This window comes from Cydia amplana, chromosome 21, assembly GCF_948474715.1.
Source record: "Cydia amplana chromosome 21, ilCydAmpl1.1, whole genome shotgun sequence".
Lineage (NCBI taxonomy): Eukaryota > Metazoa > Arthropoda > Insecta > Lepidoptera > Tortricidae > Cydia > Cydia amplana.
The window spans coordinates 3,680,233-4,196,096 of NC_086089.1; the positions used below are offsets into that span (position 1 = coordinate 3,680,233).

The window sequence follows — 515,864 nt, forward strand, 5'->3', positions numbered from 1 at the left end:
GTGATTAAACTGAAATTATCGGACTTAAAATAACACACCGTTTATACAAAGGATGACCCAATTCATTTTGTATTAAGCAAAATATTCTGCAAACGATTCCCCGAGCCACATATTTTGACTAAGGTGTAGAGTCTGTAGTTTGTGAAATTAGGGCTTGTAGGGTTAGAAGCTTGGATCTGGAGATTGATAACTTTTTGACAACGCGACCCGTCTATATACTATATGGCTTCGTTTTGGCAACATTTTACATGAAAAAGTTTTTGGTGGGATATGACATTTATTTCGGAAGAAATTGTTTTTTTTTGCCATATTTTTGCATTATATTCGTCTCCATCCTAGGTACGTTATGAAAGATAAAACATTGTTGTTTTCATGAAAGACTAATATTAACCTAAGTGTTTTCATTTCAGTACTTGTACTCAAAATCAGCGTTGGCAAGACATTTGGATATCCACAATAATATAAAACGTCAGAATATCCACCCGTGCACTATATGCGGGCGCAAGTTTCAAGTAAGATATTCATCACAGATGACCCATCTTTCGCCCATCGGAGTGTACAGTCATGTGTCGTGTGCTTTAATCTATTTAGTTATCGGTAAACTACATAGTACAGTCACCAGCAAAAATATATGACTGTGGGCAGCCGTGCAAAAATATCTGATGCTCCATTGGAGGCATAAGTATATGACGACACTACCTCGATAAAAATATGTGATGCTTTGTGGCCGGCAAGAATATCGTTACTCTGTATCCGCATAAATATCGGATCGGGTGGCTTAAAAATATTTGACGACCCATAAAAATCAAAAGTATGTGATTACTCTCATCTGGCATATGAGTGGAGAGTGGCCAGTGGAGAGATATTTATGCCAGATGACTAAGATAACTATATTAATTGTATTAATTACGATAATACACAACGAAGCGGCAATGAAGCAGTTGACATCAAATGATAGTATGACTAGCATGGTCTGGAAAATGTAACATCCATACTTAATATTGAGATGAGAGTATCAGATAATTTTGATTTTTATGAGTAATCAAATATTTTTAAGCGACCCGATCCGATATTTATGCGGATACAGACTAACGATATTTTTGCCGGCCACTAAGCATCACATATTTTTACCGAGGTAGTGTCGTCATATACTTAATGGAGCATCAGATATTTTTGCATGGCTGTCCATAGTCATATATTTATGCTGGTGACTGTACAAATAGATTAAAGTAAGAATCATAAAACTCACCCGTTTGGTGCCACAAAGGAACATACATACATAGATAGACTGATATCCACATTTACTCCATGACATGTTCTCTTAGTTTGACTACCATTTCATAATGTATCTCTCAGTTACTTAAAGGTTAGCTGGAAGAGATCCCTTAACGGGATAAGTTCGCCTTTGTACACATTTACTGGATTATCTCTGTGTTATGTACTTGTTTTGTGCAATAAAGTGTTTACTACTACTACTACTACATGTTGCGCTCAATGATATTATATAACCATAGATAGGTTATACTCATACTTGAGGAGCACAAAAAATACTTCCATATTTATTTCTGTGCCTACGAAGAAATCTGTTATTTTTGATTAATTTTCTCATTCCATCCATCTTTGTCACACTCGTTGTTAAACATAAGGTCGACCCTTTCTCTTTCGGTGTGCGGGAGCTCGTTAGCACATGCACATTCCTCGCTTGTCCAGCCGCGACTAAAGGAAACTTGTCCAATTTGTCACAAGTTAAGCGCTTCAATTTTGGAACGCCTATAGGTTATATCTTGAGTTATAAATCATTGGTTGCGCTATAGCCTCTTAAAGCCCACCATACAACATTTCCCTAATTTTAATTAGAAACTTGTCATATAGTAGATTAGGGTGACATTCGTTTGTTTTAATGCTACTTTATGTAGTTTTTGGAAGGTTTTATAGTACATTATTGTCGAGGTTCGGAAGTAGCTACTTGCAGGCTGAGGATTCGTTTTAAACGGACGACCTTGGGAGTCCGTTTAATTGAATCCGAAGCCAGCAAGTAGCCTTCCAGCCGAGTCATATATAGTGCTTTTCTCAAAAATGGTGCAAGAAATAGTAAAACCATTAAAAAGATTTGCTTGCCGCCTTTAAAAAAAAAGAAGTGTATTTTTCTGCTGAAAATACGCCAACGTATTTGAGACACCTAAATAGTCGCGGTACCAAAATTACAATAATAAGTGCTGATTATCTGTTTGGCTGTTTAATGGACCTATGCCTTCATTTGATATGGCCATTTAAAGTTTTTTTCTACTCCAGCACTTAAATGTGTCAATTAAATGACTGACAGTGATATCTAAAGCAATGTCATTTGAATGCTTTGTCTATAGGCTCATAAGATGACTGCTAGCACTAGCAGTCATCTTATGAGTATAATACAACTGCTTTATTTTTTTTAAAGATACAAGTTCCGATCATCTTGATTGAAAGAGGTATGTTTTCATTTACAATAATAACTCTTTTTTTTTTAAATAATAACTCAATTTTTTTAAATAATAACTCTTTTTCTTTTAATAATAACTCTTTTTTTTTTTATTTTTTTTTTATTTTTTTTTTTTTTTTTTGCTGCAGCTGTCATAGAAAAAGTAATGTATGCAACAGCTCATAATTGGTTCTTAAAATTCTCGGGTCTTTTTTTACAAAACTCGACTACGTCTCGTTTTGTAACTTCGACCCTTGAATTTTAAGAACCCTTATTATATCACTGTTGCATAAACTACTATTAAAAGTTTGGAACTCGTTAAATAATGAAATTTGTATGCAACATTGCAGTCCCGAAATCGAGACTGCAATGTTTTTAACTTTTTAATTTTTTGAATGACCATAAACTACGCACTTCGCGACCTGTTTTTTAACCGGCAACGTCGACTTTGCCGTCCATTTTTGAGAAAAATATATTGAAACAGCGTGTACATTGTAATCCACATTGGGCCTTACGAAGATAGGATAAATAGGCCTCTTGTTCATAGCATAAGATTAACTTATTATAGGCACGAAAAAACCCTCGAAAGAATGGAATAGATCTTGTGACCTCAACAATTTAATACCTAATTACATAATCAAATGTGACGTTATCTATGAAAAGGGACCTTATTGTCGATGGCGGTTACGCCATTATTAGCGATGCTCCGATATAAATACAATGCCGCGCGACGCTGTGCGGCGTAAGCGCCATCGACAATAAGGTCCCTTTTCATCGATAATGCCCCAAATATACAGATTAACTTGCAACATTATTCTTTTCAGTTCACCCGTAGCCTACAGCTTCACATGTACACGCACACAGGCGAGCGACCGTACAAATGCACAGAATGCGAATCCGCGTTCACGCAGCCCTACACGCTGACCATGCATCTCTTCAAGCACCATCATGTGGTCGCCAGCGTGAGGGTCGATGGGACGGTTGTACCCAAACCGGCGACAAAGACAAAAACCGAGTAAAATTAATAAACATGAATTTAAAAAAATCTAAGTTGTTTTATTGTTTATCGAGCGACTACATCTTCAGCTAAATTTTTTAATTTATAAGTTTTTTAATTTAAGTGTTATAGCTGGTCAAGCAAATCTTGTGAGTAAAAAAATTAAAAATAAACAAAAATAAAACCAAAATAAAATTACTTAATATAATATCTTTTTTAAAAAAAGGGAACCGCCTTCAAAAAACCAACCCACTGAAAAGTATAAAATAATTTTTATATGGCACCCCTTTACGTGTCCAGTCCCTATCCCACGGCGTAAAGCAAATTTTTGCCAAAAGGTAATTAATACCTAATAATAAGAAAATTAATAATCATCCGGGTAATTACTTAGTTTTTGAAGTCGGCGCCAAACCAAAATTTTTGAGAACCGATATTTTATACAACGAAGAACGCTGCACTTACTTGCATTATAAATACATACTTAGTTTACTCATTAATTTAGTTCTTGTAGGTTAAGTACTACGTACTCGTATTGTTTTTCTGATTGGTAGTAAAGACTGTTTTTGTTGGTTTGGCACCGCCTTCAAAAACTAAGTAATTACCCGGTTGATTATTAATTTTCTTATTATTAGGTATTAATTACTTTTTGGCAAAAATTTGCTTTACGCCGTGGGATAGGGACTGGACACGTAAAGGGGTGCCATATAAAAATTATTTTATACTTTTCAGTGGGTTGGTTTTTTGAAGGCGGTTCCCTTTTTTTAAAAAAGATATTATATTAAGTAATTTTATTTTGGTTTTATTTTTGTTTATTTTTAATTTTTTAATTATTTTTTATTTATTTTATTTTATTTTTTACTTTTTAGTGATAGGTAGGTACTTCATTTATTTTAGGTTTTGGGCTAAAATACTAGTTTGTTAGGCTCTCTATTTAGTCTACTAATGTTGGTGATGGCCTAACTCGATGATAATCGCGACACAACATAATATGACGTTTTGGTCATCATCATCATCATCATCATATCAGCCTTTTATCGCCCACTGCTGAGCATAGGCCTCTCTTCGAGTACGCCACTTATCCCGGTCCTGAGCCAATTTCATCCAGAAGTGACCCGCAATCTTCCGAATATCGTCTACCCAACGACCCAACGGACGCCAGGCACTCCTTTCGTCTGAAAGCGGCCACCACTCCGTTAACATTTTGGCCCACCTGCCATCACTCTGCCTGGCAACATGTCCCGCCCAGCTCCATTTAAGTTTGGTAATGATGTATCCGACGTCTTGCACCTTGGTGCGTCGTCGGATCTCGACATTCCTCACTCGGTCTTGCAGTTTGATGCCGAGCATAGCGCGCTCCATGGCTCTCTGTGCCACTCGGATTTTATGCACAGCCTCCTTAGTGAGCGTCCATGTCTCGGCACCGTAGGTCATGGTGGGCAGGACACATTGGTTAAAGAGGCGAGTTTTCAGGCATTGTGGAATGTTAACGGGTTTGAGGATGTCCGCTAGTTTATTGAATGCCGCCCAACCCAGCTAGATTCTCCTGGAGATCTCCTTCTTCTGATGTGTTTTGTCAAATGATAGAATATGTCCAAGATACAAGTACGACGTTTTGGTGCTAAACGATTTGTATGTATATTGCTCCCACTCCCACTCCCATTCCCAGTCCCAGTCCGAGTCCGACTCCCACTCCCACTATTTTATCTAAATCGGTTTTAGCAACATAAATTTGTTGGTAGGTATACCGAATACCGATAGCATGGCCACCTACCGGGTCCAATTGGTTTTTCAAACCATCCATGTACTGTACACTAAAACCTTCTCCAGAATGTAACAAACACTTTTCTGAAAACTGCATCAAAATCGGTTCAGCCAAACGCGAGATAATCACGAACAAACATACATACACATACATACGTACATACATACGGGTCAAACTGAGAACGTCCTTTTTTTAAAGGCAGTTAGAAAAAAGTTCATCGACCCACCTAGTGGACCTCTGCAACATAGGCAAACGACGACAAGTCGGTTAACCAAAACAAAGTGTGCCTATGTTGCACCAAACCTAAGTTCCACTAGGTACAGCAAGGGTTTAGCATCAGCTCTATCTTGGGTACTGCTCTCCCAAGTGCTCATCAAGATGTGACAGATTACCAAAATAGCGTGGGCCTATGTTGCACCAAACCTGAGTTCCACTAGGTACAGCAAGGGTTCAGCATCAGCTCTATCTTGGGTACTGCTCTCCCAAGTGCTCATCAAGATGTGACGGATGGCCAAAATAGCGTTGGCCTATGTTGCACCAAACCTGAGTTCCACTAAGTACAGCCAGGGTTCAGCATCAGTTCTATCTTGGGTAATGCTCTCCCAAGTGCTCATCAAGATGTGACGGATGACCAAAATAGCGTGGGCCTATGTTGCACCAAACTTGAGTTCCACTAGGTACAGCCAGGGTGAACCCTGCCAGCCAGGGTGGTTTGGTGCATCAGCTCTATCTTGGGTACTGCTCTCCCAAGTGCTCATCAAGATGTGACGGATAGCCAAAATAGCGTTGGCCTATGTTGCACCAAACCTGAGTTCCACTAGGTACAGCCAGGGTTCAGCATCAGCTCTATCTTGGATACTGCTCTCCCAAGTGCTCATCAAGATGAGACGGATGACCAAAACAGCGTGGGCCTATGTTGCACCAAACCTGAGTTCCACTAGGTACATCCCGAGTTCCACTAGGTACATCCAGGGTTCAGCATCAGCCCTATCTTGGGTACTGCTCTCCCAAGTGCTCATCAAGGCGTGTCGGATGACCAAAACAGCGTGAGCCTATGTTGCACCAAACCTGAGTTCCACTAGGTACAGCCAGGGTTCAGCATCAGCTCTATCTTGGATACTGCTCTCCCAAGTGCTCATCAAGATGAGACGGATGACCAAAACAGCGTGGGCCTATGTTGCACCAAACCTGAGTTCCACTAGGTACATCCCGAGTTCCACTAGGTACATCCAGGGTTCAGCATCAGCCCTATCTTGGGTACTGCTCTCCCAAGTGCTCATCAAGGCGTGTCGGATGACCAAAACAGCGTGAGCCTATGTTGCACCAAACCTGAGTTCCACTAGGTCACTAGGTACAGCCAGGGTTCAGCATCAGCTCAGATCTATGTATACTAAAACCTTCTCCAGAATGTAAGAAACACTTTTCTGAAAACCGCATCAAAATCGGTTCAGCCAAACGCGAGATAATCGCGAACAAATATACATACATACATACATACATTCATACATACATACATACATACATACGGGTCAAACTGAGAACCTCCTTTTTTTTTGAAGGCGGTTAATAAGGCGCGAAATTCAAATTTTCTATGGGACAATATCCCTTCGCGCCTACTTTTTTCAAATTTGCCGCCTTTGTCTACTGACAAGATCTGCTTGACCACGTATAATACGCGCCTTTTTAGGGTTCCGTAGCCAAATGGCAAAAAGCGGAACCCTTATAGATTCGTCATGTCTGTCTGTCTGTCCGTCCGTATGTCACAGCCACTTTTCTCCGAAACTAAGAACTATACTGTTGAAACTTGGTAAGTAGATGTATTCTGTAAACCGCATTAAGATTTTCACACAAAAATAGAAAAAAAAACCGGCCAAGTGCGAGTTGGACTCGCGCATGGAGGGTTCCGCACCATCAACAAAAAATAGAGCAAAACAAGCAATAAAAAAAAACAACCAAAAAAACGGTCACCTATCCAAGTACTGGTATGGATAGGTCTTCAAAAATGATATTGAGGTTTCTAATATAATTTTTTTCTAAACTGAATAGTTTGCGCGAGAGACACTTCCAAAGTGGTAAAATGTGTGTCCCCCCCCCCCCTGTAACTTCTAAAATAAGAGAATGATAAAACTAAAAAAAAATATATGATGTACATTACCATGCAAACTTCCACCGAAAATTGGTTTGAACGTGATCTAGTAAGTAGTTTTTTTTTAATACGTCATAAATCGCCTAAATACGAAACCCTTCATGGGCGAGTCCGACTCGCACTTGGCCGCTTTTCTACTGATAAGATCTGCTTGGCGAAGTATATTATGTTTTGAAAATAAACAAAACAAAGAATCTTTATTGTTGAGGCACGGAGAAGCAATTCAATTCAAAAACAAGAAATTATTTATAATTTCAAAAAATCGTTCTGTATGTCACGGGACCAAAAACGCCGACCACCATTTTTTTCTCGTGAGTGACGCATGTGACATCACTGTAGCAAATTTGAAAAAAGCGGCCAAGTGCGAGTCGGACTCGCCCATGAAGGGTTCCGTATTTAGGCGATTTAAGACGTATAAAAAAAACTACTTACTAGATCTCGTTCAAACCAATTTTCGGTGGAAGTTTACATGGTAATGTACATCATATATTTTTTTTAGTTTTATCATTCTCTTATTTTAGAAGTTACAGGGGGGGGACACACATTTTACCACTTTGGAAGTGTCTCTCGCGCAAACTATTCAGTTTAGAAAAAAATTATATTAGAAACCTCAATATCATTTTTGAAGACCTATCCATAGATACCCCACACGTATGGGTTTGATGAAAAAAAATTTTGAGTTTCAGTTCAAATTATGGGGAACCCCAAAAATTTATTGTTTTTTTTTTCTATTTTTGTGTGAAAATCTTAATGCGGTTCACAGAATACATCTACTTACCAAGTTTCAACAGTATACTTAGTTCTTATAGTTTCGGAGAAAAGTGGCTGTGACATACGGACGGACAGACAGACATGACGAATCTATAAGGGTTCCGTTTTTTGCCATTTGGCTACGGAACCCTAAAAATTACGGGTTGGATTGGGTTAGCAACACCCCTGAGAGGGTTACCGTATTGATACGGTCCAAAGTAAAGAGGCCACTCAGGGCCTCCGGAGGCGGTGGTCCGCCAACACGGACTGGTGCTGGTGGGCTGTAGAAGTAAAGCGCGAGCGTTCCTACAGCCCTCCGCTACAACACAATGGCGGCAGACGGGGGGGTTGTTTAGTGGGTAGACTCAGGGTCTCATCAGCCCCAAGGAGTCCCACATAACCACTCGGGTCCGTTCCCGCACCCGAGTGGTATGCGTAATTGCATTTTTCCCCTCCTTAACAAAAAAAAGGGTTAGCAACACTACGTTTGAATTTTTCGAAAACCGCGTCATTTATATCTTATCTGTGGAACTGTTTTATTCTACGCGGATTAGACGCTCGCGCGAGCCACGAGACGAGCCGCGAGCCGCGCCACGAGACGCGAGTGTAAGCGGTGGGCTCGCGGCTCGTCTCGTGGCTCGCAAGCTCGTCGAGCTAATATAATTTAAACACTAACGGCACGGCATAAGGTTTATAACCGAATGACAAGCCGAACGCGAGTGTAAGCGGTGGACTCGTGGCTCGCGCGAGAGTCTAATACGCGTATGGTTTTATTTATATATATATTTATAAATATAGTTATATTTCATGGTTGTTCAATTTCATGCTATCAAATAAAGCACATCTATAAATATTATTATTCAAATACACCTGCCATAACAATGTTTACACAAGTTAATTAATTATATTTATTATCGACATTATGCAGAAACTAATATACATAAAAAATAAATTAACACTAACATTATTATTCAAATTAATTAATAGATATTCTATTAGCTTTAAAAGACGGTTATTAAAAACAAAAATAAAACACACTTGTGTTTTATGATTTTTGAACGTCTTTGACATGATGAATTGATGACATCGGATGGCTGATGGATGGCTGGTGTTGCTGTCGAGGCCATGGTTAGCCCAGGCGAAATTTCTTGAATGTTATAATATTATTTTCAAGTATTTCTCAATTCATTTAAGATTTCTGAATTAGTGCAAGTTTTAAAATGTTAACTTAATACTTTTCCTCCTCCCGCACTTGTGTCGTGATTGTAAATAAATAGGTTGATCCCACTGTTGATCCCAAGTTGTAGTTGTTTGCAAAACAAAGTAAAATCACATTACTATGATGAGTGAGATTAAAATAGAGGACGAAGATCCAGAAATATGTCGTGGCTGTCTCAGCTCGGACAGGAAGCTTGCTGCTGTGGCTCCCGGTGATCTGTACTTTTCTCTTTTGACAGAAGACCAAAAACTGGAAGTAAGTTGTTTGACTCATACTCATGATACCTTAGATACTTAGTCAGTAAGTAAAATGAAAGCTAAGGTAGTAGTCTCAGCATAAGTTATGAAAAATTCCAGGCAGGTAGGCCAGGGCAGTAGGTAAGCACATGACCAACTTCTAAGATGCTTAAAATTCTCTCTTACTTCTATTGCCAGAAAGACTGCTTGGACAAATGATTGTCTGGTCTTTGAAGTCTCTCATGGTGTGACCGTGTCTGATCCATCATCATGAACCATTTACTTTCCAGGATTTCCTGGCTTATGACAGACCGGCCAATCATACAGTGATCGGAATTTTGGGTGCAACACCGCAGTACCTACCTATATTAAGTTGAGATTGTAATACGATTAAACTTTATTAATAAATAAAGAAAATACACTTCCAGTGTGTGTGAGCATTGATCATAATAATTCCAAATTTCACATTGATAGCTAAAGTAGTTCTCAAATAATTAGCAATGTGACAGACAGACGGACGGACAAACTGAGTCTCACCATTTGTACCTTTTTGGTACGGAACCCTAAAAAAGATAACTTTTTCATTAAAATATACTCCAGTTATATGTAAGAAATCTGCAACGCAGGCTTTGTCCAGTGGCAACAAATGCAAAAAAAAAAAATGCTGATTGTAATATAGAGTTAATAAATTACTTCTTTTTTTTCTAGTCATTAACCATATCACAGATAGCTCTGTGTTGGGAGTGTGTGGCTCTGCTGAACAGGATGCGCAGGTTCCGGGCCCAGGTCCAAAATGCACACACAATTTTGCAAGAATCTTTACAACTTTCAGTAAGTACTTCCACACTGCAAGATTACTGGTTTTTTTATTACATGCATATTGTTTATAATTTTTGTGGTGTTCAAACAAAGGTTTGTGTATCGATACCAGAGAAAAATATCAGTTTCATGATCATGGTTTTCATTTTTAATAAATAATTATTGTGTTAATTTTTAATTTGATATTTTCTAAAATTACTCCCAAAAATGTGTTGTTAGCATATTTTTGGACTATCCTGTGAAACAGAATGTACTCTCAGACTGCTGAGGTTTGCTTGAAGTATCAGGAAAGAGCCTGTGTAGAGTCTGTGCGGAAAGAGAAGAGTGGAAGGGCTCCCTTACATTCCACGACTTTTCTCTTTCCGCACAGACTCTATAAAGAAACATACAGGATTTTAAAAGAAGTAGCATAATAATATGCATATGTCAGACCCCTAGAATTGTCAGTGGGCATAAACTATAAGACAGGTTGTGTAACCTTGTTTGCTGGACAACAATATAAAATACTCTTATGATCTCAGACAGTCTTTTTCAGCTAATATTTTTTTAAATAACTTTCAGCCAACAAAACCTACTCTATCTTCACTTACGGTCCATCACAAATTTGATTATGATGCTGTTCTTGAAGAAGGCATACCATCTGAACAACCATTAGCTTTTGTTGAACAAAAACCAACTATAAAGGATGATAAAATAAAAGTTATCATACCCTCAAAGTACAAAACTACAGTTAAAACAAACAATGCAGAAAATGTGAAAAGTTTCAAAGATGTTATAAATGATCTTTTAAAAAATGTGAAAATTGATAAAGATGCTAAAACTGAACAGCTCAGTAATGACAGTGATGATGGTGAAGATAATGAGAATTTTGAAGCTGATGATAGAAATTATAGTTCGTCTGAAGAAATTTCAGATGTCGAAGATGATACTTTAAACAAATTACCAAAAGTTGCTAAGAATAGTGTACCAATAAAAAAGCCAAAACAAAATGATGTAACCATTACAAAAAAAGTAATTAAACCCCTAAACCAAAACAAGAAAATAGAAGTTCCATTGATCAAAACTCCTGCAATGCTAAAATTGGAAATGGAGTTACAAAAGCACATGAGTGTTATAAAGGTTGCACCAAAAGGGGCGACAATTAACTCGCAAAAGAAACGTGATAAAAAAAAAGTGATTGATGATAAAAATATTCGTAAATCAGATCCTGATGAAGACGAGCCAAAAACAAAAAAACAAAAGGAGTTAGAGCTAGATCCAGATTTTAATGTGGAGGATGATGAAGATTGTCCTACAGATGATAGTGACGAATTTAAACTAATTGGCATAAAGAAAACAAAGGAACAATCTGACACATATCCTAATGGCACTGTAGAAGATGATGGCAAAACAGAGAAGCAACGTAAATTTCGGAAAACAATTACACGTTATAAAAATATGGCAGAGGTTTCCTCGTATTTTACAGAAATCGAAATGAGTGAACAAGAAATAAGGAGCGCTTTAGAAAAAGATGATGCAATCGTTAGAGAAAAGAAACCTAAAAAATGTAGCATATGTGGAGTGATGTTTAGGCATAGGAGAGCCCTGAAGGGACACGGGGTGAGGATCCATAAATGGCAAGTAAGTATGTGCGATATGAGGCAATTTTTTATAACCTATTATAGAGCTCAATATTTGTTTTGCCAGTCCGTCCGTCCGTCGGTCCGCGGCGAATTCGGTCTGGACATAAATAAAATCCAGGACATCAAAATATTCAAATCTTAAAATACTTAGTAACAACAACTAACAACTTATTTTATTATATCTGAAGCGATTTATCAGTTGACACACTGGTTGACACTGCAAGGCAAGAGTCATGGCGAGCCATAAATTATCTAGAGGAGGTAAATAGACGACCACGTGTAGAGAATTTTACCCCGAGTTAGTGTCAAATCAAGAGACTACAGGCCAGGAACAGATTTCCATGACCAAAGCATCCCGGGCGAAAACACATCGCCCTTCATTAAGTCAGCTGCCGCTTCGTTGGTGGGTTGTGGAACGGCAACCAACTAAAGACGTAAATAAATAGTTTGGCAGCTGACGTCCACGAGAGTTCATTACACATCCCTTAACCACTCGTCAAGTTATCGCCCGAGATGCGATGATCGACGTAATTTACGCCTGGCTTGCGGCGTACAAGTGTTTCTACCCATTTAAAGTATTTACATGATCATTTTATTACCTCATTTTCCACCCCAAATGTTTTGTCAGACTGTCTACTTTGGAACTCTGCTAAGTAACAACTGATTAAATTAATTAGTACCCTAAATTACTTTCAAGTATCCCGGCCAATACCGAAATGGCGGTTGGTACAATCCACGACCTGTTTATCCTGCGAAGTCTCTCTGGCGCTGTCACGTTTGTGCCAGAATGATGCGGAGGGAACACATAGTCGCTCATATGGACGAGTACCATAGGACTCAGTATTTCTGCAACGGAGATGGGTGTGAATGGTGTGAGAGGCCTTTTTGGTAAGTCAATTGTTCTAAGGACGTGAACTATGAAGAATTTCGTACATACAAATTTAGATACAGATAGTACAATACCAATGTAATTGAAAATTGTAGTATTACAATATTAAACCTAGAAATGAAATAAAAACACAAACTATAAAATATATTTTTTAATGTTTATAAGTTTCTTGGTTCTTAGACCTTAGCTTAGACAATATCATGAATATTCTTATACCTTTGCTCACGAAGTTTACCGTGAATGTTGTTCATATAAATAAAAAAAATCACCGATTTCAAAACAAGGTAACATTTTTATTAACTAGAGATTTTATTTGTAGGGAAAAAGAAGATTTTGACCAGCACTGGGACGAAATTCATAAGCAGGTTATATGTGACTACTGTGAAAAATATAAGAAGAGCAAAACGAGCTTGGAGATGCATATGCAGTAAGTATTTTCCACCGTAAATATAATAATTCAGCCTATTATATACCTATATAGCCTAATCCGCTCGGCCATTTGGGTCACGGCGGCACGGGTCATTCAACTTTCACACACCTGTATCGGTACATTTCAGAGCCACCATTTTATTAGTTAATGTGATACACACATAGATATTTTCATTCATACCATTCGTGCCAGCTCTTGTGAACCGACCTAGTTCAAAATGACGCCCACCTAGTATTACAAAACGTCTTCGATTTAACTCAATATGAAAATGCATACAAACTCAATATAGGTACCTATAAACAAAACATAATTAAATAACTAACCTATAAAATTTAAAAACTAAATCTAAAATTAATAAAACGAATCTCAAAATAAATAACTAAAAACTATTCCCCTGAGGCATGGTGACGTAGATGCTGGCAGCATTTCCTCACTGTATCGCAATACTTATTCTTAGTGCGAGGAAGCTGGCAGCTCTACGGTCACCTGTGGCGTCTCATATTCTTTTGGTACTCTGCTACTCAATATACCTTAAACACTATATACCTTTTTTTTTTCAGACAATCCCACGCCTCACGAGTAAAATACATCACCCCTCAATGCAAGAAGTGCTTAAAGACATATTCCTCGCTCTATGCTTTGAAGCAACATATATTATACACACACGAGAAGTATCAGGCACGTAAATGTTATAGAAATGGAACGATTACTGCCACTAAACTCAATAAATAAAAATGTACCCTATTTCTAATTCACTAAAGTTTAATTTAGCTTGATACGCAAGAAGGAGGAAAACATGCCGAACGAGAGACACGAGGGAGACGTCTGTCTCCTTCTAAATGTTGCCATTTGTGAAAAATAAAGCTTTTTGGTTGTTATAGATGGTCAAACCAATTTGTCAGTAAATAAGAACTACAAAACTATACTCATCCTTTTCTTGTGGGTGCTTGCTAGTACTAGTGTAATACAAAGATAGTATTATTATCTCTGTATATGTTTGAAATGAGACAGTCCTTTGACAAACTATAAAAGTATTTTGGATAAAATAAAAAATAAGTAATTTATTTAACATAGGTATTTCTATGTGTTTATAACTCCCGATTATTGCTACTTAATATAAGTAGGTAGGTACTGAAGTGAGTTAAAAATTATCACGGACAAATCTATAAAAATAACATAACATCAATAAAAATGGTAGCATGCTTTGTTTAGCTGTAGCAACATTCATTCAACTTTCACTTGATAGCCACCCTAAAAAAGGGACAGACATAGACTAGGAATCCTCTAGGCTGAGTTTAGAGCAATTATTTCATGAAACCGATGAGCCAAAAATACGGGGGTGCGGGGGGACGAGGTGAGCGAATCCCGTGCCGTGATTGGTCCGTTCAAAGACACGGACCAATCACGGCACGGGATTGACTCGAAGATGGAGTAAAACTACCGTATGAGTGCCAGAGGGGGTAGCGTTACTATTCTCAGTCTAGAGGATATCTTGTCTGTGGGGACAGAGGTCTTCCTCGAGCTATCTCGCTCGGCACGTTCTTGCAGGCGAGTTTGTAAACTTATGTCAATTATAACAAGCAGTTGATAATCGTTTTTATCATTTTGACATACGTGTTAGAAAGAGACTAAACTGTCTATGGTTCCAGGAGCCGATAGAGCAGCGGTACTGCGTCGAGTGTGACATGACCTTTAAGAGAATTGCCATCTTTAAGAAGCACTTTGTTGAGAAACATTCGGGTGTGTCTAAACCTACGTAAGTACTCAGTTGTAAAATTTCAAAGTCTATTTAGGTACTAGTTCAAGTAGAGTACAGTCAGCAGCAGAAGTTGCTAAGCGGGCGAGGTTTTCAAAATGATCTTAACGCGACTTTATTGTTAAGAGAATAAGAGCACGTCAAGGTAATTTTGAACACCTCGCCCGCTTAGCAACTCCAACTTTATTGTTGCTTTAGGTACTTAGGTCGGCAGGTCTTAAGTTAAATGAACTCGCACTTGACCGTTGAGTTATTATTACTATAGAGAAGCAATGAAATAACCAACCAATGAAATAGTGTGAGAGTCAGGATGGCGGGTGTATGTAAATAAAAATAAACAAAAAGCATACCATATTTTAGTACCTAATTTGTACTATTTGGTACCTCATATAAAAAAATTAGTACCTCACGGAATTTAAAGTTATTACCAAAACACGTTACACCCGCCAACCTGACAGTCAGAATGGCGGGTGTATTTTATTACGCTATGATCCCGCGATTATTGATAAATTCTATAAAAGCCAAATTTTAGTACCTTTTTAGTACTTTAATATTCAATTATAAATTGAGCCATTTTATTTGTGGTTTCCGAGTTTTACTAATTTTACAATTTGCATTGCTATTAAAAAAATTCAGGCGCTTTAATTTTTCACCGTATCTATATCGTTTTTAAGAAAAAACGCTACGCTACAACTATTTTTATTACGCCAGGATTTAGTACCTTTCATGTTTAATCTGTTACCCTTTCACGGTTAATCTGTTAGGTTCAATTAACTATGAAAATTACGTCTTACAAATGGCCAGGCGCCATGTCAAAGGATGCTTCCTAAGAAGAAATTCCGCTCTTCATTGTGCATGTAATTGTGCACCTAATACCTACTCTTAAGTACATGGTGATTAATCAAATAAAACTTGCAAATTATGTCTGTTTGTCCCTATATTAGTGTGATGAATATACTTCTTTGTGGGATCCCGTTGATGTCCTTGTTTTGCTAAGATATGCTAAGTACCACATACTATATTTTTACTGTGAGTACGATTGAAATACATACCTTTTACAAGCAATATTTTCATTTAACTATTCTTACATGAGGTTTTTCTATCGTCTTGGTTAGTTTCTTAACTTATACATAACTAACAAAATACCACACCCGGTAGTATTTTCATGTTTAATATCCAAAAGGTTCTATACAGGGTGGATTTTCTTTTTGAGTCAGTGAGGGCAGCTACCAGATCCCGTGCTGCTACGTGAAAACGGTCTTAGAAGACCTTCCCTCGATTTCAAATTAATAAAGATTGGCTTTTACAGATTTTGAAAAAAAAAATACAGGGTGCGAGAAAAAGGTCATTTTTGCAAACTTTTTTTTGATGCCAATCGATCTCATTCCTATTGAGGATCAAAAGAACCAAAAGAAAATCCGACTAGAAAAGCCACAAATCGAGGAAAACTATTCCCATACAATTTGTATGAAAATGAAAACTTTTATTTTTCACATGCTATTTTTGTATGAAAATCGATTCCATTCCTATCCAGTATCAATAGCTTCCTAGGGGTCAACTTCCGATAATGTACTAAAAAGCCACAAATTAATAAATACTTTTTCCATACATTTACTATGGAGAAAACGAGAAATTTTATTCACAATTTTCTATCTCGCCCATCAGTCTTACAGCAGTATGATGTCTTCATACAGTATTATGATCTTTAAATGTAACAGGAACAGGACTGATTGGGCAGATAGAAGAATGTGAATTAAATTTCACGTTTTCTCCATAGTAAATGTATGGAAAAAGTTTTTTTTTATTTGTTGACTTTTTAGTACATTACCGTAAGTTGACCCCAAGGAAACTATTGATACTGAATAGGAAGGAAATCGATTGGCATACAAAAATAGCATGTGAAAAATAAAAGTTTTCATTTTCATACAAAGAGTATGGGAAAAGTTTTCCTCGATTTGTGGCTTTTCTAGCCGGAAGTTTTTTTTTTGGTTCCATACAAGCTTTTGATCCTCAATAGGAATGGGATCGATTGGCATCAAAAAACAAGCAACAACGGTTGCACTCCGGGAGTGCCGATAGAAGTGAAAACTCACCACACTATGTTACCGACGCCCTGTAACACGATACATACGTTTAGCGGAGGTATTCTATTTATTTATTATATATTATTATCATTCTCAAATAAGATCACACTTTTTCATTGACATGTTTATTTACATACTGCCATGACAACGTCAAATTATTTGAACATAGGTAAAGAGTCTTGAAAAGGAGTCCGCAACATAAATGTCAAATAACATTGAGTTTTTCTTTATTCATTTAAATGCCACGTGATCGCCTTACGCCCCTTACGGTCACGTGATCGCCTTACGCTGTCTCGAGTTTATCATTTTTTCCCCACCTCAAAAAGTGCCCAGCGCCGCCAAAGAAGTTTTCACTTCAAAAAGTTTGCAAAAATGACCTTTTTCTCGCACCCTGTATATTTTTTTCAAAATCTGTAAAAGCCAATCTTTATTAATTTGAAATCGAGGGAAGGTCTTCTAAGACCGTTTTCTCGTAGCAGCACGGGATCTGGTAGCTGCCCTCACTGACTCAAAAAGAAAATCCATCCTGTATCCACCTTTTGGATATTAAACATGAAAATACTACCGGGTATGGTATTTTGTTAGTTATGTATAAGTTAAGAAACTAACCGAGACGATAGAAAAACCTCATGTAAGAATAGTTAAATGAAAATATTGCTTGTAAAAGGTATGTACGAGGGGTATTCAAAATATTCTCGGTATGAGAATGAAAACAAACAAGTACGACAAGTTTGATATTTTTATTTTTCAATATACTCCCCCCCTATGTTCATACACTTAAAAGATCGATCAATTATTTTTTTTAATCCCTCGTAAAAATATTTTTTATCTTTCGTGTAAAAATGCTCCTCCACTGCCGCCTTCAATGCTTCATCGTCAGAAAATTTATTTCCACGCAGATCCTTTTTAAGATTGGGGAGCAAAAAGAAGTCGCTGGGGGCTAAGTCCGGACTATATGGTGGGTGAGTAACAGTTTTAAACCCACATTCAACAATAGCTGCCTTGGCAACATGAGCAGTATGGACGGGGGCGTTGTCATGCAGAAGCAGAATACCTTTGGTTAACTTTCCTCGCCTCTTTTCTTTAATTACATCCTTTAATTGACGTAGAATGTTAGCGTAGTACTGTCCTGTGATATTTACACCTTTTTCTTTATAATCGATTAGTAATACTCCTTCACAATCCCAAAATATCGTGGCCATGACCTTGCCAGCTGAAGGGATGACCTTGAACTTCTTGGGATGAGCTGAACCCTTAATGTGCCACTGCATGAACTCTTGTTTACTCTCTGGGTCATAATGATGAACCCAGGTTTCATCTCCAGTAACTATTCTTTGCAGCACCTCATCAGGATTTTCACCGCACAGGTCAATAAAATCGGAACAACAAGCTACACGCATGTCTTTTTGAAGCCGAGTCAGCATTCGCGGAACCCATCTTGCACTTACTTTTGACATATTAAGATGGTCATGTATAATATCATGTACGGTACCAATAGAGAGATTGGTTACTTGTGCTATAGATTTTACCTTCACTCGACCATCTTCCAATATAAGTTTTTCCACTTTATCAATATTTTCTTGTGAAGTAGCTACTACAGGCCGGCCAGGTCTAGGGTCATCTTCAATACTCTCCCTTCCGCGTTTAAACTCGCTTGACCACTTTTGAATGGTAGATAAAGAAGGAGCAGACTCACGGTAAACACAATCCATTTCCTCTTTTATGGTTTTTTGATTTTTACCCTGTTTTGTCAAGAATTTTATCACGCATCGATGTTCTAATTTAGTTAACATTGTCAATTCGCACATGATGTTCATGTTTGTTCAGCAATTGCAGAAAAACAAAAGACCATCTCGGTTCGAATTATACTTTTTTTTAATGTCAATGAATAAACCTTAGCGGCCAGTAACGAAAGAAATTTTAGAAGAGGTCGTAAGATATCAATACCGAGAATATTTTGAACGCCCCTCGTATTTCAATCGTATTCACAGTAGAATATAGTATGTGGTACTTAGCATTTCTTAGCAAAACAAGGACATCAACGGAATCCCACAAAGAAGTATATTCATCACACTAATATACGGACAAACAGACATAATTTGCAAGTTTTATTTGATTAATCACCATGTACTTAAGAATAGGTATTAGGTGCACAATTACATGCACAATGAAGAGCGGAATTTCTTCTTAGGAAGCATCCCTTGACATGGCTCCTGGCCATTTGTAAGACGTAATTTTCATAGTTAATTGAACCTAACAGATTAACCGTGAAAGGGTAACAGATTAAACATGAAAGGTACTAAATCCTGGCGTAATAAAAATAGTTGTAGCGTAGCGTTTTTTCTTAAAAACGATATCGATACGGTGAAAAATTAAAGCGCCTGATTTTTTTTAATAGCAATGCAATGTGTAAAATTAGTAAAACTCGGAAACCACAAATAAAATGGTTCAATTTATAATTGAATATTAAAGTATTAAAAAGGTACTAAAATTTGGCTTTTATAGAATTTATCAATAATCGCGGGATCATAGCGTAATAAAATACACCCGCCATTCTGACTGTCAGGTTGGCGGGTGTAACGTTTTTTGGTAATAACTTTAAATACCGTGAGGTACTAATTTTTTTATATGAGGTACCAAATAGTACAAATTAGGTACTAAAATATGGTATGCTTTTTGTTCATTTTTATTTACATACACCCGCCATTCTGACTCTCACGAAATAGTCGCATGCGTTACCTGTACCACGCGACCATAACGGTCTGGATACGACATTAAACGACTGGCTTCGGTTAAGGCGGGAACTATAGATGGGAACGAAATGTCCGATTGCCTTGTCTCGCTCCAACCTATGGTTGTCGCCTTAGCCTAAGCCAGTCGCGCAACGTCGTGGCCAGCGCGTAACGTCGTAAGCGCCGTACATTTCATGGCGCTTACGCGTTTACCTCCATAGTTAGTTGTCGGCCGGCAAAATACTGGGTGTCTGTGCCGGTTCTATACGTAGTTATAATAATTCAATGCACTTTTTTGTTGTCACAGGTATCCGTGCGAATATTGCGGGAAGGTGATGTCCAGCAAAACAACTTACCAAAACCATGTAAGCCTCTTCCATAAAGGCAAGACTGACTACCGCTGCCACATTTGCGGCAAGGTGAGTAAACCACAATACCACAAGTCCCGATGTACTTTTAAAGGGATACAATCTAATTTGAACTTTATGGATATAAGGAATAAAATTTCAAATTCAAAAGAAAAAAAATTGGATCTGGGGAATTAGGAGGATAGTACGAGTACAGGTTGATTCGCGAAAGCTGGCACGAATGGAATGAACGAAACTTTCATTGTATGAGTGACACTTGTATTCACCATTTTATTGGTTAATGTGAAGCCCCGTCTCCATATCGCGCGGCAAACCATCGAACATTGGCTCGCGCGGCAGCCGCGCGCAATGGATACCGGGCTGCGGCGCGAGCCAACTCGATGCGCCCGGTATCCATTGCGCGCGGCTGCCGCGCGAGCCAATGTTCGATGGTTTGCCGCGCGATATGGAGACGGGGCTTGATACACACATAGATATTTTCATTCACTCATTCATTCGACATGCTTCGATCCAAATTTCGGGGATCCTTTTCACGGAGCAACGACTCGCCGTCACTGGCCGAGGGCGCGCCGTGTACTGCGGACTTAGCCCGACTCGCACGGGCGCTCGGTGGCCAGTGTAGACCGGCCTTTAGCAAGTGACGCAGTGAGTCTTGTGTGCAATCCGACATTTGACAAATGCAGGAGGGTACGCCTCATATGGCTCCTCTACACGATGGGCCAACGCCGGCCACTCCAAGGGACGCATTTATGCGTTAGAGGGAGCAAGTGATATTGCTATCTCATTCTACCGAATTGCTGTGTCCCTTGGAGTGGCCGGCGTTGGCCCATCGTGTAGAGGAGCCATTAGCGATATGACGAGTCCACATTTATTCAATTCGAATCATTCGAATTGATTCGGCCGCTGATTCGAATTCAAAATCGAGTTGACTCGACGATTCGCGTGGTTCGCGACAAGGTCACAGGCACAGGCGCGGAGCGAGTTGAGACGGCGAGTTACGCGGCAGTTGTTGTAAAAAGAACCTTCAGGGCACGGAATTAAGGTTTATTTTTGAATGGCCATACTAGCAGTGAACTCGAGTTGGGATACTTGGGATGGCGAATCAAGCGGCAGTTGTTGTAAAAAGAACCTTCGGGGTCATGGAATTAAGGTTTATTTTTGAATGGTCATAGTACCAACTCGAGTTGAGACGGCGAATCGAGCGGCAGTTGTAAAAAGAGCCTTCGGGCTACGGTATTAAGGTTTATTTTTGAATGGCCTTAGTAGCAGTGTGATAGCGTTGACTCGGCTCGGCGAGTTTGCGAATTGGCGATTCATTCGCCGAGTAGTGGTCGAGTTGATTCGAATTGCCAATAGTCTTGATTCGAATTAACTCATCTGTAGGCTGATTCGAATTATTCGAATCAGATAACTCGACTCGCCCATCGCTAAGTCGCCCTGCTAACGCCTCTGTACGGTGAGTTCGCCGGCACCGCTGACAACGCCTGTCGTGAGCGGCCGTGCTACCGCGAAAACCGAAATTCGCAAATTGCGGGGATCTTTCTCTTTTACTCCAATGAAGTCGTAATTAGAGTGACGGAGAAAGATGGCCGCAATTTGCGAACTTCGATTTTCGCGGTTATAGCCCTGGACGCTCGTCTGGTCCGCAGTACACGGTGCGCCCTCGACCAGTGAAGGCCAGTCCGTGAAGAGGATCCTCGAAAATTCGATCGAAACATGTCGAGCTATTCGACTTAACCTTTTGGACGCCAATGACCGATATATCCGCTCCGTAGGTTCAACGCCAAAGACCGAGTAATCGGTCACAGACCACAGAGCAACATAGACCTACGTGCATATGCATAAAGTTCAATTTCAGTTTTGACACTTCGGTGACGTGGCGTCAGCGTGACAGCTTTTGTGTTTGTTTGACAAGGTTAATAATGCGCGGGTCACTCGCCGTTTTAACCCGTAAATGCATTATGATGTAGATCTACATCATATATTTTGATGACCCGTGGCTCAATTTGCATACCTATATTATTTTTTAATTACTATTATTACAATCTATACAACATTACCCATCTATTTAATTTTATTAGGAAATTACGAGGGCTGTTTGATAAGTACCTGTTTTCCAAATGTATTAATATCACGGGCCGAAAATATGTATACAATCGTTTTAAGCCATTTTTCAGAGGTGGGAAATTTAAAAAAAAAACAGCATTCTTTTGTTTTTTTCTCATTTGACAGCGATTCAGTGAAAGCGTGAACTTAAAATTGTGAAAATGGAGAAAGAGCAGTATCGGTCTGTAATTAGATTCTTGTTTTTGGAAGGAAAAACATGTGATGAAATAAAAGTAAGAATGCAAGCGGTTTACCATGAATGTGCTCCTTCTATGACAACCGTCAGATACTGGTTTAACGAGTTTAAGCGGGGGAGAACAACCGTCTTTGATGAGGATCGCCCAGGCCGCCCAATTGAGGTGACTACAACGATATGGTTAAGAAAATTGAAAATATCGTTTTAGCCGACCGCCGAATTGAACTTCGAGAAATCGTTGATGCTGTAAATGTTCCAATCGAGCGGGTACAAAACATATTAGAAGAAAAATTGGGTATGAAGACAGTATCGGCGAGGTGGGTGCCGCGTTTACTCACGGAGGAGCAAAAACGGAACCGACTGACTACTTCGGAGCAGTGTTTGGCCGTGTTCAAACGTAACCCGAAGGAGTTTCTGCGTCGTTACGTGACCGTAGACGAAACGTGGGACACCACTACCCCCCGGAAATGAAAGGGCAGTCGAAGCAGTGGATTTTACCGGGTGAACCTGCGCGAAAGATAGCAAAAATCGTTTCATCGGCTGGAAAGGTCATGGCGACCGTTTTTTGGGATTCGCAGGGTATTATACATATTGAGTTCTTTGAAAAGGGGAAAACGATAACAGGGCAGTACTATGCCAATTTATTGGATGAATTTGACGCTGTGTTGAAGGACAAACGACCCCATTTAAAAAATATAAAAGTACTGTTTCATCACGACAACGCACCAGCTCATTCGTCTAGAGTTGTGATGGCTAAATTAACACAATTACGCTACACCCTATTGCCTCACCCCCCGTATTCTCCAGATTTGACCCCATGCGATTTATTTTTGTTTCCCAACCTGAAAAAATGGCTCGGTGGTAAGCGATTTGGATCAAATGACGAAGTCATTGCCGCCACAGAGGCTTATTTTAATGACTTTCCGAAATCATACTTTTTGGATGGTTTATTGAAGCTTGAATATAGGTGGAACAAGTGTATAGAGTTAAAAGGAGACTATGAAGAAAAATAAATGCATATAAACAAAAACAACTGATGATTTTTTTCATAAGCGGGTACTTATCAAACAGCCCTCGTATACAAAAAAATCATGCATTTAAGGGTTTAAATAATTTTAATATGTGTTTGGGGTTGTTAGAATTGTCTTTAAATTTAATAGTTATTTTATTAAGTGAATATTTTCGGAAATAATCGCTCCGAAAGAAAAAAATATGCGTCTTAGGGCCCATTTAGACGGCGCGCGAACTCGTATACGATTTTAATTACATTGCGGACCATTGAGGTTACATCAATTCAGCCGACCGATGAAATGACGCAATGTTATGAAACTCGCATGCGAGTTCTCGCACCGTCTAAATGAGCCCTTAGTTGATGGGATATCGAAACATGGTTTGTTACCCTTTCAGTATTTATCGAAGTTGCAAGCGCTAAAAAGTCACTTGGATGTACACAACAATGTGAAACCTCCGAAGACCAGGAAGTGCAACATATGCGGACGCTTGTTTGTGGTAAGATACCCATCTAAGGCCCAAGGTCCTACCTGTAGTACCTATTCAGTTCGATGCAATTTAAACCATGTTCAATTGGAACAGAGTCGCTTTTGCTTTGTTTCGTTCAATTTTCGAACGACGCAAAATCAACTTTTCCTACAATTTAGGTTTAAATTTCAGTGGCAAATTTTGGAAGTTTCGTTTGTATGGCTGGGCCTTGGGAGGATATAGAGAAAAAAACACTACACACCATTAAATATTAGTTAGTATATACTAATCACATAGTCACATATGTGACTGCTACACTGCTACATAAGCGCTGCGCTAGTGGCCTAGCGGTAAGAGCGTGCGACTTGCAATCCGGAGGTCGCGGGTTCAAACCCTAGTGGCTCGCACCAATCAGTTTTTCGGAACTTTTGTACGAAATATCATTTGATATTTACCAGTCGCTTTTCGGTGAAGGAGAACATCGTGAGGAAACCGGACTAATCCCAATAAGGCGTGAGAAAGATGATGATGATGTGACTGCTACCTACATAATGTGTTTCAAAACTAGGCATTAAAACACTCGTGTGATCCTATTATGAAACTCACTTCGTTCGTTTTACAAAAAACACACGTAGGTACTTTTTTTTAACCCTTTTCCAGACCGCACCAACCTGCCATAAAATAAACCTAACCTAACCTATATACATATACCTAGGATGACCTTACGAAAATCCTGAAAAGTTAACGGTTTCAGTTTTAGGACTAATGATAATATGACAAACAATACATTATGACTTAAACCTTTATGGGAAACAAAGGGTGGGTCCCTTTGTATACGACATTCTAAGTTAAAATTTTCCTTTCCAGAGCAACAGCATTCTACGTTTCCACATGTACACCCACACGGGCGAGCGTCCGTACGCATGTCCGCACTGCGACACGGCTTTCTCGCAGCCGCAATGCCTTGGCACGCACCTGATGAAACAACACAACATTAACGCCAGGGTACGGACGAACGGGACCATCACTGAAGTTACTGGGACGGAATAAGTTTTTATTTATATGAGCCTAGAGCACAGACAAGACATCCTCCAGACCATAGAGAAAAAAATACATAGAGTGCTCACTCCATACATCAGTTTTAGTACCAAAAAGACTATTAGCATCTAGCATCTATCTCAAGAGCATAAGACTTTCCGGTCGGTGGCGACATCTATTGTCAAGTAGCAGTACTGATAGTTCCGCTACTCGATGCTAGATGTAGACACTGAAATTAATAGTCTGAACTGAAGTATGGAGTGAGCACTCTATGTATTTTTTTCTCTATGTCCAGACTGAGTATAGCAGCGCTACCCCCTCTGCCACAAATATACGGTAGTTTTACTCCATTTTCGGGTCAAAGTGTCTTTGTGTGACGTCCGTGTCTTTGAACGGACCAATCACGGCACGGGACTCGCTCACCTCGTCCCCCGCACCCCAGTATTTTTGGCAGCATCGGTTTCATTAAATAATTGCTCTAAACTCCGTCTAGAGGATTCCTAGTCTATGGCCTAGTGTCCCACTGCTGAGCAAAGGCCTCCCTTTCCACGTATCCCGGTCTTGACCCATCTCCCACCAGTTCCTGTCAAAGGCGTCAAGGTCATCTCGCCAACGCCGTCGAGGTTTGCCGCGACCCCGGGTTTGATGTGGGACCCAATTGGTTGTTATTTTAGCCCACAAATCATCCGGCCATAAGGAATAATAAGTTGCTGCAGATAAATTAGTTTTTAGGGTTCCGCATCCAAAGGGTAAAAACCGGACCTTATTACTAAGCACTGTCCGTCTGTCTGTCACCAGGCTGTATCTCGTGAACCGTGATAGCAAGACAGTTAAAATTTTCACAGATGATGCATTTCTGTTGCCGCTGTAGGGTGGATCAACTTTTCCTTGTCACTCGTTGCCATGGTTACGTTCCCCTGGGTTACTCTTTAAAACCTGATTTTTACGCATTAAAATTCTCCAAACACCCTTTTTTGTGAAACTTATAAACTCTTTCCATAGAGGGTCTACCAAGCGTGGCACAAGAAGGTGGTGGACAATGTCTTCTAACAAACTATGCTACTATTGTCTCTTGGCTCACCGGACAGAATAACAACAAGAAATAGTTGATCCACCCTGTAACAACAAATACTATAAAAACAAAATAAAATAAATATTTAAGTGGGGCTCCCATACCACAAGCGTGATTTTTTGCTCGATATTACGGAATGGTACGGAACCATTCGTGCGCGAGGCAAACTCGCACTTGGCCGGTTTTAAAGACAGTTATTGCCGACTGTACTTAGTACCAGATTATTGTATTGTATAATTTGTATACCTATATACATGTTTGCAAAATGTCGTTTTTAACATAAAGATACAAGCAAATGTCGTTCTTAAAGCACGTTAAAAATGATTTGCAAGATTTTATTATATTGTTATAAGACATACAAGTGAAGTAATAAATGTGTAAATAAATGCATATTTTCAATCTTGTTGTTTACTTTATATTACCAGAGTAGTAAATTAATCAAGAGCTTCCACGTAGCATAACACATTCATTGCCACCCAGCCAAACAAGACATCCGCGCTAGGCCACAAAACTTTCGTCATATAAAGCTATAGACCACGATCCCGACTATCGGGTCGTCCGGTCTGGGAACGAAATCATAAAATACCCGATAGTCGGGTTTTCGGCGTAGATATGAGCGCCGCGCCGGCGCGCCGCCGCCGCCGACGAAATTTTCGCGCCGCCGCCGCCGACGCTGCCCTATCGGCGTGGCATCGGCGTGACCTTGGTAGTTACTATCTACTTTCAGAGGTTTCAGAACCAGATAATATTATATTCAATCGAGTTTAGATCTTTAACGGCGCCACTTCGAATAGTTTATAGGCATTCAAGAGGTATTTTAGGCCCATATAATTCAAAAATATCGAAGGTTATGCAAATTTATCTGTCTAGTAACCGCGCTACTAGTCTTGGGGAAACAAAATTATTTAATATCAATTTAAACATCAATATACTCGTAATAAACATACTGATTTTCTTCCATTTTTATTGTGGAACGTTCTACATCTATATTATATAAAGCTGCAACACGACTGACTGATGATCAATTGATCTCCCGGAAGGGGGTTCGGGGGGTATTTGACTATGGTACGGTCGTATAGAGGGCGGCTCGGTGACCTCCAGAAAAATCTGACATTTGGTCTACCGCTCTCGGTCAGAAAAATGTTTGACGGCCCGGCCCAACGGTGAGACCTAGGTGGGGGGTGCTCGACCAAATGTCATAGAGGGACCCTGGCAGTTTTTCAAGCCGCCATTTTTTTTTCAAACGGGCCGACTTTTTTTTTTTAATTTTTTCAAGTTTGTCCTAGCGCGCTGAAATTTTGCTCCCGGAAACTCGGGGTCCCCTAGATTCCTATGAAGAAAAATTTTTTTGAAAAATGTTTCAATTGCGGAAAATCTGGTCACTTTTATTTTGTATGGCAACTTTTAAACGGTGCCAGATAGGTGGGGGGTGCTCGACCAAATGTCATAGAGGGCCCCGAGACAAAACAAACTGCATTAAAAAAAATTGAAAATGGCCGACTTTTTTTTTTTAATTTTTTCAAGTTGGTCCGAGCGCGCTGAGATTTGGCATGGCGGGAGATAGAGGCCTAAAGATTCGTTTGAAAAAAAATATTTTTGGAAAAGTCCCAAGATGGCGGAGAAAATAGCAATTTTATTTTTGTATGGCAGCTCTAAAACGGTGCGAGATGGGTGGGGGGTGCTCGACCAAATGTCATAGAGGGCCCCGAGACAAAACAAACTGCATTAAAAAAAATTTAAAATGGCCGACTTTTTTTTTTTTTTTTTTTTCAAGTTGGTCCGAGCGCGCTGAGATTTGGCACGCGGCGAGCCTGGGGGCCCAAGATTACAATGTAAAAAAAATTTTTTGGAAAAGTCCAAAACGGCGCGGGCAGGGGCAAAAGTCAAATTTCCAAGTAGGTTAAGCGAGCCCGAAGGGCGAGCTTCAGGCTGGGAGGCCGAAGGCCGACCCCGCGACGGGCCGTCAGGCCCGGAGCTTCACCCCGGACGTCCAAGCGTGTCTTACCCCCAGTAATTTTGGGCGAGGCCGAAGGCCTCGCCGCGGGAATGACGAACAAAGCAAAATCCTATAAAAAAAGTGTGTTAAGCGAGCCCGAAGGGCGAGCTTCAGGCCGGGAGGCCGAAGGCCGACCCCGGCGGAGGGCCGAAGGCCCGGAGCCTTCACCCCGACTCCCAAGCGTGCAACCCTCAGTAATTTAAAGCGAGGCCGAAGGCCGAGCTGCGTGAATGCAGTGCTTCCAAGCGTTCTACCAAGTCAACTGTCTTGATAAGCGAGCCGTCGGGCCGAAGGCCCGGCGGCGAAGCGTCGAGGCTCGCGAAGGCCGAAGGCCGAGCTCCGCGTAGGGCCGAAGGCCCGAAGCGTCAAACGAGAGGGGGAAGTTGGATCTTAAACAGGACCCAATAGTAAAAGTGGCTTAGACAAGCGAAACGGCGGGCCGAAGGCCGTAGGCCGTAGGCCCGACGTGAGCTTGTCAAGACACTTTTACTATTGGGTCGTGTTTAAGCTTCAACTTCCCGCTTACGCTCCCAAGCAAAACCAACCCTCCCCAAGTGTTTTAATAAGCGAAGCTGAGCTTCGAAACCCAGCGAAGGCCGAAGGCCGAGCTCCGCGTAGGGCCGAAGGCCCGGAGCGTCCCTTACGGTTTCCCAAGCACGCGAGGCCGTAGGCCGAGCTGCGGGAATGAAGTGCTCGCATGCGGATCTTTTCTTTCTAGCAAAAGTACAACTTTATTTCTTTTTCCCTTTGGAAAACAAATTACTACAGCACCAACAACAGCACCAACTACACAACAACAACAACAACAAACAGTACGCACACCGCGGGGCCCTCGGGCCCCGCGCACAGGGCAAAATCTAGTTACAATTTATAGATTGATCACAATGAAAAAATTACCTGTAATCAACTCTGGCTAACGTGAGACTCGAACCCACATCTTTGGATTATCGACCCAATGCATAACTAATTTTGCCAGCTATTAACCATCCGTCATTTACCGTGAATTTAACCATTGCAAGCATGATTAAACGTCTTTAAAAGGTTTAAAAAGGGGCTAATTTTGAGATATTAATGGTTTCCACGTCCAAATGTCCGGCCGTTGGCTTCGCACGGAAGGGCGTCGGAATCGGGTCTTATTTAAACTTGGCCACTGTCAAATTTCAAGCTTTGCTCTCTCGCAGCTCAGTCTTTGGCCTTGCATCGCTTGCATGGAAGTAAGCCGCTATATGAACCTGTAAGTTTTTTGCCCTGTTTGGAGCTCAACTTTCGGCCTCTTTTAAAACGCTTGAACATTGGTCCTTGTCTGATCTTAGCTCCATTGCAGCTCGGCCTTTGGCGTCGCACGAATGCGCCCGCAGGAAAGCTCCAGATCTTTAACACTATGGCTTCGATCTTTATCGGCCTTCGCCCTCGCTCTGCTCTCTTGTAGCTCGGCCTCGCACAGAAGCGCGCCGCAATCAGCGCTCCAGGCGTTTGGCCGACAGCCAAGCTCACACTTGGCGTTCGATTCTTAGCTGTATGCTTACCTGCAGCTCATCCTCTGGCCTCGCATTGGAAGGCGTCGAAATCAAGTCTTCGGTGTTACATGGAGCTCGGCCTTGGGCCCCACTTTTTGACATAAATCGGTTTTGTTGGGTCGATATTGGTTAATGACGGAGCTCGATTTTCTTTGGACTGTCGACAAGACGTTTCCCTGATACAGTATATCCGCAATTTTTAACTTAGCACAAAAGATAAGGGCCTCGCTAAGATCTTCCGGCCAGAACCTCGCCAAGATTAAGACCGCCAATCCACAGTTTATACGATATAAAACTTTTTTCGTACCATTATTCAATAAATTATCCTTGAAAAAAGAAAAAAGCATTTATTTTATAACTTTCTTACAGCAAAAACATGTTTTTCGGTAACATTTTCGTTTGAATCGTTTTTTTCATTAATCGAAGGTGTTTCAAGGCCACGCCGCCGATTCGCCGCCGCCGCCGACCAATTTTGACCGGCGCGCCGCCGCCGGCTTAATGCCTATCGGCGCTCATATCTTTCGGCACTGAATGTGATAAAGCATAACAGTTTTCTCGTAGCCGCACTGTCTTCGCACGCATTTGCTGAAACAATATACCATCGCCCAGAACTGTCCATCGGTAGACCTTATTATAAAAGCACGACAATCGCGACAAGAAATTGTAGAAAATTATTGAGGGCGCCACTTCCTACGTAACTCACATTTTTGAAGAAAAAAGCTTAAACATGGCTATACAATTTAGTATAGAATTCCATTTTATTTATTTTCTACTATTTTGTTGTACCATCGCTCACACTGTTTAGTACAGTCACGCTCCGTGATTGTTACGCCATTTAGGGATCTAGCTAAATTGGACAATTCATAGCGTAAGTATGGAACAACCAATTTAGCCAGGACCTTAAATGGCGTAACAATCACGGAGCGTGATAGTACATGGACCTTATGCCTTTTGTAATAAAGTCCACCGATGTACAGTTAGGAGTGTTGCTGTTTGTACTAAATACTTGTAATATTTTTGTTGATCCCGTCTTTTACTTTGTTCAAAATGGCGGAGTCATCGGGATTCGCAATTTCGCAGGTTCTACAGCTCATACTAGGTAGTGATAATTATACTAAATAAGATTTCAGCTGCTTCTCCGTGCCCCAACAATAAAACAACTTATTTCTTTTTAAATTCATGTTTGAATAAAAAAAATGTTAATGTTAATAAATGTTAGAATGAATATTCTAGTCGGGTTTTGTCTTTGTCGCCGGTTTGGGTACAACTGTCCCATCTCTCCTCACGGTGGCGACCACATGATGGTGCTTGGCCAGATGCATGGTCAGCGTGTAGGGCTGCGTGAACGCGGACTCGCATTCTGTACATTTGTACGGTCGCTCGCCTGTGTGCGTGTTCATGTGAAACTGTAGGCTACCAGTGGTCTGAAAAGAATCATTTTGCAAGTTAATCTTATGTACAAGAGGCCTATTTATCTTCGTAAGGCCCAATGTGCATTACAATGTACACTATTTCAATCTAATTAGAACCTTTTTAAAGACTACATAAAGTAGGATTTCTTTTGTTTCATTGTTTTCTAAAACAAATGAAAGTCTAATCTGCTATACGACAAGGTTCAAATTAAACTTAGGGAAACTTTGTATGGTGGGCTTTACAAGGCTATAGCGCAACGTGTTATGGGGTAATGTGTTTATCAGTCTATCTAGGTATGTATGGCATGTGTGGCACCAAACGGGTGATTATTATGATTCATACTTCAATAAATTTGTACTAGGTAATTCTCCGATGACTAAAGACATTAATCCATTGACCGCCACAGTCGGCTGTGGCCGTCATCGAAAAGTCTTGCCACGGACGCCAACGACGGCTACAGCCGACAACTTCGCCAATGTAATAGGGATTTACGCGGGACTCCGTAAAGTTCAATTTCGCTTAAATAATTGCGATCGCCTGGCGTCGGGAGCACGGCATATTCCTTCGCCGTCTGGCGGTCAAAAGGTTAAATCATATGACACGTGACTATACACTCCGATGGGCGAAAGATGGGTCACCTGTGATTGATATCTTACTTGAAACTGGCGCCCGCATATAGTGCACGGGTGCATCTTATTCTGACGTTTTATATTATTGTGCAAATCCAAATGTCGTTCCAACGCTGATTTTCTGCACAAGTACTGAAATGAAAACACTTAGGTTAATATTAGTCTTTCATAAAAATAATGTTTTAATCTTTCATAAGGTGTGTACCTAGGATGGAGCAGAATAAATCGTTTTAGAATAAAATGCAAAAATATGACTGAAACATCAATCTCCTCAGAAATAAATGCCCACCCCCATACATGAAAATATAAAACATGGAAGATATTACGATTAACGCGCGCCGTGTACTGCAGACCTGAGGGCCTACCGCGAAAACTGACATTCCCAAATTGCGGGGATCTTTCTCTTTTACTCCAATGAAGGCGTAATTCTTGACAGAGTAAGATCCCCGCAATTTACCAATTTCGATTTTTACGCCCAGCCCAGATCGTCCAGAGCCTAACTCGCACGGCCGCTCACGACAGGCGGCGTCAGCGGTGCCTGCGACCTCACCGTACAGAGGACATGGACACTGCATTTGTCAAATGTCATATTGCACACAACGCTCACTGAGACATTTGCTAAAGGCCGGTTTACACTGGCCACCAAGCACCCGTGCGAGTCGGGCTTAAGCCCACAATACACGGCGCGCCCTCGGCCAGTGAAGGCGAGTCTTGCTCCGTGAAGAAGATCCTCGAAACATGTCGAGCAGGTCGATGCACAAGAGCTGGCACGAATGGAATGAATGAGTGAATAAAAATAATCTATGTGTGTATCACATTAACCAATATAATGGTGGATACAGATGTCACTCTTATAATGAAACTTTCGTTCATTCCATTCGTGCCAGCTTTCTTGAATCAACCTGTACTCGTACTATCCTCCTAATTCCCCAGATCCATTTTTTTAGTTTTGAATTTGAAACTTATTCCTTATACTTATATCCATAAAGTTCAAATTCGATTAGATTGTGTCCCTTTAAAAGTACATCGGGACTAAGAGGGTGTGGTCTCACCTTGCCGCAGACGTGGCAGCAGTAGTCAGTCTTGCCTTTATGGAAGAGGCTTACATGGTTGTGGTATGATTTTTTGTTGCACATCACCCTCCCGCAATATTCGCACGGATACCTGTGTGTGACAACAACAAAAACCGGTCAAATGCATTGAATTATTATTACTACGTATAGAACCGCCACAGACACCCAGTATTTTGTTCCATGAGTTGTTGCCGGCCGACAACAAGCTATGGAAGTGGAGCTGGAGCGTGAATCTCGCGGCCTAAACGCGTAAGCGCCATGAAATGTACGGCGCTTACGACGTTACGCGTTGGCCACATTGCGCGACGGCTTAGGCTAAAGCGACAACCATAGGTTGGAGCGAGACACGGCGATCGGACCTTTCGTTCCCACCTATGGTTTTCGCCTTAACCGAAGCCAGTCGTTTAATGTCGTAGCCAGACCGTTATGGTCGCGTGGTACAGGTTGCGACTGCGACAATTTCATCGTTTGGTATGGCTTCTCTATAGTAATAATAACTCAATGGTCAAGTGCGAGTTCATTTAACTCGCGCACCGAGGGTTCCGTTCCGTGTAAACTTTGGTTTAAGTATCTGAACAATACAGTTGGAAGTGGAAGGTACAGTCAGCAGCAGAAGTTGCTAAGCGGGCGAGGTGTTCAAAATTACCTTGACGTGTTCTTATTCTCTTAACAATAAAGTAGCGTCATTTTGAACACCTCGCCCGATTAGCAACTTCTGCTGCTGACTGTACTCTACAGTTTGACCTACTAAATAGACTAGGTATGACATTTTACAACTGAGTACTTACGTAGGTTTAGGCACGCCCGAATGTTTCTCAGCAAAGTGCTTCTTAAAGGTGATAATTCTCGTAAAGGTCGTGTCACACTCGACGCAGTACCGCTGCTCTACCGGCTCCTGGAACCATAGACAGTTTAGTCTCTTTCTAACACATGTCAAAATGACAAAAACGATTATCAACTGCTCGTTAGAATTGACATAAGTTTACAAACTCGCCTGCAAGAACGTCCGAGCGAGATAGCTCGAGGGAGACCTCTGTTCCTCTTTTAGGGTGGCTATCAAGTGAAAATTGAATGAATGTTGCCACAGCTAAACAAAGCATGCTAACATTTTTATTGATGTTATGTTATTTTTATAGATTTGTCCGTGATCATTTTTAACTCACTTCAGTATATTAAGTAGCAATAATCGGGAGTTTTTCTATGTGTTTATTTTTTATTTCATACAAAATACTTTTAACTACCGAAGTTTTATTTTTCCCAAATAGCAACATTTAGAAGGAGACAAAGGGCCTACCGCGAACCACGTTTGACGTGATGCCTCTCTGTCGCACCTGTAAATTCGTACGTAAATGTGACAGGGAGGCAACAGATCGAACGTGGTTCGCGGTAGACTCTCAGATATCTCCCTCGTGTCTCTCTTTCGGCAAATTTTCCTCGTTCTTCCGTACCATGCTAAATCAAACTTTAGTGAATTAGAAATAGAGTACATTTTTATTTATTGACTTCAGTGGCAGTAATCGTCCCATTTCTATAAAATTTACGTGCCTGATACTTCTCGTGTGTGTATAATATGTGAGTCTTCAAAACTTTGAGACTTTTATATGTCTTCAAGCATATCTTGCATTGTGGGATGACGTATTTTACTCTTGTGGCGTGGGATTGTCTGAAAAAAAAAGGTATATAGTGTTTAAGGTATATTGAGTAGCGTGGTACCAAAAGAATAGCAGACACCACCGTCCACCGGTGACCGTAGAGCTGGCAGCTTCCGCGCACTAAATAGAAGTATTACGATACAGCGAGGAAATGCTGCCAGCACCTACGGCACCATGCCCCAGGGGAATAGTTTTTACTTATTCATTTTGAGATTTAGTTTTTAAGTTTTATAGGGTAGTTATTTAATTATGTTTTGTTTATAGATATATTAAGTTTGTATGCATTTACATATTGAGTTAAATCGAAGACGTTTTGTAATACTAGGTGGGCGTCATTTTGAACTAGGTCGGTTCACAATAGCTGGCACGAATGGTATGAATGAAAATATCTATGTGTGTATCACATGTACTAGTAAAATGGTGGCTCTGACATGTACCGATACAGGTGTGTGAAAGTTGAATGACCCGTGCCGCCGTGACCCAAATGGCCGAGCGGATTGGGCTATATGTATAATTATATAGGCTGAATTATTATATTTACGGTGGAAAATACTTACTGCATATGCGTCTCCAAGCTCTTTTTGCTCTTCTTATATTTTTCACAGTAGTCACACATAACTTCCTTATGAATTTCGTCCCAGTGCTGGTTAAAATCTTCTTTTTCCCTACAAAAAATATCTTTTTAATTATTTTTTTATTAAAGAGACCTTAACATCTCACTTTGATTAATAAGGGTTTAAAGTATGGACGCTAAGCACATATAATTTCGTAAATTGACCCGTCATTTCCTATTTCTATCGCACACGTATAATGATATTGTTATCCCGCTCGCACAGTGCGTTGCGCTGCGCACAGTATCCACATCTGCGGGCTCAGCACGGTTCCATTTTTTATCCACTATCACTAAGCCCGTCACTTTCGCACTTACATACTTGTTAGAACGTGACAGGCATGGTGATAAATGATAAAAATGCGACCGTGCTACTAGGGCAGCGTGCGATACATATATGAACAGGCGGTTCAATGTACGTACAAAATTCTTCATGCTCATCGTCCTTAGAACAATTGACTTACCAAAAAGGTCTCTCACACCATTCACACCCATCTCCGTTGCAGAAATACTGAGTCCTATGGTACTCGTCCATATGAGCGACTATGTGTTCCCTCCGCATCATTCTGGCACAAACGTAACAGCGCCAGAGGGACTTCGCAGGATAAACCGGTGGTGGATTGTACCAACGCTTTGTTCTGTACTGGTCGGGATACTAGAAAGTAATTTAGGGTACCAATTAATTTAATCAGTTGTTACTTTGCAGAGTTCCATTCCAAAGTAGACAGTCTGACAAAACATTTGGGGTGGAAAATGAGGCAATAAAATGATCATGTAAATACTTGAAGTGGGTAGAAACACTTGTACGCCGCAAGCCATGAAGCCAGACGTAAATTACGTCGATCATCGCATCTCGGGCGATAAGTTTACGAGTGGTTAAGGGATGTGTAATGAACCCTCGTTGACGTCAGCTGCCAAACTGTTTATTTACGTCTTTAGTTGGCTGCCGTTCCACAACCCACCAACGAAGCGGCAGCTGACTTAATGAAGGGCGATGTGATTTCGTCCGGGATGCTTTGGTCATGGAAATCTGTTCCTGGCCCGTAGTCTCTTGATTTGACACTAACTCTGGATAGAATTCTCTACTCGTGGTCGTCTACCTACTTCCTCTAGATAATTTATGGCATACGCCACGGCTCTGGCCTTGCAGTGTCAACTGATAAATCGCTTCAGATATAATATAATAGGAGCGCCATCTTGATAGCTAGCTTCGCGATTAACCTTTTGAACGCCACAGACGGTAAATGACGTCAACGCAAAATCGTGACACCGACGCCAAAGACGGCATTTGACGTCTTCTTCTTTCCCCTAGACCGGTAGTCCCATTTACTTGGGGTCGGCCCTCCTCGTCCGCATCCTCCACTGAGCACGATTCCGTGCGGCGTTGGTGTCGATTTGAGCTTCTTTGAGTTCTCTTTCGACCGTCGTCAGCCAAGTGGAGGGTGGTCTTCCACTGCCGCGTGACTGGGTTACAGGCCAAGGGTTCAAGGTTCAAGGGTGGGTTCAAGGCCAACTTTACCGGGTGGTCTTCTTCGCGTCTTTGGACGTGGCCGTACCATCTAAGGCGTTTTTCTTTGGCTTTATCGATTATTGGTGCGACTCCGAAACTTCCCCTAATGTACTCATTCCGGATCTTATCTAAGAGTGTGACACCAGCTGACCATCGTAGCATACGCATTTCGGTAGTGTGTAGCTTGTTAAGATGGCATTTGTTTGCAGCCCAGCACTCCGATCCGTACAAAACCGCGGGTCTTATTGCTGTTTTGTACAGTATTCTTTTCTTGAGTGGCATTTTCTTATCGCACATGACTCCTGTGAGCTGTCTCCATTTCATCCAGCCCGTAGTGATCCGGTGAGTTACATCGCTATTAACCCTTAAATGCATAGTGTTGCCAAATGTCTACAAAGCATTAGACAGCTCACAGATTAATGGTTAAACAAATTCTATTTTCACTTCAGCAGCTCGAACAAGGGTACTTTGCTACTTTAAAACAGTTTCGCATTTTGCTCACTGAGTGAGACAAAATGAGCAAAACGCGGTTCTGCTCACTCAGTGAGCAAAATACGATTTTTCTCACTGTTTTTAAGTAGCAAAGTACCCTTGTTCGAGCTGCTGAGGTGAAAACTTAATTGTTGGTATAGGTATCTTAAGAAAACATGAGTGAATAGAGGTAAGTGATGAAGAAGGAATACATTTTTCGGGTTCTCTAATATGTTCTCACTGCTGAGGTGAAAAGTTTTGTGAACTACACGAGATCAAAGTTATTTACATCTCGTGCGCTTTTGAGTCCCTTACTACGCTCAAGATTCTAAATTAGATTCACGAGCGTAGCGAGTATAGTATAGAATCTTTCGCTTGCACGGGACTCAAAATAAGCACTCGAAGAAATATCAAACTTTGATCTCTTGTTGTACAAATAACTATTGTTCCTGTATATTATTTCAATAGTAAAACTAATAAACTTTCCGAATTATTACATAAATTTACGCAGTATTTTAATTTATAAAAATTACATTTGTTTATAGACGAAATGTCGGAAAACTTAGAAAAACCTGGAAGTTGATGATTTTTAGTATGTGATTTTGGGCAGATTTTTCGGGGTTTGTAATTATTTTATATCTACAAACTTTATCAAAGGTATATCACAAATAGTGTACCTTTCTAATGGTAGTAAAAATTTTCATATATCTATTACTGAAAATTACATATTTACATAAATATGATTTCGCCAATTCAACTTCTAACACTGATTTCGCACTGAAAATCGAAGTTATATTTTTTTTACTATTTTTCCTAGAATCGGCAATTAATTTCGGGCAAAAAGAAAAAGTCATGCATTTAAGGGTTAATTTTGCCGTTGTTGGACACTATCGAACCTAAATATTTAAATTCGACACTCTGGGTATTGGCGTGTTTCCTATCGTGATGTTGATAGTTTTAGGATCTGTTAAACCGTCAAAGATACAGGATATATGTTCGGTTTTCTTCCTACTTATCTTCAAACCGTTGGCTTCGAGCGCCTCTACCCATGTGTTTAAGTCTTGTTGTAGGTGGTCGACGTTGTCCGAGATTAAAACCACATCATCTGCATAGAGTAAGTTCCACGGTAGTGGCTTTGGCAGTGTTTCGTCAAGTAGTCCATAGTAGTATTGAAGAGTATTGGGCTCAGTGTAGAACCTTGATGAACTCCTACTTCTATTTCAAACCTGTCGCCTTTACCTGCTGGGCTAACAACTTGGGTGGTGATCTCGTCGTACATGTCCTGTAGCAGGTAAAAAATAAACACCCCACTTTTAGGTTGGCATTATTTATTCACAAAACTAAATTTTACCCCCGTGGCGTCAGTGGCACCGCAAATGGATGCGCCGTTTGGCCTTCAAAAGGTTAATTCCTTAAAATCGAATAAAATCACCGTACACTGTCTTGTATTATACTAACCGTACAATTTCAATCGTATTACCTTGCTACTACCTCTTGATACTGGCGAAATTACCCCACTGGGCTGAAGCCATAATTTTGAAGAAGAATAATAATATGTTTTTTTTTATTGTTTTGTAAGTGTTTTAATATTTTACTTTTATATTCATATTATAAAAACCCTAACTTAAGAGAAAAGATAAATAAAGAGAAAATAATATAATAGGTTGTTAGTTGTTGTTACTATTTTAAGATTTGGATATTTTGATGTCCTGGATTTTATTGATGCTTAGACCGAATTCGCCGCGGACCGGCGGACGGACGGACTGGCGAAACAAATATTGAACAAAAACTGCAATAAAGGTTATAAAAAATAGCCTCATATCGCACATACTTACTTGGCGTTTATGGTTCCTCAACCCGTGTACCTGCAGGCCTCTGCTAAACCGAAACATCAATCCACATATGCTACATTTCATAGGTTGTCTTTCTTTAACAATTGCATCATCTTTTTCTAAAGCGCTCCTTATTTCTTGCTCACTCATTTCAATTTCTGTAAAATACGAGGAAACCTCTGCCATATTTTTATAACGCGTTATTGTTTTCCGAAATTTACGTTGTTTCTCTGTTTTGCTATCATCTTCTACAGTGCCATTAGGATCTATGTCAGATTGTTCCTTTGTTCTCTTTATGCCAATTAGATTAAATTCTTCACTATCATCTGTAGCACAATCTTCATCATCCTCCACATTAAAATCTGGATCTAGCTCTAACTGCTTTTGTTTTTTTGTTTTTGGCTCGTCTTCATCAGGATCTGATTTACGGATATTTTTATCAATCACTTTTTTTTCATCACGTTTATTTTGCGAGTTAATTGTCGCCCCTTTTGGTGCAACCTTTATAACACTCATGTGCTTCTTTAACTCCATTTCCAATTTTAGCATTGCAGGAGTTTTGATCAATGGAACATCTAATTTCTTTGGGTCTACTTTTCGGTATCGGGGTTGAATGACTTTTTTTGTAATCGCTACATCAGTTTGTTCTGGTTTTACTATTCGTACACTATTCTTAGCAGCTTTTGGTATTTTTTTTAGAGGATCATCCTCGATATCTGACATTTCTTCAGATGAACTATAATTTCTATCATCAGCTTCAAAATTCTCACTATCTTCACCATCATCACTGACATTACTGGGTTGTTCAGTTTTAGCATCTTTATCAATTTTCACATTTTTTAAAAGATCATTTAGAACATCTTTGACACTCATGTGCTTTTTTAACTCCATTTCCAATTTTAGCATTGCAGGAGTTTTGATCAATGGAACTTCTATTTTCTTTGGGTCTACTTTTTGGTATCGGGGTTGAATGCCTTTTTTTGTAATGGTTACATCAGTTTGTTTTAGTTTTGCTATCGGTACACTATTCTTAGCAGCTTTTGATATATTTTTTAGAGTGTCATCTTCGATATCTGACATTTCTTCAGATGAACTATAATTTCTATCATCAGCTTCAAAATTCTTACTATCTTCACCATCATCACTGTCATTACTGGGTTGTTCAGTTTTAGCATCTTTACCAATTTCCACATTTTTTAAAAGATCATTTATAACATCTTTGACATTTTTCACATTTTCTGCATTGTTTGTTGTAACTGTAGTTTTGTACTTTGTGGGTATAATAACTTTTATTTTATCATCCTTTACAGTTGGTTTTTGTTCAACAAAAGCTAATGGTTGTTCAGATGGTATGCCTTCTTCAACAACAGCATCATAATCAAATTTGTGATGGACCGTCAGTGAAGAAAGAGTAGGTTTTGTTTGCTGAAAGTTATTAATAGTAGATTGTACAACAAGGGCATAAAGTGATCCAATTTTACCCGAGGCAATTTTCCCATTTTTATCAAAATAGTAGACGAGGGTAAAAATTGACATTTATGCCCTTGTTGTACACTCTGCTTTTCACTTCGATTGCGAGGAAAATAAGTCCGGAAATTATATTTTTCACGGCAATTTACACCACGAAATTGTCGTAAAGCGAAATAACATAATACATAACCAATTCCCGCCAGCTAACTTTTTAATTTTTTTTTTAATTTTCAACATGTGATCAGAGTTTCAGACGCTTGGTTTTCAGCCAAGTCAAATATTTCAGAGCATTTTTGAACGATAATCGACTCCTATTTTATGTGATTTACTAAATTTAATGACAGAAAATACGGATTTCTAATAAATTGTAGCAAAAATAAAATAATATAACAAGTTTTGTCATCTACACAATTTTATTGCTCAGTAAAATTGTGCAATATGTTTTAAACTGGTTGGCTGTTGAGACCGATTACCTTAGTCTTAGAAGAAAATTTTACTTTTATGCTCTAGAGCATAAAATGCGATTTTATGTCGTCTACGCACAACATAAAGGTGCACTTTTTGAGCATGAGAAGTGAAAAATATTTTATTAGCTGAAAAAGAATATCTGAAATCATAAGAGTATTTTATATTGTTGTCTAGCAAACAAGGGTAAAACCTGCCTTATGGTAGTATGTTTCTTTATTCACAGGCTTTTTCCACATACTTCAAGCAAACCTCAGTAGTCTGAGAGTACTTTCTGTTTTACAGGGTAGTAGTGTTTTATAATGACAATTTTTTTTTGAAATAATTTTACAAAATGTCATTAAAAATGAACACTACAATCATTATTTATTTAAAAATTAAAACTATGATCATTCAACTGATATTTTTCTCTGGTATTGATACACAAACCTTTGTTTGAACACCACAAAAATTATCATTATTATCAACAATATGCATGTTAAATAAATATATCCAGTCATTTTTGCAGTGTAGAAGTACTTACTGAAAGTTGTAAAGATTCTTGTAAAATTGTGTGTGCATTTTGGACCTGGGCCCGGAATCTGCGCATCCTGTTCAGCAGAGCCATACACTCCCAACACAGGGCTATCTGTGTTATGGTTAATACCTAGAAAAAAAAAACATTTTCTCAAACATACTCCGAAATGTATGCGTTAATGTCACAAAATGAAGACATGAAGTTGCTCATTTATGGCTCCTTACATTTCTGCCTTACTGGTCCAGAGTTGCAGAGGACAGAGTACAGTGGAGAAGGTTGGAGGAGGCTTATGCCAAGAGGCACACCGAACTGCCCGCAGTTCGGTGTGCCTCTTGGCATAGGCCTCCTATGTCCCGACATATTGTAAAAATAATAAAATCGACTTAATAACCGTTGTACCCAAGGATCGGAATAAAAGGCTATATAGATAGATAGATAGACATTTCTACCGCAATCTCGTCCTGCAATCCCTTACTTCACGGCCTCTGCAGTAATGTACTATTATTAACTCTAAGTTTAAAAACAGAAAGAATTATTGGTTTCATTGGCGACTTAAAACATAGTTGACCTATATTTCATTTTAAGCAGTGATCGTAATTTTGGGTGTGAATTACCTGTATAACTGGTGACGTATTTAATATATTATACTTAGTTTTTTTTTCAAGCAGTGTCAAAAGTATTGCTGGCTTAAATGTCTACATATTACAATCTCAAGTTAATTGCAGTGTGGCACCCAAAATTCCGATCACTGTATGATTGGACTGCCATAAGCCAGGAAATCCTGGAATGTAAATAGTTCATGGTGATGGATCAGACACAATCACGCCATGAGACACTTCAAAGACCAAACATATGTCCAAGCAGTCTTTCTGGCAATAGAAGAAAGAGAGAATTTTAAGCATCTTAGAAGTTGGTGATGTGCTTACCTACTGCCCTGGCCTGCCTGCCTGGAGTTTATCATAACGTATGCTGAGACTACTAGCTTAGCTTTAATTTTACTTACTGTCTAAGTATCTAAGGTATCATGAGTATGAGTCAAACAACTTACTTCCAGTTTTTGGTCTTTTGTCAAAAGAGAAAAGTACAGATCTCCGGAAGCCACAGCAGCAAGCTTCCTGTCCGAGCTGAGGCAGCCACGACATATTTCTGGATCTTCTTCCTCTATTGTAATCTCACTCATCATAGTAATGTGATTTTACTTTGTTTTGCAAACAACTACAACTTGGGATCGACCTATTTATTTACAATCACGACACAAGTCCGGGAGGAGAAAAAGTATTATAAAGTTAACATTTTTAAACTTGCACTAATTCAGAAATCTTAAATGAATTGAGAGATACTTGAAAATAATAACATTCAAGTAAAATTTCGCCTGGGCTAACCATAACCATGGACTCGACAGCAACAGCAGCCATCTTCAACGTTCAAAAACCACAAAAGAGTGTTTTATTTGGTTTTAATAACCGTCTTTTTAAAGCTAATATAAAATAAAATAATTGATGAAACCGAATCAAATTTACTTTTTTATGTATACAAATCTTATTATAATATATTATGTAACTACAACTCCATTTAATATTATTTATTCAGTTCATTTTCATTCGAGAAAATCTGATCTAAATCGAACGCTTCTAAAATGACAGCCGCTTTGACAAAACAAATGAAAATGACGTTGACGACTGACGTTCACTTGATTAGTCGACCTAGCTTCAGTCTTCAAATAAATAATTTGTGGAATTACGGCATTTAATTTAACTATTCTTGATCATTTTAAAATAAATCAAACCTGTAATGCTCTTGTATTCCAGTTTCATTTATAATTCTTACATTGTAACGTGAAAACGCATCGGATTCTATCAAAATGGGCCTGTTATCAGACCCAGAGTATCGGTCCGTGAAATGGGTGCGGGTGTTGAAAAGGATCCACGGGCCCCTGTGTATCGTGCTGTACGTGGGGGCTCTGGCCTGGTTCGTGCTGCTGGGCAACAAGGAGTTTAACAACGAGACGTATTTTTCGGAGAATGCGCTGCTGCCGGGCCTTGTGACCACGGAGTTCAACGGGGAGCATATCGCTAAACAGTTCTTTGATGAGCTTACGAACGAGATTCAGGTAAGTGAAACTTGGACCTGAATAAGAATGCTTTTGCAACCAATAGGTATTGTTATTTATAGAACCCTGTAACAATTATCATTGTATTTTTTCTATTAAGTAATTGATAATGCTTAGTATTCTAAAGCAAAAAAAATCGTACCTAAATTCTTTCTTTAAAAATTTTCGTAGACATGAAGTTATGCTTCTTTTTTACCCCCAATAAAAGATAGTGTAAAGCCCCGTCTCCATATCGCGCGGCAAACCATCGAACATTGGCTCGGGCGGCAGCCGCGCGCAATGGATACCGGGCTGCCGCGCGAGCCAACTCGATGCGCCCGGTATCCATTGCGCGCGGCTGCCGCCCGAGCCAATGTTCGATGGTTTGCTGCGCGATATGGAGACGGGGCTTAATAAGTTTCACCTGTGTATCTATGTGCCTGTCTGTGGCGTCATACCTCACAGCCAGTGATTTTCTTCAATAGTTTCTAATCCATACTACATATAATACTATAAATGTTATGTTACCTCTTCATGTTTAAACTGCTGAACTGATTTAGAAAAGAATAGAAAAAAAAGTGAAGAAAGGAACAAAGTGTCACAAAAAATTTAGATCATTTTAGAGACTTCAGATAGATTTGAGGCCCAGGAAAGCAAATAGTTTTTATTTATTTGCTTTTCAAGTATAAAGTACTTACATGCTAAAATAGCTTATTCTAAGATTATAGAGTCTGTTCGGAAAGAGAAGAGTTGTGAATGTATTGGGCCCTATACATTCCACGACTCTTCTCTTTCCGTACAGAGTCTATATGTAAGGATATGCATTAAAATTACATGCAGACAAGTCGCGGGCAGAACCTGGTTCACTATATGGCACTGTTATAACTTGGCGAGGGGTTTTCACATTTTACCTTTTGAAATAATTTATTAATTTATTTATTGTTTTTGATAGTTCAAGTTGGAGGATGTGGAGCAGATGCCGGTGGCGTGGCTCGTAGCCAAGATGTCCCAGCTACACCTCGAAGTGTACACACACAACTTCACTCTCGACTACCCACTCGGCAAGGGGCAGGTCAGTACAACATACAACACAATAGTCCATGTCATTAGTTTGTTAACAAGAGGCATTTCAGACTGTATGGTCAGTGGGGACTGTGATCATTATTGTTAGTAAAAATAAAGCTAAAATATATGGTTATATGGTTATCAAATGCCAAACAAAAAGCACGCATATTTGATCAATGTATCCTGCCTGTTCTCACTTATGGAGCTGAAACCTGGGTTTTCACCAAAGGCATATTACGTAAACTAAGCGTTGTCCAGCGGGCGCTAGAGAGAAAACTGGTGGGGATCACATTGAGAGACCGTAAAACGAATGAGTGGCTGAGACAGCAGAGCAAGGTCACGGATGTTGTAAAACGCGTAGCCAGTTTGAAGTGGGAATGGGCTGGTCATATGGCACGAAAGACCGACTCGTGGAGTAAAAGAATACTCGAGTGGCGACCATGGGGCGAAGAACGTCCTCCAAGTAGACCCAATATGCGTTGGGAAGACGACATCAAAAGGGCTGCGGGGATGAGATGGCTCCAGGTTGCACAGAACCGTGACGAATGGAGAAGAATGAAGGAGGCCTACACCCGAAGGGTAGAAAAGGGCTAAAGAGAGAGAGAGAGAGGTTATCAAATGTTGTTAATGCAGTTTTATTTAGCTCGCCCTGTTTGTAGTTGGTGGGGCAAAATTAAATCTTAAAACAACCTTCTACTCAATGTTTTGTGTCCATTTAAGGGTTATGCTAGCCTACGGAAGTTCCGACTTAACGGAAACGGAAACGGAGCTCTGTAACATCCCTGGTCCAAAGTAGTTGAGGATCCGCTGGAGGCAAATGGCTGATAAACGGCACTGGATTTTCTGGAGGAAAAACTACACTGTACAAAACTACCCACTTACAAAATAAAGTTTAGGAAACGTCGGGATGTAGTATAAATTCAATATATGCGATATGATCCGTTTTATTTCATGAGTAACTATCGCGGTAACCGAAGACAATATTACCTTTATCTTTATAAAACGCAACTTGGGCTGATACTGAGATATCTTACACGCAAATGAAACGAACCCTTATATATTTATTCCCAGGTGTACCACGGCACAAACGTCTACGGGATCCTACGCGCGCCGCGCACCGCGTCCCTCGAGGCGTTGGTCCTGACGGCGCCGCACCGCTCGCCCGGAACGCACCAGAAAGATACATCTGCCGGGATTGCGCTTATGCTTGCCTTCGCTCAGTTCGCTCGGTGTGAGTTTCTATATCATTTACTAGCAACCCGCCCCGGCTTCGCACGGGTTAACAAATTATACATAAACCTTCCTCTTGAATCACTCTATCTATTTAAAAACATCGCATCAAAATCCGTTGCGTAGTTTTAAAGATCTAAGCATACAGACAGACAGACAGACAGACAGGGAAGCGACTTTGTTTTATACTATGTAGTGATATGGGGTCCCTTTGTTTCCCATAAAGTTTTAAGTCATAATATCATTAGTCATAAAACTGAAACCGATAACTTTTCAGGATATTCGTAAGGTTATTTGGCAATCCCTTATGTCCCTGTCTCTGTAGTAATGTACTACTTTGGTTTCAGCACAAAAATACTGGGCCAAGGATATAATATTCCTAGTAACCGAGCACGAACAACTAGGCATGCAGGCGTGGCTAGAAGCGTACCACGGTATCCAGCGGGACTCTGAGACCTTCTATACCAGTCTTGGCGGCTTCTGGTCGCCTGGTATGCCGAGTCTGGACCTGGGGGCTTTGGGCATGGGATTTGAGCATAAGAAATGCTTGAACCCTGGCAAGTTGAAGGGCAGGTCCGGGTCTATACAGGCGGCTATTAATTTGGAGATTCATACGCCTAAAATCAGTGAGTTTCAAAGGTTTTCTTGTTCATGTGTTTTATGTATGTATAATATTTTAAACTTTCGCGTTTTGAACACATATTAACTCACATTTATAGACGGGTCTATCGCAAATTTATCGTATAATGTTTCAGAATACATCGAAGTGAAGGTCGAAGGTCTGAACGGGCAGCTGCCTAACCTAGATCTCGGTAATCTGGTCCATAAGCTCTGCGTAAAGTCTGGAATACACCACTCTTATAAGAACAGGTAACTGATACTGTAATACAATAAAAAATCAATACTTTAAAATGGGGGGCTTAATATATACACCCTAATCGTAAGGTAATAAGGTTTGTTTTGCTTCAGCTACTCGTGGATACGTAATCGTAATACTGTAGATGAGTGGACCAACGGTGTCTACACCCTGCTGGGGCAAGTGGTCACGCAAATTGCGGGGGTGAGTACTACATATACTGAAAACGTAATATATAGTTGGTCAAGCAAATCTTGTCAGTAGTAAAAGGCGGCAAATTTGAAAAGTCATTATACGTATTAAAAATTACCCCCGGCACTGACTAAAATCGACTTGGTTTCACATTACATCTCAACTTCATTGTAGTAGAAGATTTGCTTTGCGAGACTTGCATCTTTTTACATGTAATGTTTTTGATGGGATTACTTTTTTCAGGTACCAAACGGCAATCACGGCCTCTTCCACCGTTTCGGCATCGAAGCCGTCACACTGGAAGGTCGGGACGCGTCCGACCCGGCCGGCACACCGCCTAAAGTCAACGCTCTAACCTCTGCCAACTTCTACCGCCTTGGTGTGGCGCTGGAGAGCATATTACGATCGCTCAATAACTTGTTGGAGAGGTTCCATCAGAGCTACTTCTTTTATATGATGGCGGCTACTAACAGATTCGTTTCTATCGGTGAGTTCTAATTTACAAACTTTTACCAATTAATCTTGGTTCTATAAGTTCGATAGTCAACGCTCTAACCTCTGCCAACTTCTACCGCCTTGGTGTGGCGCTGGAGAGCATATTACGATCGCTCAATAACTTGTTGGAAAGGTTCCATCAGAGCTACTTCTTTTATATGATGGCGGCTACTAACAGATTCGTTTCTATCGGTAAGTGTTAATTTACAAAAAAAAAAATCCAATTAATCTTGGTTCTAAGTTTGATAGTCAACGCTCTAACCTCTGCCAACTTCTACCGCCTTGGTGTGGCGCTGGAGAGCATATTACGATCGCTCAATAACTTGTTGGAGAGGTTCCATCAGAGCTACTTCTTTTATATGATGGCGGCTACTAACAGATTCGTTTCTATCGGTGAGTTTTAATTTACAAACTTTTTCCAATTAATCTTGGTTCTATAAGTCCGATAGTCAATGCCAACTTCTACCGCCTTGGTGTGGCGCTGGAGAGCATATTACGATCGCTCAATAACTTGTTGGAGAGGTTCCATCAGAGCTACTTCTTTTATATGATGGCGGCTACTAACAGATTCGTTTCTATCGGTAAGTTCTAATTTACAAACTTTTTCCAATTAATCTTGGTTCTATAAGTTCGATAGTCAATTTTCATAAATTTTAAATATTATCTTCAATGTACGCTATCATCATTGTAATCGCGACTTAGAATGAAATTTAAAGTGTATTAAAAGTCTAAACACAAGTTATTTTTAAAAGTCGTTGAACAAATCTTGGTTAGTTTGAGGAGTACAGCCTACAGTTAAATTTGGCCCCATCCCCCCCAATATAGTTCAGCGATCAATCTGTCACTCTTTAATTTATCGAGCTAATAACAAAATATACTTCCACTTAGCAGTTCTAATACGTCAGGTGCAAGTACCAGACATTAACTTTTAATTTGTACCTTGTACCATAGAGAAAAAATACATAGATTGCTCACTCCATACATCAGTTTTCATACCAAAAAGACTACTAATTTCTGTGTCTACATCTACCATCGAGTAGCGGAACTATCAGTACTGCTACTTAACAATAGATGTAGCAGTACTGATTGTTCCGCTACTCGATGCTAGATGTAGACACTGAAATTAATAGTCTTTTTGGTATCAAAACTGATGTATGGAGTAACCACTCTTGTCTTACTATATTTCTCTATGTTTGTACCCAGGTCAATACATGCCTTCCCTCTGTCTCCTATGCGTCGCAATGCTCATTCGTGCCCTATCTCTCTGGGTGACCACACAACAGGACAACGAAGAGGAAAAACCCCCCAAGCCCAAACGAAAAACATCAGGCGTCGATCTACCGGGAGACAAACCTGAGGTACCAGGAGATAATAAACCCGAGGAGACACAATCTGAAGAATGCACGCTCAGACACAGGAAAGTCGCAGAATCTGATGAAACTGAGTGCAAAGAATCAAAGGAGCTTAAAGAAAAGTTCAGAACAGAGTTGGGTAAAGAAAAAGGCAAGAAGAGCGGAGGAAAGAGACGGAAAGAGAAGGAGGAGTCTAGCATGAGCATTGTCAATATTGGAGCGAACTATCTGTTGGTGCATTTGCTGGGTTATGCTGTAATGAATTCGCCTATACTTTTAAGTCAGATTGGTGAGTTTACGTATCAATTCTTCTGTATTATTGCAAAGTAAGATAAAAACCGGCCAAGTGCGAGTCGGATTCGCGCACGAAGGGTTCCGTACCATTACGCAAAGAGTGGCAGAAAAGCACGTTTGTTGTATGGGAGCCCCGCTTAAATATTTATTCTATCTATGATCAAGCATCGGAGATTTTGTCGCATGGTAAGACTAATGGCAAGCTATGGAGTCGACATTTGCCATAAATGTAAACTCTTATTCATACTCATACTCATGATTAATTTTATTTAATATGAGAACAGATTACTAAATAGTTACTACGTATATAAGTTTAATTTATTAAACCTCATTTGTTGCAATAAATGTATGTTTCAATTGGGCGAGTTGTACTTCACAACTCAAGCACACTATAGCAGATTTTTCATAGTCATATTGTAAATCGTTTTATGGCTCTATCCATGCCAAAATTGCAGCTATTTCTGGGTTAGGCATAATAATTAATTATGGAATATTCCTCAACGTATTTACCACATACAGATATAAATAACTACTACGTTTGCAATCACCAGTGATTGACACATGACAAATACTAATCAATTTTATCAGCGGTCAGTACCTACATGACATTAGGTCTTTCGCAGCGATGTAGTTTGTATAGTTGTATGTTAAAATAGTTGAAGTTATGAATTCATAATGTAATAGAAAAATATTTTTTTATATAATTCGACTAAGATAATATACACGACCGACCGCTCTAAAGGCATTTTAAGATAAATTAAATAAATGAGTATGAGTATGAATAAGAGTTTACATTTATGGCAAATGTCGACTCCATAGCTTGCTATTAGTCTTACCATGCGACAAAAACTCCGATGCCTGTCTATGATTCATGCTTTAAATCAGTGGTTCCTAACCTTTTCAGTCCGGTTACCCCTATGACTAACTAGGGAACCTGATTTTATCCCTCCTCCCAATAATAAAAAAATAAAACGTGTACGTTTGTAGTATTGTTATATTAGGTTAGCTTATTATTATTACCCCCGTAAAATACCAGTTTTACCCCCACGGGGGTAATTACCCCCAGGTTAGGAACCACTGCTTTAAATTATCTATGAGTCTTGCTTTAAATTATCTATGATTCTTGCTTTAAATACTTGCCTTTTATTTTACGGTACAGCTAAGATTTTCAAAAATATTTTCAGGTGCGGCATACGATTACCAATCAGAACTCTCCGTATACTACGGTCTCATCGCCATATCTGTCCTTCTCACCCTAATCTCCCCCTACCTCCCCCGTTTGCTCCGCACGGGCCGCATCACCCACGAGGAGTTGTCTCTAGTCAATATTCTATTACTAGTGGAGTTGGCGACAGTGTGTCTGTCTGTGGGCATGCATAACTACCCGCTAGGGTTGGCCATCGCTGTCTTATACACTCCTGTGGCCCTGGTGATTGGGGTGGTTACTAAAGACGGTGGAAAGAGGTGGTGAGTACTGATCTAGTTAATATTCTATTACTAGTGGAGTTGGCGACAGTGTGCTTGTCTGTGGGCGTGCATAACTACCCGCTGGGGTTGGCCCTGGCTGTCTTATACACTCCTGTGGCCCTGGTGATTGGGGTGGTTACTAAAGACGGTGGAAAGAGGAGGTGAGTCATCTAATCTAATTAGTCAACATATTTTCATCGTTATTAGTGCAGTAGGCGACAGTTTATCTGTCTGTGGGCATGCATAACTACCCGCTGGGGTTGGCCATGGCTGTCTTATACACTCCTGTGGCCCTGGTGATTGGGGTGGTTACTAAAGACGGTGGAAAGAGGTGGTGAGTCCTGATCTAGTTAATATTCTATTACTAGTGGAGTTGACGACAGTGTGCTTGTCTGTGGGCGTGCATAACTACCCGCTAGGGTTGGCCATGGCTGTCTTATACACTCCTGTGGCCCTGGTGATCGGTGTGGTTACTAAAGACGGTGGAAAGAAGAGGTGAGTCGACTAATCATGTATCATATACGATTATTTACATTCTTTTGCTTTCATAAGTAATACATAGTTACTGGTTTGTAAACACGTTTTTGAATTTAAAGACATTTCAAGATCGCGTATTCTTTTGGTGGCAATGTGTCAAAGAGTTTAGTGAATTCACTTATATTTTCAGCGCCATCTCCTTGTTCCTGAAGCGGACCTTCTGCCTGCTTTTGCACCCGCTGTCCGCCGTGACGCTGGCCATGGTTATGTATAGCAGCACGCTGTTCCCAGAGGTTAATATGTATAATTTTCCATTTAGTTTTTGGTAATGAAAGCGTGACCTCAAGTTTGTTGCCAATAGGTACATGTGGCAGCATATATACAATCAGAATCACTACACCTTATAAAATTAAGTCCCCCGCCGCGTCTGTCTGTATGTGTGTATGTATGTTCGCGTCAACTTCGCGATAAACTCGAAAACTACCATAACGGATTTTCATGCGGTTTTCACCTATCAATAGAGTGATTCTTGAGGAAGGTTTAGGTGTATAGTAATTTGTTAAGGTTTTGTGTAACCCTCGTGAATAATATAGGATTTTGTTTAGGAGCCGTGGCTGAGTGCGGCAGGCCGCGGACGAGACGCCGCCGTGCAAGCGGTCATGTTCTCCGTTGCTGATTCCCTGGTATGTTTACTTGACCTGAGGATGTAGTTTCAACCCCAGCCCATTAATTTTCTGAATTTATGGACAGTAAGCTGCAGAGATAACTGACCCCCCACCGCAAACCAGTTTTTATGCGTTGGGTCAGTTATATCTGCAGCTTTAGACGCTTTACTCTAAGACAAACATCGTGGGGAAATCGGACAAATCCCAGTAAGAGACAGTTTTCTTTCTGAGTTGAAAGGTCAAGAAGCAGTCGCTTTATTAACCTTTTGGACGCCGATGACCGATATATCCGTACCGTAGGTTCAACGCCAAAGACCGATTAATCGGTCACATATCACAGAGCAACATAGACCTACATGCATATGCATAAAGTTCAATTTCAGTTTTGACACTTCGGTGACCCACGTGGCGTCAGCGTGACAGCTTTTGTGTTTGACACGGCGTCGAAAAGGTTAAAAACTAGTGCCTGTGCTAATTCTTGGGATTAGATTGCCGAGCGGACCCCAGGCTTACTAAGTAGGCCGTGGAAAAAATTCCGAGACTCTTAGGAAGGAGATGGTGACCCTCATTGTATTGACCGAGTGAATCAGCGGGCACAGCACGGTTCCATTTTTATCGACTATCACTATGCCCGTCACTTTCGCACTTACATACTTGTTAGAACGTGACAGGCATGGTGACAAACGATAAAAATGCGACCATGGTACTAGGGCAGCCTGGGCAAAAATGTATTTGTAGTTTTTATGTCCGAATATTCTCCCCTACAAGTAGTATTTTTCAACCGATCCTCTTGATATTTCAGGTTCAGTAAATAGACTGTTTGTTGCAGATATATGGAAACTGGTTGTTCAACGTGGCGTCAACCACCATCTTGCCGATCTGGATTATATTCTGGCAGATCGTATGCAACAAAGTGGACGCACCGGCTTAAACATTCTTAACAAATTTAAGGAGTTTTATGTAATTTATAAAATGTATGTTAGTTTATCATGAATAAAAAAAAAAAACAAAAGTAAAGGTCTCTGCCCACTACACCGTATCATACCATGACCGTGCTATGAACGTGTCCGGCAAAAAAAATATCTTTGTATTAAAAAGTATTCGAGACTATGTCCACTAGCCCCTTCCGTCACCGACCATACCCGTAGCGTGCCATGCACGGACCGTCAAAAATTGTCGGCGAGGATATTTTGCCGGTGCCGAAACGCTCCGTGCACGGCACGGAACGGTGCGTGCAGGCGGCGAAACGGTGAGCATACGGGTTATGACCGCGTATGGTGACCGTTCTAAGCCCGTTATAAACGCGTTGCCGTATCTGTTGCTCGCTCTTGCCAGTATGATAACTATTCGCTGGCTCTTTCTGACGAGTCTGGCTCTCGCGAATAAAACCCGGGTACTAAGGGGATGAAACGCGGATGCCACGGGGATTATAGGCGGATGCTATGGGGATGATACGCTGATACTACGGGCAATAAACGTGTGTGGATAATTTGTAGTGGGCATAGTAGTCCGTATCGCGTTACATTCCGTGCCTGATACGTTCTTACTACGGTCATGGTATGATACGGTGTAGTGGGCAGAGACCTTAAGGATCCTATAGCACGAAGAATTTTGTACATTAACCGCTCTGTTCCTATCTTTATCGCACCCACATAATTATATTGCTGTCCCGGTTGCACTGCGTCACTGACCGCCGGTATCATGGACAGGACAGTAATATAAAGACGCGGGTGCGATTGAGATAGAAACAGGTACGAAACTATTCTTACTTAGGGTCTTTATAATATACTGAGTGCGAAGTGTCATACTTGGTTTATTTTGATGATGACAGTATTATTATGCGTTAGTACATGTATTTCGTCGTTACGCTTTCCAAAGCTGATATACTGTGCTCAATTTTTGCTTGACAAATAGTTACCTAAAATCTATTTTTTTATTCGGTAGACTGAAATGACAGTTCATAGTATGAACATAAAATGTCATTTCATACTAAGAAATGTCATTTTAGTCTACCGAATTAAAAAATAGACTTTAGCAACAACACACATAAGGTATTAATTCGTTTGATTAAAATCGACGATTTGTACTTTATCCACCCGAATTCATGATCAAAATAGTCATTCCAAAGACTTTAATAAATAAGTTTATTTTAATTTGTAGTTTTAAAATTTCCTTAGCATAATAACCTGTAAATTTTGTAATTAGTGGAGTCGTAGGTAAAACTAGCGAAGTCCTTTTTTTTTACAAGCTTTTCTTTAACTTGCCCTGTTAGTATGTAAATATGTATGTAATTGTCTCGAGCATTAGACGCCTGTGGAAAAAAAAGTACAGTCAGCAATAAAAGTTAGTACCTAAATAATTTTTACCAATTTTTTAAAATTAATTAAATAAAATAAAAAAAAATCATGGGAGAGACTTGAAATTAGCGCCATTGTATTTTTTATGTAAGTACATAGGTGTCAATCGGCGATATACACATTTAATAAAAACCAATCATGCGTAACAACTACTACGTTTCTTGCTAAACAGCTTCTGTATCTCATCGACGGGCAATCCTTTAGTTTCTGGCAAACAAAAGTGTGTAAAAACTGCCGAAGCAAAGCAAATGACGGCGAAAATGTAGAAGACTGGCCCCAGCCCAATGGCGGACACGAGTGGTTGGAACACGAACAGGATGATGAAGGTGCAGAGCCAAATCCATTCCGTTACCAGCATGTTGGCGAAGCTTTTTACCTGGAGAATAAAAATAATAATTAAACACCCCAATAATAGAAGTGGAAAAGCATTTTTAGATGTGTACCATCGCCCACACTGTTAACGGTTCGTCGGTGGACCTTATGCCTTTCGTAATAAGGTTCACCGATTTACAGTTAAGAGTGTTGCTGTTTGTACCATTTACTTTCGAAAAACCAGGAACTTTTGGGTTACTTCTACCACAGAATAAACAATAGTACTACAATACTACAAATAGTACAGAAGACTCACTCTCTAACAAAACGCGTCTGTTACGATCAGCACAGATATGGCCGCTAGGTGGCGACAGCGCCACGCGCGGCTTATGGCTTTCCCCAAAATTGGGGCCGAACGGATGTACTTTTAGCTACCTGTAGCAAAGCGACGAAATCACGCCTGCTTCTACCATCTTCTATTCAGAATCACGACGACTATCGTTTTAAAAAGTAGTCCTTTTTTGTGGAATGCCCCATCAACAGTCCCACCCACACACTTTATAACAAATGGTGCTTTCTGAGAAAATGCACGAGTTACTACAAAAAACAAACAGCACTGAACGGAGGGTTTCAGGAGTTCCGTCAATGTCTCCAGGATCCTGATTTGATGGCAATGGGATTTCTCAAAGCAGTCAACCACAAAAATTAAATATCCTAATGAATTGAGAGATTATACGGCTTTGATCACCGTCTTTCAGGCTGAATAATATTTGTTAGATAACATATACCTCAGGAAGAAACAGCTCAGGGCTAGTCACGTAAGGGATAGTGCCCGCTCCCATGGTATACGCCACGCAGAACATGTATATGAAGACAGCAGTCGCGCTATGAGGAGCCCAGTGTAGATGGATCTGCGAGCCTAGGAGTATGCAGCTTGCCGAGGCGGCGAGCGAAGAGTACAGCATTAAGGGCTGGAAAGAGAAAGATGAATACGGGATCAGACATAACTGTCACATAAGGCGTACGTTCAGTACTAGAAGCGCAGGAGTAGACAGGTAGACAAAGGTAGGGTCGTAGAGTTCATGATCATGACAAGCCGATTTAGCACGCATCACTTACCGGATTGGAGCCATTCACCACTCGCCCTCTAGTTATGAATATGTGCGTGTGGTCGGTCGGTGTGTTATAAAATACACAGTTTTGACTCACCTAACTATATACCCTACTTCTGTGTATCACTATGACTAGGTACCTATAGCTAATGTAATGTTCCAGGCACGATTCTCAGGACTGGAAGGTAAACAGTACCATTAGAAAACCAATGCTGTGCGCCCAATGTATAGTTTGTCAATTTCTAGCAGACCCTGAACGGCTTATCCTTTGTCTATTGTTGAGTTAAACCGCACGTGCTACTTACCTGCAAAAAAGGGTCTTATTTATTCTAATTGACACCTGAGCGCGAGCCTGTCCAACGCTCAAAAAACCAGTGTAGGTGCGCTCTCCGATAACGCGCCTTTGGTACGCATCTCGATGACACATTTTAGACTGGTTCTGTAGCGTTCGACTCGCCGGCACTCAGTAACCGAAGTACTTAGTGCCGGCGAGTCAAATGGACCACACACAGCATAGAAAAATATTTTTCATTACTTCATTTTGAACCTTATTGGAATCACCATAGAGTGGTAATTCAATAACCGGTAAAACCGGCCCAACCATTTTTTTTTTAGGCACATAGAAGCACGTGCGGTTTAACTTAACAATAAACAAAGAATAAGCCGTTCGGGCTCTGTTAGAAATCAACAAACTATACCAAGGGAACATACAGATCTAAAAGTTACCAAAAACATAAAGATACCTTTCTGCCAACAATGTCTGTAAGGTAAGCAGTGACGAGGCCAACTATGAACGTGACCGTGGAGAATAGAATGCTGGAGATGGTCGGTGACATGCTGGGAATGGCCTCGGTGAACAGTGGCTCTGCGTACACCTGCATCACGATTAGGCCTTGGAATATCGACAGTGTCAAGAGGACTATTGCGGAGGCGAGGGCACGACGGGTCGAGTAGGACTTATCTGGAAAAAATGGCCCATTTTAGCCGGTGTAATTATCCTGATTATTAACACATTCAGTGCCTAAAACCCGACTATCGTATATTTTATGATTTCGTTCTCAGGCCGGACGACCCGATAGTCGGGATCGTGGTACTACAGCTTTATATGACGAAGTTTTTGTGGCCTGGCGCGGGTGTCTTGTTTGGCTAGATGGAATGAATGTGTTAAAATCGACTACCCTGGTCGATAATATGTCGAGTGTTTACAAGATTTTCCTAAAAACATTTGAACATGTCAGAAACACACCAATAAATAATTACGCTTAAATAACTTACTTATAAATTGAAACATCGATAAATTCTTCTTCCCCGAAATGGGTTTCAATTTGCATTCCTCTTCTGGCGTACCTGTAAAAACCATTAAAAATTAATATCTGAATTGAGACACAAGTACCTATAGGTAATTACAATTTAAGGAGGAGGTTAGGTTTTATAGGTAATGCTATGTCACCTGGGTCGTCCATTTCAGGGTTTAGTCCGCGCCGAATGGTCTCGATCTCTTGTAGCACCTCCTTCGAATCGGGCTTCACGTGTCTGAAGAAAGCTAAAGATTCTTTGGCTTCCTGCAAAATTGAACCAAAAATGAACTTGGCGCCTACTTAGATTTGAAAAATAAGCAAAAATGAAAGTTGCATACCTGTTCTCTCCCCTTTATCATCAGGAACAAAGGCGACTCTTTCATCAGACCTAGCAGCATGACCCCAAGCACCGAAATTCCAAGACAAGCGTAGACATTCTTGAAGTAGTCCAAATATCCACCAACTATGTATGAGATTATCGTTCCTATGGCGTAGAAGACTACGGTTCCTGAAGTCATCTGGCCTCTTATGGATTCTTGGCAAAAGTCGCTGATATAAACGGGGGTGACGAAGAAACTACCGCTGCCGATGCCTGACATGAACATGGCTGTGAGCACCGCTTCCACTCGATTTGAGATTATTATCATTGACCAGCAGATCTGTGGAAAAAGTTTTGTGTCGCTTAGAGTACTTCCATAGGACATGCCGGTAGACAACATGCTAATCGCTAACGCTACGTAGCGAACGAAACGCAACTGTCACTGTCGCACTAATATGGAAGAGTGATAGAGAGACAAAGTGATTCGATGCGAAGCGCAAGCCATCGTCACGTTGGCTAGGCCGCCTGGATACGGTCTAGGTACTACATGATTTAAACCAAGTAGAAATTTACTTATAAGGTCAATGACCGTCTGCAAGCTTTTTCGTTGCTTTTAACTCTAGATTGCGTCTGTACCTACACAGTTACAGAAGGTCACTAGAGTAGAAAGAGTGAAGTTCTTCCTTTCTTGTGTCTGAGTGATGTACGTGTACAAATAGAGTCTGTTCGGAAAGAGAAGAGAAGAGTATTGGGCCCCATACATTCCACGACACTTCTTTCCGCACAGACTCTACGAGAGTTATTGCTCTATGACGGCCTTTCCTGCAATAGGTACATTTTATATGTCGGTCTTCTCTACATTGACCTAAGATTCAACTTTAGGACTTAAGGTAAATACTCACAACGTGCATCAACGACATCATAACCACGCAAAATTTCCGTCCTTTAACATCCGAAAGATATCCAGCGATTGGCGTAGCGATCATGGCTCCAACGGAGGACAGGCTCCCCAAGAGCGCCTGCTCAGCCTCCGTCATGGGGCGGTGCAGCGTGGTGTTTTCGGAACGGAACAGCAGGAGGGTTGATGAGGGCCAGGTCAACGTCACGCTCATCGTCAGGCAGGAGTAGCTCACTGGAAGATATACTAACATTAACCCCTCAAGTGCCTACACTTCGTAATGTCGAAACCTCTAGGGAATTCTAGGGAATTTTCACTTTCATACGTGTATTTATGAGGGATATTTTGTATTTTCATTAAAGAGTTTTCTAGAGCGACTTACCCACGACAGTACAAAACAATTGCCTAAAGAATGACATTGTTTATATTTCGGTTTATTGTTTATGTTGTTCTACAGTTCTACGAAGGCCTTATACAAGTCTCAAATCTACGCCACGTTCACCGATTCACTTTATCCTACCCCATCGTGTTTACTACTGATAATATTGATGAGAATTTTACAGACATACCGTCTATTTACATAGGTAATTATCTACTTAACATTATCACGGCCTACCGTAAGCTAAAACAAATACTAGGGTAGCATCACTAGCATCATTGAGGTATTACCACATATAATGCAACGTGATTTGTGAAGGCACGGTAGTGCTGCTGGCGAAGTAGCTACATGATATTGACGATGTGCAGACTAACTTTCCGCATAGACCAGGGTAGGTATTACCTAATAGTTAATTTTAAAGATAGATAAAAAAGAGAAAAGTTCAAAAACTATGGTCTATTTACGCACTGTTAGCGTGCGGGGCCGGGCCGGAGCTTCCGGCGCTTCGTTATATAATATAAGGAATGCACATGGTGATCACTGATCAGCCGTCATAGAAAATGATGTGTCGGGCGCCTAGGATGGGCACGAGCCGGTCTAGCGTGAGTAGGGTGTGCAATCCGGATCCGAAATGTATGAAATTATCCGGACCTGGATCCGGATCCGCGGATCTTCCCATACATTTCGGATCCGTCGTGCAAACCCTAATAAGCGTGAGTCACCCTACAGTACAGTATGCGTCAGGATTTTTTTATAGTTAATATAGGTACTAGTGGCTGTAGATCACGTGAATCTTCATGCCTCCACCGTTTTGAAAAAAATTCAATCGGTAAATCGAAAAAAAGTTAAAACAGATTCCTTCGCTTTCATTCAGTCAATTATAAGATTTATAAGTATGTAACGTTAATTACTTGTGTCATGAGAAAAAATGAATTCTACCTAATTGTGATAGTTTTCCTTATATCTTCATTATATTCATGCTGTAATTTTACTCGATTGTAACAATATTGTATTTTATAACTATTGCTCACTAAATCAAAAACATGGTCCTTTAACACCCGTAAAAATCGAATTCCTATCCCATCACATCATACAGCTACACCAAGGGATAAGTAGAATAAATAATCCCCACTAAGATACGTGAACGGAGGGGGCTAAAGTCCTTCCAGTCCTTCCACTGCCTGTGCCATTAACATGATTATAGCTACGTATTCCAGACATTTAAGTTTGTCTAAGCTACATGGTGTGTACAAACTTGGCTTGTTGTATACAATGCAGCAACATAAAACATTATGATCTACGGAATTTCAAGAGCGATTTAGTAATTATTAAAATACATACTTATTTACTGAATTCAATAGAAGCATAATCTTCAATGATGATGACGAAATCCATGTTTACTTATACATCTCAGTTTGTTTAGCTAGACAGTAGACACACTGCAATGTGTCAGCCAAGTTCGCAAAACAAAAAGGCGACACACCGGCATAGTTAAATTATACTACACATGGGACCAATGTAATATTTTTATTTGACCTACTCACATGCGATTTTGCGAATCCTGCAAAACCGTCTTAAATAATAAAATACGCTGGTACACGCCAGTTACCGGCAACCAAAAAAAATAAAAACGTTTCACAAAACCAAAAAAAAGAAAAAGCACCACACACAACTACTGTACGGAAGCGAACCAGACCATGAAAACCACGTTGTAGGCGCCATTGTGACGGTAACTAAGATGGCGGCTTTGAAAATTAAAAAATCACCATTAGTCAACACAAATTTATTTAAAAGTCTCAAGGTCTGAGGTCTTTACGCCCGTATGGTTCGCTTCCGCGGATCGCTGGTACTCCCCTGGCCCTGGCGCTGGTGGTCGGCGCTTACGAAAGGTGGTGGAGGCCCGGAAAGCGAGCTTCAATTAAAGATATCTTATTGATAAGAACACCCCCTGGCACTGATTAAAATAACCGACTTGGTTTCACATTACTACTCAAAACTATTTTGTTGTAGAAGCGTTGCGAGACTTGCACCTTTTTACATGTAATGTTTTTGATGGGATCCCATCTCTTTTTGTAGGCAGTCCTTCTTTTCGGGTACTCATACCCATACTACGTATACACATATCATAACTAAACACATCTTCATTCATACTCACATCGTACATCGTAGTTACTTTACCTACTATTTGTAGGAACTGCAACAGTAACTTTGTAATAGCATATATTTATATGGGATTACAAACTTATTTATGCAGTTCTTAGATCTTTAAAACGTGACTGATATGGCAATACTTTTACGTTTTCTATGGCTTGATAAGCTGAAAACTACTTATATTTAAAATTTGAAGCTTGTGGGTATGCTAGAAGTACCTTAGAATTATGATGATCGTGAGTGAGTGAATCAGTGTCGAAATTAAGGAACTTTGACATACAATAATTCTTAAACTATAAGTTCAAATTGAATGTTTTTGAGAATATATCTTAAGCATGTTAAGCCCTATACTATATATTACTGAAAATTCAGGGTTCTAGCTTCAGCCAGCACAGAATTACAGGACGTCGAAAATGGCCTGAATCGCTTCGAGAAAAGGATGGTACGGCCGTGCCTCTTTATTTTGCTCGACTTGGCGGGGGCACTACCGTGCCCCCAGGTATTTTTAGGGTTCCGTACCTCAAAAGGAAAAAACGGAACCCTAATAGGATCACTCGTGCGTCTGTCTGTCCGTCCGTCTGTCACATCCTATTTTCTCCGAAACTACTGAACCCATTAAGTTGAAATTTGGCACACATATTGTGACCCAAAGACGGACATGTAACGAAAACAAATAAATTTTAAATATGGCCTCCATATTTTGGGGGGTAAAAGAGCAAATTAAAAAATAAAGTTTTTCAAACTATATCGTGTTACATATTAAATGAAAGAGCTTATTTTGAGAATCTCAAATATATTTTATTTATAATTTTAAGATAAATAGTTTAGCAGTTATTCAAGAAAATAGGCAAAAAATGACCATTCCCCCCCCTTTATCTCTAAAACTACTGGGTCTACAATTTTGAAAAAAATGCACTAAATAGTTCTTTACCTATAGATGACAGGAAAACCTATTAGAAATGTGCAGTCAAGCGTGAGTCGGACTTAAGTACTTAGTTTTTGATCCGACCCCTATGGGTTTTAAAGACATTTTACTCACTTTTCATTAAAAAAACCTATTGTTGAAAATACATGTAACGTAAAAAAATGAATTTTAAATATGGATGCCACTTTTGGGGGGTAAAACAGCAAATTAAAAAATAAAGTTTTTCAAACCATATCGTGTTACATATCAAATGAAAGAGCTCATTTTGAGAATTTCAAATATATATATTTTTTAATTTTAAAATTAATAGTTTAGCAGTTATTCAAGAAAATAAGCAAAAAATGACTACCTACATAAAACCTAAGTATTCGAAATGTGCAGTCAAGCGTGAGTCGGACTAGTACTTAGTTTCTGATCCGAACCCTACGGGTTTTTTAAAGACATTTTACTCACTTTTCATTAAAAAAACATATTGTTGAAAATACATGTAACGTAAAAAAATGAATTTTAAATATGGGGGCCACTTTTCATTTCAAACTATATCGTGTTACATATCAAATGAAATAGCTCATTTTGAGAATCTTAAATATATTTTTTTTATAATTTTAAGATAAATAGTTTAGCAGTTATTCAAGAAAATAAGCAAAAAATTACCATTGTCCCCCGCCCCTTTTATCTCTGAAACTCAGTGTCTAAAATTTTGAAAAAAAATACACTAAATAGTTCTTTACCTAAAGAAGACAGGAAAACCTATTAGAAATGTGCAGTTTTTGATGGGTTTTTTAAAGAAATTTTACTCACTTTTCATAAAAAAAAACATATTTATTGTTAATAATTGTGTAATATATAACCCTTGAAACGCGAGTCCGACTCGCACTTGGCCGGTTTTTTCTAATGAACTTACCTACATATTTCTAGAATATAAATTCCTGGTAGAGTCAGTAAATTGTGTTCTTGGAAAGGTGGCTTGCTCATTTAGTTAATGCAATAAAGTGTACCTATCAGTTTTTGGTAAGATGAAATCTGTATCATAACATTTTAAGAATTATAAAAATAAAATGTACAAACAAAAAATTTCAGGTTACTTACGTATTTTAATAATGTTGGAACTATTAATCGAACTTGGAGATTCGAAAGAAAGTTTTGTGAGTTTATGTTAAGTATTTATGGTACATACAGAGAGTTCAGTCAACTTCAAAATTTGTTTGTGTTAAAATTCTGTTTTCGTTTTTCAGTTCCAAACTCCATTCATGATATTTTTTGACGTCGCTTCGAATATGAAGATGTTTTTCTCAATAGTAGTTTTATGTATCGCTTGCGATCATTTTTATAAATCTGTGAAAATTACTGAGAGCTCTTGTGCTCAAATTTTGAGTTACAGTCAAGCTGCAGGTTAGTCTATATATATAAACGTGAAAGACCTGACTGACTGACTTAAATCAACGCACAGCCCAAACCGCTGGGACTAGGAAGTCCAAATTTGGCAAGTAGGTTCCTTATAAGGTCTAGGGGTCCACTAAGAAAGGATTTTTCAAAATTCATAGAAAAAAAAAATTAAAAAAACTCTCCTGCGCGTGCGAAGCTGCGGGTAAAAGCTAGTATAGTATGAGACTGATGGGATCATTCACTTAACTTGTAATTTTGTTTTGCTCTTTCAACTAGTATTTATCGGGAATATCGGGATCAAAATTAAATGGATATATTTTAACTATCTGCAGAAATGTGATACAGTAGATATTTATTTCACATTAAATAATATATTTTACAGTACATATGGGGCTACTTTTCCGCACTAGTGCGTAAAATAGCACTTTTCGTGCGTATGTCGAAACTTTAAAGTGCCATATGTACTGTAAAACGTTGTTCGATACACGTGCGAATAGGTAATTCGCAACTCGTGTCGATTTAAAACACTCCCTTCGGTCGTGTTTTAATTTATCGCCACTCGTTTCGAATTTCCTCTTTTTCGCACTTGTATCGAAAATAACTATTTCACCTCAGCAGCTCGAACAAGGGTACTTTGATTCTTAAAAACAGTGAGCAAAATGCGATATTGCTCACTGAGTGAGACAAAATGACATTCAAGTGACCTTTATAGTCAAATGTCATTTCAACATGCGGGGTCTAATAAAAGTTCGAAATACTTGGATTCTATTATCTCTGTCCCTTTCACACTGTTAGCAAAAAGAAACAGACAAAAAAAAGTTAAAACGACATTCAACAGTATATTCACGGTTTGACCCCCGAAAAACTTCAGACCGCATCGTTCCAAACCACGTACGAGTATGAATTCTTAATAATTAATAAATAAAAATATAGTTTAAGATTTCATAAAAACTGATAAAATACTATATTTTAGGTATTTTATTGTACAATTAAAATAACGAACTCAAAAAATACACAGATCATCACGCAAAATTAATTATCTTACTTTTAAGAATTTCTACCATAGTTGACAAATAGTACGTATCCGCAATTCGGACCGTATCTTACAAAGATTTTTTTTGTTGTCAAAGTTGGCGATTGAAGTGTCAGTTAATGTTTGTTATTTCTATATTATTTTACTGGAATTTATTATTACGTTTTATTTTCGTGTTCCATTGCGGTAATTAAACTTAATTGTTTGTAGGTATATCTTAAGAAAACATGAGTGCAGGTATTAAGTGATGAAGAAGGATTACATTTTTCAAGTTGTCTAATAGGTATGTTCTCACTGCGCTGAGGTGAAAAATGTTGTGTACTACACGAGATCAAAGTTATTTACATCTCGTGCGCTTTTGAGTCCCTTACTACGCTCAAGATTCTAAATTAGATTCACTCGCTACGCTCGTGAATCTATTATAGAATCTTTCGCTTGCACGGGACTCAAAATAAGCACTCGAAGAAATATCAAACTTTGATCACTTGTTGTACAAATAACTATTTAGGCATACGCAAGACTTGCAAGAACGTTTTGCGGCTGAACCGGGCGACGCTACGTAAGATTGGGAGCGTGTATTTCGGTTACAAAAGCGCGCCGTACGAGCTATAGTCCGAATCGCTCAAACCGAATCGGCGAAATCGCATTTCAAAGCCCTAGGCATCCTAACCTTGCCGTCGTTACTAATCTTTCAAGCGGCATTATACGCGCGCTCGCAAGCAGACAGCGCCCCGGCCTCGGCTCTTGCGGCCCCGCGCCGCTACCCCGCGCGCCGCGCCCCCTGCAGGCTCGCGCCCGTGCCGCACAAGCTGGTCAAATCGGACAAGCTCATTCACATATTGGGCCCAAAAGTATACAATCGACTCCCGGATTCAATAGTAGTTGCCAAAAGCGTAGCAATATTTAAAAACAAATTAAAAAATTGGTTAGTCGAGCAAGCGTTCTACGACCATAAAGAGTTCTTTAAAATTTAGGAACTTAGGTAGATGTACTATATTAAATACAACCTACATTATGTAGTGAAAATTCATACTTAAATATAATCTTTATACACTGTATAAAATGTGACATGTAATTTATATTATCAATAAATATTATGATTATGATTATGATTATGATGTCGGCGTTCGGCGTGTTCGAACTCGACGCAGCGTTCCCGCTGCGGCTGCTCAGCGGGCTCGTGGTCTACATCGTCGTGCTGCTGCAGTTTGCCTTCTTGTCGTCTTAGAAACGGTGCCCTAAGAAAAAGTACCTGTTTTGATGAGAACAATACTTTGGACATAATTGCACTGTTGAATATTAAACCCAGTCAAATATTAAGGGTTACACCTCAGAATGAGAAATAATAAGCTGGCAACTCGTTCATTATGGCGTTATAAATGTGTCCTTAAAAGTCACAGAAAATCTCGTGTGCGCGTCTAAAGTTATTTAAGGTCAAACAAATCGGTATTTCGCGAATATCAGTTTCTGTAGCTCCAATGATCTCCATCGGGATTTAACGTAATTGCTTCATGGCAGCTAGGGCTTGCAATTCGAATATTTGAATATTCGAATTTGTCGAATATTCGACCTGTTTTGATATTCGAATATTCGGCCGCTCAGGTTTCGAATATTCGAATATTTTTTATTACTATAAAAAAATCTATGTCATCCGCTGTAGTTACAGTTTCTGTGTGTTTTACGGGTATTTACAGTGAATGAGGAACGGTAGGTACCCAAATACGAAGGAAATAATATTTTTACTGTATTCCTCTCGATAGACTTCGTAAATATTCAGTGATCCCTAACTCAATTTAAAAGAAAACGAAATCAAAAAGTATGTTATTTTTACGGTGCGTAAGTTTTAAGTTAAAGGGTCATTCTGTTTATTCAGTACAAGCGTACGTTAAGCGAATTTTTGAAGTCTAAACCTTGCCACTTATCGCAATTCTCAAATTTAGTCATACCAAACCTGCCCAACTTGGTAATCTAACCATGCACCTTTAGCTGACGAATAATCCACCCAGTACTCAACTAACTTTTTCCCTTAAATATTCCAATATTATATAATTAGCCGACCATTAGGAATAATAACTTGCCAAAACAAATAAAGTCAATAAAGATTCAAAATACAATTAAATTAAAAGCCTCTGAGTGATTACAAGTTAATTTAAATCGGAAAATAATTACCTACTAAAACAAATATCTTAGATACCTAGGTGTTTGGATGGTTAAAGTTATATTATTTCACGCAACGACGCATTTATAATAAGTTATATCTAGAAATATTAAATATGTCTAATTTTGGCGTTTTACTTGTTTTTATAAATGTGGGCATCTTATAAATAGTAGGATGATAAAATCTAGTCAATTAAGTGGATTTCTGCCAAATATACTTAGTTTTAGCAATATGTGAAAAAAGCTTTTGAATAAAACGATAATAAACCGATTTCTCGTTCCTTTTCTTATTTTTTATAATATTCGAAGAATTATTCGAATATTCGAATACGTCGTCAGAAAAAGTCGAATATTCGAATATCTGAAAGTTTCGAATATTTGCAAGCCCTAATGGCAGCTGACTATGTATATCAGTGCCGGTCCGAGCCCTTGATCAGGGTAGAGCGAAATCGGGTTTTGGCGCCCTTTGTTTTTTGTTTTCACTCCCCCCTCCCTCGCCACACACTCAACTTTTTTTTTCTCATTTTGGCGCCCCCCTTGCCGTTTTGGCGCCCCCCTTGCCATCCGGCGCCTAGAGCGGCCGCTCCACTCGCTCTACCCTAGATCCGGCCCTGATGTATATTTATATCTATAATGAGACATTTTTGTACTAAATATTATACATAAGTACCTACCAATATTACTAAATACCTAAAATTAGAAAAATCTTTAACAATTGTATGAAATAATAAATAATCAATACAAAAAATTATCTCGTTAAACTCCATATTGTAATAAATTTCCTTTCATTATAATTTATTATTAACGGTCAATATTCATTAATCATTAGGCATACATACATGAATTCTTAATAAAAAGGGATCATAATTTTACAATATCAGATAATCATTGAGTTCTATTTATATATAGGTTATATATAAATGCAAGTGTCCTGACTGACTGATTCATCAACGCAGAGCCGAAACTACAAAAGCTAGAAAGTTGATTTGCACACTAGGTTGAATTTATAAAGTGTACAAGAGATAAGAAGCGATTTTGGAAAATTCAACCCGTAAGGGGGTTAAAAAGGGGATGAAAAGTTGTATGGGGTACAAGTTTTATTTTAAGCTAGGAATTTGAAACTTCGCAAAAAGGTATTAAATTAAAAAACAAGAAAAATAATTTCAGCGTTTTTAAAAATTCATCCCCCGAGGTGGTGAAAAGGGGGTTGAAAATTTGTACGTAGATCAAATATTTTTGAGAGTGCGGGACTTGAATCTTTGTATAAAGCCATATTATTAGAACTCAAGAAAAGTAATTTCAGCGTTTTTAAAAATTCATCCCTTAAAAGGGTTAAAAAGAGGTTGAAAGAATGTACAGGGTTTCAATTTTATTTTAAGCTACGAATTTGTAATTTCGTAAAAAGTTATTTCATTAAAAGAGAAGAAAACTAATTTCGGCGTTTTTCAAAATTCAACATTTAAGGTGGTGAAATGGGGGTTGAAAATTTGTATGGAAGTCAAAAATTGTTTTAAGTGCTGGACTTTAATCTTTGTATAATGACATATTATTAGAGATGCAACGGATAGTTGTTTGGCCGGATACCGGATACCGGATATCCGGCCTGGACACTGGCCGAATATCCGGTATCCGGCCGCCGGATATTCAGCCGGCGGAACTATACCTATATTTTGAGTTTTGCAGGTAGTGAACGTTCGCGCGGACACATTTCTAGGATCGTAACGGGTTTTAAGTTTTATCATGTCATTACGTAGTAAGTTCGTTTATAGTTACAAGTGCGCGCGCGTATTTTTGTGTAAACAAATAAGTGTATTGTGTGACATTGGTTACGTATTCATTTCTATCTACTGTGTCGTTAACATTATGATTATGACCGTGACTGTTTTTTAAATTCCATTTTTTACCCCAATATGTGTTAATTTTACTATCCGGTATCCGGCCGGATAGTAACCGGATATCCGGTGCATCTCTACATATTATTAGAATACGAGAAAAGTAATTTCAGCGTTTTTAAAAATTCATCCCCTTTAAGGGTCTAAAAGGGGTTGAAAGTTTGTATAGGGTTCAAATTTTATTTAAAGCTAGGACCTTGAAACTTCGCAGAAAGGTATTAAATGAAAAAACAAGAAAACTAATTTCAGCGTTTTTAAAAATTCATCCCCCGCGGTGGTGAAAAGGGGGGTTGAAAGTTTGTACGGAGATCAAATATTTTTGAGAGTGCGGGACTTGAATCTTTGTATAATGCCATATTATTAGAACTCAAGAAAAGTGATTTCATCGTTTTTAAAAAATCATCCCTTAAAAGGGTTAAAAAGGGGTTGAAAGTTTGAATGCATTACAAATGCTTTGAAACTTCTTAAAAAGGCACAATAGCCGATAACAAAAAAAAGTAATTGCAACATTTTTGGAAATTAATCCCCTAAGGGGGTTAAAAAGGGGATGAAAGTTCGTCTTGGGGTGCAAATTTTATTTTAAGCTAGGAACTTGAAACTTTGCAAAAGGGTATTAAATTAAAATACAAGAAAAGTAATTTCAGCGTCTTTGAAAATAATCCCGTAAGGTGGTGAAAAAGGGGTTGAAAGTTTGTATAGGGTTCAAATTTTATTTAAAGCTATTAGAAACTTCAAACTTCGTAAATAGGTACCAGTAAGGTTAGGTTAGGTTAGTTTTATTAAATAGAGGACATGAAAATCTTCTAAGGGGGTTGAGAGGGATTATATTGAGAACAATTTTATTCAGTTAGGGGATTGAAACTTCGTAGGTTGTGAAAGACAAGTCTGATGCGTTGTATAATATTAATAATTAACAAACGATTAACCGTTCTACTGCATTCTTTTGCTGCATAATGTTCTAAGCTAATGTAGAGATTATATAACCACCAATATACAAATCCACGCGTACGAAGTCGCGGGCAACAGCTAGTAACATCTACGTACGTTTTCTTTTAATTTGATTAGTACCTTAATATCACTTTGCCGCGTCCCACATTTTCATAAGTAATAAGCTGAAGCTTTTTAAGCTTCAAGGAGGTTACACGTCGAGCAAATTTTTTCAACTGAAATGATGAGTGATCAATTCGTCAAGTGCAAAATAAGAATAAACAGAAGGCTTCAAACTGAGTACCTGATAAACAATATAATTGATCAAGATTTCCAAGCTATGTTGTTTCCATTGAACTTTGTACAGTCTTGCTTTTTGATGCCTAGCTTCAGCATTATTAACAATTTCATCACTCCTGACCACCAAGTGTCTTTTTACATAAAGTCGATAATCGGTTGCACTGCTATTGCCCTGAGCCACGTCTTTCGTTTTTTGTACTTTTACGATGCTACTAGGACTTATGGCACTGAAGTGGTTACTTTTTTGCTTTATTTCGATTTCATATTTCTTTTTATAACTTCAATCATTGTCCATATCGTCAATTCATTCCAGAGAAGCTATGTCGTTGAGCTTATTATTCAATCGCAACATGTGCTTGACCGCATTAAAACTGACAAAACAGATTTTTTTTATAAACTCAAGATCCAAAATTGGCTTAGTGTATTGTTTGTTGTTAGTATTTACATTTATCATTGGTTTTCGACTTGTATTGATTTTAGTTTTCTTGATTTGGTGGTCAGTTTTTCTTTGACAGTACCACTGATGATTTATGACATGCAAGTAGTTCACGTTACTCGATATGTTGTAATGATAAAAAACGAGTTGATCGCTTGGATCCATAAAATGGAAGAATATAAGAGAATACACGATAAACCTGAAGAAGAAGTAAATTATGAGGTTTCGGAAAGCGATATGTTTAATGTATATTCTGATATACTTAAAGCGTTTCGTTTAAGCAACAAAGTGTATCAGTTTTCGGTAAGTTTGTATATTTTTTAATATCGCAAATGGATGTGTGATGCGTATAATGTTGTAGTTTATAAAGTCTATCAGTTTTCAATAAGTAGAAACATATTATGTTATGTGAAATTATATTTAAAGTAAGAATTAGAAATTAAAAAAAAAAGTAAATTTTACGTCCTCAGAAGTATAATAATTATTGCAGATTACGATCTTTGGGTTCCAAACGTTTATGCATATTTTAATTAATTTGGAATATGTGCTAGAGCTTGAAAAAGCGAACTCTGGAGAAACAATTGTAAGTACCTATGTACTTGAAAAAATCCGTACTGGCGTACATTATTTCTATTTGTATTGTAAGTTGAAGTTAGTCTAAAATTAGTTTTCATTTTACAGTATAAGAATAACTGGACCAGAATTTCCATCGCGATCTGGAATATCAAGAACTTTATATATTTGGTAACATTGAGCATTGCCTGTGAAAATTTCTATAGAAACATAAAACTCGCTGAAAGTTCCTGTGCTCAGATTTTAAGCAGTGCTGTACCTACAAGTAAGTACATATCGCGGATGATAGTTTTCATGTGCCATCGTAATGGCAAAAGAGAATTCTCAAACCTTATTCTGTAAGAGATAACTTTATATTAAATCTGGAATTTTAACTAGTAAATACTTACAAGTAAACCGAAAACTAAAAGTTAATTAAAAAGCAGAATACAGAAAAATACGACACATCTTCGTTTGCGTTGATTTACCAGGTATGCGCAAGACTTGCAAGAACGTGTTGCGGCTGAACCGCGCGTCGCTGCGCAAGATGTCGGCGTTCGGCGTGTTCGAACTCGACGCAATGTTCCCGCTGCGGCTGCTCGGCGTGATTGTGACCTATACCGTTGTGCTGCTGCAGATCGCCTTCGTGTCGACCTAAAACGCAACTATTTTGCGTTGACAACCTGAATGAATTTTAAAGCTAACTTAGTAACATTTATGTAGGTAAAAATATGTGAGTTTGACATTTCCCATAATGAATGGCATTTTGAAGATGTTTGCGAGCAGATTTAACTGTAAATAAAATACTGGCGCATTGGTTAGATCAGGTTGGCCTGTAGCGTCTTATGTCAAATTGTCTGGCCTCTGGCCTGTAGGTAAAGAATAGAATTTAAGTTAATTTAAAATTTGTAATGATGGATACAAGATAAATTAAATTAAATTAAATTACCTATGACTAATGATGACGGTTATTGTACCTATATGAACTACGTTTTTGCCAAATTTTACTAACATTGATTGAAAATTGTTCAATATCTATTCAATTAGGTGCCTAATATATTAACCATGGAACTTACAAACATGAAATTGAACCCCTAGTTTCATCCAAAAACTTTATTTCTCTCGATTGATACTGATAAACGTAAAATAAAACCGTTGGAAAATTTCAAAACCCAGTAGGGGAAATTTCCATTTTTCTGGAACTTTCTATAGGTACAGTCGACGTTAAAAATATGTTTACACTTTTCGCCTTATTACAAAGGAGTAAGGTGCAAAAGCGTAAACATATCTTTGACGTCGACTGTACCTAAGAACACACCTGAGAACACACGATCAAACCTTCTTGGCGCAGTCCGTACCATGTTTGTCGGCACATTAGTGTAAATCCAATGCATTTTTTTGCCGTCGTATTTTTTAAAATAACATTTCTTACGGTTTTCTTTTTTTTTTTTAAGTTTTTTTTTTTCCATTTTTAGTTTGAACGCATTGTTAAGAGCGCGACGCAAGAATGAAAAACAAGACCGTGTTTAACACTAAATTCGTGTACCTATTACTTTAATAAATATGTAATCAGGAATTTTCTCGAGTCCGTCTGGGAAATTATAATTCCTGTCACTATAATTCGTTTTTTTAGCATTAGAAATAAGGTAAACAATCTTGACGTGTCTTTTAATTGAAAAACACATTTTAAAAATAGGTTACGGCAAATATGTAACAATTATGAATCTAATACGATCATTTATATTCTTCTGCAGCGGTATCATGGTCGTGTTTTTATCACCTGTCATGTCATGCGTCACTTTCGCACTTACATACTTGTTAGAACGTGACAGGCATGGCGACAAATGATAAAGAGGCGGCCATCTTAGCCCCTCTGCTTTCATAAGTAATAGTTTTTGATTTTTAAAAAGCGTTTTTCAATTAAAAGACATGTCAAGATCGCTTACCTTCTTGCAAGTTCTTTCTAATGCTAAAAAAAACGAACTATACACTAAATCAATCCTCCGCCCCGCCACTGACCCAATTCCTCAACCCCCCTGATCACTCAACCTCACAGCGCATCAACCCCTGATCCAGGAACCCCTCGACCCTGAACCAGCAACCCTTCAACCGCCATTCCCCGACCCTTAATCCCTGACCCCTTCACTCCTAACCCTAACCTCCGATCAGTAGCCTTGCCAGCTTACCATGAGTTTGACATTGATATATTCGCTAGCGTGTGTGTAGCGTGTTTTATTCACCAGTACTAGAGTTCACTTTTATTAGCGATTTCATCAAGATGTAGCTTTATTGAATTATATTTGAGTGATATAAATTTAGAATGTAACTGTGAGATCCTCGTATTTCAGCCCGTACAAGATTAGAACCTTTTTCATGTAATATCATTGAGTTTTTCTTTATTGATTTAAATGCCATCTAAATAAGTGGCCATCTAAATCTTACGGTCACGTGATCGCCTTACGCTGTCTCGAGTTTATCATTTTTTCCCCACCTCAAAAAGTGCCCAGCGCCGCTAAAGAAGTTTTCACTTCAAAAAAAACTTCTGTAAATTGCCAACTAATTTTATTACGCTTCTAAAGCTTCTATCTTCTTCAAATTGGCCGGGTCGTCCAAGGCCTTTTCTTTCTTCGTCCGGAGGTCCAGGTGAATTTCTTCTAAGCTCCTCGACTTGGTCTCCGGGATGACCAGGAGCACATAAACTGAACAGATGATACAGATGAACCCGAAGAAGTAGAAGGCTACGTGTATGCCCACAATGTTGGCTAGAGGCTTGAAGAACAGCATTTGGAGGAAGTCGGCTACAGAAGCTGTCGCCATGGTTGTGGCCATGATTGTACCACGATACTGAAAAGAGTAATGTTAGGTGAAAAACTGATAAAAAAGCGGCCAAGTGCGAGTCGGACTCGCCCATGAAGGGTTCCGTATTTAGGCGATTTATGACGTATTAAAAAAAACTACTTACAAGATCTCGTTCAAACCAATTTTCGGTGGAAGTTTGCATGGTAATGTACATCATATATTTTTTTTAGTTTTATCATTCTCTTATTTTAGAAGTTACAGGGGGGGGGGGACACACACATTTTACCACTTTGGAAGTCTCTCGCGCAAACTATTCAGTTTAGAAAAAAAAAAAAATTAGAATCCTCAATATCATTTTTGAAGACCTATCCATAGATACCCCACACGTATGGGTTTGATGAAAAAAAAATTTTGAGTTTCAGTTCTATGTATGGGGAACCCCCAAAATTTATTGTATTTTTTCTATTTTTGTGTGAAAATCTTAATGCGGTTCACAGAATACATCTACTTACCAAGTTTCAACAGTATAGTTCTTATAGTTTCGGAGAAAAATGGCTGTGACATACGGACGGACAGACGGACAGACAGACAGACAGACATGACGAATCTATAAGGGTTCCGATTTTTGCCATTTGGTTACGGAACCCTAAAAAGATGGGAGACAGGCGGTTTCAACTTTCAAACTGGAGGACTTTAGTGTAAATGAGAAAGGAACAAACTTACGTAAGAAATATCGTCTGTTTGTATGTTCGCGATAAACTCAAAAACTACTGAACAGATTTTCATGCGGTTTTCACCTATCTGACGCCGCTGACGGACAGACAGACGGGCATGGCGAAACTGTAAGGGTTCCTAGTTTACTACGGAACCTTAAAAAGAAAGTAAAAGCAGTTACCTTAAATGAGAATATTTCGCTAGTGAGTAAAACAGACACGGGCTGTAAGCCAGCAGCGTCGCAGAAGATACACAGGCACAGCGTGAAGATCGGCAGCCAGTCGGGGGCGAGGAATCCCATCTGCTTCGCCAAGAAGTAGGTCGCGAGGCCGCACATGCTGAGACCGGATACGAGCGATGTGGAGAAGAGGAGAGGCTGCGGACAATAGTTTATTTTAGTTATTTGTTTTTTAATTAACGGTCTTATGTAAAAATTTGCAGGACTAAAACTCAAGCGATTGCGTTGCACTGCGGCTAGGGCAGAGGCTATTATCGTACAAGCTTGCGCACGTAATGTCAGACTCCATCCATGTGCTATAAGGACACTTTTTTTTATATACGAGCCTATATAGTGTCTCACTGCTGGGCAAAGGCCTCCCTCCTCCCTTTCCACGTATCCCGGTCTTGACTCGTCTCCCACCAGTTCCTGTCAAAGGCGTCAAGGTCATCTCGCCAACGCCGTCGAGGTTTGCCGCGACTCCGGGTTTGATGTGGGTTTGATAAGGGCACATAGCGGGTTCAATATGAGCGCCATTATAAAGTTACCTCTAGGTTGCTCGATTCTTAATAGGTAAGATGGACGGAACGCTTTTGATACAGATAGGTATGAAGCTGTAAAAAGTTTCCAAATTTTTTTACTCCTACTTTCCTTTGCTAATCCTTAGTATCTCTCTACTATAGTATTAGGCCTAAGCACAGAAGCGGCGGAACAGTATCTCGCCCTCGAGATTTAGACCACCTCTTATTAAATACAGTGAAAAAAGACGGGTAGTCTATCTCGCGGGTGAGATACTGTCGCACCGCTCCAGTGTTAGGCCTGCACAGGAGTGTGCAAATGTGTGAGCAAACCTACAGAGGAGCTGTTGACCTATAAATATCGCATCGCAATAGAGACAGATAACATTCGAGTTAAGTCTGAACTGAACACAATATCTGAACAAGCACTCTAACGCCTTGACAGTAGATAGCCTCAGATATTTGTGAGCACCTTGGCCGCTCCGATATATCTGATGGCGACTGTACACAGGTTCATCTCTTACCTTCCTTCCGGTCTTCTCCACAATGCTGGAAGCTAGTAATGATCCAGCAACTTGCACAGCACCCAGCATCATCGCCTGCTGGTTGGGCGTCAGCCGGAGCCCCGAGCCCTGGGAGGCCATGTTGAAGATGTCGCCCGCGAAGTTCAGCACCGGTACCGAACCGCACACCTCGCGGGACAGCGTAGCTACCATCGCTATGCGGAATGCGCGGAAGAGGATCTTGTCTGATACTGTAAGGAAAGAAAATTGTCGTGATATAAAATATAGTCCTAATAGTATTATGTCACAGTTCTAATTAAAACCTGGTTGTAACCTCTACTGCTTGGAATTCAGATTGAAAATGACCACGAACGTTGTAAAGGGTTTGAAGGGGTTGTGAAGGGTTGGGGTTTGAAGGGGTTGAAGGGGTTGTAAGGGGATGTATTTTAAATTCATTATAGTATGTTTACATAATTTCATTTATTTTCTTGATTCTATTATACCGTCTAATGTTCAGAAATATTCTTACAAAAATACCTGAACTATGAAATATGTTATCGAACATATTTATACAATTTAACTTTAGATACCACTGTATCTACAATCATAAACGATGTGAAATCTTGTAACAACACTGCCTAGTTCTATTTGCACCACCTGCCGTGTGATCTTTTATCATTTTCTGTAGGTAGGTACATTTCAATATTTTGATTTAATTCCTTGATATTACGTCACAAGCTTTGTTTTAAAGATTAACACAACGAAGTAAATAGAAAGCAAAATAGAGATAGCAAGGAAGTACATTTGCAAACGACTCACTAAATACAAACAATAACAATAGGTGACAATAGTTATTTGTACAACAAGAGATCAAAGTTTGATATTTCTTCGAGTGCTTATTTTGAGTCCCGTGCAAGCGAAAGATTCTATACTAGATTCACTCGCTACGCTAATTCTTCTAATTCTAATTTAGAATCTTGAGCGTAGTAAGGGACTCAAAAGCGCACGAGATATAAATAACTTTGATCTCGTGTAGTTCACAAAACTTTTCACCTCAGCAGTGAGAACATATTAGAGAACCCGAAAAATGTATTCCTTCTTCATCACTTACCTATTCACTCATGTTTTCTTAAGATATACCAACAATTAAGTTTTCACCTCAGCAGCTCGAACAAGGGTACTTTGCTACTTAAAAAGAGTGAGCAAAATCGCATTTTGCTCATTTTGTGTCCCTCAGTGAGCAAAATGCGATTTTGCTCACTGTTGTTAAGTAGCAAAGTACCCTTGTTCGAGCTGCTGAGGTGAAAATAATATGAACACTTATTATTAAGTTTCAAGTTCAAGTTGTTCATATTTACACGCTTTCACAATAGAACCAGACATTTATATTTGTTCTGATTTACTTATACATATTTGAAATGGAGTAACTAAGTCTGCCTACTAGATAGGTACCTAGCTGAGGGAGTCACAGCTTTTCCGAAATCGGCCGTTCTAGCACTTCTAGCGTGAGTCATAATTTAGGCCCACTTGCACCATCCCACTAACCCGGGGTTAAGCGGTTAAGCCGTTAACCGAGTGCAAATTGTACTAACCATTGTATTGCAGGTTTAACCGGCTAACCCCGGGTTAGTGGAACGGTGCAAGTGGGCCCTAGTCGTTAAACTGTATCTGTATTAAATTGCAACCTCATTGCACCTCCGTAGGAAACTTACACACTGCTTTAAGCACGAAGTTGCTGCTCTTCTCGTCCTTCGTCTGTTCGTCCTTGATCACCTGAAGCTCTCGACGCACTTCTGTGTCTTCTTCGCTTCTGCAGCGCAGCCACGCCAGCACCCGCTTCGCTTCCTGTCGATATAGATATATAAGTGAGTGTGCTGACGTCTGGAGGTAGGATTTGATCGTTCTGGGGCAAAATGCTTGAGCACTAAAGTATGACTCACGTTGGATCGGGCCTGACCCGGGCTGAGGCGTCCGAGATGTAATTTTCTATGACGGCTGATCGGCGATCACGTGGTGCTTTCCATAGAAAACGAAACGCCGAAAGCTCCGGCTCGGCTACGGCCCGGTCTAGCGTGACTCATCCTAACATTATTCAGATGAGGGTGGCTCCTGCTACCAAGCTGGCTGTGCTAAGAGCCGGTGGCACCAAACCGTCTGTTACCGTTAAAACGTTTACTAGTTTTTATTGTATTTTACCAGATAGTGGTCATGATTCCCGCATATTAATATTTTCACTGCGTATGAGTTATGAGTATACGCAGTGAAGCTAAATAAAAGTGTGTTAAAAGCAATACTATACCTCCTCTTTTCCACTTCGTACTAAGAATGAAGGGGATTCAGGCATCATCATGAAGAGCACCAAGTGTATCGTGGGCAGGGACAGGCAGACCCACAGGATGGTGTGGTAGCTGAAGTAGTCTCCGATCACGTAGAGGAACAGGTTGCCGGTCGTGTGGAACAATATGACCTGCGGAAGATAAAATTCACGTGATTTGTCTGTTACTATTAGGAACAATAACATATGGACGCGTATTGAATGCTTAAATGATTGCCAAAATGTCGGTTCTTACTAGGCAGTTTTGGTGAACTTCGAAAGAAGAAAATTTATTCTATCAGATAACCAAAGATGCAATCTTTTACTTTGGTATGACCATTGGATTAGTTGCTTTACCCGCTTTGTAGAAACATTAAAAACAATTCCAAAGTATGTTGTAGCATTCCATATAAAACCTTCACTTGGTAGCCCAATGTTATACTAGATTCACAGTCATGCTTGTCTGCTAGTAAAAAGTATAGTGATGACTTGAAGCCCTTTATTAGCATATAAGTGTTCCTGCTCCATTATAAGGGTCTTTAGGCGAATCGTACATAACAATTAGGTTTATGTCTCTCCTGTGAACATATCCAAAGTTAAGAGCTGTAAAGCTCGGCACAAAGGGTCCTGTCTACTTTGAGTAATAGTGTAGATTCTAAATCTGAGTAAGACCCACGTATTTGGTTTAAAATATTCTTTATTCTTATATATTTTTCAAATAGTTGTAAAATTACCAAAGTTCCCAGCACTCCCCGGATGCTGTCCTCACTGATCTCCTTAGTGTAGAGCGGGCAGGTGACGTAGGCCCCCGCCATTGTCACGCCCACCGCCGCCCGCGCTAAGATGAAGGCCCAAGTGCTCAGTGAAGACAGTTTTATAATCCAACAGACCTGTAACAAGAAAGGGATCGTTTGCAAATTACCTGCAACATCAGGGGGTTAGAAAATGTATCATCCCTCATTGATAAATTTTCTTGAATACCTACCTAACAAATCAAGGGTTTAGGCATTCCCACTGAGGCAGAGATGAGAGGAGGCGTGCGGGAATCAACCAGCTTTTTGTTGTAATCCAGCGTAACGGAGAAGAGAACCAATGCTATTCGTTGATTCCCGCACGTATCCTGTAGCGTGGAGATCCACCTCAGTAGAAAGGCAGCCTTAGAGAAATTATCATAAACAGAAAGAAATGGTTCAGCAAAATTGAGTTGCTTCACAGTAACCCTGGATTTACTTAACAGCAGGCGTATGATGGATGCCGTTATCGATGTAATAAAGACACACATTTAACCTGCTCGTGAGAAACGGGAATACTATCACGCAATGACATCAATAAGGGGAGAGAAGGTAATTCAATCTAGAAGGCTGTGAGTCGGCTTGATCCAAAAACATGATTCAATTCAACCCGAACGCACGACCGCTATTCCACGCACAAGAAGTCGTTGAATGGGAAAGTTAGAACAAGAAGATGAATGGGTCATGTATGCTCAACTCGTTCCTGTCTTTCCTGTAGGCATCGCAAAGTTAAGTTAGTTATACAGCCGCTAATTGAGAAATGTAATGACAAAATAAGTACTTACAGCGCCCATAGCTGACATGAAGATGAGGGTCAGTTTCCTTCCAATCCGATCACACAAAAACGCCATGACGAAGTCGAACACTACACACACTAAGTATGCCACTGCTGCCATCCACGATACCTGTAATAACATGTTCAGTAGGAAATTAAACTAATGAAGCTTTTCAACAATCAAAAATTTTAAAATTAAATTACCCCCAACGCAATGAAACGTACCAATGGTATGACGTATTCTGCTCTTGTAAAGAGGTGTATAATGTAATAATGTATCATATACAGGATACTCTGTGTATTTTCTTATTTAATTTATATTCGGTTCTAGAACCATGTCACTGTCACAGTTTGAATTCGTTACCATAGTAGTCGAAAAACACCTTTAAAAAATTGTGCTTCGTTTAACAAGGTATTTCTGTGATAGCGTGAAATGGAGTAAGGAATTTTGTAATAAGGTTTTCGAAATCCCGTATTTTTTCCGTTCCCATGTACCGCGCATATGTACATTATGTATTTCATCACGTTCTATTTAGGACATCTAGTTTTTGTTATCGCTAGGAAACATGCGATGACCGCTTACAGTACCAAGTGTACCTACTAACCTCGGTGTCGGTGAGTGGGACTTCTGTTGGCGAGTCTTTCGACTGCAGCAGCAGAGTCATTGGTGACATCCAACCGATGGCGGCACCGTACACGAACACAGGCAGGTTTACTGTAAAAGAAATAGTATGAGATAATCTCACACGAATGACCTACCTACTCCCACAGTAAGCTCAATAAAGCTTGTGTTGTGGGTGCTAAATATATGACGATTGTAAAGTTAAAAAGTAGCCCAAAAAATCTGTGATTTGTACCATTTTATTTTATCGCTGTGTACTATTAAGAGTATTGTTGTTGTTGTTTTAAATAAGTTCTAGAATGTTGCTTCCTTATGAAGTTGAAAAAATATTCAAAATTTAATATATTTTATTAATGACGATTCAGTTTATTTCTCAGTGTGACACATACAGCAGGTGATTATTATATTATTATTCAGTAATACATCATTTAATCATGTCTATATAGGTAGAATAGAAAAATATTCTAGATAGGTAGTTCTCATTATTCTGATGATAATGTTATTCTGACATTTCTAAAAAACTAAGATTGTCCTACTCTTTCCTTCGCAAACTATTGTCTACTACTATTTTTAATGAACGTTCTATTATCTTTGTCAATGGATGGTATTCAAAATTACGAATCATTGAGTGCGTGTTGTTCGTGAAGTAGCTACCGACCGTTGATAATTAAATATTTGTTCCGAGTTCCTACTGTAATAACAATAGGATATTTTTAAATTTGTAACGTAACTATTATACATAGAGTGTCTTACTCCACACACCAACATGTGAGCAATAGAGATATTCTATTATATTCTAATTATTCTAAATACAAATCCGCCGTGTGGCCACCACACTGATGACAATGATGATTCTTAAATTATTTCTGTCTCCTATTTACACAAATGTGAGTAGAGAAAATGTATACGTATTTTACGTATCCGTTTCATTATATCTGGGGCCTCATTCGACAAGCGACTTTTGACGTCTCGTGTTGAACTCCCGTTGAATTGCAACAATCCTGTGTCAAAATTTGACATTAGCAATCCACAGTTAGGTGACAACCAAACCAAACCATTATAAACCTTAAAGTAATAATAAAACAAAGTTGATTTTTGTTAAATTATTGGCTGTACCAAATGATAGTATCCGCATTAGATGAACATGCGATTCGTTCAACTGTTGAATTGAAGTAGACGCGAAATCTGACAGTTGTACATCTGGGTCCTTCGATCTTTATTATATTTGTTTAATAATTATACCTACAAAATGAATTTAGTATTTGGAATTTTTCATGGGGGTCGCGCGGCCTAGACAGCTCATAGAGCCACTAGATTAAAATGTTTAGGCACTGAGTTTGCATACTCCTGTATTGGCGTACGAGTACACATGTGACAAAACAATGTTTTGCAGTTGGTTCAATAAAGAAAACGTTGTGAACTGTTGATTTAGTAGGTATCAATAAAAACAGATGATTTTATTGACTGCAAATGTATGTTGGTCTTTTTAAGTGATGGCAATGGATATTAATGAATGAGTGTATTTGATTTAAAGCCTGAGAAGATTATTTGGCCTTCGTCATGTTACGTATTTTCCGTGGTACAAATTATAACTGGGAGTACTATTTGACAACATACTTTAAAAGTTATCTAATGCCACTGTTGTAAAAAAAAGGAAGTTTGAAAAGAAATTATTTTGAATTTAATTAATTAAATATTTACACGACGCTGTCATATCATATGATTGCCATTATGTAAGCTGTTTGTAGCGACAGTATCTCAGGGCCAAATAGAATCTTGGGAGGCTTTACAATCAGCTAGGTACACAGACAAGACATCCTCTAGACTGAGCATAGTAACGCTACCCCCTCTGCCACTTATACGGTAGTTTTACTCCATCTTCGAGTCAATCCCGTGCCGTGATTGGTCCGTGTCTTTGAACGGACCAATCACGGCACGGAATTCGCTCACCTCGTTCCCCCGCACCCCCGTATTTTTGGCAGCATCATTTTGGTTTCATGAAATAATTGCTCTAAACTCCGTCTAGAGGATTCCTAGTCTATGGCTAGGTACTATTAATAAAACCGGCCAAGTGCGAGTCGGACTCGCGCACGGAGGGACCATCAACAAAAAATAGAGCAAAACAAGCAAAAAAACGGTCACCCATTCAAATACTGACCCCGCCCGACGTTGCTTAACTTCGGTCAAAAATCACGTTTGTTGTATGGGAGCCCCACTTAAATCTTTATTTTATTCTGTTTTTAGTATTTGTTGTTATAGCGGCAACAGAAATACATCATCTGTGAAAATTTCAACTGTCTAGCTATCACGGTTCGTGAGATACAGCCTGGTGACAGACGGACGGACGGACGGACGGACGGACAGCGGAGTCTTAGTAATAGGGTCCCGTTTTTACCCTTTGGGTACGGAACCCTAATAAAAAACGCACAAATAGTCTGCGCACTGATTTTAGATATTTATTGAGATAACATTTTACAGCATTACAGCTAAGAGGCGGCAATGCGCTGTAAAATTAAGTAATAATAAACGAAGAGATACCTATCTACCTATTGGACGGGTAGTTAAGTACTTAAGAATACTTAGATAGATACTTTACTTTTGGCGCATTATCCTATCGACTACAATTAAAACCATGAAGCATACAATGCACCTTACACAAAATAAAAGCATGAAATTTTGGTTAAAAATTAAAATATATCTGGTATTTTTAGCTTTAATAGGTATTATAATATAGTGCGTCAAGCAAATCTTGTCAGGAGTAATGTACTGCAAATTAAAGTAGGGTAACACCATGTAACACTCAAAGAGCAGAATGGCGCTAAGAAAAGCAGCAATGTATATCGAACCAAAACGTGTTTCTTTTTCCGCCCTTCATACGTCAGTTCGAGTGAATTATCATAACCTCAAATTTTAGTAATGTTTACCGTCAACGAGCATGATTGTACATTGTAGGCACCTTAGCTTTGCTTGAGGTCATGCATAATCTTGGTATTTAATGGTGACAGCAGAAATTTCTCTTGAAATAGAAACGATTCAGAATGTAAACAATAAGATGATGGCTGTCATTCACGATCCACATTCCACAGATAACACGCGATTTTGGAATTATTCGAACACAGTGTTGCTAACCCGCGATTTTTCAAATTTGCCGCCTTTTACTACTGACAAGATTTGGTTGATCCAGTATATTTAAAACTTTCGCGTTTTGAACACATATTAACTCACATTTGTAGATTATTTACGTCGGTAAATAAAGGTAATTGAATAAATTTCGCGTTAGACCCGTCTATAAATGTGGTTTAAATGGTTTAATAGGTAATATTCAAACGTGTGCATTTTTATAAATTTTACAACTTTGGTTGTCAATCAAGGTCAAAGATTTTTTTGCAATTTATAGCTAATCAGACTCATTTTTTTTTTCAAATCAAACTGAGTCGAATTATAGATTAAATTAGGTTTTAGGGGAGTTTACTACATACTGCTGCTGCGGTTTAACACACTTTATGAAATAACACATGAAAAGATACTGCCTTAACAAAAATGTGATTAATATAGATTATTCAATAATTATATAACATTACATTGCTCTATTATTAACTTTAGAATGGCTACTTACTTAGACTTAATTTAGAAATTATGTAAAATATTTGCAGAATTGTAAATATTGACTTAGAAATAAAGCCATATGACATGATAATAATTGCTTATCATTTAATACGAGTAATAACATCCTAGTAAATTAGAGGAGTTATTTTTACATACAATTACATTTTCAAAACTCCCGTAGCAAAAGACATACGGAAATAAATTTGTTAAACCACCTCCTATCATTATAAAAATCTGAATAAGTTGATGGAGAGGATGGGACCTTTAATTTCATGGAAAAATCCACACAACTTGCGGATTTATAATACCGTTAATCACTACATAGTATAAAACAAAGTCGCTTTCCGCTGTCTGTCTGTCCCTATGTATGCTTTGATCTTTAAAACTACGCAACGGATTTTGATGCGGTTTATTTAAATAGATAGTGTGATTCAAGAGGAAGGTTTATGTATAATTTGTTAACCCGTACGAAGCCGGGGCGGGTCGCTAGTAAAATATAATAAGGTAAATAATAGATAGATTAGAGTTAGGTGTTTTTTAAAACATGCGAATTTTTATTCATAATACTTTGAATCAATTGGCGCCTCAATTGATTAGCACGTTATTATTATGAAGAATCCTAGCATGAAATTAATTAAGTACTATATTTTAATGTAAAAAAAACGATACTTACTTAATATAGCACATATTATTTGATTAACTTTACTTCCTTCTCCAAACAACATATAATATTTCTTCATTATGTCTTTTAACTTAAACTGTGTTTTCACAACAGTATATAACTTCAAAAAACTGTAAAATTAACTATGTAAACGAGTCGACTTAAAATCTTTTATGTAAGACTTATTTAAGTCTCGTATTATGTACACTCTATCGCCTGCCCCCGTCGGTGCCCATGGTGTTACTGAACCTGAAGCGATTCTTACGTTTATTGCTATATATAGCTATTGTTGGCAAACAATATTATCACGGTAACATTCAGTGATATTTATTTGACTAGAATTTAAATAAAATTCAGTATCCGCGTTGCGATATCACACTTTTATTTTAGAATCACACTTTTAATGCGATTTTAGCGCATACAGATCGATGCTCACTATATGTTGTGTACCTATAGAATAAGTACTCGATACGGTATCGGAATCGGACTGGCCAATTAAAGTAATTAACGAAATGTCAAAACGATTCTTTAGTATGAAGTTCGTCACATTTCAAAGGATTCAAACCTACTCCTCTTTTTAGATTCTTGTAAGATGAAAAAATTGTTAAAAGGGTAGATTAAGGTGACTGTTTGTTTAATTCTGTCAAGTTTTGAATTTTTTATTTATGTGTTAATGTAAAATCATTTATTTCAATTAAGTATAGTCCGATCCTCCATTGTATTGAGCCTTATCGAGCATAAAAGCAGGTCATTAGAAAACCAGTTTGATATTTTAAACTCCTGTGCATATTCAGACCTGTACAGCTAGATATAAATATAATATTATATTATACTCGTGTTATGTAATATTATGTTATATATTAGTTATACTTAGATTAATTATGGTTATAAAATGTTGCCACGCCCTAGTAGGGTCCATGAATGTACTAACTAACATAAGAACATCTTGTAATACCATGGTTGCAATAAACAATTATGATTATGATACCAGTTTGGCACTGACATTTAAAATGTTAAACGCTAGCGTGTACGTAATTTACTTTCTATGGAGGCTTCTTGTCGACCGCCATCTTGGTCACATCGGGTCGTGATTAATTTCTTTGTTTTTGCCCATTAATGTTGTTTAAAGTGTAATACTGATAGCTTATTATACAGTAAACTAATATGGAAGTGTGCGGATAATGAAGAATTAATCTTGATACGAGTTTAATCGCCATTCTGGCGTCAACGCCAGGTAGCCCCACGTGGCCCTTGTAAAGTCCAGCTATCGCCTTACAAGAGCTCATAATACAACCGAACAACGTCGTGCTCTACGAGCATTTGGTATTTCTACCTCTAACCGTGGCTGGCTAGAGCCCTAGAGGCCATAATTTTATAGTTTTATATACCGTACACTGGCTGAAGTTTATTTATTACAAATAATATTAATTCGATCCCACGAGGGATCCACTTCGACGTTGGCGAAATCATCGACAGTATCGATGGAGCCATATTACCCAAAGATTGATTGATTGATTACTTTCTATGCATCTCGCTCGTACTGGCATATTACTTATAGTGCGACCGAGATATATAGAATGTAAATTACGCAGACGTTAGCATATATGTCTGTAAAGATTTTGTGCTAGTTCGTCTCAAATTAGGCTAGTCTACCTATCCAGCTACACACCCAACTGGTACCAGTATCTACCCTTACGCTGATCCAGGTGCGTAAGTAAAACAGCCCCAAAGTTGACAAACATAATCAATCATTATACTATAGAATAATATATTGGACGCGTTGATGTGGGCACTTTACCTATTGGATCGTCGATTAGTCAAGTAATAATTAAGGTTGTCAGAAGCTGAATGTTTCACTAGCTCGTAAAGGCTCTCTTTATACCTATTTCAAAAACTGATGTCAAAGTAGCATTTGACGTTATTTTTAGAACGCCATATAATAAATAAATAAATATTATAGGACATTCTTACACAGATTGACTAAGTCCCACAGTAAGCTCAAGAAGGTTTGTGTTGTGGGTACTCCGACAACGATATATATAATATACAAATACATAAATACATAGGAAACATCCAAGACTCAGGAACAAATATCTGTGCTCATCACACAAATAAATGCCCTTACCGGGATTTGAACCCAGGACCGCGGCTTCACAGGCAGGGTCATATGACTTTGACCCGTGTTCTTTCGCTGATTATGTGTTAAAATTGTTAAATATAAACGCCATCTATTCGAGCATATTTTTATTTTCCGATGTACTTTTTAGGGTTCCGTAGCCAAATGGCAAAAAACGGAACCCTTATAGATTCGTCATGTCTGTCTGTCTGTCCGTCTGTCCGTCTGTCCGTCCGTATGTCACAGCCACTTTTCTCCGAAACTATAAGAACTATACTGTTGAAACTTGGTAAGTAGATGTATTCTGTGAACCGCATTAAGATTTTCACACAAAAATAGAAAAAAACAATACATTTTTGGGGTTCCCCATACTTCGAACTGAAACTCAAAAATTTTTTTTTCATCAAACCCATACGTGTGGGGTATCTATGGATAGGTCTTCAAAAATGATATTGAGGTTTCTAATATCATTTTTTTCTAAACTGAATAGTTTGCGCGAGAGACACTTCCAAAGTGGTAAAATGTGTGTCCCCCCCCCTGTAACTTCTAAAATAAGAGAATGATAAAACTAAAAAAAATATATGATGTATATTACCATGTAAACTTCCACCGAAAATTGGTTTGAACGAGATCTAGTAAGTAGTTTTTTTTTTATACGTCATAAATCGCCTAAATACGGAACCCTTCATGGGCGAGTCCGACTCGCACTTGGCCGCTTTTTTCTTAAGGGGCCACTGATTAACAGTCCGCCGAACGGTACCGGCCTGTCAGTTAGAACAAAAATTTGACAGTTCCGAACTGACAGGCCGATACCGTCCGGCGGACTGTTAATCAGTGGGCCCCTTTAGACTTTACTTATCTCTTACACGGAGATACATATATCTTTGCTCTTACGTAAGCTATAAATTCTTTCGTGCAAAATTAAAGTTTGTAAGTTATCAGAAAGTATACAAACTCGAATTATAAATATTTCCGTTTATCGTGACGTAAATGGACATTCCCATTGTATGTCTACAGTTTGCATAGTTATTTCAATGTATTTGTTTTTATCTCTAGTTGTGAGTGTTGTGACAATTTCGGTAAGCCAATTAAAACTAAATAAATAACTGGTGTCATGTATAATTCCGCGGTTAAGAACTGTCACGATCGTGATTCTATCACGAGAATCACTGGTGTACAGTCGCCATCAGAGATATCGGAGCGGCTAAGGCGCTCACAAATATCTGAACACGCCTCCATTGTCAGCGCGTTCGAGTGCGTGTTCAGATATTGTGAACACCTCGGCCGCTCCGATATATATGATGGCGACTGTACAAACTTAAAATTATACGTAATTACTCTTTTGTATGAATAGTCTAAGATACGATAAGGTATATCTTCCCTCATCTGCTAATAATTAGGTCACACAAACCCTGTACCTAAAAGACGCTTTAATACAATCGAAGTACGCTCTCATTTTAAAACGACATTCTGAAATAGCATGAACATTCTCTCTCTCTCTCTCTCTTCCAAGCTATATAAGTTGACCCCATCACCATGTGGGCACCTCGCCCGCTTAGCAACTATTGCTGCTGACTGTACATTCTTGGAAGAAGAAGAAGAAGAGATATTTAATTATCATAAGACCAGCAGGCAGCAGGGTTTATCTTAAGGCTTTTTTTCAATACATATGTAGATTAAAACAAGGGTTTTAATTGATTTACCAAAAAAATAGATGAGGGTATTAAAAACTCTTAACTGATCTTCTACTACAAGATAAGTTCATATATTACACGTGTATTATATAATACACGTGTTTTTTTTTAATTGAATTTATCGTGTGACATGATTTATTTCGACGTGAACAATATATGGAGGCGACAGTACACGCGGATTGGATTTCATTTTTAAATAAACTAAATAACCAAAGTAAAGCAGCGGCATTTTAGTACCTACCTAACGGTCGGTCAGAATCGCATGATAGCGGCAAGATTCTAAATAAATAAATTCTATAAAAAAGCGGCCAAGTGCGAGTCGGACTCGCCCATGAAGGGTTCCGTATTTAGGCGATTTATGACGTATTAAAAAAAAGCGGCCAAGTGCGAGTCGGACTCGCCCATGAAGGGTTCCGTATTTAGGCGATTTATGACGTATAAAAAAAAACTACTTACTAGATCTCGTTCAAACCAATTTTCGGTGGAAGTTTACATGGTAATGTACATCATATATTTTTTTTAGTTTTATCATTCTCTTATTTTAGAAGTTACAGGGGGGGGACACACATTTTACCACTTTGGAAGTGTCTCTCGCGCAAACTATTTAGTTTAGAAAAAAATGATATTAGAAACCTCAATATCATTTTTGAAACCTATCCATAGATACCCCACACTGGTTTGATGAAAAAAAAAAAAATTGAGTTTCAGTTCTAAGTATGGGGAACCCCCAAAATGTATTGTTTTTTTTTTCTATTTTTGTGTAAAAATCTTAATGCGGTTTACAGAATACATCTACTTACCAAGTTTCAACAGTATAGTTTTTATAGTTTCGGAGAAAAGGGGCTGTGACATACGGACGGACAGACAGAAGGACAGACAGACAGACAGACAGACGGACATGACGAATCTATAAGGGTTCCGTTTTTTGCCATTTGGCTACGGAACCCTAAAAAAGATAGAAACAAACAACGACTTAAGCCTCGGTAGCTTAACGGTAAGGCGCGTGCGAGTTTCAAACCGAAGATCGCGGGTTCGAACCCCGGCTCGTACCAGTGAATTTGTTATATCTTTTGTGCATACTAAATATGATTCATAAATACGATTAGCTTTTCAATGAAGGGAAACATTGTATTGTAAGGAAACCGGACTATAAACTGAAATAGATATCATACACCAGCAGTTCTCAATCTTTTTTTTGACGGAACCCTTTTGGAAAGCGAAATACTTGATGGAACCCTACAATACGGTGGCGGCATAGTAAAATTTTTCGAGGCGACTAAAGCATAGTGTTCTAAATTCTTGCGGAACCCCTGCAGGGGTGTCGCGGAACCCTAGGGTTCCGCGGAACACACTTAGAGTATGGCTGTCATACACTATAGAAAAAGTGACCAATGAAACTATATCGCGGTAGACCCGTTTGTGTAATTAAATAAAAGTGATCAAGTCCACCGGTGGCCGAGGCGGAAATCGAACCCGCGTCTTAAGCTTACGCGGCTAACGTCCTGACCACTAGACCATCCGGCCACGACGGGACCCGTCCCAAATTCTCTGGTGTATGCTATCATTGAAAGGCTAGGTGCCTTAACCAACCAATTCTAAGGGCGAGCAGTACGTGCTTGCATCTCTTAGCACATTACGCTACTAAGACGAAAATTTAAGGGACCATAATTGTACTGTAAAACGTTGTATGAGACATGTGCGAAAAGGTAACATGCAACTCGTGTCGAGTTAAAGTACTCCTTTCGGTCGTGTTTTAATTTATCGGTACACGTTTCGAATTTCATATTTTTCGCTCGGAGTCCCTTTGTTTCCTATAAACTTTATAGTCATAATGTATTGTTTGTCATATCATCATTAGTCATAAAACTCAAGATTTTCGTAAGGATATCCTATAGGTAGATAAAGATAGGTTAGGTTAGGTTAGGTTTGTTTTATTGCAATCCTGAAAAGTGACGCGTTTCTGAACCGAATGAATATGACTAACGAAAATGCGGGAAAACAATACATTTAACTTAAAACTATGTGGGAAAAAATAGAGACCCCACTTGTAAATATATCGAGAAACGCTAATCGAAAAGTATAAGTGTGTCGGGATGAAAGTCATTGCCATGCATTATTAAAATTTCCTTTGGCGTTTTCTACTAACGATTGTCACGTGTCTAGACAAGCCCCAAGCCCCAAGAAAGAGGAATATGGGTAATATTACCGGAAGAGGTGTAATTTCAATTGAAACACAATATGTAATTGTTTTAATTTAATAATCGCTTGTTATTTAAACAGTAGGTAAAACTTGAGCGTATACAGAGTATTTATTCATTAGATAAGCATTTTAGTAGAACCACTAATTATTACAATTTCACAGTTAACAACACTAAGTTTACGAACAACACAGCTATGGCAGTGTAAATTATTATTTAAAGTCTTTGCACATTAAAAAGATATTAGGCTAGTTCGAAAGTATTAATTTCAAAGAAATATTTAAATTAATTTCCTATAAATAGTAACAAATAATAGGGTCATCGATTAATTTACGATTACGACGGTTTTTAAATTAGCAAACTCCAATTTGAAACATAAAAAATGCATTTTTTCTTGTGGTCAACTGAACTATACATATAGTTTGTCAAGAAACTGTCTCATTTCAAGAGAGAATATACTATCTTTGTCTTACACTAGGTACTAGTACCCAAAAGAAAAGGATGAGTATAGTTTTCCTGGTTCTTACTGACTGACATATTGGTTTGACCAACTATATGTAAATTAGGGCATCCCAGTACCTCCACCATATTATTACGGTGGAGATACTGGGATGTTTTTTATTTTTTTTATTTGATGCCTTAATTAGAAAACTTTTTTGTTAGATAAGTTTATAGTCAGTATTATTCTTACAAAGAGTAGTAGGTATCCTTATCTTATCTTGCAAATGTATTGACCTTTATTTTTTCTTCAATGATTTTCCATTTAATTAGTAAAATGTGTGAAAATGTTTATTTAAGGTAAGTCTTCTCTTTAAATGCAGCGATAAAGTTAATAAATAAAATAAATAATTATTAAAGAATTCACTAAATATTTACAAAACCTTAAACTACGATTAGACAATAAATAGAAAAATAAATTAAACAGTCCAAACTCAGTTCTTAATATTACGTTCACTTAAAAGATAAAAACTGATAATTTGAAAATGTAAATGTTTTGTAAATATACGTCGAAATTGCGCAGGCGTCAGTGGAGCATGCGCTGGATATTTTTGTACTTATTTTTTATATTGAAATTTAAAGATATTCATTAAACGCGATAAAATGGAAGACGAATTTCATTGAGTTGGTCGCTATATTAAGTTAAGCTTATTAAAAAGTCACATGATTAAATAAAATTGAATCCTTTTTCCGAACAGAAGAATTGATCTCACCACACCAGCTCGTGAAGAGTTTCGTAGAGAAAGTTGCATTTTATCCACAAGAGTGGCAAAGTAATTTGATGCAAATTGTTAGTTGTTTCGTCATGTTAGCTGGTTGAATTGACTTTTAAGTGAGGATTTTGAATTATAAGTAATTAATAGTGTTCATTTGGATTTGATTTGTAAATAAATGCTTTACAGTTCCTCGAGTTGGTGTAGTGAACAATTGTGTTTCATTCGGTAGCTAAGTTTTTTTAACTCTCGTGCCTTGAAATCCTCGCAACGCTCATGGTTTACTTTTTGGAATTTACGCTATCAATTTTAGCACTAGGAGTTAAACAACAACTTTGCCTCTCATAAAAAAAACTATTGTTTTTTTTACAATTTAAATAACGATTGCATTTCGGTGTCAATCTAGAAACATGTCACTTTTAAGCTTAACTAAATACACATCTTATACCCTTGGTTAAAAAAGATTCCTTATAATGACCAGTCTTCCACCAAAGGTATGATTTTGGTTACTTAAATAAGTTGGCACTAATGTAAAGTGGATTCCAGTAACGATATGGATTGGAAGAAATGTCGATATGACTGGTGATTTATCGATGTTGATAGGTTCTATCGATAAAGGTAGTTTTTCGGCTCCTCGGCGATGGGGTCGCTGCACGTGCCCAGGTATTTTAATGACACCAAACTCCTGAAACATATTTAAGGATTATGTTAAGTAAATAGTTAGGTATGACTCCTGTTTTCTTAGAAAGGTTTTAATTTTTTTTTTCATTACTATATTATATATTTTTATTTATTTTTCTGTATGTCAGTTTAAAACGAGAGCTAACTTCGATTGTATGGCAGCGGGAAAGTTCTTGAGACTCTTACGTTTCAGAAAAATAGATAATTACTCGACATCAATACGAATTTGGTCGCAGTTTTAATAATTGACAGACATTCTTGTACATTCTTGACCTGTGGCATAAAAATATTGGCGGAGGGGCATACAGAATACCAGAATAGCATAAGTTCAAAGCATACCTAGACCGGCAATTCTCCATCTCAAGGAAGCATTTATTGGAGTAAGTCTTGTCATCAGTGCCACACACTGGATCATACTCGGGCGGGCACACTCGCGCGCAGCCGGAGTACTGGAAGCGAGCCAGGCAGCGTTTCAACGGCACCACGAACACGTGCTTGCTGTGGATAGAGGGCGCTGGTTAGTTATGTGGTCCTGGTACCATGGGCTTAATAGTTGACTTGGCTAGACCTCCTGGCGCTTGTTTACAACCAGCACTCTTTGTGCCACTAATTCTTTGGTCATTTAGGAAAGACCCACATGCAAATTGTTTTTGGAACCATTAAAGCGCCCTGGTTATACTTTTCCAAAGTTTTATTTCCTATCTTTTTATGCCCATGTACCAGGACTTCAGAAGTCATTAAGATACTGACCCGCAGTTCTCCTTCTTCATGATACACTCGTTCTTGTAGAAGCGGTTGTCGGAGCCGCAGACGAACGCCGGCGTGTCGGGGCACGACTCGTGGCAGAGCGCGGTGGTGCGGCAGTGCGCGGCCGACACGGTCACCACGTGCTGGCCGCAGGTGAGGCGGCGGAGCTCACATTCCGACCTGGAAAATTGTAAGAATAATAAAATAGTATGGAGTTGGACTATAGCCGCCCAGACCTTGGAGGATATAATCAAACGGAGACGCCATGTCTGTAATTTTCTGTACAAAACAGTCTGCCGATTTTTGCGGGGGAGGGGAACGTCAAATGTATGCGTAACGTAAAAATAGCGATGTCAGATAAACGTCAGTCCATACATTGTGTATGACCGTTGGCCGCCTATTTTCGACAGAGGGGAAAGCCTGTTAATGGCTACTCCGTTTAGTTGTATCCTCCAAGGCCCAGACGTCAAATCTTGCCAATAAGTATTCAATTTTGACTTGTCAAAACAAAGATTCAAATTAGAATAGAACAGGAGACATTTTATTATGTCTCTGGGCGGCTAGAGGATAGAGTTCAAAGGCACAGTGTCGTCTAACACTGATTTAAACTTTCACGATTTTTACACATTATTAAATTGTACAACGGGACTTAATCGCGTATCTAAGTAACGTTCAAGCGGATAAACAAGTTCAAGTGCGGGTAGTTCGAAAACTTGCGCGGTTAGAAGATGCTGATGTCAACTTAAGCCAGTCTTCTCCGAGACCACGGGGACAACGCCGTCCTCGAAACGTCGGAGGTAAATCTTAAAACTTAGATACGCGATTAAGTCCCGTTGTACAATTTAATACAGTGTCGTCTATTAATTTAAGTGTTGCTCTGGATGCTCTGGCCTCTTGTTCACGCCGCTGTTTTACTTCAAGAATAGATCGCGATATTACGATACATTTACACAAAATAGGTGTTTATAGTGGCAACAGGAATACATCATCTTTGAAAATGTCAAGTGTCTATCACGGTTCATGAGATACAGCCTGGTGATAGACAAACAGACGGACAGAGGAGTCTTAATAATAGGGTCCCGTTTTTACCCTTTGGGTACGGAACCCTAAAAACGAGTCTTACTTGTAAACGTTTCCATCGGATCCACAGACAGGTTGCTCCATAGCGTTGTCACAGCTCTCCGGGCAGTCGATCTCGAGCCGCGGCAGTAACGTGCAGTTACCGAAGTGCGCTAGCTGAACTCCTTTGCTGTAGAAATATAAAAGAAAAATGGTAACGATTTTAAAAGAACAATTACTGTATTCAGGGATCGGATACCGGTATTTTTTGTATGGGAACGGAAACGGTATTTTTTCGTTCTTTGCTAATTACTTCATTTCTAATTGGGCAATCTAATAATACGAAGTCGTAACCTAAAAACACAACTGAATCCTACATTTCGAGTATAAAATAATTCGTAGAATATGGTTATTTCTAAGTTTTTGCAAAAAACCGGTTCCGATCCCTGACTGTATTACTTAGTTCTAGTGGTGAGCAACGTGTAAGCAAACGTATATGCGCTGATGACCCATTTACAGCTTCTGAATTTTGACCATTTAAAGCGTCCTACCCTTCTCCACACCAGCCGGCCTAGCCAAGGTTACAATCGCTATCGCTTCGACAACGAAACACTTTGTATATCTCTATCACTCTTCCATATTAGTGCGACAGTGACAGTTGCGTTTCTATCGCTACGAAGCGTACGCGATTGGCATCTTGGATACGCGGCCAGATCAGATTTAAAATTGGCTGACAAGTGTAAACAAAATATGGACAGTTAATTTATTAATTTTGATGTGATTACCGTACCACGCTGCAGTCTCAGACGCTTTGTTGTTGCTTTTGTAAACATTTACAGATAAGTGGCGACCGTGAGGTGCAAGGGTTGGCGTAGATATATAGGCGTCGGTGCCGCAAAAGAATTAGACTCGCTGGGACACTCGACGTCACTCCTGTAACTTTTGTATGTAACTTACAGGCAAGTGGCGACCTTGAGGTGGCAAGGGTTGGCGTAGACGTTGGCGTCGATGCCGCAAAAGAATCAGACTCGCTGGGACACTCGACCTCACTCCTGTAACTTTTGTTAAACCTTGTGTAACTTACAGGCAAGTGGCGACCTTGAGGTGGCAAGGGTTGGCGTAGACGTTGGCGTCGGTGCTGCATACGGGGTCAGACTCGCTGGGACACTTGACTTCCCTCCAGTAACTTTTGTTAAACCTTGTGTAACTTACAGGCAAGTGGCGACCTTGAGGTGGCAGGGGTTGGCGTAGACATTGGCGTCAGTACCGCACACGGGGTCAGACTCACTGGGACACTTGACCTTCAGGCATTTGTTCATCTTCGCTCGGCATTTCTCCATGTCCACTTTCTTCACTATCTTCCTGTTGCTCACTCTGTGGAATTTCAGAGAGATTATTTTAATAGATAAGAATCATTGCTTTGAAATTTGAGGTGACCCTGTCGAACTTTAAATTATCTCAGGCATAAACATTTTTACCCAACGCAATGCCTATTTGTTGTCGCTGGAGAAAATGTCAGTAAGAACATCACGCCAAATATATACACTCAAGGACAAATTTAGATGAACGCAAAAAAAAGTTTGGTTACTAATTTTGAAATTACTTTAGGTGCTGTAATCCAGTAATTAACCCTTTTTTGCGTTCCTCTAAAGTTGTCCATGAGTAAATAACGTCTACATTTCAAGTGTTCTATATCTAATCATTCATCTTTTTCAATTTTCTGTTATCATTATTTGCGTTAATTCTCAAGGGCAATAAATGTGTGTAAATGTGACTATTATCGGTTGACATTCATCTCACCTAAACTAGTTTAAACTACCTGTTTACAAAGCCGTTAGATATCAGTTAGATAATAGTTAGATGATGCTATTTTTTTTTATTTATTATTATGTACAGTTTTTTTACGGCACGCTTTTTTGCACAATGTTGTTACCGATCAACAGCGTCAAAAATATTTTTGCAAAAATTATTGCACATCAGGGGCATTCCAGAAAAATTTACGTACCTACCCAAAAATATCTGCATGGATATACGCTATTTTTTAACATCACTACATAGTATAAAACAAAGTTGCTTCCCGCTGTCTGTCTGTCTGTCTGTCTGTATGTTTAAAAGTACGCAACGGATTTGGACGAGGTTTTGTATTAATAGATAGAGTGATTCAAGAGGAAGGTTTATGTATAATTTGTTAACCCGTGCGAAGCCGGGGCGGGTCGCTAGTTTCCAATAAAGCTAAAAGGCTGATATTTCGCATGATAACAATTCATAACTTTACCGTTAAATCCAACGCTGTATAATAAGAGTTTTGTGCAGGTTATTAAAGTAGACCTTTTTGTGGAATACCCCATCACAGGTACCAGGCAAGCAGAACTCACCCGCAGTTAAGCATCTTCATCTCGCACTCGTTCCTGTACACGTTCTCGTCTGAGCCGCACACAACCTTCTCCTTCTGACCCGAGCAGTCGGTTGCGCAGGATTCGCCGCCTGACGTACGCTCCTGTGACACGCAGAACGCCATCGGCACTTCGAACACGTGCTTTCTGGAATAAGGGAATTAGAATTGCGTCGAATTAGTCGTCTTCGTTCAGCAAGCGAAGGCCAATTCGAGGTTTTGTTATTAGAATAGAATAGAATTGAAATAATTTTTAGAATCAGTAGCATTATTATTAGATCAGTAGCATGTCGGAAACAGATCTAATAACTAAAACTCGAATTGGCCTGTCCTTCCCAGGGATCGCCGCAGTATCACACAGTACCAGGCTATCAGAAAAGTTAGGTACTTACCCACAGTTAGTCGCCTTCATTCTGCAAGCGTTCGCGTATAGTTTCCCGTCGGAGCCGCAGGTCGGTCGTGCGACGCGCCAGCACGACTCGCGGCAGTGTCGCGTCGTTTGACAGTGCTTTTTGCTCGTTCGCACTACTCCTTGTCTGTGAACATTCATAAATTACGATGAATAATAAACCCATGGTTTCTTAAAATATTTGACAAACCAACCGGAAAATTTTATGATCATTTATAACTAACACACTTCCTGATCCCGAACAACTACGGTAGATCGGTGTAGGTACGAGGCTAATGGAAAAAAAAAATTTCACAGTGTAACATCATTTGACATCAAAATGATGTTAGTCGCGCGTTCATTTCGTTCGTACTTATCCGTAGGTACATACATGTATTGGCGCGAGCGAGACGCGCGGGCGACTGACATCATTTTAGATTATTATTTTGTCACAATGTAAGTTGGAATTGGCCTTTTTAAGTCCCTAAGTTAAAAAAAGTAATAGAAAACATAAATTAACTGTGATTATCAGTCGATTAAATATACACTAAGAATCGCTAAATGTTTCTCTCATTTGCTTTTAAAAATGCAATAGAATAAAGTAGGTACGTATTCGTGCCGTCCATATTCAGCTAATCTACTGAACAATAATTAACCAGCAAAGCATGTAAGTAGGTATTTTAAAAAACTAAAGTTACTCAACAGTAACACTAATCATTAAAAAATCTTACCAACTTTATTTTCTGTGTTAACAACAATAATCATCTCTAAAAATCCAGAGAGAGCTTTAAAATATCTATATACAGTTAACACAATTAATACTTTCGCAATTATTTCCATCCATAATGATAATAAATCGCTTGCACCTGACGTCATTAATTTCTGAACTTCATAGGTAGTAATTGTATCCGTCTCACAAATCCCATAAACCAAGCAATATTTCTAGACGCTTCCTTTCACGGTTAATCCTTTTCGCTTCAATAAACCGCGACATTTTCAACCTTACTGCACTCGTTTTAAGGACTTGTTGTAATCGACGAGGAATGTATTCGCACTCCATTAAATGTAATAATTGTTTAAGTTACGCTGCCACTTGCGGTTGTAAAATCATAACTTGCAATGATTCGCTTGTTGCACGCTTGGGCACGTTAGTCTGATACGGATAATGTGTTCTTTTAATGATCTGCAATGGTAATTATTGTTATGATTACGGTGCTACGTATGTATCTACTATCTAGCAAAGATATGTAACTCCGTAAGATGAATACAGTCTAAGGAAAAAATCAAGATATAGTCATTCTCGGAGGCGCTACAGCTTTGGCCTATGTTTGGCTAGATGGCGTTGACGACAACGGTCGTGTGCTATTTAACAATTTTAACACATATCAGTGAAAGAACATGAGTCAAAATCATATGAATACCTCCTTACCTCTTTCAAGAATGAAAACTTGGCAATCCCTTGGCAATGTAAAATAGATTATAAATACAAGATGTAAGGGATCAAAATCCATTTACTAACTATTTGGTTAACTATTTATCAACAACCTATAGTACCAAACTTGTCTTACTTAGAAGTACACCTTCAGCTAGGCTAGGCAATCATACCTAACTTGCTATCAGGGGCCGTTTCTCAAAAGCTTATTGTAACTTGTAATACAAGTGGGTCCCTGTCTAACGAAAGCTGTCAAAAAGTATTACAAGTTACAAGCTTTTGAGAAACGGGCCCCAGATCAGCAGTTTCATTGGACAATTGTGTCTTCTTGTACATTCCCACCAGAGCCACATAATATGGTGACATCCAATGGAGTTTAGAAGTAGACAATTAAACAATTCCATGATCTGAGCAGGCAATCAGAACTCACCCGCACGTCAGCAGTTTCATTTGACAAGTGCTCTTGTACACATTTCCATCAGACCCGCAGATGGGTCCGTCCAGGGGAGCCTGGGAGCAGTCGACGGGACAGTTCTCGCGATGGGCGCTGATGTTGTTGCAGGCGCCTAGGTGAGACAGGCCGGTGCCAACCCTGGAAGATAGAGAGAGACGGATACAAAAAAACGTTCAAATACATGACTACTTCGGGCTTCTTACCTCTATCGCCGTAATATATTTTGATATCAAGACCTTAGTTGTCAGTTAATCAGGAATCAAGAGTCAGCTTATCCTACTGTTACCTTGAAAAATCTGTATTTAGCCCTCTCTGGTCGTCAATGTTTCTTTTAGTATTAGCGCAACTTTATTCCCGTATGGACGTGTCAATTAAAGGACTTTTCCTCGATATTATAGTGTAAAACGCCATGGATAGAAGTTGACTAAAACGTATAATTCATAGTTCTTCAGCGTGATAATCACGTTTATAAAATAACGATAGAAAAAAAGAGACGCACTATCGATCCAATGACCGAAAAACGAAGCAGATCGTCGTCGTATCTCCTGGTCGATCATAACGCCAATAATTTTCTTTTCTGGATTACATTAAATTAGGGAAATTTAGTCAAAATTGAACCGTTGAAAAGTCCAGAAATAAGAAGACCAAACAGCCCCTTGCTAGTCTCTTGCCGACTACTTAAGTTGTTGTTAGAAGTGTATGATGATGATAACTAGTACCTGCATATCTCCACCTGCAGCATGCACCGATTGAGATACGTCCTCCCGTCCGTGCCGCACACCGGGTCCCGTTCGGACGTGCAGCGGTGGTCGCACTTGGACCCTTGGGCGCGGGAACAGGACCCCTGCTCCGGAGCTAGTCGGACACCTGAAATGTTTGCGGTTTAAGTTTATCTAATTTGTATTACGTTAACAATTCATATGAACAACGCGTGAACGCATTGTTATGGCAGGTGCCCGGACGTCTTTGCAATAATCCAGTCTCATTGACTCAACTCTAATTCATAGACCGGTATATACGGTTCAATTTTTCTACAATAGTCTCAATGCCTGCTGAGACCGGTTCATGCTGGGTGTCTATTGTTGCGCCCGTCAACGGGTTCTAGCAGGCGTTCTACATGACATTAAAGCTCTCCAAGGGGCCTCTACGTGTTGGATCTACATCCCCACACAAGCCTATCAATAGACCAGGATTTATAGGTCCGTGAAATCCAAAATGGAGAAACAAAAATAATAAGGACAAGTCCAGCAAGTACTTAGACTTGGCTCACGAGATAACCGCCATTGGGGATGTTGACTTGACGATCATTGTTCCGATAGTTGTGTCAGCGAACGGTCTCATAGCGAAGAGCCTCGACCAACATCTAGAGAGACTCTCGCTGGGTGGTTGGATCAAGTGTCAGATGCAGAAGGCGGTAATTTTGGACACGGAGCGTATGGTACGTCGGTTCCCCACTCTGCGGCCCTGACCAGCGGCAGCTTGGGCCCTGCTGGCGGCACCCTAGGTTAGGTTTTTTATAATGTGTTTATATGTTTTTTGTACGTGCTTTTGTATTTTACTTTTATATTCATGTTATAACAGAGATCGGCGGGGGTGAGCTATTTACCTTATAATTTGACATGTCTCACATTATATTTTATAAGGAAAATAGCTCACTCCCGCCGATCTCTGGTTATAAACAACCTAACTTTTGAATTTTATTTGTCAAAACAAGATAACCTAAAAATAAATATAAGTTCGCAAATTATAAAGTAGCTAACCTTTCCCACAAGTCTTCTTTCTCATCTCGCAGAGCGAAGGGTAAATGTATCCGTCGGTGGCACATACTGGCTCTCCTTGTAGCGCGGGCCCGCAGATCCGTGGGCACGATGCGTCGCGGGCAGCCTCGATCCACGATGCCGCTGTGAACAAAAAAAAAAAACAATTGTTTAATTTGAATTGGTTTTTTATTGATTTCGTTTTTTTATTTTTATTGTAGAGGAAATTTAGCTTGGTTTTTGTAGTAATCCCAACAATATTTATTTTCCCTTTTGGTTTAAATTATTGAAGAACAAAACAAAAGCATGATCATTATTCGTTACAAATGTTCGCCCTGCAGGATTAGCTTGTAAATTATCTCGACTTGTAGTTGGCGTAGTTCATTCTTTCGTCGCTTTTGCATAATATTACTACACAATAGTTGATCCAGTGCTTTGTGTAAAGCTATAATCGCCGTCTTACTAAGATATGTAGGTACATAACAGGCATGGCAGAACCGGCCTCAAGGACCTGCAACGTGCAAACTATAAGTACCACGTAGGCCTTTCGGTGAGATCGCAACAGGATCATCGCGTTACCATAATACCTTATTTATTGTAATATTTTTATATCCTTTTTTATGTTGTTGTAAGTTTTATATTTAAATAGTTTACCTAATTAGAATCATAATCTAGCATAATTTTACATTTAGTTAAGATGAGTTCCACCCCCCGTACGTTGATTTGCCCCCACTGCCCCGAATCATCTCGCAAATTTACGCCGCAGGGCCTTAAGTCACACATAACTCGTATACACAAGAACGTGGCTCCTCAGCGCCCCCGCCAGCCCTCATCTGCCCAGGTGGCTCCCCGCGCCATCCAGCCTGACCCCCCCAGCCAGCTCGACCGCGCCACTACATGCCCACAGGGCTCGCAACCGTCTGGAGACACCCTCAGGAGCCTCAGCACCCTTAAAACTTCAGTACGGGTACTTCGTCACATACCCCGGGGAGCGAGAAACCTAGCCGCCGAAAAACTATGCAACGTTATTAGTAAGTGCATTGAGACCAATGAAACTGCCGATTGGTGTGCGCTACTTACTTTTGCATATACGGCGCTAAGAGCACCTGACGTTGAGGCCCCGGGAAATCTCACATCTAAAGTGAAGTACAACATAATTGACGCCGGATATTTGTCTACTTCGCTTGAAAATGTAAGTGCCGCGGAAGTTTCCTCCCGTATGCCCTCTATACTAAAAACAATAGAATATAAAGTCTTCGAAGGTGATGTGAGGGGCGCCGCTCGCGTTTTAATGTCAGACGACTCTATAGCACCTCCGAGCCCTGAGACTCTTGCCTCCCTACAGACAAAACACCCGCCTCCGTCCCGCCCTTTAATTTTCCCCCGGGAGCCAGATAGGACTACTCAAGCCTTGACCGTTAACCTAGAGGAAGTGGTTCAAGCGCTAGGGACTTTTCATAATGGGTCAGCCGCGGGCTTGGACGGAATCCGACCAGCTCATTTAAAAGAGTTGACGTCGACCTCGGCTGGCGATAATGGGCAACGGTTGCTCGAGTGTCTTGTTAAACTCTGTAATTTTTTACTCAGCGGACAATTAAACCTCGAAGTTTGCCCGTATTTGTATGGAGCCTCTCTGTGTGCTTTAACTAAAAAGGAGGGGGGCGTACGGCCAATTGCCGTGGGAAGCACCTTTAGGCGTTTAGTAGCAAAACTTGGGTGTCGTGCGGTAAGGGAACGGATGGCTAGGTATCTCCAGCCACATCAGTTAGGCTTTGGCACACAAAGAGGATGTGAAGCCGCTATCCATGCCACTCGCACATTTGTAGCAAACCCAGCAAACACAGACTGCATTGTCGTCAAGTTAGACGTTAAAAATGCGTTCAATTCCGTGGAGAGAGACGTTCTCTTGAGCGAAATAGAACAACTTTCACCGTCTCTATATCCTTTTCTGTACCAAGTTTATCATTCCCCGTCTAACCTATTCTACAACGACTCTTTGATCCTTTCCCAGGTGGGTGCGCAACAGGGAGATCCACTCGGACCGCTCACCTTCAGCCTCGCCATACATAAAATAATACCGCTTTTAAAATCACCTCTTAACACATGGTATTTGGACGACGGGACCTTGGGAGGGAGACCAGATACCGTAAAGCAAGACTTGGATTTTCTTCTTCCCCGTCTTAAGGAAATGGGTCTGGAGGTGAACGCGACAAAATGTGAATTTTTCTGCTGCAGCCCAACTTCTTCTTCTTCCTTGTATTCTTTTCAGACTCTGCTTCCTGGTCTCAAAGAACTTTCACGTACCACGTTTTACCTTCTGGGCTGTCCAATATTCCCAGACGCCATCCCGGATGCAATAGAGACCAGGAGACGGCTCCTTCTGCGCGCCCGAGAGCGCCTCAATAATATAGGTACCCACGTCGCCCTTGTTCTGCTTAGAATGTGTTTTGCGGTTCCAAAAATAACGTACCTTTTAAGAACCACCCCGACGTGGTTGTGTCCTGATGAGGTGTCTTCTTTTGACAACACCTTAAAGGATACAACAGAAACCATTTTAAATGTGTCCCTTTCTGATGACCAGTGGACCCAAGCTTCTCTGCCTGTACGTCATGGTGGCCTGGGATTACGGCGCGCGGGGGACGTAGGCCTGCCAGCCTTCCTAGCGTCAGCGCATGGGGTCGTTGACCTTGTCTCTAAAATGTTACATTCCCATGGAGACAGGGCTACAATTCCCTTTGTTAGCGATGCGCTGGCAATATGGTCAGTTCGTTACCCAACTGCGACTGTGCCTGAGGCTCCGCAAGTGCAGAGAGCCTGGGATGACACGGGAGCCAGAAACACACTTGCCCGTCTCTTGAGTGCTGCTACGGGTGTGGATTTGGCAAGACTCCGGTCGGTGTCAAAGGTAGAAGCGGGAGCGTGGTTACAGGCATTGCCTTCCCCTCATCTGGGAACACTCCTTGACAGTGATTCAATGCGTGTGGCTGTAGCTCTCCGCCTGGGCTGCGATGTTTGTATACCTCACCAATGCATCTGCGGCGCCACGGTGGAAGCTAATGGCCATCACGCTTTGAGCTGCTGTCGCTGTTCAGGGAGATTTCCCAGACACCACGCGCTTAACGACATCGTCCGGAGGGCCCTTATATCCGCGAATATACCGTGCGTTCTGGAACCACCTGGCCTCTGTCGCACCGATGGCAAACGGCCGGACGGCTTAACTTTGGTGCCGTGGCAGAAGGGAAAGTGCCTACTGTGGGACGCGACGTGCGTCAGCACTTTCGCCGCCTCACACCTTAACCGGACGGTGCAGACAGCAGGCGCTGCGGCAGAGCTGGCAGCGTTAAGAAAGAGGATAAAATATTCCGACCTTGAGGCGAATTATTATTTTGTACCACTCGCCTTCGAGGTAACGGGGTGTTGGGGGTCTGACGCCATAACTTTTATAAGGGAGGTGGGACGTAGAATTAGGGAGAGGACCTCTGATGCTCGCGCGGGTTCGTACCTGGTGCAAAGGCTGGCCATCGCTATCCAACGTGGCAACGCGGCAAGTGTCATGGGCACCTTTGCACCCGGTACAACTCGCGGAGGTCTTTTTGATTAAAATATTTTAATATTTAGATTTATTTAAGTTATTTTTGTATGATTTTTTATATACCATTAACCTTTTGTATAATACAATAAAGACTTTTATATTCTACACAATACTAAAAGTTATTAATCCAAAATCAGTGTTAATAAAAAATATGAAGACGGTGTTATTTATTGAAATTTATATAAATATATGATGTTTTATTATTTCTTGCAAGAAAGACAATTCTTGTCTGGTTCAAAAGAGCGTCAATCCTGAGCTAAACTTGATAAATAATGGCAAATTCGATTTGTTTTTATTCGATTCTATGACTAACATATACTACATTTTTAATTGACTTTGTATTATTCATTGCGTTATTAATTAACATCAATTAGCTAATATTTGTTTGTCTTAATCTGTCACTTTGACTAATGTATTTGTAAGAAAGGTATAAGCAGCCATACTCTAGTGTGTTCCGCGGAACCCACTATGCTTTAGTCGCCTCGAAAATTTTTACTATGCCGCCACCGTATTGTAGGGTTCCATCAAGTATTTCGCTTTCCAAACTGGTTCCGTCAAAAAAAAAGATTAAGAACCTAGCGGTTCTTAATCTTTTCCGCGGAACCCACTATGCTTTAGTCGCCTCGAAAATTTTTACTATGCCGCCACCGTATTGTAGGGTTCCATCAAGTATTTCGCTTTCCAAACTGGTTCCGTCAAAAAAAAAGATTAAGAACCGCTAGTATAAAGCATAAATTAACTGACTGAGGCTTGAAAAGTTTTATGAACACCCGGGTTGAAGTTTATAAAACGTCGGCTTGTACAATCTCGACAGTCGTCTAGAATTGTTTACTTTCAGCACCTACTTAGTTGCCGAGTGGACCCCATGGCAAAATGCCGGGACAACGATAACAAATAACTACCTATTACGAGTACTGAAACGTGTTAGAATAAAGTCATGCAGGTGTGAACCGATCAAAAGCGGCGACAAGCAATAGTCACATTGTGACCTGTCAGCGAATGTGTGTCACATCCCAATTGCGCTTGATCTTGGTCGCATTGTTGCACCGCGGTGCAGTCGGGTCACAGGTCACGTGTCTATAGCCGCGTCTCCACCAAGCGCACGCGCCCGCGAGGCAGCCTCGCGAGCCAAATGCTCGGTCTATGTGGACGTGCCTCGAGGCCGTTCGGGCGCACGTTGGCTCGGCCGTGCGTGCCTCGGGGTTGAGCCGTCCGCTGTCGGTAAATGTGGCATGCTCAAAGGTGCCTCAGTGTGCGCTGTTCGTTCGGTGTGGACTGGTGGTGGTTTTGGCTCGCGAGCGCAAATAGTTTTAAATAATTATGAACTCTCAAGAGCAGTCGATCCGTTTGATTCAACTATATGGTGAACATAAGGTGTTGTGGGATCCCAAACATCCAAAACATTTAAATAAATTTACGCGGGAAGACTGTTGGAGGAAAATGTCTGCAGAAATGCAATGTTCTGTTGATGAGGTTAAAAGGAAAATGGATTCATTGTTGGGATCATACAGGCGCGAAAAAAGCAGAGAAAAGAAAAGCCATGTTACAGGTTCAGGTAAAGATTGCTTTATTATTTATTTCTATTATTCATTTACGAACAAATACTTATCTCTCAAAGAAAAAGCGAATACCTAGGTACCGTTTTGATACCTACACAGAAATAGGATTTGAATACAAAAGATTCGAACTGATTGCAATGCACGCGTCACAAGAAAACTTCAATTTTATAAACTATTATTTTATCATAAAATGTCTAATCATATTTATATTATAATATTCATTGTATTTTTTTCTGCTGCAGGAGCTGAAGACGTATATACATCAAAGTGGTTTGGGTACCCTTATTTTGATTTCATGAGAAACAAAAATGAACCTGGAGATACTCAGGATACGATGCCGATCGTAAGTATGTTTTGTATTATGCATACTGAAGTTGCCATGGAATAGAGCCATTAGTTACAAAATGTTCTGCTAAGTACAACCGTGTTTCTTTTGCGTTATTAGTACCTCGCCTAGGAATCGCTGCAATTGGTGTGAATGTAATTTCATTTATATTATTTCTCCATTGGCCGGGAATTAGTACACCATCTTCAAGTTCCCTGTCAAATAGCTCGGGTGGAATATTATTGGTAGAAGTGTTTTTCCGGATATAGTTATACAAATATATAGCTGCTAAGACTACTTTTCTCGCTTTGTTTGGATCTAGCAAAATGGGTTTTCTAAAAACGCGAAAAACAGCACTTAATATGCCAAATGCATTTTCAACGACACGTCGAGCTCGGCTGAGGCGATAATTAAATATTCTTTCTTTGGAACCATGTCCTGGGTTACCATCAAATGGCTTCATGGTATATTCGTTCAGTGCAAATGCCTTATCTGACAAAATAAAATAGGGCACTTTCGTTACATATGGTATTTCCAATATCCTCTCTTTAGGCACGTTTAATTCTTTAGATTCTAGTTTTCTATATAATGACGTGTTTTTAAAAACTCCACCATCCGAGATACGCCCTTTGCTACCTACGTTCACATACAGAAAATTGTAATTAGCATCAACCAATGCAAAGAGGACAATGCTTGGGAATTGCTTATAATTGATATAATCAGTCCCACTATTAATTGGTGCTTGTAACATAACATGTTTTCCATCCATTGCTCCAATCACATGGGGGAAATTCCATTTGTTCTCAAATTCTTCCGATATAGCTAGCCACTCTTCTTCTGTAGACGGAATCTAAAAAAAATACTAGGTATTATTCATTGCATTTATGTTTTTGCTTTGTCCTAACCCAACACAAAAACAGTGCTGTTGGTCATTACCAACAGCACCGTTTTGTGTAGACAATGTAGTAAAAATGTGATTTTACTACATTGTGCATTTCACTAGAAATGGGCCCTCAACCAATTCCTTATCATTAAACTAAAAAAAACCGGCCAAGTGCGAGTCGGACTCGCGCACGGAGGGTTCCGCACCATCAACAAAAAACAAGCAAAAAAACGGTCACCCATCCAAGTACTGACCCCGCCCGACGTTGCTTAACTTCGGTCAAAAATCACGTTTGTTGTATGGGAGCCCCACTTAAATCTTTATTTTATTCTGTTTTTAGTATTTGTTGTTATAGCGGCAACAGAAATACATCATCTGTGAAAATTTCAACTGTCTAGCTATCACGGTTCGTGAGATACAGCCTGGTGACAGACGGACGGACGGACGGACGGACGGACGGACAGACGGACGGACAGACGGACAGCGGAGTCTTAGTAATAGGGTCCCGTTTTTACCCTTTGGGTACGGAACCCTAAAAAGGATGACATTAACAAATAAAGGGACACTGTTTGCTAGTTTCAACTATGCACACGAGAGATATTAACGAACAAAAGAAAAACCGTGGCAGGATAAAACAAAAGCACAAATAAATAACCAGGAAGGAACAACAAAACAATTTGCACAAGCCAGGTCAGTTAACCGGCTAGTAACAACAGATGCACGTGCCCCCATTGTTCCTCAGATAGACCCAATCAACCAGAAACGGCTGAGCGACAAAATTGTAATTTAAACTAACGCGCAAAGGTTCAAAATAACGTAGCGGTAGGTTGATGGTTTCTGCAATAAGTCGTGTTCTCACTGCTTATAACATTTCATAACAATTTTTGTTTTCAGGAGGTCCAGCGGTCTTCTCCAATTTGTGAGGTGGTCGTACATACTGACAACGATTCATCGAACCAGGCACAACAATCGCAGTCTAACACAGATGAAGGAGGATCACTACAGCCTGAAACTTCAGCTAACATGCCTTTACAAGAACCTCCACGTAAAAAAAAACGTAATAATAAAAATCCGAAATCTCAAACGCAGCCGCAGGTAGATTCTGCAGATACCATGCTTCAAGAAGCCTTTCAGTTCTTACAAAAGTCTTCTAACGACGTCAATAATCCATACTTTTCCTTTGGAAAACACATAGCTAATGAATTAAAAAAATATGATCACCATACATTAGCCTGTGTAAAGAACGCGATAAATAATATTATTTTTGAAGCTGATTTAGGCAAATACTCGCGGCATTCATCTACATCGTCATCGTCACTAGCCATGACACCGTTGTCACCTATGTCACAAGTTATGATACCGTCACCTGCCGCTGTATCATCACCTGCCGTTACCGATGCACAATATTTAGATTTGCAAGATGAGGACACACCAAATTTGTAAAAGAATAACGCGATACACTAAAGTTAGGTAATTGAATGATTGTAAAGCTAAAATAAATATTATACATAAATATTTTTTTTACTTACCTTTACGTAATCACTTAAGGTTTCGATAATAGCGTCGCAAACATCTGGAATTATTTTTGAAATACTCTGTTTCGATATTCGAAATAAGTATTGCAAGCTGGTATAAGAGTCCCCACTTGCTAAAAATCTTAAAGTTATTAAAATTCTTTCTCTCACAGTTATTGCTTCTCTATAATTTGTGTCGCACTTTTTAACTTTCTCAGATAACAATGAGCACAAATTTTCAAAATCTTCCAGGGACATACGTGTAAAATTATGTACGGTTTCGTCATGTGTCAAATCTTGAAATAATTTATTGCCGTGTTTATTGCGACGCTCATAAAGTTTTTTTATCCACCAGCGTCTTGGTCTTTTCTTAAAACGTGAGTTTTTCCTCTTTTTTAAACAATAAGCCACTAGAAAAATAGCACCAGCAGAAATAACACAACTATCCATTGTGAATTGCCTCGGACTTCTGATGGCTCGGTCTGCCTCGCGAGGCTCGCCTCAGTGTCTCCGAGCTAAACCTCGAGGCTGCCTCGCGAGGCCAGGCTCGCGAGCCACACATCCGAGGCTGCCTCGCGAGCGCGTGCGCTTGGTGGAGACCCGGCTTAACACATACGGTGCGTGACCGTGACGTGCCTACTGTAGTTGGCGTAGTTTTTATTTTTGAGTGTATCAACTGTGTCACTTGTTGCCATATTTACGGTCTCCTGGGTCACTATTAAAAGAAGGGTATCATGGTATTTAAATGACCAGTTTTGGGCAGTTGATATGGCCGACGGCCGAGGGAAGCGGGAGGGGCATACATTTAGTCATCTAGATTTTTTTTTTCTCTAGCGCCGCTCTCTCTCGGACTCTTCATTTATACATTGTTTAGTAATCAACATAAATGATTTAACTATACCTTTTAACACCGCATCCGCTAAATACAAAATTGCCAATACCTCCATTAAGGCGGCTATCACACATGCGCCAGTGTGCCGGCCGCCTAAGGATTGAAGTTTCTTATTGCCCTCGCCACTAATGGACTTCCCTGGTCGCGGTCGCGTGTGGTGGATCCCGGCAAATCCGAGCGGATAAGGCCCTTATGAAGTTTTGAACACGACTGTATTGTCCAGGCGCGTTGCATGCTTACTTTGTGTATACGGTAGATTAGTTATTTACGATACAAGTGCGGAAAAGAGGAAATTCGAAACAAGTGGTGATAACATTAAAACACGACCGAAGGGAGTGTTTTAAATTGACACGAGTTGCGAATTACCTATTCGCACGTGTATCGTACAACGTTTTACAGTACATATTTCACTTTAAACTTTCGACATACGCACGGAAAGTGCTATTTCCCGCTCTAGTTCGGGAAAGTAACGCCAAATGTACTAGTGTAAACGTTATTTTAGCGCACTTTAGGAATAATTATTTTCCTTGTATTTTGTGTAAAGATAAAAGTTATAATAACTCCGATAAATGTAGATTACCACAATTTTACTCCGAGGGGCTTTTTGAGTTTCTTTTTACCGACACGACATTTATTCGTGTGTCCTACTTACTGTCTACGACGCAAACACCTGTGTCAGAAAGTTGAGCATATCTAACGAAACTCTTTACTGACTTGGAAGCGACAAAGTGAGGTAACGCCATTATAAATTTGGAATTTGACGCATTAACACTCTACTTTCTGGTGTGCCAAATCGGCTTAGGCTTTATAGTCGAGTGTGCTCAGAGCATAAACAGGTCAACGACGGCGTTGCGCGAACAAGAGATATCCTTTGGCAGGATTGGTCCGTAGGACCCAAGGATGGATTTAAGGCTGCCACTCTCGACTATTAGGCTTGACGTACAGTCGACATCAGATATGTTTAGGCAAAAGGAGTAAGGTGTAAAAGATTAAACATAATATATCCTTAACTTCGACTGTACACAGTTTACTACGAGCATTATCATATGTATGTATACACGTAGTTTGCCTTTTTAGTGCTCCTTACAATATTTTGTTCTCGGAGCACTTATGGGATACTTTGGTCTAGCAAATCGGTTAAGTACTTAACCGTTTAACACCTAATATTTGGAAAAGTTATAGCAATTAGGTACCACCCCTAATAGGTAGATAGAACAAGCCAAAACCGCTTATTTCTAAAAGTTTTGCATATATGTCCCTCTCGCCAAGACGTTATGATAAAAAGTTTATTATTTTACCCCTCGGCTAGCAACAACGGGCCAGAATAAATAGCCCGTTTCCAGACTAATGGAAGATTGTCGTCGCAGCCGGCGAGATAAAATGTGCGCAGATAACAGTAGGCTCGGGGGGTCAACTGTATGGAACTGTAAATTGGATCCATTTTTTTATACGGAGCGTAATAGGGATGATGACACATGTTGTTTTTTATAACAAAATCTAGTAAAATAGATAGCAAACGAGCAATTTATCACAATCATGTGGATATTAAAATAAGATATTGAAAAATTACAAAAATATAGGACCTGAAAGTTTCAAAATATAAGTTTTTTTTTAACTTCCAAAAACGATAAAAGTAAGGGTACCATTCGATTCCTTACATTTCATCCAAAAAATATTGTACGGCAACTATTTACATAAACGCAATATTTCACCGACAAAAATTTTCTTGGTTTGTCCATACTACAATTAAGATGGGCTCCCAGAGACCTTGACGTCACGTTCCCTTATCGTTTTGTTTAGGGCGTTTCGCGAGTGAAGTGCGACTGTCGGCCTTTAACTACAATTTCTGACTTTTGTGTTACTTTAATGCAATGGGTCCCATATGAACATTTGATCCTAAAAACAAACCCCTATGTTCCCTGGTGTTCCTCCATCCACTGGCTTGTCTTGCATCTAGATGTTATCTTAGGTCTCAGATTATCGTTGATACCCAACCCCGTGATAAAACAACCGCTAAATAAGGCCTATTCTGTTTTAATAATTCGATATGACCTTCATTCCGTTTTGATACGACCTTGATTCGTGTTGCAAGACATCTCACGCGCACCAAGTGCGAATAAAATGTCTAAGTGTAAGGCCTGAGTGGACGCTCGAGTTGGGCGTGCAGCGGGGCAGGGCGTGCGGCGTGCATGTTAAACAAATGCAAGCGTATAGGAGCGGCCTTAGTGCACGCTGCTCAAATCACTTGTGAGCTCGACGCCGCGCTGCACGCCCCGCCGAACGCTCCGCTTCGAGCGTCCACTCAGGCCTTACACTAAGAACGTCGTGCACGCACGCGGGTGCCATTGCAGGTAAAATCCCTCGCATCCGCGCCAGTTAGCGTAGCTCATAAAATGTTTCGCTAACCCGTTCAGGCGGCCTAGGCAAGGTGACAATCGCTTGCGCTTCGCTATCGAATCGCTTGTGTCTTATAACATCTCCCTCTCTTTCATTAATCTCTGTTTTGACATTTTGCTGGGGTCATCGCCAATCACTAAGACGATCGATAAAGTCGCATCAAAACCAGTTCAAACCCATATCAAGGTTTAATCTGAATTGGCCTCCATGCCTTTAAAAACCAAAGGCACTTTTAGTTTCGCTGTAGCGCGAAGACAGGCTGTATATCTTGCGAGATAAAATTACTTTGTTGCGAGGCTCAAAATAGGTTGAGACGCAAAATAAATAGAACTGAACTAATCGGAGAAACTAAGCGCAGATGGTTTACTTCTTACAATGAGAAAGTTTGGTCTAATAATTTCGGGCTGCGCAAAATAGAAATATACTTAACAGGTATTCTTAATTATAAATTATTTAATATCTTGTGGCTGTTTGTTGTAAAATTTGTTTTTCCATAGAGGAGTTCCTTTGGTTACCTATTGACTGCATCATCATATCAGCTCTATTTTATATTATTAAATTATTGCATTACCATCGAAATTACGGAAGTACTCCAAATTTCAAATGAACCAGACACCGGTAAGTGCATGGTTCTAATTTAAGAGCCAACAGGAGTGGTCATTTCTCCATACAAACCTACTCGACTGTTTCCTCCGTGGGTTTTGAAGCTAGAGCAATGATTTTTTCAACACAGATTAATATTGTCAATATCTGTGTCGGACCGTTTTGATTTTTTTGATATTTTTGTTTTTTAAGGCGCTAGAGCCCTTCAAAAATGGCCAAAATGACCTAATTGACTATGCCGCAATGAGAGGCGTGCTATTCAAAACTGATATCAATTAGTCAAAAAAGCAAAACGGTCCGACACAGATAATGTCATAATCATTTAGATTTCCAAATTTGGTTACGATTGGTTAAGTTTTGGAGGAGGAAACAGTCGAGTACGAAACCTCGATTTTTGAGATTTTTATGCAGGATTTTTCGCCTTGTCCTTATCACACTAGTTTTAGGAGCCGCTTCCGTTAGCGAGACGGGTATATTTACCTAAAATATTTAAATCTTAGCTCCTGTTGGCTCTTAAGTCGCAACATTAATTTATACTCTAGAATTGTACGCAATGCAGCTTTTACTAAATTTGACCCAAACAGACAACAAATAGGGCAAGCTAAATAAAACATTTAAAAAAGTAAAGTGAACTCTCTGTTGTTGTTTAATTTACGGTCGGCAATTTATCGTCTAGTTCGCTGGGTTTGATGTGGAAGATATACAGTTTCTTAGAACCTAGTGAATTTATATTAGGATTACAGCTGATCCTTTTATGTATAAGATAAGTTATTTTTATACCACTTAATGGGCTAAACACACTTGTGTTTACATTTTTAATCAATGTCAATGTTATGCAAATCGACCTAGTCCCACCAGTACCTAATCTCAATAAGGCTTGTGTTGTGGGTACCTACTTGATATACTAGTTTTTACGAAAGCGACTGCCATCTGACCTTCCAAGTTCCAACCCAGAGGGGAAACTAGGCCATAGGATTGGGATTAGTTCCTTCATACACTATATATAAAATAATAAATAAATACTCAAATACATTGTTATTATATGTAACTCAGTAACAAGTGTCCGTGACACAAAGAAATTCCCTGACTCTTGCTCGGTCAATCTGTCTATCGCTCGCAGTAATCACTAATCACCAATCAAAATGTACAGCCTCAAGGAAATATCCCGGGAAAACTGAAGCTATTATATAGGATTTATATAGATATAGGATTTTCTATAGATGGGCCATACGCGCACCCGTGAGGGACAGAACATATGAAATGCGACGGAGTTAAAAATACGTTTTAACATTCCTGACAAAATACTAAAAACAACCTATGTAATTTGGTCGGGTTCACTGTTACCCACCAGGAACCGGTAGGCAACAACAATACCGTTTTGACGTGGAACTTAGGACTTTTTAAAAGTAGGCACAAATGAAAGCAAGACTATGACTAGGACAAAAATTAATATTGCTTATTAACTCACATTTATAGACGAGTCTGTCGCGAATTTATTTTATTACCTTTATTTACAAATTAAACAAATAAATGGATTATCTTTCTATTTACCGACGTTATCACCGATAGCGTCTATTTTATTTTATTACCTTTATTTACAAATTAAACAAATAAATGGATTATCTATCTATTTACCGACGTTATCACCGATAGACCCGTCTATTATATTTATTTATTTATATTTCGGGGATCTCGGAAACGCCTCTAACGATTTCGATGAAATTTGGTATATGGGGGTTTTCGGAGGCGAGCTAGGTCGAAACGCGAAAGTTTTAAATATTAATAGCGCTTTCTCTGCTACTCCTACTAATAGTTTAATAAGACCATCCCGTTCGGTCATTCCCCCCCGTGTCTTATCCAGTAGATCCTATATTCATGAGCTTTTACGATTACAAATTAAATTGCAACACGTAGTTAGACTTAATTGCCTTGTTGGCACATGTGACACGTCTAAAGAAAGCGAAAACGTCGGGTGCACTTGACTGCGATTTCTATACAAGGGAAAGCAACGATTGGTTAATGTAAACATGGCGATTTAAAAGGCTGGACGTGGGTGTAAATTTCACTCTTACTTTTTAAATGAGTGAGGAAAGGATGGTAAGGTTTTGTAAAATCACTACATAGTATAAAGCAAAGTCCGCTTCCCGCTGTCTGTCTGTCCCTGTATGCTAAAATCTTTAAAACTCCGCAACGGATTTTGATGCGGTTTTTGAAGTGAAAACTTCTTTAGCGGCGCTGGGCACTTTTAGAGGTGGGGAAAAAATGATAAACTCGAGACAGCGTAAGGCGATCACGTGACTGTAAGCCCCGTAAGGTGGCCACTGATAATTTAAATGGCATTTAAATCAGTACCTAAAGAAAAACTCAATCTTATTTGACATTTATGTTGCGGACTCCTTTTAAAGACTCTCTTTCAAAAAAAAATAAAAAATAAAAATAAAATTACCTATGTTCAAATAATTTGACGTTGTCATGGCAGTATGTAAATAAACATGTCAATGAAAAAGTGTGATTTTATTTGAGAATGATAATAATACATAATAAATAAATAGAATACCTCCGCTAAACGTATGTATCGTGTTACCGGGCGTCGGTAACATAGTGAGGTGAGTTTTCAGTTCTATCAGCACTCCCGGAGTGCAACCGTTGTTGCTTGTTTTTAATAGATAGAGTGACTCAAGAGGAAGGTTTATGTAGGTATAATTTATAACCCGTGCGAAGCTGAGGCAGGTCGCTAGTAATGTGTATACATATTATGTAGTCTAAGCGAATCGCACCAGCCGAAAAAACGTAACGATTTTTGTTGTTAACGTATATCGTTAGTCGTTCCTCAATGGTTGAATTAGTAAAGTACCTACCTACTTTTATTCTTACATTAATTAAGAAATTATCACATACGCTGCGGCAATTAACTAGTTAACAACGCATTTAAACAAACATGAAACGAGGTGACGCGCGATGCGAATAAGGTTTTTTGCACACCTGCAACTCCAACAGGGTTACATTCGCGTTGCTGACCCTTTATAAACTTGTAGGTACACCCTTTTTAAAAAAAAACTCCATACTGTTTTAATTTCACTCTACAGCAGGCGTGGCTCACTCCGCGATTTTGTCGCGTAGCTACAAGTACATGCGGCCCACACCAATTTCGGTGTCTACCCATAGTAGTTGCCGCGCACCGCTACGGAATGGACGCCTTTTCGCGCTTGCGCCACCTAGCGGTCATATCTATCGTAATAGACGCGTTTTGTTAGAGAGTGAATCTTCTATACCTAGTGCCTACAGCTAAAATAACAAAAAAACCGGCTAAGTGCGAGTCGGACTCGCGTTCCAAGGGTTCCGTCCATTAAGTCAGACCCACGCTTGACTGCACATTTCTAATAGATTTTTCTCTCATCTAGAGGTAAAAAACTATTTTTAACCGACTTCCAGATCTCAAAGAAGGAGGTTATCAATTCGGTTGTATGTTTTTTTTTTTTTTTTTTTTTCATTTTTTTTATATTTGTTACTCCATATCTCTGTCATTACTGGACCGAATTTGAAAATTCTTTTTTTGATTGTATGTATATGCATACAGACTGGTCCCGTTTTTGTCAAAACCCAGTTCTGATGATGGGATCCATGAGGAATCGAGGGAACTCCTCAAATCTTAAAGGCATACATATAGTGATTTTTGTGTTTTTATCAACAAATTAAGCATATACATTCAAAAACGTGACATTTGATGAAGTGGAACTGCTGATGATGATCAGAATGGAACTCTTCAACGACGCATAGTTCACGTTTGGCGATTTGTCCTCTTGGTTATGTTTGTTAAGCAAGTTAAGTTTTTGAGACACATTTTTGTCAAGCTCGAGTTCTGATGATGGGATCCATGAGGAATCGAGGGAACTCCTCAAATCTTAAAGGCGTGCGTATAGAGATTTTTGTATTTTCATCAGAAAATCAAGCATTAACATTAAAAACTGTCGCATTTGATGAACTGGAACTGCTGATGATGATCAGAACAGAACTCTTCAACGACGCATAGTACACGTTTGGTGATTTCGAATTTCGACTTTGACTTGGACTGGGACCCGGACTCGGATCCAGATCCGGACTCGTAGCCGGATCCGGTTCGGACCCGGACCCGGACCCGGACTTGGACTCGGACTCGGACTCGGACCTGGACTCAGACCCGGACTCGGACCCGGACTCGGACTCAGACCCGGGCCTTGACCACTATGATACCTAAACTAAATAAACCACTATGATTACCTACCATAAAATGTAGGTATAAAGTATGATTAGGCAAAACCCCTCCCGCTCAAACCCCCGTACACCGCACCGCATGCGCCGTTAAGTGGGTTAGGTTAGGTTTTAACTGCTATCCTCACAGAACCGAACAAAAGTGGGTTAGGTTAGGTTAGAACTGCGAGCCTTACAGAAACGAAATGCTACTAGAAAAGTGGGTGGTTTTACCTCCTTTTCTACATAGCGCACCATCTACAATAATCTTTCACCGGGCCGCATAGAAGTCGGTTTTTTTTTCTTAAAAATTATGTATATTATTTTCAAAATGTTTGACCCAGTAGTTTCGGAGATAAAGCGGAGGGGGGTGGGTGGGGGGAATGGTCGGACAGACAGACAGACGCTCGAGTGATCCTATAAGGGTTCCGTTTTTTAGGGTTCCGTACCCAAAGGGTAAAAACGGGACCCTATTACTAATTAAGACTCCGCTGTCCGTCCGTCCGTCTGTCACCAGGCTGTATCTCACGAACCGTGATGGCTAGACAGTTGAAATTTTCACAGATGATGTATTTCTGATGCCGCTATAACAACAAATACTAAAAACAGAATAAAATAAAGATTTAAGTGGGTTCCCATACAACAAACGTGATTTTTGACCGAAGTTAAGCAACGTCGGGCGGGGTCAGTACTTGGATGGGTGACCGTTTTTTTTTGCTTGTTTTGCTCTATTTTTTGTTGATGGTGCGGAACCCTCCGTGCGCGAGTCCGACTCGCACTTGGCCGGTTTTTTTTTGCTTGTTTTGCTCTATTTTTTGTTGATGGTGCGGAACCCTCCGTGTGCGAGTCCGACTCGCACTTGGCCGGTTTTTCCTTTTGAGGTACGGAACCCTAAAAATACGTAATTGTTTTCTCTACTAATAGCACGCTAACATATAATAGTATATTATGCACCAGTTATATCGGATGCATAACTATTCTGTACGTGCCGCACGCGCCGGGTCATCGACCTGGTCATTGTCGGCGAAAATGGTAATTTACGCCATTGAGTCTGCAATTGTTTGCTTAGTGTTGGCATTTACATGGTACGGGGACGACACGGATACGATTACACGATTGTTATCTATCATCTTGGCACTTATCGGCTGCATAGAATACAATAGAATAGAAATCATTTATTCGTAAGCACAAACACAGAAGAAGAAAAAATATACAAATAAGAAAAACATAGGAAGGGGACAGTGCAAAATAGTCTCATATCAGCATGATGCTGGCGACCTCCAGCGCTGATCTTCCGATGAGACAATCATATCAACATTCCTATGTTACAGCAAACAACAGCAACAGTCCTCTTTGGCAACAAACCTGGCAAAAATGGCGCAGACGATTAGCTTTGGCTAAAGTGGCAGTCATGGGACCTTCCGACTCGGATGGGAAATAAGGCATTATCGGGGTTAGTTTTATTCTGCTTTCCTCCTAAGTCCCGTCGCCACCCGATATATCGAAGTGCCCGAGGTTTTCAAAAAATCTGAACACGAACTCTAAAGCCTTGACAATAGAGATGTGTTCAGTTATTTGTCGTGGCGCCCCGCAATTGCAGGTTCAGAGAGCGAGCTGCGTTTTGCCGACCCCTGTCACACTTATGTACGAATTTACAAGTGCGACAAAAGAGGCAACACGTTGAATGTGGTTCGCGGTAGACCCTTTGGCCTAGCAGCGGCTTCGAATCGTTGTCGTCGCGTCCCCGTCCACTCTAAAACCCGCCACATTTAATTCAAAGTATATTTGTTCGCGTAACATGAGCCCTTATTGTCACACGTACAAAGGCTACACTCCTGTGCCAGGGAATTGTTAGGATAGACAATCAGATTGTGCTGGACTGAAATGTTCCGGGTTGCTTTTGTGAACGCACCGGCCGTGTCCAGCGCTCATAGTGTAAGCGAATCGGACTCTCGAGTGAACTAGTAAAACTGAGGGGGTTACTAAGAAACACTTCGTTCGTTCATATGGTGGGGCCAATTTTTATTATGTTGTAGTTTTTTCGATTAAATTATGGGTAGAATATATAGACTATCTAACTAACTATTATGGCTCAGTGATCCAAAGAAAATCTTGGCCTCCGAAACGAGAGCGTGCCAAGTTCCAGATCCTATAGCCTCCTAAGACCCTGCGTACAAATGTTTGTACATATTCCAAAAAATAATTTGGACTTTCATTGAGTAACTAAAGGTTCCAAATTCAAAAACAAAACAAATCCTTCTGGGTCTCAAGAGGATAGAATATGTAGTTCTCTATTTTGTACAATATACGCGCTATTTCACTGTATACAGTCCTAAAAAACCCTCCTCTGAGTTACGAACACATGGAATATTCGTTGCTTAAAGGAAAATTTCATACATTTGTTTGTTCCAAATTACCAAAAAGTTATATACTCGTATGCCATAAGTTTTCATCTTTAAGAGCCATCAGGAGCTGAGATTTAAATATTTTAGGTAAATATAGCGGCTCCTAAAACTAGTGCGATAAGGACAAGGCGAAAAATCCTGCGTAAAAATCTCAAATATCGAGGTTTTGTACTCGACTGTTTCCTCCTCCAAAACTTAACCAATCGTAACCAAATTTGGAAATCTAAATGATTATGAAATTATCTGTGTCGGACCGTTTTGATTTTTTGGCTAATTAATATCAGTTTTGAATACCACGCCTCTCATTGCGGCATAGACAATTAGGCCATTTTGGCCATTTTTGAAGGGCTCTAGCGCCTTAAAAAACAAAAATATCAAAAAAAGCAAAACGGTCCAACCCAGATATTGACAATATTAATCTGTGTTAAAAAAATCATTGCTCTAGCTTCAAAACCCACGGAGGAAACAGTCGAGTACGTTTGTATGGAGAAATGACCACTCCTGTTGGCTCTTAATGGTTCACCTTACAATTCGACTCACTTGCAGTGACACTATTATATTTACTATTCTGTTACACACAAGGTACCTAAAATGATTCTATAATACGGCTTAGATGTGTACAGTCAGCAGCAGAAGTTGCTATGCGGGCGAGATGTTGAAAATTACCTTGACTCGCTCTTATTCTCTTAACAATAAAGTCTCGTCAAGATAATTTTGGACACCTGGCCCGCTTAGCAACTTCTGCTGCTGCCTGTACCTCTGTTGACCAGTAGGTATGTAGAACCGAGCTGTCATTGTATTAAATGTTCCTTTAAGCTTTATTTTAAGCGTAAGGCTGCTAATTGTTGATTTTCCTAAATTTAATTATATCCATCGTGGTCACCACGCTAAATATTCATAGGGTCGCGCCGTCCGGCATACAAATGCGCTATCTCCCCATTATCTTAATTCGTTGTCCTGCCCATGTATCATTTGACGGTCCGGCATTACAAACAGTGGTTAAGGAGGTGTTACACTGAAGGAGAAATTTGTCGGGTGTCGGGTACGAAAATAATGCAAGTTTGCACTTACAAAGTTTCCGTTCAGATTAGGAAATATTACTCAATGTTCTTAGCTGTTGACGAATGTTTCATTTAACATGTAAGTCACTCATAGGCGTCTATTTTATACTGTAAAAAAGTTTTGCAATAGGTAAAAAAAAACCGAGAACATTTCATGGGAACTTAGCATTTTTTGAAAATTCTTTAATCATAAAGAGGTATTAGGTATATTCACGCTACATAAATAATTACCGAGTACAAAAGTTAACGCGACTATATAAATATACTGCAAAATGTACTTATTTTTTATAGTAAAATAAATATATACATATTATATTCTCATAGCATGCTGTTTTTGAAAAAAATACACAAAATAGTTCTTTACCCACGGATGACAGGAAAACCTATTAGTATGTGCAGTCAAGCGTGAGTCGGACTTAATTACGTAGTTTTTGATCCGACCCCACGAGTTTTTTAAAGACATTTCATTCACGTTCCACATAAAAAAATACATTGCTAAAAATTGGGTAATGCACGGAACATAATCTAGTAATACATATTTGTTTGATGAACTAAATGTTACACTCAAAATAACAAATAAAGCCAATATTTCAACAAACAAATACTTACCGGCCTATGGCATTTGCTAGATTTCTATCTGAGTTATGTTGTACACGTTGTACAACACACTTCGAGAGGCCCGCCTACCCCAAAGTGTGTTCAAGTCCTTAATGTCTGTAGAAATAGGCCTGTTTACAATCTGTTTTATTTTAATGGCTGCTTAGATGTGGGCAGTGATAAAACAGTGACATAGACAATCTGGAACGACTGGTAAAGTTATGCGAATTATAGTCGGGATTTCTGAGTATTTTGGAATGCAGTCACGTAAATACCTACGCTTAGAGTTGGCACTTTCTACTGAGTTTTATGGGTTTAGATCGGTGTATCCTGACAAGATTTTATTTAGAATTCATCATTTTGCGGATTTAACATATAATACATATTGGGCTAGGTCACCCACATTATGTTTTATTTATTTTTTAGGTATTAGTTTTAGTTTTGTAGGTAGTTTTAATTTTAGATTACTTTTTATTGTAAGTTTGTTATTAATTATGTGTGGCTTTAATAAATATTAAAAAAAGAATAATACAAAGTCGTAAACGTACGGAAAGTACCAGGGCATAATGAATTCGAAGGAGCATCATAACCAGATACTTGCGATTAACCTCGGGACCCCCTTAGAGATAACAGAGCCATCTCATACACGCCCGCTGCACATATTTCTGCGTTTTATATCCTTCTCGCCGAGCCGACTCCAGATTTGATCTGGTATATCTATCGCATAACCTCCACGGAAGTAGGTGCAGTCACCTGCAATAATATATTACACAATAAAGGCCGCAAAAATATCTGACACGATCTTATTTGTAGAGTCATAAGAGAGTATCACATATTTTTGCGGCCTTCGAAGAGTAACATATTATTGCAGGTGACTGTACGTACTGATGTGTGATTATGCCGCACGGCATTAAGTTCGCCTTGTGTACACTAAGTTTTTCTTTTGTGCAATAAAGTATAAATAGTATAAATAAGTACATTATTCGACGAGTATTATTGAGACGGCCGAGCTTGAGCGAGTACTATAACAACATTGCCAAGTATATTTTCGAAGTCAATATTTCATTCAAATGCTCTTTGAACGAATCAATTTGTAGACAGTTGCAAATTTTATAGATGCAACTCAATTCACATGATTTTACGACAACCGACAAACAAATGAAACAATAAGCCCTTTCAAATTGACAGCTTTCTACTGTTTATATACTTTCATGTGGCCCTGATAAGGCGGTGGAAAGCGGCAGATGCATTTAAGGTAAATTCACAACACTGTGTTAATGATTCTATTGCATATTGTTTGTTACCATAAAATTAAAACAGTGAGGATGCGAGGTTTTCCCCAGATTTTTACCTTCAGATTAGTGCAAGACAGCTATAGTAATACTACCACAAACTTCCAAAGCATTTGCCTTTTACCTACATTGTCTCACATGACAAAATATAGTTTTTGTAATAAAAAGCTGTAGGTATACATAGTGATTTTTTTCCCCAGCCATACTCTGCGTACTGAATTTATATGTCTTAATGAACAACTTTTATTATGGGACCAATGCCGAAATAGCGAAAAAAGTTTTATCTGTCCCATAGAAATTAGCGGCATCACATCAGCCGGAATGTATAAAATAAGCTATTTTTTTTCGCGATTTCGGCATTGGTCCCAATAATTTAGCCTATATATTTCCCACTCTACAGTAAGTTTTACTTCATGGTCACTAAGCTAAGCTTTTTTTCTTGAGCACTAAACTTAAGTAAACAACTCCGTTAGCTCTAATATCTTATTTATCTTGTCACTTAGATTGTCAATTTACTTATTGACTCTGGGAAGTCATAAAACTGCATAACGTTACCGTGTATCAAGTACCGTTCGTCCCAGATTCGATTCCCGGTAGAGACAATTTTAAGTTAACACCGCCTGGAGCTAATGTATGTTGAACAGGGTTTAAAGCTGTATCAATCTTCGGGGAAGGATTAAGCTTCTCGTGTGTTATTATCGACAGGAGAGTTGAGGTGAATGATTACACACACAGTCACACAGAGTACTCATCGCAAAAACAGTATTGAATGAATGAGTAAACGTGACTTAAGCGCACGTTAAGCTAAAAAAAAATAAGAAACGTAATTTTGGACACGGCGCGTATAGTACGTCGGGTCCTCTTCTGCGGCCCTGACCACCGGCAGCTTGGGCCCTGCCCCGCTGCTGGCGGCACCCTAGGTTGGGTTTTATGTGGTTATATATTGTTTACATTGTTTTGTAAGTGTTTTTATATTTTAATTTTATATGCATATTGTAAAAATCCTCCGCTGTCCGTCTGTCTGTCTGTCTTTCACCGCTGATAACTAGGCAGTTGAAATTTTCACAGATGATGTATTTCTGTTGCCGCTATAACAACAAATACTAAAAACAAAATATATAATAAATATTTAAATGGGGCTCCCATACAACAAACGCGATTTTTTTTGCCGTTATTTGCGTAATGGTACGGAACCCTTCGTGCGCGAGTCCGACACGGTTTTTAGTTGTGTGCGTGACTTCAACTCTCGTTTCCATACTACCATACTATACTCCACAATATGCTTGACGTGACGCTGTCAAGATGATCTGGTAGTTTGAGGAGTGAATGAACAGGTAAAGATTTGTATGCAATTTATTTTAATAAGATAATATTCAACCGAAAAAGGTACCTTTTACCTACCTACATTACCTATTTGATATCAAAATTAAGATATGTATTCGTGATTTACATATACATACTTAATAAATAAGGATTCAGTAGTAGTATTATTACTTTCGATAAGTTCAAGAAGTCACCTTATCCGATTGCTCAAATAAATCGATGACTAATAGCCGTTATTAGCCGCCAAGTATCCGTTCTCATGGATTTACAGAACCAATCACCGGCTTCCAGGAAGTCCAGAATAGCCACCATTTTAATTTGCCGGGTCGTTATTGCATACTTTACGCTAGCGGTGTTTGATAAAGTGGTTTTGCGGAAAAGAAAAAAATAATCCAGTAACACCTAGTTATAAAGGCTTATAAAGGCCGTATATGTAGGTACCATGCAATTATCCACAAGAGTGGCAAACAAGTTACAGAGAAAAAACAAGCCAACACGGAAGGTTAAAAGGTAACAATCCATTTCCAACCGCAGCTGCACTACTGTTCATTTTACTATAGAAATTGACAGTAACAGCGACGCGTTCAGTACCAGTATAGTGCAGCTGCGGTCAGAAATGGAATGTTACCCTAAGGACGCTCGCACATCCAGAATTGTCATAGCCGCGTTTGTACCGATAAAGTGTTAGTACCGAAATCTAAAATAAAACTAAAAATGGGTTACGCGGTTTATAAGTAAGTAAGTAAATATTAAATTTATTGTTCCAATAATAATACATTCATGGTACTTTAGACACTGACGGCATCTCATAGGTGGATCTTTAGGCTGTGTTGACGTTGTACGTAGGTCTTCAGATACGTTGAGCGAGAAGGTTACGAGTTATTTCGTCTCCAAGTTTTCCGACAGATCTTTAATTTTTTGACTGACATGCGCGGCTTCAGCCCAATATCAACCTTAACCGATAGGCTTAATAGGTTCCAATTAAAGAGACATGGAGACCCAAATTTTTAAGAAGAACATTGCTTATTTGGTACTCCGATAAGAAGTTGCCGACATATATCATACAGAAATTCCATTTGCCTGGTCATTCCTCTCTTTTAGATGCCTATAACAGAGCTAAATATTGCTACTGTACATTTTATTGCACGTTTAACAACCTAACCAATTGTAACAAGCAGAAACTTAACGAGTTGCGGTAATTCATTACAGAGTTCCTATGAACAACTTCCGCCTGCGTAATCTTCCTAATGTTAATGCGGTAATATTATATGTATATGCACAATAAGATAGGTACAGTCAGCGTCAATAATAGCCAATAAAATAATGCTCTAGAAGGTATCTGCCACTTTGGAATTCATTCACAAAAAGGGATATATCTCTACAGTTCGCGTTTTGTTGTATTTGTCACAGTATAATAAAATTGGACTCATGTATATCTTTTTGTTGAGCTATTAGAGAATTTTATGTTGACTGGTACAGTCGCCATCAGATATATCGGAGCGGCCAAGGCGCTCACAATTATCTGAACACGCCTCTATTGTCAGTGCGTTAAAGTGCGTGTTCAGATATTGAGAACACCTTGGCCGCTCCGATATATCTGATGGCAACTCATCATCTTCCTCGCGTTGTCCCGGCATTTTGCCACGGCTCATGGGAGCCTGGGGTCCGCTTGGCAACTAATCCCAGTAATTGGCGTGGGCACTAGTTTTTACGAAAGCGAATGCCATCTGACCTTCCAACCCAGAGGGTAAACTAGGCCCGTTTAGGGATTAGTCCGGTTTCCTCACGATGTTTTCCTTTACCGAAAAGCGACTGGTAAATATCAAATGATATTTCGTACATAAGTTCCGAAAAACTCATTGGTACGAGCCGGGGTTCGAACCCGCGACCTCCGGATTGCAAGTCGCACGCTCTTACCGCTAGGCCACCAGCGCTTCTGATCTGATGGCAACTATACTTTTAAAAAACTTCAGCCTAGAGCTTTTCGTAAAAAAACCACCTCTTTCGAAATCGGAAAAAAATACAATTATGTCAGCCGAGTTAGAAAAACAAAGCGATTGACACTTTTTCACGAAAATCGGCCCAGTAGTCTTCACGCCATGGTGGACCAGACTGCTAAATTGACTATTTCTGCTTACTGTACGAATGTTATTGTCTCTTTTAATAAAAGCTTTTAACGAAAATAAATAAAATTCCACTTATAAGTAGGTACCTACTACAAATTTATGACACAATAAAACCTCTGTAAGTACTCAAATTTTCTTAAATATTCGTCATATCATGGTTATTGTGTACATATGCTAACATACCCATTATTGTTCATTTCAAAAAGAAAAATAATCTATTTAACTCTAAGTGATATTAAAGCGCGAAGTTTGTAACAGACTATATTTCAAAATATGACACCCGGATCTCATCATTCGACGAATAAAATGTTTATGGGAAACATAAAATATGATCCGAACTCGTTCTGTCATCGGCCACACATCGTATATAACATAACAGAGCAAATGTTCTCGTATTAGAAAGTAGTAATTTCAGCTTTCTAGCACGGATTCACGATTTATGGCGAGTATGGCGACGGCTAGGGGATAATCCTATGAGCTGTATCGTGAGCCGAAAAGATGGACCCAATGTTTACAGTACATATAATGTAATGACATTGTATATATGTAAACACTTGATCACTACACAGTATAAAACAAAGTTGCTTCTCGCTGTTTGTCTGTCCCTATGTATGCTTAGATCTTTAAAACTACGCAACGGATTTTGATGCGGTTTTTTTTAATAGATAGAGTGATTTAGATTTAATAGGTTTGTGTATAATTTGTTAATCCGTGCGAAACCGGGACGGGTCGCTAGTTGTACATAAAACAGATTACAGACACATTAAATACAAAATACATAGACATACAATGTACAGCGAACTTATCCCTTGCACACGTTTATGAATAAACAAAATATTATTATGGGATTTATGAGCTATCGCATTGACAATAGAGGCGTGTTCAGATACCTATTTATGCAGCACCTTGGCCGCTCCGATATATCTGATGGAGACTGTATAATAATAAGATTATTACGTTCTGATCGCCAAACACGATGTGGTGTTAAATTAACATTAATTAGTCTTAAGATTAATCACCTAGACATTAATAAACTAGATCACCAATGTGCCGAATATATGTAAATCGATTAATTAGACATATTTAGAGCATTCTATTTAATAGGAAGAATAAATTATGCTTATTTAATTAGATAAGTTCAGTAATACTTTCTCTGTTACAGATTAGAATAACCGTTCTTTAAGGCTTATTGAGACGGTGTAAGAACTTGCATATAATTTTCATCACACTTGGGCAATAATCGTGCTATTTCACGCAAGCGGGAGCTAAAGTCCATTTTACTCGCACGGGATTTACCTATAGCTTTATTTTTATTATGTATAAATTCCGTGCGATTAGAATAGATTTTAGGTATTAAATTAAATTTTACAACGAATAATAAATAATTAAGTCAGAAAACTCATGTCAAAGCGCCACTTGTGCCCACCATGGTTAGCTACTAACCGGGGGTTAACCGGTTAAACCTGGAGTTACCCTGATTACTAGTACAATTTAATACTGGGTTAACTGCGTCGGTTAACATCGGTTTAGTGGCTAACCCTGGCTGGCGCAAGTAGCCCTTAAGGGGCCCACTGATTAACAGTCCGACAACTGACAGGCCGATACCGTCCGGCGGACTGTTAACCAGTGGGCCCCTTTAGAGATAAAAAAACCGGCCAAGTGCGAGTCGGACTCGCGCACGGAGGGTTCCGCACCATCAACAAAAAATAGAGCAAAACAAGCAAAAAAACGGTCACCCATCCAAGTACTGACCCCGCCCGACGTTGCTTAACTTCGGTCAAAAATCACGTTTGTTGTATGGGAGCCCCACTTAAATCTTTATTTTATTCTGTTTTTAATGTTATTCTGTTATTCTGTTCTGTATTTGTTGTTATAGCGGCAACAGAAATACATCATCTGTGAAAATTTCAACTATCTAGCTATCACGGTTCGTGAGATACAGCCTGGTGACAGACGGACGGACGGACGGACGGACGGACGGACGGACAGCGGAGTCTTAGTAATAGGTTCCCGTTTTTACCCTTTGGGTACGGAACCCTAAAAAAGAAGCTAAGACTAAGCTTATTTATTTCTCTATATGGCAAGCGCAAATAGGTATAAGACGTAAATAAACCCATTCACTGTTAAGTGGATCAACGTTTTTTGTCCTCATGTCGCATTAACACATTCCTCAGTGAATGACAGCAAACCGACAAAAACAGCTTGAAATTATGCAAAAAGTGCTGCGCTATGAATGAATGAATGAATTAATTAATTTATTACAGACAACATTAGGTCCACATATTGCTATATGCGGAGGATTGTGATGGTGCCGTGAAGTCACATTTTGGCAAAGTGGCAAGGGCATTTTGAGTAAAGTGTACCTTTTTTTTTCGAAAAACTCTTTTTGGGATCTTTCTACTCAGAATCACAAGGCCTATCAATATAAAAAACGTGTCCGAAAAAATGTCAGATTTGTGACACACTTCCACATACATTTTGTATGAACCGTCACAAAACTGACTCTCACGTATGTAGAACTGAGGATACATTTTTGAAGTGAAAACTTCTTTAGCGGCGCTGTGCACTTTTTGTGATGGGGAAAAAATGTTAAACTCGTAACAGGTGTCACGTGACCGTAAGACGTAAGACGGTCACGTGACCTGATCGAAAAACTGTTACTTCAATGTCATTGAGTTTTTCTTTATTGATTTAAATGCCATCTAGTGAGTTTCGATCTAACTGATATTAATATAACTCGGGTACTAACAGTGATGTGCCGGTTTCAAGTAATGCGACGAAATAACGCTAAATGGCGTTAACCTCAATTATACATAGTGCTGCAGACATTTTGCAATAGTGATTGAGTTTTCACTTCTGCCGGGACTCCCTGAGTGCAACCCGTTGTTTTTTTCTTTCTCTTAATCAATAGCCTTCGTAATTATGAGTCTAAACAACTTATGCATAATAGAGGGTTTATGATATGTGTGTGTAGTAAATAAATAAAACAAGAGCTTATAAAAACAAGCACTCTGTAGTGGACGTGAGTACCGCTAAGCGCGCAAAAAACCGAGTTTAGTGTAACACCTCGTACGTGCGGCATGGCTCACGAATATGAATGGGTGCCTGGACTGCCTGGCGGCCTAGCCAAGGTGACAATCGCTTGCGCTTCGCCATCGAATCGATTTGTGTCTCTCTATCACTCTTCCATGTCTTGTCTTGTCTATGGGGCTTGTTTCCATACTGTTGACTGACAAATAATATACCTTAAAGATATAAAATCTATCTGTAGCAAGAGTATTTTTAGTAACTCCAAAAAGCGCTGAGATTTTTTTAATATTTATGACGCCTGTTTCAAATTTCATCAAAATATAGCTTACAGTTTTTGAGTTAAAAGGCCTCAGACATACGAACGGACGGACGGACGGACGCGACGAATATATATATAAGCTTTTGCTATTGTTGCTACGGAACCCAAAAAAATGGTCAAACATCGGACGTTGGTGAAAAGTAAAAGTAAAAAAAAACTTCTCTTATTTCATAAGTAAGTCCAAAGCGTATAAGGGTAAAAGCGCTAATAAGTGTCAATCAGTTCTACTTGTGCAGCAGGGATTACCCACATGGCCGCCTTCCTAACTCGGCCAATTAGTTGGCCGACTACTGCCAATCCATTCATTAACCTTATCGTGTTAGGCCACGGACTGCACGCGCGCGACAGGCGGTGCGGGAACGGTGCTGCCGCTGCTGTCATGAATGACAGATTCATTTCAGTGTTAATATTTTGATCGAGTCGTTCTGCAACTACCTTATATTTTTTTGAAACATCACACGAGTGTTCTAATTTATAATTATTTACAGTTACAAAGGGTCGCCCGGTAAGGGCATTTATTTGTGTGATGAGCATAGATATTTGTTCCTGAGTCTTGGGTGTTTTCTATGTATTTATGTATTTGTATATTATATATATCGTTGTCTGAGTACCCACAACACAAGCCTTCTTGAGTTTACTGTGGGACTTAGTTATAATATTTATATTTTATTTATTTATTTATTTATTTAAAGGGTGACTGCTATTACTGCTAAAGTTATTGGCCATTGCATAGTAATTGGGCACTTCTTAACAATAAGACTTATATTTCCTTGTTCCATTCTGATTTGTTAGGAGTGGCCAATATTATAACTATCATTGCTGGACCTATCTGCAAACATATTAAGACTCTATCCTATATGATAAGTTTTCAAAAATCTTCGAAATATGAATGTCATTATTAAATCGATATTGACGATATTATAAAGCAATAGTAACTTTTTCACACATGTATAAGAAATTAGTTGTAACATAACAGTTTAGTACTTATTATAGTGATTGTTCAAAAGTTACTGGCAGTAATTTGCGGTTTTAAACTTCTAAACGCACCATAGAGTGTTTTTGATGTAAGTGTTGATAAAATCTTTTTAAGTGCTCGCCAAAAATCTTTCCGCCCTCATTATTTTTATGAATTGGCTTACAAAAGGAGCCTACTTATTCACTCGGTCTTAATTTAAAGGCTTGAAACACAAAGTTAAAGAAAATAGAAACAATATTTTGTGTAAAAGACAACACTATGCAATTAAACTTTATTGCATGTTCACATGAAGCTGTGAAAACATGTTATTATTATCCGCACTTCTGGTGTATCGTGAATAAATTATCTTTTTTTGGAGCCATTAATTAAAACACTATCACGGAATAAACATATGCGACATGAATAAATGATGTGTTAATTTGTAAAGAATCGGTTAAGTGGGAGAATTTGTCGTCTGTCAGGGTTCTGACACTAAAAACAACAACAATATAGGGTAATTCGCCAGTAACTGGCCACTTGTTAGTAACTGGCCACCCTAAACTAAAAATGATTATATTCACCTATAAACAGAATTTCATTTCAGTATAAGGTGGCTAGTTATTGAAGGCTGCTTATACTAAAATGAATTCTGTTTATAGGTGAATAGAATCATTTTTAGTTTAGGGTGGCCACGAAAGGTCCGATCGCTGTGTATCGCTCCAACCTATGGTTATCGCTGCCACGACATTGAGCGACTTGCGACGGTGGCAGCGATAACCATAGGTTGGAGCGAGACACAGCGATCGGAGCTTTCGTTCCCACCTATGGTTGTCGCTTTATGGTGGCCACACAAAAAATTCCAATCAATTTTTTCTTAAAAAAATTCAATAAGTTTGATCGTTTGTGGTGAAAAAAAATGTATGGAGAACAGAATGGCCAACTTTCTTAAAAATAGTTTATCTAATACTGATTCTAAAATGGTATCACACACGCTAATTACATCTTTACAGACAAAGATATGGCCTAGATTGTGATTAAAGTGAAGTATGGAGCTAGCCATTAAAAAAGACAGAAAAGTTCGATTATCTCGAAAACCACGAAACTTTTACTAGACCTATAAGTGCATTTTCTGGACCAGCCTAAGGTGCTCTGTCGGTGGTTAGAAGGTTATCCACTAATTACTGGGCACCCTGTATATAAATAAATAAATAAATAAACAAGAATTGCTCGTTTAAAGGTATTAGATTAGGATTCGTAAATTCATTTAAGTGCGATTACTAAGGTTATTGCCAAGAATCCATAAAATCGGGAAACCTATAAAACCTATAATGAACGCTTACCTAGTCTTATTACCTAGTTAATCGCAGATATAAACAACAGCATATATAAAAGAACGTACAGAAGGGTCTCTATTTGACAAACCGATGTTTGTTAGTTCAAGGTCATATATACCACCATTACTTACCATTACTTATAGTTTCTTTTAGATTTTCTGGCTTTATGAGGCCTCTTCAGGCCCGAAAAATTGTTATTTCTCATGCACTAAGATAATTCGCCAGTAACTGGCCACCGGCCAATAACTGGCCACCCTAAACTAAAAATGATTCTCTTCACCTAGAAACAGAATTCATTTTAGTATAAGCAGCCTTTAATAACTAGCCACCTTATACTAAAATTAATTCTGTTTATAGGTGAATAGAATCATTTTTAGTTTAGGGTGGCCAGTTACTAACAGGTGGCCAGTTACTGGCGAATTACCCTATATGTTGTTTAAGGTGTGGCGACTTGGGGAGCGTTCAATATTACGTAACGCAATTTTTGGACATTTTTGACCCCCCCTCCCCCCATGTAACGCGCCGTAACGTTTTTCTGTACCCCCCCTCCCCCTAGTAAAACGTTACGTAACCAACAAGTGACCATTTTTTTACCTAAAGGCCACAATTATGTGGCGTAAAGTACCATAAAGTGGCGAAAAGTTCTGAAGGGCTAACAAACAATGTTACGTAACGCATAGTTCAAACCCCCCCCTCCCGCCCCTGTAACGCATCGTAACGTTTTACAAGACGCTTAAATTCCCCTCCCCCGAAATTCGTTACGTAATACTTGAACGCTCCCTTGTGAAAAAACAGCAAAACGTCACGGTACCCTACATCAAAGTAGGTGTTAAATCAAACAGTGCATTACCATAATTAATCAACGTTGTCACGATAACGGTTATTGACAGCGCGCGCGCCATCGATCATTGATCCATAGATCATTAGCGCGATAAAGATTGAGAGACGCTGCTTACTGTTATGGTCATTTGTATTTGTCCGTTTTTAACAAATTGGATAAAAGTATCCAAAGTGACATAAAAAGTTAAGTTTTTTGTGTGTTTTTTTTTTCTTTTGGTATTTCGGTAGAAGCTAACGTTGACAGACTATTACATAACAAGTGTGGCAGTGTCAGCAGAAACGTCAGATTTATATGAAAATAATTCTAATTTAATACATGTTAATTATAAGATGTACTGTTTTGAAAAGATGTGCCCCGCCGAGTTCTTGCCGGTGCCCCGATACCCTCCTCCAATTCAGGAGAGATTTTTAAATCTTCTCTGAAAGAGGTGTAGGATCAGAGCCGGTGTATCTTTATTTGACGTTCGTAAGCGCATTGTAACATGCCTACTTGAAATAAACTATCTTTATCAATGAAGAGTATATTAAAAACGGGTCACTCACGTATTTTAAGTCGAAAAACGCTCGACATGTTTCACTCCGTACCGAGTAGTATCATCAGGAGCTTGCGTTTACGGTGACGGACCGGCGCAGACTGCGGGCCGCAGCTCTCCGCGCCCGATGACGGACGCGGATGATGATGATGTACGGGAGGCTATCGAAATTAGTCGTCATCCGAATTTTAACCGTGATTGTGGTTGGTCAGTGCCTACAAGCTGGAAAACTGTTTTGGGTACCTACTACGTCGGTGGACAGTGTGGACGAACCATTGACAGTCCAAACTTGTTGGACGCCGTGGTGGGAGAGGTTGGTGTCAATTGTAAATTGGTGTAAATATCTGGTTGAAAAAATGTCTCTGTTGACAGCTAACGATCATACGCATAACAAATTCAGATCAAATTCATAACCAGACTAACCAGTTATTACAGTCAGAATACGGTCTTGTGTATTTAGATTAAAAATATCTGGGAGACCTGAGCTTTGCTCCGAAAACATATAAATCTCAAAAATACGCGTTTTCCCAGAGATAAGACCTAGCTAGTTCGATTTTCCGGCCCGAAAAACCCCTATATAGCAAAATTCATCAAATTAGACGTTTCCGTGATCCCCGAAATATATATATGTATATATAAATATACAAGAATTGCTTGTTTAAAGGTATAACATTAAGAAATGACGTATAAGATAAGGTGAATTAAGGTGCAAAAGCGCATTGTACTTTCATACACTCACGCGCACTAACACCTTAACCGAGTTACCATTGAGGCTGGCGCCTACTTCTCACTTGATTCACACAGATAACCGGTCCCGATTAATATTTTTAATGAGCGACAACCGGAGCGGGGAAAAAAGTTGATAAGTGTGAGCATTCGCGCCTCGAGAATTTCGTACTTTAATGGCTGCCCTATACTACAATTAAATTGAGTTTCGTGATAATTTTGCCAGACCTTTATCAATAAAAAACCGGACAAGTGCGAGCCGGACTCGCCCACCGAGGGATCCGTACTTTTTAGTATAGCGGCAACAGAAATACATCATCTGTGAAAATTTCAGACAGTGGAGTCTTATTAATTTTTATCCTTTGAACGGAACCCTAAAAGACGAAATTTGGAAAATACATTGAAAGCGGGACACATTACTCGTAAGACCTATGGTCGATGGGGCAGAAAAATTTCGAAATGCGCCTTTTTTACTCATGCAAACTAGGGAAGATTATGAGGTGACTTTGTATATAAAATATAAAAACACTATCGTTTAATATCGACTCCATCACAAACACGAAGATTACGAAGACCAATTAAAAACAAATGAAGTTTTGACTTAGTACACTTAAGATAGATATGTCAATCACCATATCAATGGGGATGTGATAAAATAGAGTCGAAAATACACTTTTATTTGTGTACTTTTATAAATAAAAGTTAGGACTTCAATTCAAAAAACAAGAAAATATGTCATCAGCACGATTATTGAATCATTATTGCAATATTTAAAGAGAAAGTATGATTGTCACTGTCTCATTAAGAGATAAAATTTTAACTACAGCTATCGAACTTTTTATTTTGGATGCTAAAAATATAATGGGTTCGTGCATTTAATGAATCAGTTATTGTTTTATGTTGATCATTACTTTAATAGGGGACAACACTGATTTGTATTATGTACCTTCAATATTTTGTATTGGTGGTTAAACATTTTTTACAAACTTTCGATTTTAGCTCTTCTGGATTTAGATACTTAACTTAAGGCCGTGCATCGAAAAATAACAGGATCTTAGAAAGGTGGCAGTGGCTAGCCCCGGAAACAAACAGTAGTGATTTTCGGATATATGTTTCTTGACTATATGATAAGAGATTTCGTAGTAGTCGAAACACGAATGCTTAAAATTTTCTCGATAGAAAATAAATCCAAACTTACGTGTTCATTTTTCGGTTTTAGCTTCGTGCAACTAGAAAACACATCCATATCCAGCACAATCCACCTTACAGCAAAGGTTTTCATCTCGTCTTAACTTTCAAAGAACTAAATATTAACTTATTATCCTTTACCGATGGATTTATTATCGATTTTTGATTTTATGAATTCAACAGCAAACGCCCATTTTACGCAGTTCGGTTTCTCTTTCTGTCATGCGTCAAAGTCATAAATGCATCCTTTATGCCAGTAATGTTAGATGGCCGTCGTGCCTCAAAGAGGTAAGACCTATGTCACTTCGCGCAGCGCTCCGAATTACGTAAAATTTTAATATCCAATAAACGTTGAGTCGTAACTCCATTGAGTAGTAACGGAATCGGAGGTAAACCTATGATGGTGCCTTCTTACAGGCCTATACGTTACGCATGTGTGCGTGTTTGCTTAGCTACGTCATGCTACGTCGAAATCTATACTCTTTGTCAGTTACAACGGGTTAGGAAATTTCGACAGATATTGAAATGTATCGGTAGCTGTTTGGTATTTAGCCATCAGAATCTAACCGTAACTTTTTGCTTTATTTTTGTTTAAAAATAAAATATCTATAAGAATATATTTTTTGCTTTTTTTCTATTGTAATGATAAAAATAAATCTAGTATGTTTCATGCTCAAATAATTTAAAATAATTGAATAAATATTGAAAACTAATTGATATTATTCGTTTTAATTATTATATTATTAAGTTTGTTTGAATAAAATATTTTATTTCAATAATACGAAAAGTTATTATATTTAAGTACCACTAAAAAAGGTCCCTACTTACAAAAACTCACTTGCACGGGCCGGGGTTCGAACCCGTGACCTCCGGTTTGAAAGTCGCACGCCACTACAATTTCACATAAGTAATTTACAATGACATGATACCGTGGAAAAAGTGAATATTACAATGTACTTGTGTTACTATCATTTTATAGTTTATTTTGGCTTGACAAGGAGGAATGAGAAAAACGTGCAGAGCGAGAGGATTAAATCTCTCTGTCCCTTTCTTAAAGTAGCCAATCCTAATTATGACATCTGTTTTGATATTAATTCTTTGAACATAATTTGTCGATGTTCTTTTTTAGGGTTCCGTAGCCAAATGGCAAAAAACGGAACCCTTATAGATTCGTCATGTCTGTCTGTCTGTCTGTCTGTCCGTCTGTCCGTCTGTCTGTCCGTCCGTAGGTCACAGCCACTTTTCTCCGAAACTATAAGAACTATACTGTTGAAACTTGGTAAGTAGATGTATTAAATAGAAAAAAAACAATAAATTTTTGGGGTTCCCCATACTTCAAACTGAAACTCAAAAAATTTTTTTTCATCAAACCCATACGTGTGGGGTGTCTATGGATAGGTCTTCAAAAATGATATTGAGGTTTCTAATATCATTTTTTTCTAAACTGAATAGTTTGCGCGAGAGACACTTTCAAAGTGGTAAAATGTGTGTCCCCCCCCTGTAACTTCTAAAATAAGAGAATGATAAAACTAAAAAAAATATATGATGTACATTACCATGTGAACTTCCACCGAAAATTGGTTTGAACGAGATCTAGTAAGTAGTTTTTTTTTTAATACGTCATAAATCGCCTAAATACGGAACCCTTCATGGGCGAGTCCGACTCGCACTTGGCCGCTTTTATATCATCGAGAAAGATTTTTATTTAAAAAATGTGTTGAATTTATATGTTTTATTTATGTTTTTTTGGCATAAATTTCATTACTTTGACAAACGTTTTGATGTGATGTGTGAAACGAACCATGTGATCAACGATTTATCTAATAAAACTTCATTTAGTCGAAAAAAATAGTTGTCTACTACCGGGTGGAAAAAAATTATGGGCCCTGGAGGGAAAGTGCCTTAAAACCTTAAGTTTGCTCATTTTACTTAAATGAAACATTATTGTTTTTTAAAGAAACAACTGCATTCAAAGATTTTTGAAGTGAAAACTTCTTTAGCGGCGCTAGGCACTTTTTGAGGTGGGGAAAAAATGATAAACTCGAGACAGCGTAAGGCGATCATGTGACCGTAAGGTTTAGATGGCATTTAAATCAATAAAGAAAAACTCAATGACATTACATGAAAAAGGTTATAATCTTGTACGGGCTGAAATACGAGGATCTCACAGTATTATAACTTTATACCACTCAAATATAATTCAATAAAGCTACATCTTGATGAAATCGCTAATAAAAGTGAACTCTAGTACTGGTGAATAAAACTCAAAATATCATGACCAAATATATTTAGATGCGAGGTCTGCAAGGTAACTTTACAATTTCTATTCGAATTTTAAACAATTAACGCTATAAATTTGAATTTCGAATTTTAAACAAGCTCACTGACCAGCAATTTCGGAACCAAAAGTTTTCAATAGAAAGGAGGATGGGTCAATTATACATAGTGCTGCAGACATTTTGGACTAGTCATTGAGTTTTAACTTCTGTCGGCACTCCCGGAATGCAACACGTTGTTTTTTTTAAATTCGCTTAGTCGCGCCCGGGAATCGAACCTACTTTTTCCACACTGTATAAAATAACAAAATGCTTTTCTTCTGGTAACTTAAATGTTCTATCTATCTTGGTGATATGTCAATGCAATCAAATAATCTGAAAAAATAATAATAACCCAATTTATGAATTCCGTTCCTTCAGAAAAATGCGAAATGTACGTACAATTTTTAGGGATATCGTACTTTTCCCAGAGACAAATTTAGTTGGCTAAGAGACATTTTCACTGATCCAAATCTGTACTAAAAATCTAACATACAATGATAAGGACTTAATCGTTTTAAGCTCAAGAGTGAGTTTTCCTAAAGCATTTTCTAAAAATTATGTCTTTATTAACGTTAGGAGTGCACTGCAGCATGTCAAATGTATGCCAAAATGTCAAGGGAGAGAACAATAAATTAAGTTTCAATTCCACTTCCACTCATCAGCAAAGTGATATAAGTATATCAGCAGTTTAAAGTTATTTTAGATAACAAAATTAGCGCATCAAAAAAATCAAAGTGCATAGAAAAAAAGTCTCCTGAGTCATAATAAAATTGATGTCTCTTGGGTCACCAGAAAAGTCACCAGGGAGAACGATGACCCAAATCACATTTAAAAGAAAAGGTAAATTTTGTGTACTACCTACGAACATTTTTCAAAAAACTATGTTTTTATAACATATTAGACCCAGGATAGATCTAATACCTCTTTTCGTACCCCGGATAAAAGTAACTGAAACGTTACGTTATTAGGTTCACGATGCCGCGTTGTGCCCTTGCCTTCGTTGCGATATGTTTGGTAAGTCAGGAGACTTAAAAAATGAGCCATGATTTTGGGACATATTAACAAATATTTTTTTGAATAGGTATATATTAATTTTAGCGGACTTTAATAATTTACCAGTTAAATTAGATGTAAATACCTTTTTAGTTAATCGTTAATATGATATATTAGTAGCAGTAAAACACTTTATTGTACAAAAAGACACATAAAACATGAAAAAACACATCCTTCGTATATGGTAGAATATATTTTTCACACTTTTAGGTAAAAACCAAAACCGATACGCGATTGGGATACGCTCTTTTCGTATGGGATACAAAAAAAAATTCTCCTGGGTCACCAAGAAAAATCGACATATTAAAATAATTCAGTTCGTTTTTAAGTTCTAGTCAGATTGACTTTTTGGTTATTTGAGATAAATTACAATAACGCTTAGATTTGAAAAACATGATTTTCTATTTTGTTGCGATCGACCCGGGTAATAAAAATACGGCGAATTTGAACTTTTGTTTGTTGTCGTTGTAAAATGTATTAAAAAATAATGTAGGCACCCCTGACAATTTAAATTCAAAATTATCCAGAAAAAGCGGCCAAGTGCGAGTCGGACTCGCCCATGAAGGGTTCCGTATTTAGGGGATTTATGACGTATTAAAAAACAACTACTTACTAGATCTTGTTCAAACCAATTTTCGGTGGAAGTTTGCATGGTAATGTACATCATATATTTTTTTTAGTTTTATCATTCTCTTATTTTAGAAGTTACAGGGGGGGGGGGACACACATTTTACCACTTTGGAAGTGTCTCTCGCGCAAACTATTCAGTTTAGAAAAAAATGATGTTAGAAACCTCAATATCATTTTTGAAGACCTATCCATAGATACCCCACACGTAGGGGTTTGATGAAAAAACATTTTTTGAGTTTCAGTTCTAAGTATGGGGAACCCCCAAAAAAAATTTTTTTTTTCTATTTTTGTATGAAAATCTTAATGCGGTTCACAGAATACATCTACTTACCAAGTTTCAACAGTATAGTTCTTATAGTTTCGGAAAAAAGTGGCTGTGACATACGGACGGACAGACGGACAGACAGACAGACATGACGAATCTATAAGGGTTCCGTTTTTTGCCATTTGGCTACGGAACCCTAAAAATGAGTGTTTCAAAAAGGCACCCTGTATTCCTTACATACCTAAATAATCTCTTATTCAATAAAACATATAATTACTAAACACTGTGATTTATTTCAAATAAATGCAAATCGATCGGATAAAAGATATTAATACCTACCTATACAACAATGAATACGAGTACAGTCAGCTGCAATAATATGTTACACACCGAAGGCCGTTTTGCGGTAGATAGATGTTAGATCTTATTTGTAGAGCCATAAGAGCGTGTCACATATTTTTGCGGCCGTCGAAGAGTAACATATTATTGCAGTACCTATGAAAAATTCGAGGGTTAAAAAGCATTTCAACCAAAGCATTTATAATAATAACGACTATGGACGCCTGCAACCCCAGGGGTATTGTAACCCCATAACAATAAGGTTGAAATTTGCATTTAGTGACCGCAAAGTCAGGTGAGCGTAATCAAGTAAATCTCTTTTCATCATATTTTATCAAAAATAATCTCTTTTCTGTTCTTATGCTATTTTCTTATTATCAATACTCTTAACTTATATGCTATATACGCTGCTGCTTCTATGCTGTTAACATCTTCCAAAACAACAATAAATATTCAGGTTTATTAATTAATTATTTTATTGTTTGCTATTATGAACAAGTAACAACGCCATCTGTTTCAATTTTTTCCGAATTTAAGTTTATGGCCGACCGCAGCGACCGCGTATAATGGTAGTTAACTTCTGTAACGTTAGATGGTGCTAAAAGGTCACACAAACTTCACGTGCGGCGCGAAGCGTTTCCATGTGTGCGTGTTAGCGGGGAGGGAAGAACTAGCGGGCGTGGTTTACGAAGCGCCAGACGCGGCTGCAGTAGGCCCTTAAAATTGTACCTACATTACACTCTTCATTCAGGTTTGGGAATATTTATCTGATCTCTATTTTTAGGGGTTTTCTACCTACCTCAAAACTACTGGGTCTAAAATTATGAAAAAAGCGGCCAAGTGCGAGTCGGACTCGCCCATGAAGGGTTCCGTATTTAGGCGATTTATGACGTATAAAAAAAACTACTTGCTAGATCTCGTTCAAACCAATTTTCGGTGGAAGTTTACATGGTAATGTACATCATATATTTTTTTTAGTTTTATCATTCTCTTATTTTAGAAGTTACAGGGGGGGGGGGGACACACATTTTACCACTTTGAAAGTGTCTCTCGCGCAAACTATTCAGTTTAGAAAAAAATGATATTAGAAACCTCAATATCATTTTTGAAGACCTATCCATAGATACCCCACACGTATGGGTTTGATGAAAAAAAAATTTTTGAGTTTCAGTTCGAAGTATGGGGAACCCCAAAAATTTATTGTTTTTTTTCTATTTTTGTGTGAAAATCTTAATGCGGTTCACAGAATACATCTACTTACCAAGTTTCAACAGTATAGTTCTTATAGTTTCGGAGAAAAGTGGCTGTGACATACGGACGGACAGACAGACGGACAGACAGACAGACAGACATGACGAATCTATAAGGGTTCCGTTTTTTGCCATTTGGCTACGGAACCCTAAAAATACACAAAATAGCTCTTTACCTATAAATGACAGGAATACCTATTAGAAATGAGCAGTCAAGTGTGAGTCGGACTTAATGTACGGAACCCTTGGAACGCGAGTCGGACTCGTACTTGGCTGGTTTTTTTTAAATAGTTTTTTTTTCGTATTACATATCAAAAGAAACTTTCCGTTTAATTATCAAAAATGTAAAATTATAAAAAAAAACGTTTTTAACACTTACCAATGATAATGAAGCCTGCTGCCACTATAAAATTTGCCGCGAAAGCCATATTGGGTGTCACTCCTCAATTAAATAAAGTATCACTGTATATTTCGTTCACTGATTCGGTTCACTGTCGCTGCGGCGACTCAGTCGTCCATGTTGGAATCTGGAACAAACAAATATTTTATAAGTCTACCAGCTTTAAGAAAAACTAAATATGGCACAGAATAGGTTAATCGTAATTAGTACAGAGAACCGAAATTAATCACTACATAGTATAAAACAAAGTCGCTTCCCGCTGTCTGTCTGTATTGTATGCTTAGATCTTTAAAACTACGCAACGGATTTTGATGCGATTTTTTAGGGTTCCGTACCCAAAGGGTAAAAAACGGGACCCTATTACTAAGACTTCGCTGTCCGTCCGTCCGTCCGTCTGTCACCAGGCTGTATCTCATGAACCGCGATAAAATTTTCGAACCGTTGAAATTTTCACAAATGATGTATCTCTGTTGCCGCTATAACAACAAATACTAAAAATAAAATAAAATAAATATTTAAGGGCTCCCATACAACAAACACGATTTTTTTTGCGAATTTTTTTGTTGATGGTGCGGAACCCTCCGTGCGCGAGTCCGATTCGCACTTGGCCGGTTTCTTTAATAGATACGAGTAGAGTGATTCAAGAGGAAGGTTTATGATGTGTAATTTGTTAACACGTGTAAAGCCGGGGCGGATCGCTAGTTTCGTATAAAGCAGACACGTCTGCAAACGATACCACAAAGCTTAGAAAGAAATGAGAAGTGAAAAGAATTCACTGTTTCGGGCGTGACTTGAACACGCGACTCTGGATCATTAGCCCATCGCTCTGCCAACTAAGCTAGCGAGACTTCTCTCGATTACAGCGAATATTTCCTCCGGCGTATAACACATAGGCGCCTCCTTAAGTAGGTAGCTACTATTCATAAGTGTTAAGTAGCCATTATTCATAAGTGCTTGTTGCTAGGCCTACATGAATCACTACATATTTAGTATAAAACAAAGTCGCTTTCCTGTCTGTGTGTCTGTCTGTATGCTTAGATCTTTAAAACTACGCAACGGATTTTGATGCGGTTTTTTTTAAATAGATAGAGTGATTCAAGAGGAAGGTTTATGTATAATTTGTAAACCCGTGCGAAGCCGGGGCGGGTCGCTAGTAAAGTATATTTGAAGTTTGGCGCATATGAGTGATATGGTGGACAAACACACATAGCGGTAAAACTTATAACAAAAAAACTCTTTTGCGTCAGGAAACAACGATTTTAGACACTCCTGCGCAACGACTAGAGATCCTAAAGGCTGACTTTCGAATCGCGATGCATTATTCTAACCGCATGCTCAATCGATTATCGATTCCGTAGATGCGCAAAGTTTTTTCAAAATGCACTAACGACTACGTGAATACGCATCTTTAGCTGTTTACCGGGAGTCAGAAATTACGCAAAATTGAACCCTAGCACTTGGGAATAAAGTTCCAAATCATTGTGGGGAATATTATCCCTCTGTCTTATAAAAGCTTAACGAGCCAATTTGGTGTCAATTGATTTTAATCTTTACTTCGAATGGTTTAAAGGTTATAAAAATTCGGTAGGTACGTTGTAAAACTTCTGTCAACGCCAAGAAAATACTTAAATGATGCTAACCGTTTTAGATTGATTGTTTAAGTGGTTTTCTTTATGGTTTTATGTAAAGGACTTTGTTTCGAATGGCCTCTGGTTATAATTATAACAATTGTCGTATTATTTTACTGGCTTGAAGTATCGCAAACGTTATATTTCAATAAAAAAAAATTCACACAAGATTTTTATCACCATGCCACAAGAGCCAACTTTAAGGTTTATAAGATTTTTAATTTAGTTAATATTAATTTGTTAACATACTTACATGAAAACTACTTCTGACCTTCAGTTACATGTTTTCGCCTTTTCTTGTAATTAAATTACGAAACTAAATTTAATATACTTAGCTATTTATAAAATAAAAAGTGTATGTGTAAACAAAGGTGTATGTGAAGTCCGTCCGTGGGGACTATAGCCCAAGCCCTCTTGCGCATGAGAGGAGGCCTGTGCCCAGCAGTGGGACGTATAAAGGCTGAATTATTATTATTATTTATTTATAAAATACACAATTACAAATAATATACATAGTAAGACCGCCAAACAGACTAAATATCGTGACAAAACTAAGTACTTACATATAAAGATTCCGTTTTTGCCAATTTAACTACCATACTAAAACGTTTTTTATTGCAACATTTGCTAAAGTCAGACTCAGAAAAATATAATTATATCAATAAAAATCTAGTCTAATCTAATATCACAACATTCCCACGCTTCTCCGTTTACGCGCGATAAACCGATTTGATTGAATGATTTTACCCTTTGATTGATTTTAATCATACAAGTAATAAATAGGTGTAAAACTTTCTAGCAATTTTGCAATATAAAATACCCATTAAGCTTTCGCGCGCTTGAATTTGATTCATTTACTTTTTGCACTTATTTCGATGCTCGTTATGTAAGTACATTTACTCGGAGGGAATGGTGGGACCTTTAGCTCACAACTATCACAAGTATTCCCTGACTAAAGCTAGCATAGTTAGCCAAAGTCTAGACAAGGCGGTGTGTGTGAAAGGCAGGTAAAAGGGAAACCGGGAGAAAGCTGAGATTGTTGTCTTAATTCCGTGCGAATACCAGCGAATTTATGCGCGCCGGGTAGCGGTATTTTGATTTAAGGAGTATATGTTAAGCGTTTTGGCGTGGCTTGATGCTTTAGTGGTACATTACATACCTAGGGAGGTGAATTCGTAAATGCTCCAGATCGCAGGTGTTTGTAGCCCGAACCGAAGGTGAGGGCCATAAATATGCGATCTGGGGCTTTACGAATTACCGCCCGTGGTTTGTCTAAAGTTTTACGTCTTGCCTTGGCCAGGAAGTGAGAAAATCTCACTTACGGGCCTGACGTAAAAAATATTCAGAAGTGAACTTAGATATTACTGCAGGTGCATTACTGTTGCGGCGTCATTGTTACTGCCGCTGTATTTCATAATTGATAATTTCCTTGATAAAATGAGTGACGGAATGAACGTCATAATCCCGGCACCGGCAGTAATGCGACGGAAAACGTAACTCATTTGAAAGTTTACGACGCCTCATTTATGCTTATACTTTTGACATCCGAACGTCACCTTAACTGTCAATTTCCTTGATAAAATGAGTGACGGATTGTATGTTTAGTCGTGACAGTAATGCACCAACAACATAGTTGTGTCAAGGAAATTGACAGTGGAATCCGACGTGACAGTGATTTAAAAATATGTTGCGGTCGCGTCTAATTGCCACCACCCATTACTTATTCATAACTTACATATACTCGTACCTCATATATGGAGTAGCGGGGACCAACCCCGAAATCGCGAAATAAACATTGAAAATGGACTAGCCAAAATGTATGAAACAGCCAATTTTTTTTCGCGATTTCGGGGTTGGTCTCATAGTAAAAGTTGCTCAGTATTATCCCAAAACCTCCCTGGCAACGGGAATGCAGTTATTTACCCCGTATATTATGTACTTACATACAAATAATACCTATGTGTGCTTCAAATCTTGTAAATTAAATATGTAAATTAACCACTTCCTGGTATCAGATTCAGTTGAAATTTAGGACATATTCACGTTTTAAGTTCTCACTGATGTTGCAACATAGTATGAAACTAAAAAACGTATATACCAACATAATATTAGTCCAGGCACAGGGTAAACGTGCAAATGAAGCGACCGCAGAACGCAACGGGCAAACCGTTTATTGCGCCGCAGTTACTCCACCGCAGACCGCTTCGAGGAAGCGGCGAAGGATAAGAATGGGTACAGTTACCCTAATCGGGTTAATAGAGACTTGCCCGACTGCGGAAGTGGGGTCATGCTTTTAGAGCGTATGTCTAATTTTTACACGTATCAATCAAGAGCAAATAAATGATGATTTAATTTTGGATTCCGGCTGTAACAAAGACAATGAATGGCAATCAACTTACCTGAGTTAACCTTTTTTAGGGTTCCGTACCTCAAAAGGAAAAAACGGAACCCTAAATAGGATCACTCGTGTGTCTGTCTGCCCGTCTGTCACAGCCTATTTTCTCCGAAACTACTGGACCAATTAAGTTGAAATTTAGCACACGTGACAAAGATGAACGTGTAACGTAAATAAATGAATTTTAAATATGGAGGCCATTTTCGGGGGACTAAATGAGAAAACTAAAAAATAAAGTTTTTCAAACTACATATATCGTGTTACATATCAAATGAAAGAGCTCATTGTAAGGATTTCAAATATATTTTTTTTATAATTTTAGGATTAATAGTTTAGCAGTTATTCAAGAAAATAGGCAAAAAATACGATCCCCCCCTTATCTTCGAAACTATTGTCTACAATTTTAGATGATGACAGGTAGAAATGTGCTGTCAAGCGTGAGTCGGACTTAATGTACGGAACCCTTGGAACGCGAGTCCGACTCGCACTTGGCCGGTTTTTTTTTCAAAACCCGCATTTTTAAGTGCCATGCTATTGGTATGGATTCCGGCCGTCACAAAAACGGCAACGGAACGGCAATCAACTTTACCTGGGTTAACCTTTTTTTTTTCAAAACCCGCATTTTTAAGTGCCATGCTATTGGTAATGTATTCCGGCCGTCACAAAGACGGCAACGGAACGGCAATCAACTTTACCTGAGTTAACCGTTTTTTTTTCAAAACCCGCATTTTTTTAAGTGCCATGCTATTGGTAATGGATTCCGGCCGTCAAAAGACGGAAACGGAACGGCAATCAACTTTACCTGAGTTAACCTTTTTTTTTCAAAACCCGCATTTTTAAGTGCCATGCTATTGGTAATGTATTCCGGCCGTCACAAAGACGGCAACGGAACGGCAATCAACTTTACCTGAGTTAACCTTTTTTTTTTTCAAAACCCGCATTTTTAAGTGCCATGCTATTTGCAAGACGTTTACGTAAATGATTTTTGGCCTTAAGGTAGTTCACCGCGAATGTCCCCGATTGTACCTCTCTCCATACCATCACTACATCGCCGCGTCTGTGTATGTGTTCGCGAACGCGATAAACTCAAAAACTACTGAACGGATTTTCATGCGGTTTTCACCTATCAATAGAGTGATTCTTGAGAGGTTTGGGTGTATAATTTGTTAAGGTTTTGTGAAACCTGTGCTAAGCCGGGGTGGGTCGCTAGTAGCAGTATAATTTTAAATTAATATACCTATATTACATACCTAGTGATACGAGTATAATAGCAGAGGGAAATGACGGGTCAAATTTTATTTTATTTGCCAGAATACATAAAACAACATGTAGTCCAGAATCCTCAACATTCAATGTGATAAAGTCGGTGAACGACATGCAAGAATTATCTTCCGTAGTAGTGAATCTTCCGTCTCAAGATTCGCGCGGTGCGCCATATCTTTTGTCCCTTTCTAATTTCCTGGATTCACGTTCACGCCCCCTCTTAACATACGCTAGCGGAATTCTTCGAAACTTGTCGAAAGTTGGAATGTTGGACCAGTAATGTCAAAACTTGACGAGACATTTGGTCTGACATTCGAAGTAACGGGGCCATACAAAACTCAGACGGTTATCTGGATGAGATCGCTCTTTTGTGATAAGCCGGCATGTTGTTTACCTAGTTTATAAAGTTTAATGTAACTTGTTTTTTTCTTCAAGAATTAATATGAGGTATTAACAATATGAAAAATATTTATATATTATTTGATATGCATTATGGATCCCATGGTCTGAAATAAACATTTTTTTTATTTTTTTTTATTAACCATAGCTATGCCCCTTCGTTTGATTTTATTCCATATTGTTTTTGTTTCTTATAAAAGTTACGAGCGAAAAACAATTTCCATACAAATTTGTAAATGCTTGTACCTAACTTTTACAAAATTAAAAATTCGAAATGAAACGGAGGGGCATAGATAATAGCTATTAGCTATACTGATCAAACTACATCAAATTGTGTCAAAATATTGTTAATAATATTAATATCCAGAGAGGAAAATGGGGACTACGTTTATTATGGAAAGGCGGTTTCGGGGCGGTCGTCCACTATCTAGGCTTTTACTCTTTTGCTAGTTTTGCCGCTCGACTTGGTAAGACCAAAATACCGAGACCTGCAGATCCCTAACTATTATGCATGATATAAGACCAACACATACTGGTTGTAGTAGCCTTCGAATAAGCTAGGTTAGCCAAAGCTCAAGCATTGTCTATGCGTCCCATAGACCAGACTATGGCATAGACTAGGAATCCTTTAGACAGAGTTTAGAGCAATTATTTCATGAAACCGACGCTGCCAAAAATACTGGGGTGCGGGGGACGAGGTGAGCGAGTCCCGTGCCGTGATTGGTCCGTTCAAAGACACGGACGTCACACAAAGACACTTTGACTCGAAAATGGAGTAAAACTACCGTATATTAGAATAGAATAGAATAGAAATATTTTTATTCGTGAGCACAAACACAAAAAAGAAAATTATACAAGCAGAGAAACATAAAAAAGGAGAAAGTGCCATGAAATGGTCTCACCTCAGCATATGTTGCTGGCGACTTCCAGCGCTGATCTTCCGATGAGACCATCCGGTGAAACAAACACGATATTTGTGGCAGACACATATTTGTGGCAGAGGGGGTAGCGCTACTATGCTCAGTCTGGAGGATGTCTTGTCTGTGGACTATGGTAATTGTTTTGTTTTCACTGACCTTCTTGGAAACTTTCATCTAAAGCCTATTTATTGCTTTATGCTTGCCTGGTAGTTTGTGTTACGGGGTGATAAATCAGTGGAATAAACGTGAAGCTTCTTCTTTATTAATAAATCTTCAGAGGTATATTTCGATTGTAATAACAGGTTAGAAATTTGATTTCTTCAACCAGAAACGTCACTTTAGACACTTACCTACAGATTATATTACTATACATAACAAATACAAATCAAATTCATAACATGTTATTACAATTAGAATACGGCACCATGAGAAATCTTGGTGGGAGAGTTGATTCCATTGTTAAAAAAAACTTTTGGACACAATCTTATAGATTGACCTAGACATTACTATTTATTTTATGATGTGTACAGGGAAGGGAAGTTACCGCATAACTTTCATTCATCATCATTCTATGTATTTGTTTAGCCGTTTAAGAAGTGGTAAACTCTTAAGGGGCCCACTGATTAACAGTCCGCCGGACAATATCGGCCTGTCAGTTAGAACAAAAAGTTGACAGTTCCGAACAACTGACAGGCCAATATCGTCCGGCGGACTGGTAATCAGTGAGCCCCTTTGTATAGATGTCGCTAGAGCCTCTCTAGACATGAGCCCACTATATATGAATATAGTGGAAATATTCACTGTATTGGGTATGGTCTTGGTAGTTCAGATGGCAGAGCACTGTACTAGTGATCCAGTGGTCGTGGGTTCAAGTCCCACCGAACGCAGCTTAATAACATCGTTCGCAGACGTTTCTGCTTGATGCAAAATTCATTCTTAAATCATAATTACCAAAAAATCATACAAAATTCTTAAATCATACTAAAAAGTCCGTATAAACAAATTAATAAGCTTTAAATAAAACTTGCAAACTTCCTCATGCTTTTAAACCACTGTCTTGTACATAATTCATTCAAAATCCCTTTGATGAATCGAGCGACAGCGCAATTAACCGTTACACAGGTATATAACATATAACCCTCCATTTGGCGCACCGTTATATGTATTTGAGCCATCCTTGGCGGACCAGAGCCCGTACCATGAGTCACTGACAGTGTCAAAACTGACATTTACGCTATCGAGAACGTAATTTACTTTCTATACATCTCGCTTGCCCTAATATGCGAGTACGAGGGAGATGCATAGAAAGTAAATTACGTTCTCGACGGCGTTTATGTCATTGACAAACTGATGGTAGCCGTACAGCTGTCAAAACTAAGCATAGGCACTTATTATCATGATTGCAGAAAAAAGTCAATCGTGACCGTGATGGCTGACTTTCTGTGACCTAAGATTTAGGTGTACAGTTGTGCTGATTCGGTTTTGTATTGAAGTGGTGTTTGTGGTGATAAAACACAAGGAAAATAAATATGTAGAAATAACAAAAGTATGTTTACTCCACCATACTTGTATTTAAATAAAAAAAAAATTGTCTTTTGAGTACCTTAAGTTGACTTAAGGCACAAAATTATAGTTCATTTCGGCTCGCTTTCAATGCAACGCCGAATGCAACAAAATCAGATTTTAAAGGATGACTCACGCCAGACCGGGCCGTGCCCGGGCTGAGGCGTCCGACACGTCATTTTCTATGACGACTGATCGGTGATCACGTGGTGCTTTCCATAGAAAACGATGCGCCGGAAACTCCGGCCCGGCCCCAGCCCGGTCTAGCGTGAGTCGTCCTTAACTTTGTATTCAGCATGTACTTCAATCAGTGATTGTCCATCTTCTTTGACCTTTGACCTCACGACGTGTCACCAGGGCACCAGACAAAAGAGGTCGCGTCGAGACCTTGAGATGGGCGTGACCTGTGACCCGGACAGTAAAGCACGAGGAAAGTAGACTTTCTCGCGGCCTCTGTGCGCCTGGTACATTGGATGCAGTGTGCATGTTTAGAAGCCTTTTCTTGCTTCAAATACACAATCGTTTTAATACATTGACTGAAATGGACACTATAAGGTGAATCTTAATTTGCAATTACAAGGTGTAAAAAAAAGATGAGCAACGAGAGCAATAATGGGCGTTTTTAGGGTTCCGTAGCCAAATGGCAAAAAACGGAACCCTTATAGATTCGTCATGTCTGTCTGTCTGTCCGTCTGTCCGTCTGTCTGTCCGTCCGTATGTCACAGCCACTTTTCTCCGAAACTATAAGAACTATACTGTTGAAACTTGGTAAGTAGATGTATTCTGTGAACCGCATTAACACAAAAATAGAAAAAAACCAATAAATTTTTGGGGTTCCCCATACTTCGAACTGAAACTCAAAAATTTTTTTTTCATCAAACCCATACGTGTGGGGTATCTATGGATAGGTCTTCAAAAATGATATTGAGGTTTCTAATATCATTTTTTTCTAAACTGAATAGTTTGCGCGAGAGACACTTCCAAAGTGGTAAAATGTGTGTCCCCCCCCCCTGTAACTTCTAAAATAAGAGAATGATAAAACTAAAAAAAATATATGATGTACATTACCATGTAAACTTCCACCGAAAATTGGTTTGAACGAGATCTAGTAAGTAGTTTTTTTTTATACGTCATAAATCGCCTAAATACGGAACCCTTCATGGGCGAGTCCGACTCGCACTTGGCCGCTTTTTATTTGTTGTTGTCCCCTACACTTTTTTTTTCAAATTTTGGATTTTTTATGTTATTTCTACTCAGAATTACGAGCGCTTTATATCCTAATAGGAGAAAAAAATCTGTAAAATATTATAGCAAAATTTCACCGTATGTTACAAAAAAATCTTATTTGAGTTATGAAAACGTCTGAATTTTTGGAGAATTCAACGGAAATTTACATATCTACATTTTTTTGACTAAAATTGGGATTTCGTGTTTATTCCGCCCAGAACGACGAAAAAATCGACACCTTAAATAAAAATCTGCCCAAATTTAAAATACTTATGTATTACATGAATGGCTCCGGTTAAATTATGTTGAACAAAAAAGTCTATAACAAAAATCAAATCTCATTACGATCTAGAGTAATTCTATCTAAATCACATCATTATCAAAATATAATCTGCACGAGAAATAGAATCCTTTAACAAACGAATTAACCTAATTAGGGTAAAAGATGTCATTTCCTGTAATAATTTTAAAACAATTTCGGTCTAACAATCATATGGTCATTAAGCTAGGTATAGATAGACCGGCAATGGTCAAAATAAAGCGTGGTTACATGAGTTATGTTCAGCAATTGATTTTTAATCCAATTCAAAATATAAAGGAGGAGACCGGTTCTTTATTGGGTTTTATTCATTTACATTCAAAAAAGTGATATTTGATGAAAACCAGAACGGAACACCTCAACGACATGTACCGTAAAACGGGGTGAGTAGGTTTCGCGGGGAGATGTGGGTTATGAATGGGGAGAGAAGGTTTGAGAGGGGGGTGAGAAGGTATTTTAAGGCTACTGCTACAAAAATAATGTATTCCAATTTAAAATGGAGCTATAGGAATACGCATAATAAAAAAAATCGATCCAACAATCTTCCAAAATCACCTTTGTATGAAAACCCCTCTCACCCCAAATACGAGGCACTACGGGGTGAAGTGGGTTTTCCTCTTTATCGTCAAAGTTATAAAATGGAACTACCCAAAATAAAATAAAAACTAAAATACAATCGTCCGGAACACTTATTTTATACACCATTCAGTTTTCATGTGTAAAAATAGAATGTTATCGAGGTTAGTTTTGACCCTACTCACCCCATTTTACGGTATTTCATGTTCGGCGATATGTCTTCTTCGTTATGTTTGTTCAGTAACTTAGGTTTTTAGGTACCTAACATTATACTTACGTCAAACGGTATTCACAAACAACAAGTCGTCGTGTGTGTAACGAACCTTATCTACAAATACCCATAAATACGATAGTAACTATTGTTAAGGTCGAGTTTTGATGATGGATTCCTTGAGGAATTGAACTCCTCAAAACTTAACCGCATACTTATAGACATGTTTTTTTTTATTTTTAATCTAAAAACGAAGCATTTGCCTTTAAACAGTGCTATTTGGTGAGATGGAATTTCTTCGCGATAGGTATTTAAGTATTTTACGTCTTGGGAGTTGGGACTAATTTTATTGTAATTGAGATAATTGTAAATAAATTGTAAAGGCATTTCAAACTTTTTTGTGACGTCAAGTTTTTTCTAAACTAACACTATAAATCAGTCACCACTTCATCAGCTATCATTGAACACAAAATCTCACTATATATGTATTAGTGTTCACCATAATCATATCTCATTTTTCTCCGAGACCCGTTTTTGCAGCATCACAAAAACGGTTCATTGTCGACCAATTTGTCAGATTTCCGAAACATATTAAATAAGAGACGCTTAGTGGGTAACGGTGAAGTTTTTGCGATAAGTTCTTGAGAGGAAAACTTGTTTTCAGTGCGATATAGTGAATGGGTGATCGACGGTAAGATTAGTGCTACTGTTCTTAAAACTGCATTCAAGATTTGTTGTGAGGTAATGCAGCCTCAATTAGATTAATTTTAGTATATACCAAACCAACCAACTATAGTCTAATTCTACAACTATGGTCCACAAGTCACTTCTTCTTCTTCAACCTAGCGTTTTCCCGGCCTGGCGCCAGGGTCCGCTTTCCTGCTTAGTCTTCTCCACTTTGCCCGGTCTTCGGCATCCTCATGTGTGAGATTGTTCTCTTGCATGTCCGCTGTCACGACGTCCAGCCAGCGCTTCTTAGGCCTACCGCGGCCGCGTGATCTAGGGCCTTGGACAGTGAGATTCAGGCATCTATTTCCGACGTAGTCTACCGGTCCACAAGTCACTACATAGTATAAAACAAAGTCGCTTCCCTGTCTGTCTGTCTGTATGTAATATGTATGCTTAGATCTTTAAGACTACGCAACGGGTTTTGATGCGGTTTTTTAATAGATAGAGTGATTCAAGAGGAAGGTTTATGTATAATTTGTTAACCCATGCGAAGCCGGGGCGGGTCGCTAGTTAAATAATAAATGAAGTTCTAATATACCAATGTTATTCTTAGTATTTTCAGTGCTTTGCTTGAGAACTGATTCAAATGTTAGGTACACCTAAACCAAGATATTCTAATTCGTTGACCATAGTTGGCAGATTTTGGAGTAGGTATAATTGGGTGAACTTGGGTGGTATTATGGCATGCCACGTAAAGCTAGACCGGGCCGTTTTAAACCAAAAAAACTATCAAGGAAAGAATGAATTAAAAACTATAATGACAAAGCTTAACTTTATACCTAATACTTACCTTGCAAGTTTTACGGTATCAACTAACACACCACGTGTCATGTTTTGTGCAAACACTCATATCACTAACGCGAAGAAAATCCTTCCATCGTTCTTATAACTAATAGCTCCTTAAGGCTCTTTAGTCTCGCGACACTCAATGAATTTGCATAGCAAGTGCATTATGTGCAAGCGTACAGTGTGCCAACATGCGGGTCATGTGGGTATTCCCTATAATGTGTCATTCGATACTCTTAGTAAGCTTTGGTCTCTCTTGTAACTAGTATACCTAACATGAGGGTCACGGCCTATTAGTTCGCAACCTATCCGTAGTTTTCCCCTTGCCCCCTGGCTGCTTCGAAAGTTTCTTTAACTCTTGAACATTTTTGGTGTTATCGTGAATAGCTAGGTAGGTATTCTGTATATTGTATACGACTCATTTCTCTTAATTTTGCCACTAGCCGTTCCTGTATATTCCTGCCAACAGGAGGTTAGACGATCAACGATGTTAAACGTCGCTATACGCAAAAGTCGCTATTCCAAATCATATTTGTTATTTTATTTTTCTAAAAGAATAGAATTTCTTAATTTACACTATGTTGCTAAATTTTGTTTTGTTTATATTTAATTTACTCTTTTCCGATAACAGGTATTTTATCACCGTAAATATGTGGGTGTTCTTATATACATTTCTTTCCATAAAGAACATAGCAGCTTTTGTGGGCGTCACAATAAGTCCGCTTGACATAAACTGTAAGTAGGTAATTAATAATTTTATTATGGTTACATCATTAGTCGACCGTTAGCTAGCGGTCGCCATTAAGTGGGATTCCTTCAAACTGTAAAAAATATTTACTGACAATATACTTAGTCTAAAGCAGTGTTTTCACTTAAGTGCTCTGAACAGTTCTGAGCCCGCAATCGTTCGTTCATTCAGTTAATGGAAACACTTGCTTCAGATAAAATAGTAATTGGGAAGCATTTCCTCAAAACAAACTATTTGCTTAGAACAGGGGTCTCTAAACTTTTTTACCTGAGGGCCATATTGCGCCTCAGAATTTTGGCGCGGGCCACCGTCGGCGCCGAGGGAGGGGGGGGGGGGGGGGGGTGTATCTGGTTGCTGCTGTTAGGGCTGAACATCCGGAGCCTGGTTCCCGCGGGCCGGATTGGAACGCTGTCGGCGGGCCGGATTGGAACGCTTCGCGGGCTGGGGTTTGGAGAGCCCTGGCTTAGAAGAATAGGAGAAATCACGGATTAAATAGTAGTTCGCATTACGAGTACAACTATAGATTATCATGAGTTATTTGTTGGACATCGAGTCAGTTCTGTAAATAATGGTGCAACGTGCCAAAATATCGGCAACTACTTTAACCAATATTAGTAATTTTCTCTCTAGAGATACCTATTTAGAGATTTTTCAATATTTTCTAATAGGCCTCAAAATGTTTGCGCATCGCACGGCTCTAGCTGCAGTCACCACACAGGATTGTTATGCCATTTAGGGTTCTTGCTAAATTGGAAATTCTATAGCGTAGGTATTGAACAACCAATTTATGGTAATTGGCATGTATTTTTGTGTTTAACTGACATAAATAATGGTATGGTAATTGATGGTACACACGCGGTCTGCATCAGCTTTGTAATGTAAAAAACCGGCCAAGTGCGAGTCGGTCTCGCGTTCCAAGGGTTCCGTAAATTAAGTCCGACTCACGCTTGACTGCACATTCATAATAGGTTTTCCTGTCATCTATAGGTAAAGAACTATTTTGTGTATTTTTTTCAAAATTTTAGACCCAGTAGTTTCGGAGATAAGGGGGGATAGTAATTTTTTTCCTATTTTCTTGAATAACTGCTAAACTATTAATCCTAAAATAATAAAAAAAAATATATTTGAAATCCTTACAATGAGCCCTTTCGTTTCATATGTAACACGATATAGTTTGAAAAACTTTGTTTTTTAATGTTCTCATTTACCCCCCAAAAATGGCCTCCATATTTAAAATTAATTTATTTACGTTACACGTCCATCTTTGGGTCACAAACTTACATATGTGTGCCAAATTTCAACTTAATTGGTTCAGTAGTTTCGGAGAAAATAGGCTGTGACAGACGGACGGACAGACAGACGAGTGATCCTATTAGAGTTCCCTTTTGAGGTAAGGAACCCTAAAAATCATGTGACATATGTCACACCGCTTGCGTTGCGTGCCCGTATCATCCTGGAGGGTCTTCGTGATGTGAATGTGGGCCTTAATGTCACACGCAGCACAACTTCTTAGAGATATACCTAAAGGTCTACGTGAGTTTAATTATAATAGATAGAATTTAGTAATTGTTTTGTATGTCAGACCGCTTACGTTGCGTGCCCGTAAGGTCATGTAAGGTCTTCATGATATCAATATGGGCCTTAATACCACACGCAACACAATTTCCTAGAGATATACCTAGAGATCTACGTGAGTTTGGGTAGAGTTTAATCCGTAAGTGGCGTATTCAGATCACAAAAATGTGATAACAACATATCAATCTTGGCGCAGCTGACGCTGCTACCATGATACAAAGTTGGGACTATACCCTATAATGTATATTCTAAAATCTTAATGCCTCTTTCTGTACTCTTACCAAGAGATGAAATGTGCTGTCGGTCAGACACTTACCTGAAACATTCATAAAAATATTATTAGTAATTGTCAATTTTAGGTACTTCTCATTAGTACCTATATCTCAGTACGAGAACTGTATTGGTGAAATGTGACGATAATGTACTGTATGTGCGGGACACGCTCATTAAGCAACTGTGCTCGCAGGGTGGCCAGTAATGCGTATTTGATGGGACATGGATAATAGTTTTAAAATTGGTTAAAATTGCTTTCGCTACTTTATTGCTTTCTTTGAAATTTTGACAAATGAATGAAGAAATAAAATATGGAATTAATTACTAACTTACAAAACTTTGTATTTGGTTTCCAGGTGAGAATAATTATAATGTACACACAGAACATTCTATACATTAAAAAAATCATATCCAAGTTTATTTACGTGAATTCCGAAAAACTCTCATGAGCATTTACAGTTACGCATCTAAAATATTCGAAAGGAAGCTGGATTCTGGCTGATAAAAGGCTCAGTAAAGCTATTGAACTGGCTGAAAATCGGGCAAGCCGGTGGGAATCGAGCTCTACGAACGGAATGTCACTGCTGTTCAATGTTCCCAAAAAAGATTTATAATAAAACCTATGACAGTTCAATTTAATATGGAGCTGTGACGTAAAATGTTTGTAGACAGTTTTTGGAAGTTTAGCACATAGTTATTAGTTTTAAATGTAAAATTTTTATAATTACCACACGGCAAAACATATTTCTTCAATTATTTTTTAATCAAGCCCAAGCAAAAGAGATTTGAGGAACTACTTTGACACGACAGGTATAGTATTAAACTAACGATCCGCCCCGGTATCGCACGGGTTAACAAATTATACACAAACCTTCCTCAAGAATCACTCTATTGATAGGTGAAAACCGCATGAAAATCCGTTCAGTCGTTTTTGAGTTTATCGCGAACATAACACACAAACAGACAGACACGGCGGGGGACGTTTTATAAGGTGTAGTGATATCAAAATGCCACTAACAAACAAGATTGGTATCATATCATAACCGCTGAATACTGTCATACAAGTCATCGTATTTAAATACTCGCCTCATAATCACAGCTTAATTGCGGCTGCTCTGCGAAGCTCACCGGCTGGGAGCCATGAATGGGGTACTTGTGGCGAAAAAAACACAAAAGCAGCGAGTCAGCGGTGGCTTTCATTTTGTTTGAGACATACGGACGGGAAGAATGAAGAACAACTTGGTCAAAAACTTTTTGTTAAGGTTATGTAATTTTCTTGTGGACATCACAATATAAATGGAGTTATTTGTTAAGTTATTTATTTCTACTCATTCTTAGGTTTATTTTAGTTTATAATTTGTGTGTTAATGTGTTTACTTAATTGCTACACTTATTGGTGAATAAAGTATGGAGTTTAATGGCTTATTTTCTTACCGGACCCTTACATGCATGTTTCAAGTAAGTACCTCCTTCTTAAATTATATGATTAAAGCCATTAAAATGTACCCAACACAATAACTTTCGTATTATCCACACAGGACACACCACAGTTTTCCCGAATGGTTAGTAGTAGTAGTAAAGATATATAGAATAGAATAGAATAGAAAAACGTTTATTGCAATAACCATCTACATACAGCACCACACATATAATATATTATTCGCTTTCATTCCTTCCGCACACTATGCTCCTCCCGTTGCTCTTGCTCTGCTTCCTCGCGCTGCCGCGATGTGGCCCTCTCTGGTCACACACTGCTCTACTTGCGCATTTGATCGCGACGCACTGCACTATTCCCGTCTTTGACTCGTGTCAAAAACCGACAAAATAGAGAACGGTGGGCAAGACGAAAGAGCATGACGCAAAACGTTCCTACACTACGTCTCTGCGTATAAGTTAATCATAATCATAAACCAGTTATTTGCTTGAAAAGGTTATAGTTACAGATGTACACGTTTGTTGTTGTCCTCCTTATTCAGCTGTCCACAAACAGCTACTACTTTCTTCCCTACTTCCCATGTCACTCGACGAGTGTCTGGCAGGTGTACCAATTATTTTCTATGATTAAAATTTGCTCGCCACCCGACGATCCCGTGTGTCTCCGTGAATAGACACGTGTTATTAAAGCAAATCAGACGTCCGTCAGCCGCTAACGATTGTTTTGACAGCTCATTGTTAAATGACGGGAGAAAGTGACAGCTGGTTAACTTTCGATTTCGATTGCTAAGATATGAGGCCCTGGTTTGACGTGTGCGTGAGGTTGTTGGCTTTTTTAATAGATCGGTTAAATGTCAATGCCCCAATTATCATCTGATGATAATCAGAGAATCATGATAAAATTTTAATAGAAGGTGACCGCTTTCGGATGAAAGAAGCGCCTGGCGTCCGTTGGCTCGTTAGGTGGACGACACCCGGAAGATTGCGGGTCACTTCTGGATGAGATTAGCTCAGGACCGGGACAAGTGGCGTATTAGAGAGGCCTATGCTCAGAAGTGGGCGATTAAGGGCTGATATGATCATGATGATGAGTTTAACGTTATTGTTGACATTGCCACACTACATCATTGTAAATTCCATGCAGATAACTTGATCCGACTCTAAACATTTTTAAACACGATATTATTCCTTAAAAGAAATTATATTAGAGCTAATTTGCAATGGATTACTATCACTAAGAATTTATCTAAAGTGTATTATCTAAAAATATAGTGTAAAATAATCATTTCAAAATATGCAAAAAACCTGAGTGATGGAGACGAGAGATGATAAAATAATAATAAAAAATGATTGATAATAAAATAACGTACTTAGGTATATTCAAGTTTGAGCTCATTATACTCGTATTTACCGCGATGAATATATATTTTTTAAACAATCTAGTATGTTAAAAAGCTATCTATGAATAAAAAAATAAGGTGAATAATAAATGAACTATAATTAAGATAAACCCTTAATCTTAAAATAAATAAAACATCCGAACATAACCCGTAATCAAGCTGCTCAATGAAGCCATTTAAGAAATTGCTAAATATGTAATTTATTTTTAAAACGAAAACATCAGAGCTACCGTAACATTAAAGTGGCATTAACGGCATTTAGTGCTTGCGCCAAATTACATGTGTTTAAGGGCTATCACTGGTCGTACGAGACGAAAAATGTAGGGTTACGTGGGACCGACGTGCGTGAACCCTGACTCAACTTATAACTACTGAAACTGCCGGGTTAAGTTAAAGTTAAAGTTAATGTTAAATGGAAAGCTAGTATTATTATTCCTAACGTATTGGAACGTGGTATAGTCTATTGTCAATTTAGTTATGTTTATTTTTCTAATATTTACAATGATACCTAATTTTAATTTTAATTTTAATTGTATATATTTTCCGACATACCTATTGTATATAATATAAGAATATAAATAACGTGTGTGTGACAATGTATGATCAATACAAATAAAGAATATGAATATGAATAAGCCAAAAGCCGATCTAAATTATGGTGAAAATTAAAACAACCATCAGTGGGGCCATTTTTGAATTTTGAGCGCTCGATTTCGACACTCGAAAATCTGTAGAAAACGGCGAAATGCTATTTTTGAAATACGAGCGATAGAAATTGCGAATCAAGTGATATGGATGACTCGTATTCAATTCTATTAGTAGAATCTAATGCCTAGGAGTGGAATTTTTAAGTAAGAAGAATATTTAAAAAAAAATGTGAACACACTTTGGTCCAACCTGTAGAGTTTATTTGCTACAATTTAAAGTTTATTACTACCTTATTGTGTCTTGCACGGAACCCCGTCGCAGTCCCCATCATTATCGGGCCCAGACAACGTTATGCAATTATTATCGAAGAATAGTCCCGATGCGCGGCGACATGCGATGCGCGCATCGGTGCGTGTGCGCAGAAATATTCACAATGCCTACAGAGCGCTAGCTATTACTGAGTGATTCGTATAAAATTATAGTTATTATGACTTAAATAACACTTATAACCATATTTTTTTTCATAAAAACATGCGACTGAATCTTTTTTTTTAAGGGTTTGCCATATTTATACCGAATCTTGTAGAGATGGCGCCAGCATAAGTTAGCCTGGCAGTCCTAAGAAAAGTGTCAAATTATTGTATTCTTTCGGGGAGTTTTATAGCCAGGCATCCAGAGGTACATCTAAGGATACAGACAGCATAAGTAACAATAAAATATGAATAAAAAGTTGGCAAGTTAATAAGATAAAAAAAAACTAAATCTCCTTTTCTTAAATTGCTTTGAGCAACATGAAACTTAACTAGCGAAATAATTATAGCATTCATAACAAATAAAAAACAGTATAAAACAAAGTCGTTCATATGCATTTTCTCATTCAGACAAAGTCATACCCAAAAGTTACTACATTTTTTAAGTAAAATAAACGCAAGCGGTTTTTCCACGCCACATTCCTCTGGCCAAAAATGTCAGCTACGGAAAAAAGTAGTTTAATGACAGGGCGGCATAAAAAAATAAAAAAGTAAAACCACAGACAATGAGAGGAAGGAAGGACAATGATAGAGGCAGACCGTAGAGCCTTTTTGTACTTTTTTTCAACCAAGTAATGAGAACTGAGAATTGTTTTAAAGTTGCTGTGGAGATTCAACGCAGGCCGGTGGTAAACGGTTGAGTAGATATTATATTTTGAACTTTAATTAAGGTACATTTCTGAGCACTCCACACTGTTCCATTAGTCGGCATCTTCACAGCTCTGTTACGTGCAGTTTTAGATTAATCAAAATGATAGAAAAGTAAAATTGAACTCATGTATTCCTACGGGAGGAATACACGAGTTCAATTTAGTAGGAATCCTACCAAATCACTACATAGTTTAAAACAAAGTCGCTTCCCGCTGTCTGTCCCTATGTATGCTTAGATCTTTAGAACTACGCAACGGATTTTGATGCGGTTTGTTTTAAATAGATAAAGTGATTCAAGAGGAAGGTTTATGTATAATTTGCTAAGCCGTGCGAAGCCGGGGCGGGTCGCTAGTTTTGATTAAACACAAATCGGTCCTAAAGTAAAGTAAAATAAAGTAATGTTGTCTTTAACCCTTTTAAAAATATTTACATAATTTTACACCCTCGTTTTTCATTGTTTTGCTCTATCAGGATTCAGGAGCAAGCGAGGCTTGATTCCATATTTTTAAACTTGTTCAAGAAAGAGGTAAAATATACCTAAGGTAATGCAGTGCCACAATTAACTTTTATCGCCAGAATAAGAATTTAGCATAAGCACCAGGTTTACGGTCGCACAATTACGCGGGCTGTAAATAACCTGGACCGAAATAGCCTAGACTAGTCTCAGGTATTGTGGTGTAAGGTACAAGCGTAAGCGATCCGAGCTTTTTATTTATTTTAAGGAGTACCAACACAGGTATAAATATATTGCACAGACATATATAACGCCACCACTTACAGAAACTAGCCGATAGATATGGAATAAAATAAATAATGTAACAAAATAATATGCGCGCACTTTCACACTATGCTATCGTGACTTATTACTAGCTGAGTTAGCTCTGAGGTGTATTAAATAAAAATTTAATGTATTAAAGAACTGCTGCTAAGAATACTAAAACAGTAAATAAAACGGTTACATTCTTTAGCACCTGGAAAAAATCAAAACCTGTGACTTGACAGAACAAAAGTCTTATCTGAAAAACTTGGGATCTAATTATTCTGGTAATAAATAATACGGAAAAAAATCTTATTTGGGGTAAATAAACCAGCCGGGTCATACACATTTTTTTGTACCTACCTAAAAGCATTTTTTTTGACAGCACCTTTACAGGCGTGATATTATGTCTCCGGGTTGTTAACATTTGATATTTTGTCCAAAAAAGTGTTTTTTTTTCTGAAATGTGTTTAAATCAACCGCCATCGCTCCTACTTTAAATCGACTATTACGGTGTTGGTCATAAACTCAAGTGCATCAATCAAACAATAAAAATAGAGGAATCAGTGTAAATTGCAATCGATCTGCTGCGCGTACTCAGCGATCGAGTGTAGGCAACGCGCGAATTTCACCGAGCTGTTTTATTTACCTTTCTTCAAGCCCAGTGCAGTAACAATATATTTTATTACGACTATCAATTAAATGTGAGAGTTTTGAGGGCCGTAAAATTAGCCAACTTTGCAGTCTTTTCAAAATATATGAAAGGTTAACAATCTACTATCTTGCCTTACATCTATCGCTGCCGTCATCAACTCATCATGAAGCAACTAACCAAAGAGTAAAGTAAATATATGAACTAACTTACCGTTTTAAAGTTGTAGGAATGTCATATTGTACGAATGTCAGTCAAGTCCAATTTTACGTTTTAAAATTATATTTGTAAAAACAAATAACTTAAAGGTAAGATTATTATTTAATGCCATTTACAACATTGAAGTTTCTCGCGGCTTTGTATGAGAGTTGTTGTCAATCTTCAGTATTTTGTCTAGTTTCTGAAGGTGCCTTTATATTTGTAAGTGTTTTGATTCTCAGATTTGAACCCTCGATCTCCGGAAAAGTCGTAAATCAATAGACTCTGCCATCACCGCTTCCCATTCCATTTTAACCACTTACCTACTGTATTATCTAATCTTTCAAGATTTTGCTAAGTTTAAAATTGGAATAGCTCATCCCACATTCTTTCCAGCTGTGACGTCACGTTCGCCTCAAAACGCAGACAATTCGACAACTATTTCATTACGAGTAGTTCCAATAACTTTGCATTTAAACGCGACCATTATATCCTGAACCATGACAAAGTCTTTTCTAATATTAAGTCGGTATAAGTCGGGGGATCTATTTACGTTGGATGTGGGTAAATGCCTTGGGGATATTGAAAAACGTTTTGAAGTGACGGCATTCTTATGGGGGTATATTGCGTCGGTTAATATTGCTTGCGTTTTGAGCGCTTAAATATGTGTGATATATGAGTTCTATTTTAATACAAGTTCCTGTGAAAATATAATTTAAATGCCGCTTTAACATATGTACTTAATCAAATATATTTAAGGAGTGGAAACTAAGTAAAAGTGAGTAAAAACATCGAGGTACTCGTATTGATGCAAATAATATTCAATAAACCGGTGGGCCTGGAGACATCAAGTTATGAATACAGGGTGAAATCTGAATCGTGGTCATAAATAACAAGGTTATGATGAAAAATTGAAAGAGAAAGTAATCAAGTATTCGCTATTTATGTTTAAAACCTGGATTAAAACCGCCGTAAGTACCTGGTTTTTCAAAAGGTCAGTTTCTAGAAAACGGACGTCAATTTCAGTAAATTACAAGTTCTAAAACTGTCACAAAAGGTGCGTCCAAATTGAGCGATTGGTCTAACTAGGAGCGCGAGAATTCATGGCCCCGACGGAAGACCAGCGCCAGCCCATGCAGCCAGGCTAGCACCATGCTGAGGCGGGACCAATTCGTGGCTTATATGTTAAGTTGTGTTACGTGTTGTTTTCTTCTTTTATTTTTTCATATTTGTAATGTTCATAATAATACGCAACTTTTTAGTCGCCTTGTGATAGGGAAAAAAAACAACTTTATTTTTTTCCATACATTGACGGGATACACTCTATTGTATAAACGCTCTCTATTATATTCATTCGAAAAACCCACTTGACACTTGGTTAAAATCGGTCTGTTTTTAACTTCGCGGACCATCTCGGGTGCTTCAAAGGACCAACCGTGATCCACCGGATTAGAACCGCTTTAAGGTGACAGGATTGTAAGTAATGATCTCATCAAAGCGATCACCGGATTCATTTCCAGAAGTGTCCGAGACCGTACTAATATGCGCCCGCACAATGCAGTTGCAAATCAGTCTATTAGCCCACAATGGAGTGCAACTAAGCGGCAATAAGGACACAATTCAATGGTAATTTAGCAAAAATGGCGGATGGTCTTTATCCGAACCGATTCAAAACCAGATGGCGTCGAAGAAAGGACGAGCTTTTTTACAGAACGTCGGGCGACTTGCCAGATTGAAGCAACGTTCTTACACAGATTTAGATACTAATATATTAAGCTTAGAATAAATTTAAAAGTGGAAAAATTACTGTCTTGGGTGAAACTTGAACTCACGGCCTCTGGATCGATACTCCAGCGCTCTGCCATCTGAGCCACCAAGGCCTCATCCATAGCTCATCTCTGCTTGTTAAAATTAAAAAAAGACCAATATATTACTTCTAAATTTTTCAAATTGGCAGAGTTATAGATTTTTAAATTCAGTTTATAGCTACCCTCGCGAGGTCTACAGACAGAGCAACTACTTAGTTTATTAAGACATTTTGTAAATGCACGCTACATGTCTTCTGTAGCTTTTTGAGTGTCATGTGGCGAAGCATAGTGTTACTTTATTATTTATGACTTATGACCTATGAAAAATATAAAATTTGCAATTCTGGTTCTGCTGAATAAGCCAATAAGGGCACAATGCTTAAATGTTAAATAAGTAAATATTACTTATAGTTTTTTTACACAGATTTACCTAATTCCACGATAAGCTCAGAAATGTTTGTGTTGTGAGTACTAGACGACTAAACACTTAATAAATACATAGAAAACTTCCATAACTCAGGAAAAAATACGAGTAATAGCCCTTGCCAGGATTCGAACCTGTCTTCTTTTTTCTTAGGCAGGGTCACTACCGACCGATGCTGTCAAAATAACAAAAGTTACCTACTAGAAAGTGCATGTAGGCCAATGTAAAGTGGGTTTGTTTTAAATTCAGTTTCCATCCATGTTTGAACTAGATCTAGTATCCTTGCTAAAACTAGGTACTGTTTTTTCCGCATACTTGTAAATATGTACGAGTAGGTATACTTATGTAGTGTGTAGGTAAAAATGAAAATAAAGACTAAAACTAAAACCACTATAATTATGTATGCCTATAAGATTTGAGGAGTTGTCTCGATTCCTCGTCGAACCCACCATCAGAACTGGATTTATACAAAAATGTGACCAATCTGTAAGCATATACCTACTTTCAAACAGGGATCGGATACCGGTATTTTTTCGTTCTTTGCTAATTATTTCATTTCTAATTGGGCAATCTAATAATACGAAGTCGTTACCTAAAAACGCAACTGAGTCCTACATTTAGAGTATAAAATAATTCGAAAAAATAGTTATTTCGAAGTTTTTACAAAAAACCGGTTCCGATCCCTGCTTTCAAAAAAAAATTTTTTTTATAAAATGACGAAGTTCTGAAATAGAAAAAAAAAAGAAAACTCTAATTTTGAACAGGGAATTTTGAAGTTTAACGACTTAGAATCTTACGCTAGTCAACAATGCAAACAACAAATGCGTGCAATTTTTCAACTCCAAAAGGGACTGACCGTGGGCGCGCGCGCACTGGAGTGCGATTTAGCGCTCCGATAGGTTCGTACTTGAATTCAATTGCCCGGGGTCAATGGCCTCGGTGCACTCAGCTAGTTGCGTTTAATTGGTTCAGTGTTTAGTGACAGTGACACTTTTTGGAATAGTACGTATCGGCTGTGTAAGACAGTTAGTTTTTTTAAGAGTATTTTTTGAGATTTTTTAATTAGATTTGAAAAGTTTTAATAGGTACAACAATTTAAAGAGTAATCAAATAGCAAGACTCATAAAAAGGGCCGTTTATACATACTGTGTTTTGTGTTGGAGATGATTGAAACAATGTTTTTTGTTTTTGTTAATTTTTTCCCGTAATAAGTAAATATGTAATAAAAAGTTACAGGAGCTGTCTTTATTGATCCGATCCGATTAAGACACAGTGGAAAAGGAAAACGAAAATATTTATCCTAATTTAGTATTAAATTTTCAATAAATAAACGACACCAATTAATAAGAACTGAACAATGAAGAGAAGAGGAGTTTGGTACTGGCACAGGGCGGACACGCTATACGTCAAAAATGATTTGCGTTTATATGTGTGCGCGGCACGTCTGTACACGCGTCATTGAGTTTCTGACGGAATCCTGACGGAATCTCAGTAGAGCGACTTACGCACACATTCATGTCGCGGCCTGTCGCGGGCGAGGTAATCCGAATCGGGGCGGGGCGGTGCGTGTCCGTTCTGTATGATAATACTATTACTTCTGTGGTACTGGTTTGCGATGTTCTTGAACTTTTCTACCGAATAGTACCGGTTGTATTGTTGTAACTGACCGCAGAGAATAATAAGAGAAGTTATTAATTGGATCATTTTATTTTCAGGTGACTTTTTGTACTTTTGTAGTCACAGTAATTAAATACTTATAGTATTCTAGTTAAGCAAGGTCGTGACCATTTCAGCCGAAAAACGTAAATTTTACGGATAATTTCATATTATTTCAGGCAGATGCTTCTTGATAAAATGAGTGACGGATTAAAAAAATGTAATCACGACTACAATACGGTAACTTTACTCATTCTATTTAAAGAGGAAATTGTCATTGTATAATTTTTCCTCCTCTTGTAGTAGCATTATTAAAAATATTTTGGTAAAATTTTGTGAGTGTGTATTTATCTCTTGTTTTAGCGATGTCCAGATAGACAAACGGATAGACACACGGACATTAAGAAACTATAGGTAAGGGTTCCATTTTTGCTATTTTAGTTACGGTTCGGTCGGTTACTTTGGTTTAGGGTTGGTTTAGGGTTCTAAAAACTAAAAATAATTTTAGTGACAACAGTTTTTTCGCGATCGCAGCTGGAACACCCTCATCTCCTAATGGGTATTCTTGCAAACAATTATACTTGTATATTTCACCACCAAGTTTATGGTACGTAACTAATAGGTACACGTCTTGGCACCAGCATTAGCGCGTGTTAGTCTCGTGTTAAAGTTGAGATTATCTTCGGGAGATGTACGTTTTAATGCACGCCTTTATGTGCCTCGTAAAAATTACGATAAATTAAATGTAAGCACAGGTTAAGATGGTGTCAGTAATGTTATGAGAGTCGTTCATTACAGTCATTAATGTGAAAAAACAATGCGAACGTAGGGGAGGTACATATATATGATACCATGTTTGTCATACAGGTCAAATAGTTCATAAGATTACAAATATTACAATCTATTAAAGATTACTTACACCATGAAAAAAAAATCAAAACATCGATAAACCCTATAATATGGCCCCGATATGTTCCCTATAAATATTATACGGCCCTATTAGGTATGACATCGAAAATATTTTATATCTAAGCCAACTCGCACTTGGCCAATATTTAACTAAGCCTATTCTATTACATCTAATAGATTAGTAAACACTACTGACAAAGGGCCCTACCGAACTGGGTCAAGACTGTGTGCTTTTGGGCCACGTGTGGGGTCACACTACGCTAAAAATGTGATCACTCCATTTCAAAGACTTTAAACCTTTTGCCTACACACATAAGGTTGAATTTTAAATGAGTTTTCATATGTAGTTATGGTGGATGTGTAGGGTGACAATGTTTGGCGATCAATTTGTACATGTGTTTTAGTAGAGAGCGAAATTGTAAACATTGAGGTGCAGAATAGCAATTTGATTGCAGTAGAAATCTTAGTTTTTGTTTTGTGAAAAAAATCTAATAACTATAGCGAATAAATGGTTTATCTATCTATCTAACTTGTAAGAATGATATAGGTAGTATAAAAGTACCTGCTTATAAAAACTGGATGGCACTTTGAAGGGGCTAATTTTTTTTTCATTTATACCTAAATATACAACACAATGTTACGAATTTAATCATGCAGTTATTAATCTATTTTCTAAAAGGAAAAAAATAAAAATAATCACATTGAGATCACATCACATTTATCGAATCCGATCCGCATGTGACCTTAAGTAACTATGGAAGTTAAAAACCTAATAAGTCACGTAAACGCAGACACATAAAACAACAGTTAAGTGTTAAATAACGTATTTAGTTTAAACTGGCAATGTTAAATCAATAATTCTAATGTAGAAGTACAGGTAACATCAAAATTAGCATAACATCTTGGAGACTAAGATCACTTTTCACATTAAAGATACTGCCGGCCTAGCCAAGCTGACAATCGCTATCGCTTCGACAACGAAACGCTTTGTGCCTCTCTATCACTCTTTCATATTAGTGCAACAGTGACAGTTGCGTTTCGATCGCTACGGAGCGTAAGCGATTGGCACGTTGGCTACGCGGCCTGGCTAGTTTCTTCTGAGGTACTTGAGCGTTTTCCAAAAAAAGTTTACATTTCATTCATATCTTCAAAATATTGACTTCTTGGGCTCATTTTACTCAGAATCATTTGTACATTCACGCCTCATACATGAAAAAATGTGTCCCAAAATTTTGTATGAAAAAATATTTTTCCAGTGCGTCACGTTCAAACAAAAAAATCATTCATACAAAAATACGCTCACTTACCTACATTTTATAGATAAAACAACTATAAAATCATGACAAACTATCGAATCTGTGCACTATACCTGAGCGTTTTCCATAAAAATTTACATTTCGTTCATGTCTTCAAAATATGGACTTCTTGGGCTCATTTTACTCAGAATCATTTGTACATTCACGCCTCATACAGGAAAAAATGTGTCCCAAGATTTCCTTTCCAGATCGTGACATTTTTGTATGAATAATTTTTTTATTGGTATGAACGTGACGTACTGGAAAAATATTTTTTCATACAAAATTTTGGGATACATTTTTTCATGTATGAGGCGTGAATGTACAAATGATTCTGAGTAAAATGAGCCCAAGAAGTCAATATTTTGAAGATATTAATGAAATGTACATTTTTTTTGGAAAATGCTCACCTACACCTCGCGAATCCCGTTCCGCCATTTCGAAAAAATTTCAATCAACAACAGAATCGACATAAATTTACGGTGCGATGTGATTGGTCCTTCATTTCGGATGTTGTCTTTTACGAATCATGTAATAATAAGTCTACCATATTTTTGCAAGAGGCATTTTCTTATAAATAATATCAGGTTTAACATACTGACAGTTAGAATTCGATGCCGACTGTCAATTTGTTTCTTAGTTTGAGATTTGCAAAGGTGTAGTAAACGTGTGCCTCATGCAAGTAAGGCAAGTATTTGCTCTATTTGATTTTATTGTTAATTTACTGTTTACTGTCGACAAACTGTTCGAAAAATATCATTATTTGACCGTATTTTCTGCAAAGTTATGTATCATTTACAAGTACCTAGGTATTTTTAAGGCGAATAATAAACTCACAATCATGATATCGTTCTGAAGCGGCAATTTTGAATATTGCCTGATCTAGATTTTTTTTCGAAATCCAGCGCACGATTGTATCAGTCTGTTTTAAGGGTTATCAGTCTGTACTATCAGGCAGGCAGATACACAATACATACCTATCGGGCTTTTTAAAATATGAAGGGGAATACCGTTTCAATGGTTACCACGAAAACCGTAATCGAAGAAAGGCTATGTCCATGTCTCTCGTTCTTGTTATGGCAAGGACACAAAAACTGTATTCGACATGAAACCACTACGGTGAAGATGGATCTTAATGAGTAATGAATGAACAGACTGCCGTATTCGAACTTCAAGATATTCACAAGAGACGACACGTACTAGATCCATTCTAGATACGTTATAGTTTAGATTTCAACTAGTTCTCTTTTGCAGCGCAATTCCGGCATCCAATGTCACTTTTACGATAGATCGTGTTAGATGTCTATTAGATGTGAATTAGATCTCTAAGTAATATCTTGTGGAAATCGTTCAAGAGCATCTCCAGAATCGCGGAAATGTCAAATTTGACAGGTTAGATCTTAAACATATCGTTATCGTATCTTGGCGATGTCTAATAGATATTTAATAGATGTCTATTACAAAATCCGAATCGGACCCATAGACCAGTCTTCTTACATTCACAAGGCAGGCTCTGCTTCTCGTTCAATATAAGTTAAGCTCTTTACCCGCATAGATCTTATGGATGTGGAGGCCAGGTTATACTAGTTGAGTGACCAGCTGTAACAGAACGTCTTCTCAAGTAGCAGTATCGTTGACACTTGACCATGAATAAGCCGTATTGCAACGCTATAAAGCCTACCAATGATCAGCTAATTATGTTGCTGTTATTAACAGGAACACTCTTAATTAACCATCGATGAACCTTAAGTATTTCAAATAAGGTTTATTGTCAGTTAACAGTGACGATGGCTTTGTTTTGTCTTCGGGCAGTGACCTCGAGCAAAAAGTGGTCAGTTTTTACTGCAATTGGACTTAATCGGTAAACAACCTGAAGGTGCAATACGTAAAACAGAAAATGATGATGTTAAATTTAATTGTCAGGTAGGTAGGGCATTTCATATAATTTTAAGAATTTATATCTTGGGATTTAAAAATTTGGGCACATATATTATGTAGGTCAAAAACTTTTTTATGCATTATGCGACTTCCCGTAGATATCATAAAAATGTACTAAGTGCTTCGTGTATAGGTATACATTTCGTAACACAGCAGCCCAGATAATATAGTCACCGAGATCAGGCAATAAAACTTTTAATTCAAATCAATATCCAATAAACATGATTACACTAGATCGCACATAAAAAGTCAATCCATTCGCGCATTCGCTCCGTCTACACCAAAAAAACTTCCCAAATACACACACACACAAAACGAGTGAAAGTGTCAACACTCACACTCACTGCTAATAACTGTCACTTTCGATCACTCCGATTGGGACCAATAACCATTTAAATTAAATCTTAACGAGCCAATGTGAGCAATTACGGGTCATTTGACCCCAATAGTGGGATTAGGGTCATCGTATACTCAGTGCCCGTGTTAAGGTGGCTGGTGTAAGATGAATAGCGATTTTTATTCAATCAGAATCTGAAAGTTAGTTTGAAAGTTTCTAAAATAATTTATTTTTGAATACCTAGGTTTTGCCATCTTACTTCGAGACGATTTTCGTTTTCATTTGTGTTATATTACAGAGTTCGGAAGTAACTGAGGTAGTTATATTTTTGAAGTGAAAACTTCTTTAGCGGCGCTGTACACTTTTTGAGGTGGGGAAATAATGTTAAACTCGAGACAGCATAAGACGGTCAGGGCATAGATGGCCACTCATTTAGATGGCATTTAAATCAATGAAGAAAATCTCAATGACATTACATGAAAAACTGTTACATGTAATGTCATTGAGTTTTTCTTCATTGATTTAAAAGACATCTAGTGAGCTTCGCTCTAACTGGTATTAATATAACTCGAGTACTAACAGTGATGTGCTTAGGGGTTTCAAGTAATTAACGCTAACGCTAGATGGCGTTAACCTCAATTATACGTAGTGCATTTTGCACTAGTCATTGAGTTTTCACTTCTGCCGGCACTCCCTGAGTGCAACCCGTTGTTTTTTTTTCATATTAGACTATAAAGCTGATATTCAGACGTCGACTGCAACTGCATTACTGTAGCGACATTGCTATTGCGGCGTTAATGACGTGACTGTATCTGTTCATCTCCTTGAAAATGAATAGAATAGAATAGAATAGAATATGATTTATTTCAGCATAGGTACACAGTTATACAGTACATACACAGGAAGAAAGAAAAAAAAAATCTTATAACTAACTTGTACACTGTCACTACACTGAAAAAGGTGAACACTCAGCATGATGCCGGGTCCTACTGGAGTAGTACCTGACGCTGGTCTTCCGTGAACACCTGTAGGGAGCGTAGTTGCGCGCAGCTACCAGCTAAATACAGTAGTAATGAGTGCCGGATTGAACGCCATAATCTGATGTTTCGAACGCATAACCTACCTAATACCTATAGGTACGAATGCGTAGCTTTGTGTGGTTTCCAAATGAATAAAAAATGTAGATTAATTTATTTGATAAATAATACAAGAGAGTTACTTACTACAAAAATATTACTTGCTAAAAAACCTTCCTGTCAACATTTTTTTTGTAAAAAATCTAGGACTATACATACAAGTATGAGTATAAAGTATAAAGGATGAGTCACGTTATATATGTCGGCGGCCGATCGTAAGATCAGGCAGATCGTAATGTTCCTGTGTAGGTAATGTTTTGACGATAGTGACATTAAACCAATAATAATATATAGGTAGGATAGGTTCGTTAGGTTGCTTTAGATGCCCGAAGGGCAAACTGCCCAGAAATAGAGCGGGGCTCCGTCGACTCAGGGAACGGGTCAAAGATTTTCACGTTTCACGATATGCCTAGGAATTTCACGATATGCCTGATCTTACGATCGGCCGCCGACATATAGATCGGGCCGTGACTATTACGTGACCGGGCCGTGTCCGGGTCGGAGCTTCCGTTGGTTACTTTTCTATGACAGATGACAGGTGATCACGTGATGCTTTCCATAGAAAACGAAGCTCTGGAAGCTCCGGCCCGGACACGGCCCGGTCTAACGTGAGTCATCCTTAAGTCTGTCCAACTGATATACCTATACTTTCCGGAACGCCCTGTTTATGTTATCAGACAGTACAGTTAACAGGAAAGTATAATCGCATAAATAACAATATTAATAACAACTTGTAAATCATATCGAGATCCCATTAAGATGGTATTGACAATGGAGTTATAAAGCCGCTACCACACTGATGATTTGCGACGCGGTCATTACCTTAATGATCCGTTCAGATTCAGACTACACACCAGCATTACTGCAGCAGTGTTGCAGCGCGACAATACTGCCGACTGCATTGCTGCCGTAAATGTCAATTCCGGGCGGCAACGTCGATTTTGACATTTTCGGTTGTAGGTGTAGCGAGTTCCCCGCACAGTGTTTGAGTGATTTCCAATTAAGATTCCGATGTGTCACGCAAATATAAATTATCAACACGTGACGATCCGGAAAATATAGGTAATTTAGATTTATTTGCAATCACAAATGTAATAATCCAAATTTTGCAAACAAAGCACTATCAAAACAAAGTCGCTTCCCGCTGTCTGTCTGTCCCTATGTATGCTTAGATCTTTAAAAGTACGCAACAGATTTTGATGCATTTTTAATAGATAGAGTGATTCAAGAGGAAGGTTTATGTATAATTTGTTAACTCGTGCGAAGCCGAGGTGGGTCGCTAGTGTACAAATAATTTAAAATCGAACAATTCCATCATGGTTGTGCGGCGGTCGCTTCGCTCTGTGATCGCACGTCGGTTTTATCGTCATGTGTAAGCGCCCTAACATAACAACAGTTCTGAGGGCCTACCGCGAACCACGTTCGACGTGTTGCCTCTCTATCGCACTTGTAAATTCGTACGTAAGTGTGACAGGGAGGTAACACACCGAACGTGGTTCGCGGTAGGCCCTCTGATTATATTACTATCACTGGTATCGGTCGCGCACCGTTACGTGGATCATGTTATTCTTTAGCTTTGTGCTCTTACAAAATACTGCCTTCTTACGAGACTTATTAAAAAAAGTTGGTACGGAATACGGAACATCGGTGGACGAGTCCGATTCGCACCTGGCCGGTTTTTTATTGTCATAATACCCATAACTCATTTTTCAAGTCAATTGTACAAAAAATGCTACTTCATCATCTAAAAATTATACGGTTAACTGTTGAGATTAACCTGATACAAAGACATGATAAGTTGATATGATAACTAATCGAAAACCTATTTCGTGATAAAAAAAATACAACATCTCTTAACAAGCTTTCAACAAAAACAAAATGAACAATCAACGCTCACTGTCCATATGTGACGTTATCTATGGAAAGGGACCTTATTGTCGATGGCGGTTACGCCATTATTATCGATGCTCCGATATAAATACAATGCTGCGCGACACTGTGCGGCGTAAGCGCCATCGACAATAAGGTCCCTTTTCATGGATAATGTCCCATATCATTAAATCGAATTAGTTTACCAATAGCTCATCAACTACCTAATGCTTAGTCATTCGTCTTTGATTCTCTGACACAGTTCGGATTGAATCCAGCCATGATATCTATTGTGGCTCTGTATCGTAACCTTATTCTGGCGAAAGGTGATCTAAGCATATTATACTCGTCACACTGACAGGTCTGATTGGTGCTAACCGACTTTGATAAAAGGGGAGAGTCCATGTTTGACCCAGAGGAACTAGAAAAACTATAGAAGCCGGACTAGACCTTAAAATTATTGACTCGACTGTACTGCGCACATATTCACAACGCCGTCCTGTTTTTCTTAGATTAATTTGAAAGGGACGAAACTACAGTACTTATAGCCACTTTTTAATTTCTACTCTTTTTTGCCAGAATGTACTGCTGCGCAAGATGTTTAACATAATTATATAATTTTATTCCAGGTAATCAAACTTTTTTTAATACCGGGAAATTATGTCCATTAGTTCGACCCCTTTGTGTAAATTTGTTATCTTATCACGACTGAAAGCGAAAATATTAGGCTCTTTATAATTGTTGTGTAAAAACTGTATAGAGTGTGCAGGTATTTTTAAAACGCGATTATTCCGTTTTCGTAAATAATAATCTGTAAAAAATTAACTAGCGACCCGCCCCGGCTTCGCACGGGTAAACAAATTAGGTACCTATACATAAACCTTCCTCTTGAACCATCAAAATCCGTTGCGTAGTTTTAAAGATATAAGCATACATAAGGACAGACAGCGGGAAGCGACTTTGTTTTATACTATGTAGTGATGTATTCTATTCTTATCAAAAAGTGTGCAAATTAAAAAAAACCTGCATACAACGTGCCGCCCACTATGGGGCATAAAATGCATGGCTCGATTCTATTCGCTAAACCGAGATAATTTTACTATTGGTTCCATAGAAAACATCGACATCTGATCAGCCAAAATGTATGGAAAAGCCAATATTTTTTCGCGATTTCGGGATTGGTCCCATAACAAAGTACCTAGCAGTTTAGCGAATAGAATGAACCCTTTACTTAAAAAAGCAGTGAAGTGCGAGTCGGACTCGCCCATGAAGGGTTCCGTATTTAGGGGATTTATGACGTATTAAAAAAAAAAATACTTACTAGATCTCGTTCAAACCAATTTTCGGTGCATCATATATATTTTTTATCATTCTCTTATTTTAGAAGTTACAGGGAGGGGGGGGGGACACACATTTTACCACTTTGGAAGTGTCTCGCGCAAACTATTCAGTTTAGAAAAAAATGATATTAGAAACCTCAATATCATTTTTGAAGACCTATCCATAAGAGATACCCCACACGTATGGGTTTGATGAAAAAAAAAATTGAGTTTCAGTTCTAAGTATGGGGAACCCCCAAAGTTTATTGTGTTTTTGTTCTATTTTTGTGTGAAAATCTTATTGCCGTTCACAGAATACATCTACTTACCAAGTTTCAACAGTATAGTTCTTATAGTTTCTGAAAAAAGTGGCTGTGACATACGGACGGACAGACAGACGGACAGACAGACAGACAGACATGACGAATCCATAAGGGTTCCGTTTTTTGCCATTTGGCTACGGAACCCTAAAAACCTCATGGTAGAGACACGCCGTATGTTACATTATACACTTTCGTATGCAAGCGATAGGGAATATTACGCGAAATTATGCGTAGGGGGCGCCACTCCCAAAATAAGTCACAATCTAAGGGTCTACCGCAAACGTGAGAGTCGAAATTCTGGTTATCTAACCTCTCTATCACTCTTGCATATTCGAGCGATAAAGAGGCAGATAGTTGAGTTTCGATTTCGCGTTTCCCGGTAGGCCCTTTGTAAACAAAACCGCCTTCATGTATCAATGTCATATTTGATTGTCTGTAAAACTTGTCAAAAACAGTTTAAGGTACAGTATGTACTCTATCTATGGTATACTAAAGTCACTAGTGCTGCTCTCTGGCGGCAAAACATTGCAGTAATACTCTCTATTAGTTTTCGATGCACGTCATATTATGTCCCGCTGTTAGTACAGGCCAATAACATCGTATTAGCATAATTTAAATAACATTATGGAAATTAGGAGTGACTTGATTCATTAATTTGCTGTACAGTGGGCATTAAATATATCGGAGCGGCCAAGGTGCTCACAAATATCTGAACACGCGATTAAGACCTACGGTTTTTAGCAATAAACTTCAAAAGAGATCTAAATTGACTACTAGATATCTTAATCCGATCTACATATACAAGATATTAAAGTAAATAAATGAAATGTCCTTACACCGGCGATAGAGGTACTTTATACCTAAAATTGGGTGAAAGGGACCCCAATCTCAAAATATTTGGGCTTTTTAATTAGTAAAACTGTGATCCTTCCACTATTTTATCAAGCAGAAACGTCTGCGAGCGATAATAATTTTTTTTATACTAAAGGAAAAATTGATAAATTCACCGCCTCAGGCAAGACTCGAAGTTGTGACCTATCGAAAGTTCGATCGCTGCTTCCAACCGAGCAACGGAGGCTTACCAGAAGCACATCAAATATTTTATGTTGGTAATTCATAACAATCAATCAGATTTATATATTATGTTTTCCCATTTATTTTTAATAACTTTATTTTCATTTCCTTTTGTAAGAATTTGATATGTTTTCTGAAAGAGCTACGAGCTTTCTATTACACCGTGTGTATAATTGCATGAATTCTATAGTAATTTAAATTGTTTTTTTTTTCCTTATTTTCTCTTAATGCATGTTAATTATAAGATGTATATATATTTTTAAAAGATGTGTTCCGCCGAGTTTGTTGCCGGTCCCATATTGGGATACCCTCCTCCAATTGAGGGGGGATTTAAATCTTCTCGGGGCAGAGGTGTAGGGTTGGAGCCGGTCTACCTAGCTTTATTTGACGTTCGTGGCATTGTAATTATGCCTACTTGAATAAACTATCTTTTATCTTAATCTTTATCTTATCATAGAGAAAAAAATACATAGATTGCTCACTCCATACATCAGTTTTAGTACCAAAAAGACTATTAGCATCTAGCATCGAGTAGCGGAACTATCAGTACTGCTACATCTATTGTCAAGTAGCAGTACTGATAGTTCCGCTACTCGATGCTAGATGTAGACACTGAAATTAATAGTCTAACTGACGTATGGAGTGAGCACTCTTGTCTTACTATATTTCTCTATGCCAGAAGGGTGCTAATCTTTCCTTTGCTTTCATGCCATTTTTCCTTTATTAAAAAAAACCGGCCTAGTGCGAGTCGGACTCGCGTTCCAAGGGTTCCGTACATTAAATTTTCGACGCTCGATCCGACGCTTGACTGCACATTTCTAATAGGGTTTCTATAGGTAAAGAACTATTTTGTGTATTTTTATCAAAATTTTAGACCCAGTAGTTTCGGAGATAAAGGGTAAAGATAAAATGGTCGGACTGAAAGACAGACAGACGCACGAGTGATCCTATAAGGGTTCCGTTTTTTCCTTTTGAGGTACGGAACCCTAAAAAAGATCCTTTTATCAAGATTTTGGGTCAGAATAATAAAAAATTGTGCGGTAATGGCGTAGACAAAAATATGGCACTAAAGTAACTTGATATAACTAAAAATATTAAATTAATTAGCTCTTTTTGCCATTTCTTCGGAGCACTTAGATGGAAGCGATTATCTTCTACGTATTTATTCATTAGTTATAAATAGTTATCTTGAGTCGGCAGTTGGCTCATGAATTAAACAAGAATATCAGACGCACAATCACAATCATGCTTATGAAATTTTTGCCACTTGGTAGAATTCTGAGTTGAAAAAGTTCTGAGATAGAGTCTGTTCGGAAAGAGAAGAGTCGTGGAATGTATTGGGTACCATACATTCCACGACTCTTCTCTTTCCACACAGACTCTAAAAGTTTTTGGACAAAAAATTTGGTCACTACCTCAATACATGTCACTTGCTTACTTCGTCAACTTCCTGAATTACGATTTGTTTTTAAATATAAAGTCAATGACCTTAATTAAACTCGCTACAATTATAGTCGTTAATCACAGTCGCCATAAAAGTTCCATGCAATTTGTTCTTTAGGTTATTAGCCGGATGTTTTAAATGAGATTTGTATTAATACTTAACTGTAACTATAATAAACGGAGTAACTGCGACAGTACTGATGTATGTATTGAGGTCGTTTTGGTATTAACTTAACTAGTTCCAACTTACTTTTAATCCATATAAACTTTCTTGCACAGGTATTCAAGACTGAAATAACTAGACAGCTATTAATCTTGAGCTTGTATCTATAACTCGTTAAAAATGGCCATGCAGTTGATGCAGGTAAAATGTAACATAACCTAGTTTATCTTTAAGACCTAGGTTTAATCCCAATTCTAAATTTTCTTCCTAACCTAAAAAATATATATATATAAAAATTTAATCAAACTTACTCAAAACTGTTCCAAAAACACAGGTCTCCGAAAAAGCACAGCACACGAAAAAATTTTCGAAGTTCGAAATTCGAACGCAAGATCCACCGCGCGTTGAACGGGCGTGCGATTTCAACGGCGGTTTCAGAGCCACTGGCCGCGCACCCACCAGCCCGGCTAATATATCTCGCATACAAGTTTCTTTCGTCTTTCACTGGTGCAGCCGCGGTACCAATGTCTCCTCGATGAGCCATTTCACCTAATCGTAAATCTTCGCGGGCATTCGGCACCTGTCGGCTACCATTTTCTGGGTTAATGAGGAGTCCGAGTGCCCGCTGTTTTCTAAGCGTTTTCGAATTGACGCTTTGACGCGCTATGGGTGCCGAGTGCCGACCAACATGTCTTGACACCTTGCTGTAGGGTATTTAGAGTGTGTGCGAGGTTAGGTTGTTGATGGGTTTGAAGAGTTTCTGCGTTTTATGTGATCCTGGTACTGGTAGGTATGTGCTTTTTGCGTTTTTTTTATATGCGCTTCGCACATAAGTATGATTTGGGACATCAACTTACTGTATTTTCTGAAAACAATAAACGAAATTGTACCTATTAGGTATACCACAAGATAATGCAAATTTCATAATTTGACCAAATTGGATCACCAATTCATTATTTAACAATGTTGCGTTACATTGTTTGTGGTAAAGCAAGATTTACTCTAAAAGGCCTTTTTTCTCGAGCAACATGTGCCATGAATTGCTAATAAAACGAAGTATAATATCATACTTGACAGACACCATATTCCCCGGCCTTGTTACTATTTCTAATCTTCTTCTTCTTCCTGCCCTTATCCCACGTTAGGGTGGGCACAACATGTTCATCTCTTCCATTCTCCTCTACCTTCGTCACCTCAGCACTCACTCCTTTCTTTTTTACAATCCATCCATCGTTTATTGGGTCTACCGTCCGCTCTCCGTCCATCAACATTCATCCCTAACATTATTTTACCTACCTATATGGCATTCGTCCATCCTAGGGTTTGCAATCCGGATCCGAAGTATGTGAAATTATCCGGATCCGGATCCGCGGATCTTCCCATACATAGTCCGTCGTGCAAACCCTAATCCCTCCTCATTACACGCCCATACCACTCTAACCTATTTCTAATATCCGAGTATAATCCTAAGGCGTGTCCTCGCCCAAGTCTAAACACATGTATCTGTTTGGTTAACTTTAATTGAATGAAAGTTAACCAAACAGTTGAACCGCCCGCCGCGAAATTGGATGAAGTTTCCACTGAATAGTTCGCAAAGCTCGATTAGTTTCTGTTGCCGTAGCCCGTTGTTTTGATTTCGGTGTTGTGCTTTGTGTTTCTATTGAGTTACATGAATTTATGTTGTGTTTAGACTTTAGTAGCCTATTAAACGTCTATAAAAAGGAGGAGATTATTGGGCCGATGTTTATTTTGTTGTTGACATTGTAGTCCGTCAGATATGTCGATAAAATATGGTGGATAAAATTTCCCGTATGTCCTAAAAAATCTTCCGGATCATTGTTTAAGACAAGACATCAACGGAATATTGCTTAAGAATTCGTATTTATTCCACTCAGACTTCAAACTAGCTAAATTTCATTCAAAACTAACCCTTAAAAATTACAACATAATAAAAATATTCTTTCAGCATCCTTTGTAACTTATCATACGTTTAGAAAAATAATTGAATATTTTTGTATCTGATGATACAGGAATAAGTATGTAGCTTTCCTCTTTCATAAAACAACGTACCTAATTACAAGAGTATTACATTTCTTAAACGGATACCGGAGTTCCAAGCCATATTAGAAATTTATGAGTGACGATGCGCTGACTTTGGGACTAGGGGCCATATTAAATTGATGTTACGCTGTTGTTATATTGACGATGCCATAAAGCTGAAAAATAAATTAAGAGTGAAACAATTCAATGTCCCAGGCGAGGCTCGAAGTCGCGACTCTGTGGATCTCGCTTTGCCAACTAAAAATGTGAGGTTATTTTTTATGTAATTTAATTGAAAATAAACTTTAATGCCGTATTACTCAACATAGCGGAAAGGGTACATAAAAGTCCACTTTCGCTCTTCTCTTGATTTTAATGGATTTACGAATACTTGTATAAATGTAAAAGTGGTAATAGGTACTACAACAAAGTTGTTTAGTGAAGACATAGCTCTTCTCCATTCAATTGTAGTCCCCATTTTCCTTCATGGATATTAACGTACCTAATGGAAAATATACAATAACAATGCATATTTAACCATCTGTGGCAACTTAGGCAAGTCAAGACGATGTTTATTTCTGATCATTTACGCGTTCTAAAAGTGACATGTTTTTATTGTGAAAGTCAATAAGGAAGCATTTCATTTATTGCAGTCTATAAGTAGATTAGTTTATAAATTGAAAAGCCAGTTCGTTTGACAATCCAACATTTCTAACTAGTTTTCAGTCGGGTGTTCACAATGTTACCGATTACAAAATAAGCATTTGTAGAAAATATGGAGACTCCAAAGTTATCCAGACCTTTAATCCTATTTTTTACGATAGCCCAAATTTTTACCGGTTTCAACCTTGGCTTTATAAAACAAATGAATTATAAAATGGCCGCCTTTTATTTTTGAATCATAACAGGAATATTCATGACCGGGTTTTTAGCAAGTTCTGTGCTTGTTCAACCATTATGGGGCATTTATGCTGTTCAATATTTTTTCACATTCCTCATTTTGGTGGCGAGTAGATACACGGTGTACGAATTTATGTTAGATTCAAGTCTGGTGAAGATAGAATTGCAGCAGGTCTTTTTCGTAGAAAACTCAGGCAAGATTATATGGATATACGGTTATTTAACGTTCTTCTTCAAGTTTATATTCGGCGCTATATACATCAGTGTATAACAAACCAATGCTCGGACATATTTCAGCTATTATTACTGATACCGACTTTGGCTTTAGATATTATACCGATAGTCCTGTTTCTGGTTTTTTATCTCATTAACGTGAAACTGAAGCATCTATGTCTGAGGTTCAAAGACAATTATATTGATGTACTTGAAGTACAGGCGACGTATAAGACAGTTGTGGATTTACTGGACAAAATAAGATCAACAACTGATAGTCTGGTACGTCATATATACCTACATCAACGTATCTTCCGAACTTTTTACAACATTAATGCTGTACTGTAATGTATATGTCATTACAGTACAGCATTACATAACCTAGCGATTTTATTTTCAGATAGTATTGGGGTTTGTCACTGACTGTCCAAAATGGATTGCAACTAGCTGGCTCGTTTTGAAACGCGGAAAAGAAGATGAGGTTTGTCTGTAAATTTATAAACTGATAGTTGAATAGATATTTGTTTATCAGGGGTGTCAGGGGGCAAAGATATTGTTTAACTCGTCGTGCTAATATTGATACAATGAGCAAGCAAAAGATTCGAAAAATAGTAACTTCAGCGTTGCGAAGGTTTCAAGGCGATGGTTAAAGAAACTTTGCTACCTACCTCGTACCAATGAGTTTTTTGGAAACGAAATATCATTTGATATTCATTTGTCAGTTGCTTTTCGGTGAAGGAAAACATCGTGAGGAAACCGGACTAATCCCATGGATCTATATCTGAATCCCTAAAGTCTTTTCTCCTATCTTTGCATTCCCTAATATTGTTTTTCATAATGATCAGTTGCCCTAACATTAAAAACCCTAATTTTGGTTTCCCAAATTATTGATTACTTATCCTAATGTTATTAAGCATATTTTCTTTTTTGCGAGGGTCGCAGTTCTAACCCTCCTAACCCATTTTTGTGGCAGCAAGTTCTAAAACATAACCATTTTTCAGAACCTTATATTATGGAAAATAATCGTTATGACAATTGATCGTTAGGGCATGTGCCCATTAGGACAAACCAGTTAGGGCAAGTGACTTTAGAACAAACGTTGTTAGGGATTCAGAATGACACCCAATCCCATTAAGGCCTAGTTTCCCCTCTGGGTTGGAAGGTCAGACGGCAGTCGCTTTCGTAAAAACTAGAGCCTACGTCAATTCTTGGGATTAGTTGTCAAGCGGACCACAGGCTCCAATCAGGTTCACCTCTCGGCTCGGCTTTAGAGCCGTGGTTTTCGCGGCCCTTGCTAAGTATATAAGGTACGAATTTTTTACAGTAATTTATTTTGTGTAGTCATGGACGGCCCTCTGCTGCAGCTATGCGTACGCGCTGCACCTCACGGTCCAGACGTGCGTGCCGGCCGTGTGTGCGGAGCTGATGCAAGCACAAACAGACGCGCTGAGCACGATTGTCCACGAACGGCTTCTAGTTGAACAGGGTTAGTATCATCATTGCAACCAATGTGCTGTGACTTATATTGACCGAGATATGAACCGTGATTATCTTTTAGCTTTTACTTTTTAGGGTTCCGTACCCAAAGGGTAAAAACGGGACCCTATTACTAAGACTCCGCTGTCCGTCCGTCCGTCCGTCCGTCCGTCTGTCACCAGGCCACGAACCGTGATAGCTAGACAGTTGAAATTTTCACAGATGATGTATTTCTGTTGCCGCTATAACAACAAATACTAAAAACAGAATAAAATAAAGATTTAAGTGGGGCTCCCATACAACAAACGTGATTTTGACCGAAGTTAAGCAACGTCGGGCGGGGTCAGTACTTGGATGGGTGACCGTTTTTTGCTTGTTTTGCTCTATTTTTTGTTGATGGTGCGGAACCCTCCGTGCGCGAGTCCGACTCGCACTTGGCCGGTTTTTTTCTTTTAGTTACCCCGTGAACAAGATGCATGTAGTTACATAGCGTCGAAATATCGAGAGCTCGAAAGCAATACAAAAGGTAATCACGGTTGACACGGTTCATATCCCGGTCAATATAAGTCTAGTGAAACTAACCGTGAATCATTCAAAACTGTCAATGTGCTGTGTCTTCTCTTGTTGGTAAGTTAAGTGGGCATCCGATGGATTTTCTTTTAATAACATACGAATAATTTAAATCATCTTGGAGTACTACCCGTGCGGTGCCATTACCTATTCAAAAGATTCCCGTGACCAGATGGTTTGTCTATAGGGATTATTAATTAGTTGAATCCCGATTATCGATTTGGCGAGTTGTCAACCCAATGACTTCCTTATGCCTATATACATATCGGAATACCTTCCTCCAATTGAAGGGGGATTTAAATCTTCTCGAGGCAGAGATGTAGGGTTGGAGCTGGTGTAGCTTTATTTGACGTTCATAAGCGCATTTTAATATGCCTACTTGAATAAAATACAAAACTATCTTTATCTGTATATTTACTGACATCCACTATTTTTTGGTGCATTAAGTCTACATTGTAATTATATTTATTATTTCGTATTGATTCAGATGAGAACACACGCTACAATCTAACCCGGCTTGCGCGCTACATACGCGCGCGTCCTCCACTCAGAAAAGCTTGGCGTCTGCTACCACCTGGTCTGAAGCTACCTTTCGCCATGATGTCTATGTGCACCGCCACTCTGATCGTCATCATACAGTCTACACATCTTTACGACTAGCTAGTCAACTGTTTCATACATACATAATGACGCCTATTTCCAGGAGGGGTAGGCAGAGACCACGGATTTTCACTTGCTACGATCCTGACATAGGTACCTCTTTCGCTTCCGTTAGGGTAACATTCCATTTCTGACCGCAGCTGCACTACTGGTACTGAACGCGTCGCTGTTACTGTCAATTTCCATAGTTAAAAAAGGGGCCAAGTGCGAGTCGGACTCGCCCATGAAGGGTTCCGTATTTAGAGGATTTATGACGTATTAAAAAAAACTACTTACTAGATCTCGTTCAAACCGATTTTCGGTGGAAGTTTGTATGGTAATGTACATCATATTTTTTTTTTAGTTTTATCATTCTCCTATTTTAGAAGTTACAGGGGGGGGGGGGGACACATTTTACCACTTCGGAAGTGTCTCTCGCGCAAACTATTCAGTTTAGAAAAAAATGATATTAGAAACCTCAATATCATTTTTGAAGACCTATCCATAGATACCCCACACGTATGGGTTTCATGAAAAAAAATTTTTTGAGTTTCAGTTCTAAGCAATATTTATTGTTTTTTTTTCTATTTTTGTATGAAAATCTTAATGCGGTTCACAGAATACATCTACTTACCAAGTTTCAACAGTATAGTTCTTATAGTTTCGGAAAAAAGTGGCTGTGACATACTCGGACAGACGGACGGACAGACAGACAGACATGACGAATCCATAAGGGTTCCGTTTTTTGCCATTTGGCTACGGAACCCTAATGTACAGTAGTGCAGCTGCGGTTGGAAATGGACTGTCATCTTTACTTTCATAACATATATTCCTCATACACGCTCGCCTGTTTAAGGTGCTCTTGACCTGGCCTTTCTTCAGGATTTACCCTACACATTAAAACGACTAGCTGTAATGTTGAAGTCTAGCTAGTTAGCTGGTGTATCAAAATAAATCAAACGAAGGAAGCTGTGGATAATATACCTACATCAAATTGTGGTTTGTTTACATGTCCCTGCTTACTTTATTCACACGACCTTAAATTTTGTACATAAATCTTCAAAATTATTTGTAATATTTGCGCTTAATTGTAAAACATGCTGTGTACACTTGTTTTGGATCTCGTGCTAGTTCTTAAGCAGTATGCATATTATGTTATATATGTTTCTCATAATATTGTACGATATCAGTTTAGTGTAGGTACCTAATAAAGTAAACAATTAAAATTATGTAATATTTTAAATATTTTCTGTAATGTTAATAATTTTATATGTACCGTAAAATGGGGTGAGTAGGGTTCGCGGGGAGAGTTGGGTTATGAATGGGGAGAGAAGGGATGAACAGGGGTGAGATGGGATTTTAAGGCTACTGCTACAAAAATAATGTATTCCAATTTAAAATGGAGCTATAGTAATTAATACCCATAATAAAAAAAGTCGATCCAACAATCTTCCAAAATCACCTTTGTACGAAATCCCATCTCACCCCAATTACGAGGGACTACGTGGTGAGGTGGGGTTTCCTGTTTATCGTCAAAGTTATGAAATGGAACTATCCAAAATAAAATAAAAACTAAAATACAAACGTCCGAAACACTTATTATATACCTACACCATTCAGCTTGCACATGTAAAAATAAAATTTTATCGAGGTTTGAATGTCAGTTTTGCCCCTACTCACCCCATTTTAAGGTACATATAATATAATATCACTACAAAATCAAACAGATTTGTATTGATAGCGACATCGAGCGGCAGGTAGTGGTAACTCCAAGCACACAACAGTTCCACACGGACTACTGTACATGTACAAAGTTCATTACGTTCCCTAGCAGAGCTTTGCACCTCGCAACAACTTGGTACACTTGGTAGTGTCATTAATACTTGATAGATGGCGTGGCTCCTAGTTTTTTTTATTCATACTAACAACGAGTGGAGTACAAATCGCCAGCATACTTATTACAAGCTTTTATTTAGTTTCACCTGTCCCGTTGTCTGTAATCAAATCTTGCAAGTAAAGTTTGACCCACTTCTCAAATATTTTTTTTAATTTAGTACTTCAAAAGTACATTCTGAATGATATCCGGAAACCTACATTTTCATCGAATTACCCAGTTTTACCGGAATTCTTTATCTACAGAATTTGAGCTTGAAAAATCCATTTGGTCATCGTATTCAACGTAGAGTAGACCTATACTTTGCCAAAATGTAAGAACCAGCTATTTCATAGTGCTTACGTATGGCGTTTAACTACTACCAGGCAAGGACTATACCCTACTACCTAGGTACTCACCGCTCATTCTATCACAGTCTGTGTACAACGAATGTGTCTAATAATTAAACATTCCTTTACATTGAACAAGTTACTAGAAAAAGTAGGAATTTCCGGGAAAAAATCCGAGAATGGAAAATTTCCTGGGGAACATCAGTAGGTGAACTTACCTATTGCTAAATTAATGTATGTAAATAGATAATAATAAGAATGATAAGAATCTAAAATTCTGGTAATAATTTAGATTTTTGAAAGCAAAATTAGAAATAAAACCTGTTATGAACGTTTCAAACGCTCCGCCGTCAAACCCAAAGTAACTACAAGTCATAAAACGCAAGAATTCACATAAAACTGCGCGTAACATGATGTTCTATTAATTTCCAATCAAATCTACGCACGTACGTTCCTCACGTAAAACTAATAATGTTTATGATGTCCTTTCAACCATGATCACTAACTTAGTATTAACATTTCTTCTATTTGTCGGAAAAACTGCATTCAGTGATGTCCAACGAAGGAAGGGGGTGTATTTTGAGTACATTCCGCCCAAGTCGGTACCAGGAGATGAGAAGCGAGGGGTACCTGCGTTGAGGATGGGAAGTGAGGAAAGCAATGAAGATGATAGTAATATAAAGACTATGCTGGAAGAGAACTATAGGTTTAAAAGCAATCCAGAAGCTACAAGATTCACAATTGCTGCGCAAAATAAAGAGGAAGGTAAGTAACGCTTTAAACACGGTTGCTCAAAAAGTGGTACTTTACCTACGTGGTTGTTTGTGTTTAATAATGTGTAAAAACCGTAAAAGTTTAAATCAGTGGCTGTTTAGCGTTCGCAAAATTTGTTTTTGACTTTATAATCTTTAATATAAAAAAATAGACTTCACAATACACTTTGAAATGATATTTTAATAATTATTGTACAACCATAGTGCATCTCATAACAATTACAATTAGCCTTAAACACTTTTGTCATGAAGGAGTTCCATTTTGGTCTTCGTGAAATAGCACTAAGGGCAATGCTTTAAAGAGTTGAGCAGTCTGCTCTACTTTCGGTAATAATACCCTTCACCGCTACCACGAGTTGGCATTTGACATTTACGTTAGCGACTGCGTGAATTCGATCGCATTCCATCTCTATCGCACTAACACATTAGTGCGAGCTAGATGAATATCGATCTAGTTTATGCAGTCGCTAACGTAAACCTCAAGTGTCAATAAATAATGTTTCCAGAGACCCCAACCAACAACGATGGTGGCATGTCGTGGGTGTTCCGCACGTTTGCCGTGCGGCGCATCGTCGGCGGCATGGAGACGAGCATTAGCATGTACCCGTACAACGTGGCCATATCACGTAACGGCCGTCATTGGTGTGGCGGGTCTATCATCGACGAGCAGTGGGTGCTCACGGCCGGACACTGCTTTGAGTCGTGAGTGTATCTATCTCGTTCCAACTATATGCGGCATGGGAACCAGCATCAGCATGGACCCGTACAACGTGGCCATATCACGTAGCAGTGGGTGCTCACGGCCGGACACTGCTTTGAGTCGTAAGTGTATCTGTCTCGCTCCAACTATATGCGACATGGGAACCAGCATCAGCATGTACCCGTACAACGTGGCTATATCCCGTAACGGCCGTCATTGGTGTGGCGGGTCTATCATCGACGAGCAGTGGGTGCTCACGGCCGGACACTGCTTTGAGTCGTGAGTGTATCTATCTCGCTCCAACTATATGCGGCATGATGGGAACCAGCATCAGCATGGACACGTATAACGTGGCCAACTAACATGGGGCTAGGGGCATCGTTCGGCATGAAGGGGGATCTGACTAGAAACATTTTCAACAGAAGTATATTTTTAACATTGGCATCTGTGGAATTTTCATAGCTTCCGTCGCAATTTACATGCGGCGCGCCATATATTTTATTTCCCTTTTTTTATATATACCACATCGGTGGCAAACAAGCATACGGCCCGTCTGATGGTAAGCAGTCACCGTAGCCTATGGACGCCTGCAACTCCAGAGGCCTGCAACTTCCTTCATATTTCCTGGATTTACGCTCCTTTTTAAAACGGTTTTTACTTACAGAGCACACGACAATGAGAAGATGAAACTGTCCACGTTCATAGTACGCGCAGGGAGCTCCTTTCATAATAGAGGAGGATACCAGGCTAGAGTCAACAAAGTGAGTACCTACATTGAAGGCAATTTTAATTTTATCTGGGATCAAAATGTCATCGATCGATAAAAAGGACTGACGATTTTATAGCTAACTTAACATTTTGATGGAAAAAAAAAAGAAAATTTGCAGTTAAAAATAAGTTCTTAGGTAAGGTCTATTTTTTCGTAGCAGTACCCTGAGTGCCTACCGCTAGCAACGAAAACACAAAACGTTAACTGACTCCTTGTTGTTCGAATATGCAAGAGCGATAGACAGAGAGGCGGGAAGTGCTCTGATAACTTCTTCTGTAGCGAGTGTTGCCGCAGATTTGCTGTAAAAATTGGCTATGTCAGTCACCTGAGAGCGCACCAGCGACGCTCTCAGCGGTAGAAAGCAGTCGCTGTGGCCGAAAACGGTTAAGAGATGATGTGTGTGTGTTCTTACTGACTCATTCACAGAAATAATATTGTTATTATTAGCGTATTTAAAAAAATCTATGGACATTTCAGGCGTTCTTCCCCTCTAAATACGTTCCCGGTAACGCTGACTACGACTTCTCTCTGGTCCGCCTGGACCGGCCCATGCCCATCGGTCGTAATATTGCCGTTCTGAACCTGCCCTCCAAGGAATACCTGATTAAACCAGGAGACATTCTCATTGTCACTGGCTGGGGCAGTACTCATGTAAGCTATTGGTTGGTTATTATGAAATTACAATGGACCAGCCCATGCCCATCAGCCACAACATCGCGGTGCTGAACCTATGCCCTCCAAGGAGTACCTGATCAAACCGGGAGACACTTATCGTCACTGGCTGGGGCAGTACTCATGTAAGCTATTTGCCTATTTATTATGAAATTACAATAATCCGCCTGTACCGGCCCATGCCAACATCGTGATGCTGAACCTGCTCCAAACCGGGAGACACTTATCGTCACTGGCTGGGGCAGTACTCATGTAAGTTATTTCGTTTTGTTTATTATAAAATAACAATGTGCACATATGTTTATGAGTATTATGTTATGCTACAGACTGGTTATGAGCTCGGAAAAAGTGGTCGAAAAATCGACCTTGCAAGATTTGAATCAAATCGGGTTTGGGGGTTCAGCCATTGACTTAGACTTACCTGACTTGACTTGTTTTTTAACCGTTAACTTACTAAGTATGAATGTTGGATAGTTTTACATACGTTTTAGTAGTAATTTTAGTCACTCGGTCTCAATTTTCATGTCATCGAAACTCTTAATTGCGTCAATTGACATAACTCTCGGCGTGCAGTTCGCTCGGCTCGTTGTGATTAAACCAGAGTTGGAGACCCGTGACTAAAATCAAAAAAATATATACTTAATGCTAACTTAATGTTAATTTAATATGTCTCATGAACATTAAAATTCAAATCCTTGATTCCAGGAGACGGGGTCTGGACACATACCGGACCGCCTCCGCTTCGTCCCCGTGCCGGCGATGAGGCTTTCCCAGTGCCAGTCCGCGTACCGCTTCTACATAACTCCTCGAATGATGTGCGCCGGGTACGCCACTGGTGGAAAAGATGCTTGTAACGTACGTTGTCTCTTTCTGACTTATGAGTATGTAATCTACTAAGTATTGTGAAAAGAACGCATAGCATTGTGCGATGAATATTTGAACACGTATTCTCATACCTCCTCACATGATGTGCGCCGGGTACGCTACTGGTGGAAAAGATACTTGCAACGTACGTTTGTTTCTTACCGACTTATGGGATCTAATATTTCGGTAAAAATGCGAGTATATTTGGCAAGAGCACGTACCGCTTTTACATAATTCCTAGCATGATATACGCGGTGTGTGGCGAATACATTCCTCTGGTGGAAAAGGTCCTTTTAACATACGTTAGAATTTTTCTGACCTATGTGCCCTATTAGTATGTAGTCGGACAGAATGTAACGCTTTCACATAATCTTCTTGCATCCATCGAAATACTATTGGTTACTTGTTGGTGTGAATGGCTTTTATCGCTGACTGTACTTTTCTTACGACAGACAACTAATACTCATCGAGACAGTTCTAAAAACCCCTAACACAATTAGGTTGCGTTGTTTCATCACAGAGTTCCTATGGCCACCTCCTGTCTCCATCATCGGATCAGCTCGATGTTACCATAATATTGCATTGTCACCCGACTTACATATGTATGCAAAATTTCAGCTCAATCGGAAACCGGGAAGTGGATCAAAATTAACTTGCAAGATTCCATTACATAGTTACATACAGGTCGACCTAATACTAAGCTTGTTAAAAAGAATACAACACAAGTGTACAATATTTAATCGTTTTGTCACATAGTTGACAAGCATTCCAGTATTGCCAGCTATAAAACATTTAATGCATTTTTTCTGTTTTTTGTTGGATTTGGCATTTATAGTTGGTCAAACCAATTTATCAGTCAGTAAGAACCAGAAAAACTATACCTACTCATCTTTTTCATTTGAGTGGTAGTAGTAGTGTAAGACAAAGATAGTATGATTCTCTCTGTCTATGTTTTTAAATGAGACAGTCCTTTGAAAAACTATAGCTGAAGATGTTTTTCTAAAGCCCTAAATTATAACATCCACAGCACGATTCTGGTGGTCCCGCCGTTCGTGACGGCGTCCTCCTCGGGATCGTGTCGTTCGGCGGCAAGCAGTGCGGGGACCCCCACTCCCCGGGCGTCTACAGCAGAGTGTCGGAGTTGACGTCGTGGGTGGAGAATACCATCGCAGACAACGAGTGCGCCAATGTGCCGGAGCTGCAGGAGAAAATTAAGAGAGCTAAGGAGAGAGAGCAGGACTTACAAAGGTATACTCACTCCTTATTCCGTTGGCTCAGCGAATGATATTTGGCCTCCGACACAAGACAGCGCCACTTCTCGCCAATTGTTGATTCGGAGCTCGCAGATCTGCCTCCACCATGTCGCTCCAGCAATACCTGGAGCGTTCGACAGGACGTCCTTCTGCTACGCCTAGCCCGGTACCCAGGTACCCTCCTTTCACATTCCGATCTTCATCCATTCTTTCAAGGCGGCCTAGCCAATGAAGTCTGTGAGTTTTAGTCTTCCCTATGATGTTAGGTACAAAATTATTAAGAGATTAATCGTGTGCCATCTTAACTGTTCCTTTTTAACAAGAACACATCCAAGAAAGTACGTGCGACAATGACGCATAATATGATAGACAAAAAAATACGACGTACTTACAAGTTTTGCCGATTAAAAAAGAAAGCACAGTCTTCTACAGCTACACAATCTTATATTAATTTCTCTTTGGTCTACACAAAATTTCAGGAGTGATCTACAAATGTGGCGTGGCATCATAAATATTTTATAGGTATCGGTGCAAACCAGGACTTATTTAGCTTACATTTGTAAATTACCGTTCCAGATTTAAAGCCCGCGTAGAAGACAAGAAGAACCGAATCAAGAATTGGTTACGGGAAACCTTAAAATCACCGAGTTTCATAGAACTAGCCAAAAGGAAGCTGAGCGAGGCACAAGCAATGCGCAGAAGCTTTACAGAATCACTCTTTGAGTCCCAAAATGAAACAGAATTAGATGATTCTGCGATGGACGATATCAATCTATCAAATCTAATACACGACAGGATCTTACAAAGTAATGATGGGAATGAAGATGATAATATGCTGAGTACCTTGGCGCTTAGGGATATAATGTTGAATGAGGGTAAAGGGAAAACGGCTAAGGATGGATTTGAGGAGTTGATGGCGTTCGTTTCGAGAGATGATCCAAGCCCACCTGCACAAGAAAAAGAAAATGTTACACAGGAAAATGTTACACAAGAGAATGTTACACAAGAGAATGTTACACAAGAGAATGTTACACAAGAAAATTTTACACAAGCAAATGTTACACAATCTTAAGTAAGCGTGGGTGGAATTGCTAATAAAAAGTAATGTCTTAACATTTTTTTAAAAAACCTTTTTTAGGCTTTGCTTCCAAACATGTAATACAGTTCGTATTTTCAGCAGAGATAGCTGAGGTTTACTTCACAAAATTGTCCTGTCCTGTGTACCTACCTATATTTGGTTCCCTATTGGTTCCTGTAGGTAAACTCAAGGTATAGCTCCTGTTATCGAAAGATGCTAATTGTTAGTTGACCAAACTTACTTATTATGTAGGTATGTAAGAAGTAGTGTCCGACCGAAACATGTTTTTTTGCCGAAACCGAAACCGAAACCGAATGTTCGGCTTTGGCTCTAGTTTCGGCCGAAACCGAAACCGAAACCGAAACTTTTGTAGACTTGTTAAAATCGTTGATAAAATGTCATAAAACCGCTTTTACACACATATTATGGGGCTGTCAACACCCAAAGTCCTTGAAATTGATGTTACTTAAGCAGTTTTTTATGAAAATTACTAGAGTTAGGCCAAGATAATTCTGCAACGATTTTGTTAAGTTGATAACACACGCAGTGCAAGTGTTATTTTAAACGTCAAAACTTATGACGTATAAATAAAATTTGCACCAGTTGCACTGCGTATGCTATTAAAATCATTGCAGAATTTTCTTGGTCTAACTCTATTTATTCACCAGTCAAACTAACATGTAGGCACAGGGTCAACCAAAAACGCGAGCGCAGCGAGCGCGAAATTTTTTGTTAACAATATCGCAAGGCCGGGTACCGATCTTCACCTGGGCCGAAAAGTCCGAAGTGCCCCATTGAGGCGAACTTTCATGCGAAGTCAAAGCCGTGCTTAAGGCTTCAGGATAAGTAGTTGAGCACAGACTCCAACCAATGTCCATTGTATTCAAAAGCGAGACCGCAGGCCGAGCATGGCGCAGCGAGGCCAAAGGCTAAGCTGAAGTAGAGGACATGTGGAACACAAACCAATGGTAAATTGACGTAAAAACTGAGGCTAGTTTTATTATTATTATCTTGCCCAGGGCCCAGTAACATGCGACCTATCTCATTCACTTATAGGTATTGACAGCCTCTTAAGACTGCGTCAACCGTCCAGTGGCGCCCTCATTAGTGGAATTGTGTTTTATAATAAACCAATTAATGTCTGTACCTAATATACATGAATCAGTATATGTAGGTATAGTCCGTCAACCAAATCTTGTCAGTAGCAATGTAAAGCAAACTAAAGTAGGGCAACACTCAAAGAGCAGTATTGCGCTAAGAAAAGCAGCAATGTACATCGAACCAAAAGATTTTTTTTTCCGCTGAGCGCGCCGGATTATATTCTCTTTGCTGCATACGTCAATTCAAATTGTCACTCGCGGTTTATTGAAAAAACTTGAAACATGGACGGACAATTTAAAAGCGATGTTAAAACAATGTTAATCAAAATGATGAACAAATTTGAAGATATCATAAACAACTTCCTATCGTAGTGCTTATATTCTCTTTGTTCCCTATCTATGTCTTCTAAGTTTACTAAAATAAAATCATATCAAAATGCAGATAATTAGATAGTGCATATATTTGTTATTTACAATATAATATGCCACTTGTTAATGTAAATTAGTGTACTGTTCTGGATGAATATAACATACCTGTGTAGTTTTTTTGATTGGTATATATTGTACAATATACATATTAAAAATAAAACAACTGATATTTGGGTGTTTATTTAATTTAAAGGTAAATAAGATAAGGGTCACTTTTCGACTTGGTTGCGTTGTACACGTACATAAATCGTCATAGGTAAGTATTGTCTGAAGAGATACTACCTACTACGAACGCCTTATATTGGGCAAGATTTAATCCTGCAACAAACATGTATGGATTAGGTAGATATTGCGAAAGAACGGCGATATAATCAAGGCTCTTAATACTGTTAAAAGGTTTACCTTTGTAAATAGTCACAACTGATTGCTGAAAATATTAGACATGTGGGCCTGTTTCCAGGACACAATTTATGGTCTTGTTGGATAGATTTAGGCATACGTTTTAATTTTATTTATGCCTTTTAACCTTAAAACAAAAAAACTCAACATAATTTTAAAAGTTCGAAAGAGTTCTTCCAGTACTTGTCATAACCTCAATTTTTAGTAATGTTTACCATCAACGAGCATGATTGTACATTGTAGGCCCCTTAGCTTTGCTTATTCTTATTTAATGTATTGGTATTTAATGGTGACCGCAGAAATATCTCTTGAAACAGAAACGATTCAGAATGAAAACCAATTGAAAACAAATGATCCACATTCCACAGATAAAACACAGATGACACGCGTTTTGGAATTATTTGAACACAGTGTTGCTAACCCGCGATTTTTCAAATTTGCCGCCTTTTACTACTGACAAGATTTGGTTGACGGACTTTATTAATATTGTTGTCCTACTTATTCCCCAACTTTTGGTCTTTGTCCGAAGTACCATTTCGTAAGTTTCGGCCCGGCCGAAAGGTTCGGCCGTTTTTTGGCCGAAACCGAAACTACAGCCGAAACATGATTTTTTGGCCGAAACTGGCCGAAACCGAAACCGAAACCGAACCTTCGGTCGGACACTAGAAGAAGCAACGAAGGCGGCGGGTGTTTTTATGGGATACTCGTAAATGGCTTAATCGATCATGTACAAAATAGACCTCATTGAAAGTATTGAATATAGTCTGTCAAGCAAAGTATGTCAGTAGCAATGTACAGCAAAGAGAAGTAGGGCAACACTCAAAGAACAGTATTGCGCTAAGAAAAGCAGCAATGTACATCGAACCAAAACATGTAATTAAAATAACCTCAATTTTTTACGATCAACGAGCATAATTGTATAGCCTGACCAGTAATATATGATAATTGTCAAGAGGGCGCTGTTATTCTCATGTATAGGGTGACAATTCAGTGTAGTATGAAAAAATTAGTTCGAGTGAAATTCCGCAACATGGCGCACCCTCAATAGATCCTGGTTCACCTACACATTGTAGGCACCTTGACTTCGCTTAAGTTCATGCACAATCTTATTTAATATATTGGTATTTAATGGTGACAGCAGAAATTCCTCTTGAAATAGCAACGATTCAGAATGTAAACAAACTTGATGGCTGTCATTCACGAGCCACATTTCACAGATAAAACACAGATGACACGCGATTTTGGAATTATTCGAAAACAGTGTTGCTAACCCGCGATGTTTCAAATTTGCCGCCTTTTACTACTGGCAAGATTTGCTTGACCCAATACTTGGAGGATACAACTAAACGGAGTAGCCATTAACAGGCTTTTCCCTCTGTCGAAAATAGGCGGCCAACGGTCATACACAATGTATGGACTGACGTTTATCTGACATGGCTATTTTTACGTTACCCATACATTTGACGTTCCCCTCCCCCGCAAAAATCGGCAGACTGTTTTGTACAGAAAATTACAGACATGGCGTCTCCGTTTGATTATATCCTCCAAGACCCAATATTATATATTTTTTCTACTCCAGCACTTAAATGTGTCAATTAAATGACTGACAGTGATATCTAAAGCAATGTCATTTGAATGATTTGTCTATAGGCTCATATGATGACTGCTAGCAGTCATCTTATGAGTATAATACAACTGCTTTATTTTTTTTAAAGATACAAGTTCCGATCATCTTGATTGAAAGAGGTATGTTTTCATTTACAATAATAACTCTTTTTTTTTAAATAATAACTCAATTTTTTTTAAATAATAACTCTTTTTTTTAACAATAACTCTTTTTTTTTAATAATAACTTTTTTTTTTTTTTTTTGCTGCAGCTGTCATAGAAAAAGTAATGTATGCAACAGTTCATAATTGGTTCTTAAAATTCTCGGGTCTTTTTTTACAAAACTCGACTACGTCTCGTTTTGTAACTTCGACCCTTGAATTTTAAGAACCCTTATTATATCACTGTTGCATAAACTACTATTATGCAGATGTTGCAGATAAAAACTATTTACATATATAATATCTTTTCATTGATCTTAAGAAAATATCTAATATCTATGCTTAAGGTTTCAAATCGCCTTGTGAAATCTTAGCAATAAAATAACAGTAAATAAAATTCCGAGAAAAGAATTGGAGGTTGTCAGTTGAGTGTCGATCGCGGTTGATTTGAATTTTAAAATATTTTAAATCTCTAGCGTTATCTTTATACCCAGCTGGTGAAATAAGTGCTAAATTTAACTAATTATATGTTGCTATTCCAATTCTTGTGGTAAGACGTATTAGTTAGTGCATAAAAAGCGATATAATTTTCTTTTTTATCTTGTAGGGTGGTTGCCCATGGCAACCATAGTAACACCTCATGAACGAGGACGTTACTTTAAACCATCCGAGAGATGGAGAACCCAATCGTTCTTTATCTTTTAGCTTCGCTCATCATGAGAATTTCGAGAATTCACATCTGTCTGAGTCTTCTACTCCCATTTTGGAACGAATTCATAGGCGCGAAAGGGAGAAGCGTAAGGAGCTTCATGAAAGGGATCGTAACGACAAAATGTCAAATAAAGATAAGGGGGCCCGCTCCAGGTCCGGCAGCCCCCCTGATAGATGGTCGGATGTTTCGAGTATGGATTTTAATCAGCCCCACTGCAGCTCAGAGGAGAGTCAAATCCCGCCAGGACAACCATCGATGGCGCAGTCTTCAGTGTTTACTCCGCCGGCTCATTTAATAGACTCGCAAGAAAATAAATCTCCCTCGCAGTCTCCTTCCTCCCCTCTTACCCCAATTGGACGCACTGAATACACAACCAATGATCAAGGTCCTTTTTTGGTATACGTTCAAAAAATAGAAGCGGCTTTAGATTCGGGAACTACTCTACACCCAGTGACCTTTGGGCGTTTCCTGCAAACGCGAAAAAGGGAATTTCCCAATATTGTTGAGGGGTCGGTTAAAAGAATTGGGCGAAATCGGGTATCAATCTGCTTCCACTCCGCTGAAGATGCCAACCACTTCCTAGAATCTTCCACTTTAACACACAGTCACTACAAGGCTTTTGTGCCATCTTTTAATGTCTCAAGACTGGGACTGGTGCGAGGAATTCCTGCTGACTGGTCCCCTGAGGAGGTGCTCGAAAATCTTAAGGTCCCCTTAAACTCGGGAGGCCCCGTCCCCATTAAAATTAGACGCCTCAATTTTAAAAAATCCAAACAAGACGGCACTTACTCGTGGCTTCCATCCGAAACTGTTATTGTCACTTTTGACGGCCAAACTCTCCCTAAGAGGGTATTTTTATGTCTGAACTCTCTAGTGGTCGAACAATATCAACTCCCTACTATCCAATGCTACAAATGCTGCCGGTATGGTCATTCGAAAGATAAATGTAGGTCTCTCCCTAGATGCTTCCGCTGCGGAGGTGCTCATCAGGGGGACAATTGTAACGGCGATGGTGAACCTCAACCATTCTGTTGTATCTGCCCTCAGGGGTTGGGGGCAGGTCACACAGCCAACAGCAAATCTTGCCCCGAATTTGTTAGACAATCAAACATTAAAAAAACCATGGGGGAGGAGAATATCTCCTACATTGAAGCCTCAAATCGTCATGCTAAAGTCTCTCACAAATCTTACGCCAATGTTGCGGCCTCTTGCTCTTCTTCTCCCCAACCGCAGTCTTATAGAAAAACTATTTTCCGTCAACCCCGCACGCCTCCTCACCTCGAAAAAGGGTATGATAAAAGAGCTCATGATGCTTTGACAAGGGCCCCGGTTGTCGAATCCAGACCGGTCTTCCCTAATCAACCACCCCCTAAGGAACAATTCATAGTTTCAGAAATTATAAAGTTGATTTCTTCCTTCGTAAAAATTTTTTCTCCCGCCAGCCCTTTGGCTAACCCTTCTTTGATTTCCCACGTAGCGCCTTTTATTTCATCTCTGTTAAAGCATAATGGATCAAGTAATACTTCAGTGGAACAGTCGCAGTATCAACAATAAAAAACAAGAGATACTTTACCTTATCAATAAATACAATCCAGCTATCTTGGCCATATCAGAAATATGGCTAAAGCAAAACTCCAATTTCAAAATCCCCAGTTACTGTTCTCTAATGGATTGCCGGGCTGATGGCTGTGCTGGAAGTGCCCTTTTCATTAGAGACCATATTTCCTACTTACCTATTTCACTGCCTAATAATAGTCCTAATTTCCACGCAGCTTGTGCTCGTGTGGAAGGCATTACATTTTTATCCCTTTATATTCCTGATCCTTCTTCTAACATCCTAAAGTCTCTTAGGAAGTTAATAGAACCCCTCCCCCAACCTATTATTGTTCTTGGGGATTTTAATATCCACCATGCTTTATGGGGTTGTGAGAAAAAAAATGACGCTCTAGGAGAACAGTTTCTACTAGATATATTGGACAAATGCAACTTATGCCTACTAAACTCAGGTTCACCCACCCGACGCTCTCTGCCTAATCAATCAGCTAGTGCAGTTGACTTATCCCTTTGCTCTCCTTCTCTTGCATCTCGAATTTCCTGGGAAGTCCTGGACAGCACTTATGGAAGCGATCATTTCCCTATTTTACTGTGTCTTCCTTTTGGTTCCTCTAAAAGACCCTCAATAACCTATCCCCTTCTAATATATAATATCAACAACGCAGACTGGGATAGTTACAAAAAACGTCTAGAGTATGAGACGTTACATCTTCCTCCCATCACTCCACACTCTATAGAACTTTGTTCCGACGCCTTAATTGCAGCCATTAAGACGTCTGCGGATAAGGTCTTTCCCCTTAAAAACACAGTTGTTGGCAAACTGGCTTCTCCCCCGTGGTGGGACAGTGACTGCTCTAAGGCTATCAGGGCTAGAAAAAGAGCAGAGCGGGAGTATGCTGTAAATATGTCAAATGAGAATTTTGATTCTCTGAAAAAAACCATGACGGATACCAAAATCTTGCTTAAGAATAAGAAGTCTGAAGGGTGGAAATCATTCTGTTCCTCTTTAAGTCCCTCTACTCCAGATACAATTGTTTGGAACAATATCAGAAAATTTAGAAGATCATATAACCCTTGTAAATGCCCTTACCCAAATTCTTTTCAATGGGCTGAATCTTTTCTAACCAAAATAGCTCCTCCATATGTTCCTGGGGTTCTTGACTCCGCTATAGGTTTGCTGAATAACCATTCATCTGACCCCCTAGATCAGTTGTTCTCACTTGTGGAGCTTAGGAATGTGTTGGGAGCGGTAAAAGACTCCGCCCCAGGACATGATGGTATTCCCTATTCGTTTATTGCTAAAGCTGGTGACCGATTCCTTAATTACTTCCTTGGCCTAATTAACTCTATTTTGCTTTCGGGCCGGCCCCCTCGGTCCTGGAAATCTCAACTGATAATGCCCATTCTTAAACCAGGTAAGGACCCAAATGACCCACAATCATACCGACCTATAGCCTTATCGTCCGTTCTAACTAAGATTTTAGAGCATCTTATCAAGAACAGATTGGAATGGTTTCTTGAAAACCACGAATTGTTAGGAAAATCTCAATATGGCTTTAGAAAAGGTAAAAGTACAATTGATAGCTTGGCTATTTTCACAACGGATATAAGACTAGCTTTTTCAAAACAAGCTTCGGTTCGTGCAGTATTCTTAGACGTCGAGGCTGCCTATGACAATGTTCAACTTTCCATTCTCCGAGAAAAACTCCGTAATTTGAGAATACCTGCGAGATTGTCCTGTCTTGTGGGTAACCTACTTTCCGAAAGGCAAGTTACATTCCGGGGCAAAGACCCTCACATCAACCCTTCTAGACTGGTTTGGCGCGGATTACCACAGGGATCTGTCCTGAGCCCCCTACTGTACAATTTTTACACTCATGACCTGGAGCGGTCTATTTCTAACTGCCAAGTACTCCAATATGCAGATGATCTTTTAATTTACTCCTCAAATAAAAACCTAGTTTCTGCCAGTGAGTCTATCAACATGTCACTTCAGTCTTTAAATAACTGGCTCTCTATTAATGGTCTGTCCCTGTCTCCTTCTAAATGCTGTGCAGTCGTTTTTACTCGTAAAAGAGCCATACCTAATTTGAATGTTTCGATCAACGATTCTAATATTCCCTTCCGTCCCTCCTACAAATTTTTAGGAATTAATTTAGATTCTAAACTAACCGGGGACCTACACTTTGAATATTTAGTTAAAAAATGTGAACGTGGACTTAACACTCTCAGATGCCTAGCGGGAGTTTGGTGGGGTTCCCATCCTACTTCCCTGAAACTAATTTATAATGCTACTGTTCGAAGCATATTAGATTATGGCTCCCATCTCTTGGTACCAGGGAATAAAGCTGGATTGAAAAAACTTGATCTAATCCAATCGAAAGCCCTAAGAATTATTTTGGGTGCAATGAGGTCTAGCCCAATCAAGGCTATGCAGGTAGAGTGTGTTGAGCCTCCCCTCGCTTTGCGCCGTCAATTCTTAGCGGATAGTTATTTTTTCCGATTGCTACAATTCTCGTATCATCCTATCATTCACCGTTTATATGACCTTAAAGCAGTGTCTGCCCCTAATCGTCTTGACCTACCCTGTCTTGTGAATAGCCTAAGAAAGTTTCAAACTCTCAAAGATCCAGTTTACCATACCCGCCGACTACCTTTGTATGAATTTAACTACGCGATTATCATTTACCAGCCCCGCGTTATTCTAAACTTCGACATTTGTCATAATGATCCTCATGCAGATGAGTACCTCCGCCAGATCCTTACGCGCGAATGGCATGACTGGAACACTATATTCTGTGATGCGTCTAAATTATCACCAACTGGCTGTGTGGGAGTAGGAGTTTTCGACTCTCAATATAACATAGTACAAAAAATTAAATGCCCTCCTGAAACGTCTGTATATACTGGAGAATGTATTGGCATTTTGGAGAGTGTGAAGTTTATTATTCTCTTCAAACTTAAGAAAGCTATCATCTTTTCAGATTCCCGTAGTTGTCTACAAGCTCTACTATCTAACCCGTTTTCGTCCAAATTCCACAACCCAATTATCCTCCAAATTAAGGAGAATCTTCTAATTTGTAAAAAAAGGGGGTTTGAGGTTGCCTTGATCTGGGTTCCGGGCCACTCAGGGGTCTCAGGGAATGAACGAGCTGATCGGGTAGCTAAGGAAGCCGTGGTTTGCGGTGACAAAACCCCTTTCAGGAACTACTGTTATGATTTAGTCCCTCTGGCCTCTAGTTGGCTTTTCCAATCCTGGTCGGCCAAGTGGACTGCCGCTAATCGATCCCGAACCAAATCTTATTACCTTGTACAACCTGATGTACCAAGAAAACCTTGGTTCTCAAGGATTTTTATCCCAAAACAGTTCTGTTCCATAATTATTCGAATGAGACTGGGCCATTGCTGTACTCCTGTTCATCTGAAAAAAATCCATAGTCGAGACTCCTCGCTGTGCGAATGTGGGCAGGAGGAAGGTGACTTAAATCACATTTTTCTTGCATGCCCTTTATATAATCATGATTATCTTTATACGGATCTTTTTCACCTTAAAGTTTCCTTACCTACTTCTATTATACAATTGATTAAATCCAAAGACAAATTTATATTTTTAGCTCTAGCTTCTTTCTGTGAACTTAATAAATTGAAACTTTGATATATACCATTTTTGAAATCAGCAACTATTATTAATTATCTCATCATTATAATTTCTAAATTTTCGATTTATATACATATCGACATGACACTGGCTACTGTAATAAACGCCATTAAAAAAAAAAAAAAAAAAAATTCCAGAAAACCACGTGTTTCATACATTTGACACTTCTAATACATACGTCATTTGCTTCATGTTTATAACTTCATGGTTTGCCTTGGAGGATACAACTAAACGGAGTAGCCATTAACAGGCTTTCCCCTCTGTCGAAAATAGGCGGCCAACGGTCATACACAATGTATGGACTGACGTTTATCTGACATGGCTATTTTTACGTTACGCATACATTTGACGTTCCCCTCCCCCGCAAAAATCGGCAGACTGTTTTGTACAGAAAATTACAGACATGGCGTCTCCATTTGATTATATCCTCCAAGTGGTTTGCTTCTATCACAAAATGACACATACTTATTTGGAATTTTGAGGAGTATAAAGATATTATAAATATCCTGGAGTACACATCGATTGCTTAAGTGCCATGACGAGCACTGTATCCCTAGTTATTAGCGTGGCACTTATGATAAACGAGTTATCTATACGATCAGAATCTGAGGGTAAATGCGTACCTACACTTATATTTGTTTGTTTAGGCTGCTTTCATCACACATGTTAGTAGCTTTGTAGCTTTTAGATAGCTTATTTATTACTAGTAAGTAAATAAATGCTATCAAAAGCTTAGATCTCTTGGTTCATATTTCATAACTATGGTCCTTGGATGTGGGTATGATGTATGTTGATCTAGTCACAAACCATCGCATGTCGTGAGTGTTGTAATATTATCAGGGTAAATGACAACCCAAGCGTAAATAAATCAAGACCAAGTGCTGATACTTAGTTAGTTCGCAAAACCTGCGTAGCTAGAACATATTGATACAATTCCTCACAAGTCTACCTTCGAGCCTCCGACCAAGAACGCAGTATCACATTTGTAACGTTCTAAAACAAATAATAAAAATAAGTGAACGTATGAGTTTAAATAATGTTGGCTTAAATCAATTCCTATATTAAAAATCTCGTTCCGTTAAACATGTATGAAACAGTCTTTCTTAATTTTCTTTTCTCTGTTGTGAACCTAAGATTAACGGTTTCAGTGGGTGACCTATTGTCTACTAAATATTGGACGTCAAATCTTGTTTATATGTTGAGCACTTGCTTATTACTCAAAAAACTCAATTTTTATTCTCTCAAGAAAAGGTTTCATCCGATTAACTGTTTTTTTGAGGTAATTAGAATTATTCTACGCTTCCCTGTTGATATTTTACTATTTTTAAGAGTTCCTAAACCTGTATAGGTACCTACTCATACTTACATCTGCAAATATATTTTATGGTAGGTATTTAAGTCCCCAATCTACTGATGTGCCTAAGGAAAGTTTCCAAAATTGCGAAATGTTTCAGAAATTTAACGTAGGAAAAATTCGGAAAATTTCGTACATTTTTGTATGAGAATTGAAACTTTGCAATTTTAAATTTAAATTTCCCATATTTCCTAGTGAAAGTTTCATGAAATTTCCGAGAATTTATAGAATTTTATGGAAACTTTCCGCAACTTGCACATCTGTACCCCAATCTATAGGGTCGTTGTACAAGATGGACATATGCCCAGTAGTTGGTTGCGGTTGACGATGAAGAATCAATGCGTGTTTAGAACTATTTGCGCACATCATTACTTTTGCTTTTGAAAACCAAAGTAATTTCTGTACAGTCACCAGCAAAAATATATGACTGTGGGCAGCCGTGCAAAAATATCTGATGCTCCATTGGAGGCATAAGTATATGACGACACTACCTCGGTAAAAATATGTGATACTTTGTGGCCGGCAAAAACATCGTTAGTCTGTATCCGCATAAATATCGGATCGGGTGGCTTAAAAATATTTGACGACTCATTAAAATTATGTGATTACTCTCATCTGGCATAAATATCTCTCCACTGTGAATGCAAATGCATGGGATGGCAGACGGAACGCCTATATATCTGACACGAAATTTTGATAATAAATATGTCATCAATCGGCAAAAACGAACCATACCTGCGGGCTTAGCACGGGCGTATCATATTGCACGTGGTATGATACGTTGTCTTCTAACGTTATTGGTAAATTTGTCATATCGCTGAGCATGGCCCCGAGCTACGATAAGCCTACCACGTCGATATTGAATAAAGTTATCGACTATCATACGATAGTGACCACGACTGTCTATGCGTAGAGCTTATGAAAAATCTATTCAATGGCTGCCCTTATTCATATGTCGGACGTGTGTCGGACATAGTTTGAACATGAATAGTCAATTTTATTACTACACTTCCAAATTGAAAAGTGTTTAAATGAGTGACAGCTTTATACAAATTGACCTACATTATAACATGCACGGATAATCGTGTTTGACAATTGAGTCAATTGACAATAATTTGACATTGACAAGCATCGCGTACGCGCGTGATCAGTGAAAATATCAGAATACAAACAAAGTTGAAGAAAAATACTGATTTGCTGTGAAATCTAAAGAAAATGCCACGCATAATGTAAGTTTCTCTAAAAACCAATAATTTATTTACAGAAAAAGTTATAATTCGTTTGATCATAAATGATTTTGTCATGAATATGTTTTTCAGTCGATTCTTTGACGCAGAAGAAAATGCTAGCAAAATATATAACTCAGCATCCCCTGTTCGCTTACAGGGAGTACAGGGAGGACCATGAGCCTCTCGGAAGCCAGAGATAAGTGCAGTGCTGCATACAAGTTCTATGAGAGCACGATCCGTACAGATCAGTGGCATCAGTGGCAGCAGGCATGGAAGTCGGTAAGTACTATGCTAATAATTAATACAGATCAACCTCATCTCAAACTAAGCAAAGTTTGTAGTATGGACACAAGAAACATCCATAACTTAGCATTACTTAAAACATTCAGTGCCAGCGCGAGCTACGCGCTACGAGTGTAGCCGATAACACGGGAAAAACCGTATGTAGCAAAAAGCGCCTACGAACAGTGAACTCCCCTAGTGAGTCGCTGGCAGTTAATGTGTTAATGTTTGTTGTTTATCTTGTTGATATTAGCCCAAATCCAGTTTCTAACTACCGTTGCAGGTAGGGTCATCAAGTCATCACTGAATACAATTTAGCTGTTAAATGTGTCAATTATCTATAAATTCTATTTTTATTGTCAGACTTGTCGTTAATTGAGCTGCAAAGTTAGAAAAATCAATGTGGCAGCAACCCAGGCTCCGCTAGCAGTGAGCGGTAACTCAACCAATTACCGGGAGAACTGGCTTGTCTAAAATGGATCCAGAAGAATCAAGGATTGGAGATGTAAGTACACCTTTCTTAAACTAAAATCATGAAGAGTTTATTGTGCCATTTAAAACTATTGACACTGATCTTCTACTATGACTATGTTCTACTAAGTGACAAAAGTTTGTTAAAAACTGTTCTATGACTACTATAATTGCATGAAGTTGTCATGGCAACAATGGATGTTGTAAAAGTTGATCCAACTGTAGATTAATTACCTAACTAGAAAGTTCTAGTTTGTTATACTTGTTTTTGGTAAACTAGAGTTAACAACATTGAAAGATACACTACTAAACTACCAATTGACATTTTTTTCACACTGCAGAAAAAGGTCATAATGATTGTAACAACAATTAAAAACTTTGGAACCCGTAGACCTCACTTTCAAAATTGTTTTTTTACCCTGTCTGAATATTGTAGAAGCTGGTTTTGTATGTAAGAATTCAAGTGTATTGACAAAAGAAAAACACCACCACACTTTGTGCCATGAATCTAAGACATAAGGATAAAATATTATTAATATTTAATTTTTATGTACAGTCTAACTGCACAGGTAAAAAGGCATTCGACTGCAGTTTCCAAACCGGCTTTACCTGTGCAGTTGAACTGTACAGTGTACATGCTAAACTGCGCAGGCATAGCCTAGTGTGTATTGCCAGCAGTTTAATTGAAAGATTTAAGTAGGTACTCTTATTTTAAATGTTTTCATTTGCAATACCCTAAGTGGTTTGATTGTATACGTGACAATGGGAAGAATTATGATTTTAGCAGCCTATGTATGTAGGTATGTATGTATGTGTGTGGGTATGTTTGTGTCGTGTATTACCCTAGCATAAAAGCTTAACTACTGAGACAAATATTGTTGAATAAGATGTTCATTGGTATGTTTTTATGCCGCAGGTGGCATAGACTACACTTTAATACATAATAGGTACTCTTTAATAAAATAATAAAAACAAAAATGCTTTAAATAACGGATTAATAGTTACTGGAACAAAATTTAATTTATTTTCAGTCGAAACGAAATCGGACCAATGAAACTATAAAATCCCCCTGACTTAAAAATGACAGCTTTCTAAAAATGACATTAATTTCTTATAATTTGCAAATGAACCTCTGTACTAGCCTGCGCCACTATAGAATCATGACCTCATCTAATCTATTTGTTTCTGTTTCAGTCATAACATATTGGAGGACACTCAAGTTATCGAGGACACGATAGAAATTAACTAAAATCTGCAGCCTCAATTATTTAATGACTTATTTAGAAAAGGGATAGTCATAATATTTAGCTATAGAACGAGAGAGTGCGCCAAAAAAAAGTTCTGACTTTCTGCCTGGAACACACTTCTCAGCAGGCACGTCCATGCATTTCGAAGTCAATAGTAAAAGTGTTTATTTGTTAAGCATATGTAGGTGAAACTATTACAGTGGTATTTAAAAGGTTTTTTCTAACAAACCTTTAAGTTGCAATGTATGTATCAAGTACATATTACAAGATAAGTTAGACCCCACGTCTCTTTATTCGATTGAGCTAAAACTTAATATACATTATTTAAGTTGGGTGATAACTGATAACGCAATATTATGGTACCACCGAATATCTGATGATGGACGCAGGATGTGGGCAAAGAAACTCTTTGATATATATAAAGCAACCTAATTTGTGTTTGGGTTTCTTAGAAATTGTTTTTATGAGTAGGTATTAATTGCCTGTTAAGGCCCCAGTACACAATGCGCCATTCTGGGGGACGCATTTATGCGTTAGAGGGAGCAAGTGATATTGCTATCTCATTCTACCGCATGGCTGCGTCCCTTGGTTTGGCCGGCGATGGCCCATTGTGTACAGGGGCCTTTATAGTCGGCAATAAAAACTTTTATCAAAAATATCATTTTTATTTGACAAGATATGTACTTACCACCTTATTCATAAAACTTTACGGACCTGATTTAGTTAAATAATTTTTTATCCCTTTCTTTCAAATACATAAGGGAGCCGGTCTACCTAGCTTTATTTGACGTTCATAAGCGCATTGTAATTATGCCTACTTGAATAAACTATCTTTTATCTTATCTTTATCTAAGTCAAAATGACAGATAAAGACAAACGATTCATAGCTAATTCAGGGCAGTAACACTTTTATGAATAATGCCACTAGGCTAAGCGTATTATGAGACGCAGGCGACGCAGTTCATGCAGCGCAGCACAGAGCAGATTTTGTAAAGTATGGAACGTCCTTACTCTGGAGTGTGCGTACCTAAAGGACGTTCTATACTTTACAAAAATCGCTCTGTGCTGCGCTGCGTGACCTACGTCGCCTGCGTCTCAGCATACGCTTAAGTTTCCGTCACACAGGCGCGTTTCCCGGGCGGGGCGTGAGAGTTTTATATGTAAAAGCGGCGCGCCCCGCTAACGCCCCGCCCGGAAAACGCGCCTGTGTGACGAAGCCTTTAGCCTTACGGCTTGGCCATGACATTGCTCGACTGGCTTCGGCTAAGGCGACAACCATAGGTTGTAGCGAGACACAGCGATCGGACCTTTCGTTCCCATCTAGCCTTCCCTGCCTTAGCCGGAGCCAGTCGCGCAATGTGGCCAACGCGTTAGTATTTTTATAGTTTACCCCGCGACATCATTAGTAGTTTGTTTCAGTTCTTATAAATTGAAATATATGTCATACACTAAAGATAAAGTGATCAAGTCCACCGGTGGCCAAGGCTGGAAACGAGGCAGGGTACGCGGCTAACGTCCCAAATTCTCTTATGTAAGTACATATATATGTTTTGACGACCGGTCTGGTCTAATGGGTAGTCACCCTGCCTGTGAAGCCGCGGTCCTGGTTCGAATCCCGGTAAGGGCATTAATTTGTGTGATGAGCACAGATATTTGTTCCCGAGTCATGGATGTTTTCTATGTATTTAAGTATTTGTATATTATATATATTAGTCTAAGAGCTAGCCACGGAAATAGGTACTTATGCAATTTATAGAGCAACGAAATCCCTCTAGTTAGTGGGCCATACTATCATTATTAATTAATCCAGCATGGCAGCAGTTCAGCGGTGGGTGTGTGAGTGGATGGGCAACAAAGGGGTTCCGTGGCTAACTCTCCGGTTATATCGTTGTCTGAGTACTCTGAGTGTGTCTGAGACCAAAACACTTTTTCCCTTTTCAGGTCATTACTATGTATACCTATACATTACGGCCCTCGCTCCGAGCCGTTCCTGGTGCAAAAGCTGCCCATAGTAATCCAGCGTTGAAAAGTTGCTAGCATCATGGGCACTTTCGCACCGGGGACGACAATTAATGATTTGTTTGTATACCATAATTTAATGTGAAAATAAACTTGGTTTATCTTTTTGGCAATAGTTGTGTTATTTACCCATTTATAATATTCTCTCCAGCAGCACAGAGCCGATATTGTTAAGAGCCCATCAACGTGCACACTAGCGCCACTGCTAAATAATCGTGATTATTTCAAATTAACGTCAGGTATTTAAAAAAGGGGGCCGCTACGTACTGTATTTTGTATTTGGGGCATTATCTATGAAAAGGGACCTTATTGTCGATGGCGCTTACATCGCGCGGCATTATATTTATATCGGAGCATCTTTAATAATGACGTAAGCGCCATCGACAATAAGGTCCCTTTTCATAGATTCCGTCACATTTAAGTACCTCTTGAATACATCAAACTAGTTTTTATGTTGCTGGATTCTTCAATCTATGCGTCCAAAGTTAAAACGGCCGTTTTTGTTTTAAGTTCATAGATCGGCGAATCCAGCAACATAAAACTAGTTTGATGTATTCAAAAGTTACTTTAATACTATGTAGATACAATACGTAGCGGCCCCCTTTAAAAAAATCTTTCGTTAAATTTAAATTATCACGATTATTTAGCAGTGGCGCTAGTGTGCACGTTGACGGGCTCTTAACTTACCTAGTAAACATAGAAGACTGACAACAGTGCCAACGCCGCGAGAATATTGACATTGTTGTTAATGGATTTAACATAGTTTTTTAAAATTTAACATTAATTATTAGAGTATTAAACTCTGTCTGACCGTAGTTATAGTTACTAAAGTAGGTAGACTTATAGCATAATAGAGCATTTAGGAATATTCTTATTTAACCTTTTGACCGCCACAGACTAACTAGATGCGTCTTTAAATAAGAACGTGCTTAAAATGCTTTAATTATACTATAGTGTATATATATGAAAGTCGGATTAAATACGTTTAGAAGCTATAAGTAGTAACAGTGACAGATTTTGTACGCTAAAATGAAAAATAAGAATAAGCGACACCTACATGCGGGGAATGCTGTTTTGTATGAAGATTGACCATAGAAAAATAGGTAAATAGATGAGGTAGGTATTTGTGTGATAGTAAAACATAGTTGGTTATAGGCGAAATAAGTATTTATTAAGCTGGCTCGCACGCGCACATTCTCAAGAGCCCATCAACGTGCACACTAGCGCCACTGCTAAATAATCATGATTATTTCAATTTAACGAAAGATATTTAAAAAAGGGGGGCCGCTACGTACTGTATCTTGTATTAAAGTACCTTGTGAATATATCAAACTAGTTTCTATGTTGCTGAATTCGTCAATCTATAAACTCAAAACAAAAACGGCCGTTTTAACTTGGACGCATAGATTGACGAATCCAGCAACATAGAAACTAGTTTGATGTACGAGTATTCAAAAGGTACTTTAATACAAGATACAATGCGTAGCAGCCCCCTTTTTTAAATATATTTCGTTAAATTGAAATAATCACGATTACTTAGCAGTGGCGCTAGTGTGCAGGTTGATGGGCTCTTAACAACAGCCGGTTTTGTGCATGATGCTTAGGAAGTCCTCGGGGAGCGCCTTCCTTAATTTCCCCCTGTATCCACGAGAAGTTTTCTGGAAGAAAAATAAGGAAATAAGTAACAGCAGGTTCATGTGGCAGCTATGAATGAAATATTTTCACATGAGTGCAGGCTATTTGCACCCAAAATATAGCTACTAGTAACTAATCGACGGGAACGACCATTTCGGGGAATAATATCCATTGGTTTTTATATATATTATCCGCTAGTTTTTATATATATGTATTATCCATTGGAGTCTCGTGAAGAGCAATATGAACGCTTACTGATGCACACCAAAAATATGAAAGTTAAGTTTTGTCCTAGACTCGAGGTTGCTGCTTGCTGCGCATTCCGCTAGTCATCAAGCAATAGGCCTGTATTTTTTTTTTTTAATAAAAATATGACTAAGTATGTTTGTCAACAATACAGCACAATAGAACTAGAACTGGATGCCTTAGTTAAACCTTAAATGCATTCCCAGATTATGATATGATATGATTTATTTATCTCACAATATACAATTTCACTTAAAATTACACATGGTAGATTTTCAGGAATTTATATTGTGATTGTCAGTTTTTTTCACATAATGAATAATTGAATATGAAGAATAACAGTATGTATCCTAGACCCAGTAACTACTTAACATAACTATCAAACAATAGTTACCTATCTCATTGCACAATACAGCCACACTCATACTTATTCAAAAAAGTTACTAAGACACGCCTAGTGGAACGTCACAGTTTTTTATGTCTAGTAAGTACTTAATTCAGTGCTCAAGAGAACTTACCTTCTGTGTGCAAGTTGCTCGAGAAAGGTATTGACTTACAGTAGTCTGGCCAATGGACAAGCCATCATCTTGACTAGTCCCGCGTTGGTAGTTGCCATCAGCTACCAGTATTACAGCTAATACTGTTAAAACCTAAAACAAATAAGAACATAGATGTAATATTTGTACCTAGGTAAGTAGACTTTCCCCTTTAGGTTAGGATATGAATGTTGAGGTAAAAAGTGGCTTAAATAAGTAACCTCTGTTAGTAAGTATAAGATTGTGCAACAGAATATCTTAACATACTAATTTTTACAATTATAATATGAGATAGTATTTAAGAGTTTAGTAGCATTGTCATTGAGACGCCTGTCTTACATGGAATACATATTAACTTTAAAGAAACACTACAATTTTATTAAGCTTTACCTTTAAGGTGTTTTGGTAATCCATCACCGTTTTGAGACTCTGCGTTAAGTTCGGCACATAAATGCACTGCACACTCCTTACACTCTGTAAATATGCCGAAACTCTTCGTCTGGCATATCAAACGGGTTGCAAGCGTTTCTTAAAGCTATGCACGAGATTTTTCGACGCTTTGTTTCTTCAACAGCAGCCGCGAGTAGGAATAATAAAATTTGACTTCCCTGCAAACAAAATATTGACTATATTATATAAAGCGGAACATTGTAACTAATAACTCTCAATATAATCATAGAAAAACGGATATTTACCTGTAATTTGTATTTGTAATAGGTTTATTCACTAGTTTTGCTTTCACGACAAGGCTTATCGTCACCTAAGAAGCACTTAGATAAAATTAACTAAGTTGAACTGTCAAAATGGGATAATATGTCAAATTATCCAACCCCCATGTTATGCAAATTGTCTTCTGTCATCTACCGCTGTCAAATGTGGATAACTCCATATATCGTCTGCTACCATAGTATGCATGATAAAATCGTCGGTAACTAACGTTTTATTCACATATTTTATACCATATTGCGTGATAACTGCTACCGTGCTAAGCCCACAGGATAGCATAGAGCCTTAAATTGTATGAAGTGATTTGACAATTCTCGAAAAGAGTGCAGACTTGTCATTGCATATGTCTGTCTCACATTATATTCTGTCATCGATTTGACGGAATAAAATGGATATAATTATTTTGTAAATTTGAACGTATTGCAATCATATCATGAATCTAGTATATAACTGGATCTGGCATGAGGGGGGGGGAAATGACCGAACGGGATAGTCTTATGTATCTTTCAGGATACAGACTAACGATATTTTTGCCGGCCACAAAGCGCCACATATTTTTACCGAGGTAGTGTCGTCATATACTTATGGCTCCAATGGAGCATCAGATATTTTTGCACGGCCGCCCACAGTCATATATTTATGCTGGTGACTATACGTGTTTGCCTTTAATTTCTTTCAGATATCAGTCACGCTATTCCTTCTTGAATATTCTACAAATCTCTGGAAGGAAATACAAAAATACATTTTCGAAAACGCCAATGATTTTATGGAGCTTATGGCTAAAGGATATGGTATAAATTGGCTTGAATGTGAGGTCAGTGATAACGACCAATGCGCTGAAATGTTTACAAGTGTAGTATTAAAATTCTTGAGTTTTCTTAGTTTGGTATTTGTTCTTAATGTGCTGGATACTAATAAAGTTCGTAGAAATTGCTAAGGTGACTTCTGCGAATACCTTCTCATAACTATTTCGCCCTTTTATAAATGTTTAATAAACTTTTGCTTAGCTTTTTTTTATCATATAGGCGGCAAACGAGCAGGCGAATAGCCTGATGGTATGTGATTACCATCGCCCATGGACACTCGCAACACCAGAGTTGTGAGTTGCCGGCATTTAAGATGGGAGTACGTTTTTTTCTTAAAGATATGAAGGTCGGTGATGAAGGTCGTATCGGTCCGGAAATAACGCAGGCGGCAGCTAATTCCACAGTTATCCTTGAGAGGCAGGAAGTTTCTGGATAAACAGATACAGATACAGATACAGATGTTTTATTGATAAAAGGCAATAATTTTACAAGTAAACGCACAGTTGAGGAATGCCATCCTACGGTGACAACCAAATTGGTGAATCCAATGTCGTTGATATCCAATTGGGATGAAGTACCTAGGTAATTACGTAACTTCGGTGATAATTCAAAAATTCTTCTGGTCGCCTTTTGAACGACATCTGTCAGATCCAAGAACGTCATGCACACCCCAATAACTTTGCCATAAGCTAGCCAATATAAACCGTACTGGAAACGTTGAAGGTTACTTAGATCACGTCACGTACTAGGGCGTTTTTTTTTAAAGTTGTCCCCTACACTTTTTTTTCAAATTTGGGATTTTTTACGGTATTTCTACTCAGAATCACGAGCTCTTTCTATCCTAATAGGAGAAAAAAAGTGTCCTAAGGTTTTTATTTCCATTCCGTGACCATTTTTCATCATATACTTTGTATGGCGGTCGCGGAATGGAAAGATCGAAAAATGTATGGAAATTTTAGGACACTTTTTTTCTCCTATTAGGATAGAAAGAGCTCGTGATTCTGAGTAGAAATAACATAAACAATCTAAAATTTGAAAAAAAGTGTAGGGGACAACTTAAAAAAAACGCCCACTACTTTGAGAACTTACGAGTATTATAAGTGTTCTAGGCGCCACAGGCACGATTTCTTACGATGACCTTAAGGGTTCATAGGGTTAAATTCATCTGATAGTGATGATAGAAAAAAGGTCGCTATAAGAGCCCCTTAACGAACACGTATCCTGATTGAGTTTTGACCCAGTAAAATCCCGATAATGCAAAGGATCCCGAAAAAGACACCATTTTGTTTTAAATGAAATCCCTATTGTTTGAAACGTTTTCAAGTTTAAATAAACCCATTAACTCTGGAGCAGTACTAGGCATTCTATTTAAGTTGCAATGGGTTCTCGCAAGGTCATTAATAACGTCTGGAAACATTTACAAATTGCCTTTCGAACGTGGCCGTTTCTCTTAATGACTATGGAATAAAGGTTATAGGTAAAAACTTCGCTGAATCGTCTCTTGCCTATAGTTGTTGTGTATAGTTTACCAAAATACATTCAATATGGGGCATTAAAGTCAATAACGGGTCTTCAAAATTTTAACATCATTATTTTTATTAATAGGAAAGTAGGATGTTGCTTATTTCGTCTAAGTTAACCCTTTATTTTATAAGGCATAAGGGTGTCAGGAATTATGCAAAATTGAACCCTATTAATTTGAAATATTGTTCAAAATCCGGTCGGAAAAATATTCCCTCTACCTTATACCTACAGGCTTAAAGTTTTCTACGTCTCAACCGCTTAGTGCAGCGGTCGGCAACCTTTTAGCAGCCAAGGGCCACATAGTAGTTAACGAAATTGACTCGGGCCGCACTTTGTTAATATTTATGACTAGACTAGACATTGTCGTTTGTGAATATTACATACAAAATAGCCAGGGAGGCTCGCGGGCCGCAAGTGACAGGTTCACGGGCCGCATGCGGCCCGCAGGCCGCGGGTTGCCGACCGCTGGCTTAGTGTATAGTCTCTCCCATTCAATAACCAATGTGGATTTTTTCAGTACCTTCAGTTACCTTGTAGAGGTCGCAACCGCACTTGAAATAATTGGATCCTTCCGATCCTTCCTCCCCCTCCTGCCTCCCTTTAGCCAAGTTTTTACCTTTAAAATTACAAAATATTGTGACCGTAAGGAGTCCCCTGTGGTCAGTCGGCCGACCAGTAGGGCTAAGATGGCTGGCTTTTTATCATTTGTAACCATGGCTGTCACGTTCTAACAAATATGTAAGTGCGAAAGTGACGCATGGCATGACAAGTGATAAAAATTGCGACTGTTTAATTGACACTTTTAACTTTATGATGCCGTGGCAGATATGTACCGGCAGTCCATTTGTGTAAATGGATTTATGCCAATTACACACGCATAATCTTGATTACTTTCATTTCAATTAGTGTGGTGAAGTCCCGAAATATCAGAGCTGTTTATATTTACATGAGTTAGAGTCGCAATAAAAAATATGTACAAATACAAGGTAAACGTGATTAAGTCGATATTCAGGAAAATATGAAATTTTCCTCTTCAAATCTTCCTCGCAGAGTGTATTAATGGATCATTCGGACTGTGTTGAGTTTTGACCGACTAGGTACCTTGGTTTCGTTGCTTCGAAGCTTGGGTAATAGTGCCGCCCCAGAAAAACTATGATTGTCGTCTATAACCTATTTTTATAAGTCATTTGCTCAAGTTACCTTTGAGTTTTTCATCGTATTTTTATCGGAAACGTTCGTATTTATCATGCTACTTCAGCCCACCTCAGTACTTTTTGTACCGAGACTAACTGAAATAGCAAGATACGTTCGTAAGTTTCCGTGACAATACGATGGAAAATGCGCTACATCTGTACCTACTTTTAAAAGACACGCCCGCAGTCGTACAACTTGGCTATACCTACGATGTGACGTCAATCAAAGTGATAGAAACGCATTCAATATCATGTAGGTCAATCAAACACAGTTAAATATACCACCTCTATCATCCTTATTACCCGCATTCTAAGGTCGAAATTCTTGTAAACTAATCTAATCGGTAAGTCTGTAATTCAGCAGCATCCTATGTAATGCTACCAAATATGAAGGGTGGTGCGGATTTGGAATATTTTTGACGCGCCGATCTTTTTTATTTGGTCGGACAGTAATCGTGTCTGGGAAATGTGTTGCTACATTTAAATTATTTTCTATATTTTAGAAGTTTTTAAATTTTAAAAGGGTTATTTCACTGACTAAGACAAAGCTAAAACGAAGTGTCAAAATTGTAGCAATCTATTAATACAATGTGTATTTGTTTACAAGCTACTGCCCGCGACTTTTTCTGAGTGGGGCGATGATGATCACCAGGCCTCGGAGTTTTTTTAGCACGGTAAGACTAAGGAGAGCTATGGAGTCTTTGTTAACATTAAAATTAAATTCATACTCATACTCATCCTCATTAATTAAGTTCGTCCGAATCGTTTTATAAATACTTAGACTACTTATATGTAATTAATTCTGTTTACATATATTTAATTAAATGTTATATTATAAAAAAGTAATAATATGTATATGTGTATGTTAATATTATTATATTACCCATATTGCAGTGTCATCGCTCCAATATTTTATTTAAGTACTTAACGTACCTACATACTATAATTACTGTTAAGATAAGGATATTGGTGTCTTGAAAATGATGCCCAATAATATAATATGTATATGTGTATGTTAATATTATTATATTACCCATATTGCAGTGTCATCGCTCCAATATTTTATTTAAGTACTTAACGTACCTACATACTATAATTACTGTTAAGATATTGATATTGGTGTCTTGAAAATGATGCCCATGAATGCGACTTACGACGTTTATACTGCCCATTATGTGTGAACGAACTGTTTTGTAGACGTAAGGAAGAGTAACGCATAACTATTCTAAAATATTGTAGCTCTATATCAACCTTAATGAATAATAAACAGTTTTAATATCTATGGAATATCGTTTTAATATGTCGAATACGTATTACCAATGTTTATAATCATAGGTTGCATGATATTGATATTGGTGTCTTGAAAATGATGCCCATGAATGCGACTTACGACGTTTATACTGCCCATTATGTGTGAACGAACTGTTTTGTAGACGTAAGGAAGAGTAACGCATAACTATTCTAAAATATTGTAGCTCTATATCAACCTTAATGAATAATAAACAGTTTTAATATCTATGGAATATCGTTTTAATATGTCGAATACGTATTACCAATGTTTATAATCATAGGTTGCATGTCTTAAGTACTTTTTTAAGTGATAGGCCACTTATGATTAAACCTCTTTACCTAAATATGTGTATGAGTAAATCAGATGTCACATTATGTCATGAATATATAGTTACGTATTTCGTTATTGTGATGATCGCTGATATTTATTAGGTCTAGAGCTGTAAATAATTTACTTGTACTTAATTAATGAGGATGAGTATGAGTATGAACTTAATTTTAATGTTAACAAAGACTCCATAGCTCTCCTTAGTCTTACCGTGCTAAAAAAACTCCGAGGCCTGATGATCACGATTGTTAAAAACTACCTATCCTATAGCCGGTCAAACTAGAGTGTCAGTAGAAAAAAGAGCGAAATTCAAATTTTCTATGGGACGATAACCCTTCGCGCCTACGTTTTTTTTTAAATTTGCCGCTCTTTTCTACCGAAATTGCTTGACAGAGTATATGTCCTTCGTCGCGGCCAGAATGAGGAGCTCGGAATGAGTACATACAATAATAGGTACAACAATAACAAAGTAAACTGTCCAGCAACTTATAATTTCCCTAACCCACTTAGGGAGTAATTAGTATTTTTCCCCTGGCAACACAGTTAGCAACTGTTGCTGGGTTGCCGCTGAGCTATCATTAATATAGAGCTGGTAACACCACCTTTGTACACCCGGCCCAGGTACGGTCAAGGAGTTTGATTTCTATGCCGCTTCGTACTGTTAGCATCAAAAGTAGTAGAACTAGAGCGATAATTTCCGAAAATATATGCTTTATCAAAAAACCCAACGATTTTATTTTTGGAGATAGAAAAAAAACTCATCTTACTCGAGTAGAACCGCAAAAATGATTATGTTTAATTCCTACAAAACACAAATTTGGATACGTACATTTTTCCAAACTGCGGGCAGAATTTTTCAACACATCCCAGGGCGAATCAACTTTTAGAACAACACTAAAATCTGTCCACGACATTTAATCTACAGACGGAAATTTTCGATTATTAATAAATTTAATAATATTTTACTTTTATATAATTTTAAGATAAACGTTAAAACAAGTTATTTCACTCTGATATCTAAAATTTTGAGAAATATTCAATTGAAAACGTGATTTCTTGGTGCCAGAGACGTGAAGTGTCGATCGAAAAGTTGACTCACACTCAACCATTTTAACCAATCCAATCTCAAGGTCGCGTTATTTTATTACAGTCCCCATCTGAATCCATTCCGTTTCACAACTCTATGTATCTCCCAAAACCGCCCCAAGACCAACAGGCTTCAGTTCTCCCCCGACCGGCCCGGCGACGTGACGCGTCGCCCTCGCACGCACGCGCCGATGCAAAGGTAGGATAAAGACAAAAAATACAATTATAACATACAAAACCTTCCATTTTCATTGTGCAGCGTATTTAAAGTGGAATCGAGTACTAGGGTCGCAGGACGATTAAGGAGGTTTTAATTGACGTCTGAAAGTATTGACTTGTGTTAAATGCTTCATCTCGTTTAGCTTGTTTGTGTCCTTTGGCTCAATATTAGTGTCCTGTTCATGGAATCTTGGTACGTAGATATTTATGGCATTATTTGGGAATTAATTAGATATATAAATCGTTTGTCTTTATTTGGCATTTCGACTTATGTATTTGTAAGAAAGGGATAAATTATAATTTAACTAAATCAGGCCCGTAAAGTTTTATGAATAAGGGGGTTAAACTTTCACGATTTTTACACATTGTAAAGATTCACACTACTCAATCGTTAAAATATCAATGTATATTTTAAAGCTTATTTATACGCAAATTTTCAGTAAATAACGTATAATATTATGTATTTTTACAAGGTATTATACTAAGGGCCCGATTCGGATTTTGAAATAGACATCTGTTAGATATCTTTTAGACATCGCCAAGATACGATAACGATATGTTTAATATCTAACCTGTCAAATTTGACATTTGCGCGATTCTGGAGATACTCTTTAACGATTTCCACAAGATATGGCTTAGAGATCCAATTCACATCTAATAGATATCTAACTCTATCTAATGTAAAAGGGCGTTTTTTTGTCCCCTACACTTTTTTATGTTATTTCTACTCAGAATCACGAGCTCTTTCTATCCTAATAGAAGAAAAAAACTGTCCTAAGGTTTTTATTTCCATTACGTCACCATTTTTCATAGACTTTGTATGGCGGTCGCAGAATGGAAATATCGAAAAATGTATGGAAATTTTGGGACCCTTTTTTTCTCCTATTAAGATAGAAAGAGCTCGTGATTATGAGTAGAAATAACATAAAAAATCCCAAATTTGAAAAAAAAGTGTAGGGGACAACAAAAAAACGCCCAAAAGTGACATTGGTTGCTCGAATTGCGCTGCAAAAGAGAATTAGTTGAAATCTAAACTATAACGTATCTAGAATGGATCTAGTACATGTCGTCTCTGCTTATCTTGAAGTTCGAATACGGCAGTAAGTTGTTTAATAAGTGTTAAGTATAATTTTGCAGTTAGGTACATTAAATCATAGTGTACCTAATTCAAATTTGCGCGATTTACATTTGTGTAGCAGCTATTTAATATGGTAATTTCATTGCAGCTATTTAAATATCAGCCGCATAATACGCTAGCAAGTTTAATATAGGTATTTTTTCTTTTATATAGTCAAGATCTGAATACAAATAATTCAGATTATGTTATTTAACTTTATCATTTAATTAAGTCTCATAAGGGAAAAAACGGAACCCTTATAGGTACACTTTTTTCCGTCCGTCTGTCAAGACCCTTTATCTCGAGAACGCGTGGAGGTATCGAGTTGAATTTAAACCATATACTCAGGTCTACGATACCTTGAAGCTGTAAAAATTTTTTTTTCTAGGTTAACATTTAAAAAAAGATACGCCCCTTTAAAGCTCCAAAAAACGTATATTTCGACACTCAAGGGAATCAAAATTTATTGGGTACCTACTTCCCGTTGACCTAGAACAATGAAATTTGGCAAGTTATATCGTTTTACACTACAAATATTATAGGGAAAAACCTGAAACTAAACTAAATTTGTACGGAACCCTCGCTGGGCGAGTCCGACCGCACCTGATCGGTTTTTTAAGAAATATTAAGACATCGTTTAACTTCGGCCTTTAACTAGTTAAACTTAAAAGTAGGTAATCATCTTCGGCCGTCAGACCCTAACCCGCAAACGATAAAATCGGAGTTTGACCGGAAAGTTTATACATTATGTAAAGTTTACCAAGCCCGGCTTCGGACACAAGGTAAGATACAATTTGAAATTTAAATATTCTCGATAAAATTTAATTTAATTTAATTTTTCAATAATTATCTTCATCTTTTCACCACGGTACGATATACAGATATAGTGCAAGATTATTTTCCATCATATTTTCACGGAAACATACGAACGTGTGTATTTCAGTCAGTCTCGGTAATAAATAAAGTAGATTGACTAAAATAGCATGACAAATGCAAACGTTTCCGAGAGATGGAATAGTACATTATTGTCGAGGTTCGGAAGTAGCTACTTGCAGGCTGAGGATTCGTTTTAAACGGACGACCTTGGGAGTCCGTTTAATTGAATCCGAAGCCAGCAAGTAGCCTTCCAGCCGAGTCATATATAGTGCTTTTCTCAAAAATGGTGCAAGAATAGAGATTATTTTCCGGAGCAACGATCTAATTATCACAGAGAAAAGTAAAACCATTGAAAACATTTACTTTGCCGCCTTTAAAAAAAAAGTGTATTTTTCTGCTGAAAATACGCCAACCTATTTGAGACACCTAAATACTAAATAGTCGCGGTACCAACATTATATTAATAAGTGCTGATCATCTGTTTGGCTGTTTAATTGGACCTATGCCTTCATTTGATATGGCCATTTCAACTTTTAAAAAGTTTGGAACTCGTTAAATAATGGAATTTGTATGCAACATTGCAGTCCCGAAATCGAGACTGCAATGTTTTTAACTTTAATTTTTTGACTGACCATAAACTACGCACTTCGCGAACAATTTTTTACAGTACATATGGGGCTACTTTTCCGCACTAGTGCGTAAAATAGCACTTTTCGTGCGTATGTCGAAATTTTAAAGTGCCCTATGTACTGTAAAACGTTGTTCGATACACGTGCGAATAGGTAATTCGCAACTCGTGTCGATTTAAAACACTCCCTTCGGTCGTGTTTTAATTTATCGCCACTCGTTTCGAATTTCCTCTTTTTCGCACTTGTATCGAAAATAACTATTAACCGGCAACGTCGACTTTGCCGTCTATATTTGAGACAAACAATTTTACACTACATCTGTACAGTAGTTCAGAACGAGCTGCATTGCCATAGACAGATTAAATATTATATACTCTCATTTTCATCCTTCTACACTACATTAATATTTTCAAACTGCATTTGCTATTCACTATACACAATAACTGAGTTATTTTATTATTACTATAGAGATGACATACCAAACAATGAAATTGTAGCAATCATAACCTGTACCGTGCGACCAAAATGTCGTAAGCGCCGTAAAATTCATGGCGCTTACGCGTTTAGGTCGCGAGATTCACGCTCCGCTTGTATGGTTTAATGCCAAAACGGCAGCAACTCATGGCACAAAATACTGATTCCCTGTTCCGGTTCTATATGTTAGTAATAATAGAATGTGCACAATGCAGACATATGCGCTGTATGCTCCGGAGCAGGGATGTTGCGGATGCCGATTTTTTGACATACGCGGATGCGGATGCGGATATTTAAAGGCTCACATCCGCGAATGCGGATGTCAAGATTGGGTACTTAGAAAAAATCAAATATTACATTCTTAGTATTTTTTTATTAAAAAAAAAACGAAACTTTTAGTATTTTAAGCAAGAATATAGGTGCGTTATATTTAATAAACAGTAACTTGGCCGACTTTTCTGGATCTAGACGATTTCGTTATACCTAGGTAATGACGAAATTACCTAGCACTTACGCCGCCGCTAAGACGTTCCTGTACCGACTTGTTCGACATCCGCATCCGCATAAGCCCCGTGTCGATTTTATGCGGATGCGGATGTTCGCAACATCCCTGCTCCGGAGCTTCCAAATTTGATTTGTGTGCTCATACGGCACAACGGAAATTAGAATGGAAATCGACATTCATTGCAATCTGTACAGTAACGATGAAATACGAATTAATAGCGGCGTGTGTGATCAAATTTCATGGTGGAATTCGCGTTTTATTACCAATTTATTAGTGCCTGAATATGGAATTGATATTTGTTCCCTGTGTTGTAAAATTGTCACAACTACGAGGGGCGTTCAAAATATTCTCGGTATTGATATCTTACGACCTCTTCTAAAATTTCTTTCGTTACTGGCCGCTAAGGTTTATTCATTGACATTAAAAAAAAGTATAATTCGAACCGAGATGGTCTTTTGTTTTTCTGCAATTGCTGAACAAACATGAACATCATGTGCGAATTGACAATGTTAACTAAATTAGAACATCGATGCGTGATAAAATTCTTGACAAAACAGGGTAAAAATCAAAAAACCATAAAAGAGGAAATGGATTGTGTTTACCGTGAGTCTGCTCCTTCTTTATCTACCATTCAAAAGTGGTCAAGCGAGTTTAAACGCGGAAGGGAGAGTATTGAAGATGACCCTAGACCTGGCCGGCCTGTAGTAGCTACTTCACAAGAAAATATTGATAAAGTGGAAAAACTTATATTGGAAGATGGTCGAGTGAAGGTAAAATCTATAGCACAAGTAACCAATCTCTCTATTGGTACCGTACATGATATTATACATGACCATCTTAATATGGCAAAAGTAAGTGCAAGATGGGTTCCGCGAATGCTGACTCGGCTTCAAAAAGACATGCGTGTAGCTTGTTGTTCCGATTTTATTGACCTGTGCGGTGAAAATCCTGATGAGGTGCTGCAAAGAATAGTTACTGGAGATGAAACCTGGGTTCATCATTATGACCCAGAGAGTAAACAAGAGTCCATGCAGTGGCACATTAAGGGTTCAGCTCATCCCAAGAAGTTCAAGGTCATCCCTTTAGCTGGCAAGGTCATGGCCACGATATTTTGGGATTGTGAAGGAGTATTACTAATCGATTATAAAGAAAAAGGTGTAAATATCACAGGACAGTACTACGCTAACATTCTACGTCAATTAAAGGATGTAATTAAAGAAAAGAGGCGAGGAAAGTTAACCAAAGGTATTCTGCTTCTGCATGACAACGCCCCCGTCCATACTGCTCATATTGCCAAGGCAGCTATTGTTGAATGTGGGTTTAAAACTGTTACTCACCCACCGTATAGTCCGGACTTAGCCCCCAGCGACTTCTTTTTGCTCCCCAATCTTAAAAAGGATCTGCGTGGAAATAAATTTTCTGACGATGAAGCATTGAAGGCGGCAGTGGAGGAGCATTTTTACACGAAAGATAAAAAATATTTTTACGAGGGATTAAAAAAAATAATTGATCGATCTTTTAAGTGTATGAACATAGGGGGGGAGTATATTGAAAAATAAAAATATCAAACTTTTCGTACTTGTTTGTTTTCATTCTCATACCGAGAATATTTTGAACACCCCTCGTACATAGGTACCATGTAAGTTTCTTTTAATTTTCTTTTTAACTTACCTACCCTCTTCCAAAAAAAGGAGATTCTCATGTTTAATTTTTTGAAATCTCGGTCAATTTATAGTTAAAATCAAACAGAATAAGAAAAAAAAAATCCAAACAATTTTCAGGGGTTTCAGTGAAGGTTCTCTTCACAAAATATAAGTTTGCTGTAGCGAGTTGCTACAACAAACTTATATTTTGGTAGGATTCCACACTCATCAAACATTGTTAATAACTTAGTTAAAAAAACAACGGGTTGCACTCCGCGAGTGCCGACAGAAGTGAAAACTCAATGACTAGTCCAAAATGTCTGCAGCACTATGTATAATTGACCCATCCTCCTTTCTATTGAAAAATTTTAGTTCCGAAATTGCTCGTCAGTGAGCTTAAATTTGTTGCGTTAATTGTTTAAAATTCGAATATAAATTGTAAAGTTACCTTGCAGACCTCGCATCTAAATATATGTATTTGGTCATGATATTTTGAGTTTTATTCACCAGTAGTAGAGTTCACTTTTATTAGCGATTTCATCAAGATGTAGCTTTATTGAATTATATTTGAGTGATATGAAGTTAGAATGTAACTGTGAGATCCTGTATTTCAGCCCGTACAAGATTAGAACATTGAACTTTATTGCTTAATATAAAAGTCCAGTTTTAAATAATTGACCTGATTATGATACGTTATGACTAAAGTTCTTTGGTGAATAAAAACGAAACAGCAGGCTCAGGCATGCATTTTCACCGCGCGGTAGAAAGAGAGGGTTATATTACGTCTTACGCCTTACGGTCACGTGACACCTGTTATGAGTTTAAGATTTTTTCCCCATCAGAAAGAGTGCACAGCGCCGCTAAAGAAGTTTTCACTTCAAAATTACAAGCAAAAGTAATACGTTTTTGCAACACCTACTTTTTTGATTAAATTCCTTCTATGTTTCCGCTACCCAAAGGTTTTCTGGAAGAGATCGCCACTTAAAAATGTTACTCAAACACAACGCGTAACAACAAAGGTACCTTTTTAGGGTTCCGTACCCAAAGGGTAAAAACGGGACCCTATTACTAAGACTCCGCTGTCCGTCCGTCCGTCCGTCCGTCCGTCCGTCGGTCTGTCACCAGGCTGTATCTCACGAACCGTGATAGCTAGACAGTTGAAATTTTCACAGATGATGTATTTCTGTTGCCGCTATAACAACAAATACAAGTACAACAAATAAAAATAGAATAAAATAAAGATTTAAGTGGGGCTCCCATACAACAAACGTGATTTTTGACCGAAGTTAAGCAACGTCGGGCGGGGTCAGTACTTGGATGGGTGACCGTTTTTTTGCTTGTTTTTTTTGCTTGTTTTGCTCTATTTTTTGTTGATGGTGCGGAACCCTTCGTGCGCGAGTCCGACTCGCACTTGGCCACTTTTTTAATTTTTACCTAAAACCGTACAAAACGAGTTAGCCCGTCCCTAATTGATGTATGAACAAGCTCAATTAAGAAGAGTTGTTTACAGAGCTATTTTACTACGAGAATTACGGTTAATGGAGTTTTCAGGTGAAAAATACACGCCGCTCCTGTCAAAGATTAATGGCGGGAAAATAGATGGAAACGAACTTTTTTTTTTTAATTTGAGTTATTACTTTTAAATGCGTTAGGTAGGTACTAGTATTTTTGTCCGTTGAATAAACTAACAAAATGTAATATGATTTTCACAATGACCGGCCTTTTCTTCTTTTTTTAATTAAAAAAAGAAATCAAGATCATGAGTCATGTTCGAATTCCAGCAATTATTTGCACCCTTGAGGACAAAAGCTATTTGGCCCCTGTTTTTAAATAAAGGAGCCTTTCCAAGCCGTTTTGGTGATTTTGTACAAAGATTGCCGAGTCAAAATAAATGGTGTTGCCTTGTATGGTTTCGCTTTATTTTAACACTGCAACTTAAAATCTCACATAAGATACAGTTATCCTAGAAATAATCTGCAGGGTACATATTAACCCTGTAATTGTAGAGTAAGTACCTATGTACCTTTATCAACACTTCGAACAACAGGTTTTAAGTACCTAAAGGGTCGTTCTCGCATTTCGTGCAAATCGGTGTTTTCGGAAATTTACCAAAAATGTGGTGGCGTTTTCAAATATCTGTTAATGCAAGGTTGTAACATAGGGCCTAAAGTATATGTCTCTCCAATGAACAATTCTAAAAAGGTATGTATTTTCTTTATATGTACAATTAACACCCAATTTTTTCATTCATCTCTACATGTAACGCGTGAAGATATAACTTTGACCTACATTTTAACCTTAAGACACTACAAATAGAAAATTCGTTGTTTGTTCAATAAATGACTTATTTAGTTATGTTTTAAATCGTATAATATTAGAAGCTAGAAATAAATAATAAAAACTATACAGCCTTATAAGTGTATGGTTCAAGTAATTTCTTCATTACCGACGCGAGAAATAGATTAGCTATATTTTGCTATATAGCGAGGGTATATAGCGCCTACCGCCGATGCAACACATTGTTCGTTAATCAGTTGGCCACGTGATCTTGTAGCGGACGCCCGTATGCCGCTGTTAGCGAAAATATATACGATCTCTCCTGTCGGGAAGGAGTGTGGTTCTCGTTAGTCTTCATCGCCATCGCGTGATTTATACAGTAAGTAGCAAGTGTACATTATTATAATTATACGTAATGAAGTGTTTTAGTGTCGCCTTTCAGATGGTTTATTCTGCAAAATTAAGGTCTGATGCCAACTGATGTAGGCGACAAAAACTTCCAAAACTTCATTCATATCGGTTTCATTCACTTCTTTTCCTTCCAATTTTACTGGGGAAGGTAATGAATGACTTAAGAAGGTAATGATAATATATTAGAGGCAGTGCATTGAATGGAAAGAGGCTTAGTTATTATAAATATTACGTTGTTATAAACATTTAAAACTGTATATGATAATAGGGGAGCCCAACCGGGGAGCCTTTGTAGTCTAAGATGGTCGACCTTCACCGATATGTCTTCACCTTCACCGGATGAAACTTACATATTATGAAAGAAAATATGTTCCTGAACATAAATAAATAGGGTTGCTTAAAGAAATATGGTCAAGACTATTTTTAATTATTTAAAAAAAAAATTTTTTTTCTTCAAATTTCACCGATTTGTCTGACAAACGAAATAAGTTCCAATGGAAAGTATACAACTTGTACAATATAAATCAACTAGGTTGCCTATCTTTTTCCGGTCACTATTATGTGGTTATAGGGTTGCTTGCGAAAATCCGGTCACAAATAAGGGTTGCCAGGCTTTTAAATAAAATAAGAAGGGAAGACTTTTAGCGATAACTCATAAACGGCTTAACTTATCAAGTTTGCTTTAATTTTGTTTGAATGAGTTTATTAAGCACTATTTTTATGATTTTTTTTTATATTTTTTGAATCGATTTTTCAAAAGTTAGAAGGAATAACCGTTTTTTGTTCTTTCTAAATTATTATTTCCGAAATGATTCACTTTATCAAAAAATGTTGTTTGCAAACTCCTATTTATTTTTAAAGACCTATCCAACGACACCCCACACTATAGGGTTAAAACGATAAAAAAAAATTTCATAGGTACAAAACGCGAATGATTTAAATATATTTTGTCTATGCTAATTTTTGAAAATTTGAAAACTATGTTTTATGTGATATGGTGCGCAGATGATCAAACCGACTTAACAAACACTTGGGGTTGACAATCTCGACTTATAATGATGATAAGTAAATGGTAAATGTACCATCTAGCTTGAACATTATAAGTTGAGATTGTCAACCCCAAGTGTATGTCAAGTCGGTTCGGTGCTTAAGACACATGTTTTTAATATTGTTGATTTTAATTGGTGTTAATTTTCTTGAAATACAGTATTTTTATGTTTGATTTCATAAGTTTGTTTCATTACCGTCCACTGATAAAATTACCATCTCGGCCGAATTCAATACCAGCACGTAGTTCATTACCAGTAGCCTTATTAAATGAAAAGTAATAACGTTACAAAGGTGCCTTTAGCAGAAAAATGTTAATAAATGAATCCACAAATTGACGAAACTCAAAAGTTTACCATTTAAAAGAAAAATTACAAATCGAGAGAATCTCACCGATTTGCACGAAATGAGAGAATGACCCCTTTGTAGAATAATTTTCTGTTTTCTGTGAAGAAAAAGTCAACTTTAGGCACGATGTGCTAAACGAAGCTACCGCTTTCCGGCTCCGTCAAACAGAAAAATAGTAAACACACCTCGGCCAGTAAATAAGAAAGCCTCAGATTTACTGCCATAGTATGCAAGTTAGTTTTACTCGTAGTATTGTTTGTTATTAATTTAATTTTTAACAAGCAGAAACGTCTGCGACTGATGCTATTAAGCTTAGAATAAATTTAAAAGTGGAAAAATTACTGTCTTGGGAGATGGCAGAGCGCTGGAGTATCGATCCAGAGGCCGTGAGTTCAAGTCTCACCCAAGTCAGTAATTTTTCCACTTTTAAATTTGTTTGTTATTGTTTATAAAACGATAAGAAACGTCCTTCACTTCGCCCCACATTACCTTTGCGTAAGAGCACCATTACCCGACACGTGACTCCCCAGGGACTTGTCGCCCACACTTACATGCGCAATTAATGCGATGTGACAACCCTACCTTTTTACTGTTACAATTTTTCCTTGACTAAAAAGAAAGTAATTTTTTGTGTGAGCTTTTTAAAAGTGATAATATCTGGGAGACCGAGTTTTGCTCGGAAAACATATAAAAACCAGTTCAAACTCATAAGAAATTGTTAAATTAGAATCGACCTCCAAATTTCCGAAAGTTGGAAATTTATGCATTATGGAAATATTTTTTTCATCTCAGCAGCTCGAACAAGGGAACTTTGCTACTTAAAAACAGTGAGCAAAATGCGATTTTGCTCACTGAGAGAGACAAAATGACATTCAAGTGACCTTCATATTCATATGTCACTTCAATATGCGGGGCCTAATACAAGTTCGAAATACTTGGGTTCTATTCGCTATGTCCCTTTCACTTAGTGAGTGAAAAGAGTGAGACATAAAATTACGAAATTCATTCAATCGTATAACAGAACTTTGATAATAGACCCCCCGAAAAAAAAGTTAGAATGAATCGTTCCGAACAGGTAAGACCATGAAAGCAAATAATTCGTAAGTATAATTTACTTTAAAATATAAATTATAATTTTGATAAACATACTAATATTCAAATTTTAAACAATTTTATGGTAAAATATAAACACCAGAGTCAAAAATTCTCACAGAATATTATTTTAAAACGTTTTTACACATTACCTTTTCATTATTGTTTTGGAGTAGGTACTAGTATCCGAACGCTCCGCGCCATTAAAAAAAAAGCGGCCAAGTGCGAGTCGGACTCGCCCATGAAGGGTTCCGTATTTAGGCGATTTATGACGTATAAAAAAAAACGACTTACTAGATCTCGTACAAACCAATTTTCGGTGGAAGTTTACATGGTAATGTACATCATATATTTTTTTTAGTTTTATCATTCTCTTATTTTAGAAGTTACAGGGGGGGGGACACACATTTTACCACTTTGGAAGTGTCTCTCGCGCAAACTATTCAGTTTAGAAAAAAATGATATTAGAAACCTCAATATCATTTTTGAAGACCTATCCATAGATACCCCACACGTATGGGTTTGATGAAAAAAAAATTTTTGAGTTTCAGTTCGAAGTATGGGGAACCCCAAAAATTTATTGTTTTTTTTCTATTTTTGTGTGAAAATCTTAATGCGGTTCACAGAATACATCTACTTACCAAGTTTCAACAGTATAGTTCTTATAGTTTCGGAGAAAAGTGGCTGTGACATACGGACGGACAGACAGACGGCCAGACGGACAGACAGACAGACAGACATGACGAATCTATAAGGGTTCCGTTTTTTGCCATTTGGCTACGGAACCCTAAAAATTGCGCGGTTCATCATGGCCGTTTGAAAAAAGTTCTTGGTAGTTCTGACGGTTTCTGTCGTGACATTTAAGTGAATTTATTTAAATAAATATGAGCGATAGTAGTGAAGAGGAATTCATATTAACTCCACAGGAGTTAAGAGATACTATAAAGAATGCGGAATTAAGTTTCCTCCCGGATAAATCTCGGGAGAAGTATATGAAAGCGTACGATAATTTCAACAAATGGAGAATGGAAAAGGGAGCAAATTTTTTGTCGGAAACAGTTATTTTATCGTACTTCATACAAATGTCTGAAACAAAACAACCTTCTACAATGTGGAGTATTTTTTCAATGTTGAAGGCTACAATAAAAAGTAAAAACGACGTGCACATCGAAAAATATTCCAAAGTCGTAGCATATTTAAAAAGGATATCCGTAGGACATAAATCCAAAAAGACTAAAGTCCTTACGGCCTCTAACATAGAGTATTAATGAAGCTCCGGACAACTATTTTCTAGCGGCAAAAGTAAGTACCTACCGTTGTGTTGACACGACTGATTTTGATAAGGTTTTAATTGGAATATTTATATAATATGTATATCCCTTTGAGCGCCACGCCTGTCGTGCGTGGCGCGTCATCGTGAACCTTGTTACAATGCACGAAGGTTGATATTAGTAGTAGCCGCGCGCGCGGCGCCCGTCAGTTGTGATCTGTGACGGTCAAAACGGATATACAAATTCAATCTGTTAATTGTACGCGCATTAGTGTTATTTGAATTATTGTATTAGCAATTTTGTCGGTAAAAAATTGTAATTACTTACATTATATGTGTTTACCTATTTTATTGCAGGTCATCCTCATAATTGGAATAAATGGAGCATGTCGCACGAATGAACTCTTAAATCTGACTATTAATGCAATTGAAAAGCATTCAGACACAGTGATGTTAATAAACTTGCCAAACACAAAAACGAATATCGACAGGACCTTTGTTGTTCGCGAGAAAGGTATAAATCTTTACGTCCTGCAAATACAAAGACAGACCGTTTTTTCCTGCAATATCACAACGCCAAATGTACCAGACAACCAATGGGTATAAATAAACTAGGTGCGACGCCCCGAGAAATCGCTATTTTTTTGAAATTAGCTGAACCACACCTTTACACCGGGCATTGCTTCCGGCGTACATCGGCCACACTTTTAGCAGATTCGGGAGCTGACCTCACCACGCTTAAGCGCCATGGCGGCTGGAGGTCTAACACAGTAGCCGAAGGCTATATTGAAGATTCTGTAGAGAATAAATCAAAAATCTGCCAACGAATAGTAGAATCCATACATGTGAAGAGCTCAGACCCTTGGTCGCATCCGGGAACATCGGCACAAACTTTTAGGTACGAGTTCGACACGAGCACGACCGGAGTCCCCTACGTTTACTAACGAAGATGAAAATACGGATCCTGCCCACTCTGTCCAGTCACAAAATACACAGATTTCAAATATAAATGTCCCAAACAAAAAGATTACTTACTTTTCCATATCTAACTGCAATAACTGTACATTTAACTTTTAATTTACTATTACCGATATCTCATAAACTATGAGATTTTCATTAAGGGTAAATTTACTTAATATTGTAGTCCATTAGCTGTTCTACGTACCTATAAGCCCTTTATGTCTTGGCGTTGATTTAAGGCACACCCGATATAATATGATATAATATACGCATAATATACTAATTAAAGCTTTAGTTTCATTTATATTATTATTTCTTTTTTCTTATAGTCTTGTTCTCACTGTTGAGGTGAAAAGTTGTATGTACAACACGAGATCAAAGTTATTTACATCTCGTGCGCTTTTGAGTCCCTCACTACGCTCAAGATTCTAAATTAGATTCACTCAGACTCAAAAATAGGCACTCGAAGAAATATCGACCTTTACTCTCTTGTTGTACAAATAACTATTTTTATCAAAATGGGGGAAAATTCGTCTCTGATAAAAATGCGAGAAGTTCCCGAAAACGATTCTTGTAAAAATATCAATACTGTAGCTTTCCAGTAACTAAACGCCTTACTTACAGCAGCTAATTCAATTTTATATTTTCACGATTATTTTAACTATTAAATTATTATTATGTCGAAGTAAATTATTTTTCTAGACTTAGTCAATGTTGTGTAAAATTAGCTTTCAATTTCTGAAAATGATGCACGGTAAACCGGAAACGAAATAAGTATTTTTAATTTTATAATGTTCTAAGTGTACGAAATATGGCCAAGCAAAATGAGCGGACTAATGAACGCCAACACTATCGTGTCTCCGTTCCATTGCAAACTCTCGGCTTTTGTTCAAACCGTTGAATAGCTTGCTCGCAGATAACTATCTTCATATCATTCCGGTAGTTATATCGTCTATTATATGAGTTGTTCAGTATGACCTAATATTCAACTCGCAAAATATGGCCCGCCTGATGGTAAGCACCGTAGTCTATAGACGCCTGCAAGATCAGAGACATTGCAACAGAAACTTCATTCACTTCATTGCCGCTTCGTTGTGTATTATCGTAATCAATACAATTAATATAGTTATCTTAGTAACTCTACTGTATTTAGCTGGTAGCTGCGCGCAACTACGCTCCCTACAGGTGTTCACGGAAGACCAGCGTCAGGTACTACTCCAGTAGGACCCGGCATCATGCTGAGTGATCACCTTTTTCAGTGTAGTGACAGTGTACAAGTTAGTTATAAGTTTTTTCTTTCTTGCTGTGTATGTATTGTATAACTGTGTACCTATGCTGAAATAAATCATATTCTATTCTATTCTATTCTATTCTAAACTAAATAAGTAACAGATATAAGTAGTCATAAATAGTTAAATCTTCATGCCAAGTTTCATGTTATTTCAGCTTGTCGTTTTAAAATAATAAGTTTTTGGCAAAAATTTTATTTTTGGTACAAGCTTTTATCGCTGACTGTACTTTTCTTACGACAGACAACTAATACTCATCGAGACAATTCTAAAAACCCCTAACACCTATTAGGTTGCGTTGTTTCATCACAGAGTTCCTATGGCCACCTCCTGTCTCCATCATCAGATCAGCTCGATGGTACCATAATATTGTATTGTCACCCGACTTACATGTGTATGCAAAATTTCAGCTTAATCGGAAACCGGGGAGTGGATCAAATTTAACTTGCAAGATTCCATTACATAGTTACATACAGGTCGACGAAATAAAAGCTTGTTAATGAGATCGTAACCACAGAACAAATAATAGTCCTAGGTAGGTACAGAAGATTCACTCTCTAACAAAACGCGTCTACGTCTGTTACGAAAGATATGACCGCTGGGTGGCGCAAGCGCGAGCAGGCGTCCGTTCCTTAGCAGTGCGTGGCAACTACTATGGCTAGACACCAAAATTGATGTAGGCCGCATGTACTTGTAGGTACTTGTAGCGACGCGATGAAATTGCGGAGTGAGCCACGCCTGAAGTAACTTCGTTTGTGTGAGAGCAGCTTTTTGGCGACAATATCAGCATGTCAGTTATGTCACTTATATCTAACTGACAGGCTAATGTGGTCCGGCGGACTGATAATCAGAGAGCCCCTTTAAGATTCCTCCATTCTAGTTAGTAATCGGGAAAGCGTAGAGATAAAATGAAGAGATAAACTGCCGTATTCAAACTTCAAGATATTCACAAGAGACGACACGTACTAGATCCATTCTAGTTTAGATTTCAACTAATTCTCTTTTGCAGCGCAATTCGGGCAACCAATGTCACTTTTACGATAGATCGTGTTAGATATCTATTAGATGCGAATTAGATCTCTAAGTAATATCTTGTGGAAATCGTTCAAAAGTATCTCCAGAAACGCGGAAATGTCAAATTTGATAGGTTAGATCTTAAACATATCGTTATCGTATCTTGGCGATGTCTAATAGATATCTATTACAAAATCCGAATCGGGCCCAAAGTCATTATACGCTAAGTCTACACGTCAAGTGCTACTACGTCAAGTATACCGCCCTGATTCTGCCAAGTTAGTTCAAACTGTGTATCAACGGCTTGTTAGAATTTTCGTTAACACAAATTTATCCTGGCAATATTTAATATAATTATAAAATTCCGTTGGTTGCGCCAGTATCAAACTTTTTCTGTTAAATAATCACGAGAGGGACAATTATTGTCGAGCATATTCGAGAATAGTACTTACATTACCGCACGGGCCAAGAAAATTGTATTGTCATGAATTGACATTTCCGCGCGGCAATCATTGCGAGGAAATAAAGCAACAGTTACAATAACAATTTAGGACAGAATTTCCGTGAGAAGAATATTAGATTGGGTACTATTCATATATGATTAGAAAATTCAAAATAGCCCATATAAAAGATATTTTTTTTGTGTGTCTGACAGATAGACTAGACTGACAGATGGACTCGTATCTTCGAGGGCCTCCCCTCGTGACCCCCAAACCAACTCGTCCATCTATTGGTTACTTTCTAGCCTCTTCAAAGTGTACAATTAAATACAGCCACTCTTAAACGGGCAATAATACCTGAGTACTAGGAGTACATAAAAGCGGGAAGCAATATCGCGTGATACCTGCCTCGTTCAAGAGATCCGCTTCGCTAAGAGGTTTTATTGAGTCACTTTAGAACTCTATTGGGGTTATTAATATAAACTTGGGAACTTAACATCGGCGGGAGAAACTTACGGAAAAAAGATCCATTTTAACCTCTCATTTCTGAGGCAGATGTTATGAGTTTTAGTAAATTACGACAGATTTTTATGTGTAATTCTTCGAAAATGGTCAGGAATACGCTGTTAAAATCTTTCGGGAAACTCGTGAGCACGTTGTATAACTACAGGTGGGATGGAAAAGCGGATCAAGAGATTTTTTTATGAAAATGTCGTGTATTAAATGTTATCTTAGTTAGACGTGTGCGCCGATTAAAAAAGGATCGGCGGCGGCGTTTGCCAAAAAATCGGCGGCGGCGGCGTGTTTTCGGCGTGAAATCGGCGTGACCTTGACTTTCAGGTTTCTTAGGAAAAATCATTAATTTGTTGTTTTTCTTGAAAATTTGATCAATCTAGGTTGCTGGTCAGTGAACTACGTATAGTTTTGAATAGACTGTGAGTAAAATAGGGTTTATAAATGAATAATGCATAGCAATAATAACTTAAATTTCTCTACTAACTGGCTTGCATTAAGGGATTACCTGGTCCCAATCACCTTCGATCATTCGAAATTTTCTCATGATTTCATTGGCTTATCGTATTAAAAATGAAGTACTTTAACAAAACAAAACTCCAAATATCCTTGAAGTTTGCTAGACATGGTGGACTGATTTGGCTTCTATTTATTGGTTTTCTTGTACAAGCAGTAAGCACCAAGTTCACTCAGACGTATCATCTTTCTCGTTTTCACATTGCTGAGGATTACGACGACCACGTACTTTGTGTCCATTTCGCGCGGTCAGACTGCCGCAAGCCGACCTCTTCATAGCGTTCTACGATCTCACACATGCTCCAACTCGAGCACGTTTGAAATTCATGTTTTTCTCCACATCATGCGTTAGTTAATATGTCCGAAGAATCTAAGTGCTTGTGAAGAGCTGAGTGGCGATATTGAGCTCTCTGAGAAATAATGGAGGGGTTAGTTCTTCTAGCTGTCCAAGGTATAAGCAGCAATCTTCGTTAACACTACTCTCAAAAGCGCCAACCTTAACACTATTTGAGGCTCCACGTTTCGGCACCATACTGGAATATTGAAAACACGAGAGCTCGTACCAAGCGCACTTTAGTTGCACGTCGAATACCTGTATTCTTCCAGATCTTGTCGAGGTTAGCATTAGCCATAGCATTCTTAGCCATGCCAGCTTTGCGGCGTATCTCAGCGGTGCAACCACCGGTACTGGTTATCAACCCAAGATATAAACTCGCTTTTACGTAATCGCCTTACTTTGGTCTTGGAATGGTTCTTATTAAGACCTCTCTAGAACTTTCATCTTCAATTTGCTGCAGAAGAGTCGCCATTTCATGTAAATCCCGTCAGGAAGGCGACAATAGTAGCACATTTTGTTGCAAGAACTTATAGCCTCGAGTGACAAGATAATGTCGCTTTACCCATTTACAGCTTGCACATTTCCGTGGGGCAAGCATTTGTTGTTTGTTCGCCAGATTGACAGTTCGCCAATCTACAGTTTTGTCACTCTGTCTCTTTCTTCTAGACATTTTTGGCACACGACTTTTTTTAGGAAACTCAGGGTCTAGAGAGTTTTCGAACACTAATGTTCTCAGATTTTTGCTCGACTCCACTACATGAGCCCTGTTTTCGTTGCCTAGTTAATTATAGGTACCTAAGTCTTTTCATGATGGAGCATTCTGCCTACGTATGTGAGGCAATGTGAATTCACAATTAACAGGAAGAAATCCTACTTCATAATTATCGCTCCTTCATCTTTCTTGAATACTTAGGATTACTCAGTTACTTTAATTGGTGTGTCAAATAGTTTGTGTAACTGGCTATTCTGTTTTATTTAATTAATAATTGATGTATATTTGACAACTGTAACATAATATTATACAAGAAATCCATATTGTAATCCAGATACCAACTCGGAATAGCTAGTTAACAACACTCAAGGTCACGCCGATTTCACGCCGATCATTTATGGGTCAATTTCACCAAACGAGCATTTTTGTCTAATTCCCATGGAATTTTGAAATACCAACATTACACAAAAAAAATTATGCTGATAATTTGATAAAAAATATAATAAATTTTAATTTTCTTATGGGGTAAAAATATTCATAAAACTATAAAAGTTATTTCAATTTAAAAGTTTGGTCAGGGCACGGGAATTAGTGTGTCCATGGGAATTAGATTTTACTAGCACGTAAATTAGAACATAGCACAGGAATTGTTTTCTTAACTTATTTTGGTAGTTAAAACTATTATTTATGTATATTTTAATCTACAATAATATACTTCGACCATACTGAAGTGGCATCGAATATTTACCTTCTTTAATTTTAGTTTCGGACGACAAATCTACGAAAGTATGATACACTAAAAACTACGTATTTGACTAATCGTTTCCTTGATTTTAATGGCAACTAATCTCTCTTTCTTAGTAAAATATACATATTTCAAAACAATACTTTGAGTAGTTGCGTAAACTTGTCCGCCTTACATACAAAACTATTCATTAAAAAGTGTCATTATGTATCTGCATGTAGATAGGTACAAGGTGTATGATCTGGTATATGGCCGTATAGGAAATGATACTAAGAAATAAATAGGGGCACAGAGAGAAGTTATTGTGTAAGTTAATCTGAAGAAATCGAATATGCTGCCTTCATAAATTCATAACACAAAAAATTGTTTGACCACATATGAGGTAAGGTGGGGTAAAACTATCACCGGGGTAAGACTATCACAGACAGACAGACATGACGAATCCATAAGGGTTCCGTTTTTTGCCATTTGGCTACGGAACCCTAATAAGGTATCTAATAGTATTACGGTTTTAATACCCCCTGGCACTGATTAAAATAACCGACTTGGTCTTGATCTCAAAACTTTTTTATAGTAGAAGAACTGCGTTGCGAGACTTGCATCTTTTTACATGTAATGTTTTTGATAGGATCCCATCTTTTTTTGTAGGCTGTCCTTCTTTTCAGGTAATCATACCCATACCATACTGATACTATGTATACACATATATCATAACTATACACATCTTTATACATACTCACATCGTACATCGTAGTGTACCTTTACTTTCCCTACTAGTTGTAAGAACTAAAAGGTAAATTTGTTATCGCATATATTTCTAGGATTACAAACTTATTTATGCAGTTATTAGATCTTTAGAACATGACTAATATTGCAGTATTACGTTTCAAATTTGGAACTTGTGGGTATGCTAGAAGTACCTTAGAATAATGATGATCGTGAGTGATTGTGTCAGTGACAAAACTAAGGGATTATAAAGTGCATTAATTCTTAGACTACATGTTCAAATTAAATGTTATTTTGATAGAATGTTATTGAGATTTGATGGTACGGCCGTGCCACTTTGTTTTGCTCGACTTGGCGGCGGCACTGCCGTGCCCCCAGATCCTTTGTCCTTCCCCGGGCCTCAAACTATCTCCATGCCAAATATCATCAACATAATATTGGTTCAGCGGTTTAAGCATGACGAGATAACAGACAGACAGACAGAGATACTTTCGCATTTATAATATAGTAAGAATAGGATATATTTAATTTTTCTTGTATTAGAAAAGCTAATTTATAACAACTAATCTATTAAACGAGCAATTCTTGTATATATTTCGGGGATCTCGGAAACAGCTCTAACGATTTCGATGAAATTTGATCATATATGAGGGTTTTCTGGGGTGAAAAATCGATCTAGCTAGGTGTTATCTCTGGAAACACGCGCATTTTTGAGTTTTTAGGTAGGTATATGTTTTCCAAGCAAAGCTCAGTCTCCCAGATATTTAAACTTTATACGGCATACGCTGTCAGCTGTCAAATTTACAAAAAAAAACATTGCAAATTTGACTCATTTTGTTTCATGTAACCTTAGGTACAGGTATTATAATATGTAATCATTCCAGAAATAGTTTTATGTTTATATAATATTTTAATGTTATAATATGATCAATGAATAAGGTAAGGTGGGGCAAGACTAACAGTACAAGGATTCCATACAAGTGATAGTCTTACCCCGGTGTCGTCTTACCCCACCTTACCTTACGTATTAAAATTGCCCGGGTTATTCGGGTCCACCCTGTATGTACTATAATACTTATACTAAAAAACCGTTCACAGATTTTTGTGCATTCTTTAAGATTTCCTTAAATGTAAAATAAAAAGATATACTTCATATTATTATTACATATAATATATATTCAATGCCAATATATATATGTAATAATAATATGATGTAAACATTGCCAATTAACTTACAGTGCCCCCAATAAAAGATTTGTTGACAATATATGTAATACTTTCTAATTCCCGTGCCACTTAATCAGCTGTTTTAGGTAAATATGCTATGGGAATTAGGGCACGGAAATTAGAATTCGTAATAAAAAAAATCGCCAAAAATTTAATTCGTGTTTGACCAAACTGTTATGTTATCTCTTACATAAAGATACATAAAGGGCTCCTAAATATGATAATTGTTATTGAAAAGCTATGTGGAAAATAAAATTTATAAGGGGCATCGAAATTAGAAAAAAATTGTCGCCCACCCGGCTTCCGAAATACTTACGCGATTTGCTCGAACACGCCGCGGCTTGACTTACATCCGCTTGCTTTGAGAGACAGCCGAATACTGCCAGTACAGGTGAGGCGGGATACGAGGCGGTTCAAATACAAACGTCGGCTGTCAGAGCCCTTTGAGTTTTGCCAACGAAATTGTACTCGCGCGCTCGGACAAAATTTAAACATCGATCACGAGTTATTTACCACAATGAAGCTAATAGTGTATGTGCTCAGTGATAGTAAATATCATCTAGTTTAAGTATTTGACACTAAATTAGTGATACTAATGTAGAATTTTTCGTAGGATTTTTCATTATGCTCAAAAGTCGATTCCGGACAGGGCACGGGAGTAGTAATTTGAGCCTTTAGGTATTTTTAAGTGTACTCTAAAAACCAACTAATCAGTGAATTCATATGGAACTCGGTGTGAAAGGGTGACATCTTTATGTAAAAAAAAAATGGTAAGTATTATCTGATGCTAACCCGCGATTTTCATCACGGACAGAAAAAAAATCGTGTTCAGAAATTGACCCTTATCGGCGGCGGCGGCGTGGCAAAAAAGGCCGGCGGCGGCGGCGCGCCGGCGCGGCGCACACGTCTAATCTTAGTAGAGGTTTAAGTCACAGAGTTTTTTTTGAAGCAAAACGTTTAAAAAACTTTAATCGACTACGGTTTTTCTCGTAAAGTCCTCTTTCTGATTAAAAGTAGGAGTGAACGCTGCAATTTTAATGAACTTTGCTAACGTCACCAGCTTTATAAAAACTAATCCTTTCTCATTAATTGATCAAGCGTTAGCGAAGGTGTCTGTTTCAGTTTCGGTAAAAATGCTTTCTTATGTCCGGATGTTTTCCTTTAACAGTCGTATTTTAACCAATTTTCGTGAAATTCTGTAGCGTTTGACATCAGTTACATTTTTTGTCATTTCGTTTTTTTGCAAAATGTTCAAAATAGCGGAAATAGGCACAACAAAAAATTCCCTAATTACTACAGGTACAGGTACAGAGAGATTTAATTTCACAAACGGGTCTAACGCGATATATTTTCATTGTTTTTACCTTAAATTCCGACCCGTAATTTAGACCCGTTTGTGAAATTAAATATTATGTGTACAAAACGCGAGAGTTTAAAGTGTTATACAGAGAGATTTGATATCATGTCTGAATAGCGATATAATTTAATGTCCTATAATTTTATGGTTCATCTCTTTTGTATTCGTGCTCCAATTTAGCTCAAGTGTGCTCATAATGTACCTACTTACCTATACGAATGGGTAAAAGGCAAAACCCTTCCGTCCAATTAAATACGTAATTTTCTCACCAGTTAACTCGGATCCACTTTTAATTATAAGTCATCTTTAAAAGGCTTTAGATTGAATCGCGAGGGCCACATCATTCGGAAATCTCATTAACATACGCCTCTTGCCATTTGTGAAGAAAACGTATTATTTCTATAATCTTTAATAGAAAAAAAGCGGCCAAGTGCGAGTCGGACTCGCCCATGAAGGGTTCCGTATTTAGGCGATTTATGACGTATTAAAAAAAAACTACTTGCTAGATCTCGTTCAAACCAATTTTCGGTAGAAGTTTACATGGTAATGTACATCATATATTTTTTTTAGTTTTATCATTCTCTTATTTTAGAAGTTAGGGGGGGGGGGACACACATTTTACCACTTTGGAAGTGTCTCTCGCGCAAACTATTCAGTTTAGAAAAAAATGATATTAGAAACCTCAATATCATTTTTAAAGACCTATCCATAGATACCCCACACGTATGGGTTTGATGAAAAAAAAAAATTTTGAGTTTCAGTTCGAAGTATGGGGAACCCCAAAAATTTATTGTTTTTTTTTCTATTTTTGTGTGAAAATCTTAATGCGGTTCACAGAATACATCTACTTACCAAGTTTCAACAGTATAGTTCTTATAGTTTCGGAGAAAAGTGGCTGTGACATACGGACGGACAGACAGACGGACAGACAGACAGACAGACATAACGAATCTATAAGGGTTCCGTTTTTTGCCATTTGGCTACGGAACCCTAAAAACCGACTTCTCTAACTACTAGCCTGGACCCACTTGACGGCGCTTATACTTTATTTGGTAATATGTATACATTTTATAGTAATCATAGTGGTTTATTTAGTTTAGGTATCATAGTGGTTTTCCGGGTCAAGGTCCGTGTTCGGATCCGAGTCCGGGTCCGAGTCCGAGTACTGGTCCGAGTCCGGAGTCCGGGGCCAAGTCCAAGTCAAAATAGAAATTCAAAATCACAAAACGTGTACTATGCGTCGTTGAAGAGTTCTGTTCTGATTTCTGATCATCATCAGCAGTTCCACTTCATCAAATGCCACAGTTTGTAATGTAAATGCTTGATTTTCTGATGAAAATATATAAAATTCTATACGTATGCCTTTAAGATTTTAGGAGTTCCCTCTATTCCTCATGGATCCCATGTTCAGGACTTGAGATAGACATAAATGTGCCGAAAAACCTAACTTGCTTAACAAACATAACGAAAAGGACAAATCGCTAAATGCGAGCTATGCGTCGTTGAAGAGTTCCATTATGATCATCATCAGCAGTTCCACTTCATCAAATGCGACAGTTTTTAATGAAAATGCTCGATTTTCTGATGAAAATACAAAAATCTCTATATGCATGCCTTTAAGATTTGAGGAGTTTCCTCGATTCCTCATGGATCCCATCATCAGAACTGGGTTTTGACAAAAACGGGACCAATCTGTATGCATATACATACAATAAAAAAAAAATTCAAAATCGGTCCAGTAATGACGGAGATATGGAGTAACAAACATAAAAAAAAAAAAAACATACAACCGAATTGATAACCTCCTCCTTTTAGATTTGGAAGTCGGTTAAAAATAGGGAGACTTATTAGACTTACGTCCTTATTCCATTTGCGAAAATGTTCAATTTAAAATTTTATCGGAAGGAAATGTATTAAAGCTTAATCTTTGAAAGCGTGAATGCAAATGATCCTCGACTTTATGTATGAGCGAATTGAGTTTAATTTTCATCAACTCGTAGAAGTGAAGATTACTGGTGACACGAAATACAGCTGTTTTGTTAGAATTGTACTTAGCTTTTTGGGTCAGCTGTGAGTTTCCGGATTAAGTAAGTTTTGTAATGCAAACACAAGCGAAACTGGTAATTTCACTCGTAGGTTATTTCATTCGAGCATTTGAGCTGTATATCAAGCATTAGTAGGAAGCCGGAAGTCCGGGGTTCTGATCCTGGCAAGGACATTATTTGTGCGTTTCTCACAAATGTTTGTTCCCGAGTTATGTATTCTATTTCAAGTTATCATTTTCTTTGTTTATAAGTATTTATATATACATGCATTTATAATTATATACAATCAGTAAACAAATGCAAAATCGCTTCCCTGAAAATAAGCACACAATGTCACATGAGCCATTTCAAAGATGCCTTTGTGGCGCCAGTCTTTTGTTTTCAACATTCGAGTGGCGAACGAAAATGTAGGTCCTGTTTTTTTAGGGCCCAGATAAGCTGGGTATACGATTATCAACTTTTTTGCTTTGACATAAGGTTTTAATTAAATTGTACGCTTTCTACGCATATTTTGTAGGTTGGTCGGAAAGTAAATCTCAATGGGATTGGATTTGAGTTTTGTCAAAGAGAGTCCAATCTAGCGACTTTTCAATTAAACCTTCGGCAGCATAAGTGTTGTTCGGAAATGTCTGTCAATTCTAAGATGCCTTTTACAATTATTTGTCCCTGTCCGTCAAGTAGACATTTGTGTTTGTAAGATAGAGAGAGGTTTAACAGTTAATTACGATCGATCGAACAGTTTGCTTGTTGGTTAACGTACCTATAGCTATATTATGTATACCTATTGTATGCTGTACATATTCCATAATTCAGGTTGGCTGGTAGAGACTGTCGCGTGGCATCAAGTCCGCCTTTTGTGTACATTTTTACAAGTTTCAAAAGTTTAAATAAATACATAAATTCTGACTATGTAACATTATAACTCGTAGTTGTTTTGAATTCATGGAACAAGCAAAGTTCCCAATAATTACTACATAATACTTACCGTGGAATGGGGTTACTTTGATCAATTTCAAAATTAATATTTATTTATCTCCCCGAATATGGAATCTAAAAATAAATTTAAAAAATGTCAATATCGGTTTTTGCTCCTCTATCGATTTCACCAATAATATTTTTTTTAATACTAATGTGTCCTTTGAAAATAATAATTCTAAAGTGGTGATCAACTTTAAACTTTATTTGGGGTCACTTTGATACCCCCCTTTTTTTCGACGGAATTCGATAGTAACCCCTATAGGGACTAAAAATTCAAAACATTACAAAAAAATCCGTTCGCAGGTTTAGGATTTATAAGGATTTTATTGCCTTTGGGGTTACTTTGACAAAGAGAAAAAAGGTTAGCTTAGAAAAAATCAACTTTATTGCAAAATAGTCTCATATTTTACTTATTTAAGGTAAGAAGCATAATTGAACAATAAAAACCTATCAAAATTTATTAACCATATGTAATAACTATACGATGATGTACGGATGCTTGGCGTATTGACGGCCTGCCTTCGACCACTTCTGTCACAGCCCGGTTTAAAACTTTTTCAGAGTAGTTCCTATATTCTCAGGCATTATTCTAAAACAATAATACAAAAATCAGTTAAAAAACCTTCAATATCTAAATAATCTGAAAAAACTATATGTCGTCAAAGTAAACCCTTATAGGCAATCAATGACACCCCAACAAACAATTAAGCGACACTTAGCACTTATTTTATCACCTAAAGACATAGAACGGCTGTAGAATAGCTACATATTCTAAGCTTACAGGCTCTGGTGACATCAAGGTCTTTAAGAGGTCCATGTATAGCTTTAAGATCCACAGTAGCCGCTTTGGCCGCTATAACGCATCTTAAGCCGCTAGTGTTATAGCTCAAAGTGAATTCTACCACCTTAGTATCTATATGAGTAATAAGCAGCTGCAATTTTCACTTAAGGTTCTACACAGGCGATAAAAAGTCTTACAAGTTTTACAACTCAAGGTGTTAAAATTTGTGCCCAATCCGGGGGTATTACGGAGTTATAGCCGGCTATAACTCCTATTTTTAGAACATCAATAGAACCTCTGGAGTAAACAAACGCTTATGTAGATATCTTTTAACCCTTATATTTAGCACCTAATGTTAGTTGGGACCCCATGCCACAAAAACCGAGATACTAAAATGGCCGCCGTGATTATGATTTGCAACAAGAATCGATGTTATAGGCCGATACATGCCTGATTCAATGGATTACATCAAATTTATGTATTTGATATATAGAACATTGTACATTAGAAGTTATACATGCTATTAAAAGTACACAAAACTGATACTTGCATATTTTAATTTTTTTCCCATCGATCGACATGCTTGATCCCACGGACACAAATCACTAACTGACAGTGACGTTCAATCTTGCCAACCGTAAAAAAACAATCCACAGGGTGCGTTCAGAAAGCGTAATATTCGAGTTTGAACATGAAGTAAAGTTTTTATCAAAGTAAACCCAGGATTCAAAGTAACTCCATTCCACGGTACGCTATTTAAGGCTTCATACACGTAATAACACGTGATAGATGTTTTCAAACTTGGCCTGCGCTCTACCCCCACTCTCCCCACTGAAGCCCCATGTGGTCAAAATATCAAGTTACCTACTTAAGACTCTTAACTAGAGCTTGTTAAATTTAAGTGGATTCTTTTTTCTAATTAAGGAATGTTTAATCTGCGGCATACTTGTGGCTTTCCTTAGAGAAGGGTCAATCAAATCATAGTCATAGATTTAACCTATGTTATTATTTGACACGTCCCCAATAATTGACTGCTGAAATAACATTGCTGGCGTGCAAATAGACAATAAAACATATGTAGGTACATTTAAAAACACTAAAAAAACAATTGAACCTGATTCGGTTGCAAGAAATGAAAATAAAATGCAATGAAAAAGACTTTGAAATAATTACAACTATCTACGGATATGAAGAGCAATGATTTTAGATTTTTTTGATAACTAACCGAACGTTAGCGAAGGTCTCCGTTTCCGCTTGGGCAAGAATGCTTTCTTATGTCCGGATGTGTTCCTCTGCAGATCGCTTTTCTCAACCGATTGTCGTTAAACTTTGTGAACAGGCGGAAAATTGATCTAGCTAGGTTTTATCTCTGGGAAAACGCGCATTATTGAGTTTTTATATGTTTTCCAAGCATAGCTCGGTCTCCCAGATATTATAGGCTTTAATCGAGAAAACGTTCAGCGCCAATCACGTTTTCCGCTAAGTATAAACCGTATAAATACGTGCGATAAACCAACTTTACTCCTATAATAATGTTTCTCTCCATCCCGTGAACTAAAGGTCGTAATCGTAGTCGTAAAACGGAGTTTCTACTCATGTTATTCCAAATCAGCGACTGAATTAAGACGAATTAAGAAGTTCTTAGCACATTTTTTACTTCAAAAAACGGTCCATAGGACGAATTACACTTATTTAACACGTATCACTAACATAACCATAAACTCGTGAAATTAGGCATGAACCAATGAACATATATGTATTTAATTACACAAACGGGTCTACCGCGATATAATTTCGTTGTTGAAACCAGCGGATATATATCTTCGGACCAGTGTGCGGATACTGTGAGTGTTGCGTGTCGTGCCGTGGACAATAAACATTAAACTTTGACGGGTAGCTGCAATTTCTTTGTCTACCCCGAACATTTTTATTAACTAATTTCGGGTAGTTTAGTGGTGTTTTATTAATATCTCCGTTGACATTTGTTGGGACGTCAGTCTTTCCGTGACCACAGCTGGTGCAACTCAGCTGAAACGTCGGAATTAAAGGTAAAAACAATGAAATTATATCGCGGTAGACCCGTTTGTGTTATTAAATATGTGAACAAAACGCGAGAGTTTAAAGTGTTATATATGTATTTAACATATCTCTCTGGTCGTCTGCTATTAGTTTATGTTGCTAAAAATTATAATACATACAAATAACACAAATAAAATAGAGCGTGTAGAAGTTATGTACTCGATGTTGAACGTTTATTAGCTCTATTTTCTTTGTATTACAATTCCTAGCAACGAAAACTAGTAAATACCAGGGGCCTGTTTCTCAAAAGCTTGTAATACAAGTGGCAGTCCCTTTCTAACAAAAGCTGTCAAATCCGCTTGTATTACAAGTTACAAGCTTTTGAGAAACGGGCACCAGACATACTGCCGTATTCGAATTTCAAGATATTCACAAGAGACGACACGTACTAGATCCATTCTAGTTTAGATTTCAACTAATTCTCTTTTGCAGCGCAATTCGGGCAACCAATGTCACTTTTACGATAGATCGTGTTAGATATCTATTAGATGTGAATTAGATCTCTAAGTAATATCTTGTGGAAATCGTTCAAAAGTATCTCCAGAAACGCGGAAATGTCAAATTTGACAGGATAGATCTTAAACATATCTTTATCGTATCTTGGCGATGTCTAACAGATATCTAACAGATGTCTATTACAAAATCCGAATCGGGTCGTTAGATAGGTAATTATGTCAATGAAATGTCCATGCCAAAAGGACCTCAAGGCCATGGATCATGATATATCAGTTTTTCTTAGTGTTTGACTCAGTCTCGTTTAGCAATGGTAATATGTCAGTAAAGACTAACGTAGTTACGACATGTTTCAGGATTCTTTTATAGGGGCCATTCAGGGGACATCAAATATGCAATCCTTTGTAGATTTTTAATACGTCAATGGTTAAAGTGAACATAGACAACAGTACTCGTAACGTAGTAGTAGGTGTGTACTACTACCCTACCTACCTACTATAATTCTAATTATACTTTATTATATGTAAGTCTTTCCATATCTCGGGTACATGAGACTGGGAACTTTTAGAGGCGTGCGCGGGGCCTAATCCAACAGCACAGAAGCCCTAGAGGTCAAATTAATATATGTTTTTGGCAAAAATTTAATTTTTGGTACAAGCTTTTATCGCTGACTGTACTTTTCTTACGACAGACAACTAGGGTTTACACGACGGATCCGAAATGTATGGGAAGATCCGCGGATCCGGATCCAGATCCGGATAATTTCATACATTGCGGATCCGGATTGCAAACCCTACAGACAACTAATACTCATCGAGACAATTCTAAAAACCCCTAACACAATTAGGTTGCGTTGTTTCATCACAGAGTTCCTATGGCCACCTCCTGTCTCCATCATCAGATCAGTTCGACAGTACCATATTATTGTATTGTCATCAGAACTACATACAGCTGCCAATTTTCATGACGCTACGATCCTTGGAAGATGGTTAAATTAGTTACCTTAGATTCCATTACATGTTAGTTATATACAGGTCGAGAGTTCCTATGGCCACCTCCTGTCTCCACCATCAAATCAGTTCGACAGTACCATATTACTGTATTGTCATTAGAACTACATACAGCTGCCAATTTTCATGACGCTACGATCCTTGGAAGATGGTTAAATTAGTTACCTTAGATTCCATTACATAGTTAGTTACATACAGGTCGACCTAATAAAAGCTTGTTAAAAATCAAAAGGACGTGGCGGTTATCATCTCCAAGCGTACAATATGATACATACGGAGATGGTCTCCGCCAGATGCAAAGATTATTGTGCAGCATGACGGCAGCGATGGGAGCTAAGGTCATATCTGGACACTTGACAGGCTATAGGGAGAGATTAGCGGACACCTCCCGTGACTATCAGTCTCAAAATCTTGGCCCGCATGTAACCACGTACTTAACGGGTTTTCCAGATTAATTCTTGTATGGTTAAACTACAATGTAATGTTATCTCTCTTATTATTATCACTTTAGATTTGGCAGCAGCCCAGTTTCGAGGTGCAAGTTACATATATCACAGCGATAATAGCACTACTATAACTCAAAAACTTTACTTTTGTGTTGGTAACGTTTATTTCGAAGTTAATTCCATATCAGTCCTTCAAATAACAATATAAATATACTTAGATCGGCTTTTTACCTACAATTGACCAAGAGGTCAATTCAAACTTACATTGTGATATAAAAATGCTATTTATCTCGCTTGCTCCGTTCAATATACGGGCATGTATGAGCGAAATGCATACGCGACTGACATCATTTTGATGTCACAATGTAATTTTTCTCTTCTCTTCTCTCTTCTTCTAAATCTTATGGAGTAAAATTAGTTCAAAATGTCAGACATTCCATAAGATTACCTGTGTTTGTGACGATCAGCGCCACTTCCCCCTCCACCGACTGCGCACCTTGCCAATATCTAGCTGTAAATTCCTTGATAAAATGCCTGACGAATTGAATGTCATAATCGCGACGGCAATGTGGCGGTGATCGATATCGGCTCGATCAAATAACTCGAATGTTCAAATATAGATCAGGGATGTTGCGGATGCAGATTTTTTGACATCCGCGGATGCGGATGCGGATGCGGATGTCAAGATTAGGTACTTAGAAAACGTCAAATATTACATTTTTAGTATTTTTTTATTAAAAAAAAAACTAAACGTTTAGTATCTGAGCAAGAATATAGGTGCGTTAAACAGTAACTTGGCCGACTTTTCTGGATCTAGACGATTTCGTTATAGGTAATGAGTGTAATGACAAAATTACCTAGCACTTACGCCGCCGTAAAGACGTTCCTGTACCGACTTGTTCGACATCCGCATCCGCATAAGCTCCGCATCGATTTTATGCGGATGCGGATGCAGATGCGGATGTTGAAAATAATGCGGAAGTTCCGCGGTTGCGGATGCGGATGCGGATGTTCGCAACATCCCTGATATAGATTGTAAATATTCTTCTTTTTCCTCGCGTTATCCCGGCATTTTACCACGGCTCATGGGAGCCTAGGGTCCGCTTGAAAACTAATCTCAAAGAATTGACGTAAGTCGTTTTAACAAAAGCGACTGCCATCTCTGACCTTCCAACCCAGGTGGGAAACTAGGCCTTATTGGAATTAGTCCGGTTTTCTCACGATGTTTTCCTTCACCGAAAAGCAACTGGTAAATATCAAATGATATTTCGTTCGTAGATTGTAAATATTGACGGAAAGAAATACAAACATCACAAGAAAGCTATAAGCTTCCTCATAAAAATAATCCGACTTCATAAAACAATACGACATAGTTTTTATCATCAGTATAGTTCTATTTCACCAAATATCGATTTCCGAGAAAAAATTAACGGGTGCTCTATATTTAATTAATATACCTACCTACTTAATTGTCTGCGGAGTCTTTTGAACAAAAAAAAATAGAGAAATCGGAGAACATACCAAACAAACCTAAAAACAAGCAACAACGGTTGCACTCCGGGAGTGCCGATACAAGTGAAAACTCACCTCACTATCTTACCGACGCCCGGTAACACGATACATACGTTTAGCGGAGGTATTCTATTTATTTATTATATATTATTATTATTCTCAAATAAGATCACACTTTTTCATTGACATGTTTATTTACATACTGCCATGACAACGTCAAATTATTTGAACATAGGTAAAAAGTCTTGAAAAGGAGTCCGCAACATAAATGTCAAATAACATTGAGTTTTTCTTTATTGATTGAAATGCCATTTAAATTATGAGTGGCCACCTTACGGGGCTTACGGTCACGTGATCGCCTTACGCCTCTTACAGTCACGTGATCGCCTTACGCTGTCTCGGGTTTATCATTTTTTCCCCACCTCAAAAAGTGCCCAGCGCCGCTAAAGAAGTTTTCACTTCAAAATCAAAGAAAACTACGAATTCAGAACGTTATCCTTCGAAACCTCAAAAACCTTGAAGTCAATTAATAGTATTTTTTCTACTCCCGTACTTTTATTTGTCATTTAAAGGGTCGTGCACACACCTTTAAAACCCTACCTTATAGTTGTCAAGACAAGTCTTTAGTCTATTCCCCAAAAAAGAATTTGGGCATACACGCAGTATCTTTTTGGCGATTTTACGATACTTCGTGTAATGACCACTTTAAAAATATTGAATGAAATACAGTGTTGCCAACCTTTATTTAAATGTCATCTCTGACAAATAAGTGAACCATAGACATGTTTTTAGGGTTCCGTAGCCAAATGGCAAAAAACGGAACCCTTATAGATTCGTCATGTCTGTCTGTCTGTCTGTCTGTCTGTCTGTCTGTCCGTCTGTCTGTCCGTCCGTATGTCACAGCCACTTTTCTCCGAAACTATAAGAACTATACTGTTGAAACTTGGTAAGTAGATGTATTCTGTGAACCGCATTAAGATTTTCACACAAAAATAGAAAAAAAAACAATAAATTTTTGGGGTTCCCCATACTTCGAACTGAAACTCAAAAATTTTTTTTTCATCAAACCCATACGTGTGGGGTATCTATGGATAGGTCTTCAAAAATGATATTGAGGTTTCTAATATCATTTTTTTCTAAACTGAATAGTTTGCGCGAGAGACACTTCCAAAGTGGTAAAATGTGTCCCCCCTCGTAACTTCTAAAATAAGAGAATGATAAAACTAAAAAAAATATATGATGTACATTACCATGTAAACTTCCACCGAAAATTGGTTTGAACGAGATCTAGTAAGTAGTTTTTTTTATACGTCATAAATCGCCTAAATACGGAACCCTTCATGGGCGAGTCCGACTCGCACTTGGCCGCTTCATTCATTCATTCGTTCTTTTCCCGCCCGTAGCCTCCATTTTTGCTACTTCTTGAATTAAAAATATTTGTTAAATTTACAATTTTATTTCAAAGTAAGTGCGTGGTCGTAGAAAAAGTATTGTATGCAACGTTGTTTCACTGAGTCAAAAAATACTCGTGGCGTCTTTATAAAATACTATTAAGTATGCAACCGTTGTTTAAGAGGGGTCAAAAAAGGCGAGTGGCGTGAGTAACAATTTGAGGCGAAGCCGAAAATTGTTAATAAAGACGCCACGAGTATTTTTTGACTCAGTTAAACAACGTTGCATACAATACTTTTTCTACGACCAAGCACTTACTTTGAAATGCAATGAAATAATAATAAAAATGGATGATGATGATTGTTTAATTTCCTAATATGATAGGTTGTTCAGTGCATGGGATTCTTAAGGGGAACGAAAATTTTATTATTTTTGCGCTACGATGCACGGTTTAGGAGATACAGCCCTATAAATATTTTTTTTTGTTTTTTAATTTTTTTAATATTAATTAGGGGTTTCTTACAGAGGAATGAACATTTTAATATTTTTTCGCTACGACGCACGGTTTAGGAGATACAACCCATAAACATTTTTCTTTCTTTTTTTTAAATTTTTTTTTAGTTTTTTGTGTTTTTTAAATATTAGTTACTAGTTTCAAAGGGGAACGAAAATTTGATTATTTTTGCGCTACGACGCACGGTTTAGGAGATACAGCATTATAAAGTTTTTTTTTGTTTTTTTTTTTTATTTCTTTTTTGTTATTTTTTTTTTATATTAATTAGGGGTTTCTTACAGAGGAATGAACATTTTATTATTTTTGCGCTACGACGCACGGTTTAGGAGATACAACCCATATACATTTTTCTTTTTTTTTTTTTAGTTTTTTGTGTTTTTTAAATATTACTTACAGGTCTCAAAGGGGAACGAAAATTTGATTATTTTTGCGCTACGACGCACGGTTTAGGAGATACAGCCCTATAAAGATGAAAACTGATGATGATGATGATGATTAACCAAAACATGTCTATGGTTCACTCATCTGTCAGAAATGACAATTAAAATTAGGTTGGCAACAATGTATTCCATACAATATTTTTTAAGTGGTGATTACACGAAGTATCGTAAAAGTGCCAAAAAGATACTGCGTGTATGCACAAATACTTTTTTGGGGAATAGACTAAGGACTTGTCTTGACAACTATAAGAGAGGGGTTTAAAGGTGTGTGCACGACCCTTTAAATGACAAATAAAAGTACGGGAGTAGAAAAAAATAGAAAACGGAAACAAACGTAAGTACGTTAAGTATAAATATAAACGCGCGCGTGATGACTAGAGCGTTTGTATCGACTTGTACAAATATAGTGCTGGGCGGCGTTACCTACCTCAATAATTCAAGTACCTTTCGATCGATATCGTATTCATACCATCCTAGTTACTTATCTCCCTATAATTTCAAATAATTACGGTTCTGTGAGCTGTATATTTCAAAATTTCTAAAAAACTGAATCCACTTATTGAACATTAACATTTGTATTATTATCGAATTGGTTCATAAAATTTCACGAAAATCTGTTGAAAGTTGCGACCTGTAAAAGGAAAACAGCGGGACTTAAATAAAACATGCTGAAATGGAGACCTCCACTTGGTCTTCGGCCAATAGGACTTTTATTTTCCTGTCCTTTTTACGAAACTTCAAAAAAATCTGACTCATAAGAATAGACCTTAGTGAAAGTTCCAAAATGTATTAAACAAATTTTGTTTAATCATTCGAATAATTTAACATTTGGTACTGTCTACGAACTTTAAACAAACCTTGGTTATAATAATAAAAGGTCAACAATTTGTAATTATTAGGGAGGTTTGTATACTTAGCTTTTATTATCATTCTACTTAAACTTTATTCTAGCAAACATATATTTTTCATTTTAGGGATTTGCAGTTGCCTTTTAACTCGTCCGATAAGTATTCCGACGAATTAAGTTAATGACACATGAGAATCGTGTTATCAAAGTAGAACATGATTTATTTCGACGTAAACAATATATGGAGGAGACAGTAGCAGTTACATAAAAAATATAGATATATTCTCTCTTCATCTTCACTCTTCAGTATAATTTTCAGTAGAGGATTCCTGCTCCGTCTTCGCATTCAAAAGCTTTGATACGTCGTGTTATCAATAGAATAAATCCTACCCGTCTGCTGGGGACTCGTCTCTAAGAATTAATATTTTCATTTGGAACTTATAAAGCCTTCCAACTAATGGTAACAGAGCTTTTCGAGAAGAGTCTTTAGAAATCATTGTCAAAGGAATCTGTCTGGTCTATTGGAAAACCAATCCGCGAACAACTGATACGTTTTCGAATGTAAAATACGATTATTATTCGCTAGGCGCACGTCTGGTGCCAGTGGTGCTGTCTTTTTTTCTGCGCTTTTTCACGTTTAATCTTATGGAGTTTCATTACATTGCGGGTTTTGATCGGTCGGTTGAATTTGACGTAACCAACAGTCCGCAATGTAAGTAAAATCGCATGCGAGTTCGCGCGCCGTCAATATCAGGCCTTAATATAGGCAGTTTTGCTAGCTTTGTTTTGGTAGGTATACCTAATACGGATACAAGTAGCCTGATTCTGTCAAATAGGACGAGATACGGATGCATATTCCTGCATTTGTCTACTAGGTATAGGTATTCTTTCGATATGAAGTACTGATTAAAAAATAGTGTGCCTTTAGGTTTCCAATCAAATTCTGACTACAAGTATTTTTTTAGTGATTGTTTAGCAGGTTTCAAATTTACTAACGCAAGTTCCGTTAAACACGTAAGATTTAATTTTCTCAGAATTTTCGCAAAATTACCAATAAAAGAAGCTACATTTATGCACTGGGATTTGAATTCCTAAAACACCATGAGTGATGCATGGCTATAAAATAGTTCCAATCAACCCCTTTAACACGTTTCTTATTCACAACAACGGGACTGAATCGCGTAAAATTAAGTTTTAAATTTACCTCCGACGTTTCGAGGACGGCGTTGTCCAGTCAGCTGCAGAAGTTGCTAAGCGGGCGAGGTGTTCAAAATAATCTTGACGCGACTTTATGGTTAAGAGTATAAGAGCGTGTTAAGGGACTTTTGAACACCTCGCCCGCTGAGCAACTTCTGCTGCTGACTGTCCCCGTGGTCTCGGAGAAGACTAGCTAAAGTTGATATCAACATCTTACACACTAGGAACAATCATCACCACCACCACCACCAACACGTTATCGTTTGTCACCATGCCTGTCACGTTCTAACAAGTATGTAAGTGCGAAAGTGACGGGCATAGTGATAGTCGATAAAAATGGAACCGTGCTGAGCCCGCAGGAACTGAAAAGTTACAGCCACCTTAACCACAATAACCCTTATTTCTCTGGTTACTGAGACTGATAACTGATTAACCAGTAGGTAAGTAATCTATATATATAAATGCAAGTGTCCTGACTGACTGACTGACTGACTGACTGACTGATTCATCAACGCAGAGCCGAAACTACAAAAGATAGAAAGTTGAAATTTGCACACTAGGTTGCATTTATAAAGTGTACAAGAGATAAGAAGCGATTTTGAAAAATTCAACCCCTAAGGGGGTTAAAAAGGGGATGAAAGGTTGTATGGGGAACAAGTTTTATTTTAAGCTAAGAATTTGAAACTTTGTAAAAATGTATTATATTAAAAAACAAGAAAACTAATTTCAGCGTTTTTGAAAATTCATCCCCCAAGGTGGTGAAAAAGGGGTTAAAAGTTTGTATGGTGATCAAATATTTTTGTGAGTGTGGGACTTGAAACTTTGCATATGGGGATATTATTATAAGACAGGAAAAGTAATTTCAGGGTTTTTGAAAATTCATCCCTTAACAGGGTTAAAAAGGGGTTGAAAGTTTGAATCCATTACAAATGCTTTGAAACTTCTTAGAAAGGCATAATAGCCGATTACAAAAAAAGTAATTGCAACGTTTTTGGAACTCAACCCCTAAGGGGGTTAAAAAGGGGATGAAAGTTCGTCTTGGGGTGCAAATTTTATTTTGATCTAGGAACTTGAAACTTTGCAAAAAGGTGTTAAATTAAAATACAAGAAAACTAATTTCAGCGTTTTTGAAAATTCATCCCCTAAGGTGGTGAAAAAGGGGTTGAAAGTTTGTATGGATATCAAATATTTTTTCGAGCTCGGGACTTTAGTCTTTGTATTTGGGGATATTATTAGAATACAGGAAAAGTAATTTCAGCGTTTTGTAAAATTCATCCCCTAACAGGGTTAAAAAGGGGTTGAAAATTTGTACGGGTTTCAAATTTTATTTTAAGCTAGGAACTTACAACTTCGTAAAAAGGTATTAAATTAAAATACAAGAAAACTGATTTCAGCGTTTTTGAAAATTCATCCTGTAAGGTGGTGAAAAAGGGGTTGAAAGTTTGTATGGATATCAAACATTTTTTCGAGCGCGGGACTTGAATCTTTGGATTTGGGGATATTATTAGAAGACAGGAAAAGTAATTTCAGCGTTTTGTAAAATTCATCCCCTAATAGGGATAAAAAGGGGTTGAAGTTCGTATAGCGTTCAAATTTTATTTTAAGCTAGGAACTTGAAACTTTGTTAAAAGTTATTAAATTAAAATACAAGAAAACTAATTTCAGCGTTTTTGAAAATTCATCCTGTAAGGTGGTGAAAAAGGGGTTGAAAGTTTTTATGGATATCAAATATTTTTTCGAGTGCGGGACTTGAATCTTTGCATTTGGGGATATTATTAGAAGACAAGAAAAGTAATTTCAACGTTTTGTAAAATTCATCCCCTAATAGGGTTAAAAAGGGGTTGAAAGTTCGTATAGGGTTCAAATTTTATTTTAAGCTAGGAACTTGTAACTTTGTAAAAAGTTATTAAATTAAAATACAAGAAAACTAATTTCAGCGTTTTTGAAAATTCATCCCCTAAGGTGGTGAAAAAGGGGTTGAAAGTTTGTATGGATATCAAATATTTTTTCGAGCGCGGGACTTGAGTCTTTGTATTTGGGGATATCATTAGAATACAGGAAAAGTAATTTCAGCGTTTTGTAAAATTCATCCCCTAACATGGTTAAAAAGGGGTTGAAAATTTGTACGGGTTTCAAATTTTATTTTAAGCTAGGAACTTACAACTTCGTAAAAAGGTATTAAATTAAAATACAAGAAAACTAATTTCAGCGTTTTTGAAAATTCATCCTGTAAGGTGGTGAAAAAGGGGTTGAAAGTTTGTATGGATATCAAACATTTTTTCGAGCGCGGGACTTGAATCTTTGGATTTGGGGATATTATTAGAAGACAGGAAAAGTAATTTCAGCGTTTTGTAAAATTCATCCCCTAATAGGGTTAAAAAGGGGTTGAAGTTCGTATAGCGTTCAAATTTTATTTTAAGCTAGGACCTTGAAACTTTGTTAAAAGTTATTAAATTAAAATACAAGAAAACTAATTTCAGCGATTTTGAAAATTCATCCTGTAAGGTGGTGAAAAAGGGGTTGAAAGTTTGTATTGATATTAAACATTTTTTCGAGCGCGGGACTTGAATCTTTGGATTTGGGGATATTATTAGAAGACAGGAAAAGTAATTTTAGCGTTTTGTAAAATTCATCCCCTAACAGGGTTAAAAAGGGGTTGAAAGTTTGTACGGGTTTCGAATTTTATTTTAAGCTAGGAACTTACAACTTCGTAAAAAGGTATTAAATTAAAATACAAGAAAACTGATTTCAGCGTTTTTGAAAATTCATCCTGTAAGGTGGTGAAAAAGGGGTTGAAAGTTTGTATGGATATCAAACATTTTTTCGAGCGCGGGACTTGAATCTTTGCATTTGGGGATATTATTAGAAGACAAGAAAAGTAATTTCAACGTTTTGTAAAATTCATCCCCTAATAGGGTTAAAAAGGGGTTGAAAGTTCGTATAGGGTTCAAATTTTATTTTAAGCTAGGAACTTGTAACTTTGTAAAAAGTTATTAAATTAAAATACAAGAAAACTAATTTCAGCGTTTTTGAAAATTCATCCCCTAAGGTGGTGAAAAAGGGGTTGAAAGTTTGTATGGATATCAAATATTTTTTCGAGCGCGGGACTTGAGTCTTTGTATTTGGGGATATTATTAGAATACAGGAAAAGTAATTTCAGCGTTTTGTAAAATTCATCCCCTAACATGGTTAAAAAGGGGTTGAAAATTTGTACGGGTTTCAAATTTTATTTTAAGCTAGGAACTTACAACTTCGTAAAAAGGTATTAAATTAAAATACAAGAAAACTAATTTCAGCGTTTTTGAAAATTCATCCTGTAAGGTGGTGAAAAAGGGGTTGAAAGTTTGTATGGATATCAAACATTTTTTCGAGCGCGGGACTTGAATCTTTGGATTTGGGGATATTATTAGAAGACAGGAAAAGTAATTTCAGCGTTTTGTAAAATTCATCCCCTAATAGGGTTAAAAAGGGGTTGAAGTTCGTATAGCGTTCAAATTTTATTTTAAGCTAGGAACTTGAAACTTTGTTAAAAGTTATTAAATTAAAATACAAGAAAACTAATTTCAGCGATTTTGAAAATTCATCCTGTAAGGTGGTGAAAAAGGGGTTGAAAGTTTGTATTGATATTAAACATTTTTTCGAGCGCGGGACTTGAATCTTTGGATTTGGGGATATTATTAGAAGACAGGAAAAGTAATTTTAGCGTTTTGTAAAATTCATCCCCTAACAAGGTTAAAAAGGGGTTGAAAGTTTGTACGGGTTTCGAATTTTATTTTAAGCTAGGAACTTGAAACTTCGTAAAAAGGTATTAAATTAAAACTGCAAAAAAATTATTTCAGCGTTTTTGAAAATTCATATCTCAAGGTGGTGAAAAAGGGGTTGAAAGTTTGTATGGAGATCAGATATTTTTGTGAGTGCGGGGCTTGAATTTTTGTACAGAGGCATTTATTAGAATACAAGAAAAGTAATTTCAGCGTTTTTAAAAGTACATCCCTTAAAAGGGTTAAAAAGGGGTTGAAAGTTTTTATGGGGTTCAAATTTTATTTTAAGCTAGGAACTCGAGACTTCTTAAAAGGGTATTTTATTAAAAGAGAAGAAAACTTATTTCAGCGTTTTTGAAAATTCATCTCTCAAAGTGGTGAAAAAGGGTAAAAAGTTTGTATGGAGATCAAACATTTTTGTTAGTCTTTGTAAAATGGCATTTTATTAAAATACGAGAAAAGTAAATTCAGCGTTTTTAAAATTCATCTCTTAAAGTGTCGAAAGGGGGTTGAAAGTTTGTAAAGTTGCAAACAAACTTGAAACTTCGTAAAAAGGTATTTCATCAAAAGAGAAGAAAACTAATTTCAGAGTTTTTGATAATTCATCCCCATGGTGGTGAAAAAGGGGTTGAAGATTTGTATAGAGGTCAAACATTCATTTGAGTGCGGGACTTTAATCGTTGTAAACTTTGTATATAGGCATATATATTATTAAAATACAAGAAAAGAAATTTCAGCGTTTGTAAAAATTCATCCCCTAAAATGGTTAAAAAGGGGTTGAAAGTTTGTATAGGGTTCAAATTTTATTTAAAGCTAGGAACTTCAAACTTCGTAAATAGGTAGTTAAGTAGTAGGTTTTATTAAATAGAGGACATGAAAATCTTCTGGTTGAGAGGGATTATATCGAGAACAATTTTATTCAGTTAGGGGCTTGAAGCTTCGTAGGTTGTGAAAGACAAGTATCATGCGTTGTAATATTAATAATTAACAAATGATTAACCGTCTTACTGCGATCTTTTGCTGCATAATGTTCTAAGCTAATGTAGAATATATAACCACCAATATACAAATTTTATTTAAAGCTAGGAACTTCAAACTTCGTAAATAGGTAGTTAGGTAGTAGGTTTTATTAAATAGTGGACTTGAAAATCTTCTGGGGGTTGAGAGAGAGATTATATCGAGAACAATTTTATTCAGTTAGGGGCTTGAAACTTCGTAGCCAGGTTGTGAAAGACAAATCTCATGCGTTGTATAATAATTAACAAATGATTAACCGTCCCTACTGCTATCTTTTGCTGCATAATGTTCTAAGCTAATGTAGAATTTATAACCACCAATAAGTACGGGTAAGTACGTAAGAAGCAATCTAAGCTCTTATAAAACCCGTGAGCAGCAGTCGGGTAGAAGCACGCGCGGTTGAAGTCTCATTCTGGTACCGGCCCATACTACCGCTAAAGCTAAGAAATCCCTTGGTGTTTTAGGCGTCAGACTGTTCAACACGTTACCTGCTGAAATCAGAGATGTCCTTAGTGATGTCACGTTTACTAGAAAGATTAAAAAAATGTTATTGGAGATGGCCTGCTACACTTATCGACGAATTCTTCGACAGGGTGTCATTGATCCATACACACAATGTGAAAGTCTAAATCACTGTTTCGATGGGACCATGATGGGACATTACTTTCACTGTAAAATGTTATTTTTAATTTAGATATTTTAATATGGATTATTAGAAAGCCTTAATGTAACTATTTAAAATTATTTAACGAAACATGGATTTATTTTAGTTCTGCTTTTATTTGTTGTTAAGTATGTTTACATTTAGTGAAATGTAATTTTATTTTATGTACTTACTCCTAACATGTAATTAACGTTATCAATAAAATATGATTATGAATATGAATATACAAATCCACGCGTACGAAGTCGCGGGCAACAGCTAGTTGAGATATATGAGCAAAATTTTTTACCTCGTTTTATAGTCCATATGCTAAATATTCGGGGCGATATTCGGAGATTTCCCCCAAATTTCACAAATTTATGCCTTTTAAAATTTACCGACGACAAATAAAATAAAACGATTTTTCACCAGCCACGACGAATTTTCGAGCTCGTATGCATAAAGTTATCTCGCTTTTTAGCATATAACTGGCCACATGTGTGTTGGTTTTGACTTTTAAGTAGGGTAGTATTTAACGGTATCCGGTATGCTGTTATAAGTAGGTATAGATCTGGGGCCCGTTTCTCAAAAGCTTGTAACTTGTAATACAAGTGGAAGTCCCTTTAACAAAAGCTGTCAAAAAGTGACATCCGCTTGTATTACAAGTTACAAGCTTTTGAGAAACAGGCTCCTGGTTAGTGCAAAATTATTTTAGTTTAAGCAGGTTTTTACTTTTTGGGGTTCCGTAGCCAAATGGCAAAAAACGGAACCCTTATAGATTCGTCATGTCTGTCTGTCTGTCTGTCTGTCCGTCCGTCCGTATGTCACAGCCACTTTTTTCCGAAACTTTAAGACCTATACTATTGAAACTTGGTAAGTAGATGTATTCTGTGAACCGCATTAAGATTTTCACACAGAAATAGAAAAGAAAATTTTTTTTTGGGTTTCCCCATACTTAGAACCAGAGATGTACAAAATGGTTTTAAAAAAGCATTTAAATACAAAATGCAAAATACTTTTCAGATTTACTATTTCAAATGCAAAATACCAAGTAGTTTTGCGTTATGTATTTCAAATGCTAAATGCAAAATAGGTATTTTCAAAATACTTTTTCAAAATAAAATACCTTTTGACCAAATCTCAGATATTTTTATTTATTTTAGGTATTTGTCATGAGAAATAGAGACACAATGCCGAGCCGAACAAAAACGTCTAATAACATGGCACCTTATGCATGACATTTTGGTCATATTTATCAGTACGCGTATCAATAAATTTTGTTATTAATAATAATAATACTTCGTCTAATAGCGAAGAGTCTCGACCAACATCTTGAGAGACTCTCGCTAGGTGGTTGGATCAAGGGCAAGATGCAGAAGGCGGTGATCTTGGACACGGCGCGGATAGTCCGCCGGTTCCTCTCTCTGTGGCCCTGACCACCGCCAGCTTGGGCCTTGCCCCGCTGCTGGCGGCACCCTAGGTTAGGTTTTTTTATAATATTTTTATATTGTTTTTGTAAGTGTTTTTATATTTTAATTTTATATCCATATTGTAATAAAACCTAACTTAAGACGAAAAATGAATAAAGAGAATAATACTCACTTAAAATAATGTAAAAAACTAGACTAACGAAAAGAGAGCCATGGCTCCATTTTGTGACTTGTGTGGCCATTTATTTCGGTTGATTGTGCATCTAGTTTTTATTTTATTATTATTACACTTTTATTTTATTAATAACAACTAAACTGGTATTTTAAAAAGTGAAAAAAAAAACAAATACAAAATACAAATGCTTTATTCGTCGATCATAGGTGTACACAACATGATATTGCATATGATGGTAAAAAAGAAAAATTGTTCCACTATGTCGTACCCAAGGGCATACGAAATTAAGTTTGCTAATAGCAATTAGCATGCACCATGCACTAAATTAAGATTTACAGGCAGTGTGTATGTGAAAGAAATAAACATAAATTTTTATTTATTACGCTTTTTAACAATACCTGGCGCTGGCGCCAGGCGCTAGCAGGCGCCTCTTTGGGTCAAATTTGGCAATACAAGCGTCATTAGTTCATTTCATTTTGTTTGTCTGGTAATGTTGGCTAAACTTAATCACAAAGTATTTTGCATTTTGAAATGAATATTAAAAATGCAAAATACATCTCGAAAAGTATTTCAAATAAAATACAAAATGTTTTTTACTAAAAGGCATTTAAATGCAAAATACAAAATAGCTATTTTGCATTTTGTATTTGCATTTTAAATAGAAGTATTTCAAATAAATCGCATCTCTGCTTAGAACTGAGACTCAAAAATTTTTTTTTTCATCAAACCCATACGTGTGGGGTATCTATTGGATAGGTCTTCAAAAATGATATTGAGGTTTCTAATATCACTTTTTTCTAAACTGAATAGTTTGCGCGAGAGACACTTCCAAAGTGGTAAAATGTGTCCTTCCCCCCTGTAACTTCTAAAATAAGAGAATGATAAAACTAAAAAAAATATATGATGTACATTACCATGAAAACTTCCACCGAAAATTGGTTTGGACGAGATCTAGTAAGTAGTTTTTTATTAATACGTCAAAATCCCCTAAATACGGAACCGCTCCGACTCGCACTTGGCTGCTTTTTTTATAACTAGCTTTTGCTCGCGATTTCCTATGAGTATTAATTAGTAGGTACCTACATACTTTCATAGTAGATTGCTCCCCAAGAGGTTTGCGTACCAATCCTGCACGCGCATTCAGACTCGACCTTGGCTAGTTTAATACCCCATCGTAACTTAAACTATAGCCCTACTATAAAGTACACTATGACCCAGGCTCCTAAATCACGGCCGTACCATTAGACGGGTATTGGGGAAGACATTCATCTAGTAACAACTCTGTTACCAAGTCACGTAGCAGTAGCGGGCTAGCGGGGTTAGTAAAAGCATGCGATGTTCATATTTCTCAACTATCTAAGACTTTTTAATACTACTTTAGTTAAATTATAAGTTTTGTTCTTCACAACGCCGTTATAGAAATTAATGAGTAGGACTAATGTAAAACTCTAATACAATAAGAAGGTATCTAGGTACCTACCTATATATAATTTGTTACCGACAGTTAATAGTTATTTGTTTTACAAGGGGGCAAAGTTGTTGTTTAACCGCTCATGCTAATATTGATACCCGAGCAAGTGAAAGATACCAAAATTGAACCACGAGCGTTGGAGAGTGGTTCGAAAAATGGAATCTTGAGCGTTGCGAGGGTTTCAAAGCACGAGGGTTAAACAAATTTTTTCCCGAGTGAGACACAACATTTTTCACCACACCAACCCGAAGCAAATATTAAATGTAAAATATCAAACAAAATCAAACGAAATCATATCCAAATGAATGTTATTAAATATTTATCATCCAACATCATCATTTAAAAGTAAATTCTACCAGCAATCATAAGAAAAAAACTCAAAATTTGCATTTGATTACTTTGCCTCACATGTGAATAAAATGCAACTTTGCTATCAGTTTTTGAAGTGCAAAGTAAGCCTTTCCGAGCTGGTGTGGTGAAAAAATATAGGAGCTTAATAGCTGAAACTTATTTATAAGTATCGATCGCTTAAAAACCTGTATTAAATTATTTTGGGTTGTAAGTATGGTGGAAAAACTAGTAAAAAAACTATAACTAATTGAGCTACATACCAAATATTGACTTACTTAACATACCTAATAATAATAATGGTTGGATCAAGGGTCAGATGCAGAAGGCGGTGATCTTGGACACGGCGCGGATAGTCCGCCGGTTCCTCTCTCTGCGGCCCTGACCACCGGTAGCTTGGGCCTTGCCCCGCTGCCGGCGGCACCCTAAGTTAGGTTTTTTATAATGTGTTTATATGTATTTTTTTATGTTTTGTAAGTGTTTTTATATTTTACTTTTATATTCATATTATAAATAACCTAATCTAAGAAATTAAATGAATAAATAATAATGGTTAAACGTCTCCTGTAGCTTTTAACCACTCCGTTGCCGACCATAATAATGTCTTACCAAATGCCTAAGTTAAACAGTAGACAAATTGGAATCGAATTCTGTGACTACGTAAAGCAAGTACTAAATCATAGCCGTGACTACACAGCAATGACGTCATCACGTAAGTAGAGAGTAACACGCCGCCTCTGTAATTTGTGGTCTTGATAACATCGTACTCGTACAAAGCCGAATTACGGCTGAAATCATGACAGGAATCAGAATGACTGAGTGTTAGTACTTAATACCAAACCCTGTTGCAGTTCATTGAAAATAAGGGTTAAAATCGAATTACTTTTAGAATAAAATAGAATAGAAATCATTTAACCGTGACAAACTAACAACACATTGGTTATAACCCACGAAACGGTCCCGACTCAGCTTGGTGCTATCCTGGCGGGGCTACATGTCAAAACATACATAATATATGATTATGACGCTATCGAGAACGTAATTTACTTTCTAGACATCTCGCTCGCACTAATGATGATGATGATGATGTCCTCCAAGACGTGTCCGTCGACGGCGACACCCGGACAAATCATGTATTCTGTACATTCTGACGTGCAAAACCGAGTTTTGTTTTAAACTTCCGGCCGCAAGACATGCAGTAGAGCTCGCCATTTGAGTCGTAAGTGCCGTACCTGAGAGGCATAACACTGTAAGTGCCATTTTAGTAATTTTACAGGAGAAGCGATTTTGTGTCAAATTTGTGTTAGAAGGATTATCGAACAACATAAATAAAATGACACATTGGTTTATGTCACAGTTTTTGAAATTAATCAACAGTAAATATATTTGATATTATGTGTTACTTTCAAGTTATCATTTTGTACTTATAAGATTTCAATAAAACTAAAAAAACTAAAAATTTCAATAAAACTAAAAAAAACTACCCCACATACAGTATTCTGCTTCTAAGCTTATTTCAAATTCGAGGAGTTACAGTAATATTAAAGGTCCTTAACGAGATTGAAAATACTGTTATATCATTTTTATAATTATAACAAGTCCGTTTAAATGCAAATGACCATTGTAATAACCTTAAACTGATTATAATATAGAAATGTTAAGTTTTAGTCAGGACATACAGTAAAATGCCTTACTATATGCCTAGCATTATATATAGTGTATGTGCACTCTGAACCGTAAACTCTCTGGACATACCTTAAAATGAACCTAGTAGCATTTTACTCTATTTCACTTACATCAAAATGTTTCCCAGAGGGTTATACACTTACAGTAAAATGCATTTGAAAAACTTGGAATTGGTAGTTTTATCGATAAATATAGTTATATGGATCGATGGAGCATCAAAAATTATGTACGATACTGTAAAAAACCGAAAATCACAAAAAATGGACTTACAGTGTTATGCCTCTCAGGTACGGAGTGTATGTGTAGGAGGGCCTGGGCCGAGATTTTCGAAGCTGGTGTTTAGCGTCAAGATCTTCGAGGCGTGCACTTTCGAAGTCGTGAGACCAGAGGGCCTACCGCGAACCACGTTCGATGTGTTGCCTCTCTGTCGCACTTGTAAATTCGTACGTAAGTGTGACAGGGAGGTAACACGTCGAACGTGGTTCGCGGTAGGCCCTCTGTGTTGATCGCAGTTCGCCAGTCCATCTCCTCACTCACACGATATGCCGGTGGCCGACTGGTGGCGCTTCAGAACGTCCTTGTATCGCAGATATTGTCCACCGGCCTTGCGTTTACCCGAAGCTAGTTCGCCGAAACAGAAACGTAGCCCTATGCTAAGGCTCGGTCAATGAGTACGAGTGTGTAGGTATAGGGCAATGTGAGCTTAGTAAAAGGTCACTAGGATAAGGATAATAATTTATTACACTTTCCTATGGCGGTGCCCGATATAGCTTTCAATGTGTGTTTCCTTCCGAAAGGCGAAAGGCCCAGGGGAACCTTTTATTACTATGTATTAGTAACCAATGTTGCCATTTTTCTATTTTTCTACTATGTTATCAATTTCTATTAACATTGTCCATCTGATGGCGTGATTATTTTATGCCAATTACCATCGCCTATAGACACCTGCAACAATAAGTGCGTTGCCGGCCTTCAAAATTTGCATTTTGAGCGGTATCGTCACAGAATAAGTAGGTAATAGTATTATAATAGTATTGTTTATGAAACAAAGTAAAGAATTTTACCTGCGATGAAAAAAAATACTTTTTCTACTCCAGCATTTAAATGTGTCAATTAAATGACTGACAGTGATATCTAAAGCAATGTCATTTGAATTATTTGTCTATAGGCTCATAAGATGACTGCTAGCAGTCATCTTATGAGTATAATACAACTGCTTTATTTTTTTTAAAGATACAACTTCCGATCATCTTGATTGAAAGAGGTGTTTTCATTCACAATAATAACTTTTTTTTTTGCTCTATATTTTCAACTGTTTTGTGTCGGGTGCAGCTGTCATAGAAAAAGTAATGTATGCAACAGCTCATAATTCGACTACGTCTCGTTTTGTAACTTAGACCCTTGAATTTTAAGAACGCTTATTATATCACTGTTGCATAAACTACTATCAACTGTCTATTCAAAGTTTAATTAACTGTCTATTTCCAAAAACTTTCATGCGTTTTTCGTTACATTGAGGTCAATCGACTGACTTCATTTGTACTCTGTAGTCAGCAATAGATTGAATATTGCATGCAAGTTCTTGAACCGTCTAAATGGGGCTTTTCAGGTCACCTCTCTCAACTGGACAAGTCTCCCAGACTCCCCCTTGTATCGTAATAGATTGACAGCCAAGAGATAACTTATCGATTGTATCTAATAGTGGCGCGCCTAACTTAAATAGCCGTTGCACTTCTAACTTACACAAATAGATAGGTAGGTATATTTGTAGGGTATGCTCCCGGGAATTCCCGGTACTTAAATTCCCGGGAATTCCCATAGTGTCGAAAGAACCGGTACTGAAGACCCGGTACCGGTACTTCCCGGTTCTCATCAGTATGAGTATTTATTCCCATTTCAATAGTAATAATGTTTTAGTACTTTACCTCGGGACATTTAATGAAACGGGGAACCCAAATAACCCGAAAAACTAACCTAGTAAAGTAGGTAGGCATTCCAATCGATATTATGGACAATAGTAAATTTTAAAAATTCACAGTAGATTATATTTCAATTTAGTCGTCGTAATCATCGTCCAGCCCTAGTAGCACGGTAGCATTTTTATCGTTTATCACCATGCCTGTCACGTTCTAACAAGTATGTAAGTGCGAAAGTGACGGGCATAGTGATAGTCGATAAAAATGGAACCGTGCTGACCCCGCAGTACTGTATGCCGGTTACATAAAGGCTCTATGATCTAATATCATAATCTACTTATGTATGTTTCTGTCATATGTCCCAATGGAGCCTTAGAGCTACTAAATTACACCTATTTAGATGAATTATGTAATAAAACTCCCCAACTCGTCCGGATAATTTTTATATTTCAAATCACAACAGAGTAAGGTTACAAACTATTAACACTAGTTAATTACTAATCTGTCCTTTTGACGCTTACGCTAGCACTGATGATCACCAACTGCCGCTAACGGCCTACGGCTCAACCGCCAACGGCAACTCCCCGCCATCACACCTTACTTGTTCAACTACCCTTTTTATACTTCATAATAAAGTTGTGATGACGGCAAGGTACCGTTCAAAATTAACCTTAATATATAACTACCTACTCTAATTATAATGATTAATTCTAAGAAATCACAACACTCGGTCATCCGACTGCGTGCTATCTCCGGAGCACGCTAAATCACAACACTTCTCAACTGATACTTGACTTACCTAATCAGAATTACTCACAATATCTTAATACAATATTTGTTTGACTTAAAACTAATTATTTCATACATAGTTTTTTTTTTTATTGTTCTGAGATTGAGTCGTCAGAGTCCGACGACTCAGAACCAGATGACCCATTTACCTGCAGTGCCTGCACACTAATCCAAGGACGCATTCGGTCAGATGCTATCACACTATCATATTTCTTTGTGTTAAACCCTGGTACGTTAGAAACTCTGTAGCGATCATTACCTAAACAACTAATTACTTTATACGGACCGATGAACTTAGGCAAGAGCTTCTTACTTTTTCCATTGTTACAGAAGCTGGTTTTAGTAAGTTTCACCAAATCACCGACAGAATAAGAAACCGCTGGCTTTCTTTTTGAATCATACAATTCCTTTTGGCGTTCTTGACTGTGTTTGATATTCTTTGAAGCCTCTTGCCTAATCTCATCGACGCGTCTGTTAGTTTCTGTCAACGAGGAGGCAGATTCATCGATATTACCGGAAGCACTAACACAGGAAGACGAAGTGATCCCTTGACCTTCATCTAAGACGTCATCTACCAAAGGGTCACGAACTATTACGTCATGTCCAGTATCTTTGACAGTTGTAGCTGGCGCTAACTCGTCAAAAATTTCCCCGACATCATTGTCAGTTGACAACTTGTTATCGATGGGACAGTTCGACTTAACGCCAAAGAGAAGTTCAGATGGACTCTTTTTTGTTGAAGCATTAATGGTATTATTAATACCCCATTGTACCTGGCCCAGTCGCTTGTCCCAATCACGTTCATTACTTTCAAAATTCTGTGTAGATAGAGCAGTAAGAATCGTTTGATTAAATCGCTCGGCTTGTCCGTTTGCCCTAGGACAAGCGACTGCGTTAAGTACATGTTTGATCCCTTTGCTGGCACAAAACTCTTTAAATTGGCCTGAAGTAAACGCAGTCCCACGATCCGAAATAATCCTACGAGGTATCATGAAGTCATTAAATAAACTATCCAATACCTTGACTACGTTCTTTGTCTTTGTGTCTTTGACTGGTCTAGCGAAGACATATTTAGTAAAACCGTCTACGATAGTTAGAATGTAGCAATTGCCAGCTTTACTCTTAACGAATGGCCCTAAATGGTCCAGATGCAAAGTGTGGAACGGTTGAGCCACCTTCTCTATCGGATGCAACAAGCCAGTATTGGTTCGAGCTGCATTATCTTTATTATACGCGCAGTCGATACAAGACGCAACGTATTTCTTCACGAAACGTCTTAATTTAGGGAACCAATAACTGTTCTGAATGCGTTCCAACGTTTTAGCACATCCGAAGTGACCCACATCGTCGTGGTTCGCCCTGCAGATTTGCCACCTAGCATCTTTAGGAACTACCAAACGTAAACCCTGCTCCGTTTTTCTGTGTAACGCATGGTTCTTAACAACAAAGTTGTTCTTGACATCCGAAACCTCTTTATCTAAGCTTGGTTTTAAAATTTTAAAGATTCTCTCTAGTCTAGAATCGGCCATTTGTAATGACAAAATCCAATTATCAGTACTTATGTGTAAAACATTGGCCGACGGCATCGTTCCTTTGTTTTGTGGAGGATTGCGGCTCAAAGCGTCCACGTGACTCATCCGACATCCGGGTCGGTATTCAATATTAAAGTTATATTCACTTATGGTAAGCCACCAGCGCGCAATCCTCGGAATCAAATCACGCTTCGTAAGGGTCGTTCGAAGCGCATTACAGTCCGTGTACACCGTGAAGTTGAGTCCCAGAAGATATGATCGGAATTTTTTTAAGGAGCAGACCACCGCCAAGGTCTCTAATTCATATGAGTGGAAATGACGTTCCTCAGGCGTGGTCTGCCGACTAAAGTATGCCACGGGCTTCAATACCCTGGGACTCAACTGCCACTGCATCAGTATGCCTCCCAATCCTAGCGAGCTAGCATCAGTATGCACCTCGGTGTCTAGTTCCGGGTTATACAGTGCCAGTAGAGGACGTCTAATTAAACATTCCTTTAAAGTCTCGAAGGATTTGACTTCATTGTCACCCCACTGCCACTGTACATCCTTTTTTAGCAAAATAGTCAGAGGTCTTGCGATTTCGCCAAAACCCTTTACAAAGCGACGGAAATAGCTCGCTAAACCCAGAAATTGTCGAATCTCATGGACATTACGTGGCGCAGGAAAATCCCGCACGGCCAATATTTTCTTCTCGCTTGGTCTTATACCCTCAGCAGAGATCTCGTAACCTAAATATTCGATACTCGTATCAAAGAAACTGCATTTTGATAGTTTAAGGGTTAAACCAGCATCTTGAATAAGCTTCAATACGTCCTCTAATCTTTCAAATCCTTCATTAATTGACACTGACGGAATTAGAAGGTCGTCCATATATGCTAAAGCGCTCTTAAACCTCCGCGCACCCAATAACCCATTCATCATTTTTTGAAAAACGGCTGGCGCGTTTGCCAACCCGAAGGGCATCCGTTTAAATTCATAATGCCCGTCCGGGGTGACAAAGGCCGTCAAATGTCGACTATCTTCTCCTACTGGGATCTGATAATAGCCGGAAGCTAGATCCAGCGTAATGAAATATTTGTTTCCACTCAAATTCGACAACTGATCGTCAATTAAAGGTAGGGGATATTTGTCTTTGATGGTTTTATTATTGAGAGCTCTGTAGTCAACACAGAGCCGAGACTCGCCATTCTTTTTCTGAACCAATAATATTGGACTAGCGTAATTTGAGTTCGACTCCTGTGCAATATCATTTTTAACCAATTCATCCACAATATCCCTCACCTTTTGACGCTCAGGATGCGACATTCGATAGGGCCTATACACTACCGGAGTCTTGTCATGTAAATCTATATTCATATTAGCATCTTTAGCACGTCCTAGCTCGTTAAGGTTTTGGGCAAAACAAGATCTATATTTTTGGAGGAGTTGATGAAGTCTCTCGCGAGTTTCCTCATCGACCCCTTTGCCTACTCTAATTTCAGATTGCTCAATCGGCTTCATTTCCCTTTCATTGTATTCAGCCTGAACGACCAAAGTCTTAACTTCTGTAATTGGATTGACTCTCGCTATCAATGTCCCTGCCCTAAAGTTGAGTGGCGCTTTAGTTAACGAAGTTACAAATACTACTGCTCTACTCTCCTTCACCTCATAGTAACCCTGATGTAGGTGATATTCTTGATTGGGACTCATCCTGGTTCCACCGTCCGAGTAAACATTGCCAGTGTAATTCTCTTTAGTGTATACCTCCAATAAACCTCCCTTAACTACTGTGGCATCTTTTAAGATATAAAGACCGATAGCCCGATTTTGATTTTCGGAAAGTTCAGATGGAGTATGATAAAGGAACAATTGTTTATTGTTTTTCAATGCTGTCACACATGGCCTTTCTGTAAAGTCCCTTCCGATCATCAGTGAATCTTCCAAATACGCGTCATCCACAACCAAAACCTTCGACTCCATCTCAACTTCGTCAATCCTAACATGAACAGTAGCCTCCGCTTTAGGCACGACTGCCGAATGACCAAAACCTCTTAAGGTGGGCAGCGATGTGCTTTCACTTTTTATTAATCCCAACGCGACCGCATCCGTATACCGAATTAGACTACGCGCACACCCGAAGTCAATGTAAGCGCCTAACATTTGTCCATTAACGCAAATAGTCTTATGAAACTTCTCGTTTCCGGAATCTTCTACGCTATCATTAAAATGGTTAGCATGTTTAGAAGTGTTAGAACAACCTTCTGATGTTTTTATGTCAAAGGATGCTCTTGTTTCGACCTCATCTAATATTAAACTATCAACATCTACTGATACTTTCAAGACCTTTTTGTCAGTAGGCTGACTGCTCGAGCTACTGGTATTACGGGGTTGCGTTTGTAATGGTCTCCTAGAGCAATTCTCGTCATTATGCCCTACTCTATGGCATTTGCCGCACTTAACGATTGGTTTGGGACAATTCAGGTAAACATGGCCCCGCTCATGACAATTATAACAGGCGGAGTCTACCCCCCTGTTACTAACAGTGCTTTTGTCAGAAGGATTACTACGAAAGTCCCGTCTTTTTGATGAATTTGAAGCTAACGGGCCCCGTGATGCGTCTTTAGATTGCGAGGGCTGTTGTGATGCTAAATAATTTAACAGGTCCTCCGGTTCCTCACATTTCAGGGCTTGGGCCCCGTTTCTAACTGAGCTGTCATTGATTCCGTAGATTATACAATCAACTGCCTTTCGACCGACAATCTCGCACCGACTTAATAACGCAAGTTTCTCATAAAAATAATCTCTGAGAGTTTCGTCTGTGCGAGATCTTCGGTTTAACATTTCATCTAATAGCTTACCATAATTGACATCATTCGGGAAAGCTTTTTTTAATTTACTCTGCCAGACCTCCCACGAGTAGCTGAGGGATGGCAGGGACTCGTACCAACTTTTAGCTAACCCACGTAACTTCTGGAGTGCATAATGGATTATTTGCTTTTCATCCCAAGAATAAATCTCGGCGCACTCGTTCACCTTCTTTATCCATCGTTCAACGTCTTGAGCTTTGTTGTTAGGGTCGAACTCCGGAACAACATTATTATTAGAAGTGGTCTTACTTGGTACTCCTTGAAGCGCAGTCACTATCTTCAGCAGTTCCTCTGCAGTTACTCCTGTTCGGCTCCTCTTACCAGAAGTTTCGCCAGATTCATCTGGTGTCATGGACCTCCTTCTCCTGCGCTTACGTCTGGGGCGCTTCGGCGTGTAACTCTGCTCCTCCTCAGAAGCTTTGCCAGCGTGTTCTGGTGTCGTGGACCTCTTTCTTCTGTGCTTACGCTTGGCGCGCCTCGGCGTGCGTCTTTCCTCATCATCTGAAACGTCAAGCGCATTTTATGCTCTTTACTCAAACCCACTCCCTAAACTTATGGGTCTAAACATCCAATCGGTCATCTCTTTAACTCATCCCGCCGCCCTATACCGACTTTAAACTCTTTAAACTCTTTAGACTCTTTATACTCTTTAGACTCCTTATACTCTTTACTCTTTAGACTATTTAGACCCTTTAGACCCTTTAGACCCTTTAGACTCTTTAGACCCTTTAGACCCTTTAGACCCTTCAGACCCTTTAGACCCTTCAGACCCTTCAGACCCTTTAGACCCTTTAGACCCTTTAGGCCCTTTAGACCCTTTAGACCCTTTAGACCCTTTAGACCCTTTAGACCCTTTAGACCCTTTAGACCATTTAGACCCTTTAGACCCTTTAGACCCTTTAGAACCTTTAGACCCTTTAGACCCTTTAGACCCTTTAGACCCTTTAGACCCTTCAGACCCTTCAGACCCTTCAGACCCTTTAGACCCTTCAGACCCTTCAGACTCTTTAGACCCTTTAGACCCTTTAGGCCCTTTAGACCCTTTAGACTCTTTAGACCCTTTAGACCCTTTAGACCCTTTAGACCCTTCAGACCCTTTAGACCCTTTAGACCCTTCAGACCCTTCAGACCCTTCAGACCCTTTAGACCCTTTAGACCCTTTAGACCCTTTAGACCCTTTAGACTAGACCCTTTAGACCCTTTAGACTCTTTAGACTTACACTTATATGGTCGCTCACATAAATAGCACACCTACATGGCTATCAGCTCTCTCTGGCAGCACACCTACATGGCCGCACTCGTGACAGCACACCTACATGGCTATTAACTCTCTCTGGCAGCGCACCTACATGGCCGCACACATAAACAGCACACCTACATAGCTAACAACTCTCTCCGGCAGCGCACCTACATGGCCGCACTCGTAACAGCACACCTACATGGCTATTAACTCTCTCTGGCAGCACACCTACATGGCCGCACTCATAAACAGCACACCTACATGGCTGTTAACGCTCACTGGCAGCACACCTACATGGCCGCACTCTTAAACAGCACACCTACATGACTGTTTACGCTCTCTGGCAGCACACCTACATGGCCGCACTCATAAACAGCACACCTACATGGCTGTTAACGCTCTCTGGCAGCACACCTACATGGCCGCACTCATAAACAGCACACCTACATGGCTGTTTACGCTCTCTGGCAGCACACCTACATGGCCGCACTCTTAAACAGCACACCTACATGGCCGTCATTCTCTCTGGCAGCACACCTACATGGCCGCACTCATAAACAATACATCTGCATATGACTGTTAATTCACTCTATAACTGGACAAACAATCCATCGCATATAGATAGGTTACACTTGACAAATTAATTCTATACAACTAGTTGCGTTACTTTATAGTTAATGAAGTGATTGCTTCGTGTACACCTAAACTTGCGATGAAATTGTTTGCTGTCATTTCATTTCAAATGAAAGAATAATAGATCCAAAGTTACTCACTTTTTTCGTCCGGCATGGCGAGCAACGCAAGCTCACGCCCACTTCTGACTTGTAATAAAACTCCCCAACTCGTCCGGATAATTTTTATATTTCAAATCACAACAGAGTAAGGTTACAAACTATTAACACTAGTTAATTACTAATCTGTCCTTTTGACGCTTACGCTAGCACTGATGATCACCAACTGCCGCTAACGGCCTACGGCTCAACCGCCAACGGCAACTCCCCGCCATCACACCTTACTTGTTCAACTACCCTTTTTATACTTCATAATAAAGTTGTGATGACGGCAAGGTACCGTTCAAAATTAACCTTAATATATAACTACCTACTCTAATTATAATGATTAATTCTAAGAAATCACAACAATTATGTGTATATCTATACATTTTGACCCGGGTGACTTCGTAAAATAGTGCCGGTTAATTTCGTAAAATAGGTTGGAACGCTAATTAAAGTGTTTTTTTTTTTTATAAAATAAGTAATTTATTAATACTTATGCAATTATTTATATGAAAATAAGTCATTCATAAAGATTGTACGCTAACACAAACAATTTCTTAAAAATAATCACAAGATGCCTTGAGAACCGGGAAGAACCGGGAATCCCGGTTCCTGCCTTGCCCAGAACCGGGAAATGAAATTCTTGGTACCGGGACCGGTACTGCACGCCCTATATATTTGGCTCTTACACTCAGGTCACCTAGGAGTTCTATTCTCGCTTCATATCAAATACCTAACTTGTGATTAATGAGTAGATGAGAGAGTCGCGATTTCTAGTCTCGCCCAAAAAAGTGAATTTTTCCAATTATTTCTGAGCTATGTTTAATAAGTAGAGTTTTGCAGGTGCGTAGTTTGAACATCATGTTACAAGCTTTTATTTAACTTGCAATGTACCTATGTAAGTATGTATGTAGGTAACTATGTTTCTACGGGTCAAATCTTGCAAGCTAAATTTAACCCACTTCCTGACTTCCAATGAAGCTGAAAATTTGCATACATACTTATGTAAGTCGGGTGACAATGCAATATTATGATACCGTCGAGCTGATCTGATGATGGAGACAGGAGGTGGCCATAGGAACTCTGTAATAAAATAAAACAACGCAACCTGTTTGGGGTTTTTAGAATTTACTCGATGAGTAATTAGTTGTGTGTGGAAAGAAAAGTACAGTCAGCGATAAAAGCTTGTATACCAAAAATGAAATTTTTGCCAAAAACTTATTTAAAATTAAGTTAGAGAAAAGCAATTAAATTAATACGAGATACAATTGAAACTTGAGTTTGCTGAATAGCGGCAAGTAGAATACGAAATCATCTTTACAGCATGAATACGAGATTTGAGACCAGAACCCACTTGGAATTGATTTTCCAACAATTTCCACTGGCATCGTTGGTAGATTCCTATTGTTGAGTGAGGTTCGGATAAGCAACTACAATACTGCAAAGAGGAATTTAAAGAAATATTTTGTATAGCCCATTAGTATTACCTACGATGACTCGCTTTTATAGTTTTCCTCAGTTTTTACGCACTTTAAACCGAAAAACCGGTAAAGTGCGTATCGGGCCACGTACATAATGGAGGGTTCTGTACCTGCTGGCGATATAAAAATAAGCTTTTTTGGATATAATTCATTGGTCGTTGATGGGCCAAATAATAATGCTAAAAAAACTCGTGGATAGTATTTATTAAGGTTTTCTTTTCATATTTTTGTAAAGGGGGTTAGAAAGTCAAAAATAATGTGACCTCCCCATGTCTCTTCTGTCTTCGATGGGATGGGAGCGGCTTTTTGGCGGCGGTTTCATGTGACTCTTAAGCAAAATTTAATCAACAATAATTTTTCAATTAAAAAAAAATGCGATGCCACAAAAATACTAGTGCCCACGCCAATTACTGGGATTAGTTGCCAAGCGGACCCCAGGCTCCCATGAGCCGTGGCAAAATGCCGGGACAACGCGAGGAAGAAGAAGAGAAGAGCGATGTCACAGTGTGTGCCTAAAAATATCGAACAAAGCTCCCTTTTATTCTTTTGATGACCACAAAATCCCATTGACGAGATATTCAGCCTCGTGCCTTGGAAAGCTACCAAGCACTCATAACGGCTATTGAGCTCGATGGCTTCGCATCGCTTGACGAAAGTTGGTTAATCCAATTAACAACTTAACCAGTGCTATAACCGCGAAAATTGCGGGCATGTCTCTCTAATTACACAAAGGTTGTCTGGAAGAGATCGCTCTTTAGCGATAAGACCGCCTGTTGTCTGCCTCTATATTTAATCAATTGTTCTTTTCTTTTGTTATTTTTTACTGAGGCGTGCCAATAAAGAGTATTCTATCTATCTATCTACATACATTCTACACCTTTATTGGAGTAAAAGAGAAAGATCCCGCAATTTGCGAATTTCTGTTTTCGCGGTAGCCCCTCAGTGTCTTTGAGGTTGCCTAAATGTAGACACTTTTAACGGTTTTCGTATTTCGTACCTATGACTAGATTTTATTAGATGTTTGTCTTTTCTAACTATTTCTCTTTGACCTAAATTTCTGATTTTAAAACATTCCATGTTTACTGAATAAAAAAAATTGCTAAGTTCTCATGAAATGTTCTCGGTGTTTTTTTCCGTACGTTTGTTGCCAAACCATCTTACAGTTACTTAGTATAGATTTCTATGACACTTGAAATAGATGCCAATGAGTGACGTAGTTTTCAACATATAAGAACATTGAGTTTTAATTTCTAATCTTAACGGAAACTTTTTAAGTGGAAACTTGCATAAGAATTTTCTCATGAAAATTTCCAGAAATTTTAAAAATTTCAAGTATGTTATGCAGCCTACACATTACTTCTAATTGGTTATTCTTAATTTTTAAGTCTCCCTTACTCGGCTAGTCTTCTATAATCATTTAGATGCCGTGAAAGGGTGCCTATTCAGTTCGATCTTGACTTACGAGAGTTGCTTGTATAGGACCGGTTTAGAGTTATGATGTACTGGCTGGATTTAGTAAGCTTGTTTAATTGGTTAGTTAAGAAAACGGCCATTGATACGTAAAACCAGTAATATATGATCATTGTCAAGAGGGCGCTGTTATTCTCACGTATAGGGTGACAGTTCAGTATAGTATGAAAAAATTAGTTCCAGTGAAATTCCGCAACATCATATATTCCTGGTCAGGCTTTAGATGTCGGCCAGACATTGTCAGTAATAATTTAATGTCATTGCCATTACACAAGACAAGAAATATACCTACGCTACACTTGACAGTGTAGAGGGGCATTTTCATTTTAACTTGCACTTTAAAGCGCGACTTAAGTCGTGTTTCAGTAACGTCTAATCGTTACATTCCTGATAAAATGTATGGGTTTTGACACTGACCGTCAGTTTTGTAACGATTGCTAACCAGCAGTTAATGGTGCACAGTTAAGTGAAAATGCCCGGACCTGATTAAAATGATATGAAATAATATGATAAGCAATTGAAAATATCTAAAGGAATGGACAGAATGAATTGTAATTTACATTTTTACTAAAAGAATATGAATAATATTTACAACATAAACCTTTTTGAGCTGACTGTAGGATTTAGGAGCCGAAGGTTCGTGTCCTACCGACCGCGCCATATAGGTAATATTAGAATTTAAAATAAACAACGAACTACGATTGATTAAAAAATTTAAATTAAAGGAAAAATGAAAATGGGAATAATTGCACCTCCGGCAGGACTTGAACCTGCGACCACTGGAACTCCGGTCCAATCGCTTCTGCCAACTTAGCCACGGAGACCTACAATATTTGTGTGAATCTTTCCATTCCTTCCCTCAACGCCAGCAAGCAACATTTACCTGTAAGAATTGATCTTAACAGTCACCGGAGTCTCAAGTTATTGAGAATTCGCCAATAACAATATGCTAACCCTCCTCCTCATTTAATTTTAAAACTTGTAGTAACGCTCGCAGACGTTTCTAATTGATACAAAATTAACGATTTATTCATCTGTTAAAATTAAGGATTTATTCATCTGTTAAAATTAAGGATTTATTCATCTGTTAAAATTAAGGATTTATTCATCTGTTAAAATTAAGGATTTATTCATCCCTTAAAATTAAGGATTTATTCATCTGTTAAAAGACAAAATTTTATATCGGATTATGATTACAAGTAATTGTACATTCAAAAAAATAAACTAACTTATCTATAAAATAAAACTAAATTAAAACTAAAAAAACCGGCCAAGTGCGAGTCGGACTCGCGCACGGAGGGTTCCGCACCATCAACAAAAAATAGAGCAAAACAAGCAAAAAAAAACAAGCAAAAAAACGGTCACCCATCCAAGTACTGACCCCGCCCGACGTTGCTTGACTTCGGTCAAAAATCACGTTTGTTGTATGGGAGACCCACTTAAATCTTTATTTTATTCTGTTTTTAGTATTTGTTGTTATAGCGGCAACAGAAATACATCATCTGTGAAAATTTCAACTGTCTAGCTATCACGGTTCGTGAGATACAGCCTGGTGACAGACGGACGGACGGACGGACGGACGGACGGACAGCGGAGTCTTAGTAATAGGGTCCCGTTTTTACCCTTTGGGTACGGAACCCTAAAAACTAATTAATAAGCTAACATTAGAATTAAAAATTAAATAAATTAGTACCTACCTATAAATACTGTATAAAAAACGATTTATTCATCTGTTCAATCATAGACAACCAACTTAAAAGTCAAAGGAAAGCTAAACATAATCTACAAGCTTGATATAAGCTGCTAGCTAAACTGCTGGAAGGAGCTATTGGCTGTAAGCATCCAAAGCCAAATTCGGGCTAGATTGTAAACTAATTTACATTCTAAATGGAAGTTGATGGCGCCGACGCTTTGACCGGCGACAGAGTAGAACAGCGGGTTTTATTCATTAACCGAGCGTTAGCAAAGGTCTCCGTTTCAGCTTGTATGTCCGGATATTCTTCTCTACTGATCGCAATTATCAACCGATTCTCGTGAAATTTTGTGACCAGGTTCGATGATTAAATAGATTTTTATTACCAAATTAAAGAAATTAAAATTAACAAAAATAAATTAAACTAATAACTAAACATACTAAACTAAAGCTACCTAAAAAGTAAAAACCTACAAATAAATAGATTCATTTATTTTTCAAAATGGCGGAGCCATACATTTATTCGATTTTAAATTATGCTCGCGTCTACAGCTCACAGAGCCACTAGTATTTACTGATTCCCATGGATAGTATGTATTTGATTATGAAATGAAAATATTTATTGAGTTTAAAAATCACTACAAGCCTCTTTTATACCTATTTACTCTGTGGCACTGGCGATGGCGTCTCTTCCAAACTTTGCAATTGAAACTTTGTGCATCCTATTCCTGTTGTTCCTACATCGGTTTTAACTCGAAGTCCGTCAGATTGGCCCACTAAAGGCTTTCTAAGTGTAAGGCCTGAGTGGACGCTCGAGTTGGGCATGCAGCTGGGCGGGGCGTGCGGCGTGCATGTTAAACAAAAATTTTCAGATTTTGTAAAATTACCCCGTTACACACAGACCGTTCTAAGAAATACAGAGTAACAAAGTGTAAAGATAATCGTTTAAGTCGGCATAAAACTGTCAAATTACTGAGGTAACCTTTTTGGTTAAGGTAGGGGTTTCTCGGAACACGTTTACCTCCGCTCTTAGACCATTAATATTCGCACCGCGTGCGAACCGTGCCCTAATAAAGCACCCAATATACGAGTACGCATGTTTACTGCTAACTCAATAACGTATGATTCGCACGGAGAGCTTTAATCAACGTAATATATAATAATTAATAAATGTATATGAAACATATATGCTTCCTCTAAATATCTTGCGAAACTAGCTCTAAGAACTCTCAACACAACTGTGAAAATACGTTTTTTCCCGTTTGTAGGTAGCGAAAAGCGTCTCACAAATAATTAACCTACCTATCCACTGAAGCGGAGCAGAGGGGAATTAACCTATAGCATTGCTTGTACGACTAATCCAGCTGATCGGAGAAGGGATGTGGATCCAGCTGGTTGGAGAATGTTGGTTGATTCCCCCCTCATCTTTGCTCATCTCTGCCATAGTGGAAAGGCTACCTAACTGTAACATTTTACTTTGTAGGTTATTTTTCCAAAACTAAATAGGTAGTTATGTAAGTAGCTCAAAAATAATTTTAATTTCACTGTCAAATAAATTTAACTAAGTACGTACCACCTTTTAGACATGATTGTACCCCGTAAACACGGAAGCTTGATTAGAATGAAACTGCAAAACTACTATCTTGAAAAGTGGGTATAAAAAATGTACAAAACGTCGTAAAATCCTACTGTAATCTAGGTCTTTGAGCTATTTACAATTTTAGGTTTCTAGATATCGTTTTGGCTTCAAGGCTAGCAATAACGCCCTAGGTCAGAATAGTAGGAAATGCGAACATGCAATTTTAGCATGCAACATGTTACATGCGGTCACGCAATACACACACCGCTTGGTAAATACTGGTTTTGCAAGGAAATTTATAACCCTCATAACCTCGTATCACGCTGAAACATAACAATGAAAATTGGACTGTATTGTTTGGAAATAGAATCAAAATTGCTTTTGATTTAGGGGATGAGATGGAATAAAGTTCTGTCCGATTTCGCACTGCGGTCGACAACTTTCACAAACTCATATCTTGTTCAAATGTAGCGATGGATATTAGACTCTTTGCTTTGGAGATTGAGTTGAAATTGGTGCTGATATTGGTGTGTTAGGATAAAGTTTCCTATTTATTATTTGTTTGTGGTTTTGTTTGTTTTCTGTGACACGGGACGAATTAATCTGCACGTTGTGCACAATGGGATTATCCCAGCGACTGTTTTTGTATGTATGTAATTCTAGGGTCTGTTCGGAAAGAGAAGAGTCGTGGAATGTATTGGGCCCCATACATTCCACGACTCTTCTCTTTCCGCACAGACTCTATCTATGTACCTAAGTATTTTCAGAATTGAAACCAAGCAAAATATTAACTAGTGGCTTTGTGACCTGTATACTTCGCGAATCACCATAAATCCGCCATTATATAAATAATCCAATAGAGTGAAGTTTAAAAAAAAAACTATATACTTATAGACCTATAGAAGTTGCTCACGAAATTTCACGAGAACTGGTTGAGAAATTCGACCTGTACCTTTAGGAAAACAGGCGGGATATCAAAGTAAACAAGCTATAAATAAACATGGAACACGTGTGAAACGTCTTTATTTATAAGCGTAAAGGTGCCATCACACTATCGATCGCCGCGCGATATTACTAATTCAGCACCACCTGGCGAGCCAGAACAGGTACTTAGCGGCAAATTACCATTATTACGGGACCGATAACGGTAAGTTACATGGTTTTTGCGGCTAGGGTTGAAAGCGATGAGGGCAATTTTACTTCCTAGTAGGACAATTGAAGTACCTATGTAAAGTCAATACGGATAATAGACAAATACTTACATGGAAATTGCTCCATCGACAAAAGCCCAACTCTATGTGATGAATGATCAAGATGATGAAGATATTTCTTATAACGCGGTAACTGTTAAAAATCGAATAAGATCAATACGTAGTAACTCACATTTATAGACGGGTCTATCGCGAATTTATTGTATTACCTTTATTTACCGACGTTTCGGCACAGGTATCACTGGCCGTGGTCGCGGCTAACTAACGACCAGTGAAACTTGTGTCGAAACGTCGGTAAATAAAGGAACCTATAATAAAGAAAATTCTGAAAAAAAGCGCTGGTGGCCTAGCGGTAAGAGCGTGCGACTTGCAATCCGGAGGTCGCGGGTTCAAACCCCGGCTCGTACCAATGAGTTTTTCGGAACTTATGTACGAAATATCATTTGATATTTACCAGTCGCTTTCGGTGAAGGAAAACATCGTGAGGAAACCGGACTAATCCCAATAAGGCCTAGTTTACCCTCTGGGTTGGAAGGTCAGATGGCAGTCGCTTTCGTAAAAACTAGTGCCCACGCCAATTACTGGGATTAGTTGCCAAGCGGACCCCAGGCTCCCATGAGCCGTGGCAAAATGCCGGGACAAACGCGAGGATGATGATGATAATAAAGTAAATTCTATAAATGTAAGTTAATATTTGTTCAAAATGCGAACGTTTTAATTATTACATATAAGATAGATAAGATAGCTGCGAGATAAGTGTTGTGCCTTCATACCGGAGCATGTTTTATTTACGTACACATTGATTAGTATTGTGTGATTTCATACACAATATGCCACTAAACGCAAGTAGCACGAAGAAAATATGTGAGCTCGCAATAAACACTACTCTCCCTGAAATCTGAAGCTGAAACCTAAAAATAATTTTACTTTCTTAAAAGAAAACCCATTATAAGATATAACTTCTCCGCCATTTGCTCAAATAAAACTCTACGCTTAATGTAAATAGCATTCCATTTATATAAAGTACGACTTTGCGTAAATTCTCATTTTTGAGAAACGGGATCGCGGGAATCTCTGATTTCACACCATTGAAAAATAACTAAACGCCAAATCAGGTATTGCAAATCTCGATCTAAATGTAGCACGTTAAGGCTTTCATTTGAATGGAGGGATTTAGTCTTATTGCGTTACAGTTTTGAAATGCTGTGTATTTTATTACTGTCCCTCGTGTCCTCACCGCTTGCCGAGCAATCGTTATTCTATAACCAGTTTCTAGAACTCTGCAAAAAAAAGTCGATATTATATTTCTGTTAAGGGCTATGAGATATGACGTACTAAGCAAAGAAGGGTTGTATTGTGAGTACACATTGATAAATATATACCTAATAATATATAAATATGTACTTTTACATAGAAAACGCCCACGACTCAGGAACAAATATTTGTGCTCATCTCACAAATAAATGCCCTTACCGGGATTTTAATTCGAATTCGGGCCAGACCGGTTGTTTCTTTTTTAAAAGGACAAACTTTTTTTTTTTCTTTTTATGACCGTTACACAAGTAAAAATCTTGTAAAACTTTTTCCTTGGTACAATGCCTCAATGCCTATTTTATATTTAAGCTAGTTTTTAATTTCTTTTAGTAATACCACTGTATATATGTCTTGTTTGTAAATAAATGATTATTTCTATAAAAAAAGTGGGGTAGAAAACTGCAAATTATACAATTTAATTGGTTTGCCTGCCCTGTTGACTCGGCAAGCAACTGACACCCTCAGTGTAGGTGATCTGTTTTTATTCCAATCGGTTTGATCCGGCCCCTGCCCTCTGAGGGTTATCGCTAATAAGGCTCCTGTAATTTATGAGGTCCTAGTAGACCGGTACTTGTTTAATAACCCCAAATATAAGGGCATTTGTCAACGGTTTAAGTGATAGGGTTTGTGAAGCAACGCGGCGAGCTTAATGGGCACCTTTTCGACCATAGGTGATTTTTCTTGATAGGTAATTTATTTTTATGGTTTTTTTTTTGTCGTTTGAATATTTGAAAATTTTCCAAAATGGCGGAGCCATAAGGGCTGTGAGTTCCTCTACCCGTAGAGTACCTAAATAAATCATTAAAATCTGTCATGCGTCTTAAATATAGGCCATGGTTAACTGGTAGAGAACGCCTGTAAGCATTAAGTCCTCCATTAGCAAATTTCAGCAACGTGCATTACAGCTCATAAATATTTAAAAACAGAACCCATTAAATGCTGAAAAAAATGTGTATACAATTAAAATACAATTCTGAAAGCAGTCCAAGCTGAATTTTTATCTTATCTTTTCTTATGTGCTCTTTACCCGCTGAAATTTCGCTTAGCGGATACTCTCTGGTTAGTTATGCTCTCTGCTCCTGGTAGTGCGCCGAGTAAAGACAAGTATGGAATATAGAATATTCATCTCTTTTACCAGTTTTACCTAATATGTGATTGGACTTTAAACTAGTTTAAAGTGTCGTGAGTCATAATAACATAAGCTAATTTTAGGGTTTAACTCATGTATTTTTAAGTCATGTATTTCAGCGACTTGTTTAGGAGAGACTAGGTCAACGATTGTTATCCACGACAGTGCAAAACCACCCACAACTCATCGCACGCCTAACGCGTTGAGCGACAGTACGTAGCGCGCAGCTATCGTGAACTCTACTCATTCTACTCATACACTGTTAGTGCTCGAAAATGGAGACCCAGACTCTCCGAAAAATGTTACGCGAGTGCCTAAAAAATACGTGAGTTACGGCTCATTTAGGCGGTGCGAGAACTCGCATGCGAGTTTCATTACATTGCGCCATTTGATCGGTCGGCTGAATTGATGTAACCTCATGGTCCGCAATGTAACTAATCGTAGGTATACGAGTTCGCGCACCGTCTAAATAAGCCCTTAAACCATAAAATTTGCTTAACATTTTATGTGTGTCGAAATTAACTTTACTGTACCTATTTACTATTAATTTGTCTATGTTGTGCGCTTTTAAGTAGCGTGCCGAGTTAAGTGAGTGTTGGGAACTTATCACGCAACTAGTCTCAACCCCACAGTGTTTTTGCACTGAATAATTAAGGAACAAGGTTTCAGTACTTTCGGTGCACTCTACATGAAATGTTTTGAAACACGAAACAAAATGTTTATCGAAACTGTAGTAAAACTAACGGACTACAATGTGAAGGATCCTAATAACGCTCTCAAATCTTTTCAATCCACCGCGAAAGGCTAAAAAGGCTTAAAACTTATACTTATGCCCCTCTTTAAGCCACGCGAGGCAAGTGACGACAAAAAGTTTGGAAGACTTTCCATTTGTAGTTTCAAAAAGTAAGTAATTGAAAACTTTATGATTTTGCATGAAATATTACTTATTTCATTGGACGAATCCAATTTGTTTTGATGGCAGCTCGTAACATATGGCCATAATGCTCCATTTGTGCATGTCATTGGAAAATTGCCAAATTATTCTTTTCGAAATGAGTATTCATAGGTATTCATAGTATATTGAGTGGAATATAAATCGATCTGGGTGGTCTGAGTTTTGGTGTGTGACATGTATGAATATCTCTGCTGCCTGAACCACAGAATAAATAATAGTACTAAGTACAGAAGACTCGCTCTCTAACAAAACGCGTCTGTTACGATCAGCACAGATATGATTTGTTAGATGTATTTTCCGATATTTTTTTTTTCTTGTATAATAAATTCCGATCGTCTTTTTTCCCTGTATAAAAATTTCCGCACGCCTTTTTTCCCTATAGATATATTTCCTGGTATATTTTTTTTCTTGTATATATAAATCTGAACGCCTTCTTTCCGTATAGACATATTTTCCGATAGATTTATTTTCTTATACACAAATATCTGAACGCCTTCTTTCCCTGTATTTTTGTTGTTTAACGAAAAATTTCATGGTCATTCATTTTACTAGGGGCAAAACTTCTTATTTGCTTGGACCCTGTTTGCAATCTTGTGTGGAATATTTTGTGTATCATGGTTAGTTATCTTTAAAGGAATTTTACCAATCAGTAATCAAATCAAACGAGTGAAACGTTGTACTTAGTTAGGCACTTGACAGAAGTACGCCTATTAATCCTCTATACAGTTTATACGTGTAGATAACTTTCTGTCTATTTAGTTTATTACATTGCGAATACATATTATATAATTTTCTATCAAGAATCATATCTATTTTAAAATTTCTGATCAGGAAAAAAGACAGCCGGGAATTTGTCCCCTAGTAAAATTAAGGACTATAAAATATTGCATTATGTTAAAAAAATACAGGGAAAGAAGGCGTTCAGATATTTGTGTATAAGAAAATAAATCTATCGGAAAATATGTCTATACGGAAAGAAGGCGTTCAGATTTATATATACCAGCCAGCCTATTATGGATAGCTTTATCCATCTTTATCCACGTGATAAAATAACTGTCACTGTTTAACACCGTGGGAAAGAAAGTGACGGACACCGTTTTATCACGCTGTCACGTAGACAAGAACGACCATCATATCCGTACAGGAAATATATCTATAGGGAAAAAAGGCGTGCGGAAATTTTTATACAGGGAAAAAAGACGATCGGAATTTATTATACAAGAAAAAAAAATATCGGAAAATACATCTAACAAATCACTTTTAGCTACCTGTAGCAAAGCGACGAAATCGCGGAGTGAGCTACGCCTACCTGAACCCACTGCACCTTAAGCGTTAGCGTAGGTAGGTATTATATCGAAGGTGCTTAACCTAGATTTTCAAGTTAAAGTTAATACGAGTCAAAACAGCCCAAATGTATTCCATGTAAATGAGCGTAGCGGGGAAAATGCAGCGCATCTTGTATTTTCAACTACCCTCCCAATAATTCCTCTCGAATATGAGTTTTGTCCAAATATAAGTTGGCCTCCCCGTTCAGTTTTTGAAGTGAAAACTTCTTTAGCGGCGCTGGGCACTTTTTGAGGTGGGGAAAAAATGATAAACTCGAGACAGCGTAAGGCGATCACGTGACCGTAAGGGGCGTAAGGCGATCACGTAACCGTAAGGGGCGTAAGGTTTAGATGGCCACTCATAATTTAGATGGCATTTAAATCAATAAAGAAAAACTCAATGTTATTTGACATTTATGTTGCGGACTCCTTTTCAAGACTCTTGACCTATGTTCAAATAATTTGACATAGCAGTTTTGTCATAGCAGTATGTAAATAAACGTGTCAATGAAAAGTGTGATCTTATTTGAGAATGATAATAATATATAATAAATAAATAGAATACCTCCGCTAAACGTATGTATCGTGTTACCGGGCGTCGGTTACATAGTGAGGTGAGTTTTCACTTCTATCGGCACTCCTGGAGTGCAGCCGATGTTGCTTGTTTTTAATAAAATGGTCCACTGATGGATACTGTCATAATTGTGTTTTTGTAAGTAGTCACACTACTATTTATACCTAAATTATAAACTAAGAATGTCAGCTAAACTTTATGTAATCGTAAATAGTCTGGTTCCGTCTGAATTAAGCGCTGCCGGATTTCCCTCATTGAATATGACCTCAGGTTTTGTGCGGCCAAAAACTGCAACTGATTTATATATGTAGTTAAATTTTAAAGGTAAAATAATGTTTTCACAAAGCAGTAATGTTTTTGTTAATGAAACGTAAGTAGTTTAGTTTGGAACAAAGCGTAAATACTGACACTTCGGTCCAGGCTATTTTTTTTTTTCATTTTCAGTTAGATAGGTAGTTATTATTGAATATCTAAAAAACACAGTTAAAACTTACGATTTAAAATTTCATTGGTTTTATAAACGGTTCTAGGCAATTTGTAGGGATACTCAAACGCAAAGCAGTTTTGCAGGATTATTAGATTCCTTAACAAAGTTTCTTAAATTTCATATTCATAGCACCTTTTTAAGATTGAACTCAAAGAAAATTATGCACATTTTTACCTTATTACAACGGCACAAGATTCAAAATTGACTGTTTAAAGTAAGCTAGGGTTGTGCCTCGCGTCAATTGAATAAATAATCGGAAAAGTTATCTTCGAAACAATGTCGCTTCGCGCCGTCTCGAGGGATAACCGAAAAACATCTGAAGATCTGCGCTCCTCCATTAAATATCGACTTTATGTCATAGATGGCAAAGTTTACTTTCCAATAACAAGGTTCGGAAAATTGTAGGTGAAGTTTTCTAACTGAAATTGGTGTGGGTTTACGGACAAGTTTGGTCTCTCGTGGGTTTATGTCGCCTTTGCTTATGTACTATCAATATTATAACGAATGGTATTGAAAAAGATATGTAGCCTGACCGTAGAATTGGCTATTTCATGATTGGACCAGGAAATGTATGAATTGGCGGCTGTACTTGATATGATAAAAAACTGTCCATAGATATATTATCCTATTCCTATTAGATCTCAAAAGGATTTTCTAATGATTCATTTGCATAATCTTCGTTTGCCCAACGATTTCTCAAAAGTTTTGAAAAAGAAACCTGTAGAACCCATTAGGTTAGATTTGTGACCTTACTGGAAATTTAGAAAAAATGTGTTCGTAATCATTAATCGTTAAAAAAATTAAACATCGATCAAAAAAAATTGAGCTTGCGATAGTTAACCGGTTATTATCATTCGAAAATTTATTAGTATTTCAATATCGTGACTACTTTGAAAAAAAAAACTCTTATCTTGTTCTGTCAATCAAAAGAAAAATGTGGTAACTATGTATGGGGTGCATACAGAGTTACTGTGTTTTAGCTTTGAGTGCTACTCGCACTGCTGTGCGAGATACGAGACTTCAAAGTAGTGACGATAAAATAAATAGTCACGAACTACGAAGTCAATGGTAAATGTATTGCAAGTGGCAACCCTGCGATTACAACTTGAGCAAGTCTCTTTCAGTAGCTTGTCATAGCAACTCCGGATACACTGCGATTCTTGTCGCCTTATGAGCGTATCGCCTCTGCAAATAACATATTATCTACAAATATCTGGGTGACCGAGCTTCGCTCGGAAAACATATAATAACTCGGAAATGCGCGTTTTCCCAGAGATAAGACCTAGCTAGATCGCTTTTTCGCCCCCAAAAACCCCTATATACCAAATTTCATCGAAATCGTTAGAGCCGTTTCCGAGATCCCCGAAATATAATATATATATATATCTCTGGGGGCACGGTAGTGCCCCCTCCAAGACGAGCAAAGCGAAGCGCAAGGGCACTACCTACCTTTTCTCGAAGCGCTTCGTCGTTTTTTTGAACCCTCTTAACTTGGGTTTGGATTATACCAGATAAACAAAACTCTCGGGATATGATGTCAATAGTGGACTTATTAAGCATAAAAAATTTCAATTGCATAGCTCTTATATTTAAGATTTTATTAATGTCTAAAAAACCCCGATTTCGTCACTGACTCACTCACTCACTGTTGATCATCAAAACCTCTAGGGTACTTCCTGAAGTCCTAGGAAGCTGAAATTTGGTATGTGAGATAGTATTAGTCCACAAACAACAAAATAATTCAAAAACTTTAAATTATTAGCCCCTAAGGGGGTGAAAAGGGGGGTGGAATTTTGTATGGGAAATCAATAGGTAACCGCGGAACCTATTTAGTTGAAATTTGGTATGTAGATAGTTATTGTTATGGAGAAGGATATAAAATAGTTTCAACCCCAAAATCACCCCGTAAGGGTGAAAAGGGGTGGAAAAAAGCGTTAGGGGAAAAAGGGGGTTGAAGTTTGTATGGGGAATCAGTAAAAAGCAGATTGTATATAAAATATGCCCCCAGGTACGTATTTCAGGATTATTAATAGTAAATCACCCGCAACCCTTTAAATCAGAAGATTGTCATAAGCAACTTACAAAAGATGTGAAATCCCACCAAAAACATTTTCATGTAAAATGTTGCCAAGACGAAACCATAAGGCTCGCACTGACAAAAAGTTATCAGATCTCTTGTAGAGCCAAGCTTCTAACTCTACAGGCCCTACCTTCACAGACTCTACACCTTAGTCAAAATATGTGGCTTGGCCGTTTCATTATTACTAGAACTATATTATAATAAAAAATAATGAATAGTGAATACATTTTTCACCTAACGCCCATGTGACGAAACGGTCAAGCCACATATTTGGACTAAGGTGTAGAGTCTGTGAAGGTAGGGCCTGTAGAGTTAGAAGCTTGGCTCTACAAGAGATCTGATAACTTTTTGTCAGTGCGAGCCTTATGGTTTCGTCTTGGCAACATTTTACATGAAAATGTTTTTGGTGGGATATATATATACAGTGTGTAAATCCAATACGGGCGAATATTTAAACGGTGGTTAGCATAGGACCTAAAAAGTATATTGAGATAGATTTTACTTAGAAATGCATTGAAAATTATAACCATACAAAATAATTCGGCCCGCAATGTAATACACCACACACGTTACGGGATATGAGCTTTTTAAAGTAACTGTCAACGCTTGTTGGCAGTTACTATGAAAAGCTCGTATCTCGTAATGTCATTATCATCTTGTTTCTTAATGTTTACAGTACATTGCTGCTCGGTACATGTGGAAAAAATTAATCACGGGGTCATAATTAAGTGTAACTTAAAAAAACATCTTAATTAATGATAAGACGGGTAAATTCTATATCTGGTTTAATTTATTGCCCGTATTTGACTTACACACTGTATATATATATCTATATATATAAATGCAAGTGTCCTGACTGACTGACTGACTGACTGACTGACTGACTGATTCATCAACGCAGAGCCGAAACTACAAAAGCTAGAAAGTTGAAATTTGCACACTAGGTTGAATTTATAAAGTGTACAAGAGATAAGAAGCGATTTTGAAAAATTCAACCCCTAAGGGGGTTAAAAAGGGGATGAAAGGTTGTATGGGGTGCAAGTTTTATTTTAAGCTAGGAATTTGAAACTTTGTAAAAATGTACTATATTAAAAAACAAGAAAACTAATTTCTGCGTTTTCGAAAATTCATCCCCCAAGGTGGTGAAAAAGGGGTTGAAAGTTTGTATGGAGATCAAATATTTTTGTGAGTGTTGGACTTGAAACTTTGTATATGGGGATATTATTATAAGACGGGAAAAGTAATTTCAGCGTTTTTGAAAATTCATCCCCTAACAGGGTTAAAAAGGGGTTGAAAGTTTGAATCCATTACAAATGCTTTGAAACTTCTTAGAAAGACATAATAGCCGATGACAAAAAAAAAGGAATTGCGACGTTTTAGGTAATTCAACCCCTAAGGGGGTAAAAAGGGGATGAAACTTTGTCCCGGGGTGCAAATTTTATTTTAAGCTAGGACCTTGAAACTTCGTAAAAAGGTATTAAATTAAAAAACAAGAAAACTAATTTCAGCGTTTTTGAAAATTCATCCCCCAAGGTGGTGAAAAAGGGGTTGAAAGTTTGTATGGAGATCAAATATTTTTGTGAGTGTTGGACTTGAAACTTTGTATATGGGGATATTATTATAAGACGGGAAAAGTAATTTCAGCGTTTTTGAAAATTCATCCCCTAACAGGGTTAAAAAGGGGTTGAAAGTTTGAATCCATTACAAATGCTTTGAAACTTCTTAGAAAGACATAATAGCCGATGACAAAAAACAGGAATTGCGACGTTTTAGGTAATTCAACCCCTAAGGGGGTAAAAAAGGGGATGAAACTTTGACCTGGGGTGCAAATTTTATTTTAAGCTAGGACCTTAAAACTTCGTAAAAAGGTATTAAATTAAAAAAAACAAGAAAACAAATTTCAGCGTTTTTAAAACTTCATCCCCCGAGGTGGTAAAAACGGGGTTGAAATTTTGTACGGAGATCAGATATTTTTGAGAGTGCGGGACTTGAATCTTTGTATTTGAGGATATTATTAGAAGACAGGAAAGGTTATTTCAGCGTTTTGTAAAATTCATCCCCTCATTTAAAAGGGGGTTGAAAGTTTGTATGGAGTTCAAATTTTATTTTAAATTAAGAACTTGAAACTTCGTAAAAATATATGTTATTAAAATACAAGAAAACTAATTTCAGCGTTTTTGAATTATCATCTCCTAAGGTGGTAAAAAGGGGGTTGAAAGTTTGTATGGATATCAAACATTTTTTCGAACGTGGGACTTGAATCTTTGTATTTCGGGATATTATTAAAATACAGGAAAAATAATTTCAGCGTTTTGTAAAATTCATCCCCCAACAGGGTTAAAAAGGGGTTGAAAGTTTTAATCCATTACAAATGCTTTGAAACTTCTTAGAAAGGCATAATAGCCGATTACAAAAAAAAGTAATTGCTACGTTTTTGGAAATTCAACCCCTAAAAGAGGATGAAACTTCGTCTTAGGGTGCAAATTTTATTTTAATATAATGGAACTTGAAACTTTGTAAAAAGGTATTAAATTAAGATACAAGAAAACTAATTTCAGCGTTTTTGAAAATTCATCCCCTAAGGTGGTGAAAAAGGGGTTGGAAGTTTGTATGGATATCAAACATTTTTTCGAATGCGCGACTTGAATCTTTCTATTTTGGGATATTATTAGAAGACAGGAAAAGTTATTTTAGCGTTTTGTAAAATTCATCCCCTAACAGGGTTAAAACAGGGTGAAAGTTTGTATAGGGTTTAAATTTTATTTAAAGCTACAAACTTGAAACTTCGTAAAAATGTATTTTGTCAAAAGAGAAGAAAACTAATTTCAGAGATTTTGATAATTCATCCCCCGAGGTGGTGAAAAAGGGGTTGAAAATTTGTTTGGAGGCCAAACATTTTTTTGAGTGCGGGACTTGAATCGTTGTATAAAGGCATATTATTAGAATACAAGAAAAATAATTTCAGCTTTTAAAAAATCATCCCCTAAAATGATTAAAAAGGGGTTGAAAGTTTGTATAGGGTTCAAATTTTATTTAAAGCTAGGAACTTCAAACTTTGTAAATAGGTAGTTAGGTAGTAGGTTTTATTAAATAGAGGACATGAAAATCTTCTAAGGGTGTTTAGAGGGATTATAACGAGGACAATTTTATTCAGTTAGGGGCTTGAAACTTCGTAGGTTGTGAAAGACAAAGTCTCATTCGTTGTATAATATTAATAATTAACAAATGATTAACCGTCCTACCGCAATCTCTTGCTGCACAATGTTCTAAGCTAATGTAGAATATATAACCACCAATATACAAATCCACGCGTACGAAGTCGCGGGCAACAGCTAGTATATAAATAAATAAATAAATAAACAAAAATTGCTCGTTTAAAGGTATTAGATATAAAAGATGGCCTTTCTCAAATATAAAAAGTGTGACCAAACTTGGAATGATGTCAATTGTCATTAGAAATATTCAATTCAGAAATAATATGTGATTGCGTAAATTATTTGCTTAAATAACAGTATATTCCAGAATATAATCACCAGCGGCGGCGCGTCCATAAAAGCCGACTCCCACCGGCTTGCCTGTTTTTGGACGTTTGATTTGAGCAGAGTTGTAAAGGAAATTATATGTAAGCCAAATTAGCCTTGCCTATGGATATGTTTGACGCGCCGCCACTGATAATCACCCACCGTATACCCTGAATACAGCTTTTCGTTGTTGTAATTTGCAGCTGCGACTGCAACAAAGCTGCAACAGTAATGCAGTTGCAGTTGACATCCGTACGTCACCTTTAGGTATTAATGTTAGCAAAAATACTGTACATATGTACCTATAGCGACGTTTAGTCGATTAGCGAACCGAATAGTTTCTGTTCCGTAGCGTAAAACCGAGGACACACTAGGGCTAGAGGACAAATGAAAGGTACACGGAAAGAACGTGTCTAGTCACTTTTTTCGGAAAATGAGATTTTTATCTCAAAATGAAGAGCTCTTAATGAACTATTAGTTATAGAGTCAGACCGAGAAAAGTCTGCAGCGATTTTGATAGCCCACGCAGTGCAAGTGTCATTTTAAACGTCAAACTTCTATGAATTTCTGACGTGTAAATAACACTTGCATTGCGTGGGCTATCAACATCGCTGCAGACTTTTCTTGGTCCAACTCTATCTTTTGCTACCACTGTATAATATATGTTACATAACTTTTTTTTAGTTAAATAATACATGGTGACGGAATTACCATACGGTTTGACATTGTTCCAAATTTTAAAACCGCGATTACTCAAAATGTTACTAAAGTGACTAGACATGTTCTTTCCGTGCACCCTTCAAATACCCCGCGACACGTGTCACGAAGTCGAGCGATTTCGCTATATATCCGGCGACATCCCACGACTTATGCCGTTAGCGACGTCAAGCAATATCGTGCCAATTTACGAAACTTCGCCTATCATATCTGGCGACATCGCACAACTTATGACACACACTGGCGACACATATGTCGCGTGATATTGGCAGACATCAAGCGAAGTCCTGCATCGTCGCGCCACACCATCCGACTTCGCTAGCGACGCGTGTCGCGCACTGTTAGGTTTAAAGATATTTATTCTCATAAAAGACATACAAGTCACTTACACGAGAACAGAATTACAAAGTAAAAGTAATTACACACAGTAAAAGTAATTAGAAAAGCATTACAAAGTCACAAAATTGTACAAAAATAGATAAGTAGTAGTGGATCATAACATTCATGATATGTATAATATATTATTAGGTTTATCTATAAACTCGTGTAGTTTAGTTATTACAGTATAAATAGTCAACTTATGTTCTCGGTGAGATATGCTCAAGGAAACATCATAATCTATATAGGTATGTATATTCTGTCTACATTGTTCTTCACTTGTATGCTTCTGTTTTATCTCCTTGTAATAAATAATAATAATAATCCTATCTACGGTAGCATACAAAGTCGCTCGAGAGTGTACACACTCATGCAACAATTTTTTTTTAAGCTGTTGCCATACTCGTATATGTCGAGCGAAGTGCGGCAACGTTCCGCTACTTCGACGTCGCTGGCAACACGTGTAACGGGACATTTGTCGCCATGTGTATCCCTGGCTTTAAGCTAAAACGCCGTAAGTACGAGTGATACTGGCGGTGAACTTTGAGGTTTGAAGTTTCCAACGGGGCTTAGTTCTGGACGAGTTTTTTTCAGTTTCATCGAAGTTGTCGCCTCGAAGCGACGCAGTTTATTTCTAAACTGTTGCTACAAAACACAAACAGTTTAATGACTAATGGTTTATATAAAGTGACATTTATAAAATAAAGATAAGACACGATAGTAGAGTCTGTGCGGAAAGAAAAGAGTCGTGGAATCTATGGGGCCCAATACATTTCACGACTCTTCTCTTTCCGCACAGACTCTAGTAGAGCGTAATAAGATTCTATTTCAAGCGCTTACATATTATTATGGCAATCATGTGCATACATCACGTATAGCGTCGCTATACTTACTCAACCTCATATCTGCAACAATCATTTGATGGAAATGTCGCTTTCCTTTCATTCGGAATTATTTACGGGTGTTTTTGTCAGCAAATGAGCGTTGCAGATAAGAGGTTGAGTAAGTAGGTATAGCGGCGATAGGTAGTGAAATACAAAGTCAGTATTAACGATTTCAAAACATTGCTTATTATAATTCTACGCAATTCAACGTCCTTTTATTGATGTAAATGTTTCATTTTTCTCAAATCATTCTTTTCAGCTTATATGTATTGCTCCATTTTAGTATAAATTGCACGGATTTAACCGATTTTGATGAATGTCAATATAATAGGCGTATTACGTTCATTTTCCTTGTTTGTTTAATCATGGCACGGGTATTCTGGAGGTATATAATGTAAAAATATTCTGCAATCCAAATTCGAACCATTTTCAGTGTACAGTTTAGAATGTATTTCTCATCACGTACCTTTAATAGTTATTTGTACAACAAGAGATCAAAGTTTGATATTTCTTCGAGTGCTTATTTTGAGTCCCGTGCAAGCGAAAGATTCTATAATAGATTCACGAGCGTAGCGAGTGAATCTAATTTAGAATCTTGAGCGTAGTAAGGGACTCAAAAGCGCACGAGATGTAAATAACTTTGATCTCGTGTAGTACACAACATTTTTCACCTCAGCAGTGAGAACATATTAGAGAACCCGAAAAAGGTATCCCTTCTTCATCACTTACCTCTATTCACTCATGTTTTCTTAAGATATACCAACAAATAAATTTTCACCTCAGCAGATCGAACAAGGGTACTTTGCTACTTAAAAACAGTGAGCAAAATCGTATTTTGCTCACTGAGTGAGCAAAATCGCATTTTGCTTATTTTGTCTCACTCAGTGAGCAAAATGCGATTTTGCTCACTGTTTTTAAGTAGCAAAGTACCCTTGTTCGAGCTGCTGAGGTGAAAATGAGTTTTTTTTAGCCCGCTTTGGCAATTGATACAGACCACTAACCTATATAGTAATTCCGGACTGAGTACTTCGTCAAAAACATGTGAACGAAAAAAAGAGGTCAAACTAGAGGATCGCATCTCGTTTCTATTAAGGGAGCAATGACGTCATTGTTTAGACAATAATGCCGACATTAGAAGTAATTTTATGACAATACCTACTATTACTAGTGCAAGTAAGACGCAGTCCTCTAGTTTGAGCCTGTCTTTGGGATTGTTTTCTCTAGTCTCCCATTATCAACTGTTTTACTCGGTGATATTGGCAAAAAAAGTTCAGCGGGTCTATGTAGGTAAAGCCTGACCAGTAATATATGATAATTGTCAAGAGGGCGCTGTTATTCTCATGTATAGGGTGACAATTCAGTGTAGTATGAAAAAATTAGTTCCAGTGAAATTCCGCAACATGGCGCACCCTCAATAGATCCTGGTTCACCTATACTTCCGGATACAGACATTTGAGACCTTAACACGATTTTACTCGTATCTTGAAAGTATTCTACGCCCATCATCATAATTATATTTAAGAGTAAGACTATTGTCGGTGGAGCAATTTCCAAGTTTGGCGGTCTTCTGCCTTCTCTTAAAAAAAAACTTAACGTCGTGTCGTATCAGGCTTGGATACGACACGACGTTAAGTTTTTCCTTTATTTGATTCATGTACGCCCGTATAAATATTTTTAATTACCACTGTACGTACTGTTATATATTAGTAAGGAATTTCACGAATCGGTCGGCAATCTACAAATACTATAATGTTTTATGAATACTGGCGGATTCTATGTTAATTTCACGCTCAAACTCATTTCAATATTTGAATAAGTAAAATACTTTGGGAACAAACCAAATTATTATAATAAATATTTTGATTTGTGTTTTTTAAGTAGTCACACTACTATACCTATTAGTACAGTAGTATATGATTTAAAATAGGTAAGAAAGTGAAATTGTCATCTCCCGTTAAATTTCTTCACAGTAGTCGTAAAAAACACTTTGTAACTAACTCGGCCATCTCTTGGTCACTTTCAACAAATGGACTAATGTTGACTAGAACCTTATCATTTAAATTAATGTGCAACACCACTACATTAAAGAAACGAGGCTAATTCAGAAGTTTTGTTTCAGGAATCGCGTCGAGAGGACCGCGTCGAAGCGATGGCGGGGGTCGGTGCGGCGGATTATGTCGGCTGCCATTTGTAAGAATACTTTCATATTAGAATAGTTCAGAATCAACCTTCAAGACCCTAAGTATATCAAACTAATATGCGCCATATGCTCTAGCGGCCTGGCCACGACATTGCGCGACTGGCTTCAGCTAAGGCGGCAACCATAGGTTGGAGTGAGACGCAGCGATCGGACCTTTCGTTCCCACCAATGGTTTTCGCCTTAGCCGAAGCTAATCGCGCAATGTCGTGGTCAGGCCGCTAGAGCATATGGCGCATATTAGTTTGATATACTTAGGGTCTTGGAGGTTGATTCTGAACTACCATTTGTTTATGATTTTGTACTGGTTCTGACACGATCCTGAGGAGCGTCTTGGTGATTGGCGTGCAGATCTCACACACGACTACGTGTGGTTACAAGGAGCAAGCCACATAAGGTGCTTTATAAAAAATACGACAAAATATTAAAAAAGAAACGTGTACCTTCGTCGTGATTCCCACCGATAAACCGCTCGTAAAAAACGCCGGTTTGCACACTTGCACATGCTCTAAACTCATTTACCTTCGATTATTATTACTACTTCCTTCTGATGTATACTTCCTTTAGATAGTACTCGGATATGATAGTTTTTATGACTTTTGTGTTTATTTTCTTACAGATTCACTTTCATTCATGAACCTTGGCTTGTGAGTTGTTTGATAAGTTTCTCTAATTTTAATTGGCTTTTGGATCTCGGCCAGAGGTCCGTAAACAAAGTTTGTCGCATTCTGCATTTTCCACTTCTGCACTACTATTACTAACTTGTGAGTTATGTTTTCATCTGCGCAGCTTGATTTATTAATATTACGGATGAAAAACGTTCAGGAAAACTTGCGTCTTGCATGTGGACAATACGAAAGTTAACGTATTGGGGTTATTTGGGGTCAACTGGGGTACTTAACTGGGGACCCGCTCCTGTCCCCAACTAACATTAGACAAATGAAATATTCTCCAATTATACGAATTTGTTGTAAGTAAAGTACTTTTTACAATCTTGGAATTAGGATTTACGTATGGATCAGTTTCTCAACTAGCTAGATTAGAACAAGTGAAAAAAAATATTTAGAGTTACCCCATCTGTCTCCAGATATCCCACTTGATGGTACAGTCACGGACTTTAATTGTTGAGCTATTCTGGGTTTACTTTACATTGGATACCTACCTATTTCATAGCGTTACTGTTGACAACCAAATTAGCTTGACCCTTTAGAATTTAGATGAATGAACAATTTTATAAAAATCGTACTTTTTACTGAGGCTTTAATCCTACTGCTTTTAGGAAGAGGTTCGAACTTACCTCTAAGGGTCCAGCAAGAAAAATAGCCTTCAAACTCCATTATGATGTCCAAAGAAAAGTATCTCCAAAGGAAAGTCGTATAAGCCTAACTCATATTATAAAAGTTTTTGACCCTTACTCATTAGATAAATGTAGACACGTATATTCAGTGCACGATCCTTTAGTAAATCATCCATATCGCTTTTAGTCCCATTCACACAACGGTTCCGTTCGTATCTTTCAGTTTTATTTAGCAAAACTTCTCTTATAGTCGGGACGTTTTGTTAAAGAGACATAAGAAGCAGGAAATATTACAGAAAATATTAACAAACATTCTCAAAATTTCCGCAATTTATGGAAACTTTCATGGGAAAATTCTCAATTCAAGTTTCCACTTAGAAATTTCTCGTTCAGATTAGGGATTATTACTCAATGTTCATAACTGTTGACGACTCTGTTTTATTTAACATTTACGTAACTCATGGGCGTTTATTTCACATGTCGTGTTTTTAAATACCTACAACATATTTTTACAACTTGTATTTATCTTCAGACAACCTATCCTGCTTTACGCACGGCTGCAGCACCGGCTGGGTGTCGGGCGTGCTGGGGCGCGAGGCGCTGGCGGGCGGAGCGTGGCTGGCCGCGCTGCCATGCCTCGTCGCGCTGCCCACCGCACCCTTCTTCGCCTTCCTGGCTGACGCCCGCGGCAGGAGAGCCGCGGCAGGGGGTGTCGCTGCTACTTTTATTGTGAGTTACCTATTTTCGGACAATCAGAATCAGAATCAGAAATCGTTTATTGCCTAATTGTTTACATCTTTCAGTTCCCGCAGGATTGTGTCATCTAACTTGTGTCTAAAAAAGATCTGTGTTTTCGGACAAGCAATCCAGCACTGGCTGGGCTGGGCATCTTTTACAAGAGACGCCGAAATTTAAAGTATGGTGGCGCCATCGCTGCCCCTTTATGCTTCGACTGTGCTTCTCTCTATAGCTCTATAGCTCCGTCCATGTAAAGCCCTTTCCCACTGAGGTCCAGTTCCACGGTAACTTTTTTTACTGAATTCCGCATTTTTACATTCGAAGGGAAGGGTTTAATGCCTGATACTGCAAGCATGACGCTGATGAGTACAATTCGTCACATTTCAGTTGAGCTGGTCGCTGGCGGCGTGGTGCGGTCCGCGCGGCGTCTGGGCGGCCAGGGTAGTGGCGGGCGCAGGGGGAGCAGGGGCTTTAGCACTAGCACCGTTATACTGTGCTGAAATATCGCCGAGGACTAAAGGCTTGGCTGCTATGCCGGCTCTTGCTATCAGGTACTTGCAGTTTAGCTGGTTGGTGGCCTTGACAGCCAAGATAGTTGCTGGTCTCTTCTTGATTCAGCACTTCTTGTAGACCCTCTGGCGAGTTCTGTTGCAATAATCACTGTTATACTCGTAGCTTGCAAGTTGGTACCTAAAATACGATTAAAAAACAATTGAATGGAAAGTGGAAATTAATGAAGACTATCAAAAGATCCACTTTGCGAAGAGTTTCACTCTGCGGACAAATGCTCGAGATTTCTTTAATATTCACATCGCCACGTTGAACATGTCTGGTTATGTTTGTTGGATCTCATCATTAGATCCTGATCTTGATCTGATGACTATGAAACAATGTGTAAAGTAGCTTTACACTATCAAACCAAACAGGTAGGCCCGAAGATTGTATGTACATTTTGCTTTTAATTTCAGCTGCGGTATCCTCTTCGCTTTCGTGGCAGGTGGTGTACTGTCAGCACACATGCTGTCTCTGTCTATGGCTGCGCCTCCAACCGTACTCCTACTGTCACTTGTGTGGCTTCCAGAGACGCCTTCTTATCTCATCAGCGTCGGACGCATGCAGGTATTTATCTTCCCACATTTTGTATTAAGCGTTATAAACAGTTTCAATCTTATATGGATAATTTCTGCCTATGGTTTCGTCCGCGTACTGTGTTAGCTTTTTATTGAGCCATAAAAGCAGAATTTAAATTCCATACAGATACTGAGTCTACTAATATACATGTAAAGAAGGTGCACCAATAAATTTGATTCTAATTTTATTTTATCAAGTCAATTACCTACCGTCTTATTGAATAGAGCTGAAGGTGTGGTTTATCAGAATAAATTTGGATGTGATATTTTAAATTCCTATAGTATTGTATATCTCATCTCATCGTTGTAACTGTTGTAAGGTTATTTTAATATACTTGTTAGTGTTATCAGTGTTATCACCATGTCAGTCTAACCATCGCCACGGGTCCCTAACTCCCTTTCCAAGTTCGTGCCAGCCAACACGTTATCCACTATGTGATCTGAATTATCGGTTTACGGCAACGATCATAAAATGAGCGTTTTAAGCACCGACAGTGATCGGTTCGATCGTAAACGAGAATGCAATGTCAACGCTGTGTAGGTTGTGGGGACAAAAAACTAAAATAGACAATAAGTGGCGTTTTGTGAAGGCTAAACGTGACTACTTGTAATATCTATGATGCTTTGTCACCAAATCATTAATCATTTATTGCGTGATATGTGAAATACCTGATAAGTGATTAAATTTGGTAAAAAGACGCGAGGATAAAGTACAAGTGACTAATGATAGCGTGACATGATTTGAGCTTTTGAAAAATCAATTTTAATCTCGATGACTTAAGGCCTATTTTAAAGAATAGATTACTTAATCACATTCCACCACTTATCTACTTTTGCCATTGACTGATAAAAATCATCCGTGGTTTGAGCTTTTGAAAAATCAATTCTAAACAAGTTTACTTAAAGCGTATTTTAATGAATGACATCCTATCACCACTTATCCACATGTGACGTTGATAGTTAAAAGTTATCCACGGTTAAAGCTTTTGAAGCTTTATTTCTAAGTACTTAGAGTTCATAGTCTTTGAAATAAGCTACATTTTCGGATTAAGGTAGAACCGGCTGCAATACTTAATTAACGAAGGCTGATATTTGCTTGTAAATTCATACAAAATTTTAAGGACAGTAGACCTTATTAACCTCAAATACGGTGAATTTTATACGTCAAACCATCTGTCAAAATCAACTATATTGTAGGCTCTCCCCAAATTTAGCCACCTTACTAAGACAACTGCTCGATGCGTGTGGCCGTTGCTCTCCGCCTAATAGGTTGCGATGGGTATGCCAACCCCACCAATGCATCTACGGTTCCACTGTGAGGAGCAACGGCCACCATGTCTTGAGGTTCCCACGGCACCATGTTCTTAATGACATCGTTAGGAGAGCCTTAGTGTCAGAGTTACCTAATATCCCATGTATGCTTGAGCCGCCAGGCTTTAGCCGATCGGACGGCATAAGGCCTGACGACTAGACCCTGGTGCCGTGGGAAAGAGGTAAGTGCTTACTGTGCTTATCAGTACTTTTGCCGCCCCGTATCTTAGTCGTACAATGCGGTCGGCAGGAGCGGCTGCTGAGCATGCGGCGTCTCTTAAAAACCGGCCAAGTGCCAGTCGGACTCGCGCACGAAGGGTTCCGTACCATTAGGTACCTACGCAAAAAACGGCAACAAAATCACGTTTGTTGTATGGGAGCTCCACTTAAATATTTATTTTATTTTGTTGTTAGTACTTATTATTTGTTGTTGGCAACAGAAATATATCATCTAAATAGACAGACAGACCGGCGGACAGCGGAGTCTTAGTAATAGGGTCCCGTTTTTCCTGAAACCCTAAAAAGATAAATACTCGGCGCTGAGCGGGTATTTATTCGTCTCCCTCGGTGTCGAGACTTCGGGATGCTCCGGGAGCTGGGACCTCGCCTGTTTGAAAGGAGCCTTGACCCCCGCTCGGGATTTTTCCTGATGCAAAGACTGTCCATCGCAATCTAACGCGGCAAGGCAGCGAGTGTGATGGGCACCTTTGGGTCGGGAGCAGCCTGGGATGAGTTTAAGTATACGTAGATAGTTATTTTTTACATGTTGATTTAGTTTGTATTTATATTTATATGAAAATCCGTTCAGCAGTTTTTGAGTTTAACACGAACATACAAATGATACAAACAGACAGACACGGCGGTGGACTTTGTTTTATAAGGTGTAGTGATGTTGATCATTGGTTTACAGTTACTTTAAAAAGCTCGTATCCGGTAACTTGTGTGGTGTATTACATTGCGGGTATGGTAGGTATGGTATAATTGTACTTATGGTTAAAATTTTCATTTTATTTCTAAGCAAAATCTATCTCATTCATAACTTTTAGGTCCTTGCTAAAGTCTGCAGCGATATTGATAGCCCACGCAGTGCAAGTGTTATTTACCCGTCATAAATTCATAGAAGTTTGACGTTTAAAATGACGCTTGCACTGCGTGGGCTATCAAAATCGCTGCAGACTTTTCTCGGTCTGACTCTATTAACTACTCTATACAGGGTGGTACAAACCTCGATGTCCAACATTTTTTTTAATTTTATCACTACGTGGGCTACCAGATTACTAATTTGGGAACTTTCCACCTCGGTTCCTTTGACCGGCGACTCTGTCAAATTATGACTATAGTCACTTTTTTTACCTTTACAAAAAAACTTAGGGACTAGCAGTTTCTAAAATAACCAAAAGTCCTAGAACTCGCTTGTTTTTTCTTAATTAGGTAAAATCTAAACTTGACCTGCTTGAACATAAAACTTTGACTTATGTCTTTTTTTTCCAACTCGCAGCCAAGTGAGGATGCTGATTTTTTTTTAGCAACTGCGTCGTTTGTAAAGGAATATGTTACAAAAAGAAACATTCAAAAAAGTTCAAGAAATAGATTTTTTTATAATTGGTTCACCCCGGAATTTCTTAACAAAAGTTAAAAGTTCAAAAATTCATAATTCATAACTCGAAATCTACGAAAAATCGGCTAACATACATAGAGTATATTCTAATAGCCCACGATATGAGGAAACTAAAAAAAATTTTAACGTCGTGGTATAGACCACCCTGTATAGTTTGAGTGTTGGATTGCAACTAAATCAGTACGACGCTGTCATTTTCTATTACGCGATTACGTCCGATTTTACCCGAAAAACGAAGTTCATTCTTGTAAGTATAGTTGGTCAAACCAATTTGTCATTAAATACGAACAATACTTACAAACTATACTCATCCTTTTCTTTTGGGTGCTAGTACTAGTGTAAGACAAAGATAGTATGATTATCTCTGTCTATGTTTGAAATGCGACAGTGCTTTGACAAACGATAATAATATAACCTATTTGGAGTTTCGCATTTTAAATATACTTGGTCAACCAGATCTTGTCAGAGGAAAAAGGCGGCAAATTTGAAAAATGTAGGCGCGAAGCGAAGGGATATCGTCCCATAGAAAATTTAAATTTCGCGCCTTTTTCTACTGACAAGGTTTGGTTGACCATCTATAGAAAAAAAATCAGCGATGTCAAACCGGCGACATGATAGATTTTCATTGTCAGTCAGGCTAAAAGTACCTACAATGTAATATTAATTTAAAAATTCATTGCGTAACCTATACCTATAGGAAGAAAACAAACAAATAAATTGCATTAAATATATGCAGAACATGAGAACTATGAGAGTATGGATCACTCCATACGCAGAAGTGATTGATGGCTGAACATATATTCTGAAATTCGGCAACGCTATGAAGAAAAAATCCTTGGACGCCTATTCTCCACAGGTGACACGAGAGGAAATATTGTCTGAAAAAAAACTGCAAGAGCTGATTTTATACGCAGATAAAAAAGACGTTAGAGTTTATGGAGACATGACAGAAGACGCGGTATGCTGAAGAATATGTTGTCACAAAAGAAGCGGCAGTCCGTTTAAATGTAAATATGTTGGAATGACCTTCTACTGGTGTCAGCGAGCTTGCCGTGATAACTTCACGAGCTAATCACAGCCGCGTGTGATAAAATCATGGTTCCTACTGTGCGAAACATTTAGGGCGCGTGTACATGGTGCCGCCGCCGCGCCGCCGCCGCACCTTCGCGCTATGTACACGAGACGCGTAAAACCCGCGGCGGCGGCGCGGCGGCGGGCTATACGCGTCTCGTGTACATAGCGCGAAGGTGCAGCGGCGGCGCGGCGGCGGCGCGGTGGCGGGCTTTACGCGTCTCGTGTACATAGCGCGAAGGTGCGGCGGCGGCGCGGAGGCGGCACCGTGTACACGTGCCCTTATATGTATGGAATCGAAGCTGTTTCCGGCCTAACTCCAATCTGTGGCTAAATGTTTTGGTGCTTGTAGTTTTTAAGTATTCTAAATTAAATACTCTGATTTAAACATAATTAGATTGTTTTTTTATTATTATTTATTTCTCTATTTTCACTTTATTGCACGAAACATAGGACGTTTTGCCAAATGGAATTCTCTACCAGTCAGGCGTAAGGCAAACAGAGATTGGTGTTGGTATGTAGGATATAAAAGCGACCGTATGTCGAACAGGTAATCTGGTTGCTGGCATTACATACATCTTTCGTGCTGGTATTTTATACTGTTAAATCGTACCTATGCCTAAAAAAGAGACGAACTCCGAATGTGACGTCCTCAGAAAGTGGCGTTCTCAGAAAGTGACGTCCTCAGTGCAACATTATATCTTTAATTAAGTACTTTAAGATGTGCCGGCAATCCGTCGCCATGTTGAGTTTGAGGTCGGCGTCTAGTTCGGCACACAAATAGAGTGCCAAGTCTGTGAGCACTCTATATATGTGCCGAAACTCCTCGTTGGGCATATCAAAAGGGTTCCATGTATCCCTTATGGCACGTCGTTGAATTTTTCTTTGTTGATGCTTTTCTTCCATGGCAGCAGCTGCCAAGAAGAAATTATATCTTTGCCATCTCTACAAATAATGTAATGATATTCTTATATGAATACAAATGGAGTTCAAATAGTATATATTATATTTGAAAAAAAGAAACTATACCGGCCAAGTGCGAGTCCAAAATTTTAGACCCAATAATTTCGGAGATAAAGGTGGGGGGAGGGGGTAATTTTTTGGCTATTTTCTTAAATAACTTCTAACCTATTTATTGTACTTAAAAAAATCGCTGGTGGCCTAGCGGTAAGAGCGTGCGGCTTGCAAATCTTGCAATCCAGAGGTCGCGGGTTCAAACCCCGGCTCGTACCAATGAGTTTTTCGGAACTTATGTACGAAATATCATTTGATATTTACCAGTAGAAGGAAAACATCGTGAGGAAACCGGACTAATCCCAATACGGGCCTAGTTTACCCTCTGGGTTGGAAGGTCAGATGGCAGTCGCTTTCGTAAAAACTAGTGCCCACGCCAGTTCCTGGGATTAGCTGCCAAGCTGCCCAGGCTCCCATGAGCCGTGGCAAAATTCCGGGACAACGCGAGGAAGCCATGTCCGTCTTTGGGTGAGGGGTCACTAATTTACATATGTGTACTAAATTTCAACTTAATTGGTCTAGTCGTTTCCGTGAAAATAGGCTGTGACAGACTGACAGACAGACGCACGAGTGAACCCTAAAAATTGTATTTTTCACCACTTCTATACCATGAGAGCACCTTATCGTGCCCAGTGAGCACCACGATAAATTAATCAAAGGCTAGCCGTCAAAAATCGACTATATGTCTAATTATCCAACAAACGTAGCCATTTACCGTCTATCGCTGTCAAAGTGGACAAAACGGTATGAATGTTATAAAAATGTATAAATCTAGACAAGTGTCTTTTATATCATTTAACTTATCCACTTATCAACTAAGTTTAAGTTGGAAAAGTAGACAAGTGACATATTATCCAACGAGCATGTTATGCAGTTAATCGTTTAACGACTATCGCTGTCAAAAGTGGAAAAGACGACAAATCAATAAAAACTGGATAAAATGTCCGTTTTATCATCATTTATACAACTATATCATTTATACAGTCGACCATCATAGCCCTACAGGCTACATAATCGACTTTACTCCTACTGTTTGTCAGTCAGCAGCACAAGTATCTAAGCGGGCGAGGTGTTCAAAATGATCTTGACGCCACTTTATTGTTAAGAGAATAAGAGCGCGTCAAGGTAATTTTGAACACCTCGCCCGCTTAGCAACTTCTACTGCTGACTGTAAATTATTTTAGAAAACGCTTTGTTATTTGACTTTTAACTGCAAAAAATAACTACTTGATCCGATTTAAGCCTAATAAGATTCATCTTGATGTGATAAAGATATATTGGATTTATATTTTTGATAAAATAAATCAGTAAAAAATGAGACCGTTTACATTCGATTTATTCATTCAGAGTTGGTTTTCTAGACATCTACCTGAAGTCAAATTATCTAAACACACTTTTAGTGGTGAGGGAGTCAGAGCGTAATGCAGATCATTTTAAACACCTCGCACTTCACAACTTCCTGTTGGCGACTGTATACTCAAGACAACGGTTACCATAGAGAAAAAAATACATAGATTTCTCACTCCATACATCAGTTTTAGTACCAGAAAGACTATTAGCATCTAGCATCGAGTAGCGGAACTATCAGTACTGCTACATCTATTGTCAAGTAGCAGTACTGATAGTTCCGCTACTCGATGCTAGATGTAGACACTGAAATTAATAGTCTAACTGATGTATGGACTAGTATGGAGTGAGCACTCTTGTCTTACTATATTTCTCTATGACGGTTTCTGAATAAGATGAACGTCTAGTTCCATGTTTCCAGGACGCGGCCAGAGTAATCTGCTGGCTAGATGGCTCCGACTTCCGCGAAGACCTGACGGACGCCATTGAGCAGCAGGAAGTGATGATCAGAACGGAGCCAAGCCGTCGGGAGTCCGAGGCGCTACAGCCCATGCTCAGGCGCAGCCGGAGCGAGGGCACTAGCGAGGGGAAGGAGCAGTCTGTGTGTCGGGATCTATGTAAGTGACGAACTGACGGACGCCATAGAACAAGAAGTCATGATGAAAACGAATTTCAATCGGACTTTCCGACCCCGAGGGGAAACTAGGCCTTATTGAGATTAGTTCGGGTTTCTCACGATGTTATCCTTCACTGAAAAGCGACTGGTAAATATCAAATAATATATCGTACCATAGAGAAATATAGTAAGACAAGAGTGCTCACTCCATACATCAGTTAGACTATTAATTTCAGTGTCTACATCTAGCATCGAGTAGCGGAACTATCAGTACTGCTACTTGACAATAGATGTAGCACCGACTGGAAAGTCTTATCTCAACAGCATAAGACTTTCCGGTCGGTGCTACATCTATTGTCAAGTAGCAGTACTGATAGTTCCGCTACTCGATGCTAGATGATAATAGACTTTTTGGTACTAAAACCAATGTATGGAGTGAGCAATCTATGTATTTTTTTCTCTATGATCGTACATAAGTTCCAAAAAACTCATTGGTACGCGCCGGGGTTTGAACCCGCGATGTCCGGATTGAAAGTCTTACGCTTTTCCCGATAGGCCACAAGCGCTTTTTATACATAAGGTTGCGTAAAAACACTTTCTACAATGTTAGTATCTTTTCTATCCCATTTTTCGGGGACTATGTTTGTATGTAGAAGCGGCCTCGTGAGTCTCGTGACGTAATCCCCTTAACTCTTAACTTTGACAATTTCCAGTCCGCCACCGCCGCTCCCGACGCGCTCTGATCTCCTGCTGTCTCCTTCTGGCCGCCGCGGCTGGCAGCGGCGCGGGCGCCGTCAACAGCTTTGCAGCAGCCGTGCTCACTCACTCCGGGCACACGCTGCCATCGCTGAACCTTACTGCTTACAACTTTACTGTGTATAATGGGTAAGTGAATGTCTAGTTTCTATGCTATCCTTTCCTAAGTTCCACTTCCTAACAACGGCTTCGTCATTGCCAACCTCAAAATCTATCTAACTAAGACCACTTAAAGAACTGTGCACCGTAGCACAAGGGCGACGTCAGACAGGGTTCCTTTAACATAGAACAATAGAACAGAGGGCCTACCGCGAACCACGTTCGACGTGTTGCCTCCCTGTCACACTTACGTACGAATTTACAAGTGCGACAGAGAGGCAACACGTCGAACGTGGTTCGCGGTAGGCCCTCAGGTGTCTGAACGCAAACGCCGAAGGCCCGGTGCGTCCGACAGGTGCGCGCTGCTTGACCTTATTGTATGGGACTTTTTCACAACACGCCAATTTTGCGCCATTTCAACAAAATCATCTTGTTGGCACTGGGCTTTTGAACATTTTTTTGGCAGTATGAGACAAAAATCTAACTCAATTAAATTTTGTAAGCAGACTGAATCCATGAAGAGCGAAGTTGAAACACTGGATTTAAATTTTCCAGAACAGTGTCCCGTGGATGGAGGCAAACGACTGAGACGGGGTCCGTCCTCTGTGGAACGGCGCTCGTCATTGGAGCAGCAGTCGCCACTGTGACCGTCGACAAGGTCGGACGGAAGGTACAGTGCGCAATGTTATCAGTACTACTAGATGCAGTGCGTAACATATCTGCCCCTCAACAGCCGTAAAATCCATTGTAAAACTCATTTAGTTGATTATTTTCGTGCTATAAATTCCATATTCAAACTAGTTTTCTACTAAGCTGTTATTCTATCTCTACTGAAACAAGAATGACAAACTTCTATGTGTTATCTGAAGAATGTTAATCATTTAAATTTATTGGCTTTTGCAAAAAACCTTAATATTGCAGGTGCTACTTCTAATATCCTGCGTCGGCATAGCATTCTGCCTCGCCATCCTCGGCCTCTACTGCGACCCTCGCGCTCACATGTACTCCTGGTACCCACACCAACTGTGGCCTTATCGAAAACTTATAGTCAAAGAAAAAGCACACAACAACTATACAATCGAAAATATGGCTAAAGATGCCTTAAGAGATATAACTGATTCAAAGCCATTTAATTATTTAGGAAATGAAAGTATAGCAGAAATAAGTCTACAAACAGCAGAAAAGAATGTTAATAATAGCGTAGAAGAAAGATCAGCAGTAAAAATAAATCCAAACCCAATGGAGAAGAATGTTGAAGATTCTATATGGCCACCAGTGATACTGCTGTCAATGGTTTTGTTCCTGTATAACATTGGTTTGGGATCCGTGCCTTATGTATTGATCTCGGAATTGTTTTCAATCAATGTAAGTATGACGTCTATATTCCTATAGAAGTCCTCATTTTGTTCGCCATCGATTTTTAAGTCTTCATTGCAACCTACATCCAAAATTTTCCAGTTATTAGCCTCTTATTCAATAATTATACAAAACTCACATAAACAACAAACAAAATATGCATAGTACCTAAAAAAAATATTTAAATCCATAAGTTTCACCAACTACATATACCTACTAATAAGTTCCTATTTAATTTGGACTGCAATGTTAATTTACGCATTTTTTTTTACATAATATCAAAGACATTTAGTGTTATTTTATTTTACTTTACCAGGTACGCAGCGTCGCATCAAGCTTGCTCATATCCTGGATGTGGCTCAGCAGTTTTTTCACTCTTCGCTACTTCGGTTCTCTCGCTCTTACCCTCGGTCTCCACGGCATCTATTACATCGGTGCTTCTATCACACTTCTGGTCTCCGGGTTCATCTATTTCATGTTGCCTGAAACAAAAGGGATGAATCAAAAGCAAATTGATGATCTGTTGAATGGCCCGCTCTTGGTTCATAAAAAAAGGAAACGTAAGACGAATGAGACTTGATCTTCGGATTTGACCGAGAGTAGAGTTTCGGTGTTTTAAAAATCTCAAATTACGTTACACAAAGCAAGATATATCATTGAAGATGAAATCTAAATGACAAATGTGTTGGATGGACATGGAAATGTGTATTAATGTGGCTAGAGAGGTATTTCAGTCAGACATCACACCAAACAAGCTATTGTATTTCGCATATCAGAATTGAACAATTAAGTATTTCCTAAGAAAATCGTTTCTGTCTATCACTGTATAAATCAGTTCTATAATAATTATGTTAATGTTTAGGAGTAACAATAATCCGCACAATACAAGTGATTTAGGTATCAAGACAATAGGCAAAGGTAGAAATTGTTTAGCATGTAATACACTAAGAATCCCTTTTGATGACTTTGAAAAAATTACTGGAAAAATAGGGAATTTGAAAGGCAGGAAAAATATTTTAAAAGGAAAATATTTTGATCGAATAATGAACTAGAAAATGATGTTTTATATGACGGAAGAAAGAGACATCTGAATAAGTTTCTTCGAAAGGATTCCTGGTCCAAAGTCTTAACTAATCTTAGCAACGTCACACATTATAGAGTCTATGCGGAAAGAGAAGAGTCGTGGAATGTATTGGGCCCCATACATTTCACGACTCTTCTCTTTCCGCACAGACTCTACTGATAGAAATATTAGAAAACTAATTTTCTCTATATTTTATTGTATTTGGAGTTCCTGAAGTTTCAAGGGTTTAGGAGTTTTGTTCGTAATTTAATTAATCATTTACATTAATGTCATTAATACAATTTTATTATAAATACTCTCGGTCTAGTCTAGTCTAGTCTTTCAGAATATTGATATTTATTGTTAACAAGGTTTTTTCAAATAAATATTTTTCTTTCTTCTTCTTTCTTTAGTCTTTGAAATCTACACGATATCTTCTTGATAACTGATAGCGAACTGGATAATCCTCAGGATGTTGACTATAAAAAGGTTATTGTAGGTACATAATTGAAACTAGTATATAATGAAAGTATTAAAATGGAAATATTGGTCTGTGTGATTGATTTGCTGAGACTGGTTAAGATAAACTTTAGTCAAGAATAAACTGACATAGATGTCATAATAAAGAAAAAGTGACCAATATAGCACTTTAAACTTTCGCGTTTTGTACACATAATTAATGTCATTAAAGGGTCTAAAATAACCAAGCTTAATCGCGTTAGACCCGTTAATGACATTAATTATGTAAAAAGTTACCAAGCCCTCCAGTGGCCGAGGCCAGTATTATTATCATTAGTATAATATGACATCTATTTCAGTTTATAATTGAAGTAGTGTGACTAGTTAAAACACTAATATTTTTTTTTATAAAAATAATTTCGTTTGTTGCCTAGTGTTTTAATAAAGATGTTTACTATTTAGGATACTATACCAAATTAGTAGATACCAAAGGAGTAGATAATCGAGAGCCAAATTTTAATAATATTAAATTAGATGTGATCGTTGTATATTTTTTAATGGAAATAACGCTTTCGGTGTTTAATATTGTTAAGTAGATAGACATTTAAATGTACAGAATAATAAATGTGTTTAAATTTACAGATGCACGGCTGAAGATTAAGCAAATAAAATGACAATAATAATTAAGTGCATTCTCTCAGTTTGAGAAGCCTCCACCTCACTGTCATGTCATACTATCGTAAAAAGTAAAAATAACAGTGTAAGTAAATAAGCGTTTCTCTATACTTTAGAAAATATTCTAAAGTATAGAGAAACGCTTATTTACTTACACCGTTATTTTTACTTTCGAAATAAAATAAAAAACTGCCTTGACAAAGGTGTTTCTTTTTTATACGTATATTACCATTCTAGACCATCTTTAACCATTGTCGAGTCTAGCTAGACCATTTGTATATCTGCAGTTTTTATTATTATTTCGGTTTTAAAACACAAAATTCATCTTACTTTGACCTATTCAGAAACCCTGTCAATATAATATTCAAAGTTGAAAATAGGTTCAGTATATTTCATCTTTTGTCGATTTTAGAACTTCGTCATATATCATTCTAACATTTCATTATTCGTCAATTACTTTGTATTTACTGTTCTAACTAAGTATGCATAACATATATGAAATATGTTTCTAGTCATAATAGTCATATCTTACTAGCTTACTATTATTAGGGTTAAAATCTGTGTTAATATTATCACGTCTTTTTAGTGCATCTGTAATTTAATTAAGTAGTTAGAATATATTTTAATATTGCTCAGTGTTATAGTATATAAAATGGGTGTGATATGAATGGTACTTATAACAGTTTTTATTAAATATTTGGTTATCCGTGCATCCGCAAAGGTTTGGTATCGTTAATAAATGTTCCGCGTAAGTTTGGTTCATTAATTTGACTGTACCGAAAAAAGTTAGGTTAATAATAGGTTAAAAACATTATATCAAACGTACCTATATTACAGAGTCAATTTTTTGGGTATTGTTGGTTATTTACTGCGAAAAAGGTATCGGAAAAAACATTTGTACAAATTCACCTAGAATGCGGATAAACTGCGGAAAAACGAATGCGCTTAGATTACACGATGATTGCTATGAGAATGATGGAACCAAGACAGACTTGTAGATGTCGAGTAAATGCTACCTTTTGACATAGAAAAACAAGTAAGCTTAGAGTGGTCACTTAATACGTAGATAAAAACCCATTTATAATTAGTTTTAAGAGAGCTTTGCGAAAACATATTTGTAATAAGAGTTAAGCTTTATAAGTATTTATTACTTTTTAAGCGAGTTATTAATACGTTTTACCATACCTGCCATATAAGTAATTATTTATGAAAATTATGAAGTAAGGAAACGGATGTATGGAGTGAGCACTAAGCTTACTTAACTATTTCTCTATTGTTTTGATTTGACCATTGATCAAGAACATGATTGTACATTTATATCGACATGCTTACATCACGATGAACTTCAAAATCTTAGTACGAAATTATAGCTTAGCAAGAGTAAAAAGGTATGTTGTACTAAATATTTATCCTGTCAGGTTTTTTTTATTCCATAGCATCATCTATCGCACCTTAACAGTCGGAAATCCATCTATGTTGAAGTTGGAAGTATTTTGTATGTAAATCTACAAGTTACAATTTTACAAGTCTAGTTCGGAAATAATGTTATTTGCAGTATTGATGCTATATTATATATTGTAAAGAAATAATATAATACCATTTATAATGTTAATGTCGTTGGCATCATAAATGTAACTGTCAATATAACTATGTATATAGGGTGTCTGTGTATATAGGGTGTCTGTGTATATAGGGTGTGGTGTTTCGACGGTTCCGTGGGAATCTGCCAAATCCTACACCGGAACAGGCGACACAACAGAAAACCACCGTGTCGCCGAAATAAAATATTTTTTAGCTTGTAAGATTTTTATTATTGAATGTATGTTAGTTTGAAAGGTATGTATCTATGGACCTTAGTTGGCTGATTATAAATGTTTTTTTTTTGATAAATTCTGTTGAAAATTAGCAATATTCGCTGAACACATAACAAAAATCCTTATGGTCATCACGGTATGGGCTTGTAAAATTTGTTACTTGCAGAATGGACGAATAAAACAATAAGGCAGATAATGTTGATAAGATAAGATAAAAGATAAAAAAATAGTTTATTCAAGTAGGCATAATTACAATGCGCTTATGAACGTCAAATAAAGCTAACCGGCTCGGCTCCAACCCTACACCTCTGCCCCGAGAAGATTTAAATCCCCCCTCAATTGGAAAAGGATATCCCAATATCAGTATGTTGAAAAGGAGGTCCCTAATCGTGGTTGTAGGTATAGATAGAGCACGGTGAACATAGGAATGTGTGTATTTTTTGTATGTTTGTTTGTCATGAATGGTTGTAACAAACATATTACAATGTGTTCAAATAAATATTATAACTTTTATTACCCTTTTAACTGAAACTCACGTATTTGAGAATACAAAGTAGTTTTACAGATATATGACACGATATTTACCCGATCATAGCAAATTCAGAATAAATAAATAAATAAAACTTACTTTCATTCCTTACCTTCCACAAGGATTGATAATCTTTAACGATTATTAATATATTGCCTGCTATAATATTTATTACCCATTCATACCCTACGTAGCTTATCTTAGAAGAAGGCTTAGAAGCCTATAGCTGAGTATGTAAACAACTGCTTGTACACGTGATATTTTGATGATATGAATATGCATTTAGCAGCAAGTTGACAAGTCATCACGCGACCAGCGACTTGAGAAATTTAACTTACTGCGCACAGACTACACAGACACCGTAATACAAAGCTTTTAAAGAGCAATGTAAATGCTTGATTTATTGATGAAAATACAAAAATCACTTTACACAGGGTATGCCTATAAGAGGAGTTCCCTCCCAGAACTGGATTTTAGCAAAAAATGGACCAGTCTATATCGGTTAAAAAAACATAATCGAGTAAGAAATGACGGAGATGTGAATTTTTTTTTAATAGTTTAAAAAAAAATCACCTAAACCTCCTCATTTTGAAAGTGTCGGTTAAAAATTAATTGGGTCCCTCACACAAGAGAAGTCTTTTTTCCGTATTTGGCGAAAGTTCCCCCGTATTGCGTAGTCACATGGCAAGTTTTAATTTACCCAACCGTCGCGTTTTAGCATAATATAACACCTATTTTATTGCATTTCCTTATTTACCTCATTATCTCAAGTGTGCGTAACGTTTATCAAAAGGTCCCAGTGGATTATACACGTTTTAATGGTCATATCGGACCTATAAAACATGTACGGTTATCGAATTATAATCTTAAGCCAGCCATATAAAGATAGGTTTCCAATATTTGATTATTTACTCACGCTTTCCAAACTCAAGTAAATTTCAATTTAAATAGGTTATACTCGTATAAAATAATGCGTCGTATGAGGAAATTAAAAGACTGGTAGAAGAAAGAAATGATAGGCGATTACTCCATCGACAAGAGCAAAGCTCTTAAGTTATGATGATGATGATGATGAATCGTACAGACGTACATTTTTGACTTCAAAAAATGATTGACACTAATTCTAACACATACTTTACCTAAGATGCAATAGCTTTGAATATGACCTATTACACAATTTCCGATTGGTCACTAAATGTTTTGATTGGCTAAAACAAAATTCTACGTATATATACTTCGTATATACTTCAAGCGCACAGCATTACAACGTTAGGACGTTGTCAAGCTGCGCGGTACAGTTGAGTCAATCGAGGTATAAGATAATAAAGCTTACTCACGCACGTCAAACGTATGCACATGGGGTCAATTTTGAGCTCTAGTCAGACTTTTATAGGTAAATAGGTAGTTATTCTACTTCGTTGATAATATATGGGTATTAAGTCATGGTCATAATGTTAAAATTTTCATTCTGTCTGTAACTATAATGCTTAGCTCAGTGACCGCTAGTATTTGTAAACTACCATAAGCGTTTGTAAATATCATTGTGACGTTCCACGGGTACCTTGAGAAAGTTATGTTGAGATGGCTTGGACACTAGGAAAGAATGAGTGAAAGAAGGCTTACAAAGAGAGAGAAGTAGAAGCGGGAGTTGGAAGGAGTATAGAGCTCGGCGGACTTTCTCTGATCAGATCGGGGAAAAATCCTAAAGATAGACCAGGTCAAGAGCATCCTAAACCGGCGAGCGTGTATGATGTTATGAAAGTGAAGGATGCGAAAGGGGTATGTTAGGATCGTAGCAAGTGGAAATTCGTGGTCTCTGCCTACCCCTTCGGGAAATAGGCGTGATTATATGTATATATCTGTAAATATTCATGATTATTGGAACAAGGTAGAAATATACAAACTGACAAACACTAACTAAAGATAAGCACTAGAAATCCCTTTGCAGTGAAATAAAAAAGGATTTCACATAAGGTCATTGCGTCAAAGATAGCAATAGTGCGAAAAGTCATTACGAAAGAGATGCGTAAGACTGAAGATATTTATCGAAGGCTATAGTGATTAGTGATAACTGTAAGGGAAAAATTGGCAGGTCATGTCAGAAGGAGCTATTCGGCGCAGTTGCGCATACGGCGACGCACGGCTGTCTCAGCTCCGTAACTTTTATGTGCCCCTGGTACTTACTCGTTAAGGTAGTTCAGTTTAATTTTAGTATTTAAGTACCTAATTCAAAATGAGGATCCAGAGTTTTTTGCGTCAGTGTTTGGGGACAACCATAAGTAAGTGTTTTTTGTATAAAAAAGCTCCACTATACCTAGAATCCATTAATTTTGTCGTCTTTTATAACGGGGGTCATTTGCGTCAAATCCGGTAGTTCGTTTGTGATGTTGGCCTAATCAGTAATCCAAGTTTGAGACCTCAAGCGGCGAACGCAACTTTGTCAAAAAACGAAAAATCGCGTTTTTTTATATTTGGGCGATTATAACTAGGGACTAGTTTATGATTCTCAAGACGTTTTTAATGTAGACTAAATTTACTACAATACGAGACTAAAATTGTCTCTGTAGATCTAATATTTTCTGAGATAAAATTTTCAAATTAAAAATTCTTTCAAAGATGAATTTGTAGTAGTGAGTTCCGTGAGTAGGTACTTATGCACTTTTGGCTCAGGCAATGCCGCTTGGCAGGATTGTTCCTAAGGCCAAACAAAGCTGATTTGGCCCGGTAACCACACTCTGAGACAATTCGATGAGGTTGTTTTTGTGCACCTGGCTCTATAAACTTAATAATGCAGTATTATGGTTCCAGTGGCCTTCCCGAAGTTCCTTCTCGGCTCCGGGACAGTATGGCCGTCCTACGCCCTACTCATCCTCCAGAGCGCGTCCACGCCCCTCTCAGGACCCATCAGCCTCTTAGAAGAAGCCCTCATAGGCAGTCTACCCTACATCTCCAGCATTTTCATGTCTCCCTTCGGTGGAGTCATTGTAGATAAATTTGGGAGGAGGTGGAGTGGCATTTTTACAAATGCTGTAGTTGCGGTAAGTTTCTTGACCTATTAAGTATTATTTTTATATTTAGAGTTTATTTTATATATAGTCATCATCAGATATATCAGACCGGCTAAGGTGCTCAAAAATATCTGATCACGCCTCCGTTATCAAAGCTTTAGAGCGCGTGTTCAGATATTTGTGAGACTGTATAAATTAATACAAAAAAAATAGAGTTTTGTATGTCAAATAATACTATTTACGTACCAATTTTTAGCAACGAAAACTAGAATTTGACGTAGATATATTAAACGTACACTGACGTCAGAATGATATTATGATATTTGAATCATATTTTTTTAGGGTACTCATTTATTGTATAATAAGTGTTATAAAATGAATATAAAACTAAAATTAATGAATGAATGAATCATATTATTTAGTTATTGTGCCTCTAACCCACGCCAATAGGTACATACAAGGACAAGTATAGCGAAATGCACGATAGGTAACTAAATAACATTGATTCAAACATCATTCTGATGTCAGTGTACGTTCGAATTGGCCTGTTAATAAATCAAACTAGTTTCTGGATTCGTCAATCTATGCGTCCAAATCCAAAGTTAAAAGTTTTTGTTTTGAGTTTATAGATTGACGAATCCAGCAAAATTAGAAACTAGTTTGATGTATTCAAAAGGTACTTTAATACGAGATACAGTACGTAGCGGCCTCCTTTTTAGGGTTCCGTAGCCAAATGGCAAAAAACGGAACCCTTATAGATTCGTCATGTCTGTCTGTCTGTCTGTCCGTCTGTCTGTCCGTCCGTATGTCACAGCCACTTTTCTCCGAAACTATAAGAACTATACTGTTGAAAATTGGTAAGTAGATGTATTCTGTGAACCGCATTAAGATTTTCACACAAAAATAGAAAAAAAAAACAATAAATTTTTGGGGTTCCCCATACTTCGAACTGAAACTCAAAATTTTTTTTTTCATTAAACCCATACGTGTGGGGTATCTATGGATAGGTCTTCAAAAATGATATTGAGGTTTCTAATATCATTTTTTTCTAAACTGAATAGTTTGCGCGAGAGACACTTCCAAAGTGGTAAAATGTGTGTCCCCCCCCTGTAACTTCTAAAATAAGAGAATGATAAAACTAAAAAAAAATTATGATGTACATTACCATGTAAACTTCCACCGAAAATTGGTTTGAACGAGATCTAGTAAGTAGTTTTTTTTTATACGTCATAAATCGCCTAAATACGGAACCCTTCATGGGCGAGTCCGACTCGCACTTGGCCGCTTTTTTAAATATCTTTCCTTAAATTGAAATAATCATTATTATTTAGCAGTGGCGCTAGTGTGCACGTTGATGGGCTCTTAAGATGATAGTGTTGGACCTGTACGAAATCGCTTTTTCATACAAACATAGTCCTTATTGTGTCTGCATCAGTCGACATCAAAATATGTCTACATTTTATGTCATCGACGTCGACTGTACTTACATGTACAATCTCATTTACTGAAGTGTTTGTGCAAAAAGTTACCATAATACAATACTTACCTAATCTTACCTCCTGTCGTGATAATAACATTGCATGTTTTGATAAAAAAGGCAATATAATAAGTTGGATATTTATCTTGTTACTCGTAATATCAGTATCAATAAAAATAGCGTAATAATTATCGTGAACAAAGGAATTTGGAAGGGCCGATATGCGTACGTCAAATACTAGATATTGAAACGATATGGATTGGATATATTATGTCAGTGTCAAACAAGTGTCAAAAACGACGTTTCTTCAAACAAAAACGTCACTTTTGACACTTGTTTGACCCTGACATATCCGATCCATATCGTTTCAATATCTAGTATTTGACATATCTCATTGTTCGAATACGGCTGTTTTAGTAAGGGTACACAACATGTGCTCCCTTTTTAAACAAATAGGGCAGAAGTACCTATACTACTACAATTTTGGCACATTTCCACCGTTTTTGGGCAAATTTGATTCAATACTAAATAAGAGTATCATATTAAAAAAAAAAACAACGGGTTGCACTCCGGGAGTGCCGACAGAAGTGAAAACTTAATGACATCTTACGTCTTACGCTCTCGCGAGTTTAACATTTTTTCCCCACCTCAAAAAGTGCACAGCGCCGCTAAAAAAGTTTTAGCACTAGCGCACTTCAAAAACCTTCCTAGTAGGAAATAAAAAGCCCTTCCCCGAATAGGTGAAGCGAAAAACTCTATTGACTCGTTAACAATTTTGGTCATACCGTCATACCTCCAATATTGCACGTATTGTTTACGTTACTCTGCTTTCAGGTATCGTGGGTGTTTGTTATATACGGGACAACATCTCCTATGCTATTAATTGGAAGATGCTTATTTGGCGTGAGCGGTGGTTTACTTATGCAGGTATTTTTTTTTTATTTGACGCTATCTCTAAAGCTTAATTGTTTTGAAATATTTGATAAAACTCCAACATGACTAAAGGGGCCCACTGATTACCAGTCCGCCGGGCGATATCGGCCTGTCAGTTGTTCGGAGCTGTCAACTTTTTGTTCTAACTGACAGACCGACATCGTCCGGCGGACTGTTAATCAGTGGGCCCCTTAAGAACTACGTCAAGACAGTAAACGTAATAAATTAATTTTTATCAAGCAGAAACGTCTGCAAGCAATAGTGTAAACTTTAATATTAAAGAAAAAATAAATAAAAATTCACTAACTCCGGCAACTTTCGAAAACTAGAGACGTCTTGGAACACCAATCGCTGCTACCAACTGAACAACGCAGGCTTATCAGAAGCGTGCGAATCTTTCTATTCCTTCCCTTAATGCTCACACGGGGAAAAATGGGAACAGGAACATACAAACTTTAAATAAATGTCATATACTAAGAAAAAGTGACCAAGGCCTCCAGTGCCCCAGGCTGCAGGCCTTGGTCACTTTTTCTTAGTATATGACATTTATTTCAAGTTTATAATTTTTAAAGTAGTGTGTCTACTTGAAATAAAAAAACAAATTAAAATATTTTCTGAAAATAATTTAATTTGTTCTAATACAGGAACATACAAGATTTCAGTAACAACCCTACCAGAATACCATAACCAATTAGAACTATGTATATTCGCAGGTAGCCTGGGCATTCGCAGCAGAAGTGTCCGAAGATGCCTGTCGAGGTTTCATGTCTTCCATGCCATCAGTCATGTACGCTTTAGGTGCCCTGGTATCCATAATCCTTGGCTGGTTGACCACGTACCACAACATTGCGTACATAAACTTCGGCCTGGCGGTTGCGAATGCGATCACAATGTGGTTGCTTCCTGAGACCCCGGTGTATTTGTGCTTAATTGGAAAACATGAGGTAAGTGATACATCCGCTAATGATTAGTTAGAAGCTTTAGCAGAATTGTTGGTCAATACGGACTGTAAAAAAACACCTTAAATATGCTGCTGACTTAAGAAATACCTGACCAGTATGAATGAACACTTGGGACATTCAGTATGAAAAGTATCGGACTAGTTTACGCGTCGGTATTCCTTACCTTTCTCTAACAAAATGAAATAAAATAATTATGTCTCTAAATATATGTAAAACAATCAAACTTTTGGACGCGAATTGTAGAGGTACTCTACTCGTACATGTGTATACCTTAATTTGGAAGAGTATTCCAGAGTAGCACATACTGTAGGCGCCTTGTTTCATCCGCGAATGAAACTGACTGCTGACTGTACTCAGGTTGAACCATGTCTAAAGATGTTGGAAACACGAGTTTTATCTTATTCCGGGTGGTTCGTTCCTCTATAAATTAAATTAAATTAAGATAACTTAAAGTACCTATTTATATTTCTAAGGGTACCAAGGATCATTTGGTGAAAGTGTAGTCGCCTATTTTATGAATATGATGTTCCACAATCGAGTTTAATTTATTTTTTCTTGCAGGAAGCGTTGAAATCGTTATCTTTCTACCGTGCGTCTACGACCAAAGACAAGGCTGTAATCGATGAGATGGCAGAAATTAAAGCCAACCAAGACAACAAGCAGAGATCTGCGACACTAGTACCGACTGAAGGTAAAACAAGCTGATATAGATTTAAAAGACTACAAGTCCAAAGATACTTACTTCCTCTCGAATATGTCCAATGTACAAAAATCTACAAAAGCCCCTTGTTAAGTCTGCTTAGAAGCGTAGGGTAATTGCAAAACCTTACAATAGTCATGGCCTGACATACTCTTGGCCGGTTTTATTATTGGGGATTGGGGGTATTAATATTGGGGGTTTTAAGGAAAAAAAATACTTATGCTGTAATAACGAAATGCTTCAACAGGATTTTATAAACTCATTTAGTCATCCTTAAGCTTCCTATGTGGGATGTTGCCTTTTTTAAATACCTATAGGTACCTAGTTTAATAAAGGCTATATTTTTTTCCAGAACCCGTGACACAGGATCCCGAAAAGCAAAATCTAGCGAAAGAAGAATTTGTTCCCCCTGTAAAACTATCAGCTATGCAATATTTCCGTAAGAGATTTTTTGCCTCTGTTGTCCATCTTACATTATTTTTATTATTTTGTTTTGAAGACTCCTGCAATTTTGTGTTTCTCATTCCATGGCAGTTAATTATTTCTATTAATGCAAAAGTTTTTAACTTTGATGGGTCAAATCTATTAACTAGCAATTTACTTGAACAAAACTCTCTACAGAAGTTAGAGGGTTAAGTTACTTTTCAGTAAGTTGGAGGACAATCTTTCCCAATTGAGATTAGGCAGCTAGAAAAATATGTGTCTGTTATTTTAGATCTAATATATATCAAAATAAATCAAATCGAAGCCGGACAGTTGGGCACCTTGCCTTGTTAGTCTTGAAGACCAGTTACAATTAGATAATTTTTTCTAGGCATTTCTCCTGGAGCGCGCTGGTCTTTCTTCGTCGTCACTTTACTCATGACTCTCTCCATCTTCACGGGAGTTACCTCCATCCAAGTGTACGGTGGAACATTATTTCTCAAGGCCACCCCCTCTCTATCGCCTGACTTGTGCGCCGTTCTTATGGCTTCGATCTTGATGGTGGGATCCATCGGTGGAGCGGCTTGCACGGATTTGTTTGGCAGAAGGGTAAAATACAATTTAAAGATTTTGCTCGCTTGAATTTGCTCTTTCATATGAAAATCCCTCCAAACAATGCGGAATTGGAACTGCCGAAATGACACTTTGGTACTGGTCTGAGAATGCTTTGCTTTCAACGAGAGGTTATTAATTAGGAGCTGTTCCCTTAAAATCTATGCTACGTTCAGATATGTTCCTGGGCGATCATGAATCCCATGCAACGACAAAGAGCAGTATACATTATATTAAATACACAATCTCGAAAGAGAAAAAAAATCTGACTTCAATATTATATTTAGTCATTAATTATTATATTAAGACACTTGTAGGTACTTATACTTCCGACAAAATTTCCCTTACGACAATTGAAATTTCTACTGTCGATAATACCTCTAAAATCATAACTACCAACATAATATAGTTTCCACAAACAGGTATTTTTTTGAAACTACGTCTGATAAAATTCTACAAGAATACGATTTTCAATTATTATCAGTTAAAATTTTTCGTCCCTAATTTTTAAGGTCTTACTGACATCAGCATCTTTTATAAACGGGGTCTGTATGGTGCTGCTGGGTGTAATGGTCCGCTGGCCATTTGGCCCCGTGTGGTTGGTGCCGGCCGTCATACTGGTCTTCTGCTTCGTTTTCAACTTTGGCGGTGGCATGATACCGTATGTGCTGTTGGCCGAAGTATTCGTCCCTGAGGTGAGCTAAGTTGCTGTGAAGTTTAAATCAATCATAAATGCGTAATAATACTTATTTAACACGCAGCAAAAGAAAGATATCCGAATAAGGATAATCTAATAGCTTATTGAATGAATGGACTATACAGCTGAATAATCTCTTTCGCCAATCGCCCATCGTGCGTGGCGCATCATCGTGAACCATGCCGGAATGCACGGAGGTTGATATTGGGCTGTAGCCGCGCACGTCAGTTGACGTCTTTGGCAAAAGGGCCAAAGCCTTAAAAAAGTATATAAACTGCAATAAATATATTACGTACGTAAACGACTCGGAGCTCGACATGCTAATATTGACTACTACTGCTAATACTCGATATTTAGAAACATAATGCTTAGGAAGGTCAGCTGTCAGGGTTCTCCTTAAATCCTTATCTTAACTCTGATTATAATAATTACAACACTGAATACTTACCTAATTATAAAAACTTTCTTACAGGTAAAAGGCTTCTCGCAATCCATCATGATGCTATGGCTGTACATCGTCAACTTCATCCTTCTTCTCGCCTTCGTCCCAGCAGTAGAATTTATAGGCCTGCAAATTGTTTTTTTCGTGTTCGCGGGCTGTGCCTTTGCCTGCACATTATGTACCTATTACATGATACCAGAGACCAAGGGCATGAACCCGTATGTCATCGAGGAATTGTTTTCGGCGAGGATAAAGGAGGGAAGGTGGTGGGTGAGGCCTACTTCTGAGAATAAGTGAGTCGTTTACAAAATGAGAATGAAGAACAAAAATAATATCAGGAATTTTTTTTTTTTTAAAGGAACTAGTTATATTTATTAATAAAAAAAAATAGTCTTATTTTAGTTAATATAGATCTGCGAAGATTTTGAAAGGCGGACGTGAAGTCCCCAATAGGCAATTAATGGCCAATAGTGTGATTGCATCTTTAATAAAATCATATCATATCAAATGTCTTTCGGCTATCGTAGGTATAATAAGAGCCTTGTGATCAGTGGGATGAAATCGATTTATGATGATAATAAAATCATATCATATCAAATGTCTTTGGGCTATCGTAGGTATAATAAGAGGCTTGTGATCAGTGGGATGAAATCGATTTATGATGATAATAAAATCATATCATATCAAATGTCTTTGGGCTATCGTAGGTATAATAAGAGGCTTGTGATCAGTGGAATGAAATCGATTTACGATGATAATATAAGTATGATGAGGCTTGTACTAGACCTGGACATGACAGTTTAGTCAACATGGGACTCCGTACAAAATTGAAAATTTCAATGAAACCTTATAAAGACTAGTTAAGTTCCTTAAATGGGCCCTGAACAAAATGTTCTCTAAAAACAAAGACGTATGTGATTAAATGTGGTAATATACAATGAATAACCAGTGATATCCTATTATGATATGTACCTACTTATACATAACTTAATTTAATTAAATAATAATTAAGAATTTTCTGCTTGTTTTATCTTAGGGTGAACCCAGACGAGCGTAATTTTGTGGGTTTCGAGCTGCGTAATTTCAGCTTCATTTTCGTAATGCTAATATTTGTAGGCTCATTTTGCGTCGCCGTGTGAACCAAACAGGAGTTTTGTATGTTGTGAACAACCATAATCACGCGACTTACAACTCAAAAGTTACGCTTCTGTCTGACTTCACTCTTAACTCGATACGGTGAGATCCATCAGTCACCTGCAAGAATATGTTACTCTTAGAAGGCCGCAAAAATATCTGACACGATCTTATTTGTAGTCACAAGAGCGTGTCACATATTTTTACAGCCTTGGAAGAGTAACATACTATTACAGGTGACTGTCCAAGTAGATTTAGATTTCTCAGTACAGATGATGAGATGATAAATACGTGAAAGTCATCTGACTGCCACATATTTATCACCTCATCATCTGTACTCTGTCTCTAATGGAATAAGTAATGTGTCAATGTATAGTGAACTAGGTACAGGGATGTGTCATCTAGGTCTCCCTACGGTACGGAACCCTAAAACAAAAGAAAAAAAGAGTTATGATATTGGCGGACAGTGTATGTAAGTATAGATTCCCAATATAAAAATAGAAGAAAGGAAGAAAGAAAATACATTTATTTACATCAACCATCATCTTCCTCGCGTTGTCCCGGCATTTTGCCACGGCTCATGGGAGCCTGGGGTCCGCTTGGCAACTAATCCCAGTAATTGGCGTGGGCGCTAGTTTTTACGAAAGCGACTGCCATCTGACCTTTCAACCCAGAGGGTAAACTAGGCCCGTATTGGGATTAGTCCGGTTTCCTCACGATGTTTTCCTTCACCGAAAAGCGACTGGTATAAATATCAAATGATATTTCGTACATAAGTTCCGAAAAATTTATTTACATCAACCAAATCAGTTAAATTACAAACTAGACATAGACCAGATGGACGTTAAAAAGGACCCCTCAGCGTAATGCTACGGTAAGCCGCAGCGCTGATTTTCAGTGGGGACCTAACTTAAAACTAATAAGGAATACAGACGATAATGAAATTGATAACACATACAGGAAAAAATAAATAACACAACTAAAAGATAACAAATTTATTAAACATAACAAAAACATAAAACATAACAAAAATCATGAGAATATTAAAAGTAAGAAAAAGTTAGAGTAAAGAAGTTAAATGTTTAAATTTGGCCCAGTGCGAAAAAGAAAGAAAAGAAGGGTAATTAATGGTATTGATGCTGCCACTAAATGTTTTGGGTGTTAATAATACGATATACGCTGTATAGGCTGTCCATCGCAATTCAACGCGGTAACGCAGCTAGTGTGAAGGGCACTTTTGCGCCGGGGGTAGCGCGGGGAGGCCTCTTTCAGTAGTTTTTAGGGTTCCGTAGCCAAATGGCAAAAAACGGAACCCTTATAGATTCGTCATGTCTGTCTGTCTGTCTGTCTGTCTGTCTGTCCGTCTGTCCGTCTGTCTGTCCGTCCGTATGTCACAGCCACTTTTCTCCGAAACTATAAGAACTATACTGTTGAAACTTGGTAAGTAGATGTATTCTGTGAACCGCATTAAGATTTTCACACAAAAATAGAAAAAAAAACAATAAATTTTTGGGGTTCCCTATACTTCGAACTGAAACTCAAAAATTTTTTTTTCATCAAACCCATACGTGTGTGGTATCTATGGATAGGTCTTCAAAAATGATATTGAGGTTTCTATTATATCATTTTTTTCTAAACTGAATAGTTTGCGCGAGAGACACTTCCGAAGTGGTAAAATGTGTGTGTCCCCCCTGTAACTTCTAAAATAAGAGAATGATAAAACTAAAAAAAAATATATGATGTACATTACCATGTAAACTTCCACCGAAAATTGGTTTGAACGAGATCTAGTAAGTAGTTTTTTTTATACGTCATAAATCGCCTAAATACGGAACCCTTCATGGGCGAGTCCGACTCGCACTTGGCCGCTTTTATATTCCTTGTTTTATTTTAGATATATTTAGGGTTGTGTTGTTAGTTTTAATTTAGTATTATTTATAGATATACCTATTTAGTTAATAAGTTATTTATTTGTCTTTTTACTGTCTTTATCAATAAAATAAATGTTATCTACATACGATATTTTATGTTTGAAACTATGAATGGTATAATACTTAGGATTAATAGAAACAATTGAGAGATACCGGAAGCTTACCTACTTTCATTCCGTAGGGCACAAGGGTTGACAATATTAAACGATTATCATTATATTGCCTGGTATTCAATGTTTATTACCGATTGATTAAACCACTACGTAGCTTATCTTCTGCGCCGATAGTTGCGTATGTAAACAACTGTTTGTACACGTGATATTTTGATGATTGCACATGCATTTAGCAGGAAGTTGCTAAGTCATAAGACTTAAGATATATATATCTTACTAATAGGTACGCTTAGACTACACAGATACCGAATTATACCTACAGCTTTTACAAAGAGCAATGTAAATGCTTGATTTATTGGTGAAAATACAAAGAACACAATACGTATGCCTATAAGACTTGAGAACTGGATTTTGAGTAACATGGGACCAGTCTGTATGAAATTTCATAAAAAAAAAATACAAAAATAAACAAAAACATAATCGGGTAAGAAATGACGGAATTCTGAAATAAAATCTTTTATTAAAAGATGAAAAAAAAAGAACATTCTACCGAACCTCCTCTTTGTGAAAGTTTGAAGTCGGTTGAAAATTTATCGAGTTCCTCACACGAGAAATGAGTTTTTTCCGTATTTGGCGACAGTTTTGCGTAGTCTGTTGGCAAGTTTTCAACTTCAACTTTTATTCAGCAAGTAGGCCAAAAGGGCACTTTTACACGTCAACATTTAATTTACATACAAGCAAAAAGAACTAATACATACATTTTAATTTTGACAGTTAAGGTGACAGTCCATTTCCAACCGCAGCTGCACTACTGTTCATTTTACTATGGAAATTGACAGTAACAGCGACGCGTCAGTACCAGTAGTGCAGCTGCGGTCAGAAATGGAATGTTACCCTTTTAAACCCAACCGTCACGTTTTAGCCTAACATAACTACTTATTTTACTGCATTTCCTTATTTACTCATTATCTCAAGTGTTTGACTGACGTTTATCAAAATGTCCCAATGGAAACAACCGACATTGATACCAACATGGATTATACAGGATTTATTGGTCATATAGGGTCTATAAAACGTGTATAGTTATCGAATTATATCTTAAGCCAGCCATATAAAGATAGGTCTCCTGTAACTGATTATTTCGTGACAATAAACCGACGAAGTAAATTTCTATTGACGCAGCGCAGCGACGTAATATAGGCAGGTATAAATAATAAATAAATAAATAATAATAAATATTATAGGACATTCTTACACAAATTGACTAAGGCCCACAAGTAAGCTCAAGAAGGCTTGTGTTGTAGGTATACTCAGACAAAGATATATGTATATAATATGTATAAAACACCCAAGACTCAGGAACAATATCTGTGCTCACCAAACAAATAAATGCCCTTACCGGGATTCGAACCCAGGACCGCGGCTTCACAGGCAGGTCCCACTAGGCCAGACCAGTCGTTGAAAGGTAAAGGTACAGGTGTAACGAACCTCTTAGTAAATTTTCTCCAAAAACTGAATCGATAAAAAGTTCTATTCTATCATCGAACCTGCTAACAAAAGTTCACTAGAATAGGTTGAGAATTGCGACCTGTAGATGAGAACAGTAACGGAGACCTTCGCTGATGCTCGGCCAATTAATACAGAGGTGAAGTGAAGTCCGATGACAGCGCCATCTTCCCTACCAATCACGCCGATGAAGTGTACCGTCGTGACCAAAATGCATCACGGTCTAACATGAGTTGCGTTCTCGAGCGCGACTTGAAGTGGCGCAAGATGTATGAAGTCGCGCGTGAGAACGCAACTCATACTAGCTAGAGCGCCTGTTGTTCAGTATGAACGGGACCCTAAGGTCTTCATTTACTTAACATAAGAGCTATTTAAATAGTCATAATTTTGTGTGACAGTTTGCTCTGCATATAAATCAAATGAAGCATTATTTAGTTGATGTGTGTACAGTCAACAGCAGAAGTTGCTAAGCGGGCGAGGTGTTCAAAATGATCTTGTCGCGACGTTATTGTTAAGAGATGATTGTATTTTTTTTTGCTTGTATGTAAATTCAATGTTGACTTGTAAAAGTGCCCTTGTGGCCTATTTGCTGAATAAATGTTGAAGTTTGAAGTTTGAGAATAAGAGCGTGCAAGGTCTTTTTCAACACCTCGCCCACTTAGCAATTTCTGCTGCTGACTGTACATACTAGAATGTCTCGGTCAAACAACTCATCTAAATCAGCTAGACTTCCAAATTTGTCCGGACAATATATTGGGTCATTGACAATCGTATTCAGGGCTGCCATATCTCATGTTAACCTTTTCGACGCCGTGTCAAACACAAAAGCTGTCTCTCAGACGCCACGTCACGGAAGTGTCAAAACTGAAATTGAACTTTATGCACCGATTAATACGTCTTTGGCGTTGGACCGACGGTGCGTATATATCGGTCTTTGGCGTCCAAAAGGTTAAACGAAATAAGTTCATTCTCAAATATATTAATAAATAGGTACCGACTGTTGCCTACTATAAAAAAAAACAAATTAATTATTAATGAGAATTTTAATGATGTCAACGTCTTTGACTATTTTTAGGCGATAGATACTGATTAAAGACGCGTGACTTTAGGATAACTCAAGCTCATCCACGTAAGGTAAACGTACCTACTAATGCTCGACATGCTAATGCCCAATAGATGACACCCTGCTGTCACCTCTATTGACAATGACTTAAGTTTCAAGATGACAGTACTACTACCGCGTCGAGCACCGGTACGTTTACCTTACAAAGACACTATCCAATATTTTTAGGTCGGCCGCGTTTTGAAAATTGTGGTAGGTACTTATCTTGCATGAAACGGGAATGAATTAATTAATTTACTTACTTAGTATAAATTTTTCATGGACAAAAAAGGGACAACCGGAATAAAAGATTTTAACAGGATGTACACAACCCTTGTTTAGAATGGTGTAGGTATAACTTGCTATAGAATTTGCTGTCTTATTTCCCGATCTTAATGCTCCAAATGCAGTGCCAACTGCCCAGCTGACAATTATTGATATTATGATACATGAGATAAACGTATACAATCGATGCGTTTTGATCAATTGAGAGCGTAACGCTTAAAATCGGCTGTCATACAAATATTCAACGTTTTTAGCGTCGGAATATATATAGAAGAAGCTCTTCGTCCATTTTTGACTTCAAAACATGGTCCTAGCCATTCATTCATTCTTTTAAAATTACGGCTTCAGTCCAATCAATGGCACCATTTCACCAGTATCGAGGTATTAGGAGCCAGGTAATAGGACTAAAATTGTACGGTTAGTACAAGACAGTGTACGGTGATTTTATTAGCTCTTGTAAAGCGATAGCTGGCCTTTACAAGTAACACATGGACTACCGGCCGATGACTCCAAAATGGCTGTTAAATTATCCATTCACTGCACACCACCACATTAGTTTACTGTATGTAAGGTTTTGTTATATTGATAAAAGAATTTAACATTAATTATTAGCTACATTGACTATTCTGGTGACGTCATGTCCGATGGCGGCAAACGGGAGTGAGGTGACCTGGCGCACAAGGGCATTCTGGGCGGGAGATCGTAACCGAACGGACGTCTGATATTGTTTACAGTGAAGTTGTTGGTTTTGTGAACTTAAGTATAAAACAGCTTTGAAATATAATTACTTTTATAAACTACAAGGTGTTGGTTATTTCCGAGGTTGTTTACAAGTCAGCCAGTGGGATAACGAAATTCCGTAAGTACTCGCTCACATGTATATTTTGTTAACAATGCATATTATAACAAATATGATTAAGGATCCCTTGTTCAATAAGGTGATGGGGTAATTTGGAGACGAGTGTATAATCAGGTTAGGTAGCATATGTGTAAAATATTATAAATATTTAATAGAAGACTCAGATTTGTAGAATAAAATGCTTTTATTTCGATAAACTATGGGTTAAATTGTGACATCACCTGTTTCCGTACTTTTTCGTTAGTGACAGACGATCATGTGGTGCAACCACGTGTTTTAACTTGATAACCACGTGTTTTATAAAACAACATTTTGAATTACGCCTGCCACGTGGTAGGTCGACATGCGGGTTATACCACCGACTTTGGGTTCTTTCTTTGTTTATAATTACCAAAAATATCAGATATGGGTGTACCTCAAGGTACTATACTGTGGATAAATGAAGGTTGGAAATTTTTTGGAAAACTTAGGATTTTCAAAATTTTTGATTTGTCAATCGTTGGGCCTAGGGTCCACAGGGGTATCACAGGGGGGCTAAATTTTCATTAGTTTTGCGCTAGGACGCACCGTTTTCGAGATATAAAAGAAAAAAGAAAATTTAAAGTTCTAAAGTTACTCTATACCTCCCTAGTTGAAGTACTAATGCTACCATACGACGAGTTTCAGATAATGAATCAAGAAGATGGGAAACACCGGAGCTTAGTGACTCCAGGGCGTGATCGATCCCGATCGAGGCGCAGTGAGACGAACGTGCGACACAGGAGTCGCAGCCGCAGCCACAGCCGCCGCTTGAGGGAGCGAGAGCTAGCTCTAAAGGAAGAGCGAGAGCGCATTCGACAGATGGAAGAGGATCTGCAGAAAGAAAAGGACGCCGAGCGTCGCTCACGGAGGAGCGAACGAGGATCGTCGTCAAGATGGAGCCGCGAGCGCCGCAGCCGCAGCCGACCACCGAGAGCCGGGACCAGCCGCGAGCCGCGCAGCCGCAGCCGAGAGCGGGGACCCAGAGCAACGCGTGACCGGGCAGGAAGGGATTCCACGAGCATCGATCGACGACATAAAAGGTCATGTAGTCCTTCTTTCTCTTCTAATGATATTGTTAAAATAATCAAATCCATTAAAGATGTCTTACCGTCTCAGCCGACAACACAAAGCCAAATTCCGATTAATAGAAATATCGACCATAAAAACATTATTCCAGAATTTAATCCATCCGAAAAAAATCAAAGGATTGATGTGTGGTTAAAAAAAGTCAACGAGTGTGCTAAAGTTTACGGCTGGGACGAAAAGACTGTTATACATTTTGCTATGCAGAAACTGACAGGGTTAGCTAAGACTTGGTTTGAGAGCCTTAATACAATTTTGTTTTCATGGGATGAATGGCAAACTAAATTAACTAACGCATTTCCATCAGAACAAAATTACGGGCAATTACTAGAAGACATGTTGAAACGTAGGAGTAAGTACCAAGAATCCATTGAAATTTACTTTTATGAAAAATTAGCGTTGCTAAACCAATGCGAAATTACGGGTAGGCGGGCAGTCGACTGCCTTATCCATGGCATCGGTGACAGGACTATGCGATCGAGTGCGTTAGCTTTACGATGTGAGGAACCCGATCAACTGCTCAAATTTTTATTAAGCAATAATAAAGAATCATCCGTAAATTTTTCGTTGCCTAAAGAGAGGAGCGTAGCTGGTAGTGATGATAAGACGTCTAGTAAGGGCGGCGCGAAAGTAAATCCTAACATATTTTGTTATAATTGCAAGGAGAAAGGGCATATTTATTCTCGCTGTCCTAAGCCTCTAGTTAAATGTAGTACGTGCCAAAAGGTGGGCCATAAACCAGAGATGTGTAAGCTAAAGTCGGACTCTGGTTCGACAAAGGCTGACACTGTACCTAGAGTTATGCGCATATACGGATCTAACCCATCCGACAAATTTAGAAAATCAGTACAAGTTAATGGTGAGACAATGGCAGCCTTTGTCGACCTAGGAAGTGAAGTCACTCTTATACGAGAATCCAGTTTCTCTCATCTTGGGCTTTCTCATGATTGCATTCCTAGTGCAATGATAGGGTTCGGTGATAAGCTGGTGCAGTCCTTAGGATCGGCAGAGTTGACAATAACAATTGATGGCGTGTCTGCCACCGTTATGTGTAGGGTAGTTAATGATAGCCTTCTTGAGAAGTCGATGCTCATAGGTCAGACTTTTTCTGAGCAACCACATATCGTGGTTTACAAAGATGCAAATAAGTTGCAATTTTTACACATAGGTACAGAGCTTCCTAACTTACCGGACCGAGTTGATGAGAAGTTAGAACGAGTAAGAATTGTAGCACGGAACAGGATATATGGGGTAGCTAGCGTAAGAGCCGCCACTGGGACAGAGTTTAGTGGTAGCGTTGTGTTAAATACGAATGTGGTAGGGAAACCTCAAGATCAGTATGTAGTTTGCGGCGGGATTTATGAGGTGAATAAGGGTAGTCTTTTTGTAACGGTTATGCCCTGTGCTTCGTCTTGTTACCTACAAGAAAATTTTGTATTTGCGCGAGCAGAACGTGTAGAGGCGGTATATAGGTTGTCGGATATAGGTACAACATTATGTCAGTCCGAAAAGGAAATATCTGTAGAAGAAACCGCGTCATCACCGTTTGATGAGAAACAGCTCCACATAGGTAAAAATGTTACCGAAGGTGATAAAAACAAGCTCGTTAAACTTCTCAGCCGTTACGGTGATTGCTTTGCTTCTGATTTAGCCAGCCTAGGTTGCACTAATACAACCGAAATGAACATAGAGTTAAATAGTGAGCGACCGGTCGTATATAGACCCTACAGATTGTCACATCATGAACGTGAGAAGGTCCGTGCGATGATAGATGATATGTTACAAGCCGGTATAATCAGAGAATCCGTGTCTAATTACGCTAGTCCTATTATACTCGTCCGAAAGAAGGATGGCGGCGTCAGGCTTTGCGTCGATTACAGATTACTGAATTCAGTAACTGTAAAGGAACGCTACCCAATACCGGTGATAGAAGACGAGATCGCTCGTCTGGCCGGCCAGTCATGGTTCATCACGTTGGATCTGATGTCCGGGTACTATCAAGTACCAATCTCAGAAGGTAGTAAGCATTTGACAGCGTTCGTCACGCCGGATGGCCAATACGAATATAACCGTATGCCGTTCGGCCTGGCAAACGCGCCAGCGGTGTTCCAACGTATGATGAACCGTGTACTGGGACCGGCCAGATTCGATAAAGCTACCGTGTATATTGACGACCTGTTAATTTTTGGTAAGACCTCCGCGGAATGTCTGAGTAGGTTAGAAGAAGTCCTTTTGTCGCTTAAAAAGGCTAATCTGAAGCTTAACTTATCTAAATGCAGTTTCCTACAAAACGAAATCAATTATTTAGGGTTCGAAATCAGTTCGGCAGGCATGCGGCCGGGAAAGACAAAAATTCAATGCGTGGTCGATTTCCCACGACCTGAAAATGTGCATAATGCTAGACAATTTCTTGGGCTCGTGAGTTATTTTAGAAAATTCATACAAGGTTTTGCTCAGTTAGCCCAGCCTATAACAAAATTACTTAAAAAGAATGCCATTTGGGAGTGGGGAAACGACCAGGAAGAGTCGTTTACAAAGTTGAAAGAAAAGTTAGTTGATAGGCCTGTACTAGCAATCTATGATCCTACTGCAGAGACCGAACTGCACACGGATGCGAGTAGGTTAGGCGTAGGCGGAATTCTCCTTCAACGACCCGCGGGGAGTGGGGGTTCTTTTCATCCGGTGGCGTATTACAGTCGCCAAACTACCCCGGAGGAGAGGAACTTCCACTCCTATGAATTGGAGACATTAGCCGTGATATGCTCGCTTAAAAAACTGAGAGTGTACTTATTAGGTAAACCATTTAAGGTAGTCACCGATTGTAGTGCCCTCCGCTCCACCTTCGTAAAACGCGATCTTATACCTAGGATCGCCAGGTGGTGGTTAGCGTTGCAAGAATTTCAATGCACGGTGGAATATAGGGCAGGAACTAAAATGGCACACGTCGATGCACTATCTAGAAATCCCATTACTGATGTAGATACCGAATGTCCCGAACAATACCCTTCTGTCATGACAATTTGCGATGATGACTGGCTTCTTACGCTACAAATGGGTGATTCGGAACTGTGCCGCATCCGCGATACTATTAGTAGCAATCTAGACCCCAAAGGCGTAGAATACATTAGATCAAATTACGTTTTACGGGACAATAAAGTATTTAGATGCATAGGCGGTGATAAGGAATGTTTGAGGTGGGTAGTGCCGAAGGGCGCAAGATGGCAAATATGCAAGCGTAATCATGACGATATAGGTCACGTAGGTTTTGAAAAAACACTAGATAGAGTTAAAAGAAATTACTGGTTTGCAAAGATGAAAAAGTTTATAAAGAAATATGTAGGAGCATGCATAGAGTGCGCGTATGCCAAAAAGGGTACAAACGCAAAGGAAGGCCTTTTACATCCCATAGAAAAGATTGAAAAACCGTTTCATACGCTGCATATAGACCATCTTGGGCCCTTCGTTAGATCAAAAACAGGACACACTCACATATTAGCCGTAGTAGATGCATTTACGAAGTTCTTATTTATAAAACCGGTTAAAAACACGAAAACTCAGAACGTAATCAGGGCATTGCAGGATATATTCGACACCTTCCGGGTGCCTGATCGAATCATTAGTGATCGTGGGTCATGTTTCACTTCTCATGCGTTCAGAAGGTTTTGTTTAGACAAAGGCATCAAACATGTACTGAACGCAGTGGCCAGCCCGAGAGCAAATGGCCAAGTCGAGCGATACAATAGAACGATCCTTGACTCGCTGACAGCTCAGGGCCTTGGGACGGATGAGAGAGAATGGGACAGGGAATTAGGGAAAATTCAGTGGGGACTAAACAATACAGTGCAGAAGACAATCGGTAGGGCACCAGCTGAAGTTATGTTCGGGGTTGAAATGACAAGCGAATATAATCCTGTGTTAAATCAAGTTTCAGATAAGGCACAAAATGATTCGTCCTTAACGTCTATTCGTAGAGAGGTTAAGGATAGGATTGACAAGGCTCAAGACGCTCAAAAACTACGTTATGATCAGGGTAGACGTCCTGCGCGTTCCTATAAGAATGGTGATTTAGTAAAAATTACTAAAGTAGCATTCCAAAACAATGGCAAGAGTACCAAACTTATGCCTTCATACGAGGGCCCCTTTAAAGTCGTTAAAGTACTAGGTAACGATCGTTATAAGGTAGCTCCCATTTCTGGTTATGAAGGTATGAAGAATAAACGGAAAACTACAGTGGCTGCGGACAGAATGCGTCCGTGGATCCATATAGCCTCATTAGAAATCGATAGCGATAACGAAAGCGATAACGATGTTTCTTACATAGAGGAGGTAGATGATTCAGAAAACTAGATATCGCAAATGTATTTTTTTTGTCTCGTTTCAGGTCGAGTGCTAGAAGACGCGGAAATAGTTGGCGTGCTTAGCTTGGCCTGGAACGAGATGAATTAATTTGGATATATGCTCGATTGCATATTTGGTTACAAGGTTACAAGGATATTTGGTTACAAGGTTACAAGGATATTTGGTTACAAGGTTACGAGAATATTTGGTTACAAGGTTACAAGGATATTTGGTTACAAGGTTACAAGGATATTTGGTTACAAGGTTACTAGGTTATAAGGATATTTGGTTATAAGGCTACAAGGATTATTGGTTATATGCCTACAATGATTATTGGTTATAAGGTTTCAAGAATAATTGCATACAAGGCTTTTTAGTTATACGATTACTGGATTATTTGGTTATATACATAGTTCCCATGATAAAGAGTTAAATATCTACTTGGATAAATGATATTTTTTTTTAATAATGTAATTAGTATTTGAATAGATAATCACTTGAACATAATCTTAATTATGTAACAGGCAAATTGATATTAAAATATATATTTATAAAATACCTACTTAATCAAGAAGCTCCATTGGATATGTAAATTTGGAAGTATAAATTACTATAAATACTTTTAAATAGATTTTATGTCTACATAGATTGTTTGATAATTTATATAGTTTTCTAGAAAATTATCTTAAATGTAAAACTATTTCTAGGGCTGGAATGTCCTTGCTCGCCGAGTGTAAGGTTTTGGTTTCACCAGATACGTGCCTGGGGACATGCACGTCATCAGGATGGTCGAGTGTAAGGTTTTGTTATATTGATAAAAGAATTTAACATTAATTATTAGCTACATTGACTATTCTGGTGACGTCATGTCCGATGGCGGCAAACGGGAGTGAGGTGACCTGGCGCACAAGGGCATTCTGGGCGGGAGATCGTAACCGAACGGACGTCTGATATTGTTTACAGTGAAGTTGTTGGTTTTGTGAACTTAAGTATAAAACAGCTTTGAAATATAATTACTTTTATAAACTACAAGGTGTTGGTTATTTCCGAGGTTGTTTACATGTAGGTATAATAAGCTATCGATATTACATTTTGAACAATATTAATGAGCAAAAAACAAAGGAATTAATCACGAGGCTAACTATCAAGATGGCGCTCGAACCGGAAGTTATGGTCCTAAACGACTGGCACTAAACTTATCTGACACGTATCACTGACACTACCACATCCCGAATCAGTAGGTATGTATCTACATGCCAAAATACCTATTTTTGGTAATCTTGAGATTTAAAAAAAAATTAGACAAATGACTAAAAAGACGCACGAAATGAATCGACTTAACGTAACGTGGTCGTTTAGGTACCTACGCACTTCTTCTTCATATTCGTTCGGCTCAGAATAAAACTACTCATGACATTACTGTGGTTGCACACCAACATAGCTGCCTGCACCAACCTAATATCACAACGTGTAACTGTGATAAAATCGAAGTAGTCACAGAACACATGTATCTTGGGCTCATAATCGACCACAGATTCAACTGGGGGCCTCATATTAATTATGTGTGCGATAAATTAAGAGCAATTCTAAGTAAAATGTCAACCCTAAGGTACAAATTACCGTACAAAACCCCTTACGTATGTTGTATTTAGCCCTCGCTGACTCTGTGATCGGTTACGCTCTGAGCACATATGGTAGAACCTTTAAAACATATATAGAAAAAATATATAACTTACAGATAAGGCTATTAAAGACACTTGTACCTAAGCATATAAAAAAGAAGCACGAAACAGACTACGCACAACTTTTCAAATACTGTAATGTACTCCCAGTTCAAAATAAATGTAAACTAGCCATACTAACTGAAGAATATCACCATGTCACTAAACTAAAAGAATATAAAAGATGTACAAAACTAAGGAGCCTACAGAACCAAAACAAATATTGTTTACCCAAATATAATAACATATATGGCACTAGGCTGTATACATATGTATTGCCTAAAATATTAAATGATTTACCAGAAGATGCTAGAGCAAAATATGTAAACGGGATAAATATAAAAAAAGTTAAAGTAGTTATTATAAGATAGATATATGTATCATGATTTCTTTTTCTTGAACTCCCCATCGGCACACAAACCTCCTCAAGGTTTTGCCCACGATGGGTCTTGTAATATTAACATGCATGTAACTTGTATTATTCAATAAATAAAAATAAAAAAAACTTAAGATAACTACCTACATTCATTTCGGTTCATCTGTCAAAACTTGGATCTTGCTAAACTTCGTGATGATAAAACAAATGTACATTGTATTATTAAATCGGATTAAAACAAGTCCGTAATCAGAACGCGAGTTTCCTATGAATATTCGATTGTATGGGACATTGCAAAAGGATCTATCGCATTTATTCAAGCATTGATTTGTTGCTAAAAATAACCGCACGTGCTGCGTATTTGTGACATCAATTTACTGCCAGCTAGGGGTGACAAAGTAGTGTCGGTTTTGGGTCAAACATATTTTAGAAAAAGCTCACTTCTGTGGACAACACAATAAAAGTTAACGACTCTAGTACATTAAGGATGACTCACGTTAGACCGGGCCGTGTCGGGACCGGAGCTTCCGGAGCTTCGTTTTCTATGGAAAGCATTACGTGATCACCGCCTGTCATCTGTCATAGAAATGTAAGCTCCGGAAGCTCCTAAAGTACACCCGGTTGCGATTTTCGGTTTTCGCGGTAGCCCCTCAGGATTCGGCAATGACATCTAAAATGTCGAAATCGCAGTCGTAGCTGGCTGTACGAGTATTCAATATAGGAATATAATTCCAATTATGTATGTATGTAACATGGTTTATTGCACATAATAAAAAGACACACAAGAATTACAGAGTAAATTAAATATTCATGGTCAAGCTAATCTTGTCAGTAGAAAAAGGCGGCAAATTTGAAAAATCGGGGGTTAGCAACACTACGTTTGAATTGTTCCAAAATCGCGTGTCATTTATCTGTGGAACTGTTTTGTTTACATTTCATAGTAGTTCAATGTACATTGCTGCTTTTTGTTTATTACCTAGGTATACCATACTTTAGTTTGCTTTACATTGCTACCTACATATCCAGATTGACAGACTATACAACAAAGGCGAACTTATCCCTTAAAGGTATTCATGTAAACTTACAATATTGTAAAAGAAAACCTTTGAAATAACCGCCCCGCAAAAAATATACAAGGTTCTCATTTTCGACAATCGGTTTCCGTAAACGTGATAAAATTTTGACCAATAGGTAAAGTATGCAGGAGGCTAATTCAAACCTACATTTAAATTCTAAATTATGTCATTTTGTTATACATAATTTGCCCGTGCGTCTCGCTAGCGCTAATACATACCGGTACGGTTACCATCAGTTTGTCACTGACATAAACGCCGTCGAGAACGTAATTTACTTTCTATACATCCCGTTTGCACTAATATGCGAGTGCGAGCGAGATGTATAGAAAGTAAATTACGTTCTCGACGGCGTTTATGTCAGTGACAAACTGATGGTAACCGTATGGGTGTGGCCTGTAATACTGGTAATCTGTGGGCCCCTTTAATTTTACTACTTGAATTATTAAATAAATAAGACTGTCAATTTAAAAAGTTGTAAATATAAATGAAAAACGCTAATTAGCTCATTATTTCTGCACAGTAAACGTGCTGGAGGTCGATTCTAATTTAACAATTTGTTATATTTTTGATCTGGTTTTGACACGATCTTGACGATTGTCTTGGTGATTGCCGCGAATCTCTCGCACGACTTTCACTTCATAAGATCAAAGATCAAAACCGTAAAAAAATGTTAAATCTGAATCGGTCTCCTACGACCAATTTACTGCAAGGCAGAGTAATAATAGTTGTTTGTAAACTAATAAGTCAACCGTGACGCGACAGTGCACGTGTTGTGTTGTGCACGTTTCGTGTTAGTAAGTATTTTACTTCCTGCCTATTATAAGGTCTGGAGCTTTATCAGTAAAAAAGGTAGCACATTTAATAAAAAACCGGTCAAGTGCGAGTCGGACTCGCCCACCGAGGGTTCCGTACTGTTTAGTATTTGTAGCTAAATATAATAACATCATCTGTGAAAATGTCAACTGTAAAAGCGGCCAAGTGCGAGTCGGACTCGCCCATGAAGGGTTCCGTATTTAGGGGATTTATGACGTAAGTATTAAAAAAAGCGGCCAAGTGCGAGTCGGACTCGCCCATGAAGGGTTCCGTATTTAGGCGATTTATGACGTATTAAAAAAAAATACTTACTAGATCTCGTTCAAACCAATTTTCGGTGGAAGTTTACATGGTAATGTATATCATATATTTTTTTTAGTTTTATCATTCTGTTATTTTAGAAGTTACAGGGGGGGGGGACACATTTTACCACTTTGGAAGTGTCTCTCGCGCGCTCAGTTCTAAGTATGGGGAACCCCAAAAAATTATTGTTTTTTTTTCTATTTTTGTGTGAAAATCTTAATGCGGTTCACAGAATACATCTACTTACCAAGTTTCAACAGTATAGTTCTTATAGTTTCGGAGAAAAGTGACTGTGACATACGGACGGACAGACGGACAGACAGACAGACAGACATGACGAATCTATAAGGGTTCCGTTTTTTGCCATTTGGCTACGGAACCCTAAAAACTATCAAACACTGGATAAGAAATAAAGATAAGCAATGGAAATCCCTTTTGCGGTGGAATAAAAAAGGATTTTGCATAAGGCCGCGTCAAAGATAGTGCGAAAGAGATGCGTAAGACTGAAGATTAATTTCGAAGGCTATAACTTAGTGATAACGGTAGGGGGAAAATTGGCAATTCATGTCAGAATGAGCTATTCGGCGCGGTTGCGCATACGACGACGCACGGCTGTCTCAGCTCCGTAACTTTTATGTGCCCCTGGTACTTGTTACGGTAGTTTATTTTTATTTTAGTGTTTTTAGTGTTTAGTTATTTAAATTATTCAAAATGAGGATCCAGAGTTTTTTGCGTCAGTGTTTGGGGACAACCATAAGTAAGTGTTTTTGTTTAAAACAAACTCCACTGTGTGCCTGATTATAATAATTATATTAAGTAAAATTTAAATAGATTTAGGGGTATTTGACCGAGCCAAAAAAGCGAAGGTCCCTATTTTAAACTGGGTAGGTAACAAATGCTTCCGTACTTACGTATATCTATCCGGATATTCTCTCCTATAGGTCGCATTTTTCAACTGTTTCTCGTAAAATTTTATGAAATAATTTTTTGGCGATTCAGTTTTCGGGTTATTTTCAAAATAGCGTAACCTAAATATGGGGATATTGGAAATTCATGAGTTCTACAGCCCACAGAAGCACTAGTTTGAATTAGTGTAGGTATTATGTCATATGTAACTCCGACCGCAAGAGCTTCAATAAATAAATAGGATTTATTTTAATTTTACTATAAAATAAGAATTAACTCTTTAACGGATTAGAAATACACTATAATATTTGAAGAGGTCTCTCGACTGTAATTTGAATACAGTTAAACCAATATTGACAATCCATATCAAAAGCACAGAATAGGTAGGTAATAAGGGAACTTCCAGTCCCGCATTGGCTTATACAGCCACGAGAGACGTTCCTCACTTAAGGGGCCCACTGATTACCAGTCCGCCGGACGATATTGGCCTGTCAGTTAGACCAAAAAGTTGACACCTCCGAACGAGTGTGTACTGTCTCTTCCGAAAATCGTTTTTTCCAGATTGCTATTTTTGCTACTCGCAATTTTTACCGTTTTACTTTTTCTCGATAGCTTCCTTTTCCGAAAACATATTTAACTATTCGCATATTTTCCCATTATTTAAATTCCAATAGCTTATTTTTCTGACAGTATTTACAGTCAATTTTGCTGACATAAGGTAAAAGTACCGGTGCTCGACGCGGTGCCAGTACATGTCATCTTGAAACTTATGTCATTGTCAATAGAGGTGACAGCAGTAGGTTGAAAATGGGTAGACAAGTACCTAGCCATAATTAACATAATATCACTGCAAAATTGGCAAATATTTAATAGTGTCATAATTACGTTACAAAAGATAAGTACATACTCATTTAAATATAGCAATGAAAAATGTTACTTGTTGAATATGGGTATTCCTAATGAACTTTAAGGGTTTCAAATATAAAATATGTAGTTGAATACCTAGGTATACATTTCAAACCTCATACAATGTGAAAAAATAAGAACTTTTCATTATCAAAATTACATTTTTTTTATTAATTGCTTCGCTGTCTGAGGGTCGTAATAAAAGCAAATACACTCCACGTAATTAATTGATTGATAAATTGACTAGTGCTTCTTACATGAGCCGCAGCTTGTACAGTCAGCAGCAATGGTTCTAAGCGGGCGAGGTGTTCAAAATAATATTGACGCGACTTTATAGTTAAGAGGATAAGAGCGCATCAAGGTAATTATGAACACCTCGCCCGCTTAGCAACTTCTGCTGCTGACTGTATTACACGTGTTATCATCACCATACAGTAGGTACGGTTGCGGCATAGCATAGCTACAAATTTGTAACACGAGACTTATAACATTTCTGAAATGATTCTCTAGCTAGAACCTGAGAGCTTTTTCACATGTCGGAACTGATATAGGATAAGACCACACAGAAGTATTATTATAAAATTAAAAAAAGGCGCGTTTTTACGAGTAACAGTACTTCATGCCATATCCTCCTAAGGTCCAACCATACCAATCATCCAAAATTTGCCACTGAAATTTGAACCTAAATTGTAGGAAATAGAATTGGTTTTGGTTTGTTTGAAAATTTTACGAAACAAAGCAAAAGCGACTCTGTTCCAATTGAACATGGTTTAAATTACATCGAACTGAATATGTACTATAGTTAGGACCTTGGGCCTTAGGATGATAGGGCTCCAGCAGCTTTTATCCAAGGATCATCCGCCGACAATGTAAAAGCGCTCTTAGACAACATTCGATGACGTTGTTTTTGTTCCACCTGGCTCTAAAAACTTAATATTGCTACGAGTATTATGGTTCCAGTGGCCTTCCCGAAGTTCCTTCTCGGCTCCGGTACAGTATGGCCGTCCTACGCCCTGCTCATCCTCCAGAGCGCGTCCACGCCCCTCTCAGGACCCATCAGCCTCTTCGAAGAAGCCCTCATGGGCAGTCTGCCCTACATCTCCAGTATTTTCATGTCTCCATTCGGTGGAGTCATTGTAGATAAATTTGGGAGGAGGTGGAGTGGTATTTTTACGAATGCTGTAGTTGCGGTAAGTTTCTCGACCTAGTTTATGCACAGTCCCTATCAGATATATCAGAGCGGCTAAGGTGCTTTAAAATATCTGAACACGCGCTCTAAATACTTGATAACGGAGGCGTGCTCAGATATTTGTTAGCTCCTTGGCCGCTGCGATATATCAGAAGGCGACTGTACAATATACATTATACAGGGTGTCCCAGAACTACCACCTCACAGTGACACCGGAGGTAGGTCCACTCAAGAGGAACCTAACTAGCCTAACATCACCTCAGATTAAGCTTTTTTTTGCGTTCCTCTAAATTTGTCCATGAGTGTAAGTCTATGTTCATTTTACGTCATCGACGTCGACTGGTACCTACATGTACAATCTAATTTACTCGAGTGTTTATGCAAAAAGTTACTATACTTACCTTTAATACAATAACTAATCTTACCTCCTGTCGAGATAATAACATTATTGCCTGTTTTGATAAAAAAGCAATATACTCGTAATATCCATTTATCTTGTTATTACTATCTATAAAAAATTGTGTAATAATTATCGTGGACTATGAAATTTGGAAGGTAAAGTGGACCGTGGATAAGATGGATACTTAAAATGTTTGATTGGGAAATGAATACTTATAAGCTCGGGGTATGGCTTAATATTAGCAAATGTGCTCTATTATATAAACAAATAGGGCAGAAGTACCGTTTTGGCACCTTTGCACCGTTTTTGGCCAAATTTGAATCAATACGAGTATGCAAAAAACTATTATATTATAGGTATTAAAAAACGTTAACAATTCATACCTCCCATATTGCACGTATTTAGACCGGTATAACAATAAGTAGACCAGGTACCTAACGTAAACATACGTTACTTTGTTTTCAGGTATCGTGGGTGTTTGTTATTTACGGGACAACGTCTCCTATGTTATTAATTGGAAGGTGCTTATTTGGCGTGAGCGGTGGATTACTTATGCAGGTATTTTTTATATATATTTTTAAAGCTTTTTATTTAGAAGTTCGATAAAACTCGACCATGACTAACAATAAGAACTACGGCATAACAGCAACCCGCAACTAAATTAGTTGATTCGGAGATAAATGGGAACATACAACATTTCAGTAACAATCTTCCCTACCAGGATACCATAAAAAATTAGAACTTTATTATAAAGGAGATAACATTCGTAGCCGTCTGGCACTATGAAGAATCAGAAGATATTCTGAAATATTAGTAATTTTTAGTAGACGACAATCAGTTGGTGCGTCCGATCCCAAGAAATTAACTCATAGGGCAACTTTTTCATACTCCTGGCACCTTTTCCAGAAACTAAATTTAGAGCACCAAATGGGTAAATCGTCATCTTGATCCCCACGATACAGACTATACCTAATATGCTGTTCACTGCAATGTGCTTTTGTTTGTATGCCTTTACGATAAATAAAGATATTGTGATTTTATTTGATTCGCAGGTAGCCTGGGCATTTGCAGCAGAAGTGTCCGAAGATGCCTGCCGAGGCTTCATGTCTTCCATGCCATCAGTCATGTACGCTTTTGGTGCCCTGGTATCCATAATCCTTGGCTGGGTGACCACGTACCACAACATTGCGTATATAAACTTCGGTCTGGCGATTGTGAATGCGTTCACAATGTGGTTGCTTCCTGAGACCCCGGTGTATCTTTGCTTGATTGGAAAACATGAGGTAAGTGATACATGCGCTACTGCTACTCAGTAGTTAGATTAGAAGCTTTAGCAGAACTTTTGGGCAAAAAGGACTGTAAAATAGTTATTTACGATACAAGTGCGGAAAAGAGGAAATTCGAAACGAGTGGCGATAAATTAAAACACGACCGAAGGGAGTGTTTTAAATCGACACGAGTTGCGAATTACCTATTCGCACGTGTATCGTACAAAGTTTTTTGACATAGCAACGAAAAGTGCTTATTTACGCACCAGTGCGGGAAAGTAGCACCATATGTACCTACTGTAAAACACTTTTTTATGCTACTGACTTAAGACATACCTGAGCGGTATGCAGTTCCTGGTACAGTCAGCATCAAAAGTAGCAGATAAGACTACGCGTCAGACGAATCTAGTATAACAAAATGAGATAGGTTTGTCTCCCCATGTAAACAATTACCTATACTTTTGCAAATACATACTTTTGATTTTCGTTCTTCTATCAATTTCAGTTCTTTATATTTCTCATAGGGACCATGGATCATTATGGTGAAGGTGTAGTCAGAGCTATTATGAAAAGAATGTTCCACAATTACCACGATATAAGCAGATCCAATTTAGACTATTTTTTCTTGCAGGAAGCGTTGAAATCGTTATCTTTCTACCGTGCGTCTACCACCAAAGACATGGCAGTTATCGATGAGATGGCAGAAATTAAAGCCAACCAAGACAGCAAGCAGATATCTACGACATTAGTACCGACTGAAGGTAAAACAAACTGACATATAGCCCAGAATTTAGTCTACCATATAGCCTCTATGTGTTGGCTTCGGCTTCGCGCGCTTCTCCCAAATGTCTAGAACACCGTTGGTTTGTGATGGGAGAGTATAATCAAATTCGTTTATTTTTATTTCAGAACCCGTGACCCAGGATCCCGAAAAGCAAAATCTAGCAAACGAAGAATTCGTCCCCCCTGCAAAACTATCAGCTATGCAGTATTTCCGTAAGATTTTGTTTCGCTTACGTCCATCTAACATTTATCTTTTGTTTTAGACTCCTGAAATTTTGTGTCTCTCATTCCATGGCAGTTAAATATTTCTATTATAGCACCGATTAACTTAATACGTACCAAGAGCAAATTATTAACTTTGATGGGTGCACGTGCCCTTTTGTTTCATGCCTACAAACCGCAACTAGCAACTTTCTTGAAAAAAACTCTTTGCAGTAGCTAGAGGGTTTAGTCACTTTTCACTAATTTGGAGGACAACCTTTCCCAATTGAGATTGAGTAGCTAAAAAACATATTGTGTCTGTTAAGTTAGACTACTCTCTAACATATATCAAAATAAATCAAAGCGGAGTACGACAGTTGGGTACCTTGTTAGTCTTGAAGGCTAGTTACAATAAGACAATTTTCCAGGCATTTCTCCTGGAGCGCGCTGGTCCTTCATCGTCGTCACTTTACTCATGACTCTCTCCATCTTCACGGGAGTCATCGCCATCCAAGTGTACGGTGGAACTCTGTTCCTCAAGGCCACCCCATCTCTATCGCCTGACTTGTGCGCCGTTCTTCTGGCTTCCATCTTGATGGTGGGAGCTATCTCTGGAGCAGCTTGCACGGATTTGTTTGGCAGAAGGGTAAGATACATTTCATAATTGATTGAAATCGTTTGATTTTGTTCTGAGAGTCTGTGCGGAAAGAGAAGTGTCGTGGAATGTAAGGGACCCATACATTCTACGACTCTTCTCTTTTCGCACAGTCTCTACGTATGAAAATCCCTCCAAACAATGTTGAAACAATGCGAATATACAATAGAAACTGCCAATATTGACACTTTGATACGAGTACTACGTCAAGAGCATGCTGCATTAAGCGTGAGGTTATTTTTAGATTTGATTAAATTATAACTACCAACATTGAGATATTTGATTTTAATTTCCACAGATAGATGATTTGATACTTTGTGAGATTAAATTCTCCAGAAGTCTCGACACAAATACGATTTTCATGAATATCTTCAGATAAAAATTTTCGTTACTCATTTTTCAGATCTTACTGACATCAGCATCTACTATAAACGGGGTCTGTATGGTGCTGCTGGGTGTTATGGTACGCTGGCCATTTGGGCCCGAGTGGTTGGTGCCGGCCGTCATACTGGTCTTCTGCTTCATCTTCAACCTCGGCGGTGGCATGATACCGTATGTGCTGTTGGCTGAAGTGTTTGTTCCTGAGGTGCGTTTTGGCGTTTTTCGTTAACGTCTGTCAAATATAACGAGCTGTTGATTATCCTTTGTCTGAATCCATAATTTTGACATTAGTGTTTGTTAGAAAAAGACAAAATTTAACAGAAGTTTTCTGTCTTATTAAAAGGCAAGAGGAGCGCCCAGAACCCAGAACAGTATGGAGTTAGTATCACACGTGTGATACTAGGGCGCTCCACGGGTTAATTGGTTTCTTACCTCAGTAGGCGCTACATGAAGCATAACGATCATAGTTAATGTGCTAAGACGTATAAAATGAGGCAGTGCTATAGACAAATGGACTTTACAGATAAATTCTTATATAATTTTCAAATGTAAGTTATGAAACTGCCTTTTAATTTCCTATCTATTTACACCAATATAATTCAATGTAAAACTTCCTTCTTACAGGTAAAAGGCTTCTCGCAATCCATCATGATGTTATGGCTGTACCTCGTCAACTTCATCCTTCTACTCGTCTTCGTACCAGCAGTCGAATACATCGGCCTCGAAGTAGTATTCTTCGTATTCGCGGGCTGTGCCTTTGCCTGCACATTATGTACCTACTACATGATACCAGAGACCAAGGGCATGAACCCTTATGCCATAGAGGAGTTGTTTACGGCGAGGGTAAAGGAGGGAAGGCGGTGGGCGAGACCAAATTCGGAGAAGAAATGATTCATGTACAAAATAAGATTGACAATAATTTCAGGAACAAGTCTTATTTTAGTTAATATAGATCTGTGAAGATTTTCAACGGTGAACGTGAAGTACCAAATGAGCAATTGATGGTTACTGTGATAAAATCATATCATATTAACTGTTTTTGGGCTATAGTAGAGATAATAAGAGGTTTGTAACCAGCAGTCGGATGAAATTGATTGATGATGATAATGATGAGGCTTGTATTGAAACTGAACATGACACTGTTTGGTCACGTGGTAATCCATACAAAATTTTAATGAAACCTATTAAAGTTCCTGAAATGGACCCTGAACAAACTGTTATCTAGAAACAAAGGTGTACGTAAATTAATTTTGTATTAAGCAGAAACGTCTGCGAACGATGCCTCCCTAGGGCTCATATATGGTGGAAATATTCGCTGAATTGGGTACGGTCTTGGTAGCTCAGATGGCAGAGCACAATACTAGTGATCCAATGGTCATGGGTTCAAGTCCCACCCAAGACAGTGAATTTTTCTACTTTTAATTTATTTCGAAGCTTAAAGCTTAAAGCTTTAGCTTAATTAAAGGTGTACGTAGGTAATTAAATTTGGTAAATATAACCAGTGATATCCTATGTACTTATACGTAACTTAATTTAATAAATAATTATAAGAATTTCCTGCTTGTTTTATCTTATCAAAATTCTGACCATGAGGTCCAAGTAGATATTGATTTCTAAATTATTGCTTTTTCTCGAAAATTATAAAGGTTGGTTGAAATATTGTTCTGTGTAGGTCATTACTTTTTAGCAGGGACCGGAACCGGTTACCTTAACCGGGGTTTTTTATAGGGTTATTTTAGAAGTGGTTATAAAAACCCCTACCATAACGGTAACCGTCTGATAAGGTAACACTTTGATTCGGTAACCGTATCAGATCGAGTTAACCCCTGTTACCGGTAACCGAAATAAAAACCCAGTCTATTCTGTTACCTCATAATAAGGTTTTCAACCAGTTCAAACGATTGTAATCTTTACGCAGACTTAAATTCGACTTATTATTGAATAACCGTGGTTGGCATGGGCGGTCTATGAAGCCTCCAGCACAAACAAGTTTTTTTGCCGGTAACTTCGCTTATTGTCAATTCAAACAATATTGTACTTTGAGTCCTTAAGCTAAAATTGAAAACATAAGTGAGCGATTACAGTATTATTTTAGAGCGTCAGCCGCAGCGCGGCCATTCCTTTGTTTATCTTTATACCTGTGTGTTCCTATTGTTTTTGTTAATTTCGGAGCAATTCTAGTTTAGAAATTTTTAGAAAAGGGGTTGCAAGTAAACAACATCATATCCTAGTAATATCTGCTATTATTTAGTTATATTTTATGCTACTTAGATTATTATTTTTATTTTCGGGTTCACACTTGGTACCTACAGATTAAAGACTGATTTAAAGAAAAATTTTCACCTAACTAGTAATTTTACTGGTACCTAGTTAGGTTAGGTATAATTTATCTTAAGTGATTTTAAAAAAATCACTTTATGATAAAGATACATGCGCTAACGGATTGTGGTAGATATTTTACCATTGTTAACAAATGACATATGTACTAGTTATTATGAGCTTATTTTATAATAAGTAATTAAAGTCTATTTTTTTATTCGGTAGACTAAAATGACATTTCATAGTATGAAATGAAATGACACATGATGTTCATACTATGAAATGTCATTTTAGTCTACCGAATAAAAAATAGACTTTAGTTTAAAATGTTTTCAGATGCGGTGAGTTGTATGAGCTAAGTCGTAATTTACCTTAATACAGCTTAATACAGCGATCAGAAAATATATATCTATAGCAGTTATAAACTTATTTTAATACTACAAATCTTTCATTAATACCAGGGGGCTCAGCACGGTTCCATTTTTATCGACTATCACTATGCCCGTCACTTTCGCACTTACATACTTGTTAGAACGTGACAGGCATGGTGATAAACGATAAAAATGCGACCGTGCTACTAGGGCAGAATTCATTATACATATTCATTGGGTATCTATAACATTGGTAGGTGAAATAGTTTTGATTAAATTAAATAGATACATGTATGTATCTATTTAATTTAATCAAAACTTAGTAAGCAGTGTTGGGCATTCAAGAATAAAATCATTATTTAAATAAGAATTCCTAAGAATAAAATCATGTTGATTTTATTCCCGTCAAAATTATTCAAATAGTTTTGATCGGAAATAATTCGTATGTGAAAAAATTGAATAAGAATAATCTCATTGTTAATCAAATAAATATAATAATGATTTTATATTCTAAATAATATTCCTGGATTAAACATGTAGTCTGCGTGCCGTATAGGCGTTACGTATAGATAGAAGTAAATTAGACAAGAAACTATTATGTTTCTTGACTAATTTATACCTGATTTTATGCAATAAAATCTTACAAATTTAATTTACTGCCGCATAGTCTTGGTATTGGACGATACCCGTATTTATTTTAATGTGATAACTAAATCATCAGGTACAATTCAGCTGCTCTGAACGGATGGTGGATAGCGAAACTCTTCAATGGCTCACTGTGCCTAAATTAATGTAAAAAATAAAAAACCGGCCAAGTGCGAGTCTGACTCGCGCAGGAAGGGTTCCGGACCATTACGCAAAAACCAGCAAATAAATCACGTTTGTTGTATGGGAGCCCCCCTTAGATATTTATTATATGCTGTTTTTAGTATTTGTTGTAATAGCAGCAACAGAAATTAATTATTTGTGAAAATTTCAACTGCCTAGCTATCACGGTTCATGAGATACAGCCTGGTGACAGACAGACGGACCGAGGAGTCTTAGTAATAGGGTCCCGTTTATACCCTTTGGGTACGGAACCCTAAAAAAGATGTTTTTAAAGGTAGAATAAGGAATGGCTCGATATGGTGTATTCCTATTTCTCCCCGCCGGGCACAGATGGGAATAGGCGCTTCATTTAAATCATTCCCATATGTCCCCGCCTCATGTATCGCGGCGATCACGTTGGGCAGGAACAAATGGGGAAAATACTCATGATTTTTTTCTGTTTTCTAATTATGTTTATAGTTCGTTTTTTTTTTAGCATTAGAAAGAACTTGAAGGAAGGTAAGCGATTTTGACATGTCTTTTAATTGAAAAACACTTTTTTAAAACCATAACTATTACTTATGAAAGCAGAAGACTATAAAAGATCGTATTAGATTCATAATTGTTACATATTTACCGCAACTCATTTTTAAAATGTGCTCATCAATTAAAAGAGACATCAAGATTGTTTACCTTATTTCTAATGCTAAAAAAAATGAACTATAGTATGTGGTTTCAGTATCCGAGTTACTACCAAGACTTATGGTGTTTTTAAAAGCTCTTCTGATATTATAGAGAGAGAGAGAGAGAGAGAGAGAATATCGTTTGACACAACGCTTGCCGCACGTGTTTAGCAAATGCTGACAAAGAATTCACCACGCCACGACTTAATCCTATTGTTATTGCCAATGAGTAATAAATGACGGTCTCAAGTGGAAACACGCCTGCAACTTTCTGCAAATCTATTTAATTATAGTGATAAGCGTAGGACTCTTTTCTTACCTGCAGTAATTTACTATCTCATTCACTTTCCGTAGGTGTGAAAGAGATAGCATACGTAAGACCTCACGGCTGGTAGGAATAATAAACAAAATACATACTTAATACGCAAAGAAATATACATTGAACCATCATAATTATAATTTCGCAGTTTACTTTCTATGTAGCTTCATTATAACATTATCATCACCGTTTCGAAGGCTTCAAAAAATTCAAATCAATCCGACCATTGAAAAGAGGGGTGAAATTCATTTTACTATCTATATACATTGTACTACATATAATATGAGAATATGACGTATAATATGACCAAATAAATGCCATTTAACCTTGTTACCACTAACTCATGTATCTACAATTACATCAATTAGTCATGACACGGCAGAGCACTGATAACAATACTGTAGTGTAGTACAATAATAAGGCTTTATTGTTGTCACTATGACTCTCACCGCATTCTGCTTAATCCTAAATATCCTAATACAATAGAAAATACCACGACCTTTAAACATTCGGTGCACTTGCGTTGTAGCGCGTGCCAGCGGAGCGCAGCGTTTCGATTTAAATACGCATGTTGCTTCGCCTGTGTAGGTATATTTATTATCTTCATGTTATTAGGTACTAGGAAGTGCAAATAATTGACTTCATACATGAAAGATATTTTGCAGATTTTGTTCAATAGTCACCTTCAACAACACGAGAGTAATCTAGAGCAGAGTTGGGCAAAAAATAACTTGAATAAGAATAAGAATAAAAACAGAAATTTCATTCTTATTCCAATCGATTTGAATAAGAATAAATCTTGCACTCGTTATTTTAGAATAAAATGAAAGTGAATAAATCATGACACTTTTATTTTAAATGAAAAAGACAAAACGGAATATTTATTCCAGATGTAGGATTATACTAAATAACGTTTTATTCAATTAGAATGTTATTCTGAATTAATTTAACTTTTGTAGTTACATACTACTACTTTTAATTTTGTAAGTTTCTAAAATAAATAAAACAAATAAAATAGATAAAACAAATAATATAAATGAAATAAATAAAACAAATAAAATAAATTATATGATTTACATCTATTTTATTAGTATTGCATTTTAGTTTTTATATAATATTATAAGTATTAGTTTAATTTTTAAGTAGGTTTATTTTAATTTTAGTTTAGGTTTTAAATTTTTAATTCATAGTTAGTTGTAATGTTTTTTTATTATTACCTTTTAAGTTAAATAAATGAACTTTATCCTAATAAAATAAATAAGATAAATAAAATAAACAAAATAAACAAAATAAACAAAATAAACAAAATAAACAAAATAAACAAAATAAACAAAATAAACAAAATAAACAAAATAAACAAAATAAACAAAATAAACAAAATAAACAAAATAAACAAAATAAACAAAATAAACAAAATAAACAAAATAAACAAAATAAACAAAATAAACAAAATAAACAAAATAAACAAAATAAACAAAATAAACAAAATAAACAAAATAAACAAAATAAACAAAATAAACAAAATAAACAAAATAAACAAAATAAACAAAATAAACAAAATAAACAAAATAAACAAAATAAACAAAATAAACAAAATAAACAAAATAAACAAAATAAACAAAATAAACAAAATAAACAAAATAAACAAAATAAACAAAATAAACAAAATAAACAAAATAAACAAAATAAACAAAATAAACAAAATAAACAAAATAAACAAAATAAACAAAATAAACAAAATAAACAAAATAAACAAAATAAACAAAATAAACAAAATAAACAAAATAAACAAAATAAACAAAATAAACAAAATAAACAAAATAAACAAAATAAACAAAATAAACAAAATAAATAAAATAAATAAAATAAATAAAATAAATAAAATAAATAAAATAAATAAAATAAATAAAGTAAATAAAATAAATAAAATAAATAAAGTAAATAAAGTAAATAAAGTAAATAAAGTAAATAAAATAAATAAAATAAATAAAATAAATAAAATAAATAAAATAAATAAAATAAATAAAATAAATAAAATAAATAAAATAAATAAAATAAATAAAATAAATAAAATAAATAAAATAAATAAAATAAATAAAATAAATAAAATAAATAAAATAAATAAAATAAATAAAATAAATAAAATAAATAAAATAAATAAAATAAATAAAATAAATAAAATAAATAAAATAAATAAAATAAATAAAATAAATAAAATAAATAAAATAAATAAAATAAATAAAATAAATAAAATAAATAAAATAAATAAAATAAATAAAATAAATAAAATAAATAAAATAAATAAAATAAATAAAATAAATAAAATAAATAAAATAAATAAAATAAATAAAATAAATAAAATAAATAAAATAAATAAAATAAATAAAATAAATAAAATAAATAAAATAAATAAAATAAATAAAATAAATATATAAAATAACATAAATATATAAAATAACATAATAAAATAAAATAAAACAATTAAAACAAACAAAACCAACAAAACAAACAAAACCAACAAAACCAACAAAACAAACAAAACCAACAAAACCAACAAAACAAACAAAACAAACAAAACAAACAAAACAAATAAAATAAAATAAATAAATAAAATAAATACAATAAATAAAATATATAAAATATATAAACAAAATAAACAAAATAAATAAAATAATCAAAATAATCAAAATAAATTATATAAATAAAATTAACAAAATTAATAACAAATAAAATAAATGAAATAAGTAAAATAAAGAAAATAAAGAAAATAAAAAATAGACAAAATAAGTAAAATAAACAAAAACATTAAAATAAGCAAAATTAAAAAAAAAATACAAAAATAACAAAATAAACTATTAGTTCTATTAATAAATTAACTTTTTCTTTTAGTAGGTATTTGACTGACGGCACATCACTAAATACGAATGTAGCAAACCAATAAGCAACCAATAATAAAGGTTACCATAACTGAATAAAAACCGGTTAAAAACCCCTAACAAAAACCCTAACGCGATGGGGTTTTGACTTTTGAGATTAACTCGGTTAAAGGTTAAGGTTACCGTTTCAATAAGCTTACCGTTACAATCAGGTAACAGTATGATAGGGTTACCGAATGATACGGTAACCGAATTGATTGGGTTACCGAATGGATAGGATTAAGCGTAAAGAGGGGTTTTCCGGTCCTTGCTTTTTAGCTTATACTTAAATGAATAGCTTAAGCTAGGGATTTACGTACCTGGCAGTCGAGCATGAGTTGCGTTTTCGCGCGCGATTCCACACTTGAAGTCGCGCAAGATGTATGGAATCGCGCGTGAGAACGCAACTCATGCTAGACCGCCTGAGATGATATGTGTCATTCAGAGTAGGATGGGAATTAGGTACGAGATGTGTCTGCCCACGAGATGTGACAGATATATCTGATATCTGCCATTTGGACCTGACGGACACATAAATCCCTAGTAATAATCAATAGATGTACAAACTGCGGATACTGCTAAAAAAGCGGCCAAGTGCGAGTCGGACTCGCCCATGAAGGGTTCCGTATTTAGGCGATTTATGACGTATTAAAAAAAAACTACTTGCTAGATCTCGTTCAAACCAATTTTCGGTGGAAGTTTACATGGTAATGTACATCATATATTTTTTTTAGTTTTATCATTCTCTTATTTTAGAAGTTAGGGGGGGGGGGACACACATTTTACCACTTTGGAAGTGTCTCTCGCGCAAACTATTCAGTTTAGAAAAAAATGATATTAGAAACCTCAATATCATTTTTGAAGACCTATCCATAGATACCCCACACGTATGGGTTTGATGAAAAAAAAAATTTTGAGTTTCAGTTCGAAGTATGGGGAACCCCAAAAATTTATTGTTTTTTTTCTATTTTTGTGTGAAAATCTTAATGCGGTTCACAGAATACATCTACTTACCAAGTTTCAACAGTATAGCTCTTATAGTTTCGGAGAAAAGTGGCTGTGACATACGGACGGACAGACAGACGGACAGACAGACGGACAGACAGACATAACGAATCTATAAGGGTTCCGTTTTTTGCCATTTGGCTACGGAACCCTAAAAACAAGGCACTGACGTCCTTTATATACATTTATTTTCATAAATCTTGATCTGTAACAATATTAGTCTCCTCATTTCACTTCTTACATACAATATAATGGCTGATTTGTGTCATGACAGTAAATTTTGGTATAAATTATCACATTTTTATCACAAAATGTATTCACAATTACATAGCTAAAATTATTTGTCTAGTTGTAACAAGTGCGCCCTCAAGACAGTCAAGACAATTTGGGTCACTTTAACAATTGATTCCTCGATACTACGTGGGTGGTATACGTCCCGCCTGAGTGTAAGCAGTCTCCGTAACCTATGGACGCCTACAACTCCAAAGGTATTCCATGTTCGTTGCCGATCCTAACACTCCGCACCCTCGTTGAGCTCTGGCAACCTTACTCTGCACCAATCAAAATAAGCAATTTCCCTAATTGAGCAAAGTGTGTGTGAATATACCTTACAATAATTACTATATTATTTGTATTTCTAAAGAAAGCGCATTTGCCTCAATAGACCTTCATTGTCATGTCGTTCGGTGTACCCAGTTGTTCCAGGGAAAAACCCCTCAGAACCGATTGTGTCCTCCAGATTCGTTCCTCCAAATCTACATTCGCTCACATTGCATTCACTGAACATGGTGTAATCTTAGAACCGGTTGCACCAAGCTTGAAAACTTTTAGAGTCCGCTATAGAATGACAGTTACCGTCTCCATATTCAAAGTAGATCAGTTAGTCAATTGTGTGCTGTGCAACCCACCCTTAAAGGATGACTCACGCTAAAGCAGCCCAGGTCTGGGCCAAGGCGTCGGTGATCACGTGATGTTTTCTATAGAGAACGGAGTGCCGGAAGACTCTTCCCAGGCGCGGACCGTAACGTGAGTCGTCCTTTATTCTTATACTTATTAAAACAATTTTAAAACTAAATAGGAGTAAGAGTTCAACAAGAACCCCCAACATGGCAAGAATCACAGTCTTACGACACCTTTAACTATGTCATCATACAGCTTCCTCGTTAACGGAACGTATTCTCCAGTCTTCTGGTCTAGGAAATACATGGGGTCTTCATGAAGGTCCAATGTGTATGCTTGTTCTATTAAATCTTTCTTACGCAGCTTGAAGGTAGAAGTGAGAGGAGGCTCGGGCAGGACCCTGAGGAAGAGAGGTCTAGCGTAGGCAGGTAGAGAGGACCGTAGACCTTTGGTGAGGTAGGGGATGTCGAGTTTCCTCTCCGGGTCTGCGATGGCCGCCATGCCTGCTTTGCCTTCTACGTTTGGGATCTGAAATTTTGAGGTTGTAAACAGTTATTTATGTCAATAAATACGTCACAAAATTTTTGAGGCATTGGTAGATGGATGTGTACAAGTATTTATTTTATTCCATTTGCAAGTGTTCATTTTCAAACGAAAAATCTTAAAAGATAACACGCTTCTACGGTTTAGATTGGATTCATCAGATTTAGGTATTACTTTATTTCCTGGTTTAATGTGACAGTTTTAACTTACAGAAACTCCATAAACTATGGCATCCTTGAGTCCAACGAGCGTGCTTATGACTCCTTCCACTTCTGCCGTCGACACGTTTTCGCCTCGCCACCTTCATGCAATAAAATAAATAAAATGGAAAAATCTTACAAAAACTTACCTAGTCGCACTCATAGTATTTAAATTCAATAAGACATATTGTGTTGTATGTACCTACTAGATGACGATATATACTAACTAACCAATGATAAAGATAAAGAGATAAAGATATTTTATTTGCAAGAATACTTAATTCTAAAATACATAGATGTTGTTTTGTTAAGTGGTGTACAGTATTCAGTCGCACAAAACGACATGCAAATTTTACATAAAACGCTATCTACTAATACATACCTATGCAATAAACCAGTACATAAAAGATAGAGCTGCATCTATATGATCTCCATTGAACTATTATTACCTACTAACGTATAGCACAGGCACAGCGTTGTTTTGACAAGAAACCATGAATCGGAAACCACCAACCAAGAAGGGGAGCGTGAATCTCGCGACTTCGCGCTTACGATGTTTTGGTTGCGTGGTACAGGTTGTGAATGTTGTGATTGTGACAATTTCATTGTTTGGTAATGGCTTTTCTACTCAATGGTGATCTCTGTAGTTTTTGGTAGCAGCATAGTTGAGTTTAAGGAATCAGGCCCCGTAACAGACAACATGCCAATCGCTAACGCTACGTAGCGAACGAAACGCAAATGTCACTGTCACACTAATATGGAAGAGTGATAGAGAGACACAAATAGCGAAGCGCAAGCGAACGCTACCTTGGCTAGGCCGCCTATTAAGCCAATTTTAGTATTACGCATCTACTGTCTACGAATAGCGGTCTTCAGACGCACCATTACTTAGCTTACCTGAATGTATCTCCAGTCCGATCTTTAAAGTAAAAGTACCCGAAATGGTCCATAACGAGAATATCTCCTGTGTTGAAATAGCAGTCTCCTTCCTTCTTCACATTGCAGACCATCTTCTTGTCCGAAGCAGTCTTGTCAGCATAGCCCGCGAACGTCAGGATGGCTTTTTTTGGATCTATCTTGCCAAGTAATAGACCTATAATATAGAACATAGTTTTTCATCTCATACAAAGTAAAATCTAGTTTTAGAAGATACCCAAAAGTTTATGTTTGTAGTGATTCTGTATAGAGCGGCCACCACGACACAGGCCTAGTGTGGGACCACTGAGCTAGTTATGTAAATTTGTATTTTTTCTTTGAATAAACGAATTTTTATTTAGTTATTTTAGAGATTTTAGAAAATTTCTGCCAAAGATTTTCTAAAAATAATAATTTCCTAAAAACAACGACCTAGAAATTGCACTGAAGAGCAATAAAATACGTTCATTTTGTATAGAATTTCAATGCAAAATGCACCCTGCTGTCGCTTCTTTTGCGTGTGATTTATTCGAGAAGCTAACTACATATATGTCAAACGTTTACTTATTTGGTCTTGATATCTCTGGTATGGTATGGTATAGTATTATCTGGATTATTTTTGAAATGATTACCAGGTTCATGGGGTCCACAGCTTATACATCTGCCGTCACCGTCCCTTAGTATTGCACCGGTAATTTCGTCGCATCTGAAACGTAAATGTTAAACATAAAAACATTGAAATCTAACTATCCCAGCAAACGTTACAGTTAAAATAAACCAAGTTTATTTATCTTTTACTTTTACTTTTTAATTTACAAACAAGCTATATACAGTGTATTACTAAAAGAAATTAAAAACTAGCTTAAATCTAAAATAGGCCCTTGAGGCATTGTACCAAGGATGCTGGCGACATTTCCTCGCTGTATCGCAGTGCTGATATGTTGTGCGAGGTAGCCGCCAGCTCTTCGGTCACCAGTTACGTCAACCAGACGCTTCGCGATTTCTGCGAACAACTTATGCGCGCTGGGACCCCATGGACCTAGAGTTTCAACTCCAAATGGTACAAAATGGTACTCTCTACCGAGGCTCTTATATTTGTTTGCTGCTCTTTTACTTATCAGTAGGATAACCATAGTTACATCAAGTAAGGAAGAGTTTTAAAAAGCTTCTAGACCGGGCCGTGCTTTGGCCGAGGCGTCCGACATGTCATGATCGATGATCACGTGGTACTTTCCATAGAAAACGAAGCGACGGAAGCTCCAGCCCGGCCCCGGCCCGGTCTAGCGTGCAGTCATCCTTAAGGTGGAAATATGGAACAATGATGTTATGAGATGAGAGAACCATTCAAGAATATCACGAGATAGCAGAATTTTTTTCAATAAGTTACTTACTTGACTAGAGTTAGAGGGTAAATTGATGATACAAGCCGGCTCAAAAAACCAATGGCTCCTACTTTTGAATCCAAGTTAACTGCAAATAAAATATCAAATACATTAGGAACATCTGAATCAGCTACAGGGTAAGCAAATAACCAATGGTGACAAGCCGGCCTTTTAACCAATGTTACCGATAAAATTATCGCTTGTAGCTAAATATTTTCTGATTTCCATGGTTGGCCCCATATAACTCTAAGACGACCAGTCTGGTGGCCTATCCTATTCGGTAGGTATCCAGATATACAACCTCAGTCCGTTGCCCAGGATGTAGCCAATACCTACCCAAATTTTGTTTCCTTAGGTGGCCTCATAAAATATGCGAACTTAGTGTAGGTATTGGCCCTCGATGTAGTCAGTTCCAACAAAAACTTACTCAAATTGCTATTCCCCTCCGTCGCCCCGTAGAACTCCATCACCCTCTCGACGCCAAAGCGCTCGACGAACTCCTGCCAGATCTGCGGCCTTAGTCCGTTCCCCATGATCACGCGCACTCGATGCGCCCGGTCGCTGGGTGAGGGTGGAACTGCCAGTAGATAGCGGCATATCTCACCAATGTATTGAGCTGCCTGGAATACGTTTCAAAGAACGGGTCGTTAACATTTTGAGCTGATTGTGTTGAGCCGAAAAGACTTTGTACGAAGTGTTGACAGTCAATATTTCTTTGAGAGAGATAAATATAAGAGTCGTAAGAATTACCTAACACGGACTTAAACATGAACTTCGATTAGTGGGCATCTGAATGGCTTTTAAGAAGGAAATTGAATATAGGGTCATTGGTTCCTAAAATTGGTTTTGTAACTCCTAAGAGTCCTAAGAATCAAATTGGAGTTTTAGATTTTACCATCGCTGTCTTTTTGGGATAAAACCTTTGAGTATATAGCCTAAGGAGATGTGATAACGTAAACTCTTCGAACAAATTTTTTCACCACTTTAAGCGGGGGGCGAGGTAAACACCTACAGCACACCACCAAAAGATAAGTAACTCAACAGACACAGATTTTGCTGTTGCGACAAACGCACACTACAAAAAAAATCAACACATCAAAAATTACACGCACACAGACAGAGTTTTCACATAACTATGCAGCATACATACGAACATGATAGTGATGGGTCACATCTAAAGAACGAGTCAAATCAGTTTGATGAATGAACTGAATTGTCTTATACCTACTATTTATTATAAAATTGTAAAAATGAAAATTCTGTACATTGAAGATATTAGGTAGCCAATAAAATGATTGTTTGTATGTATGGCTGTCTGTATTTGTGTACACGCACAGCTAAACTGTGGAATGAACTGTCGCCCGCGGGTTTTCCGGGCTGATACATAGGGATATCGTCCCATAGAAAATTTGAATTTCGCGCTTTTTTTTACTGACATTATTTGCTTGATCAGCTATATTAAACAAACTGCAGTGATTGAATGAATGAATGATTCATTCAATCATTCAAATGTTGAGTCGCTTTTTAGGGTTCCGTAGCCAAATGGCAAAAAACGGAACCCTTATAGATTCGTCATGTCTGTCTGTCTGTCCGTCTGTCTGTCCGTCTGTCTGTCCGTCTGTCTGTCCGTCCGTATGTCACAGCCACTTTTCTCCGAAACTATAAGAACTATACTGTTGAAACTTGGTAAGTAGATGTATTCTGTGAACCGCATTAAGATTTTCACACAAAAATTGAAAAAAACAATAAATTTTTGGGGTTCCCCATACTTCGAACTGAAACTCAAAATTTTTTTTTTCATCAAACCCATACGTGTGGGGTATCTATGGATAGGTCTTCAAAAATGATATTGAGGTTACTAATATCATTTTTTTCTAAACTGAATAGTTTGCGCGAGAGACCCTTCCAAAGTGGTAAAATGTGTGTCCCCCCCCCGTAACTTCTAAAATAAGAGAATGATAAAACTAAAAAAAATATATGATGTACATTACCATGTAAACTTCCACCGAAAATTGGTTTGAACGAGATCTAGTAAGTAGTTTTTTTTTAATACGTCATAAATCGCCTAAATACGGAACCCTTCATGGGCGAGTCCGACTCGCACTTGGCCGCTTTTTGAATTTGTCACATCCCTTAAGACCGATTCGTCCCCGTACCACTGTATTCATGTTTACATTTTTCTGTCGTTTATGTATCGCAACGGTTTTTTCTTTAAATGGAGATTGTACTTCAATATACATTTAATAGTTAGTATAAAACTTATTTATGATAGGAAACGCGATCTTGTTGCGAATTTGAGCTATCAGATCGCCTTTTACCGATAATACTGCACAAGTCACCATTTTTTAAGAGAAACGTCTCGCGACACCACAGACAATCCAACCTCTAGACATGGCATAGTCGCGTTACCCCCTCTGCCACACATACGGTAGCGTTACTCCATCTTCGAGTCAATCCCGAGTCAGTCCGTTCAAAGACACGGACCAATCACGGCACGGGATTCGCTCACCTCGTCCCCCCGCACCCCCGTATTTTTGGCAGCATCGGTTTCATGAAAGAATTTGCCTAAGCTCAGTCTAGAGGTTGGATTGTCAGTGCGCGACACGGAACGATGCAAAATGGCGGTGAAGCGACTTCAAGTAGTTTTATATAACGTGTTTGAACAGTTGACCAATGTACTTTGCCGGAGGGGGTCGCCCGTGTATCACATCTCCTTAGGCTATACAGTGTGTGGCCTATAACGCGGGAGAATAATTAAAACGTAGATTCTACTACTCAAACAATAAAACTTTTGTTCGACAACTTTTTGAAATTATGTAGTCTTAAAATTGTCCCTTTTTCAAACAAACTAAATAATATTTTCAATGTACTTTAAATTCCGTCTAATTGACATCGCCCGTCAGTCTTGTCACCGTACAGGCATAATCAATTTCGTGATACATTGCGTGTTCGATTAAATTTTAAAGTGTTTTAAAATACAAACCACAAGTTATTTTTAAAAGTTGCTGAACAAACATTGTCTAGTTTGAGGAGTAGAATCTACGTTTTAATTATTCTCCCGCGTTATAGGCCACACACTGTATACTCAAAGGATAAAACATTCTGGCGGCCTAGCTAATGTGACATGTGACAATCGCTATCGCTTCGCCATCGAATCGCTTTGTGTTTCTCTATCACTGTTCCATATTAGTGACAGTTGCATTTCTATCGCTACGGTGCGTAAGCGATTGGCATGTTGGGTAGGCGGCCTGTACAGATTGTTAACATCAGGCCAAACAGGAGTCCGCAATGTTGTTCTAAGGCATTACTTAATTAGTTAGAAAAGGCGACTCACAGTGCACCCGTGTTTCGCGACATCTTTCCAATAGTTCGAAGCTGAGAACTTCTTCCTTAGCACCACTGTGCTGCCCAGCACCAGCGCCTGCCCTGCACCAAGAACTCCACCCGCCGTGTGGTGCAGTGGAAGAGGATCGTATATGATGTCGGATGATGATAGCCGTGCTGATGTGTGGACTCCTAGTGGGATTAGGAGATACCTGGAAGGTTTACAAGGCCATTTTAATTTAAATTGTACAGTGTAGATTAGGTTAGGATTAGGTACTCAGAATCACGAACTCTTTGGATACTAATAGGAGAATAAAAGTATCCAACTTTAAATAAAACCGCTTACATGTTAGTTAAGTGATGTGAAAGCTCGTCTTGATAGAATAATTGTAAATTAATATAGTACAAGACCTAAACTTAGAGCTTTAACAGTTGGATCCCAAAGGATCCTATAAGTACATAGAGTCCGTTTTTGGTGAACACCACTGCATTTTGATCGTCCAACTCAAATTCCCCGTGTTGCAATGTTTTTCTTTACCAAAGAGTAACAGGTGATTGTCAAGGAATTATATCTTGGTTGTTTTGCAGCTAGAGTAGATGAAAACTCACCTGATATTAGTAATGACTGCAGCCTTAGGAAACCCAGTGGTCCCACTAGTATAAATATACATAAGCGTGTCTCGCGGACTGGCAGTGCCCGCCTCTGTAAAAGGTGCTGCACTCATCTCAGTCAGCTCTGACGCGAGAGGAGCAGCATCTTGTAAAATTGTAGCTGATTTCTCCAATGCTGGACGGTCAGGAGAGTTGAACTGGAAAAGAGGTATGTCGTGGATCTCGCTCCGGATTTCTTTGACGGCTGGAAATAGAGAAACGGTTTCTATAGTTCTTTATAAGTCCCAGCAAAGCAAAGACGTATAATATGAAAGTACTAGGAAAGCATAACCAACTCACCATCCGCCAACTCATTTCCAAACACCAACGCCTTACATCCGGCGATCTTCAAACAATGCGTCAACTGAGCGCCTCTAAGGTTTGTATTAACGAGGGCCGTGGTCACACGGAGCTTGGCTAGACCTAGCCAGATGAAAACGTATTCTGGCTGGGTTTCCATGAAGAGCGCGATCACCTCGCCGCTCTTGAAGCCCTGGCGCTTGAAGTACCAGGCGATGCGGTTGCTGAATTCCTCTCCCTGGAATTAAGAGAGAAACTTAGATGGGAAACGTTTAGAAAGCTGTGTTCTGTGTCAAGATTCAGAAGTCTTTTTAAGACTTTATGCTTAAGCAAGCCCCCTGTAGTAAGAAAACTAACATCTTCTTTTTGACTCGGCGAAGACCTAACTCACAACATTATCAAGGTGTGGAGTGAAAAAAGCATTACCTCTTAAAGATCCTAGATGACTGTTTAAAATTAATTTTAAATTAAAAATTAAAAAATTAAATTTAAGGAATTATACTTTTAGTTTTGGGGTAAACGAAATCTTCGTTAGGTAACTGATAAAACATAAAGATCTTCCTTAATTTGCCACTAGATCCTCGGCCCTCACTGTATGAGCATATCAGAACATATAGACAGACGATGAAGATACTGATCAGTTTCAAGCAAACAATACAGGTTAACCTTCAAATTTCAATTCGGCAGCCGTATTAGGTGAATGACCATTATAATTACGCTCAAAAGTGATGGTCATACATAATGAAGTACCTGCCTTTTTCTTATCAGGCGTCTAGACAACAATTTGCATAACCATGACACCACCATTGTGTTTTACATATAATGATATACCGCATATTGAAATGACGATTACTAGAAGATGATGTACCTAGTTGTTTTTTGCCATCAGGCTGCAGTATCGTGTACGTTTATTTTAAGAATTACTGAACAGGGGCCCGTTTCTCAAAAGCTTGTAACTTGTTATACAAGTGGAAGTCCGTTTCTAACAAAAGTTGTCAAAAGGTGACTTCCGCTTGTATTACAAATTACAAGCTTTTGAGAAACTGGGCCCAGGCATCTTGCTGTATGTGTTACGTGTTTAACATGGTGATCCATCTGTTATTTTTCACACAGCTTAGGTACGGTGTCAGCTGCTGTCATTGTCATCTCAATACAATTTTGTGTTTTATGTTTATACAATTTTGTCAGGTGCCTGCTGAGCCATCTCCGCCCGACGTAGCATCACCCTAAGTGTAAGGCCTGAGTGGACGCTCGAAGCGGAGCGTTCGGCGGGACGTACAGCGTAGCGTCGGGCTCACAAGTAATTTGAGCAGCGTGTACTAAGGCTGCTCCTATAAGTTTGCATTTGTTTAACACGCACGCCGCACGCCCCGCCCCGCTGCACGACCAACTCGGGCGTCCACTCAGGCCTTACACTAAGTGTTGTTGGACGAGCAGCGGGGCGGGGCGTGCGGCATGCGTGTTAAACAAATGCAAACGTATAGGAGCGGCCTTAGTACACACTGCTCAAATTACATGTGAGCCCGACGCCACGCTGCACGTCCCGCCGAACGCTCCGCTTCGAGCGTCCACTCAGGCCTTACACTAATAATGATTGTATCCTCATCCAGAACCGTTTCTTAAATAATGTCTAACCTGCCGGAATGTCAGATGACGGTCACCCATGACGAATGCCTTCTTATCAGGGTCCTGTCGAGCCACCTCTGCCCATCGCTTCACCACCGTCATGCCTCTCTTCTCCCACATCCAGATCTTGAACATGGTGACCAGGAGCACTCGGAGACCTCTGGAAGTAGAACATTTTCTTAAACATGTTTGTTGGATCTGTAGTCTGACACTGATATTTGTAGAGCCATAAGATCGTGTATATGTATATTTTTTTACTTATCATGTTCGTAAAGTTAATCAACATACAGTTGATTATTACCTTGATAGTGCAAAAAGTAAAATCATTGTGTTTGGCTACTGAAAATAGGGACTAGAAACTGGCGAAAAATTACAATAAAAAGCTTTGGATTCGGAATTCACTTCTTCCATTTCATGTCCTTCACCTTTTTCATATTCGACCTCAAAAAAAATATTGTACTGTGATATGTTCATTGACCGCAGCGTAGCGAAGGTCTACGTTTTGACTCGGGCATTTTGCTTTTGTATGTCCGGATGTTCTCCTCTACAGGTCGCAATTCTTAACCGATTTTCGTGAAATTTTGTAACCGAATTCTATGACTAAATAAAAAAAAATTGTCGATCCGGTTTTTGGAAATTTTTCAAAATGGCGGAGTCGTGATAGCTCCCGCCTAAACAAATAGTCGTATCGGTATCATAAGAGTTTTTTTCTTTTTGAGACATATTTACATAGTAAATGGCAAAAAATGCAGAAAAATTGTATTGCTGGTTTAGGCGGTATTTAGATATTTAGTTTGTACTCGAGAATGAGTAGCCGAATTTCGTCAGCTTGGCAAAGAACTATCATGGCGCATTTTGTAAACAATCGCTTTTTTTGTTTGCACACAGAAAGTCTGGGTTCGATCCCCTGTAAGCCATAGCTTTTTGTATTTTTTTTTTCACTTAAACTTCGTATTTTTTTTAATAAATAAAATCTTTGTATTGTTGATTGATCAAACCGCTGTGTGGCGCTGTCATCGTGCACGGTCCCAATAAGCTATGCTCGCGAGGTCTACAGCTCACAGAGCCACTAGTTTTAATTATTCGCTAAAAAACCTAAGATATTCTATAACAAAACAAACATTGAACATATTACCATGAAAAGTTTACAAGTTGACCCTAAGACCTATTTTTTTTAAACTCAATATGTATAAACAATACCTAGTTATTTGTACAACAAGAGAGTAAAGTTTGATATTTCTTCGAGTGCTTATTTTGAGTCCCGCGCAAGCGAAAGATTCTATAAAAGCGTGATAATAGCGTTGCTGGGGTGAAAAAGAAATAAATATTATAGGACATTCTTACACAAATTGACTAAGCCCCAAGTTAAGCTCAATAAGGCTTGTGTTATAGGTACTCAGACATCAAAATTTTATAATATACAAATACTTAAATACATAGAAAACACTCATGACTTGGGAACAAATATTTTGTGCTCATAGGACCATCGGCTTCATAGACGGGGTCACTAGAAACTAGGCCAGGGGCCCGTTTCTCAAAAGCTTTACAATGGATGTCCCTTTCTAACAAGCTGTCAAAAAGTGACATCCGCTTGTTTTACAAGTTACAAGCTTTTGAGAAACGGGCCCCTACCGGTCGTCAACATTGAAAGTGTATATAAAAGTATACGTGTTAATACCGACAAAACAACATCCGCTCGGTACCTGAGCTATCATCCAATCGCTCCTAGTACCAGCGTACCAGGCAATCAGGAGAGGCCAAGGTCCAGAAAATTGTATCGTACGAGTCGTGTGACACCTTGCGGTGTCAAACGACGTAATCACGTCCTGTACGAGCTGGCACTTACTTTCCTCTTTGGACGGCCCCGTAGACAAAACGCAACGCAACTGTCACTATCACACTGATATGGAAGAATCATAGAAAGACACAACGCGATTCGATGGCGTAGCCAAGTGATTGTTACCTTGGCTAGGCCGCCTGTACAGACACGATTGACGCCCTCCATACAAAGTTTGTATACAGGGGCAGGCGTGTCTCACTCCGCGATTTCGTCGCTTTGCTACAGGTAGCTAAAAGTACATCCGTTCGGCCCCAATTTTGGGGAAAGCCATAAGTCGCGCGTGGCGCTGTCGCCACCTAGCGGCCATATCTGTGCTGATCGTAACAGACGCGTTTTGTTAGAGAGTGAGTCTTCTGTACTTAGAACTATTTTTTTATTTTTTTTATTATTTATTTGTCTTCTCTAAGTTAGGTAATTTTATAATACGTATATAAAAATAAAATACAAAAACAATACAACAATTTTTTTATTTATTATTACTTCTCTTTATTTATTTATCATCTTAAGTTAGGTTAATTTATAATATGGATATAAAAATAAAATACAAAAACACTTACAAAAACAATACAAAATACTTATAAACATATTATAAAAAAAACCTAACCTAGGGTGCCGCCAGCAGCGGGGCAAGGCCCAAGCTGCCGGTGGTCAGGGCTGCAGAGAGAGGAACCGACGGACTATCCGCGCCGTGTCCAAGATCACCGCCTTCTGCATCTGACCCTTGATCCAACCACCTAGCGAGAGTCTCTCAAGATGTTGGTCGAGACTCTTCGCTATTAGACCGTTCGCTGATACAACTATCGGGACAATGATCGTCGAATCAACATCCCACATGGCGGTTATCTCGTGAGCCAAGTCTAGGTACTTACTGGACTTGTCCTTCTCGGCTTTCACGAGATTCTCATCATGGGGGATGGTGATGTCAACGAGCACGGCCCGGCGTTGCGCTCGATCTATTATCACAATGTCAGGCTTATTGGCTACAATAGTCCTGTCAGTGATAATAGATCGATCCCAATAGAGCGTGGCACGGCCATTCTCGAGAACCGGCACAGGTGAATACTTGTAGTACGGTACTTCGCGGTCCACAAGACCGTATAGAAGAGCAAGCTGCTGGTGAATAATCCTGGCTACGAGATTATTATTATTACTATTATTTATTCTGTGACAGGGGTATTCAGTATTCAAGTATCTTTGCAGCTGACTGAACTTAATTGACCCTGTGTTGATTGTGTAAACTGCAAATGTGTACTAAATAGCATCTCGCTGATTACTTCAATTAGAGCCGTCACGGCACGGCATAGGGCTTCGTGTGAATGTCGCATTTCTATTATTACGTGCACATTTTTTATTACTCTTTGTGCCTTAATTAACTAGTGGCTATGTGTAAGACTGTGATTTTCAAAGAATCGACATAAAATCCATACAATTACGTTAGAACGGTCCGACAGCATTATAACCATGAATCGTATAATATAGTTTATTCAAGAAAAAACTAGTTATAAGTATATGTAAGAAATCCGCAACGCAGGCTTCGTCCGGTGGTCACAAATTCAAATCAGCAACATGCTTCGTCCCAAAGATACCAAGGATGATATCCGCAACAGGCTTCGTCATTATAAAATCTAAGTTAAACAATATAACCGTCACTAATCGTACCTGGCTCAAATGTCCCCATTACGCTGGCAGCGTTACCGCGCTGAATGGCCAATGAGATCTGTTGGACCAGGTACGATCCGGACCGAGGGTCGCACCTCCTGTCCCTCAGCCGCCGACCCAAATCCCTCACAAACTCCCTAGCCTCCACAGCCCAAGATCCCGCAGTCTCGACTGCAACTGGGACAAAGTCGTACTTACATTGGTTCCAGGGCAGAATATTTGGCATGTTTCATTTTGGCGGCATACTCCGCGGCTGTTCCAGCAGACCTGACAGTGAACCGGGATGGTTAACTACGAGTATGCGCGTCTAATAGTGATAGCAACAAGCGGGTCAATGTACGAAAAGCCACGTGGAAAGCGTCTCTTCTTTAGTCACTTAGTTTCAAAGGAAGTGAATATATATGTAGGTAACTATGTTATTATTTAATTATAATGTAGATGCAAAACAATGGGTGTGGGGGGGGGGTCTAATCAACCACGTCCAACGTTCCAAATTACTTTTTTATTTCGTTTTTAGGGTTCCGTACCCAAAGGGTTAAAAACGGGACCCTATTACTAAGACTTCGCTTCTGTCCGTCCGTCCGTCCGTCCGTCTTTCATCAGGCTGTATCTCATGAACCGCGATAGCTAGACAGTTGATATTATTTTCACAAATTATTGATATTTATTGAAATCAAATATTACAGCATTACAGCTAACACCAATGCACTGTAAAATTAAGTAAGTAATAATAAAGCGATTAATAAGCTACCTATTGCATGTTTGATTCGCAAAAACGTAAAAAATCTTTAAAAAGTTTATGTATGTCGTATCTATGTTGCCGCTATAACAACAAATACTAAAAATAAAATAAAATCAATATTTAAGGGGGGCTCCCATACAACAAACACGATTTTTTTGCTCTATTTTTTGTTGATGGTGCGGAACCCTCCGTGCGCGAGTCCGACTCGCACTTGGCCGGTTTTTTCAATGTAGGTACACCGAGTTGCAATATTGCATGGTCACTCGATTCGAATCTCGATCGATTGAACGATCTTTACAAATGTCTCCAAACTTGGGTAACATTACCTTCATCTCCCCAGTCGGTTACAAATTTGAGGAACAATACCAGGAGCACAGAAACATACCGTGGTGTGATCGCACCGGACGAACCAATTCCAATTCAGCAATTGATGCGGGCGCTGGGCCACTCACGTAGACGCGACGGGGATTTGTGGAATTTTTAAAATCTCGTATCCAGTACCGTCTTTACCATAAGGGCACACGGGGCCCGTGCCCAGGGCCCCCATCCTCAGGGGGCCCCCAAGGACAGACAGTAACAGTATATTCGATTACCCATAATAAATAGAAAATCATAGTAGAAAAATGTTAATTTAATTAGCTTTCTTTATTTTCCAAAAGGGCCCCAAATTCTTATGTGCCCAGGGGCCCCAGCATAGTTTAAGACGGCCCTGCTCGTATCAATCAGATATTAACAGACCGTAGCCAAGATGCCGTAGCGAACGAAACGCCTCTCTCTCTCTCTCTCTCTCTCTCGCACTAATATGGAAAAGTGATAAAGCGTTAGCGTTTCGTTTGCAATCGATTTTCATCTTGGCTTAGGCATGACGTGACATACATTGATTGAGGTCTCCCTAGGTAATATTTATACCTATGCGTTTTAAAAATCACTTATTGATGTATCTGGGAACGAGCCGAAGTAAGCGCAACTTTTCAAAGCAAAATTGGCGAAAACGAAAAACGACTGAGCAGACTGAGGTTTAATGGGATTGAGTCATTATCATAGGAGTTAGGTCAAAAAGGTTACAGAAGACTAACTTTTGCCCGCGACTTCGTTTGCGTGAAATAATAATTATGATTGATAAAAGCTATCCTATGTCATTTCCCGGGTCTCAAATTATCTCCATACCAACATTCACCTATATCAGTTCAGCGGTTTAAGCGTGAAGAGATAACAGACAGATAGTTACTTACACATTTATTTTCGAGGGAAAAATCTATAGTCTAATTGTAAATTTCTCGTTAATTCAATGCTACTTGACACCAGGAATGCATAAAGCAAGAATGGTGGACTTTGCTCTGTTGACAAGCAAATGGAATGAATGGCGGTCCGTGATACTGGAGTAGGTATAAACAGCAACACTCTTAACTGTCCATCGGTGGACCTTATGCCTGTTGTAATAAGGTTTACGAACTGTTAGTTAACAGTGTGGGCGATGGTATATTGAAGTAGGTGCGCGACCTATGCTCCCTTTGTAGCAAATTAATACTCTGGTATGGAGGTAATGTGGAAAATTCTATCGGGGTCACCAATCAACTTTTATTGGAGTCAGTATTTTTCTATTGGGTAACATGTATCCAAACTTGGGTAACATTACATGAGTATGTATACCAACTGAGGCCTGTGGCAAATTTATGGAATGGTCGCAACGGGGTTTCGGCGCTTATTCGCGGCCTCTCGGCTCCATTTGGGCCAGGGGTCTGATTTGCTATTCTAATGAAAATAATTATGCAGCTTATATAAATATAAATGATAGCCCTAAACTGTTAACTCGCGATTTGTAAAAAAAAGACGATTTTTTAGTCTATTGTCTCTATTGTTTTGTTTATGTTAATAATAATAGAAGGCGGTGATCTTGGACACGGCGCGGATAGTCCGCCGGTTCCTCTCTCTGCCGCCCTAACCACCGGCAGCTTGTGCCTTGCCCCGCTGCTGGCGGCACCCTAGGTTAGGTTTTTTTTTGTAATATGTTTATATGTATTTTTTATTGTTTTGTAAGTGTTTTTTATTTTACTTTTATATTCATATTGTAAAAAAAACCTAAACTAAGAAGACAAATAAATAAAGAGAATAATAATAATAATAATTTTCAGGCGACAGTTTCAGGGGCCCATCTAGTCAGCGGCGAGTCACCACCTGCCTCGATAACGTGTGTTAAACATTGTTATGGCAGGTGTCCGGACTTCTTTTACAATAGCCCAGTCTCATTGTCCACCCAAAGTTCAATCCATAGACCAATTTTATTTACTGTTCACTTTTTCTACAATAGTTCCAATGCCTGCTGAGACCGGTTCATGGGTGTCTATTGTTGCGCCTGTGAACGGGTTCCAGCAGGCGTTCTACATGACATAAAAGCTCTCCAAGGGGCCTCTACGTGTTGGATCTATATCCCCACGCAAGCCTATCAAAAGACCGGGATTATAGGCCCGTGAAAGCCAAAAGGAGATACAAATAATAATAATTCAGCCTATATACGTCCCACTGCTGGGCACAGGCCTCCTCTCATGCGCGAGAGGGCTTGGGCTATAGTCCCCACGCTAGCCCAATGCGGATTGGGGACTTCACATACACCTTTGAATTTCTTCGCAGATGTAAGTATGCAGGTTTCCTCACGATGTTTTCCTTCACCGAAAAGCTAGTGGTAAATGTCAAATGATATTTCGTACATAAGTTCCGAAAAACTCATTGGTACGAGCCAGGATTTGAACCCGCGACCTCCGGATTGAAAGTCGGGCGTCATATCCACTCGGCCACCACCGCTTTTTTTGTTTATGTTACTGTACATTTATTGTAAACTACGAGTTTGGTGAGGTGTGCAATAGAGTGTATTGTATTGTAGTCTAAAATCAGAAAATAAAACTTACAACATGTCCCTATAGAACGTCTTCTTCCAAATGTACACCCACTGATATCTATTCCCAGTCATCAGATACGCGGATACCAGGGCCACAGACGTCATCAGGAGGCTTGATCCTCTGACCACCCATCCTAGCAGCATACCAGCAACTCCTATTGAAGCGAGGATGGTGGTCTTCTTACGTTCCGCTTCTTCGAAACGGACTACTGTCTTTTCTGTCATGTTTGGTTATGTGTGGTGCATAGTAGAGTTAGTAGACCTGAAACAGACAGGTTTTTAATTGCGGGATGAACTGGACTTGGAACTTTGGAAGACCTGAAACAGAGCTGGTTCAAGATCAGTGAATAAATTGGGACCTGCATTGGAGTAACACTGGGGCAGAATTCAAACAATAATACCTTTGCTAATGATCAAAAAAATTAAAAAAGCTACAGTTTTGGAGAAATCATCGACATTTGGCTCCATACATTTTTAATTTAATTTTTATTGTACAAGAGAAAACTCAATCGTACAAAAAGCGGACTAATGCTATAAGTCATTCTCTACCAGGCAACCTACATACTATAAAATATACTTGAGCGTAGGTATTTCAAACTGTTTTGAACACTATGGCTTTTGGTGAAAGTACTAATTTTATTTGCAATGTGTTTTATTTTACTCTAACCACGAATAACTTTAAATGTACTAAGAGAAATCACGATAATTATAACTAGGCTCAGTAAGGACATTAGAAGCAGGTCTGATGATGGCGTCCGAAAAGATGGACATATACATAATAAAAATAACTCAACTTCTTTAGGTTTGGGTCGATATTATGGTATGCTTAACTGGCTTGCTTTCCTGTAGACATCGCTAAGTTAAGGGAGCCTAAAGCTATTTTTTATGCTGCTGCACCGTTACAGGCGAGATACATTTATTTATTCAGTACCTGACAGAAAAACGGGATATGTATGTATCAGAGCCGTTAACATATATTGTATTGTCCACAGAAGTGACCTTTTTCTAAAATGTGTTAGGCCTTTAAATCAGTAGGTCCTAAAATTGGCCATAAATCCGGATCCAAGCAGAATGTGGTCCATACGTCCTGAGGCCTTACCAAGATATCTATTGCGATTCTGTTTCGGACCTAAACTGAATTGCTAAGGGACGGAGTTATGCGACTTATGTAGCTCCGTCCTTTAGCAAAACAGAAACGCAATTAGACATGATGGTAAGGCCCCTGGCCTTTGTAGTGTTGTTTTATCATTACACAGATAGAAGGTTAAGGCCATGTTTTATCAGACAAGAGCCCTTGCTCTGTGTCTGTTCATTATTCAGCCGATACGTAAATTCATGAAATAGAAGTTAATTTTGTACCCGTGTATTTGTACAAGTACAAATTAAATTCGAATTTTGAACTCGTAGAGAAATAAAAGATAGTCCAAAATTTAAAAGCGCCAAAATTTCCCTGGGTCTTACGAGGAGGTTGTTTGTCTGTGACGAGGGTGAAAAAATATAAGTGTGTTTTATTTTCATACATTCGATTTTGTTTAAAAGCAATTTTGAATAGTTTATTTAATTTTTATCTTCAACTATACTTGACTTTAGACAATCATCTAAGTACATCAAACTCATCAAAGTTGCAGTTCCGTCACCAGATTCGTCACCTTTCGATCCAGAATTTTCATATAGTATTTGTGCAAAAGAACTCAAAACCGGCCGCTTTACCTACTCATAAAACCCAACCAGAAAAGTGTAAATTAAGTAGACATTTCTAAAGAACTGCACCAACGTTCAATAAACTACTTAACTTCACATCAACAAACCAGTATAACTTAAGCAAAACAACACACTGGCCGAAAATAACAAGGAAAAACTACAGAAACAAATGAAAACCTACCTTAAAAACGTATCACTACTGTCAAAAATACCGAGACTATCCGATAAATGTAAAAAAACCAGTAGCGTGCGCACGCGACGTTAGTTGCGACAACACTGCCTTGTGTATAGTTATGTATGACACAATAGTTCGAGTTAATGGTGTTATCGAAAGTTATAAATAAAGTTGTTTCTAACGGTTGACGAAGTGACGATGTGACTAGTCACAAGTGTCACAACGTTGTAGGTATTATCAGGCGTGGCTTACTCCGCGATTTCGTCGCCTCGCAACAAGTACCTAAAAGTAGGTACATCCGTTCCACATCAATTTTGGTGGATAAGTCGAATATTCGCATTATACTTTTCAATTTACACATTCTATGTCAGTGTATATTGTAATGATTTATAGTAACATTCTGTACAACGCTAACATATTATAATGAATAGACAACAAATACATCTAATAGTTTACTATGATCATCATCATAGTATTATTTCAATGCGAAAATCGTCATCTTCTGGACAAATGCCTTCCCTAAAGATTTCCAAAACGAACGTTCGCGCCCCATGCTCATCCAATAGTCGTTATTCCTAAAAAATGTGTAACGTTATTCACATATCAATAATAACATTATAACGGTTGACGTTATAACGTCCCCATCACTAGACTAATTGCATCCTGGCTATATTATTTTTCCTTACCGAGTCTGCCGACTACAGACAGACAAAAATAGCGTGAACTCTAATTACGTCTATTTAAAACTAATCTCAAGGTCACTGTTAACTGTTTATTCTTCACTCTGTAAGCAATTTATTATGTGCCCTTTGCAACCCAGCAGGCAATCTCCGGTCAAAGACACTTTTACGCATTTACGGTCGCCGGCCGCGGCCCACGGAAATGTTTTATCTCATGCGTAGTTAGTATGTTGGTTTCATTCACACTGATGGTTCCCGTTATCCCCGTATTATGACGTAGTAAGTGCAAGAGACGATGACACATGTTGAATTTTATAACAAAATCTAGTTCAATAGATAGAAAATGAGCAAGTTATCACAATGAATTAGACAAAATAAATGAAAATGATAAAAAAACACAAGCAAAAAACAAAATTAAATTAGAAACTACATTGTAATGTTGCCGACGTCCTGTATCACCCCGTATTTCATTTTTTATAAACAATTTAATGTAGTTCATTATAGGCAGCAATCGAACTTAAAAGTCTTATCTCCGATAATATTAGGCCTAAAATATATTTAATAAAAAATACAAAATATAGTCTGTTTACCTATACAGGGTGATTCATGAGACGTGAGCAGGACTAAGTCTACACAATCAGTAAATGTAACAGAATCGTTAACAACAATATTTAAGTAAGTAAAACAATCACGCTTTTTTTCTGTTTTTATACTTTTTGGTAAGGACAAATTTAATAATCTACAATCATGGATACCCTACAACATTTAATTAACAAAGATAAAACCTTTTTAACCGTTATGACAATCCTTTGAGTATGAAGAAAATAAAATGTCACACTTGAGTGAGATACGATTTTTCAAAAGTAACCAGACTTCGATGACATTCAATTTAGCACTTGTTATGGATAATACAAAGAGGGTGACCATACATGTCGTAAATAAATTATAACTTTTTTTTAAACAGTATAAAATAAATTAAAGTTAAGCTCACAAATACTAGTACGAAACAGTTGTTTATAGCTTACTGTATGCGTAGGCTTGATCTTGCTCACGTCTCCTGAATCACCCTGTATATTACAGGAAAACATTAGAAAGGACAAAGTGAATAGTCCTTAAGAAAAAGAAGTGTGATCATGGAACCCTCGGGGCGCGAGAGTTCACTTGCACTTGTTTACAGCACGTGTTAAACTTTAAAAATACTATAACTTCTGGATGAGATTAGTTCAGGACCGGGACAAGTGGCGTACTAGAAAAGAGGCCTAATGCTCAGCAGCGGGCGATAACGGGCTGATATGATGATGATGATGATGATGATACCATATATGCAAATAACATTTCTCATACGTTTGTTATGTATTCAGTATGTCTTTTTGTTATTTCCTTATCAATATTGTTATTTGCCGACACACAAGTTTATAGAAAGTTTCCTAGCTACGAATACATAATAATTATTAATTACGCGTACGGGAAAGGGTTATGATTTATGTAATATACTTAGATACATAAAAATAATATATATGTGTAATATATCTTTATCTTTATCTTTATTAAAATACTCGTACGAGCGTGGGTTTATAATACGAGCTAAAAGCGAGTTTCATAAAAACATTACAGGAGTGTTTTAATTTTCTAATTCTTTGTTTATTTTAACTTTATTGCACTTAATATAATTATACAACAATGTACAAATGGCAGACTTAATGCCGAATGGCATTCTCTACCAGTCAACCATAGGGCCAAGCAGAGATAGGTATTTACAATCATGTACAGTTACCTACTTACACTACTTTATCTAAACACATATTAAAAACACTGAACACACGTTGACACGTGAACACAATACACACACACTGTGATGTATTGTGTTCACTTATTCAGGAACCACGTATTATGATCCACATTACGGCATTTGATCACACACTCAATAAAAGGTCATCTCGACATCACGACTGATACTAGAAATGAGGTCAAATCAAATTCCATTGTTTTTCAGAGATTTTCCACGTTAGAATGTCATTATTAAAGCCATCATGATGTTATTATTTGTATTACGCAATAAAGTACGTTATTTTAATCGTTACAGGGAAACTTTTTATATCCCTCAAACTTCCCATATTCTTCTTTAATCAAATCAGCCGCCTTCTCAGCGAGCACCACTGTCGGCAGAACTGTCGCCGACTCGGGTACAGACGGCATCGCACTCGCATCTACCACTCTCAAGTTCTTCATATCCTTCACCTTAAATCCATCATCAACGACGTCTCCCATGGCACACGTGCTGCTGCTATGGTACAATGTAGCAGCCAGGTTCTTGACGTAACAAGCCCAGTATTCGTCACTGTCAAATGCCAGTCTATCACATTCTGGTAACGGTGGTCTAACGAGTCTACCTCCCGCTTTCTTAAAGTATGACGTATCTTTAACTTTTACTACCTTTCTAACAGCCTCCACCATTCGGTCAACGTCACTTTGATCAGCAAAGTAATTGTTATAAATCATAGGCGGATCTCTAGGATCAGAGCTTCGGAGACTTACTCTACCTCTAGATTTTGGTTTTTTCAAGGTAGCGAGGATGAGCATTCTTTCTTTCGCAGGCTGCGTAAGGTAAAACGATTTAGTAACCTCTAAGTTATAGTTAAAATTAACAAACATTACATAGAAAAATAATGGAGTGAAAGATCCAAATAGCAAGCTGTAGTGTGCTAGATCCAAAGCTCCCGATGAAGAAGTAAATGCACCGGCGACTAGCGATCCCGGGAAGGAAGCTAAATTCGTCGAAAGCCCCGTCGTCAAGCCAGATGTCAGATCAGTCTGCCCAGTTATCACTACAGGGGCAAATACTTGATCCTGAAACCCGTGTCCTACTGGTAAGTCTTTGACTACCGGAATACCGAGGTCCTCTAAATCTTGCTTTGGTCCTAAACCGGATAACATCAATATCTTTGGTGAATTAAACACCCCAGCTGAAAGAATGACCTCTTTTGCATATACGTTAATTTTACCATATTTAGTATCTACGGTTACACCTTTTGCTTCTCCATTATCAATTAAAATTTTAGTCACATGCGCTTCTTTCAATATGTATAAATTCTTCCTGTCTTTGCAAGATAGCAAGTATTCTTCTGCCGTACTAGCTCTTCTGCTTGCTTTGTCAGTAATCATATAGAAAGCTTCACTGGTGCCGTTCGGGAATGGAATTAAGGGATCGTTAAGAATGTTCATGCCAATTTCTTTGTATGCTTTGAGCATAACTTTATTTTTTTGTCTTAAAAGATTATTAATTTCTTGAGGTTTCGCACTGATAGCTCCTTTATCGCAATGGTATTCGGATGTGGGGCCGGACATTATCTTTTTATCCAGCATTTTTTCTGCCTTCTTGAAATACTTCTGCACATAGTCATAGTCACGTCCAGCCCATTCACCGTAATCACCTTCAGGCCCCCTGCAACATAACAGTTTAAATAAGATAATGAAGAAACTACAAATTGTGAAATGTAATAGAAACTTGGATTCTGCGTCAATGCCATCATCCGATTACGTTTCTAAAACGTAACCTTATCTATCTAGGTACCTACTTTTAAAACATGGCGTTTTGAATAGTTCAATCTCAATCATGTACCCATCAAAAACCCAACAACCACCAAGGTTTTCTCCTTCCAAATTTCTCATCCCAAATGAATACCTCTCGTTCAAAAGATGTCCAATCGAAGAGCATCCGCCCAGCACTTTCCCGGCGGTGTGCGTCGTGCGTCCGCCGCGCTGCGCCTGCGACGCTCTCCCGTCCACCTCCGAGTAGTAATCCCAATCCATTTTCCCGTGCGTCAGTAGAGGCCAAGCACCGGGTATCTAAAAATTATAATTTCTCTGTTGAAGTTTTAACTTTAGGCTACCGCTCGACATGGTTTCTAACATGACCCCTATCATCGATCGTTCATTAAATCGTTTACCTATCTGTCGACTGGCCTGCCTAGCCTTTTCAAGTATCACACCACATTTATCATCTTCACACGTATGATATCCGTCTTTTCTTACTACTCAAGCGTGCAAGGATTTCAACCCTAATCAAGTCTTAATTCTGTAACAGATATAAAAAAATGCTACTGCATCAAATGTAGCATAGGTACTTCAAGAGTCTAACTTACCACACTTGTCAAGGCAGGATCCCCTCCAGCCTCAATGCACAGCACACGCCAATCTGCCACCTCAGACAGACGATTGCTCAGCACAGACCCTGCTGTGCCGCAACCCACTATGATGAAGTCGAAGCGATCACCATCTGATGCCACAAAAATAATACTAAATTATCATTGTTGATTAGATTTCAGCGACTGACTACTGAGAGCAATTCTATATCTCTTCTTGTCGTAGGTAGTCAAATGAAACACTGGGGTGCGTAGCCAACATGCCAATCGTTTACGCTCCGTAGCGAATGAAACTTAACTGTCACTGTCGCAAGTGTCGCACCAATAGCGTTTCTTTGCCGTAGCGCAAGCGATTGTCACCGGCTAGGCACCCTGTAAAATTAAAACCGCTTACGCTTAAATTTAACGGGCTGGCCACGACATTGCGCGACTGGCTTCAGCTTAGGCGACAACCATAGGTTGGAGCGATACACAGCGATCGGACATTTCGTTCCCGCCTATGGTTGTCGCTTTAGCCGAAGCCAGTCGCGCAATGTCTAGGCCAGGTCGTAAGATCTCCCTATCGGAAAAGGGTAGGTACGTACGTAGAAAGGATGAAGACTGGAGAATATGTATTAAAGAACAATACAGGAAATATTGCACAATAGTAGATTGTAAACCAAGGGATGAATGAAAGGCATTCATTTCTGGAGAGGTTTGACACTCGAACGTAGCGAGAGTGCCAATAGTCCGGGGCTGAAATGATTTCAAAAAAAAAAATCGCACTTGGAACGTAAAATGCTCTAGTGCAGAAACGTATAATTTTCTGCACACCTTTTAGAAAATTACCTTTTTTCAGAGCATGAGAAATGAAAAATTTGTTAATTATTACCTCGCACCGAACTGTTTTTCGGCCAGGAAGTATTAAAAAAATAGGACGATAGTAATATCAACGCGTTGAAGGAGTTGACGACCGCACCGATAGCCACATCGGGATCAAACGCATGGCCTACTACAGATGATATAATATCCATTTCAATTTTACTGAAAATTCAACAGGTGGAATCTTTATATAGGTACGGCATATCTTTATAACGGTTAATTCTAAATACACAAGTTATTTGGGGCAAGGTTAATAAACAATATTTTCCACGTTGACCACGTTCCTTGAGACAAGTATCATTGTCATTATTAAGTAGATCAGGGTTCGCCAACCTTTTTAAGGTTCCATAGTCAACTAGAAAGCCTTATATTTTCGCCATATCCGTCTGTCTTAGGGTATAGGGCTATAGGGTATAAATTTCTTTTTAATCGTTGGATAGATCTTTCAAAACCAATAAGGGTTTTGGTAAAGTAAATTAAATAATCGTTCCGAAAGAAAAAATATATAAGGACATCACACCTTAAGTATATAGTGACTGATATTGGCCGGGTACACGATGGCTGCGTGGCCTAAAGCTTTGATTTCCTAGGATAGCGGTGCGGTCCATACGGTCATATAGCGGCCGGTCTCCATACAAAATGCTAATACTACATCCCTCATCATTCGCTTGCCCTTGTCCCGTTCACTTGAGGTCGGCGCAGCATGTCTTTCTCTTCCATACCTCTCTGTCGCCCGTCATCTCATTATTCACTTCGTTCGTTTCATATCATCTCTCACACAGTCCATTCACTCCTCGGTTTTCCTCAGCGTTGGCCGAAAGTTAATGCAAATTGAAAATGCTGGCCATTAACCATTATAAATTGAATCGTAAACTATAATCGTCCTATACGGTTTAAGGTTCAATTTATAATGGTTAATGGCCAACATTTTCAATTCGCATTAACTTTCGGCCAACACTGGTTTTCCTCTCCTTGTACTTCCCTCCACATTCATTCGTAATACCTTTCTCGTCACATGACTTTCAATGCCTCCACATCACATGCACGTGCCACGCTAGGCGGTTTAGCCTTAGGTACTTTTTCTGTTATGCATCCATATTTAGCAGTATTATTTTGTATGGAGACCGCCACTGTATGACGGCACGTTTATCCTAGGAAAACAACGTCCGCATCTTTACCGGAAAACAGGAAGTAAATATTATGTGTGTATTTAATATTATTATGTCTATATAGGTAGGTAGGTACATAGGTACTCAATTGTTGTTTAATTACAATTATTACAAATAGCGAATAAGGTATGTTTTATTGTTTGTTTCCAGATAACTGATTTCTGAATACATACTGACAATTAAAGTTATCAAAACGTTAACGTACTTCCAATATACCTAAAAATTGGGTGAGTAGGGTTCGCGGGGAGGGTTGGGTTATGAATGGGGAGAGAAGGGATGAAAGGGGGGTGAGATGGAATTTTAAGGCTACTGCTACAAAAATAATGTATTCCAATTTAAAATGGAGCTATAGTACTCTTAATAAAAAAAAAGCGTATATATAATACTCATAATAAAAAATAAAAAAGCGGCCAAGTGCGAGTCGGACTCGCCCATTAAGAGTTCCGTATTTAGGCGATTTATGACGTATTAAAAAAAAACTACTTACTAGATCTCGTTCAAACCAATTTTCGGTGGAAGTTTACATGGTAATGTACATCATATATTTTTTTTAGTTTTATCATTCTCTTATTTTAGAAGTTACAGGGGGGGACACACATTTTACCACTTTGGAAGTGTCTCTCGCGCAAACTATTCAGTTCAGAAAAAAATGATATTAGAAACCTCAATATCATTTTTAAAGACCTATCCATAGATACCCCACACGTATTGGTCTGATGAAAAAAAAATTTTGAGTTTCAGTTCTAAGTATGGGGAACCCCAAAAATTTATTGTTTTTTTTTCTATTTTTGTATGAAAATCTTAATGCGGTTCACAGAATACATCTACTTACCAAGTTTCAACCGTATAGTTCGTATAGTTTCGGAGAAAAGTGACTGTGACATACGGCGGACAGACGGACAGACAGACAGACAGACAGACAGACAGACAGACAGACAGACAGACAGACATGACGAATCTATAAGGGTTCCGTTTTTGCCACTTGGCTACGGAACCCTAAAAACGATCCAACAATCTTCCAAAATCACCTTTGTATGAAATCCCATCTCACTCCAATTACGAGGGACTACGGGGTGAGGTGGGATTTCCTGTTTATCGTCAAAGTTATGAAATAGAACTACCCAAAATAAAATAAAAACTAAAATACAAACGTCCGGAACACTTATTATATACACCATTCAGTTTGCATATGTAAAAATAAAATGTTATCGAGGTTTGAATTACTTTGAATATCAGTTTTGCCCCTACTCACCCCATTTTACGGTGTTACCTGTACACTGAAAGGAATATTCGAGAAATACAACTATGAAATTATGAAATACACACTGCGTAATTGCATATACAATCTCGAGCTCGAGGGATCCATGCAAATCTACCAGTACTAAGACAATAAACATTGTCAATTTGTGACGATAAATAGTATGTATTAGGTATGCATTTTTAGTCTCTGACAATTTAGGCTTCTAGCTTTGTCCACAACGAAGTTTCGTGGAGTCAAACATGTTTTGAATGGCTGCATAATAACCTCCGCCCTTTTTTGAAGTCTGTTAAAATGGGTGTGAGGCCACCCCACACTAGCGTCTTTTGAGCGTCGGCGTTTAGTCAGCGCTATGGAAAATGGTGTCGCTGCGCAGTTGCGCCAACGTTGCGTCCTGCAGTAGACATAGAGTTGACTAGACTCCGACGCTCGGAAGACTTGGCGGCGGACTGCCGTGCCCCTGTTACAGTGCTCATAGTAACGATAATATTTGCTGCCGCACAGCTACAAGTAGGTATTTCTAACTTTTGGCTTTACACAGGCTGTTTAAAAATTAAAGGTGTAGGTAAAAATTAAAAGCGATGTATTTTTTAACATTGCAGTTTTATTATTCTACTCCGTACTTATATGTATTTGTATAAGTAGGTAAGTATATTCGATTAAAATCTGACGATACTTTTAAACCACTTAATTGTCTTACCGATGTTTGATAAAACATGACTTTTTCGCAGGTTGGCATCCTTCATACTCACGTTACACGCATCACTCACGTTAGACCGGGCCGTGTCTGGGCCGGAGCTTCCGGCGCTTACTTTTTTATGACAGATGACAGGTGATCACTTGATACTTTCCATAGAAAACGAAGCTCCGGAAGCTCCGGCCCGCACACGGCCCGGTCTAACATGAGTCAACCTTAATTTCATAATGCGTTCGAAAGTTGGCCGTGAATTCCTCGATGGCCATTGATTAGGTACGAATTCTGACAAGAATCTACATATATCATCGCATCTGCGCACAAAAGTTTACGAATATCGGTTGAGAAAAAGAGACCTTAGGCGCTACCGCGAAAAATTAAAATCGAAGTCTCTATCGCTTGAATAGGCAAAAGCAAAAGGGGCAGAAAACGAAATTTTGATTTTCGTTTTTGCGAAAGGCCTTCAGTATGGGAGAAGAGCCGAACGTATGAAAGCATTTTTTCCCAAGCTAAAATAGAGATACTTCGCACTTGGGCAAAAACGATTTTCTTAGAGTAACATTCCATTTCTGACCGCAGCTGCACTACTGGTACTGAACGCGTCGCTGTTACTGTCAATTTCCATAGTAAATTGAACAGTAGTGCAGCTGCGGTTGGAAATGGACTGTCACCTTTAGACTAACCACTAGGTTTTCATTTTTTTTATTCCACTCGTGAAATCTACCGTTTCTCAACAACCTGTTTATGCCACTATCTCTCTATCATCGCCATTATACAACCTCCACAAATAATCGCAATCTCTGCTCTTTGTTTATCGGGTTTTCACGTGTTTTGCTTCCTAGTTACTTAATTCATAGAAATAGTGTTTCCATATGAACTCTTGTCAGCACAGTCTTTTTAGTACTACTCTACGGATTTCATGGTCCCACCTCCCACTATTATATAAACAGTTCCTCAAATATATGTATCCACCATAAATCACAAAGTGGTATAAATTGTTGCTGGAAGATTGACTTTCATCCAAAGTAAATACAAATATTAAGAATGGGAGTAGAAAAGAAAATCGAAAAGGAAAATGGGCATACGTATGTCCAGTGGCTATCTGGTGTAGTTGGTAAGTCAACATGTTTTTTACGTCACCTAAGCGACGCTACGCGAGAAGAAAATCTCAATTATCGGCCAAGGCAAGACGTAAAACTTTATACAAACAACGGGCGGTAATTCGTAAAGCCCCAGATCGCGCGTATGGCCCTCAGCCACAAACACCTGCGACCTGGAGCATTTACGAATTCACCTCCCTAGGTATGTAATGTACTATTATGGTACTCCTACACTTCAATCTATTATTTAAAGGCATTAACGTCACAGAAAAAATTAAATCTGCACACATACTTCTGAAAAAATAGAATGTCTGTCTAGTCCTCTTATCTGTGTGGAATTCAAGAGTCTGTAAACCAGATCTAGTAAATCAAAATTTTTTCCAGCAAACTCTATATTGTTCACCTACGGCCTACAAGCCGGCTGGATGTCGCCGTCCGCCAAGGTCCTGCAATCCAGCTCCTCGCCGACGGGCGCTCCGCTGTCGGACTCCACGCTGGGCTGGGTCGCTAGTCTCATGCCCATCACTGCCTTATTCACAGTGCCTCTTTTTGCCTACCTCGCAGACAGGATTGGTAGGAAGAACAGCATATTGCTTATGACTGTTCCACAACTGGTGAGTGATAGCTTTTCAGTTCTAACCCAATTCATTGGATCATTGGCCATCTCACCCTAACCCAAGAAGATGCGGAAGACTATTACGGTACTGATCCGCTGTACAATAAACAATACAACTTCAAAATGGAATACAAGTGAGCGCTATTTCAGAGAGCCGCCAAACACGAAAATCTAAATTTCTTTATCTGCCTTTCTATCGCTCTTGCATAATAGAGCGATACAGACAGAGGCATAAAGTCTGTGCGGAAAGAGAAGAGTCATAGAATGTATTGGTTTCCGCGCAGACTACACAGAAATTTGGTTTTTCGCGTTAGGGAATCAGATGGCCTGTGTATATTAATCACATGACTAAAGAACATTTAAAGGTGAACTGTGTGTCTGATTACTGGAGTTTTGCTACTATAGTTCGTTTTTTTAGCATTAGAAAGAAGGTAAGCGATCTTGACATGTCTTTATTGAAAAACGCTTTTTTAAAGTCAGTAACTATTACTTATGGAAGCAGAAGAATATAAAAATGATCGCATTAGATTCATAATTGTTACATATTTGCCATTATTTATATTTTTAAAACGTGTTTTCAATAAAAAAGACGGATTGTTGGATGCAGTCAACGTTACAGATAAAGTAAAAGATAAAGATAAGATTTAATATAGTTTATTCAAGGTCTGTGCGGAAAGAGAAGAGTCGTGGAATGAATTTATACATTCCACGACTATTCTCTTTCCGCACAGACTCTAGACATATCACATTACGCTTATGAACGTCAAATAAAGCTACACAAGTAGAAATATTTGTCCTCATTTCAGGGGTGCTGGCTTTTCAAGCTGTTCGCCAAGAACTTGACTTGCCTCATCATAGCCAGGATACTGTTCGGCATATCCGCCGCCGGCTGCTTCAGCGTCGTGCCCATGTACAACAGGGAGATTGCTCGGGATGATATCAGAGGGCGCATGGGTTCCATGTTGGCCTTCTTTCTTAATCTAGGTAACTTTTCATTATCGTTGAAATTCTGCTGTAAAGTTTTTACCCCCATTTTTGTCAAAAAAAGTTTTCCCTTTCAATGTGGCTTTAGTTATTTGTACAACAAGAGATCAAAGTTTGATATTTCTTCGAGTGCTTATTTTGAGTCCCGTGCAAGTAGGGCTTCCAATACCGGGATCCCGGTATTTCGGGATCCCGGGATCCCGTCTTTTTAGACGCATTTTTCAATACCGGTATTTTTAAAGGCAATACCGGGATCCCGGTATTTTTAAAAATGAGGGAAATGCTCAGTATAAACCCTTTAAATTCAATATATATATATTGAATTATAAATTCAATGTATCAAAAAATTCAAAAAGCTTACTAAACGTCAGACGCATCTAGAGTTAGACCAAGAAAAGTCTGCAACGATTTTGATAGCACGCACAGTGCAAATGTTATTGTAAACGTCAAAATTCTATGAAATTATGACGTACAAATAACACTTGCACTGCGTACTGCGTATGCTATCAAAATCGTTGCAGACTTTACTTGGTCTAACTCTAACTGGTCTCTAACCCTCATTTTATTATTGAAACAAGATCGTTGCCTATGCGTCAGATAAATATTTGGTGGTTGGTGGTGGATGAATCCTGAAGTTATGTGACTGATGAATATATGATGATAGTGACATTAACATTAACATAATTAGTTCTTATAATTTTATCAAAAAATAAAACGAAAGAGCAAGGATAACTGTAATAATGGCAAATCAATTTTAACGGAAAATTTAAAAAATGTTGTCTGGTTGGTTAAGTTGGACTACAAATGTGACTGGTGAGGTGAAGTCAACAAATTGGATAAAATTATTGCCTACCTGGAGTGCGAAATAAAATTATTGCAGATAGCGGCATTAATTGTTTATTGTTGTAATAGCTTTTAGAACATTTCTGGTATTCCAGTGAGCCTTTCTAATTCCCCTTTTTAATAAAACTATATATTTTTAAGGGATTCATATCCAATACCGGGATCCCGGAATCCCGGTATTGATGAAGACAGTTTCGGTATTAATACCGGTATTGTGAGAAGTCCGGTATTTGGAAGCCCTACGTGCAAGCGAAAGATTCTATAGTAGATTCACGAGCGTAGCGAGTCTGCGTGCAGCTGCAGCGTAGCGAGAATCTCTCGTACCTTCCTTAGGCAACTCAGCAAGCTTCGTTGCCTAAACACGGTACTCGACTGAAAAGTTCTCCATTATATCACGATTGTATAAAATACTATTCTGTTCTGGACCAGGTGAAAAAAATGAGTCCGTTTTACACATTTTACTCTACAATTTTGGATGGTGGGGCGGCCGAAGCCCTGATATCTCTGAGTGTATAAAAATTACGAGTTTTGCTCTACTATCTGAAATTCCAGGGTGGAACTTAATTTTCTAGCTAAAAAAAGCTCATGTTTTCCAGGTATACTAGCGATGTACGGAATGGGAGCGTGCCTGGACTACTATACGGTATTGTATATCGTGGTCTGGACGCCGATCCTGACTTTCCTCTTCATGCTGCTCTGCCCAGAGTCTCCCGGATACTTGGTGAAGATTGGGCGTTTTGAGGTATATAAGAAGTTAAGAACCTATTTATAAAGATCATAAAGGATCACTCACGCTAGACCGGACCGGGGCGCTTCGTTTTCTATTGAAAGCACCACGTGATCACCGATCAGCCGTCATAGAAAATTACATGTCACGCTAGACCAGGCCGTGCCCGGGCCGAGGCGACCGATCCTATGATCACGTGGTACTTTCCATAAAAAACGAAGTTACGGAAGCCCCGGCCCGCAGACGGCCCGGTCTAACGTGAGTCATCCTTAAAACAACCGCGTGCTTTGGAACGTTAAATCCGTGAGTCAGGGAGGATGACAAAACTGTGGTAGTAACGCTTCTGTAGTTGCCATCCGACTGTAATCTTAAATATGATATTTTCACAGGATGCAGCCAAAAACTTATCACGTCTCAGAGGTCTACCCAGTAGCGACAAATCCCTGCAAAGTGAAATGGACTACATGCGAAAGCAAGACGAATACTACAAGACACTCCCGAATCTCTCGTTGATAGTTATATGTAAGTATGATTACGGCATGTTCATTCGTCTATCTACTCATTTATACTACTCAAAAATAACTTACTTAACCTTCAAAACCGAAAATGGCTGTGATGCATTATTAGTATTATTACCGGTATTTTGAGTCGCGGGGTAACTATGAACATGCATTGGTTTCTGAACGCTTTCATCGTGTATTACTGTTAAGGTTGCCAACTACATCATACAATTCTTAAGCTAGTGTTCAAAAATCCACTCTCTATTTCTCGAAATCATGCTTCTACGCGGTACCTCAGTACCTAACCTCAGTTTACGATACGCATTCCCGCGGGGAGAGCCCGCCGTGAACCGCCGGAACTTGACATGCTTCGGCCAAAACTCCTCTCTCATGAAACTCGCTAGCCATTCAGTCGGCTCACTACAAAACAATTAAGATTCAGACTGTGCCGAAAACAATAACCAATTGAAAATGTTTCCAGTGAGAAATAAGGCTTGGCGCAAAGGCTACTTGATTGCCACGCTCCTTATAAGCGTCCAGGCTCTGGCTGGTAACTTCGCGCTGGTGACCTACGGCGCCAACATCCTATCGGCAGTGGTCGACATGAACGCTGAGCTGCAGACGCTCAGCTTCCCTGTTATCATGATGCTCGGCTCCATCGTGTCTATTTGCGTCATGGAACGTGCCAGGAGGAAGGTAAAAGTGTCATTGATAAGATTTTCGAGCATAGTAAACAAATATAATGGTCAATACAACATATTAATTACGCCATTTACGCCGTATAAAAAAATCGAGTTGAAAATGCACGTACGTACGTATTAGCTTTGAGCCCTCCTGCAGAACACCCACACCTAATTTTATAATTATTATATAAATATACTGACGAATACCTAGCATAATTTAGATTTAAGACTATTGCTGTGCCCTACCAGGGTCCATGTGAAACTCACTTTCACTATGTAACACCAATGTAACAACCATGGATGCAATAAATAAATTATGAATTATTATGAATTACCTAATACTAAACGATATTCCGGTAGTCTCTTTTATAACATTTTATTAAACGTTTTCATAGGATCTAAATTTTGTATGACATAGTTTTAGTACATAGTAATGTTCAGATATTTTTGAAGGCTAAACCATTTCTGCTACTGACTGAACAAGTATGAAGTAGTATCCTTTTAGTTGGTAGGTATTGAGGTGCAGATTTCCACCGTTCACATGGCGATTTTAGGGTTGTGATCTCGTGATCCCGAATGTCTGAAATCTGAAGAAGATTTCCCAAAGGACCGATATGAAAATAGAGAAAGAAAAGGTACCCCTGAACCCATATGTTTCGTCTACTTGAGTGCCTCTATCTTAAAGCATTTTTGGTATTCAACAATCACGACCCCAAAATCACCAAATACAATTACTTATCTCTAATCTATCGTGTCGACCACCAGCGGCTCGTTTTACAAAACCAAACCGTATTTGAGTTACTGCCATTTTTAGTAGCTGTTTTTTTTTAGACAATCCTCCTATTCTCCTACGTGGTGTCAGGGTTATCGCTGGCCAGCCTGGCGACGATGATGATGTTGCCCGACATTGCACCAGAATGGCTGCTGCTGCTGGTCATCGCCTGTTCCATGTTCGTGTATGCTTTGGCTGTGCTGCCTGGTCCAGTTATCATCATGTCTGAGATGTTCAACATTCAGGTGAGGGACGGAATAGGTCAAAGGATTAGAGTAGCAGAACGCACACTTTTTTTATTCTTGAAACTGATTGTATACGTGATGAACAACATGACAAAGCCGGTGATAATGATACAGATGATCCTCAGTCCGGCGCATACCTTCTCCAGCAAATATCTAATAAGTAGCTACTATTCATAAGTGCTTGTTGCTAGGCCTACATGAATATATTTGAACTTTGAACATATCGTTGGCACAACGGGGAGTATTTTGACCCAACATTATTATCCTACTTTCAGGTCCGAGCAAAGCTGATAGGCGTAGTGACGTTCCAGGCATGGTTCATGAGCTTCACTCAGCTGGCTGCCTTCGCTCCGATCACCGCGGCACTGGGCATGCACACATACTTTTACATCTGCGCATCAATGAATCTCCTCGGAATTGTTACAGTCCTGGTACTCATGCCCGAAACCAGAGGGAAAAGCATTGAGGAAATCGAGGATCAATTGAAGAAATAAGTAGTTCTATAGTAAACTGGTGATTTAATAAAAGGTCAAGGTAATTTTTTTTTATTTAATCTACGCATGCGTCGGCACGGATCTTCTCTTCTTACTAAACAGCAACTGTACAGCATCAACGGGCAGTCCTTTAGTCTCAGGCAAGAAGAACTGCGTGAATACCGCCGTGGCAAAGCAGACCACGGCGAAGATGTAGAAGACGGGTCCTAACCCAATGGCAGTGACGAGAGGGTTGAAGATTAGGAGGAGGATGAAGTTGCATAGCCACGCCCACTCGACTACCAACATGGAGACGAAGCTTTTAATCTGGAAGACAATGGCTGTTATTAGTTTGTATGCATATTAAGATACAATAGATATGAATGTAGATGTAGATTAAATGTGATCATTAATATCAATAAATCATCTTCTTCCTCGTTTCTTCATGACCGAGGGTCGCAACTACATGTGGTGGTTATTTTGTGCAAAAAAAACTCTCTATTCTGCACATCCGCTTTCCTAATAATAAGTGCCTGTGTAGATCCCTGGCAGGGCTTTTTTACAATGTCAACCTAGTCCACAGTAAGCTAAAATCTCATCATCCACCACGATCGCTAGTGAATAAAAGAATGTAGTTTAATAAAGCCATAACATACCTCAGGCAAGAACACCTCCGGGCTCAATATATATGGAATGGTGCCAGCCCCGAGCGTGTACACTATACAGAACGCGAATATGAAGACAGCAGTTACACTGTGCGGGGCCCAGTGCAGGTGAATCTGGGAGCCGAGCAGCACGCAGCAAACGCCCGCCGCGATGGACGACCAGATCATGAGGGGCTGGAAAAGAGCTCCGTTAGTACCTAAATCAGCCAGGCTAGCACGTGATAAGCGCGACAGTATCTCGCAGCAGACTTCCCGTCCCTCTTTTATTAACATAGAAAAAGACGAGTAGTCAAAATATCTCGCCACGAGATACTGTTGCACCAATCATGTGCTAGGCCTACTGTGGGATGGTATTGTGGAATGTAGAGAGACGTGGCGGCCTCGCCACGCCATTGCGCGACTGACTTCTTCTAGGCTAAGACGACAACCATAGACGGGAACGAAAGGCCGATCGCTGTGTCTCGCTCCAATCTATGGTTGTCGCCTTAGCCGAAGCCAGTCGCGCAAATCGCGCGCAATGTCTTGGCCAGGCCGTAATAGTACTCTCTAGACGGGTATTGTGCCTGGGACCGAAGTCCAAGAGTTGGTTAGGAGTTGTATATTGTAATTTAAATTCGGAACTCCTTAAGCGCGATCTAGGAAGTGCTAACGCCATCTGTTAGAATCTTGTGGCGCGACGTTGTCATTGACAGAAAAGTTGACATAGTATCATTAACTAGCTGATACGGGTAACCTTAAAAAAGTCTAATGTATTATTTTGTTGTGACCTCGAGTCATTTTCGTAAATGCTTCATAAGGGTACAATTCCACTGTGTAGTTCATCTAATGGGGCCTTCGATCAACACGGAAGGGATGCGGCATTCGCACTATTTCCCCTCTGCCTAGGTACAAGATCAACTGATCTAGCGCGGGTAATAAAACTAGTTGCGCTCGGATTTTTAACTAGACCGAGTCCAGACGCGCGAGTGAACACAGCAGCAGAAAAAAATGCCTAATTGCTCGGTTTTTTGTTATAAAAAGAGGTCGGGGACATCAAATTTACAAAAAGAAGGTGTTACATTTCACACGTAATATTTTTTTTACATGTCATACGTTTAATTATATTTTTCTACTCCAGCACTTAAATGTGTCAATTAAATGACTGACAGTGATATCTAAAGCAATGTCATTTGAATGCTTTGTCTATAGGCTCATAAGATGACTGCTAGCAGTCATCTTATGAGTATAATACAACTGCTTTATTTTTTTTAAAGATACAAGTTCCGATCATCTTGATTGAAAGAGGTATGTTTTCATTTACAATAATAACTCTTTTTTTTTTTAAATAATAACTCAATTTTTTTTAAATAATAACTCTTTTTTTTTTAATAATAACTCTTTTTTTTAAATAATAACTCTTTTTTTTAATAATAACTCTTTTTTTTTTTTTTGCTGCAGCTGTCATAGAAAAAGTAATGTATGCAACAGCTCATAATTGGTTCTTAAAATTCTCGGGTCTTTTTTTACAAAACTCGACTACGTCTCGTTTTGTAACTTCGACCCTTGAATTTTAAGAACCCTTATTATATCACTGTTGCATAAACTACTATTAAACACAATTATTATATTTTAGTCTCATGTAATTGTTGGATTTATCGATTTTTCTCGCCCAGTACAAATTGCCGATCGGTCGAGCAACATATCCGACTTCTCATCTCTTGACGAAAATGTGTTAGTGTGCGTGTTGTGACACTTGTGACTCGTCCGTACACAAAAACAGATCGAGGTGTGCAAGATTTGTCTGTGTAGGGTGTCATTTTCTATGTATTTGTGTCGTCATTACAGATTGAATTTTGTATGCAAGTGTGTGAGAAGTGCGACTGTGTGCACGTTCCCCCCCGCGAAAAATGGCAGAAGGATTTGAATGTCAAGATATCGCTTGGGCCTATCCCTTCCGACCTGTCGGAAGCCCGTGTTGATCGAAGAATGGGGCCGTCGAATCTAAATATAAGGTTGCTAGACAACATATATTGTTTTCATGCACCGTATGACCCTGTGATGTTGAATATAGTCTGACTGTAAGTGAAGAAGTGTAATCACCTTTCTGCCAGTAAGATCCGTCAGGTAAGCCGTCGCCAATCCAGCAACAACGGTAATAATCGAGAACAGCACACTAGACACAGTCGCCGACATGGTGGGGATGGCCTCTGCGAAGAGGGGCTCGGCGTAGACTTGAACCGCCACTAGGCCTTGGAAGATGGAGGCTGTCATCAGGACCAACACTACGTAGAGCGCCCGGCGGGTCGGGTAGGATTTTTCTGGTAGTATAAACGGTTAATTAAGAGACAAGTTTTCTAGTACTAATACGGTTTAACTCGCGTATTTTAGCCATGTAACTGACATCTATACTAACACATTATGGACGCAATAAATATTTCAATTTCAAATGAAAAATCAGTTTCAATAGGGAATATTACTGCAATGTTTTGCCGCCAGAGTGCAGCACTAGCGACTTAAGTATACCATAGAGTAATGACGTTGATACATCAAGGCGGTTTGTTTATAAAGGGCCTACCCGGGCCACGCGAAATCGAAACAGCTATCTGCCTCTTTATCGCTCGAATATGCAAGAGTGATAGAGAGGTTAGATAACAAAATTTCAACTCTCTCGTTTACGGTAGACCCTTAGATTGTGACTTATTGTGGGAGTGGTGCCCCCTACGCAGACTTTCGTGTAATATTCCCTATTTGGAGTTTATTACGCTAAAATAAGGAAAACAATTGAATGAGTTTTCGAATGTCATTTTCTAGCGTCATGCGTAGTTGGTCTAAACAGGAAGCCTAGCCAAGGTGACAATCGTTGATAGAAAACTTCAATTGAAATTTAATGTACGGAAGCGTCTGGTTGACGTAACTGGTGACCGAGGAGCTGGCGGCTTCCTCGCACAACGTCTCAGGCGTATTAGGATTGCGATACAATGTCCTTGGCTCCTTAAGGGCGTATTTAGATTTAAGCTAGTTATCAATTTAGTTTAGTAGTACCGCTGTATAATTATATTTTCTTTCTATTATTATTTAAGAGCTGTGCTCTTGTCGGTGGTGCAATCTCCAACTCGTCCGGTCCTCTGCCAACTCCTTAACCTTCTAGTATGACATGACCTGAACCTTTTCTTTTATTTGGTTGAAATAAATTTTCCTCGGACTTCCTCTTCTTCTCTTTCCCTCTATTTTTCCTTCTATGATGTTCTTAAGGAAGGTCGTGTCTTAGCAGATGTCCAATTAGTACTCCTATTCAATTTTCTATTGTCTTTATTATATTTATTTTCTCTTCAATCCTATCTAGAACCCTAACATTTGATATTTTTTCTGTCTAACTAATCCCTCCGGGATGTAAATTTCTCTGTTACATAAATAAAGTGCCCATGTACGGAAATAGCAAGTGACGTTTTCACTTTTCGTTTGGCGTAGATGTAAGATTGTCACCTTGCCTACGCCCTCGTATTCTGTCACCATAATTGACGATTTAGACAAAACTGATGAGGAAACAATAAAACTTACTAATAAACTGAAGAATCGACAGCTTCTCTTTGGAACCAGCTGTCGGCTTGGGCTTCAGTTCTACTTCTTCGGGTGTGTCTGAAAACAAAATATAATAAATATTAATGAGTTTATTGCCTGTGGTTCTGTCATGGTAGAAATAGTATTGTAAACACAATGGAGAAAAAAAAGAAACTAAACGTTAAAATTAAAACTAAATATTAATTGACTTGAAATTGCCAGACACATCGCTAAAACTGTAAAGAAGAAGATGGTTGCAGATTAAGGATGACTCACGTTAGACCGGGCCGTGTACGGGTCAGAGTTTCTGGCGCTTACTTTTCTATGACAGATAACCGCTGATCACATGATACTTTCCATAGAAAACGAAGCTCCGGAAGATCCGGCCCGGACACGGCCCAGTCTAACGTGAGTCATCCTTTATGGTCAATCGCTATTGCTCTCTTATAAGCGATGGTCAGAAAATTATCCGCTTTCCATGGAGAACATACATTTTAGAAACAAGAAATTTTTGGCCGAATCAGGTTTTTAGAAGTTTTTCATACTGTCGGAATTTGACTCGCAAGGCATAGACACAGCCACTAGTTTAACTGATGCATAATCTATGTTGCTCAATTGGTACTCGTAACAGTTAGCATCAATAGCAGCGGATGAAACAACGTTTTAAAAATATCTGCCGTCCAGGAATTCCTTTCCAAATAGTGATAAATCTGTACAGTTCGCGTGCTAAACTATGTGTCACAGTCTACTTGTTCTACACTATAGAGACAATATAATATTATGTTTTGTTAAGCTATTAGAAAATGGTACTTGATTCCATAGGGGGGAAATATCAAACTTTGATCTCTTGTTGTACAAATAATTATTTTGTCCTGTTAAATAGACTTCGGGATTTCGGAGGTTCATACAAAATCCGCACGCATCATTAGTTGGGTACACTTCAACTAAGATTAGCTGAAATATTATTATATAGTTGGTCAAATCAAATTGTCAGTAAATAGGAACAAAAAAAAACTATACTCATCCTTTTCTTTTGGCTGCTAGTACTAGTATAAGACAAATATAGTATGATTGTCTCTGTATATGTTTGAAATGAGACAGTTTTTTGACAAACTATAATTTCGCAGTTCAAAGGCAAATCATTTTCACAAAGGGAAGAATTAACTCAGGCAACACCAAATGTAAGATTGGTATTGATACTTAATAAGATGTGTTTTTTGTGGACCATAGTTGAAGTAGGTACTTACTGGACTATAGTTATACGTAGTTATCTTGTGATAAATTTAAAATTGAAACAGAGGGTCGCAAATGGCTCTGTATCTTAATATTTTTGTTACATATGTGTACTTACATGGTGACAATTCCTTTATTATGCTTTTTTATTTTTGTGCATGGGGCAGTTTGTGTTTCAATAGGTACGATCATACTAAGCAGCTAAAATAACCAAAATGTTGTGTCATATACTCGTACAATATAGATAATGTTAAGGCACGCGGATGAAGATTAAATCTCTTGATAATTATATTTACTCCTCTCTGCTAATATGTTGTAAACTATGTAAAAGGATTTCCCAAGTAAAATCACGTAATATTATGACTGACAAAAAAAAACAAACAAACAAGTGGATATGTACCTACTGGCGACGGGTCTATTGTAATTTGTAAGTTTGTGCGTTATATTTTTACCCGATAGGTACTTCCTGAAAATCATTTTCCACACATCTGTACGAACTTTCATCCCCTATTTTTAACCCCAGACGCAAAAAGAGGGGTGTTATACATTTGACGCTAATGTCTGTATATGCGTCTCTCTGTGGCATCGTAGCTCTCAAACGGATGAACCGATTTCGATACATTTTTTTACGTGAAAGCGAATTTCCTTGCAGGGGTTCTTAACTATGAGTGATAAAAATCGATCCTGACGTTTGAAGAGTATCAGCTCTTTTTCAAAATGATGTTAGTAATATTTTGGCATAATAGCGTAGCGAGTTTTTAATATTTTTTAATTTTCATTGTTAACGGATGACTTTCGGGATTCAAAGCCTATTATTGATTTGTCCAGATTTTATTATCAATGTACTAAATTGAATCTAAATCAGTTGCTTTTTTGCACATACTCAAAAATGCACGTAAATATAATATTGGTAAGATTTTAAGATTGGCAAAATGTCAACATTATCTTAATCTTTAGAACATACCTGGAGAGTCCCAATCCGGGTTTAATGTTCGGCGAATAGCCTCTATTTCTTGGAATATCGCTTTGGAATCTTTCACCTTATTTCTGTAGAAGGCCAATGACTCTCTGGCTTCCTGAAAAAATGTGAAGTAAATTTATGTTAAAGATACTGAAAGTATTCCTTTTAAGTGAATAAGCATGTAAATTGAACCTTTCCATGAAAATTCTATCCTGGGACCGACGGCGTGGGATCATTAGGACTTACTCGTAACATGAACATAAAAGATAAGATAAAGATAAAAGATAGTTTCTTCAAGTAGGCATATTACAATGCTCTTATGAACGTCAAATAAAGCTACACCGGCTCCAACCTTACGCCTCTGCCTCGAGAAGATTTAAATCCCCCCTCAATTAAGAATTTAGTTCAGTATATCTAAGCAATAATTACCTCTTCCCTTCCCTTCATCATTAAAAACACGGGCGTCTCCTTCAACCAACTCAGGAGCACAATACCCAACACCGCAATAGAGAGGCACACGTAAACCATTGGATAGTAATCCATCCAACCACCTATAGCGTAGGACACGATCATCCCTACAGCGTAGAAGATCATGGCTCCTGCAGTCATGCCTCCCCGTAGGGAATCTTCGCAGAATTCACTGATATACACTGGTACGACGAGGAAAGCCGCACCTCCGATGCCAGAAATGAAGATGGCTGTGAGAAGGACTTCTACTCTGTTCGAGGCTATCACCATAGCCCAACATACCTGCAAAAAGCGTCTTTATGAACCTGGGAAACACCGATAACTTGTCGTTAGCATCCGAAAACAGATAATTCAAAGTTAAAGTTATTGGAAACAGACAAGCTTACGGTTATGCTTCCAATCAGTTATAGTTGCGTAATTCAAAAGCTCAAACTAAGATGCTTACAAAGGGTGCCGTAGATAGGTGCAGGAAGTGGCATTTTATGTCATTTGTTGCGACTTCATGCTCATAGGTATATAACATAAGATTAGCTGTTTATATCACTAAAAGTCTACCAAAAATTAAAATTCCTCTAGCTAATTTATTAATTAGATAGGTATTGCACAATTTCTGGCTAAGTATAGAACATTTACGAAGATCATAAACTCTTTAGCGCGCTAGCTTAACAAATAAACGTAACGTTTGTTTGATTGCAGAGATTTTGTGTGATATGTTCAGCTAAACCCGACTTAGCTCTCCTTGTCACGTCACACACCTTAATAAAACGGCTGTTATGTATAAACAATAGTGGCGTTATTCATAAACGGCTGCTAACTTAATCACTTGATGATCGTCGTTTGTCCCTATCCGTCGTTGTGCTATAGGAGGGACAAACGATGATCATCAGCTGATTAACTTAGCAGACGTTTATGAATAATGCCGTAGATCTGTACCAACCACATGCATCAGCGAGAACAATATCGAGCAGTATTTCCGTCCAATGACATCCAGTAAGACGCCAGCGACCGGCGTGGCGACGAGGGCCCCGATGGATGACAGGCTACCAAAGAGCGCCTGCTCGGCCTCCGTCATGGGGCGGTGCAGTGTGGTGTTCTCGGAGCGGAACAGTAGGAGGGTTGATGAGGGCCAGGTGAACGTCACACCCATGCTCATGCACAGCCAGCAGACTGGAGAAAAGGTAACAGTCAGTTCATATATATTATTCTGCATAGGAATATGTATAGTGGCTTTCTGGATTTTTTTACGCCTTAGTAAGATGGAATATAGTGGAGAAATTGGGACGGGTTCCACCGTGGTGGGGTGGCCAAGGGGTTCAAGGCGTTAGCGCAAAGTAAGCGGGAGAGTTGAGTCAATGCACGGTGTCGTGCGCTGAACTGATAATTCCGCTACTCGATGCTAGATGTCGACTACGAAAATAATATGCGTTTTGGTACCAAAACTGATGTATGCTTACTATATTTCTCTATCATCCAGTCAAATTGAAGTCACTTAGACTTACCCACACCAGTAGAAAGTAATTGCTTTAGTAGAGACATCTTCCCAAAACCCTCAATTTTTTTTACACCTCCTTACTCGTCCCCGTCTTACACAACACTGTTGTCAATAATCAGATTTCTTAGACTATCACTAGATTCATGAGATATTTAACAGCCAGAGCAAACAATTTAAAACCATTAAGGGATTAACTTTACAAGCGTCGTAATACGGGTCTTACGTCTGTAAAAGCCATGTCAAAACTAAGTGTCGTCTGTTTATATATATTTTCGTACGATATATTTTTCTTTTATGTTAAAAATATACCTTATTATGGGTTTAATTCTGACAAAAACCAACTTGTCGAAACAATTTGAAAAGTATTTTCTAACACTGAGAAAAGATGGAGTTCTGAGGTAACAAATACTAAAAAAACATAATTATAACCGAATATAGAACCTCCTCCTTTTGGAATCAGAATAAATTTATTATTAATTTCAGAAGTTAAAGGTAAAAGGGAGGAATCTTATTATTTTTTAAATTTCTGTTTTACTACTTTGTCGGCTTGATCGATATATGTATAGGTACCCATTCTAAATTGCAGCTTTTTAGTACTAACGATCACTAAGCTAAGCCACGGACGGACTGACAGACAGACAGCATGGCGAAACTATACAGTTCTTTTTTAATTGACTACGTAACTCTAAAAAATGTAACTTAGTGCAAGTAAGGTATACTTCACCGTTTATTAGTGAAATAGAGATAAGCATCCAATAAATGACGTAGGTATAACATGATTAAGGTCATATTTTTAGCTTAAATTAAAATGATGAAGCACAAACATACATATTTACTTGTTTACACACCTTTGGCCATATCCCAAACGAATAGGGACGCGATTCGAGATAGTTATTCAGTATGCTATTAACGGCGGTCGACTTGTTATGACGTCCAATGTCCGATGCGTCCGAAGTAGTTTTAGTCTGTCAAAGGACTGTCTCATTTCAAACATAAGACAGAGAATCATACCATCTTTCTAGTACTAGCACCCAAAAGAAAAGGATGAGTACCTATAGTTTTCATGGTTCTTACTGCGTGACAAATTGGTTTGACCAACTATAAACACTGTGACAGTATACATACATATAGCACACAGCCGACTCCAAGAAAGTCGCGATGCAACAAGGATGTTTTCAACTTCAAGAAATTGGAGAAGAGAAGAAAACCAGCTCGTCAGAATCAGTGCGGTACCGCACCGACTGGACCCAACCATTTGCTGCGTTACACCACTTACACCGTCGACGCTTCCCCATCCATCTACAGTCTACACTATCTTACGAAGGCCGATAACATCGTAAGTATGTAAGAGTAAAGGTTCCGTCACACATGCGCGTTTTCCGGGCGGGGCGGGAGGGTTTTAATATGTAAAAGCGGCGCGCCCCGCTCACGTGCCGCCCGCAAAACGCGCCTGTGTAATGGCCTCAAAGTCCGGATTCATTCTGAGGGTCGCGAAGTTGGAATCTCGACACAATGCGAGTTTTATTTATTTGGGCTTGTGTTATGTGGTGAGGTTCTTGGCTACCTGCTTGACTTGTTACCTCACTACCAGTTTCTGTGCCTCAAGTTGTGTCCTCCGCACACAATTTTGTTTTGGTCAGTGAGCTGACGGACAGACTGACGCACATAACGAAACTATACTACGGAAACTTAAAAAACAGACAACCGAATTGAGAACCTCCTCTTGAAACATTGAAGTCGGCTTAAAATGGCGATGGGATGACTTTTTTTATATTATAAATGGGCTTACTCATGGCCACAGACTAGCCGAGGCGAAGACGTGGTCTACGATGGAGCGAGCCTGCCCAGAAGGTGCCTGTTCACCCTTGATTTGAAGGTTGCCGGGTTATATGAGCTCGGAAATATAGACGCAGGCAAGGAATTCCATTCCTTGGCAGTGCGCATAAGAAACGAGGAAGCAAAGCGCTTCGTGCGAATTGGTGGAATATCTACCAAATAAGTATGGAAACCGGCCGTGCGTCTAAAAGTCCGATGGTAGAATGGGGACGGTGGAATAAGCAACAAACATGCATGAAAAGATTCGAATTCTGGCTTCGTCATTATATTTATTGTGTAATTAAATGCAATAGTTATTTGTACAACAAGAGATCAAAATTTGATATTTCTTCGAGCGTGTAGTTCACAAAACTTTTCACCTCAGCAGTGAGAACATATTAGAGAACCCGAAAAATGTATTCCTTCTTCATCACTTACTTCTGTTCACTTATGTTTTCTTAAGATATACCAACAATTAAATTTTCACCTCAGCAGCTCGAACAAGGGTACTTTGCTACTTAAAAACAGTAAGCAAAATCGCATTTTGCTCACTGGGTGAGCAAAATCGCATTTTGCTCATTTTGTCTCACTCAGTGAGCAAAATCGCATTTTGCTCACTGTTTTTAAGTAGCAAAGTACTGTTGTTCGAGCTGCTGTGGTGAATATGTATTATTTCTATCGTATGGCTTTATTAATAGGTATCTAAATGACAAAGATAACATTAACATTATTATATGTATATTTTAATATCTAAGTTTAACAGCCAATTCATGCTGAACGCCTTAGTAGCACGTGCAGGCCGCGTAGCCAATATGCCAATCGAAACGCTACTGTCACTGTCGCACTAATATGGAAGAGTGATAGACACAAAGCGTTTCGTTGTCGTAGCGATAGCGATTGTCACCTTGGTTAGGCCGGCAGGTCTTTCATGTCTCCCGAAAAACGTCTCCTGGGGCATTCCTCCACAACTTGCGCAGTTATTTGATCTGTCGCGCCACAGTCACAATTCGGCGAGGGCTTGAATTAATGTAAAACGGTATAAAAATGAATACAAACAAAATAACCTGCAAGATCAGTTTCCTACAAATATATAACTTTGGAAAAACAGTGAGTGAACTATAAGGCTCGAAAAACTTTGTAAACTAGTCATAAAAGCCCTCTGGGCTAATCCTCCCTTATTGCACAATTTACTATGCGTAGCAATGTGCACGTTGTTTTCCTACTATACGTAGCAATGTTGTAGAAGATTCTCAAAATTTCCGAATAATTCTGGTATTATTCGGAAATTCCATGAGAAAATGTTCATTATTCATGCAAGTTTCCACTTATTTAGTTCCCGTGCAGATTACGGATACTCAATGTTCCTAACTGTTGACGATTGTTTCATTTAACGTTTGCTTCACTCATTGTCATCTGCATCCGCATCAAGTGCCATAGAAATCTAAACTAACTGTAAGAAGGTTTGTTGTTTCTTTATGTAATATATACTTTTATGTATGTATGTATGTCTATGTATGTTTATGATTATACGTATTTAAGTATGTTTATCTATATTAATGTTTTGTGTTGTTTGGTTAATATTCAATTCGACTTTTCATATTTTTTCTTTGCGCCACCTACCGTATATTCTAATTCTTTTGTCTCCGATACCCAAAGGTTGTCTGGAAGAGATCGCTCTTAAGCAATAAGACCACCTGTTGTTACCTCTATTGTCTTTGTTTATGTTATTGTACATTTATTGTAAACTACGTGTATGTGAGGTGCGCAATAAAGAGTATTGTATTGTATTGTTTGGCAATAAACGTGCAGAAAAGAATCGCGCGAAGCATTTCATGGGAAATTTTTGAAAATTTTGTTTCGCACATTGCTAACTACTATACGGTGCATGTTCTATTAGAGTGAATGTCAATGTTTACTTTGTTTGTTTACTGTTATGATAATGATAACTTGTGCTGTAAATATTTGATTGTAGAAGATGAATATTTAAGTTATATTTTATTGTAATCGGGGCGGGTGACTGGAAAAGTGCTGCTGGAACTAGAATTTTAAGTGTTAAGTTAAAATAAATACAAAATGTCGGTGGTGTATCAAGCTTTGTGCACCTTTATTGGTAAGTGAGTGAGTTATTAGTGAGTATTAAACAAGCATACGGCCCGCCTGGACTACCAGTCACCGTAGCCTATGGACGCCTGAGGTGTAACATGCGCGTTACCGACCCTTTAAAAACCCGTACACTCCTTTTCTGGAGAACCGCATACTGTAGACCCTCGGGAAAACCTCGGAAGGGAGCTCATTCCACAGCCGGAGCGTCCGCGGGAGGAAATTCCTCTTAAACCGCACAGTGCTCAATTGTTTAGGCTCTAGGGCGTGAGGATGAACACCCTGCTGATGGCGACCGGTGTGGTAAAAGAAAGTGGCAGTTAGTCTGTCTATTTGTCCGTCTGTCACAGCCTATTTGCTCCGAAACTACTGGACCAATTAAGTTGAAATTTGGTATATATATGTAAGTCTGTGGCCCAAAGACGGAGATGTAGTGTGTGTCTAAATAAATTGATTTGATTTTTTACAGTATGCTTCATCCGCATGAGTCTCATCATCTCCTTCTCATGGCCTGCCTTCACGACCAGCCTCTTCAACTCCGAGGACACGCCTCTACACCGGCCTATGACGGGATTCGAAGCAGCGATATACGGCAGCGTGTTGTCTATTGGTGCAATGATCTTCATCCCTATTATGGGATTGCTGCTCGACGTGTTGGGACGAAAGAAATGCATGATGTTGGCAGCGATGACGCATGTGGTGAGTGTGGAATGTCTATTACAAGCTTTTATTTAACTTGCAATGTACCTATGTACATACCTACATATGTACTTGCATTGTGTGTATCTTTGTACGGGTCAAATCTTGCAAGTTAAATTCGACCCACTTCCCGACCTCCAAGCTTGACGAAGCTCCGACCTTGAAGCTGATAATTTGCATACAAGTGTAAGTCGGGTGACAATGCAATGTTATGGTCGAGCTATGTCGGTCGGTTATGCATCGAGCTGGTCTGATGATGGAGACAGGAGGTGGCCATAGGAACTCTGTGATAACACAAGGCAGCCTAACTGTGTTTCAAGTTTTTAGAATTGTCTCGATTAGTTGCCTGTGGAGAGAAAAGTACAGTCAGCGATAAAAACTTGTACCAAAAATGAAGTTTTTACCAAAAACTTATTCTCTTATGATAAGATAAGCGTTCGTCCAGATCTGAGGAATCATCGCTAGTATGCTATTCGCGTGGCACTCGCTATCAGACTGTTCAATCTTCGATCATTTTCGTGTTTATACCTTTCACTCGAAATGACTTGTTGACAATTGTCAGTAAATAAGAATAAAGAAAACTATACTCATCCTTTTCTTTTGGGTGCTAGTACTAGTGTAAGACAAAGAGGTGCCAGGTTTCTGTCAACAATGAGGTGCCTTAAAGATGCAGTTATGTCATAAATTGTAGTTATCTTGACATTGCCATCTGTGTACCTATTTGAATACCTAAAACTTTACAAACTACCTGATGAAGATAGCTAAATAAACATGATAATGCTTTGATTACAACTGAGAGTTGTCGTGCGGGAAAATCAAATTAACTGCAAATCTGATGAGCAATTTCCTTATTTTGTTTGTAAATTGTATCCAGAAAATAAGGATTTACTAATTATTGTTCCAAGCAATTTCAATGGATACTGTCCTGTGGAAGCGATTAGTAGCCAACGTTAGAGAGGAAACCATTAATAGGCCAAGGAGATTTTCCCTTGCCTAATATGCTGACGGCCTAGACAACGCAACGCTTTGTGTCTCTCTATTATCACTCTTCCATATTTAGTGTGTGTATTTAGTGACAGTTGCGTTTCGATCGCTACGGAGCGTAAGCGATTGGCATGTTGGCTGTTTTGCTATTTTAAAATATAATTTTTTACCAAACACACTATCTATAGGTATAAAACGGTGGCGTTAAAAATATTCTCACTAGATGTTGCTATGCGTTTCCGTAAGGCGTATATACAAAAGCATAGAGAAATATAGTAAGACAAGAGTGCTCACTTCATACATCAGTTCAGACTATTAATTTCAGTGTCTACATCTAGCATCGAGTAGCGGAACTATCAGTACTGCTACTTGACAATAGATGTAGCAGTACTGATAGTTCCGCTACTCGATGCTAGATGCTAATAGTCTTTTTAGTACTAAAAGTGATGTATGGAGTGAACACTCTATGTATTTTTTTCTCTATAAAAGGAACCAATGGAAAAATTCACACGGACCTGGCAAGCTTCACTAGCTTAGTCGGTTAGTGCGATATTCTAGGTCGCAAGTTCGCATCTTGCCCAAAGCGGTGATTTTTTTTCCTTTGAAAAATTTGACCTTTAAGGAATTCTACCTGTTCCAGCTAGCTTGGGCCATCATGGTGATGACCAACCGCGTGGAAGCGCTGCTGGCGGCCATGTTCATCGCGGGCAGCAGCGTCGCCAGCTTCCTGGTCATCCCCGTCTACATCGCAGAGATCTGCCAGCCGTCCGTGCGCGGCACCATGACGTCCTGCATGATGCTAGCTTATGGGCTGGGCATGCTGGTGTCATTCTTATTAGGTAGTTTCTTCTTAATGAAATGGTTTAAGAGACAATAAGAACCCGCCCACTGCCAAAAAATTTAACTATTACAAAGAAGATCAGATAGAAGTTTTGTATGTAAAACTGGTACTCGCTCTAAACTTGCATCTTGTGGCGAGCTGACGGTGAGTGGCGACACCGCGGGCCCCTATTCCAGAAGGCATTTTCATCTGGCCCTCGCCTCTGTGCTTGCCTTCACGCGGACTTATCGCTAAAAAGCGATCTCTTCCAGACAACCTTCAGATAGCGATTCAGTGGCTAGAAATAAGCTATTAGGCAGTGCAAAACCACTAGAGTGTAAAGTTTATAAATTAAATTCAACTCTTATTAAGTTCTCCTCCTTATTTGGTTACTGCATTCCTTAACAAACTTCCGGGACTCTACATAATTCAACTATTGATTATGTTACAGGTGGATATCTACAGTACAAACTGATGTGCTACGTGTGCTTAATTGTCGCTGTGCTAGGAGCCGCCTTAACTCTGATACTGAAAGAGTCACCGGTATTCTTAATGAAGAAGGGAAGAGAGGAAGAAGCTATGCAAGCTGTCGCGTACTACAGAAATACTAATAAAGAATCCAAAGTCGTGAGGCAAGAGATTGATAACATTAGAAAAACTTTGGGTGGAGTGGAAGCAGTGCCAACTAAAGAAGAAGAAAAACCAGAGACACCTGTGGAGAAAGTGTCGTTTTGGCTGTTTTTCAAAAGGTCAAGATCAACGAAAAAAGCTTTTACTTTAGTGATGATGCTCCTAACATGTTCAATATTCCATGGTTATGTCGCCGTGTGCGTGTACGCAGGGGACCTGTTTAAGGAAGCTGTGCCGAGCTTGTCGCCAGTGATGTGCAGCGTGCTGATGGCACTCATATCCATCGTAGCGAATTTGCTGTCTACGTACTTGATTGACGTGCTTGGGCGGAGAGTAAGTTCCCTTGATTTATGGTAGCCTAGTACTATAAAGTTTTATGTAGAAGCCTTCTACAGTAGAAGGTATTTCAGAATTGCTATAAGTTCTGTGTTTAGCACATACCTATGTGCCAACAATAACTTTTGTAACTACATACTTATTTTTCATATCAGCTTCTGTATCAAATAGTTTCGAAAGTAATCGTCTCTAAAAGATTGACAGAAATAATCATCTCATAGTTATTCCGTTGACAATTATTACTTAAAAGTGTAAAGTTACGAGTTAACCACAACGCGCTATTGCGCATTTACGAATATTACTAGATAGATATATTATACAGGCCATATACAGGCCATGATCCTGTGAGAAGAATTAGTCGCGTACCTGGGAAGGGCAAAATTATAACTATACGTTTTTCTTTTTAACCGACTTCCAAATCTAAAAGGAGGAGGTTATCAATTCGGCTGTATGTTTTTTTTATTTTTTTTATTTTTTATGTTTGTTACTCCATATCTTCGTAATTACTGGACCGATTTTGATTTTTTTTTATTGTATGTACATGCATACAGATTGGTCCCGTTTTTTGTCAAAACCCAGTTCTGATGATGGGATCCATGAGGAATCGAGGGAACTCCTCAAATCTTAAAGGCATACATATAGTGATTTTTGTGTTTTTATCAACAAATCAGGCATATAAATTCAAAAAAGTGACATTTGATGAAGTGGAACTGCTGATGATGATCAGAACGGAACTCTTCAACGACGCATAGTACACGTTTGACGATTTGTCCTCTTCGTTATGTTTGTTAAGCAAGTTAAGTTTATAAGCCACATTTTTGTCAAGCTCGAGTTCTGATGATGGGATCCATAAGGAATCGAGGGAACTCCTCAAATCTTAAAGGCATGCGTATAGAGATTTTTGTATTTTCCTCAAAAAATTAAGCATTAACATTAAAAACTGTCGCATTTGATGCAGTGGAACTGCTGATGATGATCAGAACAGAACTCTTCAACGACGCATAGTTCACGTTTGGCGATTTGTCCTCTTCGTTATGTTTATTAAGCAAGTTAAGTTTTTAAGCCACATTTTTGTCAAGGTCCAGTTCTGATGATGGGATCCACGAGGAATCGAGGGAACTCCTCCAATCTTAAAGGCATGCGTATAGAGATTTTTGTATTTTCATCAGAAAATCGAGCATTTTCATTAAAAACTGTCGCATTTGATGAAGTGGAACTGCTGATGAGATGATCATAACGAAACTCTTCAACGACGCATAGCTCGCATTTGGCGATTTGTCCTTTTCGTTATGTTTGTTAAGCAAGTTAGGACATCAATGTCAATCTCAAGTCCTGAACATGGGATCCATGAGGAATCGAGGGAACTCCTCAAATCTTTAAGGCATACGTATAGAATTTTATATATTTTCATCATAAAATCAAGCATTTACATTAAAAACTGTCGCATTTGATGAAGTGGAACTGCTGATGATAATCAGAACAGAACTCTTCAACGACGCATAGTACACGTTTTGTGATTTTGAATTTCGATTTTGACTTGGACTTGGCCTCGGACTCCGGACTCGGACTAAATAAACCACTATGATTACCATGAAATGTATACATATTACCAAATAAAGTATAAGCGAAGTTAAGTGGGTTAGGCTAGTAGTTAGAGAAGTCGGTTTTTTCTATTAAAGATTATTGTATATATAATCCAGTTACCTGTACGTATATTTGCCATACGATAAATACAGTTTACGAATAGGATGCAAATGAAACTGAAAAAAAAAACTAGGCCAAAATCGAAAACATTTTCTTAATTTATATGCCTCAATTTACTACTTCATGCTTTACGACTACATGTGTGCTTGTGTACGCAGCCTCTCATGATGTACTCTTCACTGGGCTCGGGCGTGTGCTGCGTACTGCTAGGCTCGCAGATCCAGCTACACTGGGGCCCACATGTCATGACGGCTGTGGTCATCCTCCTGTTCTGCTTTATCTACACTGTGGGCGCTGGTGCGGTGCCGTTCGTGATGGCAGCTGAAGTCTTTCTACCAGAAGTGAGTTTGTTCTCCTAACTTACCATATTCCAGGCTTTGTTACTCCTGGGCTCTCAATTCCAGACATCCTGCCCTAGTAGCACGGTCGCATTTTTATCATTTATCACCATGCCTGTCACGTTCTAACAAGTATGTAAGTGCGAAAGTGACGGGCTTAGTGATAGTGGATAAAAATGGAACCGTGCTGAGCCCGCTGCTCAACATTATGCGCTACGCAAAAATAATTTTAGTTGTATTTGGTTGGTAAATTACCTGGCGTTAGGTGCGCATTTTAAGCAAATTGAAGTCAAATTTTGTGTTTACATGAATTTTATGGACGCACTTGAGCACAGCTGTCTCACTGTTAGAACAACAGCGTCCCGGTAAACTTTAATAGTGTCTTATGTTTTTGTTACCCACAATTACTTTATAATCGAACGTTGAGCTGGCTCTAGAAATATAAGCAATTTTTTCCACCCCATACTGGTAGGCAATAGAGAAGAATGAACTGCACCAGAGTTTTGTACCTATATACTGAGCTAATGGGGGTTCCCTTTGTTTCCCATAAAGTTTTAAGTCATAATACTCATAATGTATTGTTTGTCATATTATATAATTAGTCGTAAAACTGAAACCGTTAACTTTTCAGGATTTTCGTAAGGTTATCCTATAGATAAGTTAGGTTAGGTTTGTTTTATGACAATCCTGAAAAGTGACGCGTTTTTGAACCAAATGAATTTTGACTAACGAAAATGCGGGCGACATAGAGACCCGATCTAATGGTACCATATCTGAAGTGTTTTACGAGTGCGTATTAGAATTACTTACTTAAAGCTTCTTTCTTCCCTGCACCAAGAAATTAACATGAACTATTGTTTACCCTCAGGTTTCCAGCATACTGTCTATGGCAGCATACGAGCTGACAATGATCTGCACCGTCGTCGTCCTCTTCGCGTTTTCTCCCCTCATCGCATTACTCGGACTTGGCGGACTTTTCTACATATTCGCCGTTGTCTGTTTCTCTACAGTGGGTTACGCAGCGTATTTCTTACCGGAAACTAAAGGATTGACGGTGGACGCTATACAAACGTTGTTCTGATTTTATCTGATTTTTTTTTCCAGATTTTTGTAATTAATTAAATAGGTTTTTAAACCATGGTAGTTTTTGTACAGTCACCATCAGATCGGAGCTGTCAAGGTGCTCACAAATATCTCAACACACCTCTATTGTCTACATTATGATTGAATTTATCAATTAGCTATTTCATTAAATTTCTTTAATATTCTCTCTTAGCTCTCCACCTTCACTTTTCAAGACATAAAGGAAATATTATAGATAATGCAACAAAAATAGCGGGGATCCGTTTAAGGGCATAAGCGCAATGCCTAATGGGAAAATAGTTCAGATCCGGAAACCTTTTTCAACTTTTTGTATGTTGTTGGGCATGGTATTGGATCTCCAAAACTGCCGGGAGATAGCGGCGCTGGCCATCTACTTCAGCATTTGGGTTGGCCGACTTGAACGACCTGCCCCGTTGATTTTTTAGGGTTCCGTACCCAAAGGGTAAAAAACGGGACCCTATTACTAAGCCTTCGCTGTCCGTCCGTCCGTCCGTCTGTCACCAGGCTGTATCTCATGAACCGCGATAGCTAGATAGTTGAAATTTTCACAAATGATGTATCTCTGTTACCGCTATAACAACAAATACTAAAAATAAATTAAAATAAATATTTAAGGGGGCTCCCATACAACAAACACGATTTTTTTACTCTATTTTTTGTTGATCGTGCGGAACCCTCCGTGCGCGAGTCCAACTCGCACTTGGCCGGTTTTTTTTGTTTTTTATTTGCGTCAAAAAAAATTTTTTTACTTAAAGGGATCCCAACTATTTTTGTTACATCCTGTACTTATATAACATATTCATTAATACTCACCTTATCTAATTTACAAATTGTACCTACTTCAATATTATATTCATTATGATAACCATGAATTTTCATTATTATTTTTCGATTAAAGAGATTAGGTGAACATTTTATGATGTGTAAAGTGGTGTGGACTAATTCAATTTCATTAGCATATTTTTTGTCAATATAATCAACACTTCATTGAAAAATTTACCGCAGAGTAATGATAACGTCTCTTTGGTTTTCTACGACAAATCAAAAATAAGGAAACTAAACAAATACAATTCTACAAGAAGACACTACTGAAATGCATAGTGATTACGTCAAAAGTAAAATGAATATAAATAGGAGACTCCAAACCGAATACTTACTAAATAACATTATTGATAAAGAGTTCCAATCCATGATGTTTCCTTTAGGCTTTGTGCCGTTTTTCTTCTTAATGTCTCGGTTTAAGATCATTAATAATTTCATCACTCCCGATAATTGTGTATCGTCCTATATCAAATCTTTTATCGGTTCTATTATTCTAGCGTCAAGTCACTTCTTTCGTTTTTATTATTATACTGAAATCTTTAAAGGGTTTACCAGTGATGTTGTTTTTTTTCTTTTCTATTTTGATTTGATATTTTTTTCTATAATATCATTTACGACTTACACTGTCAGTTCATATCAGAGAAATAACGTCGTTGAGCTTATTATTAAATTGCAACATGTGCTCAATTTTATCAAAATTGACAAAGTAGAATTCCTTTCCAAGCAGAAGAACGGAAATTGGTACAGCGTGTTGATGGTTTTTAGTGTCTACGTTTTTCATTGGCTTTCTGCTAGTCAACGTAGATTTCTTGATGTGTTGGTAAATCTCATATTGACAATACCACCGTTAATATATGATATGCATTTAGTTATCGTCACTCGTACTGTTGTAATGATAAAAAAGGAGCTACTTGCCTGGAATCATATAATGGAAGATTATATTAAGAAATTGTACATTACACCACAAGAAGACATTATAAATGTCGCTGTCTCGGAAAGAGAAATGTTCGAAGCATACGTTAATGTAATAAAAGCATTTCGTTTATGCAATAAAGTATACCAATTTTCGGTAAGGTGAAGTATTCATGATGGCATTTTGTGAAATTATAGGGGCCTAAAATTATTTTGAATAAGTAGGTACCTATGTAAATAGTAAAATGTACCGTTTTATATTGTCAATTTATTTTCAGTTTACCTATTATGGATTCCAAACATTCATACATATTTTAGCAGGATTGGAACTTGTAATTGAACTTAAAAAAGCGCGCCCCGAACTAAGTTTCGTAAGTTTACAACAAATCATCTTCTTATTTAAGTAGTCAAACTACGGATTTTAACATTTTTATCTACTTTTTCTGTTACTTTGTTCGACTATAAATTGAAATCTATTTATTTCAGTATCAATCTTCGATAATGGCTACTCTATCCCTTACTTGGAGTATGAAGAATTTTTTCTTAATTATTGTACTAACCATCGCCTGCGAAAATTTTTATAGATCTGTGGAACTTGCTGAAAGTTCTTGTGCCCAGCTTTTGAGTTGCAGTAAATCTAACGGTTAGTATGAGACTTATTTTATAGTGTTTACAAATGACTTTTATTTATAATTTTTAAAAATCAGTAACTAAGAGTAATCTTTTAATTAATTTATTCAGAAATGCGCAAGACTTGCAAGAACGTGTTGCGGCTGAACCGAGCGTCGCCGCGTAAGATGTCGGCGTTTGGCGTGTTCGAACTCGACGCAACGTTCCCGTTGCGGCTGCTCAGCGGGCTCGTGACTTACTGCGCCGTATTACTGCAGTTCGCCTTCTTGTCATCCTAGAAACGCTCTTTACCTTGATTTTTAATTTCGAAGCTTTCTAATATAACGTTGGGTTACGCTTGCTGCACGAACATAAACTTAACTTCTATATCGTTCAATGGACACCCTTCCGCAGGGGACAGACTTGGTGGGGGACCTTTCATAGGTGGGTATTTTTTCTATATTTGTTTAATTATTATGTAGTTTTATAGTAGATGCCTTACAATCGTTAGCGGATGGCATCCGTATTCGTTTTCGCACTGATGGCAGTGTGTTTAATCTAGCGCGACTAAAGGCGCGCACGAAAGTATCTCTAGCCACTATTACGGAGATAATGTACGCAGACGACCTTTGCTTTGTGACGGATTCCCCGGATAGTCTACAGATGCTTATGACGAGCCTCAATGAGTCCTGTCAGCGCTTCGGCCTTAAAATCAGTGTCAAAAAAACCGAAATCATGGGGTTGGAGACACTAGCGCCCGTTGACGTCAGGCTCGGCGACGACTCTCTTAAGCAAGTAGATAGATTCCGATATCTGGGGAGCACAATAACATCCAAGTGCCACCTTGACGACGAAATTAACAGTAGAATCGGAGCGGCTGCCGCTGCTTTCGGCAAACTGCGCGTCAAGGTGTTCCGTTCACATGACATTAAGCTCCTGACAAAGGTCTCTGTGTATATGGCAATAGTTCTGCCCAATCTCCTGTATGCCTCCGAAACGTGGTGTCTCTACCGAAAACACATTCGGACATTGGATAGGTTTCACCTTAAATGCCTGCGTGACATTATGAACATCTCTTGGTCAGATCGTGTCAGGAACACCGAAGTTCTACGCCGTGCTAATGTCAGCGGCATTGAAGCCTATCTAATGCGGCGACAGCTGCGATGGTGTGGTCACGTCTCCCGTATGTCTAGTGACAGAGTTGCTAAGCGCATCTTCTACTCTGAGTTGCAAAGTGGCAAGCGGAAACAGGGCGGCCAACTTTTGCGCTACAAAGATGTGCTGAAGCGTCACATGCGGAGATGTGACATTGAACCATCCCACTGGGAGACTTCGGCACAAGATCGGCCGAAGTGGAGGCATATAGTGAGTACAAAAGTGCGAGCCTTTGAAGAACAGAGGCGAGTGGAACTCGACGCGAAGCGTGACGAGTTAAAGGCCCGACCACCTGCGGTCATAAACTATAATTTTGTCGGAGGGGTGCTGACCTGCGGTGAGTGTGGACGTACATTCGCCGCAAAAATAGGCTACGTCAGCCACCTGAGAGCTCACGATCGTCGCTCTCAATAGCCAGTGAATATCCAGTCGCCGAGGCCGAAATCGGCTAGGACAGGATGATGATGATGATGATGATGTAGTTTTATTTTTATGTTAGTTTAGTTTTGATTAGTTTAGTTTATATGTTTTTTTTTTACATAGAAATGTTATTGAAGGTATTTGTTTATTTCTAATTTTAAAGTTTATTGTCATAGCTTCATTGAATTCACAAAACATGAACTTGGAAATTAAAAGTGAGTTGGGTCGTCAGCTCGCCACCAGGAATCACCAAAAACGCCACCGGGCACCATTGCGTCGAAAATGATGCTGACTTGCGAAGTGACTTGTTTGAGTATTTAATAACCTAGTAATTTAGTTTAGTTTATCGTGTAGGTTTTGTAGTAATGTATTAGATGTGTGTATCGAATTGTAAATTAAGCTTATTAAATTAAAATGGATTTATAGTACCATACAAATATTGTGAATATAGTGATAAACATGAAATAAAAGGGAAGGCAACAGGGGACTCCCGCGCAGGCAGCTTTCTCGCGCAAAGGATTGCCATCGCTATACAGCGCGGGAATGCTGCCTGCGTGATGGGCACCTTGCCGAGGGGCCTAGGTTTAGAAGGAAGGTTTTTGGAATTTTTTTTTTTTTTTATTAGGTTTAGTTTTAGTTATTTTATTTTATAAGGTACTTAAGTATTAAGTTTGTATTTTTTACGTGAAATAAACTTTTTTCCCCATGAAATAAAAGCATTTTTATTCTTGCCATATCCGTTTTGATGAGTAGGTACATGTTAAACGTACAATGTATGATATGACAAGTCATATCCTATACCCTATATCCTATTTTGTGTCATATCAAGATATGACACAAAAGTGTCGGATGTGTAACACTTTTGTGATAATTTTCTGTTAATAAGAGTGTAAATATCTTACTACAGTAAAATGCGGATATGGCACAACATTTTTGAAAAATGCTATTTTTCAAAAACAGATTAGTGTCAATTATAGCATATTTTTGTTATTTTAGAAATCATTAAAAAAGCGGCCAAGTGCGAGTCGGACTCGCCCATGAAGGGTTCCGTATTTAGGCGATTTATGACGTATAAAAAAAAACTACTTACTAGATCTCGTTCAAACCAATTTTCGGTGGAAGTTTACATGGTAATGTACATCATATATTTTTTTTAGTTTTATCATTCTCTTATTTTAGAAGTTACAGGGACACACACACACATTTTACCACTTTGGAAGTGTCTCTCGCGCAAACTATTCAGTTTAGAAAAAAAGCGGCCAAGTGCGAGTCGGACTCGCCCATGAAGGGTTCCGTATTTAGGCGATTTATGACGTATTAAAAAAAAACTACTTACTAGATCTCGTTCAAACCAATTTTCGGTGGAAGTTCAGTATCATTTTTGAAGACCTATCCATAGATACCCCACACGTATGGGTTTGATGAAAAAAAAAATTTGAGTTTCAGTTCTAAGTATGGGGAACCCCAAAAATGTATTGTTTTTTTTCTATTTTTGTGTGAAAATCTTAATGCGGGTCACAGAATACATCTACTTACCAAGTTTCAACAGTATAGTTCTTATAGTTTCGGAGAAAAGTGACTGTGACATACGGACGGACAGACGGACAGACAGACAGACAGACAGACATGACGAATCTATAAGGGTTCCGTTTTTTGCCATTTGGCTACGGAACCCTAAAATGGAAATAAATAAATAAACGATTTCACAACAAGACTCTTAAATGCACAGTAATTATAATTACGAATAAAATAAAATGAAAATAAATAGCAGATTCGCAACCGAGTATTTACTTAACAACATCATAGATAAAGAGATCCAATCCATGATGTTTCCTTTAGGCGTAGTCCCGTCTTTCTTCCTAATGTCTCATTTTAGAGTCATTAATAATTTCATCACTCCCGAAACCCGTGTGTCGTCTTATATCAAATCTTTCATCGGTTCTTGTATTCTTGTATCGGTTCACTTCTTTCGCTTATTTTATTTTACTGAAACTATTGAAAAATTTGAGTAGTGGAGTCGTCATTTTTGTTTTTCATTTGAATGTTGTATTTTTTTCTTTAATATCTATTATTAGCCATATTATCAGTTCATCACAGAGAACTAACGTCGTTTAGCTTATTATTAAATTGCAACATGTGCTCAATTCTATTAAAATTGACAAAGTGGAATTCTTTTCTAAACACAAGAATCGAAATTGGCACAGTGTAGTGATGGTTTTTAGTGTCTACCTTTTTCACTTTTTCATCTTTATTTATTACGTCTGTTCCTTTGTAAATTTATGTTGAGGTTGCGCAATAATGAGGCTTTGTATTGTATTGTAATATTTATGCGATCCCCTTGTACCCCGTACATAACCAAGTTACATAACTAGTAATGTGAAAGGACAAATAATTCCTATTCCTGAACTGGGTTTTGTAAAAGGAATTTTTATTTCCTGGTACAAAACTTAGGTCACGTGCCGGTAATGTAAAAGGAAAGAAAATTCCTACTACAGTACCCGGTTTTGGAGTAGGAACTTTAGTTGCCTCGCACATAACCAACAACTACAATATAATTGGCAATGTTAATAGGAATGGGATTTCCTGACGCACAAGTCAGGATAATTACTACAATATGTTTAAGTAACTGACCAATAGAACATACATATACTACAGGTACTACAGGTAGGGACTGTACTGTAGTATATGTATGTTCTATTGGTCAGTTACTTAAACATATTGTACTAATGATCGTGACTTGTGCGTCAGGAAATCTCATTCCTATTAACATTGCCAATTATATTGTAGTTGTTGGTTATGTGCGAGGCAACTAAAGTTCCTACTCCAAAACCGGGTACTGTAGTAGGAATTTTCTTTCCTTTTACATTACCGGCACGTGACCTAAGTTTTGTACCAGGAAATAAAAATTCCTTTTATAAAACCCAGTTCTGGAATAGGAATTATTTGTCCTTTCACATTACTAGTTATGTAACTTGGTTATGTACGGGGTACAAGGGATGCGACCACATTGTAAACCATTTGTTTTTCAGTTAACCTACTATGGATTCTACACGTTCTTCGGTAGTTTTATTACATTGGAATTGTTTCTCGAACTTGGAAAATCGATTCCTGAAGAAAGTATCGTAAGTACTTCATGTTATTTATGGTATCTACAGAATTTATTTTAATCAACATCGTGTTGACAATAATTTGGAATGTGTTGATATTTTTCAATACAAATCTCCAACTATGATTTTTTTAGCCGTCACTTGGAATATGAAGAATTTTTTGTTAGTGATAGCACTAAGTATAGCTACCGAAAATTTCTATATATCTGTGGAAATTGCTGAGAGTTCTTGTGCCCAACTTTTGAGTTACAGTCAAGCTACAGGTTAGTATGAGACATAGACAGTATCTAATTACGTATAATATTCCTTTTAACTTGTCTATTAGTGTTGTTGGTACCTAGGTTTTAAAAAAGGGGCTCGCGTTCCGAGGATTCCATACATACACAATTTATAAAAAAAGTCCTAGTCACGCTTATAATAGATTTCAAATAAGTTTTGCTATCATTTAAAAGTTTAAATAACAATCTTGTGCATTTTTACAAAATTTAAGATCCATTAGTTTCGGAGATTAAGTGTGGTAATAATAATATTTGCCGTTTTTCTTAAATAACTTCTAAACTATTTACTTATTCATAATTATATAGCACGATGATGTTTGTAATAGTTTTTTATTTCATTTTCCCATTTACATGATCCGTATCAAAAAAAATCTCTTCTTATTAAAAGTACGTAAATGCCGGGAAGATAGGTACGTCCTTTTGATGGAATGGCTTTTTATATCGTATGATAGTACGGGACCCTTAATTATTTGAGGCTCTATACACACTTGGCTAGTTTTTAATTACCTATCTGTAGAAATGTACTGTACCTACATATTTCCCACCATGTAGTAATATATTAGGTACTCTTTAAAATAGTATTTCTAGACGTTTGAAAGTATCAAATCTCATTTTAGGCATGCGCAAGACGTGCAAGAACGTGTTGCCGCTGAACCGCGCGTCGCTGTGCAAGTTGTCGGCGTTCGGAGTGTTCGAAATAGACGCAACGTTCCCGCTGCGGCTGCTCAGCGCACTCGTGCCCTACACGGTCATGCTGCTGCAGTTTGCTTTCTTGTCGTCCTAGAACGACGAACGAACAAACGTCCTGTAAACAACATTTTGGATAAAATTTAAGGTCTGATATAAATTCAATAAAATCACAAGGTTATAATTTATAAATATCGCAACTAAATCATTAAAAACATGTAGGTAATTTGAATTTTCCATATTAAGATACTCATGTACCGTTGATTTTTTATTTATTCTTGGTATATATGTCGCAGGGAAATGATCAAAACAGAGATTTGAACAAATCTCTAAGGGATATGATCAAATCACGCAGGATGTTAAAATGGCGAATCCATATCATCATTTCCCTAGAAAAATTCAGTCATTTGACCAAATCACTGACTCTGTTTAGTGAAAAGACAAAATCGGCCAATAAACGCGAAACGCTTTTTCATTTCACTAGATTTGTTTAGGAATTTGACAAAATCCCTAACCACGACAGTAAGTTGACGAAACGAACTCAAAAAGTCAACTAGTTTTATCATTTCGCTAAACAAGTTTAGTGAAATGATAAAGTCTCAACTGGAAGATAGTACCTATATGGTGATTTGATTAAATCTCTGAACAGTTTAGTGAAATGACGAAAGCAAGACAGAATACAACAGTTTACTCTACAGTTAAGCGATTTGATCAAATCTCTGACTAGATTAAGTGAACATTTTTGAAAATATCGGCTGAAAAAATGAAAGAGACTTCTCTGCACAAAGAGTTGCTAATCAAATCAAGCGTGTTGGTGGACGTCCCTAAGGTAGACAGAGGTCCATTAGATGGAAGTAATGTATCGGGGATTGTTTTAAATAGGTATTAAAAATTATCTGTACCAAATCGATACATCTGTCGGCATCATAATTTCAAAAAATTTCACTTAATCTAGTCAGAGATTTGATCAAATCGCTTAACTGTACAGTAAACTGTTCTATTCTGTACTTGCTTTCGTCATTTCACTAAACCTTTCAGAGATTTAATCAAATTACCATATACCATCTTCCAGTTGAGACTTTATCATTTCACTAAACCTGTTTAGCGAAATGATAAAACAAGTTGACTTTTTAAGTTCGTTTCGTCAACTTACTGTCGTGGTTAGGGATTTTGTCAAATTCCTAAACAAATCTAGTGAAATGAAAAAGCGTTTCGCGTTTATTGGCCGATTTTATCTTTTCACTAAACAGAGTCAGTGATTTGGTCAAATGACTGAATTTTTCTAGGGAAATGATGATATGGGTTCGCCATTTTAACATCCTGCGTGATTTGATCATATCCCTTAGAGATTTGATCAAATCTCTGTTTTGATCATTTCCCTGCGACATATATAGCACCAATATGTATAGCACCTGATGATGATGATGATGATGATCCTTCCGGCCGATTTCGGCCATGGCGACCACTACGACTCCTAGTTTGCTCGGCGCTCGTGCACCCGAAGATGGCTGACGTAGCCGATCTTCGAGGTGAACTCCCGCGCACATTGAGGGCACGTGAGGACACCAGCCACGTAGTGGTAGTTAATGGGAGCAGGCTGGCGCGTTTTCAGCTCGTCGCGCTTAGCGTCGAGGTCAACTTTATGTTGCTCCTCGAAATCGCGCACTTTGTCCTGCACCAGCCTGCGCCACTCAGAACGCTGTGCTGCCAAACCTTCCCACTGAGAGGGCTCGATGTTGCACCTTTTCATGTGTCGCTTCTGAACATCTTTGTATCAGAGGAGTTGTCCGCCAAGTTTCCGCTTACCCTCCTCTAGTTCAGAATAAAAGATGCGCTTCGCCACTCTCTCTTCCGCCATACGTTATACGTGACCGCACCACCGAAGCTGCCGACGCATTAGGTAAGCCTCTATTCCACCGACCTGGGCTCGTCGCAGAACTTCGGTATTTCGCACTCGGTCAGACCATCTGATGTTCATGATCTTACGCAAGCATTTGAGGTGGAACCGGTCTAAAGTACGAATGTGATGACGGTACACGCACCACGTCTCGGAAGAGTATAAGAGGTTTGGCAGCACGATCGCCATGTAAACAGAAATTTTGGTGGCCAGTTTTAGGTCATGCGAGCAGAAGATGCGAGAAGAGTAGTGTATAGCACCTATAATATGCATAGCACCAACCAACGTCCACATTTTTCAAATCAAGTTATCGATTGAAATTAATGTAAGTATGTAATTGCTTCACGACAGCTGAAACACAGTACAATTATCATGATGTGTAATTTAATACAAGATTAAGTATATGTAGCTAAGTACCTTCACCTACTAATAATTTGAGAATAGGAATAATATGTTTACTGCGGGTGACACCATGACGATCAATAAAATTGTCATACCGATTATTTTCCATAATGTAAGGTTCTGAAAAATGGTTAGGTTTTAGAACTTGCTGTCAAAAAGTGGGTTAGGTTAGGGTTAGAACTGCGACCCTCGCCAAAAATAAAATATGCTTAATAACATTAGGATAAGTAATCAATAATTAGGGAAACCATAATTAGGGTTTTTAGTGTTAGGACAACTGATCATTATGACAATCAATATTAGGGAATGCATAGATAGGAGAAAAGACTTTAGGGATTCAGATATAGATCCGTTTGCATCCATATTCTGACAGCTTCCAGAAATATTAATACCAATAAATAAACCAATACTTTTTATACTACATTCGATAATCGATATTAAAAAAACGTTTAAATTTGTTAATAGAGCCAAATGATCAATTCATAAAATTCTTTGTTAAACTATATGTGGTAATCAATCTTCTTTCATCATGAATTATTAACAGTCAATATTCATTAGACCTAATAGTCCTAATACATGAATTCTTGGCAAGGACATACTTAATTTTGATGGCAGATAAGGTTCTTTGAGTGCAATATACTTAATTTATGTTTCCTTTTAATATGATTATCGCCATAACATCACCTTGCCGCGCGCCACCTTTTCCTAAGTAACATTAAAAGTTTCAAAGAGATTACACGAATAACAGGACTATTCTGGAAAACGATTAAAATGAAAAGTGATGAAGTCGTCAAGAATAAAATGGAAATAAACAGGAGGCTCCAAACTGAGTATTTGGTAAATAATATACTTGCTCGAGATTTCCAAGCTATGTTGTTTCCTTTAAACTTTGTACAGTCTTGCTTTTTAGGGTTCCGTAGCCAAATGGCAAAAAACGGAACCCTTATAGATTCGTCATGTCTGTCTGTCTGTCCGTCTGTCCGTCTGTCCGTCTATCGTGTGGGGTATCTATGGATAGGTCTTCAAAAATGATATTGAGGTTTCTAATATCATTTTTTTCTAAACTGAATAGTTTGCGCGAGAGACACTTCCAAAGTGGTAAAATGTGTGTCCCCCCCCCCTGTAACTTCTAAAATAAGAGAATGATAAAACTAAAAAAAATATATGATGTACATTACCATGTAAACTTCCACCGAAAATTGGTTTGAACGAGATCTAGTAAGTAGTTTTTTTTTTATACGTCATAAATCGCCTAAATACGGAACCCTTCATGGGCGAGTCCGACTCGCACTTGGCCGCTTTTAATACCTAGGTTCAGCATAATTAACAATTTCATCACTCCTGACAACCATGTGTCCTTTTACATAAAGTCCATAATTGGCTGTATTATTCTTACGTTGAGCCACGTCTTTCGTTTTGTATACTACAGTGAAGTTAATAAGAGTTTTAGCACTGGTGTTGTTGTTGTTGTTATACCTTATTTTGATTTGATATTTTTTCTTTAATGTCAATTATTACCCATATCGTTAGTTCATTCCAGAGAAGCTATGTCGTTGACCTTATTATCAAATTACAGCATGTTCTCGACTTTTTAAAAATTGACAAACATCAATTTCTCTGCAAACATAAGATCCAAAACTGGCTTAGTATAATGTTGGTTATTACAAAAAAAATAATAATAGCATGTAGTCCATGTAATTCACGTATGTTACATTTTGAAAGGGACATTATAGTCAAGTTCACTGATTATCTTATACCTAAGTAGGTACTTAAGTTATTTCTTACCACTGTTACCGACTAAACTAATAGTGATAGCTTTAAAAAAATTGGGATGTAAATGGTTACAAGTAGGTACATGTTATGTAAATAAAACAGATTATACAGTTTATTATTTTTAATCACAATACTTAGACGTGCATATTGTTAAAAGCAGAGAAAATAAGTAAGAGGAACCCAACTCTAGCGTCTCCTGAGAATCCCGAGCGACGGCGCCTAGTCAACTCTATGGCTGCTGCTCAACGCAACGTTGGCGCAACTGTATATAACCAAATACGAACGTATAATAGAAGTAAAGAAATTTAGAAACTGAAAATGCCATCAAAATCTATAGACGAGGGGCAAAAAATGTGTCCACGAAAGTGAAAAGTTTGAAACCCTTAAGTGCCTAAGGCCAATGCAATGAAAGGCGCCGAAATGGTAAACTGTACTACTATTTTCATTTATTATAACATACTTACATTTGTGACTACATTGTCATTTATTATTAACGGTCTATATTCATTGGCCCTAATCATTTTTTAAAAAGGGCACATCATTACATAATATAACTTGAGTTTTATTTGTTACACTGACCACTGACATACTTTTACTTTTAATATGGTTTACACCTTAATATCGCTCTGTCGCATCCCGTCATTTCATGAGTGATATAAAAAAAAACTTGAACGAAATTACACGTCGAACAGAATATTTTTATTGAAATGAAGAGTTATCAAGTCGTCGAGAACAAAATGAAAATAAACAAGAGGATCCAAACTGAGTACTTGCTCAACAATATAGTTGACCAAGATTTCCAAGCTATGTTGTTTCCTTTAAACGTTGTACAGTATTGCTTTTTAATGCCTATGTTTAGCATAATTAACAATTTCATCACTCCTGACAACCATTTGTCCTCTTACATACAGTCCATAATTGGGTGTACTGCTCTTACATTGACCCACGTCATTCGCTTTTTATATTTTTACGATGCTTCAATCACTGGTGTTATTAGTGTTTTGCTTTGTTTTGATTTAACATTTTATTTTTTGCAGTCAATTATTACATATATTGTCAATTCATTGCAGAGAGCCTATGTGGTTGAACTTATAATCAAATTGCAACATGTGCTTGACTTTTTAAAAACTGACAAAAAAGAATTTATCTATAAACACAAGATCCGAAATTGGCTATGTGTATTCTTGGTTGTTAGTGTATACGTTTTTCTTTGGCTTCTATGGTCTGTTGTTGATTTTAATATTCTTAATTTGCTGGTGAATTTTATTATGATAGTACCACCGGTGGTTTTTGACATGCAAATTGTTTACGTTACGCAATCTGTCGTAATGATCAAAAATGAGTTAATCGCTTGGATTCATAAAATGGAAGAATATAAGAACACGCATATCACACCTGAAGAAGAAGTAGTATATTCTGCAGGCTCTGAATACGATATGTTTAATGCATATACTGATATAATTAAAGCATTTCGTTTAAGTAACAAAGTGAACGAGTTTTCGGTAAGTTAAAGTCCTTATGCAACTGAAGAGCATATACGGTTTACATATTTTTTGTATCGAAGGTGTTTGATGTATATTATGTTAATATTCTTAAAGGAATATGATTTTGCAATAAAGTATTTCCTTTCTTGATACATTAAAGCCTGTATTAAATGAAGTTCCAGGCGGCCCAGCCAAGGTGACAATAGCTCGCTTCGCCATCGAATCGCTTTGTGTGTCCCTCCCTCCCATATTAAAGTGACAGTTGCCTTTCGCTAAACATGTCAATCGCTACGGAGCGTTAGCGATTGGCATGTTTTCTACGGGGCAGGTAGCAGATAGTAACAAATATCATAGGCTTGACTATTTCACATTCTCAGACGAGTCAGTTGTATGAGCATTGTTTCAGATTACATTCTTTGGGTTCCAAACATTTATGCATATTTTAATGAATTTGCGATATAAGATCGAGCTTGAGAAAACGAGTGCAAGAGAAGCCAGTGTAAGTTTCAGAAATAATCCGCATAGTCGTAAATTATTCAATATTATAAGTTAAAATAGTTAATGTAACATTTGTTTTCATTTTACAGGACCAATCAATGTTTATTGCAATATTCGTCGTGATTTTGAATATCAAGGACCTTATGTTATTGGTAAAGTTGAGCATTGCCTGTGAAAATTTTTATACAACAATAAATCTTGCTGAAAGTTGCTGTGCTCAGATTTTAAGTAATGCTATACCTACAGGTCAGTACAAAGTGATAAACGAAATATAGGATAGGTAGTTTAAAATTGTCTTTATTAAGCACAAAAGCTAACTTTGCGTTACTTTATTCTACAGGAGTGAACGCAATTGCAAATTTTATTTGTAAAATACAAGAAGGTGAAAATTTAAGCAAAAACAATTAAGTACCTACGTTTTCTTTTTTCTTGCATTTCCAGGCATGCGCAAGACTTGCAAGAACGTGTTGCGGCTGAGCCGCGCGTCGCTGCGCAAGATGTCGGCGTTCGGCGTGTTCGAACTCGACGCAACGTTCCCGCTGCGGCTGCTCAGCGTAATGGTGATCTACACCGTCGTACTGCTGCAGTTTGCCTTTTTATCGTAGATAAACTTGTACTAAGTACTTGGTGTTGAAGCAGTATCTGTAACCTGCTAAACTTAAAGTGATAATTATTTAATTTAAAAATAATATTTGATTTCTTTGTTAAAACATAAAAAAAAAATAGATTTACCACGGGAATATTTTTATTAACAATACCATACAATCCCAAGACATTAAAAACAGGAGATTATTAAAAACAGAACACGTAGTAAACTTCGAGCATTGCTTATGGCAACGCGAATTGCAACAAGACGACCGTGTAGGAGCCGACCAGCGCAGCGAGTCGCAGCGGTGACGCAGCGTCGACGAGCAGCGCGCCGACGGCCTTGAAGCGGCACGGCCGACTACTGGACAATCGCAGAGCGTTCTTGGCTGAACGCGTCGTCGCCACTGAGTAATAAATATCATGATTTAGGTGTTTTTATAGTAAACACGATGTATTTCTGTAGTACAGTCAGCAGCAGAAGTTGCTAAGCGGGCGAGGTGTTCAAAATTGCCTTGACGCGGTCTTATTCTCTTAACAATAAAGTCGCGTCAAGATCATTTTGAACACCTCGCCCGCTTAGCAACTATTGCTGCTGACTGTGAATTTCACGGCGCTTACGATGTTTTGGTTGCGTGGTACTGGTTGCGATTGCGAAAATGTAAATACAGTATATTAATAATAATGCCATCAGAATGGACAAAGGGCAAAAAATGTGTCCACCAAAAAGTAAACACTTATGGTAAGAGTTAATTAAAAATAATTTTTAAGAAAAAAAAACCGACTTCTATGCGGCCCGGTGAAAGATTATTGTAGATGGTGCGCTATGTAGAAAAGGAGGTAAAACCACCCACTTTTCTAGTAGCATTTCGTTTCTGTAAGGCTCGCAGTTCTAACCTAACCTAACCCACTTTTGTTCGGTTCTGTGAGGATAGCAGTTCAAACCTAACCTAACCCACTTAACGGCGCATGCGGTGCGGTGTACGGGGGTTTGAGCGGGAGGGGTTTGGCCTCATCATACTTTATACCTACATTTTATGGTAGGTAATCATAGTAGTTTGTTTAGTTTAGGTATCATAGTGGTTTTCCGGGTCAAGGTCTGTGTCCGAGTCCGGGTCCGAGTCCGGGTCTAGTCCAGGTCCGAGTCCGAGTCCAGGTCCGGGTCCGGGTCCGAACCGGATCCGGGTACGAGGCCGGATCTGGATCCGAGTCCGGGTCCCAGTCCAAGTCAAAGTCGAAATTCGAAATCACCAAACATGTACTATGCGTCGTTGAAGAGTTCTGTTCTGATCATCATCAGCAGTTCCAGTTCATGAAATGCGACAGTTTTTTATGTTAATGCTTTATTTTATGATGAAAATACAGAAAATTCTATACGTGTGCCTTTAAGATTTGAGGAGTTACCTCGATTTCTCATGGATCCCATGTTCAGAACTTGAGCTTGACATAAATATGGCTTAAAAACCTAACTTGCTTAACAAACATAACGAAAAGGAAAAATCGCCAAACGCGAGCTATGCGTCGTTAAAGAGTTTCGTTCTGGTCATCATCAGCAGTTACACTTCCTCAAATTACTTTTTAAATGTATATGCTTCATTTGTTGATTAAAACACAACAATCACTATATGTATGCCTTTAAGATTTGAGGAGTTCCCTCGATTCCTTATGGATCTCATCATCAGAACTCGAGCTTGACAGAAATGTGGCTTAAAAACTAAACTTGCTTAACAAACATAACGAAGAGGACAAATCGCCAAACGTGAACTATGGGTCGTTGAAGAGTTCTGTTCTGATCATCATCAGCAGTTCCATTTCATCAAATGCGACAGTTTTTAATAAAAATGCTTGATTTTCTGATGAAAATACAAAAATCTCTATACGCACGCCTTTAAGATTTGAGGAGTTTCCTCGATTCCTCATGGATCCCATCATCAGAACTCGAGCTTGACAAAAATGTGGCTTAAAAACTTAACTTGCTTAACAAACATAACGAAGAGGACAAATCGCCAAACGTGAACTATGCGTCGTTGAAGAGTTCTGTTCTGATCATCATCAGCAGTTCCACTTCATCAAATGTCACGTTTCTGAATGTATATGCTTGATTTGTTGATAAAAACACAAAAATCACTATATGTATGCCTTTAAGATTTGAGGAGTTCCCTCGATTCCTCATGAATCCCATCATCAGAACTGGGTTTTGACCAAAACGAGACCAATCTGTATGCATATACATACAATCAAAAAAAGAATTTTCAAAATCCGTCCAGTAATGACGGAGATATGGAGTAACAAACATAAAAAAAATAAAAATAAAAAAAATAAAAAAAAAACATACAACCGAATTGATAACCTCCTTCTTTGAGATTTGGAAGTCGGTTAAAAAGCGGCCAAGTGCGAGTCGGACTCGCCCATGAAGGGTTCCGTATTTAGGCGATTTATGACGTATAAAAAAAAACTACTTACTAGATCTCGTTCAAACCAATTTTCGGTGGAAGTTTACATGGTAATGTACATCATATATTTTTTTTAGTTTTATCATTCTCTTATTTTAGAAGTTACAGGGGTGGGGGGGACACATTTTACCACTTTGGAAGTGTCTCTCGCGCAAACTATTCAGTTTAGAAAAAAAATATATTAGAAACCTCAATATCATTTTTGAAGACCTATCCATAGATACCCATCACGTATGGGTTTGATGAAAAAAATTTTTTTGAGTTTCAGTTCGAAGTATGGGGAACCCCAAAAATTTATTGTTTTTTTTTCTATTTTTGTGTGAAAATCTTAATGCGGTTTACAGAATACATCTACTTACCAAGTTTCAACAGTATAGTTCTTATAGTTTCGGAGAAAAGTGGCTGTGACATAGGGTAAAGGCACCAGTAGTCAGCCTTATAACGACTTTTTTAAGTTTGAACGTTCGGCATTTCTACAGGATTAGTCGGATAATTAAACAAATGACATGGTTAGATCAATTGTTTATCATAGTTTTAAAACAAAATATTTTAAAAAATAACAATCCTCTTTATAATATCTCTAATTAAGTTTAAATAAAGCGTCCAAGTGCGAGTCGGACTCGCCCATGAAGGGTTCCGTATTTAGGCGATTTATGACGTATAAAAAAAACTACTTACTAGATCTCGTTCAAACCAATTTTCGGTGGAAGTTTACATGGTAATGTATATCATATATTTTTTTTAGTTTTATCATTCTCTTATTTTAGAAGTTACAGGGGGGGGGCACACATTTTACCACTTTGGAAGTGTCTCTCGCGCAAACTATTCAGTTTAGAAAAAATGATATTAGAAACCTCAATATCATTTTTGAAGACCTATCCATAGATACCCCACACGTATGGGTTTGATGAAAAAAAAATGTTGAGTTTCAGTTCGAAGTATGGGGAACCCCAAAAATTTATTGTTTTTTTTCTATTTTTGTGTGAAAATCTTAATGCGGTTCACAGAATACATCTACTTACCAAGTTTCAACAGTATAGTTCTTATAGTTTCGGAGAAAAGTGGCTGTGACATACGGACGGACAGACAGACGGACAGACGGACAGACGGACAGACGGACAGACAGACAGACAGACAGACATGACGAATCTATAAGGGTTCCGTTTTTTGCCATTTGGCTACGGAACCCTAACAAAAAGTGGCACTTTTCTCCAGTAGTCAGCCTCCACAATCCAGTAAGCAGCCTCTGTGTACCCAGTACTCAGCCTATATAAACTATTCATAATAATTAGATCAAAATCACTAATATTTATATCAAAATTAACGATATTATAATATTTATTTTTTCTTTATAATTTTTGCTATTGTTATTGTAGTTAGTTGTAGTTTATAATTTTTTGTATATATCAAAATCAACGATGTTATAATATCTATTTTTTATTTATAATTTTAGTTATTGTTATTGTAGTTAGTTGTAGTTTTTAATTTTAGTTTATTATTTTTTTGCTTATAAGTATGTATTACTTACCTGTTTACTTATTTAATAAAAATAAAAATTCTTATAGGTACATACAATTCTTATGACACGAAATTTGTTGGCCATAGGTACTTAACTAACACTATTCTTGCAAACTAAGAATCGCAATATTTATTTTCTAATAATTAATCCGTCAAAAATTAACGAGGTAAATCCTAATATATAATTATGTTCCTAGTAGGTACCTATTCGGTAAAAAATAATTAAACGAGTCTATTCAGATCTAATTATCATTTTATCATTAATAAACAAAGTCATATTATACCAAAGCAAAATGATAGTTATGTATAGTTAACGTCAAAAATATGTACATACTTTTGAACCTTATTTCAATGAGATAGGGTTTTAAAATGTGGACATATTTTTGACGGCGACGTACCAAGCAAGATCAATGGCTGAGTACTGGATCAGCGAAACCCAGTGGTCAGCCGCATTAAAACGTTATTTCAAATGCGGCTGACTACTGGGTTTTACTTTAAATTGACTAGGGCATGCCTAACTAAATTTGAAAATGTAAATTTAACGGTCCTAACGGTCACATTGGCTCGAAAATAATAAAATAAACGAATAACCCAAAGGTCAGCCGTGGGGGGCTGGGCACTGGATTCTTTGGAAAAAAGTGTTATCCAGTGGCCAGCCCCCTCAATTTATAAGTGAAATATTGATATTTTCATTCAAATATAATGCAATTTAATAGATAAACTAATAAATAAACCAATCATTAACAAAAACAATAACTTTTAACATTAAAACATAGTTTTTCTTGCCTGTTAAGAGAACACCACGTGCAGTAAAAAATATGGCGGACATGACACTATTGCACTCGTCGACAAACAGCACCTGTATGAACGAGTATATTTCTTCCCCCCGTTCCCTCACCGCACCTGTCGTGTGACGTATTAACCAATAAGGAATCATAGCTCCTATTTGAGTACTCGTGATTTGTTTAAACGAATATACCAGATATTTATGACCAATAAACGACTCTTAAGGCTGACTACTGGTACCCGGCTGGCCACTGGTGCTGTTATCCTACGGACGGACAGACAGACGGACAGACGGACAGACGGACAGACAGACAGACAGACATGACGAATCTATAAAGGTTCCATTTTTTGCCATTTGGCTACGGAACCCTAAAAACTCCTTTTTCTATTAGCATCATCAGCCCAAAAATAATTAAAATGTTTTTCTGTATGAGTTAATTACTGATGCTTTTCCTTTAGAGTATTAAAGGTTCTCAAAGTCCTGTTACTTGACTGCTAAGTATTTGTATTACGCACCTGATACATAAAAACCGGGCAAGTGCGAGTCGGACTCGCGCACGGAGGGTTCCGCACCATCAACAAAAAATAGAGCAAAACAAGCAAAAAATAACAAGCAAAAAAACGATCACCCATCCAAGTACTAACCCCGCCCGACGTTGCTTAACTTCGGTCAAAAATCACGTTTGTTGTATGGGAGCCCCACTTAAATCTTTATTTTATTCTGTTTTTAGTATTTGTTGTTATAGCGGCAACAGAAATACATCATCTGTGAAAATTTCAACTGTCTAGCTATCACGGTTCGTGAGATACAGCCTGGTGACAGACGGACGGACGGACGGAGGGACGGACGGACGGACGGACAGCGAAGTCTTAGTAATAGGGTCCCGTTTTTACCCTTTGGGTACGGAACCCTAAAAACCGGCCAAGTGCGAGTCGGACTCGCGCACGGAGGGTTCCGCACCATCAACAAAAAATAGAGCAAAACAAGCAAAAACCGGTCACCCATCCAAGTACTGACCTCTCCCGACGTTGCTTAACTTCGGTCAAAAATCACGTTTGTTGTATGGGAGCCCCACTTAAATCTTTATTTTATTCTGTTTTTAGTATTTGTTGTTATAGCGGCAACAGAAATACATCATCTGTGAAAATTTCAACTGTCTAGCTATCACGGTTCGTGAGATACAGCCTGGTGACAGACGGACGGACGGACGGACGGACAGCGGAGTCTTAGTAATAGGGTCCCGTTTTTACCCTTTGGGTACGGAACCCTAAAAATGAACTCACAATCATGCCGCCGACCAACAAGAACACAGGCCGCGGTACACGAAGCTCGCACGCCAGTGTATAGGCCCTTCATCTCATGCCTCATAAAAGCTTGGATAACCAATGCCTTTGCAATCCATGCGATAATGCCGGTGGAGTGACTGCTGATTAACACACCGCTCCTTGTTTGCGAGTCAAACTGAGAAAAAAAATTGCTGATTCATTAAAAAATTATGTAACGAACTATCAAGCTTTTAAACAGATCTGATGAACGTCTGTATATATTTATAGGTATCACCAGTGTTTATTTTATATGTTTTGATGGTTAAATATAATATATATGAACTCAACCTCTTAGCACTTCTTTTAGAAAGCATACAAGTCGAAGGTGAATCAATAGATTTGTAAACTAAGTATGTTTAATTAAACACTTAATACAAAGAAATGCAATTTTTATAGTTTGTTTTTTTAGCATTAGAAATAAGGTAAACAATCTTGACGTGTCTTTTTATTGAAAAACACGTTTTAAAAATAAATAATGGCAAATATGTAACAATTATGAATCTAATACTATCATGTATATTCTTCTGCTTTCATAAGTAATAGTTACTGATTTTTAAAAAGCGTTTTCCAATTAAATGACATGTCAAGATCGCTTACCTTCTTTCTAATGCTATAAAAAACGAACTATAGTGAATTGTAGGTACTCACTTCAGTAAGGTTGGCCCACAAAATGTGCACTGCGATGTACACTAATGATTGTGTGAAAAGTGTGAATGTGTGAAAGAATATCCATTCCCCCATGCTGGGCAACTGGCTGGAAGAGGCTGCAACGGCCTTGGAGTCTAAAAAATCTCAAAAAAGACGAATGTAGAAGGACTTAGGGGCCCCACTACATATTATTTGCCCTTAGTAAAACCGTATGTCATGTCCGAATCAAAAAATAGTAAGCCATGTGAACCGACTAGCGCTCGGCGTCGAAGAGGCTCATCGATATTAAATTGGATACTGGTCAAGATCCCTATGCGAATAAAATGAAGATTAAAAAGAAGAAACAAGAAGAAAGCATTAATTTGAATACTTGGAACGTCAGGGAACTAAATAAAAAGGGTAAGCTAGAAAATGTCATATCAGAAATGGTAAGATTAAAGATAGATAATATTATAATGGGGATTAGTAAAACGAAACTATCTGATAGCGGAAGAATTGACAAAGACGACGCCACCCTGTTTTATACGGGAAACCCATCAGATCAAAAATCTAACTACCATGGAGTTGGTATCATGGTGAGCAATGAACTTCGAAAGTATGTTTCGAACGTTATAATATCAGTGCTCATCCCTTCAACCTAAACATAATTGTCATAATTCAAGTCTATGCCCCAACATGTGATGGTGATGACCAGGACGTGGAAGAATTTTATGAGGGAATAGACCAATTATTAAAGTCAGTAAAATCACAGGATATCAATATAATAATGGGGGACTTAAATGCAAAGGTGGGACGAGGAGAAGAAGGAAAAATTGTGGGGAAATTTGGCTTGGGGAAAAGGAATGATAGAGGAAGCAGGCTCATAGAATTTTGTTCCGCAAACAACTTGGTCATTACAAATACTTGGTTCCAACATCCTGCAAGACGACTCTACACATGGCGATCACCAGCTGACAAACAATCACATGTTGTAAGAAACCAGATCGATTATATCAATGTCTTGCAGCCAGCTGCGCCGCCGTGCGCGCCGCGGCCGCTCGCGCCGCACCCGGCGCCTGCCCCGCCTCGCGTAGCCCCCGTGACCTTCCGTCCCCCGGCGGCTTCAATTAATTAATTTTTCAAGTGTAATTTTGGTTTTTTATTTATTGTCAAAATTAAACTGCTTGGTTTTTCTACACACAAAAAATATAACGATAAAGACTATTTAATGCAGATTTTAAAAACATAACTTTTACCTACCTTTATGAAAAGGAAATTGCATTAAAAAAACATATATCGTCCCGCGCCGGTGAATATCTTTTATTATCGTTATCTTGTTCATCTTCAGTTAAATTCTCAATTTCTCGTTTCCTTCTTAAACTTCTTGTATTTCTTATTTCTTGTATTGGACTGTCTATGTTTATAAAGTTAGTTTGACAATTGTAATTTTTTTGCTCAGATGAATATTTACTATAATAACTTTAGACCACGTTTTGAATTTCAAAGCCAGAAATCTGATTACACAGATTATGAAAAACATTTCAAAGTCGACGATGATGCTGAGACCTAGAAACAAGCATCGGACCCAATTCCAGTATGGATCTAACTAATGGGTCATTATTTGAGGTGTAAGACAAATGTTACACAAATAAAAACGCACGTTTTGATGTGGTCTGTTTTTGAACATTAGGACCGATAAGGTGTTTAATATTATCAGAGATCGATAAAGCTTATTTTGTTTTAAAAAAACTAAAATCCAAATTCAATGGTAAGGAAAATGAGGCTTATGACCACGAAAAAGAACATTTTCTTTGTTTTGAAATCTCATAACTGTACAATTTGAATATAAATCGGTTCATAAAGACACAACAATGTGTATTATTTAATTAATAATGTATAAAAGGAAATTAAGAATCGATGTTTATAAAAAAAATAACTTAATTTGACCATGAAAATGATGACTTCAAAATGTTATTTTTGTAACGTCTTAAATACATAGCTTTAAGGACCTTCTCGCTCTTTATAATAGAAGTAAAGAACTTCCATTTAGAAACTGAAAATGCCATCAAAATCTATAGACGAAGGGTAAATAATGTGTCCACGAAAGTGAAAAGTTTGAAACCCTTAAGTGCCTAAGGCCACTGCAATGGAAGGCAACGAAAGGCGCCGAAATAGTAAACTCGGGTCATAAAAAAACGACGAGTTTGAAGATTAATACACTGCGCACATAAGTAGTATTTCTGTTATTACATATAACTCTAATTAATATTTTTGCCCATACCTCCCATATTACACCACGTGTACATTGTCATTTATTATTAATGGTCTATATTCATTAGGCCTATTCAATTTTTTAAAAAGGGCACATCATTACATAATATAACTTGAGTTTTAATGTTTACACTGACATACTTTTCGTTTTAATATGGTTTACACCGTAATATCGCTCTGTCGCGTCCCGTCATTTCATGAGTGATATAAAAAAACTTGAACGAAATTACGTCGAACAGAATATTTCGATTGAAATGAAGAGTTATCAAGTCGTCGAGAACAAAATGAAAATAAACAAGAGGATCCAAACTGAGTGCTTGCTCAGCAATATAGTTGACCAAGATTTCCAAGCTATGTTGTTTCCTTTAAACGTTGTACAGTATTGCTTTTTAATGCCTAGGTTTAGCATAATTAACAATTTCATCACTCCTGACAACCATTTGTCCTCTTACATACAGTCCATAATTGGGTGTGGTGTTCTTACATTGACCCACGTCTTTCGCTTTTCATATTATTACGATGGTTCTCACACTGGTGTTATTAGTTTTTTGCTTTGTTTTGATTTAACATTTTATTTTTTACTATCAATTATTACATATGTTGTCAATTCATTGCAGAGAGCCTATGTGGTTGAACTAATCATCAAATTGCAACATGTCCTTGACTTTTTAAAAACGGACAAACAAGAATTTATCTATAAACACAAGACCCGAAATTGGCTATGTGTATTGTTGGTTTTTAGTGTATACGTTTTTGTTTGGCTTCTATGGTCTGTTGTTGATTTAAATATTCTTAATTTGTTGGTGAATTTTATTATGATAGTACCACCGGTGGTTTTTGACATGCAAATTGTTTACGTTACGCAATCTGTCGTAATGATCAAAAATGAGTTAATCGCTTGGATTCATAAAATGAAAGAATATAAGAACACGCATATCACACCTGAAGAAGAAGTAGTGTATTCTGCAGTCTCTGAATACGATATGTTTAATGCATATACTGATATAATTAAAGCATTTCGTTTAAGTAACAAAGTGTACGAGTTTTCGGTAAGTTAAAGTCCTTATGCCATCAATGCCATCATTGAACGAACAGGAGAATTATCAATGCTACTGAAGAGCTTATACGGTGTACATATTATTTGTATCGAAGATGTTTTTGATGTATATTATGTTAATATTCTTAAAGGAATTTGATTTTGCAATAAAGTATTTCCTTTCTTGATACATTAAAGCCTTTATTAAATGAAGTTTCAGGTACCAGATAGTAACAAATATGATAGGCTTGACTATTTCACATTCTCAGACGAGTCAGACGTATGAGCATTGTTTCAGATTACATTCCAAGGGTTCCAAACATTTATGCATTTTTTAATGAATTTGCAATATAAGATCGAACTTGAGAAAACGAGTACAAAAGAAGTCACAGTATGTTTCAGAAATAATCCGCATGGTTATTCAGTATTATAAGTTAGAATAGTTAGTGTAACATTTGTTTTCATTTTACAGGATCAAACAATGTTTCTTACAATATTCCTCGTGATTTTGAATTTCAAGGACCTTATGTTATTGGTAAAGTTGAGCATTGCCTGTGAAAATTTTTATACAACAATAAATCTTGCTGAAAGTTGCTGTGCTCAGATTTTAAGTAATGCTATACCTACAGGTCAGTACAAAGTGATAAACGAAATATGATAGGTAGGTAGTTTTAAATTGTCTTTATTAAGCACAAAAGTGAACTTTGCGTTACTTTATTCTACAGGAGTGAACGCATTTGCAAATTTTATTTGTAAAATACAAGAAGGTGAAAATTAAAAAAAAAAAAACAATTAAGTACCTACGTTTTCTTTTTTCTTGCATTTCCAGGCATGCGCAAGACTTGCAAGAACGTGTTGCGGCTGAACCGCGCGTCGCTGCGCAAGATGTCGGCGTTCGGGGTGTTCGATCTCGACGCAACGTTCCCGCTGCGGCTATTCAGCGTAATGGTGATCTACACCGTCGTACTGCTGCAGTTTGCCTTTTTATCGTAGATAAACCTAGTACTACTTGGTGTTGCAGTTTCAACGGAATTTTTATACCTCGCACAGTACCAAATTTAATTTGTTTATATGTGACGTTCCACGGCAAAAGGTACCTTATGGCACTTGGCGCTTACGTCGCATAGCGCCGCAATAATAATAGCGCGCGGCGGCGGAGCGGCGTTAATAATAGCGTAAGCGCCAACGGCCATAACCATAGTCTTACCAAATTGTTAAAGGCATGTATGAATTTTTGAATTTAATATAATTGATGACTATTAATACTTATTTGCTTGATTGACATAATTGAATTTGTTCCTGTTTTTGTAACGTTGACATGTAATTTTTATAGTGTAAGGGTAACATAGCATGCATAATAACATTACTTTACTTATAAGCGCCTTGGTTTATTAGACTGTAAGCTTATTTGTGAATAAAATGAAATGAAAATAAGGTACCTTTATCTGTGGGACGTCACATATCTCTGTAATCTGCTAAACTTAAAGTAATAATGAATAAAAAAAATGGTTGTCTGTAAAGTCGGTTTACGGACGATAATTTAGCGTGATAACGTCATTTTAAGAAAACATTGATATAAAATTGCACAACCACTTTTATACGTTACATGGAGATCTATCCACAACGTTACCATGGAGATCTGTCCCCAACGTGACACTTTTTCGTGCATGCTAACGGTGTTCATCGATTTATAAGATGTTATCACGTCAAAAATTGTTTTATTTGTTAAAACGTAGGTAGGTACATGAAAATAAAATAGATTATTACACGCATATATTTTTATTACACCACCATACAATCCCAAGACATGCATATTATTAAAAACAGAACACGTAAACTTCGAGCATTGCTTATGGCAACGCGAATTGCAACAAGACGACCGTGTAGGAGCCGACCAGCGCAGCGAGTCGCAGCGGTAACGCAGCGTCGACGGGCAGTGCGCCGACGGCCTTGAAGCGGCACGGCCGACTACTGGACAATCGCAGAGCGTTCTTGGCTGAACGCGTCGTCGCCACTGAGTAATAAATATCATGATTTAGGTGTTTTTGTAGTGAACACGATGTAATTTCTGTAGTACAGTCAGCAGCAGAAGTTTCTAAGCGGGCGAGGTGTTTAAGTATAGTAATAATAACGCTATGGAGTAAGTAAATGGAAATACCATCAGAATTGACAAAGGGCAAAAAATGTGTCCACCAAAAAGGAAACACTTATGGTAAGAGTTAATTAAAAAAACTCCTTTTTCTATTAGCATCATCAGCCCAAAAATACTTAAAATGTTTTTTCTGGATGAGTTACTTACTGATGCGTTTCCTTTATACTACTTTAGAGTATTAAAGGTTCTCAAAGTTCTGTTACTCGACTGCTAAGTATTTGTATTACTCACCTGATACATAAAAATGAACTCACAATCATGCCGCCGACCAACAAGAACACAGGCCGCGGTACGCGAAGCTCGCACGCCAGTGTATAGGCCCTCCATCTCATGACCCACAAAAGCTTGGATAACCAACGCCTTTGCAATCCATGCGATAATGCCGGTGGAGTGACTGATTAACACACCGCTCCTTGTTTGCATGTCAAACTGAGGAAAAGCAATTGCTGATTCATTAAAAATTTCTATGTAACCTTCTTCTATGTAACTATCAACTATCTTCTAAAGAGAACTGATCTGATAAACATTTGTATATATTTATAGGTATCACCAGTGTTTATTTTATATGTATTAATGGTTAAATGTAAAATATATGAACTTAACCTCTTAGCACTTCTTTTACAAAGCATACAAGTCGAAGGTGAATAAACAGTTTTGTAAACTAAGTATGTTTAAACACCTAATACAAAGAAATGCAATTTATAGTGAATGGTAAGTACTCACTTCAGTAAGGTTGGCCCACAAAATGAGCACTGCGATGTACACTAATGATTGTGTGAAAAGTATGAATGCGTGAAAGAATATCTGAAAAATATAGAAATTATTTAAAATTCAAACAGGAAAAACAAACACACAGTTAAAATTAACAAGCAGATCACGTACGGTGAATTGAAAGGCAGATTTCATCAGAATAGTACTATTTACTAATTGATCATAAACTTCAAACAGTTTCTTTGCTTCATCCCTGTTGTCATTATCAAACTCTTCGTATACTTCTATGCTATCGCTATCTTGTCCATCTTCAGTTAAATTCTCAATTTCTTGTGAACTTCTTGTATTTATTATTTCTTGTATTGGACTGTCTATGTTTATAAAGTTAGTTTGACAATTGTAATTTTTTTGCTCAGATGAATATTTACTGATAACTTTAGACCACGTTTTGAATTTTAAAGCCAAAAATCTGATTACACAGATTATGAAAAACATTTCAAAGTCGACGATGATGCTGAGACCTAGAAACAAGCATCGGATCCAGTTCCAGTATGGATCTAATAAGAGTTTTGGAATGGTGACCCCAATGTATAAATACAACAGAATTCCACAAGCAATCTTCAACTTTCTTTTTACTGATTTAGACGACAGCTGATTTCTTTCAAAATTGTAAATTTCCTGGAGTATTTTGATTAATTCCACAAAAACCTTACTCAATCTCATGTTATGACAACTTATTATGACGAAAGAAAACACATGTTGACCATATATCACAAGATAATACAGTTTGAGGGAAATCTCCTTTAACTCTGTGCTTTGGAAAGTAGAACAGAATAAATAAATCAAAATACAATTCGCGCTTATTGTAATAATCATTTCTTTGAGGCTAATGGTTGAAGCAATTCCATCACGAACGGAGTACTTGCGGATGCAAAAAATAGAACTAAGAATATAAAGTGGTCTGACCGAATCCAAAAAATTATCCATGTTTCTTAAGGGAGTAATACAATTGAAATGTCAGTAGCTGTGACACGAAACTGGAGTGAAATATTAAAAGGCAGCCTAATGGATTGATTTCATACTAACAAGTAGTAGGTACGCCATTAATTAATAGGTACCACTTTTTCCATTAAATGTGAAAACTAAGCCAAGTACTCACGATAAAAAGCAGTTGCACGATTAATTGTTGACTAAGAAGAAAAATGCTCTTTCAACGTTTTCTTTTATTTTACTTGATACGTGCCGTGGTAAGTATTTATCATCTAGAGCCATAATATGTACCTATATTTTGTATTACGAGTAAGTAAATATGTCCTATTCATGTCACAAAACGATATAAACTTTCTTCAGCGAATTATTTTAAATCTTTGTGAGTACACGTGCCTTGTAAATGAAAGCATGTTATGTATTGAATTGTTTAGTAAATAATTTCAATAGACTTAATTAATCGCTAAGCTTAAGGCCTTGTAAGTAATCGCTTAAATTAAGTAGGTACCTTACGTAGGGATCACCAATTAGTTTCTTCAGGGGTCCGGCCATCGTGGTCCGTTTTTACTTGAATAAATTGTCCGTTATTAACCTTTTGGACGCCAATGACCGATATATACGCACCGCAGTTCCAACGCCAAAGACGGATTAATAATCAGTCATATACCACAGAACAACATAGACCTAGGTGCATATGCATAAAGTTCAATTTCAGTTTTGACACTTCGGTGACGTGGCGGCTGAGTGACAGCTTTTGTGTTTGACACGGCGTCGAAAAGGTTAAATAAGCAAATAAATAAAATGGGTTCGCGATCCGGATCCGGACCGCGGTCCGCTATTTGGTGACCCCTAAGTTTATTATACACAAGTATGTATGCCACTTTAAGTAATCTTACCCTTCATTACTTATTCTAATAGATGACAACCTGCTGTCACTTCTATTGATAATTTACTCTACCTACTTAAGTTTATATGAATTGTACTGGGACAGTGATGAATTGATTAATTACTTACCTACTTATATATACGTATTTTATGCATACGCATATATTATACCTATACTAGGGTCATTCTCTCATTTCGTGCAAATCGGTGAGATTCTCTCGATTTGTAATTTTTCTTTTAAATGGTAAACTTTTGAGTTTCGTCAATTTGTGGATTCATTTATTAACATTTTTCTGCTAAAGGCACCTTTGTAACGTTATTACTTTTCATTTAATAAGGCTACTGGTAATGAACTACGCGCTGGTAATGAATTCGGCCGAGATGGTAATTTTATCAGTGGACGGTAATGAAACAAACTTATGAAATCGAACATAAAAAAACTGCATTTCAAGAAAATTAACACCAATTAAAATCAACAATATTAAAAACATGTGTCTTAAGCACTGCGGAGATGATCAAACCGACTTGACATACACTTGGGGTTGACAATCTCAACTTATAATGTTCAAGCTAGATGGTACATTTACCATTTACTTATCATCATTATAAGTCGAGATTGTCAACCCCAAGTGTTTGTTAAGTCGGTTTGATCATCTGCGCACCATATCACATAAAACATAGTTTTCAAATTTTCAAAAATTAGCATAGACAAAATATATTTAAATCATTCGCGTTTTGTACCTATGTAATTTTTTTCTCTCATTCTCTCATCTCATTCAAACAAACTTGATAAGTTAAGCCGTTTATGAGTTATCGCTAAAAGTTTTCCCTTCTTATTTTATTTAAAAGCCTGGCAACCCTTATTTGTGACCGGATTTTCGCAAGCAACCCTACAACCATATAGTAGTGACCGGAAAAAGATAGGCAACCTAGTTGATTTATATTGTACAAGTTGTATACTTTCCATTGGAACTTATTTCGTTTGTCAGACAGATCGGTGAAATTTGAAGTAAATTTTTTTTTTTCAAAAAATAATTAAAAATAGTCTTGACCATATTTCTTTAAGCAACCCTATTTATTTATGTTCAGGAACATATTTTCTTTCATAATATGTAAGTTTCATACGTCAGACATATCGGTGAAGGTCGACCATCTTAGACTACAAAGGCTCCCCGGTTGGGCTCCCCTATTATCATATACATTTTTAAATGTTTATAACAACGTAATATTTATAATAACTAAGCCTCTTTCCATTAAATGCACTGCCTCGAATATATTATCATTACCTTCTTAAGTCATTCATTACCTTCCCCAGTAAAATTGGAAGGAAAAGAAGTGAATGAAACCGATATGAATGAAGTTTTGGAAGTTTTTGTCGCCTACATCAGTTGGCATCAGACCTTAATTTTGCAGAATAAACCATCTGAAAGGCGACACTAAAACACTTCATTACGTATAATTGTAATAATGTACACTTGCTACTTACTGTATAAATCACGCGATGGCGATGAAGACTAACGAGAACCACACTCCTTCCCGACCCGAGAGATCGTATATATTTTCGCTAACAGCGGCACACGGTCGTCCACTACGAGATCACACGGCCAACTGACTGACGAACAATGTGTTGCATCGGCGGTAGGCGCTATATACCCTCGCTATATAGCAAAATATAGCTAATCTATTTCTCACGTCGGTAATGAAGAAATTACTTGAACCATACACTTATAAGGCTGTATAGTTTTTATTATTTATTTCTAGCTTCTAATATTATACGATTTAAAACATAACTAAATAAGCCATTTATTGCACAAACAACGAATTTTCTATTAGTAGTATCTTAAGGTTAAAATGTAGGTCAAAGTTATATCTTCACGCGTTACATGTAGAGATGAATGAAAAAATTGGGTGTTAATTGTACATATAAAGAAAATACATACCTTTTTAGAATTGTTCATTGGAGAGACATATACTTTAGGCCCTATGTTACAACCTTGCATTAACAGATATTTGAAAACGCCACCACATTTTTGGTAAATTTCCGAAAACACCGATTTGCACGAAATGCGAGAACGACCCACTAAGGTTTTTTTTGTCATCATTTTCCTCGTGTTGTCCCGGCATTTTGCCACGGCTCATGGGAGCCTGGGGTCCGCTTGGCAACTAATCCCAGTAATTGGCGTAGGTATTTTTTTTTGTATTAGGGTAAAATTATTATGAGCGTTTTATTATCAACCGACTACAAAATTGATTGAATGTTTGTATTATGTTCTACTTTCACGATATTTTTGGACCCATGGATCGAAAGTTAGAAGAGGAGGAGACCCATTTTTTTCAAAGCGATTATTTCCGAAAACATATACTTTATCAAAAAATTTACTAAGTTTGCAGCACCTTTACGCATCGACCCACAATATCGGTTCTCATCCACGGATTGCCGTTTCCCGGCTAAACGCCTCTGCAAGAATGTACTTTTACAAATCATAACGGTATTTTGACGTGATAACGTCTTACGCTACGTCTTACGTAGGCGAACAACGCGCGAACGCCGCGCGGCCGCCGCGCCGCTTCGCGTCTAACGCTACGGCTTACGTAGGCGAGGCGGACAACGCGCGAACGCGCCGCGCCGCGTCGCGCCGCCGCCGCGCCGCGCCGCGTTCGCGCGTTGTCCGCCTACGTAAGCCGTAGCGTTATAAATCGATGAACACCGGTAGCAATGCTACCGGGTAGCATGCACGAAAAAGTGTCACGTTGTGGACAGATCTCCGTGGTAACGCTGTGGACAGATCTCCATGGTAACGTATAAAAGTATGCAATTTTTCTTCAATGCTTTCTTATGACGTTATCACGCAAAAACCGACTTTACAGACAACCATATTTTTATTTTATTTTAGTGCTACCTTTATTGACATACGTATATGATATGTCATATGAGCCAAATAAGATTTCTTCTTTTTAGTCGATTAAAAGTAATGTTAAAGTCCGATAAGATTTTATTAGGCCTTCGCCATGTTGCTTTACTATCTTGGTTTAGCACTTTAGGTACCTACTTGATGATTACGTCCCGATACACAATATTTTTATGGGATCTATATTTTACTTTAAAAAAGCAATTAATAATTGTCCGCTATTACTTTCGATTGCCCCTTTAACCTTGGAATTCAATTATATTGAAAGTCATGTCAAAACTTTGCAAGTCGATTCGATGTAAAAATAATCATTATCGGACCTAGGTTATCATCATTAGTTGTTGTACATGCATCAATTTTTAAATTACTATCTTGTTTATTTGTCGATTAGACATATTGATTTTTCTTTACAATTCAAGTTGTGTATGAGTGCTTGTTCTAGGTGACAGCCTCATAATATTTAGACTAAAATATTTTACAAATCAGCACTAACACGTCAACTACGGAAAAATCTGTCCAATAACAAAAATGTTACTTGACAAAGAAATAGATAGAGACTTCCAAATGATGCTTTTACCTTTGAACATTCTGGAATTCCTCTACTGCCAACCGAAATTCCGGATCACACGAACATTTATCACTGCGAACGGCATTCGAGAAACACTGCTTTGTACATTAGGTGTTCTTCTAATGATCCTTTCGAATCTGGGCTATATATCTGTTAACAGTTACATTCCTGGCAATGGTGAAGTAAATGACATCATATATGTATTTTTATTTACCGATGCAACGTTTTACATCGTATATTGTCTATTAATTTACGCGATGAACATAATCCAAAAAGACAAGAATGTGCAACTCATTATTAAAATGCAGAATGCTTATAGAATACTCCATAATAAAAATGGTTTGAAAAGATTCCAAAAGAACAACTGGATCTTTGTTGTTGGTGTTTTCCTTTTCTATTTCTCGTACAATTTAAGCTATACAGTCTTTAACATTTATCGCGTAGCACATCTTTTGTATAACATAGTTTTATTCTATTTCGACGTGAATATTATTGTGGCTATAAGGATTGTAAAGTTTTTGGAATATGAGCTAATACTTTGGAAAAAACAATTGAATGAATTTCTGAAGACTTGTTCGACGACTAATCACACACATCTTGTTAAATACTTGGTGGATGTCAGTTATGAAGAAAGACTACTTTTGAGCGCTTATTCAAACATCATTGGAGCTTTTAAGCTATGCCGCAGTGTTTTCGGCATGTCTGTAAGTACCTTTTTAATTACCTAGGTACTGAATGTTATATTATGTCAATGTAATAAATATCCAGAGAATCCATCTGTGGGCAATAAATATGAAAATGTAAAACAAAATTGACACTTGACAAAATTGTGAGTTTTGTGACTGATTTTATCTTTCGTTCCTGCCGTCCGATTACTTAATATCTTAAAGCATATGTGCGGCAACCTTAGTACCTACGTAGTCACCGTAGCCCATTGAGTATTTTGAATAAACACATTTTTATTTTCAGATATTGTTGCTATTGGTGGAAGGGTTTGGACATCCTCTAATCTACATCCAATTCTTCATAGACATCGGCAAATCCCATACAGAAAATGCCCAAGTAAAAATTATAAATATAACTTTTTAGTATTTAACATAATTATTTATGTGTAGCTTTCACAATTGTTACTGCGTGGGATTTCTGGAGTATATTTAGGAGCAAATCAAAATAGACGAATTGTGTTTTGTGTCCCGTTTCATGAAAACTTGTAGGTACCTTGTGGAACACTTTATAATGTAAATTCTTTACTATAAATATACTTTCTCTTACAAGGAAGATAAGATACTCTCGCCGAAAGAAGAATAAGAATGCAGTTTCCCAAGTTATGTTCCATTTTACAAGCTTTTGTTTACTTTCACCTGTCCCGTTGTCTGTCAGCCTGTAATCAAATCTTGCAAGTTAAATTTGATCCACTTCCCGATTTTCGATTGAGCTGAAATTTTGCATACACATGTAAGTCGGGTGACAATGCAATATTATGGTACCATCGAGCTGATCTGATCATGGAGACAGGAGGTGGCCATAGGAACTCTGTGATGAAACCACAGACATACAATTCCCGCTCATATTAATTCTATGGATGAAACAACGCAACCTAATTATGTAAGGGGTTTTTAGAATTGTCTCGATGAGTATTAGTTGTCTGTCGTAAGAAAAGTACAATAAAAGCTTGTACCAAAAATGAAATTTTTGCCAAAAACTTTTTTTATAGAGGGATATTGTTGTTTGTTTCAGGCTGCCTCTTTCATTAGTCTGATGGTAACATTTGTATGGATATTGAAATCTGTGTCGCTACTTTGCTGTTTGAGTGTGGTGTGTCAAAGGTTCTACTTGGCTGTAGCTGATGTGGAACATGCCTGCGCGGTTGTACGCTGCGATGAGGGGTGCCTTGGTAAGTCAGACAATGGTCCAAATAACCCCAGTTTTGAATTAGGGATAGGGAAGTAATTACGGATATTTGCCGTAAATATTATGATTATAAATATCCTGCTAATAACTAATCCAAGCTATTTTATACAGCCTTACGGCACTGTTTAGGTTTGTACCTATATTTTTGCTGGCATGAGGCTAGGACGATCCGGGTAAGGCCCGACGCGTCCGACTCTTTATTCAATAAAAGAAAATGGAAGTATGGGACGCTTCGGCCCAGGCCCGGACCGTTCTAGTGTGAGTCACCCTTCAGGCACCTGGTCGACAAGTGGCAGAAAAGCAACTATATAGCTCATTGACTTTTAACTCCCTCAAGAAAAATGTGTTGATTTAGATATTCTGAGAATACAGTACCAGTTAATAATACAACTCATTGCTTTTTATTAACTTCCTTTTCTCTGTTTGCAATCTGTTTCACAGCAGATGCATTTTGGCTTTTCAGTATCCGCGCATCGTCTCTCCAAGAATGTCCAACGTTTTGGCGATTGCGTGGGAGCGAGAAACATGATGCGCCCTTTCAACTTGGTGTCGATCGGCGCGGCAACACCGCTTCACATGCTGGCAGTGCTTGTTACCTATACTGTAGTGTTGCTGCAGTTCGCATTTTTGTAGACGATAACTCCCTTATTCATAAACGTCTGCTAAGTTAATCAGCTGATGAGCATTGTCCCTCTCTATGGCAGTTTCAGTTTCAGTTTCAGTTTCAGTTTATTTATACAAGAACAATTTACATCGTGGCATAACGACAGATAGGGACAAACGACGATCATCAACTGATTAAGTTAGCAGCCGTTTATGAATAACGCCATGTCCTCTACGCGGTTGCAAGACAGGCTTTCGGTGAGTGACCTTGGTTGGTAGTTCGTTACTAGACTTGCTAGCAATAGAAATCTGGTGCCATCTTCTAAAACACCTACACGGCGGGAAACCAGCTTGGTCACCTTGGCCAAAGGCTTGTAATTTATTAGGGTTCCGTACCCAAAGGGTAAAAACGGGACCCTATTACTAAGACTCCGCTGTCCGTCCGTCCGTCCGTCCGTCCGTCCGTCCGTCCGTCCGTCCGTCCGTCCGTCCGTCCGTCCGTCTGTCACCAGGCTGTATCTCACGAACCGTGATAGCTAGACAGTTGAAATTTTCACAGATGATGTATTTCTGTTGCCGCTAAAACAACAAATACTAAAAACAGAATAAAATAAAGATTTAAATGGGGCTCCCATACAACAAACGTGATTTTTGACCGAAGTTAAGCAACGTCGGGCGGGGTCAGTACTTGGATGGGTGACCGTTTTTTTTCTTGTTTGTTTTTTGCTTTTGCTATTTTTGTTGATGGTGCGGAACCCTCCGTGCGCGAGTCCGACTCGCACTTGGCCGGTTTTTTAACTATATTAAATGATATATTTATCTATTACTGTCTATTAGGGTACCTATATCAGGTATATGTATCGTAGCGCTTCATTGCCCAGTAGGAATCCATTTCTAGTACTAAACCTAACCTTATAATTGGAAGAGCTTAAATTACACTTCGTGTACGTATGTAGCAGAAACCAAATTCTGCGTCTAGGTATCCTTTATTTTTTGAAAGACCAGCGTTTGTTTGTTTAATATATTTTATAAAAGCTGCTGGTGAAATTTTAAGGTTGGTAGTTTTTTGTCTTGATACAAATGAAAAGTTTCTGTTAAAATTTGTAGTTATTTTGTTTTATTTATAACACCTAAAGTACCTACAACATAAAGTAGTTACCTATATATGATATAGAAATCATTCTTTTCTAAAAAAAATTGACTTTTGGTTGTTCTTATACTTGTAGTTATCTATGTTATAATTATTTAAATGATTTGTACTAACTAATTGAAATTCAAAAGATACTGAACACATACAATTTACATGTTTTATACTTACACAATCCACTCACTCACTCACTTGATCAATAAACAATGTTTGTTGAAATTACTGAAAATACTAAAGGAATAACTTAAGAATATGATGAATTACTTAAGTACATATAAATAAGGCTATTTTTACAAAGTTGGTAGTACGACCTTAAAAATTTATGACCTTAATGTAGTAAATAGAGCGATGTGCACATTTCTTTTTAGATAAATTTATATCATTCAAGCTTTGACTCTGTGTTAATTTATTGTCACCTATTTCTTGTCACCTAGGTCATTTCACAACTCGCCCGCTTCGCAATTATTGCTGCTGACCGTACTACATCTTTACGCTGATATTTTGTTTTTTTTATCAGGCACTTTAGAATCAATTTCTTGAGAAATTGGTCATTACCCTTCAAATAGTTATGAAGGGTAATGACCAATTTCTTGTGGAAATAATTTGCACGATTAACAGACGTCTTCGTATTCCCGAACATTGCTGTTCACATCAACACAGCTGAAGATCTTGAAGTTTCTGCCAAAGAGCTCGCCGTCACCCAAGGTCTGCGGCAGGGGCTGGTTCAGGGTCTCTGGTAGGAACAGTGACATGATGCCCGCGAGAACTGCTAGTATACCGAGGACGATCAGCGGGAGTGCTCTTAAATACACGGCCTGGAAAGTATAAAATATTATACAGGGTGCTTCCTGTAACAGGAGCAATAAATTAAACTGTAGGCTGTGCTCCTCAAACTGACGAACATTTGTTCAGCAACTTCTGAGAATAACTCATGTTTTGATTTTTATTACACTTTTAAGTTCATTCTAAGACGCAATGTATTGCAAATTTTGTTATGTTTAAAGCGTGACAAGCAACGTCAAAGGTCAAACACACAGATGTCAGCGTACATTGAAGGCAATATTTATTTTGTATGAAAAAGAGGAAGTCTACAGGATTCATAATTTTTAAAAGTTGCTGAACAAATATAATATTTAACCTGTCCTGTACAGTAAAACCTGTATCGAAACGTCGGTAAATAAAGGTAATTGAATAAATTTCGCGTTAGACCCGTCTATAAATGTGAGTTTATTAATATGCTGAACAAATGTTGGTCAGTTTGAGGAGTACAGCCTTTATTTTAATTTATTGCTCTTGTTACGGGAAGCACCCTGTATTGTGATAAAATTGTACGTTAACTACTCAAATCTCACTTTTTAAACAAATTACTAAAACATTAAGGTCCAAGGATGCTCCCCTGTGGGAGTCAATTGTGATGTCTGTTTCTTGTAGCAATGGAATCCATTTTTTTATTATTTTCAATTGAGGTACTTTGTCTCAGCAAAAACCCTGTGCCTGCTATCCAGCCAAGGTACCATCCAGGGTCAAGGAGTGGAAATGAAATCGATGTCAACATTTTCAAAAGACTTAAAGTCTACTTAGCCTGAACACCGGCAAAACAGCCATTCTTACCAAGTGCACGATGTATGGGCATGCCAGAAGCCCTAGGCCCGCTATAAAGCTGGAGGCGCCCATGGCTTGTGCCCGCAGCACCGTGGGCAGTAGCTCCCCGATCTGCACGTAGAACACGGAAAAAGAGGCTCCGATGCATAGACGGCCCACCATCGCTAGAGCTACTGTGATCCATGGCCAGTCTGTCATTAAAAAAATACTAAATACAAAATGTAACAAAGTGCAACTACCTAAGCCAAGCAAACTTTTGCCTTCTAAGGGAATTTTTCATTGCTGCGAATGTTGCATGTTATATTAATTACTTTACATAAAAAATACATTGGAGACAAGCTTTTAATTAGTTGTCCCTACACCTACACAGATTATATGTCAATGGACACCAAATTCTGGATTTCTGGTTTAAATTTCGATCTTTGGGTCTGTTGACTCGTTAAGATAGGGAGTTATTGAGCTACCTTCAGGTACAAACACGCAGCACAGGCAAGCCAGTCCGCCGATGCAGCTGAAGACACAGAGCACCCAGCGTCGCCCGTAGCGCTCCATACAGCGCCATGCAATGAAGTACGAAGGCACCTCAACTGCCCCGCCTGAAACAACAATTTGTGCTTTTCAATCACACTTGCTCGTTTTTCTTGTTTGGCTTGCAAAGGTTCTTTTTGTGCTTGCAAACGCAACTGTTCAAAGAGTAAAGGATGACTCACGTTAGACCGGGCCGTGTCCGGGCCGGAGCTTCCGGAACTTCGTTTTCTATGGAAAGCATCATCTGTCATAGAAAAGTAAGCGCCGGAAGCTCCGGCCCGGACACAGCCCAGTCGGCCCGGTCTAACGTGAGTCATCCTCAAAGCGATATTCTAGTCTATACGTGTTTACTTTATGTAAAACGAATTAAGTCTCGAAAATACCATTAGGGTAACATTCCATTTCTGACCACAGCTGCATTACTGGTACTGAACGCGTCGATGTTACTGTCAATTTCCATAGTAAAATGAACAGTAGTGCAGCTGCGGTTGGAAATGGACTGTCACCTTTAGTACCATTACTTACCTATGAAAAATGCTAAGTAATCGTCCACTCCTAAATTAGGCGTATTATAACTCAAGCCATTGTACACAACACCCAAGGATATCCAATTAAAAGTTAAAAATATAAACTTTTTTCTGATATTTGGATATCTAAATATATCTAAAAGTGATGCTTTGCAATCCCCTTCAGAGTTTTGTTCATCTATTTTCTTATTTTCTTCACTGTCTGGACTTTCTTTAAACATTCTAGTTACAAGTTGTACAGATTTCTTTCTTATAGTCAAAGGAAATGTGTATGTTTCAATTTGTGTTTTTGATGGAGTTTCTTCTATATTGAAAGTTTCAACTTCATTAGTTGGAGAATCTACTGTAAATATAGAGTCTGAGTTCTTTAGCCTTGTTCTTCTATTTACTATCTCAGCTACTTCTGAGGCAATTAATCTTTCAATACTTTCTGGTTTAGGTGTCTCATCTGGAGGTTTTGGGTTGGGTTTGAACGTAAGCATGTTGCTTATTCGCCTATTGTTGAATTCTTCTTTGTTTGTGAGTAAAGGAAATGCCGTTATGTGACCGTTGGCATTTCGCATTATCGCCTCTGCATCTTCTTGTTCTTTAATTTTTTTCTGAAAAATACATATAAATGATATGACAATAAATAACTAACCTTAATCATCTACTTTATTTATGATTTTATGTTGCACTTGAATAACTTATTAATATCAAACAGAAATTAGTCATCATTCAATCGTTTAATAGTACGATTTTGATTTGGCCGGTCTTTTTCAAATACCTGGCAAAGGCCTCTAAAGAACACTTTTCAAATATACAAACGTCAAAACCCAAATTAATGGAATACATAGTCAATGGCTAAGTGTAGAAATGTTACCATGTAACATTTCTATAAAAAATCTGTATTGTGGTATTTCCTCTGTCCATAGTGACCGGTCTGGCCTAGTGGGTAGTGACCCTGCCTGCTAAGCCGATGGTCCTGGGTTCGAATCCCGGTAAGGGCATTTATTTGTGTGATGAACACTAATATTTGTTCCGGAGTCATGGATGTTTTCTTTGTATATAAGTATGTATTTATCTATATACGTATGTATATCGTCGCCTAGCACCCATAGCACAAGCTTTGCTTAGTTTGGGGCTAGGTTGATCTGTGTAAGATGTCCCCCAATATTTATTATTTATTTATTTATAGTGTTAGCTTATAATTAGATGGACTCTATCTACTTGCTTAAGAGAGTCGTCGCCGAGCCTGACGTCAACGGGCGCTAGTGTCTCCAACCCCATGATTTCGGTTTTTTTGACACTGATTTTAAGGCCGAAGCGCTGACAGGACTCATTGAGGCTCGTCATAAGCATCTGTAGACTATCTGGGGAATCCGTCACAAATAGTGATGGGCTGCGGAAACATTCCCGCTACCAGTAAGTTTCCATTTGGGAATATTACTAGTAAGTTACCAATGTTACCAGTAACATTCCCAAAAGATGGTAACATACGAAACTGATGATAGTAATGATTTCTATGAGATAAAATAAGGTTAAAAAGTTATTTTCATAGTACGTTATGTACATAAATATGTCTCTTTCACACTTGGCATCTGTTTTCTCTTTCACTCAATCTGTTTCTTATCTCAATTGTTACCTGGACCCCTAGTCAGGGGGTTAGTCTTATCTAGAACACGGGTTAGAGTGAACGTATTAATTATTTGCGATAACTAGTGGATGGAGGACTGGATATGTTACAATGAAGCCGAAAAGTCAAGTGTATAGTCATTTTACCCAAAATACTATAAACAATAAAAAAAGTTTCACTTGCAACTTTTGCAGTGTTGTGTACAACTTTCGAAACGCAACAAAATTTGCATGTCATATTCTGAAATGTAAAAAGAGTCCCCAAGATGTAAAGGAGAGTTTTAGACAGTATGACAAAAAATCAACAATATTATGTGACAATCAACTATCAAGTGACAGTGACCGTGCCTCTACATCGCAACATACAAGAGATGTAAGACCAGCATTGATGGACAAAGATGAGCAGGTAAATATATTTTTATCTTAATATGGATCGTACCATAAAACTGACTCTCTTTTCATATCAATGATTTTGCTAGAAAACATAGACTACTCGTACTGAATAATTGAATTATATTTCTATCATTTACATTTTTTTTATAAATAAAATAAGTTAATGGCCATGTACAAATAAATACCACGACTCTTTAACTGTTATGAAGTGGTCATTGTCTAAAGGCGTGGTGATTCTTTTATATATCTTCTAAATATGACTAGCTAAAACAATGGCCAGGAAAAAATGTACAAATCTCATTTTATTTTAAATAATTTAGTTAATATTTTACATAAAACTGTAATCATTATTATACAAAATGTTGATTTTAATAATTAAACTGATTTATACACATATTTTCTTTAATTTTACACAATTAAGCATTATTTTATCGTTATTTCCAGATAGTATTATTCCCAGTAACTTTGGAAAAATACCTAGTAATATTGGGAATGTTACCGGTAACATTGGGAATTTACTCTCTCAGAGAATCTTTGACTGGTTTATGACTGTAAATAATAGCATTGTTTTTTATTTAAGTATTTAACACGAAAAAACATATACAATTCTAATATTTTTTTCAAAGTTTCTCAATGTTACCGATCGGGGGTAATGTTACTGGTAGCATTACCGGGAATATTCCCACTTTGAGTAAGTTACTGGTAACGACCCATCACTAGTCACAAAGCAAAGGTCGTCTGCGTACATTATCTCCGTAATAGTGGCTAGAGATACTTTCGTGCGCGCCTTTAGTCGCGCTAGATTAAACACACTGCCATCAGTGCGAAAACGAATACGGATGCCATCCGCTAACGATTGTAAGGCATCTCTGACGACCACAGCAAAGTAAAGAGCGAAAAGTGTTGGCGCCAAAACGCATCCTTGCTTGACGCCACACGTGACACCAAAGTATTCAGAATTTTCGCCCTTTACGCTGACACAGCATTGCATGTCGTCGTGCAGAAGTCTAATGAGCCTGACAAACTTAGCCGTGCACCCCTGTTTCGATAGCACCACCCACAAAGCTTCACGAGGCACGCTGTCAAAAGCTTTCTCAAGGTCAACAAAGCAAAGAAATAGTGGTTGTCCTTGTTCTCTACTCTTCTCTTGTAGTTGGCGGATAGAGAAGATGGCTTCGCAGGTGGCTTCCGATATCTGGGGAGCACAATAACATCCAAGTGCCACCTTGACGACGAAATTAACAGTAGAATCGGAGCGGCTGCCGCTGCTTTCGGCAAACTGCGCGTCAAGGTGTTCCGTTCACATGACATTAAGCTCCTGACAAAGGTCTCTGTGTATATGGCAATAGTTCTGCCCAATCTCCTGTATGCCTCCGAAACGTGGTGTCTCTACCGAAAACACATTCGGACATTGGATAGGTTTCACCTTAAATGCCTGCGTGACATTATGAACATCTCTTGGTCAGATCGTGTCAGGAACACCGAAGTTCTACGCCGTGCTAATGTCAGCGGCATTGAAGCCTATCTAATGCGGCGACAGCTGCGATGGTGTGGTCACGTCTCCCGTATGTCTAGTGACAGAGTTGCTAAGCGCATCTTCTACTCTGAGTTGCAAAGTGGCAAGCGGAAACAGGGCGGCCAACTTTTGCGCTACAAAGATGTGCTGAAGCGTCACATGCGGAGATGTGACATTGAACCATCCCACTGGGAGACTTCGGCACAAGATCGGCCGAAGTGGAGGCATATAGTGAGTACAAAAGTGCGAGCCTTTGAAGAACAGAGGCGAGTGGAACTCGACGCGAAGCGTGACGAGTTAAAGGCCCGACCACCTGCGGTCATAAACTATAATTTTGTCGGAGGGGTGCTGACCTGCGGTGAGTGTGGACGTACATTCGCCGCAAAAATAGGCTACGTCAGCCACCTGAGAGCTCACGATCGTCGCTCTCAATAGCCAGTGAATATCCAGTCGCCGAGGCCGAAATCGGCTAGGACAGGATGATGATGATGATGATGATGGAGATGGACTCTAAAGGTTTGGAGCTTTACATATAGGTACTCAAATAACTGACATGTAACTCCAGCAGAAACCCTTTGGGTAGCGTAATGCCGTTCCGTTTGGCGAGGATAATGAGCACCTTCTCCGCTTCGGCCACGCGTCCGCGCCCTACCAGCCACCGCGGGGATTCAGGGGTTATCCAGAAGAACCTGAAACGTCCAACTTTAACTTAAAACATGAATTTGTGACATAGGTAGGGGAGGTGGGCGACCATTGGGCAGTCGGGAGGATCGGGCACCCCCTTGTCAATTGTCCTGGAGCCTTATTCGACAAGCGACGTTTGACGTATCGTGTTGAACTTCAATTAAATCTGAACAATCCGGTGTCAAAATTTGACCTTAGCAGTCCACATTTAGGTGACAACCAGCTCAAACCATTATATACCTTAAAGTAGTAATAAAACAAAGTTGATATTTGTTGAATTATTGGTTGTACCAAATGATATTATCCGCACTTGAACATGCGATTCATTCAACTGTTGAATTGAAGTGGACGCGAAATCTGACATTTGTACATGTCGAATAGGGGCCCTGGGTTATGTTCCTAATTACGCTCACAGCGCGCTCACAATCGGACCGATTCACACTAATAGCGCTTAGATGAGATATCGTGACGTCATTGAAGGACGTCAATGGACGGCGCTCACGGTCCTCACACTCCCAGGCGTAAGCACCTTGAGCGCAAACGTCAATTTTTTTTCCACTGTAAGCGTTGTGAGCGTTGTGAGCGTGATTCGGAACACAGGGCTGATTTACAAGTGGGTGCCCGAACCTTCCGACTGCCCAATGGTTCCCTACCTCCCCTAAGTCTCGCAATTCAGAGGTGAATGAAATTACACATTGCACATAGGTACGGGTAAAGATTGACTAGAAATATTTTTGTTGCGATAGTATTTCGGTTACTGGGTTATATATTTAGTATGCAGTATTAGCAGCCTACCACAATATTAACGTGTTGCCATCTCACTCACCCATAAAGAACAACGAAGGGCAGACTGGTGAGCAGAGAGAGATAGAACCACTCGCGCACAGCATACGCCAGCAATGCTAGTAGGCACATACCCGCGGCAAACATCATGCCCACCACAATTCCTGTAACAGAAATGATTTAAATTTTAAAAATTAAAAACCTTGAATACGTAAAAAAAGAAAACTGAGTGGACGCTCGAAGCGGAGCGTTCGGCGGGGCGTGCAGCGTGGCGTTGGGCTCACAAGTAATTTGAGCAGCGTGCACTAAGGCCGCTCCTACGCTTGCATTTGTTTAACATGCACGCCGCACGCCCCGCCCCGCTGCACGCCCAACTCGAGCGTCCACTCAGGCCTTACACTTATGGTTTAAAACATAGAGAAAAAAATACATAGAGTGCTCACTCCATACATCAGTTTTAGTATCAAAAAGACTATTAGCATCTAGCATCGAGTAGCGGAACTATCAGTACTGCTACTTGACAATAGATGTAGCACCGACCGGAAAGTCTTATGCTGTTGAGATAAGACTTTCCGGTCGGTGCTACATCTATTGTCAAGTAGCAGTACTGATAGTTCCGCTACTCGATGCTAGATGTAGACACTGAAATTAATAGTCTGAACTGATGTATGGAGTGAGCACTCTATGTATTTTTTTCTCTATGGTTTAAAAGGTCCTTTTAAAGTACATATTAACTTCTTGATTTTAACGTTTCCATTTTCTAAAATACGGTATGTAATTTATGGTTCCTATCTTGAACAGCTATTCCCAGTAGTTCCCAGTTGTATCTGTTAAAAAAGTTTATCGTCGATATTTTAAATCGATTAGGCGTAATCGAAATTTTACCATTTCAAAAAACATTGTTATGTTTAATAAACAACATATTAATGACACCAAACCCCTATAGTCTTTAATTACATTTGACTCATATCAAGTTCCGTGAACCTAAACATTACTTCGCTACGACATAATTTACAAACTAAACTAATCTTTATTTCATACATAATAGGTTCTTTACTAACTACATCGATAAAATGTCTTACCAACTTGTTTTTACCGCTACTTTGACCTATGTGGTTTATTACTTAATGCGTTTTTGAACTGCAAACATATTTGTATCTTGCGAAGACTCAAAGAAGATTCTTACTGCAAATATTATGTGACAGGAATATTAGCTTAATGTAGATAAAAACATGGTTCAAATTGGATTACCTCGAAAGATTATATTAAACGTCAAAGTGTAATATATTTGCGGTTATTTGCAAAACAAAACTGGTTTAGTTATGACTGTGAATCGAGACAGGGAAGACGCACAAATATTTTTGAATATGTTTATCAAAACTAAAGCAATTTGTGTAACAAAGATTGAAGTAGCTTAGTAGCAGCAAATTTAAATTTTGTGTGTTTTACATCGAAAATTAAAAGGATTTGTAAACAGTTATTGTTAATCTGTGCAATCGCATGTGATATATAAACAGGTATGTTAGTCAGTCTTAATAGTAGTACCTATTTAAGCACATATCTCATTAAGTAGAAAAGAAATTAGGTAGTTACACAAATCTATGTTTTGACATATTACTGGGACATCACATCACGTAGCCGCGACGTGAAACCTGTGTCGAAACGTTGGTAACTAAACGCAACTAAAGGTAACAAAATAAATTCGCGATATAGACACCCGGTATAAATATGATTTAATACCTTAAAAAAATTTACACGTAAGTCCAAACCAAAGAAGACAAGTAGTGAAACTAGATACCTACCTACTTAATTATCTGAAATAGCACGGGGTTATCTTGAGGTTATGTGCTGCATTAAACATAAAAACTACTATTATTACGACATCAAACATTATTGAGCGACATTAAAACCAATTTAATGTATTTTGAACCCAAACTTGGCCGTCTCTAGGTTACCAGAACATCCAAACCTCGAACAAAAAACAACGAGTTGCTGGCAGAAGTGAAAACTCAATCTCTATTGCAAAATGTCTGCAGCACTATGTATAATTGAGGTTAACGCCATCTAGCGTTATTTCGTCGCATTACTTGAAACCCCTAAGCACATCACTGTTAGTACACGAGTTATATTAATACCAGTTAGATCGAAACTCACTAGATGGCATTTAAATCAATAAAGAAACTCAATGACATTGAAGCAACAGTTTTTAGACGAAGACGGTCACGTGACACCTGTAACGAGTTTAACATTTTATCCACATCACAAAAAGTGCACAGCGCCGCTAAAGAAGTTTTCACTTCAAAAGCAACAGAACTAACCTAGGTTCCAAAAATTGTTCAGTGCATAGAGTGTTAGTCGCGACCACGACCAGTGAAACCTGTGTCCAAACGTCGGTAAAAAAAGGTACTTAATAAAATAAATCGCGATAGACCCGTCTATAATTGTGGGTTAATATAAAGTTGCTATAGTTACTATGACTACTGCTACAAGCACAAAGGTATAAATGATGACCCTCTGAAATGTTCCAGCCATGAAACTACATCAGCTAGCAGTGCTGAGCGCGTGTGTGGCGCTGGCGACCGCACTGCGTGTGCGTCGTGGCGATGATGATGATGACATAGACCTCACACCTACAGGCCGTAAGTTTCATCCTTGAGTACCAGGGATTTAAATATGTTAGGCAAAAAACGATCTTTCGGCTTTAAATTTAGAATTTTATTTTGATTGTCAATCGCGACCGTGGGACTAAAGGGGTTGACCCGCTTTACACATACAGTCAGCTGCAGAAGTTGCTAAGCGGGCGAGGTGTTCAAAATTATCTTGACGCGACTTTTTTGTTAAGAGAATAAGAGCGTGTCAAGGTAATTTTGAACATCTCGCCCGCTTAGCCACTTCTGCTACTGACTGACCTCTACGAGTAATGGACTTAGGACGCACTTTGTCTGAAGGAATTATTGCACATTTGTTCAGAATATATGTTTTAAACAGAATGATGCCATGCGGGAAGTTTGTCGTATTGTTTCAGACAAACTAAAAACCGATCAAAGTCAGTAATAATGTTATACATAAATACTGTCTTTCATTTATTACTAGACACAGGCAGCATACAACATACAATAAAAAGCCTTACAATTAAAATCGCAAACTAAAATTAAAAACTAAGCTTAATTATGTATTTGTATATTATATGTACCTATCGTTGTCTGAGTACCCACGACACAAGGCTTCTTGAGCTTACTGTGGGACTTAGTCAATCTGTGTAAGAATGTCCTATAATATTTATTATTAATTTTCTCAACAGAAACCAAGGCGTGCAAGACAAAGGACGGCAGAGACGGGATGTGCGTTCATGAGAGCATGTGCACGGAAGATCACGTGTTCCAACCAGGCGGTGTCATCGATGACAGCGAGATTAGGTAGGTAAATCACTAAACAAGCAATAATATTCTGAAGCAACCATCTCAACAAAGCTAGCAAGAGTAGGACGGACTCGATGACATGCGACATGATAGCAATTACACGCAAGACAGTGTTCTAGGTGGACAAATAGGCCTCAGTGAGATCAATTGCTAATTTTTACTAACCCTGTGGACTAAACTAAAATGTATTGGGGATGGGGTGGGAGGAGGCTACCCAAGCTGCCCAGGACCGAAGTAAGTGGAAGGAAAAGAGTCGAGCGATTACACCTCAGCAGGGGGTAACAGGATGGAAAGGAGTGGACTAAACTACTGTACAAAAAGAGATCATACAATGGATGAGCCATTGGTAAAACAAACCTGTTCTCAGATCTGGGCATTCCAAAAATCAAGTAATACAGCTTGTATAGGTAAAGCATGTTAGGTTAGGTAGACTATTTTTAGCAAGACTGGCTGGTTTTAATTCGGCTGGTTTGTTCTGCTGAGAAACTTTATAAGACCCAAGAAAGAATCCCAAAATTGATAAATTTTTTTGTGAATTATACAGTAGGTACCTATGAGTCACAATTGAACTGTTAAAACTGTTTTTTTAAGTAGACTGATTAGTTTAAGGCTTTATCTACTCAAAACATTTATGTCTTGCAGAATTGGCAGTTGTCCGGGCAAGTGGGACTGGTGCTGCGTTTTCCCCAATATGACGACCCCGGAGCCAACGGCCACGGATCGGAGCCAGACAGATACAGGTAAACAATAAGGCTAAATAACCTCTAATAAGTAGGTACAATACGTTATATTATACAATTATATTAGAAAATATTTTTCTCAAGTTTCATCGATAGATTTTCGAAAGAAAAGAAAGTTAACAGGGAGGAACATTCAAAGTTTTCTAGAGAGTTGAAAACTATCTAAGAACCGTAGCAGTAGTAGTAGTAAAATACTTTATTTTGCAAAAATCTGAACAAAACAGGAAAAATAACATTCGTCATTAGTACAAAAGCGAACTTATCCCTTTAAGGGATCTCTTCCAGTTACCCTTTGAGCAATTAATTCTAGATAAACGACACGTTTCTTGTACCTATTACAGTAAATACTGCCCTGAAAACGATTTATCCGTTGGGGAGCTACGATGCCACGGACAGACACACAGATATGCACATTAAACTTGTAACACCCCCCTTTTTCCATCGGGGACAAAACTTAATACAAAAATAAACGAGACGATGTAATACGATCGATCTTTAATACGATAATAAAATCTTAGAACTTCTTAGCACTTTGGCGGTCACACTGCCTTGTGTCTATACATTAAAGTGCCGAAACTTGATTGAAAAGATAAACAATATACGAGTGCAATATTATAGATAATTTGGTTTTCTTTTTCAGGGTGCAGGATGGGAACGAAGGACTCATGTCCATGGTGCATTGGGTTGTACCGGCAAGTATACCTATGGGTTTAAATTTTTTTCATATTTATCTTTGGCAAGCTGCTGCACAGAACCCGATTCTTATTTACTCCCAGTTTAGTATGATAAAATTTGATGATAGTATTTGGCTTCCTGTATCTACTAAAATTTCTATGTTAATGTCATAGCTGTTGGATCTCCAAATAAATAAAATAAAAATAAAATAAAATAAAAATAAAAGGATAATTATTATCTCAATACATTCGGAACTAACTGGACGAAAAGATTCAGCTAACTTGGTTATATTTGGGCCTCAATGACTCCACATCAGAGTATTGTCTCGCTGTTGGCTTCGACACCTACAGAGACTAACTACAATTTATTTTTGTGTTTTCGATTTCAGAGATGGAGGCAATCCTCGCACAAAATCTCCTTCTGGTCTCTATTGCGGAGGAGCCGTCATAGGATCCAAGATCGTGCTGACGTCTGCCTCCTGCGTGTTAGGTGGAAAGGGATCCAATCTGTGGGTGCAACTCCCAGGCTCAGACAAGCATTATGCCGTCAATAGTACTGCGAAGAATACTCAATTCAACTCGGGTAAGTTAAAGTCTAGATGATAGATAGAAGATAGAATAATATTTACCTCAGTAAAAGATACAGCTTAAAAAAAACAATCGATTAAAGATAGAGGCAGATAAAAGGCGGTCAGATGCGCAGAGGCGGGCGGATGATGTAATATAATGGTAATTAGTTATCAGAAAGGGCTCTAAGTCTTCATATTAGTTAGCTGCTCAAAGAGGATCTTTGCTTCCGAAATCAGAAAACGCTTTTCTCCCCTATCCGAGCTACTTCATGCCAAAAACAGCGTTTTTTGGACAGCGTTTAAAACTCTGAGGGCTCTGGCTCGGCTGAGAACACTAGCGGTACTCACCCATGTCACCCGTGATCAGCCAGACGTTTCCCACTTAGATATCTTACATAAATAAAAAGACAATATATAAGAGTATTAGCGTCTTCTCGAATCTTTCTCAGCGTTGCCGAGGATTCCACAAGAGAGATGTAAATAGGTTTTGAAACTTTTGATGTTTTTGATCCCACCTTGAAGTTTTAGTATTGAGAGTGATTGTCTTTGCTGATACCGCGTTAATGGTATCCAAAAATGTGCTGCTTTACGGCGTCCATGTCAACTATAATTGGTTGTTTAATAAACACGATTCCAACGTTTCAGGGACTCGAGAGCACGACACAGCGCTCCTGCTGTTGAACGAAGAGGTTCCTTGGCCGGAGAAGCAGACCGGGGCTTGTTTGGGACTCAAGACACCACTAGCGGGGGACTGTGTCGCTGTCGGCTTTGATAAGAAAGACCGACTAGTGTTTGTAAGTAAATTACTTATCTTCTTCTTCCTCGCGTTATCCCGGCATTTTACCACGGCTCATGGGAGCCTGGGGTCCGCTTGGCAACTAATCCCAGGAATTGGCGTAGGCACTAATTTTTACGAAAGCGACTGCCATCTGACCTTCCAACCCAGGGGGTAAACTAGGCCTTGTTGGGATTAGTCCGGTTTCCTCACGATGTTTTCCTTCACCGAAAAGCGACTGGTGAATATCAAATGATATTTCGTACATAAGTTCCGTAGTTCATTGGTACGAGCCGGGGTTCGAACCCGCGACCTCCGGATTGAAAGTCGCACGCTCTTACTGCTAGGCCACCAGCGCTTTTTTTGTAAGTAAATTACTTATAGTGGGTGTAAATATAACGAATAATTTATTATCAGTACTTCGAATCCTAGGGAAGCCATCGAAAGTCGATGGCATCGAAAACGACTGCCCTTTATTCCAACCTCAGTTAGGTAACTAAATGTAAATTGTGATGTTGATAATATTGAATTAGATTTTAAAAGTTAGATTTTAACATCTTAATTGTGAAAAGCACAACTAGTGCTTTAAAATCTTTGTCAAGAAAATGTGTAAGTACTCCTAATTTCTTCTCAAAATGGTTACACTAAGTAAAGGATCTGCTTTAGTTAAGTTACTTCACGTACTTAACTGTACTAAAGGTCGGTTGCACCAACCTGTTTGTCATCGTTAAAGAGTTCGTTAAATTTTATTGTATGGAAAATTTCACAGTAAACCGCCGCGGCGCGCCGGGTGACGTTGATCAGTATAGAATAAATACTTTAGAATAATTTTAACGCCCTTTATAAATTTTATGCCTCCAGACGCCTATGACAGTGACGGTCGGTGGCTGTACCGAGCAGGGCTCCTCATACGATGCGGCATGCGGCCGAGCGAGCGGCACTTGTTCTGTTGCTTCAGGCTCACCAGTCATGTGCCCGTCAGACGTAAGTTTACTCTCGGCCCCTTATGAGGCCTTAATCGTTACTAACTATTTTGGCTCAGTGATCCAGAGTGAATTTTGGCCTCCGAAACGAGAGTGCCACCTGTCCAGATCCTGCGTAACTTCCTGCCAGTTATCGACGCAAAGCTGAAGCAGATCATATCCGCCGTCACACTGTCTTCCCAGCGATTCCTGAGCCGACCCACTGGCCGGGAATCGTTACTGTGGCCTGAAAAAGGGTCGGGTAAAAGTTGTTCAGTATGACCTACATAGTTATTCACCCCACAGGGTATGGTTTATAGACGGAGGAAAGGTAAGAAGTAAATATTATAAATTGAGCCTTATACATATATATGATGTTATAGGCTATCAGTTAAAGGGTAGGTAGGTCTTAACTTTATATATATAAGAGTAAACTCAACTGTCAAAATTTACTTCTTTCTCCGACCATTATGGTTGATATATTTCTAAAAATTTAATTGATGCAAATCAATAATATTTTCTAAATATCTGTCTCCAGGGCGAAGGACTAATTGTGGCCGGCTTAGTTCGGCAGAACTGCATATCCAACGCAGCTGTACTGGGTTCCCTGGTACCTTCGGCAGACTGGATACGGGACGAGCTCACCAAGAATGCTATAGCTGCCAGCCGATACAGCATCATTCGATAGGACGATTGATGAGAAGAATATTGATACACCTATGAATTGATACTCATTGTTGAATGACCTAAGGTTAAATAAATGCAGTTAACACAATTTTTATATTTATTTATTTTATAACAGTGGGAGCGCAGTCAGACAGATTTTGGGAACGCGCCGCGAATGCGTCTTTTTGTGAAAGCACGTAGTAACTATTAAGTTTTTTAGGTCAGTAACATTGATTGGGCAAAGTTGAATTTTGAAGGTTTTTTAGTTAGAGTCTGTTCGGAAAGAGAGTCATGGAATCATTTACTAACATTTGGTCACAATTATATTACATTCCACGACTCTTCTCTTTCCGCTCAGACTCTATCTATGATTTGAGACTATTATGAACCCTAAATGGCGTAACAATCACGGAGCGTAACTGCCCTTTAGAGTTGGTCAAAGGCGTCCAGCTTTTCAAAGATTATATTCCTAGAAGGTACCTGCAGACGTCCGTTTATTAGGAGGCATCAGCTCAAGCGCCAGAATGAAGGGCTGCTGGTACAGCGCGGGGAAGAACAGCCCGCAGGCCACTCGCAGCGTCGTGTAGCCCCAGTACGATGTGATGAACGAGGTCGATATGGCCAGGGGGACTTCCAAGAAGATCATCAGCAGGATTGTTGGTCGGCGGCCGTATCTGACGAAAAGGATTTTATGTGATGATATCTAGTTAGTGGCAGGCGTGGCTCACTCCGCGATTTCGTCGCTTTGCTACAGGTAGCTAAAAGTACATCCGTTCCGTCCCAATTTTGGGGAAAGCCATAAGCCGCGCGTGGCGCTGTCGCCACCTAGCGGCCATATCTGTGCTGATCGTAACAGACACGTTTTGTTAGAGAGTGAGTATTCTTTACTTAGTACTATTATTTATTCTGTGTTAGTGGTGCTATCGGCACTTGCGACGTTGCTTTTGTTAAGTTCGATAAGGCAGTCACATGGTAGTCAGCGCTTTCAGTGATCCAAATTTTAGCCTGCCCTGCAAAGAATGCCGTTGTCGACAACGAACCTGTCGGACATCCAGCCGAAGAACAGGTTGCCGAAGATGGAGCCGACCCAGAACAGCGTGTTGCTGGTGCGAGGCAGCCAGTCGTTGTCGCACACTAGCGAGAACTGAAAACAAAATATTGTCTCTATTCTGACACTTATCATTGCTTTGTATCATTATTTATATTTCTGTGCTTTCTACAGATCTGGTGGCACGACAGTGCCCCTGCCAAGTCGAGCAAAACAAAGAGGCACGGCCGTACCATCCTTTTCTCGAAGTGCTTCAGGCCATTTTCGACGTCCTGTAATTTTGTCCTAGCTGAAGCTAGAACCCTGAATTTTCAGTAATATATAGGGCTTAACATGCTTAAGATATATTCTCAAAAACATTCAATTTGAACTTCTAGTTTAAGAATTATTGTATGTCAAAGTTCCTTAATTTCGACACTGATTCACTCACTCACGATCACCATAATTCTAAGGTACTTCTAGCATACCCACAAGATTCACATTTTAAACATAAGTAGTCTTTAGCTTATCAAGCCATAGAAAACCTAAAAATATTGCAATATCAGTCACGTTTTAAATATCTAAAAACTGCATAAGTAAGTTTGTAATCCCATATAAATATATGCTATTACAAAGTTACTGTTGCAGTTCCTACAAATAGTAGGTAAAGTAAGTAAGTAAGAGTCTGTCCGGAAAGAGAAGAGTCGTGGAATGTATAGGGCTCAATACATTCCACGACCCTTCTCTTTTCGCACAGGCTCTAACTGAAGTGTCGGACGCCTCGGCCCGGATCCAGACCGTTCTAGCGTGAGTCATCCTTTCCGTCCTGTTTTACTGATTCATTAAACTTTTGTGATAAATCATTACTTAAATGTATGCACGCAAGTAATCTTTTGTCGAAACGAGTGACAATATTGTTTTAAAATACTCAAACGTAATACCTAAACTAATTAACTGAGGTTAGTTACCTACAGATTATATGAACTTCTAGTATTATGTATAAAGCGATAAGAGCTATTAATATCCAGTATCAATCAAAACAAAACCAAAGGGCCAGTGTGCGGTATTTCACAATTTCGCCTTTGCCCTGCAGAGGACCAATCGATAGATAATAAGTCTGCCATGCATAGTTCATGGGCAAATTACAATCAGTAATGGATGTCCGCTACGAAGTTGTACCTACATACTGTCGTCGTTTTGTGTCTACTGTAACACATATCTATACTTGGTCAACCAGATCTTGTCAGTAGAAAAAGTCGGCAAATTTGAAAAATGTAGGCGCGAAGGGATATCGTCCCATAGAAAATTTGAATTTCGCGCCTTTTTTTACTGACAAGATTTGGTTGACCAGCTATATATCTATCTAATCTAATACCTTTAAACGAGCAATTCTTGTTTATTTGTATATTTATTTATATATATATATATATATATATATAAATAAATATATATATATATATATATGTGTATATATATACATATATATATATATATAAATAAATAAATATATTTCGGGGATCTCGGAAACGGCTCTAACGATTTCGATGAAATTTGCTATATGGGGGTTTTCGGGGGCGAAAAATCGATCTAGCTAGGTCTTATCTCTGGGAAAACGCGCATTCTCGAGTTTTTATATGTTTTCCGAGCGAAGCTCGGTCACCCAGATATTAAATATTTATTTACAGTACATATGGTGTTACTTTCCCGGACTAGTGCGATAAGCACTTTCCGTGCCTATTTCGAAAATTTAAAGGCCCATATGTACCTACTGTAAAACGTTGTACGATACACGTGCGAATACATGTTCCTCTTTTCCGCACTTGTATCGTAAATAACTATTAAAGGTGTATGTAGGTATAGGAAATTCGGCGTAAGGTGTAAGATACGCAGTTAACGAATCAACTTGCTAAAACCGCACACAGAAAATTTCTCGCATTAAAACTCAGAAGAGCACGAAAAAATTATGCTGACCAAGTGGATATGAAGGGTGCATGGAAAGAATATGTCTAGTCACTTTAGTAACTTTTTGAGAAATCGCGATAACGGTTTTAAAATTTGGAACAATGTCAAAACTGGTAATTCCGTGACCTACGGTTTAACTTAAAAAAAGTTGTGTTACATGTATTGTACAGTGGTAGCAAAAGATACCTATAACGAATAGTTCATTAAGATCTCTTCATTTTGAGATGAAAATCTCATTTTTCGAAAAAAGCGACTAGACATATGCTTTCCGTGTAGTACCTACCCTTCATATGGGTTAATTCGATCAGGAGGCGTATTCTGATTGTAATAACATGTTGTTACCATGGTACAATCGGAATAGGGCAAACCGAAATCTCTTGAACAATCCTGAAATTTGGTATGTATGTTAATTAAAGGTTCCTTTTTCATGTCCACACCATTTGACATTTGGCGTCCTCGAGGACTCGCCGCACGATTTGCACGATTATTGCAAGGATCTTTCATGACGTTAGAAATATACGTACTTCAGTGACTAGGGTCCTTTCATACTGGCTGGTATTGAATCTCCATCCGCTGGTACACGGTGCCGGCTCCTTTCTTAGCTTCTGGATGGCGTCTGTCACTTTTGCTATCTGTAAAATAGGTATATAATACAGTCGCCGAATATAGTTATTACTCGTACATATACAAATAATTATTATTGATGTTCATCATTAATGTTCATGAGATACAGACATACGGACAGGCAGACGGACAGACAGACAGACGGAAAGTGGATGTCTTAGTAATAGGGTCCCGTTTTTCCCTTTGGGTACAAGACCCTAAAAATTATCACCAATTTGTTAGAAATGTGTCAAGGACCAATGCCGCTTAGGCAGTTACAACACTCAAAAGTAGAGATGCAACGGATAGTTGTTTGGCCGGATACCGGATATCCGGCCTGGACACTGGCCGAATATCCGGTATCCGGCCGCCAGATATTCGGCCGGCGGAACTATAGGTACCTATATTTTGAGTTTGGTGCGCAGGTGCGCGTCGTGCAGGTTTTGACCTGTTTCGTAGTGAACGTTCGCGCGGACACATTTCTAGGATCGTAACGAGTTTTATCATGTCATTACGTAGTAAGTTCGTTTATAGTTAAAAGTGCGCACGCGTATTTTTGTGTAAACAAATAAGTGTACTGTGTGACATTGGTTACGTATTCATTTCTATCTACTGTGTCGTTAGCATTATGACCGTGATTGTTTTTAGACTCCATTTTTTACCCCAAAATGTGTTAATTTTACTATCCGGTACCCGGCCGGATAGTAGGTCACTATCCGGTATCCGGCCGGATACTAAAATAACGGCTAGATAGGCCGGATACCGGATAGTAACCGGATATCCGGTGCATCTCTACTCAAAAGACATGGAAGCTAATAATATTTAGTTTAAAATCTCATCTTGATTTGTTATTGTTATCTTGAGACAACTTGCACCATTCTGCTCATATATTCATATAAAAGATCATGTCATCATAATCGAATCATATAAGAAAAACTGTAACATTTTAAAATCAGAACTCTATTTTCAGTTTTTGTATTGAATACAAAGTTCATGTGATCATAACATTCATAACAAAACGAATAATGGTATTTCCACACACCTGTTCTCTTCTTTCCGTTTCTCCTTCAGCGGGTACCAGCCGTCTCGTGGTCACCTTCCGCATCACACCGCCTTCCCGGATTATTTCTGTTCTAAATTACAAATGGTACCTTCATTAGTGTAAGGCCTGAGTGGACGCTCGAGTTGGGCGTGCAGCGGGGCGGGGCGTGCGGCGTGCATGTTAAACAAATGCAAGCGTATAGTAGCGGCCTTAGTGCACGCCGCTCAAATCACTTGTGAGCCCGACGCCACGCTGCACGCCCCGCCGAACGCTCCGCTTCGAACGTCCACTCAGGCCTCACTTAGTCTTACAGGAGATTTCAGATTAGATTATGAGTTAAGTAGAACAGTTAGAATATAGACCTCTACGAAACTTTAAAAATTCTGTACTCTCTTCTTCCTCGCGTTATCCCGGCATTTTGCCACGGCTCATGGGATCCTGGGGTTCGCTTGGTAACTAATCCCAAGAATTGACTTAGGCACTAGTTTTAACGAAAGCCACTGCCATCTGACCTTCCAACCCAGAGGGGAAACTAGGCCTTATTGGGATTAGTTCGGTTTCCTCACGATGTTTCCCTTCGCCGAAAAGCAACTGGTAAATATCAAATGATATTTCGTTGGTACATAAGTTCCGAAAAACTCATTAGTAGGAGCCGGGGTTTAAACCCGCGACCTCCGGATTGAAAGTCGCACGCGCTTGCCGCCAGGCCACCAACGCTTATTAAAAAATTCTGTACAGTTTAACTAATTATACGTACCTCTCGTCTACATAATCATTCAGCACTACAAACAGCGTCTGCGGATCCACAGTGTACGCTCGGCAGCTCTCAGACACCCCATTGTGCTCTGGCACCGTCAGGGATTTGATCAGCTGGTCTGGCATAGCCAGGCTCTCCAGCTCAGGCGAGGGTGCACACCAGTGCTCCGGGGTGGCGTTGGTGAAGACCTAGAGACGTTCAAAAAATTCAATTTAAACTTAAAATTTTATTGAAAAAGACAGTAAAAAGACAAATAAACATTTAACTTATGAACTAAATATATCTATGAATCGATATTAAACTTTCGTGAGACATATTTTAAACTGTTTAGACGACAACTGTGAGTGAAACCGTTGTCGTCTAAACAGTTTATATCTATGAATAATACAAAATGAAAACTAACAACCCTAAATATATCTAAAATAAAAACTACTGAAAGAGGCCTCCCCGCGCTACCCGCGGCGCAAAGGTATGGCAATTGAAACTATGGAAACTCCAAATGGAACAATCTAAAAATTCCAAATGAGAGATTAGAACAAAATTCAGCATGAAAACAATTGCAACCCAATTTTGATGTTGTAGTAGAAAAACTTTTGAAACTAGAAACAACCCACTGATGTTCTTAAATTCCATCCTTCTTTGAAGAACCCCATACTGTACTTAGTCCTTCGAGAAAACCTCGGCAGGAAGCTCATTCCACAAATAAAACGAAAATTGTCTATAAGTAGGTAATACGGTTTTTATGATAGCCCGCTGAAATTCTGACAGATTTAAGTTTATTCATTTATTTGCAGAAAAGGGTTCGTTCCAGGTCTTAAAATTAGGTGAAGAGCAGAGAACGGAGGTTTAGCAATATTAGCGTTCAAATTCGCACCCTACTCGTAAAATAAATCCAAATCATTTTACCTCACAGCATTACTAACGATTAAGTAATGCTATTGAAATATTGGAATTTGTTCCATAATCGTTCTGAATCTCTGCTCATATAGAGCGTGTCACGACTCGGTATAGTATTCTATTATGTGTACTATTCTTATTTAGATTTAAACGCTGTCTTTCATAACTGCTTTGCAAAGTAATGAACTGACTCAGAATCAGGAGATAATACGCTAAGCAAGTAAGTAGGATAGGCCATTTATAGAAAAAAAACCGGCCAGGGGCGAGTCGGACTCGCCCAACGAGGGTTCCGTACAAATTACACTATTTTTATATTTAATTTTTAATAAATTTACAGTTTTGCCAAATTTCATAGTTCTAGGTCAACGGAAAGCACCCTATCAATTTTGATTTCCTTAGGAGTGTTGAAATATACGTTTTTTGCGGCATAAACGGCCGTATCTTTTTTTTTACATTAACTTAGAAGTTTGATTTTTTCACAGATTCAAGGGACCGTAGACCTAAGTATATGGTTTAAATTTCAACTCGATACCTCCACGCGTTCCTGAAATAAAGGGACTTGACAGACAGACGGACGGACGGACGGACGGACAACAAAGTGATCCTATAAGGGTTCCGTTTTTTTTTTTCATTTTGTGGTAGATGAACTTCCATACACAGAGATTTTTCACTTTCACTTACCTGTGAAAATATCAAGAAGGACGTAGGTATAGAGGCCAATGCACAGAGTAAATAAAATAGCAGAGTATGCCAACAGCCGGCTTTAGTCGCCAGCTGCGCAGCCTCGTCCAACTCCGCGCTCCACGACGTCATGACGCCATTTTGAAATTCAGTTACACCTTCACTTCACCTTCACCTTACACTTTTTTTTTACAGTCTGACGGAAGTTTTTGAAAATTCACTTACCTACACTATTTCGGCTTAGTGTCAATAGGAAAGTCTTTTTGAAATTCACTTACTTACACCTTTTCACTTTTGCAGTCAGAAAGGTCTTTCAAAAAGTCACTTACGGCATTGTTCAATTTTGAACTTAATGGAAAGTCTTATAATCACAGCATTCTTGACATTGTTAAGGCTGTAGTACAGAGGAGGAGAGCAGAATAATTTATGAATGTGAATCCTGTTCATATTTAAAAAAAAAGCGGTAAACAGTCTAAAATAGAAATAAAAAAATATTTCATAAGCACAACTGACAAAAATGTACATATATACATATTATACATTACCTACAGGTAATACAGATGTATTTACTAGGTATTTATTTAGATCACAAAACCGAATGATGTGAGTTCTAGTCTGACGATCGAAGTGACGACGAAATCGAAGTTCACAAATTGCGAGCATATTGCTCTGTCACTCTAATTACGGCTTCATTGGAGTAAAATAAAAAATCCAACGCAATTTGCGATTTTCGGTTTTCGCGGTATGCCCGAATGTTCTCCTCTGCAGGTCGCATTTTTCAACCGATTCTCGTGAAATTTTGTGAGCAGGTTCGGTAGTTATATTTTTTTTTCTGTCGTTTCGTTTTTTTGCAAAATGTTCGAAATGGTGGAAATTGGCATAAATAAAAGACGTGCCAGTAGGGTCTATCTATAGCGTCTATTAAGACCATTGTGAGCTCGCTGTGATAATGACTCAATGAAATAAGTATTTATTTTTAAATTTATTAAGCTTATTGCGAGGTCTACAGCTCATAGAGCCACTAGTTTGTAGGGTGTTCATGTATGTCGTAAATAAATTTAAACGTTTAGATACTGTTACAAAACAGTTGCTTTTAACATTATTAAATTGTACAACGGGACTTAATCGCGTATCTAAGTTTTAAGATTTACCGCCGACGTTTCGAGGACGGCGTTGTCCCCGTGGTCTCGGAGTCTTCTCCGAGACCACGGGGACAACGGGTCGGAATTTAATAATGTGTAAAAATCGTGAAAGTTTATATCAGAGTTGCTTTTAATTTACTCAATGCGCAGGGTTGATCTTGCTTCCGTCTACTGAATCACCCTGTGATGTGTATGATACCTACTCCTAAAAACAAAGGGCTAATATGGATAGCTACAAAAAGGCAAATTTTAGGCTATTCTTTATATTATATGTATTTATGTACGTATGTATGTCACTTTATTGCACATAAAAAAAGTTTACAAAAACCAGAAACAACAAAGTAAAAGATGTAAGTGTATGTACAAAGGTGAACTTTTCCCTGATAGAGATCTCTTCCAGCTAACCTTTATATTTTAGATGAAAATACTTATTTCTTAAAATACTTAAACTTTACTTCTTTAAAATGTATATTATTTAAACACTGTTATATCACTATTGTGTATTCTTGTTGTGTACATATACTTATAACATACTACAGTCGCTTACTTTCATAACAATCTATTCTTGTCCAAGGTAATACCTACATAAATAGTCATTAACATATTCTCCATTAATTTCATTATTACCTACTTACGTAGCGCTTATTAAAATCCTACACGACAAAAATAAACCTAAAAAAACCTTTATATTCGTATCATTGAGTATATTTCGCAATAAATAGACACCCATATTTTGAGAATGTATCATATAAAATTTAAAAAGTTGAATAATTTTATCCCGCTATTTATAAGAATATGCCCGTTGACGGCGATTTAGGCCAATTTTTTTACCTATAGGTTAAGTATTTAGTAAGTTTTATTATGTTGGTTTTTAGTTCCGTACCTACTGTGTTCATAAATAAACAACTTTTTAACTTAAAATAAAAATAAGAATATTAAAATACTTTACTAAACACATCTACAATTACAGCTATTTAATTCATTTGCACTGAATCCACAATCGCACTAATTTCAAACAACGCGCGAATTATTTACGTACACATTTCGCATAAATCTCGCGCGTTTGTGAACAATATTTGCGTATAACTCGCGTAGCTCGATACGCGCGACGCGAGCTACGGCTTGCGACTGTCTCGTCTCTATAGAAACTCGTATAGCTCGTCTATACGGAGATCGGAGCAAGCGCAAGCAAGGGACGCGATTCCGTGGGCCCGATTCGGATTTTGTAATAGACATCTATTAGACATCGCCAAGATACGATAACGATATGTTTAAGATCTAACCTGTCAAATTTGACATTTCCGCGATTCTGAAGATACTCTTGAACGATTTCCACAAGATATTACTTAGAGATGAGATATATACAGTGTATTACTAAAAGAAAGAAACTAATCTAATTCACATCTAATAGATATCTAACACGATCTATCGTAAAAGTGACATTGGTTGCCCGAATTGCGCTGCAAAAGAGAACTAGTTGAAATCTAAACTATAACGTATCTAGAATGGATCTAGTACGTGTCGTCTCTTGTGAATATCTTAAAGTACGAATACGGCAGCGTGTCGTTTTTTTTTTGACATACGACATGACGTAGGTAAAGGGCTAGTCAACTATACTGCTGCTCGACACAACGTCGGCGCAACTGCGCAGCGACGCCATTTTCCATAGCGCCTAGACACCGACGCTTAAAATATGTCAGTCAGGGTGGCCCTAACACAATGTAATAAATGTTACGTACATTAAATTTAGCGATGTCGCTAGAGTTGGCAGTTAGCAGGCTACCTCTGAACAGAATTTGCAGTAAACAGAGTGTGGAAGTATCATGACATTATATCAGAAACAGTTCAAAATGACGATTATAAAAACAAATATTATTTTTAAAAGAGTTAAACGAACTCGCACTTGACTTGACCGGTTTCTCTCACCTGGTTTAGTGCATAATTATTTACCATCGTATTTTTACGGAAACGTACGAACATGTCTTCCTAATTGCTATTTCAGTCAGTCTCGATACAAAAAGTACTGAGGTTGACTGAAGTAGCATGAAAGATACGAACTTTTCCGATAAAATATGGTGGAAAACAATTATGCACTACATCTGTACTTTTATCATGTTATTTTTCTTTTGAAAACGTTCGTAAAATATTCTTAATTGGGATAAACTCGAAAAAGATGGTACCATCTAGAAGAATGCTTCTCGATGTAACATATAACTCTATCTTTAAAATATAATTTAATCTATAAGCAGACACAGATCAGGATTTTCACATTTGTTACCTACATTTAGATTATTTACGGAAAAATCCACGAAACGGCGATTTGAAGTATCAAAACTGCCATGAATTCAAGTGCATGCAGAATGCAATCCGTGAATAAATTTATTGGCATTCTTCCAATATAACGTACTATTTGTATGCACTTCAAACCGGATCCCTTTGTTTGCCATAATTATTGAAAGTCATAATGTAATGATTGTCAGATTATCATTAGACATAATTCTAAAACCGTTAACTTTTCAGGATTTTCATAAGGTTTTCAAGGATTTTCATAAGGTCTATGTATAGGTGATTGTTTCACCGGATGGTCTCATCGGAAGATCAGCGCTGGAAGTCGCCAGCAACATGCTGAGGTGAGACCATTACGTGGCACTTTATCCTTTTATTCTCTTATGTATAATTTTCTATTTTGTGTTTGTGCTCACGAATAAATATTCTATTCTATTCTGTTCTATTCTATAGATAGGTTAGGTTAGGTTTGTTATATGGCAATCCTGAAAATTTCTGAGAAAAACCAAATTATGACAAAACTGAGTGGGAAACAAAAGAGACCCATTTCAAACATATGCACGCTTAGCACACTCGATACAATTCGCACGTCCATTCTTCCATTCTTGGCCTTCAGTTCTTGTTAGACATAATCCACAAATCTACAATATGCGTTGCCTGACAAAATTGTCAGTTAACAGTGTGGACGATGGTACATTCAGGCGAGAAGATCCGGATGTTTAAATATGATTTACTAGTCGCCGAGACAATTGACCTATTACGGACCCTAGTAGTACGTGAGGCTAAGATGTAGGTTCGCTAGTAAGCTATTTGAAGAACAATTGTTTCTTGGAAGGGTATCATCATTCGCTTGCCCTTGTCCCATTCACTTGGGGACAGCGCCGCATCTCTTTTACAAGCTTTTATTTAGTTTCACCTGTCCCGTTGTCTGTCTGTCGGTCTGTAATCAAATCTTGCAAGTTAAATTTGATCCACTTCCCGGTTTCCGTTTCATACACATGTAAGTCGGGTGACAATGCTATATTATGGTATCATCGAGCTGATCTGATGATGGAGACAGGAGGTGGCCATAGGAACTCTGTGATGAAACAACGCAACCTAATTGTGTTAGGGGTTTTTAGAATTGCCTCGATGAGTATTAGTTGTCTGTCGTAAGAAAAGTACAGTCAGCGATAAAAGTATGTACCAAAAATGGGATTTTTGCCAAAAATATATTTCTTCCATAACTCTCTGTCGCCCGTCATCTCATCGTTCACTTGCGTTCGTCTCATATCATCTCTCACACAGTCCATCCTTTTCCTCGGTTTTCCTCTCCTCGTACTTCCCTCCACATTCATTCGTAATACTTTTCTCGTCACATGACTTTCATCCCTCCGCATCACATTGCCCGTACCACTATGTGAGTACCTCGGGACAGGTAAACCAGGTGTCCACTCTCCAAGGAGCGTGCACGGATGACCGCACCGATCAAAGGCCTGCACGCTCCGCCGACGCCAACACTCGGCGACAACGACATGCACAAACAATTATACATCTAAATCTTATCGATATATCTTACTGTCATAGGTACTTAATCGGTTTTGCAAGACCTGGACCTACTGAACCAATTAAGTTGAAATTTGGTACACTTATGTAAGTTAGTGAGCCAAAGATGGACATGTAATGTCTCTTTGCCTGGCCCTTTCCCATTTTATTTAGGGTCGGCCCTCCGTATCATGCGTCTCCAGGCAGCTCCATGCTGGGTCGTCTCTTGGTTGATTTGGGCTTCGTTGTGGTTCTTATTTACTACGGATGATGGACATGTAATTTAACGTACCTAAATAAATGAATTTTAAACATGTGGATTGGGGGCCACTTTTTGGTGGTAAATGAGAAAGTTTAGAAATAAAGTTTATAGTGTTATAATATCAAACGAGCTCATTTTGAGAATTTAGAAGTTCTAGGTTAGAAGTTACCTACGAAAAAATTTAATATCAAACCTTAAAAAAGCAATTTTGAAAGTACCTATTACCTACCTATTAACATTGTATTTTTTTTTTCAATAGCCCCATTTTCAAGCACTTCGTGCATTGAGCGAAACATGTCGTGCGAGTGTTTAAAAATGTGTGAGCAGATATTAGTATAATGTATGAATTGAACGGAAAAATATAATGTTACATGACTCACTGCAATTTTAGATAATTGGCAACGTTTAAATATACTGGACATAACTGACCCTCTTTTTGTATGGTTTTCTTAATCAGAATCATTTCTACTATTGAGCGCCGTGGGCGGCCTAGCCTAGCCAAGGTGACGGTCGCTATCGCTTCGCCAACGAATCGCTTTGTGTCTCTCTATCACTCTTCCATATTAGTGCGACAGTGACAGTTGCGTTTCGTTTGCAACGGAGCGTTAGCGATTGGCATGTCGGCTACAGAACCCCTGAACTCACGACCTTCCGTGTTATCGGTCGATTTACTACAAGATTTACGACGCGTTATCTACTATACGAGCCCCGATGCAAATTAGTTCGTCTAGTTCCACACGACTATTTTGTTTATTCTAATAAATTCTAGAGATGCACCGGATATCCGGTTACTATCCGGTATCCGGCCTATCCAGCCGTTATTTTAGTATCCGGCCGGATACCGGATAGTGACCTACTATCCGGCCGGATACCGGATAGTAAAATTAACACATTTTGGGGTAAAAAATGGAATCTAAAAAACAGTCACGGTCATAATGCTAACGACACAGTAGATAGAAAGGAATACGTAACCAATGTCACACAGTACACTTATTTGTTTACACAAAAATACGCGCGCGCACTTGTAACTATAAACGAACTTACTACGTATGTAACGTATGACATGATAAAACTCGTTACGATCCTAGAAATGTGTCCGCGCGAACGTTCACTACGAAACAGGTCGAAACCTGCACGACGCGCACCTGCAAAACTCAAAATATTGGTATAGTTCCGCCGGCCGAATATCCGGCGGCCGGATACCGGATATTCGGCCAGTGTTCGGGCCGGATATCCGGTATCCGGTATCCGGCCAAACAACTATCCGTTGCATCTCTAATTAAATTCTACACTTGAAAATAAAATGACTCAGTAATGAGAAGCATAATAGTAGTAGGTAATGTTTAATCTAGTTTATTTTGATCGTATAATAAAATTGCGTGAGACTTTTATTGCTGAAAAAATGTACTTCAAAGTCAAAGTCAAAGTCAAAAATATCTTTATTCATGTAGGCCTAGCAACAATCACTTATGAATCGTAACATACTTATAAATTATCTTAAGCTAATTATCAGAGCAATTTATTGATGTTATTATTCCATAATAATATTGGATTATTATACAAATCAAATTTAACACAAATTTAAGAATTTCACAAAAGGATCGTCAAACATGAAAAAAAAATTGTATAAAAAATACTAGTCTAGAATGTTTCTAGAATAAAATCTAAATGTCAAATAAATAAATAAAAAACACAAAAGAAGTACAAACATCGGAATATTCGGAATATCAAATACTTACGGAATACTTGTAAAAAACGTTGTCCAAATCATATTGTCCTCTCCTACAGCACTGCATGCATGGGCTCGAAACAAAATTGTCAGTACATTGGCAGAGCCATGTTGCTTTTCCTAGTAATAGCCCTTTTCACATCTGTTATATTCCTACCCGTCATATAAAATATAAAAAATCGTTATTTTGTTCTTTCAGTACAAGCGGTATTTCTTGTAAGTATTTGGATTTAGCTATTGTAGAATATTACCATAGGTGTAAAATTAAACTACATTAGTATAAGCATTAAATATTAGTGATTTTTAAACTAAAACATTATTTTTGTACAAACGCGAGAACCTCAAAAAAACAACGGGTTGCACTCAGGGGGTGCCGGCAGAAGTGAAAACTCAATCACTATTGCAAAATGTCTGCAGCACTATGGATAAGTGAGGTTTACGCCATCTAGCGTTATTTCGTTGCATTACTTGAAACTCCTAAGCACATCACTGTTAGTACTCGAGTTATATTAATACCAGTTAGAGGGAAACTCACTAGATGGCATTTAAATCAATAAAGAAATACTCAGTGACATTGAAGTAACAGTTTTTCGATCAGGTCACGTGTCCGTCTTACGGCTTACGGTCACGTGACACCTGTTACGAGTTTAACATTTTTTCCCCATCACAAAAAGTGCACAGCGCCGCTAAAGAAGTTTTCACTTCAAAAATAGTCTGACTAGATAATAAATAGCATATGCATCGGGGCTCGTAGGTACTACAAGTCTACAAGTGTTATCTGCCTGTTTATTGGCATAATGCAGCGACCTTTGCCGCCTGTTCCGCGCTCATCGATTGGCCGCTCAATTGTTTAATTGCAGTTTGATTGCAGTTTGTTCCGTGACGTTGTTCAATCTACAATTCCTGGTTCCCTGGTCCGGCGGGGACCTTCATGTGCGGACTTTCAATGGCGTGGCCTTGGATGCGTAATGCGAGGGCAAATAAATTACCTACCTTTAAAACGTCGCTTTGCAAAACTGAGCCCCTGCGTCTAGTACCCTTAATGCATGCATAATACACACGTAACTGCGTCTTATTTAAGCCAAGTTCAATACGGCATATATACGACATATACATATAGAGTCGTATAATGTATTGGATCACATACATTTCACGACTCTTCTCTTTCCGCACAGACTCTATGTTGGAAATGTATTTAAAAACGATATAAATACGTAAGGATCACCCCGATCGTTGGTCCTTTATACGTGGGTCATACTGAAAGTTTCTGGATTCTGATATATGAGAAAACTTATTTTTTCTAAGTGGCCAGTTCAGGAATTTTCAGTATGACCTAAGTACCTCATCGAATATAAATAAAAAAAAATTAAAAAAAAAACGCTTATTCAGAAATCTTGCTTACAACTAATTACATAATTATATTCTTCTGCCAAACCACAGAGCGGTTTGGAATATTATCAGATATCTATTTTAACATTTACTCTTTTACGAAAATCCTAAATACATTTAGCTTTGTTATTATACACATACACATTTATTAATTGGCAAAATACTATTATCTGACTTTTAGTGCTCCGTACAAAACTATTCACGGTGCACTTAAATATGAGATCAGTTAGATCTTGCAAATTGGTTAAATGCGTTTTTCTCGGAGATCGTTTGACGTAAAGACCTACAATTTGGAGTTAGGTATAGCAACTACTGTGAATATATAGGTATATATTATTTTTAATAAATTCAGCTTACCCCTCTAAACCCCTTAAAATTGCCCCTAAATTGAGCAATATTTATGCCGGTTTGACTTATTCATAAATTTACTACACAAGTTAAATAAAAGCAAAAAAGGGTGCCTTAATTTTTTTCCATAGAAACTTGTATCAGAAATGAACGTGTACGTCTACAAATCGATTAACACACTTATGTATTATCTAGAACAAATAATCAGTACGGTGTGGAGTTAGTATCTATTATCAGGCTGAATCTTAGGTTTCACCGGCGTCAGTGTGACGTCATCATGACGCAGGTGACAGCTGACACTTCGAACGCAAGTCTCCGGGGGCCTAGCCAAGATGACAATCGTTAGCAGAGAAACGTAACGCTATCTGTCTGAATAGCACTAATGTGGAAGAGGATGAACTGATGAGACAATAGTTTGGTTCTCGTTTTCTGCAAACGTTTGTCATGTTGGCTAGGCTCCCTGAATAGAAAACATTCATTTATTTATGGTAGGGGAGCACAAGAGGGGATTTTTATAGTTACCTACTCGAGCATGCCAGATTAAAATTTAGGGCTGATTTAGACGGCGCGCGAACTCACATGCGATTGTGTCCAATTCAACCAACCGATCAAAATCCGCAATGTAATGAAACTCGCATACGAGTTCTCGCATCGTCTAAATGAGCCGTTAAGTGATATCTTGCTAGCAGTGGAGTCTACCAACCACTTGTAGCCGTCTATGTAGGTCTTGGTGGAAGGTGAGGGGCAAGGGGTCGGTGGGCAGTTAAAAAATCGTTAAGTAGATTGTGGATTTGGTTAGTTCAGTCCAGGCTAATGCCAACTTGAGCTATGCCGACGACATGGTGCTGTTGAGTGCGTCAGTCTGTGGCATCAGAAGGTTGCTTAAAGTGTGTGAAGATTACGCACACACGCACGGACTGAAATATAATACAAGCAAAAGTCAGTACATGGTGTTTGGGGTCGAGTCTAAAATGCCATCGGTGATACCACCTATCAGACTCAACACGGTTGCCCTTGAAAGGGTATACCAGTACAAATATCTAGGTCACATAGTTACTACCGACCTCAAGGACGATGCTGATATAGAACGGGAACGTAGGGCCTTATCGATCAGAGCTAATATGATTGCGCGCAGATTTGCTCGGTGCTCAAAAGAAAGTAAAGTGACTTTGTTCAGAGCTTTTTGCACAACATTTTACACCTGCAGTCTATGGCGAAAGTTCACTTTGAGGTCGTATAAGGCCCTACAAGTACAGTATAATAACGCATTTAGGGCACTGATGGGGCTGCCGCGATATTGCAGCGCGTCAGGGATGTTTGCGGAGGCGCATGTGTCGTGTTTTAAAGCTACCATGCGCCTACGTGCCGCGTCCCTGGTGCGACGTGTGCGCGCCAGCTCCAACAGCGTCCTGGAAATGATTGCGGACAAGTTTTGTCCGTATATCACATTTTGCTGCGGACTGCATAGTGCATACGCCCGGCAGCACTGTGGTAGACACATTGAGAAGTAGATGATGGGTGTCAATGTGCCTACCACGGTTGCTGTAATATTTTTTTTTTAATATTTTAATGTTATATGTTTTAAATATAAATGTTTGTGTTTGTTTGTTTAATGATAATATTTGAATTTTGTACATATGAGTCACCGTTAAATTTTAATTTAATTTTTTAATGCTAGAGTCTGTTCGGAAAGAGAAGAGTCGTGGAATGTATTGGGCCCCATACATTCCACGACTCTTTTCTTTCCGCACAGACTCTATAATTGTGCTAATAGGTACTTAATCTGACAATTATTTGTACGAGTTTTCTTAATTTTATGGTTACAAATTAATTCACATTGTAAAACATCATCACTGCCTAAATACGAGTAGTTAAAATAATCACGGATTATTGTTACGAAATATTCACTGAATTTTGTAATTTTTGGAAGTACTCATAAGAAGCGGACCATAGGGCCGATATGTATAAACGTATAAAGGTCCTGTTAAATAAATAAAAAAAGCGGCCAAGTGCGAGTCGGACTCGCCCATGAAGGGTTCCGTATTTAGGCGATTTATGACGTATAAAAAAAAACTACTTACTAGATCTCGTTCAAACCAATTTTCGGTGGAAGTTTACATGGTAATGTACATCATATATTTTTTTTAGTTTTATCATTCTCTTATTTTAGAAGTTACGGGGGGGGGGGGGGACACACATTTTACCACTTTGGAAGTGTCTCTCGCGCAAACTATTCAGTTTAAAAAAAAATGATATTAGAAACCTCAATATCATTTTTGAAGACCTATCCATAGATACCCCACACGTATGGGTTTTAATGCGGTTCACAGAATACATCTACTTACCAAGTTTCAACAGTATAGTTCTTATAGTTTCGGAGAAAAGTGGCTGTGACATACGGACGGACAGACAGACGGACAGACGGACAGACGGACAGACGGACAGACAGACAGACAGACAGACAGACAGACATGACGAATCTATAAGGGTTCCGTTTTTTGCCATTTGGCTACGGAACCCTAAAAATCGCATGCGTTGTTTGAAATGACGTTATGTAAAGTGGTGAGTATGCGATTCGTAATTTAAGTCCGATGTTCATCCGTTTCCGTGGTGTAGCGGTTATCACATCTGCCTAACACGCAGAAGGCCCCCGGTTCGATCCCGGGCGGAAACACATCCTTTTGTTTTTTATTGATGCATTTTAGTATGTTTATTTTTTCTTATTTTCTTTTTTATAATGCAATCCTCATCACACTCACACCTTACACTCTTAAATTTAAACAAGCATTTATTTTGATTGTTATCTATCTTAATATTTTGTAATGGCAAATGCGTTACAAGCAATATATATGACATTAAATTTTATAAACATAATTTTTATGTCCATAATTATGACACGATAATAAAACAGTCAACTACTGAACAACTACTGTCGCAATTTAAATTACAATCAAATAAAAATGGTTCAACCAACGTTGTTGTCTTTTACGCCATCTACCGACCTACCGTGACACTACGCAGACGAAGTACTAAGCGAACATAGCGGACCATTAGTTTATGCACAGTTCAGGTAATGCCGCTACTCACCGCTAGATGTCACTACGAAAACCACTTTGTAACTTGGAATAACTATTAGATGCTAATCCTACGAGTATGTCTATAAAATGCGTATAAAATTACGCACATAACTTAAAATCCTAGTTATTTATTGTAACAAAGTAGATGCAGAATTTCTTACAAGTGTGTCATCTAAGTCAAGTATTTTTTTTTACTTAATAATCAACTGTTATGTTATGAGACAATATTGCATAATTTAATTGTTATCATAAATTATAGATTATTTTAGTTATCATTAAAAGTGCTGACTCGAGTACACTACTTATCGATAAATTAATTAAGTAATATGAGGTAATATGTACTTACCTGCCTACTGCTATGGTTGAAGTTTTCTCTTATGCTATTTAAGTAAGTATTCAAAATCTGTTTTTTTAGAATTTGCCTTTTTTGTGAACTATCTAATAAAACGCGAAAAAAATAAGCCAATATTTTAACATACAAACTGTGCAAACATAGCTTATCCTTATCAATTCAATGCATTTGCAGTTCGCTGGAAAAATGCTGAAGATGAATGCACGATAAAAAATGATAACGGCATTAAAATGCAGGACGATGCACTTCAGGGTTGGATGTACTTTTTAAAATGAAGAAAATATTTTACGCGCTAGTTTTTTAGTCGATTAAAAGTTCCAAAAATTAAGAAAAACCCAATTTTTGCAGTTTTATTAATATACACTATATTCGCATTTTATTATGAGATTAGGTCTAAAATGGGTTAGTATGTATGGATTATTATGGGTCACTTTTAAAACCCAAACGTAACTTAATGTCTTATGGCTCGATCGCCTATAAATTCATCAGCAGATACATCATTATATTATTGTATATAGATAAGTAGTAGGTACCTACAATAATATAAGTAGTAGCCCACATAATTCATTTTGATTTCGTTTGTAGTTTGCGCACAACATGATACAATTAGACCAAAATTTACCATCGGCTGCTGAATAGTTATTGATTATTCTGCACTTACTCTGACTTGCTCTTATAATACTTTCATTGATACACAAATATAAATTTACTTTTGCTATTGCAGCGCCACCGTGTGCAATATATGTAGACAAAGAGTATTAAATCACTACGTTTTAAGAGTCGGCACTCTCGAACAAGCCTTAAACCGAATTAAGAACGTACATTGTGCCAACACACCAAATACATGTCAATACTGCCAACACAAAAAAAAACAACGCTAGGGCTCGACACTTCCGGTACCTACTGTTTATCGATATCGATAAATGTGCGATACGTGCTGTTGTACTGTACTACTGTAAAAGTAAATATTGAAAATCAGGTGGATTAATAAAATAAATGCAAAATATAAAAATAATTTTATTTTACATAATAAAGATAAGATACAAATAGTTTTATATTTACGTAGGCATATTACAATACGCTTATGAACGTAACTAAAGCTACAATCTACTTTTTTCTACTCCAGCACTTAAATGTGTCAATTAAATGACTGACAGTGATATCTAAAGCAATGTCATTTGAATGCTTTGTCTATAGGCTCATAAGATGACTGCTAGCAGTCATCTTATGAGTATAATACAACTGCTTTATTTTTTTTAAAGATACAAGTTCCGATCATCTTGATTGAAAGAGGTATGTTTTCATTTACAATAATAACTCTTTTTTTTTTAAATAATAACTCAATTTTTTTTAAATAATAACTCTTTTTTTTTAATAATAACTCTTTTTTTTAATTTTTTTTTTGCTGCAGCTGTCATAGAAAAAGTAATGTATGCAACAGCTCATAATTGGTTCTTAAAATTCTCGGGTCTTTTTTTACAAAACTCGACTACGTCTCGTTTTGTAACTTCGACCCTTGAATTTTAAGAACCCTTATTATATCACTGTTGCATAAACTACTATTAGAGCACTCCTGCAAACACTGAGTCTTGCCTGTGAAGGCTGTGAACTCCAACTTCCCACAAAGGGAAAAAGCTGTCAGGCTCATTCACTTGTAGATATTCAGAGGTTGGAGTTTCATTCAGCCTTTGTATAGGTAAATATTCCAAATCCTCATTACCTGTTACCTTTACCCATAGTCGATATCTGAAATAAAGGGATTATCGATAAGTTGTTCGCACACTATTCGTGTCTTAGGTTACCTAGTTTTTTACAAGAAGAATCTATTCACAGAATGTTTTCGTTTTAATCAAGGATTGTAAACGATAAAAACTACTCCAAACTAATTAAATTAGTATCTGGTAACGACTCAAAATGAAAATATCGCACAAAAACATCAGTTTACCGACCTGTTTGAATCAAGGGGAAATCTTGCTAAAAATATATCAGAAGTAAGTTTCCTTACACGCCTGACCCCACAAACTTCACATTTTCTTAAAGATTTGCCCCCCATTTAACTAAAAGCTAAAGTTATTTGGTCTAAACACAAAAATAAACACGTAACATAACCGCTTTCACGACAATTTAGAATGACGGTAGACGTTTTACCGATCATACCAACCTAAAGAAAAGTAGGTATAATACGTCTATGTTTGAAAGCAAGTATGGTATGTGTTACCAAAATGCAACAGCAGTCATTTTAATTCGATAAGATTATTTACTATGCCTCAACGTTGGTAACAAGTACGTTCCTAAGTTATCATAGTATGGGGTGTCGATGGGCTGTATGTAGATACAAAACTGGCTTGCAGATAGGGCTTGCATTCCGGTATTCCGGAATTTCGAAATTCCGGAATCTCGGACAAATTTTCCGATATTACAATTCCGGAATTGAGACCACTGAATATCGAAAATTCCGGAATTAGATTTAAGTACTTTTATTAGATTTTAATACGTATACTACTGAAAATTTCCAAGAAAACTACAATATGCTGGTGTTATTAGCCGTCACTGATAAAAGTCTGAAGTCTAGCAGCATAACATGCCCCGTTAACGTAACCATATTTTTTTTACTTTTGATACTTGAAGCAAAGCCATATATTTACTTGCCTAGAATCCTACCAACGCGAAACTTTTGATTTAAAATTTATAAACATTTGGATATTTTATTCTCAATTCAGAAAGAAGTTTCCTCGATGGAATTTTTGGATCGTGTAGAAGCTTATATTCTGAATTAGGAATTTAGGAACTAGTAAGGAAAAAACCATACTTAAAAAGCGTAATCTCAATAAGGCTGGCGTTTTTGGCACTAGTCGGCAATGCATAAAGGTAATATGTATAATACCTATAGCTACTACTACTTTAATGCATAGAAAACAACCTTTACTCCGAAACAAATAATCGTCATAGCACAATAAATGACCTTACCGAGATCGGAACCCCAGGACCTTCATCTTCGTAAACAGGGCCACTTCCTACATACCTACTAGGCTACGAAGCCGTTATATGTATAATATAAAATTGGGCATGTAACCGATTTCTAGCATCCGTAGTTTCCCCAAATAAATACACCGTATCATTGAAGTGAATAAAAGTGACCATAGTAATAAGGTGCAAAGACGGCACTAAGTAAAAAATAATAAAATTATTAAAAAAAATATATTTGAGATTCTTACAATGACCTCTTTTATTTGATATGTAACACGATATAGTTTGAAAAACTTTTTGTAGAGTTTATTAAACCATCGGGTAGAGTTTATTATCCGAGCACTGAACCTGCACCTATCGGTTACAACTTCAGCACGAGTCAACACACGATAAAAATACAGTGACGTCTTTTACAAGCCTACTCATCAAACAAGTTAAAAGTATAAAAATATGAGTCTAAATCATTTTTATTATGTACTAGTTTTTGCCCGCGACTTCATCTGCGTGGAGTTAATAATTTGGGTAGCTTACTGCTTTTATTTGCTTTTTATCGATTTCCCATACAAACTTCCACCCCCCTTTTCACCCCCTTAAAGGGTGATTTATGGGATTAAAACTACCCTATGTCCTTCCCCGGGACTTTAACTATCTCCATACCAAATTTCAACTAAATCGGTTTAGCGGTTTGCGTTAAAAGGTAACAGACAGACAGACACACTTTCGCATTTATAATATTAGTATGGATTAGTATGGATTAACGTTAGCGGACAAGGTTCCAACTTCCAACTTCAGCTAAGCAGGGTCCACAAAATCCGGTCTGCGAAAAAAACAAAGATAATTAAAGACACTCGTTCATAGAGTCTGTGCGGAAAGAGAAGAATCATAGAATGTATTGGTTCCCTTATATTCTACGAGTCTTCCGCACATCACTACATAGTATAAAACAAAGTCGCTTCCCGCCGTCTGTCTGTCTGTATGTATGCTTAGGTCTTTAAAACTACGCAACGGATTTTGATGCGGTTTTTTTTAATAGATAGAGTGATTCAAGAGGAAGGTTTATGTATAATTTTTTAACCCGTGCGAAGCCGGGACGGGTCGCTAGTACTCTATAAAATGCTAATCGAAACTTAAATAACTAATGGAAATAGTCACGTGACGTTAGTTTTAGTTTGGCGTTAGTCATCGTGGCCCTTGTTGCAAAAAGTTTGAAGACTAATTTAGGCTGAAGAAGCTACAATCATAGGCTAATAAAGATTCAGTAATTAAATATATTAAAAAAGCGGCCAAGTGCGAGTCGGACTCGCCCATGAAGGGTTCCGTATTTAGGCGATTTATGACGTATAAAAAAAAAACTACTTACTAGATCTCGTTCAAACCAATTTTCGGTGGAAGTTTACATGGTAATGTACATCATATATTTTTTTTAGTATTATCATTCTCTTATTTTAGAAGTTACAGTTAATTATTAATAAGTTACAAAATTTTTTTGAGTTTCAGTTCGAAGTATGGGGAACCCCAAAAATTTATTGTTTTTTTTCTATTTTTGTGTGAAAATCTTAATGCGGTTCACAGAATACATCTACTTACCAAGTTTCAACAGTATAGTTCTTATAGTTTCGGAGAAAAGTGGCTGTGACATACGGACGGACAGACAGACGGACAGACGGACAGACGGACAGACAGACAGACATGACGAATCTATAAGGGTTCCGTTTTTTGCCATTTGGCTACGGAACCCTAATAAAAACGGGTCACTCACGTATTTTAAGTCGAAAACGTTCTTAATATATCTAATATGTTCGTGTCTCATGGAAGTTTTGCTATTAAAATTAAGTAATTCGCAAAAATTCGCACAGTTCTGGCCCCGTAGCCAACGTGCCAATCGCTTACGCTCCGTAGCGATCGAAACGCAACTGTCACTGTTGCACTAATATGGAAGAGTGATAGAGAGACACTAAGCGATTCGATGGCGAAGCGATAGCGATTGTCACCTTGGCTAGGCCGCCTGACCTCAGACAAAAGTTTTGCATCTGACACGACGCGGACTCTGACACAGTTGCGTAAAGAACCGTGATCGCTTCCTAGCCGTGAGGTAACAACGATGATCTACAGTACGCGTTTGCATTTTGTTGTGAAATACCTAAGTAAAATAATTCCCATCATTTCAATTTAGAATCTCTACAGTTTTAGATTTCCGTCCGTATAGGTCCGATGTAAAATTAATAGTTGAGGCGGTACTCCACGAAGCCTAGAATTTGAATATTGCCCGCGGTGGTGATTTTATTCCATTTTCCTTTTATGAAATGCTCGTTCGTACTTGTCCGTACATGTATTGGCGCGGACGAGACGCACGATAGCTAAATAACATGATTCAAATATAATTTTGATGTCAGTGCACGTTCGAATTGGCCTGTGAGTTAAGGTGACACGACTTTCCTGTGGACATCATAAAATAAATGGAGTTTGAATGCTCATTTTCTTGACGGACCCATATACTTAGGCATGTTCCAACATCGGACTTCTTAAAACCTGTATGATTCAAATGTCTTCTTAACTTAATAAAATGTAAATCTTAGTAAAATGTACCCAAAAATTCTTATTGTCTACAGAAAATTAAATACACCAGTTTTCCCAAACGTTGTTGATCCATTTACTGCGCTTTCTGCATGTTCGGTATAGTAAAGATATATTTTCTCAAAAATGGACGGCAAAGTCGACGTTGCCGGTTAAAAAATAGGTCGCGAAGTGCGTAGTTTATGGTCATTCAAAAAATTAAAAAGTTAAAAACATTGCAGTCTCGATTTCGGGACTGCAATGTCGCATACAAATTCCATTATTTAACGAGTTCCAAACTTTTTAAAAGTTGAAATGGCCATTGGCCATATCAAATGAAGGCATGGGTCCATTAAACAGCCAAACAGATGATCAGTACGTATTACTATAATGTTGGTACCGCGACTATTTAGGTGTCTCAAATAGGTTGGCGTATTTTCAGCAGAAAAAACGCTTCTATTTTTTTTTTAAGTGGCAAAGCAAATATTTTTAATGGTTTTACTTTTTTCTGTGAAAATTAGAACGTTGCTTCTGTAAAACATTTCTATTTCTTGCACCATTTTTGAGAAAAGCACTATATATGACTCGGCTGGAAGGCAACTTGCTGGCTTCGGATTCAATTAAACGGACTCCCAAGGTCGTCCGTTTAAAACGAATCCTCAGCCAGCAAGTAGCTACTTCCGAACCTCGGCAATAATGTACTATTAAATATTCACAGTCGATTGTGCACTAATTTTGCGTCACCAGCTTATATAACATTACTGCAACTAGGCCGGAACGGACACTTTCGATACCCACGAGTTGGACAGTCGGATCGAAAGACATCCGATCTATCCGTGCCACTATAGACAAGGTTTAGTAGAAACAGAGGGCCTACCACGTTCGACGTCTTGCCTCTTTGTCGCACTTGTAAATCCGTACGTATGTGTGACACGGCTGCAACACATCGAACGCGGTAGGCCCTCAGTTTCGGCAGCTAGATGAGCAAACCTCTCTAGTCTAAGAGAGCTAGAGCTCAACATTGCCACTCGGCTCTCCACAGCATGAGTGATTCCTAGATTCTTCTTCTTCTACCTAGCATTATCCCGGCCCTTGCCAGGGTCCGTTTTCCTACTTGCTTTCCTCCACTTTGCGCGATCCTGGGCGTCGTCTCGTGTGAGCCCGTTCACGCTCATATTTGCTTTCACGACATCAAGCCATCGCTTTTTTGGTCTGCCTTCTTCGGACATATTATGCGGTTTCCAACGCATGTGGATGACTATAATTTTAGGACGAATGAATAGAAAACTTGCTCGGGGTGGGACTGGTTAGTTTCTGTGACTTTTACACTGTTTTTAATGGTATATGAGGCAGACGAATAGACGTAATTACCGCCGTCTATGGACAGTATGGACACATATAACATCAGAGCGGTCGGAAGTGCGACCTCTAAGATACGTACGCTCTTTTCTTGAAGGTTTGAAGGTCGTATCGGTCTGGAAATACCAAGGGCTCATAAACCATACTGCCGTATTCGAACTTCAAGATATTCACAAGAGACGACACGTACTAGATCCATTCCAGATACGTTATAGTTTAGATTTCAACCAGTTCTCTTTGGCAGCGCAATTCGGGCAACAAATGTCACTTTTACGTTTTACGTTATATAGATAGAGTTAGATATCTATTAGATGTGAATTGGATCTCTAAGCCATATCTTGTGAAAATCGTTCAAGAGTATCTCCAGAATCGCGCAAATGTCAAATTTGACAGGTTAGATCTTAAACATATCGTTATCGTATCTTGGTGATGTCTAAAAGATATCTAACAGATGTCTATTGCAATATCCGAATCGGGCCCAGATTCTATAGATCGTGCTACGCCACCCCGCAATTTTAAATCATTTATTTAAAATCGGTAACGCAAAGTTTTCGGATGTTGTCCGTTCGGCATCGAAAGTGTTCCGTTCCGGGCCGGCGCGCGTTATGTAAGCGTGCTAGATACCGCGCCGTGCAGCCGCGGCAATCCTTCGCTGAGCACGCTCCTAGAAAGGGCACTATGTTTTACAATATAGTATACCTATTTACCTAAGGTGTATAAAGTCGTCCAAGCGTTTACATTGGTTCCCACCGGTTTTTCTATTTTTTGAAGTGAAAACTTCTTTAGCGGCGCTGTGAACTTTTTGTGATGGGCAAAAAATGTTCGCGAGAGGTGTCACGTGACCGTAAGACGTAAGCGTAAGACGGACACGTGACCTGATCGAAAAACTGTTCCTTCACTGTCATTGAGTTTTTCTTTATTGATTTAAATGCCATCTAGTGAGTTTCGCTCTAACTGGTATTAATATAACTCGAGTACTAACAGTGATGTGCTTAGGGGTTTCAAGTAATGCGACAAAATAACGCTAGATGGCGTTAACCTCAATTATACATAGTGCTGCAGATATTTTGCAATAGTGATTGAGTTTTCACTTCTGCCAGCACTCCCGGAGTGCAACCCGTTGTTTTTTTTTTAACAATTATTTCTGATTTGTCAGTATTTTTGATTTTGACACGCAGCCACTAAAACCTTGACCGATTTTTATTATGTTATCGATTTTTTTTTTCGTTACATTTAGCTGGTTTGGAGAGGTCCTCATTCTGAGAATAAATACGAAATAACAACTAGTCCGTTGAGTTACGGAAATACCATACATTTTCTTAACTCGGAGGAAGTTTTTTTAGGTCACGTGTAGGTCACTGTGAAATTGCGCATATTGTACAGAATAGGGAGCTCTAGTAGGTATCCACCAAATCGGTTTCAAATATTACTTTTACTTGAAACTACGAAGTTTCCACCCAAAAGTACCAAGGCATCATAACCGCCGGGTGGTCAACCTCAATGACTAATTTCCACAGAACACATTTCGCAGAAGGTTCACTCGGACGTTAATCCCGCCCATTGTTTTATGCGCTGACTTTGCATCCATTCATACACCTGTGATACTCATCCAAATCAAAACGACGTATAAACGTTTTATTTTCAGTTCTTATAAGACGTTTTTGAGAAGTTTGATTGAAGGCACTCTTGTTTCAATGAGATGGTACAAGCGCGAATATTCCCATACGTTATTGAGTCTTTTCGGTATCACGGTATTAGGTATGTTATATTTCCTTTTGAACTACATTGACACCAGCTTTACTAGTACAGTCGCCATCAGATATATCGGAGCGGCCAAGGTGCTCACAAATATCTGAACACGCTTCTATTGTCAAAGCGTTAGAGTGCGTGTTCAGATTTTAAGAACACCTTGGCCGCTCCGATATATCTGATGGCGACTGTGCAACTTCGCTACGTTCGTATGAGTATTTCTTCATTAATATGAGTACTGTAGTACAATTGTTTATGAATAGCGCCATAAATGTTTTAGTGTACCTAATTAACACATAGAAATATATACACAATGTACATAGCCTTAAGGTTGACTGGTAGAGAATGCCTTTTGAACTATAAGATTTTCTTTTGTGCAAAAGATTAAATAAATAAATAAATAAATATAAATAATTGGTTCGTATGTTGTTGAGTAATGAATGAATGTTGTTAATTATACAGTGATTATACAAGATTCTGACTCTTGGAGATCATAAACATCTCTAAGGATAATTTGATAAACTATGGAATCTTATAGTTCTGTCAGGGAAACATTTACACCTCTGAATAAGTTATATATATAAGTTTTTTTAGAGTCTGCTCGGAAAGAGAAAAGTCGTCGCATGTATGGAGCCCAATACATTCCAATACTCTTCTCTTTCCGAACAGACTATATGTAATTCGACATCAAGAGACCTTATACATCTCTTAGTAATTATAATACGTTAGTTTGATTTGGTAGTTGGAGTTAGTTGTATTTTATAACTGTTGATGTATTATTATTTTTTGCTTGTATGTAAATTCAATGTTGACGTGTAAAAGTGCCTTTGTGGCCTATTTGCTGAATAAATGTTGAAGTTGAAGTATGACATAGGTATCTGTTTTTAGGGTTCCGTAGCCAAATGGCAAAAAACGGAACCCTTATGGATTCGTCATGTCTGTCTGTCTATCTGTCTGTCTGTCTGTCTGTCTATCCGTCCGTATGTCACAGCAACTTTTTTCCGAAACTAAAAGAACTATACTGTTGAAACTTGGTAAGAAGATATATTCTGTGAACCGCATTAAGATTTTCACACAAAAAAAAAACAATAAATTTTGGGGGTTCCCCATACTTAATTAGAACTGAAACTCAAAAATTTTTTTTTTCATCCAACCCATACGTGTGGGGTACCTACCTATCTATGGATAGGTCTTCAAAAATGATATTGAGGTTTTTCTAATATCACTTTTTTCTATACTGAATAGTTTGCGCGAGAGACACTTCCAAAGTGGTAAAATGTGTCCCCCTGTAACTTCTAAAATAAGAGAATGATAAAACTAAAAAAGATATATGATGTACATGCAAACTTCCACCGAAAATTGGTTTGAACGAGATCTAGTAAGTAGTTTTTTTTAATACCTCATAAATTACGGAACCCTTCATGGGCGAGTCCGACTCGCACTTGGCCGCTTTTTATCAGAATGCGTGGAGGCTCTCGTTTTTCCATAGATCCCGGCGCGCGCGCAGGCTGCGCGGGAATCGGTCGGCGACCTGCGCAAGCGGCCTTCCACGTGCAAGCACGCCGCACCGACCACTGGTTAAAGCGCTCGGCATTTTCCGACTTAAAAATTGGAAAGTTTTTAAATGTGATACTTTCCAGAAATACTTATTTTACATGAAGAAGTCGATCGTATCTATGATGTTATGCATATTATAAATGTTCATATATTTTAAGTTGTAGTATCTAAAAGTAGAAGCACCACAACCAATTAAATATAGGTATCCTATAATATTTTATGATTGAATTAAGTCTTATATGACATGTTTGAATATTAGGCAATTCATCGGTTTCACGGAGTTTAGTATTTAATTTCTCAGTCTAAGATATGTATTAGGGTGGGTCACTTGTGTATGGAGAAAAAAAAAATTAGTTATCCTTCGGGCACAGTTACAAAAAGTTGCGTAATAATGCCAATAAACAGTGTTTCAAATTCTGTAATCGAAATTCATTTTCTGCCTCCGGATCCATTTCAAAGTTTTCATATAAATATTGTTATATTTTGTATGGTCTGCGGAGTATATTTATGTATCGTCTCTTTATTCAAACTGTAGCTAAAAAGTTATACAATTATTAGCTCGAAATAGCATGGTAAAGGTTCAGAGCCATAAATAAATAAAAAAGTACTCAAAAAGAAACATTTTTTTTTCACAATGTCCATACATTTAACAATAATTTTAACTAAAATCCGGAGGCAGTAAAATTAAAGCTAAAAATAAAATAAAAATACGTGCAATAATTAATTACCAAATGGCACCTTTTTAGGGTTCCGTAGCCAAATGGCAAAAAACGGAACCCTTATAGATTCGTCATGTCTGTCTGTCTGTCTGTCCGTCTGTCCGTCTGTCCGTCTGTCCGTCTGTCTGTCCGTCCGTATGTCACAGCCACTTTTCTCCGAAACTATAAGAACTATACTGTTGAAACTTGGTAAGTAGATGTATTCTGTGAACCGCATTAAGATTTTCACACAAAAATAGAAAAAAAACAATAAATTTTTGGGGTTCCCCATACTTCGAACTGAAACTCAAAATTTTTTTTTTCATCAAACCCATACGTATATAACCTCAATATCATTTTTGAAGACCTATCCATAGATACCCCATCTATGGATAGGTCTTCAAAAATGATATTGAGGTTTCTAATATCATTTTTTTCTAAACTGAATAGTTTGCGCGAGAGACGCTTCCAAAGTGGTAAAATGTGTGCCCCCCCCCCCCCCTGTAACTTCTAAAATAAGAGAATGATAAAACTAAAAAAAATATATGATGTACATTACCATGTAAACTTCCACCGAAAATTGGTTTGAACGAGATCTAGCAAGTAGTTTTTTTTAATACGTCATAAATCGCCTAAATACGGAACCCTTCATGGGCGAGTCCGACTCGCACTTGGCCGCTTTTTTAACTGTGCCCCCTAATAAATTAAAAAAAAGTAAAAATGACCCACCCTAATATGTATACATAATCATATACAATATCAGAGTCGACTTCAGTACACGTTAGGCTCCCGTGTAACTCCTGTCCTGGTACACCCACATAAGTTAAGGTTAAACACATTACTTCGTAAGTGCCTAAGTAATTAATTTTAAAACAAACTTAATTTCCTATTTTTAAATTTTTTTTTATAAATTGTCTTTTGAGTATTTAGTTAAAATCATAGTACTTATGACCACGCCCCACAGCGGGTGTGCGTGGTGCGTTGACACCGCTCTATGCAGTTTTCGGTGGCGGCCGAGCTTTTGATGCGCACGGCGATGGAAAATGCTCTACGCTCGAGAACAATGTAAATGGGTCACTTTGTCAACTAATAGCAAGAAATTATATTCGGATTTACTTACCTACAGTCTTTAAATATATTTAGAATGACCGAAAAATATTATTAGAGCTTGAATTCAAGGGTAACAAAGCTGTAAAAATAGTGTTTTTTTATATCTTCAGTAAATTGTTACTACAATTCTAAAAAAATTAAGAACTGCTGGATTCCTATACGAAAAATATGTACCTACGTGTCCTTTTATGAAAAGCCTATCGCTTATTTGTATTATCGCTAAATATTTTTTTAAATGCGTTTTTAAAGTAGTGACGGGATAGCTTAGAGGTCCAGGGCAGTAGCCGCGTAAAGAATGACTCACGCTAGACCAGGCCGGGGCCGGGCCGGTGCTTCCGACGCTTCGTTTTCTATTGAAAGCACCACGTGATCTGAAAATGACATGTCGGACGCCTCGGCCCGGGCCCGTACCGGTCTAGCTTGAGTAATCCTTAAGCTGCAAATAAACAAAGATCCTTGGTCCTTCTGGCCGGATTTTTGCATACTACCCAAGTGGGGGATCGCTCCGAAGAAAGTAAGGACATAGCATCTCGCCTTTTAGCGTCAATACCATCAATTATAGTTTGCTAGCTCCAAAATTGAATAGAAATAATTTATTCGTAAGCACAAACACAGAAGAGTAAAAGTATACAAACCAGAAAAACGTAAGAAGGTTTCATCTCAGCATGACGCTGTTTACTTCCAGCGCTTATCTGCCAATTAATCTGCCATTGGCTGGCATTGCGCTGATCTTCCATTGCCCGAGGGCCTTAACCCAGAATAAAGTAAGATTCAGGATCTTGCCTATTCATTTACATATACCATCAATCAAACCCTAACTCTACAATCCGGTTTGAAGGACCATGATGGTCCTCTTAGCCGGATTTTCGCGTACTATCCACGAGGGTCATTAACCCCGGAAAAAGTAGGAACCGGGAGCAACCTACTTATTTTAATATACCATCAATCAAATTCGCTCTAGGATCCGGTTCGAAGGACCATGATGGTCCTCTTAGCCGGATTTTTGCGTACTACCCGCGAGGGTCATTAACCCCGGAGAAAGTAGGAGGCGGGAGCAACCTACTTATTTTAAAACACCATCAATCAAATCCTCTCTAGGATTCGGTTCGAAGGACCATGATGGTCCTCTTAGCCGGATTTTCGCGTACTACCCACGAGGGTCATCGGCCGCTCCGGGCCTTAACCCCGGAGAAAGTAGGAGCCGGGAGCATCTTGCCTATTTAGTTCGTTCACTCCGGGACAGAGGTGGGTGGGAGTCGCCACCTGTTTGTTGGGATTACAAAAGTTAGCGCGTAAGATTGATTATATTTTAAAACTATTAATCGCCTAAGGTGCAATTTTGTGTAAGTGGGTATTTAAACAGCTAAATCCACAAAGTACTCTCTTAATGAAACTAGATACCTATTTATAACGTAGGATGAAAATGTATTGTGAATTTTCTTGTACAGATGCATTTTATGTATCAACTATCAATACTTGAATTCCTATTCTTATTGACAATTACTATCATTTTTACACGACGGAAAAATAAACCATGTCTAAGAAATCTTAAACTTTTTCCAGGAACTTTTTTTAGCATCCAAAAAGAAAAAAACAGCTTTATTAAGAAAATGTCGGTACCTATGCCAAATGGTCTAGAAATTAATTAAAATTGACACAAAACAAACTTACTAACATGCTCCCCTGCAAAGTAATTTGTTACTTAAACCAGACTACTTACATATTTCTACTGTAAGTTAATATAGTATAAAGTCACAGAACATATCCCCCCTAAATTCGGCCATATTGCCATACATTTATCCGTCCTTGTCATTCAGGTAGGGTTGACTGCACTTAATTTTCTTTTACGTCTCCACCCCACTCCTGTCCCAAAAAACCAAGGCTGCGCAGAAGAAAGCTCGGAAAGCGATAGTGGAATGCCCCGGCGCTGCGCGTGTACCTCCCCCCCTCTGGTAGGGAAAGGGGGGTGCAACGCCTCGGGGTTAGACCATTTCTCTTTTATGGTAGGAAATGGTGGGAAGGGCGTACAAAGGATTGTGGAGTCGACATTTGGAGTTTCTTATTTTGGAATCAGGTTTTTTAGGGACAATGATATCGTGTTGTGTTACAACCTTATTTTATTAGGTACTATATACGTAGTTATAAATGTAATATTATTATAGAGTAATGGAAACTGGTACAGTTTATCAGTTTATGGAGGAATAGTAAGCACACTATGATATAGTACAACTTAGGAGTTAGAACACTAGTGTAAGGGGCTATTCATAAATTACGTAATTTCAAATTAGGGGGGGAAGTCTGGACATCGTATGATGGTAGCAAGACGTAGGAGGAAACGGGGTCATTCGAAGCATGATTTTAGGGGGGGGGGGGTCAAAAATCATCAAAAATAGATGACGTAATTTATGGACAGCCTAATTGTAGATGGGTCAGAAATGATGTTCGGGAAAACGGGCGTCTTTTCTGTGGACATTGTAAAAGTTGACGATTTGGGTACATTTTACTAAGGCCTATCATGCAAGTTGTAAGAATTGTAAGAATAAACGCACTGTGAGCCTCAATTTGCTATTAATCGTTTGTCTTTATCTGTCGTTTTGATTTAAGCATTTGTAAGAAATGGACAAAATATAAATTAACTAATGGAAGCTTGTAAAGTGTTATGAATATGACAATAAATGTATGCATCTCTGCTGTAGTTATTGAAAAGTTTAAGATATTTATAGCATTTGAGCGCACTTTTGGAGTGGAATTTTTTTATTTCCTTGTGGGATGATCTTCAACACTACCTACATCTTGACTAAACCGCGAGTACGTACTCGAAAAGCAAAAAAAAAGTGTACAGTTCCAAATTAAATTCCTTATTTCTATATGTATAGCTTCCGAGAGTTTGAAAGCTCTGAGCAAACATATTCAATCGAAAAACCGAGGAGGCTTTATTATTACTAAGATGTATAGAAGAAAAAAAATGTTTGCTTGAAGGTTCGATCTCCCATAAGTAGGTACTAACAAATTTTGAATTTTCGCCCTTTTCTACTCACTGAATTAGCTTAAATTACAAAGACGTTTTCGCAAAGGTCGCTCAAAACTTATTAGGTATAAATGAGTTTTTATATATGTATGAAGTGATCACTCGGTATACTTATTTCTCTATGGTATAAGTAAAAATAAGAAAGCATCAAGCACAAGTGATATCCGCAAGTACCAGGCACCCATGACTCCCGAACGGGTTCGCCACGAAAGTGATCCCACACATCCATCATCCAGAAAACTTTCTCCGCGGTCAAGGAACTGACTTCAACCGCGAACATCGAAAATCGAAATTTCGAGTTCTTGCCTCTCTATCGCTCGAAGCAAGAGAGATAGAGCAAGAGAATGAACGGAGTGCTCGGTCAAGGAACTGCTTAGCGTCATTCTTTCTCGTTTCGTGCCCTTTTCGGATACGATTTGAGTTTAGTCGTTAACACCTTTGAAGATAGGCCTTTAAAAGTTTGTACCTTTTGTTACCTATCATAGTTTGGTATATTAGTGTTATTTTAGTTGGAGAAATAATTTTTGGAACACGTAAGAGCAATATTTAGTTTATGTTTTTGACGTGTGTGTTTATGTTATTAGCTTCTGCCCCCGACTTCGTCTGCTCAGAATTAGTATCTCCATATACCACTTTCAAAGCAAAGTCCTGTCTATGTCCTTCCCCTGGGCTCGAGCTAAGATCTCCATACCAAATCGTTTACCTGTATACATTTCAAAATGGCGGCCGCAAAAGCTTAAAAAATATAACTTTAGCATCTGCCCGCAACTTCTTTTGCGATGATTGATGAAATTATCCTATGTATAGGACATAGGGCCTCAAACTGTCTCCATCAAAATATGTATTTACTATTTATATTATTAGTAGGGACACTCAGGATATAAAACATCGGCTGGCATTGTTGAGTAGGTACCTATCGCCAAATAAAAATTTTGAAATCAAAATTACGTTTCTGTTAGCTACCATAATTATAGTCTTGTAGTTCATTTGATTTCCTATTATTAATCTTATGCTTGTATTTTAATTAAAAATATCACTACTCAACCATAAAACAGTAGTAAACAAAACATTATCCTGAACAAAGTTGGTACTTTATTCAGGAAATGTCTGATAGAAAATTATGACTTAATTATTCTCACGGAAGAATAATTATTTCTTGAATCATTTTTTAAATGATCCGTGAGGGTCACAGGATCACGAAGGTTTTGCATTAACCTAAGTTAAAAAAACCTAAGTTACAGCTTTTTCCTGTGAATTTAAAACCTTTTAAATAGGGTATTGTCTTCGTTAAGAATCTTCATAATTACGTCTAACTGTTTGTTTGCGGATTTATTCAAACAGAGACTGTATTATTATAACACTTTAAACTCTCGCGTTTTGTACACATATTTAATTACACCACCGGGTCTACCCCGATATAGTTTCATTGAAATTCATTGTTTTTACCTTAAATTTTGACGTTTCAGCTGAGTAGGCAGCTGTGGTCACGGGGAAAGACTGACGTCCCAGCAACGAAACTATATCGCGGTAAACCCGTTTGTGTAATTAAATATCCCACCAAAAACATACATGTAAAAAAGGAGAGCCAAGTTCAATACAAAAATTATGCTTGGATGTGGGCTTCGCCGCAAAAAGAATGGAGATCTAAATGAGTGCCAAGTTCTATGCAAAATCCAAATATGTATTTATAGGAAAAAAATAACATTATGAACAAGTATTAAACTCTATATCTTTGCTTTATTGGATACCTATAACAATTGCTGTTATTTAAAAAAAATGTGAGATTTTAAAGTAGGTTAGATTTGACTTGGCCTCGCGCGAGGCCCCTTCGGGCACAGTAAGAGAAAAGGGCCTCGCAGATGCCATTTCGCCCACGGCTAGATTAGTTCGCGCTACACCACTGAGGATTAATTACCATAGCATTGGTTTTAATCCACATCTCTTCTCCGCTGTATTGGTATTGGTGGATAGTGGTCTTCCATGAATCCCTTGATATAATGATTATGGTTTTACCTTAGAAGGGCATTTAGAACTTACCCTGAGCACAAGGTAGGTTTAATTACTATGATCGGATGATTGATGATGATGAGGATCGCAAGGTGACCGATACGACGCGCTATCATTGTTTTATGATGTTATAAGGGCATTTCTTACGTGATTTATCAACGAACTTGAATTAATAAATGTACCTAGAGCTTAAAAATTGCCCTACTGGAATTGAATGCGACTTAACTTTACGTACAGCGTGCGTGTTTACAAATGTTGCAATATCCAATAAAAACAACTTTTTTAATAGCAAGAAATTGTGTATTGGTACAGAATAAATTGTAGTGCCTTAGTACAGAAGACTCACTCTCTAACAAAACGCGTCTGTTACGATCAGCACAGATATGGCCGCTAGGTGGCGACAGCGCCACGCGCGGCTTATGGCTTTCCCCTAAATTGGGGCGGAACGGATGTACTTTTAGCTACCTGTAGCAAAGCAACGAAATCGCGGAGTGAGACACGCCTGGTATTGGGTAATATTCCAAGCTGCATTTAAATATCATTTTGATGTCACAATTTAAGTTTGAATTGGTTTCACGTGATTTTAACAAAAAGACACCATTTAGATATCATTTTGACATCAAAGTGTAAGTTCATAATCAGCCTCCAGGCCCCACCACTTTCAACCGCCTGAAGTAAGAGTGATTGCACAATATGGGGCATTATTTATGAAAAGGGACCTTATTGTCGATGGCGCTTACGCTGCACAGCGTCGCGCGGCATTGTAGTTATATCGGAGCATCGTTAATAATGGCGTAACCGCCATCGACAATAAGGTCCCTTTTCATAGATAACGTCACATATAATTGATTTATTCGCTCACGATCAAGGTCGTGCGCGCGAGTGGATGCGCCGGCGCGGCAGTTACGCGTATGTTTACGTAACTCTGTTTACGTGGTTTTTGCGCGTCTGCTTGTATTCGTACTGTTATACTTAGATGGTTTTAAGCCCGTGATGACTGACAAAGCAATTATTATGAGTGGCGATAAAACAACGTTGGTTGTGATGACAAACAAGGAAATTCCAGGGTTAGCCAACTAACTCGGAGTTAACCGTTAGACCGGGCCAACCGGGCGGTGTCACGGCCGGAGCTTAATTCCGGCGCTTACTTTCCTGAGTGTAAGACAAAAGATAGTATGATTCTCTCTGTTTAAGTGTCTATGTTGGAAATGAGACAGTCCTTTGACAAACTATAGTTATGTTAAATGTCATCACGAATTATATAGTTGGTCAAGCAAATCTTGTCAGTAGAAAGAGGCGGCAAATTTGAAAAATAAGTTTGATTGGTTCGAAAATCGCGTGTCATTTGTATCTTATCTGTGGAACTGTTTTGTTTACATTTCATCGTTGTTCGATGTGCATTGCTGCTTTTTGTTCGTTTCCTAGGGATACCATACTTTAGTTTGCTTTACATTGCTATTGCTACTGACATATCCAGCTTGACAGACTATGCATATGACAGGAACTATACAGGGTGGCGCATTTAGATCGGTCAGTATGGGAAAATCTGAAACTATAAGACATACGACGATCTCTTCTTAGGAACCATGTCATCGATTTTAGTAACAAGAAAAACTGCATTCATACATTTAAATTTTTTTTATGTAAAATGTATTGAAAAAAATGGTGGCCATTTCGAAAACATACTAAAATAAATTAAAGGATATGAAAACAATGCATTTTATTCATTTCAGACATCATGTTTCATAGTAACATTTACTGCTTAAGACCTACACAATCGATATCTAAATAGAAATAATTTTAGATTTTTTTTTTTCAAAACGTCCGGGTTCGATTCCCGAGCTGAGTACACATTTTTTTTAATGTATGAATGCAGTTTTTCTTGTTAGTAAAATCGATGACATGGTTCCTAAGAAGAGATCATCGTATGTCTTATAGTTTCAGATTTTCCCATACTGACCGATCTGAATGCGCCACCCTGTATAATGAGGCAATGCAATTAAGAATAGCCCTCATATTAGTGATCTGATCGACTTAGTATAAATATTTCCTCATTATTCATAAAATCATTAAGAATTTAAATCTAACCTTTAATTGGCAGTAATTCTATTGTGCATTATTTCCATGCTGATGAGACTCGTCAATGACACTTATCGATTATTAGATTATTACCATTAATGGGAGCTGCAGGTCAAATATTTACAAATATAAATTAAGTAAGGTGCTATCCAGTTTGGCAGATAAGAATAAATTTATAAAAAAATCGTCTCTATCGTCTAAAATTGCAATTCGTTTAGTTAGGTACATTTATACGACTTACATCATTTTTAAAATTCTATTAAAATTCTATGGGTGTGCCAAAGAATCAGACATACATATTACGTTTGAAAACTATGATTTTCCTCCTGCCGCAGTTAATTCATAAAAATAATGATTCTACATAGCACTAAAGCTCTCCAAGGGGCCTCTACGTGTTGGATCTATAACCCCACGCAAGCTATGAGGGCCGTGCGGTTAAACCCGATAAATCAAAATATTTTATCATTCAAATAAGAATTCTACGCTTGACACATATTCGTTCTAATTTCAAAAATCCTTTTACTCGACTTATCGGGTTTGACCACTCACCCCTCGCAATGTAGGTTGGGGACTACACATACACCTTTGAATTTCCTTGGCTAATGATTTTTTCCTTCAGTGAAAAGCTAGCGGACACTCACCGAAAACTAAATCCCAACAAAAACATAAATGTGAAATGAGAGCCAAGTTCAATATTAAGAATAAGTATGTGTCGTTGTTGACTCGCCGACAAAAGAATTGAGATCTATATGGATGCCAAGTTCTGTGCTGTGTAGAAAATCCTGAAATTATAAAGGATTTGTCTATGTAAGGATGTACAAGCTAAGGGACTTGAATACATATGCCAAATTTCATGTATGTAGGTTAAGTAGGTTTCAAGTTGTGAAGGGGTCAAAAGTAGCTCGAAATGGTTCGTGTAATATTACACACGGTTGCTGCGTCGCAAGTTCCTTTTTCTTTGAACTTGGCTGGACACGCTACCGCGTGTCTAGATGATATTTCGAAGAAAAGTTCCGAGAAACTCATTGGTACGAGCTAGGATTATGATTATGATTATTATGATTTGAACTCTCGACCTCCGGATTGAAAGTCGGACGTCAGATCCACTTGGCCACCACCGCTGAATTCATTTGCAAAGATTTATTTACTTTTATTTTGAACCAAAAGGTACATTATCTTTTGAATATGAAAGACATTACTGTACTTCAACCCATAGACTAGGAATCCTCTAGACGGAGTTTAGAGCAATTATTTCATGAAACCGATGCTGCCAAAAATACGGAGTGCGGGAGACGAGGTGAGCGAATCCCCGTGCCGTGATTGATCCGTTCAAAGACACGGACCAATCACGGCACGGGATTCTGACACTTTGACTCGAAGATGGAGTAAAACTACCGTATATAGTGGCAGAGGGGGTAGCGTTACTATGCTCAGTCTAGAGGATGTCTTGTCTGTGCTTCAACCATTGCTAGACTGTGTTTAGCCTTTAGGGAAATGACTAAGTGCAGAGAGTCTAATTAGAAATTCCCCCCGACAGCGATTTAGATCGAACTAGCTCTTTTACATTTATGCAGTGACCGATTTCAATCAGTTTATTTGATTTTAAACCGTATTTTTAGAATGTTGAAGTTTAGTTTTAAATGCAACGAGAGTTTTATCGAATCTTCCAGCTGATTTTAGTTTTAGAAATATAATATTCGGGATAAAATCGGGACAAGCGCTGGTGGCCTAGCGGTAAGAGCGTGCGTCTTTCAATCCGGAGGTCGCGGGTTTGAACCCCGGCTCGTAGCAATGAGTTTTTCGGAACTTATGTACGATATTAACCAGTTGCTTTTCGGTGAAGGAAATCATCGTGAGGAAACCGGACTCATCCCAATAAGGCCTAGTTCCCCCTCTGCGTTGGAAGGTCATATGGCACTCGCTTTCGTAAAAACTTAGTGCCTCATACGCACGTCAATTCTTGGGATTAGTTGTCAAGCGTACCCCAGGCTCCCATGAGCCGTGTCAAAATGCCGGTATAACGCGAGGAAGAAGAAGAAGAATATTCGGGATAAAATCGAAGGAAAATTCGGGTATAAAGGTCAATTAACTGTGGAATAAACTGTTGCCCGCGGTATTTTCCTACTATTACGACCGTCAAATCTTTAAGAAAAGAGCGTACTACCATCTAATCTACTACCATCTTAAAGACCGGCAACACATTTGCAACCCCACTGGCTCTGTCTGCTCGTTTGCCTCCTACAGTAAAAGGTTTGAATCCGTCCGGAAGACCTGTATGATTAATTATAGGTACGACGTTAAATCGCTGATGGACAGACGAGTAGTTTGAATCCCGGGAATAAAATACTATTGATTTTGTCACGGAAATAACTATTCTACAATCATCAGTCGCGGTGGCAAGGGCCACTTGCAACTCCCCACTAACCCGGGGTTAAGCGGTTAAACCGTTAACCCAGTGTCAAATTGTACAGGTAACCACGGTAACTCCAAGTTTAAACCGGTTAAACCCGGGTTAGTGGAATGGTGCAAATTGCGCTTAGTAATTTACGAACAATCCACCTACATAGTCCAATGTAGAAGTAGGTATGTATTGTTATAATCCTGTAAAACTTTCGTTCAAACCCAAACAAACGTTATGATGAATGCCCGAACGTGCCGCGGGTCATCAAACGCCAAAATCGGCATTTGCATTCTGTTCGACTCGCGCGCAGTCCCTCCCCTCCCCTCCCCCCTACCTCCCAGCGCGGGCACACTTTCACTTTCCGTTCAGTAGGGCAAACCACTCACTACACACTATCCTCAAGTTATATAACCACCGCAACCAAAAAGCAACCTTATTCTTTAACTCTGTTGGTTGAGATTTGATTAGCGCTTTTGTGTCCTGAGCAACTTTGTCAAAGTATGTCAAGTACGCGACAAAAGTCGAAAGTGATGATGCGCGTGTGATACCAAATGATATCCTTTCTACATCGTGTTAAGGGCTAGATTCAATTGAATTTAATGTTGTGTTAGGTCTTATTCGGCTGGTAGATGGATTCTAAGTTGTTCCGCTAAGAGAGATTCAGAGCCTTATGACGGATCCACGTTTAGCGTTATGAAATCGATTGACACGAGCCTTTGTATGGACTTATCGAGAATGGGCATGATGGGTTTTTCTCAGACTATCCTATTTGACTAGATTTAACTGACTATTATGTAGATATCTTCGGGCAATGATTTCATCACTTTTATCAGTTTAGGCAAAGCCCAGGTCTGGAGTTGATAACCTGTCATTGTATTTAATTAAGTCCCGGCTGATTAAATGATGCTTTTTGCAACTTCTTCGTCAATCTCTTACAGAGCAAAGAAAAAGAAAAACGCACCGACAGACATTATATATGAAACCTTTAGTATCCCGTCTTAGCCAGTCTAAATCTAAATGCGAACGAGACCCAATCAGAATCTCAAATCAATATCGGGTGATATAGATACAAGTCATAGAGCGCGGGAACGCTGCCTGCGTGATGGGCACCTTACCAAAGGCGCAAAATTTTGATAGGTATTTTTAATTTTTTAGCTTTAGTATTAGTTGTACTTAATTTTAGTTTTATATTCATTTTATAACACTTATTATGCAATAAATGAGTTATTTTCCCCAGTCATAGAAATGTAACATTTAAGGTAATAATAGTATTATTATAAAAAAATTACAAAAAAAAATATGTTTTACCGTATGGTAAAACATATTTTTTTTTGTAATTTTTTAAATTAAGCTTATCCAAAAGCGAATTTGATGCACTATCATCCTTAAAGAAATCACTATTCAACGTGTGAAGTATAGGTACCAGGTATACCATGTGTCAAATTCATTGGAGAATTATTCTCCGCCAGGTAACGACGGTAAGTAACATTAGACCTAAATATGTATTAGTTACCAAGTTCAAAGTAGTACAAACTAGTTCTCACTAGTTTTCGTCTTCACGAAAGTTATATTGACCCCTTTCTCGTTCAGCCTAGTGAGCCTAGTGACAGGACTCATGAAATATTAAAACAGACTTCAGCTGACCAGCCGCCAGCTGTGATTAAATTTTAAATATATTTTGATTATGCTGGATAAATAATAGGTCCGAACCTATTGTAAAAAATAACAAAAAGTTTATGTATTTTTTCAGGTTGTTGACGTTAATTTAAAGCGCATATTAATATTACCATATTATATTGTTTTTTTTTCTACATTCCTTTCAATTGCTTACACACTGCTTGATCCTTGAACCCGTATGTTTGACCCCTACAGCCAACTTGTGTAATCTTCTTCTTTGTTGTATCCTCATGACTGAGGGACGTGACGACGGTGGACACTCGTCACCAGTGCTCTCCAAGCCGCATCTTGGGCCCGGTGTATGCTGCCTGTTGTGGCTTTAATTTCCCTTCAAAGCGTTGCCATATGTCCCGCCCTGCGTTTTGCCTTACGACCAGTGAGTTGTGTAAGAGTGAGTTCAAACTTAACTCAAAGTCTGTGTAGATGTAGAGGTTATAAACCTATAACTTGGTCAGACTCAAAGTTACATATATAATGGTAAAGATAGTTTTCGCGAACTTTTGAATTCTTAAAAATAAGATATTCATATACTAACACTTTAAACTCTCGCATTTTGTACACACATTTAATTACACAAATGGATGTACTGCGATATACAATACACATAGTTTCATTGCTTTTATCTTAAATTCCGACGTTTCAGCTGAGTTTCACCAGCTGTGGTCACGGAGAGACCAACTCAACTCAAACTCTTGGTGCAACTCAGCTGAAACGTCGGAATTTAAGGTAAAAACAGTGAAACCATATCGCGGTAGACCCGTTTGTGTAATTACCTAAATAAGATAACACAACCAGGACATCCAAAAGCACTGTGTGATTGGCAAAGTGTGTCACGGTCAGTTATTAAGAGAAATGAAAGAAAGTGCACAAACGAAAGCAAAAGGAACGCATCCCGGATCCGGCAGACATCCGCGAGGGCGCGCCTCACACCGACTTCAGCGCCTTTGCTCCTCAGCCCAGATTTGTACATCGACAAACGCCGAACGAAAAAAATATATCGGAATTACAGATGCTACGAAAGGTCACGTGATTATTTCCAGACATGATTTAAGTTTCGATTTTCTATTTTCAACGATTATCACCTTGCCACGATGAAAATGGTTGGGCATGCTGGAGCTAATTTGGTGTATATTTTAGACAATAAAACACCAGTCCATAACCAAAAAATCGGCGACTGCCTATAATTCGGCAAGCCGGTGGGAATTGAGCTGTGAATAGAAAGGGAAGGGAAGGAACGAGAAGAGAAAAGAGAGAGGAATTTAATGAAAAAACCCTAATTCGGGTTAAAGTTTTACGAATGTTTTTCTTGTTTCTATTTTTCTACCTTGTCACTTCAAGATGAAGATTTTGAACATTAAGATTTTCGTTAAAACGGAATAATATATTTTGTTAATATGTATTATTCTTAGTTCTTGCAGGAATATCCTAGTTTAAATTATTAACCCATCTTTGGGATTTTCAGCATTCAGTGTGAGAGGCAGCCGCATCATAACGGGTTCTTAATGTTCTTATCTGAGTCACCCCCGAACTGAAGTGGGCCACTTTCCGCCATCTTTAGCCTGTCCGGCTCAACTGTGACCAACATAAATTGATTATTTATTATGCAACCACGTGTTTAAATTTAAACGATGACTCACGTTAGACCGGGCCGTGTCTGGGCCAGAGCTTCCGCCGCTTCGTTTTCTATGGAAAGCTGGTGATCACCTGTCACCTGTCATCTGTCATCCCGGTCGGCCCGGTAAATAAACTAATAAACTAAAAAACTAATAAAGGGGTATCAACATATAGGAACCCAAATAAATATATGCAGCTACTCTACTGCAAAAAGCCCTTACAGAGGACTGCAGTCGTACTAACGGTTATTTCCTTCTTTATCTAGGCATAGGGAGCTACAGTCAGTAGGTACCAAAAGTACTTAGTCTAAGCGGGCAAGATGACCACAATGTTGTGGCAGTACTGGGTAAAATCCTGTGTGACATAACGATTGTCAGTGAAGAATTTATTATTTAGATTATTTTTTACTGAGTGGGAGCGAGGTTTAATCCCGATATCCACACGTATCAGGTACCTAGTAATACTGATTTCGTACCTAGTGATGTAGACCTAGGCCGTTACGTCCACTGCTAGACAAAGGCAGACAAAGGCTGACTTCGCAGTACGTGAAGTCCTACTAATCGGTTAACAGAATGGAATCGATTCCACAGCGACTACCAATCAGGAAAGCGCATGAGGCATTCCTCAAACAACGCTCGGTTCCTTGCCGCGTCCTTCTTAAGCGTCCATCTTATACGAATCCGAATCTTCCGAATTTACAGAAACTTATTATAATCACGGCAGAGTGGGAGCCCGAAAACTCAAACCCGGGATCTGGCAGACCCTGCCAGCGATGGCGGGATGAACTGGAATCCTTTTTAGGGTTCCGTAGCCAAATGGCAAAAAACGGAACCCTTATAGATTCGTCATGTCTGTCTGTCTGTCCGTCTGTCCGTCTGTCCGTCTGTCTGTCCGTCCGTATGTCACAGCCACTTTTCTCCGAAACTATAAGAACTATACTGTTGAAACTTGGTAAGTAGATGTATTCTGTGAACTGCATTAAGATTTTGACACAAAAATAGAAAAAAAACAATAAATTTTTGGGGTTCCCCATACTTCGAACTGAAACTCAAAAAATTTTTTTTCATCAAACCCATACGTGTGGGGTATCTATGGATAGGTCTTCAAAAATGATATTGAGGTTTCTAATATCATTTTTTTCTAAACTGAATAGTTTGCGCGAGAGACACTTCCAAAGTGGTAAAATGTGTGTCCCCCCCCCCCCCCTGTAACTTCTAAAATAAGAGAATGATAAAACTAAAAAAAATATATGATGTACATTACCATGTAAACTTCCACCGAAAATTGGTTTGAACGAGATCTAGTAAGTAGTTTTTTTTAATTCGTCATAAATCGCCTAAATACGGAACCCTTCATGGGCGAGTCCGACTCGCACTTGGCCGCTTTTAAAGGAGTGGCCAGACATAGCACTGGACAGAGATTTGAGGAGAAATGGGGGGGGGGGGCTTTGCCCAGCAGTGGGACACGACTGGCTAAAATAATAATACTATTATCACTGCGAATCGGAACTTAATATTAACAAAGCCTAATTGCATAACGAACTTAATTACTCTGTGTCACGTCCGTCTAAACTCTAACCAGACCATGTCCCACAGATCGGGGGGTACAAAAACGATAATTGCTGTTATGTAACGCAAATCGGCGAATGTCGGTCATGAGTTGCGCAAGAGAGAAAGGTTACATAAGTCTTAGAGCGGGACGAGATGAGGCAGATCTTGCAACATTGCAAAGATTATGGTTGGGGTAGAAGGGGCAGTTGACTCGTAGCTGTCAATGCGCAGGCGCCCACTTGAAAATTATGATGTTTCCACACTGGCTGATATACCTATAACGTTACTAGCGACCCGCCCCGGCTTCACACGGGTTAACAAATTATACATAAACCTTCCTCTTGAATTACTCTATCTATTTTAAAAAAATGCATTAAAATCCGTTGCGTAGTTTTACAGATCTAAGCATACATAGGGACAGACAGACAGCGGGAAGCGATTTTGTTTTATACTATATAGTGATGTGACGAGGGACAACATTATAGTGTTGATAGTGTATTAGGGCGTTTTTTTTTTTGTTGTCCCCTACACTTTTTTTTCTTTGGGATTTTTTCTGTTATTTCTACTCAGAATCACGAGCTCTTTCTATCCTAATAGGAGAAAAAAAGTGTCCCAAAATTTCCATAGATTTTTCGATCTTTCCATTCCGCGACCGCCATACAAAGTCTATGAAGAATGGTGACGTAACGGAAATAAAAACCTTAGGACACTTTTTTCTCCTATTAGGATAGAAAGAGCTCGTGATTCTAAGTAGAAATAACATAAAAAATCTCAAATTTGAAAAAAAAGTGTAGGGGACAACAAAAAAAACGCCCATTAGGTACGTACTGTCCAAGCTATCCCTTGCAACGTCCAGCTAGCATCTCCAGGGATTTCCCCTTTTTCGTGGCCCAGGCGAAAGCGGCATAGCCAGATATGTATATGTTACCAAAGTATTTAGCTTCCCGCTGTCTGTCTCTATGTATGCTTAGATCTTAAAAACTACGCAATGGATTTTGATGCGGTATTTTTAAATAGATAGAGTGATTCAAGAGGAAGGTTTATGTATAATTTGTTAACCCGTGCGAAGCAGGGCCGGGTCGCTAGTTAACATATATATTTTTGTATAGTATGATAGGTACCATAGATATAACATTTTGTATACCTAATCACTGAATTTACTGAAAACTTACAAATTCCGAGTTAAGTCACATGCGGATGCTAGTATTTATTATATAAAAATCTTTTTCGCAAGACCATTATCATCTCATCGTGTCCTATCGGAATTTCGAAACAAACGTTATTTAGCTGCAAGTTGCATGATAAGGCATGCACATTATGCAAGCGTTTATGTAAGTTTTAGATAATTCTAAATGTTTTTTGATGGATTTGTAATATATTTTAAAGTAAATTGTATAATTGAAAAAATTGTATAAATTGTATAGTTTTATTTTATTTTTACATTTCTTTCGTTTTTATTTTTATTTTTATATATTTTTATTTTTAAAATTATATTTTTATCTTAAAATTATGTAATGGGTCTATTGCCTGAATAAAGAAACATTCATTCATAATCACAATGAAAAAATCAACGATGATCAACTCTGGCTAACGTGGGACTTAAACCCACAACTTAATTTGGGTCCAAGCCTGGTATTTTAGTACTTTGTAGTTTTATTTTGTCATACAAACATTCAAAATCGCAAATAAGGAGATTTTAAGTATAATTTGAAGCGATATTCCAAATTTGGAATACTTTCAAAATCCATATTGTAGAAAATTTTATGGACAATATACTTCTCCTAGACATTTTTTATTATAGTTTTCACAGTTTGTATGAAAATGTATAATAACTAAAAATGGGGATATAAAAGTGGGGGAAGGGGGGGAAAAGTAACTTTTCAGTGTGTTTTTACTTTTATTTATTCTTATAAACGTAAAAACTATATGCAATTATTCATGCCAAGTTTCGTGCTTTTTGCCGGATGGGACCAAAGTTGAGACAAAGAAGCCGCACTTCCGAAAACAAGAGTTCGTCTAAGCTATTGCACCGACAACAGAACAAAGTGAGAGAGTGTCATTATAAGCGTCATATTTAGGCATTGCAAATATTCGAAACTTTCAGGTATTCGAATATTCGACTTTTTCTGACGACATATTCGAATAATTATTCGAATATTATAAAAAATAAGAAAAGGAACGGGAAATCGGTTTATTACCGTTTTATTCGAAAGCTTTTTTCACATATTGCTAAAACTAATGTCATTTTGCAGAAATCCACTTAGTTAATTGACTTGATTTTATAATCCTACTATAAGATGCCCACATTTATAAAAACAAGTATAACGTAAAAATTTGAAGTATTCAATATTTCTAGATAACACTTTTATTATACTTCCGAAAACAAGAGTTCGTCTAAGCTATTGCACCGACAACAGAACAAAGTGAGAGAGTGTCATTATAAGCGTCATATTTAGGCATTGCAAATATTCGAAACTTTCAGGTATTCGAATATTCGACTTTTTCTGACGACATATTCGAATATTCGAATAATTATTCGAATATTATAAAAAATAAGAAAAGGAACGGGAAATCGGTTTATTACCGTTTTATTCGAAAGCTTTTTTCACATATTGCTAAAACTAATGTCATTTTGCAGAAATCCACTTAGTTAATTGACTTGATTTTATAATCCTACTATAAGATGCCCACATTTATAAAAACAAGTATAACGTAAAAATTTGAAGTATTCAATATTTCTAGATAACACTTTTATTATAAATGCGCGTCGTTGCCTGAAATAATATACTTTAACCACCCAAACACCTAGGTATATAGGTATTAAGAGATTTTTTTTTGTATTTCTATTATTTTCCGATTTAAATTAACTTGTAGTCGCTCAGAGGCCTGTAAAAAGGCCTTTAATATCATTTTATTTTGAATCTTTATTGACTTTATTTGTTTTGGCAAGTTTTGATTCCTAATGGTCGGCTAATTATATTTTATTGGAATATTTAAGGGGAAAAGTTCCTTGACTACTGGGTGGATTAATCGTCAGCTAAAGGTGCATGGTTAGATAACCTAGTTGGGCAGGTTTGGTATGATCAAATTTGCGAATTGCGATAAGTGGCAAGGTTTAGACTTCAAAAATTCGCTTAAGGTACTGAATAAACAGAGTGACACTTTAACTTAAAACTTATACGCACCGTAAAAATAACATATGTATAAATATCTACTTGTTGATTTCGTTTTCCTTCAAATTGAGTTAGGTTTCACTGTATTCACGAAGTCTATCGAGAGGAATACAGTAAAAATATTAATTCCTTTGCATTTGGGTACCTGCCGTTCCTCATTCACTGTAAATACCCGCAAAACACACAGAAACTGTAACTATAGCGGATGAAATAGATTTTTTAAAGTAATAAAAAATATTCGAATATTCGAAACCTGAACGGCCGAATATTCGAATATCAAAACAGGTCGAATATTCGACAAATTCGAATATTCGAATATTCGAATTGCAAGCCCTAGTCATATTTTAATAACAATTTAGCATTACCACTCTCTGTCATTGCAAATGCCAGGAAGAGTTAGCCAGCCGGCCTAGCCAAGCTGACAATCGCTAACGCTTCGACAACGTAACGCTTTGTGTCTCTCTATCACTCTTCAATATTAGTGCGACAGTGACAGTTGCGTTTCGATCGTTACGGAACGTAAGCGATTTGCACTTTGGCTACGCGGCCTGGTCCGAATCGAGCCAACTTCATATTGTACCTACAGCCGCGTCTACGAACCAAACTCTTTGCCAAAGATCAAAAGGGGGGAGGTATGTAGGTTGCCAGCCTTTGTTCCCCCCTTTTACCCATTTCCCACCACTCGCGAACTGGTTTGAGGCGGTACGGCGACTGTTCCATTAATGGGTAGCACCTGATTTTGGCGGAAATGTTCAATTGATAGCCTTAAGAGTTGATAGTAAATAGACCAACGCAACGGAAGATAATTATAATTTTAGGTGATTTATTGAAATTGCATAATGTACTTATAGTGGTATAATTCCCCTCCCTTCCCTCTCCTCCCTCCTCCCCCTTTTAGGGATAAGTTCGCCTTTGTACATATTCTTTTTGTTTTGTTTTCTCCGTTTTATGTAAACCTGTTTATGTGCAATAAAGTGACATACATACATACGTAATTAAGACAAGTGATCACCATCACTGCACCTTACAAAACAAAGGCTCCTGCCGCGTCTGTCTGTCAGTATGTTCGCGATAAACTCAAAAACTGCTGAACAGCTTTTCATGCAGTTTTCACCTATCAATTGTCTGGTTCTTGAGAAAGGTTTAGTTGCTGTTTGCTACACGTGCGAAGTCTCTTAAAATCCCGTAATAGTAAGTACCTAATGTCATATGTCATAAAATACCTATCTTAAATATATAGTAATTATATAGGTACGTCGACTAGACTACGCACTGTGTGACGTCCATTTAATATATATCCCCCAAAAACAAACCGTGTAAACGTCATTTCATTTTTTTTCGGAATACCCTCCCTCCCTGCAAACTTACATAACTGAGATAATTTGAAAATCGGATTTGGTTACACAAGTATAATGTTAATGGATTTTAAGGTCGCACAAGCGTGGAAGTGATACAATTTTCTATGTCAGTGGGTGTCTTACGTAACTTTAATTAAAATAAGTTTCTTATTGTTATAATTTGCATTGCATAATGTTTGACATCGTTTTGTAGAGCGCTTTTTGTCCAACTTTGGATTCAACTTCTTTAAATGAAATTACTGAATAATTTTAATTTTGTTTATATTGTTTATTACCTCACCAAGTGTGTGGCTTGTTAATAAAATCTCTATGGGGTTTCTAAGCTTTAGTTTTCTTTACGATAGTTTAAAAATACGAATTCTCACTTATAATAAAATTTAAACCATAAGCAACGAAGTACTAATTTATTGTGTTGTTTTAGACCTTATCGCAATGCAGTAAGGTTTCGTTTTCATTAAAGTTACATCGGATACTTTGTTTTTTTTTTACCGTGCGTTATGAAACCGCACGGGTCAGAGGTACCAGGGGTACAGAAGTTTAAAGACATCGCGGGGCGTTGGCCGCAGTCATAGATCACCCATCATAATCTCCGCATTGTTTAATTTTTAAATACTTTTAGAGTCCGTAAGTTAACTTTTTACCTACTTGAACTGAATCAAATGAGGGAGTATCAATAAAATCGTCTTAGTCATAGAAATTTTATTTAACCTTAGGACACTTTTTTTCTCCTATTAGGATAGAAAGAGCTCGTGATTCTGAGTAGAAATAACATAAAACATCCCAAAAACAACAAAAAAAAACGCCATTTATGCATTTGGCGTAAAACATACGTTATTATTTTTTATAATTATGGATACAATGAATCTCTGTCCACACATACACTGCATTGCGTACCTATTGCGCAGTTAACATTCGGATCGGATGTCCGGAACGTCACATTTACATGCCCCGTCTATTGGGCAAGTGATCTACCGCGCGGTGAAATTCGCTTCGCTTATCATTAAATACCTTCGATTTCTGTCGGCCTGGTGTTTTGGTATTTTTTTCATCATTTTTGACAAGTGACGACTTGTTGATGGGAGTTGATGGTGATGTTGATTACCTATGATGTCATGGGTGTTTACTATAGTTTGTCAAAGGACTGTCTCATTTCAAACCAGGACTTTAGTTACGATAATAGATAAAAAATTCTTATTTAAGTACCTAAAATGTAATTGCTTTGACATTTATAGCGGCAAAATCATTATTCGATATTTCTCTAAGATTCCCACGATACAGGCTGTGCCTAGTGTGGGGGGGATCACTGTAGGTACTGCTTTTATTGATACTTCTGTATTTCATGAAATAAATATATACATATTTTTTTTAAACATACCTAGACAGAGAGAATCAAACTATGTATCTTTGTCTTAAACTAGTACTAGCACCCAAAAGAAAAGGATGAGTACCGTAAAATGGGGTGAGTAGGGTTCGCGGGGAGAGTTGTGTTATGAATGGGGAGAGAAGGGATGAAAGGGGGGTGAGATGGAATTTTAAGGCTACCTGCTACAAAAATAATGTATTCCAATTTAAAATGGAGCTATAGTAATACTAATAAAAAAAATCGATCCAACAATCTTCCAAAATCACCTTTGTATGAAATTCCATCTCACCCCAATTACGAGGGACTACGGGGTGGGGTGGGATTTCCTGTTTATCGTCAAAGTTATTAAATGGAACTACCCAAAATAAAATAAAAACTAAAATACAAACGTCCGGAACATACACCATTCAGTTTGCATATGTAAAAATAAAATGTTATCGAGGTTTGAATGTCAGTTTTGACCCTACTCACCCCATTTTACGGTACCTATAGTTTTCTTTGTTCTTATTTACCTACTGACAAATTTGGTTTGACCACCTACCTATATATTATAAATTTAATTTTAACATTGTCGGAGTATCCACAACATGACTTCTTAAGCGTAGGTACTGAAGGGCTTAGTCAATTTGTGTATCAAATGTGGATAGAGTCTGTGCGGAAAGAGAAGAGTCGTGGAATGTATGGGGCCCAATACAATCCACGACTAATCTCTTTCCGCACAGAATCTAGTATGCAGGTTGACCCAAAAGATTTTGTTTTTCTTAAATGATTGTAGTTTAATTTTTAGTTAAATTTTGTAAAAGACGGAAGAAGACATGCAAGTTAGAAAATATTTCTACATTATTTATAGAAATTTTGACGTTTAAAATAACACTTGTAGGTACATCTGTGTTATAAAAATCACTGCAGAGTTATCTTGGTCTGACTCTGTCAATTTCATAGGTCACCCAGCGTATCTCCTCCTCTCATCAGTAATTTCAAACTGTTTTTCCTACATTTTCTATGAAAGAACTATTTTAACAAATTCTGAACGCGACAAAGGGCCAGTCCTCCACGTGTCCCTCCTATCTCTGTGACCTACTTACACTCACACCAACGCAGCATACACACAAGCACATCATGCGCACGCTCAGCCCTACCTCTTTCACAAAACATCTAGCCTCGACTGCAATCAAACGACTAATATAACTTGATCTCTCGATCTGTCATACATCTATGTTGGAGTTATCACATTTAAACTGGTAACGTTGCGATAAGCACGCTTTGAAACTTGTGAATAGCTCTTTAGTGAGATCACTAATAAGAGTTCAGTTACAGCGGTTAAAAAGAGATGTATTTATGCGCAAAGCGACGCGCTATCTCTTTCAAATACACTACATCTTTAAGGGCCTGAAGCATGCGACAGTGTGTGTAATTTTTGGAGTAAACATCGACAAGTGTGTGCGTAAACGCATTAAGGATGTGGTTTGTGTGCGCATTTTTGGGACTTTTCCTTGATAAGGTTGTCATGCGTATGATTCCAGTTTTATGGCGAGTGTGGGCGATATTCGAGTTTATTTTGAATACAATGAGTTAATATCTTCACGACTTTATATTATATCTAAATGAGATGGTCACGAATGGCAGTGAGTGGAGAGTGTTAAGAGATGAGGAGATAGGCTATTGTGTTTAGCTTAGTGCTTAATTGGTTAGATAAACAACCTAATACCTATAGGAAGACCTATAGGCCTAAATGTCTCGAATTTCAGATCGGACAGGTAAAAGCCCAAGATACACTTGTAAGTTTTATTTGCGCAAGTAGGGCTAGGGACACAGCTATACTACAGAATGAGAGATGAATATCGTTATCTCATTCTAACAAATAACTTTGTCCCTACTTGCGTTAAGTAAAACTTACGTGTGTATCTCGGGCCTAAAAACAAAGAGTAGGTATTATCGCAGGTATATACAGATTGGTTCTCGTATCACACGCTATAAAACCTGTGATATTGTTATTGCAACTTTTATTACGGTTTACATTGATTCGAATTTATTTCACGTCATTACATGAGACTTGTGATCATCATCATCATCATATCAGCCAATGAGTTGGGCCGGGGACGTACAGATAGATACACTGATATTTAGAATCTATTAGGTATATGGGGTCCTTTTATACTAATATTCCTCCTTCTGTGGCTCCTCTGATGTTCCTTATGTCCATGGGCAGCGATGACTGCTTCCCATTAGGCAGCTTGTCTGCTCGTTTGCTTCCTATTTCATAAAAAAACTCAAGGATGTGCGACATGAACTTGTTAAGGGTCCCACTGATTACCAGTCCGCCAGACGACATCGGCCTGTCAGTTAGAACAAAAAGTTGACAGTTCCGTACAACTGACAGGCCGATATCGTGTGGCCCGGTGGGCCCCTTTACGGCCTGGCCACGACGTTGAGCGACTGGCTTCGGCTAAGTAAGGCGACAACCATAGGTTGGAGCGAGACACAGCGATCGGACCTTTCGTTCCCACCCTCATCATCATGTCGCCTTAGCCGAAGCCAGTCGCTCAATGTCGTGGTCGAGCCGTTAGAGTGGCTTATTGGGCCTCTGGAGCTTGAAACATCGAGGTGTCGCACGTCTAGTGGACTTTTGACATTTGCGGCAGCAATGCAGACGGCATTCATATTGCGCCGCAATACAGCAACAGTAACGCTGGTGCAGTTCGAATGACCTACGCTTGCGAGAAGTGGACGCTAAAGGTAACAGTCCATTTCCAACCGCAGCTGCACTACTGTTCATTTTACTATGCAAATTGACAGTAACAGCGATGCGTTCAGTACCAGTAGTGCAGCTGCGGTCAGAAACGGAATGTTACCCTTACCACACCTCGGACACTGGCGATCAAATGTATGAAACAAAGGCGTTCCTACGCACACAGCCTAAGCTCGTGTAGGTGAACGCGTAATGTGTGAGTGAGATAAGACACTGTAGGGTAACTGTGAGGTAACCGAGAGCGGGTCTCAGCGGGTGGGCGGCACTTTCAACGGGAGGCAGGGAGCGTCCATACTGTACGCTAGTACTCTTTATTATATATACTGTGCCCTTACGATGTGCGGAATGAAGCTCAAAGTTACACAAAGAGCGATGGAACGCAGTATGCTCGGTATATCTCTCTGCGATAGAATCCAGAATCCGAAACGAGGAGATCCGGCGACGGGCCAAAGTAGTAGACATCGGCCGACGGATTGCTACTCTGAAATGGACCTGGCCGCGTAGCCAACGTGATGCCAATCGTTTACGCTCCGTAGCGTAATGATCGAAACGCAACTGTCACTGTCGCACTAATATGGAAGAGTGATAGAGAGACACAAAGCGATACGATAGCGCAAGCGATCGTCACCTTGGCTAGGCCGCCTGGGCCGGGCACGTATGTCGCAAAGATGATAGGAGATGGAGCAAGCGTGTCCTAGCGTGGAGGCCTGTACGGATATGATGGTCGTTCTTGTCTACGTGACAGCGTGATAAAACGGTGTCCGTCACTTTCTTTCCCACGGTGTTAAACAGTGACAGTTATTTTATCACGTGGATAAAGATGGATAAAGCTATCCATAATAGGCTGGCTGGTTCAAAAAGACCAGATCACAGACCTCCAACAAGATGGGGGGATGACATTAAAAAGATTGCAGACTTACTCTGGGAGCAGCAAATACGGCTGCTTGGAGGAGTTTAGGAGAGGCGTATGCCCAACAGTGGGCGTATACTCGCTGAGGAAGAAAAAGAAGTTTAAAATTCGTCACTTGTATAAAATATACGGTCGGCTGTCTCTAACGCGAGCAGGGTTAGGATATTGGCGCCCGTCTTGGCAGAAACGGCCGGTTATTTTTAACTGGCACAGTTAACCGCGGTTACAGGAATGGCGGAATCAGACGCCATTTTATAAATTTTAACCATCAGTTATATCATTTTTATCCGGCCTACTTTTAAAGACATAAATATACAGATTTATTTGAGATAAATGGGTTTAGCGACGATACTACGTTAACTAATGATGTTAACTGAAATAGCGATGCATTGGCGTAATTTCCAAAGTTTTATATACAGGGTGTCCCAAGAAGTAGTGATATACTGAAGCTGGGAGGTAGAGGACCTAGAGGGCTATCTGAATCACCCCCATGTATGTTCCGCGATTTTTCGTATTTTCGGAGTTATGATTTTTTTTTTAATTTTTCACCTATCGCCGAGTACGATGAGATTGTTATTTATGGTGACGTGAATTATTGCGGTAGATGCTTGATTTTTTTTGTGTGCTACGCTGATAGATAGGCCAATTCAGTATGGTAACATTTACTATCGTTAGATCGTTGAATGGAATTTAAAAAAAAATAATTGCAAAAAAAAGGTAAAATTACCCAGTATGTTCACAACTTCAAGGGCGCTTAGAAAAATAAAACATACTGGGTAATTTTATCTTTCTTGGCATTAATTTTTTTTTTTAATTCCATTCAGAGATCTAACGATAGTAAATGTTACCATACTGAATCACTATCTATCAGCTTAGCACACAAAAAAAATCAAGCATCTACCGCAATAATTCACGTCACCATAAATAAAAATCTCATCGTACTCGGCGATAGGTGAAAAATTTAAAAAAAATCATAACTCCGAAAATACGAAAAATCGCGGAACTTACATGGGGGTGATTCAGATAGCCCTCTAGGTCCTCTACCTCCCAGCTTCAGTATATCACTACTTCTTGGGACACCTTGTATAATATAGGTGTTCGTGATAAGTATATTTAGATAATTTATATTTCTTCTTTGAGTTAGTTCTCGCGAAAGATTCCTGATACTTTCAAATTCTTCACTTTAATCCTTTTAAAGCATTTTTGTATTATGTACAGTCAGCTGCAGAGAAAAGGTACCCTCCCTTACATAGAGTACATACAATTTCTATGCAGTTTAAGCATGACTTAAGAAATAAAAATGACATTTTCAAATGAAGATTCTAGTAACATATTTATATCTGTACCTGTAGGGCTAAAATGGCCGGCTCTTTATCATTTTTCACCATGGCTGTCACGTTCTAACAAATATGTAAGTGCGAAAGTGACGCATAGCATGACAAGTGATAAAAATGCGACCATGATAGCTGGTCTGGGACTAGTTTTCGTTGCTACAAGTAGCATAGGCATAGATATAATTATGTTACGTTAATTTTGTAGTAGTAACGTTGTCTATAGGCCTGCATCTATTTCAGATCTGGTGAATATACGCGGCTCGCGTTGGGACTGTTGGGAGATATTATGACTGACCCGGTTTATGCACTATCCAGTAGGGTTGTGGAGAGGAGAAATTATCAAAATAGTAGTTTATGTTACAGGTACGTACGTAATGACCACTAACAGCCATATTCGAACTTTAAGATAACGTCAAAAGTGACGTTTCTTCAAAGAAATACGTCACTTTTGACACTTGTTTCACACTGACATATCCTATCCATATCGTTTCAATGTCGTATATTTGACGTATCTTAAAGTTCGAATATGGCTGCTAGTCTATCCACTGGGCCTTACTGAAAATCAGCGTCGCGGAATGTGCCATTATGTGGCTCGTACCGTGACACCTAGCTGAGTGAGGACCATTTAGCGCAACTTTTCATTTTGGGTACTCTTTGTTAGTTTTAAGGTTATGTTATTGTGATAATAAATGCTTTCTTCTTCTTTCTTCTTCTAATGAAAGGCATTAAAGTACGAATGTGGGTTTTATGAAACGAATTGAAAGCGAAACCCACTTTTCCTGTAAGGGATTAGCTTGACTAAATTCTAACATATCCAATCTGCAGACGAACGGAAAGACAGACATCAGTCTTCTGGCTAGGACCCCTGAGGGCCTACCGTGAAAAACGAAATTCCGTTATTGGCTCCCTATCACTCTTGCATATTCGAGCGATAGATAGGTACTTAGGTAACGAAATTTCATTTTTCACACTTAGACCTTGTGGAGTTTTAGGACTAGGATTGCTTTATTTGGATCATGGGCAAGTTTTTTATTCGTGATAAACTTAAAACTAAAATTACATACAAAAGTATAACTAAAAACTACAACTATGCATAAAATAGGTGAGTTAAAGTTTACCACGAAATGGTCTAGCCTCAGCATAATACTGACCCGAAAGCCATTTTCGTTATTTGGGTCAATCAACTATTTCTTGTTGTTATTCTGTCCCATCAGCGAGGAGACAATAGTAGCATAGATTGTTAGAAGAACTGCTGTACCATGTTCTACTAACATGCTCAGTAGATGTCCCATTATGGAAAGGTGTTATACGAGTAACTACCATAAAATGCAAGTTTGGTTCATTTAAATACCTAGAATTTTAAGAGTGACTCAGGAGACCGTAAGCATAGCCACGTGTGACAAGAAAAAGTTGATTAACCCATTTGTACATCGATATGTTTTGAATGGGACAACCCTGACCGGCAGTGCAAGTGCAGGCGAGTATTTATACCGCTCTGGATTCTAAATGGGATGCGTTTCTGGGGCAGCCCTGCTTGCTTCCCTGGTGCCCTGCTAGATAGACGCACGGTTAAATGTATAACTGAAATAGATGTCATATACTAATACTAAAGAAAAAAACAGGACAAGTAACAGTCGGACTCGCCTAACGAGGGTTCCGTACTTTTTAGTATTTGTTGTTATAGCGGCAGCAGAAATAGATCATCTGTGTTTCAGCTATCTAGCTTTTCACGGTTCATCACATAGGTACAGCCTGGTGACAGACAGACAGACGGACAGAGAGACGGACAGACAGACGGACAGACGACTAGTGGAGTAATAGGGTCCCGTTCTTACCCTTTGGGTACGGGACCCTAAAAAGTGACCAAGCCCTACGGTCAAACTAAAGATCCCGGATCGATTCCGACCTCGACCACCAGAGGGCTTGGTTACATTTTCTTTAGTAAGTAATTAAGTATATGACAGCTCACGTTGTTATTTTCAAACATGCATCCTGAAATCCTTAATTTTAATACAATAATAGAAAACTATAACTAAAATGGCAGAATCAACATACCTTTTGTTGCGCCATGCACCGGAAAAGGACAAATCGATTAATCAGAGAAAAGTACACCACACGCACCCCGGATATCGTTGTAGCCTTGTCCCTGGCCCTGTATTATTTACCCTGTATTCGATTAACAATCGTCTCTAATCCAAAACAGTGTAAGAGAAACCTATTGCTAACA

General features: G+C 38.1%; 22 protein-coding genes and 1 non-coding gene across 25 annotated transcripts; 15 read left to right on the top strand and 8 right to left on the bottom strand.

Annotated features, from left to right (window-relative positions):
- The first annotated feature begins 9,419 nt into the window (after positions 1-9,419).
- LOC134658171 (uncharacterized) lies at positions 9,420-12,670 on the top strand. The gene is made up of 5 exons (XM_063513779.1): positions 9,420-9,584; positions 10,274-10,396; positions 10,946-11,786; positions 11,850-12,004; positions 12,635-12,670. The coding sequence occupies exons 1-5, from the start codon at positions 9,450-9,452 to the stop codon at positions 12,668-12,670; spliced, it is 1,290 nt and encodes a 429-aa protein (XP_063369849.1). The 5' UTR covers positions 9,420-9,449.
- Positions 12,671-12,705: 35 nt separating this feature from the next.
- Positions 12,706-25,096, top strand: LOC134658173 (zinc finger protein 26-like). The gene is made up of 7 exons (XM_063513781.1): positions 12,706-12,894; positions 13,215-13,322; positions 13,886-13,996; positions 14,947-15,081; positions 20,205-20,316; positions 23,975-24,076; positions 24,914-25,096. The coding sequence occupies exons 1-7, from the start codon at positions 12,794-12,796 to the stop codon at positions 25,094-25,096; spliced, it is 852 nt and encodes a 283-aa protein (XP_063369851.1). The 5' UTR covers positions 12,706-12,793.
- A 17,996-nt stretch (positions 25,097-43,092) lies between these two features.
- LOC134658077 (glycosylphosphatidylinositol anchor attachment 1 protein) lies at positions 43,093-52,424 on the top strand. The gene is made up of 12 exons (XM_063513677.1): positions 43,093-43,421; positions 44,353-44,472; positions 45,537-45,696; positions 46,043-46,321; positions 46,451-46,565; positions 46,665-46,755; positions 46,987-47,230; positions 48,442-48,879; positions 50,069-50,351; positions 51,019-51,121; positions 51,434-51,511; positions 52,323-52,424. The coding sequence occupies exons 1-12, from the start codon at positions 43,173-43,175 to the stop codon at positions 52,422-52,424; spliced, it is 2,262 nt and encodes a 753-aa protein (XP_063369747.1). The 5' UTR covers positions 43,093-43,172.
- Positions 52,425-53,969: 1,545 nt separating this feature from the next.
- On the bottom strand, positions 53,970-58,223 carry LOC134657995 (uncharacterized). The gene is made up of 8 exons (XM_063513590.1): positions 58,172-58,223; positions 57,794-58,023; positions 56,911-57,231; positions 56,725-56,836; positions 56,550-56,621; positions 56,018-56,235; positions 54,951-55,133; positions 53,970-54,226 (listed from the first exon to the last, which is right to left on the bottom strand). The coding sequence occupies exons 1-8, from the start codon at positions 58,206-58,208 to the stop codon at positions 53,987-53,989; spliced, it is 1,413 nt and encodes a 470-aa protein (XP_063369660.1). The 5' UTR covers positions 58,209-58,223; the 3' UTR covers positions 53,970-53,986.
- A 10,657-nt stretch (positions 58,224-68,880) lies between these two features.
- LOC134658174 (uncharacterized) lies at positions 68,881-70,585 on the top strand. Its single transcript, XM_063513783.1, has 2 exons — positions 68,881-69,691; positions 70,374-70,585. The coding sequence occupies exons 1-2, from the start codon at positions 68,881-68,883 to the stop codon at positions 70,583-70,585; spliced, it is 1,023 nt and encodes a 340-aa protein (XP_063369853.1).
- A 1,892-nt stretch (positions 70,586-72,477) lies between these two features.
- On the bottom strand, positions 72,478-477,201 carry LOC134657817 (facilitated trehalose transporter Tret1-like). 2 transcript variants are annotated; one of them, XM_063513387.1, is made up of 10 exons: positions 477,197-477,201; positions 83,460-83,538; positions 79,164-79,273; positions 78,569-78,688; positions 77,727-77,882; positions 76,978-77,145; positions 76,391-76,523; positions 74,700-74,929; positions 73,622-73,816; positions 72,478-72,771 (listed from the first exon to the last, which is right to left on the bottom strand). In XM_063513387.1, the coding sequence occupies exons 2-10, from the start codon at positions 83,524-83,526 to the stop codon at positions 72,493-72,495; spliced, it is 1,458 nt and encodes a 485-aa protein (XP_063369457.1). In that variant the 5' UTR covers positions 83,527-83,538; positions 477,197-477,201; the 3' UTR covers positions 72,478-72,492. The 2 variants fall into 2 exon arrangements, with proteins under 2 accessions (XP_063369457.1, XP_063369456.1); XM_063513386.1 differs by lacking the exon at positions 477,197-477,201 and having other exon boundaries at positions 83,460-83,667.
- Positions 91,154-176,914, bottom strand: LOC134657871 (serine protease inhibitor dipetalogastin). The gene is made up of 12 exons (XM_063513452.1): positions 176,440-176,914; positions 139,532-139,679; positions 99,580-99,720; positions 98,539-98,686; positions 97,796-97,957; positions 95,938-96,081; positions 95,529-95,693; positions 94,366-94,527; positions 93,218-93,343; positions 92,098-92,274; positions 91,687-91,845; positions 91,154-91,351 (listed from the first exon to the last, which is right to left on the bottom strand). Exons 2-12 carry the CDS (start codon positions 139,578-139,580, stop codon positions 91,273-91,275), a joined length of 1,512 nt encoding a protein of 503 aa, XP_063369522.1. The 5' UTR covers positions 139,581-139,679; positions 176,440-176,914; the 3' UTR covers positions 91,154-91,272.
- Positions 184,660-190,292, top strand: LOC134658175 (transmembrane protease serine 9-like). The gene is made up of 8 exons (XM_063513784.1): positions 184,660-184,954; positions 185,469-185,664; positions 185,711-185,941; positions 186,327-186,423; positions 186,909-187,082; positions 187,809-187,958; positions 188,995-189,215; positions 189,797-190,292. The coding sequence occupies exons 1-8, from the start codon at positions 184,684-184,686 to the stop codon at positions 190,290-190,292; spliced, it is 1,836 nt and encodes a 611-aa protein (XP_063369854.1). The 5' UTR covers positions 184,660-184,683.
- On the top strand, positions 215,905-306,981 carry LOC134657868 (facilitated trehalose transporter Tret1-2 homolog). Its single transcript, XM_063513449.1, has 10 exons — positions 215,905-216,088; positions 293,875-293,945; positions 295,782-295,978; positions 296,375-296,538; positions 296,956-297,106; positions 303,900-304,095; positions 304,808-304,979; positions 305,505-305,619; positions 305,871-306,314; positions 306,622-306,981. Exons 1-10 carry the CDS (start codon positions 216,081-216,083, stop codon positions 306,883-306,885), a joined length of 1,782 nt encoding a protein of 593 aa, XP_063369519.1. The 5' UTR covers positions 215,905-216,080; the 3' UTR covers positions 306,886-306,981.
- LOC134657815 (facilitated trehalose transporter Tret1-like) lies at positions 313,066-320,409 on the top strand. Its single transcript, XM_063513383.1, has 9 exons — positions 313,066-313,124; positions 313,654-313,883; positions 316,165-316,257; positions 316,977-317,207; positions 317,787-317,916; positions 318,278-318,364; positions 318,740-318,957; positions 319,473-319,655; positions 320,130-320,409. Exons 1-9 carry the CDS (start codon positions 313,079-313,081, stop codon positions 320,394-320,396), a joined length of 1,485 nt encoding a protein of 494 aa, XP_063369453.1. The 5' UTR covers positions 313,066-313,078; the 3' UTR covers positions 320,397-320,409.
- Positions 337,309-344,503, top strand: LOC134657814 (solute carrier family 2, facilitated glucose transporter member 6-like). The gene is made up of 9 exons (XM_063513382.1): positions 337,309-337,517; positions 339,533-339,762; positions 340,627-340,719; positions 341,214-341,444; positions 342,061-342,190; positions 342,339-342,425; positions 342,842-343,059; positions 343,472-343,654; positions 344,074-344,503. The coding sequence occupies exons 1-9, from the start codon at positions 337,472-337,474 to the stop codon at positions 344,338-344,340; spliced, it is 1,485 nt and encodes a 494-aa protein (XP_063369452.1). The 5' UTR covers positions 337,309-337,471; the 3' UTR covers positions 344,341-344,503.
- On the bottom strand, positions 352,897-370,824 carry LOC134657804 (long-chain fatty acid transport protein 1). The gene is made up of 12 exons (XM_063513369.1): positions 370,726-370,824; positions 368,854-369,105; positions 361,719-361,869; positions 360,084-360,321; positions 359,742-359,988; positions 359,143-359,344; positions 356,236-356,428; positions 355,818-355,896; positions 355,059-355,132; positions 354,409-354,604; positions 353,522-353,612; positions 352,897-353,296 (listed from the first exon to the last, which is right to left on the bottom strand). Exons 2-12 carry the CDS (start codon positions 369,066-369,068, stop codon positions 352,985-352,987), a joined length of 1,998 nt encoding a protein of 665 aa, XP_063369439.1. The 5' UTR covers positions 369,069-369,105; positions 370,726-370,824; the 3' UTR covers positions 352,897-352,984.
- LOC134658176 (ecdysone oxidase-like) lies at positions 373,470-379,575 on the bottom strand. Its single transcript, XM_063513785.1, has 4 exons — positions 379,530-379,575; positions 375,542-375,675; positions 375,082-375,245; positions 373,470-374,841 (listed from the first exon to the last, which is right to left on the bottom strand). Exons 1-4 carry the CDS (start codon positions 379,573-379,575, stop codon positions 373,470-373,472), a joined length of 1,716 nt encoding a protein of 571 aa, XP_063369855.1.
- Positions 380,438-386,487, top strand: LOC134658177 (facilitated trehalose transporter Tret1-like). The gene is made up of 8 exons (XM_063513786.1): positions 380,438-380,637; positions 381,008-381,237; positions 382,046-382,223; positions 383,663-383,808; positions 384,183-384,315; positions 384,775-384,989; positions 385,808-385,993; positions 386,269-386,487. The coding sequence occupies exons 1-8, from the start codon at positions 380,568-380,570 to the stop codon at positions 386,485-386,487; spliced, it is 1,377 nt and encodes a 458-aa protein (XP_063369856.1). The 5' UTR covers positions 380,438-380,567.
- On the bottom strand, positions 386,540-394,939 carry LOC134657890 (facilitated trehalose transporter Tret1-like). The gene is made up of 8 exons (XM_063513467.1): positions 394,830-394,939; positions 394,268-394,497; positions 393,292-393,612; positions 392,866-392,977; positions 390,669-390,746; positions 389,211-389,428; positions 387,123-387,305; positions 386,540-386,793 (listed from the first exon to the last, which is right to left on the bottom strand). Exons 1-8 carry the CDS (start codon positions 394,864-394,866, stop codon positions 386,548-386,550), a joined length of 1,425 nt encoding a protein of 474 aa, XP_063369537.1. The 5' UTR covers positions 394,867-394,939; the 3' UTR covers positions 386,540-386,547.
- On the top strand, positions 398,711-405,380 carry LOC134658178 (facilitated trehalose transporter Tret1-like). Its single transcript, XM_063513787.1, has 6 exons — positions 398,711-398,747; positions 399,207-399,436; positions 401,061-401,259; positions 401,692-402,203; positions 404,069-404,251; positions 405,117-405,380. The coding sequence occupies exons 1-6, from the start codon at positions 398,711-398,713 to the stop codon at positions 405,327-405,329; spliced, it is 1,374 nt and encodes a 457-aa protein (XP_063369857.1). The 3' UTR covers positions 405,330-405,380.
- Positions 406,421-407,994, top strand: LOC134658179 (uncharacterized). Its single transcript, XM_063513788.1, has 3 exons — positions 406,421-406,994; positions 407,573-407,729; positions 407,828-407,994. The coding sequence occupies exons 1-3, from the start codon at positions 406,446-406,448 to the stop codon at positions 407,992-407,994; spliced, it is 873 nt and encodes a 290-aa protein (XP_063369858.1). The 5' UTR covers positions 406,421-406,445.
- On the top strand, positions 418,141-420,001 carry LOC134658181 (uncharacterized). Its single transcript, XM_063513789.1, has 2 exons — positions 418,141-418,361; positions 419,792-420,001. The coding sequence occupies exons 1-2, from the start codon at positions 418,152-418,154 to the stop codon at positions 419,999-420,001; spliced, it is 420 nt and encodes a 139-aa protein (XP_063369859.1). The 5' UTR covers positions 418,141-418,151.
- LOC134658182 (uncharacterized) lies at positions 429,247-430,991 on the top strand. Its single transcript, XM_063513790.1, has 4 exons — positions 429,247-429,431; positions 429,705-430,011; positions 430,471-430,627; positions 430,828-430,991. Exons 1-4 carry the CDS (start codon positions 429,247-429,249, stop codon positions 430,989-430,991), a joined length of 813 nt encoding a protein of 270 aa, XP_063369860.1.
- On the bottom strand, positions 431,849-433,865 carry LOC134658183 (uncharacterized). Its single transcript, XM_063513791.1, has 3 exons — positions 432,988-433,865; positions 432,405-432,579; positions 431,849-432,012 (listed from the first exon to the last, which is right to left on the bottom strand). Exons 1-3 carry the CDS (start codon positions 433,846-433,848, stop codon positions 431,849-431,851), a joined length of 1,200 nt encoding a protein of 399 aa, XP_063369861.1. The 5' UTR covers positions 433,849-433,865.
- On the top strand, positions 438,171-440,160 carry LOC134658184 (uncharacterized). The gene is made up of 3 exons (XM_063513793.1): positions 438,171-438,914; positions 439,180-439,272; positions 439,948-440,160. Exons 1-3 carry the CDS (start codon positions 438,171-438,173, stop codon positions 440,158-440,160), a joined length of 1,050 nt encoding a protein of 349 aa, XP_063369863.1.
- On the bottom strand, positions 442,438-464,437 carry LOC134657801 (organic cation transporter 1-like). 2 transcript variants are annotated; one of them, XM_063513362.1, is made up of 12 exons: positions 464,293-464,437; positions 462,715-462,902; positions 461,958-462,048; positions 460,837-460,944; positions 458,364-458,467; positions 457,804-457,997; positions 449,562-449,682; positions 448,605-448,740; positions 444,527-445,127; positions 443,938-444,069; positions 443,483-443,664; positions 442,438-442,686 (listed from the first exon to the last, which is right to left on the bottom strand). In XM_063513362.1, the coding sequence occupies exons 1-12, from the start codon at positions 464,422-464,424 to the stop codon at positions 442,483-442,485; spliced, it is 2,193 nt and encodes a 730-aa protein (XP_063369432.1). In that variant the 5' UTR covers positions 464,425-464,437; the 3' UTR covers positions 442,438-442,482. The 2 variants fall into 2 exon arrangements, with proteins under 2 accessions (XP_063369432.1, XP_063369433.1); XM_063513363.1 differs by lacking the exon at positions 464,293-464,437 and having other exon boundaries at positions 461,958-462,043; positions 462,715-462,843.
- Trnav-aac (transfer RNA valine (anticodon AAC)) lies at positions 475,574-475,646 on the top strand. Its single transcript has one exon. It is a non-coding gene; the product is annotated as a tRNA-Val (tRNA).
- Positions 477,202-515,864: the final 38,663 nt, after the last annotated feature.

Coding starts and splice junctions, on each gene's coding strand:
- LOC134658171 (XM_063513779.1), top strand. CDS start 9,450: ATGATGAGTGAGATTAAAATAGAGGACGAAGATCCAGAAATATGTCGT. Junction 11,787..11,849: donor TGGCAAAACAGAGAAGCAAC/GTAAATTTCGGA, acceptor CGTATTTTACAG/AAATCGAAATGAGTGAACAA. Junction 12,005..12,634: donor TGAGGATCCATAAATGGCAA/GTAAGTATGTGC, acceptor ATGTTTTGTCAG/ACTGTCTACTTTGGAACTCT.
- LOC134658173 (XM_063513781.1), top strand. CDS start 12,794: ATGATGCGGAGGGAACACATAGTCGCTCATATGGACGAGTACCATAGG. Junction 13,323..13,885: donor AGCTTGGAGATGCATATGCA/GTAAGTATTTTC, acceptor TTTTTTTTTCAG/ACAATCCCACGCCTCACGAG. Junction 15,082..20,204: donor TCGGGTGTGTCTAAACCTAC/GTAAGTACTCAG, acceptor TTGTTGTCACAG/GTATCCGTGCGAATATTGCG.
- LOC134658077 (XM_063513677.1), top strand. CDS start 43,173: ATGGGCCTGTTATCAGACCCAGAGTATCGGTCCGTGAAATGGGTGCGG. Junction 43,422..44,352: donor AGCTTACGAACGAGATTCAG/GTAAGTGAAACT, acceptor TGTTTTTGATAG/TTCAAGTTGGAGGATGTGGA. Junction 46,566..46,664: donor CACCACTCTTATAAGAACAG/GTAACTGATACT, acceptor GTTTTGCTTCAG/CTACTCGTGGATACGTAATC.
- LOC134657995 (XM_063513590.1), bottom strand. CDS start 58,208: ATGTCATTCTTTAGGCAATTGTTTTGTACTGTCGTGG. Junction 56,236..56,549: donor ATCGATGTTTCAATTTATAA/GTAAGTTATTTA, acceptor CATTTTTTCCAG/ATAAGTCCTACTCGACCCGT. Junction 54,227..54,950: donor CTGAGCTGTTTCTTCCTGAG/GTATATGTTATC, acceptor TTTATTCTCCAG/GTAAAAAGCTTCGCCAACAT.
- LOC134658174 (XM_063513783.1), top strand. CDS start 68,881: ATGATGAGTGATCAATTCGTCAAGTGCAAAATAAGAATAAACAGAAGG. Junction 69,692..70,373: donor GTTTTCGGTAAGTTTGTATA/TTTTTTAATATC, acceptor ATTAAAAAGCAG/AATACAGAAAAATACGACAC.
- LOC134657817 (XM_063513387.1), bottom strand. CDS start 83,526: ATGAAGAAATATTATATGTTGTTTGGAGAAGGAAGTAAAGTTAATCAA. Junction 77,146..77,726: donor GGGGAGTGCTGGGAACTTTG/GTAATTTTACAA, acceptor TATCTTCCGCAG/GTCATATTGTTCCACACGAC. Junction 72,772..73,621: donor GCGAAATATTCTCATTTAAG/GTAACTGCTTTT, acceptor TACTCTTTTCAG/TATCGTGGTACAATCATGGC.
- LOC134657871 (XM_063513452.1), bottom strand. CDS start 139,580: ATGGCTTTCGCGGCAAATTTTATAGTGGCAGCAGGCTTCATTATCATT. Junction 92,275..93,217: donor TCCGATGGAAACGTTTACAA/GTAAGACTCGTT, acceptor ACAATTTTCCAG/GTCGGAATGTGAGCTCCGCC. Junction 91,846..92,097: donor ATGAAGAAGGAGAACTGCGG/GTCAGTATCTTA, acceptor CTCTATCCACAG/CAAGCACGTGTTCGTGGTGC.
- LOC134658175 (XM_063513784.1), top strand. CDS start 184,684: ATGATCACTAACTTAGTATTAACATTTCTTCTATTTGTCGGAAAAACT. Junction 187,959..188,994: donor GTGGAAAAGATGCTTGTAAC/GTACGTTGTCTC, acceptor TAACATCCACAG/CACGATTCTGGTGGTCCCGC. Junction 189,216..189,796: donor AGAGAGCAGGACTTACAAAG/GTATACTCACTC, acceptor TTACCGTTCCAG/ATTTAAAGCCCGCGTAGAAG.
- LOC134657868 (XM_063513449.1), top strand. Junction 297,107..303,899: donor TCAGCGTCGGACGCATGCAG/GTATTTATCTTC, acceptor CCATGTTTCCAG/GACGCGGCCAGAGTAATCTG. Junction 306,315..306,621: donor CGGAATTGTTTTCAATCAAT/GTAAGTATGACG, acceptor TTACTTTACCAG/GTACGCAGCGTCGCATCAAG.
- LOC134657815 (XM_063513383.1), top strand. CDS start 313,079: ATGAGGATCCAGAGTTTTTTGCGTCAGTGTTTGGGGACAACCATAA. Junction 313,125..313,653: donor GTGTTTGGGGACAACCATAA/GTAAGTGTTTTT, acceptor TTATGGTTCCAG/TGGCCTTCCCGAAGTTCCTT. Junction 316,258..316,976: donor GCGGTGGTTTACTTATGCAG/GTATTTTTTTTT, acceptor GTATATTCGCAG/GTAGCCTGGGCATTCGCAGC.
- LOC134657814 (XM_063513382.1), top strand. CDS start 337,472: ATGAGGATCCAGAGTTTTTTGCGTCAGTGTTTGGGGACAACCATAA. Junction 340,720..341,213: donor GCGGTGGATTACTTATGCAG/GTATTTTTTATA, acceptor TTTGATTCGCAG/GTAGCCTGGGCATTTGCAGC. Junction 343,060..343,471: donor CGGATTTGTTTGGCAGAAGG/GTAAGATACATT, acceptor CTCATTTTTCAG/ATCTTACTGACATCAGCATC.
- LOC134657804 (XM_063513369.1), bottom strand. CDS start 369,068: ATGACAGAAAAGACAGTAGTCCGTTTCGAAGAAGCGGAACGTAAGAAG. Junction 355,897..356,235: donor GGAGGGGAATAGCAATTTGA/GTAAGTTTTTGT, acceptor TTTTATTTGCAG/TTAACTTGGATTCAAAAGTA. Junction 355,133..355,817: donor TACCCTCTAACTCTAGTCAA/GTAAGTAACTTA, acceptor TTTACGTTTCAG/ATGCGACGAAATTACCGGTG.
- LOC134658176 (XM_063513785.1), bottom strand. CDS start 379,575: ATGAAGGATGCCAACCTGCGAAAAAGTCATGTTTTATCAAACATCG. Junction 375,246..375,541: donor ATCCTGCCTTGACAAGTGTG/GTAAGTTAGACT, acceptor TATAATTTTTAG/ATACCCGGTGCTTGGCCTCT. Junction 374,842..375,081: donor GGACATCTTTTGAACGAGAG/GTATTCATTTGG, acceptor GTTATGTTGCAG/GGGGCCTGAAGGTGATTACG.
- LOC134658177 (XM_063513786.1), top strand. CDS start 380,568: ATGGGAGTAGAAAAGAAAATCGAAAAGGAAAATGGGCATACGTATGTC. Junction 381,238..382,045: donor TTATGACTGTTCCACAACTG/GTGAGTGATAGC, acceptor TCCTCATTTCAG/GGGTGCTGGCTTTTCAAGCT. Junction 384,316..384,774: donor TCTCTCGTTGATAGTTATAT/GTAAGTATGATT, acceptor AAATGTTTCCAG/TGAGAAATAAGGCTTGGCGC.
- LOC134657890 (XM_063513467.1), bottom strand. CDS start 394,866: ATGTCTCTACTAAAGCAATTACTTTCTACTGGTGTGG. Junction 387,306..389,210: donor CGGATCTTACTGGCAGAAAG/GTGATTACACTT, acceptor GCTCTTTTCCAG/CCCCTCATGATCTGGTCGTC. Junction 386,794..387,122: donor CGGAGGTGTTCTTGCCTGAG/GTATGTTATGGC, acceptor ATTGTCTTCCAG/ATTAAAAGCTTCGTCTCCAT.
- LOC134658178 (XM_063513787.1), top strand. CDS start 398,711: ATGTCGGTGGTGTATCAAGCTTTGTGCACCTTTATTG. Junction 399,437..401,060: donor TGGCAGCGATGACGCATGTG/GTGAGTGTGGAA, acceptor TACCTGTTCCAG/CTAGCTTGGGCCATCATGGT. Junction 404,252..405,116: donor CTGAAGTCTTTCTACCAGAA/GTGAGTTTGTTC, acceptor GTTTACCCTCAG/GTTTCCAGCATACTGTCTAT.
- LOC134658179 (XM_063513788.1), top strand. CDS start 406,446: ATGCATAGTGATTACGTCAAAAGTAAAATGAATATAAATAGGAGACTC. Junction 406,995..407,572: donor GTAGATTTCTTGATGTGTTG/GTAAATCTCATA, acceptor TATTTATTTCAG/TATCAATCTTCGATAATGGC. Junction 407,730..407,827: donor GAGTTGCAGTAAATCTAACG/GTTAGTATGAGA, acceptor TAATTTATTCAG/AAATGCGCAAGACTTGCAAG.
- LOC134658181 (XM_063513789.1), top strand. CDS start 418,152: ATGAAAATAAACAAGAGGATCCAAACTGAGTACTTGCTCAACAATATA. Junction 418,362..419,791: donor CTGCTCTTACATTGACCCAC/GTCATTCGCTTT, acceptor TGAAAATTTAAG/CAAAAACAATTAAGTACCTA.
- LOC134658182 (XM_063513790.1), top strand. CDS start 429,247: ATGAAAATAAACAAGAGGATCCAAACTGAGTGCTTGCTCAGCAATATA. Junction 429,432..429,704: donor TACATACAGTCCATAATTGG/GTGTGGTGTTCT, acceptor GTTGGTTTTTAG/TGTATACGTTTTTGTTTGGC. Junction 430,012..430,470: donor ACAAAGTGTACGAGTTTTCG/GTAAGTTAAAGT, acceptor TTCATTTTACAG/GATCAAACAATGTTTCTTAC.
- LOC134658183 (XM_063513791.1), bottom strand. CDS start 433,848: ATGGATAATTTTTTGGATTCGGTCAGACCACTTTATATTCTTAGTTCT. Junction 432,580..432,987: donor ACTGTGTGTTTGTTTTTCCT/GTTTGAATTTTA, acceptor GCTTTTCCTCAG/TTTGACATGCAAACAAGGAG. Junction 432,013..432,404: donor TGTTGGTCGGCGGCATGATT/GTGAGTTCATTT, acceptor TTTATTACTCAG/TGGCGACGACGCGTTCAGCC.
- LOC134658184 (XM_063513793.1), top strand. CDS start 438,171: ATGTTACTTGACAAAGAAATAGATAGAGACTTCCAAATGATGCTTTTA. Junction 438,915..439,179: donor GCAGTGTTTTCGGCATGTCT/GTAAGTACCTTT, acceptor TTTTATTTTCAG/ATATTGTTGCTATTGGTGGA. Junction 439,273..439,947: donor CCCATACAGAAAATGCCCAA/GTAAAAATTATA, acceptor TGTTTGTTTCAG/GCTGCCTCTTTCATTAGTCT.
- LOC134657801 (XM_063513362.1), bottom strand. CDS start 464,424: ATGACGTCGTGGAGCGCGGAGTTGGACGAGGCTGCGCAGCTGGCGACT. Junction 457,998..458,363: donor TTCGGCTGGATGTCCGACAG/GTTCGTTGTCGA, acceptor CCTTTTCGTCAG/ATACGGCCGCCGACCAACAA. Junction 445,128..448,604: donor GGTTTCTGCTGGAGTTACAT/GTCAGTTATTTG, acceptor TGTATTTTTCAG/AAAAAAATTAAAGAACAAGA.